General features: G+C 38.2%; 16 protein-coding genes across 28 annotated transcripts; 9 read left to right on the forward strand and 7 right to left on the reverse strand.

Moving 5' to 3' along the window:
- Positions 1-5037: 5037 nt before the first annotated feature.
- On the forward strand, positions 5038-16565 carry rbm39b (RNA binding motif protein 39b). 7 transcript variants are annotated; one of them, XM_022670658.2, is made up of 18 exons: positions 5038-5059; positions 6794-6851; positions 7057-7126; positions 7870-7925; positions 8392-8441; positions 8544-8738; positions 12427-12486; positions 12613-12666; positions 12891-13008; positions 13108-13260; positions 13352-13489; positions 13642-13707; positions 13836-14040; positions 14184-14264; positions 15072-15180; positions 15269-15374; positions 15588-15666; positions 15778-16565. In XM_022670658.2, exons 2-18 carry the CDS (start codon positions 6801-6803, stop codon positions 15876-15878), a joined length of 1692 nt encoding a protein of 563 aa, XP_022526379.1. In that variant the 5' UTR covers positions 5038-5059; positions 6794-6800; the 3' UTR covers positions 15879-16565. The 7 variants fall into 7 exon arrangements, with proteins under 7 accessions (XP_022526379.1, XP_022526383.1, XP_022526378.1 ...); XM_022670657.2 differs by lacking the exon at positions 5038-5059 and adding an exon at positions 5066-5377; XM_049485853.1 differs by lacking the exons at positions 5038-5059; positions 7870-7925 and adding an exon at positions 5066-5377 and having other exon boundaries at positions 7057-7131.
- A 6912-nt stretch (positions 16566-23477) lies between these two features.
- On the reverse strand, positions 23478-50968 carry csf1b (colony stimulating factor 1b (macrophage)). 2 transcript variants are annotated; one of them, XM_015601667.3, is made up of 8 exons: positions 50610-50968; positions 34027-34140; positions 32442-32504; positions 31628-31798; positions 29366-29558; positions 29130-29269; positions 28119-28162; positions 23478-24060 (listed from the first exon to the last, which is right to left on the reverse strand). In XM_015601667.3, exons 1-8 carry the CDS (start codon positions 50658-50660, stop codon positions 23994-23996), a joined length of 843 nt encoding a protein of 280 aa, XP_015457153.1. In that variant the 5' UTR covers positions 50661-50968; the 3' UTR covers positions 23478-23993. The 2 variants fall into 2 exon arrangements, with proteins under 2 accessions (XP_015457153.1, XP_015457154.1); XM_015601668.3 differs by lacking the exon at positions 28119-28162 and having other exon boundaries at positions 50610-50958.
- Positions 50969-62200: 11232 nt separating this feature from the next.
- ren (renin) lies at positions 62201-70964 on the reverse strand. The gene is made up of 9 exons (XM_007234631.4): positions 70751-70964; positions 67594-67747; positions 67143-67266; positions 66903-67021; positions 66284-66480; positions 66002-66124; positions 65664-65808; positions 63778-63876; positions 62201-63603 (listed from the first exon to the last, which is right to left on the reverse strand). The coding sequence occupies exons 1-9, from the start codon at positions 70813-70815 to the stop codon at positions 63442-63444; spliced, it is 1188 nt and encodes a 395-aa protein (XP_007234693.3). The 5' UTR covers positions 70816-70964; the 3' UTR covers positions 62201-63441.
- Positions 70965-83092: 12128 nt separating this feature from the next.
- Positions 83093-113968, forward strand: zgc:162200 (uncharacterized protein LOC558638 homolog). The gene is made up of 10 exons (XM_022670656.2): positions 83093-83325; positions 85180-85466; positions 95098-95310; positions 96245-96397; positions 97951-98403; positions 99775-100674; positions 102751-102930; positions 105925-106076; positions 109039-109378; positions 111053-113968. Exons 2-10 carry the CDS (start codon positions 85236-85238, stop codon positions 111056-111058), a joined length of 2628 nt encoding a protein of 875 aa, XP_022526377.2. The 5' UTR covers positions 83093-83325; positions 85180-85235; the 3' UTR covers positions 111059-113968.
- Positions 113969-120090: 6122 nt separating this feature from the next.
- LOC103037008 (5'-nucleotidase domain-containing protein 2) lies at positions 120091-146231 on the forward strand. The gene is made up of 14 exons (XM_049485922.1): positions 120091-120525; positions 127334-127518; positions 129238-129312; positions 131628-131683; positions 131765-131858; positions 133825-133953; positions 137987-138047; positions 139096-139198; positions 139521-139619; positions 140929-141010; positions 141151-141237; positions 141616-141756; positions 141884-141948; positions 142548-146231. The coding sequence occupies exons 1-14, from the start codon at positions 120168-120170 to the stop codon at positions 142807-142809; spliced, it is 1797 nt and encodes a 598-aa protein (XP_049341879.1). The 5' UTR covers positions 120091-120167; the 3' UTR covers positions 142810-146231.
- A 2276-nt stretch (positions 146232-148507) lies between these two features.
- si:ch211-218o21.4 (protein FAM107B) lies at positions 148508-158583 on the forward strand. Of its 3 annotated transcripts, XM_049486277.1 has the most exons (5): positions 148508-149145; positions 150582-150843; positions 152283-152394; positions 156303-156450; positions 158195-158583. In XM_049486277.1, the coding sequence occupies exons 2-5, from the start codon at positions 150591-150593 to the stop codon at positions 158309-158311; spliced, it is 630 nt and encodes a 209-aa protein (XP_049342234.1). In that variant the 5' UTR covers positions 148508-149145; positions 150582-150590; the 3' UTR covers positions 158312-158583. The 3 variants fall into 3 exon arrangements, with proteins under 3 accessions (XP_049342234.1, XP_049342235.1, XP_022526376.1); XM_049486278.1 differs by lacking the exon at positions 148508-149145 and having other exon boundaries at positions 149620-150843; positions 156303-156444; XM_022670655.2 differs by lacking the exon at positions 148508-149145 and having other exon boundaries at positions 149625-150843.
- Positions 158584-159101: 518 nt separating this feature from the next.
- On the reverse strand, positions 159102-165139 carry LOC103035670 (rhamnose-binding lectin). The gene is made up of 12 exons (XM_007234628.4): positions 165002-165139; positions 164421-164485; positions 163437-163472; positions 163243-163287; positions 162989-163118; positions 162643-162752; positions 162215-162259; positions 161045-161180; positions 160804-160919; positions 159936-159980; positions 159669-159804; positions 159102-159585 (listed from the first exon to the last, which is right to left on the reverse strand). Exons 1-12 carry the CDS (start codon positions 165022-165024, stop codon positions 159435-159437), a joined length of 1038 nt encoding a protein of 345 aa, XP_007234690.3. The 5' UTR covers positions 165025-165139; the 3' UTR covers positions 159102-159434.
- Positions 165140-169582: 4443 nt separating this feature from the next.
- LOC103039529 (renin binding protein) lies at positions 169583-185522 on the forward strand. Its single transcript, XM_022670650.2, has 11 exons — positions 169583-169776; positions 173358-173463; positions 174482-174557; positions 174661-174736; positions 176476-176654; positions 177851-178075; positions 178426-178507; positions 178904-179079; positions 180512-180643; positions 180840-180927; positions 183769-185522. The coding sequence occupies exons 2-11, from the start codon at positions 173366-173368 to the stop codon at positions 183840-183842; spliced, it is 1206 nt and encodes a 401-aa protein (XP_022526371.1). The 5' UTR covers positions 169583-169776; positions 173358-173365; the 3' UTR covers positions 183843-185522.
- Positions 185523-186718: 1196 nt separating this feature from the next.
- Positions 186719-221014, reverse strand: kdm5c (lysine (K)-specific demethylase 5C). Of its 3 annotated transcripts, none has more exons than XM_007234626.4 (28): positions 220434-221014; positions 215958-216108; positions 215531-215608; positions 215213-215335; positions 214749-214919; positions 213616-213750; positions 210618-210674; positions 208272-208392; positions 207405-207652; positions 206497-206655; positions 206131-206250; positions 204909-205067; positions 204527-204708; positions 204206-204368; positions 197523-197642; positions 197215-197409; positions 195890-196071; positions 195645-195769; positions 195008-195240; positions 193571-193956; positions 192714-192852; positions 192312-192491; positions 191938-192060; positions 190133-190876; positions 189947-189995; positions 189616-189815; positions 189321-189485; positions 186719-187885 (listed from the first exon to the last, which is right to left on the reverse strand). In XM_007234626.4, exons 2-28 carry the CDS (start codon positions 216102-216104, stop codon positions 187877-187879), a joined length of 4713 nt encoding a protein of 1570 aa, XP_007234688.2. In that variant the 5' UTR covers positions 216105-216108; positions 220434-221014; the 3' UTR covers positions 186719-187876. The 3 variants fall into 3 exon arrangements, with proteins under 3 accessions (XP_007234688.2, XP_049342233.1, XP_007234689.2); XM_049486276.1 differs by lacking the exon at positions 220434-221014 and adding an exon at positions 218005-218023; XM_007234627.4 differs by lacking the exon at positions 210618-210674 and having other exon boundaries at positions 220434-221013.
- A 5409-nt stretch (positions 221015-226423) lies between these two features.
- Positions 226424-353157, reverse strand: iqsec2b (IQ motif and Sec7 domain ArfGEF 2b). Its single transcript, XM_022670642.2, is given in 15 exon segments — positions 226424-230634; positions 230636-231670; positions 232507-232577; positions 232800-232997; positions 234209-234370; positions 234519-234618; positions 234716-234841; positions 244113-244252; positions 245784-245950; positions 246109-246231; positions 247606-247767; positions 248313-249358; positions 250146-250466; positions 251409-251691; positions 350996-353157. Coding segments are annotated over 15 exon segments (4791 nt in total). The 5' UTR covers positions 351442-353157; the 3' UTR covers positions 226424-230223.
- An 11481-nt stretch (positions 353158-364638) lies between these two features.
- Positions 364639-486132, reverse strand: LOC103038904 (membrane-associated guanylate kinase, WW and PDZ domain-containing protein 3). Of its 2 annotated transcripts, XM_022670646.2 has the most exons (17): positions 485780-486132; positions 457248-457537; positions 453488-453604; positions 434635-434754; positions 429567-429740; positions 419160-419343; positions 418786-418856; positions 417052-417219; positions 411369-411912; positions 409772-410339; positions 408105-408168; positions 407596-407982; positions 373790-373990; positions 373396-373463; positions 373122-373268; positions 372272-372410; positions 364639-370290 (listed from the first exon to the last, which is right to left on the reverse strand). In XM_022670646.2, exons 1-17 carry the CDS (start codon positions 485860-485862, stop codon positions 369248-369250), a joined length of 4368 nt encoding a protein of 1455 aa, XP_022526367.2. In that variant the 5' UTR covers positions 485863-486132; the 3' UTR covers positions 364639-369247. The 2 variants fall into 2 exon arrangements, with proteins under 2 accessions (XP_022526367.2, XP_049342193.1); XM_049486236.1 differs by lacking the exons at positions 429567-429740; positions 434635-434754; positions 453488-453604; positions 457248-457537; positions 485780-486132 and having other exon boundaries at positions 373122-373271; positions 419160-422589.
- A 2431-nt stretch (positions 486133-488563) lies between these two features.
- On the forward strand, positions 488564-499109 carry gpkow (G patch domain and KOW motifs). The gene is made up of 11 exons (XM_049486017.1): positions 488564-488773; positions 489294-489466; positions 490144-490283; positions 493066-493172; positions 494246-494453; positions 494777-494909; positions 496370-496619; positions 496890-497013; positions 497749-497818; positions 497938-498023; positions 498692-499109. The coding sequence occupies exons 1-11, from the start codon at positions 488592-488594 to the stop codon at positions 498815-498817; spliced, it is 1599 nt and encodes a 532-aa protein (XP_049341974.1). The 5' UTR covers positions 488564-488591; the 3' UTR covers positions 498818-499109.
- A 1314-nt stretch (positions 499110-500423) lies between these two features.
- pqbp1 (polyglutamine binding protein 1) lies at positions 500424-507020 on the reverse strand. The gene is made up of 7 exons (XM_022670640.2): positions 506869-507020; positions 504678-504744; positions 504462-504573; positions 503970-504070; positions 502596-502829; positions 501473-501536; positions 500424-501168 (listed from the first exon to the last, which is right to left on the reverse strand). The coding sequence occupies exons 2-7, from the start codon at positions 504742-504744 to the stop codon at positions 500994-500996; spliced, it is 753 nt and encodes a 250-aa protein (XP_022526361.1). The 5' UTR covers positions 506869-507020; the 3' UTR covers positions 500424-500993.
- A 1380-nt stretch (positions 507021-508400) lies between these two features.
- timm17b (translocase of inner mitochondrial membrane 17 homolog B (yeast)) lies at positions 508401-514949 on the forward strand. Its single transcript, XM_007243218.4, has 6 exons — positions 508401-508477; positions 510870-510969; positions 511053-511116; positions 511692-511820; positions 512390-512500; positions 513410-514949. The coding sequence occupies exons 1-6, from the start codon at positions 508452-508454 to the stop codon at positions 513496-513498; spliced, it is 519 nt and encodes a 172-aa protein (XP_007243280.3). The 5' UTR covers positions 508401-508451; the 3' UTR covers positions 513499-514949.
- Positions 514950-515798: 849 nt separating this feature from the next.
- Positions 515799-526751, forward strand: praf2 (PRA1 domain family, member 2). Its single transcript, XM_022670638.2, has 3 exons — positions 515799-516005; positions 521365-521582; positions 523559-526751. The coding sequence occupies exons 1-3, from the start codon at positions 515827-515829 to the stop codon at positions 523696-523698; spliced, it is 537 nt and encodes a 178-aa protein (XP_022526359.1). The 5' UTR covers positions 515799-515826; the 3' UTR covers positions 523699-526751.
- Positions 526752-529449: 2698 nt separating this feature from the next.
- Positions 529450-532936, forward strand: LOC125806130 (voltage-dependent L-type calcium channel subunit alpha-1D-like). Its single transcript, XM_049485994.1, has 2 exons — positions 529450-529884; positions 532491-532936. The coding sequence occupies exons 1-2, from the start codon at positions 529866-529868 to the stop codon at positions 532748-532750; spliced, it is 279 nt and encodes a 92-aa protein (XP_049341951.1). The 5' UTR covers positions 529450-529865; the 3' UTR covers positions 532751-532936.
- The last annotated feature ends 4380 nt before the right edge of the window (positions 532937-537316 follow it).

The following is a 537316-nucleotide window of genomic DNA, read 5'->3' on the forward strand; positions in this document are numbered from 1 at the left end:
GGAAAAAGGGACATGAACTATTTCTTAGCCATACTTAAGTTAATCTATTTTTTAAAAAAATATCCTATTGACTGTAGTTCTAGAACTGATCAACCTTTTTAAATGCTGTATATTTAATCATTGACATTGATCTAATCATTGGCTTGACTTAATGTTCTGAAAGAAAAAATATTCTGAGATCATCTGCTTAGCCGTCTGGTGTTGATGAGCTCAACAGTACATTCTTTGCTGTTAAGATTGTAACAAACTGTTGATTTGCTTAAAGTTGTTTAGAGTTTGTTTAAAGTTTGATGCACTACCACTGCACTACCAGAAGTTGTAACTTTGACTGAAAAGAACTAGACCCTGCCTGGCAATCAAGCCAGAGGTGGAGAGGTGGAGGTGAAAAAAGTTTTGAGTTGATCACATTAAATTATTTATTAATATTTTAAGCTCATGTCCTATTGTCTCATTGTCCCTGCAGAGTTAATTAATTACATTGTAAAATATTTGCAGGAGGCACAACCATACACAATGAAATAAAACATCCTGAAGACAAATAGCAACATCTACATGATAATAGTATTCAGTCATGTGCTTGTGCAGAGCCTCTGGTAGGGTGTGGGGCTTCTCCATTCTGGTCCTGTACTATTTCTATATTCACTTGAATGTTGCCATATATATATATATATATATATATATATATATATATATATATATATATATATATATATATATATATATATATTAAAGTAAAAAATAGGGTTAGGGTTAGGGTTATTGGGTCCTTGCCTGGGGCTTTTTGGATTAAATCACTGCCATCTAAAGTATAGTATAAAAGACATAATATTCACAGTAATAGTTTGTGTTTCATAATCAAGCTGTTTATGCAATGTCCTGCTTAGGTTCAGCTATGTTCTGCCTCAGCACACCTGATCCAGCTCATGAGCTTTATGGTCAGTGATGAGCTGATAAGAAGTAATTCTGCTCATACTGTACCTTTAAGATTAAAACAATGCTGTTGACCTATTCATGTATAATAACTGCATTCAGTGAACATTTTCACCACCTACTGAATGTAAAGCAATGACTGAACAAAAAAATGGACACTGATTTTCTATATCCATCTGTTCTATGAAAACAAATCATCATTGTCTGCCATATGGTTAATCTATGCTTTGGAGACCAGAGGTGGAGTCAGACTTGACCGTTTGTGGTACTCAGTTTGTCCGGTTGGTGTAATGTTTAAACGGTAAAAGTGTAATTCATGCTCAACTTGCACTACAAATCAGATATTCTATGTCAGCGTTTCTCAACCTTTTTTCTATCACGACACCCTTTAAATATATGCGAGATGTCACGGCACCCCAGTTTACGGGGGGGGAGGGGGGAGATGGGTGCTGGCACAGTACTTCAGGTGAGAACGGGGGGGGGGGGGGGGTAGGGGGTGCTGGCGCAGAACTTCAGGTGAGAACGAGGGTTGTTGCTGGCGGAATATGAAATAAAATAGAGCGTGCATCGCGTGGGGGACAAAAACTTTACAGTGTGTCCCAATTTAAGGGCTGCATCCTTCAGAGGCTGTATTAGAAGACAGATTGCGTCACAGCTGCGCAGTAATACACCGCCTCTGTGTGTCGCATCCTTCAGAGTATGCTGCCTGTGAATTGGGACACACCCCGACACGAGCTGACTCTGGAAAGGAAATATGCACGTGAGGCGCAATATTTTGACGGCACCCCCGATGAAGCCAGACGGCACCCCGGGGTGCCGCGGCACCCTGGTTGAGAAACACTGTTCTATGTAATAAACAGAAAGGTCTTCTCTTAGGCAAGACTGTCATTACTTAATTCCTTAGTGCAACCAGGGGCGTAGCAGCAAATTCTGGGCCCTGTACACCCTCTATGTTAATGGGCCCCTATCCATGCCAGTAAACAAAGGAAAGTGAGCGAAAAAAAAATCAGGATTTTCATGGGCCCCTCTCCCTACTCGGGCCCTGGGTAGTCAGGTCCACTTTTCCCCCCACTACCACGCCCATGAGTGCAACTCTACCTTCTCACAATATATCATTATTTAGCTCAACATGCTTGGAGGAGACAATAACTGCCAATACTAATTTGGCAGCTAACATAATGCCACACTGGTTAGCACTGCTCTTAGGTATAATGGGAGATGGAGGCCCGTCCCACCTTATAAGAAGGTAGCATGGTCAATTATCCTTTTTGGTCCCCTTTTGGTTGATTCAAAGCTAGGCTGAGACTTCTAATTAAGATAGTGTGGCCATGCAAAGCATCAAGGCAGTATGTCTTGTTTCTAAAACAGCCTAGATCTGGATGTGCTATAGGATAAATTACGAGTGATTTTGTGCATACAATGAAAAGAAAGGTTAGCTGTACAACGTTTATTGAGGGTAAAATACAAAATAGCTATCTTGGAAAGCTATTTGCTTGGTGTGATTTTTTTTTTTTGTCAGGACCTAACAAGTATAAAAAACTATATTCTCATATACTGATAGGTAATTGTAGTTAACATTTAAAAATGATCCTTGGCATTTGGGATCAAAAGGACCCATTTAATCCAAAAACAAAATTTTATCTTTCTACAGTAAGTAAATAAACTAGTTTCAAACATAAAATTAAACAAGAATAGCTGTGGACACATTTGACTGGGATTTCCGCCACTTTGTTTTCAATCAGTTGAGTCTAATGTTGTCAGGCGACCACTAGATGATACAGGCAGTGTCTCCATATGAGGCCATGTTATCCTAAAGGGATAACATTAAATTATGATTTTACCAACTGAGGGTGTAGGCATTTTACCATAAGTGGGTGTGAATAATCATAAGGGGGTGATTTATGGAAAAAATAATAATTTTACCCAAAAACTGGTAAAGCTATTATTTTATGAAGATGGTGATTTGTTTGTTATTTAGTTTCAATAATATCAAAAAAAGCTCATAATGTTCCCCAATCACCCTAAACATACATACACTACTTATATACCTTACATTACCCATCTAAATATGGAATCTCTGTTATTGTAAATTGTATATAAAACAGAAATAGAGTTAATAACAATCTAAAGCTTAGCAGCTGTTTGTATGGAATTTGAGAAAATAACCTGTAAGATGTCTTCTGTTGGCAAGACATACAAAAACACATTGAAACCAGAGACAGCTGATGTCAAATAAATGTTATATGAAACTGAAAAATAAAATCATAGCAAAGACACTGAAATGTAGAATGTGATCATTTGTTAATGTGTTGGTATGACATGACAAATATAGAATTAAGATTATGCTAATTGTAAACTGTAAAATGGTAAATAAAAACTGTGTAAAAAATGTTTTGATATTAAATCCATACTTTAATTCATTATACGCTAGAAACTAATTGGCCCCTCTAACATAACCACTAGTCGTAGAATTGGCCCACCAGTTGAAATGGTCTAGACCACATGTGTCAAACACAAGGCCCGCGGGCCAAATGTGGCCCGCCACGTCTTTTTATGTGGCCCGCGAGAGCTTGTAAAATCTTAGTGTCTATAATAAATAGGTCAGAAGCGTTCTTTGACCAAAAAATACATTTCCCACAATGCTTGTCGATTGTATTACCCGCAAAGTTACGGCTTACTGCCACTACACGGCAGTGTAGTCATTGATGTGGAAACCCTGCCGGAGGGAAGGCGTAACTTCGCGGGTGGAATTGAGACATGTTTATCCCATAATATCCAGAAAAAGAAAAGTTGATGCAGACGGACGGCTGTGCTTCAAGGCGAAAGACCGGTATGCATTTTGTGTTACTGACCAAAATAAACGCTTTTTAGAAGAGATATAAATTATGTGTAAATATTTATAAGACAATAGCTGATAAAATCTGTTTTAATGAGGTTAATAAACATCACTGTGACATCGCTAGTCGCAGTTTCACCTCAGCAAAGGACGAGGAGGTGAATCACTTATCTAACCAGCTTTTACTGATTTCTGCCCCCAATAACCCTTTCAATAACCTCCAATAGCCTTTAATAGTCTCCAGTAGCCTTCAACAGTCTAACCTTGCAGCCGTGGTGTGTCCACTAAACTCCGTAGTTATAAACATCCTGAGGTTAGCAGCGCGCTAACTGACCTGTTTATAATGTAATCCGAGCAGTGACTCCGGGATGGCTGCTCTAAACTGCTGCTGTTAGCTGCTTGGGCTGAAATATGAACTGTAGAGAGCTGTATTATCCGGTTAGTGGGGTTATTTTATTTCATACACAGAAGAACTTAAAATTTTAAAAACGCTCCAGACTGGCTCAGCTGAGTCCTGTAGCCCGTGGCTGGGCTGTAGCTCTGACTCAGTAAAGACTGTGGGCTTGTGCTGCTGCAGCTCCCACTAGTGGTTGGATGAGGAAATGCTAAATCTGTCACAGCTCACAATTTTTGATTTTATATTAATTAAGCCTCTTTTCAGTATCAAACGTTTTGATCAAAGTTAATATAACTTGTATTTTATGTCATTTCTATTCACTTGTATAGTTTGGTTCTTGATTGATGGAGTTTTTGGATTTCATAACAGGATTTATGTTAATAGAGCAACAAGCAAACATTTTTTCCATGCAACTGTAATATTTGATTGAATAAATAATATATTGAGAGTTATTTAACATTAAGGAGTAATTACATTCATTTACATATATTACATTTGGTTACATTTTCTTATATTTATAAGTTACATCTGGCCCTCGGAGGACAGCCAATATGCCAATGTGGCCCTCGGCCAAAATGAGTTTGACACCCCTGGTCTAGACTGTAAATTCACCAAACCCTTAAGGTAGCTCTGTGCTAAATGTTGGCTAAATTACAGTAGTGTTTAATCACTGTAAACACACACATCCCCACAGAGCACTGTAACTCATATTAAACTAAGCGGACAACAGCGCTTCTTTGTGCAGGGAAAACCTCTGACCACCTTAAAGACCCCCGACCAGCTGAGAGACCCCCCCTCCCCCGGGCCGGGCACATCACAGCGGTAAACCCCTCGTCAGCAGCGCCGCCATTTTGTGCGCTATCCAGGAAGTTGTCTGTGAGCGCATAGAAACAAAGGTAACGTTAGCTAGCTGCTAGTCTGCTAACCGCCTTGGCAGCGCGTGAATGGATGTGTTAAACACGTCTTTCATCGCATTATTTTGTCGCTTTCTCAGCTACACGGCATTAGTAAGTCACAGTTAAGAGAGTTACTGCTTAAAACTCAGCGCTAGACTGAAAAGAGCGGCTAAAGGAGCAGCATAACGTTAGAGAGCGCTAGCAAGCTAACTAGCTAGCTTAGCTCCCTGTTTACAACAGTGGGTTCGCTAACTACGTAACATAAGGCTAGCAAGCAAGCTAGCATTTTCGACTACTCTCCTCGGAAACACACGCAAGGTAGCTATTTGTTCCTTACATCTGTTGACTTTTGATCTCCAAAATAATGTTTCTATGCTTCCTTAGCTTGAGAAATCTGATATTGAGGTGTGCTAACGTTATTTTTTTAGCTACTTAGCTAAACGAGTAGAGTGGACGTCTCTGGCTGCAGTTGAGGCTAACGTTAGCTAGCTTAGCTTATATAGCATGCCATTTCTTATGCATAATGGGGCCTTCGCTTATAAATAACGCTCGCCGAGAGATGAAGAAACAGTAAAATACACCGTTAAAAACGTTTGCTCCGTTTTACGTGTTGATTTTTGGTTGGAGTGCCCACATTAAGACGTTTATAACCGACTTGTATGTCAAAGCTGACATTTTGGAGGGCAGTAAAACGTGTTTTTAGTCACTCAAACGCAGCTAAGCTAACGTTAACATAGGTTAAGTTAGTAGCTAACGCTATCCGTTTTAAGATGTTGCATAATGTAACCTGTGTTTACATAGCTAATTGCTTACATGGCTTAGCTAACTAACTATATTTATCGTTGTGATATAACTTATTGTGCCCTTTAAAATATAAATGTAGAAACATAACCAACGCTAGCTAGCTAGTTAACTGGCTAACCTATATACTTGAATAATTCCTTCAGTTCAGAGGTTTATTCATTCAGTTCAGAACGATGTATTCATTCATTCTTAAACTGAGATTAACACATTGTGCCTTTAAATTATGTTAAACGTGATTCGTAATAGTGAGGGTTTATAATGAGAACATGTTCAACATGAGAGAAATTTACAGTAACGTTACACTGTTATACAATGGTATTTCAGTCCCCAAATAGACCCCCCCCCCCACACACACGACCATATAAGCTTCTGTAGTAAAAGGATGGTGCATAACGGAGTTCAGTTCACACTTTTAATTAGTTTAATATATATAGTCTTACTTATACGGATGTCCCTATCATATTTGTTTTTGCATCCGAGTTATTTGATTAAGTATTTGTCCCGATCGGATTCTTTGGCAGTGCAGTAAAATAAAAAAAATACACATCCGCGTTTTTTTTATTGTTATTTTTAATTATTATTGATAAAACATTATCAAAAATATATATATTTTTAGTACAAAGTACTAAATTGCCATATAAGTTAGTTTTATTTGTGATCAATCATAATTAACATCATGCTGGTAGTCCTGATTTATTTATTTATTTTTGGCGGGGTAGTGTGGTTGTAGTGTGGTTTAAGCCTGGCAAATTAGAATTACTAGACTTTTATTCTGTATTGTAATAGCTATATTATACTGTAGTAAAGTTTTGATGCCTTCAATATAGATGTGTTTAATGTGTGGACTAACAGTGTAACTTAAACGTACTAAATATGAAGGCAACTGATTTTTTTTGAGTAAATTGATTTACTTATTTTTTCTCCAAACAGATCAACAATGGCTGACGACTTTGATATAGAAGCCATGCTTGAGGCTCCTTACAAGAAGGTGGGTGACCAAACTAGAGTATTTCATTTTACAATAGTTGGCATAATTGCTGTTTTGCACATGACTGGGAAGCCCTGTATTTGCTAGCATAAGTCTGACATGACAAGACTGTCTTTCTGAATGGTAGAGAGAATGCTATTGTTTGTGTGTTGTTTCAGCAAATAATCTGAATCACAAATAAATGCCCGTCTATCTCTTTTTATAGACTTGCCTAATGATATCTGACCTCTACTTCCCTGAATACACCTTTGATTCCAGTGTGAAGTGTGAAAAAAGTAAGGTAGTCATTGCGGAATGTATTGATGTACTGTGATCCCTTAGGTCAACTATCAAAAGACCTTCATCTTAGAACATCCACTCGCCTGCTTGGTGTCAGCAAGGTGAATGGCAATGGATGAAACAGGGACATAACCTGATATGAAAGAGACAGTATTCATATTTTTACACCTGCTTAAACTGTACGATTCTGTATATATAATGATAGCTGCAAGATAATTTCAGCCACAGTGTTGTGTATAAAGCACACAAAAATATTGTATTTGAGTCTACAATCATAAACCATCATCAAAAAGAATAGCACTGTGTTCAGTGGCATTTTTGCAGCTACATCTATATGACCTGTTTTAATAGTTTAATATAAAACGGTGGAATATGAATACTGTCTCTCAAATCAATATATTCTGTTATCTCCAGATCAAATAAGCCAGCATCTTGATTTTTGCATGCCTTTTAACACTAGTAATACATGAAATTCATGTTTGTCAATAAGCTTTACTATATTCTAATAAGATACTTTAGTAGACTGTTACATTGTGATGCATCACCTCAGTTTTATTATTAGAAACCTATTTTAAACAAATATAGAGTGAGCACATATCTGAATACAGAACTCATGAGGTATGCAGTGCTGTCTTTTTATTATTATGTTTATTATCATTTAAATTCTTTTGGATTACTTTGATTCCGTTTCTCTTGGGAGCCGTTATGACTAAGCCGTGTAAATCCCTGTCTGCTTCAGGACGAGATGTGAGACAAAGATGGCATCGCACTCTCAAAGTCCAACCACACAAATGGGTGAAGATCTCACGGAATGACTGCCTCAACTCTGGAAAACTCTTAGCTACCCTGTCCTTAAAAGCAAGCTTTAGGCTTAAGATATCAGTGAACAGTTACTATCATATCCTGGACCTGGGGGGTGGTTCCACCAAGCGTGGCCTTTATGTTGGCTTGCATGTCTCAGAAAGAGACATTCCCCTTTATGGTTATGAAGATCAAAAGCACTGTGTCTTTGACAAAGACTTGATTTTATGCAAAAGAGCAAACTGTTAAGAATATCAAGAATTAGTGACCTTCAAAAGTTAAGAATGGGTAAATGGTGGTAGAAACCCGTTCTAACTGAAAACCACGGATTAAAATTTTGTTCTAAATACTTAAATAAAAATATTCTGTATTTTTTTCTTGCCCCCCTCCCCCTATTCCTTTGACGACTTGCTATGTATCCTGTCCATCCTTACGATGTTCTTCTATCAACCCTGCTTAGGGTGACAGCAAGTCTTCTAGTGCAAATGGACATGATGAACACAGCAGAAAGTAAGTAGCCATACTATAGTTTACTGTGTATGACTGTTACGAGGTGGTGCTTAAAGTTGATGCTAATAGTTTGCTTGTTGTGCTTTTCTTTCATCAACATAGGAAAAGACGCAGCCGGAGCCCGAGCGCAGATCACCATAGGAGTAGGAGCAAGGACCGCAAGAAAAGCAAGGACCGCCGCAGGAGCCGCAGCCATGAGAAAAAGCGCTCACGCAGCAAAGAGCGTCGCCGCTCACGCTCCCGCAGTCATGAGCGTTATGGCAGAGGGTCGCAATATCGAGGTCGCAAAAGCCCCTAGTAAGTGCTGTCTTTATTGATGTGTCAAGTGTAACTTTTTGACAGCCAGATATGAACATCAGGATCTGAGATGTTCATGTGTTTTATGCAATATTAATTTATGGCCTGCTTTCCTTAGTTTTGCTGCAGAACAGATGTAAATGGGTTACATGATGTAGTTTCATAACCACTGTGATTCATGTGGCTTTGAAACAGTGAGTTTCAAATTTCCTCTGAAATTATTATACTGATCTTTCTCTTTAAAGAGAACCCTGATGGTTTGGACTATATTTTCTTCAAAAAGTGGACATGTCTAATTCTATTAAAATGTGATATGTAAATGAAAGTGAAATGTTATATTTACTATTAAAACAACAAGTCGAGTAAGTACTCTTCAGCCTGTGTTAGTCTGTCACATAGTAACACAGTAATGTCATATGGTTGTTCTGTACTTTTGAGGGGAATAAGGCCATCAGTAAAGTGACTAGTGTCTCGCAAAAAAAGTGCAAAGGCTAAATGCTGGCAACCATTTGATAACACAACAATAGAGCAGCCTACTCCTTCATTTGGTTTTAATTAATTATTTATTATTATAAAGCTGTTTGCATTATACAACATATTTAATAGTACTAGACATTTCCTTTATTGACGTATTAACAGCCAAGGTTCCCTTTAAATGCTTACTGTGCTGTACAGGCAATATGATTTTCAGAGTATCTTTTCATTCCTGGGGGCCTTATGGAACTAAGATAAACGTTGTATCTCCAAATTCAGTAAATGTTAGATTGTTTTCTTGGCATTATTTTTTTTTATGAGATTCTTTATAAGCTTTATAATAATTCTTCATTTTTCTAGAACCATTTTACTGGGCCAAAGTCAGTAATAAAAAGGTGCACACATCATTATGTGTGAGCAGTTAATGAGCTTTGAATTTGATCCACGTGATCCACACCAAATGAGTGCTCAGTGTTAGAGATATCTCTCTCTCTTACTCATACACGCACGCACTCACACACACACACACACACACACACCCGCACACAAACACGTGCGCCCACACACACCCGCACCACACACCGGCACTCCTGCACTGCAATGCTCCTCATCTCTGATATTTTTTACATTTTCAAATTAAGTTTGAATTCAGAAATCCTCACAACCAATTTTACTGTCCAATTTATCATGCATTCTTTATTCCAGCACCCTATTTTGATTTTATCCTCAAACATACAAGTATATACTATTATTTTAATTGCCACCACTAATATACATATAATTGCATTTTACATTTGTTACATTCATTCTTTTATTTACATTTAAATATCCACTATAATAATTAACGTCTGAAGAAAAACAAAGGCTAAGGCTTCAAATGAAGGCTTTGTTTGCTATTGGGGTGTTACACAATATATGAAGGAATCAGACTTTTTTTTTGCAGAAAAACAGCTGAAGAATGTAAACAGTAGACCTTAAATAGAGATACACCGACAACTTTAACACTGCTTTCTTTATAAAGCTAAATAATTAAAAATAGTTCCATAAACATTGAGTATTTTAGATCCATTTATAGTGTTTAAGTATTCAAATGAGATTCCTCACAAGCTCTATGGCACAAGTAAGACAGCTTTAATATCAATTTAAAATATGTTCTTGACTCCATTAGAGGCATTACAGTATTAAAATCCGCCATAATGCCCTTCTTTCTCCAGTTAACAAAAACATTCAGTTCAGTGTGCATTAATAATATCCTTCAAGCTTTGATATTAATATATTTAAAAGGGCTATATACTTTCTCGTATCCAGAGTTTTAGGACGTTTTATCTTTTGTGCTGAATAAATGACTCCGCACTCAGGACCGATTCTGGGCTCACCTGGGGGACGAGAGGAATGTTTGTCTAAGCTGTGGATTGGAGGCACAATTCCATTCCTCTCACTCTAGTTGATCCAGTGTGTTAGCTAGTTATGCTTACTGGCTAGCGTTAGCTAGCGTGCCGCATGTTTCCTTGGCGGTGCTGTTGTACACACCGCTCCGCAGCACCTCTAGTGGTGTGACTGTATGTAAAGAATGCATACCGGTTTTAATTTCCTCTCCGATATACTGCCCAGCACTACCACACACACCTTTCTTTTTTGAGCATTGAACAGAATGTTCTGAACTTAGTGGAAGCTAATGCTAATAAACATGCCGTAAGAACTCGAACCAAAAAGTAGGTATCAATTCAGAGTGTGCATCATATGTCACTAATAAACTGTTTTAATCGGCAGCACATCTTTGCTACACTGTATCTCTGCTTTATTTATACAAGCACAAAGGTTGTGCTTAGATTAGATGGGTATGGGCTGATTCTCAGCATTACAAGATCAGATCAAAGTAAGATATTGCGGTACAATGTTCCATTGAGGTAATATTGTAGTTTGTGCTGATTAAAAAATTCTTACATGATGGATGTGCAACTGCATACTTAGGACGCTATTACTTATGTTAAATTTATGTTAACTGTGATCTGTAACCTGCTTTTTGCTGGTTCTAAGGGCCTTTTCACACCTGTAGTTTTACTCTGCTCCGAATGGCTCATTTACACACACAAAAATTTAAATACACAAATTCATCACAACAAACCATGTGAGCATGTTCTCTTTGCTTATCGGTAAGAAAGTGAATGCAGTAAGAACTTTTTTTGGTCTGGATTAGTTTAGATTCTTGAACAAATTAACATGGACCAAAGCAGAGAAACCATATGTTTATGGTGGTAGTAATAGTCTGGGAAATATAGCAAGTTAAATTTTAGGTAACTTTAGGTATTTAGCTTAGTGGCGTAGAACACTTGATTATTCTGTTGGGGTGAGATCTTATAACATACTTGCTGCAGTTGATCCAGTTCAGAGTTAATTTGCAACCAGACCGAAATCCCTACTTTAAGAGTATTGGTGTGGTTGTTTTGGTCCGAATCAGACTGTGATTATTGTATTCACTTCTGCGCTAAGAGTGAAAACAAGCCAGAGAACAATATAACAAAGTGGTTCCCAAACGTTTCTGCATTGCTTTTTTTATTATTCATTCAAACTGTGTGATGGGCTCAAAAATATTTTTATCTACATAAAAATATTTTTGAGCCCATGACACAGTTTGAAAAAGTTTTCTGTAGAAATCTACTGGCTTTTCTCTTGTGCTCTGGATGTGTTGTGTTCATGTAAAAACTAAACTTCTTAAGATTCAAATAATGACTATGATATTTTCAGATACAAATTACATCTCGTTACCTACTATTGTACTGGTGATCATATGTTCTTGTCATTACTTTGGATGTTGTTTTGAATTGGGAGGACTCATTTTCTGCTGTACATTTAGTTTAGTTTAGCTCTCACAAACTATTTATTTTATGCTAGTGTTTAAACATTGGCATAAAGTGCTCAAACATGCTTCACTCATTTGCCTTTCTGCAACTTGCCTCCCACTGTGGTCATCACTGATTTAACTGGTATAAAAAGTGCTGGTGTGAAAACGCCCTAAGAGGGTCATACTTCATACATACATAAGACTTCCAGCTCTCGAGTGGTCTAGACTGTTCACCATCTGGCTCAGCTTTATTGGCATTCTCTCAGTTAAGCTGGAAGAGACTAACCCTCATGGGTCAGTATGCAGTAGCCCTTCCCATTGTTTACTGGCTGGTTTGTACTTCTCAGACAAACCCCATGTTTTATGTCTTAGCTTGGGGCCGAAATTTAACGGTGGTCCTGGAGGGAAGATTGGCCCACCCACCAAACTAAGGTTTTTATGATTTAATTTCCTTGTGTGGTTCTTGCTGTCTGAAAGAATGTTGTAAAATAGTATACACATCTATCATCATACAAACTTGACATGCTCTTATTTTCTTTTCTTCTTTTTTTTATACAGCCACAAACACAATCGAAGCAAAAGCCCCTTTAAAAAAGACAAGAGTCCTGTCAGGTATGATACCCGTAACCCCTTGATTACTGAATAATCAAAAATTCCTTGTACTTATAATATGAAAACAGTTTCTAAACACAGTTTTGTCATTGCCATGTTGAAATTTACTGAAGCTTTGCTGAGCCCACTTGGGGTGCAGTGCAGTTTGTGCCCTATTATGCTTCAGTACGTAGACTAATTTTCTTTTTTTTTTTTTCTCGTTTCATTTTTTCCTCTTTCCACAGGCAGCCCATTGATAATCTCAGTGCTGAAGAAAGAGATTCCCGTACAGTTTTCTGCATGCAGCTGGCTGCCAGAATTAGACCAAGAGACCTAGAGGAATTCTTCTCTGCTGTTGGAAAAGTATGTTTACTTTTATTTGTTTTCCTTCTAACTAATTTAGCAGTCTTTTTGAGGATGATGTGTATTTATTAATGTTTTTTCTTTCTCCCTTCTCTAAAGGTGCGAGATGTGAGGATGATTTCAGACAGAAACTCTCGCAGGTCTAAGGGTATCGCTTATGTTGAATTTGTGGAAGCATCGTCTGTGCCGCTGGCAATTGGGCTTACAGGACAGAGGCTGCTGGGAGTGCCCATCATTGTTCAGGCCTCACAGGTATCAAAAAAAATCCAGATTGTAGAAGTTAACAGTTGTGGCACCATCCATTTTGGCTGTGTCTAAAAGACTGTCTGGCTCTGTGCTCTAGGCTGAAAAGAACAGGGCAGCAGCTGCCTTGCAAAACCTGCAGAAAGGTGGTGCAGGGCCTATGCGCCTCTACGTGGGATCTCTGCACTTTAACATCACTGAGGACATGCTCCGAGGCATCTTTGAGCCTTTTGGCAGGGTGAGATTTTCACAGCCTTTATAAACACGCTGATGCAGATGACCAAGTGCCACATTGTATTTTGTCCTACATTTTATATGATTAAGTGATATTACATCTAAGTGCCTAAGACATGCCACTTAATGTCAGATTTACTGTTGTTCACTGTTTAGATCGAGAGCATCCAGTTGATGATGGACAGCGAGACGGGCAGGTCAAAAGGTTATGGCTTCATATCAGTAAGTCTATCAATATTAATTTCATTTAGAATTCTTCAAAATTTTGGTGCACCAGTTTACACTGCTGCATATTCGGTACATATCTAGTAATTTTTGAAAATGTCTCTTAATATTTATTGTGTTTTTAGTTTGCAGATGCTGAATGTGCAAAGAAGGCCCTGGAACAGCTGAATGGCTTCGAGCTGGCTGGCCGGCCTATGAAAGTGGGGCACGTGACGGAACGCTCAGACGCCTCATCTGCCAGCTCCTTCCTAGATAATGATGAGCTGGAGAGAACAGGCATAGATTTGGGCACCACAGGCCGCCTGCAGCTTATGGCTCGACTTGCAGAAGGTAGGGCATACTGGAAAGTTGACAAGACACTCTGAGGGTTATTCCACATAATAAAATGTTATACTTTCTGACTTTTAAACTCACTGTTAATCTCCCTTAAACTGCTTAGTTTATTTCAGTGGGTTTATTTTTTGTAATTTTAGGCACTGGGCTACAGATTCCTGCCGCTGCAAAGCAGGCCCTGCAGATGACCGGCTCTCTGCCATTCGGTAACCTACCTGGAGGTAAAGCTATTGCAAGCAATTCATTTTCTACAGTTAATAAAAGCTAGAATAACACTACAAGACTTTAAGCGCAATTTTAACCCCAATTTCCATATGAGGCGAGTCTGTGCTAGTTGACTTCAGGCTGCAGAGTGGTGTAATCAGATACATCATACATCATGTTTTTAAGACATCTCCTTCATTATAATTGACAATTCTCTGAAATTTATAAGGTAATGCTGTTTGTTTTTTTAATGGTTTTTGGGTCACCACACTATCTCTGATTGAAAACGCTGAATGTACTTAAATGACAGTGTATAACATGATGATGATGATGATGATGATGATGATGATGATGATTGGGTGAATTGTGGTCAGGTACCATTATTACCAAAGAGAAATGTAATGAGCTTATCGTTTAAGATAATGCATAGTGCAAACTGAGAGTAAAAGTAGCCATAATCATTAACCTTTAGCTTTGAAAAGAGAAGGTCTTATTACCTTTCTACAGTTCCTTATCATTCAGAGCTGGCACAGTATAGATATCCCTCAGAAAACTGAAGGATTATTCAGTTCACATGATTGCTTGTTTGTGCTACCTCCATCTATGCTTTGTACAGTATTCCTTTTATAAGTGCATTCATCATTACATAATTGTCCGGCACAATTATCATTATCATTATTATTAAAATAGCTCAAAAATAACTCCTATGAACTATATAAAATAAGAGTAATGTACATGTTGTAAAAACGTATTTGAGTGTTGTTATATATGTTCATATGTTTTATGGTATGGAAATTTTAAAGCACTTGTTTTTGTCACCACAGCTAACCCTGCCCTGATCCCCAGCCCTAGCATGAACCAGGCAATGAACTTACCCACTCAACCACTGGCAACTCACTGCCTGCAGCTCTCCAACATGTTCAACCCACAATCGTGAGTTTCTCCAATTCCTATCCTGTGTTCATGTTGGAGTAAGTGTTTTAATTATTATTGTTAAATGTTGTTTTTGTTTGTTCCTCAGTGAAAACGAGCCTGGCTGGGACACAGAAATTCAGGATGACGTCATTGAAGAGTGCAATAAACACGGCGGGATTGTACACATATATGTGGACAGGAATTCTGCTCAAGTATGTACTACAGCATGAAGGCATTAACCTGAGTGAACTTTTTCTTTTTTCCCCGTCCATTTATTTTTCCTTACTTGCATTTAAGATGCCTGCGCTGGCTTACATCACTTGTGAATAAATGTGCCAATTAAGCTCCATAGGACAGTTGGCTATGAAGGCTGGTCCATGAAGAGCTTGCAGGACTGACCTGTATTCTGTTTTCTTTCTACGCAGGGTAATGTATATGTGAAGTGTCCCACCATTCCTACTGCCATGGCTGCTGTCAGTGCCCTGCACGGACGATGGTTTGCAGGTAAGAACCTTATGCTCCCAAACTGAGCAGTGTCTTGAATGGCTTAGAAAACAGGTTCTGTGTATGTCTTACTTATCTTTTTTTTGTTGTTGTTGTTGTTCTCTTTGTCAGGCAAAATGATCACTGCTGCCTATGTGCCCCTCCCCACCTATCACAAGCTGTTCCCAGATTCAGTGACTGCTACACAGTTGTTGATGCCCACACGTCGGTGATCCATCCTCCTTCTGCATCAATATCTCTCCCTCTTGCTTGCCCTCATCTCTTTCTCTGTATATCCTGGAGATGTAAATGACTCACTGTATGTGGTTTTCCCCCAGCACCTGCTAAATTTCAAACCTATTTAGACAGCTGCTGTGTGTCCCTGGAGAGCACATACACATTTGCCTCTGCATTTTAGGTAAGTGTGTAGAGAAGGGTTTGCTGATCCAGGTTTGTAAATGTCAGATGAAAATTGAAGTCTTAGTGGTCCATGCTGACTGACATTTGAAAGAGATGAGAGAGCAACATTTAGTTTTTTTAAGTAGCTGTTCGTGTCTCCTTTTTAGTGCACATGCCTAGTGACCCAGAAGCTTGCTATCATGAAAAAGACTTTTCTATTTCTGTCTTTGTCCTGTAAAATACGCATGTTGTGGTCTCTAGACTGATGGATTTTTTTTGCAAGGTTGGAGGAAAGAAACATGACTAAATTGATGAGACCTTCTGAGATCTCTCTTAGGTGTATGGAGAAGTCTGGGACCGCTTTACAATTTATAGCTTTTTGTAATCAAACTTTCTTTAATTTTGTAAAGAAAAGGGTAATTAAAATTGCTTTAAAAAATATGTCAAAGAACTTTGAGATGGTTTTTTTTTTTTGGTTTGTTTGTTTTATAAAATGTAATAAAACATTTTAACAAACTGTGCACAGATCTTAACCGTATTTTTGATCAGTCACCACTGACAGTTTGGCACAATGTTGACTTGCAATTTTACCCTAACTGCTGAAAGATATGTCAGTGTAAATTTTGCTTAGGATATGTTAAATAATAATAATAGTAAAATAAAAAAGCTAACAAATAGGTGGCTCTCATGTAAATCAGTTGGTATTAAAGTGGCTTGAAGTAGGGAGATGGAAAATGAAATGGCTGCTAATGTAATGTTTTTTGTGCTTAATCCATGAAAATGGGATTATTGGGGAAAAAGTCCTGTTGGCTAATATATGGGTTGGTCCTGTTTACATTAGGTTTGTGGGGTAAATAGTAATACTGCATACGGTGGTATTTTTTAAATAACGATGGTATCTGCAATTGAGGACAGTGTTTCATATTACAGTGTTTTCTGTACAGGGCATAAATAATCATGTGTAAAGGATAGGTGTTTTGTGGGAGCTTACTATTTGGAGCTGCAGCTCTAAAAACAGGTAAAATGAGGGAGAAACACAGGCCCACCTTAGCTGTGGGTTTGGCAATGTGCGGTGTTCAAATTTAAGGTCGAAAAGATGTGCTTAAACACGTAAACTTCAACACTGTAATGTATGTACTGTATAAGCTAACAAGACCTGACAAAACAGGTCACATTTTGCCTTTCTCTCAACCGAACATCTTACTTCACTTTTTTCCCCAGGTATTTATAGTCAATATCCAAGTCTGTCAGCAGCAACCGCATTGGAAAGATCCACTTTCTGTCCATCCAACAGCAATCCTTTGATCAGAGTCATTTTCAGTTTGTCAGACAGACTTCAGTGTGTTCTGTGGAAAACAAAATGTTGTTATGCTAGCTAATTGTAATCATCACACTGACTATTGGCCTTTATTGTATGATGTATTTAAAAGTGGGCCCTGTGTTCAATTAATCTGTGACCATGTAAACAAACAAAAACACTTGGTCCTGGTAATACCACATAACGCAGTTTTATTTTGAGACAATAGGGCAGAAGTAGATTTTGGGCGTATACTAACCGATGTGGTACATATGTAATTGGACGGCATGCCATTGAATACAGAAGAAGAATGAAGACTGCATTTAACATGCCAGTACACCTAGGAAACTACAGTTCCCACAATACGACACAAATGTTTAATGTTTAATGCATATTGTAGTTCTTTCTCTGCTCCAAATGAACACACCTGATTAATCTAATATATTTTAACAAGTCTGTCCAGAGCAGGGAAACCTCTAAAATGTAAAGGGCCAGGGTTGTAAAGCAATTTTTAGTCATTACATTACAAGCAGTCAGGACAAGTATGTGACTCAATTTACTGAATTTATTAATATCATTCATGTGAAGTCAGTTTAGTTCTGGGGTGTGTAAACTTGTATCTAGCTGCAGGTTTCGATTCTAAACTACCACCAGTACACCTGATTCCACTCATTTAATCAGTTGGTCAGCCACACTGGCCCTTTGCAGATACAATGGAACATCCCTAATTCATATAAATCAGGAGTTCTGAACACAATCCTCAGGGAGCTCCGAACAATCCACATTTGTGTTTAAACTGTGTTGCAAGGTTTGGTTGAAGGCGTGTGTGATTCATGCAGCATTTCCGTGCAATTATGTGGAATTATGGTACATACGAGTTCATTTATGAGTTGTTTGTGCACATTTTTTCTATCTAAGTTTAAGATTTAGAGATGCTATACAGTCAGTCCATAGCTAATTGATTACGAGCATAATGCTGTAGCCAACATTTTTCATATTGCCCAGAAAATAAAGCACTTGAATGTGACATGCTTGTAATTTTGATTTGACAAATGGGAATTAGGATCTTTGAGCATGCACATGGGCTCAATCTTGGTCCTGCCCTGCTTGGTCTAGCATTTTTCTTGCTGTAACACACTTGGTTCATATCATCAGTTAGCTCCCTGGAGCATTACAACAACATTTGGGTCAGTGTGTTGCTACCCAGCAAAAGCAGGTTTTGCGGTGACAGTCTAGATGGCAACCATTTAGCTTCTCTAAAACCAATAAGGGAAGTCCACTCAAAGTCTGCCACCTGGGTAAAATCGTGTTGAGTGAGTTGTAGACTGCAAGTCTAGCAGTCTTCAATCTTTTTGCAGTGGGGGAAGCACCTTTATATCCATTTGTGGCAAGACCCAGCTTCTTATCACACCACACATGTAAGCATTTATATACAGGTGCATCTCAAATAATATCATGAAAAAAGTTAATTTCTTTTATATGCAATTCAAATATTCAGTACACACAGAGTGATCTATTTCTTTTAATGTTGATAATAATAATGGCTTTCAGCTATTGAAAACCAAAAAGTTAGTATCTTAGAAAATTTCAATTTTTCAAGACCTATTGCAACTTTTGGCAGTTTTGTGGGGAGCCAAGTCCTGTTGGAAAATGAAATCTACATGTGCAAATGACATGCTCTAAATTTTCCTGGTAGATGCTGCAGCTCTAAGTTCTAAGTTTACATATTTTTTTTACATTATATACATACACGCATCTGTTCTACTTCACTGTGATCTAAAGTTTAGCACCTAGAATTAAAATAAATCGAGGTTTTAAATGTCAAGGCATGAGAAATGAATCAAATGTGTCTTCTTGAACTTGGTCTTTACTTACCATCAGAACTATGGCTTGGAATTTTTGAAGGTCTGCTTGTCCCTATCCACTTTCATCCAAGAGGAAAGCGGGACATGCAGGGGTTGTCACTCCTCTGTTTTGAAAGCTCTGATCGTGACTGAAATATGGTTTCGTTTTCTGCGGCAGAACAGCACTACCTTGGTCTTGGCCCCTTGCTGAAATGGGTATTTGGAGGTGGCAGTGCTCCAAATGGCCTATAAATACTTTCTTTTCCCACGTTTTTCTACTAAATCATGTTGGAGCTTGTGTCAAAGGGGGCCCTTCACTTTATCCCTACCAGCTGGCCCTAATCAATAGCAGACTTTTTTCCTCTTCGTCTTCTAGAACCTTCTGCAAGAAGGAGAGTCTGTGACTTCTTTCAGTGTATTGAGAACAACCCATCTATATTCACATCAATGCGTAACCGTACAGTAATGCTTTGTGCTGGTATGGAGTTTCCAAGTCACATCAATGCTTGAAAGAAAAGGGGAGAATGCGAAACACTAACATTAGAGTGCTCCTTGTGTTTTTGCCAGATCACCAGGTTTCTTGACAAAACAAAAACCTAATGCCCAATCTACCCTAATGAGGTCTGTAAAGAAAGTTCTAAAACATGGATTTGTAATCTGGTTTAATAAAAGAGAAAATTGCCTAATAAAAATATACAATTGAGAACTTGTACGAGAACCAATTGGTCTAAAATAACATTGTACACAATGGTGTGATGTTGCTGATTGCCTACAAAGAGTTTCCCAGAAAAAAAAAAAAAACATAATTACCAGAAAACACAAAAGGATAAAAAAGGAACAAATGAGATACATGAACTTTGCCAAGGGGGAGACTAAGGTTTTCATTTTCCAGCCCTCGTGCTTGTCAGCACCTTTACATAAGCATAACAACTGATAACCTTGTGTCCACCCTTAGACTAATTTCAGCCTCTAAGTCAGATAGAAGAAGCAATAGCGTTATCTCTGAAACCAGCATCATGAAAGGTTGCATTTAAAAGCAGGTTTATTTTTCCCCCACAAAACAAATCCTTTTCCTGTGAATATGCCAGCTGGCAAAGACACTGAGCTGCAGGAAAGCCTGTAAGCAAAACTTATGATTTAGTCCCAAGATGTCTTAGCAGCAGCACTAAATGTGGAAAAATAAATCAATTAGCATGTTTAAAGAGAGCTTATTCAGACTCCTTAAGAATAAACCATAAACTAGTGCAAAGTTTTGCAAAGTATTGCAAAGACTATCTGCTTCAAATTTATAGTCTAGCAGATTTCACTCATCTCTAGAAGTTTGTTTGAATCCTACTGTACAGTAAAGATAACATCATGTGCTGATGGTGGCCGTTGCACTTTTCACATCAGCAGTGTTCTAAAGTGTAGGCTATAGTCGAGGTAGGACGTGTTACTAACTAGATGTAAAGTAGATTTTTTTTACTACTGTACTTAAGTAGTAAATTGCTTTATCTATATCTACTAGATTATTATTAATATTTTTACTTTTTCTTCACTACATATTTTCGACGAGTTAATACTTATACTCTGATACATTTTTATGTGCTGCCTTGTTACTTGTTACAGTTATAAAATGTTAGGAATCATTCTAAACCCTACATTAACATAATTGTTAGAGCAGTAGATACTCTGCACTGTCATTGGGTTTGCTCCTGTTCTAGCTTTCACTGAATCTGAACTTTTAACTGCTTTCTCTAATAACTACTTTTCTCTAATGTACCCTTACTTTAAGTAGTACATTTTAGAAAATATTACTTGCAATACTTAAATACTTAAAATGTATAATAATTCAGTACTTCCACTTCCACGTGTTGCTTAGAGAACACTTCAGCTTTTACTCAAGTCACTTTTTTTGAGAGAGCACTTTTACACAAGTTTGGTACTTTATACATGTTTGCTTGTTGGTCACACACATTAGGAACAGTGTAACAAGCCTTTTGGTGATGTGGACACACGTTTATTGGTTTATTACCTTTTTAATTTCCACACAAAAAAATATTTTGAAATAATTTTAAAACATTTTAAAACAAACTATGCATTTGAGTCTTTGTTTCCCACCAATTTTGCCCACTTTTTGTAATGTTTTTTTTCCATGTTCCTCACATTGGATATGTGGAATGAATTGGTAAAAACTGAAGGTACAGTCTTCTATAATGCAGCGGCTGAGAGACAGATGCATCTGACAATATGGAATGAATATACAGCCATTGTATTGCAACAGGAGGGACAAGTATTATTTTTTTGGGAGATATTATGTTTCTGTTGCTAATAATAAGTTTACTGTCATATTTATTTATTTTAACAGCTAGGAAGCAGAGGGCTAAGTGAGTCTGAAAACATTTTATACAGAATTGTGGAGCTGGTTTTTGGAAATATTTTAGAGCACACATCCAGCAGGCAGCCCTCATCTCTGGACGAAGCCTTTCAGTGTTAAAATTTGTTTAATTTGTCTTCTTGATTTAATATGTTTGTAAAATGAGAAGAATGTAATAGAGTTAACAATCCCTATATTCTGCAATGTCTGCTACAAGGCTTAAATGATAAAAAAAAAAAGAACATTTTTTTACAGTAATGTTTCCATAACACTTAAATAATCTGGGGAAAAAACAATATATTAACAATAAATAGTTAAACTCTCAAACCTTCATCAAGGTACCTACCTGTTGACCCCTTTTAACTACTTGTGACGTAGTGGGTGATGATGTAGTGTATGGGTGAAGGGATAGTTAGGTGTTTCGTGTTTGTGCAAAATGTAGCTTATTAGGTTATAAACAGCTACATACAGGGGTTGGACAATGAAACTGAAACACCTGGTTTTAGACCACACTAATTTATTGTCCTGACAGACAGTTCTGGTGGAAACAGGAGAGTTGAGGTGCACATTGGATTCTGTCGTGATTTGAGCAGCCGTGGTTTTATGTTTTTTGGATACAATCCGGGTTAGCACCCGAACATCCCTTTCAGACAGCTTCCTCTTGCGTCCACAGTTAATCCTGTTGGATGGGGTTGGTCCTTCTTGGTGGTATGCTGACATTAACCTGGATACCGTGGCTCTTGATACATCACAAAGACTTGCTGTCTTGGTCACAGATGCGCCAGCAAGACGTGCACCAAGAATTTGTCCTCTTTTGAACTCTGGTATGTCGCCCATAATGTTGTGTGTATTGCAATATTTTGAGCAAAACTGTGCTCTTACCCTGCTAACTGAACCTTCACACTCTGCTCTTACTGGTGTAATGTAATTACAATCTTCAGTAATGAAGATCCAATTTAGCCATGAAATCTCCCACACTAAAATGACAGGTGTTTCAGTTTCATTGTCCAACCCCTGAAGGTGTTAGTTGTAGATTCATATAGGTGTCATAAAGGTGAAGATATGTGAGAGAAAAGAGTATAGGGGAAGGATATGGGCCCTATGTGTAACCCCAGTTGTTAGCTGCAGGATGTATCACCTTCCTGTATTGTTCCTGCTATAATATTTAGTTCAAGACCAGCTGGTCATCCAGGGTATGTTTGTTTTGGATGACAAGCTGGTCTTAAGCTGCATTTTTTGGTAGGGGTGTCATTTAGTCAGGGACTCAAGACGTTAATGTGGACATTTGGGAAATTTGCTTTTGATCACATGCCACAATACCTTTTGTTAACTATCATTTTTATGACATTTAGTTATAGAAGGCCTACACTGGAGCTTAGGTATCCCACATCAGGGCAGGCAATTCAACCTGTACACGTGCTTCTGTGCTGTTTCTGAGAGTAGCACTGGGTGATCTGACCTTAAATCATTTTCTTTGGTACAAACTGCTGGAGTTGCTCACTTGGCTCCGTGTTTAAGGCATTGCTTCTTCTTATGTTACTGTTGTTGGCATGATAAAGTAGCCGCTGACCAGAATGATTTCTGCTTTCTTCGGCCAGCTGCCAATCAGATTGATCCTCCTCTTGATGCACCCTATTCGTACAATTTTGTCCTGATCCTCTTTGCCTCTAGTAAACCGAGCCGTCAATTATCTACACTAACTGCTCTGGTAGGAACCTCATGAAGACACAGGTAGATGAATACACAGTACATTTGCAAGTGGTAAATCAACACTGATAGGGTTAAAGCAACAATGTAATGGTTTAATTTAGACAGTAACCAGCTAATCTTAGATGGATAAAAACATGGATTTTGTTGGTGAAAAAGTAGGCGAAGCCTGTCCTAGGGTACTTGGGGAGTAAAACTGGGCTTCATTCAAAAAAAATTACAACACAAGTCCCCTGAAAAGAGTGCATATCAGTATATTTCAAATTGAATTCAGTTTTTTACAGACCATGATACCATTATTACACTATACAGGTAATATAGATACTGCACGAATATCTTGACATAATGCTGTAATGTTGAGCTAAGGATAGTGTATTATACCCATCGGAGTCAGAGATTATGTAACTGCAGTCCAGTCTGCATCTTAATAAAGGCAGATGAGTTAAGCTTCTGAGTTTCATTTGTCTCATGGATCATCAAGATTACATTTACACTGTTATTATTATTCTTACTAATACTATTATAATATAATAATACATTATTATATTAATATATTATTATTTAAGCAGTTTTAGCTATTTTATTTCTAGAAATCTTTATAAATACATGTACAGTGTGCTGTGTCTATTTACATATATACAGTGTCCATTAACATGAAGTCTTCTGCATGAATATGTATGAAGGACTGTTCACCAGATGGGACGCCCAACGACTCTTCAGCAGATGGGATTTCTCGTGTTAGAAGTCAGACATCAGATCCATTATAAGAAGTGCTGCTGAGAGGGTATCGGCCCTCATTTTGAACATCTGGCCTGTGGAATGTGAAAAATAGGAAATAAAAGACTGACCTATTGATTTCGTGTTACATCTGTTAACAATCACATAACAAGGAACCTTTAAAGCTTTAACTGTTAAAGACTGTGAACATTTTAAATAGCACTTTTATTGCTACACGCTTTAACAATGGTTTTTCATGGCTTCATTAGCAAAAGTAGTAGTCATGCATAGAGCCATGACATTGCAGAAAACAAGTTAAATTCTTGAATGGTTCAATAAAGAACCTCTTTAAATAAATGTCCTTAAAGGTAATCCAGGTGGACTTGATTCAATGGTTGTGCATATCATCCAATTTAACAAGTAGTCAATAGGACTTCAACCAAATGCTTTCTGTAGTTGTTGTTAGTGTCTCAAAATGGGGTAGTAGAACGTTGGCCAATTATATTTATTTATTTTTTCGGTGGATTTTATGTATTACGTAAATGAACAACAAAAAAGGATGAACTAATGTGTTTTGCTTAGCTTTTATTAGCCATTAAAAAACATAATCCTGATGACAGCAATTCTGACAGCAGGGGACAATTTGGACAGGTAATTACAGCTTCTACTAGGTTTTATATATATATATATATATATATATATATATATATATATATATATATATATATATATATATATATATATATATATATATTGCCACTATGTTAACAAGGCTGCAATAGTCTGTTCCTACAGGTCATACCAAAACATAAGGTTAAAACAGATTTCAGAAAAGTCTTAGAATATCAAGGAAAACTGTGTTTGAAACATTTTAAAATGGTGCCCAAATATTTAAATCTGTTCACTACTTAAACTGCAGAGCTGTTTATTGGTACTGGCTTTAATTCCAGTGAAGATTTAAAGCTCAATAACTGTGTGCTTTGTTTTTATAAACATTCAAAAGGAAAAAAACTTCTCACACCATTACTGAAAAAGCATAAACTTCTGCTTTAAGATTATTTTACTGGCTTACCAAAAGTTTAATGATCACTTTATCATCTGCAAACTGTATTAGGTCACATTTTCTGTTGTTTTGGCATCTGTAGTTAATCAAAATAAGGAATTTCAGTGAATCTTACTGCACAGGCATAAGTGTGAAAAATAAACGAATGGGGAATCTGCCTTAAAAACTGCTTCTTCTACTACTACTACTACTAATGATAATAATAATAATAATAATAATAATAATAATAATAATAATAATAATAATAATAATAATAATAATGACTATTTTTGAATGTTGTCACTTTTCAGAAGTTAAAATTGATTGTAATTGGTGTAATTAACTGTTGAAAGGGGGTATTCATTTTTGCACATAGGTTTGATATCACATTGTTTTTGTTTTCCTTTTTCTGCATTATTAGGTGTTACTCACTCAGTGTTTAAATGTGCACAAATCCATCCATTCAAACGAGCCAAATGTTTTTTGTATACGTTACATAGACAGTTTTAATCATTAAGCAAATAAAAATAAATAGCACATCTTCACTCAACGATTTCACAGCAAATCTAAATTATTTTTATGGTGTATAAAGAAATAGATATGCGGTTCCCAATCTCAGTCCCTAAGTATATTTTTTGGCATGAACTATTTGGACTGTTTATGTGCTGTGTTGTGTGTTACAGCAATTAAATTACAATTAAATAAATGTGCTTACAAAATAAAATTATTATTATACGTATAACACTTCTAAAAAACGTTATATATGAAAACTACAAGAACACGAGAGAGCGAGAGAAAGAAAGAGAGAGAAACAGGGGGTGGGGGGATGATCAGTAAATCAGTGGTCCTCAGCTACAGCCCTCACTCGCACTTTTTTTTTTTTTACCTCAGATTTAAAATTCAAAATTTAACGGATTCTTAATGGATCAGCCAGAGACTTTTAACCTTGGGGTAAAAGAGAGAATGGCCACAGATGAGGAAAACAGTTTAGGTAATCTTAAAATACAGCAAACATATTACTAGTTAGAAATTTAGCTTCTGTTAATTTGTTGTCACACTTATGTTGGCATATAATTTGTAAACTTAACTAGATAACCAACACATCTTAGCTTAATACTAGCCTTTACCTAACCTAATTACCTATTTATCCTAGCTAAGCTAAAGTAAACTATTTAACTAACTAGCTGAACTTACACTGGTTAGCTCCTTAATACTGGCAGTAAGCTTGCATACTAGGCTTAACTAACTAGTTAGCTATGTAGGTTAGCTAACCTAAACTAGTTAGCGTTAGCTAGCTAATTATCCTAGGTTAACTCAACTGGTTACTCTATGAATCCATTTGTTAACTATAGCTAAGCTAACCGTAGCTTAGCTTGTGTTTTTAACCCTCTATGGCATGGTGTTGCCCCTTTTTAAACACTTTTTTATTATTACACCTTTAATTTTTTGTCACAAAATATCACATTTATTTTTTGTTAACTTAATAACTCTTCTTTTTAATATGTTGTCACAGGGCTATGTTATGCAGCTACACCACTTTTGTTGGGAATAATACTAAAACAGTGGTAGTTCTTGTTTTCCTTTTAAAAAACAAATAATATCTGTGCTATTATAGGCTATTTTTTTTAGATAAACTAGTTGGCTAATTAGCTAGCTTCACTTTATGTGTGTTTGGGCACTCATTTGTTTATTTCCATACATTTTGTGTAGAATAAAGATAAAATAGCTAACCTAGTTTAGAGTTAGAATTATATAAATTAGTTACACCTACCTCAGGTGCACTAGCCTTAGCTAACTACCTAGGTTTTATACAAAGCAATGACCATGGAGTGCAGCGTAAATCAGTAGGTAATCAGGTATTCAGAGAATATCTGAGAAAATTACATACTTGAACGTTCCGGACGGGAATAAAATCACAGAGGACACCCCATACAAAAGAAAATTACCCCAGGACCCCCTGAGAAATGAATTTCGTCCAGATAAGGCTTTTTTTCTCAATAGTTGTATTTCTTCTGGGTGTTTCATTGGCATGCCCAAGAGTGCTGCATTATTATTTTGGAGAGGAATTAGCAGGGGCATAGCAGCAAATTCTGTCCATGCCAATACACAAGGAATGTGAGTGTAAAAAAATCTGGATTTTCATGGGGCCCCTTCCTACTCGGGCCCTGGGTAGTCAGGTCCACTTTTCCCCCCACTACCATGCCCATGGGAATTAGTGCCAAATTGAAAAGCAAACACTACCATAGAAAAATATAAATGCTAACAAAAAATGTATTACAAAATAAAATGCAAAATCACTATTACAAAACAATATACAAGAATTACATTTTCAAAACCATACAGTAAATTGTCAGAAACCTTAAAATGCAATCTGCATTGTATTCCACTGTGTGGCACTGCAAATGTACAGGTTTTGATTTCGTCTAGAAGCAGCACAGTATTCATGCCAAAATGAAATGAAACTGTCCAATCAGTGGGCTGAGAAACCTTTTGGAGTAAAACACAATAAGGGCTGGACTGGAGATCAATACGCTGGACAGATCGCTTCTTGGCTCAAAAGCAGCATTGATGCTGGACCAAAAGTACCTAAGCTCTGAAGTAAGCGCACCTGGATCCAGAAAAAAGGCTAGTGTAAAAAACTTCTCAAGTGTTTAGTATTGGGTTCTGATTGGAGAGTAATTACATTTAATTTTGGCACAATTCTGCACTGCTTCTAGGCAAAATGAAATACTGTGCATTGTAATTTGCTGTTGAACATTTGAAGTGCCACACAGTGGAATACAATGCTGCTGAGCTTATTTCTTTTAGGGAGGTTTGTGTTCAATTCTGACATGAATTTAGCATTTGGTTTTCTTTTCAATAAAAAAAACAAGTGCATTGAAATGTAATGTAATAGTGTTTTTTTATGTTTGGATTGCATTTTTATGTTTCCATGGTTGTGTTTGCTTTTTAATTTGACACTAATTCCTCTCCATATATTATTGTCAAAGCTTAAGTTACAATTTTAAAGAGCACAAAATTAATTTGCTTGTTTTGTTTTGGTTTTTTTTTTGCAAGGGTACAGCAGAAGCAAATGTATAAAGTTTTAAAATCAATACTATAAATGATCACCTGTTTGAATCCATAGTTGGTATTGGAAGTTGATCTTGAGGTTTCTATTGTGAGGAAAAAAATAAAATATTAATTTAACTGTTATAAACATTTTTTTAGTGGTAACCATTATTCTGGACTTCCTTGTCTGGGAAACTAGCTGCTTAAATTTAATAAATAGGTTTATGAAATTGCGAGCTTATAAACAAAGAAAGATTGTTGTGGCTCTGAAGGCTTTATTCAGGTGCTGATGTTTCAGCACCACCTGACTATTCATCAAAAAATCGTAATTTGCCCATTTTTTTCATGTCTGTTGTATCAGAATTACCCAAATTGCAAAGTAACAGTAAAATTTTAAGCATATTTGATAGAATGCAATATTCTTCTTATTCTACTTAATTTATTCAATACAAATAGTCATACTTTTTTGTAGATTTACTTGTAAGGATTTAACAACTTTTTTGCCAACACCATAAATATATTTAAGGATTTCACACCTGAAAGTCTGGATAGAGACAGGTTTTATTTTTACACTGCAGTTTGGCTAACAGACTACAGACTTAACTATGTCCTGTCGTCATCAGCTACGTGGTCATTTGGTCTGGACTGTGGTTTGCAACCCCTTTCAAATGTGCTACTTCGGTACGGACCAAACCCCCCTAATGTCTGTTTTTAACATGCTTATCTATTGTTTTTTTTTTTTTTGCAGAATTTTATTCCGATGCTGAATCAAAAACAACACATTAGTGTACTTTATTTTCTACATTAATTGCTGCATGTATGTTGGTGCTTTACATTTTTAAAGACAGCAATTAGTGTGGTAGTGTGCCATTTGATTTTTAAAGGGCATGGCCATTTTTACCACTCCTCTGTGCGTTTATGCAAATTGAGTCACCCCAGCCCTAAACAAGATATATAACTTAGCTGACGTTCGCGTAAATGTAGTATTTGAGCACTTTTCATTTAAAATCTTTTGACAATTATTGGAAGAAATTCTTTCTTTAAGAAAAACAGTTCTCTGAAGAGTCTTACCTTTCTGCGAACAAAGCAGTAAACAGTGAGAATGAGCAAAATCCCTCCACTCATTATGGATAACACTATGAAGCCCAGCCTGTAGAATTTCTCATCAGAGGAGTCCAGATGAATCTTTCCCAGCAGTCCTTGAGCAGCGTCTGGATGAAACAGATTGAAGCGTTTAGTCATTAAGTGTGTAATTAGTTGTTTGGTTTGTTTGTGTGAGGATATGTGTATGTGTATATAAAGTGTACCTGTGGTTGTGGTCAGTTCTGTGGACAGCTGTGGGTCAGCTGTGTGGCTGCTGTACTCAGACTCGCAGGTCCAGTCCACAAATGTGTTAGTGTGTGTGATAAGATGTAAGTAAAGACCAAGCACTTCTTCAGCTCTCCGCAGGGCTCGAACAGGTGAATCAGTAAACTGAACTTCAAATCCTGCTGGGTCCTCCTGGAGAATAAGTAGCGTTAAAGAAATACTTTAGATTTGATCATTGTAATGGCAGAATTTTCTAGTGCTGACTTTTTGTTTTATTGTGCTTTAGTAACCAAGACATTCGGTCTCAGAAAAATATAAGAATAAATAAAGAGCCTAACATCGCTTTCCCTTCCATAGTCTTTTTGTTTTTTTCCCCAAAACCTAAATCTAGATTTTTGAAAAATAATAAAATTAAGGTTAAATTAATAAAAACAAGGTTTAGATTTGCATATCTATCCAGTGACATTTACTAGATTTAGATCACGCTTTTTTACTTGGTTTGAACCAACCTTAATGGATGTATTTTACAGTTTATGTAAACCCAAAGGTGTTATGCTGGAACATAGGGTGGACAGATGTGATGCATTTGTTTCCCCTAAGGTGTCAAAAATAAGTGCTTTTGTCGATTCATTTTTTTTAGGCTCTGCCAAGTTACTGTCAATACAGTTTTTGATCTTAACATTCTTTAAATAATTCTTGACTGCTTTTTAAACTGTTTTTTAGAACAATCATAAAATGTTTCTGCTCAAGGTATGGTTAAGGCATTGGTGTGTTTAAAAAGTTAGTACAGTAGTGTCTGCAGATCCTTAAAAGTCTTAAAATGTCTAACTTAAAAGTAGGTCTTAATTTGTTTTAAAATTAAATTCACCCCAAGGTTCTATTTTTATTTTTTTTACGCATTGCAGTTTGCATTTTCCAAAACCTGTATATATATATATATATATATCTTATTTCAGAGATACTTATTAGGTGGACTCTGGGTCGGAGCCTGGACCCAAATTAGTTGTATTGTGGACCGAACATGTGGATGTGGATACTGCATGCTGCACCATTTACACTGTGTGATGTTCGTGCCTTGTAAGAGACTAAAAACTAGTAGCGGACTGAGAGATATGTATTTATTTCGGCTGACACAGTTTGCATATTTGTAATAGATCAATTCTTTTTAACACACTTGGTTTTACAAAACAAAGACTGTAAATGATGTGTCGCAATACCTTTGGTACATAAAATGTCATTCTGCTTTTGAAGGACTATACTTTGTGGAATGTCCAAGATTTATTTTACTTGTTTATCTTCTATGGACATTCAGTCCAGTAGACAGTTTAAAAATGGACCTAAGATGCACATTTGAGCACCCCTGTCCTATGCCCTAATACCTGGTATATTTCCCTTTAACTGAGATCTCTAGCACTAAACATGCCTTCTGCCAAACGTGCCTGGTTTGGACCTGTTGGTAAATTTTGTACTTTGACCTCAAATGTGGCAAGAGCTTTCTGTATGTCCTGTGATGAATATTTTTGAAGTAACAGCTGACTGACACAAATTTGATGACATAACACTCAGCAAAATAAAATAAAAAACTTGCAAATTAGCTTGGGCTTTACCTACACTGAGTTGGTCTTGGAATCGGACTTGGGCTTAAAGACCCGAAAAGTCTTGACAACCCTATTTTTCACATTTTTTCAGGTGTTAAATACATAATGTTTGCAGCACTGTGCATCAGTTAAAATATTAAGAATTTTGATAATTTGGTCAGCTCAGCATGTGTTAAAAGGTTGATTAGTTGGGAGGAGTGGGGGGTATTTTATTAAACACCTGGTAGAACAGTAGGTAGGTGGACCTCACAGGTACAGTGTCTTACAAAAGTGAGTAAATCCTGCACATTTTTGTAAATATTTTATTATATCTTTTCATGACACTTGTATGACTTGTATGACAGTGTAAATTTGCTTTGATCTTTGTTAAGAAAATGTGCTTTATGTTTGGAGAGGCTTCTAGCTGTATCTGAAAGCTACTGAAGTCTGTTTGGACTGTTTTATTCTTGCTATAAAACTTTTTTTGTGATGTTAACTGCTAGACTGACTGCTCGTGCTAGCATTTTAGAATGAGTTTTAGAGTCATTTTTAAAGGCTCTGTGAATGCATCATGTATTTGGAATCTACCTTTTTACATAAAGACTGTGGACTGTGTTTCGTTTAGGTAAATGAAATTATATAATGTAAATGAATTAGCCCAGACTTCATAACGCACACACAAACCTCGAGTTCCTCGTTGAGCACAGGCACGCAGTGCTGTGAGTAGATGTTGAGGATAAGTTTCTGTAGGGATTGGACTAAGAGAGCACTGTTTGATCCTCGTGCATATCTGAAGTGAGCACTCAACAAGTCCAACACATGTGGCAGTGCTGCCTTCACATAACACACTGCACTCTGAAAGAGAGAAAGCAAATTATGAGACTGATATTCAGCAACATGTTCTGTAGTTTAAAGACTAACTAAACTAACTTAATTCTAAAGTCTTTGTGCTACATTACATGCTTTAACTCAAGAAATATGGTATAAGATGAATCAAAGATGTGCTGGACTGCAGGTGTGATTTAAGGGCGTAGATGGCTCCAGTCCTCTCTGTAGAGATTTTTTTTTGCTAAGTTTACCAGTAACATATGTGAGCTAACATAGGGAATCTTACATCAATTCACATAGTTTTAGCGCATTGATAACTGAAGTGAGACTGGACTTTGTTTCTGGACTACAGATGCTTTTAAAGCATTCTGTATTAGAAATACACTAACTTCACATAGCAGGCATGAAATCACACACACTTGTATGAGACCACAAGTGTTGTGTAAGTAACAGTTGTTGAACTTTATATTCGGACTTGACGGAGAATGTGCATACGCTTCTGATTTTAAACGAACTGGGAAAAAAAATGTGATATTGTTTTAACAGTTTTAACAAGGAAAAACAACACTAAAAGTTTATGGTTAATTAATTATCTAAAGCTAAAATAATACAAACTATGATTAATTACTGTTGTGTACTATTTCAGATGAACCCACGTTAAGAGTCTTACCAGATTTTTCCTCTCAGTGAATCTGTAGGTTATTGAACATCCATTCTGTAGTTGGTTGTTGATCTGAGAAACAGTGTATAGGGGACAGAAAGTATTAAGGCACATCAATGTCTGGGATTGTAGTTCATGAATACAAAAATATGAATTCAGTATGGGGCTGTGCGATGTGATGATAAATATTGTGGGGACGATAGAAAATTGTTTATCGATATCCCTATCATTTCTACAGTAATTTCATCAATTATTCATGCAAATATATAAAGTAGGCTACGATGAAATGTATTGGCATGGCCACTTTGCATAAACTCGGTTTATATTAGTGATAATAAAGTAATCTTCACAAAAAAAAAAGCTTCATAATGCATTGTTCTTTTGAAAAAATGAGCTACTGCATCTACCTCATCTGTTTTTATTTGATACATATATTGCTGCACTAAAAGGTAGTAATTCTCATTTGTGAAAGTTTGGTTTAATGTCACGTTGAAATAAAGTAAAAAAAAGTAAGCAATGATATTATTTTGTCATTTTTTTGAAGAATAACTGAAAACATACTTAAATGCGGTATATCATAAAATATATAGTTATCGTGATATAAAAAATTCCATATCGTGCACATTACACACATTACACTCTTACTTATTTCTCTCTCACACAAGCATGCAGTGTTGCCATTTCTGTCAGACATACGTTTGCCATGTTTTTCTCTCCTGCCTATTAAATCCTCCTGTTTATCTGCTTAAAGAGAATCTTTCCCTGTTCTTTTTTCATATTCTGACTTTTTTAGATCACAGGGGACAATCTGTGTTCAAAGTTGAAGAAATACAGTTAAACAAACACTTAAATATAGATCAAATTTTTGTTTTATTGACCATTGTGATGATCTTATACTGATTCTTTTATTTCACATTAAAAAAAGGAAAGTTTCAGTATTAGGTATGCACTGCAAAGTGTGTGATTATTTTTTTTTTATTTGGACTGTTTTATTTATTTTATTAACTAAGTAAAACTTTCATCAAAATATGGACAAATAATAAATATTCTGTTAATATTTGTATCAATTGTTAAGCAATTTATGCAGAGGTGGTGAATTGTATTATTACAGAGAAACATATTGCAGCTATTAATGTAAAAATGTCTTTTTTTAGGGTAGTTATCTTTAAGATATCCTGAAAATTACCTCTGCCATATGTGACCATCTGATTGTGAGAGATATATAGCATTTACAAGATCTGTTACTGGCTGATGTTTAATACAGAGAGCGTTTAAGTCAATACCAGTTGTTTATTTTTTTTATTTGCTTTTTAGCTAAAATTCAATTGAACCATACAGTTTAAAACACTTTAGATTATTTAGATTAATCACAGACATGCAATTAAATCAATAGAATGTTTATATTATCTGACAGCACTATTAAAAACCTAGAAATCCAGTATGTGATAAATAAAGACAAAAACTGAAAACATAAAAAAATGGAATTTGACAAAACAAAAAACAGATTTCATAAGGATCTACCAAAAAAAATTCTATGTGTTAATGCCTTTTTTTTTGCAAAACAACGTATGTTCATATTTGAATGCTCTTTTACCAGATGTTTCATTTGAAGCAGGTGATCTTTGGTTATGGAGTACTTGCAGGGTCCAGCGATGTCCATCATAGAGAAGGGAAGACAAAAGAGCACAAGAATGCACACGCTCTTCACCTACAGGTATGTGAGGAATAAAGAAACACACATGTAAAAAGTGTGCAGCAAACATGCTGAAATTACATGCAATTACTCACTCCTTGGTGTTAAACACATTAGACACAATGTCAGCAGAAGTTCACCCAAAATCACACTTCAGCCCATAAAGATATGTTTTAGCATGTTTTCTAGGTTTTCTTCAGTATTTGTTAATGATTTCTTGTTTTCCTAAATAATGTAGAATCAGGAAAAAATGATTTTTATGTACACTAATTAATATGAAAAACATTAGATGTTGATTTGTTTTATTCTCTTTGCCATGGTTTGTAGTTTTTGGTGCTGGGGAGGAGACAGTGCCTCAGTTTCTTGATTGTTTTAAATGTCACAAGATGAATAATAAGTAGTTTTCTTATTAGCAATGATGCACATAAGCAGTGCGCAGGTGTGCATACACAGTCAAAATTAACATTGCATAGCCTTCAATACGACAAGAAGAACGTTTCCATACCAACAGGTTTGGTTAGCTCCAGGGAGCAGTTAAATCCAGTTAGCTCACGTCATAATTAGCTTGTTGTTTCACTGGATTTAATAGTTTAATTTATTCATTAACATGTCCAGAAAACAAGCTACATTAAGTCATTAATTTGGACTCCTACCACCACGCCAGTCTAAACCTAAGGAGAAAAAAAACAAGCGTTTTTGGGAAAATGACTCCAGGAGGTAGCATGGCTCTGAAAGGCAGATGAAAACTGTATAGAAATCTCACAGATAAAATCTGGGACAACAAAAACAGCCATCCAGCTTTTGAAAAGCATGAGAAAAGCACAGAAACATAGTTGAAACTATTGATAACAGGCCTGGATCTGTTCAGAAATACAGTCGCCTCTTAGACAGGTGGCAGGATAAACTGTCATCAGTGCATATCATTCATGAGAAGGAGGGACCCGCATCTATAACATCATTGCACATACAGTCAGCTCAGAACTGAGTGGAAAAACTGAAGGAAGTCAAATTTTGGTGAGTGCTTTTTGATCGATCAGAAGACATAACAAAATCTAAGTTGGTCTAAGGAGTTGGTTTCAGTTTATACTGACAGAGTTGCAGTCACTGTTAGAGTTTACAATGGGGTTATTCCCAAATTGCATCATATTTGACATTGACATTGGGCATTCCCTTATGCATATTCTGTGTATCGCCCACAAGCTCGAAAACTGCTTGAAGTCAGCTGATTGCATGGTCCCCTTACTGTGAGACTATTAATCCCTCAATTGTAAAATAGCTAAGCTTCTATTTACAGAAAGGAGGTGCAAAAAGAACAGAACAACTGAAGAAGATTTGTGCTGAGAATGAAATTTTAAAACATTAGATAGTCAGTGTAGAGGCAAAAGACTCTACACTCAAATTCTCCACTCAAATTCAAGTAGCTACATGTGTCAACAGTGACCTAAAACATATTGGCACTGAGCGTTTTCGTGGTTTTCTAGCCAACATGCTTGATACTGGAAATATTCTACACTTTACTTTCCTCAGGTTCTAACAAGAGTATCTGACTATTGGTGAATGTAAAGATGAGCTGATGGTAGCTATTAGACAACTGAATGTTTTGGCAACTCAGCACTAAGTAACATACTCCAGAAATACAGTGTCAGCCTGCCAGCTGACAAAGATGCTACACTAAAAGAATGGCTGCGTTAAAAAAAGCAGTCGGGGAGGAATTTGGCAGCCTCTTCTGTGTATGACCTAGTCATCATTGTGAAGACAAGCAGTTTAGAAAGTTACTTCAACATTCACAAAGTCATTCTGTTGTCCCTTACACTGCCCTCGAGCAGTGCAGGATTTGAGAGGGGTTTTTCACCTCTCAATATGATAAAAAACAAGTACAGATCCAACCTGTCAGACTTTTGCCTCTCGTCTCTGATGCACATTCACCCATCTTAAGATAACAACAGAGACTTTTGGTCAAAAGCCAGCTGTTGATCTGTTAATGCAAACAGCAAATCCAAGGCTCAACAGGGAGAAAGAAGTCACCCTGCATCATCATCATCATCATGCACCAAGGAAGGAAAGAAAAAAAGTGAGGAGAGCAGTCAGGAGGATGGTGATGATAAGCGCTTGTAGGAGTTGTAAAAGGTGAGTACCAAGCAATGTCTTGGGGTGTTCCTTTGAGAACAAGACCAAAAAGGTTATGTGCACCCCTGATTATTAGAGTCATTATTCGAATTATTCAAAACTTTGTCAGCACTGTATGTTTAACATTTTCTCAACACTTTTCTCATCTGGCATAAACAAATGGGATATGATTTGTAGTGTTTGTACCCATAAAATAGGTTAAGAAGAGGCAATTTCGATAATTGACTGACTGCTACAAACTTTGTGAAAACTTTTAATCATGTTTGAATCAATCATGCTTTATTATTTCCAGTTTTAGTTTTTATTTCCATGTTTACTGTTATTCTTTTACATGTCTTTTTAATTTGACTTCTCTGTGTATTTTCTAATTTGTAAAGCACTTTGAATGACCGTCGGTTCTATATAAATAAACTTGCCTTGCCTTGAAAACCATTTGGGGAAGGACTTTGTTCAAGCATAGCTGTGCCCCAGTGCATTGGCGTAGGAACCGTGTGGGATGGGTGGGACATGTCCCACCCAATATTAGAAAAAGGTGGATTTGTTCCCCCCCAAAAATAAAATGGTTTCGCTCAAATCAACTGTACTATTAATGAGGAGACCGGTGACCGCTGAGTAAATGGTAAATCTCTTAACGCCAATCACGGAGCCGGTTCAGGAATTAAGTTCCGCCTCTCAATAGAAACAGCCAATCAGCTTGCTGGTTTTGCTGCGCGTGCAGGAGAGTGTGGGGGAGAGTGATTTTTCTAAAAAAAAAAAGGTAATGGTAGGCTAACCATGTAAACCATGTAAACTTCTATGTTTCTGATAGCTGGATAAAAATGCACTAATCAAAACACACCAACTCTGCGCTTAATAAAATACAGCCTGTGACAGTCAGTTAGCTTAACTTTGGAATTAGCTTAGTTTAAGAAAAACAAAACTATATAATGTTCAGCTTACCCTGTACATGACTAGCTAATAACTATTTAATTTTCATTCAGTTAGATAACTCAGTCAGCTATAAGCTGGATGTAGGGGATAGACAGAATTTAGTACAACACTGGGTAATGTTGGTAGTTTAAAGCAGTTTCTTAACCCTGATCACTGCGCTAAAATTGTGTTTTCCACCAGATCCAACTGATTAGCTAATAATCAGTCCTTTACTGAGTTTACCTGTTAAAATCTCTTAGCCCCCTATGGATCATAAATCAATCATTATGTATGTCCAGCAGTGTATTAGACACATCATACCATCACTTACTTTATTATGTGCATTTAAATCAGAGAAAGCTCTACAATATGCAGAACAGTGGGAATATGCAATAGAATATGTAAGAACAGGGTTAAGAAAAACGAATCTAATCTGACTTCTGTTTATTTGTAGTTTACAGTAAGAACACTTAGTCCTGACGTCTAACGTTTATATTAACTTCTGACAAAAATCCCTATGAAACGTAAAGTTACATTCTTTTTCATAAAAGGACACCATCATAAGAAGTGCTTTCAGTAGAAACAATTAAAAGTGCGTGACACAATGCTAGTCAGTTTGGAGAAAATGTAAATATACAACATACAATACATAATTAATAATAATAATAATCAAATCTGTTATATTATTTTAAATATTAGGTGATAACTGATCAGTTTTTGTCATATATGTATATAATTCAGACCTTTCACATATATTTTTTTCTAGCAACAGTAAATGTAATGTTACCTTTATTTGGATGTAACTAATAATAAATACAGAATACAGAAAAAAAGGATTATTTAGGATTAAAAGTAATTCCGCAAATGTTTTTCTAGGAAACTATAGGGTGGGCTTTGGTTCATATTAGCAAATGTGTCCCCCCCCAATATCAAACCCGCTCCTACGCCCTTGCCCCAGTGCACAAACTAAGAACTTCACCAACCCACACAGATCCCTGACCTAAACCCTATCAAACACACTTGGGTTGAACTAGAACAGGAATTTCAAGCCAACATTAAAGGAGCTAATGAAAGGTGTCTTCTGAGTGTTTAAATGGAGATACTTTTGTGTTGATAAGCTTTTATGCAGTTATGTATTGTTTGATTGTTTAGATAAAACCTAAAAACTTGCAGAAACATCACATGTTAATCATGGTCTTCCTTTTGTTAAAAGCCAAATAAAAAAAACTTTTGTCATCTATGGCCCTATTGCTAGATTTGTAAGCCTTTTGGGAGCGTCGGCTTAAAGCACTGTATTTCAGAATGCTGGGGGCTATTCAACAAAAGTTTGTACTCGCGGAGCACGGGCTGTGCTTAGGTCTGTCTAAGGCGTGGTCCGGCACATCGCGGAGCTCGTGCGGTGACGCTTAAGGTTTCTCTCATGTTACATACAGTCAATATAATGCTAGTTAAGGATTTCAGAAGAGTTTAGAATTGTATTTGTATTGTATTTCTCCACTCTCCTCTCGCTCGTACTCTCTGTTTTCCGCCTCTCCTACTAGCCCAAATTTTTGTGTAGATTGTGTAGATTCAGCCTCCTGAATTTGGCAACCCGAGTAAGCTTTGCATCTGGGGAGGGTGGGTCAGGGCAGACTACTCTCTGTGATGTTTTAAAATTGGACTGCTGTAAATATTTCACATGCATACTCTCATTTCCTACAGAATGTACCTTTAAATATCTTTAAAGACCTATTCCCTATGTATTTCAAACTAAAATAACAAAATGTTTTGAAAAGGGCCCTAAGCAAAAGTTTGGGCACACTGTATGGATGGTTAGTACCTTGTAGCACCTCCTTTTGTCAAGTATCACAGCTTGTAAACGCTCTTTAATTTTTTGTTTAAGGGATTTTATCCATTTTTCCTCGCAAAATTCTGACAGTCCTTTGAAAATCCAGGGCCATCTTGCATTAACCCTTGTGTGGTGTTCGGGTCTGTGGGACCTGTTTTCATTTTTCATCAAATGATACTAAAAAAATCTTTTTTCTAACTCAAACTCATTGGCATTGGCTCATTTTTTGTGAAAAACATATATCAAAACACATTTTCGATAAACACACAAGTTTTTTTTTTCAGATGATGCTATGTTTGCTAGCTTTATTTTGATACCACAATTTTCCTTGTGCCATTGGCTGCAACACACCCCAAAGCACGACTGATCCACCAATATGCTTATTGGTTGTAGAATTGTTCTTTTATGAAATACTCTGCTCTTTTTCCTGCAAACATTTCTATCTTTATCATCCCACATGGCTTGTTTTCAAAATGCACAAAACTTGTAAAAAAATTTTTTTTACTTTGGCTGCTGAATGTTGTGGTGGGGATGCAAGAGATGTTTATGACTTTTATATGATTTTTCTGTGAAGGTTGAACAGTATAGCAGTGTACCACAATTTCAGAGTCTTATAAATCTTCCTGAAAGAGGGCTTCCTACAAGCAGCTGTCTCTAAACTTTTCTTATGGACAAAGTTATCCTGTATGGAAATAAAGACAAGGCTTTGTCTGTATTTATTTTTCATTTAAAAAATATTTACTTCTATAGAAAATGTAGGGTTTAGGTAAAAATGATCTTACTAACAGTAATTGTTGACAAACTATTGAGAGAGTTAATCTTCAAAATTCTAAGACTTTAAAAACAAGAAATTTCTAGAAATTTCCTTTAATTAGGACAGGATTTGGGAGAAAATAGGGTTACATTACACAATGCCAATGTTTTCTACCCACAAAAAAAAAAGATTGTCAAACACATCAATCGGTCATATCTGAATATCTTTCAAATCTCTGAACTTGGAGTAGCTCAGGCACAGTGGGTATACATTTAAGTATGAAATGTTGTACAAGTAAGAACAAATACATTCTACAAAAAGCCCTTATAATTCTAAATTAAATGATATATATGGATGCATTACTGACTGGACCTTTTCTATAGGGGCATATGATTATAAAGGCCTTGTACAATGACTTATAAATAAAACCAGTGTTGTTTATTAGTTTTCAAGCCATTTTTCATTTTTGATTAGAGTCTCGTCATACCCCTACTCTTTACTATTTGGTACTGTCTTATATAATATTTTGTACACTCATAAAATTTATTTGGAAATGTGTTTTTTGTTGCCTTCAATTTCTACTTAAATGATTTATTTAACTGTAATTCATATAGTAATAAATATACCTCACTGATATTTTTTGTACTGTGTTTTTAAAACATCAATTTATTGTATGGCTTAAAGTATGTGGACACAGCCCTTTTTTTATTAAGTTTAGAGGTTCCAGACACATCCATTGTTAACAAGCATGTAAAATCAATTACCTAGCCATGCAATCTCCATAGATAAACATACTGAATAGTTCAGGGTCTTTTAAACCACACAGCCTAATTTCCTAGAATGACAATTTTGCCACTAGGCAGATTGTAATACCTCTGTCCTGCCTTTGAAAAACTGTTCTATTATATTAAAAAACTCTTATCAATACTGGGATTTCTAATGTTAGATTATTTAAATTAAATCTTGCTTGTATAATGGACTTCAATTGTAGATACTCCAGAAATTTGCTACTGCTAATTTCGTATTTTGAAATAAGATCTTCAAATGACATAAAGGTCCCCTCCTGTATAACATGTTCTAAATTCTTAATTCCTTTCTCTTGCCATTGCGAAAAATTAATAACTGTTTTTTTCTGACATATATCTGGGTTGTTCCAAATGGGTGTCCTTTTACATGGTATTAGTGAAGACTTAGCTATCTTTAAAAATTCCCACCAAGCTGTCAGAGTGGTGTTTATGTTTAGGCTTTTAAAGCAGCTATAGTGTTTAATACTGGAGCTAATGAAAGGTAAGTCAGAGATTTTCACTTTTCCACTGAGTGTTTGTTCTAGGTCCAGCCATGGGCTGCCTAAAGGGTTTGTTTTAATCCAACTTGTAACATATTGCAATCTATTGGCTAAAAAATAGTGATAGAAGTTTTTTAGTTCTAGACCACCATGGCATTTTAGCTTCTGTAAAGTCTTCAGACTTATTCTCGATGTTTTATTTTTCCATAAAAATTTTGAAATGTTTGAGTCTAATGACTTAAACCAAGCAGCAGGAGGTTTATTAGGGATTAATGAAAACAAATAATTGATTTTAGGTAGAATCAGCATTTTTACAGTAGCAACTCTCCCAATAAGAGATATAGGTAGAGAATTCCATCGTGTGAGATCGTCCTCTATTGTTTTTAGTAGAGGAATATGATTCAGTCATATCAGGTCTGATAGCTTGGGGGAAAAATGTATACCTAAATATTTAATGTTGCCCGACTGTAGTGAAGTAGTGCTCTGAAATGTACAATTCAGAGGTAGAACTGTTGATTTACTCCAGTTAATGGAATAATCTGATACAGATGAGAACTTATCTATGAGTGTGATTGTCTTTAGCAGAGAAGTTTGTGAGTCCCTAAGGAAAAGTAATACATCATCAGCATAAAGGCATATCTTATGGTCTGTATTTTCTGTTTGAATTCCTTTAATATCTACACTTTGTCGTATTTTTGCTGCTAGTGGTTCAATAAAAAATACAAAAAGTGAGGGAGAGAGCGGGCAGCCCTGTCTGGTGCCTCTCTGCAGACTAAAGCTTTGTGAAATAAGATCATTTGTCCTAACCCGTGCATTGGGAGAGCTATATAATGTTTCAATCCAGTTTATGAAGGATGGACCAAATCCAAATTTATTTAGAACTGCTAACAGAAATTTCCAATTTACCCGGTCGAATGCTTTCTCTGCATCTAAAGAGACAACTATGGTTTCTAATTTGTTAATGGAACAGTAATCTATTACATTTATTAGTCGACGTGTGTTATCGGCTGAGTGCCGGCCTTTGATAAAACCTGTTTGGTCCGAATGTATAATGGATGGAGTGATTTTTTCTAACCTGCTTGCAAGAACTTTGCAAATTATTTTAAGGTCTACATTTATAAGCGAAATTGGGCGATAGCTGGATGGGAGTGTTGGATCTTTGCCTGGTTTAAGAAGCATGGTAATGTTGGCAGAGTTCATGTTTGGAGATAAAAAATGGGTTCTAACACAGACCAGAATTCTTTATATAACTCTGCAGGAAAGCCATCTGGACCTGGAGCTTTATTATTGGGGAGATCCTGTATTGCTTTAAAGAATTCGGAAGATGAAAAAGGTGAATCATGGTGAATTCATGAAACTCTATACTCCTAAATTGTTATCAAAAATATTTGTTATTATCCAAAATTAATGATACAATATCCCTCCCAATTACAAAATGGGATCGAGATCTCTACATGAACCCAGATAAGAACTTTTGGACACAGATATGTTTAAACAATTTCAAAATGACGAAAAGTCCAAATTTACAACTCATACAATACAAAATTCTCCATAGAACACATTATATAGGGCATAGAATGTTCCAAATGGGCCTTAGAGAAACAAATATATGCACTAACTGTTCGGGCAATCATATTGAGAATTATATACATGCTATATGGTTTTGCATGCCTGTTCAGAGATTCTGGCAGATGATATGTGAAGACTTATCTACCTGGTTTAATTGCAATATCCCAACTTCACCCAAACTATGCATTTTAGGTGATGTAAGTGAACTAAACATGGAAACAAATATATTGCACATAGTTCTCACTGTCTTATGCATCGCTAAGAAAACTATCCTCATGAAGTGGAAATCAAAAAATGATTTATGCATAAATCACTATAGAAATTTACTTTTAGACCACATTAGTCTGGAAAGAATGTCTGCAACCTCAAAAAACCAATTGGCTACATTTGAATCTCTCTGGTTCCCACTGATCAGCTCCATCACATGATGGGGGTGGGCGGCTGTAGTCGTGTCTCCTGGTGCGTCCGGCAGGTGGCTGGGGGGGGGATCGGGGGATTCGGGTGTCTGATGGCTCTTGGACTGGGGACGGTGGCTGCCGCTTGGTGATTTCTGTGTGCGGGCCCTGGTTGTTGGTGGGGGGGGCCTGGATGTATGCTCTTGTGGTCTTGGGGTGTGGGTCTGGGGGGCCCATGGTGGTGAGTGCTGGCCCTGTCCGGTTGGCTGGGTTCCCCTGTGGCGGTCGGGGTGCGGAGTCCGGGGCCCTGGTGCCCGTGGGCGTCTGTCTGTCCCTCCCTGCGCTGGGGAGGGTCTATGCCTCTCTTGGGCGCGACGTCGTGGGGGGTGGTGGTTTGGTCCATGTTGGGTTGTCTGGTTGGCATTCCGGGATTCTGGGTGCCCTCCCTGTGGGGAGGTAGGGGCGCTCAGGTGGGGAAGCGGCAGTCTCCCACTTAAGACCGGTTGGTCCTGGGCTCAGGACCACTGTGTGTGTGTATGAGAAAGAGTGGGATGTTTATTGTAAATGTGTCTGTGTGTGTGTGTGTGTGTGTGCGCGTGTGTGTAATATCTGTTGTCTTTTGTATGTGAGTGGGGATGTGTGTTTATGTTGTATTGCAGTGTGGGGGGGGGGCGCTGTCTTGCAGAGCGGCGGTGTCCTGGGGCCGTAGCCGCTCTACACCTTGGACTTGCCTTCCCTGTACTGCGGTTGGGTGTATGGAACTGGGTGCCTAGTGAGCCAGCAGTAGTTGGCTCTCTTCCTCCGGGGGGTAGTCCTCTGCCCCTCGGTCCTTTCCTGGCCCTTCCCCGACTCCTACTCAGTCTAACATCGCATTACACATACAAACTCATCATACAGCTTACACACATCATATTACACATAGGGTTTTGGGGGGCAGGTGCTCCCTGCTCCTCAATTTTATTTCGCATTTTAGACATTGAGGGCCTTTGGGGGGGCAGTGTGGTTGGGTGCTGTTATTCAGTTCTTATATTACAGCTGTCCCTCCAATTTTAATAGCACTGTAGCTTTCATTCATTCTTCTCATTATACACATTCATATCACTGCAACATGCTGGGTGGGGGGAGGAGGGGGGTCAGGTCTTCTCACACCCTGGTTTCGTGCACCCTGCCTGGGGTGTGGGTCGGGTGGTTGTTCGGGGCCGGGTTGGCTGCTTCCCTAGGTTGCCGCTGGCTCGGTACTGGTGCCCGCATGCCCGCATTAGGTGTCTATGTATGTTCTGTGTGTGTGACTGGTGTGCGTGACTGGTGTGTGTGACTGGTCTGTGAGTGAATGTGCACGTGTGCGACGGGTGTATGTGTGACGGATGTGTGTGTGACGGGTGTGTGAATGTGCATGTGTGCGTGAACAGTTGGTCCTGGGTTTGGGGCTGACTGAGCATGGACACCTGTGGGACATGGTTGCGGAGGGCGGGTTTTTGCCCCCCCTACCGCTCCACGCTGCTCTCTGCCGATCGTCACTGCCGTTCCTGGGGGGGTGGGCGTCCGTGGGTCCCTGGCCGGATGCCCTAATGTGGTCTCTGGCCCGCCCCCTTGGTGGCCGTGGCCTGGGGGTGGCTTGGGCCCCCTTGGCGTGGGGGGGGCCTGCCGGGTGTCGGGCTGTTCCCGGGTGCTTGGGGTCTCGGGGGCCGCATGCTCGGCTCGTGCAGGGGGTGCTGGCCTGCCGGGGGGGTGGGCTGCTCACTTCCTTTGGCTCTCTGGACTCTTGCTCTTTGCCATGGGGGCTTCGTCTGGAGTCTTCCCCGTCCTCATCTGGGGTGTGCGCATGGTTACCATCGGGATGTGTGGCCGCGGGTCTTCTGGGCTCCTAATGGGCTGTGGATGGTCTGGGTCCACTGGGTTCTTCCCTATCTGCCTCTGGATCGCACGGGCATGGTGGCGGTTTCTTGCCTCCATTGTGGTAGGCATTTCATGACATAATCCGTAACACATGACATATTTTTGCAAAAAACAATAGAATAGAAGTAACTGTGCGTGTGTGTGTATGTATTTATGTGTATGTATTAATATGTATGTATATTTATTAGGGGTGTCACGATCTCGATATTTTATCGAAATCGAATCGAAATGAGGTCACGATCTCGAGTATCGAAGTCAAAAAGAGGATCGACGATCCCTCCCGCGCGCGCTACGCAAATAGCGCAGCGCGCTACGCAAATGGCGCGGTACCAACACAGCGCATCCTATTCATTTAAATAGAGATAGCCACTGCATGAGCGCAGTCGGCGGGAGTGTGATCACTGTTTTTATCTGTCCAACGGGGGAGGGGGGGAGGGGGGGAGGGAGGGAGGGAGGGAGGGGGAGCGGGGGTTGGGCGCGCAGGTTTTGTATCTGTATCTAACGGAGGGGTGGGTGCGCGCAGGTGAGAGCGTGTGAACTCGCTGAAATGCGTGTGTCAGTGTGACTTGAGAACACTGACTATAGATCACAGTGAGGTGGATTAAAAATCTTAAACTTATAATTGACTACACCTGTTGCTTTCCATTGAATTAAAAAAACATCTTTCTCTCAGATAAAGTAAACACAAGCGTGTTTCTGACTAAAATAAAAGCTTTTCAGGAGAGATATAAGTTATGTGTAAATATTTATAAGACAATACCCACATCACTTATCTAACCAGCCTGTACTGATTTCTGCCCCCCCATAATGCTTTCAATAACCTCTTGTAACCCCTGGGAGCCAGGGGTTACACTCTAATAGCCTTTAATAGTCTTCAGTAGCCTTTAAAAGACTTACCTGGCGGCCGTGGTGTGTCCACTAAACTCCGTAGTTATAAACATCCTGAGGTTAGCAGCGCGCTAACTGACCTGTTTATAATGTAATCCGAGCAGTGCCTCCGTGTCGGCTGTTCTAACCTGCTGCTGTTAGCTGCTTGGGCTGAAAGATGAACTGTAGTGAGCTGTATTATCCGGTTAGAGGGGTTAAAACCTTTATTTGTTTACAGAAACAGTAAAAACGGACTGGCTGAGCTCTGTAGCCCGTGGCTGGGCTGTACTGAAGTAGTGACTGAGTGAAGAGAGCGGGGCTTGTGCTGCTGCTGCTAGTGGTTGGATGAAGAACTGCAGCTTCATGTAACGAGCAGTTTCACCAGCCATCCACACACAGCTCTGATAAACTGCTTGTTTTAATAGTGCACACTGTTGCTACCAAAAAAAGTCACTAGATGGCATTACCATATATATCTTAATAAATAATAATAATAATATTTATAATATTTATAATAATAATAATAATAATAATAAATATATTATTTAAATTTTATGAGGCATAAAATAATAACAAGAAAAAAAAACAAGAAAATCGAGAATCGAATCGAATCGTGACCCTCAAATCGAAAATGAAATCGAATCGAGGATTTAGAGAATCGTGACACCCCTAATATTTATGTATGTGTGTATATGTATAAGCATTTGTATAGTTAGATATGTGAGTATGTGTATGTATGTATGTTTGTTTATTTTATGTTTATTTTATTTTATTATTAAAAAAGTTCTATTTTTGAAATTGGAATATTTAGAAGCATCAACAGTGTGAACAGCTCAAAAACAACTGTTTTAGAATTGTATCAGAAAATGGCATTAAATGCCATGACCACGCAGCATATAAATGCACATGTTTTAGAAAGACTGGGCTCTTGTTCACACATACATAGAAACATAAAAACATAGAAATATAGTTTGGGGTGGAGGAACTCCAGTAGTCTGCAGATACCCCTGCACGCAACCTTGCAAAACACCTTCGAATAGAATGGAATGTTTATTGTTATTCAAAGCTTTACAGGCAACATCAGTGCCATTCTCATAAATTCTTATTTAACTAAATGCTCACAAATTTTCACACAAATTCTCACAGAAAGCCCTTCCAGAGAAACCCATGTTGATGTATCACAATTTTGACTATGCTGTATGTCATGTGTAAAAATGCATAACGAACTGTATTTATCGTTAAGGAATATTGAATTTGTGAGCATAGTGAAAATGACAGCACCCTATGACATGTAACTGAGATTGATCTTAATATGGAGCTCTGACATTTCTTGGTCCTAGTATAGAGCTGTCATTGATGGTCAGATCTTATATTCAGATGCACTGACCACGCAATCACCAAACATTATAATTAAAATAAATTTATTTCTGTTTTTTGTTTTGTTTGTTTATTTTTTGTTAAAAAGAACAATAACTAACACACCTGCAGTAGTGATTTGTCATGAACTTGAGTGTGCATGTTACAACTCCTGCATATTTAAGAGGCTGTGACTACAAGGACTAGTATTAAACTTTTTTTTTAGAAAATAACCTTTTGCATTATCTGCATCACTGCTTGGAGCTTGAACAATCGTAAAATCCCTCGGAATATTTTTCAGGACTTATATTAAAAATTGAGGCACCATCACGAGAAAGAATTTAACCCCAGCCCATCTGCTCTAATAGAGATGCTCTTTGTGTCAGTTGAAAGCAGTGCTTCCAAAAGTCTAATAAGATAAGCTGATTAAAAAATGGGATGGCAATGTATTACATCCAGTCTCAGATCTAGACAAAATACTTTTATAACAAACCCTTCAAGAAAGGTAAAGGTGCTGTTCAGCCAGGCTTATGTGATCAAACTGTCATATAAAAAAAGACATGAAAGCCTTTCTTTTTAAAACATACACCATCTCTCAAAAGTGAGTACACCTCTATGTTATATCTTTTGAAGGGACATATAAAAAAGTATACTTGGACACTACATATACATACACTAAAGGACTTGACTGTATCTTCTTTTGTAACTTTTGTAACTGTTTTTTCTTCGTCTTTGTATATCTACTACTGGATGTTTTAAATTTCCTTCTGGGATTAATAAAGTACCTATCTATAACTTAGGGTGCTTTCACACCTGCCTCGTTTGGTCCGGACTTTCGGACTTTTCAGTTTGGTCCGAACCAAAGTAGCAGGTGTGACGAAGAGAGGTGGTCTCGAACTGGATCTTCTGAACCATGGTCCGGTTCGCTTGCAGTGTGAAAGCACTTTTCTGGACGGTTCAAACTTTCGGACCAATTACAGGAAGCTGACCAGGGGTTCCTCAACAACGGCAGCAGAAGAAGAAAAATAACCAACTACTACTGACCGCAGCCTGCGGGAAGGCGGAGTTGGAGGTCCAGCGCGTCCAGTCCCACCCCTTTGTCCACGCTACGCCTTGTCAGTCTCGTAAGCCTGTTGTGTATACACAGTATTTAAGCCGGACGACGCGACACATTATAATTAAAGTCCGCTACCTGCCCTGTACATTGTTTACTTCCGTTCAGAGGCGGATCTAAGAATTGATGCTGCCAAAGTGGGCGGGGCTGGACGGCATGACGCTAACAAAGTGGGCGGAGCTGGACGCACTGGACGTCCAACTCCGCCTTCCTGCAGGCTGCAGTCAGTACCCTCTGAAAATAACCGGAAAAGCAGGAAAAACGAGCCGTGGATACAGTTGCTGTAGGACAAGGACGTTTGTTTGGCGAATTTGAACTAAACTAGAGTACTGTACCTTAAGTTGCTGCGACTGGTATATGCAAACCACAATAGAGACGAAATGAATCTGTTCATTCATTTTATCTTTATCCTGGAAAGGATTTCCACCGAATGAACCACCCGCTGAATTGTCAACACCCCAACATCAGACGCATGTCCTTCTAAAACCAATTAGCGTCAAGTTAATGAAAACGCATCGATACGTAAGTGATGATGAAAGGATGTAGGAGTATCACACAAAGGTCTTTGGTGCGCTCCCTAAACTGCAGTGTGAAAACAAAAATAAGCGGACCAAATATATACAATGTAGCAAACACATAAACCTTGGTTCGGACCACAGTCCAGACTTTCAGGTGTGAAAGCACCCTAAGTAGTCAAAGTACAGCACATAGAGCAGCCTAGATTGACTCATTACACAGCCATTAATGTCTAAACAGCTGGTAACACCTCACATTAAACATGTCCTAATTGTCCTTAATTATAGCCATATGACCCTCATTATCTAGCATTGCCTTAACCCTCTTAGGCATAAAATTCACCAGAGCTGTACAGGTCCTCTACTTCTCCATGATGACATCATGTGGCTGGTGGATGTTGGACACAATGCTCTTCTCCACCTTTCACTTAAGGATGCCCCACAGGTGCTCAATTGGGTTCCTAAGCAAAGCAGTTCTCATCTTGGAGGTATGTTGGACATGTTCACTGTGAGGTCTTCTTACCTGTGTTGTCAGCTATTTAGACATTAATGGCTGTGTTTGGTGATTTTCAGGGATAATTAAATCTATACTGCTATACAAGCTATACACTGGCTACTCTAAGTTATGTCCAGGTTTCTTTTCTATATTCATTTCTATTTTCAGTGAGGGTAATATAAGTCATGAGTCTGGGAAGGGATTTGAAAAGATTAGATATTACAGAAAATCATAAGTGTGAAACAGTTGCCAAGATGATCAGCTCAGGCTATCTTAACAAGTTCAGCCCAAGAGCAGTAAACAAGATTTAATCACAGTTTGCTTTACAAAACCCTTTCTGTCAAAAATCATCAGGGCTGCGATGGTTTTGCCAGTAAGGGTTTCCTTACTTATTTCCTTATGCACCTACTCAGTTTATTTGGTACTGTTTGAAGCAGCTAAATTTACATGGCACTAAATTAAGTTCTGCACATTCTTGTTGCTTACTGGTTTTACAGTAATTAAAGAAACTTGAACTTTAAATGTAGTTGATTGCCAATGGAAGTTGCCAATGGTGTTTGCTTTGATTTAACAAACTGTTGATGGATCAGTGCAAGTAGCCACGCTCTCACTGCGTAAGAAATAAAGATAGGCTTCCTCTTTTCTCTGTTAATGTCATGCACAGGTTAGACTGAATCACATGCTTACTTATCGTTAGGTCAGTGCTTACTTACATGCTGTCTTGCTTAATATTTCTATGTAGCAGGGCTTCAGGATATAAAAAAATCTGACATTACAATTGCAATCAATATTTTGTTTTGTCTACCATATATATTATATTGCAATATTGGCAAATGCAGCAATTTTAATTTTAAAAGTCAATGGTTCAACATCACAATATATTACAATATATTGTACTCACTGTATCCAGTATTGAAGTCAAATAAATTATATTGTACATATATTATTTTCCATTTGTATCAAACAAGATGTACCATGACATGTATTTTTAAAATTATTTTTTCTTTGTGTGAATACTGCACGTGTGCACTTTGCAGTGACAGTGATTAGATAAAAAAAACATCAGTTGCGCAGCAGAACTTTGTAGCAATACAATAAGATGAGAGGTGTTTGTGCCAGCTCTGCCCTTCCAGACTGTGACAAGTGAGCATTGACCTATTTACCTAACCTTTATTTTCCCTTTGAATTGATTTTGACATGAGTTTTACTTTAAACATGTTCTCAATAATTAATTGGGTTATTTGAAACAGAATTTAATTAGTATTGTTTAAAACCTTCTTCAGTATATTCAGAAGAAGGTTTTAGAAAATACTGTCCCCTATCAGACAACATGTGGAATTCTAGCACATTTATTTCCTCAAGCCATTGCTTACCTTAGCTTTGTAGATAATGTGGACTGGGTTGTATTGGGTCATCTGGCTCATAAATCCGTCAGGAGAAAGTTACAATCCTCGGTTCGATGCATTGGAGCAGGTTGGAAGCCTCTTTGGCATGTGGAAATTGAAGTGGACAAGGTTTCAGATTAACATGTAGCAACTGTCGAAGATTTAGTCCAGAAGAGAAGAACAGAGTGGCTTCCTTTTTTGTTCATTCTTAAAATCCATAGACGTCACACCAGAATCAGTAGTACCTAGAACCTAAACCTGTGCACTCTCCTCCAGCCTCTCTTCTCCACTACTGGTCTTGATTTTGGTATGTCTCTGCCCACTTATGCCTTCTCTCTCTCTCTCTCTCTCTCTCTCTCTCTCTCTCTCTCTTTCTCCTTCCTCTCTCTCTCTCTCTCTCTGTTCTCTCTCTCTCCTCTCTCACCCTGCCTCTATCTCTCTCTCTCTTCTCTGACTCTCTAACTCTCTATCTATCTCTTTCTTTCTTACACAGTTTGCTTATACATTTTAATTCTATTATCAACAACTGAAAGTCTGAAATGTAATTAATACAAATTAATTGTTAACATTATTGTACAAATAAATGTTTTTTTCTTAACTTTTTAAGTAGCCTAAAACAAAAAAAGTGTATCTAATGTGCTTAAGAAAAAAACTAAATAAAATAAATGTTTTACTTAATTTTCTTTAAATCTGGCTGAAACAGTATCAGGTCTGTTCTCAAACCTGTGTGAAGAGCTGATTGGTCAGCCCTCAGTTCAGGTAAGAGTGGGAATTTCTGCTCTAAAGTTTATTGTTCCGTGGTGACGCTTTAAACTGCAGTTTTTTTATTAGCATGTTGGTTTGAACTGTCTGTTTAGCTGAAAAGTGGGGTTTCGCAGTGTTGTGTGTTTTTAGAGCACCTTCTGAATGAGCTCATTTTGTACCTCTACTGTGTGTGCCACACTCTCAAATCTGCACTGATTGGCTGATGAGTATCTTTGGTGATATTTACAATGCACAGGTTTGGTCTTTAAATTTTATTCCTTATGAACCCCCACTGTAAAGGCCAGTAAATTCACGCTGTTTAAAATAAAAGCTAACTAAATTAAAATAGTTCTCAATAGTTCACCAGTCCCGATCTGCTTAGGGCAACATCTGGGCTTGGATTTGGACAGCGGACCTTATTCTGCTGCTCATCTGCCACTGAATAATTGAGCCATTGGTTTCCATTTTACTAAGCAGCTCCTCTTCTATACTTTCTGTTATGTCTTTCTTTGTGTCCATGGTATTGCTGGCTGCAGGACTCACTGCTGAAGCTGTGGGAGAGGGGGGAGTTGTGTTCAGTGAGGAAGAGAGGCAGGGTGAGGTGAAGTTGTGCAGAGACAAATGAGGGAAGAGAAAGGCAAACTGTCGGAGCTAATTGAAATGCAACATAGTCTATATTAATGATATTGTCTCATCTATACCTTCTGTAAAAATATATCACTATTTCTTAAAAATTCTATATATCACCCAGCCCTAAATACACTGTACTAGTACAGTTTATTATTTGCTATAAGAGTGATACCAGTTCCCACTATGATTCAAATAGATGACATTGTTAACTATTCATTTGTTTCTATTTGATATAAACTTTACATTATCACATTTATGTATCCCACATAAATATACATTATCTAATATAGTTCTATTAGTTCCAGACAGAATTAAACCTTCTGAACCCTGTCTCTTCAAGGTCTGTTTGGACTTAAATATCGGGTGTTTTCATATGGATTTGTTGCATTCCTTTTTTATATGCAATGCTTTTCATGTTAAGAAGGCAGGTTTTATTTTCCAAATGCTTTTCATGTTCAGATGACTGGTTTAATTTTCTAAAAGCAAACTGGTTCCTGGTAGCCTTTATTCATTACGAGCAGTGGATTAAGAATTTATATATTAGTAGTATTTAATATTTTCCGTTATCCTCAGTTAGTTTATATTGGCAGTAATTTAATCTTCCCTGTCTTAGTGAGTTTGCTGACAGTAGCAAGTGAGCCTAATTTAAATCAGGTGGATGCAAAAAACTGCCCTGGTGTCTGTGTGTCAAGGCCTACTGTTGCAAGCAACATATTGGTAGGCATAGTGGTGTGCTATTGTGCTTTGTCTAAATTATGCAGCAATAAATTTAGCTCTTTTAAAAAAAAAACGAATAACGATTTGTACAAGATTACATTAGGTGATTCAGAATGTTGGTTTCAATTCATTTTAAATTAATTGAAGTCTGGCCTCTGCTCCAGACTCTTCCTAGGAGTCTGTGTCACTCTCCACAGCCTTCAGGTCATGTCTGCAGATCCTTTGTAGCACAGCTGGGGGCTTCCAGTACTTCTTTGCCGAATGACAGTTCGATATAGTCTTTTAGGAGGCACCCATCCTTCATTCGCTGCATATGGTCCAAATGATGCAAGCTGCATTGCCTGGGAAACATGAACTTGCTGTGCAGGCTGGCATGAGACAGGGCCTCCGCGTTGGGCAACCTGTCTTGCCAGCAGATGTTCAGTATTTGTCAGAAGCAACGCATATGAAAGGTGTTCAGCTTCATTTCCTTTTTTGCATGTGACAACAATGTCTCACTACCATACAGCAGTGTGCTGAGAACACAGGCATTGTTGTACACTGCCATCTTTGTCTTTACAGAAAGCTTGGAGTTCTGCAACATGCATGCGGTGTAGGGCTGTCACGATTCTCTAAATCCTCGATTCGATTTTATTTTTTCAGCAGAGAGGCCTTTGCCAGTTTTAGATTAGTCTATGGTCAGTCATTGGTTTGATTAATCAAATTTACAATATCTTATTTCAGGCTTATTAAGGTGGGCTTGATATAAGTGATGCAAAGTGATACAAGTGATCTGTAATACACCACATTAGGCACTAATAACTTTTTTTGGTAGCACTATTAAAACAGCAATGTGCAACATAAAATAAATAATAAAAAAATACAGGAACAGTCTTGTACAAAATAAATAGAACAATTAGAGCCTTAACAAACTGAACTCTATCCTACTATAAAAGTTAAACATGAAAAATAAGACTTTGAGACTTTTTCGGTCCCTGAGAATGACAAGTTTTTTTCTTTAACAAAGATATATTATTAACTTTATCTGAGAGAAAGATGCTCCTTAAGGTACCAAAACTATTAACATATTTGAGGCTAGACAAAACAACTGTTATTTTTATATTTTCAAGTTTTTCTTTAAGAAGATGAGTATGTCCACATTCTCTGGAGAAAGAGCTGCTCTTTAAGCAGTCACAATGTCCGTGGCGTCGGCTACAGTGTGCTGCGCCATTTGCGTAGCGTGATCCTCTTTTTGACTTCGAGGCTCGAGACCATGATATAATTCCGATTAATTTCGATGAAATATCGAAATCGTGACACCCCTAATGAGGTGGGATGAGGGAGGGTTGCTGCTGCTTTGCTGATCCACTTGTTAATCTTTTTACCAAGAGACAGGTAATTAGTAATGGTGGAGCCCAGGTAGATGAACTGGTGGACGACGTCCAGTTCACTGTCATCAAAAAAAACAAAAAAGATGATGGATGGGGCGGGGATATCATATCCCACCGCAGGGGTTATAAACCAGAGCAGTATTCATGGAAAAATAGTGTGCTATAACTCAAATGCTGTATAACTCCTTCGGTTCGGACAGGTATATAACCAAACTTGATGTAAAGCAGTGCTCTTCAGCCAAATGTGAAATAAAGGTCACATTTAAAAGCCTAAAATAATATTTAAACAGCCTAAAATAAATTTTTCGTAGTTGTTAAAAATCCTTCATCTGCAAAAAATAAATGCACATAACATACCAGTTGTGAAAAAACTGAGGCAGACCTGGACAAGCCATGGTACTAGCATCAAAACAAACATTTTGGCTCCTGTAGAGAAGTACTCCCACTAGAAAAAGACATGAATGTTTTGGTAACACACCTATTGCCAAGAATGTTTAGAATGATGATGCTTTATTTAGTACTTCTGGGCTGTTTTCGCTTAATTTAACAATGCTGCAAAATCTAGTAGAAATCCTTCCCTGGATAGAAGGCACAGTTACTCTGATAAATGCAAAATAAACTTTTATTTAGTGCTCATGATTTTGTAAGAAACAGTTAAAGAGCAGGTGTTCAAATACTTTTGTTCTTAATGTGTATAAAATGCCTGACTGGTTTTAGTTCTGTAACCCAGTTCTGTGCACAGGCTAATGGCCTTAAAATGTGAACTATTTATTATAAGTATGTTTTTGACCCTTGTTTAACTTAGAGGAATTATGTTGTTATAAAATGAACTTATTAAAGTTTTTGTTGGTCTTATGGGCTGCTGTAAAATGGTTTATACCTACTTGCACTGCTTGAAGCTAATAATACTTGCAGTGACAATTTCAATGTTTCTGTATTATTTTACTGGGAAGCTGCCGTTTTAAGTAAATGAATGATTAATAAGTATTAATAAATCAAATAAGTATTCCCTTAATACCAATCCATACAGTACCAGTCAAAAGTTTGGACACACCTTCTCATTTAATATTTTTTCTTATTTATTTATTTATAATTTATTTTCTGCATTCTAGATTAACATAAAAGACATCAAAACAATTAGGAGACACATACATAAGATTATGTAGTTGGCCTCCACATTTCCCCGACCTAAACTCAACTAAGATAGATGATTTGGGTTGAGCTGGAGCTTTACAGCATGAAGGAAAAGCAACAGATATTGTTCAGCACCTTCAGAAGCTCCTTCAATACACTGAGAAAACTATTCAGGTAACTCTGAAGCCACTGAGAAAATACAAAGAGTGTGCAAATCTGTCCTCAAAGCAAAATGTGGCTACTTAGAAGAATCTTTTTTTTGTTAATATATTTTTATTGTTTTTTCCTTTTTTCCAAAGAACAGGAACATATAGAAACAAAATAAAACACCACGAATACCCCAACAAACTTTGCACACACCTCTCCATCAAGAGTAAAAAAAAAACAAATAGATAAAATATCCATAGAATATATATAGCAGGCACATACATCCGCCTACATAAAAATTCACATACAAGCACTCAAAGCACCCCTACATGATACTATGTAACAAATACCCATTCATTAGTTTATTTCAGGATAACTTATCTTTTATGAAAGTGATAGCTCCTGACCAGTATCGGACTGTAGCTGCTTTAGCACGATGTAGCTACTAAGAAGAATCTAAAATATAAAACATATTCTGGTTTGTTTAACACGTTAGGTTTACAACATAATTCCATGTGTGTTCCTGTATAACTTTAATATAGTCTTTAATATTACATTTACAATAAAATTACAATACAATACATTGAATGAGAAGATATTTGTCCAATCTGTTGACAGGTCCTGTATTTAAATGCTTTAGAACATTACCTACTTATTGTTATTGTCAAAATTCCAGAAAATATTGAGGTAAAATACAGTGCACACCCCCAATACTACTATGTAATAGTGAGGAAAAAGCACTCTTTCATCATTAAGACTAAGACAGAGTTATAATAATAAACAAAATAATAAACTTTTTTTGAGAGCTGCAGAGAGAGCAGAAAAATCAGAAGCCAGATTTATAGACAAATAAATGGCATTCATGTGAAACTGATTATATTTGTTTACTGTTTATTCACTCTTCAAATCTGCTCTGTTTGACTGCCCTCATCCTGACAGACAAAAATGTCAGATTCATGTTCAAGACATCAAAGACCTTCATACCTCTAAAGACTCCCCTCTGTGGCAACATTTGATACCTATCCCTTGTGGAAAAAATCTCTGTCTTGCTCTGCTGGACAGAGCACACAGACGGCAAGTCTTTCTGGGGGAAACATTTACACGCACACTGTTAAAATCGAGGCGTAGAATTTTCTCCCACTGGGAACTGGCAAACAAAAAACATTCTTGAACAAAACGTCTGTAGGCTCGTTCAGGAGTAGACTGCACTCGTTGGGAAAATTATAAAACAAAAAAAAACATGCAGGTTAACAAATGTGCTTAGCTAAAGTTTCTTGAACACCCACATAAATAGAAACTAAATACAGTCAGATTAAATATATGGGAAAAGCCAAAAAGCTGAATGAATGAAATAATAAATCAATGATTTTGGGATCTGGGAACAGAAAACAACGTAGAAAGTTATGCAGCATGAATGCAGATCTAATATTGCAGCCGTTAATCCTTGTCAAATCATAAATAAAAAATAATCCCTTCATACTGTTCACTGTGAACACATTGACAACAGATTAAAGGTGTTTTGATTGTTGTTGTTTTTTTATAGTGATTAGCATACTTGATAATGTCAGCTTGTGCATCGTTAACACAACAATTAATATATTATCATAGATGACATATATCGCACACCCCTACCATAGATGTGTATTAATCAGTGAGATCTGGTTGCAGATACGAAGTTAACTATCAAAGATATTACTATTTATTATCTTATAACTAATAAGTATTATCTTACTTTAAATTAACAATAAACATCATCACATTGTTAATCTTTTCATTTTTTTTTTCTTATTTATTTTATTATTAATAAAAACCAAGAACTTAAGTTCCATCTTCAATGTTTTAATTTTCACCACTGACGCTCCCCTGATCTTAGCCCCGCCCCTCCCTCTATATAATATAATAATATATATATATATATATATAGGTTTGAAAATAAAGAAAACTTACAGAAGCTAAAAAAAAAATTTAATAAAATAAAAAACTGCTCTTATAATAACATTTAACAGCACGGCAAAAAAACTGATTTATGTAATTTACGTAAAAATAAAGTTATTAAAGTTATTTAAAAAGCAACAGAAGTTGTTAATTTGTATCATTTCTAACATATTTAGTGTTTTTACTCACTTTTTTCTCTCCCACAATGTTAATCCTTTACAGCTTCAAAAACATGTATTATGCAAATTAGGCGTTGACATAATTTAGCGACTTCTCGCGACTTTTAGGAGATTTTAGTAAGGATAAAAAAATCGATTTAAATCGAAAATCGGATTCTTTTTTTAAAAATCGAAGGGGTTTTTTTTGGGCCATATGTACTTATGGCCCAATGTACTTATTTTTAATTTATGCTATCCATGCTGTCCCAACTTTTCCTGATTTGTGGTTGCATTTTTATAAAAAATTACTGAAAAAAATAAAAGTTCTTTTCTGCAGGGTCATTATATTGAAGATGCAAACTCAGTTGTCTGTATTGACCTTCATTGTGTCTGTATCAAAGTACAAAATGGCAGCACAATACAAGGATGTGTTGGAATTGCAGAGGATGCACACAATAGGCAACCACATCACGAGGCTTTATTGGTCACCATTTGCACATTCCACTGGATTTTCCCTTTAAATCGAAACAAAAACTTTTGTGATGCCTTTGTATGTGTATTAGGACTGAACGAGCTGTCTTTCCTGTCTTTGTTCATGATGAGAAGACAAGAACTTTAACTTCTCACCTCTTCTGTTCTAGATATCTCGGTACAAGAATAGACAAAGTAATTTACTGATGTTTTTGCGGGGTGGGGGTTTGCGGGGCATAAAATAGCATTCGTTTGCAAGCTGACTTCTTGCAATAAAAATACTTTTTGTAAAACAATCTTTGCAAGTTGCTAAATTGGCTACTAAAGAGATCACATAATATTGTTGCAAGATGTTACATTTCGTAGCCTGACTGATTACTTCGTCAACTCTTTTCCTGAAGATCTGTGGCCCTGCAGATTTGTTTTCCAGCTGTAATCTAAGACACCTGATCCAGTTATCCAAGACCTTCAGGAGCATCTCAATATTAAAGCCAGGTGTTTGGGAACTGAACTGTGTAATTGGTACTGGAGCTGCTTTGTAGGCAGCACAAGTCTGCAAATGTAAGTGACAAGAATGTATGTTGAATTTAGATTAGATTTAGATTTAGATTGATAAGAGATTGTTGTGCTCTTAAATGGCATATGGCAAGTTTTCACATTCCTTTTTTTAAGTATAGTTATTAAATTCAGATATTGAACAGTTCTGAATTCCCCATGAAATATTAGCGTTTTATGTAAAATGTCAGCACACAGTAGGTGAATACTCTAATTTCTGAACGTTTTTGCGATTACAGTGAAGTTTCCCAGTCATACAAAGTTACAGAGAATGCTTCGTTACACATAAATTTGTGAGAAAAATAGCATCCACTTTACCAGCTGTTCAACTTTTATTATATTCAAAAGATTAATATCAATAAATATGTGGAAAACAATTTAAACTCTTTGACCTGTCATAAACAGTGCCAAGATATATTTGTGAAATCTGCATTTTATAACATATTGAAACATTTGTTCTTCATTTTAACAATATTGATAGATAGAGGACATATAACTAAACAAATAAAACTGAATGTCAGTATAGCTTCCTTGTGAGGAAAAATACATGACATTTAAATATTTTGTTATGACACATTTGAGAAGCCCCTAAACTTCATTTTCATGATTTTCCTTTATAAATCATTGGTTGTTCTGATCAGCAATTTCAGTTAAATGTCATATAGCAGACGAACAGTGATATTTAATAAGTGAAATGAAGTTTATAGGATTCACAGAAAGGGCAATAATTATTTTAAACAAAGTTCGGGAGGTGCAGAAATTTGGGCACTCTAACAAAAAAATTACATCAATATTTAGTAGATCCTCCTTTTGCAGAAATAACAGCCTCTAAACGCTTCCTATAGCTTCTAATGAGAATCAGGATGAACTTGAAGGTATTTTTATGACCGCTCTTCTTTAAAAAAACATCTCCAGTTCAGTCAGGTTTGATGGTTTCAGCCTGCTCTAAATCACACCACAGATTTTTAATAATATTCGGGTCTGAGGACTGCCACTTACCTAGTGGACATGTCTTTCCTTTCACAACATGCTGAATAAACTCAATAGACTGTTGTATTAAAAGTTGCAGCAGTTTTAGGAATACTCATAGCAGCCAATCTAAGTCACTGTCTAATGTTAAGTCTATTTGTTAATGTGAACATTTCCTAAAGCTGCTGGCCAGTATTGACATTAAAACCTTATGTGTTGTAATGCTGCCTTATTATTGATTAGATTAGGGGTTTTTAAACTTTTTCCATATGCACCCTTTTTTAGGGTTCAAAATAAATATGTATGTCCCTTGCAGGCAAGCATGTCACAATTCAAATGTAGCAATTAAAATCAGACATCAGATCTATATATAGACTGTTGTGTTAACTGATATGACGTTAAATAATTCATAAATTTATTTATTAGTGTTTTCATTACCGGTGTGTGCTTGTGCCTTTACTGCATTTTGGGGATTTAATTAACCCTTGTGTGGTGTTCGGGTCTGTGGGACCCGTTTTCATTTTTCATCAAATGATATTAAAAAAAATATTTTTCAAACTTAAACTAATTGGCATTGGCTCATTTTTTGTGAAAAACATATATCAAAACACCCCCCCCCCCTCCCTACACATTTATATTACATACAGTATGTTTGGCCAAGGGCTAATAAACATTGCTTCATTTGTAAATTTGAAACTAAACAAATGTTCTACTCATATCTTGAGTTAAATTCATTTTCTTTTACATTTTATTAAAAAACTAATAAAAAAGCACTTTTTGAAAGAAATGTAACATAAGAAAGGTAAAGGGCATATATTAACCATGTAATCTGTTTATATTGCTTGCAGTTTAGGTGGAGCAAGCATGTGTAAAGCATTTTAATGTAAAATTGCTTAATTTTGCTGAATTAAATACAAGTAACAAAGTAAACGAGTAACAAAAATATGAACACCACACAAGGGTTAAATAATAATAATAATTTCTGGTCTTGTCAGCAAATCGCCTGTTAATCCTTTAGCTTTTCAGTGGATGCTGCTGCGTTTTTGGTCATAGTTAAAAGTGGTCCGCACTGTTTGATCTTTTGTGTGGTTACTGCCTGTTTAGAGAATAATCAGCCGAGTTACATTTTGTGAACAAACTGGGTATTTAGTGGAATAATCTGCTTTGCTTTTGGTTCTTTAGTCTGCACAGTAACTCTGTGTAAAATGAAAAACACTATGAAATACCATATTTAAATAAAAAAATGCAGTCTAATTAGATGCTTATCAGCATAAAATCTAGAAAGTCTGTAGTCAGGAAAGGCCTTATTGGCATGCTAGAATAATATAATCATTTACTTGCTTTACAGCCAGGCAGGTTTTGGCAGATGCACATTTAAGACACTTTATATACTCTGCAGTGTGGTCTGTGTTAGACCTACTGTAAATGAAATGACTTCAAACAATAGCATGCCTATCTCAAGTCATGAACTCATGAACAGAACGAGTATTCATCAAAGAAACAGAAAGCTATCAGGCTGTAGCTCCCACTGTGAGAAGGCGTCTTTGCCATGACTGGGACAGCGGGCGGTCAGATCTCGCATTCCTTTTCATAACTCTTACTAATGTGAACATTGTGTGATATCAGCTATACAGCCAAACACAGAGTGGAAAAGAAAGAAGGAAAAACATCAACAAAAAGAAACGGCAAATGTCACACATTTTTCTATTATGATAGATGTCAGCACTAAATGAAGATGTTCTCTCGTAAAACTTGAGTGCAAGTTTTTCTGAGTTCCTGCAGGACAGTTTAACTACAATTAACTTTAATATTTATTAGTTCATTGTTATAAAAATATTACTTTTTTACATTTTTATTACAAAAGTGCATGAGAAGAATAAATATTTACATTTTTATCTGTTTTTTTTTCTGCATCTTGGCATGAAATGACTGTTTGGAAAAGTTTGGAGTTGTGATGAGTAGGCACAACAGTAATAATGACAGCTCTTTTGTTGTGCAGGTTAAAATTGTAAACATAGCACTCATGTTACATAATACGAAATATTTGGGAACTACAAGCACTTTATTATGCTCACAAGTAAAACCAATTTTAAGATTCTATCTAGATAGACATAGCTATATTTTATGTGTTGAAAGTAATTTGTTGAATGTATAATTTTTATCATATTCTTTGTTTTATTGTAATTGTAGTCATGTCTAAATACATTTTTACAATTTTCAGATATTGGAGTTGGCCTAAGCTCTCATATTGGTGCATATTTGTATTAAATAAATCATTTCTGGAAGTGTCATATATGCATGTTGTTATTTTGACCGCAGACACTTCTATTTGTATAATTAGACACTAGTTATCGGATGTTGCTGACATTTCTTTCATTCTTGTGTTTGACCAGATCCTATTACTGAAGGACCTCACGCATGCAGCTCACATATTATCACAAATTGTCTTGTGTAAACTGTCTGAAGCTCACATATCTTTCAATCCAATTCAAATCCAATCATAATGGGATGTAATTAAATTAATCCTTTAAGTGTGTCAAAGTGAAATATGAATGAACTCATTGAAATAATCAGCCAGTCTTCATTCACATACTAAATCTAAGTATTTATTCAGGCATTATACAGCCAGATTAGAGACTATATGGAAAAGAACAAAAAAGTGTTTTGAAAAAGCATCATAAATAACATTCAGTAAGAGACATCTTGAAGCTTGATTACATTTTGAAAACACATAATTTTTCAGACAAAGTGCAAAACAGCAGATGGTCATTTATTCAGGAAATTCATTTGTGGAAAAAGAAGCTTTTGTTAGGATAAGAATAAAGTTGTATCAAGATTGAAGAGTTTTAAAGGTTTGTGCTAAAAGCTTTAGGTTCTGGACTGTGTTTCGTGAGATAGCACAGTGATTTTAAAATCATATTATTAGCATGTTTTTACTTTAAAATCTTGCTATTTTGTTGGATTTAATGCATTTTATACCCTTTAGACAGGAATATTTTTCTGTAATTTTTCTGTAACTTGATATGTCTATGAAAAATATCCAATATTGATATTGGCACAAAACATTTTGATACATACTTGGTGTATTACCTGGATGCTGTTGACAAGCAAACTACAATAAGAAAAATCCTCCTTGTGAGGCGAGTCCATTTGCTATTCATTCAGACAACTACATTACTATTAGTATAAGCCTCCCAGACTGATCTTGTAGATAATTTGTCTGCCAGTTGGGAGTATCCAAAGGACAAATTTCCCCTAGTGGAGTAAAACAGCTCGTGCAGTTTTTTGGCTTGTCCATCAAGTCATGTTTTTCTATTAACAATGGAGTCTGAATCTCAGAACTCCATATGGCTGGAAACAGGACAAGTAGTGAGATCTCTCAGCCAGGTTCCCAAGTGTTTCATCATGCCGTTCAGAATAGAATCTTTTTTTGTGCTTTCTCATTATTTAATCAGAAACAGTACAGACCTTTAGAAAAACAGTATCAGAAATGACTTCCATTAAACAGAAATTAAATGTATTAAGTGCATTCTAACAATCAGTTCTTAAAACTTTTTAAAAATGTTTGTAAATGAAAAGTACAAATGTAATAGTGTAGAAATACAAATGTTTTCTTGCATGTATATTTTACATTTATTTGCTTTACTTTGATACTGATATACTAAGAGGTTTCCATATGCAGTCAGACTGTATATAAAATCTTTTTTTTTTTGCAGTTTTTCTTCCTCCTTCTTATTGTATCACTTTAATTATATCACTTCAGGGTTCTCAAATGTACACCTATAATCTAGTAATCTAATAATATCACCTAGGAGTAGATTTTACAGTTAAAAATCAAAATGTTGCTGATCATTCAAGATGAAAAAGTTAAGAATAATCACAGCTTAGCAGTAACTGTCATCAGCTCAGACTATTTTAGATTTAAGAAAAATGATTAATTTGTTGTTTTGATAAACACGTGGTACAGTAGCAGTAAATATCTGGCAGCTGTCACACTGCTTGGGCAAACCCAATGCGGTTGTTCCTTCTGTCAAACTCTGTGTAGTACCTGGCAATAAAGTTGGCACCTAATATCCAAACTGGACCAGTAGGAGGTGGTACATCCAGTGCCCTGAAAGTCACGGTGCAGATGTCCTCTCCAAACTGTGACTGCTGTAAATAGGAAAATAAAAGAGAGGATGATAATATGAGATATTTTACATTTTACACTAATGATGTACTGAAAAAAAAAACTGAACACTAAAAAACATTTCTCTTTTTGGTTAAATATTTTAGCTTGTAGTTGCTGAAGTTTACATAGTTTACACAGGACATATATTGTCTTACCCAGAGAATGTAGTCTTCCTGTGTGAGAGGATACTCCTTTCCACCAAGGTGAAAGATCACACTGGGTAAAGACATGACCAGGTCACAGTTCACAGTATACTGAAGGAGAACAAAGACAGAATTAGGAACAGCATAGGCCACTGCATTATGGAATGAAACAAAACTGTAAAATTTGTCAAGATTAGAGACAGACTGATAAGTGTTTTCGGGTGACACCGTCTGTCTGTTTGTCAGTTGTCTTTATGCACAATTGGACAGTTCTCATCGAGAGTGGGCCTGGCTGCCACTTTAAAAGGGGGGGGGGAGGATTTTGTTCCAAATGTATTCCGATACAGATTTTCCTGTTTTTTTTTGCTGCATTTAAATTACTTTAAATTACACTGCTTCAGAATTTAAATAAATATTATAAAATCGCAATTACAAAACTCTGCAGAGGGCTTTTAATTTGAAATGACAGATATGAGAAGGTTGACATATTTTTCAAAATGCTCTGTTGTAAAGAAACGTACCAAAACAGTGGTTGGTTTTGTACTGTTTTGTCTAAAAGGAACTAATTCACATGCCTCTAAAACTTCCCTTCTGAGTGTATCTGGTTTTTAGTGCAGCCATGGCCTCCTGGGCCAGCTCTCTTAGTAACACTGCATCGCTGCTTAAATGTTATTACAATCTGCATTACAGGCAGTATGCATTTTTGTTTACATTTATTGTTAATAAATGTATTATTATTATTATTAGTAGTAGTAGTAGTAGTAGTAGTAGTAGTAGTATTTATGAGGCTTGCTTAGGAAAACCATTTCCAGTTTTTGTCTAAAATGTTTTCTTTTTCAATCCGTATGTATGTATCTAAAAGCATACAGAAAAGTCATAGGACACAAACTGCAAAAGAAATTTGGTGGCACTATCTTGGCAGACTGTCTTGTAATTTATTTTTCACAGGTGCCAATAAACACAACTGATTAGGACCATTTCACTGTTTGTGCACACCCTACACATACAGGTTTTGTGAACAGTGTTAAGATCTAGAAGAACAGAATAAATGTTATTGCAAAATTAAACTGTTATTATCTTCCTAGCCTTGGTTTTAACCATGCAAGTACTGCTGAATGAGTCTTGAAATTCATGAAGGGGTTGTGTTTTTATGCCAAGTAAAATAAGTTATCCTCAAACAATATCATCCCTGTAACCAACACCATTTAAAAGCTTATATAACTGAATTAGCAGAATAGATACATTCTGAGGACAATTCAATCTCATTTAAATCATAACACTGCAGACACTGCAGTTTATACTTTGTATGCTTGTTTGAATTAGTCTTTCTTTTGATATGTGTATTACAACTATTGACAAAAATGAATAATGTCAAACGAAAAAATATGTAAATATCTATACTAAGAAAACAGAGCATATTTTTGTTTCTGAGCCACCTTCAGCATATAATGACTTGTGGTCAAATTTAAACATACTTGCAGAGAAGAAGTACAGATATGTTGAGCTGTTGGGATTAGACAGTGTGCCGAAGATTTGCTTTTCTCAGAAGCAAATCAAGTAAAAGAGAAAAACGCTCTGCGGGCTACATTTTGTGCTTATGTCATGTGTTTATGTGGTTTTTGTCATTGGTTTTGGTTGCAAATGGCTTCCAAATGGCAGTGCTGCCATAATCAGGATAACTCAAATAAAGGGATGCAGCAGTGGGTTTTCCTTCTAATTTAGAACTTAGAAATGTGTTCTGTGTTGATTTTTTAATGTGGCTGATTGATTTACTTCAAATTGTGGAATTGTTATGTTCCATGTATAAAAAAGACCTAATTTACTTGAGTATTCCTGAGTCTAAAGAAGACATTGGTTACCTTCTCCCTAAACATGAATCTACAGTGAGCAGAACTTACTCCTCCCTCTGCCAGCTCAACAGCACCAATGGTTTTCATCAGGATGGAAACAGAGGAGGCGGGGCCAGTTATGAAGGAGGAACCTGTGTCGATCACAGCTGTACAGCCTTCTGTGCAGAACAGCTTGTCCGCCCCCACAGACACACTAAAAGGAAGAAGAACTTAAAATTATAAATATTTTTTTTGTTGTTGTTGGAATTTATGTCCATGATGCATTGAATTCATGCTGATCTGTTCAATCCAATATATATTCTACTAGTAGAAATGAGTTTTAACAACATTACTGTTATGGTTACATACATGTTTTTCTAATTGATGATTGATAACCATTTACATACCCCTTCATGATGACCTCCCACTTGCCCTCCCCCTTCGTGGGGACATAATTGAAGGAGCCTGTGTAGTAATTTGGATCTGTACCTCCCAGTACCAACTCTCCTCCTGGGATGCTTTGGGGATCTCTGGTACACACATGTAAATGGTTAAGAAATCACATATTTTTGAAATTATTTATGATTAAATTTTCACTTTGAACAGGATTTTACAAATTACATTTTAGCAATGTGTCAGTAAGGGGAGCAGCCTATTACTGTATCATTTCTATTGAGACTTCAACTTACCTGCTGTAATATACTGAGAAGACTTCCTCTTTAAGCACATGCTGAGACATAATGCGGTCAAACACTGGTGTGATGCCATCAATGGCCGCATTCGGATAGCCCATTCCCAACACGCCATCAAACTTCGCAAAGATGAAAGGGATGGCTGGAAGAGCTGTAGCCTCCGCAAACACTTGCACCACTGGGATACCACCCACCTGTGGATATCATTCAGAATTTTTTTTTTTTTTATATACCATTTTATTTCAAAATTTTTCAATTTTCTCCCCATTCAATCCACTCACTAGGACTACCCCTATCACTAGTAATGCCCCAACACACCAGGAGGGTGAAGACTAACACATGCTTCCTCCGATACATGTGAAGTCAGCCACCACTTTTTTTCGAGCTGCTGCTGATGCAGCATTGCTGAGCAGCATCACAGCACGCTTGGAGGAAAGCTCAGTGACTCGGTTCTGATACATCAGCTCACAGATGCCCTGTGTTGTGGACATCACCCTAGGAGTAATGTGGGGCTAGAGCGGCATCTCCCCACCCGCCGGCAGCTTGATGACCGAAATTGGAAGGAAGGTTATAAAATGTAGTATGTAATTAAAGCATTTTGTCATTTCAAACTCACCACAACTATGTCCTCACTGAGGAATCCCCGGACATTTCCAGAAGCGTACTGGATTGAAAATCCTGTTCCATTGTAAACGTGTGTGTGAGATTTGGAGGCGTCATATCTGTTATGAGTAACTAAAAGGAAAGAAGATGAGAGAGACGCTCACAGGATAGAGAAAACAGCAGTGACTGTGTCAGTTGTTCTGGATGAATTGTGTGTGTGTGTGTTGTGATAAATAATTACATGAATACATACAACAGGCTGTGTATAGAGGAGAACACATATGTGATGGCACCCAAAGGTTGGCAGAACCCGTATCAAACACAACGTTGAACATCTGAGCTGGTGAACCAATACTGATCTCCCCAAAGTACTGAGCCTAAAAGAAAGAATACAGGTCAATAGATCAGAATATAGACTTAGGGTTAGTGTATTTTCTCATGAAAGACGCTAAAGCCCTTTAACATGACCATTTTTTGTTCTTGTTTTTATATTATTCATTCACATATAAAACACATTCAGATTATACTATCGTAATATAATATTTATTGTTATTCACTTCACTTAGTACTAGTTTTAACGCTATGACTATATTTCCATTACACAGATTGTCGTTAAAACTCTGCCTCCACAGAAAGAAATACATGTATTTTACCTATGGTTAATGGTACATTGTATTGTTAAATAATAACTTGTTGCATCTCACATCTAGATAGTTGGTGAGAGGTGTTGGAGCTGTTCCATTTCTGGGTGACAGGCTAATGTCCGATTTCAGTTCAAGTTCAGCAAACATCTGTGCCGGTGTGACGCCTGTCTCCTTCAGAGTTTCTCGAATGGAGGGCATTTTCTTCAGACTGACCCTATTCAGACAAGAGAGCAACGCGTAGCATTCATAAAACATGTGATGTTAATACACCTTCTGTGAAGTGCCTTGAAAAATTACTTCTCGAGGAAAACCTGTTAAGTTGTACCAATATGTGTCAGAGGACGTTTTAAGCCTGCAATTTTATCAGGCTCAGGGATGTTCATTTTAATCTTTAATCTTGTTAGCTTTAAGGACATTTCCTGAAAAACAAAACTATTTCAGAAGAGGGTATCTTAGTGTACTATACTTAGTGCTGTCCCCTGCCTAATTTGACAGTGATTGAGACATTACAGCTTTGGAAAAAAATAAGAGACCACTTAAAATTGATGAGCTTCTTTGATTTTACCTAATTGAAAACCTCTGGAATATAATCAAGGGGAAGATAGATGATTCCAAGCCATCAAACCAAACTGAACTGCTTGAATTTTTGCACCAAAAGTGACAAAAAGTTATTTAAACACAGTGTGTAAGACTGGTGAAGGAGAACATGGCGAGATGTATGAAAACCAGGGTAATTCCACCAAATATTGATTTGTGGACTCTGTAGTCCTCAGCCATTTCAAATTTTTCGTAAATAAATGCTCTAAATAACAATTGTTTTATTTGGAATTTGGGAGAAATGTTGTCCGTAGGTTATAGACTAAAATAACAATGTTCATTTTACTCAAACATAAACCTATAAATAGCAAAATCAGAGAAACTGATTCAGAAACTGAAGTGGTCTCTTAATTTTTATCAGAGCTGTATATTCTGTACTGAAATGGTGAGAAAATAGGGCTGAAAAACACTGTTGTAAATGTAACAGTATTTTAGTAGAACAGTAACTGTAATTTTCATTCTATTATTCATATCTTAGTTTAGTAAGTTTGGAAAAAATATTTGGTTTAAACAGCAAACATATGGAGGTGGAACTGCAAATATGGAAACTGGAAATAGCAAACTTAAATGTGTAAATTTGTGCGATATGAATTTAATATATTTTAGGAATATTTTTTATAACGATTTCAATTAAGTAAACTGTTCTTGTGCAGCACAAATTGAAGATGTGTTCTCTATAGAAGATTTGTAAAATATTATTTTTACATAGAAATGACAAAATGCAATTTAATTTAGGACTGCAACTAATGACTATTTTTGTAGTCGACTTATCTGCCCATTTTTTGTTTGGTTAGACGTGATTATTCTTTTCATGCCCTCCATTTGTATTTCCTATTGGTAAGGACAGCTAAATGTTCAGGCTCTAAAAACAGTTTTGCAGTAATTTTTGATAGTTTGACGTACCTATATGACACTAAAAATTACAAAGTATACTATAGGAAACATTCACACAGGCTAGATGTTATTTTCAGGAGATTTAAGGAAACTTGTATGTATATTTCTTACTTTTTTTTTAAAGGAGAAACCTCCCTGAAATTATTGTTTGTCTTTAAGAAAATAAAGTTTTGTTTTTTTAAAAGAGTCTGTAGTTACTATAAAATATAACTTAATTAACGGATTGGACAGAGTACAGTATCTCCCCAACACTTATCACAGTTAACGTAAAGTTTACCTAATGTTATTGATGTTAATGAAGGAGTGAAGCCTGTTTAAACTCACCTCAGCAGCTCTCTGCAGTAATTAAACTCACCACGGGTAATATAGTTAATATAGAAATCAGTGTTTAAACAAGTACAGAACTAGTAAAGACAGACTGTAAAGTATTTTTGTGGAGTTAAATGTGTTTGTTTGTTTGTTTGTGTTTAATGGACACACCGCTGATATTACACTTTACGCGCGTCTCGACCTCTCTCTCTCTCTTTCTCTCGCACGCGCTGCAAGTCCCTCCCACACTGAAGCCTCATTAGCCAACTAAGCATGAGGAGAGGCCAATCAGGATGCTCACTCACTTACTAAGTGTGTGTCTTCCTCTCTCGCCCCTTTTTTCTCCCGCGTGCGCTTTTTCTCTCTTTCTCTCTCTGTCTCGCTCCATCACACTTTAACGACGCGTCGACAACGAAATTTTTTTTATAGTCGACATTGTCGATTATGCCGACTAATCGTTGCAGCCCTATTTAAATTGCTTCTATTTACATCTTTGCATAATACAACACTCAGTACACATCCAGGGGTGTCATATTAACCTTTTTGGACAATTGTTTGATCCAAGCTAATATGTGTAGTTACGTTGGTATGGTTGCTGTCTTATGAAAAACACTCATCTCCATTTTTGTTTAGTTTGATTTTTAGTTTACTACATAATTTGAACAGACAAACTGTCCCTTACACTGTGCCAAAGTTTCCTGATAAACGAACCAATAGAAACTTTTCAAAATGACCTGAAATAAACTATTTTTTTATTTGTGTTTCATTGGACAGTGACGATATCCTTTCATCTCCTCAACCTAAATGTTCTGTATCATTATTACAGTCATTGGAAAGATACTGTGCAAGCAACTTTATTATTCTTTTTTCTAGGACACTACAATATACAAGACCATGTAGAAGTCTTAAAAGAAGTCATAAACGTTGTTTTGAAAAAACAAAAAGTGTGATTTTGCATATGCAGAGGTATTAAAAAAAAGTGTAAAACTCCCCTGTAAATCAGCGCATTAATGTTATCTGAACAGATGGTGACAGCTGGGTAACAGCAGTGGAATTGGTCACATATGTCACATTCAAATCAGTCATTCTCAAATATCACACTATAAAATAAAAAACACATGCTAGGAAAAGTTTTTTACCCTCTGCTTTCTAATGTGGTTTGTGCTGACTTTTTCAAAATGCGAACCTAACCTAGACCACATTGTGGAACTCAGTAGAAAACACTATTAAAACAGATATAAATCAATATATAAAGTAAAATAAGCAAGACAATTACAATAATCTTTGGTTAGTTAAAAAAACACCATTTTCATTGCTCATTTTCAAGATAAATATATTTTTAGGTGGCTAGGATTTCAGACTAAGATTTTTATATAATCCATTAAAATATACATAATCATAGGAATCGTTTCCATACCTCTGTAAGGCCTGTGCACTCACAGACAGCGAGAGAAGAAGGACCAACAAGTATACCACTTTCATCTCCTCAGGTGCAGTGGGACAGCATCAATTTTGGAAGGATGTATTTGTAGCAGAAGCAGATGGATGTAGGATGTGCGTGGTCTTTTCCTTGCAGGCTTTGATGTTTACAGAGCGTGTCTGAAATGCTGTCCTGCTTCATGAGCATTTATACTGTTTCTTAGATGAACAAAACTGACTCTCTGGTTGACGCAGTACCTTATTGCACTCATTTTTGCTCTAGCCCTATTAGTCTTCCTCTGTCATTCTGTCCCGTTTCAGATTAATTGCTCCCAGGACCTTTGACTTGTGGGAGACCGCTGTGTGGAGAATTCTAAGGAATTCCCATCAGAGAATAAATCGGACCAGGTCAGCGCACTTATTCATCAATCCTTTAACACTTTTGGATGGCTGACAAATGTAATTACCTTAGGTGGTGTTTTCAATAATTATGGTAATTCTACCAAAAAAAAAAATTGCATCCAGAATGATCAACAGCCATAGTTTTCAAAATGTGTAAAATGATTATAGCTGGTTGAACGATGGTGCGATAAATATTTTGAAAAGCACATTTCTTACATAACTCAATTTATTTTGCACTGTAGGATGCAAGTCAAGTTGGCCAAAAGACTTACTGGAAATTTAACAGGGTATGAGGTATGAGTAACTTCACTTACTGAGGTACTGTAGCTGATTAAATGAAACCACACCAGCTGAATTCCAATATAATAAAATATCTGTTGTGCATATATGGAGATTGCTTTCATTTCTCTTTGCTTCCATTCTTCTCTCATTCACTCTTTTTCTCTTCTCATCTTTGCTTCCGTCTGACTAACAGATGTGTTCAGAAACAAGCCTATAGCTAGCTCACATCTGTTTGCACTTGTCCATTATCCTCACTCACTCATCACTGCTCACCTCCCAGACTGCACATTCAGATACCCCTTCTGATGAAAGCATTCAGCTACTTTAAGTAGCACCCATTGCTGACACAAATGTGTGAACGTGCACACATCTTGTCTATTCCCTGTAGAGAAGTAATGCCAATCAAATCGGACGTTTTGCTGAGGCTGCAGTGTGTTTGTTTGTATGTGTGTGCGCATGTGCATGCGTGCGTGCATGTGAAAGAGAAAAAGAAAGGGAGACAGCTGTAAGCTATGAAACTGTGTTTTCTCGAATAATGAATGGTGCTCCATCCAATACTTATAGGATACGTTGGGGATTTAGGGGTCAGGTTGGGTGATGATCATTTAGCACGACCTTACTAATGCTCTTGTCACTGAATGCAAACAAATCCTCAAATCAGTTCTCCAACATCTAGTAGAAAATTCCCTTTGGAACAATAGAGACAGTAATGCCAACAAAATCAGGAAGACTTTAGCCTATACTGTGTGGGAGTGTACAATAAATTGTATATTTTTCCTTATTTCGACTTTTTTTGCATAAAGTATGCAAAGGCCTTTAGCCTGGGAATGCAGGAGTGCAGCCAGGCCAAGTGCACTCTAAAAAACAGAGGTACGATATGAGTACTTTTTTGTACTCGAAGGTACACTCTTCATAATTGTACCCTCAAAGGTACAATATTGGTCTTTACAGGGTCAGATTTGTTCCCTCTGAAGTACAAAGTCATTTCTAACAGCAATAAGTACAAATTTGTACCATTTAACCAGCCAAAAGGTACATTCAGTATTCTGCATCACTGTACTAATGAACAATATATATTTAAATAGCACATTTTTTATTTGAAAGCCAGACAATTTTGTATCATCAAGTTTTTGAGCCATATTTAGTTGATGATAACGTTTATAATCTTTATGATCTTTACTGCCACAAAAACCATGGGTACAAAAAAGGACTTTCACTGAAAGGTACTTTTTTGTGCCTCAATATAAGGTACAGCCCCAGCGACAAGCTTTGTACTCTTTTAAGTACAAATCTGTACTTATATTTCTTAGAGTGTGCTGAAAACCTCTAGGAGTTAAATTGTTTTAGGATTGTATTATACCTTCTTTCACATCTATACCAGGATATCAAACAGCAGTTTCACACATCACAATTTTTAGCCATATTTTTATCTACACCTAAAGTGAATGTTTAGGTAAATGTGTTTTACATAAATAAGTGGTAAGGATGAATAAATGCAGATATATCCAGATGGGCTTAAGGTGATTGAGATGCATTGTTATAGAAAGAACAGTGGTGAATTGAATTTATTTGATACGATTAAAATTATCTAGTGTAGTAAATATCTAGTAGAGTTTCTGTATATCATGTTAATATTGGTAATATACAGCTCTGGAAAAAAATAAGAGACCATTTCATGTCCTGAATCAGTTTCTCTGATTTTTTTATTTATAGGTATATGTTTGAGTAAAATTAACATTGTTTTTTATTCTATAAACTACAGACAACATTTCTCCCTAATTCCAAAAAAAAAATATTGTCATTTAGAACATTTATTTGAAGAAAAAAAGAAACGGCTGAAATAACGGGATAAAATGCAGAGCTTTAAGACGTCAAATGATGCAAAGAAAACAAGTTCATATTTATAAAGTTTTAAGAGTTCAGAAATCAACATTTGATGGAATAACGCTGGTTTTTAATCACAGTTTTCATGCATCTTGGCATATTCTCCTCCACCAGTCTTACACACTGCTTTTGGATAACTTTATGCCACACCTGGTCCAAAAATTCAAGCAGTTCAGCTTGGTTTGATGGCTTGTGATCATCCATATTCCTGTTGATTATATTCCAGAGGTTTTTAATTTGGTAAAATAAAAAAAAATCCATTGTTTTTAAGTGGTCTGGTCACTTATATTTTTCCAGATCTATACATTTTAAGGGAAACCAGGGAATTATTATTATTATTTTTTAACATTATTATGTTTAATTAATTTATTTAATTGTTGATATGTCTTTGGGGATATTAAACATGTCCAGAGTTTTTTTTTAAGTAGAACAAAATACATTCAGACTATTTAATGCAGCTTTTAGTTGCAACTAATTAATTCATTATTAATGTGAAGCTGTGACAATGATTCATTTAGTTTGGTACATATATTCACATTTTGTGCATCCCTCATATTTTTTATTGCATCCTCAGCAAAAAATATTTTTATAGCTATTATAGCAATATGTAGCAATATAATATGTTAATTTATTCATATTTTATTCACATATTCTTTCTATGGAGTAGCATTGAATGCTTCAGACATCCGGTTCTCATTCCCCTCCCTGTAGAAAAATCTCTGTCCAGCAGACAACAAAGCTCTTTCTGTAGTGCAAAGCATTTCACATCAAACTAGCCTGGAGGATATTGTTTACATCTTACACATTTAATTATTTAATTAATAGGTAAATTCTGCTTGTTTGTTATCTGGGCAGATGGAAGGTCTGCAGGGGAAAGGAAATATATATATATATCTATCATTCCTAATGAATCAAGTATTCACAAACACACACCTCTGATGTGCCATATGCAGCTTATCAAACTTACTCCATGAATGTGAACCTAACTCAAACCACATTGTGGAGCTCATTAGGATTCAATTTACTGAGCTTATTACAAGATTTACACTGATACTAATTAATCTGAACATTGGCTGCCAACTTGTGTATTGGCAAGTAAACTCACATAATTATCTGTAATTTCGCACTCACACTACACATGCTGTTTCTCACAAATTTTGACAACCCCTTGATCCCCTTTGTTTGTCCTCCAGATGAATTTGACTTCTGTGAAAGTGTCTACATCTAGTTCTCTGAATTTTACTAAGAGGGGTATTTTATTAAGGTGGGTATGCTAACTAGCTAGTCAGCCACTTCCAGTATTTGAAGGTGTTATATCAGGACACCCAGACCAGAACCCAAAGCAACAGCAAACCAGTGAAAGACTCTTTTGTGAACTTGACAGTGCCCTCCTCACAAACATTCACTAATCATGGATAAAAACTGAAGAAAATTAAAAGATAGATATCAAGACCTGTTCATAGTCTGTAACTACAAACTAAACACTAACAATAATCACACAATTCTAAAGAAAATTACTGTAACATATAGAAAAAAAAATCATAATTAAGAGATTTGCAGGTCTTAACATAGTTTTACATGTTTCTAAATAAACATGGGTCTGTATATGTTTTATTCAAAAAAAAAAGTATTATTTTTTACCGGTATTAAAGTAATTACATTAAATTGAAAATAAGTCGCATTAATGCAGTAACATATATTTAAGCAGTGCACATGTTTGATGTTAAAGAACTACTAAGTCCTGTTGTCATCATCTACATGGCCTGTGTCTCCCAATACTTAGCACTCACTGAATTAAACTTCCTGTAACTAGATGTGCATCACACAGAAGAATGAGGGTTACAGATTACCCTCAGATATCTCTTATTTCTCATTATAAATAAGAGGTAATCTACAGATACAGCAGATGCAAGTGTAAAATTTTGATTAATGCTGCTGCATTTTTCTTTTATTACTTAGTAATTGTTGAGACACTGCAAATAAAATGGTTTAGCTGATCTAAAAAATAAAAAGGAGACCAGACCAAACAGAGTATATTTGAAAGCACTGCATGTCAGAAGAGTTGTCAAAAAATCAGAGAAGAGATCATTGCTTTGCACAAACAAGAAAACGGCTATAAGTAATGGCAAAGACACTGAGTGTTCTTAGGTACTCAGCTGGTTAAACAAACACTAGGTAAGCTACCTGGAAGCTACGTGGTAGAAAAAGTAAGCTATCACTGGCTAAAAATAAGAAGGTTGGCTAAGGGAAGGAAGTCAAGTGGCTACAAAAGGCCTTCAGCATGGTTTGGCGGCAGCAGGCACACTAAAGCTCATGTTAAAAGCTGCAGGTCTCCATGCCTGTCAGCTCCAATATGCTCAAAAACATGTAAATAAGCCACAGAACTTTTGGGACTCTCTTATGTTGAGCGATGAAACAAAAATAGAAATTTTCATGCCTGTAGCCCTATCTGGACGGGATTAGTTTCTCAGGGGGGCTTCTGTGAAAAATATTTCACACTTCTACTCAGACAAAACTCTTGCATCCCGACTGCAATTGAAAAAACAGGAGGACCAGTGAGTTTTAGGCTTTCTCGGTCACATGACATAATGTTATTAGCCGCCATGTTTTCACTCGCTGTTGTGTTGTGAATCTCTGCGGAACACACACTCAAAGTGTAATTACAGTGCATGGCAGTGGTCAAATAGCTATTTTATTAAACGCAATGTGACAAAACTCAGAGATGTGAACCGGACAGAACTAAAATTACCCGAGGACCACAGAGTTCAGCGAAAGTGTCAGGAGCGACCCGAGCAATACCTCTACCCGTCTTAAGAGGTCGCACTCACCTCAGTTTTGAGGCACACCTGTTGTTGATCTGCTCATTGTCTAGTGTATTGAAACCACCTGGTCTGTTAGGTCTTGTTGTTGCTAACTTTCCGAGCGCTATTTCTTTATTTACCGTCAGATTTGGTTACTGAACTCTTGCCTGATTTTTTGATATACGATTTTTGGATTATCCTGTTTCTGACTTGTTTGCCTGTTATTTTTGCCTGCGGCTTTTCAATAAACCTGCACTTGGATTCTCTATTCCTCTGGTTTGGTCTGTAACAGAAAGACAGTAGGTAATTGCAAATGAAATGCCATACTAACTGGCCTCCCGGCCTGTGTAGTAAAACCACTCCAGATGATCCAGAATGCAGCAGCACGTCTTTTCTGAGAAAGGTGATGCTTGAGAAAGGATACCTCACAGTCCACCATTGGTTTCTGAAGAAGTCCTGGAAGATTCTGGAGTGGCTGTCACTGTTGCCTGACTTGAACCTGGTATTTTAAGAATTTTGTTGCAACACCCAAATCCAAGAATATCAGTAAAGTGGAGGCCTCTGCCCATGGGGAAAGGTTAAGACTCCTCAGAAATGCTGCCAGAAGCTGGTGTCTGATTATGTATCATGTTTGCACCAGATCATAACAGCATTAGAGGTGTCTACTAAGGACTAAAGAGGCTTGTGATTGTGGGGTTGAATTATTCTGATAATGGGGTAGTGAATAAAAATCCCATTATGTGTTGAATTTGGAGAAAACCTTTATTATATTTGTTGCAATGAACTATAAAAATGTTCTTGTATAATTGACCTATCGAAAACAATGTTTGCAAAGTTTAAAGATTAAGCTGATAAACATTATTCACAATAATTAGGAGTAAACAGCAAATTAAAATGTTTTTGTGCAATATTGTGTAATGGCACTTTTTCAACTATACCAACCCGAATTTCACTCCAAGAAATTTGTAAGTTGAAAGCCTGGCCTGAGCTCTTTAGTCATTTCACATGATATTTTATTTGTTTTCTGGGCATTGAATTGATTTTTGCATGATGCACAGCGTAGTATACGTTCCAAATGGTGCTTTAAACCCAACGATTAAGATTTTGCCTTGTTAGTGTTATTGTTTTTATGTTCAGTGCCTGGATGCAGTTACTAATAAGAGTTTAACCATTTCAGTACAATGATAAACAGTGCAAAGCTAGGTCTCTAACATGTATATGCGTCTTATGAGATTATGTTGTAGGAAGTAGGTTATACTATGCACAGCTAAGCTCAATTGTTAGCTCGTCTGAGGTTAACAATGGTTGAGGTTGTGATTTAAGAAGTGCATCTTAAAATGGAGTCGTGCAGAAGCAAGACTGGGTGCAGCCATGGCCCAGTCGTTAAATTGCTTTTACCTCGAATGCTGAAAATTCTGTTGTGCTTACAAACACACTATTTTGTAACCGGATGTGCAGTTCAGGTGCAAATTTTTGCTGCACAAAGCTCAGCAGGGTCATATAAAATTCAAATGTTTTCAAATTTTGTGCGCCATGCTTTGACCTGATATTATTGCGGCCACCTGCAGAACAACTAGATAAAAAGGTCTAGATCCAGAATAGAGAGATATTTGACATGAACAAAAAGAAAAACAAAAAGTAAACAGTTTAAATCATTTTTATTCTTTTTAGTAAAAAAACACATAAAAAATAAAAATGTAATTTAAAAACAATCAATTATTGTATATTTAACAGCTATCTAATGTCTCATTTTGAGATGATTAATGTAATATTTTTAAATGAATTGCTTATTTCTAGCTTAATCTGATAAGTGTCTTAATGTTTTGGCAGATAATTGTGCTTAATTTAGGAAAATTACAGATTATTTAGTTTCTGTCAAGAAGTAATGCTTAAATATTCACAAATATCTACCAATGGAATGAAACACTTTCAGTAGATAAAAGTACTTAAAACAAGGACTATATAAGGTAGAATTAAGTTGGGTATTCTTAAAGAATTCTGTCAATGTCAAAATGAAATATTTCAAATATTTAAACTAGATTTAGGAAGATTTAACTTGCTAAGATTTAATTTTTTGCCGTGCAGCAGGATCATGGGTGTGGTAGTGGGGGGAAAAGTGCACCTGACTACCCAGGGCCCGAGTAGGGAGAGGGGCTATAAAAATCCTGTTGTTTTGTTGTTGTTTTTTTGCTGAGGTTCCTGATGTACTGGAATGGATAGGGGCCCACTCACATTGAGAGAAAACAGGGGCCAGAATTTGCTGCTATGCCCCTGAGGAGAATTTAAAATGGTCTTCCTCCAAAGAGGCGCATGACAGGAACGGTTTCAGAAACACTAAGACTTAAACCTCTATTAAAATGTGTGTCTTTACAAGAGAATCAAAAATAAAACAAAAAAACAAGAAATGTCCAACTATGTTAAGTTATATCTTTTTGTAATGATCTAATTATAATAATATTTAAATATATTCTATTACTATTATTATATAATATGTTTTTATTTTAAATTAAGACCCAGCTAGATAAAAAGCTGTTTTACTTTAGTAGTAAATTCTTCTGTTTTTACAATCATAAATACATATGAGCACAGGGGTTATGGTCTTCTGTGCCCTATGGACCTTAATGGCTGTCAGACCTTTGGAAAGAAGTTTTAGTTCCCATATTCATGTTGACCTGTTGCTGGCCATGTTGATGATGGGATAGTGTTGCTTACGTCAGTCCCAGACCCTCATAGCCTTAGTCCCAGCAGCTTAGATGACTAATTTTCTTGACAGTTTTAAAGTTGTTACTAAAAGTTGTAACCTAAAGTAAGATTATGCTCGTCTTCTCTGTGTGCCCTGTGGTTTCAAAACTGTTTAAATGAACAAAGCAGAGAGCAGTTTTATAACACAGTCTGTCTGATAAGCCAGCTAAGTTTGTTTTGGAAACTGGCTGTAATTTATGGAACGTTTTATACTTATTTATATATTTTTTTGTCAGTATAACTTGCGTAATGGTATTTAACAGTGCGTCATCATTTACATTATTCATGCCTGTTGAATTAACATGATTTGTTTTTTTAGTTGCAGCACTGTCTGTCCACCTCTCTGGCTGGCCTGTTTGTAGCATACATAGATTCAAGAGGCCACCAACCCCCATGACCTCTGATTTTTGACCTCAGGGGCTGTGTGGAAGCCTGGCACAGAGTTTCCCACACTAATGGATGAACCCCAGAAGCTTTATTCCCTCCATTTTTTGCTGGACTAAAAATGGCACGTGTGCTTGATGCTTTCAGTTATTTGATTTTTGTTTTAACAGGGCTTATGTACGGTGGCCGAGAAAGCCCAGCGCAGTGCAAATTGAAAAGCGCTGCAAAAGCACAAAACGCATCCATCAAAATTACAACACAGGCACAGCAAATAGAAAAACGCGCTGCAAAAAGAAAAACGCGCTGCAAATACAACCACAACACAACGGAAGTGAGTCACAACACAACGGAATTTTCCCAGGGGACCTTAAAAGATGCTGACAATAAGTGACAAACAAGCTTCTGAAAAGTAAGTTATGTTTATTACCTGTGATTACCACGGTTGTGTGCATATTATTAAAAGTTCTGCTTCACAAAACGCCTTGTTTGCCACTTATTGTCCTTTGTACACATAGTGAAGTCCGAGACGTTACTGAAGACGCAGCTTAGCTGGTACAGCATCTTTTAAGGTCCCCCGGGAAAATTCCGTTGTGTTGTGACTCACTTCCGTTGTGTTGTAGTGGTATTTGCAGCGTGTTTTTCTATTTGCTGCGCCTGTGTTGTAATTTTGATGGAAGTGTTTTGTGCTTTTGCAGCGCTTTTCAATTTGCACTGCGTTGGGCTTTCTCAGCCACCGTACTTTTGTTTTTATTCTCCATGCATTAGTTTCAGTGTCACTATTTACATGCAGAACCTTGTTTTATTGTATTCATTCTGAAGATACTGATGCTTTTTCTCTTCCCATTCACTGCAGCCATGAGCAGCACTGCAGCCACGTGCACTGCAGCACTCTCCTTTATTATGTGGGTGGGTTTGGGAAGATGGTGTTCTTGCTGAATGCATTTACAATCAGCAGCCACTTGGTGGTGTGAGTATCTGCAGTCAGCAATTCTCTGATGAACAATTCAGAACAGTATGAACAGATAAAATAATAACTGAATAATTTAAGTCTGTATGATTGACCAAACCAACTCTGGATCTGTCTGTTAAACCAGATACAATGGAAATGCTTGTTTGAACCTCAGAATCATTAATGCCATGACATAAAGTTGATATTACTTCAATAAAGGCATAATGATACACCCATAATATTTCTCCTTGTTTTTTTTTCCTAGATATGGTCTTGTTGGGTCTGGATTGAATATAAATCAGTTGGATGCAAAGCAGTAACAGCCCCTGGACAAGGTACCAGTGTATTGCTGGGTACAATACACTTTACGGGCACCTAGGTTCAATTTGGTTTAGCAAACTTACTATTATAACACTCTTGAAGTTATGTAGTTTAGCCCAATCCACAGATGTTAAACATAAACATTGTTTGACTACTGTTTAAAGGCACTATGCAGGTCTAACAATAGAGAAGATTTACATATGTTACTCTTAAAGACACCATAAAATTTACAGTATTGTCTTAGGCAGTCCGTAATTGTCAAAACCTCTTTACAAAAAAGCATACATATTTGTCATTGTACTGAATATCTATTAAAATAGATCTCAGTTACCTTCTATCTCAATTGTTCCTGAATTTCTTTGGAACTCTGCATGATGTGTAGCTTTTAAGGATCTTTTGGTGGACTTTACTTTGTCAGGCAGGTCCTATTTAAGTGATGTCTTGATTGAGAACAGGTGTGGCAATAATCAGGCCTGGGCGTGGCTAGAGACAGTGTACTCAGGTTTTAGAAACCACAGTGATGGTATGTTTTAACAAGGGGGGAATCACTTTTTCACACAGGGCACGGTTTGGATTTTTTTTCTCTTTTAATAATAAACACCTTTATTTAAAAATAGCATTTTGTGTTTACTTGTGTTGTCTTTGACTAATATTTAAATTGGTTTGATGTTCCGAAACATTTAAGTGTGACAAACATTCAAAAAAATCAGGAAGGAGGCAAACACTTTTTCACACCACTGTAGATATAATTTTGTCAGCTATTTTATCAGCTTTTAACTTTATGTCAATGAAAATCTGCAAATATTACAAATTCTTAAAGCTGATCAAAGTTTTTTTCTTTGAGAAACAATGCTCCCATCTAAATGAAAAAATTGTTTTGTCTTATCAACTTTTTAACTGTAGGGGTGTGTTCTTGCACACAAATTTTCTTACCACACAAATTCATAGTACCGTCTCCCTGTGGCAGACTAGGGCTCAATTGTTTTTCTGTATATACATAGATACCATGCCACACTAATAAGAGTCCTTGGGTGAAACTCCTAAAACTGTAGACGAGTAAAACCAGAAACATTTAATGACCTGAGAAATCCACACTTCTATTTTACTAATATCTCCAGAGACTAGTAATATTACAAGTGTAACATGATTCACATGTTATTTGATCTTGAAAAGAATGTCAGCCAAATGCCAGTGTTGTTGTTTTTTTGTCTTGTTTTGTTTTCAGCGAGAATGACAATGTATTATAACTGAGGTGGGCATTTTATGACCTATCTCAGAATAGTTATAAAATTCATCCCACAACTTCCCAAAATTATAATTAATTATTTAAAAAAATCTTGAATCTTGAATTAAAAGTTGAACATTTCTGTATAAAAAGTAACGATTGTTTTCAATACATAAACCCACACAAATTCCACAAACATATCTAAAGGGGATAGTGTATGTAGAGCAAAATATCTTTTCTGCCATTTATTTTGCTGATATATACAGAATTGCCTGAAGTTAGTAATACAAACAAAACCCAACTTTAAAGGTCAAGGTGTTCTTGCTGAAAAGCTCATGCTGGTCAAACTGTTAGTCAACATATCTCAGAATGGTTCTATATTTGATCCCACAATCTTATAAAATTCTCATTCATAATTTCAAAAAAGTTAACACATATGTGCGAAGACCTATTTCTGAACATTAATGCCAAATTCAAGATTGAATCAGATCAATTCAGTGAGCAGCTAATTTTATGATGTACATAAATTGCACAGCAACAATATATATAACATTTATATATATATAACATTTTTAACATTTTGTTCTAGAAATTGTATCAGAACTACCGGTAGTTATAAGCATTGGAAAACATTTAATGTTTTAAAAATGTATATATTTTTTAAATGGTTGTAACAGACTCTATGGCATAAATTATGTTTTTTTTTTTTCAGGAGGGTAAATATAGTCTTTAAATTTAGAATTTGATTTTTGCTGATCACGATGTTTTAGAGCAAGAAACCACCCAAAAAAATGCAAGTTAGTAGGAGGAGGTCTCCAGGACCAGAGATAAGAGAGACCCACTGCTTCATCATAATTAATCTAACTGCACAAAGCAACAGTTAAAAAAACACTGTTTAGTAAATTGACAAGAAGAATGCAACTAATATAGTAAGAATATAAACAGCCAAATATACTACTTTACATTTTCTTGCACACATATATATATATATATATATATATATATATATATATATATATATATATATATATATATCACATATCACCCACTTGTATGCTTTGTTGTACTGGATGCAGATATGCCATATAACATTATATTAATGATAAGTAAGTATGTAAATAAATAAAGGTATGTTACAGAAAAGTGTAATACTGAGGATAACACTATGCCATAGCGGGTTAAAGGTTAAAGATGGCTGTATAAAAATATATCCAATACATAAACCAATGCAAATATCACAAGAGGAAATCTACGGGGGAAAATCTGAAAATTAACGTAGATTTTTTTTATTTACATTTGTGTATTAGAGGAAAAGCCGTAAAAGGCCGGGGCTCTTACTCTGTGAAGGAAGCGGGAGGAGGAACTGGGCGGTCACTATTCAACCCCACTGCGGCGCGCAAGGAGGAACCGCCTGTCTCTCTGTTAACAGAGGAACATCTCCAGCAGCGCTCTGTGTCCTCACACCTCACTGCCTTCCAGAAACGGTGGCGGTTTACTGGGAAACACAATGTGTGTGTACGGTTTTCCCTCACTGCAGAAACCCTGAAACACTGCGCGGTCTGCTCAGACACGATTTAAAACAGGTAAGAGCCGGTACCCGCTAGCTGCGTCCACTTAGCTTGCTAACTAAAACCTATCGTCCTGGTCTGTCCGCCCACAGCATCAGCTAGCTAACCTCGCTGACTAATAATTAGCTAGCGTTAGCAGGTTGTAGCATCTACTATTGATACTGCGGACGCTGAAAGGCGTTAACTGGGGTTGTCCGCAGCACTCGTTAGCTAAAGGTTTAAATATCTCTTATGCCCAGTCCGGGTTCATGGTTATTGTACGACTAGCAGCCGTGTTAGCAGTGTTACCGCCTTAAAGCTGAACTGGTCAGCGGGGGTCGGGGGTCCTCTTGCCGCCTCTCTCATTGTGGTTTAGCCTGCCAGCTAGCCGGTTAGCTTGTAGCAGCACGGATGGATGATTGACAGCCGTGCTGTTCTGTGGAGCCAGCTATCACACAACGCTCTGTTATCCAAGTGTGCTAGCTGGCTAAAAGGCGCGATTTCACAATGCAAAATAGATCTAAGCTAACGACTTAGCTACACAACATTTAGCTGCTTAATTTATGAATAGGCCTGTCACGGTAGCAGTTTATGTTTACACAATATATTGTCCCATAACGTAACCTAATAATGAAATGAGACAATAATAATGTAATTACACCCATTTAAAACACCAGTAAACGTATGTTCCTTTATTATGACCACTCCAGTTTCTCTGACTTTGCTATTTATAGGTATATGTCTGTGTAAAATAAACACTGTTGTTTTATTCTTTAAACTACGGACAACATTTCTCCCAAATTCCAAATAAAAATATTGTCATTTAGAGCATTTATTTGCCTGAAATAACAGAAAAGATGCAGAGCTTTCAGACCTCAAATATTGTAAAGAAAATTAGTTCACATTCTTAACGTTTTAAGTGTTCAGAAATCAATATTTGGTGGAATAACCCTGGTTTTTAATCACAGTTTTCATGCATCTTGGCATGATCTCCTCCATCAGTCTTACACACTGCTTTTGAATAACGTTATGCCACTCCTGGTGCAAAAATTCAAGCAGTTCAGCTTGGTTTGATGGATTGTGATCATCTATCTTCCTCTTGATTATATTCCAGATGTTTTTAATTAGGTAAATTCAAATAATCTCATCATTTTTAAGTGGTCTCCACCACACTGGATTTGAAATGAATCAAACAATATGTAATTAAAGTGTTCATTTTTAAGTTTAATTCAGTGTGTTGAACTTTGAAGTGTAAATGAATTACAACCATTACTCCATAAAGCCTCCTTCCTTTAGGGGCTCAAACGTAATTGAACAAATTAATTTGACTACAAATAAAATATTAATTTTAATACTTTGTTGAGAATCCTTTGCATCACCTAGCACTAGGTTTAATGATTTAGAATTTTTTGCTAGGCCTTTACAGCAGCTTTCTTCAGTTGTTGCTGGTTTGCCCCAATTTATGATTATTCTGTCGTTGACCGGACATTTTTGGGCCTATGCCTACAACACTGTTCCTAATACAGCAAGTGCTGTTTTGCTGTCTATTGAGAAGATCCCAGTGAAAGTGACCAAAGTCTTCTAAGCTGCTAATCTAAATCCCATAGGATTTAGTGTGGAACCCTGCAAGGCTGCAGCAAGGAAGGCAGCTTAATGTGATGTGGGCTTTTTTGTTTAGCTAATCTCACTGTAAAATGTCATTGTTTGGCATAGTGGCGAAATCTCTAGCAATGCTATCCAACTAAACCCTGCTGATAACCAGTGACTGGATACAGCCGTGGGTGGCAATGAGGTAGTCTAAAGTTGTAAGATGATTACTCTATTACATGATCCTCAGGTGAGACTGGTCTTTAATCTTGTCTCACGATCTGTTTCCCTTACTTCTGGCAGGGCTATGAGAGTATAGGAGTTAATTCTGTGCTGTGGAGTGACTTGTGAGGAGCAGGATGCTGGAGGAGGAAGATTTGGAGGTGGCAGGAGGAGGAGGAGGAGGAATGAGCCTTCAGGCTGAGGTAGAGAGGTTGACGGCTGAGCTTCAGGAGGCCAATGAAGAGAAGCTGCAAGCAGCGCGGTATGGCCTGGCCGTGCTTGAGGAGAGCGCTACGCTAAAGACCAAACACGTCCATCTAGAAGAAGAGCATGAAGCCCTCAAACTGGAGCTACAGCAACTCCGTGAGGTCAGTACACACGAATAAATACACAGTGCATTAAAAGATAAAAAAAAAAAAGGATCAGTATGAATATTGGGGATGTTCCCAGACAAGAGCCACTCTTGGCTCGAGTGTGGTCCGTTGTCTTGCCAAAAGCAGCTTTTCACCATAGGGGGGGTCTTTAAGTGTGTTTTTTTCTCTCTCTGCAAAGCCCAGTATCTTAATAGAAATAGATGCTATTTCCTCTCTGTTTATGCACAAGTAAATTGTTAAGTTAAGGTTATACTCTTGATGTGCATTAGATTACAGGAAAGTGTCATTATCTAAATTTGTTCACATGGAGAGCCCTGATTGTGTTGGATATGCTGCAAGTTCTCATCTTACCAGCTAATGGGTAGTAATTGGGTGTTGCCAAAGGAGTGCAATGGCTTTGAAAGCTCTTCCTGAAACGTTTGTATCTGTGAGTTGGTGAAAGTGGTCTAATCACCATCACTGTTAGAGCGCTGCCCCAAATACGCCTTCTTAATTCCTCTCAACTGTTATAAGGTTGATAGGCCGTGTTTCCTTGTTCATTTTCAAAACGATAATATAAGTAAGGTGGCTCTTTTTTTTTTTTTTTTTTTTTTTTTTGAGTAGATTCTCGAGTCTGCACCTTTTTAAGGTTGTAAATAAGGAGTAAAAATGAAAGTGACTACTTAATACAGCTCTTTTTCTTGAAAGGGAATGATTATCAGCCTTGTTATGTTGTTCTTACTTGAGCAAATTGCCATTCTGTAACACTGTAGATGCTGCCAAAACATTTGTTTCTTCAGATTCCTAACCCCTTAAAATCAGCTGGATACCACACACTAGGTGATATTGGTACTTTCAACTAAGTCTAGGCAGAACATTATATATTGCCCTCTTTTATCCTCTCAGCTAATAGATGATAATTGGTCATTGCTTGATTTGTGACAAAAACCGAAAAATGGAAATTCTCAAACCAGTGAAACAAATTTAATTTATCATGCAGCCCGAGATCCTGGGGTTTGTTAATTTTACTAAGATTAATTAGATAAAACCGCTCTCATTCTGTTACTTTGCAGTACAATAAAATTCACTCTCAGTATTTAACCCAGTGCACAGTGAATTGAGTTTTAAAAGGAGAGTTATGCTTTAGAAGGCCTTTTTCGATAGTCAGGTCATCCTATTGGTCTCTTACTGTCATTACTGTCACTGTGTTAGAGGGCTGCCCCAAATTCATCTTTTTCTACTTTCAGCTTCACTTCAGAGTCAATCATTCACATTACATTACATTACATTTGGCAGTTAATGATGTTTATTTGGCACAAGAGGGTGTAGAAATTTAAGAAATTTAAAATTTGACAGGGCCTAAAGGAGGCCCCTTCAAACCATTCACGGTTTAATATGCAGTATATCTTCATTTACTTCCAAAATGAACTAGTTTGTAAAAATAAATAAAAAAAGCTGTATTTTGTTGCTTCAATCTGTGCCTTTCAAGATTGTGGACAATGCGGTTGAAAGTGGATCCCCAATTAGAGATGGGACCGATCCGATACAATATCGGTATTGGGGCCGATATTGACGTAATCCGACGAATCGGATATCGGGCGGGCGCTGCCGATCCACTTACCGATCCATATTCCAGTCCAAAGCTTGAGCTGAACAATAAATCCGCCATAAAGTTAACACAAAACGCATCCCTGATCAGGATTCCAGTTTAACAGTTTACCCTGAACCCCCAGCAGCTTCAGTCTGCGGCTGACTGAGTAACTTTAGCTGTTTATCTACAAAAAAAGTCCATTATCTGGAGAGTTTTCACTTTGGAAACGCTGTACAGCAGAACGGTACACGTAAAGTCAGCGTCTGAGAGGTAAACAGATTAACACCAGCAGTCTGTTAGCCTAGCTAGCACTGAACTGACAGCAGCTGCATTCCGGTGTTGTGAAGGTATGAACTACAGACTGGAGTAAACTATATTCATAATCCACATATCCTATAAAACCACAGCATCTACAAACACTAACCAGCACAAACACACCCATCTGTTATTAAAAAACAGTCATTAATTTAGTTCGTAAATACAGTTAGCATTGCCACTTAGCCGTTAGCCATCTCCATTAAGATCTGCAGTCTGTTAGCCTAGCTAGCAAAATCATTCCGGCATTGTGAATGTAATAAATAACTATCTTAAGTGAACTACAGCCATAATCCACATCTAATATCAAACCACAGATCCTACCAACCCTAACCAGCACTAAGAAATCAATCTGTTATTAAAAAACAGTGATTAATTTAGCTCGGAAATACAGTTAGCATCGCCAGTTAGCCGTTAGCTATTGCAGCGAATCCTCTACGCTACCTGTCAAAATAAAAGTCTCCTGCACAACCGTTGCAAAAAATGCCCTGAATTTAATATTTAACGTATTTAATATTTTACTTTTTTTTATATTTAATAAAAATTCAAACATTTTATTTGAAAGGAAACTATTGTGTAATTGCATATGAAGTGTGTCAAATAAATGACTTTTGAATGCATTTACATTAAATGCACCTGTGGATACTCTTAAAAGGGCTGTGTGGTCTGTTTCAGCCTCATTATGTAACCTTAATCATAGTACTATTAATAAACTAAAAGTATCGGTATTTGTATCGGTATCGGCAATCTTATATCAGTTTTATACCGGTATCGGATCGGAGCTGAAAAAAGTGTATCGTCCCATCACTATCCCCAATACAGCTTTTTGTCTTTAACTGGAATAAGTGTCAGCCTGGTTATGTTGTCCTTATTTGAACAGTTTGTCGTCCTGTAACACTTCAAGATGCTGCCAAAACATTTACTTCATCAAATTCCTTACCCCTTAACATTAGCTGGGCACATATAAATTAAAATGGTATTTTCAACTAGGGTTGGGCAGCAGCTGGGATTTTTTAGATCATTCCTTCGCCTCCCCAAAGTGGAAATGAATGCTCCATCTGTCTATATGGGATGCTTTCCTGTGGTATTCACAATACTCACACTGGCATTTGAAAAAAACTGCATTGGAACACTGCAGCGTTTGAGTGCAAGGACAAAAATTTGGTTTGTTGCTGAGCTCTGTTTTTTGGCAAGCCACACTTACCATCATAGTGTATCTCTAAGCTCTGATTTGGATGCTTGCTTGCTTGCATGCTAGGGCTAAAATATGTTGTAACTAGCCGTTCTGGGGTACACAGAAAAGTCCAGACAAGCTTTAAACCTTAGTTTCATGTTTTACTATAAAGCTTCAACATTATCGGATTTATTACAGAAATCTCCCTCCAAAAAATCCCTTTTTGGTCCTCTGTCCAAAGTATCAAGATATTTAGGTCATTTTAGGGTGTGCCTGTACAGCTTAGCATTCCCAGCTAACGCACGTTTGAAATGTGATAAATGCCTTGCAGGACTAGCACATGTGAAAGGCATGAATTATTGATGATTATGTACGTAACTGCTTCAGTTCCAGCAGTGGGATGACTAGTCTGTGTCTGTAGGGCTGTCCCTAACGATTATTTTTTAAACGATTATTCTAACGATTATTTTTTTCGATTAGTCGACTAATCTATTTATTGAGAAACATATTTAAATAATTATTATTTTACGTTTTAAAGCAAACGATAAATTACTATATTTATATATAATAACAACAACAACACAAGCCTACTAAACCAAACCCCACACTTATAATCACTTACATGTACAACACGTTTAGATCTATAACGCTAAAAATGGATAAGCTCCCATACACCACCTCCGTGTGTTGCACTGTTTTCTGTGACCGCTAGATTTTGTGACCACGGGCAAGTAGTTCTCAGCAGACCGGTGCACTGGCCGATTCGAAACGTGTTCGTTTCTAATGTTTACCCCGACTGGCCAAAACGGTTCAGTTTAGGGCTGAGGGTAAGGTGTAGGTATAGAAAGCTTCCGTTTTGCCAATGAACGCTCATAACCGTGAGCACTGGTCACAAAATTCCGACGGTGACAGAAAACGGTGTAACACCGCAGCGCCGACGGCGCTAGCTAAAATAACTTAAGGCAGCTAGCTTAGCTAAACACCTGAACTTATGAATAATGCTACTGTTTCTGGAAACTGCGAAATGCCATGCACAAATATAAACCAAAACTGTATAATTTCTGCCTGTGGCAGGTTTAAAACCTTTGGTAGACAGCCTTAAGTCTTTTTAAGGACACCCGCGGAGACCCTGATGTAAACGGTAACTTACTGTGTGACCCTGTTGACATAGTGCTCCTGGATGTTTGCGCTTCAAGTGCTCCTTTTGCACATATGGCAGAGGACCACATTGTTGCCCTTTTGCGTGAAATGCTCCCAAACTTTAGATGCCCGCTGGCGTTTTTTTGTAGCTGGAGATTGCTCTCCGGAGTCCAAGCTCTCTAGAGCTTAGATTCTCTGCCCGAACCAGACATGACCCGGGCTCCAGAAAATAGTCCGAGATGTAGGCGTCTGTTTTTTAATTATATTTTTATTAAAAAAAAAAAAAACGAAAATAATGAAAACTGAAAGTGAAACTAAACTAGTTTATTTATAAGCGCTGTTTTCACTACCGATTATGTCGACGCGTCGCCCCAGCCCTATGTGTCTGTGTCTCGCTCTCGCTCGCTCTGATTAGCAGAGCGTGAAATCTAGAAAGTAGGTGAGTGTAGTAGAATGGAATATGTCTGTAAGACACCATGGTGCACTGAGGCTTAGTGTAAAGACAGCATGCTTGTGTTAAGAGGCTTGGAATATTGTGACCTTGGACTAGAAAAAACATATATATTATTTTTCATATAATAATCACACAGTGACTGAATGATTTGTTTGTTTGTAGTTTTGTATTGCAGCTCATTAATTATTTAGGATTCAAATTTATTTTTGTAGATATTTAATTCATAATATTAATTAATAAAACATTATTATTATTGTTATTATTATTATTATTATTATTAAATTGTTGCATCCTGTTAGGTGTGTTAAGATGTTCTTCCTGCTATGTATTGTCAAATGAAAGAATGTATAAATTAGGGCTGGGCGATATGGAAAAAAATCTTATTACGATATAGTTTTTCATATCAGCCGATATCGATATGTATCACGATATAAATCAAATCACTTTCTGTTACACTTAAAGGTTTCTATTTTTACTCAGAAGTGACAGAATAAGGGAGTTATGGACAAAATCACTAGCAGGCTCAGAGCCTTGTGGACAGACACTAGGATGTTAACATCTTGCCAGGTGGGTACAGCTTTTAAATTAATTTTAAAAAGGGGACAAATATATAAACTAAAAAATATGTAAGACCCTTTACATTATATGTCTGTTTAATTTAAATTGCAATAACACTTTATTTATTTTTATAAAATTATATTTAATCAAAAGATCATTCCCCTCCCTGAATGCAGGCAACTACATAAAGCAAAATACAAGAGTATATCACAGTGTTCATTTTGACAGGTGATTTTGATACAGTCTTAGTCTTTTCACTAAAATGTATAATAGTTTTAGTTACATTTTAGTCTATCGGATATTATTAGTTTTAGTCAGATTTCAGTCTAGTTTAATTTTGGTCATATAAAAAGTATGTATTACATATGTTTTACTGTTTTTCTATTTTCTATTTGTTGTAATTTTAGATAATTTACTGCTTATGTTTTTTTTTAAATAAGAGCCTTTAGTTTTTTTTTCATTTAAATTAAGCTAACATTTAAATATTTTAAAAAAAAAGTGGCCTATAATGGAGGTGGGAGGAATAAAGTCAAGTTTCTGAAATGATCCACTTCTACTGCAGTACAGATTTATACTAACATTACTGGCTTTCAGTAGACTAGACTTACATTACTTAAGTGTATTTAAAACTCCAGTTCAGTAACAGCAATGTTTAGCTCAGTTCAAATACAGCTAGACAGATTATATAATCTTCTGTATTTAGTAAAATATCCAGCATAACAGACTCTCTATCTGTTAAAAACTATAAAACACAAAGACAGAGGAGAATGCTGCCCTCAGGGTTTTCTAACAGAAACAGTGAGAGTTAGGAAAAAAGATGGAAAGTGCTTCCTTTCTGTGTGTTTATATACTAACCCCTCACTCGTGCTGAAGTTAACCTTAATTTACACGAAACGTGGATTAACACGGCTAACGTGCGTTACCCATTAGTTTATTAGAATGTAAAAAGCAGTGAAAGCATCTTAGCTAATGATGACAGATTGCACAGATCCCTTTTACACCTAAACATCGCTAACTTTAAACTGGAGACAAGCTAATCTAACTAGCAGCAAACAGAGCAGCGTTTACCTGCCTTCAGAAATCTGAACAAGCTCACCTCTCTAAATATCTTGGAGACGCATGCCTCATATTTAAAAGGTGAGTTTTCCAGTGTAGCGCCGCTGAATAGTATAAATGAAGTTTATCCAGTAAATGGGAGAGAAGGAGCCGCTATGTGAGGAGTTCAGAGTGGAGGGGCTCGGGGGGTGGGGCGGAGGGGGATGGTGGAGAGGGGAGGGGAGGGGTTGTACTGGGCTGAGCAGCAGTTCAGCGTGCTGCCTGATCTCGTGCTGCGCCTTTTCACAACGCTACTTAAACGGGAAATAGAAAATTTAGTTTATCGAATTTCTCGCCCCGACTTATCGCGATATATAGTTTCCTCGATAACTATCGATATCGTTTTATCGCCCAGCACTAGTATAAATTAAAGAAAACTGCACCAGTTTCTTGGTAGCCATAAATGTTCCTGGTGATCCATGTGTTACATTTAAGATGGTATGCTTTGGATTATGAGCAGGAGGATAAAAAAAATGGCCTCTCATTTTTTTAAGGGTCATAAAGACTCAAAGCTCTTCAGTGTATTTCTTTGTTCAAGAAATGTTCACCTGACTTACTTTCCATGCTATTATGTAGTGGCCAAAAAAAAGAAAAACAACAAAAATGATGCTGGAGTTTCACTCTTAGGCAGCAAGCTGAGACTAGCAATAACAATATCTCAAAAAAGGTCTAGAGTATGTAGGTAACTTTTGAAGGAGAATCCTAAATAATTGTTTATCGTTTCATGACTTTGGCAAACCGTTGACATATAGAAGCCATCTTTTTTTGGTAAACCTGTCTTTTGTGCAGGAAATGGAGACCGAAATAGGGACGAAGGAAAATTTACTTTATAATCTCAACAATTTAAGAATATCAGAACTTAAACTCTAATACTAAAGTTAGTTTCTTTTTCCTTTTTTTTGCTTTATTTGTACTTTCTTACTTTTCTTTGAACTTTTCTTGCATTCTGGCTACTGTAAAATAATTGTAAGTAAAATCAATTCTGCACCATTCAAAGTGGAATAGGTCAATTGAGTTGTAAGCCATATGGCCCTTGAACCTTGTATGCACTCTTAAAAATAATGATGAGGTGAGTCACTGGAAACGTTTGCCATTCTAATCAATATTTATGAGCAACAGTATTAAACTGAATTCTCTACACTATAAAATGAAACACTGCAGTTTGATGTTTTTGTTGCCTTGTTGTTTAAATGATGCATGTGCAACAAACCTTTTTTTAATTTTATAGGGTAATGTTGTCCAATAGTGCTGCAAATATGCAGCTGTGCTCTTTTTATGTTTTGATGCTGTGCTGAGCCCAGTAATACACATTCTCTTAAGAGTTCCCAATGAGTTTTTGGTTAACTGCCGTGAGACCACCACAAATGCAAAATATGATGTGTTTAGTAAGCTGTAATGCTAGTCTTTTGACCTTTCCTTGTCTGCTTTCTATAAACACTAAAGGCCTGTATGGCCTGTAGTGGGTAACTTTTTTTTATAGTAGTCTCTTAATGATGTTATTTTTAAATAAAGGTTTAAAAAAATGTTTTCTGTAATGTGAGTTGTTGTGTAGTTTGCCTGATTCTAAACTAGGTCTGAAACATAGCCTGTCTTCAGACCTCTAATAAAAAGATGTCTGGCTTAAACTAACTTTTATATTACTGCTGTTACTCTGATTTGAATTATTTAAATTCTTTACATTTATGTATGTAATTTGCTTTGCACATTAAGTAATGGTACTTCTTTGGTGCTTATATTAAGAGAAAACACACGGTTCATGCAAGTGTTCCACCAAGAGTCAGCTCTGAAGCTTTTATTAGCTGTCTTGTGTAATGATGCAGCAACACAGATGGCAAAGAAACAACTGTGCGCCAATTATCAAATTACTTGCGGTTCACTGCAATGGGTGTGTGTAAAAGGGGACGTAAAGCTTTAATGCTTCATCTAGTTTATGTAAATACCCTCTGATTGTGGCTGCTTTTATGCATTTTAGGCAAAGCAAGGCAAGTTTATTTATACAGCACCTTTTTTAAACTCAATGGTCATTCAAAGTGCTTCGCAAATTAGAATATACAAAGAAAAGTCAAATTATAAAAGCATGTAACAATAAAAATGAAAAAAAAAAAACAATTAAATAAGAATAAAGCATGGATAAAACATGATTCAAACATAATTAAAACTGATAAGTCAAAAAAAACATGTATTTAAGAAAATAGTTTAAGAACAACATTAAAAGAAAAAAAAGAAGGCAAGACATTATAATTAAAATAATATTCAAGTAATGAAAAATTAAGAACAAAAATAAATACTAACAATGTGCAAAGCAGGGAAAGTGTGAAAAGTGCAGGTAAACCGATGTGTTTTCAGCATTTTCTTAAGAGGTTGTAGTTTTAGCGCATCTCACAGCTTCTAGAAGTTTATCCTGACTAACTGCAGCATAATGTCTGAAAGCTTTAACAGATCTGCCTCTAATGATCTGAGGAGTCTAACAGGCCGGTATTTCTCCAGCATATCGGAGATGTATGCCGGTCCGAGCTGGTTGAGGCAGCAAGATGAGGATATTAGGCCTAGCACTGTTTTCTCAAGAGTCTCGTCAGTGATGGGGCTGAAATGAAGCAACGCCATTGTAATCTTTATATCTTTATGAGTTTTAACCTCATGTTTTATTTGTTTTTCGTTCTTTCCCCCCCCCCCCCTTTGAATTGCACTTAACATGCAAAACAGCAGTACCAAACACTGCAGATAGCATGTGTTTACAGACTCACCGTCTCCACATCCCGCTCGTGACCAGTCATAAATTAGTGTCGCCACTTTTTTTTATGTTTTTCTGTCACGTTCAGGAATGAATGGGACCGTGATCATCGTACATGTCCTGCCTAAACTCAGGTCATTGTAATTGAATGCATAGTGGTGAGAACCTAGTGTAAATTTGTTAGTATTTGTCAGAGTACAAAAGGGTTGTTTCTTGGTTGCCAGCAGGCCAGGAATGTGATGTCATTGGAGTGGCATTGTTGATGCATGGAGAGGAACTGTACACGCTTCAGTAACCCACAATGCACAGTTTATTTTGAAGCTTATTTGTTTGGAATTTTAGCAGATTCTTTCACAGCCCAGACAGTTTATGTTTTACAAAATTTTACCATCAAAATAAAAACATATATTTTTTGCATAGGCGATGTTGTTAAATTATCTTTAACCATAGATGGTGTTTGACTGTTTCTGTGTCAGATTTCTTCATAAAGAATTAAAGGTCTTACTTGCAGAGAAAGCTGCCTCAGAATGTAATAGACTGCACTTCATGTCTTTAACACCATTAATGCTATTGTGTGTTTGGGTGTAGGCCCTGGCCGACTCCGTTAGCAGTCAGAAGCGTGCTGTAGCAGATGGGGAGACTCGAGAAGAGTGTTTGCTACAGGAGACGGCCAGCAAAGAGGCTGCCATGGCAACGCGAATGGAAGAGCTGCAGGCGGAGCTGAAGCAGGCTCGTCTGGCACAGGCAAATACCATGGCTGAAATTGAGAGAATGGCCATTGTTTCTACTCAGATGAAGAAGGTACAAAGCTGCTGTTTCTCAAAGGTCACACATGCAGAATGTAACATTTGTCACTGATACAAATAAAGAATGAAACACAGTACACAAAGTGTTTTAATTATATAAAGCTATTTAGAAAATTAAATCTGCAATAAGGCAGAACAAAAATACTTATGAAAGAATCTTTATTGTGTCTATTAAAGATCACATTCTACGAGATGTGATCATACTGCCAGCAGACTTAACTGATGCCAGCAGACTCCTAATGATGCTGGATTCGTTTGCAAGGTTTGGCCAGTTCTAGGTATTGTAACTCAAAACCATGTCTGGTTTCGGTTTCAGTTCAAATGAGAAATAGAGGGCGCAGAAGAACAGGGATTCTCTGCACTGATGGTGTGAATTACATTTTTTTTTAGCTGCTTAAGGTTTATATTAGTTAAAGAATAGAATTAAATTATTTTTTTTTGTTTTTATATTGATTTAATGTAATTTGTTAATGAAACTTGAGAAGTGCCATGAAGACCACTTTAATTTTTTTAAATAAATCTTGATATGTTTAAAGAACCTTTAATTGTGGTCTTAAGTACATTTATTCTTCAAAAAAAAGCTCTTTTGTTCCACATCCCAGCTTTGAGCTCAGGGACAGCATATGGTACGATGACTCTGAAGCAGAGGGGTGTAAGTGCCTTTCTCAAGGGCCCAACGATGGCAGCTTAACAGATGCTTAAATCAATCCTGAAACCTTGTGATCAATAACCAGCATTCTAACCACATGCTAGAAATACTCAATACACTATACTATCCCACATGAAGAAATGCACAGCTAAGAACATATTACACTGTGAGTGTTATGTGCTTGATTTGTTGCCAGATGATTTTATATTTATATATATATATATATATATATATTTTTTTTTTATCTACACTTTGTATCTTCATTTTCCTTCCTCTCTAGGAGTGTGAGTGTTTGGAGGCTGAAAAGGCTCACTTGAGAGACGAGTTGAAGGAGTTTAAAGTTCGGGAGCTTCAGCAGCTTCAGGATAACAGTGAGCTGGAGGAGGAGAACATCTCTCTGCAGAAGCAAGTTTCTGTTCTCAAGGAGAACCAGGTGTGTGTTGGGTTTCTGGGAGTGTGAAACTGGGGTACTAAAGCTGAACCTGTCTGGGAAGTTGTTGTGTAATGAGGGGGGCAGTGCAGTAATCATCCTTTCAAACCTTTGCTGCATGAAGTCAGCCTTTGTTAAGTGGATTTGGTGAGAAGTGTCTTGTGACTTTTTCTTACACTCTTTCTCTCTCTCTCTCTCTCTCTCTCTCTCTCGCTCCCTCTCTCTCTATCTCTCTCTTTCTGTATCTCTCGCTCACTTTTACTCTCTCAACAATTGATTTATTATGGGAGCTGCATCTCAGCTATTTCTTGACAATATATGTCCACACGTTTGGCTGCATAAAGAAAGATTTCGTATCAGACTTACACAAACACTGTTTAACCAAACCAGAAGAACAATTTAGTTAGAATCCCTCCAGGGTTTGTAGAGTCATAAAAACCTGGAAAAGTCATGGATAAGTTCTAGAAAAAAAAAAATACCAAGAAAGTTTGGGAAAGTCATGTAAATTTGCTGTACAAATCTTTGTTTCTGCTTATCGACTGAGAAAATGTGCTTTTATTTATTTATTTATTTATTTATTTATTTTTATATATAATAATAATAATAAAAATAATAATAACTTAATGTTTGTTAGCTAGCTGGCTGTGTGGGTTCCTACTTCTATTGGAGTTTCAGCTGGATTATTAACTGGATGTTAATTCACACAGAGAGAGAAAAAGGCTGATTAAATGCTGCCTGGCTTCATTCTGACAAATATATGCTCCTCTCCCCAACACAAACTAATGCCCCTGCAGAGTGCTGTGTTTTGAAAGATCGTATTTTCATGAATATTTGTGTGAAGGCATGGAAAAAGTCATGGAAATGTATTGTTTGTTGGTGAACTCTGCACTCTCTGTACAACTTGTTAGGGAACTTGTTTTTAGGTGATCGTTAGTAAAATGATGTGGTTTAATAATTCAATTTTTAAACATGGTTGTGATTCCATAAAGTAGTGTCCTTTATGTACATAAGACCTTTATAAATGTTTAGAATATGTAGCTATTTAGCTGTTAATGTTGAATGCACATTAGATGGAGTTGTGGCATTGTTCTATGTTGTGACAGGTAGACAATATGTCTGCCTCACCCACCAGTTTCTGAAGTCCTGGTTTAACCGATTACCCTGATTGTTTTCAGCTCAGTGTGTTGCTACATGTATTTTATTAATTCATTATTGCCTCCGCTTCTGCTTAATGAAATCTCTACCACTATATTACAAAACAGCTTTAAGTTGAATAATGGATACAGAATTTTAGGTATGCTGCTGCTTCCGATAAAGGAAATTTAATTTAAACGTTGCACTGAGACACAGAGTTTTTGCAAGCTTAAGTCTGGTATAAAAGTAAAAAATATTGTACATGATTTTTTTAATGTCCTACTTAAACAGTATCTCTTCTTTTTGCGACACACAGTTGCTCAAATAATTGCTTTAATTGCTTTAATTTTATTTTAATATTTATATAAAAAAAAAAACAAGGTCCAAATTAATCTCATCCTTTTCTCCCTCTCTGGCACCAGGTGGAGTTTGAGGCTCTGAAGGTGGATCTGACTCAGAAAGATGAGGAGCAGGATTTGCTGCGGGCCCAGCTGGAGGAGGCTGGCCGGCTAAAAGAAATCGCAGAGCGGCAGCTGGACGAGGCCCTCGAGGCCCTGAAGGAGGAGCGCGAGCAGAAGAACAGTCTGAAGAGGGAGTTGGCTGCACACACTCTGAACCCCTTTGACTCCGTGGTTCATTTAGACCTGCAGTTGGATGATAGTTTGGATGGTGGAAAAGACAAGGAGGGAGGAGAAGACGGAGAGGGGGATCAGGACAGCGGCTACAACAACTCCAAAGGAGGCGAGAAACAGCGATGCTCAACGCCGAGAAACCGTGACATCTTCCTCCGGCCTCAGGCTCCAGGGCTGGTGGCCGACCTGCTGAGCGAGCTGCATCTCTCTGACAGTCAGAAGCTCAAACAGCAGGTGCTGCAGGTCTGTAGAAGAGACATACCTACTTGTACAGTCATAAAATTATCCTTAAAAATTCACATTTACGTTTCTCAAGCAGCGTGACTGAAGTTAGAAGTCCAATCTGTTTAATCCTGAAGACTATTAAAGTGCTTAAAATATTCATTAAGTAACCCATCTTCTGAGCTCATTTGCATGAAGGAAAAGTCCATTTATTGAAAGGTTTCTGCTGAATATATATTTGACCCTAAGACTTAATCTGATGAGCTGGATTATTCAAACTCCACTCCTCTCTCCCTCTTCTCACACATTCCTGTTGTACCATGGTGTAGTGCTGCACAGATGTTCTTGATTTTGCACTGTGAAAGTACTGTGCCTTGTGCAAATTATGTCCAGTGTCTTATGGATCTTTGTTTATTCTTTCCAAACACCTCACTCTTCTCATAATCTTAGTATATTTTTATCAATGTATTTTTATTTAAAACAAAACATTTACACAAGTTCTATTTAAATCAAATGATGTTACACATATTGACTGTGTGGCATGAAAATGGCTTCCTGCTTAAAACCACATCCTCTTCAAGATGAGGTTACAAATTAAGTACTGCAAATCAGCCGTGACAGTGGTTTGAAGTGGCTCTTGCCAAGTCAGCATTTATGTGCTGTACCTGTAAAGCCACATATGACTCCAGTTAGTTTTGTCAGAGTAATTAATTGAATACTGTATATCTTTTATATCAAAGCAGTTGATACATGATCTATTGCATTTGTATCTCAAGTGTAAATCATTTATATAGAGTATTCCATGTTAATACTTGATAAAATGGGGTACTAAACACTCATTCATATACAGCTTAGGAAAAAAATTGAGTTCATTTCCGTTTCTGAATCAGGTTCTCTGATTTTGCTATTTATAAGTATATATTTGAGTAAGAAACATTTGTTGTTTTAATCTATAATCCACAGACAATATAAATATCATTTACAGCATTTATTTGCAGAAAATGAAAAATGGGCTTTCAGACCTCAAATAATGAAAAGAAAACAAGTTCATAATTATGAAGTTTTAAGATTCAGAAATCAATATTTGGTGAAAAACCCTGTTTTTTAATTCAGTTTAGTTTAACACACTGCTTTTGAATAACTTTATGCCACACCTGGTGCAAATATTCAAGCAGTTCAGCTTGGTTTGATGGCTTGTGATCATCCATCTTCCTCTAGATTATATTTCAGAGGTTTTCAATTTGATAAAATCAAAGAAACTTGTAATTTTATAGTATATTTTTAGTTTTCTGGCATACTAAATCATCTACACTCATTCAGCAAATAAACCTGCAAATAAACCTTTGTTGGGTTGCATTTCATTCTTGTTCTGTTATTTATTTTTTTCTGCAGTTGGAAAAGGAGAAGGGCATGCTCACCGATACAGTCCAGGACCTCCAGGAGCAGCTTGTCCAGTCTAAAGAGATTTTGGATGAGCACAAAGTGAAGGTGGAGCAGTTGTCTCAGCGTTTAGAAGCTATGGAGGGTTGCTCCAATTTGTCTGCTTCGCAATCAAGAAGAGGCGAAAAGGGGGCCTCTACTGGCCCGGCCTCTGGCCCTCATCAGAACGGTGTGGAAGCGAAAAACGAAGATGATTTCTACGAGCTGGATGCTAAAAGCGCAGAAGTGCTGGAGTGTCGCATGCGGGCAGCCAACGCCGAGCTGATGCAGCTGCGGGACGAGCTAAGGGAGGCGGGCAACCACTGCAAGACTTTAGACGAGCGGTACAAGCAGGAAAAAGAGCGCTGGAGGGCAGAGGCACAAGAGCTTGCAGACAAAATCCGCCAGTGCATTGCTGCAAGCCGGCAGGACCAAGAGCGAATTGGCCAGCTGGAACGGGAGATAGGTGCTACTCGGCGGGTTGCCACTGACTCAGAGGGCCACCTCAGTGCCACCCAGGAGGAGCTTCTGGCCTTTTCTGAAGAGCTGGCCAACCTTTACCATCATGTGTGCGTGTGCAACAACCTCACACCTAGGCGGGTCACATTGGACTACTATCGTGAAGGAGCAAGGAGCGGAAGACACCACCATTCAAACACTAATCATCACCATGGGGCTTTTCGGAAGCAGAGGAGGTCGACGGAGGCGTTTGGGAAGGGAGTGCACTCTGTAGATGTAGACCTCGAAAGAGGTAGTGGAGACACTTCGCCTACTTGTGGAAGTTGTCCTGGGTCGCCCACAATGGAGTTTAGGGACCCTACCAATGTGCGGAACCTCGTCGCTCTTATCCGGTGCCAGATTAAACACCTCCAGGTAGGTATTGGTTTTAAAAACTTTAGACTTGGTAATGTCAGGAGTTCTTGGTGGCTCAGCAGACTAATAGCGCTTTTCCACCAAAAAAACTATGGTCTTTCAACCAGCTGCATTCGGGCTCATAAGAACCATGGTGTTTTTTAGCGAAGAGCCCAGTATTCTTTCATTCCCGCTACAAACGAGTGTTCCTGGTTTCGAAACCTACTTTTGTTGGTGGAAACAATGAAAAATTAGGTGCGCAAAGCAGAACGGTTCCACGTCAGTGGAAAAGCGCTACAAGATGCTGAAACTACGGCTTTATCTCCGCAGTAAGTGCTTTTGAAACACCAGCAAGTTTAAAAAAAAAAAAAAAAAAAAAGCATGCTTTTGCACCCACACCCAGTGTGCAGGTCTGTCTAAAGTCTGTGTATATATATATATATATATATATATATATATATATATATATATATATATATATATATATATATATGTAAATATATATATATATATTACACATCATTAACTACAGCTATATGGACATGTTTGGTCAATTGTCATTGTGGTTTTGTTGCACAAAGTTTACAGACTGTATCTGTTTTATTCACATTCTCCAGTCATGTGACACAGCTGCTTAGTCTGTATGGTTTTTTTTAATGCAACTCTGTTTAGATTGAGGTTAATAGTTATGTAAAAGGTATTAGTAACGGTGGCAGTAACACTGTACTCCACTCTGCTATGTTTAAACTCTCCTCTTTGGAAGTACAGGGCTCCACATTAGGTAAACCGCGTGTGGAATGATGACTGTAAACAATACTAGACTCTTGTGTGGAGAGCTTTGGAAATGCTGTAATGAACAGTAGCACATAAAGCATGGTACAGTATACTTACCAGTGCTGGGACACACACTTTATGGTATAAATTCACCCAGTGTTGTAAAGATGTACAGTATTTACAGCATCTGCTAACTGTCAGTTCACTGCTTTTCACAGCAGAACACTATAGGCTTCCATAGCCTGACAGTGTCTGTGTGTGATGCCTACACCACAAGCAGCATTTTTTTTTTTGTTCATTTCCATATTGCAATTATCGTATTAAACAAAATTAAGAAATCTATATTAAGATATTAATTATTTGGCTATATTATTGAGCACTACCTATGACGTGTGTAAACAAACGTGTGAAAAATATTGGTTTAAGTAATGTTGGCCAAACCTGGTGTGGTCATTTTTGTCATTATTTAGCATTTCAAGGAAGGAGAATTGAGGCTAGGAGAGTACAAATGAGGTGGTTTTGAGCTGTTAACATGCTTAGTTTAAATGTATCTGATATTCATTAGTGCTTTCTGGAAAGTCTGCATTGTTACAGTTTGTTGTTTGTGGTGCGTGCTTTGTTTTTGTTGCTTCCTTTTTCCTTGTAGCGAGCTTCCCCAGTCTCCACTATTAGAACCTGGTGTACATCTGTTTGACATTGGGTAGTCAGCCCTTGGGTAATCTGCCATGACTGAAATGAAGCCAAGATTAAACACAAACATGTTTGCTGACCCCACATGGCAGAGCTCACATAAAAAGAGTTGTAAATAAATAAGAGCTTTGAACAGCAAATGACTACTATTATTTAGTACACTTTTGATTTGAGTCTGAGGTTTTCACACTTTTTTTTTTTTTTTTTTTTTTTTTTAAATGATCTAATTATTATTATTTATTGTTTTACATTGAAGACTTGTATTAAATAAATGCCACAGTAAATATATTCTGTTAAGTGTAAACTGAAAAGCAGATGTCAGTGGTGGAACCTTTTGATGTGTAATCCTAATCGGCGGAATGTCAGGTTTTAGGAAGGCTGCTAAGCAGCTTTTTTTTGGAAAGATGAGCAGAAAATATGAATCACTTTGGAATCAAATGTACATGTACATGTCCATGCCTAAAATCCGCTGACGTTTTCCTTTGCCAAACTTGCCCAGTACCAGTTAGAACACCTGCACTTAAAGCTTCCTGCCAAATGACTACACCAAATGAAATGGTATAGATTTGTGCATATTCATAAAAAGTAATGTAGGTTTTATTTATACATATATATTTTTTCTTTTTTTTCCAGGTGGCTGTAGACCTGTGCAGGCAGCGTGGCACTTTGCCCTCCCCATCAGTTGTGAGCTTCTCTGAATCCGACCGTGATGCAGACGCATTGCTTGAGGAGGTGTTGAAGCTGAAGTCTCTTCTAAGCACCAAGAGGGAGCAGATCGCCACACTCAGGACTGTCCTAAAGGCAAACAAACAGGTAAAAAGCGAATGTGGGATTGCATTTACATTATGGAAACTATATTATCTGTGAGGCCTCTGGTTGTGTTTTTACTTCACTTTAAACACTTTAAAGACTAAATGGGATTTCAATTATGTATATTATATATTACTCCTCATTCAGGGTGTTCTGTAGTTGCCCCCTCACTTTTATCTCTGACACATTCCAGTGTTTTTCTGGCTTAACACTTTTAATTTTATTAATCCCATCCGGGTAGGGCTAAAGGGCTAAAGTTTTTAATTGGCCCTCTGCATTTGATTGCCTTTCATCTGCCAAATATGGCAATACCTAAATGTAGACTATAGCCCCATCCATATAGCCCCGTTCCATATATCACACTTTTTTTTCTTAGTCACATGACCTCACGTTCAGTAGCTCCTCCATTTCCACTCGCTGTTGTGTTTACGTGGGTCTCAGGGGAAAGGCGTGCCCAAAGTGTAATTACGGTGCGTGGATGGACAAATAGCTATTTTATTAAACGCGAGGTGATGAAACTCAGAGATGAGTGTCTGGACGGGATTAAATTACCCCAGGACCCCTTGAGAAACGAATCTCGCCCGGATAGGGCTTTTTTTGCTTGTTGTTTTAAAAGCCGTTCATTTCATTGACTGGGCTGCAAATGAATTTACAGAATAGTGAACACTTGGTGATGGCTACAGTAAAAAAGTGCAAAGTTCACCGTGAGAACCAGTGAATTTAAGTAAGGTGGAAGTCTATTGTTTAATTTAATTCAAATCAATTGCTAACTAAGCCATGACCGACTTCCATACTATTTGTTATATATTTATTTGTCTTGCAAAGCTAAAGCGTAAGGTTCCTGCCATTTATTATTCACAAAAGAAAATGTCCAGTCTGCTGTAAGCGGTGGTATTTTTCGATCTTAATATCTCACTGCACTTTTTGATATGTAAATACAGTGTTTTAAATCATTTCTAAATATTAATAAAATGTTTTTGAAAGAAAGTACTGGTATGCACTAAAATTGTGCACATTTGTCACAGTTTTCCTGTCTTGACTGTGTCTCTTCAATGGTTGCACAAAGTGACTGAAGTTATTGATCACATGGTTGTGTTCACAGATGCTGTGTGAATGAATAGACTATGTGTGAGCTGAATTGGTCACTTCACTGTGCTGCTCACATCACACACAGTTAGTGTTTGTGAAACAGGCCTCTTCTGATGAAGCAGTATTGGAGTGCGGGAGTACACGGACACTGGCTTTTTAAAAAGCCTGCTCATTGCACCCCACTTTCTGTTCTGCTACCTTTCTACACCCTCTATATACCCTTACCTGGGCATAGTTGCAGTAAAATACTTTTAGCAAAATCTCAGTGGTCAGGAACCAAAGCTCCATTAACTATGAATCCAGGTTGCGTGCTTGAAGACAACCAGTGCTGAAATGTGTTAAATGGAGCTCTGTGGTCAATTAGAACCTGTTCTGTGAGTTTCTTTGGTCACTGAAACCTGACACTGCTTTTTTGTGTAGTGGTTCACAAAAAGTGTTTAGTAAGCACACTTTTGCTTTCCATTACCACTTCTGTGGAGGTGATTTGGAAAGTCATTGCCTGGGGCTAACTCAGTGGAGAGTAAGATGGCTTGTTTTACAGGTTTTCCACTACATAGTCCTCTTGCACTTTCAAGCCCTCCTCTTTTGTTAGCTTATCCAGTGGCTGATTAGTGATCCTTTTTTTCTGTTTGTATGAATGATTTTATCTGCAGTTTCCTCAAATATTGAACCCTGAGGAGAGGCTAGCCTCCAGAGGGACATTAATTCCTCTGTCTTTTGAAGAATTGGGAGAGTGACTTTTAATGTTTTTTTTTTTTTATGGTTGTTTGGTTTCAATTTTACGGTTGCAAAAACTTTAACTGTTCTGTCTCACAGAGGGACTTTAGGTTTTAACCACTGGTTTAACCTTTACTATCGCCCATGGCAAGGGTCGGCAATTACGTTTGTCGGCGAGCCAGATATTTTCCAAGCCGTTACATGGTGGGCCACAAAAACAAAAAATCTGTTGCGGAAAAAGAATTGTAATGGAATGGAGTGCTAGAGATTAGTAGCTCTCCAGCCCACAGGGTTGTTGAACCCAATTGCAGAACAGTTGATCTTAAAGCAGGTAAACTCAAGAAGAAGGGAAAAAATAAACGAACATACCGTTCCTAACGCGGGATCGAAACCGTGTCGTCAGGGTCGCGGCCCAATACACTATCGCTGCCCTGGCTAGTGAATTGGGTAACGTCTGGAATGAAACGCCCCTATTGGGAGAACAGGCGGAAACTAAAGTCGTGCAGAACGTGACAGAGAGACAGGGGAGGGATGTAAACAAAAGCTCACCAGAGAAGCATTTTATTATTATTATTATTTTTATTTTTTTTTTTTCATTATCGTACATTTATAATTAAAACAACCTCACGAGCCAGATGATTTAATGCTTGCAGGCCACATTTGGCTCGCAGGCAGCCTATTGCCGACCTTTGCCCTATGGTGTCTAAGGTGCATATGTATAAAAATAGACAACCATAGTATTTCACTTCTAAGGTGTTTTGCTCTTTTTTGACAAGTTATTAATACATTTCAGCAGTAATATGTAAATTTTAATGCCAATGCAGTAAGTTAGTGCTTTAGTGCTTAATTGTAGCCTCTCTTCAATCTAAATTTGGTATTGCGTGGTGTCATACTAAATCACTGTCTGAGATTCTCTCCCCAGCTATGTCTGACCTTCTTCTGTCACAGCTCACATTCAAATTCATATACACTCTGATAAACACAGAGCCTTTAGCATTCACAGCTGCAAACTTTATATTTTTCATTTAGTGTAACCATTAGCTATTTTATTTATTTATTTATTTAGCCTTAAAGCAAACTAGTGCTGCAATTAAACACGTTTTGTATTCAGTTCATAAAGTACTTCTCTTGTGGCTGGAGATAATCTCAGTAGTAATCGGAGTAACATGATGCATGTGTTTTGTGTTTCAGACAGCAGAGCTAGCCCTAAGTAACCTGAAGACCAAGTATGAGACTGAGAAGACCATGGTGTCTGAGACTATGGTGAAGCTTAGGAACGAGCTGAAGGCTCTGAAGGAGGACGCCGCGACCTTCTCCTCACTACGGGTCATGTTTGCTAGCAGGTACGTGGCAAACCACATGCTCTGAGAAACACCACAATAGAGTAATTTGAGTCTGGAGAAGTCTGGGAAGGTGCTTGGACTACACAGACCTGGCTACTACAGGGATCTGTGTAAAGAGTCGGATAATCAGATTATAATCTTAATCCTCACGTGCAGCTAAACAGGCACGATTCCTGGCCTGTTGTGCACACCTGAGGGCACCTGCCTCCTGACAGCTAAAAGGCAGGGGAGGTGAGGATGAGGATCAAAGATCATGTCGGTACAGTGTCCTGACGGTAAAGGCATATTATGTAATGAGTCTTTGAACAAGCCCGCTGGATTTATACATGGAGCTGTCAATGCGTAAGGGACAATTATTGTAATTGTCAGGAACACTCACTATATAGGTGCACAATGTGTGAGGGAAAGTTTGGTTTAAATCTACATATTGTGTCAAACCATCTGGTCCTTACTCTTGGAGATCTACTGTCCTGCAGCTTATGCCTGTATCTTAAATCTGACACATCCTATTCTATTGATCATTAGTCAATCACTCCTTGAGGCAAATAAATAAAATAAATAGATGGATCAGTGGGGTTGAATAGTGGTTGAAGCTAAAATCTGCTAAAAGATGGGTAGCTCAGGGAATAGGGGCAGGGCCACAGTGACTTTTGTAATACGAAAGCAACGGAGAAATACACACGGAATTGAGTGAACTCAAGACATACAGTATTATTCGCACTATAAGGCACACTGGATTATAAGGCGCACTATTCATGAACGTCTATTTTCATGCACAAGGTGCACTGGATTATAGGCACATTTTAAGGGACTATAAGAAACAAGTGTTAAATGTTAATCTACACAGATTTCTCTCCTGAAAACTTTATTTGGGTGAGTAAAGTGCTTCTATTTATTTACAGTAAGCTTAGATTCCCAAATTTCTCCAGCACTAAGGCTGAAGCATTAGCGGCTAACCACATAGCTTGTTTTAACACGAAAAAACGAGCAGGCTACAGTCCGATATACTCCTCTCTGAATGGCGAAAGAGCTAGCGTGGTTAGCATCTTGATGCTAATGCTGCTCGAGCAGTGCTAGCCGGTGTAAGCAGCAGGCTACAGCCCAATAGTACTTCCCTTTAGAGCTGGGTGATATGGCCCAAAAAAAATATTCGATTTAAAAAAAAAATAAATAAAAAAAATCAGATTTAAATCGATTTTTTTTTCCCCTACTAAAATCTTTTAAAAGTCGCTAGAAGTCGCTAAATGAAGTCATCACCTAATTTGTGTAATACATGTTTTTAAAGCTGTAAAGGATTAACATTGCGAGAGAGAAAACAGTGAGTAAAAAACACTCTAAATATGTTCGAAATTATACAAATGAACTCCAACAATTTTTTTAAATAGGCAGTCACGTCTCAAAATAACTATTTTTACGTAAATTACATAAATCAGTTTTTTGCCGTGTTGTTAAATGTTATTATAAGAGCAGTTTTTTTTTTTATTTTTTTTTTTTTTATTATTCCTATTCCGGAGAGAGGGGCGGGGCTAAGCTCAGGGGAGCGTCGGTGGTGAAAATTAAAACTCAAAGAAAATCGATTTTTAATAAAAAAACATCGTCTTTAACTGTATATTCGAATTAATCAATAAAATTGATTAATCGCCCAGCTCTACTTCCCTTTGAACGGGAAAATAGCGGTTAGCAGCTAATTCTAATACTGCTTCAGCCCCCGCGCAGGTGAACTAAACTGAAACTCTTTTATAACGCTGTACCGCACTGACGATCTTTGGGGAAAATGAAATAATTTTAAGTGTGCCTTATAGTGCGGAAAATATGGTAACTTTTATTAGAAAACTGCCCACCACCACACCTTAAACCAACTTAAAGAAACATTATATAGCGCTCTAGCATCTTTAAAGTGATGTGTGTCAGTCCGGGTCACCTTAGCCATCTTACTAACATACACTCTGACCATTTGCTCTCAAGTAGGAGGCGTCCTTTTAAGCCTGCCCAGATGGCTTAATCAGTCCCATGGGTCTCAGCTGGGTACGGAGAGTGTCAATGGTTGGGACGGCTCCATAGTTCTTTTGCCTCGCCAACTATCCCCCACACCCACAACACCATATAGATAAAACATTTATTTTGTTCTTAGAAGAAGGCTAAATACTTGTAGACAGTAACAGTGTGCCCAGTGTCGTGTGTCCTAAAATCAAAAGTGGGCTCTCTATATTAACCATCCCTAAAAGCAAATGGCAATAGTGGGATTAGCATTTTTGCAGAACATTCCAAGCATTTTAATCACGTTAGAATTACTAGGATCGGGTAAAAGTAGTCTGATCAATAAAATCCAGCCATTGAAATTGTGGTCAGACAATGAATTGCAATGAAAGGCTATGAAATAGAATGGATTATAAAAAAATATGTCTCTTAAAAGTTGGGCTACTATATCTTAACTTGACACTCTCCAACTAAGTAGGCACCCCTTATGAAGAGGTGACCTTGTGTAGCATATTGTTACTGACTCAAAAAAAACGTATATTTCCAAAATGACAAGTTAACATGAGAAGGAAAACAGATAAGTGACATAGGTCTATGTAAGATACTTGTACAGATTTCTAGATATATATAAGACATGTATAAGATATATGTAAATATTAGGTAAGCCAAGTGATTTATTATATTTAAAATAAACTGTGCATTGTGTAAATAGCAAAATGCCCTTCTAATAACCGTGGAGTGTTGAATCCCAGACATCTTTGTAGTTAGTAAATTTTGTCTATGCTGCCCCCATGTGGTGAGCAGTCAGCAATGTTTGCCAGTTGTCTGTTGCTTGTTACAATATGCTTCTCTACCCAGTGGCTAATTCTTTGTGTACTGATGTGCTTCAGTGCTCAACATTTGTTTGTTGTTGCCTTTTTTTTTTTTTTTTTTCCTTTTCCTTTTTTTTTTTTTTTATAAACATGTTCCCCTTTCTCTCCCTTAGATGCGACCAGTATGTGACTCAGTTGGACGAGATGCAGAGGCAGCTAGCTGCTGCGGAGGATGAGAAGAAGACACTCAACTCTCTCCTCCGTATGGCTATACAGCAGAAGCTGGCCCTGACTCAGCGGTTGGAGGACCTGGAGGCTCCCTTGCACTCCCACAGCAACGGGGGCAGCCCACGACGGTCCCGCACCAAGCAGCTGAGCACCAAGTCAGGTCGAGCTCCACGGAGTCCCATGAGGAACAGCCCACGCGCCAGTCCTGTGATGATGGCATCAACTGGCCCTCAAACCATGAGTGGCCATTTGAGGGCGCTCTCACGCAGCCTTCATGGCAGCCCTGTAAGACATGCTTCCTCCTCTTCCTCATTGTCGTCCTCGTTCTCCAGTGAGCCGTTAGCATTGCCGTCCACTTCTACGCAGAGTCTTGTGTCCGTCGGTCTCGCTCGTGATGCTACGTTTGTTCGTAGTCGTGGATCAACTTCTTCACGCTCGTTAGACGACACGCTTGGTGGTTTGGGTCCATTTGCGATACTGTCGCAGCAGCCCAGAGTCGCTGACGTGCAGTCGAAAAACATCAATGTGTGTGCACCACGGCGCAATAACACGTTCATCAAGGTGCGCCGTGCGTCCTTACCAGCAAGCAGCACCACGCCTTCATCTTCACGTTCTTCAGACAACCTTGCCTCTAAAGGCAGCGTACCCGTTGCCGTGCGGTCAGAGAGAAAAAGCAGAGTAAAAATTCAAGAGAATGATTTACGATCTCATTCCAAACATAGTGCTGAACACATGGTTCTAAAAAAGCAGTCCAACATCTCCAAATCGCGCTCCATGGAGGCAAATTCTGTAAACCGTTCCCAAGGTACAGTCGTACCCTCGTCTAAGTCTCCACCAGCTCAGAGGCGCTTGAGCGTAGCATCCTCTAGTGGTCAAACTTCTTCATTCAGTCAGTTTAGCAGGGATCAAAAATCTTCTGTTACAAGTAGCATGAGATCATCTTCTAGGGTTGCAAATCATTCAGCCTCCAGTTCTAACAGTATGGGTGAGCATTCCAATCCACGCCGCGATAACGAAAGGCAGCAGGATGTCCGTAAAAAACGCCAAGCGGGCACTGATGCAGTGCGCAGATCAGCACACGCCAAACGAAGTTCAGAGCCAAACCGTTCTATGAGCCGTGAACACAAACACATCAAATAAATCTATCCGTATTTAGTCATTTAAATGTTCAAAATGCTCAGTATTTAAAAGAAATCCAGCATAAACTGCCAATACACTGGCAAAGCACGGGAGGGGAGATGACAGGATATCAGTTACACTATACATGTACTCACATTGAGTTTCTCTCTACTTCCTAACAAGAAAAAAAAAATCAGTCCATACAGGTATAAAGTCAGTGGAAATTGGCAAATGCTGAAACATTATCATCTTTGGTGATATATCATGTGACCAAAAATAGATCTCAGAATGATGCAGCGTTCTGAATTGAATGTCTCTTCAGTCGTTGAAGGTTTTGACTGATAAAATATTTTATTTTAGTTAAAGAAGTTCAAAAAGTTAAATCTTATACTGATTAGGCATCATAAAGGTACAAAAAGCTGGGTTAAAATACAACATAACCAACTAACAATGGACAAAAATTGAGATTAAGAGAATCCAGAGGTAAGAATATTCTAAACTGAGTTAATTTGATAAATAAGTAAATAGTTAAAATGATCCACTTTATAATTGTATATACAAATTCAACATTAGAGCATATTTTCTTCTTTTCCTGAAACCCCAAAGCCTTTATAACTTAAACTCCACCAACATCTGGTGCTTAAATTGGACAGGTTAATTAAAAATCCATTTATACATTGTATTCCCCAACCTGCACCTAATACCTTGAATTTGTATCATTGTTCTTTGTTTCATCAGTGTCTGTCTCTACAGTCATTGTTTCCAATGTATGAGTGACTACATGATTGATTGATTGATTGATTGATTGATTGATTGTGTCTTTTCGGCCTGTTTTTGCAGCGGTGAAAGTTCCTCACCACCACCCTCCTCTCCTCCTCCAGTGTGTGTGGACCGTGTTCATGCCCAGCTCAGAACCACCCTTAACCCTCCAGACCTGACGTGACATCCACCTCATCCCAGACCACAACACATTGGCCTTCTCTCTCTCTCTCTCTCTCTCTCTCTCTGTCTGTCTCTTTCTTAGTCTTTATCTGTCATATTATTTCATTTTTGTTTGTTGTTAGGGCTCCAAACACTAAAGGTGCTGGAAGCCTTTTGCTTTGTTTGTTCTTTCAGCCCTTTTTTATTATTTTTTCAAGTCATTTGTTCTCCTTTATTGTGTCTTTGGTTCTACCTCATTTTCCTTCTTTTTCCATTGTTCACTGTCCTGTTTCACCCTCCTCTTTATCTATTAACTCTCTGCTCTGTTGGCTCATGTGTTGTGCAGCTTTGAGGAACTAAAGCTGGGCAGAGCCTCATCTCATTTCATTAAGGTGGGGTTTCTGGAGTAAGGCAAGTTTTTCCAACTTGCCTTCAGTCTCTCATGGACATTGTGCTACACCAAAAACCACTCGAAGACAACCAACCAATCTAGAACTGACCTGAGGTGATCAACTTTTTTTTGTGATTTCTTTATCTGCTGTACGGGCAGTTGTGGCTGTGTGTTTGCATCCGCTCATCATGGACATGATTATCATAGCAATATTGGGCTTTAAATTATACTGTATTTATTTCTCTCTTTTTTCTATTAAGAAATGTACAGAAGACACACAAGGTTTAAATTATTATTACAGGATTGATCATGTACATCACAAGGTATACTTGTTAAAAGTTCAATGGAATCCATCAACAAGCTTTATTTATGTCCACAGTTTAATTGTCTAGCTGATGGGTAGATATTCTTGGGAGTTCAGAGGTATTCCTGATTCTTCATTTTTAAATCCACTTGTGTTTTTTTTATAAGTTCCACTGGCTGACAAGATATCAGCAAAGTTTTGGACTTTTCAGGTTTGGAGCAAATTCATTTAAACTCTGGTTTTATGCCCATGTCTGATCCTGTATGTAAAAGTTTGACCCTGCAATGTTTTCACCAAAAAATGAAAACTTGTTCACTAAATTCTTGTTTGTCTGATGTACATTGTTAAATTTTTACTCCGCCTCAGAACATGTGCAGTTTAAAGAAATAATTAAAAGACCAGTATACCATGATACTCATGCCTATAATGAGTATATGTGAACTACTGACCACAACTGTGTTCAGATAGGATTGTGTATGATGGAAATGAAAACCTGATTCATTTTGTTAGTTAATATATGAAGAGCTGACCAGTCCTACGTAAAAGTATGTTCATATGCTACATTCCCTACGTCTGAGTCATTGTTAACAGTAACACATCAGTCTCAATGTGTTTGTCCTTCAGATGTCTGTATCAAAAAAAACCCTGCTGATTGGGATTAATCTCTGTTTGCTAAACGATGAAGTTCATGTCCTGCAACAATACATGTAAGATTACCCTTTAAGGAACTGTACAAACAGAACTGTTACTTTCACTGTACCTCTGACTCAGTGACGAGAGCTGCTAACGAAAAGTAATCCACATCTACAACTGTTGTCTATGCAGCGGTATGGAGGTCTTGCTGCTAACCAGACCACGCATAAAAAGAACAGATTAAGCTTGTCCAGTTTTTGAACAGTACTGCCAGTTTTTTATCTTCATCACAGGGTTAAATACAAAGCACTGTTCTAATGAACAATCTGTTACAGGGTGGGCAATGTGGTAAGAAAAAGAAAATATTACAATATTGATTATTGCGATACATGAGATTTCAGATAAATTGCATCAGTAGTGATAGATTGTGCAAATACCCTCTAATTCAGTTATTTCTAGTCATCATGTCCTACACTTTGTCCAGTGAAACAAGACTAATAGCACTGTTTATGATTAAATGCAGACTTGATCAGTGTCCAGTAAACACTGGTATTCTTGATGTACTTTTTAAAGTATATTGTGGAACACAATAAAACAAAATCCATCACGATACGATTTAAATAATGTCATATTGCCCACCCCTACTCTGTTACGCATTTGGGACAAAGCCATGTTTGTTTTTAATTATTTAAGTATGACTATGTTGAACATTTTGTCTGAGCAATACGGCACTGGAATTAATGCTAAAGGGAACACATCATGGGAGCAAATTAGGATCAGAAAATAGTGCCTTAACTTTTTTTTGATTGGTGGATTTGTTTTTAGGTAAAATTGACTGCGTCTTCTTGCTAATTTATTTTTGGAGGTGTTTATTTCTTTTGTTTGTTTTAATTCAAATATTACTTTTTGTAACAAAAAGTTGAAGTTGTGCTTTACTGTGCTGTTACTGATTGCTCCATTCCCCGCATTTCATCAGTAACTCGCGTTTAAATGTAGGTAATTGCTACTGAAAGGTTTCGCTGTTCTTGTTAAAGCAGCGAGCTTGTTGATGTACATTTTAAGATTAATGAATCATAGTTAATCAGCTGTCCGCACATGAGGAAACCTGCTCGCTTGCCACCCTGCAAGTTGGTCAGCAGCATGCTAATACTTGTTGTTAATACATGTGTGGAGTGGTTGTAGTTGGCCTGCATTCTTACCGTGTGAAGACAGTGTTGTGATCCTTACAGAAACTGATTGCTGAAAGGTCTCCATTTAAAAGAAAAAGATACTATGTTAAGCTACGAAGGTTCTTCAGTCTTCATTAAATGTCTTACCTCGGTGTAAAAAAAAAAATTGCCTGTTTAGACCTTTTAAATTCTTCTAACCTTTTTAACCCACTGGTTCCCTTTGATACATTCCCTCACTGAGGACCTCCTTCAAGAAAGGTGTAATTTTCATATACAGTCCCAAACCTTTTTTTTCTGTGAAATAAGTGTAGCATAAAAATAAACTTATTAAAACGTTATTGTTGTAATGTTTTTTTGTTGATTGCTGCTCAATGTGTAAAAGGGGATTCCACATTGTTCTTTTGATATCCTCAAAACAATCATGAACATTATAGGCTATATCTTAAATCTATTTTAAAAGCTTTCTGAAAAAAATATTATTAAAATCATTACGTGTATATATTAGCATGCTATATATGTATTTTTCTCTTGTATGGGGGGGTCTTCTGTAATTTTTCTATTTCTGTCTGGAACGGCCATGTATATGTTCTTCGCAGACGTCCTCTCAGAAAAGTACAGGCTGAACTGCCTACTGTTTTTCAATGAACTCTGTGGCCCTCTGGCAATTTTTATTCCCGTCCGGACGCACACCTTAGTTCGTCACCTCGCGTTTAATAAAATAGCTATTTGTTTACTGCTACGCGCTGTAATTACAGTTTGGGCGTGTGTTCCATGGAGATCCACGTAAACACAACAGTGAGTGGAAATGGAGGAGCTACTGAACGCAATGTCATGTGACCACAAAAAACACTCACTGGTCCTCCTGTAGTGTAGAAGTGTGAAATATTTTTCACAGACGTCCACCTGAGATACTAACCCTGTCTGGGCAGGGCTTTAGATGAAGTTATTAGAGATATATCTATTTACATCTGTGTATGCAAATATTTAATCTATGGACAACGCACAATACACTTTCACACTCAAGCCTGTACTTGATGTTACAGGTGATATCTGAAACAAAAACTCATATTTGACCAAAGCATGTTGCCTCAAAATAAGGATCGAAAACAGTCATCAAGCACTTTTAGAAATGCTGTGTTGAAGGCAGGGCTTTGAGGTTTTGCTTGAAAACAGTACCAATAATCTGACTTCTTGCTGCCAGAACAGTAATTTTTCTTGGTATGAGTAAAACAAGCAGTATTAATACAATAAAACAGGGATCACTAATAGGCGGACAGCGGTCCAGGTCCGGACCCAGACATTGTCCAATCCGGCCCCAAACCGATAAACTACTGAGAAGGATTTAATTCTGACAGTGTTTATTTAAAGTGACGGAACGTTTATTGTCTGCATGGTTTACGTGCTTTGCAGCGCAGTAAACTTACTGACCAATCACTTGTGTTGTAAGATCAGCAAACGCTCTCCTCTGCCAATCAGATCTGTGCAGATGCGAGCGCGCGGAGCCACACAGACGAAGCAGGCAGTGAGAAGTCGCAGAATAAAGTGAGAAAAACTAATACGATGGCTAATAGCTAATAGATGGTGTGACCTAGAAAAATAAATTAAAATACTACCTTTATGAAACATACTAGTACTAGTGTTAATTATAGGAATTACAGAGAAACAACTGAGACAATAGTGCAAAATAGCTCACTTTACTCCACCTGATCAGAACTCATCAGCAAGAAAAAAAAATTCCCTCGCTCGCAAAACAACCCTACCTCAAAACTAAGGCAACCCCAAGGGGACAAAAAGCATTGGCAAGTTCCCCAATCAGTTTTACCCACAACATGATAAAGTCTGATACAGTAATAATATTAAATAAAATAAAACTGGTGTTTAAAAAAAAAAGCTGATATTTTGGCCAAGTTCAGCAAACATTTCTCCATATATTGTATGATTTGTCATTCATGTAATTATCATGACAGGCAGGCACAAATCTAATATAAATAAAATTAAATAGAATGAATATAGCATTTTGAAATAAAGTTAACATACAGATTCACATTAATAGACTCGAGAAGATCAGGGTGTTCCCATTTATTTTATGATAGATTGATAATGTAATTATTGTGACAGGCCTATTTAAGACAATACATATTGTTGAACTATACTAGTAAGTGTAATTTGTTTTGTCTTTCAGTTGTTGATGACATAAAACACTTACAGAACTACTAGGCTTCTTCAGTATACTGTAAATAATACTGAATCATAACACAAGTTAAAAATGGCGACAGTCGGACCTCGGCCTGGCGAAATTTTCTCTAACTGGACCGAGCTGAATTCTAAATTAAATACTCCTGCAATAAAAACTGTTTACAATTTTGCATTTCTTTAAATTAGTACTTTGCTTAATTTATCAAACGACGATAACCACTATATTACTATAGTTTAATGTTTAGTTTCAGTATTTTATAGACATTTTCTTCAAAACAAACATACAAACTTTCTGGTAGATTGTCTCAATAGTTAGCTAGCTAGCTTACTTTCCTGTTCCACCTTAAATGATGCAACAGACAGCAGCGGCTTCAGCATTTAAGGTGGAATGGAAAAATAGAATAAAAGATAAAATTTCAGCTCTCTATCAGAGGAATTAAAGAATTGATAATAATAATGATAAAGTGCTGCACCACCTGCCCCCTTTCTGAAGACACAGGATACACTAATAATTACTAACTAGTTTACCAGCAGCTAGGTTGCTGAACTTTAGCGCTACACTGCTATAGATATATCTGTATACAATTAATTATTTTATTATTATTATTATTTTTTTTTTTTTATTATTATTATTATTATTATTATTATTATAGGGAGGATTTGCAATATGTTGAATCATAACTCCTGTATCATGATACGCATCATTCTTGGAAATAAAGAAAAGCTCTATACCAGGAGTACCAGGAGAAGCTCCACGATAACTCCTGTTTCCTGATTACTCAAATTTCCCCATTTTCACACTGTTTCTCCCCATTTCTATTTTTTACGTTCTATCTTCTTTCACTTCTTTTCTATATTAATGAAATTATTTGGTCAATTAACTCCAGTAAGCTAAATTATGAGCTGAGCTCAATCGTTATAGATTTTGAGCTTCTAGTATAACAGTTTTAGTGCAGTTGACCAAAACAACCAAAGTGGTCACTGTCTAATGTCCAATTGGCTGTTTAGTATTAACTTATTACTTCAGCTCCATCATTAGAGATGTTGAGGTTTTGTATAGATTTAATTCGGCCCTAAAAACAAATCTAATCATAACCCAATCTGGCCCTAAAAACATATCTAATCATAGTCTAAAACATAAAGATGAATGCATAGATTTAATTTGGCTATAAATTTAATATTTTTCAGTTTACCCAAATTCGGGAGCAAAACAACCAGTGGTTGACTTCTCAGTCTTTACTAATAATCTAAGCTCCATCTATATAGATGTTGAGTTTATTTATATCAGGATATTTGAGCAGCACACTGGTCAGCAGACATCCCACTTCTCCCGTGACTTCGGTGATTCTAGCAAATATTAATAGCGGCCCCCTGATGCCTCCAAAAATTCCACAATTTGAGTGAGAGGTGCAGCTGTGCATCCTGATTAGCTACTGCTTGTATTTAGAATTATTACTGAGCTCAGTGAGCATGATTTAGGCTCCACAGCTAATATTAAATTAAGTTTAGGGGGGATATTTGGACAGGGGTTAATTCATTATATATAGATATTGTAGATGATTTGCAGGCATCAGGGAGCCACTATATAAAAAGACTGTATATGTGGTCTTAAAGTGACATCATATCATGAATTAGTCATACGTGATTTAGACCAGAGGAGGATGGGTCTACCTCAGGGATGGGCAACTTCCATGATGGAGAGGGCCACATTTTTTTTCAGCATGACCATTGGAGGGCCACATGACCTCGCACTTCAAATAATTGAATATAATTGAATATGAAATATATAATAATTATTGCTTATTATTATAATAATTGAATATGAAAAACGCTACAAATGATTTTCAATAAGAACAAATTTTATATGAATTTATATCTGTATGTTTACAGCACCAACATTTATCAACAACTATTTTCTGCATATTAATGCATTTTAATACGGCAAAAGACAAACCGTTTGCTTAAAAAAAGTGCAAAAAGAAGTCCTTCATATCAAAGAACAAAAAGTTTGCTTAAAAAACTGATTGCAAATACAGTAGTTCCTCGACTCTAGGCTATGATTCGGTGTTGAAAGTTCGTTTAGAAAGCTTGTTTGAGCTTTTAATTTTAAGAGTTTAGGTGTAGAGGTGAGTAAGCTAGGTTAAAAAAATTGCCTGGCTGGCTCTAAAGCTAATTCAACCTAATCCCTGGAATGGATTTTTAATTTTCAACTCCTTTAGCTACGTGTGAGTTTGGGTCATCCTTAAAGAACCATTCTAGGTTCCAAGCCGAGCTAAGAGAGCGTTGAGAGTAGGCAACACTGGCATCAAAGCAAAATCATTTGCTAAAATGATAACGCGCCCTGGCCCACCCGCGGGCCAGAGAAATGTCATAATTAATATCTGGCTATGAATAATTATAGGCTCAATATATACACCCAATATGCCATATATTAAGTCTTAGAATCTCTGGTTTCCAGTTGTCTAGCCTATTTAGCTGTATTTCCTTTAAGAAAATAAACATTTACGGAAAAATATGCCCTTTATAATTAAGAATTTGATTCATAATTTGCGTTTTTCGTACGTCCATATTTGATCCAATGCGGACATGTTTAAATCATTCAACCGTCTGACTCTCAGGATTATGGAACTGCAAAACCATTTCACTATACGGTTCCTGAATTAAAACTGAAAAAGTGCGTTAGACTGTTTTATACAGTTTTACAGCAGCTTGTGTAATCCCCCTGGGTCACTAGAGGTGAACATTAATATTTGTTCTTTTTCATGATTTTGACAGTGTGTGGTACTGGGTATTAGGTCTGATAGTCATTTTTGTGAGACGACTTAAGACTGAAGAGATAATGGTCTTGGAATTAGGCGAAAAGTGCAATTTGCCTATTCATTCTATTATATTACATGCTATGTTCACACGGTCATTAAGGAAAAATCGACTGTAATATTTGTCCTTCTTCAGGATTTTGTCAGTCTGGGGTACTGGGTATTAATTAGGTCTGATAGTCATTTTTGTGAGAAGATTTAAGACTGTGAAGATAATGGTCATGGAATTAGGCGAAAAGTGCTATTTCACCATTAATTATTAATATTAATTAATTAATTAATATTATATTACATGCTATGTTCACAGGGTCACTGTGAGAAAAATATACAGTAATTGTCCTTTTTTGACAGTCCTATGTATTGTGTATTAGGTATGATAGTTTTCTAGATGACTTAAGACTGAAGATATAATGGCCTGGGAATTAGGCCAAAAGTGAAAGCAACAACGTTTAATTCATATCATCTAAGTTTATTTACATTATATTACACTCAGAATTAAACTCTGTCCCTCGCATTGTGTTCTTACTTTTATTTAGAGCGCTTGCACATCGCTTTGCTTACAAGCTGCTTTTTGCTGTTAAAATGCGCCATCTACAGGCGACCGCATGTATGTTCAGCCAGCATTTAAGGTGGAACGGAAATCTGAATAAGACACTGGCGAATAAGAAGCTAACTTCCGCCTCGTCCATTAATTTAAGAGCCATAAAGCAGAAAATATAGAATGTGGAATTATGTTAAATTTATATTGTATTTGCTTCTTAATTCATGTCATTGTGTAATTCATAATTCTAAGAACATGATTAATGATTAATGATTAATGGAAAAAATGTTGACGCTCCCTTAGAGTGACGTAACTGAGCATGTGCAGCACGAGTTTAGTCAGAGCTGCAATAGGTACGGGAGCATATAGTTTTCTTACCGTACGTGATTTGATTTTCTAAGTAAAGACACCTAAACTTAAAGAACTTGTGTCGTGCGTGTAAAGAAATTACTGTCTGCAGCTCTAAATGGTATTTTTGAAACAGAAGAAAGTGTCAAACTACAATAAAACTGTGGACTCTTAGAACTTTGCACTACTGTTTATACGGGTTCTGTTTTTACTTGCCATTCCATCTTAATCACTACTTCACTATTGTCTTGTGTCTCTTGTCTCATGTATGTCTACTTGTGTCCTTGTTGTATTGTAAATATAGTGTCTCCCATTCTTTTATATTTATAATCTTTTTATGTACTTGCTGTAATTTTTGGGAAGGAGAGTAACATAATTTAAATTCCCTGTGTCCTGTACATATGCAGTATTTACAATAAAAACTACTTGACTTCACTTGACTTGTCTACAGTCCTGAAGCCTGTGACTGACAGCGCTGTCCTCCAATAGAAGCGTTCGGCCCCGCCCACCGCCCTGCGCTGTTTTTGGTAAAGTTTACAGCAGAGCCGAGGCTGTTTACTGTGACTCTGCAGCAGCAGCAGCGGCGGCTGCTCTCAGGGTGTTCCGCAGGGCAGTAATAATGTGAAATACTGTAAAATGTCTCTGCAGAGAGTCGGGGGGCTCGGCCGCTCGCTGTGGCAGGGCGGCAGCAGGACTCCGCCGCTGGCCCGGAGACACGGAGCCTTCTCCAGCCGGAGTGCAGCGCCCCGCTCCGCCTGCACTGCAGACCCGAGCTGCGGGGACGAAGCCTGCGGCAGCAGCTGCTGCCCTCCACCTGCCCTGCCTCCTCCTCCTACACACCCCGCCGCGGCCTCCAGACTCCAGCGTGCGGGGAAAGCGCGCTCTGAGGAGGCGCTGAACGTGTCCGGGCGCTCCTTCTCCTCCACAGCGCTGAAGGTGGAGCAGAAGTCCTACCTGTGGGCTCGGTACAGTGAGATGAAGCGGCTGGTGCACGGTACGGGTCTCTCTGTGTCTGTGTTCTATAGTGAGAACTCATACAAACACCTGTAACATGTAACAGTACATTTTCCAGTATGTTCTCTAGACTGAGCACATCATTACACATATAGAATTGTTTTCTTAGGGAGGTTTGGGGTTTCAGTCATGCCTGCAGTGCAGTCTAGTTAAGTTAAGTAATAATTAAACCAATTTTTCATTAACCTAATATAATACAAATATTAAGCTATTTAAATGTCACACCGTCATGTTTGTTTATAACTATTTTTAGAATTTAGTTCTAGAGGGTCAGAGGTGGATTGATAGCTTTGGATCATTGTCCTGCTGCAGGACTTTAAAGTCACAAACTAGTAGAGAGCAGATACATGGTTCATTCACTTACAGAAAGTTGTCCAAGTCTTAAAGCAGCCGCAGTCCATCAGATAAGCACCACCATATTTTAATTTTAGTAAGATGTATTGTTTCTGAAATTTTGTTTTAGGTTTATAACGGTTGTAATGGAAAACACCATCTATCTGTCTGTCTATATATACAGCTCTGGAAAAATAGAGACCACTTACAAATGTACATACAAAGTTTCTATGACTTTACCAATTTGAAAACCTCTGGAATATAATCAAAAGGAAGATGTATGATCATCAAGCCATCAAACCAATCCTAACTGCTTGAATCTTTGCACCAGTAGTGGCATAAAGTTATACAAAAGCAGTGTATAAGACTGGTGGAGGAGAACATGTCAGGATGCATTAAATTGTGATTATTGCACCAAATATTGATTTCTGAACTCTTAAAGCTTTATGAATATGAACTTGTTTTCTTTGCATTATTTGAGGTCTGAAAGCTCTGCATCTTTTTTGTTCTTTCAGCCATTTCTCATTTTCTGCAAATAAAGGCTCTAAATGACAATATTTTTTATTTGGAATTTGGGAGAATGTTGTCCGTAGTTTATAGAATAAAACAACAATGTTCATTTTACTCAAACATATACCTATAAATGGCAAAATCAGAGAAACTGATTCAGAAACTGAAGTGGTCTCTTAATTTTTTTTACGGAGCTGTATAAGGGCTGGGTGAAATATAGAAATGTAAAAAAATATCAATAAATTATCATACGAGATATAAGATGAGACAATATTGTTTATATCAATATAGACTGTACTGCATTCAAGTGAGCTCACTCAGTTCTCCACATTCATCTCTGCATGGCTTCACCTCATCTCAACTCTCTCCCTCACTGAACCCTCCTCCACCTCCCCCACCACTTACATATCAGGCAGTGAGAGCACGAAGACAGACAAACACGTGAGATAAGTTGTTTATCATAAAGAAAACTAAAGGTTCAAATTATTTGGAGATGGTTTGGATTCAGAGTGTCAGCTGAGCAGCAGAGTAAGGTATTCTGTAGAGCGAGGGGTCACTAATAGGCGACTGCGGTCCAAGTCCGGACCCAAGTGATGTTCTTTGAAGTGGAGCCGGACTGGAGAACTATTGAGTGTTTAATTTCCACAGTGTTTATTTTAAACAGCATTATTTTTTCTAGCATTTACAGTGATAGCTTCGCAGTGCAGGAAACTCACAGTACAATCACATGCATTCTAAATAAAGTGTGGCACACTTTACATTCTTTCAGATTGCGTGCTCTATAAACAATATAAAATGTTTCTAGAACTACAAGGCCACTCCAATATACAAATGCCACTGAATGCCTGTGCCTGTGTAAAATTTGGAATGTGTAGCTTCATCTCAGATGTGCCTTTTTGTTATTGCCTTATAACATAAAAAATATCGAGATATATATCACATATATATCGCCATTCAGACAAAAATATCAAGATATAAGTTTTGATCCATATCGCCCAGCCCTTATAGATTCCATTCATCATAATCTTCTGAGAGAAAGCTTGATAACTTTCTTATTACTACCACAAACCACTCTAAACACAATGTTCATGAATGAGTCATAATAAATACACTTTACTTGTGACTTAGTAAAAAAAACTCAGTTTTTGACATATTATACACAATCTACACTCTAAAAAACAGAGGTACGATATGAGTACTTTTTTGTACTTAAAGGTACACTCTTTATAATTGTACCTTCAAAGGTACAATACTGGTCTTTACAGGGTCAGATTTGTTCCCTCTGAAGTACAAAGTAATTTCTAACAGCAATAAGTACAAATTTGTACCATTTAACCAGCCAAAGGGTACATTCAGTATTCTGCATCACTGCACTAATAAACAATATATATTTAAATTGCACATTTTTTAATTTGAAAGCCAGACAATTTTGGATCATCAAGTTTTTGAGCCAAATTTAGTTGATGATAATGTTTATAATCTTTATAATCTTTACTGGCACAAAAACCATGGGTACAAAAAAGGACTTTCACTGAAAGGTACTTTTTTGTACCTCAATATAAGGTACAGCCCCAGCGACAAGCTTTGTACTCTTTTAAGTACAAATCTGTACTTACTTTTCTTAGTGTGTATGCAAGCCAGATGAGTTTTGAAAACAGAAGTGCTGTGGACTGGCTATTATTAGCATAGATAAATTTAGAGAAAAAAGGATCTTCATAAGAACACCTTGCCAAGTGAAACATGGCTTGCTCTGGGTTGTGTTGCTTTAAGTGACATATTGCACAGGTAAAGGGAAGAATGTATCCCGCCAAATACCAGAAAATCCTGGGTGGCAATATAAATATGGAGATGAATCTGAGAAGGCAGATGATTCCTACACCAGGATATTGATCCTAAACTGAAGTTCCTATTGATTTGATTAACCTCAAAATCTACCCAAAGAAACCCAGGCTGAAGCTTTAGGAATGGCGTATATACACTGGCAGGTCAGTCTATAGCATCAATGGCTTCGTCATGCAGGAACTGCTGACACAAGTCAGCCACATGAGGTCTATCATTGTCTTGCATCAGAAGGAACCCAGGGCCCACTGCACCAGCATATGGTCTCACAATGGGTCTGAGGATCTCATCCCGGTACCTAACGGCAGTCAGGTACGTCTGGCGAGCACATGGAGGTCAGTGTGGCCCTCCAAAGAAATGCCTCCCCACACCATTACTGACCCAGTGCCAAACTGGTGATGCTGGAGGGTGTTGCAGCAGCAGAACATTCTCCACGGCGTCTCCAGACTCTGTCACATGTGCTCAGTGTGAACCTGCTTTCATCTGTGAAGAGCACAGGGCGCCAATGGCGAATCTGCCAATCTAATGCCAATCTAATGCCAAACATTGTTTAATTTTCTTTCTACTATGAATACAAAAAAATGTAAAACAAATGGCAACAGTGACTAATGTTGACAAAGCAGTGGCTGTTTATGTCTTATTCAGGCGGATTTTACCACCACGCAAACCAGGCAATTGCTTGGGGCCCCAGAGATCAGGGGCCCCCTGCTGGCCAAAAGGTTGGCAAAAGAAGCGAAAAAAAAAAACCCTGAAATGCATTATTTCTTTTTTGTTTGACACAGAAGAGACACCATACACGCAAGTTAAGCTAGGTGAGAAAGCTTCTTTGCAGCAGCAAGAAATTAAAAGCCTAACGAGGATGAGGTAACTGAGACGGGTAGGTTGTCAGAGTCAATAATGCATTTTGCTATACAAAAGAATCCATTGGGTCAGGGCCCCTGGAAAAAAGCATTGCTTGGGCCCCAGAACTTCCAAATCCGCCGCTGGTCTTATTACTATTAGTACTGTAATATTAAGTGTAGTAACTTACTATTAAGATAGACACAGCCCATAATTTAAAATGACAGTAAATACTGAACTGATGCTGAACTGCTGATCTAAAATAAAGTATTTTATTAAATGAAGACAATCTAAACTGATTTTATTGGAAACAGTTAACAGTTTATTGGAAGGCAGATGGGTAAAGAGCTCAATCACAACTACTGTAAAGAAGTCATTAAAGAGCTTCTGAATTCACAAAAACACTAAATCATATATATTTTTCTATCATATTTAGTTTTTCCTACAGGTTTTAACTGCATTTAAAACAGGTTTAAATGTTACAAGTCAAATAAACTAGTAGAGTTTAAAGTTTAAAAACATAATATATGTTAATTTAATGTGTTATTATATGATATTATACATCATATATTTTAGCTGTTTTAATATTGTTTTCTGAGTTCACTGTCCCACTTTTCATCTCTTGGTCCTGTCCCAGAGTCCGGCAACAGATTAGGCAACAGCCGGTGACCTTTTTTTAATCTAGCTCTGTTTACTGAGCTGCTGCTGTTATGATTGCTCAGGGAGAACGGACAGAAAGCAACACTTCACAATCAGAGCATGTTTATTATTCGTACCAGTGAAGTGTGCATGCAGTGAATGTCTGCATCTCCCAGCACTGACCTTCTATCAGCTATATTTAGTTTAAAATTATATTTTTGCTATATACAGCTCTGGAAAAAAATAAGAGACCACTTCAGTTTCTGAATTTGTTGTTTTATTCTGTAAATTACAGACAACAATTCTTCCAAATTCCAAATAAAAATGGTCATATAGAGCATTTCTTTGTAGAAAATAAGAAATGGCTGAAAAAACAAAGATGCAGAGTTTATATTAAGAGTATAGAAATCCATATTTGGTGGAATAACCCTGTCTGTTTTTTAACCACAGTGTTCATGCATCTTGGCATGTTCCCCTCCACCAGTCTTACACACTGCTTTTGGATAACTTTATGCCACTCCTGGTGCAAAAATTTAAGCAGTTCAGTTTGGTTTGATGGCTTGTGATCATCCCTCTTTCTCTTAATTATATACCAGAGGTTTTCAATTTGGTAAAATCAAACTCATCATTTATAAGTGGTCTCTTATTATTTCCAGAGCTGTATATTCACTGCAGGCATGGCCACGTCCAATCAAGCAGGCTGTTTTGGCTCCTTTCCTGCCCTTTAACATTATTTTAACATGTGGCTTGTCACTGACCTGGCAGAAAACTTAGTTTGAACTGCAGATACGCAGCAAGATTTTAGATTTTATTCCTATTGGAGACTACAGTGTGGATCGGAGGTGTGCCACATTTGTTGTTTTTGCTGTAATCCAGCATGTTATTTTTGAAATTAACTGTTGACTTTGAGGGTAAAGTACAGGATAGGGTACACCTCAGTTTATTTATATACACATTTATATTGAATTACGGCCAGTGTTTCATTGGTAGTTTCCTAATAGGGCTAACATAGTGGCATATGTTAAAGAACAGAATAGGTCTTTTTTGTCATTGTCAGTCAGTTCATCATTATAATTTATGTAACAACATTTCAACATACCTAAAAACACACAGTCATACACAGTCATTAAGGTCAGTACATACATACACTTAATAGCATGCACACGTTTATTGCATCATTTTATTTTACCTGTAGCACTTTATTCTAGGGTTGTTATTGCAGTTGCATATGTTGCTGTGTTTGAGTCTTTTTGTCTTTGCATTAATTAATCTGCACCTTCTGTTTTAATATAAATTATCACCAAGATGATAGATGCCCTTTATATCATGGTGGGCTTTGTTTGAGACAGCAGGAGCTAGTGCTGGGCGATATGGGAAAAATCTTATATCACGATATGGATTTTTTTATATATCACGATAACGATATATATCATGATATATCACATTTAAGTATGTTTTCAGTTATTCTTCGAAAGATATGACAAAATAATATAATTGCTTACTTTTTTCCAACTTTATTTCAAAGTTACATTAAACCAAGCATTCACAAATGAGAATTACTACCTTTTATTGCAGCAATATGTTTGAATAAAATGAAAAGAGATGAGGTAGATGCAGTTTTCAAAAGAACAATGCGTCTCCATTGTTCAGCTTTCAAATAATGTAAAGTAGCGGCATGTCACAAAACCACAATATGAAGCTTTTTGGCGAAGATTACTTTATTATCACTTTTATAAACCGAGTTTATGCAAAGTGACCACACCAATACATTCCTCATAGCCTACTTTATATATTTGCATGAATAATTGATAAAATGACTGTAGAAACGATAGGGACGAAATTTATCGTCATATCGCACAGCACTAGCAGGAGCTGTGTAGTTCTTCCAGTGTGGGCAGAGGGCATCTGAGGATGTTTTGATTGCTGTTGATAAGCCTCTGGAGTGCTTTCCTCTGAGCTGGTGTACCAAACAGTTCCACTTAGACCCTGTAGTGCACAGTTTGTTGTATTTCAGTACATTTCAGCCTCTGGCACTACAGCACTTTGGCTATCTGATGCAAAGTGTATTCTAAAAACAGTGAAATCACCACAGCTTTCAGAATATCTCCTCTAGCTTTTGACCATTTGAAAACATGGTAACATATGTTGCTCTAAAATGTCTATATTATTTTCTGCATTCATACTGCCAATACACACATCCCCATACCATAACAGAATCTAGCTTTTGCTGATAACAATCTGAATGGTCCTTTTTGTCTTTCTTCCAGAGCCTTCGGCTTAGGTTTGTGCCTTTGCTCCTTGCACACTGAAATTTCTGCAAATATGATTCTGATTACCTGTTTACATTTTTAGTGTATTTTTTTATCTCATTACTAGCCTTCAATTGCCAGTGTCCTAACTTTGTTGAAATGTTGCAGACCTGAAAACAATTGTGTTTTAATAACAAATGAGTTGAAGTTCAAAACATGACATATTGTTTGATATCTTGGGTTCATACTAGTAAGATACAAGTTGCCAAATCCACTAAATTAGCTACCAGCTGTAATTTGGAAGGTGCTGAGTATCTGGATCCATTTTGTTCTGATTTTAAAAAATCATTGGTGTTTAATCTGCTCCTCTCTGTTTAGACCTGATTCCTCCTGGAGTGTGTAACCTGCTTAATTCCTCCACCATTTATGCCAATAACGAGGTCAGTCTTTCAGAGGTGGACATCTATGGCTTTGACTATGACTATACACTCGCCCTGTACTCCAACGCTCTGGATGCCATGATCTACACCACAGCCCGAGACTTCCTCATCGAACACTTTAAGGTGAAGCACTCTTCGGTCAACACAAATACAATGTGCCTTTTGTGTCTGCAGCGAATTAGTTTACATTTCACACAATTACTGTGTAACAGCACATTTTTCCACTATTAACTCTGAATTAACACATTAACACAAATATAGAACTTTCACTTCAAAAAAAATAACTAGGCATTTTTAGGTATTCATTTATTTTTAGTATCAAGCTATTAAAGTGTGTCCAAGAACTCCCTGTCCACCCTGTCATCTTGGCATAAACCACCTAGTAATTTGTGAAATCAGTGACATTACAGCCTTCATAGTGTTTTCCCATACATACATGCTGCATGTTAAACAAATAATATAAATTTCACTTATCATAGTTTTTGCACTATAAAGCATACCGGATTATAAAATGCACAATCAATGAATGTACATTTTCTGGTCTATTTTTATTATAAGGTGCACTGGATTATAAGGCTCATTATGCGACACTAGACCTGTAAAGCTAAGCTAAGTAAAAACAAAAACACTTTTTCAGTCAATTGAGCACAGAATGTAATCTACACAGATTTCTCTCTTAAAACTATTTATTTGGGTGTGTGAAGCACTTCTGTTTATTTACAGTAAGCTTAGATTCTCAAATTCCTCAGTATTAGCATTAGCGGCTAGCCGGGGTTGACAGCAGGCTACAGGCCGATAATACTCACCTCTGAATAGTGAAAGAGTCAGCGCTTAGCACGGTTAGCAGATAATGCTAATAGTCCTCCAGCCTCTGTGCTCTGTTGTATTAACTTCACTGAAACTCCTGTATAACGCTGCACTTCAGTAGAGTGGTTTTACTGCTCCTAACAACCTGACTGGGAAAATTCTTACATGAGACACACTGGATTATAAAGGTGCACTGACGATTTTTGGGGAAAATGAAAGGATTTTAAGTGTGCCTTGTAGTGCGGAAAATACTATAATATTTATCATATTATATTCATACTTAATACTTAAGTTAAATCCTGTCATGGTAAAATATCAAAGTAATTAAAATATTTTTAGATAATTTTGAGATAAAATGTATCTTTGATACAGAACAAGGTCACCATGAATAAGTGTTTGCAACTCTAGGTCAACCACGTTTTCATTAAATATTCATTATTTTTATTATTATTATTATTTTAAATGGTCCACGCAGGGAATAAAAAGTAAAAATAAAACTTAATTAAAAATTATTTAGCAACTATGTGTAAGTTTTGGGTGATTTGTAAATGTAGAAACATCTCTGGTAAAAATGTTTTATTGGAAGAGTACTTTTAATGCAGGGTAATACAAATAAACTGCTGTGTGAAATGTTGTGTTTTTGAGTATATGCTGCTGGCACAGTAGTTTTAGGAAACTGATTTCATTGTTTAATGAGTTTGTTCCTTCCAAGTTCCTTCCAAACCCAGTAATACTACTGCTTTCAGTTTAACAAAAAAATCTTAGGAAGTGCTTAGGAAGTATTTTTTTTAACAATGTGATGCCCGAAAGGCACAGTATTTTGATAATCACCATAATAAACCATTTTTGTTCATTTAATTATTTTTGCAAAATACAATTTTCCTGTTGTCCTTCATGTTGTGCTAACATTTCATGAGTAGGTTTTAAAAAGTAGTTTCCCACTGGGTGAGTTATATTGCAAAAAACACTAACGGTGCTATTATTTTACCGTACATCTGTTTTTACTTGTTTCTGATTTTTTTATTATATTTTTAGTACCCACAAGGCATCAAAAAGTACGACTACATCCCTAACTTTGCTGCACGGGGCCTTCACTACGACATCCAAAAGGTAAGATTATTAATTATTTAAAAACCCTCAGATTTATTGCTATCAGTCTGGATCAAAGACTGTAAAAAAGATGGACGCCGTGTCGCTGTTCCCATTCATTTAATAAAAAAGAAGCCAAAATCTTCCGCCATGTTGGCGATCCTGATACCCGATTCTGCGGAGTAGAGACCAGAGGAGGGAGAAAGCCTGTGGAGAGACAGCCTTCTCATTTGAATAAACCCGCCCCTGATGCAGGTTCTGCTGACGGTTCTGTTCTGTTATTGGTCCCACCCATACAGTCATTGGTCCCACCACGACTAGGTGTAACTCAGCCCTTTTACAATAACCACAACTTTTTGAATAGAGCTGAATAAACGAATTCTGTGGGGATAAAAAAAATTGCAATATAAGCAGAGGTTACACTAGCTGTTGCATTTAAATAAAGGGGGTAGAATTATAGTTTATTAGAAAAAAACGTGATTGAAAGTTGTCTGTTTTGCCATTGAAACCTATGGGGATGGGTGGGGTTACACAGCTTTCTGCAACCAAAAAGCAGGGGGCGCCCCACCTGTAGTGGCTTCACTTTTGAGAGACGATGCTCTGTCCAGTTATACACAGTCTATGGTCTGGACTATCCCTATGCATTAAAAGAGCACAATAAAATTGGTCCATAAGTACAAGAAGAAAAATACTAGGCTTTCTTGGAAATGTGTCTCTAGAGATTACATCTGGAATGATGGATCCTGATTCTGATTTAAGCTTTAGGGCACAAGGGCGTTCTCCGCTCACTCTCGTGTGTAACACAATCAAAGTTGCATCAGGTCATACAGATTTTCTCCTTCAGTAAGAAGCTTATGTGATTTAAAAAGAGCTACCATAACTTTTTTGCATGTTGAAGCTGAAACATGCTGGTGTACTATGGGATACATATTGTGCAGTGTTTAAATCATATCTTAAGTCGAAAACTTTAGTAAAGATATTTTACTAAAGTTAAATATAATGGGATATAAAATATATCTCCAAACGAATAACTTTTGTAGGAAAATAATTTCAATTTTTCCATTTATCATGAAATTTAACAGCAGCTATGCGTGATGTGATAAACAAAAAAACAACACAGATCTTTTTTTTTTTTTTTTTTGGATATTGACAATCTGTACTGCTTTTTTATTCACCCGTAAGCCCTGTTTAGCCAGGATTAATTTTAAATTGGGTCTTGGGGTAATTATCTTGTTAAGAGAAGCTCCTCTGTGATTTTATTCCCATTTGGATCAGCCCTTTCCATCTTTTGCTCTGTCATCCTCTGAGGAAATTACATGCCCAATTATGTACTGTTTTTTTCCTGAGCTCAGCAATCGTCTGATGAATTTAAAGCTATTAAACAGAAAAAAATGTTTTAAAGTTCCACAGCGACGGTGTTTGAGTATTTTGGCTTTAAGCCAAATGAGCGAGGAGAACCATCAGCGCAAATGAGCTGGTATGTCAACTTTCTTTCAAAACAGTGGCAACAAAAACCACTAACCTGAGATCTCATTTAAAGCACAATCATTCAGCCAAATTGTCTGAGCTGAATACTGAATATGATTTTTTACCCAAGAGAGATCCTGCCTCAAGCCCCACACAGTGAACATGCTGTTGTTTCATGCTCGGACTTTGTCTGACAGTTACATTAAAAATACATTAATAGCAAGAGCTCTGCCTTGTGTTTTTTTTAGCTAATTTGTGTTTTATAGCATATACATATATATTCAGAAAAAAAAATCAAAAGTTGAATTCATGTAAATGTTACTTTAATCTATTTGTTGTTACTTGACTTACTTGTTTTTAAAAGGTCTGTTTAATATTTAGTGCAGTTTTCTCAGAACCAGAAGAGTCCCAGGGTGGTTGTACTTTTTTATTTAGCATATTAAAATATTTTTTTTATATTGGAAGCCCAGTGTCTGTTCTTATTATAAAACGTTAGTTTCACTGTAAAATGATAATAGTATTATTATGCTAGTATTTTATTACTGTGGCACAGAAGCAGGAAAAAAAAACATTTTATATAGTGCCCCTTTAAAATGACGAAAGTGTCGTTTATCGCAATCATTTCTGGGACAATATATCGTCCTGAAAATATTGTTATCCTGACAGGCCTAGTCGTGATGGCAGTAGTATCACTTGTAGTTGTGGAGGAAGTAGTAGTAGTAGAGTCTGTAGTGGAGGTGGCAGTAGTAACAGTATTGTAGCACTAGAGGTGGTAGTAGTAGTAATAGTTGCAACATCAGTGGTCACAAAATTCAAAGAGTACAAAAAGTGATTTGTAGCACATGTTCTACTTTTGCTGTGCTCAACAGGGACTTCTGATGAAGATCGATGCCTTCCACTACATTCAGCTGGGGACAGTGTACAGGTGAGTGCTGAGTCCTTTGTAACGTGTGCACCCTCATAAGCAGCTTTAAGCTTTTACTTCACTGTGAAATCGTTACTACAGGGGTTTGAATGCAGTGCCAGATGAGGAGGTGCTAAAGCTGTATGAGGGAACTCACCACGTGCCCCTGAACCAAGTCAGCGGCTTCTATGGAAAGGTCAGTACATACTGTAGTATTTACTATTATTCATCAGTTTCAGTGTCTACTGATGTAGAGCGGTGGTCTCTAACTCTTATCCTGGAGAGATGAATAATGTGGAACGGATTAAGACTAGACCCAACATCTGTGAATATTGGCAGTCCTGTGTTTTGCATCATTTTAAAAGCAGTCTGAGTAGGTGTCCTTTAGGTTTGGTTTTCGAAATGTCATGATACATAGAACAGTAGAAATGTTCAGAAATTACTTGAAATAAAAGGCTTTCTTGCTCTTCTATACCATTACAATTTTGGCGTTTTTACATGACAGCTGCAATATACAAATAAACAAATTTTTGTGATCTCAGAAATGTTTAATATCTTGATCTTAAATATCAATATGGCAATATATCATGTTGTTTGTGATCTGTTATACCACAGTTAGTTCTGACCCTGCAGTGTGGTTGCTTGAGAGGCGTTCTAAGAGTGCCATTATCAGCCGCTAATGCTCTGTAATTACTCTGACACATACAGGTAACCTAGCAACGATGCAGCGCTTACCAGCCAAACAGTCGCAAAATGTTTACAACCAAACAGATCGTATTTTATTGGCCTCTTTAACTCAAAATCTTTTAATAAACAGCGATAATGTATCTGTGGGATAATTGCAAAAATACACTTGAGGTTCGTATTTTAATGTGTAATATTGGCACTGCTGTGCTGGGGTCGTAGGCACGAGGCCGCAGGCTGAGTACCGTAGCACTGCCTCCCGTGTATTATTGCTTAATTATCAATATGTGGCATTAATATAAATATTTATGCATACAGTTTTGCATTATATGTATGTTTTTCTGTAAGCTTATGTTACACATTCTGAAAAGAAGTGTTGCATAGTTGTGTTCTACCTACACAATGCAAGTTTGAGGCTATTTTACACCACTGGAAGAGAAGCAGTCAGTTTATGTGTGTTCAAGAGACACAAGCAAGCTGAGCTGTTGTACATTGTTTCATATTGGTTGTAAAATTCTGAGAAACGGACACCTAATAAATACATAATTCCTGGTATTTGATTATTTAGTATTTTATCCACTTCAGTAGCACGGAGATATGATAGAGAATTGGCTTGTGACATATTAAGTATCACAAAATAACACTATTATTATAGAAATTATATAAATGTATTTAAATATGACAGTAGTGTGGTTTATCCTAATCATTTTTGGGACAATATATTGTTTATTTAAAATCAGTTATTGTGGCAGACCTAATGTTCAAGTACAGTTTTCGCAACTGCAGATGTAGTGCCAGGCGTTGGACTGCTGCCAGGTTATTTTTATCTGTCTTTCCCAATTCATTATATCAGCAAGAGTTCATGCCCTGATGGCATGCAAACAGCATTTTAGAAACAGTACTTTGATTTGGGATTAGATGTGAATGGACCGCTGGCAGGTTTGCGGTTGATTACATGGACTTAATGTCGGTGTTTTTCAAGTCAGACAATGTGATTTTCTAGTCAAAGTGTGGAGACGTCCCACTACTAATCCAGCAGATTGTGTCCTGTGCTCAAATTCTTTCCACGCTTATAAAAGACCCCTGAAGAGACATTCTCCCTTGCCTCTTTCCTGTTTTTCATAGCATGCATCCCTGCCTGCAGTAAGACAGGATGATTATTGTTGGTTGCAAACAATAAAAACACTCCAAACATTTTTATTAGCTGATTAACTTACAGAGTGTGACTCGTCGTCGCTTGCCACGGTAGAAGTTACTGAACTCGTCTTGCACTGGATTGTCTAGATTCAACCTCCTCAACTTGGCAACCTGAGTGAGCTTCGTGTCTGGGGAGGGGTGGGCAGAGCATCACTGTTATTAGCCTATACCCTTTCCCTGCTTTCAGAGCAACAATTATTCCGATTTTCAGAAAGTGGGCCGGGACTTAGAAGAACCCATGTCTACTGACTTGGTAAACCTGTGTTACTTTATTTCTTCAGGGTCCAAATGTTAAACAGTTCATGGACGTCTTCTCTCTTCCTGAGATGACCCTTCTGGCTGTTGCAAACGACTACTTCATCTCTAATGACATCGAGTACGAGCCTGTGCACCTGTACAGAGACGTCTCGGTAAGTGTGGACAGAACTTTTCAGTAGAATAAATGAACAGCTATGTTTTATACTCAACATCAGAGCTGGAAACTTACAGTGAAGATCCAAGTTCATAAGGTTTTATGAACCATGTCTTTGCTTGTGTCAGATTGTGTGTCAGTATCCATAATGGTTAAGATTGACAGTATGGTGTGTCATTATTAATCAAATTTGTAATATAACTTTCTAATCTGAGTGACTTTAGATTCTTTGAACATACAGTATTTTGTTTTTTGATGTTTTGTGTTATTATTGACATTTAATTATTCACTTAATTTACATTAAGCACTTGTTTAGATAGAATTTAAATTTAAATGATCAATTAATAGATGATAGATGAATTTAAAACAATATACACAAAAGAGACGGAATAAATGAAAAGAAAAATACTTTCCATTTTGATTACATTTTTTTATCTTTAAGATGATAAAAGTTGGCCACTATGCTTTAAAGTAATATGTTTCTAGAAATATGAAACTAGAAAATGTGGCATGTAAATACGCTATAGCATTAATTAAATATGCCCCAATGTGAGAAGTATGAGCCAATGCCGATATCTGATGTTACACATGTACATATCTGCCGTTGTCAATATACACGTTTATATCTTATGGAGAGACTGGAGACCCCTGTATGCCTTTAAGACTAATAAAAATAAATTAAAACTGTCCTAAATGAATACATTTAAAAAGTAGTGTTGCAAGTATCGGCCAATTGTATTAGTGCAGCCAACGTCCTTTGATTCTATTTCGACATTCAATAACGTCAGCAAATATTGGTTTGACATATTGGTCATATGCTGATGATTCTAAAAAAAAAAAATAAAAATAGGATATAACTGTGATATAATCGTGCTTCCCTAGTTTAAAATGTTGCTATGCTAATATTGATACTTTTAAATCCATTTTTAAATCTTTATTCTGCTATATTGTACACTTATTAAAGAAGTTTGTATTCATTACATTCAAGCTTTTGAGCAACTAGGCAGTTAATCATACTAATAGTTATTATGTGGTGTTGCGCTATCGTAGCATTAACATAGCCCAGAAATCTGATGTTACTGTAAAATTGTTTGTTAGCCAGTCAGCTAACATTAGTGTAGTTCAACTCGCTGGACTCTCGTACAGTAATTTGGTCTTTCAAGATACTCTGTGAACTCAATCATGGTACAAAATGAGTTGCTAGTACTCACTTCTTGTTGATGCACCATAGATGCTCAAGTGACATTTCACATAATGTCCATTAAATGCAACTAAACTGCAAATATAAATAATTATCTATGGAATGTAACCCTAAACAAAACCTTAACATTTTACCCTAAACTTACTCTTCAAGATTTAAGATTAACTGTTAAGGAGAGGATTAGGTTTTTGGGTTAATTGAAGGTTTAGTTTAACATACAGGTAAGTTTTAGGGTTAAATTCCGTTTCTGTTTAGCTGATATTTCAGTTGCATTTAATAGACATTTAGTTGAATGTTAGGTGAGTATCTATAATGCATTTTAATGGATCGTCCAACTAATGTAATACCCTGGTCTCTACAGCACATACTCTGGTTGCAAATATGACAAGAATTTTAAAAAATCTTTATTTTTATTGAACAGATGAAAATTAGAATAGAAAGTTTGAATAGAAAAGAAAATAATGGGGGGTATGTGGTAAAAAAATATTCCCATGATATTTACAGACATTTTTACAATATTTTTAACACAATATTTGTACTGTTCAAACATTTAAAGACATTTTCTCAATATTTTAGTGCTATATTTTAAGACAGACAAAGAGAATTAGACTTTAAAAACACCTATCCAGATACCATCCCATAGATGGTAGAAAAAAATAATTTTTACTCTGAATGTTCTGTTACATTATAATTATAAAATATCTTTTTCTGAAATTCTGAAAAACCTGTGGAATTTCCTGTTGTTTTTGTAGAATATTAAAACCCTTCTTTATGTGACATTCAGTCCATAAACTTTAAAGTCTGTTAACCTGAACCGTCGCCATGATTTCTACTTGTGGGTTTTACGAGATATCTGACCAGCCCTTAGAGCACTTTTTAGGTGGTGAGATCCCCGCTTGTCACTCAGCGTGCATCCAGAGCTCTGGTTTCTGTGAGTTGGATATCGAGTGTTCTGTCCCGAGCAGGGGTCATTTCGTAAGTGTAAGTGGTTTACGCGCTGCAGGTTTACGTTTCCCGGTACTCCAGCGAGGAGATGGGTGTCTTGCAGATGCACTTCAAACAAAGGCTTTTTCTCATTACACTGTGGTGGTAAAGAGATCCTTGAGCTCAGCATGACTGTTCTCTGGTTACACTGATGGTTCATGGTCCACAGAGAGCGGATCTGCTTTTTTTTCTGAGAGGGAAGCCGAGGTGTTATCTGTGCACTGTTTGGAACTGAATTGAGAGAAGAGCAGACCATGTTGATGCTCCATGAGAGAAAGCTGAAAAAAGATTTTGTATGGAAGGAGAGTATTGATAAATATTAAAAGGTTAAAAACTCACATAAGCCAGAACTTTGGGTCCTAGTCTGAATTCATGATTTAGGAGCAGCTCGTGAAAGTAGCATCAGGAGTAGTTAAAGAATGTTCCTTGAATGTATGCATCTAGGTGCCAGCGTGACTGGAGCCAGGCACTGCTTGGTCTAGTAAACAATTAAGCAGTAGTAAATAAGCATACTGGGCTGCAGTCCTAATTAGGCTGCGTGATTGTAACAGCCTGTCTCAGTAAGAACAGGAATTCCTGGGGTAACTTACAGTTCCAACTGGTTTTCTGCCAAATTAGAGCTTTCACAAAACATTAGCTTCTTTTAAAGGTCTTATCAAGGCTCTACATGTCAAAGAGAAGGCCTACTGGGCCTGCACGTTATGACTGCAATTCCTAATGCCCGGTTACCACTACACAACTTACAGAGCCATCCGATTATTTCATTTGCATGATCGAGAATCTTTTAGTGGTCTTCACCAGGAAGAACCCGCCAAATGTCTCTCTCGCTTTGTCAAAAAATCTCACATTGGAACAGATTTGATGCCATGCTTGAGATTTCTTTTAAAATGAATGTCGTGTAAGAAATGAGCGACACAAATTTCTTGTGTTGATTTATAGCGAAAGCACAAAAAAAAAAAATTATTGACAAGAGAATGGATAAACCTGCCAGATATGGAGCTTACAAGACTTTACCAATCACTCAGTGAGCTCTTTCAGCTTTTCACACATAGCAACTGAGCTTTTTTCTGTTATTTTAAACAAATAGTAAAAACCAGCAGCACTTGTTGACTGGAGAATTTCCGATTTATTAGAGATACAAAATAACCAATGCATTTTTGCAATCAGGCCTTCATCAGGGTTAAAAGACAAAAGTTAAAAACATTCCAGCTTTTAAAAAACACATAATTACAAAACAACCAATGAAAACACTCCAAGAATCGAATGTCACATAATCAGCCAATGAGAGGCTGACAGCTCAATTCCAGAGGAGAATCATTTCCACCTAAAAGTCCTGAAATTTACAAACACAGTTAGACATCAATTTTATAATGAAAAGACTTTTGTTCAAGATCACACACAGAGGAAAATTACAACCAAACTGACAATACAGACTCCCAACTTCCCAAATTCCCTAAAGAAATTATTTTATTGTAAAATCCTCATTCATACCTTCAGCAAATAAACTTTTAAAACTAAATAGAAAATGTGATGTTTTATGTGTCATATGGATACAAGCGGATCTACACCTCCGTACTACATACTTCAACCAGCCAGCAGAGGTGCTGGATGAGTGGTGGCTTCAGATGTTGTTTTTTATGTTTATGTTTATTGTTATACATAGCCATACAAGTAACAGTACAGAAGCGTTCACTCCCCCTCACATTAACTAAACCAAAAGACATGCACTGCCCAACAACTAAACATAGCCGGTGTTCAGAATATTGTATTGCAGTTGTTTATTCTTACTATGTTCTCCTTAGAAAATACTTGCACTCTCTTGCCTCTTTTTTTTTGTTCTTCACAGGAAGCGATTGGCATGGTGCACATTAAAGGCTACATGTACAAGTGGATTATGGAAGATCTGGGTAAGGTTTCTCTTGAGCTTTATTCTATTTGGCCAAAGTAAGGTGGGCCACACTACACTAATGTGGACCACACTCCCCTAAAATGACTGTTGGTTGGAGTTTGTTAATACAACACACCATTTCACCCATACTGCAATTAGTTACATTACTATTAGTGATGAAAGTGTTGACATCTGGTTGCATCCCATCCTGTTCTTGCTCTGCAAACTTCAGAGATTTCTGTTCTGTTACACAACACCTTCATGAAGTCATGAAGAGCACGGTACTTTCACTAGCTGGATCAGGTGTGTTGGACACAGGGTAAACACCAAAATTCCTATTGATCTGAGTTACAGGTATTTTTAAAACTCTTCTTTTTAAAAGATTCTATATTTTATATATTTTTATTTATATATTTATTTTACTTTTACCAGCATTTTTTAATGCTATACAAAATCATTTAAAAGACTCAAGAAAGAAACATATACAGGCTTTACTCTGAGGAATTTGAGAATTACCTTAAGCACATAAATTATTTTTTCTATATACAGAACCCTTGAAGCACTGTTTTTAAAAGTGTAAAATAGATTCAACTGTGAAAGATTTTTAAGTCACATAACCCTCTATAACATTAAAAACCTGTGTATTTGACAGCTAACCTGCCACGGCTGTTTAGAGAATCCTTACATAACAGACATTAATTCTGGACAGATTAAATGGAGTGTGGAAAATCCATCCACATGATTCATCTCTGAAGGCAACTGGTTTTCATTTGGGTTTTATGTCATGAGATACGCTCTTTGGAGATGATATGATTCGGCCTTTTTCTTGTGAGGTCTTTTTATTTCGTTTTTCCACTCCACTTAAATCTTCTGTACCCTATTAAAAACATTTTGTTACCCAGCAGTTTTTATGTTAGCTAAAGGAAATGAAGGATAGTGTGTTTCCAGTTAACATATTTATGCTGACCAAAGATTTCCTTCAGTATTAGCAGTGTTGGGTTTTTTGCTGATATTGTCATATTTTGAGGGCATGTTGTCATATTTCATGTGTTTTCTTTTACTTTCAGAAAAATACATTCTCAGAGGAGAGGAGACATATGCAGTGCTTCACCGGCTGGTTAGTCATGGGAAGAAGCTGTTCCTCATCACAAACAGCCCTTTCAGCTTTGTGTGAGTAGGACTGTAATGTTCACTGGCATCTGATGGAAAGATTTTAGATGAGAATCACCTCATGAAACTGACTTGTAACTAATTCACTCACTCACTCACTCACTCACTCACTCACTCACTCACTCACTCAGTTACTCATACTCAGCCAATCACATACCGGTACTTACAAACTTATTTATATTTTTACGTAGACATGCACTCATTTACCAGCTCACTTATTTGTATCAGGTGTCATGGCTACAGTATAAGGGCCTTGCTTTAAGGTTGGATTTTAGTATATTACACTTCTTCTTATTGACAAATATTATGTCTTGTTTTCTAGTGATAAGGGGATGAGATACATGGTCGGAAATGACTGGAGAGATTTCTTTGATGTCGTCATCGTTCAAGCAGACAAGCCCCATTTTTTCAATGATGCCAAGTGAGTACCTGCTGAATCAATCCACTGTTATTAATTATCATCTAAAAAGGTTTAACTGAAATTTCTTACACAGATTCTTTTCAGGATTTGTTCAGTTTTTAGATGTCCATTTCAGAACCAGCGTCAATTACAATGTACATCGTAAAGTTTCTTTTTTTCAAATGATTTGTTGCACAGAACACTAATTGAGATCTGTTGTCCATCGAAAAACATCATAAACCAGCCAATAACACAGTAGCTTAGCCCCGCCCACTGCACTGAACAAGAAAAGGCAAAATAATACAATAATACAAGCAAATTTTTACTAATTCTGTGATTAAGTCCACTTTTTATCATTAGGAATATGAATAGGCTTAGGAATAAAACATTTTGGTTAATTGGATTTATTACTAGTGTCTTATTTTGTGTGCATTACATACAGAAAACAACATTCTTATATTTTCCTATTACTGGATCACAACTCAGGTCTGAAAGGGTTCTGCTCTTTAAAAACACACCATGAGACTAATGTAAACGTTTTGTTTGATTGAAGCCCACTGTGACTAAAGAGGCAACTGGGCCAAAATGAAAAATATAATCTTTGATAGATCTGCAGACATGCCAGATAACACATAAAGAGGAGAATAACCACCTGGGAAGTGTTCTGGGTTTTTCAGACACTAGATGGCGCTCCCAAGCAAGTCCAAAATGAATGGGCTCATATGGAGCATTTGATCAAAAACATAGTTTATAAAATGTTTGATGTTGTTCTGTATTAAGAAAATGAGAATACATTTCAGTATAAAAAATAACAAACATTTCAGTACTTCAGGCCTATTTTTTCAAAAGCTTTTAAAGCAGTTATAAACGTATTAAATTGACTATTAATCCAGCATCATCTCACCAACTAGTCATCACATAGTATCTTGGTTGTCACAACCTGTTTGCTGTAGAAATGTTTTGTTAATGTACAGGTAGATTTTCTTAGCTTTTTCTTCTTTTAAAATTTAAGCAGTATCTTGGACAAGTAGAAGCTATTTAAGATTGAGGTTTTATCCTCATTCTTTGAGGACTTACTCACAGGCCATCTCTAATGTTTGTCTTAACATGCCCAGTCAAAACTTAGGGTGGTTTCCAGTTGTTGTTAGAAATATAATTGTAATGCATTCTGGGTTGTATAGTTTTTGTATTGTGGAGGTTATTGACAGATAGCGAAAACAGTAAGCAGTGTTGTAATTCTATTTTAAGGTTTATAAAACTATATCCCTGACTAACCCAAAGTCAGAATGAATTTTGTAAAGAAAGCCTGTAACTATATCTTTTTTTATAGACCATTCAGGCGCCTGGACAGCCAAGGGGACCTCCAGTGGGATAAGATCAATAATTTAGAAAAGGGTCAAGTCTACAAACAGGTTTGTCCATTATATCCCCATTTTTTAATTATATTTAACTTTTTTAACTAATACTTGTATTGTGGCCTTTTTTATGTTCTTAATAATAAAGACAAACTTTGATCAACATTACCCAGTACTGTTTTCTGTATGTTATGCAGGGAAATCTCTTTGATTTCCTCCGACTAACAGGCTGGAGAGGGTCCAAGGTGCTGTACTTTGGAGACCACCTCTACAGTGACCTGGCGGTACAATTTCAACACACACAATCACACACACATTTGTTTTTCTTACATCATTAAATGTTTCTTTTTACACTAAAGTTAATATACCTTCAGATACAGCAGAAAAAATGAATTTTCAAGCATCTTATATAACATTTAATATAAAATACAGCTGACCTGCTGTTGTCACAGTGTTATGTTGTCAGTTGTCAGTATGGCTGCCAGTGCCAGTTTTAAGAAAAAACTTATAGAGTTAAATACTAACATGGGGTTATGTTTTAACAGTAAAGTATTTTAAGCCCTACTGATGATCTATAGCCTAATAGTCCTAAGCTGGATACTCTACCTAAGCTAAGTCCTCTACTGCACTACTGTGGGAACTGAAGGCATGTCTGTGTGCAGGACCTGATGCTGCGTCACGGCTGGCGTACAGGGGCCATCGTTCCTGAACTGGAGCTGGAGACGAAGGTGGTGAACACAGAGCAATATGCTCAGAGTCTCACCTGGCTACAGGCCCTCACTGGACTGCTGGAGCGCATGCAGGTAAAGATAGTACCACACTGTGACAAATTTCTTCTCAAAACTGTGGTGTAGGAATTCATGCAATGTTGTGTGTTGGCCAAATCCTTTATCTTACCAGTCTTATCTATATTTGTACACCTTTGTTCAGATGTATAGAGATCCCGGCTCCAGAGAGGTTCTGCAGGAGTGGTTGAAAGAGCGAGAAGAACTACGGTTAGTGACACCAATGAAATAAAGACTATAATATAGAAGAGATTTAAGAAAATACATACACTTGAGTAAAGATTATATTGATTCTAAAATACCCAGTATTGTATACAGTTTAAGCTACAAATCTCATTATATTATTTTAATCCCTTTGGCGGGTGTAACACAGCTCTCTTTTTGAAGAATGTAAGTAACTCCTAACCAGGATTAAGAACAGCCTTCATATGACATGGTTAGCTTTAATGTAGTGTTATAACGAATACACGCAAAGTAAACAGTGAGAGAATAACTACTGACCTTGGACTAATCCAAAACACCTTTTACTGTCCAATAGAGCTGTATGATAATGTCTTAACTAGGCTGGAGGCAGAGCAAAGTAGAGGTCCACAGTAAAGCACACACCAAACTACTTCTTAGACAGGAAAAAAAAATTGTGCAAACAAGCACTGTGGCAAAACCTCTGAGGTGATTAAACTTATATGCTTTACAATAATATTGGGATTCCCAACAACACTATCACATTTTTGTCTATATCATGCTACTTTTCCTACTTTCCACCCATCTAATATCCGCCACTGTCCTCTATTATATTCCCCTTCATTTAGCGCCAGAACCAAGAACCTCTTCAACCCACAGTTCGGCAGCATCTTCCGCACGTGCCACAATCCCACCTACTTCTCCCGGCGCCTCTGCCGCTTCTCCGACCTCTACATGGCTTCTATCAGCTGCCTGCTGAACTATGACCTTTCCTACACCTTCTACCCACGCCGCACGCCCCTGCAGCACGAAGCCCCACTCTGGATGGACCAGCTCTGCACTGGCTGCATGAAGACCCCCTTCCTGGAGGAGATGGCACACATTCGCTAATAGTTTTTTTTTAGGAGATATACAGTTAGACCCATAAACATTTGGACAGTGACACAGTTTTATGATTTGGGCTGTGCATGCCAGCACACTGGAAATTAAACGAAACAAAGTTAATGTAACTAAAATGTAGACGTTTAGGTTTACATAAAAGGGTTAAATAAAAATATCCTTTAAAGCATTTAGGAATTACATCCATTTTTCACAAAGCATTCTCATTTCAGGAGTTTTAAAGTAATTGGACAAATTATCTAAAAAGCTGTTTTACAGACTGCATGACCCAGCTGTTTTATAGGCTGCATGAGCTATTTCCTCCTCAATCCATCATCAGTTAGGCAGGTAAAAGGTCTGGATATGATTCCAGTTGTGACATTTGCATTTGGAAGTGAAACAGACCATCATTAGACTGAAAAAAATAAGAAATTCATTAGAAAGGTGCATTTTTGTGAAAATAAAGAGTGCAGTGGTGAACTAAGGAACTCAAAAAACCCTGGTCCTCCAAAGAAGACAACAGTGGGGGATGTTTACAGAATCCTTTCCATGGTGAAGAAAAAAAACCTTCACAACATCCACCCAAGTAAAGAACACTCTGCAGGATGTAGGTGTATCTTTCATAAAGAGAAGATTCATGAGAGTTAATACAAAAGGTTCACCACAAGGTGCAAATCATTAATAGAAAGGGCAGATTAGACTTTATCAAAAAACATCTAAAGAAGCCAGCCCAGTTCTGGAACAGCTTTCTTTGGACATAAGATCATTCTTTGGAAACTAAGATCAATCTGTACCAGAATGATGGAAAGGAAAAAGTATGCAGCAGGTTTGGAAAAGTTGGATACACAGCTAACCACATCCTCTGTTAAACATGGTGGTGGTATAGGCGTGCATAGCTTCCATTGTCACTGAGTCACTGTTGTATATTAAGGATGTGACAGAAGCAGAAAGATAAATTCTGAAGTGTACAGGGATTTACTCTCTGCTCAGATCCAACCAAATGCAGTAAGGCTGATTGGATGATGCTTCACAGTACAGATGGACAATGATACAAATCATACTGCAAAAGCAACCCAGGAGTTTTTAAAGGCACTGAACTGGAATATTCTGCAATGGTCATGTCAATGACCAGATCTGAACCCGATTGAGCAGCATTTCATTCACTTAAGACAAAACTAAAGGCGGAAAAAACCCACAAACCAGCAATACCCGAACAAGCTGCCCAGAGTTTGGTAATATCCTTGAGTTCCAGACTTCAGGCAGTCATCGTCTGCAAAGGATTCTCAACATTAAATTATTAATAATGAACATTTAATTTATGGTAAAGTTCATTTGTCCAATTACTTCTGAGCCCCTAAAATGAGGAGGCTTTGTAGATATATGATTGCAGTTCCTGAACACTTCATATGATATTTTTTTTCAGCCCCTTGAATTAAACCTGAAAGTCTACACTGCAACTTTATCTCAAGCTTTCATTTCAAATCCGGTGTGATTGTTTGCAGAGTCCAAATCATGAAGATAGTGTCACTGTCCAAATATTTATGGGCCTAACTGTATATATAGCCTACTAGGCTTTTAGACACTTTATGGGACTCCTTGGTATGTTGTTGGACTTGAGGAAATGTTTGTTCATTTTAATTTGGATGTAAAAGTTATGTGATAGACTGGTGTCCAGTCATCCTGTAGGTTGTTTTGCACATTGTTAAAGCTCAAAAAACGTCTAGGGACTACTAACATATTTTTCGCACTATAAGGCACACTTAAAATCCTTTAATTTTTCCAAATATCTTTAGTGCGCCTTATAATCCGGTGCACCTTATGTATGAATTTTACCAGTCAGGTTGTAAGGAGAAGTAAATCCACTCTGCTGAAGTACAGCGTTATACAGGAGTTTCAGTTTAGTTCTCCAGCAGTATCATTAGCTGTTACCCGAGCCAAGCATTAGCTTATAGGGCAAAAAATATGGTAAGTTAACCATACTGTAGCTCAAGTATCTACTACAGTATTTCTACCAGTAGAGACTATGACTGTTAGAGCTAGCCCTTAGCTTCTTGCCATAAATATCAAAATTTGGTAAAAAAATAAATAAAATAAAAATAGTTAATGCAGCAAGGAACACTTTCCTATCATAAATAGTTACAATGAGTCACTATTTTTACATAAAGCATTAACATCTAGAGCTAGGGGGAAAAAGCTTGTGAAAATATTGGCACTGAGTCTAACAGTAGGAAGAGATCTGGACTTGTGATGCACTGCAATGAAAAATTAAGCATTTTGCTGAACACTGAACATTGTTTTTTTTTGCTGGTTGTCAACTGCTTTTTTGTTTGCATAAATGAAATTGGCAAGAGATATTTTTCTGCCATTTTTGGATAAATTATTTCTGTTTCTGAATATTTAGTGAATCTTTACCCTGAACCTGAGCTGCTGTCACTATTTTCCATTTTTAACATCTTACCAAAATTCTCTCGACCTCCAAAAAGTGATTTTTTTTATAACCATGTGCCCCACCTATTGGGAATCTAATCATGTGATCACTAATTCCTCTGTCTATATTTAGTTGGTAGGTAAACTGACCTGTATCTCCTGATGACCTAACCAATGATGGAGCGCTTCTGTGGCTTTATGTTAAAAAAAGCAATTATGTTTTTTGCAAAATTTCATCAAAAGTTTGAGTTTTTGTCTTCTGTCTCTAAGCAAAACTTAACCATAAAACAGGAGCATTACTCAAATGCTTGCCCATACGTTTAAAATCAAACATGATTATTCTATTAAATAAAAATTAAATAGAATTTTAAAACATTTAAGTCTTTACAATTCTTCTTATAGTCTTCTTTTGTACACTGTTGTTATATTTTAGCTTCATGGCTTAGTGAAGTACAGTATGAATAATCAACCACCAGCCACAGTTATGTAAATGAATAGGTCTAAATAGATGTTACCAAAGTTGTGCACTAATTATTCTTGCACTTAAAAAAAAGGTATTGGTTTTAGATATTAGTGGTGATGTCTCTTGTTTTGTAAGCTGTTGAGTGTATGTTTTAGTGTAATGCTGTCACGCACAAGATAATAGTTGCACTTATGGTGCCGAAGGTACGCATAGTGAGTTTGTGAATTAAATAAAGATGATCAAGACTCAGATTGCTTAAATTGTATAAAACTTGTTGGACTGTATTTGACATTAATTAACATAATTGTCAGTACAACTATAGAATCAGTTCACTTTGTTTTCTGTTTTTAGATGGTTATCTTTTTATTGTTACTTTTTTTAACAACAGACTGATTTTGTTCCACTGATGCCAACTACTACAGACCTCACAAACAGTAGTGAATACAATGGTTACTTTGCTGCAATCAATGATAGATGCAACCAATATAATGTATGTAATTTACAAATGTACTAATTTTAATAAAATAAAATATAAATATTTAAATTTTTCTTTGTCCTGTCCATATGGTAATAACTTGTTATTACAAAAACGTACAAATAAGTATGTACAAGTCTGGTCTGCGTTGTCTAATTTACGGACCTGAATATAAGGCATATTAAGCGACACAAATAAGAATGTCCACATTGAAGTGAGTATGGGTGTCGCCATGTTTCCTTTCTAATGGGGAAGCGCTGAGTAAACAAAACTGTTATTCTTAAAAAAAAAGTCAACGAGCACTGGATGTTAATCTACACAGATTTCTCTCTTATTTTCAGTAACCTTAGATTTCCAGTATTTTGTTGAGCACTCAGGGGTGGATCTAGCCATTTTGGGGCCCTAGGCAAAATATAAACAAGGGGCCCTCATTCTTGAAACACACACATAAACCAAATAACTGGAGATGGAATGATCGATCGGTAGTGTATCTGTATTGTCCGATTTTCAGCCAAAATACGGTATCGGCGATCGGCAGATATTCTTCTGATTTTAGCCGATCTGATTCAGGAGTTTAGGGATGAGTGTGACCGGTAAAACTGTTCGCTTACAGGAAGCTGCAGTTCCTCATCCAACCACTAGCTGGAGCTGCAGCAGCAGCACAAGCCCCGCTGTCTTTACTCGGTCAGAGCTACAGCCCAGCCAAGGGCTACAGGGCTCAGCTGAGCCAGTCTGGAGAGTGTTTTTTTTTTTTTTTTTTTTTACAGTTTTCTTAGGATCATCTGTGTAGAAAATAACGGTTTTAACCCCACTAACCGGAGAATACAGCTCTCTACAGTTCATCTTTCAGCCCAAGCAGCTAACAGCAGCAGTTTAGAGCAGCCGTCACGGAGTCACTGCTCGGATTACATTAAAAACAGGTCAGTTAGCGCGCTGCTAACCTCATGATGTTTATAACTACGGAGTTTAGTGGACACACCACGGCTGCAAGGTTAGACTGTTGAAGGCTACTGAAGACTATTAAAGGCTATTGGAGGTTATTGAAAGGGTTATTGGGGGCAGAAATCAGTAAAGGCTGGTTAGATAAGTGATTCACGTCCTCGTCCTTTTCTGCGGTGAAACTGGGACTAGCGCTGTCACAGTGATGTTTATTAACGTCATTAAAACAGATTTTGTCAGGTATTGTCTTATAAATATTTACACATAACTTATATCTCTCCTAAAAAGCGTTTATTTTGGTCAGTAACACTCTTGTGTTTATTTACTATCAGTGTAAATTACCAGTGTTTGCTTTGGCGTGGATGTAATTAGAGGAAACACGTCGTGTCGCTCATTGCTACGTCATCATATTATGGACTAGTTCAGTGCAAGCAATGGAGGGGGGTATGTGTGTTTGGACAATTAGTATTTAGACATTAATTCGGTATTCTACTGATATTTCTGTTGTTTTTTTAATAGAAATATGTTTTTTCTTTACTTTACATAAGTAACAAATTAACATTGTTTTTGGTGTATTTACTGTAGCTGGGATGGTCAGATTTGGGGGCCCCTATGGAGGTCAGATTTGGGGGCCCCTATGGAGGACAGATTTGGTCAAGGCCCTAGGCAAATGGGTTAGGTTTGCCTAATTAAAGAACCGCCTCTGTGAGCACTAGCTGCTGTTAGCAGGGAAACCCAGCCCCGGTTAGCATGGCTAGCCAGCCCCGGTTAGCATAGCTTGCCGCGGTTAGCAGCACTACTTAGCTCTGGTTAGCAACTGTGGTCTGGCAAAACTATGCTTGACTATTTTTTTTAATCTACATCTGTTGTATATTTACCAGTCAGTAAGAGAAGCCGGTAAAAATGTGCAGTCCCCCAAACTTCAAAATGAATGCCAGGGTGGACAATTTTAGCATTTAATGAAAATGCGACTGTGTAACAAGGGTTTCGAATTGTTCATGGTGACCATATTCTGTTTTAAAGACACATTTTAATTTATATTAATTACCAACATACTTTACCAGGACAAGGTGGACAGCTTAAGCTTTACCGCAGCCACATGCGGACATAATACAGTATGTGAAATATTAAGTGAAATTATTATTATTATTAATTGCGTATCTTCAGTCCCTGGAAAACAACACCGAATAAAGCTGCCACTATGATTGGGAGATTGCTGGTTTGAATCCTGGTCATGCAGCTTGCCATCAGTTGCCAGAGTCCTGAGAGAGCACAATTGGCCTTGTTCTCTCAGGGTGGGTAGATGGTGCTCTTTCCCCTCGTCACTTCTAGGGAGATGTTGCTCAGCACAATGCATCTGTGAGCTGATGTATCGGAATAGAGTCGCTGCGTTTTCCTCCGAGCGTGCTGGCTACTCAGCAATGCTACATCAACAGCAGTTCCAAAAGAGGTGGTGGCTGACTTCACATGTGGAGACATGTGCTAGTCTTCATCCACCTTGTGTTGTGGCATCACTAGTGATTGGGGGTTATAAAGCTGACTAGCAACTGATTAGGTGGGACAATTGACCAGATAAATGGAGAAAATGAAAAAGAAAAAAACAGCTTGTGATGTCAATGTTAACTGGGGGTGGGCAGGGAATTTATAATAGTTGTATACAAACACTTAAATGATCATTTAACTCAACCAGGCAGCACTGAGGACATGTTAACATGATGGTAAACATTCTTACTTTTATCTTAATTTATTTTTTACAGTGTTTCTATTATATTTAGGCAAATGTGCTGTGCACACAAAATACACATGAATTCAGAACAGCTTTTCTTGTATTCTGTCCAGTAGTCTGCTGGCCTTTGTGGAGGCACTGTACAAAAACATGCTTTACACTCCCCCATCTGGTAGAAAAAGGGAAAGGCACTTCAGATGGGGGTCCAGATAAATGCTCCCTTTCTCAGGTGTCTGCTGTGCTGTGGTGTAAATGTGATATCCGTTACTCACCACAGCTCAGAGGACAACTCGCTCATGGAGGGCTGACACACTTTCGGTGAGTTCAGAACTTTTCTTTTAATGAATTCAGTAGAACTCAGGAGTGTAGTGAGTCTTTGTTGGTGATGCATGATGGATGATTTTCTCACACTCACGCTTTCCTACATCTTTGTGCATCTTTGTGATGAATAACAGCGTTAAGGGACATGACTTCTGTACATCTGTAGAGTAAATCCAGTGTAACAGGGTTACTTATTGCTCCTATAGACTCATACAGGCATACTCATATACGCTCCATAATCCATAATGTACATGTATAGCACACATTTTTGCACACATTTTTTTTTTACTTTTTCACATAATGTGAATGTTAATGGCAGTTTCCAAGTTTCATGATGAATGGACAAAAATAAATCCTTAAAAATGAACAGAAAAAAAACAAGAATACTCTCAATCAATATGCTGACCAGAAAGGCAAAGCAAACCTCATAGTGACATCTAAAGCTATATCCAGAAGGGATTAGTTTCTCAGGGGGACATCTGTGAAAATATTGAGAAAAAAACAGAACAAAAAAAAAACAGGAGGACCAGTGAGTTTTTTTTGGCTTTCTCTGTCACGTGACATCACGTTCAGTAGCTCCTCCATTTCCACTCGCACGCTCAAAGTGTAATTACAGTGCGAAGCAGAGGACAAATAGCTATTTTATTAGATGCGAGCTGACGAAACTCAACAGATGTGCGTCCGGACGGGACTAAAATACTGGAGGACTACAGAGTTCAGTAAAATACAGTAGGTAATTCAGCCTGTAATTTTCTCAGAGGATGTCTGAGAAAAACACATACATGGTCGTTCTGAAGGGGAATAAAATCACAGAGGACCCCTATTAAAGAGAAAATAACTCCAGGACCCCTTTTAGAAACTAATCCCGTCCGAAAAGGGGCAGTTAAGAAAATGCTATGAAATGGGCTGAACGTAAAAAAACAACCAACAGAGCATTGCGATTTGATGGTGTTTGTTAGTGTAACCATTGTCAATTTTTAGACTAAATGGACTTCACAGAGATATTTTACTCCAAAATACGTTGGAGCATTTCTATTGATTCATTCATAATTAATTTTAACCCTATGTATTAAGTACACCTGCCAGATTTGCATTATGTCAAACAGTAAAAACAATCCCAAAACAGGAGATATATTTAATTTGTTTGATGCAATACATTTTAGAAGCAGATAAGAACTATATGAGCAGATTTGCTGTGTGCTGTCACTCTTGTGACACAATTTTATCTGAGATAACAAATAAATCATGTGCGGTTCTGGCAGGCATTTGACCAGCAGATGAATTATAGATTTCCACTTAGGTGAAACTCAATCTCTCCACTCCTCTCGCTCTCTCTCTCTCTCTCTCTCTCTCTTTGCTTTCATTGACGACCCCAAAACATTCACTCATGCACACACTCACACACACACACACGCACACCTGACCTCCCGCAGAGTCCCAGCATGCAGCAGGAGCTGTGGCTGTGGGCCCAGTCTCAGCTGCTTGCTTCGCTGAACGCAGTGTGTGCCATGAGAGCGGCCGCCTCACACCCGCTGCCCACGCCCCCGTCCCAGCTCGAGCTGAAGCGTGCCCTGTCCGGCCCAGACGGGCCTGGCCAGACCCACAACGCACCAAACTCACCAAGACCAGGACACCTCAGGACCCGCACGGCCAACAACACGTTCAACAACAGCCCCGTGTTCCCACAGAACAGAGGTCAGTAACCTCTATCTGTTCAATACTAACCTTACCTTCATTCACTCATCCTTCTTTATATATAAGAAGTCCTGAAAAAATAATAGAAAAGAAATGTCTGAAATCTGCATCCCACTTATTTAATGAGTTTTGACAAGACATTTAATAATCTACAAAGCCTATAGTAAGTCCATATGATAGATAGTTGCAACGGGATGTTACGCAGTGTATAACTGACTCTGCATTACTCCTATATACACTATATTTTAAATCATCCAAACCACTGAATCCAGATTGTCTAATCACTTCTATGGCCACAGATGTATAAACCCAAACACCTAGGCTTACAGACTGCTCCTACAAACATTAGTGAAAGAATGGGTTGCTTCCAGGAGATCGGTGACTTCCAGCTTGGTTCCGTGATATTTGAAGTTGTGAAATTTCCTCACTACTAAATATTCCACAGTCAGTTGTCAGTAGTATTAGGGTAGTTGTAGATGAGTAGTTAATTTGTGATGGAGCACAGCACACCCGGTGTGGAGAAACAATGTGGAACACGCTCTCCATGTGTCCAAAAATGTAAACACACCAGATAAGACGCAAGACAACAGCCATACTCACTGTGCATCAGCTCAGCAGTGAGATACAAAGAGCTGCAGCCAGGGCTGCCAGGTCCAGCAAAAATCCTGCCCAAAGTTTGGTAAAAAAAAAAACCTGCCATCAGAAGCATTAACAAGCCCAAATTCTAAATTTGCCATAGACATAGTACATTAACATTTTTTTAATGATTTGCAGTGAAGGCTTTCAAATTCAAAGCAATATATATACATTTTGTAGAGACAGGTCACTATTTAGTGTAGAGATGTTCATGGAATGGGTTTATGTGACCAAACAATTGCATTCTAGCCTTTTATCACCAAACGCAATGCAGGCAAGCGGATATTTACACAGCATGGCAATAGAGTGTAAATTCAAGCAAGTTAAATGTTTTGGAAATTTTTATGCACAAATTCACTAAACATGGGTGGCACAGCTGTCTAAGTGCTGGTATTTTCAATGGGAGACCGCAGGTTTCCTCAAAAAATTGGGGCAATGATTTTGCCCGTCCTGTCAGTGAATTCAGCATGTCTCGCCGCTGGGTGGTGATGGATGGGAAAGCTAATTTAAGTAAACAAAACTGTAATTCTTAAAAAAAAAAAAGTGAAAAGAGCGCTGGATGTTAATCTACACAGATTACTCTCCTGAAAACAGTTTATTTGGGTGAGTAAAGCGGTCCGTTTATTAGTAGCTTAGATGTTGTCATTACCTTTTTTAAATTTAGTAGCAACTAAACTGAATTGTGTTGCAGACCTGACTTGGAGGAAAGGATGTACATTTAGATAAATGAATGGTTCACTGTATATTTGAGAGTTATAGAAAGTGTACTGAATCCTAAGACCGTATGTTTAATCTTCTTTCAGAAAATGCTGATAAGAACAGTGCTGGTGAAAGCCCCTGGAACCTGCACAACCCTGTGAAGGCCTCAAGGAGCCATCAGGAACTCCACAGAGAGCTCCTACTAGCCCACAAGAAGTAAGAGCATTACCTGCATTCACCCAGATTTCATTTAAATGCATAAATAATCATAATAAATAAATAATGATAGTCATAATGCTGTATGCAAGGTGCGACCGAGTTTCTTGCTATTGATGTATAACATTTTATAAGCACAGCTTATGATGCATTATGATCCCAATTCCTAACGCATAGTTAACATGGCATAATAAATAACATATGGATTATTATAAATATGTAAAGCAATATTTCTAATACCTCATGAATGCATTATATGGTCATATACTGTAGATATGACAAGTAATACTATATTCCCCGCACTGCTGTGTCTTTTATTCAGAATGGATAAAAAATATACAGCTCTGGAAAAAAATAAGAGACCATTTAAAAATGATGAGTTTCTTTGGTTTTACCAAATTGAAAACCTCTGGAATATAATTAAAAGAAATATGGATAATCACAGCAATCAAGCCAAGCTGAACTGCTTGAATTTGGCATATAGTTATCCAAAAGCAGTGTGTAAGACTGGTGGAGGAGGAGGAGAACATGCCAAGATGCATGAAAACTGTGATTAAAACCAGGGTTATTCCACCAAATATTGTTTTTTTGAATTCTTAAAACTTTTTGAATATGAACTTGTTTTCTTTGCATTATTTGAGATCTGAAAGCTCTGCATCTTTGTTATTTCAGCCATTTCTCATTTTCTTCAAATTATTGCTTTAAATAACAATATATTTATTCGGAATATGGGAGAAACATTGTCTGTAGTTTATAGAATAAAATTACAATGTTCATTTTACTCAAACATATACCAACAAATAGCAAAATCAGAGAATTTTGAAAAAACTAAAACTGTCTCCTAATTTTTTTTCAGAGCTGTAAAATTTTACACTTTCTTACAAAAAACCATTATCAATCAGGCAGCGTATTAAAAACCATTCACGATGTAAGATTCTGTGATGTACACTAGTGTCATCACAGAGAGATATCTGGTTTCAATCATCACCAATCTCAACACATGATTTCACAAAAAATTCCATTACCCAATAAGAGATTTGAACATTTTGAAAAATGTATTAATTGACCCCCCCCTAAGTCATCAATCCTCTTGCTGATGTAATGATATACCAAGTTCTGATACTGATGCTGGAGCTGACAGAGGCACAAGAGGTCCATCGAAAGGAATTGCCCGCCTTTTCATAAAACGCTGAGCCAGTGAAGTGAGCTCGGTGAAAAATTGATGACAGTCTCGTTCTCCTTCTCTCGTCTTTTGTGTCAGGCAGCTACACGTGGCCTCACGGGCTGCAATAGTACACCCCTCTCTCACATGAGCGATAGCCTACTTGCCACGCTGTGTCGACTTCTGTAATGATAGACATTCACCCTGTCAAGACTTGCTGGATAGCTCTTCTTTACAGCTCTGTGATGTCAGAGAGAGAGCGGCGAAATATTACACTGAAAAACACATTGCTTAGTTAAGTCATGTAACTCAAAAATGTTTTCATTTATTTTGCCACTTTTTTACCATTACATACATCAAACAGCCTAAATATACTTTTGTTTTGATGTTCAAAGAAAGGCCAATTGTACATAGTACAGTGTTTCTACTACATAATACAGTATTTGGCAGTGGTGGCTCACACAATTACAAAACCCTGTGGAGGGCATTTCATTTGAAGCAATGGGAGATAAACCTAGCAGCCAATCTCCTCTGGACTGGAACAGTATAGCCACAACTGCTCAGAGCCAAGAACAAGAATGTAATGCTCCTAGTCTAGGCTGGGCTAAAGTGTTTAAGCTTGCAATGCTGTGTAACTCCCTTTGAACTCCAGGTGATGACAGGCCTTCCCAGTGCCCTGTGACGATAAAAGCTCTGCTGTCTGTTTTACGCTAACTCTGATACTTTTTGAAAAGCTGATCATCCAATTAATAAAAAAAAGGTTTATGTGGATCTTAGATCTTGGTAGGCATAGCAATGACTGCCTTGTTCAAGCTGAACTATTAACTACTTTGGTCAAGCTTGTCATAATAGGTTAAACTGCACGGTCATGATGATCCTACTAATCCACCATCTTGGTCATGCTGATTCTCCAGCTTGGTCATGCTGTTCAACAAGCTTGGTCATACTGCTTGACTAAATTGAAAGCATAAATTATGTTTGGGCATTTTTAATATTTTAGAAAATTTTTAATCTTACCACATTCGCATCATATATATGTGTGTGTGCATAAAAAATAGTTGCACCCAGAAGGAATCATCTGACCAGAATAAAACTTAGTGGGTAATCATGTCTGACTCTTATGGAGTGAGGAGTCCCAATTTTGTTTCGGGGGAGAGACGACCAACAAATCTGCATTGCATGTGGGCTGCAGTTTCGTATGATGCCAGATCACCTTTGGTTTTCAATACAGGCTCATTGGCATCTCAACATGGCATAAATAGGGTCCTACAACTGGTGGACCTACCTTTTCTGAATGCACACTCTGGTGTGCTATTCCAACAGGACAGTGTTAATCCACAAACTGCTGCTGTCTCAATAGCGCACCTTAAAGACACAGATGCTATGGCCAGCCAAACATCGGCAAACATATTCCCCAGTAAAAATGTGTGGGATACTATTGAAATTGCTATCAATACTCAACTCAACCCCTACCATAAAATCAGCAGGAACTACATGAATATTCAAGCTACATAGGATCGATTACTGCAGGACATCATTAGGAACCTCTACAGCTTAATGTCACAAATTTTATGTTCCACGTCAGTGATGTCAGTAAAGCCTTTTTTCAGTAATCTAACGTGTTACTATTTCCAATCCCGTAATCAGATTAAAGTCACTGTGTGTTACTTTTTTGTTTTTTTTTCTTTAGTAAAAATATATTTTAGTGTCTGGCTGGATGCGTTGAAAGGAGGGACGAGAAAGACATTTACAGTCGTCACTTTATTGCTTAAACTGTCGGCCACAACCCCGCCAAAAAAAGAACAGGCTAGCGAGATAACAAGCTAACAGGCTAACTTAGCACTCGAGCTGAACAAAACACACACACACAAACACACAGACTCCCCGCTCTCTCCACATCCCACACTCACACACACACAGCGAGACTCCCTCTCTCTCTCCACCTACATACACACTCACACACACACACACACACACACACACAATTTTAAATAAATAAACTAACACTGTTAGTGTTAAATTAACATTGACAGTGTAAAATGTAACACTAACAGTGTTGATTTAAATTATAATAATATTATTATTATTATTTTTACTGCCTTCTTGTGTCTCAGGAAGTGACGTCTGGCCTATGCGACGTCACTAAATGAGTTTTGGCAAAACTGTTAGATTGAGGTGCCAGTAACTTAAAGTAAGACTTAAAGTAACTTTTTAAAGGGGGTCATCAGTAATCAGATAACTTTTTCAAAGTAACTATTCCATGACTCTTCCACATACACACACAAAACATACACATAAACACTCCCTCTCACGCACGGAGACCAATCAGAGTGCTTATCTCACCGCACAGTGTTGTGTTACAGTGTGCATACGCAAGCAGTTCAGTTGTTGTGTAGTTAGCTCTGATTGTGGTCTTGCTTCACTACACCAAAGAAAAGTCATGAGGCATGTTGTGATAGATAAACTGTTTCTTGATGTGTAGCTCAATAAATATGACCACAAGTTGCTCAAGTTGACCATTTAAATTCATGTATTCATGTATTCATGTATTGTTTCTGGTAATCTTTATCTTTTTTCTAAGTAGCATTGCAATCTGACACTTCCTTTTGAGTTGAACTACGGTATTTGTGCAACTATTTTTTATATAATATAAATGCTTAACATTATCAACTCTCACTATCTTTCTTTCCATGATGCTTCTGTCTGCCTGACTGTATTTTGTGCTTTGGCTCTTTGGGGAGGGCAGAGGGCTGGTAGTGTGCTGTAAGCCGGAGCTCCAGATGGTTCTGGAGAGGCGGAAGAGGGAGCAGACACAGAAGGAGGAGGGAGAGAGGGACAGGAGCCCTCTGGAACAGGTCCTACTTAAAAGACAGCAGAAGCACGAGGAGGTGACGGTTAGCACCAGCTTCAGTCTTTTATTTGATATAGCTTTTCTGGGACTATGAATATTAATTATGGATAATTACTGTCCAATGACATACACCATATCTGTTACAGATCCAAACAATTGTATTTGGCCAGAAGGATGAATTTAATTGTTGATGAATCCACAACAACCAAGAAAGCTGTATAACATTGAGAATATCATACTATTCAGAATTGCTTTTCTTTCTGGGGTAATTCCTGAGAAATTTACTCTGTAAATTACTTTTTTTTTTTTTCATTTAATTAATGTAAACGACCACCATCAAGCAGTGGTTCCCTCTTAAAATAGGGTATCCACTAATGGAGCTCTAATCCACCCTCCACCCCAACACCAGGAGAGTAAACACAATACAAGTGAAACCTCCACAACTAAACTAAACCAGACAGACAAATCCACTCCCCACCCCAACAAAACAAATGTATGTTTTGTAATGTAAATAACGTATTTTTTTTGTCTCATATTCATACTGTCAAACTCAAATGTTTTCAGTCTATAGCAGAAATAAAGAAATCGACCTCATTTTACAAAATACTTTTGGAGAGAATTGTACATGCAAATGTATTTAAATGCAAACAATTATGGCTATAGCTAACTTATTTATTTATTTGAACAAACTATACATAAGTAAGCGTTAAAATTAAAGAGATGATTTAGCAATTTAGTTTAGTAAGGCAACTTATCAATGTTGGTAAATGAGTAAATAATTGTGTCAGCAACAGCATCCTAACCAAAATATGATCATCCTACAAAAATAGTACCTAATAAAGCACAGTTTTACATACAAATATTTGATTCATATGCTTTTTAATGACTTGTACATGCTTCCAAAAACATGGAAAAATCGACCATATTTTTTGCACTATAAGGCTCACCGGATTATAAGGTTCACTATCAATAAACATATATTTTCTGGTACATAATTTTTTTAGGTGAAACAAGCGCTGGATGTTAATCTACACAGACTTAGAGTGAGTAAAGAGCTGCTGTTTACCTACAGTTATCTTAGATTTCCAGATTTCCACTAAGGCTAGCCAGGCAGCACTACACTGAGAAACCCTGAGTGTTCCCACCCATAGCTTGTTTTAACCTGGTAAACACGCAGGCTACAGTCCAATATACTCGCCTCTGAATGGCAAAAGAGCTAAGTGTTGGTAGCAGGTAATGCTTATGATATTCTAGCAGAATTAGCAGGGTTAGCAGCAAACTACAGACCAATAATACTCACCTCTGAACGGCTAAAGAGCTAGCGCTTAGCGCGGTTAGTAGCTAATGCTAATACTGCTTCAGTCTCGTGTCTCGGTGTTGGAGAACTAAACTATAGAACTAAACTGTAATGTTGTACTTCAGTGGAGCGGCTTTACTGCTCCTTACACCCTGACTGGTAAAATTCAAACATAATGTGCACCAGATTATAAGGTGGGAATTTTTGGGGGGGAAAATTAAAGGATTTTAAGTGCGCCTTATAGTGCAAAAAAATACGGTAATAAAGCATGTACATTATATATTTTGTAATATTGAAATATGCTCTGTATTCATTATTATTGAATTATTTTTATACATATTTTTGAAAAATACATAATCATACTAAACAAGTGATTCCAAACATTACCAAATATATTTTGTTGATTAATTTAAATCTGTTATTCTATAATGTTTAAAACCGGATCTGCTGAAAATGTAGGTGTGTTACAGTGTGTTTTATCTGACGTCAGAAGGAGAAGGAGCAGGAAGAGAAGGTTCGTCAGGAGATTCAGCTTCTGGAGTTCGTCAGAGTGAGACAGAACTTGAGAAAAGTTCATACAGCTCTACACAAGAACATCAGCTCCTGAAGCTCTTCCACGGGAGAAGCTGGCTGTGACTGCATGAACAGAACACTGGAAACATGCAGAAGCCTCTTCAACCTTTTCTACAGAACCTTCAGTCACACTGACTGAGGAGGGGGTCATCGTTCTTTAATGCTGTGGTCACCCTGCTGGAAACCTTAGTGGCTTTCACACTGTTTTCTGCCTCTGTGTTTTTAGTTAATCAGAATCAGTTTAGAACATTCTACCCCTTCATTACTTTGTGTTAGAAATAATAAAACAAGTTCATATAAAAGTGATGTGTCTTATGAGGTGTGTGCAGTTGTATATCAGCGGTTTCCATATTTTTTTTTTTTTGTAATTATCTGAATTGAATATTACACAAAGTGGTGATATACTGTTGTCAGAGGGTCTGTGTGTCTGTTAGCCATTTTAAATTTGAATATGTATTCCATTATCGAAATACTCCATAGTAACAATTTACTAAAATATCTGCTATTTGATATGTGTGTCTCTACTGCACAGTATGCACAGCTTAAAAAAATCAGGTCAATCTTTAGAAACAATTACTTTCCATCTTAATCCCAGATGTAACTAAACTAGGCTACAAGTAAAGCTTGAATGGATCTTTATTAATTTACAGGACCCTGAACAACGTTCGTAATGAGCATATATAGGGCAGTCTGGCTCTGGATGCACCAAATGGACCACTGATGTTGTGTCATCATTTTGTTGCCTGCACCATGTTAACTTTAACAATTTATCTGAAATCAGTTTATCAGCAGAAACATTATAAAACAAAATTATGAAACAGATCTGACAACCAGAAATTATTTAATTGCAGAAAAGCAGAAAATTAGTAGACAATTAGCACAGCAATATGACAAAATGCTAAGAAAATAATAAAGTTGGACAAAAAAAATGGAAAAAATTAAAAGAGTTGAATCCAGAGTGTTTCTGGCACAGATTAGATTAGAACAATGACATTAATTTGAGAAGAAAAATACAGTATAAAAACTGAAAAATTGCACTTGCAACAGTTTAACACATCTTTTAAAAATACATAGGTGGATTATTGGTTGATCTCAGCACCTACCACAAATAGCCAGACCATCTAAAAAAACAGCTGTGTTGTTCAAATTCACTGTTTTTACTCCACTTTATTGGTCAGAAGGCTAAATTTAATCCCATCATTACTGACACAGGAGTACTCAACGGACAGGTACTTAAAGGTGCCAACACAGGGGTCAGAGAAGACAGAGTTTGTAGCAGGCACTGCACAGCTGTTCTTGCCTTCACATCTGCACAGAAAGACACAGGTATGATCAGCATTTCTGCACAAATCAGTGATGTTTAATATCTAAACACATTAAAACTCAATCACCTTTTTACAACTTCAGCTAGCGTGTTGCTGGCAAAGCAGTCACTCTTAATAATTTCATGAACAGGCCGTCCAGCAGAACATGTGATGGAATCAGTTCGACCATAGTTAGCACTGTGGATTTTTAATACGCCAGCTCCTGAATGTGGAAGAATTACACAGAAAAAAAAAATAAGAAAGTTTAGATCCATTCTAAAGTCAGCTGTTATCTGGATGCTTTCTGTGCATTTATACTTTTGTAAGAACATCATATGAACAGTTTGTACAAACCACATTTTAGAACAGCAGTACTATGTTCACAGGTCACACTGGTCTCTGCAGGAAAAGAGCAACAGTTTAACCAATCAAATGATGGAGTGTCAGTATTCTTTAGTATTAAGAATAACACAATATCTGTTTTTAAATTGATGGTAAATTGTTCAAGGATTTATTGCAATAAATTACTTTGTTGTGTGTGTGTGCATGTGTGTGAGTTTAAGTGCGTACACTCAACATATCAGCTCAATAACATTAATGTGATCTCCTTACAAACTCAGTAACCAAACGATTAACCGATCCTCCTTTTTTTAGTAACAGATCTGTGCTTATGCAGCTCTGGATAAAAATAAGAGACCACTTTAGTTTCTGAATCAGTTTCTTTGATTGTGTTATTTATAGGTATATGTTTGAGTAAAATAAACATTGTTGTTTTATTCTATAAACTACGGACAACATTTTCCACAAATTCCAAATCAAAATATTGTCATTTAGAGCATTTATTTTTAGAAAATGAGAAATGGCTGAAATAACAAAAGATGCAGAGATTTTAGACCTTAAATAATGCAAAGAAAACAAGTTCATATTTATAAAATTTTAAGAGTTCAGAAATCAATATTTGGTAAAATAACTCATGCATATTGGCATGTTTTCCTCCACCAGTCTTACACACTGCTTTTGAATAACTTTATGCCACTCCTGGAGCAAAAATTCAAGCAGTTTAGCTTGGTTCAATCCATCTTCCTCTTTATTATATTGCAGAGGTTTTCAATTTGGTAAAATTAAAGAAACTCATCATTTTTAAGTGGTCTCTTATTTTTTTTCAGAGCCATTTGTCGGTGATGGACTGGAAGGATAAATCTGCTTCCCCGTAACTACTGACCAATATCGCGTGGAAGGCAGAAGTAGGAGACAGCCAGGTACTTGTAGGTCCCGAAACAAGGGTCTGTAAAGATGGCGTTTGAAGCTTCCAGAGTGCAGCGTCTCCTGTCATTACACCTGCAGATATAAGTGAAACACAGTGTGTGAATCACAACACAACAGTACTGTATGAGAGAGGAATTCTTAAACCAGTTACTACAACTTTTTTAATTTGACAACAATTTTTCCAATAGTCAGATTACCGTTCAACCACACTAGTAACCGTATCAGGAGAATGACAATTGGTGTTCTCAGTCAAATTGTTGGTTAATCCCTCAGAGCAGATTGTGCGATCCGTGCGGCCATAGTCAGCACTGACAATCTGAATTACATGATTTCCTGCAAAGAGATACATCAGCTTAAAATCCAGTGGGACATTTTAAATCCAGTGGGTGTAAAGGAATTTTAAAAAATCTGTATTTAAACAATAACATGGGTTGTCCATGATTGTAGTGGCATTTATGCTGCTTTCATATGTTGTCAGTTATTGTGTCTATCACAATAACTGTTCTTGCTTGCACGATATGTATATGTCATAGAAATAATTGGGATAAACAATACTATTGTATTCTAAGACCAAATTATTACACTGATATAATTAAATACCATATTTTTCTGCCTATAAGGTGCATTTAAAATCCTTTAATTTTCCCAAAAATCATCAGCGCACCTTATGTATGAATTTTTTCAGTCAGGTTGTAAGGAGCAGTAAAGCCATTATACATTTATTGATAGTGCACCTTATAATTCGATGCACCTTATAGTGTGAAAAATATGGTATAAGACATGTAATTACATAGTTCTGAAAATCAATGATTTTTTTATTAAGAACATTTAAACATTGGGATTGGAATAGAAACACAAAGTTTATATGACAGCTTGTTCACATGAACTGGTTCTCCTTGCTAAGGAAACAATGTGTAATAAAGAAAAATGATTAAGGTCATATCCATATATTGTACAATAAATAAATAGTATAATTATGATTACAATCATGACAGACCAAGTAAACACTGTTCCCAGATGTTGCACAGAAACATTGCATCCGCCACCCAGAGGGAGCAAAATTGGCCCTGCTCCCTCCGGGTGGGTAGATGGCGCTCTCTCCCCACGTCACTCCTAGGGTGATGTCTGCAGCACAGGGCATCTGTGAGCTGATGTATCAGATCCGAGCCGCTGGAGGAAAGCGCAGCGACTTGGTTCCGATACATCAGCTCACAGACGCCTTGTGCTGCGGACATCACCCTAGGAGTGATGTGGGGAGAGAGCGCCATCTACCCATTTTCTTAGACTAACTAAGAAACTAAGAACAAAGCTGGACAATAGAAAAGAAAACATACTTATAAGGGAAAAAAGAAGGCGGAAATTCTTACCACAGTTTAGTGTGCTGTAACTGCCCTCACATATCATGCTGACACCTGGAGGAAGGAACATTACAAAACTCGCATTCAAAATCGTATGAACCTTTGGAAAGGAACTAAAGTTCATTAATCATTGCAAAACAATACCAACAAAAAAAAAAATAAGATTGCTGAGAAAAAATACAGAGATAAGAGTTTTCATGCTCTGAACCTGTAAATTAAAAGGACTGGTAGTTTAATTGTATCACCAAAAAATAAATTTAACCAAAAAAATAGTCTTAGTTGTTTTGATAGCCAATTAATCTAACTCAGTCTAGTCAGATATTAACAAAAAAAATGATACCTAAAAACATTTTGAACTGAATAAATGTAAAATACAGTATAAGTTTTGTTAATTTTATGAAGAAATGAATGACAAGGGAACTATGTCATTCACTTACGGGCTTCAAGGCAGTTGTAAGTGGTGTTGAGGTACTTGTAAGTTTTGGGACATGGGTCAGTGACGCCAAGTAAATCAGGCCTAAGCTCACACGCAGTCTGTCCATCACACCTGTTCCAACATAAACAGAACAGAATTATTAAAACGGAAATTAAGGATTAGTTTGTGTACGCATTTAGAATTCATCTGAAATTACAGAAAGCAATACTGCTCTCATTGAGACTCCTTATCATTATAGTGATCATTTAAGAAACCTATATTTAATTTAATATCACCTGAATTATTCGCAATGGACGTGAACATAGTTTCTTTTTTGGTCTTTAGAATCTAATGTCTAAACTCAGTACCTTTCAGAAATCTCTGGAATGCTCATGGAACATTTGGTGTCCTGGATCTCTGAAGGAGAGCGACCAGCACTACAGACTGCGCTGTCTGTACGGCCATACAGAGCAGACTTCACCTTTATCAGTCCAATATCTGAGAACAAAGAAATACAGATTAGCTTGTAAAGTTCATTTGGAAAGTCAAATTAAAAGCTTAATCAAAAGATTATTTTGTTTATCAAATGCATTAAAAAAATTGTTGTAAAAATTAAACTTACCACAGTTGAGGCGCTGAACAAGTCCATTACAGGTGATTACATTCTCTAAAACAATAAATAAAATATGTATCTCAGCGTATCAGAAGGCTTCCTTCATCACAATGGTTAAGGGGTACTATAATCACAGTGTTACAAATACATCGAGCACAAAGGTTATTTTAAATAGAGTGATGTATGTTTAATGTCATTTTTACCTGTGGAAGTGACCAGGCCTGGGACTTGAATCAGACCTGTACAACAAAAACATGCTTTAACTACCACTATACTGCAAAAGTGCATTCAATGAAATCTCAGGACTTTCAAGCGTTTCTAGAGAGAAATGTGCTACCCAGAACGCTTGGTCGCTGGTCTTGCAGTTTAATGACCCAAAACACACAGCTAAAAACACCCAAGAATGGCCTTCTATGAGCCCTGACCTAAATCCTATTGAGCATTTTTGGAAGGAGCAGAAACATGCTGTCTGGAAAAGGTACCCTCCAAACCTGAGGCAACTGGAACAGTTTTCTCACGAGTAGTGGATCAAAATAGGTGCTGAGGTGCGGAAGTCTCAATGACAGTTACAGGAATCATTTGATTGCAGTTATTGCCTCAAAAGGTTGAGCAACAAAATATCAGGTTAAGGGTACCATCATTTCTGTCCAGGCCAGTTTCATGAGTTTTTTATAATTCTGTTAAAGCGTGGATGACTTTAAAATTTATTATTACTTTTGTCAGATTCAAGTTATTTCTGTGATCATTGTGGGCTTTTCTTTCATTAACTGACAACAATTTTGACAACAATTTTCTGACAAGTTTTTTGACAAAATTATTGGTACCCCTCTGTTAATAAAAGAAAATCCCACACTGGTCACAGAAATATCTTAAATTTGGACACATGAATAAGCTAACCAGTGACTTTTTGTGCTTATTTTAAGTTCAAACTATTTAAATAAGGTGACAAGTCTAAGTGAGACTGATTTAGGTTGTTGTTCATAAAATAAGCTTACACTCCTTGGTAAGACAAAAAAAATTATGATTTATTGCCTTGTAATTAGATTAGATTTCACTTGATAAAATTTTGTTTTGCAGTGTGCAAGTGTTTAAAATAATAAAGGCCCAATCTACTGCACAGTACTAATAAAGAGACAAAAATATTAAAATATGCATGCATTATACATTAAAAAGTATGAATAACTTACAGATAAGAAGAGACAGCTTCAAGAAGAACATTGTGCTGGTGGAGGTTTCAACATCTGAAGCTGACCTGTATTTAAGGCCACCAGTTTATGATGCAAATCAAGGAAGTTGTAAAAAACAGGAAAAAGATCTTTGGCAATATGTTTGCGCAAAAGGTGTGAGGAAATTCTGTGGTAGCAAGTATTTTACTGTAGTAGTGTCCAAAGTCCAGCCATATTTCAAAACACATTTCATTTTTGGCATTACAGTATAATTTTACTTGGTCGCAGTGGACTACTTTCTCTGATGATCCACTGCCCTTCGTTTATAAAAAGATAATGTGGTATCTATATTTGCATTGTAAACATACAGCTTAAATAGAATTCATAGAAGTCATTCATGGATTATGTATTAAAACAGGAGAGGGTAGCAGTTCCTCATTTCTCTGCAGCTGAAAAAAGGCTATCAGCCCATTAATTCATTTTTACACTTCAATTCAGTTTTACTTCTTTATGAATTTATTTGAATTTACTAATGGTCATGTAGAAACAGTTTAGTTTTATCCATCAGTAATGAAAATTACAAAATCCAAAAAAAATCTTACCAGGAATTCAAGGTGGTTGCCATGGTCTCCCAGGAGGTTGGTATGGTGTTGAAACTAGTTGCTTAGTGGTTGTCATGGTGTTGCAAATGATGGATACTGCAGCATACCAACTTGTCGAAGGAATACTGTTCTTTTTAGCTCTCAGAAACATTCAAATATTACTTAAGAGCTTCACAAAAGGCTGTGCAATTTAAAAAAAAATGGTATTTGATGAAAGTGGGGTTGACCTAGAATTGCAAACTTTTCAAATCATTCATAGTCACCTTGTTCTGTTTCAAAAATACATTTTGATTTCTAAAACTATTCAATTCATTGAATGATTTTAACCATATTTTACCATGACAAGGTGGACCCCTTTGGCTTGCCTCAGCTAAACAAGAAAAAAATATGATACAGGTGAGGTGAAAATAATATTATTAATAGGAGAACATTCAGTTTGTGTATTTAGTACCTTGAAACCAAAACAGTATTTTTGATGAAATAATAATAAATAATAAATTAAATGGATAAATTAAATGCCTTAAACTTATAATCAAATATTATTTAATCTCTTCAAAGAATCATTCAGCTTAACCAGGCAGCAAAACAAAATTAGTAAAATCTTGGTTAAATGGGAGGAAACTGTAATACAAGTAAAGCCTGTTGTGTTAAGTAAAATTTTCTAGATGTCTGAACCTAAAAAAAACTCTCTCACATAAACAGTTATGATGACACTGCTTGAAGCTGAGACACAGGTTTACAATAGTTTTGAGAAGATTTTGGGTCTGAAACCTGCTCTTAAAAGTATTGTGACTTAAATATTAAGCTGTCGGCGCCCAGAGATTTACCTACGCTATGGGACATACAGGGTGGCTTTTAATAAGCTTCTTGTGCAGTTTTAAACTTCTAAATGCCTCATTTAAAGTGCCAGGGCTCTCTAGTTTCTACCAATTAAGTGTGGAGCTACTTTGGATGATGCCTGGATGATGGTATAAAAAGCGATTTATCTGCAGGGGAAAAATATGCCCCATCTCACTCATTTTAAAGCCTGTTTGGGCAGAAAATACTGGATTTCAGAAAGCGCAGAGGAGGGCTATTCAACAAATGTAAGTACTTTTTTATCATGTTTTAATACACCCAAAGTCTTTTTCACACACAAGTGTAGTGTTTAAAGAACAGTTCAACTTTTTTTTTTGATAGAGCACTTGTACTGAAGTCTTTAGTAGTTTATACATGTCTGTTTTGTTCCATGTTAGAAAATGGGCCTAGAAGACTTTTATTTATCCACAATGTATTGTATCTGAGCCAGTTTATAAAGAGCCTACCCACATCCTATCTCCCCCGTTATATCAGAAAATTACCGCTAGAGGGAGCCCGCGAGGGAGTCCACAATGAATGAGAGTTAATGGAGCTAATTGGCTAAAAACTCTAATTAAAAATAGCACATAGCCATTTGGCTAAGATATTCTAATAATTTTGGTAGTATAATTGAGTATTTAAAAAAAATAAAAACAAGGAAACTTACCTGTATATTTTAGTATTTTTTCAGTAAACGGGTTTTAGGCAGTAACATATACTTAAAAATTACTGCTACTGTGAGCTTACTGGTTGGTGAGCTGAGGCTGGAGTTAAGGCTACAGCACCGAGTTTAAATGTGGAGTTTAAATAATGGTACTAATTTCACGTCTTCTGAAGTAGCTATAATGTTAATGTAAGCATTACCTTCATCCAACCTTTTGGATTAGCCAGGCTTGTGCACAGAAACACCCAGGAAGAACAGCAGAAACGGGTTTAGTTGGTCTTGTTAAACCTGAGCAGGACTATATTAGATCTGATTTTCACACTGATTATTTAATTGTTTTAAATAGGGCTTATTTGTTGTTGTTGCTTTCAGCTAAAATGTGTAATATATTAGTAAACTCTTGGTTAAAAGGGAAGAAATGTTTAATCAGAGGTTTTATCAGAGGTTTATGAAGATTTTGGGTCTGAAACCTGTTCTTAAAATGAAGTATAATTAAAATAGTGGACACATACATGGAGCGTTTTGTACAAGTAATAGTCCTCAAAGAGAAGGTATTTGTTCAGGCCGGTCCACACAAATCCAGACAGTTTTTAAAATGAGTAAAGTCTGCAGTGCTATAAGCCCTAATTTCATTCATTAGAATGTGCTCAGTGTGCTAATGCTATTAGCATAGCCGCCATTTAGCTATTTTTCATGTTTTTGCTAATTCTGTGCTAAAAACTCACTGTTGTTACTTTCATTCTTGTTACTCAAAACATAACAAGCAACAGAAATGAGTGTCAGTAACAAGAATTATTTTTTTTGTCATAAATATCAATTTTTAAACATGCAGTCAACAAGCGAATTAGTGGACTTGCTTTTAAACATGCTTTTTAAATGTCACATGAGTTTTGTAACCATCTTCGGCTTAGAAACCTTGGGGGAAAAAATGAAGTAATGCTTTCTGAGATTGACCAGTACATGTTTTGAATAGTTAAATACATATGTTACTAGATTCAGACTTGAAAAAAGATTTTAAAATAACTAAAATAAAATAATAAGTTTTGGAAGAGTTACGACAAGCAATGGCACCCATTCAGTAGAATGGCCCTACAGTAGTTTACCTTTACTGTTAGGACAGTCAGACTGTGTTGTTTGGGTGCTTCAACTGAAATGGAAAAGAAGTCTGTGGGTTTTAAAAAGCCTAGTTTTAGAAGTGTTTAAACACTTGGGCTGTAAATAAGATACTATCTGTAATATTCAGGTTACGAGACTAGAGGCAGCAGGAGCAGCATTTCAGCTTGTTGTACTTCAGTGGTCTATTTATCAGTGCTGACATCAGATGATAATTAATCTACAGTAGAGTCCACAGGAGGACTACAGAATGAAGCACTAATGCAGTGCTCTATATGATCCCATTTATTTTAGACTCACTCGAGAGCGCCCTCTGGTGGCCCAACAATCCCAAAATAGATTATTAACTGCCTATTCTCCGCTCTATTAGAGATTCTCTAATTTAATCAGTTGGAAAGACATTAAAGGGGACATGAAACACTTCAAGTATTTAGTATAATTCACAAGATGTATTTTCACTCTAACTAATTTTAGAAGTTTAACAGTTGTCAGTGAAGCGGAATTAAAATAATAAGCAATCTAAATGTCATTTTTTTAAGTAAGGGCAGCGCCATCTTGTCCCAGCGCTGAACGTGACGTCACGAGGTTGGTTCTCGAACGCCTCACTACTATAATCTATGAGAATACCGTAATTTAGATCCTCAATAGATCATAAAATCCAAACCAAAACTCAATGCAGAGCGGGGGAGCACTTTTGTATTGTCCCTGTGTGTAGTAATACTGGTAGTAGTGAAATTTAATAGGGTGAGGAATGAGAAATATTCACTTTCACTTTCATACCTTCAGCGGGAGCTGGCAGCGCTGAAGCGTGAGAATCCTCCGGTTAGCCGCAATGCTAGGGGTTAGTGGCGAGCACTTTCTAGACCAGGACTATGTGAAGGAGAGGGGTTTGAGTCAGGAGCATTAGCGCCGGATAAATAAGCTGCAGTCCGACGCTTTTTTCCTCCGTTTTTTATTTTTCCTCTGATCAGCTGAGATGTACAGACCGTCCGAATGGGTAACGTTACTATGAGAGCAGCAGCTGTACGAGCCGCACGGAACGAGAACACCGCGCTCACCCAGCAGAGCAGCGAGAGGTACCGTTACCGAGAGTCTAGATAAAATGACAATTTAAAGAGAACATAGCTAGCGTTAGCTACTTAGCTAGCTATCTTATTATAGCTAGCCAACGCTAGCTAACACTAACTAGATGAAGCTAAGTACCCAGTAAGCTTTCTAACTTCTAAACTGAACGGTTTATCAACCAAACAGTGCCTTGGTGTTTCAATATCCACTTAAATCATGTTCGTTTCATTCAGTCTTAATGAACTCTGGACTTTACATGTTAAATAGCTAAATGTATATAAAATAGCTGGTTAACGGGATGGTAGTACCTGCTTTGGACGCGCTGCAGGGTTCTGCACGGCTCCACGTAGAGAGAATAAACACTCCCAAAACCCCTTGCTCTCAGAAAAGCATCTGAAAAGTCCTGCTCAGGTTTATACAGGAAAGATCTCTGAGCAAATGCTCCATGTTAGCCTAGTTCAGCTTCATCTTCATCCATAACCTCCACAAACAATAAGCGCTTTTCCTCTAGCTATATGCCTGGGATCTTAAACCAACCAACCTCGTGACGTCACCAGCGCTGCACGGGCAACATGGCGGCGCCCTAGCTCAAACGTAACAAAAATAAATATATTATAATTTAGTGTGTAAACATTTTATATAAAAAAATCCCCCCCAAATAAATTCCATTATATATAATCCCTTAGAAAACTTGTACAAACTGAAATGTTTCATGTCCCCTTTAACAGTATATTTATTGGCTCTAATCAGGAGTCTTCTGAGGGGATAATGCGCAATTGCGGTGCTTATTTGACGCGTCTAAACGCGCAGTGATTTTCCTATCCTGAAATCTGATTGGTGAGAGAGAGAGAAACTGACCAATGAGCGGAGAGGAAGAGAGTAAACAGTAGCAGCTGGCCGCGGGGTGATCACATGATCTAGTGGATCTTCCCCATTCAGGAGTACCAGACTCTGCAGTTCTGCTCTTCTGATCTTTTCCTATGTTTCTCTCTCTGTGCAGAGTTTAAACTCGTTCAACCGGGTTACAGGGAGTCGTGCTCTGCAGGGACAGGACTGCGGGAGTCGAGCAGGTTTCTTCTGGATCATCACTGAACAGGTACAGCCCTACAGTCCAGAGTTTTATTAGTGTATCTATGAGTACAGAGACAGGGGTATATTAGCACGTAAGAGCTGGTGATCTGATATAAAGTGGCTTGTTTTGATTATCTGTTTCTGTATCTCTGAATATCATTTTAATAGGCTATGTTGTGCTGGATTTGGTTAAAGGTATTCTGGTTTGTGTATGTACTGAAAGTGCTGAGCTGAGAAGTAGTAGAAGGTTATAGATTTACTCCTGAACAGGTTCATTAGAAGTGAGACACACTAATGTACAGCATTTAGCCTCTAATGCTATTTGCTTAGCATTAGGGGAAGCTGAAAGCACCCATTAGCAAGAGCACACATTTTCTGTGTGCTGAGGTTTTTTTGTGTAATGGAAAAATCCCTAAAACAGTGTGTTTTACATGCTCCTCAGGGAGTAGGCTTCTGGGTGTATTATAAGAATTTAGCTTTTATTTTATCCCTAAACCTTAAGCTAAAAAGATAAAATTTGCATTTTTATTCATTCATGAAAACAGCTGCAATAATATAAATAATAGTTGTGTTTAATTATTAGGTATTACAACCAATTATTACATCCCCAAATCAGGAAAAAGGACAGCAAATAAATAAGAAAATCCAAAGTAATAATAATAATAATAATAATAGTAATAATAATTATAGTAAAAACTAGAGGTGTGCCAAAAAATCGATTCACATAAGAATCTTGATTCTCATTTACTACGATTCAGAATCGATTTAAAATGTCCCAAAATCGATTCTGAGGGGCGGGTTTTAGACTGATTTTGGGCTGGGTATTTTTGTTGGACCTGGCAACCCTGGGGATAGGGCTTGTCCCTTCAAACGGAGATCTTCCAGACACACACAGAGCGTAGGTGTTTGAGAATCACCGGTAAGATGGCAGAACAAGCACTATATTACCTTAGATTAACGTGTAGTTTCAATGTTTTATGGCAGAATGCTTCATAACAAGCATAAAAAAGATCGCTAGTAGTTAGTTTCAGTAACTGTTAGCTAGCTAACTAGCTAACTTTCCAGTTCCACCTTAAATAACGCTACAGGTGGCAGCGGGCTGCAGCATTTAAGGCGGAACGGAAAAATAACAATAAGCTAATCAGAGCTAATTTCAGCTCCTCATCACAGAGGAATTAAGGAATGGACAATATGAATTAATTTCTCCACCTCCTGCCCCCTTTCTGAAGAAATACAACGACCTTAAAGTTAACTAGTTAATCAGCAGCTGCTCCTGAACTTTAGCGCTTCACTGCTATCATCACATCAGCCCAGCAGCGTCACCTACACACCACCGCTAGTAGCCTGGTAATAAAGCAGTGTTATTTATTATTTATTTATTGTTCATTAACGTCATTGTGATATCCCAGTGATTTCTCTGTCACTGAGGACCCACATTCCTGCACATTTTATTGTTTTTGTAACACATTACTTGCTCCAGGACCAGTGTATATTATGGAGGGTTTTTTTTCAATAAGATTCATAAGCCAGAAGCAGAAATTTTTATAATTCAAATCGTTTTGAATCAAAAATCGATTTTGAATCGAATCGTGGCCCCCAAAATCGGAATCGAATCGAATCGTGAGATAGTAAACGATTCCCACCCCTAGTAAAAACTTACTTTTACTTTTATTGTTATTTCATTGCAGACACTATATCAATTTCTGTTTCATGCTTTTGTAATTTATTAATATACATCCGTTCATGCATTTCAGGCTTGCAACACATTCAATTCACAGCAATTTAGAGCCAGTAATAAGTCAAAAAATAGATTAAAAAAATAGATTTGCAACCAGAGATACTACAGCTTATATATGCTGAATACAGGCAATACATTACTTTTGCAAACATTTGATAAGCACTGCAACACACAAAAACATTGCATCCACAAATGTCAGTTAAAACTTCACGTGCAAAACAAAAGCCTTATGTCAGTATCAGCCTGTGATATCTGGCTCTAGTATCTTGTGATCTCTCGAATATCTGGACCAAGAAAAGCTGTTTCCCTTTTATTTTCTTTGTGTCAGGGTTCTGACACAGCATTACCGTACTGTGCTCCGCTTTATTACTTCCGTTTCAGCTGACCAGAAACTAAAATCCTTACTCATCAGATTGTGTGGCACTGATGTCCACATCATGTTGTTGCCCAACTACAGCTGTATTTCCTTCTTCACTTAGAGCTTTTGTGCCTGGTTTAATTTTTGTCAGAATGACCTTTAACATGTTTTTGTGGATTTTCTTTTTCTGCTCGTATTTAATACCATTGCTTAAAAAAATCATCAATTTTTTACTTCAAAATTTGAACACACAAACTGTCCCTTACACTGTGTCAAAAAATTCTTGATGAATAGACCAATAGAAATTCTCCAGAATGAGCTGAAATAAACTTTTTACATTGACTTCTATTGAAAAGGTATGAAGGTTTTCTCTCTCTCCTAAGAAGTTGCAGTTTAGGAGATACATGTTTTCACTGGACAGCAACAATATATTAATAAAGAGGAATGTGACTGTATTGGTTACATGCAAAAAGTGTAGATTTTTAATTTAGTAAGTATTAAGGTTTAAGAATGTTTGCTGCATTTACAAAGTGCACATCACTCCATGCTGCTATGTGATTTGATTGCATCATCAAAAATGCCTTTGTTTGGTAAAAAATTATACAGCCTTTTCACTTAATTTGAAACTATTTTTGTTTTCATTTTTATTTTATTTTCTCCCAAGTTTACAAGGCCAGTTACCCAACCCACTCATGAGAATCCCCCCTATCACTAATAACGCCCAACACCAGTAGGGTGAAGACTAGCACATGCCTTCTCCAATACATTTTCGAACTGTTGCTGATGCAGCTCTCGGAGGAAAGCGCAGTGATTCCATTCCGATACATCAGCTCACAGATGCTTTGTGCTGCAGACATCACCCCGGAGTGATGTGGGGAGAGAGCGCCATCTACCTACCCAGAGCAAGCAAGGCCATTTGTGCTCTCTCAGGGCTCCGGCAGCTGATTGTAAACTACATGAATGGGATTGGAACCAGCAACCTCCCGATCATAGTGGCAGCGCTTTACACTGCTGGACCACTTCTTTGAATTTTGAGTCATTTAATTGCTGAATAATCAGTGTATCTGTATTGGTCCATACAAATACAACTTTTCTTGATTCTAAATGTAATCAGTCATTTATGAGGATGCTATAATATTAAGTAATTTAAAAACAGTATGGGTGACCTAGAATTACATTAGTTTGTAACTTTATCCCTCCTGTGCAAAATAAAAAAGCTAATACACTAGTGCATTTGATCTCAATTACAAATAATACACATTCATTTTAAGTAACGTTTGATATGCCATTCTTTGCTACTAGTCAAATGCTTCTAAACCAGGGACTGTAATACAGTAAAAAAAGTCATCCATATAGCTCATCGTCTCTCTAAAGTTGCCATCACAGGTCTACTGTCTCTGATGGCTGGTTGCAGTATGATGTGTCACTCGATCCATTTCCATATGTTAATAGTGTAATTAATAATACAGAGCTGCTCTGTCTTTCTAACCCTCTGGTTTGTTGTTTAAAGGGCCAGTCATGGCAGAGTTGTTGGAGCAGTATCGCAAAAGAATACGGACTGAGTTGGACAGAGTTGTGGACTTCTGGCTGAAGTTTTCTCATGATGAGCAATATGGGTAAACTCATTTAATACTATAAATATTAAACAATGTGGATGTTTGAAGTTGAAATGTAGACATTAATAACTACTTTCCAATTAAAATTTGGGAGAAATCAGTTATTCTTTTTTATTTCTTAGCCCAAACTCCTGCATGGAATGCTTTTTTAATTTCTTTTTGCTATTTGGGCTAATTGGCATCTGATTTTACATGATGTAGTTTCTAAGGAAAATTATGTCCACAGATGAGGACTTTAGTTTTATATTTCAATAGAACGCAATGAAGTGCAAAACAAAAGTAGAAACAACAATTGTGCCCCTTTGAGCAATATGTCTAATTTGAAGTGCTGCTTCAACACGAAGACATAACAAAGTAAAAAACATAAACATTTACTATATTTATGTTTTATTTAAATTTCTGTCCACATTTGAATCTGTAACTTGTTAAACTATTCTGCCACCAGTAGCTGACAGTATAATTGTAAAGCAACATTTTATGTTGTAGTCTAGACAACCCAAAATGTGATGTCCACACATGTAGATCCAGGTCGTAGGAGGTTGAATATAAAATATATAATTCATCTTTAATTCTGAAAGACACGTCATAAAATAACTTACACTAGTTATGAAAATATCCAGTTCCAATCAAAATAGAAAAAAATAAGCATTTTTCTGTTGAATTACTTTTAATTTATAATAATTTACCTTAACCTAATTGGCCCAGAAAGTCAATAGAATCAGAGGTACTAATGTTGTTGCATTTGCCAACAGAGAGAAATGTTTCACAGTGTATTATTCATTAGTAACTCCAAAACCTGAAGCAGAATAAAGCATCACAGCTGTAAGCCACCTCTAAGTGACTCACTATTCACTAAGTAAAAGAAAGATGGAAAGAGTGGAATAAGTAATAAGTTTAACCTCACTTACAAGATAACACCTTATAAATTAAACACGCATGGGCATTCCAAAGCTGTCGTCTGAGGTAAATTTTTAGTCATAAAGCCTAGTTATGATATTTGTCTGCTTTTCTCTTGTAGTGGCTTTTTTACCTGCATTGGAAAAGATGGGAAGATCTATGATGAACTTAAATATGTGTGGCTACAGGGCAGACAGGTAAGAGTTTTCACATTATTTTAATGTAATAAAGTGAAACTGAAAAGATAAATATATTAATAGTTAAAGTTTGTGTTGTAAAGTTCTATAACTGTTGCTGCAGGTATGGATGTACTGCCGACTTTACCGCACAGTTGAGAGGTTTCAGCGCCCCGAGATCCTTGAAGCTGCCAAATCAGGTCTGTGGTTTCAGAGATAATTGTACTGTCTGTTTAGTAGGCCATTAGCATCATTTTTAATGCATCAGCAGCTGCATCATTAGAGAGAGCAAGGCTTCTGTTGATGATCGCTGTGTCTTCACCACGGATTGAGCGTGGATGGATGATTGTGATGTTTATGCAAGTAAAATTTAGGGTTGTATAATATTTAGTTGTCCTGCAAAACAGATATTATCTAAAATAATTGCATCCAGAATTGACTGATATGCATCAGTATGTGGACAAACATTGTCCTGTTGGAATAACAGAAAAGAATCTGTATGTGTGTGTTCAGAAAAGGTAGAGCCACTGACTGCAGGACCTCATTGATGTAATGTTTGGCTTTTACAGCACCTGTTGTGAAGACCAAAGGTGATCTGTGCCTTCACACAGGGCACTGTCAGATCTCATTTAGCCTTCCTTACAAGCACTTTGACAGCCCAATGTTAAATAATGAAGCAATTTTCATCATTTTTCACAAGGAGTCAATAATCCAATAATCCATGTCATGACCTTCATAATAATAAATAACACATTTTCCTTTTGTAACAAGCAGCCAAATTCATTATTTATTTATTTATTTTTTATAAAATTGACCTTGTTAAATGCTTGTGCAGTCTCTTGTCATCTCAAGAGTTGACTACTGCAACTCTCTACTGGCTGGTCTTTCGCTACGAACAAAAACCCTGAAACTAATTCAGAATTAGCGGCAGCATAACTCGTCTTTAATCTTTCGAAGTTCAGTCATGTGACTTTTTGCTCTGTTCCCTCCACTGGCTTTCTGTGGCCGCCCTCATTAAATTCAAAACCCTGACTCTGGCTCACAAGGCCAAGAACTGACCAGCTCCTTCCTTCCTACCACCATCCCTCAAAACCCACAGAAAACAAACATCCCAACTCTTCTCTGTGCTGCACCAAGGTGGTGGAACAAATTTCCACTGGGTGTAAAAACAGCTAGTCACTCACGGTCTTCAAACATCGACTGAAGACTCATCTTTAACCTCTTAATGCGCCCTTATATGGCTTTTATTCTTATAAAGTTTCCAGTCCTTTGGAGGAAGAAAAGACTATCCCAGGAGCAGATCACTACTATTACCAATGAAAGAGAGCAGTTTATAATTTTACATTCTGAATCTAAACATTTATAGCAAAATATAGAGCTGCAAAAACACTTCGTACATATGAATATTTTATTTTATGGATCTGAAAATAAAAAATAAAAATAAAAAATCTGAAAAGCGCCTAAAATTTGTCCAGTTTTTTTTTCTTCCATATTTTGACTATTACATGTTCATTTAAAAAAAATGTAAGTGTTTTCAATTAATTATGTAAAGGCTTCAAAGTAATAATAATTCATAAAATTGCCTCTGAATTATTTAATATTAGAGTGAAAAACCTTAAGATTTGAGTATGTTCATTTCAATTTCAGGAGGAAATTGGTACAATTAGGCTCTGAGTTTAAGAGGTTAAAAAAGTAAATAAATAAATAATTACAAAAATTATAGTGTGGATATTCTAGCTATGGATATTTTGAAGTAAACAAGCACTGTTGTAAGTTGCTCTGGATAAAGGCGTCTGATAAATACAATAAATGTAAATGTAAATTTGTGTTTTTGCACATTGGGATGATCATGTTAAATTAATATTTTGTGCAGCTCTTGTTTAAATTAAGGTTAAGTGAAAATAATATTTCTGAAGTTTTTGACTGGTTTTTGGTTCAGGTGGAGCATTCCTTCAGCGATTCGCTCGAGTCCAGTCGTCAGGTGGTCCTGGGAAATGTGCGTTCTGTCTGACGAGAGACGGGCGTCCGATGAAGGTTCAGAGGACCATCTTCAGCGAGTGTTTCTACGTGATGGCCATGGACGAGCTATCTAGGGTCACTGGAGAAAAAAGCATGCAGGTGATGAATTGAAATGTTATATTGTTTCTAATGCTGTAGGATACAGTGGAGTAAAAATGATATATTTTTTTATTTACAACACCCTACATCTACTACTCCAACCTGTATAACTTTTAAAAAGGTATTTTTAGCAAAATGCTTCTCTTAAAACTATAAACAGTTGGTGTCAATCACCAGCACAACAATTCTGACTCAGCCCAAAGTTTCTTTACAGCTGCATTTTTTTTTTTAACCCACTTTCGCTTTGTTTGTATTTTATGAGTGTAAGCAGACCGTTTTTTGTAGTGGAGCGCACAGAGGGTTACATTATGCAAATAAGCTCTCTGATGTTTTTTATCACAGTGTATTTTGCTGTGGGCTGATAACACTAGGTTCTCTTTCTTCATCTTTTACCTTTTTTGAAAAAAAAAGTAGTTTGTCAGTATCATTGCAGGTTAAACTGAAGTATTTTTCACTGAACAGTTTTATTAGGTTTATTTCTGTGTGGCTCACTAATAAAGTTAACTTGTCACTGTTTACTAAATGTAGTACATACAGTGATCTCAGGCACACCTATAGATACATCTAAAAAAGATGCATAGATGCATTGATGCATTGAAATTGGTACTTTTAACAGTGTGGGCCGTGTGCCAAGTCCTGCTGGAAAATAAAATCCCCATTATCCGCAAAAGTTGTCAGCAAAGGGTGGGCATGAAGTGCTGTAAGATTTTTTTGGGAAAACACTGCACTGACTTGGACTTGATATAACAGTGGATTGTGATTGTAGAAACTTCACACTAGACCTCAAGCAGTTTGGACTGTGTGTCTCTCCACTCTTCCTTCAGACTCTGATCCCTTGATTTCCAAATGAAATGTAAAATTTACTGATGGTCAATGATGGTTAGGAGAGCCATGTCATCTGCTGGTTTGATCCACTGTGTTTTATCCAGTCAGTGCCGTGTTTTCCCAGAAAATCTTACAGCATTGCTTCCCTCTGCTGAGGGAACTTTTATGGAGATAAAGATTTCATTTTCCAGCAGAACTTGGCACGCTGCCCACACTGCCAAAAGTACCAATTGGTCTTATATAATATTCTAATTTTCTGAGGGTGTAAACCATAATCGTCAACAAATAAAAGAAAAAAACGTTTGAAATAGATCACTCTGTCTGTAATAAATTTATATATTAAATGAGTTTCATCTGTGTGTTTCTGATAGGCTGATGCAGAGAGTATGATGGATCAGTTGGTGCTTTGGGTCCGGGTCGACTCTTCAGGTCTGGGTCGGCCTCAGCTGACTGGTGATTCACCTGTGAATAGCATGGCGGTTCCCATGATGCTCCTGTGCCTTGTGGATCAGCTGACAGAGGGCAGGGAAGATCTGACAGACAAATACAGAGATCTAGGAGACTGGTGCGTCAAACAGATACTGCAACATGTACAGGTAGGTGAACACTGTTGATTTGACTGTTGATGGCAAATGAAAAAAAAATAGTTTAACAGTTTAACAGCAAAAGAAATACAGCTCATCATAAAGGAGTACACCACCTTTTAAAGGTAAGTTTTTAATGAGTATCTTACTGAACACAAGAACCATTTAAAACATTTTGAAATATTGTATTCCATAGAACTTTTGTTTTAACCCATAACATGGAAGTAAGGTTAATAATTTCGTTATATTTGCCAGTGACTGTAAATTTGCATAAAATGCACTGAATTTGCAAATAAGATGTTTACATTTACACTGTAGTAAAAAAGACTAGGAAAGACATCTCTCTTTCTTTTTTTTGTCAGAGAGATGGAAAGGCCATTCTTGAAAATGTTTCACCGGATGGAAAGGAACTGCCTGGTTGCCAAGGACGACTGCAGAACCCAGGTACTGAATTACTTTACATCAAACCTGCACAATATATAATTTCAGCTTTGTCATTGCAATGTGGGCATGTGCAGTAGTCACCTTGCAGGATGTGCAATATCATTAATAAAATCTTGCATCTTTTTGCTGGTTCAGAAGGAAAATTTACACGGCACTAGTTGTGGCTGGTTTTCCGTCTATACAAATGCAGTAGATTAAGCATCAGAAAAAAATTCTGAATGAATTCTGCATCTTCATATGTTTTAAAAGACATGTACAGAGTTTTTCATTGGATGTCAACATTTTTACATGACTATATTTAGCCTGAACTGAAATGTGCTCTTTAGAGACTGTACACACTGTACCGTGGCCGCCTCTCAAAGCAAAGTCAGTTGTAACACTGTCTGATTTTTAAAGGTCATGCTCTGGAGGCTGGCTGGTTCCTTCTGCAGTACGCAAAGGCCCAAGGTGACTCAGATCTGCAGAAGCTAGCCGTGGAGAAGTTCATGGAGGTCCCGTTCCTCACAGGCTGGGATGGAGAGCATGGCGGACTCTTCTACTTCCTAGACGTAGATGGACACTGTCCCACTCAGGTTAGAATGACAAACCAAGTCATTTTTATCGTTTGTTAAAAAGCCACTTGCAGTTTTGGACATGTGACTAGCATGCATGGCTTATTGTTAACACTTTCATAAAGGAAACTTAATGTTTTGTTCTTATTTTTATTTTTCTACACTGTAGATGATTATTAAAGACATGAAAACTATGAAGAAACACATATATAATTATTAAGTAAACCAACAAAGTGTTAAACAAGCCAAAATATGTTTCATACTGTAGATTCTTTAACAAAGCACTTTTTGCTTTAATGCCAATTTTGCCAACTTTTGGTATTATTCTCTGTCTGTTTTACGAAGTAGAAACTGGAATAGTTCTCCAGCTGTCTTAAAAGAGTTCTAGAGGTGTTAAGCTCCTGTTAACTGCTTTTCTTTCACTCTGCGCTCCAACTCGTCCCGAACCACCTGGGTTGGGTTTTATATCAGGTGTTTTGTTTTTTGTCTACTACCTAACTGAACATGTTCCTGTTCATAATACAAATATTAATGAGCATGTGTGTCCAAACTTTTCACTGGTACTGCAATATTCAAATATTCAATAAAAAAATAAATGGAGTGGACTGGTAGGTCTTACCCAGAACTGTGGGAAGTAGGGGTTCTGGGGTTGCTGCAGCACTAGTTATTGGCATGAGTATGAATTGAAAATACCTGTAACATAAAAAATAAATAGACAAAACAAGCAAACATTCTATTTTTATTAATGATTATTCTTGGTGACAATTTGCTTATCCAAATGTTCACTACATAGCTGCTTTATACTTCAGATCCCACTGTTCTGATTGAATAAAACATTTATTAGCTCTGCATGTGATTGTGTGAGAACACTAAAATATTATATATTATTAGAAAATAATGTATTGTATATGTGTGTATTGTATTATTTTATTATACTAAAATAAGTTTTCTTTAAAAAATGATAAAAAAAAATGCAGTACATCACCTAGCTCACTGTATCACATTATATTAAAATATATTGAATCGTAGATATACAGCTCTGGAAAAAAAAAAATAAGAGACCGCTTATAAATTATGAGTTTTTTTTTTATTTGACCAAATTGAATACCTCTGGAATATAATCAAGACGAAGATGGATGATCACAAGCCATCAAACCAAACTGAACTGCTTGAATTGTTGCACCAGGAGTAAAGGCATAAAGTTATCCAAAAGCAGTGTGTTTCTCATTTTCTGCATATAAATGCTCTAAATGACTATATTTTTATTTGGAATTTGGGAGAAATGTTGACTGTAGTTTATAAAATAAAACAACAATGTTCATTTTACTCAAACATATGCCTATAAATAGCAAAAGAAAAGAAACTGATTCAGAAACTTAAATTAAAACTTATTTTCCAGAGCTATATTACTTTTTTCCATTTAACATGTACTACACTCTTGTGTCGTGTGCAGCTGGAGTGGAACATGAAGCTGTGGTGGCCGCACTGCGAGGCTCTCATCTCCTATCTAATGGCCTACAGTCACTTCAGAGATCCTGCAATGCTGAACAGGTTCACACAGGTCTATGACTACACCTTCAATCACGTGAGTATACAAAACATTATTTTCCTATGATGTTTAGCCTGTAAATCTTCTGCAGCAATATTTTCCCCTCTCACTTTGGTTTGATGGATAATGGTATCTAAAGGTTCACAGCACATGTAGCTGTGATGAACGTTTATGGGTGGTAGTTTGAGTGGTAGTTTATGATTGTGGCTGTTTGCTTTTGTGTCTGTCTCAGTTTCCTGATGAAGAGCATGGGGAGTGGTTTGGATATCTGAGGCAGCAGGGCGAGGTGGTGCTGGACTTTAAAGGGGGACCTTTTAAAGGTAAGCTGATTACAACACATGAAAGTAAAGGTTAAACCAGGTTACAGTGTTTACAGGCTCACTGTGGCTCTTATAATGCTATGCCAGTCTTAACATGATGTTCTGACAACTATTCAGATGCTACCGTATTTTTCACACCATAAGGTGCCCCGGATTATAAAGCGCAATATCAATTAACGTCCGTTTTCTGGTCTATTTTCATACATAAGGCGCACTGAATTATAAGGCACCTTACAAGACAGCGCTACACGGAGGAACCCAGAGTGTTGCAGTGAATCAGAGCAAGATTAGTTAGTGGTTTGTTCGATGTAGCTTGTTTAACACGGTAAACACGCAGACTACAGTCTGATATATACTCGCCTCTAAAAGGTGAAAACGCTAGCCCTTAGAGTGGTTAGCGGCTAATGCTAAAGCTGCTCCAGCAGTGCTAGCCAGGGTTAGCAGCAGGCTACAGGCCAATAACAGCGAAAGGGCTAGCATTTAGCGTAGTTAGCGTCTAATGCTAATACTGCTCCAGTCTCAGTGCTGGAGAAACTAAAACTCCTGTATAACAAAGCGGAGTGCTTTTACTGCTCCTTACAACCTGACTGGTAAAATTCATACATAAGGTGCACTGGATTTTAAAGGATTTTTAGTGGCATTTTAGTCCAAAAAAATAAGGTTTATAATAATATTCAGTAAACACAAGTTCATACACATGAACTTTTTTTACTGGTAATATATTATGTGGACATATTCCAGGCCTAAATAGGCCTGGGTGTCTTTCATATATACACAGATAAGTCTTAATATTATATTAACACTGTCTGAAATTGAGTAGGTCCTTCTCCTATAGCCACAACAGATATATATGTGTATAATTTTAGACAGATAATGATCATTAGCCTGCATGTTCACACAATGCACACACACTCACACCCACCATCAGCCACAACATTTAACACCACTTCCATTTCCTCCAAACTGCAGACACACTGTCACTGTGCTGAATACTCTCAGACACATTTTCTCACTCACACTCTCTCTCTGTCTCACTCACACCCACACACACACCCACACACACACCAACAATCACACATGAACGCATGCACACAGGTGATGGCATGTTTGGAATTATAATACAGTAAAAAAAAAAAAAACAGGGAAATACCAGCATAAAAAAGTCATGATTTAAATTATTTTGGGGTGATTAATACAATATAACAGAAGACACCCTTAATAAAAATATCATTTACTTTTGACACTCTCATATACATTAATGATGCAAAAGGTTAATGGGTCTAAAACTGCCCTGGTTTGTGTAATTTTAAGCTAATTGGACACAAAAGTAAATTTGGCAGGTGTCCTAATGTGTGTATGTAGTGGGGCTGCAACTAAGGAATATTTTAATAATCGAATAATCGATTATTAGTAAACCTAACTGTCTTTGTACTAATGTTGTAATTGTATAAGGAACACACGACCTATACCATTATTCTAAATATTACATGTTTACATGAAGAATCAACCCGACAGTTACATTAATTTTATTATCATTATTTAATAATACAGCAGTATGTAATGTAGATATACACTTGAATGTGATTCTTATGCCAAGTTCAGACTACACGTGTAGTCTGATCCGGGCAGAATATGGCTTTAAAAAGATTAAGAGTAAGATATAAATGTAATAAAAATGAGACATGTCTTGTTTAACTAATCTTGTAGGCTCTTGTTACACTGAGTGAGAGAAAAAATAGAACTTAACTAAAACTAAAGCTCGTTTTGGAACTGCTGGTCGAGCTGCCACATTTGAGGTGGAAATAAAAAATGCTAACTTGTTCTTTAATGTGAGTGAGATATAACTTAGAATGAATCGCATCTTGTTTAACTACTCTAGCAGCTCTAGGAACACTGAGTGAGAGGAAAAAATAGAATTAACTACAAACTTACCTTCTTAACCCATGCCTCAAACATGCATACAGCTTAATAGAGCTTTACTGCATCGGTTAGCTCACTGCTAGTTTAATCGATTAGTTGTTGCAGTCCTAGTGTGTAGTGTATTCTAATATACTGAACATCTGTTTTAGCCTACTCCTAACGAACTGACCTGAAGAATTGTTTGTTGCAGTTCTATCATCAAGAAAACAGCCATTTTTATGTGACATTTTTAACGGCACTTAGGCTACATTCACATTACAAGACACATTGCTCAAATACGATTTTTGCTCAGATCGGTTCAAGTTCACCAATGTAAGTGATCTGTATCCGTGTGTAATGTGAACAAATCTGTTCCTAAAATGCCTTACATGCCCCTCACATTAATACCTGTATAAACATCACCTTCTTTACCAACAAAAAAATTACGCCATATTTGAGAGACGACTCGTAGCTTTATAAAGGGAAATGGATGCGTTTGTTAGCAGCTCATATGTGGAGCATCTTTTGCTGGAGTGGAGAGCAAACAGCTGGTCTGAAGTTCATGCTCAGGGCGAGGTGGTGAAAAAAGACCAGGTGGTTTGCTTTTGGTGTTTTTGCAGCTAGAGCTGCACAGCTGCACCAAGAGATGTGTGGGTACAAGAGAGAAGAACGTAGCGCATGAGTAAAAGTAAAAAGACACATGGATTCTAATTTGTCTGTTGTCCATGGATCGGATATGTATAAGATTTAGGACTACATATGAAAATGACTCAAATATGATTAGAAAAAAATCGGATTTGGCACAGCCTCGAAAGAAAAAAAAAAATCAGATCTGAGCCACATTGAGCAAAAAATCTGGTAATGTGAATGTAGCCTTAGTAAATGTTTCTCACACTCAGTAACTGTGGCTTATTGCTTTTTAATTATGTATTTAAATTTCAGGATTCTTCCATGTTCCTCGATGTCTCTATATGTGTGAGAAGATGCTGGATCATCTGCTTGCAAATGGAGACTGAAGATGTTACGAGTTGGTGGATGATACTCTGGAGCTATTCATCCCCTCACTCCCCTTTAAAATGCAAGCTTTGTATTTCTAAGTGCCAATAACTTTAAACTTTTGAATGTGATTGTGATTTGTCTTTGTGTTTATGAATACGAAAGGGATTAGATTTTTTTCATATATGATCATATACTGATTTCAAGCTCATACTGTGCAGTTGGGGTGATGTATGGGTTTAGAGGTGGGGCCGGAGGGAGAGCTGATTGACTGTGCTCATGGGCGTGGTAGTGGGGGGAAAAGTGGACCTGACTACACAGGGCCCGAGTAAAAAGAGGGGCCCATGAAAATCCACGTTCATTGTGTACTGGCATGGACAGGGGCCCACTGACATTGAGAGTGTACAGGGCCCAGAATTTGCTGCTACGCCCCTGACTGTGCTGCAGGAGCAGCAGTGTGCCTGTGATAGCGGTGGAACCCAAATGGTTGGATGTCAGCAGAGGGGAGGTATTATTGATTGACTGATCTGCATATTGTTATGTGTCTGCATACCAAAGTACACAGACAAATCTTTCTCACCTTTAGCACAGTTAAACCTGAGAGGGTCTGGTATGTTTTGTTAATTCAAAGGAACACATTTTAGCTATAAATGAAAAATATATTACCTTTAAGAAGACTTCTGGGGAGCTTTAGTGTGTAAGATGTTAAATGGTTCTTCAGCAGGAAGGAAAAGGCTGAGAAGAAATAAAAAATGAAGATGCCTGAAGAATTTTCAATAAGAGCACTACATCTTAAATCCAAACTACATCTTAACCAGTCATTTAACACTACACTTGCTGTTCTAGCTTTTGTCAGCATCTTAACATTAGCAGTAATATAATCTAACTGGTCCAGCAGTCTAAAGCGCTGCCACTAGGATCGGGAGATCGCTGGTTCGAATCCCAGTCATGCAGCTTGCCAACAGCTGCCAGAGTCCTTAGAGAGCACAATTGGCCTTGCTCTCTCTGGGTGGATAGATGGCGCTCTTTCCCCTTATTACTCCAAGGCTAACGCCAATCAGCTGCAATTCATTATATTAAAGTATCTGAGATAGTATGTGCTGCTTAGTGCCTTTATCTATATAAGATTTTTACTGTAAGCAATACTAACAAACAAGCCATCATTCAATACCATCAGGTCTTTTAAACTGATCCAGAACTTGGGAAGTCTCAATTTATTATAAATCATCCATGGCACTCCTCAAAAATATTCTGATAACTGGCTTCAAATCCCAGATGCTGGCCAATAAAGCCAAAAAGACACCAAAATCTTTATCTGAATTGCAGTTGTCAAATTAATGAGCCACCAAGTGTTTCAAATATGGCTCAACTTGACCTGCCAACGTTCCACACATCTGAACTTTTCCCTGTCCTGGAACCTGGAAGTGGTGAAATGAACTTTCCATGGGTGTCTAAAGAGTTATTTCTATTTAAAACAAAACTGAAGACAAGAGCACAAAAGTCAGCACTTATAATCCAACACTAATTGAAAGGCTTAAAATTGCACTTAAATGTCGTACGTTTGATGGCTCTGGCGTTCATCTACAGGGTAGCATTGTGTTTCTGTTCTTCTGCTTTTGACCGTGTTAACATTGTATTAAAATTTCCTGATGAATGGACCAATAGAAACACTCCAAAATGACACTGAATAAAATATTTTTACATTAACTTCCACTGAATATAAAGCCTGTTTTTTCATTTTCCAGTACAGCTGCCAATTTAGAAATACGAGGGTTTGGTTTACACAGCTAGTACTAGTGGTCCAAATCCATTTTTTTTTGCATCATATGTGACGTTCACACACACACACACAGAGACTATTAACAGCTTTAGAGAAGGTTTAAAGTAGAGATCCCATTTAAAGCACAAGCATCCAGCCTGATTTTCCAAGCTGATTATTGAATATGAATAATTTTACCCCAGAGAGATCCTGCTTTAAGCCCCACACAGTACACATGCTGATGTTCCTTACTTAGATTTTTTTTTTTGATAGTTACAAAAATACATTAATAGCAAAAGTTTTGGCCTGCTGAGCCGTCTGCGTCTTTGATCATATGGACAAGTGTATTTTTTTGAGCTGATTTGTGTTTTTCTAGCATATACATAAATGATCAGAAAAAGGAATCTGCAAGTGCCTTTGTGTCCAGAATTAAAAATAATTAATGTAAATGCTACTTTAATCTGTTTGTTGTTACTTTTTTTTTCTTTTTCCTCTTTTTAATATTTAGTGCAGTTTTCTCAGAACCCACAGAGTCCCTGGGTGGTTGTACTTTATTTGTTTTAGTTATTCAGGATATTAAAATATTTTATATTGGAAGCCCAATGTCTGCTCTTAATAATAAAAGCTAGTTTCACTGTAATATGGTGTAATAGTATTATGATAGTATATTATTACAGTGTCACATTGGCTTAAAGCTCCTTTGGAAGCCCAGAAGCAGGAAAAAAAGCATTTTCCATAGTGGCGCTTTAAAATGACTACCGTTTATCGCAATAATTTCTGGGACAAAATATAGTCCTGAAATTTTTACTGCGACAGGCCTAGATGCAGCTGCTTGGCCATGGAAATCCATTTCACAAAGCTCCCGGCACAATGTTCTTTAGTAACAAAATTAAGTCTGATGACAAAATTAAGTTTGGAGTCCTGTAGCGATTGAGCTGTTGAAAACTCCCAGTTGCCTCCACTTTGTTATAATACCGCTGACAATTAACTGTGGAGTATTTAGTAGTGAGGGCTTGTTGCACAAACGGCATCCTGTCACAGTACTATGTCAAAATTCACTGATCTCCTGAGAGCGACTTGGGCCTTTACTGTAAACAGTTAATGGTGCAAGTGAACAGAAACCACACCTCCACAGACTCCTAAAACAATTCTAAACTTTTATTCTCTAACAAGAGTGAAAAGAAACAAAAGGCAACATTGAAATGAAAATGTTTATACACAAACTCACAACAATTGCTTGTCTGCAATACCAATAATAATATAATAATTATTAGAACCCAAGAACAAAATAAAATGGAGATAAAGTGAATTACAGTGAGGTGTTTGTACAGTTCCTTAAACTTCTGGGGTAAGGGCAGAAGAGAAGAAGTGGGGAAAAAAAAAAGAGAGACAGCAGAATAAGACAAAAATAAAGCATCAAGGGAAAAGTAAGAGAACTGAATTACTGAAATGGTTAAAATTAAAAGTCAGTAGATAGAGAGGAATAATATGCAGTGACCTATTTTGGGAAAATAGCACCAAAACTCAAATGCCTGTTTTTTTTCCTTACCCTCCCAGACCCCAAAATAATCTAGTTTATTCAAAATCTGAGTCTCCCTCGACAGCCTCAACAAAACACGAGACTCAATACATAAAAAATACAAGTACTGACATGGCAACTCTGCCACACTCCTCTTTGTATGTCCGATGCCACCAAACCAGTGTGTGAGTGAGGGGGGTGGGGGTGGGTGGGTAGCTAAACTATGTCACATTATGCAGGAAGGAAAGAGAACTGGCAATTCCTGGGTTCAGCACTGTTTGGTACAGTTTAAAAAGACAGTCAGGCCAGAGAGCAAATTCCCAGTAATCCCCCACTGAAAAGCAGCAGACAGAAAGTGAAGGGGGGAGGGGGAGGGAATACCTCAAACAAAACATCCTGCATAAACTGAGAACAATAATGAAGAGGAAGAGCAGGAGGAGGAGGAGTTTCAGATGAAGGATGTGAAAAGATGTAGAGACATGATGAACTGATGAGAACACAGGAGTGCAGAAGGTAACAAACGGTGCAGATGGAGGGAGTGTGCATGAGGGGTGAAATGAAATGAGCAGGTTTGTCGAGGACAGTAGGTACTGGTAGTTGTGTGCGCACGCACATACACACACAACTGTGAGCTTAATAAGTGTGACGAATGAACGAGTATGTAATCTCCTCAGCCGTCTGGGTGCTTCTTTGGCCCAGAGTGATTTACTGTACTGTTGCTTTGTGGATCTTCGTTCCACCGCCATCCTCTCCACAGACCACAAACATACAACTCATCACAAAACCTGCAGAGAAAGAATAAAAAACACAATTCAGCTTAAATTTGATAACCAGCAGCAGCAGTAGGTGACTCTCTTTAATTATTGTAACACTTTAAACTCAAGTGCATTATTTTGTACAATCTTAAATAATATACAGGTAATAGATCATTTAAGTATATAGGAACAGATTCATTAAATAAATTAGAAAATCAGATCAAGGGTTCCTATACTATAGTCCTAAAATGTACACTGCACACATGAAATACCCCATACAAATGTAAAGATTTAAAGGAACTCAAATGCTGGTAGCAATACATACAATTAATTAATTAATTAATTAATTAATTGTTAAGGTGGTCAAAAAACACTCCAGTTTTAAAAATGAGATTGTCCTGTCAATTAATTAATGGTTCAGGCCTAAAAGGTAAACCCAACCTCAATATCAGCTAGACACGCTATATTGTGTTCATAGGAACAAAATGATATTTTAACAATATATATATTTTTTAAAAAGCTGATATACATAAATTAAATTCAAACTGCAAAACTGCAGGTAACGATGATTAAACTCAATCATACCACAGTAAGTTCTGACGCTACATCGTGCTTTGCTGAAAGGAGTTTTATGAGTGCCATTATCAGCCGGTAATGCACTGTGTAAACGAAGCTCTACATGTATTACTCCACCACATACAGGTAACCTAGCAACGATGCAGTGGTTACAAACCAAACAGCACAGCCACAAACAGAACAGAAATGGAACCATTTTAACTCGCTGAGTTTTTATATGCAAACAGATTGTATTTTCTCATCCTCTTTAACTTTATCTATTAATAAACAGCGCTAATAAAACTGTGGCCTGCAGTCGCATGCCTATGACCGAAGCACAGCAGTACCAATACTACACGTTATAGCCCTCCCTCTTGTTTTGTTTTTTTTTATATATAATTTTATTTCTAATTTTTCCCATTTTATCCCCAATTTAGCACAGCCAATTACCCAACCCACTCACTAAGACTCCCCCTATCACTAGTGATGCCCCAATACACCAGGAGGGTGAAGACTAACACTTGCTTCCTTCGATATATGTGAAGTCCCTCTTGTGTATTATTACTTAAATAAGTTTTGCTCTGATTATCAATGTGTCTATTATGTTTATTATACGCAGTAAAATACAGAACAGCATTCAAGTACTGTAGCTGGTTTTACCATAAACTAGGCCTGTCATGATAGTTTTTTGTAGACGATATGTCGCCCAAAAATTACTGCAGTAAGCAATATTGTCAATTTAAGATTATTTAAATTCCACTGACATCAGTCTCTTAATACCTTAGGACTATTGGCCGCCATAATGATCAAACATCTGTTTTGGATACCTGTGCATAAGTCTCGTGACACACATTTAACACCTATTAAGAAAGTATTAAGGAAAAAAAAACACTGAAAGTGTGTGGGCTACCTCTTGGTTTATCTGTACAAGTGTGTGGTTAAGAGCTCGTGCTTTCTTGGACTCCGAGGGCTCAGTGGGTTTGGGTCCTCCTTCTGCCTTCTGACTCTTCCTTTTCCTCCGGGAGTCCTTCGACCTGCTGCCACGACCTGAGAGCTTCTGCTCCTGCAGCACAATCTGATACACACACAGGAAGGAAATACCATTAAAGGTACAGCTAAGAAATACAACAGATTCACACAGTGATCCCAAAACGAATCACTTCTTCTAATATCTAATGTCTGTATGTGGCCAGGGCTCTTCTTACCTGTAATAACTTCTGTAGTGACTGGTGAGGAGGCGATGATGCTGCTTGCAGGAGTCTGTAGATAGTGTGTGTCTGGTCTAACGTGACTTCCAGCAGGTCGCCCTCTAGCTGAAGCTCCTCTAACTGCGCTCTGGTTGAGGGGGTCAGTTCAATCGCTGGCCCCTTAAGACATGATACCAGTGGTACCAGAGACTCAACCCCTAATAATAATAATAATAATAAAAAAAGAACGGAAAAGGAAAAAAAAAAAACATATTTAATCATCAGAGACGATCTAGAATGGTATTTAACAAACCAAAACAGCCTACTGGAATACATAAACAGCACTAACCTGTTATTTTATGAGTATCTGTCTTCTTAATTCCATTTTCACAGCCAGACTGCGTGGAATTTAAACAAAGAAACAGAAAACATTTAGATCACATTAGATTGCAGCATGTTCTATTCAATAATTTTCTTGTATGTTAATAAATTAACAATAGTGATAAACTTAACACCAGACCGTCCAAGATCTCACCTGTATTCCATTAGCAGCTTTCTTCTCATCCTTATTCGCCGTGTCTGCCTCTTCCGTCAAGTCTATAACACCATCCTCTTGTTCCTCTGAGTCTGACAGCACAATAACGTCCTCCTTGTTCCCCTTCTTTTCCTCTTCCTCCTGTTCCAGATGCTTCTGTTCCTTCTTTTCCTTAATGCGTGTCTCTTTGAGGTCCTGCAGTCTCTGCAGAGCTTTCTGCACTTCTGGAGTCTCCAAAGCCTCTTTGGCTCGGCCCTGCCAAGTGATGGCTCTCTCTGTGAGGCACTGGAGGGCCTCTCCCTCAGGGAGGCGCACAGGCAACCTCTGCAGAGCCACCAGCAGAGCCAGGATGGTCTCTAACCGCGGGCGTCGTGAGCGCTGGCACCGTGGGCACAAGAAACGTGTGTCCCAGTCCCACCAACAGAGTGGGCTAGCTAGGGGTGCCTCAGTAGGACCCAGTACAGTAGGGAAGGGCACGCAGCCTCCATGAAACCAGTCTCTGCACAGGTGGCAGCGGTGGAGCAAGGGCCGGGGAGGGCCACCGCACACGCACAACGATTGGCCTGATGTGCGGGAGGGGGAGGAACCACCGTTCTGCTGCGGGTTACCAGAGGGAGGGGGAGTGTCTGTGTCCATGGAGTCCCTCTGCTCCAATTTAACTTCCCCAGGTTTGGCTAGGTTCAGCTGCTGCAGGCGCAGGAGGGCCTCTTTTTCCTGGCGCTCACCCTCTTTAAACGCCATTACCTAGCCAACCAAAAACGCACAGAAAACACTGAAATGACTGCAACAACTCTAATGTGCCTAAAGCAGTATGTATGTGCCAGATAGATATAGTATAAAAAAAGACGCAACATAGATCAGGTCTGTCAAACTTTTGACTCTACAGGCCACAACACTGCAAATGTCTGTGTTCTGTCTCAGCAAATGAATCATATTCAACATATGCGTTTTCAATTCCATTAAAACCTTGTTAGGCTAGATCTCCAGTGCAGCAATAGAAAAAAAAAACATGGGGACATTATCACAAGGTGCACAGGCAAAACGTACAATAGACAACATAAAATAAATATAGTATATTCAGAAGAGAGAGAAGGTGTAGCTGTTACTATACTAACAGTAAACTGTAGTGACTGGGGAGGACAGGGTCGGGAAGAAAACTGTCTCCAGTGTTTGTGTGAAATGGCTACAGGAGTCAGATTATTACTAATTGATCTAGATTGAGTCTAGATTTACAACAAGAAAATGGTAAAAAGCAGAAACCACATTTATGCTTACAAACTTAATAGTAAGCTTGCCATGCTGTATTTTCTGACAAACCAATATTTAATCTTATTCAGTACAGTCTTCTATAGCTGAAAATACAGAGCCATCTGACCCATTAATAATGCAGATTGTGACGCTTAGTTCTGTTAACCGTTAACACAAATAACTAGCTTCAGGGTTTCCTGCAGCAGTATGTAGATAAGGCGGCCGCGTTAACAATCACTCCCCACCTTGAGAACAAACCACACAGAGAACAAAATGCCGTGCAAAAACAAAAAACAGGCATGCCACTACCATCAAAAAGATAAAAAAATAAATTGATATTGCTTAAGCATAAAATGGAAAATACAGAGCATAGTTTAAAAAAAATAGAGAGAATTCCAGTTATAGAGTGCACCCAGTGTGAATATGTAAGCAAACTGTAAGTAGTCAGCAATAAGTGCAGTTAGGATGTGACTGACATGATGTACTGGGAGGATCAGAATGTCTGAGTAGTGTATAGCTTTCAGTATGGGTGTATTTAATCTTGTTATTTGACTTACAATGGCTCCTGGGTCTCTGAGGTCCTGAGCAGTGAGACCCAGCACATTGACATCTGAGTCAGCTTCTGAGCTTATGGAGTCATCCTCCCGTTTCTTGCTCTTCTCCACACATGGACACAAAACCTGCACAGAGAGAAAAAAAAAATCTATTCACAGATCCACTTCTACAGAGGTTTGGCTAAGAGTGCTGGAAGGCTGCACTCATCTGTCTGCTTGTGGTTCTCAAACCCCCTTTAAGAAACCTGGTCAAACTGGCTTGTGTATTCATAGTTATTTACTAAGAAACCTTGTCAAACCAGATTCACAATGCAAACTTCTTGTAAATTTGTAAAGACAATCAGGGTCTGTTAACATGCCTATGGGCATTTCCTCACCTCTAGTAGGCTGTGCTGACTGCTCTTCTTCAAGAACGTCTTGCTGGCCTTTTCTCTCCAGGAGTGAGCGCTGGCAACCTGCAGCTCCAGCTGTCGAAGCTCCTCCATCCGCACGGGAAGGTCACGGCCGATCGCCACCAGACCTTCCAGATCATCCAGGCAGGGGTAGTGCTCCCCGTTCTGCTCCATGACACCAAATGGGAAAAAAGAGCAAAGGGGAAGAGGAGGATACAGCAAAACATTTATAATACATAAATGATCATTTCCAAATAAACAATTTAAACTTAAAATTATAAATAGTGATTGACGTAAGTTTACAGTAGCTGACATCTACACACAATGCTTATTAACAATGAAAAGAAGATGAAAGATGAAAAGAGATAACAAATGTGCAGTTCTTGCCTGGATCTCCTCCAAATCGGTGACCCAGGCACGTGCCCGGCTTAGGCAGGCCTGCAGAGACAGGATGTTAGGCAACTGCACCGGGATCAGCTGGGCCTCATTCACTATGGCCTCCAGTGTTGAGAGAGGATGCTTCTGCCTGCTCAATCAGAAACAGACATAAAAGGAAAAGGTGATGCACATAAGTGGGTAATAAATAAGTGTTGCTTTTAAATGTCCTTTAAAATTCTCAGATTGAATTCAGAATTCATGGTACCATCAATGATGGCCTGGCCCAGTCGGATGCAGCAAAACAGGCCTAAACCATGATACTACCACCACCATGTTTTACAGATGGGATAAGGTTCTTATGTTAGAATGCAGTTCTTTCCTTTCTCCAAACATAACGCATTTCATTTGAAGCAAAAAGCTATTTTTTCACATTTGTTTAACTAGGTTCTCTTTAGCATCTTTAAGGACATATGTGAGACAAATTGGATGATGTTTTATTTATGCAGAAATATAGAAAATCCTAAGGGGTTTACAAACTTTCAAGCACCACTGTAGGAGCTCAAAACACGCGAGTTGCCTCTTATGCAACCTTTGCTGCTGCTATTTTTAGTGTTGGCGAACAGCCAGAGATTTTGTGGGTGAGATGTCCAGGTATATCCAGTACAACCGATCTAGATATTCAAATTTAACACAGGCAGCTCACCCACATAATGTCAGGAAAAGTTCTGGTTTACTCTTGTTGTTTTGTACCAACACTGCCCCCTAGTGGGAGTGGAAAACATTACTACAAGTAAGCATGCAGTATTAGCAGAAATCTATGCCAGACGTATGTAATTACAGGTGTTCAGTACAGTAGAGAGTCACACCTGTGCTCCAGGCAAATCTGGGCCTTTTCTTCCCAGCGCTCAGCAATGGTTAACAGCTCCTGCAGCTCTGCCATGGCAGTCTCCACGCCTACACTCTGTGGCACGTTGCAGCCGGCCTCCATCAGGTTTCTCAGCACCGCCAGCGTCACCTCTCCACCCTCCGGCCCCAGCGTCCGCCGCACCTGCTCCAGCCAGCGACCCTGCTCCTGCAGCCCACTGAGCATCTCGCATACAGGGGCCACTACTGGCAGCAGGGCCCCCTCATCCAGCAGAGCCTTGATATCCCCTGCCGGAGGAGAAGCAGCATCCTTCTTCCACTCGTCTCCACTGCTGTTCACTAGCGCCTGTCCGCGGGATTCAAATTCCTCAAGCTTCTTTAATACAGCCTGGAAGAGAGGGGGGGGTCGTGGTTGTCATTTTTCAAGGGAGTTAAACCAAAAAGTAAATACTAGAGATGGACCAATCCTTGTTTATTTTGGGCCGATTTCGATCACCAATTGGGCGGGGCCAAATACCACATTAACGCCACAGAGATGTCAGGCAAACGTGATAGCTTAGAGGTGGCTATAATTAGAGGAATCTAACACTGGGAATCTAAGTTGATATAAATTGAACTTTAGGAGAGATGTGTGTAAAAAGTATTATTTTTATAGTACTTTTGTTCACTTAGACAACAATGCTGCAGGAACAGGTATCTTAACATCAGCCACCTAAATAATTGTTTACCGGAGTCAGCTTACTGCATAAAACAGCCTATAATTACTGTTAAAACCTATAACAGTTATTATTTTAATAAAACAACAACGATCTAACACTTTCACTAAGCTCCAGCTGAGACAGCCTGTGATTAAGTGCCACAAGTGCAGTTCAGTACAGGTAAAGTTAAAATGACAAAGAATTGTTGTAGAATGATGTACCAATCTTGATAGTTACTTACACAAGATAACTAGGTAGCTAAGCAGCTAGTGTAAATCAGAACTCATTTAATTGATTTTGTGAGTAAATACTAAAACCCTGCAATAATAGAAAGCTCTAAATATCCAATAATTATCAAATTTTCCCACTGTTTACCAGATCCCACTAAAACAGCCTGAAAGTAATTTCTTTAGCTTTCTGAAGCCAGCAGCTGTTGCTGCTGCTGTACTTCTGCAGTGCTTGGTGTCGTGTGTGGTTAGCAGCAAGACACACTGAAAGATGAACTGTAGAATGCGGTTAGTTATTCAGTTATTGGAGTTAAAACCTTTATTCCCTTTCACAAAGAGGCACATAGGCACGTTCAATTTCTGTGACCAAAATGACCAAACAGTGATCTGATACATAGCCAATCGATCTTACCATCTCTAGTAAATACCATGGCATTTTAAGCTAGCCATGTTTGGTGGCCAAGATATTTGCTTCTTATATGCTTCTTTATTTTTATTTTCAAGTCATGCTCACCTGCACCTCCCCAATCTGTTCCATGACACAGGGTAAGTTTTGCATAGTTTCCACCAGTGTGCGGAGGTCCTGCAGGCTCATCTTACTGCTCTGGGTGCCGTCAAGAAGCTCCTTGCTTCTGCTCTTGCACCTTTGGATGTCAGCTAGTACACTTCTGAGCCTCTGGAGAAGCTCATTGTCTGGAAACTTCCTTTCAGCTGCTTCCTCCTTTAGCACCTCCAGATCTTTAATGCCTGGGAGAGAAAAAAAAACAAAAGAAAGAAAGAAAGCATGACCCTACAAGCCCACATGTTCTAAAAGATAATTTATTTATTTAAAAAGGAACAGAATAGAAGACTATTGTAAATTATAAATTAATATATTTAAGTGTCCATGTTTAGTTTATTGAGGTGTTCCAAAATAAAAAGTACAATAAAAATAGCTGTGCTTCATGTGCAGTCAGCAATAATTTAGACACAAACTAACATTAAACAAGGTTATATTTCATTCTAATCAGTATATAATAACAGTATGACAGTATATACAGTATGTTGTTTTGTTCAATCACAAATAGAGTTCATTCATAAATTAATTGTATTGTTTGCTTGTTTTTTCAATTATTAATCTGTTTATAAATAAACTCATTGTAGTGGCTGACCTATTTTGTTGCCCTCCTCTTGTTCAAGGGCTTCCTTCACTCTGTTGGCCCAAGAGTCAAAGGACTCAGCCCGAACCTTCAGCCTGTGCAGCATGGCCAGCAGCTCGTCCAGAGTGTACCGATACCTGTGAAACAGTGCAAAAGAGGACAGAGCGGTTATATTCAACTTATATCCACCGCATCCTTTTAAATCAATCTATTGCAGGACTTTGGCCAAATCCCATAAAGCGGTCAATAGGGTGTACCTGAGGTAGAGTTTGTCGATGGGGCAGGAGCAGAGGTCTTGCGTGTGGTAGAGGCAGACAAGGCGCTCGGGGCAGTTTGTGCAGGCCAGGGCTGAGAGGAAGCAGGTGGTCTTGCACTTGTCACACTGCCTTTCATCATCTGGCAACAACTCAAACGCCTCCCGTTCAGCCTCCGTTATACCCTGTTGGCACATCTTAGGGTCACTTTAGCTCAGTAAATAAGAAAATTATTAGGTAATAACATTATATAACGTCCCTGATCATGTTCTAAACTTGGGTTCACACTCTATTTTAACAATAAAAGACAATTTCGCAGTTAATCTAGAATTGTCCAAATATTTGTTATTTATCCCTTTATGTTCACAGGCTAAGAGGGCCAGGAGACCCATTCATACTGATAAATGATAGACACAATCTTATTTCTGTTTTGTAACCCAACCCCTTGTTTTGAGTGTAACAGTAACACAGTTACAAGGGGAAGGGGTAATATCCTTTTCCTAAGAATTGAGACAAACCTTAAAATACCTGATATAGAAACAGGAGGAAGCTATATTTTCATGCTTCTTATAAAGAAAATGGCCATAAATCATTCAATCTACACATTCAACTAGGAGTTCATTAATATATGTGGTTATTAATATTTTTAACAAGGAAAATACTCATTTGTGGGTTGCTCGCTTGTGCCGCCATCTTTTAATTTTTTTTTTCTAATTTTCTCCTCTTTTTTCCCCCCAATTTATCAGGCCAATTATCCTACCCAATCAGCTGCTAGCCAGCTATATATCCCCCATCACAGGTTATGCCTCAACACAAGGAGGATGAAGACTAACACATGCCTCCTCTGATGTATGAAGACATTCACCGCCTCTTTTTGAACTTCTGCTGATGCAGCATTGCAGAGTAGCATCACAGCGCACTTGGTTCGGATACATCAGCTCACAGATGCCTCGTGCTGACCGACATCCACCCAGAGAGAGCAAGGCCAATTGTGCTCTTTCGGGGCTCCAGCAGCTGCATGACCAAGATTCGAACCAGCAATCTCCCGACCATAGTGGCAGCGCCTTAGTATTCTGGACCACTCTGGAGCCCATTGTACCCCAATCACTTCCCCATCCCCCTCCAGCCTTACACGAATTGGGACACCCCATCTTTGTGTGAAGGTGAAAAACAGAGGGTTAAGGCCCAGGTGTGAAATGGGATTGGGCCATACTCTAAGTAGACCCACCCTATGGTCACTGCACTAGACCATACACATTTAGTTACACACCAACCCCTTTCTGTATACTCTACCACCTAATCTACTCCGCTTTCTCTACCCTTCCCACCTTCTCCAGCAGGGCCTTTCGGAGTTTCCTCTCCTCTTGGACGAAGATGAACATCTCCCGGTGTGTGGCAGCAGCCAAGTTCAAGTCCAGCTTCTCTGGGCAAGCAGCCATCTTACAGGTAAGCTCTTCATGAGAGAACACACAGTAGCGGCGAAGGCGACGGTAATGCTCGATGCAGGAACGCCCTGTGGGCAACTAGACGAGCAACAGACATCCAGGTTTACAAAGCTGTGCTTAAGGAAAAGTCTTAAACGTCAATCGCACATTTAAAAAGCTTTTTACGATATGAATCGCAATTCTGTGCATACCCAATCTGCGGTGCAGAAGTTAACGGCTTCAGCGAAGTTATATCCCTGATTGAAGCCACTATGATACGCTCGAGGAAAAGTGATGACAAACTCTCCCGCACACTGATTAGTACGGACAACCTGTAAACAAACACACATACACACACACACAAAAAAATAAAAACAGTCACAATATGAGCGGGGAGTCCACATTCCTAGGCGTCCTTTGGTGAAACTTTGATAATAAATATATTTGTGAAGCTGTGATCCAAAGCCTAGTATGCAGTTATAATAGAAATTCAGGTGTGAAATATGTTTAGAGTGCAGTAAAACACGATAACAAGTACAAACTAGTCCACCTCTGTTCTCCCCCCAGCATTCCCGAAACACAACGACAACTATTTTTCTCTATTAACAAGCTCAAAGTAACTCCACACTTTATTGGTAAAATTCGGAGGGCCCTGATATCTAAACGAGAGACTGAGAACTTTGCGACTGCACAGATAGTTTTTTTAAATAGACGGTTTATACACACAGTACCCTTGAGGTAGTTCTCCGGGCAAAGCCATCTTAAAATCAAGACCTAAGTCGACTGATGAGCACAAATGCAAAGATAAGATAGATAGATAGATAGATAGATAGGTTCTTAACGCCGTGCCGACACACTAGGGTCATTTTAACGGCGGTATTTAAGTCAATTCTTCATACTGTGCATTATTTTATATAAAATTAATTATAAAAGTTGAGTTATATTTAAAAAATTAAAAAAATTCATAATTTTTCCAGGTGCTGCGGTTTTAAGCACATTTGGCATCTCACGTTCAGTAAAAAACCTCAGTCTATCTGAGTGCAGTGGTTTGCAGTCCATTAAAATGTGTTTCAAGGTAAGTCTGTCTTTACAGAGGTGACAGGTTGGAGCATCTTCTCCAGTCAGTAGATGTTGGTGCGTCAACTTTGAGTGACCGATTCTACATTTTGTAAGTATGGTTTGATGTAGACGACTGTCCATTCTAGTGTAGGTTCGTCCGACTTTGTCCTCTATGTCATGCAGTTTGTTAAAGGTTTTACTGTCCCATTCAGTCTGCCATTTGTTTTTGAAATACGCGAAGATCTGTGGATAGCTGTCTCTGGGAGGGATGGGTCGTGTGCTGATTCTGACTGCAGTGGATGTTCTGGCAAGTCGATCTGCTCTTTCATTTCCTGGGATTCCAATATGGCTTGGGATCCAGCAGTAGACTACGTCAAATTCTTGATCACGTAGTACTTTGTCCTTTCTCAGTATTTCTGTAACAATGGGATGGACTGTGTCAGGGTGTTCCAAGGCTTTAAGGCAGGATTTGGAGTCTGTAAAAATGATAAATTTTTTCCGGTTGCTTGTTTGGATGTATTCCAAGGCCAATAATAGCGCATATGCTTCTGCGGAGAATATGGAACTGAAGTTTGGTAGCTGTATACTGTGCTGGTAGTTTGCGCATGTGACTGCTGATATGACTCTTGTTTCAGTTTTGGATCCATCTGTGTAGACTGTCATATGACGTAGGTAACATCCTCTGGTTTCAAGGAATAACTGGTAGTAGTCATTCGGGTGGGTGTTTTGCTTTCGTTTTTCTGCCAGTTTCAATATTATTTTTGGTGTTGTATACTCCCAGGGGGCTATGGGCTGGCAAGTCTGATTCATCGAATCCATGGGAAACTCCAGGGCTTCCAGGTCCGATTTGATTCGAAGTCCTAGGGGTCGGATCTGTGTTGGTTTGGCCTCATATTTATTTTCGAAGCGATTCCTGAACGTAGCTTTGTAGGCAGGGTTTGATCTATTTCCATAGAGTTTAACAGCATAGTTCAGGGCCATTGTTTGTCGTCTTAGACGAAGTGGTGGTTCATTTGCTTCCACATATAAGCTGTCTATGGGAGATGTTCTGTATGCACCTAAGGCCAGTCTCAGGCCTTGATGTTGAATTGTGTTTAACGGACGAAGGTATGACGTTCTGGTTGCACCATATATAATACTGCCATAGTCCAGTCTGGACTGTATTAGAGCTCTGAAAAGGTGCCGGAGTAGGTGGAAGTTTGCTCCCCATCTAGTATTGGCTAGCACTCTTATTATATTCAGTGTTTTATGACATTTGTTTCTTAAGTACTGGATGTGGTGTTTAAAGGAGAGTTTTTGATCTAGGAATATCCCCAGAAACTTTGTCTCTTTCTCCAGTTTAATGGCTACTCCATCCAGATACAAGACGGGATCTGGGTGAAGTGATCGTAGTTGGCAAAAATGGTTGCATGTTGTTTTAGATTTGGAGATCTTGAATCCATTTTGGGCAGTCCACCGCAGTATGTTGTTTATTGCGATTTGAAGTTTTCGTTCGATAGCTGGCATGTATTTTCCTTTGTAGCATATACATAAATCATCAACATAAAGTGAGCACATGATGTCAGTGTCCAGTACTTCAGTTACTTGATTGATTTTGATGTTGAACAAGGTTACAGATAATATGCTACCTTGTGGTACACCCAGTTCCTGAGTATGAGTTACAGAGTACGTGTCTTTTATTTTAACTTTGAAACGTCTGCCAGTCAGGAAGTTTGCAATAAACGTGGGTAGCCGTCCTTTGAGGCCCATTTTCTTCATATCAGCCAGGATGCCTTGTTTCCATGTGGTGTCATATGCCTTTTCAAGGTCAAAAAACACTGCTACAGTGTGCTGTTTATTCAGAAATCCATTCCTGATGAATGCTTCAATTCTTACTAGATGGTCTATCGTACTTCGGCCACGTCTGAAACCATTCTGAAAACTGCTGAGTAATCCATGTTGTTCCAGCACCCACACAAGTCGTCGATTTATCATTCTTTCCATGGTCTTACATAGGCAGCTCGTAAGCGCTATAGGTCGGTAGTTGTTTGGATCTGTGTGATCCTTTCCCGGCTTTGGAATAGGGATGATAGTTGCTTCCTTCCAACTGGTTGGTATATTGCCCGTTGTCCAAATTTCATTGATTATATGTAGTAGTGTTTGGCAAGTGCTGTCCGGAAGGTGCTTTAGGAACTGATAGTGTATTTGGTCTGGTCCTACGGCCGTATCGTGTGCCGTACTAATGGCAAGTTGTAGTTCTTCCAATAAGAAGAGACAGTTGTATGGCTCATGATTGTCTGAGTTAAAAGAGAGTGGGCTTCTGAGTTGTTGTAAGTAGATTTTCCGAAATTCAGGGAGGCAAGTTTCTATGGAAGAGTTGTTCTCGAAAGATCTTGCAAGTTCGTCCGCTATTTCCTTTTCTTTTGTTATTATAGTTCCTTTGCATTGTAGATGTTGAATTTGTGGAGATCTGTTTTTGTTCTTCATGCAGTTGATCATGTTCCAGACCTTCTTTGAGGGAGAGTTCATCTGCAGTTTTGAAACAAAGTTTTCCCACGTGAACCTTTTGGCTGCCCTTATTGTTCTGCGAGCTTGAGCTCTGCTGATTTTTATTTTGATGAAGTTGTCCATAGTGGGGTGTTTGTTGAAATATTTGATTGCTTTTTTCCTATTACGTATAGCAGCTTTGCAGTCTTCATTAAACCATGGATTATAATGTTTCGTATTTTTTGTTGTGGATTTGGGTATTGTTTGTTCAGCTATGTCTATGAGGGAGTTTGTGAACCATTCAATTGAAGGTTTGTCGTTTAGGTTAAGAATCTGGTACTGTGCTTCACAGGAAGTACGAAAGGCTTGCCAATCGGCCCTTTTGAGTTGCCACTTTGAAGGTTTTAGTAGTCTTGTTTCGGTAGTAAAACTGATCCTTAGTGGGTAGTGGTCACTTCCACATTGATCATCCCAAACTTGCCAAGTCGTGTCAAGGAAGAGGTCCGGGGAACAGATTGTGAGGTCTATAGCAGAGTAAGTTCCATGTCCGGGGTGCAAATAAGTATTGTCCCCATTGTTTAAAAGACATAAACTTCTTGCATTCATAAGGTCTTCAATCATTCTGCCTCTGTTGTCCGTCTTTGTACTTCCCCATAACGTGTTGTGTCCATTAAAATCTCCCATGAGGATGACAGGAGGAGGGAGTTGATTTATTAATGCGTCCAAGTCTTGCTGTTGTACATGGATCACTGGGGGTAGATACATCGAGCACAAGGTTATTGGTTTATGCAGGGTCACTCGAATAGCTGTAGCTTGAATGTCAGAGTTTATCATAATTCTACTGTGGAGAACATTGTCCCGGATCAGTATTGCTGTCCCACCTGTTGGCCGATAAGTGGACGGACCTGGTGATAGATACAGAATATACTTTTTGCAGGTTGCAATATTTTGTGCGTCCATTTGTGTCTCCTGGAGACAGAAGGCTATGGGATTCAATATTGCCGCCAATTGTTGGAGTTCCGGAAAATTTGCCTTGAAACCTCTGCAATTCCACTGTACGATATTAATGTCAGCTATCATGTGGGTAGAACATGCAATTGGTCCTTGGGTTTACCTCTGGGTGATGAGCTTCTGTGGCGTCTCGGTTTCGGGTCTTGCATTTCTACTTCGTTTGGTGTATCTTTTGGTTTGTTGTGTTGAAGAGTTGGTTTAGTTTGAGAGCCTGAACTCTTCCTCGATTTACTATTGGTTTCTGATTCCATAGCTTTGTGGCCAGAAGTCGTTTTCTGTTTGTGGGTAACTGTTTCTTGTGCACTTAAAATTGGACAGGGTTTTGCACCACAAACCCATGTTAAATCAGTTTGTGTGTCCACATTTGATGTGACCTTTACTGCTGCTGCGTAGGACTTCTCAGGACGAAAGTTCAGAGTCTGTTCTACAAGTCTCCTGGCTTCGAAGTATGGAATCTTGTTGCTGTGTTTTATTTTCTGGATTTCTTTCTCTTTGTTCCATACAGGACAATATTTGGCAGCCGCACTATGGTCTCCATTACAGTTTACACATTTTGGGGGTTCCTTGCACTCAATTCCATGTTCAGGTTCTCCGCAGGTGATGCATATCGCAGCACTGTTGCAGTTTGTTGCTCCATGTCCGAACTTTTGGCATTTGAAGCATCTGAGCGGGTTTGGAATGTAAGGATCAACCGTTGTTTTTATGTATCCTATGTCCACTTTTTCAGGCAGATGTGCCCTATTGAAAGTCAAAATATATGTATGAGTCTTGAAAGTGTAGTTTGATTTTTTGATAATAATCCGTCTCACGTGTGTAACTCCTTGTAATGACATCTCGTCAGTTATTTCAGAGTCTTCCAGTCCGTCAAGTTCTCTGGTACGTATAACGCCTTTGCTGCTGTTGAGAAAGGGGTGCAGAGTCACCTTGATCTTCACACCGGCGAGCTCCGTGGCACGGAGCAGATTGTCCATCTGTGCTTTCTTGGAGCATTCCACCAAAATTTGACCAGATCTCAGTTTTTTGACGTTTTTAACTGTTCCAGCTATACCAAGGATACCCTTGTGGATAGCAAATGGCGACAGTTTAGTAATAGGAGGATCTTGTGTCATGGATTCCAGCAGTACAAAGTGTTGTCCATCGTCTTTCAAAGTTAAGGGTTGATCCGTTTTCTCGTAGTGTAGGTCCAGGTCGATCATCCTTCTTTTAGCATTAGTTCTCTCCATGGTGATATATTGTTTGGTTCGCCATCCCTACTCCCCACCCACCTCGGAGTCCAACTAGGGGACGCACAGAGCCGCGGATCTCCAGCGGATGTGTGTCAGGGATATAGGGATGGTATACTCGAGCAGTCATTAGATGGTATGTCGCTACTCGATTGACCCTTCAGCCGACGCCTTCTGGTCTCACTGATATCCTGGTGGCATATCCGGAGTTTCCAGGGCAGGTCTCGACCAGCCGATTGATCAGAGTGGGCCACTCTGACCACCTGACTATGTGAAGTAGGAGCCAAAGTACCGTGTTGGGTTCTGGGAGCCGCAGCCACCAGTTCCCTCAGATACCAGGATCTCTTCCTCCACAGACACAGGTCGCACCTCACGGCAAACGAGGCGTCCCATTTTTCGCCTCGTACGAAAAGCAAGGGAGTGCTGAGAACCTATTCTATTCCGGGATTCTCACGGAAGGGGGGGGGGGGGGGGGGGTAGGGGGTACGGTTGTCCTGCCCTTGACATATCAGGATGCCTATGGTTGTAGATACCCTGTTGGCGTCAATTGGAGGATCAATCTAGGCACCTCTTTGGCTGCATCTGCTATCAAGAAGCAGAGCAAGCTCCGGGAGGGCCGGCAAAGATAAGATAAAGGAACAAATGGCAAGATTATGTGAAAATGCATAAATTCCACCTGAAATATCTCTATTATGTTCATGCATTTCCATTACCTCAAGGTACTGTTTGTATAAACAGTGTTTTTAATAAACTGCATGTGCACTTTCAAAGTTCTCTCCAGTACTTTGAGCTTGTTAATGGTGTAAAAATAGTGATTTATTTGCATGGGACATGCTATGCCCCCATCACTAGCATTGTAAGCGTGTTGGGAGCATCGGCTAAAAGCCCTGTATTTCAGAATTCTGGGGGTAAATGGGCTATTTGAAAAAAAAAAAGTTTGTACTTGTTATCATGCGTCACTACATACAAATTTCACACCGGATATCTCCTTTAAGGAAGGGCAGGTTCATGGTACGAGTGTCTTAGCAGCCTATTAGCAAGTCCTTCATTTTAGAACAAGCTTCTAAGAGACTTTTAGTGGCTGAGAAATACAGCCTAAGCCTTGGAGTATAACATACTATGTGCGCGGTACTGACCGGTACTCCATGAGACATGAGAATATTAGGGTTCATGATGGTGACGAGTTGATGAAGCAGGTCAGGCTGGAACTCAAAGAGTTCAGGAGTGAGTTTCTTCATCACTTCCTCCAACTTCTCGGCTGCGACTGAAGGAACACCATACCAGGTCTTGGGCTCACCCCTGAGTGAAAACAAACAAAACATTTTCTCAACACCTATTTCTGGTGGAAATGTATGCAACTATGGTTATTTTTTATACTTTACTAATAACTAATTAGATGTGACATACAGTGAACACTGTTATTTTGGTTATATTACAGGTTTGTATAACATTTTTACCAGTGCAAGTAGTTGATTGAGTAACTCCAGTGGTCTTCGATGTGCCAGCAGAAGGCTGAGAACACCATGCCAACATACAGCCATGGCACCTTCATACCCGAGATGTCTGCATTAATGTGGCACAATACTGACTGCTCTAACACTGGCATCACATTCAGGTTCCAGCCACTGCGAGCGTAGTCCTACAACAAAGAGTTTAAATAAAAGCTTTAAGATTACGGTTGACTGTTGTGTAAGGGAAAAAGGTGAGGAGATAGATGTAGGGGGACAATTCTGTTTTGTGGCAACAAAAAATATGATTGAGAGGCAAACAGTGACTAAAATAGCAACTGAAATGAACAAATCAAGCAAGAGAAGTAAAAAAAAAATAAATAAATCTTACCTCCTCTTCATTTGATAAATGCCTCTTGCCATTGTTGACAGGGAAGCCACTCCCAAACTCTTTGGAGTGAATGTCAGCTCCATACTCTACAGTAACGTCCTCCTCAATACTGCTAACCAGCCGCCAGAACTCCTTCTCAACCAGCTCTGTTGGCACCATCTGGAAAAATATATATAATATAAAACATAGTGGTGTGCAAGTCTGGGTATCCCATTCAAATGTGTTACTGTAGAAAATAAGGTGAGTAAAATGACCCTCCAAAAGGCATAAAAGTTAAAGATGAATGATTTTTGTGCCAACATCGAAATAAATTAGTATTTTGTTTTTATTATATTCAATTTTAGAGTGCAACCAGGAGAGAAGACAATGCAAAACTGTAGATACTAGCAAAGTCTCAGACATTAATTAGCATGTTATGACTATGGTTTATATCTAGTCATTGTTAGAAAAGGTACTGTGCAAATTCTATAGAACTTATAAATAATCTACATAATCAGAAGCTAATTTAAACTTGAGAAGCTAAACAAGAGACGCATAGAAGAAACATGAAGTGTTATTATGGCTGGCAAATAATAAAATACTGATTTTTTTTTTTTACATTCAGACAAAACAAAACACTTTCTTTAAAAAAAACACCATTAAATGCTACATTTATTAAAATACAGTGATTTTTATTCAAAATGTGATGGCCATTATTTAAACAGGACTAATTCCATTTATGTAATAAAATGTGCAGTTTGTCAACGTGAATCACTTCTGAATAACAAATTAATCGCTAATTACATTAATATGCAATTTTAAAATCACAGAGTAAACTTATGTATGCATTAGGGCTGGGGGAATAATCAAATTTATTTGATTAATCAAATTGCTGTTTCAATGTGATTTTCAAAACGGAATAAGCAAGATTGTAGATCTTCACATATAGAAGTTTTCAGAGAGAATCTGAGTAGATAGACATTTGCTTCTCTCAGAAGGAAAAAAGGCAGTGATTTTCTTATTACAATTTTCCTTAACAAGCACATCATGTTTGCAATGTGTTTAAAATCTACAAGACTGAAGGGTCACTTAATAACAATTAATAAATAATAATAACTAAATGTAAAGGGAATAGCTTGCAATCAATTTAAATGGTGCGGTCTGTTTACAAATAAAAAAATCTAAAGTTATGTAAGAACAAAAAATCTAAATGTAACACTAACAAACTATAGGCTATACTTACATGGACAGGCATGTTAAAGTAATCAGCTTTGAACGTGTCTGCCATCTCCCCGAAACTCTGTAGCGTATATTCCCTCGTGGCCTGCTCAAAACCAAACGCCTCAGAAGGTTTTTTACACTCCTACACACAAACACAAACACACACAGTAGAATCAGATCTAAACCAACCAGTTCAGAAGCGTGGTTCGTGTTTTCTGAAAAAATACATACTAAAGGTACATGCTTAGTACACAGACAGAAATACCACTGCTAAATAATTTTTTTTATACATTTATTATAGTAAATTCTGTATATGTGATATTTCTTGAGTGTTTTGTAACATTTCTTATTAAATGGAACCCAGTTTTCACTCTGGTCACAGGCTCACCTCTGCTATACATTTGGGACAGCGCCAGTTGCCCTTTGGAGGGTCTGTGAGAGGAGGCAGGAGGCAGAAGGTGTGATAATTATCATCACAACCATCACATAGCAGCAGCTTCTCGTCCTCATCCCCACGGCCACACATCCGACACACAAAGGAATCCACCTAAGAAAAAGAGAATTCTGAGTCTCTTCATGTGTAAGAATGAGTCGATTTTAACACCTAATTCTGGTTAGCTGGAATAGGTCTTCCAACTGAATCAACTGAATATAACTTGGCTATAACCAAGGCTTAGACAGTGTTTCCTCGATCCTGGTCCTAAATGCACATTGTAGTGGATTCGTAGCTTTAAAACACCCCCTCAACTCTAACAGGTTGTGAAACACTGAGGTGAGAAGTCAGCCTACATACAGAATATGTTCACTGGTGCTGGAGCTGTATTTCACATAAGGAATCCTGCAGCTGCTTAATACTGGCTTGACATAATCCCAATAACAGTATAGCCTCAAAACCAAATTAATAATTTAACTTAGACATAAATATCTGTAAAAAGGACAAAACATCAAGTCTCTAGATGTGCAAAGCTGGTAGAGACATATCCCAGCTTGCAGCTTTAATTGCTACTACAAAGTATCGAGTATTGATATGGCAGGGCTAAATACTTTTGCACGCCAGACTTTTCACCTTTTTACTTAATTAAAATTTTGAAAACCGTGTATAGTTTTCATTTCATTTTATAATATGTGATCCTTGGTGTTGGTCTATTCATTAAAAAACAGTAATTAGCATAGAGCTGCGACAAACCACATCATCTTGTTTGCTTTCATTTGAATTAAAATGTGAAATGTACGTATAAAGCTCAGCCAAATTAGTATCTCTGCACCCTCCCCTAACCAGCACACATCTCTACTTACAAACTGAGGGTTGTTGAGGTTCCGTCGGAGCCTCATGGTCATCTTTGTGCAAGGCTCATCTTTAGCGCTGCTGTCGAACTCATCTGCGCTGTCCTCCTCTTTTTTCTTTACCTCACTCTTAACAATGAGGTTTGGAGGTGGCGGGGGTATGTCCGAGTCTGACCTTGTGACTTGAGTCTCTGCTGGCTCTTCTTTAATGGCGCCAGCAGCACTGCTGTCTCGAACGATTACTGTCTGAGGCAGCTCATCTGACATAAGCGAGAAAGACAGAGGGGTTGAGGAGGCTATAGAGACATTATATTAATTGTTCTCTGGAAACAATTAAGAGACCACTGTAGTTCTGTATCAGTTTCTCTGATTTTACTATTTGTAGGTATATGTTTGAATAAAATGAACATTGTTGTTTTATTCCACAAACTACTCCCAAATTCCACATAAACATATTGTCATTTAGAAAATGAGAATTTGCTGAAATAAAAAATGTGCAGAGCTTTCAAACCTGAAACAATGAAAAGAAAACAAGTTCATATTTATAAAGTTTTAAGAGTTCAGGGATCAATATTTGGTGGAATAACCCTGGTTTTACATCACAAGTTTAATGCATCTTGGCATGTTCTCCTCCACCAGTCTTACACACTGCTTTTTTATGCCACTAACGGTGCAAAAGATCAAGCAGTTCAGCTTGATTATATTTCAGAGGTTTTCAATTTGGTAAAATCAAAGAAACTCATCATTTTTAAGTGGTCTCTCATTTTTTCCAGAGCTGTATATATAAAGCCTAGGCTGAGTCTGACACACAGAACACATTTATGACATTTACCTATATGCAAAATACTGCTCAGGGCTCAATGTAACAAACTCAGATACCTTTTTTCCTGGCCTTGTCCCGAGCTACCAAACCGAGGCCCATCATCTTGGGTCCTGCTCCATAGATCTGTAACTTCTTGAGCTCAGGATTCTTCTCTATGTCCTCCTCAGTGGGCTCAGGCTGAAAGCCAGAGATCAACGATCAATGGTCAACTCCAACGTGGGTTCTGGAGGCACGTCTCCCTGATTTCTAATGCTAACAGTTAAAGCTAAGCTAGCTAAGACTAATATTACTTGAGCCAATAACTGCTTAAGTATGGGTGGACAATATGATTCAAGAACATTTCAACAGCACACAACAACATTGCTGTGTCCTCATTTAAAATAAATCCTGCATGACCAAAACGGCAGGATATGGGCCAGTTCCAAATCTGTTACAAAAGGGTTCTTGTTTATTTACACCAGCCAACCCATTACTGTGAGCCCTTGTCAAACCTGGCAAAACAGGAAATGTGGCAGGGCAATATTGTAGTGTTACTGGAGATACTGGAAAGCAGTACATCTCCTTCAAACTCTTGACAATAGATTTTGAAACACCTACATGAACCGGTCTTAGTGACGGAAGCTTTTCTTATGCACCCAACAGCCGAGAAGCTGTTACTCTTCATGCAATAAAGCAAAAGCTAAACGGAGCAAATATGGATCCATCCTAGACAAAAAGTTAAAGCTAACAGTCACTTGTTCTTTTTCACACATCAGAAGTTAAGTTAACCCACTTAAAAATAGCAAACACGAGGAAGCGAGTGGAGGCAAAGATAAAAGCTAAACAGATGCATTTAGATCTTTTCAATTTGGCAACAGCATATCATGCTAAGAGGATGATACAAGAGGACATCAACACTAGAAATGGACCAATCAGTGTTTTAGGGGCTAATTGTGATCAAAGTTTGTATTGCAGCTCGTCCAGCCAATCTCCGATCCTGATTCTGGGCAGGGCCAAATGCCATATTAATGCCATTGGCATAGTGGGGTTATTATCTTTTATCTTCCACCACGAGGTGAATTTATCCTACACATATGATGTGTAGAAACTGTAAAAAACGTCAAGACTGACTGAGCTGATGAGCAAGACTTGCTGCAAGCTGTAGGAATGTGGGGTTCCTAGTGCGAGTATTGGCACGTGTGCTCAAGCTGTGGAGTTCCATCCAACAGCTGGACAAGGAACGGTGACTTCCTTGAACAAAAACGGCCCCAACAGTGATTCACACAGCAGAGCTGCAGTGGTAACCTTATCAATCCGAATTGGATCGGCTAAATCAAAGGAATATTGAACGATTGCATATTTTGGCAGAAAAAAAAAGCCATTTGTGATGCATCTCTGATTGATCTTCCCATCTCTAAATCAACACTATTCAGAAAAAAACTTTGAAACAGTTTAAACAAGCGCAAAAAAAAAAAAATTCTGTCGCCATAAAATCAGCCATTTTGAGATTTGTTTTTGAGATAAACTAACAGGGTTATAAACAATCAAGAGGAATTTAAGCATTTACACTACCCTGAAAGTTACACACTTAGTATTTCTACATCAAAAATGTAAAAAGATCTTAAAACAAAATAAATGCATTTTTGTGGCATCCTTTTAACTGATTACTTAAACTTAATATCTATTCAAGAAAATGAAAAACCACCATGAAACTAAATTAACACCAAAACATTGAACATATAAATCAATCATATTGCCCACCCCTGGCTTAATCACTGAAATACTGCATACACTCCTTGCTTATTAAAGAGAATACCCTACCTTACACTTACAATTAACATAATAGCCTTGCATAACAAGCTGAGCACTGACTGCAGCACTCTGACATGAGACCTTCTGTTGCAATTACACATGTAAAACACAGCGAGCGCAGGAAAAGCAGCAGCCAAGCTGAGGAGTAAGAGCATTAGGAAACTGAAACAGCAGAAATACCCAAAGAGCACACCAAAAGTGATGTTATTAGCAGCAGTAAGAAGCCCAAACCACGAGCACCAATAAGATGTGTCGCCATCTGAGAGGAAACCGAAGCAAGCTAGCAGTTTGTTATGCACATGACAAGACGAGCGCAAAAGTAGCATTTTATAGCTAAATTTTGTTAGAATGCAAGCTGAGGAGAACAATGAGGCACAAAGATGCAGGGAAGATTACAGTTTCACAATAGACATTAGCAACAAAGATAGGCCAATACAGACAGGACAGAGAACGAGACTGAACAAGTATTACACACCAGTGAAAGTGAGAGACAGGAGAGTGAATGTGTGTGAGAGAAAGCTTGAGGAGAGGTGTTAATGTGAATAAGTTGTTTAAAAAAAATTAAGAGAGAGTGAAAAGAAAGGAAAGAGAGCGCGAGCGAGAGGCAGTACCGAGGAGATGTGTTGAGAGCCAGTGGTAAGAGGGTGGTGGGTTGGATCCTCTGGACCCTGCATGGGGAGACAACAACCAGAACAAAATGGACTCCAAAGACAAAGAGAGAGCGACCACGAAGAGAAAAAAAATGAAATAAATAAAATACATACAATAAATCAATGAATTGACAGTAATAGGAAGAGACAGGGAGTGTGACAGAATTGAAAAAAATAAATAAATAAAAAGTGTGTTTATGTAGGGTTTATATATGGACACTGCATACCGAAATATGATAGGATATATTACTTGATATATTAATAAACCTACTAAAAATCCAATTAGTTTAATTACAGTTGATGTTCGGTTTTAAGAAAAATCAGGACATTTTATTGAACCGAGTATAAGCTTTGTTAGACCCGATCCAGTGATGTTCTGTTGTTTAAATGTTGTGGAGAGGAAAGACAGACATTACCTGATGTGGGTTTTAAGAAGATAAAGAAATCCAAAGCCTGCAGCATGTATCTTTCACAAGTTTCAAAAACTATTGCATTTATACTGCAAAATCTGCAATATTTCCACTTCAGATTTGATTGAGCGCATTATTTTTTTTGGACATGCTTAGTTTATTCTGCCCTAAATTTAAATTGTGTGCAGCTAAACATTTGTTTCCATCCAGTGCCCGACTGGTGTTTTAGGGGAAGTAATGCTTCTGCTGAAGCATTAAACCTGAAGTTATGATCAAACTGCAGGCAAATTAGATGTGATCCTCAATTCTGTTCTGTTACATGTGATTCCTCAGACCTGTTAAGATGACTATCCACACCGCTGTTTGCAAGTACTTAGATCTGAATTGTGTGCCATAATGTACCGTGAACACTTTTGAATATAGTTATCACAAAAATACCCTGAAAGTCTGTGATATTATTTTAAGGCCGTATGGGCCACATGATTTAGATTTTTTTTTTCTGTTTGTAGCAAAAGCAAAACTCACACTGTTCTCAATTCCCATTAAATATCTTCAAGAGGCAGATTATAAAAGTATCTGTCCAGTATCAATTATTTCACTTAAGTCCTGGATATATGGCATGTATTATCATCATCATGGTATAATGTTGGATCTTTGATTTCTGTTACAATTTGGTGAAAATATTAATTAGGGGTGTCCTTTTTTTTATATAATTTGCAATAATATCGCCAAATAAAAAGCAATATTCCTTTTGTTATGTTAGTCTATTCTTAAATGTATTATTTTCAAATGTTATGTCATATCAGCAAGAATATATTCACTGCAAAAATGGCCTAAATATTGAATATTATTTTCCCCTAGTCTGGAAAACCCAAACGTATCTGCATGGGTTGCTGGAGAAAAACAATAAACTTTCCAAAACATTCTGAAGTCTAATATGAGAAGCAAGAGTGTCCAGACTGAGACACAGCTGTACAAATCTGATGTAATGTAATCACATTTTAAACCACATCAAATTAAATTTCATGTGGTTTCTGGCAGTCCAGACTATTAAAAATCATTCTGGACATAATCGTGATATGCCAAAAATCAGATTTGGCAAATCAGAGATTTGGGCTGGCAGTCTAAACACAGCCAAAGTCTCAGTTACACATGAATCAAAAATGATTATGTATAACAAAATGTTTATTCGATTTAAGAAATTTCATCATTTAGACCCATAATTATAGGTCCTATAGGTCCTAAAATAGAAACCAGTGGAACTACACAAACTGTTACCAATTAAAAACAGTTTACAATATGCACTATCAATCAAGAGTAATAACTGATTAATAAGCCTAGGATTTAAGAGGTTAAGGCAAAGAACCAAGCATCATTTTTCTTTTGTTAAAGGGGTCAATGTTGATTAAAACACATTAAATAAGAAATCTATCAATCAATTTACTAGGCAGGCAAATAAAAATAAAAAACACCACAAACCATAAGGCTGTAACAAAATTCACACTATGCAACACTGACACTAAAAGATGAGACTAAGGACTTAATACTAAGATTAAGGTGATATGAAAAGTCTTAAATTAAGGCCAAATGGGTGGACAAGTATAAAGTGACATGGAATTGATTTATAATTGGGGCAGAGGCAGTCAGGAAGAAGAAAAAAAAAAAAAAAAAAAAAGGTTCATGTGTGCACATGAAGAGAGCAGGGAACAGAAATGCAAGAGAAGAGTGCAGCAGTAATGGGCACAACCAAGAGAGCAATGGAACAGAAAGCGGAGATGCATTTTGAAAGCATGGCGACACAAGCTGCAAAGCATGCTGGGGCATGTATCCTGAGCGCTGATTGGACAAACGCAGACAGGAATCCACTGTGGATGGAAACTTTTTTTTTTTTTAATTCTTTTAGTTAAAACACATTTATACTTACAAAACATTCAGAATAAGAGGCAGGCTGCATTCTTGTGAACATATTTATAGACATAAACTAAACTAAACCAAACTAAATTTGTGAATGATTAAACGTTTTGCTTATGTTGAATTATTTAAAAGGGCCTATTAAACACTGTTATTGTTTAAGGAAAGAGCAGAATTTTAAAGGTTTTTTTTGTTTTTGTTTTTTTTAAAAGACCATCAGCACAATATTTACTTTTGGGAGATACATACTGGTTGAACCGGTTACAACAAAGCCATTATTGGCCTTACTGGCATTATTTTGGGTATTTCACTTGCCTGTACATTGTCTACACAATCACATCACTGACACATTTAACACTATAGTTTCCCATGGTTAAATAACACCCTGAACATGTATTTAGTACTTTTTAAGAAAAACAAAATGAGGGATTGTCATGTGTTATGTGGTACTTTAAATTTTAGAAGAAAGTCAGGATTCCTGCACCAAAACAAAAATTCTCTGAAACATGGGAAACAGGTTCTTAATGACTTCCAAATTAATGGATGGTGAAACTTTTGCTTTCCATGTGACCCATCTAAAGTTTTTGTGCATATACCTCATCCCATGATAACCAACGCTGACCACACACGCCACTCACCTCAGGCTGCAGGCGATTGGCTCTTCGTCCGTAACTGCTCATCTTGGAGGGCTGCACTGACTGGCGGAGGGGGATGGAGTGTGGCTTATACTCTTTGTCCACATCGTCACTATCATAAGGCCTAGGCTTACATGGCTGCACACAAGACATACAAATATAAACACTTAAAAAAACACTGACTTCCATTATTCTTTCCATGCATACCATTATTACAATACATTACACCAGTGCTTGTCTAAAATGCTGGTCAATATCGATCAGTATTTATCATCACTGATCAACTATCTGCATGCATCATTTCAAAGAGCGCAGTTAAGTGCTGTTTAACTGGATTTAAAGTAGCAAATACAACCTTATAACTATACTTAAAACACTTGTAGGTATTTAGTATATCTTAAACTTATTGTTAAACCATCCCAATAGTTATAGTGATTTTACACGATTCAGAAGAAAAAAAATAAGCAGTTCATCTGGGGTTATAGAGCAAGTAGCAATGCCTGCATTGCAGTAAATTATTGTTTAAGTGCTGCATGTGTGAGTAGCACAAACACTGTTCACATCCGGTCACGTTATGCATCTTAAGTGTCAGGATTATATGTGAATCAGGCCAAACCACTTAAAAATACAAGTGTACACACAATCAAGTTGGATTTATTAAAATACACAAAGCTAATTGTTTACAACCAAACCTCCTCCCAGTAAATCAAAAATACCAATGATAATTAGGGATGTCCCCGACCCAATCATATGACCAGAAATTTTCAAAGGATCGGATTTGGGTGGAAAATATCCAGATCCAGATCTTTTTTTTTTTTTTTTACTGTACTGCCAAAGTATCGGATCAGGACTCTGTCACGGCAGATTTTCAAAATCAAATGACTTTGGGACAAAACAGAACAAAAATTAATCTTGTAATAATCATCCCTTGTAATAATGGCTAAGCAATACACAAATTTTATTCTATTTCTTTTTCTATTTTGTCTAAACACATAGAAAGAGTTTAGATACAGTACAGTACAGTACAGTACAGATAGTGGTCACAAAGTGACCAGGAACTAAGGCTGCATCTAGACTTAATGCTAAATATCTCCCCATGACAGATATCAGTAGAAATATAAAAGATTAACTTGTACCGGTAAGCTGGCACCAGACTGGAACATCTCAAAAGGATAGACAATCCTCTCATAGTGCGACCTCAGGAGTGAGCCAATGTTTTTGCCTGGTGGGTAACCAAGCTTCTGAGCCACTCGAGCCCATCGCCTCTCTTTGCAGACTGTCTCAAAGCCACCCTCCTCAGTCACAATCTGCAACATAACAACAATAGAGCTCAGAACAAAAAAGCAAATGAACAGACAAAATACAAGATCCACGATTCCTTCATTGGGTATTGAGACTGTTCAACACCTTGGTTCATACAAACATTTAAGTCATAAAAAATGCATTTAAGTATACACTGCTTTTAGAGAATTTTGGCTTTATAAATGCAACATAATAAGAAAAAGCTCAATCAATCCATCAATCTATTACGAGAATTAAAGAAGAAAGTCAAACATTCTGATCCAGAGTGCAGTATTATTTCAAATTATACCACGAGTACCTTAGCCAAGCTGAAAAGGTCTAGAATGCGTCGTTCTATGTTGGGGATTTTGAGAGATGAACCTTGAATCTCCCAGAACTTGGCAATTCGGTCCAGATAATTCAGCTTTACTCTCGTCTCAGCCTGATAACGCAAACAAAGAGAATTTTATCGTAATTCTGAAGTGTGTTAAACAAAAACAATAAAGGATCACTACACACAACATGCATGAACTGACATGGCATAACACATGGTAAACACTGGTGAGGGCTATTTATGTGGGTGGTGCCTAATGTGATTAGTGTACTGGATAAAAACAAGAGCTGCTACAACACACACCTCCAGTTCATTAAGTCTCTGTATTCGAGGAGTGAAGCGGAAATTATCCACCTCCACAGCAAAAGGTGGCTGCCAGTCCTTTGAAAGGAAAAAGAAAAGAGCGAAACAGATCAGAATAATAACACAGCTGTTAACTCTTGCCTTTTGTCTTCTGAGATGCATATCCACACGGACAACATTTTTAAAGCACCACATAAGTTTGCAACACAAAAAAAATACACAGCTGCTGCGATTAGAGTCTAAATTTCACTAACGTAGCATTAACTAAAGTGTTTTTTGTGTAACCACTTGTTTAGTCATGACAAATGAAAAAGCCAAGTGTGGGTTTTTAAACAAAAACAAAACACACCCTGCAGTAAATGCATTACTGGTCATGCAACTTCTATCAGCACAAAGTTTACCAAGATGACCAAAACATGACTCTTACTGGAGGAGGGCGAATCTTGCATATCCCAGACTTCTCTGCAATTGGACGGATCTTGGCGATGTAACCAAGTGGATCTGCAAACTCCTCCCATGACGGCTCAAACACTGGACATTCCGGAGGTGGAACAAACTCTTCCCCTCCCTCCATTGCTCTGTAAACAAGTTAAGGAAAAAATGAAAAGCATCAGTAAACATGTTTCAATTGCTTATGCATATCAGTTTATATCACAGCCTCTACTGTCAATAAAATATTTTTTTGTGTTTTTTTTAGGCCTGTCAGCTACTGAGGATGTTAAAAACCTTGATTTTGTAACAACTTTCAATCATTTGTTGTTTCTTTTGAAGTCAAGGGGATTTTTTTTTAATTGTCATGCTATTGCTATCAAGTCATTGTGTTTACTCTCCAGGAATGACTTTTTACTAGATTTTGGAGCATTGATGTGAGAGATTATTGCATTCAGCAACAAAGCACTAAATGGAGTCAGGAGGCTGGATAATCAATTAAGTCCCACTGTATGTATGGAGAGCACAGGGGCTACACAAGCTGTGTATGTACATTTGCACAACCTTTTCTACATAAAGTGTATGAGGATGCAGGCACCAATTTATAAATACCTGTAAAACATAGAAATCTTAACTACATGTAGTCATGTGGATTAGCATTACACAAACATTAATCTGTACACTGTAACACATTACTTAGTGTACTTGGAGTTGAATTTATATGTAATGTAAGAATGCATAAAAATTTGAAAATACAAACACGTAAAAGAAAATCTGTCTAATCCAAGCATGTCCAATTAGGGGTGGACGATACGGCTGTAAAATAATATCACGATATTTCATGGTATTTTCACGATAACAATATTTTTGGAGATATGACAAAATACTGAACTCGAAAAAATTATTTAGAATTTTATTATTGCATGCAATATGATATGGCTAACAGATATTAAAAAAAGATTTCATGATACTAATAATACATTTAAAATATCTACTTATATCCAGGATTAAAGTAAAATAAGTGTTACTGAACAGATGTAATCTCTTTCTAGCAGATAAATAATGGGAAATTACCGCAAAAAATAATATCCTGATGTGATAATTAAGGGTGGATGATACAGCACGATATTCTAGGGTATAATATTGTTCACGAGATTAAAAATTTTTGGCGATATTATCACTTACGATACGATATGGCACACCCCTATGTCCAATTCCATTTTTTTTTCAAAGCAATGATTTACTTAGAATCAGTGACTAAACAGGACCGAGGCTAGACTGAACTTTTGTCAACAATGAAGACCTATCAAAACTAAACATTTATCTAACAGCTTTTTAATTTGACTACATTAATGTCTTTACATTTTCTGTACGGAATCATGGATACAACTAACGTATAAATAAAAAGGAGTCTAACTTCTAAATTACAGTAAAATCTATTAAAATTAATTTTACTAAATAAAACTGCTAATGCATCAGCAGTCTGTTTCACGTTTAAAAAAATGACACGCTAAAGTTTCCAGATCAACTACATGCGTTAATGCTTTAAATGTTAAGAGCCCTAATTTAAAGCCCTGTTGCTCATTTCTGGTCTACTATTGGATGGTGTTTGAGATATTCTGTTTTATGTTTATCATAAGACAATCTGTTCAGCATAAGACAATTAAACAAACAGCACTGGATACTGATATGTTGATCAATTGTATGGAAGCTGGAAATTCCATTACTGTAACAACACCTTCCTGTAACATATTTTACTTTCAATCACCATTCAGAAGTCTGTGTAGTCTACATCTAAGTTTAAACACATTACAGGAACCCACCCCTACACAGTATTGTTAAAGGCAAAATCGTGTTTATCCCCAACAGCAGGCCATTTCACAGAGCTTACAAACAAAAGTACTGTAATAATACAAACAAACAAATGTCATAACTTTACCTTACTTTAAACAGACAATCTCAAACTAGACAACAATTAAAATAAATTCCATGCACAGGCAAATTTACAACTAATTCTCTACTAAATAAAAAGTATGTACCTTTACCTCTGAATATTCCTTATAAAACTACCCCACGCAGATTCAATTCTGAACAACAGGCTGCCATCACTTCCTCAGGTAGTGTTTAGGCTAGACACAGCACGGATGTTTAAAACCAGCAGATTTTAATCAAATCAACATTATTATTTCTTTAACTGTGAACATTTACTGTGAAGAAGTCTGAATTTCCAGGTTAAATATCAAAACTAACAACCTATGATCTCACTGAAAAATTTGCTTTCCACACATACATCATACGTCAACGTTTTCATTTCCTCTTAACCTTCTGAGACATTCAGTGTTACCTTTAAATGAAGTGAGAGGGGCTTGTTTTCCCACGTTTTGAGATATTCAACAAATTAGGTCAGTTGAAACAGTGTCAGTAGGCTACAGAACAAAAATAGCTTTTTACCCCATTGACAAATGAACATTCACCTTAATATGTTAAGCTACATTTCAGTATAACATACAGCTCTACAGCAAGACAGTATTAATAAACATGGAGGCACAACAACTCCACTGACACCTATTGTCGGAGCCACGACCTGTTTTACTTAACCCTGCAACAAAAGGTCACCCGTACTATTGTACTTATTTATATTACTTACAGAGATTTATTTATGGAACTAAGCAAAAATGATAAAAAGGAGGGGGGGGGGGGTTACCAAGTCCTTTTAAAGGCCCCATCTTCAAACAAAGATAACTGAGCCAACATTGGAGGATATCTAAAAACTTGTAAATCTACCTTCAGCTCCTAAATCACTAAGAAAATGTATAATTCCTTCGAATAGTAGACAGAATACCACAATATAGAACAACGGATGACACTGTGTGATTGGTGTTTGGTTAACTAGCTGACACGATTCGTCTCGATGAAACGGCTTACGTACACAAACTGCCTGTTCACAAAAGTCCACGAGCTACAATAAAAATGCTAGCTAGCTTAGCTATTTTATTCGGGACTCAAAAACATTATCTAAAGTCTAAAAAAGTATTAAATAATTTGATCATATAAAGGAGGTTCATTTTTGACGTCTGACCAAGTAACCTATCTACCTTTAACGTTACCTCATGCTCAAAACAAAGCTAGCTATAGTTAGCTAGCCTAGCTAACCTACGTTTGTTATCAAAACAGTTTAGCCTTAGCTTAGCTTAGCTAGCGTCGGCTGGGCAGCTAACGCCAATTCAGTAGCGCAGTAGTTAAAGAGATTGCTAGCTAGCATGTAGCTAGCTAAAATTAGTCTGAGCCAGCTACCTGGATTATGCATAGGCCAGCTATCTTAGCTAGCTAACAAGCTATCTGACTTCTTAATAATCGTTAACCTAGTGATCTACAAACAAATAGTTAACCAGTTAAGTAGCCAGCTCTCTAAATTAGTAGTTAGCTGGGTTACCATCACTAGTTAGCTGAACTTAGTTAACTTTTTCGCCGTGTTACGACCAATGTCAGCTAACTTAGATAGTAACATATCTGGCTTGTATGATAACTAGACCAATACATAGCAAATAAAGCTAAAAATGAACAGCCCTGTTTGACCACCAATGGCTACTTATTCTAACCTTGTTATCTAGGTTAGTTTAGCTGCTAGTAATGTTGGCTAACCTTACTATGTAAGTTAGATCAGCTCAGTTATCCAGCAATAAAAGTAACAAAACACGAGATCTGTTCAAACACACAGAAGGCCTCGACTTAGCCAAGATAGACTGGATAAAAGACAACCGTTAGGTTAGCTAAGTTTCTCTAGAAATAAAAAACACAGCACAATATAAACCCAATATACATATAAGGTTACACATAGAAAGACAGCAGGCCAAGTAGTTAGATATCTAACTTAGCTATAAACAATTTGAAGTACAAATCACTTAACTATATATTAACCTAGAAAAACTTAAACCAGCTTAACTTAGTTATTTAACTAGTTAGCTAGCTAACTAAATATGATAATTATTAAACTATGAACAAACCTGATGGGTTTAAATGAAACACAACGTGTTTAGACTAATTGGTGAACTAAAAATAAGTTTATACAAAATAAACTTAGTTAGCCAGTTATGTTAGGTTTATACTGAATGTGTAACCGAGTTTTAGCTAGGTTTGGTTAACTCTGCTTAAGAGTTAATGTGTTCCAGTTACAACAACTTAACTCAATTTATAAAAACACTGAATGTCTGAGTATCATATTAATAAAAACACTTGTCAATCAGGCAGCTTCAGCCATAAAGTGGTCGAATTATCTAGCCATTTAAATTCAGAGCAAAAAAAAGCTAGCAGAACATTGTCACCGTGAGGTTAGCTACATGCTCTACCAGGCCGTGGACTGCTGCGGCAGAATCAGTGAGGCTAAATGATATTAGGGGTTAATGAGCTCAGTAAACTCAGCAAGCTTTAAGGTTATGTCGTTACAACATATAATTGTGTGGCCACATGATCTTACACTCCGCCACTTGCTCTGTGCACGTCTTCAAGCGCGTTCTGGTGTTGATTCGGGGAGAATATCGACCCAGTTTTAGTGAGGGGCACACAGTCCAGGCCGTGTCACTGTCTCGGCTGATCACAGACTCTATTGTTCGGCTGTGGGTCGCTCTCAGGGCGGCTGTACATCTGCGGCCTCCGCGCTGTCAGCCCATCCCAGCGCTCCGGCTCTCCGCGGCGGTGCTGGTACACAACATTCGCTGAGCTGCTGCTTTTCTCGTATCCGTTTCACCAGAGTAACACTTTTGCTATTCAACCGGGCACATAAACAAGTTCCAGCACGTCGTAGTGGTCAGTTTTTTCCTTTCGAGAACTAGCCCCCGTTCATCCTGTCTAAGCTACACGCCATTTTGGGTTTTTCATCACAGCCTAAGCACAACCCCTCAAGACCCATCGATCAAAGCTGAGGAAACCCATTCGGTCGCATGGACACGCCGTTGTTTCATCCCTCCGCCTGCGAGTTACGTATAAAATAGTCCGCCAACTTATCTATCTTTAAAAACGCCTCTATTGAACTGTGCAGCCGCTTTCGCGCAAAACGTAGACTTACACAAACGCTTACAATAAACACACGGATTATGGCTGGCACCGCACAACGATATATATGTGAACGCTACTTGCAGTGCAGGTAGGTTAGATGGAGTGATGTAGGGAAACGACGCGGAGTAATACCAGCAAGGATTGCACGTCTCACTTTGAGGGAAGTAGTTCCGACGAGTTAAGATTTGCGCAGATGGTCAGTGAAGGAAGGAAAGAGGACAGCGGCCCCCAGCGGAGGAAGAGTTTTATAAACCTTTTTTTTTTTACGTTTAAGCACAATGTGCTTTAATGAATGTTTTTATTTTCTCATGATATTTATTCTTTTTTTACTACTTTGGTTTTTAGTCATTTGGTGACATTAGTTACTACTTTACTGTTGCTTACACTTCTAATATTAGAGAAATAGCTCTTGATTTTCTGTCAAGAGGAAGCAAAATATTTTTGCCAGCTGTACTTCACCTGTTGTGTGGAGCTTGTCCGCTTTTGCAGTCTGTAAGTTACTATATTAAGTTGTTGATTGAATAATTATTGTTTCTGGTTAATACAGTATTTTTACTAAGAATCTCAGAATCAGGATGTAGACAGAGGAAAACAACAAGTGAGCCAAGCAGTAAATTATAGTGTTTACTACCTTAATTATTTATGACTGTACTGAACTGTTGGTGATTGTTGGTTTATATAGCATATTTTATGGTGTTCCACAGGGGTTTACTCTAGGGCCGATGAAACTGATGTTAATAATAATAAAACTGTAGTTCTGAGCAGAGGCATGCAGACATAGACATCTGCCCTTTATCAACCAAAGTGCCCTTTTGAAACTTTGTTTTTTTTTTAAATATTATTATTAACAAGATTTTACTGAGGCCGGTTTGAAATGATCTTTTGAAAACCTGAGCGATTAAAAACGAGTGAAAACAGAATGCCCTGAAATCAGCTCACACACACCCGACCTTTCTCTTCCTCTGTCACGTGGCACGCTAGATGCGCTGTAGCAGCAGTTCAGTTCAGCGAGTCTTCAGCACAGCACGCACGGCAACAGATAGCCTTGTCCCACCAGCCAGGTAACATACACATAAAAAAAGAAGTGCCCTTTTCCCCCCTGAGCACTTGCCCCCCCTGAAGTGTAGGTTATATACAGGTTTTAACGTGTAAAGCGTTGAACACAAACATCTGTAAATAAATGAAAAAAAAAAATCAGGTGGAAACTTTATAGATTTCAATCCTTAATATTTTATTGAGGTCATCTAGTGTATCACCTTGGGATACTTTGAGTACCACCCGTGGTACCTGTGCCGCAGTTTGAGAACCACTGCACTAAAGTATTTAACATTCTTTGTACTTAAGTATTGCAAGTAGTTTATTCTATAATGTAGTACTCAAGTACTGAAAGTAAAAGTACAGTACTGTGTTATTAGTGTAGTTATTACAGAAAGCAGTGGACAGTTTTTAGAGTGAAATGCAGAATGGGAGCTTCTTATAAGATCAGCTTGATCTCTTGATTTGCTCAGTGATGAGAAGCTTCATCAAACCCGATGACAGTGCAGAGCTTCTACCGCTCTGGCTTTAGTGATAATGTGGGTTTGAAATGATTGGTAACATTTTTATCATTATAACAAGTAACAAGTAAAGCAGCACATAAAAAAATGTATCAGAGTAAAAGTATTAAACTCATGCAAAATATGTAGTGAAGTAAAACTGGAAATAGGATAAAAAATAATACTCCAGTAGATACAGATACAGCTTCAGTACTTAAATACAGTAGTGAAGTAGTTCTGCCTCCTTACTATATTATATCTCTGGTGAAGTCCCACTGGAAGTCTGCAATATAGAACACTGCTGTATGGTTTCAGTCCATCAAAAATAATACCTGAATAACTATCTCCAGCTCTAACTTGTTTATTTTTACTACTAAAAACTCAAATTAGAGATTCACATCAAATTCTAAAATATTCACTAGTAATAACATCATGAATTTAGAATAAAGCATCAGAATAAATCAGAATGTCACATTACCAGGACCAATTATATCCCTGGGGCTCCTGTATATAAGTCCAGCTGGGAACCAGAAAGTCACAAAAAATCTATAATTTCTTTTTTACTAAAATTAAAATTGTAGTTACACATGTCTACAGTTTTGCGTACATATTGCACACATCTTCATTCCTTTTAACATCAGTATGATATTAATTTGGTCTGGTGAATCTAGATTTCTACCAAAGTGCACATACTGCACTATGTCTGTTAAAGCACATGTCTACACTTCAATCAAATCATATTATTTATGCAACTTATGCATGCACGAATGAGCATCTTGTGTTTGGTAAATAAAGATTCTATGTGTGGTCCTAGGACAAAGGGTGAATAAAGGGGTGATAGGCACATTTAATAACAATCAATATTACAGAAATTGATCATTTCTTTGTCTTATTCCACCAAAAAAGCTTAAAAAGTGTCCAAATAACCCTTAATTAACCCTAATAAACTATTTGGCTTGTATTGTTTAATATCTGTATTAATGATATTGTCACATCCTTAGTTGATTGTAAAGTGTACCTCTATGCCAGGGGTGCCCATTCTCATCCAGAATGGCCAATGTATGTTTTAATTCCAGTCAAGCAGGAGATGTCACAGTGTGTTTTTTACACTGGCTGACAGATTAAACAAGGTGATTCAGGTGTGCTCCTGTTTGTTGAATGGAAATGAAGATGCCACATCAATTAGATTGCAGATTGCTTGATTTGGTGTTTTAAAACCAGTATATTTTTTGCATGTTTGTCACTCATAAATATTTCAAAACTCACCCTGTGTGAAAAATTGTTTGGTCTGCACAATTTCTCTAGCCACACCCAGTCCTGACCTGAATTCTATTGAAATGCTGTGGCATGACCTTAAAAGGGTGGTTCATGCTGGAAAATCCTCCAATATAGAGGAATTACAACAATTCTGCAAAGAAAAGTGGACCAAAATTCCTTTACAGTGCTGTGAAAGGCTCACTAAAAGATACCACAAATGCTTGATTGCAATTGTTGCTGCTAAGGGTGGCCCAACCAGTTATTAGATTTAGGGGGCAAACACTTTTTCCACACAGGACCATGTAGGTTTGGAAAATTTTCTCCCTTAATAATGAAAACATTGTGTTTCCTTGCATTGTCTTTGACTAATATTTAAATTTGTTTGATGATCTGAAACATTTAAGAGTGAAAATTGTGTATTGTGTATCAGAGAGAAGAAGACAGGGAGGGGCTTATGCTGCACACTCACCTTCAAATTCTAGGGTAGAGGTCATCAGTTCCAGCCCTGACACACCTGATTTATTTAAGATATACATACAACATAGACTTACCAGTATCACAATTGAAAATAATATTTTAAACAATTTGCATTTATTCATTTGACTGTTATTATACAATGTTTTAATTAATTAATGCAGTTTCCTGTGGTCTTAAAGAACAATATCTGTGATGTGCATTGGTCAAACTACCTCAAGCCTCTGTACCCTGTGTAATCATCCTTGTTCTGAATGAAAGGTTTGAATGCCTGTTCCTTTAAATGATAATGAGAAACTGCTCATCCTGCCCCCCCCCCCCAACATCACCCCTTTTTCATAACTTTTAATCTATCTTTTAAGTCTTATATTTCACTCCCAAGCTTATATTTTCGTTCTGTTTGCATGAAGAATCGGCTGAAACTCAGCATCAGCCATACAGAACTGAGGGCCTCACAAGCGGCTTGGGCCAGTTACCATATTACACTCAGAAACCGGAGTGTTTTCAGATGCGCTGCAGGATTTTTCCCATATTATACTTTACGCAACTGCGGTGTTGGAACATGCACAGCTCGGGCCGGATGTGAGCCATAAGTTTGGGACAGAATCGGGCCTAGATTCACACTGGAACCAGGCCAAAAGCCCACGCTGAGCCACAGTTACATCATAGAGTCTGACTTCAATTTGAATGTGATTTCGCTAAACATAGAGCTTGATAAAAGCCTGATCCTTTCCTCCAATAAAAGAGCCAATCAGCTTGCTGGTTGTGTGAGAGGAGAGGACAAGCAGGGTAGCTGTAACAAGTCAAAAAAATCATGTTTATTTGTGCATTATTGAGTCAAATACTACAAAAGGTTAATGAGGTAAATGAGCCCCAAAAGAGCACAACTGGCCCTGTGGGTGTGTAGCGCTAGAGCTTCACATGTGTGGGTTAGTTAATCAGCTTAGCTAAAAAAATCTCAATCAGTAGGATAATCTGACATTTAGTTTGCAGTAGTTTGGCCTCTTCCCTTTCAAACAGATAAGAGACTGGTCTTGCATGACTGGCTACATTGCAAAAATGGCCACAGAATGAACAGACTTTGCCTATAAGGACTTTGGTCACATGGCCCAAGTTTGAATCTAGGGAATGGGCAATCTGAGTAAAAGGGCAGAGTAGCCACTTATGTTTCATTTTACTTTGAGTTATTTCCTTTCTGTTTAGGTTTTTTGCTACTCAAATCAGGATCATTATGCACTAATATTGCAATTTTTTTGTCAAAGTTTTTGGGAACCTCGGGATATTTATGAAGCACTACCTGGTTGCACAAATTAACCTGCAGCCGCCTTTTGAATTTATGATGGATTCTCAGTTCAAACTCAGAAAATGCCAAGTTTGGACAAGCATTCTTAGAGTTGTCAGTGTGTGACTCTTGAGGCGGCACAAACACTTTTGTGTATTTGGACTGTACTTAGCTGTGTGCAAACAGTTTAATTGAAAAGTAGCTGGGCTCAAAAAATAGTGGGTGGAGTGGGTGCCGAGTGGTCCAGCGGTCTAAAGTCACTATGAGCGGGAGGTTGAAGGTTTGAACCCCCGCTCATGCAGCTTTGCCATTAAGCTGCTGGTGCTCAAAGGGAGCAAAATTGGCCTCGCTCCCTCCCGGTGGGTAGATGGCACTCTCCCCCCACATCACTCCTATGGTGATGTCCGCAGTACAGGGCGTCTGTGAGCTGATGTATCAGAACCGAGTCGCTGCACTTTCCTCAGAGTGCGCTGTGATGCTACTCGGCAATGCTGCATCAGCAGCAGCTCAAAAAGAAGTTTTGGCTAGCTTCACATGTATCAGAAGAGGCATGTGTTAGTCTTCACCCTCTTGGTGTGTTGGGGCATCACTAGTGATAGGGGGCGTCCTAATGAGTGGGTTGGGTATTTGGCTGTGCTAAATTGGGAAGAAAATTGGAAAAATTTGAAGAAAAAAAAAAGTGAGTGGAGCTATTCGGGTAAGAGGCTGTAGTATTCTAATGGGGCATTGTGCTGATTGCCCTGTTTTCTAACTTGGAAAGACAACAGTTGGCTTATTTGCTTTTTTAATAACATCTTATAACATTCTTTTGCAGGTGTTCTTTCTTGTATGTAAATTTTCTGGAGGCCGAAGGACAGAGAGCAGTAAAAATGAACAAACAACGCTCAGTTTTATTCACTGCAAGGACACTTTATAATAGTTATGAAGCAATAAATATTCACATCTCTCTGTATTCAGTTGCACATTGTCTGTACACAAGTTAGAGGACTTAATAATATCTCATATTTCATAGATTTCTAAAATAACATTCAGCTCTGTTGTGACATATATGTATATATATCTATATATGTTGGTATAGGCTTACAAAATAAATATGCAATATTCACCTACAATGAATGGAAACTCTCATACACACATTACATTCAGACATACACACACGATCCTGAATAATAGTTCTCTGTTTGCTTCATGGTCAATATTAAATGTTGATATCCTGTTATGTACAGTCATACTAATAGAACATTCTTCATTCAGTAAGTACTGCAGTCATGCAATAACATCCACGTGGGCGGAGTGGGGGATGGGGGGTTGCAGCAGTTGGAGACAGATGACGCATCTTTTGACTCTTATTTTTAGTTCTTAATGGTGGAGAAGGAGCTGATGTAGTCTAGATGTAGGAATACACTGGCTCCTGGTATATTAGTGTATTAGTATTGAAACTGAAGCTTCAGGTCCAGTATCAATATCTCACGTCGTGGTAAAATCTGTAAACTACATTTCCTTTTGTTCCTTTTTTTAAGGAAAAAGGCTAACAGTAGAATCAGATTTGTTTAAAAATGCCCCACTTCAACCCAAATAGTAAATCTGTGAACTGCACATTTAAAAAAAGAAATAATAATAAAAAAACAAACCTCAAAAAAATCTCAAAACAGAACCACAACTAACCTAGAAAAAGGTCAAATAAATATCAGGACAAATCTGCAACATTCAGTAACACTTGTAAAGACAAGTGTGATTGTCCACACAAACCACTAACCAACGTCGAATTCATGAAAGGTCACGTTTCAGAGACTGTCCACCATGCTCTGCTCAACTGTGAGAGGACTTTATATACAGTATGTGTTTCTATTACTTCCATGTATTTATACCATCTGTTCAATGAAATACAGCATAATCATAATAATGAACATAACTAATCATTCATAGTATACAATTATATCAGAATTAAAAAAAGAGAAAGAAAATAGCAAAAAAAGGAGAACAGCATCAATGCAACCCTGTGGATTGTATTTGATTTGCACTTACACAAACAAGCATTTCAAATACAGACAGACTATTAAGGAGGAGAAATGTTTTTTTCACATGACTGACTAGCCCTCATAAGTCAGAGTCCCTTTTCTGGACCAATTTAGTGAACCGTTTCCACAGGTACAGTATTGTATGATCAATGTATGAAGAAAATCTGTGATTTCCATCAGTCGTCTGTCGATTTATGTAAATTCTCACAATTCTGTTATTGAACTGTGATAATAAAAACGATGGTGAGCAGGCAGTTTAGTCATTAAAGGTCTCTGGTTGGTGTTCCACTGATTGTCCCGTTTGTTAATCTCGTCTGTGGTTGTTAAATCTGACCATCTGGGTTTTACTGCTTTTTCAAACGCAGTATCATCTCAGTTTAAGGACAGCTGTGCTCAGCTATAACACCAGCAACAAGCAGTGATTTCATTATTATTACTGAGAAGATGATGAAAGAAAGGTGCAGAGGTAAACTGCAGGATAACAGTGTTGATTTTAAGGAGCAGTAAAGCAACTCAGCTGGAATACAGTGTTACAAGGGAGTTTCAGTTAAGTTTCTCCAGCGCTGAGGCTGGAGCAGCATTAGCATTAGCCGCTAACCACAGCGCTAGCCCTTTCGCAGCTCAGAGGTGAGTATATCAGACTGTAGCCTGCGTGTTTGCCATGTTAAAACAAGCTACGTGGGACGAACCGTTACCCTGGTTTACCGAAACACTCAGAGTTCCTCAGTGTAGCTCTGTTAAAATGATAGAAAAGCCAAGCTTACTATGAATAAACGGAAGCGCTTAACAACATGGCAACACACCTGTTCCTTAATATTGTCACTTAAAATGCACCTAATAATCCTGTGCGCCTTATGTATGAAAATAAATCAGAAAATAGACGTTCACTGATAAGGATCCTTATAATACAGTGTCCGTAAAACATGGTATTCATTTTCAAGATTAATATCTATATGTTGAATCACAATCAATTATTTAACCCTTCTCAAATTGCAGTTAAGGCAGGTCCAATTTTGAATTGCACATATTTAACTTGTTTAATATTACCGACATATTGTAATGTAGGGGACAAATAAGACAAAACAAATATTCTTGCACAGATTGTCTGCAATTTTAGATATAAAAAGCTATTAAATTACTGGGCTATTGCACAACTTACAATCTGATAATAATGTATTATTGAACACTTTATTAAGAACATCTGCACATCTACAACAACTAAAGACTGCATCATGTTCCTTCTTTCTGTCAGCCAAAAAAACAGAGAGCTGAGGCCTCCGGAAAAACAGGCTAACTAAAACTGGAGTCAGAATTCAGCAGCAACAGCATTAATCCATGGACCTAGCCTGTTTTAAGTTGGCTGGTAGATGTTGTGTAATGGTATGGGGAATGTCTTCTTGGATTGATGTGTATTACTCCTGTCATGGTCACAGCCTAATAATGGCTACTTCCAGCATAATAACGCATTATGTCACAAAGCAAAAGTTGTCTCAAACTCTTTCCAGTATCAGTATTTGAATTTGAGTTTCTAATAAAGTGCTTTGTGAGTGTATACTTAGGATAACTATAGTACCATGTTAACCCATACCCTGAAAACCTAATTACAATTGAAAGCCCATCCAAGTGTGGTTTCCATCTGTTCACTCCAGTTCAAAGCTCAGCTCTGCCTTCCACAGTCAAACTATAAAATTCCTTTAGGTCAAAAAACCCAAATCACGCTCTTCAGCATTTTTTTTTAGTAACAAGCGTAAAGGACGTTCATGTTTGCTAACTAACATTTACAGTCACAACAGTTACACCTCCAACAAGAGGGTAAGACTGAAAGAAATGTTTTAACTGATTCATCATGGCTTCTGTAATTCGAACATTCGAACCTGATAGAATTAGGCTTATACGCATAAAATGAAAAAATCTTTCTGAAGAGTGTATCTGAAAAGGTAAAACGTTCAATAGCAGTGTGAGACACTGTAGTCTCTTTACACATGGTTCTCTAACAAGTCAGTGTAACACAGGAACACAGCAAAACCTACTGATCTCTTTATTAAAAAGCTGGACGTCAACTAATTAATGGATTGATTATTGCGTATATAGATCTTTACGACCGCTATCAGCTAATGCTTGAAACACATTTCAGATATTCTGTCACACTGGAATGGTAGCTGGAATGTACATTGTGTGCCCTGTAAAGTATTCAGAATCTCCTTGATGGTACGCTCTCTCTCTCTCTCTCCCTGACATACAGGTTTTAGGTCCATTCTTACATCAAGAAAGGCATTTAGACAAGCTCTCATGTTTCTGATGTGCTGGCCCTCAGAATACATTGTCTTATGGCAGTTTGTGCACCCCCTTTAGGTGAGTGTGTGTTGGGGTGTGTGTTTGTTCCCTGGTTGTACTGTATATATTATCGCTTTTGTTAAAAGATTTTATGATCTTGTAGTGTTTGGAGCTGAAGGAGGAAAGGACTTTATTGGGTGGCACTGAGTTACTTCCACACTTACATTGAAAGTAAGCTGCGGTAGGTTCTGAGGTTGTAGTCCTTGAACCGCGTAAACCACTGTAGGGCGATTGACCTCACCTTACATTTGTGAGTGTATTGTAAGTGTTGATTTGTAAATGTGTCCCGTGTCCGTCTCCCTTTGCATCCATCTACACTTGTGGGAAGCGCAGGTGAAAGTAACAGAGTCTCAGCAGGTTGCGCTTCTTCTTGTTCTCTGTCCTGGACCGGCCTCCCACTTCCTCCAGCCTCTCCGACGTCCCTCCTCCCACCACCAGGGGCCCCCGCAGCGAGCCCCAACCCCGTGACCTGCCACCCTTTACCCTGCTCACACTACCGTGCTGATCCGGTTGGTAGGCTTGGATTTGGCCCGGTCGACTGTACCGGTCCCCCCAGGTGCGGCTCCTCCACTCTGTCCCACCGAGGCTTGGGACCCCGGGGCCTGTGACCCGGCCGGCAGTGGCAGAGGCGGTGGCGGGGCGGGGTGCTGGGGGGGGAGAGGGGAGAGAGGCGTAAGAGGGGTAAGGGGGGAGGAAGGGGGGGGTAAAGGGGAGTGGGGGGGGGGGAGGGGGGATGGAGGAGAGCAGTGGAGGATACTGGGGCAGATACGGGCCGACCGGCGGCCCGTGATGGGCAGTGGCGGGAGGGGGCGCGGAGACTGGCGGCGGGGGTGGGGGCGGCTGGGTGGGCGCCGGGGGCGGGCTGGCGAAGATGAAATGGGCGGGGAGGGGCGTATGCCCCACGTGGGAGTGAGCGTGCGGGTGCGGCTGCGAGTGTGACAATGTCAGCGGAGGCTTGCAGACGGCGCCCCCTCTGGCCGAGTGTGAGGGCTGAGGTGGAGTGTGGAAGAGGGCAAACTGCGGGTGTTGGGAGAGTGGGGAGTGAGGAGAAAGGGGGGGAGGCGGCACGACGCACGTTGAGGGTATGTGTCCCAAGGTCCCGTAGCGAGCTTGCGGCAAAGCATGCTGGGAAAGTGGCGGGGGGTAAGGGTTGTGCCCGGAGGGGTTGGGGAGAGGCCGACGTGGCAGGGTGACCCGCTGTAATGTGGGGTGCTGGTGCTGGTGTCCAGATGCCGGCGCGCTCTGCACGTGGTAGCGTTGGTGCGGGTGGTAATATGGGGGCGGAGGCTGTTGCCCAGCCACACTGCTGCTGTTGCTGCTGCTGGTAGTAGTGTGGCAGTATTGGGCGTGCAGGGCCTGGATCTTGGAAGGGCCCCCTGCTTCCGCAGAGCACGGGGAAGGAGAGTGGGGCGGAGGGCCCCCAGTGCTCGGCGGGGCCACGGGGGCGGGGTAAGGTGGCCCCGGGGGGATAATGGGGCCTGGCGCTTTGGCACGCTTGCCCCCAAACAGGGAGCCCAGGAAGGAGCCGGCAGTGCTCGTCCCACTCCCCGTCCCACTGGCTCCTCTCTCGCTGCTGCTGCTGCTGGAGGCTGGCCCAGCGCCAGCCACCGCAGGTGTGGTGTGTTGTTGCTGCTGCCCCGGCCCACCCCCCATCCCCACTCCGGGGCTCAGGATGGGGCGGTGAGGCCGGTAGTCTTCGGCTCCATAGCAGCTCGGGAGAACAGTGGCTATTGGATAACGCTGGTGAGGCCGCGGACTGCTAATGATGGAACCCTAAGACAAAGAGAGTGGGGGAAGAGGAGAAAGAGAGCAGGAGGAGGGCAAGAGGAGGAGAGGCAGAGGAAAAGGGTTCCAAAGCGAGAAGGGATTGCAAAAGACATTGCAAAAGATGCAAAGAGGGTCAGGGAAAGAAAGGAAGAGGCATGAGAAAAGGAGGTAGGCAGAGAAAGCGAGGGGAAAGCATCAGAGTGCCCAGCAGTGATGGGAAGTGCAATGGGAATAAAAAGGTTAAAGGTAAAGATAGATGAAAGGTGAAAGGATAGATGGGGGAGGAGAAATGGGTGAGTTGATTAGAGTCATGGAACAATTTAACTTTCGTATATTACAATAATATACATATGGTACAGAACACAAACACCACAACAGATGCGAATGTCAAACCACAGGAAGTAACAAAGGAAGGGGCACTGAAAACAACAAATGCGGGTTGTTCATGCATGAAAACTGTATTTACACCACTATATACTACAAAACATTCACAGTGAACAGCAAATCCACCGATCCAAAGCTCACGCAGCCATTGAGGTTCAATGGGAGATGTCTTCTCGGCCGCTTCAGAGCACACATTTGGGAAACCATCACTGTGATGCACTAGCAGGGAGCATATCACCGTGCATACACAGGCATAGGTAGCATACAAAGATGCAAAACTATGGCTCTGATTCTGTTGGGGGGGGTAGAGACATGCAAGGCAGGGCCATGTTTGTTTTTTCTTTGGTGGTGGTAGGGAAGATGTTCTCCAGGCAGACATGCTAGGTGGGTGGGGTGGTGGTCACTTTGGTGATGGGTTTTTGGGCGAAAGCTAAAGATACAGACCTCTGCTCCACTCAGACTTACTTCCATTGTACTGTCAAGGGAACCAACGCTGTTCCTGCGACCGCGTTTCCCTGCACCCAAGCAGGACATGTCAAGCATTTCCAAAGCGGTAGGTTTAAAGTGTTCATATGTGAGTGTTCATATGTGTGCTGGCATTATTACTGCACATCACAGACATACTGTGTTTTTGTGTGTGTATTGTTTAACTGCCATTTAAGTGCATAAGGCCATTTATTACTACGTAAAGTTTAAGCATATGTGTAAATTTGCTTACATGTGTCTCTGAGTCTCACCTGAATCAGATAGGTCCCTTAATGAGGAGCTGAGAGCAGTGCGCTTTAGGCCTTCACCGGGTGAGTAGTTGTCGTCCAGGCTGGGTCTTCCGATTGTGCCATTAACTACCTCATTCTTGACCCCGCCCACTCCTCCACCCACTACACTGCTACTCAACAGGCTGGGCCTCATCACGCCTTTCTGCTTCTCTAGCTCCGCTGCAGGGAAAGAAGAGGCACAGAGAAACGTTAGAGAGCCCTGCAGAGAACAGGATATAATACAGTGTATATTTACACTGATACTTTATGCAAATGCAATATGACAAAGAGACACCTGGGCCCTTTATAACTTCCCTGCAGCAAAATGTTTAATATCCTTCATATGTAATGATATGCTTTTAAATTTTGCACTGGGACTATGATGCAGATAAATGAATATAATGAATGTGTAAATGATAGCTTTGCAGTGGATATACAGCTCTGGAAAAATAAGGGAAACCACCTAAAAACTTATGAGTTTCTTTGATTTTACCAAACTAAAAACCTCTGGAATATAATCAAGATAATGGTTGATCACATTTGAATTGAATTTTTGCACCAGGAGTGGCATAAAGTTTCCAAAAGCAGTGTGTAAGACTGGTGGAGAACATGCCAAGATGCATAAAACTGTGATTAAAAATCAGGGTTATTCCACCAAATATTAATTTCTGAACTCTTAAACTTTATAATATGAACTTGTTTTAATTGCATTATTTGCGATGTTATTTCAGCTATTTATAATTTTCTGCAAATAAATACTCTAAATGACAATATTTTTGTTTAAAATTTGGGAGAAATGTTGTTCGTAGTTTATAGAATAAAACAACAATGTTCATTTTACTCAAACATAAACTTATAAATAGCAAAATCAGATAAACTGATTCAGACACTAATGTGGTCTTATATTTTTTTCCAGAGCTGTATATTTTCAGAAAAAGAAAAAAAAAATTAGATTTTCATGTAATTTTGTATCATTTCTATTGGTCCATTCCTTATGAACTTTTAATACAGCATAAAGCTTCACTTTATGTCAAAAAGTAAAAAAATGAATATATAAATAAGTTGTTTAATAATCAATTATGGCTCTTTTTGGAAATATATAGGATATGGTCACTTTAACTTTTCATCTCAGGTTTATAACTAAAAAAACTATGGATATAAAACCTGTATTGGTCTACATTTAGAGTCAAGAAGAAAATGTGTAAAATTATGTGTATATTAAGTGTTTATTACCAAACTGTGCCCTTAAAGACTGATTGACCTGGGACTGTTTTAGTAAATGTTGTGAAAAAGTTGTTACGAATATTTACAGCACAGTGGCACAGTCCTAACTGCAGTGCTTTTAGAAGGTGTGGTTCACTGTAGTGACCAGCAGAGGAGGCTGTACTCACACTCCACTCTGTATTTCTCCATCTCCTGCACCTCAGCAATGCTCTCTCTTAGGTCGCTGACGAAGCGCGTGCGGTCCTGCAGACTCGGAGCATTGAACACAATCAGCACCTTGCGCTCTCCGCCTGGGATCGCTGACGTTAGTCTGACACCATGTGGGTAGTCTGAGAGAGGATGTGAAAAAGAGAAAGATGAAGAGCGAGGACACGAGAAAGTGAAGCATATATCACAGCTTTTGAGCCCTCCAGAGAGGCTGGCAAAGTATTAGTCATTCTGATATATAAATACTTGAATATGCAAAGTAAATCTTACAGGAATTCTGGAACATGTGAACCTGCATCTCCACCAGAGGGAAGGACTGTCGGAAACTGTACGTCACTGAGGTTTTCTTCTTCTGGAAGATCTTTGTCACCTGTTAAGAAACAAGAGCAAAATAAGACCTGATGGCCTGCTGTGGATGACTGTGAATGATGATGAATCAGGTAAACTGATGTGACTGATGGACATACCACTAACAGGTCGTTGAAAAGGAAGACCTCTCTCTGGTGGACCCCGGTCCGCTGGGGTCGGTTGGGGTCAGGCACCTCATAGAGCTGGCAGCAGCAGACCAACCTACGATGAGGAAGAGACAGGACCTGCACAAGAACAGATTAGTGACTTTATGGGATATCACAATAAAAAATAATAACAGATAACTATATATTTTTTACCAAATAATCTATGTTTTTGTGTTTTTCTTCATCCAGCACTTCCAATTTACAAAAAAAAAATATTAAAACAATACCGGATTAATAACAAGTCAATCCTGTCATGTCACAGAAACTGATAGATAATTCAAACTTCTTTTATTCTGTTAATAGAGATTTGCGTGTTATGCTAGCATTAAGCTAACTGTGGCAAATATTAGCATTTGAAGCTCGTAAGAGACATTTAATTAGCATATCATTTTCTGTAGATGTTGCAGTTTTAGATACTGGATGAATGTAAATTATTTTAATAAAATGCCGGTGCCTCACAATATTACGAGATCATTTTATGCTCAAAATTTTGATAATCCTCAATATTTATGGCAATATGTCAAAACGGCGGAGTAGTGACCGATCTATTCTTACATTTTCTGACCTTCAGCATCTGTCATCCTCGTTAATGTATTTGAAATAATATATACATATGATGCCCTTCCCAAAAATAAATGACTTTAAATGTGTTATTTTAATTTGGTTTAGTGCATTTCTACTTATCAGTCCATAGTAGACCCCTGCAGTTGTGTCTCTTTTGTAGTCCTTGTATGTTCATATTTGGGGTTCTGTGTCTAAGCTGAGTTTGAACAATAATAAACAGGTCCACAAACAGATGTAGGATTCTACTATGTGTATGTTTGATTTAATGAGATTTAATTTGATATAAATGCTACTAAACGGTATAATACTACTGTTTTTACTACTGTTTAAATGGGGCAGCCATCTTGGGTTCTAAACTCAGGGTTGGCAAAGCTCTCCTGACTTGCTGAGTATGAATTCTGACATGTACGTGTGTTCCAGTTAAAATGTCCTCCTTAATTTGCAAATATTATCATGTGATGTTTGTAAGAGATGTTTACATAACATATACTTTCCTGTGGACGTTTATACACCATCAGTAAAGATTTGAGTTACACTCATAGCCTCTGAATATTAGCATGCTAAACACCCAGCTGTGGTACGATAATGCTAACCTGGTAATAGGGATTTGCAGGTTACACAAGCATTAAGCTAACTGTGGCAAATTCTGGCATTTGACATTTGAAACAGATCCATTTAAATAACATATACTCTCCTTTTAACATGATAGTTTTGATATTGGATGAATTTATACACCTTCATTAAAGATCCCAACTCTGAGCCTCTGACTATTACCAAATCCTATTAGCTTAGCTAAACACCCAGTTCTGCTTAGATAATGCTAACTTCTGCTAGCTTGCTAATATTAATTTGCCTGTTGCACTAATATCAAGCAAACTGTTGCAAATCCTGGCATTTTATGTTTGTAACAGGCATTTAAGGAATATATTATTTTCTTTGGATGAATTTAATCTCAGAGCCTCTGAATCGTCTTTGAAGCTGTTGGCTTAGATAAACACCCAAGTGCTGTGGTGGCACAGGGCATCAGTTACTAATATGATATGTTATGATATGTGGTGTTAAATCACTGATCTAATCTTTTCTGTCTATCAGATATGTCTGGATGAAACAGGCAGCAGCGGGGATGGTGACACACACTGTGTCTGGACGCACTGTAGAATCACATGCTTTTTTTGTCAAATTAAAATAAGCTAAATTACTCAGACTTCCTTAACTAATTAAAAGCTTAGGTGTGAAAATACCAGCCTGGCCAGCTCAAGCTAGTTTATGTGGCTTAGCTGGTTGAGCAGCACCTCAATGTTACCCATCATGTTTTTTTTTTAGCATTTGCATGAATGTCCAGGAAGTCAACTTCGTTTAAAAACAGTGGTTTATTTTTATTTTATGATTTATTTATCATAATGGAGGGAGAAGTCATACCATCTATATTGGAAAAGCCAGTTAAGAGTTTAGGTAGGTGGTATACTGCAGCACTGAATGATAAAGAGCAGGTGGAAGGGTTGAGGACAGAAATGGTGGAGGCCATTAATAGAATTGATAAGTCTTTTCTGCCAGGTAAATTAAAATTGTGGTGTCTGCAGTTTGGTTTGTTGCCTCGTCTAAGGTGGCCACTTACAGTTTATGATATTCCGATTTCTGAGGTTGAGAGGTTAGAAAGGGTTATGAGCAAGGCTATAAGGACATGGTTGGGGGTGCCGCGTTGCCTTAGTAGTGTGGCGTGGTGTGGGAGAGGGATGCTGGAACTGCCGTTGACGAGCTTGGTTGAGGAGTTCAAATGTGCTAAGGTAGGACGTGAAATGCAGTTGTTAGGGTCAAAAGACGGGCTGGTTAAAGCAACAGCACCAGTGACTAGGTCTGGGAGAAAGTGGAATGCTCGAGAAGCTACTCAAGCCGCAAGGAGGGCACTGGAGCACAGGGATGTTGTGGGGCAGGTGCAAAATGGGAGGGCAGGATTAGGTTTAGGTGATTCTTGGAAAGCATTCGGCAAGGCCACATCACCTGAGAAAAGGCGTATGGTTACAGGGTTTATTCGTGAGCAGGAGGAGGAAGCAAGGAGGGCAAAAGCAGCAGGGCAGAGTAAACAGGGGCAGTGGATGAGATGGGAAAGTGTAGAGAAGCGGAGAATCACCTGGCGAGAGTTATGGGGATTGGATACAGGCCGTATAAAGTTTCTTTTGGGAGCTACATATGATGTTCTGCCAACGCCACAAAACCTTGCTCAGTGGGTGGGTGAGGATCCAAGTTGTAAGCTATGTGCAGGAAGTGGCACGCTGAAGCACATTTTGTCGGCATGTAAGGTGAGTCTATCCCAGGGGCGCTACACATGGAGGCATAATCAGGTACTTAGATCTCTTGCAGGTGCACTTGATAAGAAACGGTTAGAAGTTAATAACATGCCCGTGGTAGGTTGCAGTAGGGTAATAACGTTTGTGCGTGAGGGGCAGCATAGTGGAGAAACAGCACAGTGCTTGAAAACTGCTGGTAAGTGGGCCAATGCACGAGATTGGAAGTTATTAGTGGATGTAGGTAGTAAACTGCAGATCCCACAGTGCATTCTGGTTACAACCTTGAGGCCGGATGTAGTGTTGTACTCTGAAAGTAAGCGGATAGTGTATTTTATAGAGCTGACTGTTCCGTTTGAAGACGAGGTAGATGGAGCTTATGAAAGGAAAAGGCTGAAGTATACAGACTTGGTGGCTGAGGTGAGAGAGCGTGGGTGGCAAGCGTATATTAGACCGGTAGAGGTAGGTACTAGAGGCTTTGTTGCGAAGTCTGCCACAAGACTGCTGTCTGAATTCGGAATTAGAGGTCGTGTGCTAAGGACTGTAGTGAAGGAGTTGTCAGATGTAGCTGAAAGATCTAGTCAGTGGTTGTGGTTCAGAAGGGCTGAGGCTGTGTGGGGAAGGGAGTGAGTTTGTGCTTCTACAGCAAGCTTGGAGGGGGGTGGGTCTGGGACGCCAGACTTCACTGTTGAGCCTTCTGGAGGTGTCGTGGGCCTAATTCAGCGAAACACTGACGAAGGAAGGTGCCTACCTGATGACCCCTGAGAAGAGCTTGCACTGAAGTTTGTGTTGGAGTTGTTAGATGTAGCTGAAAGATCTAGTCAGTGGTTGTGGTTCAGAAGGGCTGAGGCTACGTGGGGAAGGGAATGAGTTTGTGCTTCTACAGCAGGCTTGGAGGGGGGTGGGTCTGGGACGCCAGACTTCACCGTTGAGCCTTCTGGAGGTGTCGTGGGCCTAATTCAGCGAAACACTGACGAAGGAAGGTGCCTGCCTGATGACCCCTGAGAAGAGCTTGCACTGAAGTTTGTGTTAAAGTTTGGATGAAGGGGATTGGTGTGGTCCTGCTCTTGTAATAATTTGTCTCATGAGTTTTTGTAGACGTCTGAGTACTTGGCAGTTGAGGCACGGACCATGAACATAGTTCGCTATGCTTCTGGATTCTTGTCGAGCCAGTATCAGATGGTAGTGGTTGCTGTGTTCTGCTCACACAACTTATAATGTGATTTATTGTGTGTGATTGTGCTTAGGTAAGTGTGTTGTTGCCATAGTTAAAGGAAGTGATTAAGGAGGGATTCTATGTGTTCATAGGTTATTTTTTGGTAGGTCTGTTACTTGGCAGTTGAGGCAATGGACCATGAACATAGTGTTAGGCTGTGCTTCTGGATTCTTGTCGAGCCAGTATCAGATTGTGGTGGTTTTGCTATTGTTGTTAGTTGAGTGAGTAGTAGATCCTGGCTGAGCCCTATGCATAACCCCAGCTGTTAGGTGCAGGATTTGTCAATTTCCTGTATTATATTACTTGATATCTAGTTAAGCTAGTGACTGCTGTGAAGAGAACAGTTGACAACAGAGGAAAGACCCTGTGACAGCATGGAAAGACAGCTGACAAGAGGGAATAGACCCTAACGGTGCTGCCATGGGCTGGCAATCCATGGTAGCAGCCACCATGGTTAACCATGTGTGTGCAACCAAGCAAGCTACATTGAAAAAGAAAAAAGCAATACCCCAGGAGTCAGCGAGAGCAGGGGTGGAAGATGACTCACAGGCGGATAACATGGTTACGGACTCTGGAACGGACATGACTACGAGAAGTGGGTTAAGCATAGAGGCAGGTGGGATGGTAAGTGGAAAGGAGTTGCTGACCTGTGTGTGTGGGTGGAGCAAGGTCACATCAGTGAGAGGGCTGAGGATACACCAAGGAAAGATGAGGTGCTTGAGTGAAGGAGTGCAGGGGCCCCGCATTGAACAATACTTTGAACAGAATTGTTTGAGTCAGTCGGCTGAAGTCCAGCGGCAGGTTACGTGCCACAGTCCGCAGGATATCAATACCTTTGATACTAGGGAGGCTAACTTAAGCACAGAAGGAGTGGAGGATGAAGGAGGTGTTGATAGGTCAAAGGCTAAGGGAAAGCAGATGGGTAGGGAGAAAGGAATCGGTCAAAGATCCAAAGTTAAATGGCCAGGCACAGGAGACAAGATGGCATGGAGGAGTATTAATGATGATTTGAAAGGTATGCTTGAGGGTTTGAAGGGAACAGCAGAGAGTAAATTGAACAGGCTAGGTAAAGTCATTTATGATTATGGAATGGCAAGATTTGGTGTTGTGCAGAGGAACGTAAAGTGTCAAGATGTAGTTAAATCAAGGCGGCAGGTAGAAATAGAAAAACTGGTTAAGGAATCAAGGTTACTCAGAAAGAAGTGGAAGAAGGGGAATGAGGCAGAAAGAGAGGGCATTGAGTTATTGCAGGAGGAGTTGAGAAGTAAGTTGGTAAAATTGCGGAGAGCAGAGGCTATGAGGAAAAGGAGGAAGAAGAAGGAGCGTGCTAGGATAGAGTTCTTTAGAGATCCATTTAGGTTTGTTAAGAGTCTGTTTAGTAAGGAGAAATCAGGAAATCTAAAGGTCGGAAAGAGGGAGTTGGAGGAGCACTTTAAGAGTGTTTACACAGAGAAGGAAAGGTCTAGCGACCTGGACCTACCAGCAGACATGCCGCCGTTAGGTGATATAGAGTGGAAAATGGATGTTAACCCCCCTAGGTGGAGTGAGGTTCAGGAGGTGGTGAAGGCTGCAAAGGCAGGTTCTGCCCCAGGGCCAAATGGGGTTCCATATAGATTATATAAAAGTGCACCAGATGTTTTGAAGTTTCTATGGAAACTAATGGCTATAGTGTGGAAGAAGGGGATTATTCCAAAGGAGTGGCGCAGAGCAGGTGGTGTTCTTATCCCAAAAGAAAAGGATTCTGTGGCTATTGATCAGTTCCGTCCCATAAGCTTGTTGAATGTGGAGGGTAAGATCTTCTTTAGTGTGGTTGCACGTAGACTAGCAACGTACCTGAAAAGAAATAATTTAATTGATACGTCTGTACAAAAGGCAGGAATTGCAGGTTTTTCTGGTTGCATAGAGCATAATAGTATGATTTGGCATCAGATTCAAACAGCAAGAGCCGAGAAAAAGGATCTACATGTGGTGTTTTTAGATCTGGCTAATGCTTTTGGTTCGGTACCGCATGCATTGTTGTGGAAGGCATTCAATTTTTTTAGGGTTCCAGAAGAGATTTCAAGGTTAGTTAAAGCCTATTTTGAAGACATACAGTTTTGCTTTAGTGTAGGGGAGTGTGTCACATCTTGGCAACGACTGGAAATAGGTATAATGGCAGGTTGTACAATTTCACCGCTAGCGTTTACGATGGCAATGGAGGTGATTATTAGGGCTTCTAAGTGGGTCGTAGGCGGGGAGAGGCTGCATGATGGCACCCGGCTCCCACCAGTTAGGGCGTTTATGGATGATATGACAACATTAACGACCACGGTGCCATGTACCCGGCGACTGCTAGGGAAGTTAAATGATAATCTTAGGCTGGCTAGGATGAAAGTTAAACCGAGCAAGTCTAGGAGTGTATCAGTCGTTAAAGGGAAATTGATACAAGAAAGGTTTATGATGGAGGGAGAAGTCATACCATCTATATTGGAAAAGCCAGTTAAGAGTTTAGGTAGGTGGTATACTGCAGCACTGAATGATAAAGAGCAGGTGGAAGGGTTGAGGACAGAAATGGTGGAGGCCATTAATAGAATTGATAAGTCTTTTCTGCCAGGTAAATTAAAATTGTGGTGTCTGCAGTTTGGTTTGTTGCCTCGTCTAAGGTGGCCACTTACAGTTTATGATATTCCGATTTCTGAGGTTGAGAGGTTAGAAAGGGTTATGAGCAAGGCTATAAGGACATGGTTGGGGGTGCCGCGTTGCCTTAGTAGTGTGGCGTGGTGTGGGAGAGGGATGCTGGAACTGCCGTTGACGAGCTTGGTTGAGGAGTTCAAATGTGCTAAGGTAGGACGTGAAATGCAGTTGTTAGGGTCAAAAGACGGGCTGGTTAAAGCAACAGCACCAGTGACTAGGTCTGGGAGAAAGTGGAATGCTCGAGAAGCTACTCAAGCCGCAAGGAGGGCACTGGAGCACAGGGATGTTGTGGGGCAGGTGCAAAATGGGAGGGCAGGATTAGGTTTAGGTGATTCTTGGAAAGCATTCGGCAAGGCCACATCACCTGAGAAAAGGCGTATGGTTACAGGGTTTATTCGTGAGCAGGAGGAGGAAGCAAGGAGGGCAAAAGCAGCAGGGCAGAGTAAACAGGGGCAGTGGATGAGATGGGAAAGTGTAGAGAAGCGGAGAATCACCTGGCGAGAGTTATGGGGATTGGATACAGGCCGTATAAAGTTTCTTTTGGGAGCTACATATGATGTTCTGCCAACGCCACAAAACCTTGCTCAGTGGGTGGGTGAGGATCCAAGTTGTAAGCTATGTGCAGGAAGTGGCACGCTGAAGCACATTTTGTCGGCATGTAAGGTGAGTCTATCCCAGGGGCGCTACACATGGAGGCATAATCAGGTACTTAGATCTCTTGCAGGTGCACTTGATAAGAAACGGTTAGAAGTTAATAACATGCCCGTGGTAGGTTGCAGTAGGGTAATAACGTTTGTGCGTGAGGGGCAGCATAGTGGAGAAACAGCACAGTGCTTGAAAACTGCTGGTAAGTGGGCCAATGCACGAGATTGGAAGTTATTAGTGGATGTAGGTAGTAAACTGCAGATCCCACAGTGCATTCTGGTTACAACCTTGAGGCCGGATGTAGTGTTGTACTCTGAAAGTAAGCGGATAGTGTATTTTATAGAGCTGACTGTTCCGTTTGAAGACGAGGTAGATGGAGCTTATGAAAGGAAAAGGCTGAAGTATACAGACTTGGTGGCTGAGGTGAGAGAGCGTGGGTGGCAAGCGTATATTAGACCGGTAGAGGTAGGTACTAGAGGCTTTGTTGCGAAGTCTGCCACAAGACTGCTGTCTGAATTCGGAATTAGAGGTCGTGTGCTAAGGACTGTAGTGAAGGAGTTGTCAGATGTAGCTGAAAGATCTAGTCAGTGGTTGTGGTTCAGAAGGGCTGAGGCTGTGTGGGGAAGGGAGTGAGTTTGTGCTTCTACAGCAAGCTTGGAGGGGGGTGGGTCTGGGACGCCAGACTTCACTGTTGAGCCTTCTGGAGGTGTCGTGGGCCTAATTCAGCGAAACACTGACGAAGGAAGGTGCCTACCTGATGACCCCTGAGAAGAGCTTGCACTGAAGTTTGTGTTGGAGTTGTTAGATGTAGCTGAAAGATCTAGTCAGTGGTTGTGGTTCAGAAGGGCTGAGGCTACGTGGGGAAGGGAATGAGTTTGTGCTTCTACAGCAGGCTTGGAGGGGGGTGGGTCTGGGACGCCAGACTTCACCGTTGAGCCTTCTGGAGGTGTCGTGGGCCTAATTCAGCGAAACACTGACGAAGGAAGGTGCCTGCCTGATGACCCCTGAGAAGAGCTTGCACTGAAGTTTGTGTTAAAGTTTGGATGAAGGGGATTGGTGTGGTCCTGCTCTTGTAATAATTTGTCTCATGAGTTTTTGTAGACGTCTGAGTACTTGGCAGTTGAGGCACGGACCATGAACATAGTTCGCTATGCTTCTGGATTCTTGTCGAGCCAGTATCAGATGGTAGTGGTTGCTGTGTTCTGCTCACACAACTTATAATGTGATTTATTGTGTGTGATTGTGCTTAGGTAAGTGTGTTGTTGCCATAGTTAAAGGAAGTGATTAAGGAGGGATTCTATGTGTTCATAGGTTATTTTTTGGTAGGTCTGTTACTTGGCAGTTGAGGCAATGGACCATGAACATAGTGTTAGGCTGTGCTTCTGGATTCTTGTCGAGCCAGTATCAGATTGTGGTGGTTTTGCTATTGTTGTTAGTTGAGTGAGTAGTAGATCCTGGCTGAGCCCTATGCATAACCCCAGCTGTTAGGTGCAGGATTTGTCAATTTCCTGTATTATATTACTAATATGACAATAATATTATAAACAGTTAATTTGACCAGCTGAGTACAATATTTATTTTTATTTTAATTATTTTTATTTCTGTATAATTCCAATGTCTGTTCTATTGCAGTGGCATAAAATGACATTAATGCAATCAATATAATCAATCAATATGACCAATATGATGGTACTACTAGTCCACCAATATAAAGAGTTAGACATTTAGCTTGCTCAAGATGGTCATGCTGATACACTATGTTGGTCAAGAGCTAAGCTGGTAAATCAGTTCAACTAGCCAGTGTACCAGCATAATATATTTTCACATGGATGTCCAATTTTTAAACACCTTTTCCATCACCTTGACCATAAAAGGCCAGCTTAGACCATTTAAAACAATTCACTGGGACCCCAGAACTAACTTTGACAATCTTAAGAAAGGTTAAATCACCTAAAACATATATACTCACTGGTTTCTTGCCCACAATTACTCTCTCTACAGCCTGGACCTGCGAGACATGGTCATCATTGGTCCTCAACTCCCACTTCTGAATGCGCTGGTAAATCCCAACCAGCAGGTCACGTGGGATATCCTGTCCATTGTCTACTCCTGAGACACAGAGATAATCCACTGTGTTAATGTTGTGTTAATAAAGTTCTAGACCATTTTACAGTATGAGAGCTAATACTGAATGTGCATTTCATATTATGATTACTGTTATGGTTACTGTTTGTATGAACTTAAACAGATAATGGGATAAATCAGAGTTTACGTGAGTCAGGTAATAAATGCAAAATCAAAATCAAAATGTTATCCAAGCTAAAACATTAAATTATTTTGTAGTTTTTTTCTGTGTGATGACTTTGATATCTAAAAAACATCTTTTATCTTTTGAGGAACACTATTTGTACATATTTACATCATAAGATATAAAAATGTAAGGCAGATCTTGGCATAATAGAAAAGCTGCAGCTAGATGCAGTGACTGATGAACCTATGCAAGCTCATTACAAATAAATATCAGACAGTAAATAAACTTCTAATATTCTCACAGCAGCAAAATACTAAGAACACCATATTTTAGTTTGAAGTAATGCGAGGACTACTAATAAAAAAAAGAAGCATTAAAAATAACTTTAATTATAGGTGTTAGAAAATGTGAAGGGTTCAACAATGCTCGCTTATTTTTTATTTTTTGCTTATTTTTCTGCATGTGTAAATCATAGACTGTGTATAGCTGGACAGAGCATCGTCTCTCAGAAGTGAAGAAACCACAGGTATGGCGCCCCCTACTGTTCGGTTACAGAAAGCTGCGTAACCCCACCCATCGCCATAGGTTTCAATGGCAAAACAGACAACTTTCAATCACGTTTTTTTTTCCAATATACTGTAATTCTACCTTTATTCCTACCATTACTTAAATGCAATAGCTAGTGTAACCTCTGCTTATATTGTCAAATTTTATATCCCCACAGAATTCGTTTTTTAAAACGTTATTCAGCTCTATTTAAAAAGCTGTGGTTAGAGTAAAAGGGCTGGGTTACACCTAGCGGGGTGGGACCAATGACTGTATGGGTAGGACCATAGACTGTGTGAGCTCTGTGGAGGCAGGGCTTTATTTAAATGAGTAGGCTGTCTCTCCACAGTCTCCTCTGGTCTCTACTGCGCAGACTCTACTGACTCGGGATTAATTTTCATTGAATAAATATGAACGGCGACACGGCGTCCATCTTTTTTTACAGTCTCTGGTGTAAACTGATAAATCCAAGAATACTCTGGATATGATTACACAATTACTGAGATAAAAAAATAATTCTTAATCAAATTCTAGATCTCACTCTGATCTAAGAAATCGTGTGCTGTTACAGTGCAAATATAAATCCATGTATAACCAGATTATGAAGCGCATGCACACCCACTTACTGTAACAAGGAAGCTAAAGGCATTATATATTCATAGTGTCATAGTCTCCATAGTGTCATAGTCTCTATTAGTTTTATTGATTGTTTACTGTACTAGATGGAAATTCCTGTAAGCTGTAATAAATATAATTAATACAAGACCAAACAAACTAAAATGGGTGTGTGTCTGTGTGCATGTAAGGGAGTGTGCACGTGTGAAAATATGATTGGAATCTCACCTCTCAGGTTCTTGATGAAATCATCTAGTTTCATCTTCCTGTCCGCTTTGACACTGGGGCTGTACATGTCTGTGTTAAGGAGAATGATGGCAAACGCCAGGATGAAGATGGTGTCAGGGTTCTGGAACTGCCGCACCAGTGCAGGGTTACACACGCAGTACCTCTGACTGAGAGAGAGAGAGAAAATGAAAGAGAGATTACTAAACACAAATTTCAAATACCGCACATTACATTCTTATTACGTAGAAATATTAGGTGTAGAGTTGTGAATATTTACATATTTGAAACATGACCTTTACTGTAACAAATAAACAACACTCCTCACCTGAAAGCCTCAATGAGTCGTTCCACTTTTTGAGCCTCTCCTTGCACTTTGATCTGGGCCTGAAACTTCCTCAGAGCATCATCTAGATCCATTCCAGAAAAGTCCATCTCATCTACCACACAACTGAAACACAAGAGAGAGGGGGCACAGAAACATTCATATACAGCTGGTGCTTACTAAATAGAGCTGCAGAATGCATCATATCAGCATCAGCACTGCAAAAAAGTGCACGTGCAAGATCACAGGATGTGCAATGTCACATAACACAAAATAAACACTTCATGCTACAATTTGCTTAATATAAAAGGGAAATTCACACTCAGTGTTGGGTACAACTACCAGAGATAATAATATCATGACATGCTGCATTATTGATTTTAAATGAAATATAGTCAAAATGTACTGTATTTTTATCAATTTATTTAGAATTTTGTCCCTTTTTCAGTTACCACGCCCATTTTTTCTGTTATTAGGACTTCCCCCATCACTAGTAATACCCCAACACTAGGAGGGTGCAGACTGACACATGCCTCCTCCAATAAGTGCAAAGCCAGTGACCACCTCTTTTTTTTTTAAACTGAAAGCGTCCTTTAATGGCGAGTAGCATGCACTGGGATTTAAAATGTTCTTAGTTCACTGAACCACCTGAATTCCTGTATTTTTATTGTAATACAGTACCAGTCAAAGGTTTGGACACACATTAAATTCAGTTAAATGTTTTTCATTATTGAAATTTTTTCCGCATTGTAGAATACTACTCAATTCATCCAAAGTATGAAGAAAAACATGGAATTATATAGTAAACCATCTTGCTATTTTCTCACTCAGCTTTATGAGGCAGAGTCACCTGGAAAGGCTTTCAGGTAACAGCTGTGCTGAACTTGTCAAGGGTTTATTACTTGAGATTTTTGTCCTCTCCATGTGTCTGAGAGCATCAGTGTTGTGTAGAGGTAGAGTTGGTTTACAGTAAAGAGCCCTATTTGAGGGCTCTCATCAGGACCACCCCAGAAAGAAAGACCAACAGTTGCACAGAATAAGTTTATCAGATTTACCAGTCGTAGAAACCGAAAGTTAACAGAATCCCAGATAAGAGCAACCTAAATGCTTCACAGAGTAATTTTGTTTGGTTTGTTTAACACTTTTAAGTTTCCTACATGATTCCTTATGAGTTTCATAGTCTGGATGGCTTCATTATTATTATTTGATTAATGAGGATTATTATCAATGTAGAAAATAAACAGAAATAGCATACAAACTTACAAGTAAGTGGTACTGTATATTGCAGAACAACAAAACAAAATGTTGATTTTATTTTTATTTTTGTTCCGGACTAATACAAATTCTTGAAGATTTTATGCAGATCCTTTAAAATCAATGTACCGCACTTTTACTTTATGTACAGATGCCTTCTTTTCTGTCTTTTGGATATCATAAGTCAGTGTCTACATGCATTAATTCACAAATTATTCAACAGAACTGACTCCTGGGTTGACTCACTCGAGCACATCCTTGTTAAACTGCTTCTGTCTGTTGCCCAGGAATTCCCCGATCATCTGTCGGCTCAGACCCTTCCTCTCCAGAATGAAGCGGGCGATGCCGACCGGCGTATCCGACACAAAGCCACGCTCTATCAGGTACTGGATGCCCTTCTCTGGTTTCCTGTGGTTTTAGAGAAAAGCAATAAACAATCCGCCAGGTCACAGTGGTGAAAACTAACAGCAGTAAAAAATAAACACGAATACAGTAAAGTAAATAGAGGAATGCTCCAGAGCTTTTTTGAGACCTGAATGAGACCACCTCCTCTTGTAGGTCTCGGTGTAGAGGTTTGGTCTGCACCCAAGTACAATTATTGCCTTCACACAAATCAATGTCTGGCTATAAAATGCAGGTGTAAAGAAAAACCTGAAACAGCATAAGGGATCCACTGTTCCTTTAAATCCATTAACATTCATTCCTTTAAGACTAAGCATAACTGTACCAACTACATCTTTCCCTTTTTAAGCTACAATTTACTATTTTTTTTTATTTCCAAAGTAATTTTGTTTGTTTGTTTGTCAGTATACATTGGTATATAGCCCATTAATCATAGAGACCAAAGAATCATCTCATGCCCTAAAACATGTTTTCCATTCTGTGGATCCAGTTCCTTAGGCTAAAAACACACATTTTAAAAAGCACTGTAAATACATCATTATTTTGCTCACTTGTTGAAGAGGTTGAGGCCAATGCGGTACTGCCGTCTCTGCATCACGTCATTGTCGAAGGCAGGCGAGTCCCAGCTATGGCGGCTCTCTCTCTGATAAGTCTGTTTTCCCAGTGGTGGCAGCGGCTCCCTCAGACTGTCCCTGGAAGAAGAGCCCGAGCTGCAGTTTATGGTTTCGTTAGAGTTAGTGGTGGAGTTTAGCGAGTCATTGTCACCATCTGAGCAGCACTGCTGATCCAGACCACCAGGGGGCAGTGGGGCAGAGGATGAGGAGGACAGCGGCGTGGTCGGGGGCTGCTGTGGGGAAGAAGAAGACGAGGGCGTGTCGGGGTACTGGTGGTGATGGTGGTGGTGATGGTGGTGGTGTGCTACGTGGTGGGGGATGTGTGAGGGCAAAGGTCGAGCAGCCGGGCGAGCCTGGCCTTGTGCTGTGCCAGAGGTAGCAGAGCGGGCGTTTGGGTTGTGTTTGAGAGTTCCTTGCGGGGAGCCTCCAGCCGAGTCCTGCTCATACACCAGCTGCCTTCCGAGAGAGCCACGATCTGATCGGTCACTCATGTCCACAGAACTGTCGCTGGGTGGCTCGATGGTGAGCAGGGGTAAGTGTGCCCCCCGGAGGCGGTAGTCACGGCACTCTGTGCAAGGTGTGCTCCTGCGGCTGTTGCTGCTCCCTCCTCCCTCTGTGTCCCGGCTGTCCTCTCGACCTCCAACACCACTGCTTCCCCCGCCACCGCCCCAGAACTCTGTGTCTGTGCTGCTCGGGGCTCTGTCCAGTGACAGCGGTGAGGACGGCAGGCCGTCGTCCATGTAGAGGGTGACGTCGCTGTATGAAGTCGCTGTGCTGTCTTCATGCATGCTCAAGCCACCTCCGCCACCGCTCCGATCCCGGTCACCCATGCCTCTGCGGAGGGACGGATGGCTGCTGCTGCTCCAGATGCATTCACCGAAGTCGTCCACCACCCCACTGCTGTCTCCGATGCCCTCCTGAGAGTCTTCTCTGGACGTCCTGCACGTCAGAGCATCATCGATGGAATCAGCCAGGGACTTAACCTGTACAAATTATCAGATATAGCAAGGATGAAATTTAAGACTCAAGCAACAATTTCATGTTTCTGTTTACTGTTTCTGGAGTCCTTTGTAGTATACTTTAGAGTAAGCACATGAGGGCCCTTTTTTAGTGATCTCTAGGCGAGCCGTCAACCAGTGTGTCTTTGCTCTCATAACGACGGAAAAAGTATGCCTTGTGCATCTGGTAATGCACAAAAGGCATGTACTAATTCTTCTAACTAATCATATATGTGTTTTGGGGCGAAATATAAAATAAACCAATCAGTGTATCACCTGCCATTTGCTTTAAGAGCCGGGTGCAATCTGACTTTTACGCATTGCCATTTTAGCGGTGCAGAGCTTCTGCGCTTCTCAGCAGAACTTTCTAAACTGACCTGCTCGTTTATGCTGTTAAGATGTGTGAGCAGGTCACTTACAGGAACAGCAATGATATTTTATTGTGTATTCTCCTTATTGTTGATGTTGGGTTCTGGCACTGCGGTATGTCCTTGCGAGTGTATATCGAGCAGAGGTGTACTCTGGTAGTGCACCTGTGTAGCTAAGATAGTAAAGAACGTTTGACTAATGACTATTGTCAGGGTTTTTGAAAATGGATTGTTGGTGGGGTGTATGAGAGCAAAAAGCATTGCAATGCACTTTGCGCTGGGTGTAAGATAAGGCCCATGCTCTGACTAATTAGCATATTGGTGGTCAGGAAGAGTAAATCCTAACATCCCAAGAAAAATTCTATACCAGACACATTACTTGTTTGGAAGAGAAAGACTCCCACCTGTTTTGAGAACGAGTCCTCTAAGTGCGTATAGTCTCCCGGGCGGGATGGAGGGCCAGGCTCCATGTCCGGTAAATGTGGTGCCCCCATGCCTGTACTGTGGTGGGTCGGGGGTTGTGGCTGAGGCTGTCGATCATCAAAAGAATACTGCATACGCATGTTGGACAGGATGATGCGACGTGTCATGCGGCTTTCAGACGCTGAGCTTCGCAGACGCTCAAAGTTCTTGTTCATGCGATACTGCCGGAAGGCGTTCTGAATGGTGCGCGCCGCTCGTCTGCTTAGGAAGTAGCCACCATACTTCCTCTCCAGCATTTCCACCTAAAACGGAACACAGTTTATAGGTCAGTATTACAGGTTTTGCTTTTGCTAAGGCCCCAAAAATGGTAGTTGTAGCACAGTTTTAAAAATTCCTCCAATAACTAAAAAATCTAATATATTAATAAATCCGATTCGATACATCAGCTCACAGATGCCTTGTGCTGGCCTACATCACCCTGGGGAGTGATGAGGGGAACGAGAACCATCTATCCACCCAGACAGAGCAAGGCAAATTGTCCTCTATCAGGCCTCCAGCAGCTGATGGCAAGCTACATAACCGGGATTCAAACCAGTGATCTCCTGATCATAGTGGCAGCGCTTTACACTGCTGGACCCCAAAAGAAAGACTACAATGTCAACAAGCTAAGCCATGTGCCACTATGAAGTCTTGTTAGACTATTTCACATGTATAACCAATGTACATAGCACAGTCATACGCGTTAGATTGCAAATATTAACAGGATTAAATACATTAATAATATATTATTTAATGATTATACATGAAAATCATTTATTTAATAATATATTTAATGTGAATTTGGTTAAATATGTGTTTTTTGGCAGAACATCAGTGCAACACAACACAGAATCAGTGTCATTCATTCTTTTCATTAAATTGGTGATGTGTGGGTGTCCCGAAACAGTTAATTTTCTGTACCTTACTGTAATTTAATTCATTAATTTACTTAATTCGTAAAGTTTGCGTGAACCAGTCTGTCTCGTTAGCTTTTTTTTTTTTTTTTGCTAGCCTTGACAATTAATCTTGGGAGTTTCACAGTTATAGATGATGCTCACTGTAAAAAAAACGATAAAAAAAAAAAAAACATAGTTTTGAGGTCCTTATTGATACTCTGAAATGTGGGAATCAGTACAAACAATACCTCCATATGAGAATCTCCATGTCTGTTAAATAAAAGTGAATAAGTCAGATGATCTCTTTACCTTCTTGTCCTGGAGATCTGTGGAGAGCTCATAGCTTTCTGACAGGGCTTTGCACCGCTTGTTCTCCTCCTCCTCCTGCTTGCGTAAGGCCAGGCTGGCCGGCTGGTTTCGGGTGCGCTGGGCCCAGGCGAGGCTGGCTGGGCTTGGGGGGGCCACCACCGGCCCCCGGGAACCTGGCGGGCCACAGCCGCTGTCGTTGTAGAAATCAACACGGTGGACATAAGGGGCCTTACTGCTGTCAGAGAAGGGGCTCGACTCTGACACCTCACTGTCCTGCTGAACACTGTACATTGACAGAGAATGAGTGCAAAAGAGAGAGAGAGAGAGAGAGAGAGAGAGAAAGAGCCCATTAAAAATAGCATGAGATAAAAATCATCAGCTCAAGCAATTCACTACTTCATGCAATTGCTTATTTTCCACCGACTTTGCAATTTCAAACACTGATAACACCCCGAGGCGAAAGATTCTGGAGAGATGACATTGTTTTTGAATAAAGAATGCAAGAACAAATGAAGTTACCACAAGCAGAAATAATCACCCACGTCTTTCATTCACAAAAGGTTAATGTGCAAAAGTCAAATACCTCGACAAACGGGATGTGTGGATGATATTGATTGTCTGGTTACAATGGCATCTGTCAACAGGGGGGATCTACATACAGTACCAAAAAACTTCTGATTCAATTGATTATTTTTTTATTTCTTTATTTAACTTAATTTCTACATTATTAAATGCATAAAAAACATGTAATTACGTAGTAAACTGTAAAAAAAAAGAGTTTGTCCTCCACCATCTCCTGACCTAAATCCCCCTGAGATGGTGATTTGGGATGAGCTGAAGCTTCACATCATTAAGGAAAAGCAGCAACTATTGTTCCAGGTGACTTTGAAGCAAGTGAAAAAATACCAAGAGTGTGCAGATCTGTCCTCAAAGCTAAATGTGCTACTTAGAAGAATATAAAGTATAAAACATGTTCTAGTTTGTTTAACACTTTCTGTTTACATAATTTAACGTGTTTCTGTATAGCTTTAATGTGTTCAATATTAAATTTACAATGTAAGAAATTATATAAAGAATGAAAATGCACTGAATGAGAAGAGGTGTGTCCAAACTTTTGACTGGAACTGTATTAGACAGCAAGTGAACAGTCAGTTCTTCAAGCTGATGTGTTAGAAGCAGGACAAATGGTCAAGTGAAGTAATCTAAGCTTCTATATTTTAACTAGAATTAAATTGTAATGGCTAGATGACTCAAATTCAACATCAAATTAACAAAAAAAAAATTTAACAACCGGGACATTTGGACACTTCCCTACAATAAATAGTACCGTATGTTTCGCACTATAAGGTGCACTTAAAATGCTTTAATTTTTCCAAAAATCATTGGTGCTCCTTACATATGGATTTTAGCAGTCAGGTTGTAAGGAGCAGTAAAGCCTCCCCACTGAAGTACAGTGTTATACAGAAGTTTCAGTTTAGTTCTCCACTACAGAGACTGGAGCAGTATTAGCATTAGCCGCTAACTGCGCTAAGTGCTGTGTCTTTCGCAATTCAAAGATGAGTATATCAGACTGTAGCCTGCTGCTAACCCTGGCTAGCGCAGCTGGAGCAGCATTAGCATTAGCCACTAACTGCGCTAAGCGCTACCTCTTTCGCAGTCCAGAGGTTAGTATATTGGCCTGTAGCCTGCACTTTTACCGTGTTAAAATAAGCTCTAACTAATATCGCCCGGCTTACCAGAACTAAGCATACAGTGAATAAACAGAAGCAGTTTACTCACCCAAATAAACAGATTTCAGGAAAGCAATCTGTGTAGATTAACGTCCAGCCATGTTTTTTTTTAAGAACTACAAAAAAGTACTTAATATTGATTTCTAAACTCTTAAAACTTTATGAATATGAACTTGTTTTCTTTGCATCATTTGAGGTCTGAAAGCTCTGCATCTTTTCATTATTTTAGCCATTTCTCATGCTCTAAATTACAATATTTGTATTTGGAACTTTAGAGAAAGGTTTTCCGTAGTTTATAGAATAAAACAACAATGTTCATTTTACTCAAACATATACCTATAAATAGCAAAATAAGAGAAACTGATTCAGAAACTGAAATAGTCTCTTATTTTTTTCTAAAGCTGTTTATAGTGAAACATTTGCAATGAACTCATGACTTCTGAAGCCTAGTAAAAGCATTTTTTTCTTTAAATAATTTACTGTTGACTGCATGTCATTAAACAGCTCTGAAATTACTTACTTGTAGACCTTCTTATGCTGGAGCATGACTCCTGTTGAGCTGTGTAGTGCTATAGCAGTGTTTTTGATGATTACACACACACACACACACACACACACACACTGTGTATGAAATTGCTACCACATCATGCTGCTTGCTACCACCTATTACCTAGTCTGTCAATGTCAAAACGCCCAACAGTGAAAAGAACAACAAAGCTAAACTGAAAGGCAGGTAAAGCTCAGCAAAGGAGCAATTATCACAAAATTACAATTCACAAGGTCGCACCTTTTTTTTTTTGTTCGTCCAGAACTGCTGAAAGCTCACATGCAGTCACTCGTTCCCCAGAGCCACTGCCCATATACGAACTGCCACAGGAAACACACCAGCATGTGATTACAAAGCATGGAGTGACACGTTTCAAACAGCACCATTTGTGTGTAGTATCCAAATCCACACTATTCTCAAATTTAAGGCTTTCCTTTCCTGTTTTTCTGCCACAGTTTAAACTCTGAACTTTGAATGTTTGTTTTTCTGCAGCCCAGCATGTCCCGTGTAACAACAGGTAGTAATAAACTCGGGCCTGGAACGGCTGGGGGTCTACAAACCCATAACAATCATCTCCTGTCACGTGTGCAGTATTTTACAGCACAAAGACATACAACATACAACACTTTCTCAGCTAGAAACAATAGAGACTGAAATATTCAACAATGCCCAGACACTTACTTACTGCTGACGCCCCCACCCATCCACACACACACACACACTTACACACACACACAGACGCGTCCACCAAAAAAAGAGTTAATAGAAGTTCTCTCTCGACAAGGTCCCAAGTGCATTAACACAAATCCACATACTCCACGGCTTTTTGCGGCTTGACTCTGAGGCAACTTAGCTGTTATGACATGAGAATCAGGAGGTCAGCAGTAGCACCTGGTCACATGTCCACACTTTACCACCCTCCCTCTCCCTCTCACTCTCTGTCTCTCTTTTGCTCCCTCCACCCCTTCCTCTAGCTGTTTTCATTACACAGAGTGAACTGACTACAGCAATCTGAAAAAAATAAAAAAGTCAGCAGCCTGTAGAAGGAGTGACTGAGACCAGTCATCCTCATCCTGTCTGCCGCACATTTTCACATGATTCAGTCTCGCATCTTTATCTTTAGCAGCTGAGAATAAACTCTAGAGAATGAGTGTAACGAAACAAGCATATCATCACTGTCACACAAAATCCTCAACTCGAGACAAGAAGGAAAAAAAGCTTCCCAACTTTCAATAAAAGTCAATGTACAATTTGTTTTTCATTTTTGAGCATTTCATTCATTTTTCTTTCCTGATGGAACAGGCTTATTCCAGGATGACAATGTTGGTATTCATCGAGCTGGAATTGTGAAAGAGTGGTTCAGGGAGAATGAGATCATCATTTTCACACATGGATTGTTCACCAGAGTCCAGACCTTAACCTCATTGAGAATCCAACCAAATATAACAACATGTGATGTTTTTTTTTTTTTACCAGGAAATGTATATGTAGTACCTTGTATGCGCTCACTTTAACTTTTCACAAAACATTAGATAATTGTCATTTTACTGTTATTTAAAGTGTCAAAATACCATGTCATGTGCTAAGTCCTGCTTTTGGCTTGAGGGAGATGATGAACAAATCTGTCACACTATTTCTGTAGGTGTAGCTCAGATTTTAATTTTGTATTGGCCTTATTAACATTTATCTGCCTGACATCAGCTGCTGGAGCCGAGAGAGCACTATTGTCCTTTTTCTATCTCGGGGGTTGATGGTGCTTTTTCCCCTCGTTACTCCTAGGGTGATATCAATAAGCACAAGGCATCTGTGAGCTGATGTATCAGAACCAAGTCGCTGTGCAGCAGTTTAAAAAGAGGCGTGGATGACTTCACATGTGTCGGAAGAGGCATGTGCTAGTCTTCACTCTCCTGGTGTTGTGGCATCACTAGTGATGGGAAATTTACAGCTGACTAGCAGCTGAATGGGTGGGACAATCGGCCAGATAAATTGGGAAGAAAACATGGTAGAAAATTAGAAATAAAAATAAAAAAACACCTTTATCTTCCCCACAAACAGCAGTGGAATCTGACATTTTCTTCTGATTGCAACTATTTTTTTGGCAATGAATGTAATGTACTGGAATTAAGTCTTTATTATGATTTGTTGAACTTTCTGAGGGGGTTTACTGAACTTGTTTTCTGTCTGTCCTGTCCCTTTGTTTGGCCTCCCCGTGTTTTCAGCCCTGTGTTCACGTGCTTTCCTGTGTTTGTGATGTGCTGAGGGACTGCAGAGAGGGGGCAGGAAGACTGATCTGCTGTTCTATTTGAGAGGTGGGACTTTTTCTTTTTTCACTTTTTTGGTAAGCCATGCATAACGTGCATTCGAGTTTCAGTCAGCACACTTTCTGACGTATACCTTAACATGACACAGCGTTATCTGGGTGTTGCAGACAGTAAAAAGGTGGTGCTCTGCGGATGAAATTTATTCAGCCGTCTGATTTCCGGCTGCTTCTCGGCTGAAACTGTGTTATGAGCCATTTTATCATTAGTGGGCTATCCAACATCTGCTGATGCCCTGCAGGGTACTTTAGCAAACTTTTACAGGAAACATTTCTAAATGACAAGTTAATGATTTTTCATGCTGTTTTTATTCCCTGTTAAAAGCTTAAGTATTAGCAGTATTTTGGGCTTCAGTCTGTAAACATATATTTACATGTGTTGGGCTACAAACTGTACACATAAAACGTGCACCGACAGCAGAGGTAGAAGGTTAGATCCACTTATGTCAGGGAATATTGGGCTTTTAATAATATTTGTAAACCTTTCTTTTCTAGGGTCCACAAGTTTTTTATTTTTTGTCACATTTTTACATAAACCAACTTATGTTTTTGACACTATTAGAATAGTGCTGAAATTTCCAAAATGACTTTTAACTTGCCAGAGCAAAAGCCTCATAACTGCCTGTTAGTGTTCAAGATTGACTACATGATTGATAGCTTAAATTTGTCCACATAAAAGTATATTTGGCAACCATAGTTTTTCAGCAAATTAAATTATTTTTCAATAATGCAACAAAAATAACTTTTGGTGTTCAACTAATTTAGTAAAGTCAGAATAATGTCTATCAAACAATGAAGTTTTCCTTAAAAAAGCAAACAAAAATACATTCATGCAAAACTGCTGACAAAAACTTTATTTTTGGCTGTTTTTTGGTTTAACCCAAAAACTGTAATTTTGGTGCATACTTTTCTTAAGCAGCACTCATTAGCATAACTAACACAAAGTACAGTGGGAAACTCAGAAAAGCTCAGTGCAGATCTGAGAAAGATTATTACGAATGTACCAGTCAAGACTGTGTTTTGGAGACATTTGTAAACCATTAGCGATTAATCAGCTTAAATATTCTTTATAAGTTGTTTAAGTAGGAGGTCTAGCTACCGTGACAAGTTCTGGAATAAGATCCAAGCAGTCACAATCAGCTGAGGAAAAACTGGTTTAGATGGTCAGGAACAAACCAAGAACCAACAAGGTACAAGCCTGCTATGAACTGGAAGCTGCTGGAACACCAGTATGCAGTCCAAGACAGAAGTCTATAGTCTATAGCGCATTGGTCAATTACACGTTTTGCAAATAGATTTAGGGTGTGTCGTTGTGTCTTTAGTATCGTGAGGGCACAAAAAAAATACGCCTTGCGTTGCTCGAAATGCGCAAAAGGCATGTAATAATTGTCTCAATTAATTATGGGTTTGTTTTGGAGATAAAGGGAAATAAACCAATGAGTGTGTCACTTGTCATTCTCTTTAAGAGCCAGCTGCGCTATGACTTTGGTGCGTTGGTATCTTACAGAGCTCAGCGGAGGATACTGACCTGCATATTCACACTGTGAAGGTATGCCAGCAGCTCATTTAAGGAAGCTGCAATGTTATTTTATCCTTTATTGTGTTTTTCGCTGGGGTAAAAGTCGTTTTTTTTTTGCACTGCAGTGCATTCCTGTGTGTGTAACAAGCTGACTGTTTGCTGTTGTTAGGGTTTTAATCAGTCAGTGGTGCACCTGTATTTCCCACCACCAAGAGAGAAACACGCCTGAACACACCTCACTTCCAGACCACCATGCCCATCGGCATATATATATATTTCTAAACTCCGACGCTATTTTAACTTTAAAATAAAAAAAACACTTCAGGCAATATACAAGCACTTCCATACACTCTTCGGCTAGGGTTTCACTGTGTGTCAGTGTGTGTATTAGTGTGTGTATTAGTGTGAGTGTGTGTGTGTGTGTGTTTCACCTTGCCCTTTCTCTTTTCCTTTACCTGTTTTAATCCTCTGTTCCTCCCACACTTCCTGACCACCCACCTACCTACACACACACACACACATGCAGGAGAGGAGGAATGAAGGCTGCTTGGAGACAGTTGCTGTGAAACCAGTGTGGGAGGGGAGACAGTCCTTGGAGAGAGAGGCTGAGGTTTCTATGGATACTGGGGTTTTATACAGCGGCGGTGGGTGTTGCGAGATAAAGCTGCAGGTTGTGGAAATCACTTCTTCTGTTAGGGACAAACGCTGCAGAAGGGACACGCTGCCAAACTTCCTGTAGCCTGCATATCACTGTTGCTGTGTTTTCAGTAGGTCAGCAACAGAGGCTAAACTTGGAGCACCAGAAGCTCCTGAGGGCAAAGCTTATTCAAAAACATCACGATTATTAATCATATTGTTGCTGTCCCACAAAAAAAAGACTGAAGAAGAAAAAGTCTTTTTTATTTCTGAACAATTCCACTTTTATATTAGCCCCTTTATCACTAGTATTGCTCCCAACACTAAAAGCATGAAGACCAGAACATGCCTCCTCCGATACATATAACCTCAGCCACCGGCTCTATTTGAACTACCACTGATGCAGAATAAATAACCAGTGTGCACTGAGGAAAGCGTAGCTCCCCACCTTCGATGCATTAGCCAATAGATGCCTGTGCTGGTGAACATCACACTAGGAGTGATGTGGGGAGTTTCCACAGGCTAAAACAAACAAAAAAAGAAACCCTTGAGGTTATTATTTTAAGTTACTGTGTTTTTTGCACTATAAGGCGCACTTAAAATCATTTAATTTTCCCAAAAATCGTCAGTGTGTTTTATAATCCTTATAATCTGGTGCGCCTTATGTATGAATCTTACCAGTCAAGTACTAAGAAGCAGTAAAGCCACTACACTTACTGTAAGTAAACGGAAGCGATTTACTCACCCAAATAAATAATTTTTAGGAAAGAAATCTGTGTAGATTAACATCCAGAGCTCGTATGATTGAAGAATGAAGAATTACAGTTTTGTTTATCTAGCTTAGCTTTACTTAATTAGTTACACCAGCACTACGGCGAGACCTGCTGAATTAGAAGGACAACATGACAAAAGCTCTGTTCTTTACTAGTGTCACATAATGTGACTTGTGTATGAAAAAAAAAAAAAACAGAAAATAGACCTTAATTGATAGTGTGCCTTATAATCCGGTATGCCTTATAGTACGAAAAACTAGGGGTGTGCGATGTAGTCCTAAAATAATATCACAATATTTTTTGTGGAACGATTTTCTCTGTGAGATGACAAAACATGTATAATTTTACAATTAATTTCAAAAATATACTGCTGCTGCAAAATAAATATAAATACGTTTTATTTAGTGTAAAAATAAAAGTAATCTACCATGACTCTGATATTGTATAAAATAATAATGGTGAAACGAAATAAAAAACAAAAAACTAAAATAAACTAATGTAACTGCAAAAATATATAAATTGTACAAACTAAGAAAAAGTACATACATTAAATCTCAAAACAAATACAAAATAGCTTTTAATAATAACGCAATATCACGATATTGAGTTTTTTATTGTGACACAAATTTTGGCAATATTATTTGTACGATACAACATGGCACATCCCAGCAAGGCCAGCTGTGGTCTCTTCGGGACTCCGGCAGCTGATGCCAAGCTCAGGGATTCAAAGCTTCAGCAATCCTTGGATCACAGTGATAGCCCCTTGTGATAGCCCACTAGACCAATCAAAAGTTTAGAAAATGTAAAAAGAGTTTTCCTGGGCATTTCTTTAACTGTATTTATCATGAACATTTCCAAAAGAACAAAAAATGTGAAATTTGAACTACAACAAAAGTAAAAAAGTGCAAAAATGGAGGTACAGTGTTTTTCTGTAACAGCAATGTTATGCAATGTAGATAGTTCTGATGCCACGAAACAATAGCCACCCTCAGGCACTGTGCTCAAAATTCCTCCCTTACATCATGTATCCCTTAAGGGCCTTAAACTCATCTTTTTTATTCAACTTCAATCAATCAAAAATCAATCCAAATCAAAACCATCTGTCTGTCCATTCTTTTTTTTTTGCATGTTCAGAAATTCCAGAAGCAAAGTAAGAACTTACAGCAGCAAAATCCAGAGAAAAATGCACAGAAAATCCACAAAAATAAAACTGAAGACAAATCCAAACTAAATAATTTTCAAATAACAAACAACAATAATAATAATGTAATTATCTTTAAAAATATTTTATATATTTTATTCTGTTTTGGATTAGCAACCTACATCATTGGGTACAAGGCAAGAATACTCCCTTAGAAAAAGTGTCCCAGTCCATCATACACCTTTTCACTACCAGTTATGGAATTTTAGCATAGACAATTCTCCTATCGTGTGTATTTTTAGGATGCAGGAAGAAACAAGAGCCCCCAGAGATATAGGAGAAATACACACAACTCATTTCAGACAACTGTGCAGCACACTCACTACCTGCAGCACCACCATGATGAATGTTCTGAGGAATCATACTGTCAATAAACAATGTATGAGTTGATTGAGAGTCAAACTACTTCAAGGGAAACAAAAGGAAGATATCAAATATATAACAGAGTATAATTTAACTTGCTACTTCTGGGTGAGTAGGTTGGCCCTCCCTCTCCTCCATCAGTCAACACAGTTCTAGTCACCGCAGGCATCTGTTAGCTGATGTAATAGAACTGGCAGTAAGCGTTCTCCCTGAGCAATAAACCTATTCTCCCTAAAGGGCGAAAAAAAAAGGGCAATAGAGGTTGCAACAAACTGCTGAAAAATTTGGCGTTAAGCACCTGAAGCAACGTGAAGTCAGGCCCTTTAAACCCAAATGGAATTCTCAGGTGCGTCTCAGGGGCAACACTTCTGGCTTTTGGTACAAGGAAAGGCCTTTTTTTCCATGGTTTCCATCTAAACTTGAACTTCATATGATTAAGTCCATAAACTGAACAATGACTGGACCAGGAAACAGTGTCCACATTTACCAAATACAATTTAAAAAATACTTGGCAGTAGGGCTGAAGCTATCGATTATTTTAGTAATCGACCACTCTACTAAAAAATCGATTCGATTAATCGAGTAATCGGATAAAACATTTGTTTGCTTAAAGAGTAATTAAAAATACACAAGAGAAAACAAGACATTTCACTTAATAATGAATGACCAATTGATTTCCTTTTTTTTAGAAAAGTTATTTTATTAATTCACAACATACACTTCCAATCTGCTTACACAAATAAAAGTAAATAAAGAAATAATAATAATTTAATAATTAGTACTTTAATAAATTAAGTTAAATTAAGTTCAGAACCATATTGGGGGTACTGGACTGCAACAGCCCACCCCCGCTGACCTTCAAAAAGATGAATATTACAATAACTACATATTCTCTGGCTTGTTATTTGAACTTAATACACATTAACAGCCCACAAATACAGCTACAAAAGACAAAAGTACCATGTACAATAGACCACAACAATCAGTGCTTAATTTTCCTACAAGTAAAGCCATTCAACAAAGATCACTCATTTGTATGCCTACAGTAACGTTACTCCAGGGCAGCCAAAACATTAAGTACACACAAAAACTCACTAGTCAGGCGGCCTATTATTGTGAATTGTTTCACACTGAAGGGACTTTTTAATTAGATATGACACAATATCTGTCTCATTTGCAGCCACAATTCCGTGATAATTAGCTAACTATCAAAAACCATCATGAGCACCGTTTTACAGCTAACCAATGCGTAGCCCTTTTATCAGAATGCAGAGAAGGGGTTACACAGCCATGGCCCCGCCCCCCTAGTGAAAACCATGAATCTGATTGGTTAGATTGTCATATGTCTTTGCTAATAGACTCATTACTACACCTTTCAAAAAATCAGTAGAAGAGGCACGCAGGTACAGGGGCAGATGTAATTTTAAAGAGCAGTTTTGATTAGTTAGTACCGCTGTCAGTCAGATATGCGTCCTATAGCAACTGAGTAATGCTTTGAATTAGTTGTTGTTGCTGTTTTTTTATTTTAGTTAAGTTAGGAAATATATGCTTACAATTTACAATAACTATAAAATATATTTCCTGATTAAATATTATGTAATGATTTACATGCACCTATTGCAGTTTGGATGATACGTTTATGAACATAAAGTCTGTGATCTGAGATGCTGTTGCTGTGCTGTGTCCTACAACACTCAAACAATCCCTCAGGTTTGTTGATGGAGAATGGAGGGTTCCTTCATGCGTCATGCCTATGCACCCTACTGATTCTCTCTCTTTTACACAAAACTTCAGCTTACGTATATCTTTACACAGTGATCATCCTCACACTGTGTTGAACACCATGTGTTCCAAACAGGCCTGCCGATCTGTTTTGGTCTTCTTGTAGAAGTGTACATGTTCCTGCTGCTCAATATTAAGCTGTATCCATTAGGGATGAAACGGTACAGTGTGGCCACGGTTCGGTTCGTATCGCGGTTCTTGGGCCACGGTATCGGTACGGTTTCGATATATTAATACTAGAGCTTAGATTATCTGCCCGAACCCGACCCGGGGTCAGGCTCCAGAAATAGTCTGTGACACAGGCATCTGTTTTTAATGATACATCAGCAGCACCTCCCCTTAGCCATGTGGGTGCATTCAGTACCAGAGCATTTGTTGGCTCTGTTAAAGCGCACCGAAATACCACAGTCCATCCGAGTGTATCAAACTGAACAGGTCGAACCGAACGGTTCAATAAAATACCGAGAACCATTGCATCCCTAGAATCCATAGTATTCTTAGTTATTTAAGTAACATGTGGTTATGATTTGTATTTACAGCAGTGGTATCAACAGTTTACCTCTGTTGTTTTGTCTTAATATGATCCAATTCATATGTTTTTACTTGCCACTCTTGCCCTCAGCTCTCTAAATAAAAGTTCCAGACTTTAATATACCTGCTTTGCGACCACATCAGCTTTCAACATGAATTAATCAAATGTATATTAGGGACAAAAACACAGTGTGTTTTTACAGTAATATTATGGAAGACCTGTTTTTTTTTACAGTTAGGAAGCCTAAATTACTTTACACCACTGCAGTAAATACAAATCATGCTATGATCGTCCTCTGATGCACAGCTATAAACATGCATTTGTTGTAAAAACGGAGAGATGCTAAAAGCATGTGGACTGATTTGGGTTATGCTGTATTTTGCGGAGTACAGATTTCTTTTGTCTCTCGTAACATCTTTAGATTTCTGCCACAAATAATAAGTTAAAAAATAGTTATAAAATAATAAGTTTCTATGCCCCTAAAACAGAACCGTGTGGGATTCCACAATATGTACACTTATTCATAATGCATAATGGTTTCTGCATTAGAACTAAGAACAGTTGTGTATTAACTTTACATGAAATTCAATGTAAAATTATTATATTTTCATATTATAAGTAACTTTGGAGCATTTCTCCAAAATGATTGGATCCAGTTATTAATAAATTGTTTCATTATCTCAAAAAGTGAAAAAAGTGAATATTTAGGTTTTAGCATGACAATTCCTGTATATCCCTCTGCACTAGATTAAAAGTTGTTTAATTTGTGCTATTTTTGTCACGTAGTTGCATGCAGAAGTGCATGTGTGGATATGTTTTTCAGGTTTTAAAACTACGTTTACTATTTTACTTTCAATTTTTAAGTGACAAACGTCAAAGGTAGTTGCACAGGAATGTTGTAATGACCGGCTCAACCAGCTGCATAATTGTGTAATCAAGCCTTTACTGGAAAGAATCAAAAAGGTCAGGATTCCTATCCCTGTAAAACAAATTTACAGAAATGCTTTCTTTTTACATTATTTTTTAAAAACTCCATGATGAATGGACCAACAGAAACAGCTAACATGTACACTAACTTTTACTGAAAGGAAAATAATATTTCCTCTTCCTCTTCTCCTGTGAAGTTAAGATTTGTTGGATGCTCTTTCTGTTCTGCTGTGTGTTTCCCTCGGTATCTGAACAATGCAATTCATAACCACACAAAAATCTGAGTATGAGGTCAAACAGCGCATCAAGACAAGCTGAGCTGCAATCCAAGAACACAGGGAACATAAAAATGCATCGTGTCAACAGTACCACAACTTTACAAGCAGACATAGCAGCCGTTCGGACGGCTTATCATCACAGCACTGTCTTATTGCCTGTGCCAAGTTATGCAAGAGTGAGCAGGGTGCCTATAATTAGGCATTTTTTAAACAAATGCTTCACATTGTGTGCGCAGCTCAGCACTGGGAATATTGTGCAACAGAACCCTGAGGTAAAGCATACACATGGGTAAGAGGTCAGAGCGGGAGAGGTGTGGACAAACAAAGGGATTTAAAATGTAGTAGAGGATAAATGAGTTTTTTTAATAGATTAAAAGACATTTCAAAAAAGATCTTTTATATTTTAAAATAACCACCACACTCTTAAAATTAATGTACTTAAAATTCTTCTTGGTTCTTCGGTTAATGCTACAGAAGAACCACTTTGCATTCCAAGATGAATCTTACACACTGGAGATGAATAGAGATGAGTAAGTGAGAGGAATCTTGATATAAAGGTTCTTGACCAATTCAAAGTTTCTTTACACTCATGTATCTCTATTTAAGGAAGTCACAATCATATTTTTTGCCTCAATTTTGCCTTAACTCTGACTGTTGGCTGAGACTGATCCAGTCTAATCTTTTTACGTTTTGATAAATAATACAGCCCAACAACTTGGTGGTTTTGGCAGCGATGACTAAAACAGTGAAACACAGATTAACAGTTTATGGAAAACTAGTTTAAACACTGTTAAAACACACAAATCAGAGACATTGGGCCCTCAGACATTTTACACCCTGCTCAAGGCACATCGGGATGCTCATTGCCATCATAAAGCCCACCAACATTACATTGGCTGATGGGCGTAGTGGTCTGGAAATGAAGTGTATTCAGGTAAAACAGGAGCCCCACTGACTGAAAACAAATCTAGACAGACACCCACCGTCAGATGGTCATTGCTATCTTGGCATTGAATTGTCAACAGGCTCATCCCCAAAACACGCACACCCCTGCTTGTTACCCACACATGGACACGCAGCAGTGCAAAAACCCATAGCGTGTTGCAGCTATGCAAATTTTTACCTCAACAATAAACCGAATAACAAAACAAAAACAAAAACAAACAAAAAACATTTTTCTACATCAACACAAAATAAAAGTCATTATAACATTACTTAAGTTACCTGCTCATGCACCCTTACAGTGAAACAAGCAGGTCAGTTTTCTCTGCTGAGAAGCGCGAAACACATCCAGGTAAATGTGGAACTGAAATAGCAATGTACCAAAGTCAGAGTGCAACTGGCTCTCAAAGGGAATGACAAGTGAGTCGCTGATTAGTACACAACGCAAGGTGTATTTTTCCCGTTGTTACAATAGAAATGCCCTAAAACGCCCTAAATTAAGCTGCACGGTTGACAGCTCACCTAAAGAACGATAAAATAGGGTCCATTTTGTTCATTTTTAACGCTGCATTGTAAAACAGTTTCACAGAGCAGACTCAAAACTGTTTTGTGTCCTTCTGAGAATTGATCTTTTTTTATGGTGTTGTTCAAAAACCTTTATTTTCTAAAGAAATGCCAGTGGCTAACAATGATGCTGTATAAGAGAATACCAGTGATGGCAAATCAGCAACAAATCAAAAGTGGGTTAACTGGAACGCGGTTTTATAGTGTTTATTATTCTAAAATGTAGAAAATACTGAAATAAATGAACAAAAATGTACTGTTTTTCAGCTTAATAATTTTCTCTAGTAAAAACTAAACAGATGACCCATCACAAATAAAACATGAGCTCTGCAGTGCTCAAGGGGACAGCAGAATGAATTGGCAGGTGTCTACGTGAAGTATGTCACGACATGTCACCATCGATCTGCTGTCAGAGATGCACAAAGAACAAAAAGGGAAAACAAAAATAGGCTTTAGGAGCAGTTTCTGTAGCTGTTTAATTGACGTAATGAGATGCTTTAGGCTTTTTTTTTACCTTGAAAGTGACAACAAATGCATTAAAAATTCATTAATTCATAAACAGGTAGCAGGAGTGGGTGTAAAAAATATAACTGCATTACTTGAAGCCGTTTTTGAGATAGACTATATTGTGTTGTGTTATGTGTTATATGTTCAGTTGATCAGTTGGAATGGGTATAAAATGTGCCAACATTTCACAACAATCAACTCCTTAACATCATAGCTCACAACCAGGTAATCCAACACTAGTATTACTGACTACACTACACCTAATACCACTGGTTGTAGTGATAAATTACAGGTAGTGTTAAAGGGCACTATGCATTATTGAACGGCCAAAACACCGCCATGATTAATTAAAAGAATAACTATGTTTCGAGCTTTGTTGGTTTCGTCTATAGATCGCTAAAACTGGGCTCTTAATCTTTATCTGTGAAACCAGGCCAAAATGCTCTGGATTATCCTAAATGTAATAAAAAGGCCTGATTATACTCTCTTATTAAAACTTGACTTTATCCCAGTATTGGAGGAATATTAAACTTTATATTAAACAGATTCCAAATAAATAACTTGGGTTGTACTGTTTTTAATATGACTGCATTTTCCTAACTAAAAAAAAGTAACTACAGTATTTCTATTTTTATGTATGCAGACATTTTAAAAGACTGACAACTAATTACCTCTTTAGGGTCATTATTATAAATCACCCTGGAGCCTGTATGTCTATAAAGGTAAAGCATGAAGAACCAGTTCTTTATCAGGCCTTACATCATATCTTATACATATCAAAAAATAAGTTTTGAGTTTCTTTGATTTTACCAAATTAAAAACCTCTGTAATATAATCAAGAGGAAGATGGATGATCACAAGACATTAAACCAAATGAACTGCTTGACCTTTTGCACCAGGAGTGGCATACATTTATCTAAAAGCAGTGTGGTGGAGGAGAACATGTGCAGATTTAATTTAAGGTCCTTTTTGTAATTTCTTTTTTGTAATCTTTTTAGTAATTTCAGCCATTTCACATTTTATGCAAATAAATGCTCTAAATGACAATATTTTTATTTGGAATTTGGGAGAAATGTTGTACGTAGTTTATAGAATAAAACAACAAGGTTCATTTTACTCAAACCTCTATCTATAAATAGCAAAACCAGAGAAACTGATTTAGAAACTGAAGTGGTATCTTCATTTCTTTCAGAGCTGTATGAACACATACTGTATGTGTAGGTCTACAGAGAAAATCCCAGACAGGTTAGGAGAACAATCATACAGTACATAACTACTGTTCCTCAACCTCAGTCAAAATACCTGCAGCCAACTGCACTCTGAAGACCGCCTGACAAGGAACAGCAAATTACCCACCTGGCATTTAAACCTGAAACCTGAAAGCACCATGATTTATAGTCTTTGCCAGAAGTAAATCAACAGTTTTTCTCCACCTGCTTCCAATCCTGCTTACACATTTTCCCACACTTACCTGCCCTTTCACCTGCATCTCCCCCTTTCTGAAAAGGCCTTGTGAATCCATCTAATCCATTCTCTGTTTAGTCTTAATCGCTTCAAGCTTCCTTCACTGCACTTTAGCTTTACTACATTCTTACAGATCTTCAGCTTCACTCACCTACATCGGTTTGAATCAGTCTGAACTGTGAACACGCAAACACACTTTTAATCTCACAAGAATTCCAAGACTTTCAATGGTACGCCTCATTTCTTCTGCTTGACATGATGGTGTCTACATATGTCACACATGAGGAGGAGTATTAAACACACACACACACATACACACACACACACACACACACATACTTACAAAATACAATCTCAATCTACACCCACTCACTATCTCATTCTATCTACACTAGACTGAACTCTCTAACCTCATGCTCTGAGAGAAAATATATTGACACAAGACACAATAAGTGTCCAGTTGTAAATTGAGTCCACTGTTATAAAAAATAGTCTGACTTATATTCCAATTACACTGGTAGCATGTGGTTGATTCCGCCAACCAGTGTGTGTGTTACCAGTGTAGTGTGGTGTGCATACCCAGCTAGGAAATTAAACCTATTCTGCTATATACAGTACAAACCTTTCGACACACAACTTCTCATTTGATGTTTCTTTTTCTGTATTTATTTATTTTCGACCATATTTTATGGACTATAAGGTGCACCATATTATAATATGCACTATCAATAAACCTTTATTTTCTGGTCTTTTTTCATGCATAAGGCATTCTCTCCTGAAAATTGTTCATTTAGGTGAGTAAATTTCTTTTGTTTATTTTTACAGTAAGCTTAGATTTCCGATATTTTCAACAGCGCTGTTAGCAGTAGTTCGTCCCACGTAGCTTGTTTTAATACGGTTAACACACAGGCTACAGTCCGATTTACTCACCTCCAAATGGCGAAAATGCTAATACTGCTCCAGCCTTAGTGCTGGAGAAACTTCACTGAAACTTCAGTATAACACTGCACTTCAGCGGATTGGCTGGTAAAATTTAATACTTAAGGCGCACAGGATTATAAGGTGCACTGATGATTTTTGGGCAAATTAAAGGATTTTAAGTTTGCCTTATAGTGTGAAAAATATGGTACATAGTAGATTATTATTGAAAACAGCAAAACTATGAAATAATGCATATGAATGTAATGTTATTAACAAAACAGCATTACAGGCCAAAACAGTGTTTTTTACCTTTATGCCAACTTTGCCCATTCTTGGCATCATTCTCTCAGTCTGCTTCATGAGGTAGAACCTGAAATGATTTTCCAACTGTCTCTTGTTAACTGCATTTCCTTCACTCTGCACTCCAACTTGTTCCAAAACCACTTGGGTTGGGTTTTTATATCAGGTATTTATGAAGGCCAAACTTTTTTGCATGCTATTTTTATACCTAGTTGCATGTGTTTCTTCATAGTTTTTAACTCTTTAATATTAAACAAAGTAGTAAATAATAAAAAACAAATATTAGTGGGAATATGTGTCTAAACATTTGACTGGTACTTTTAGGGCAGCATTATTACACCAAGTACACAGCACCATTTCATTAAACATCTACTATATATCAAGTAACACTGGTAATATTTTATGCTGTTTTCATACAAGGTTTATACATTGTGTGCACACAGTCCTTAAAGATATATTATAATGATGAAGTACACTGCTTTAATATTAGCACTAAAGCTGCCCCTTGTGCCACCACATTAGATCTGTTAAAATTCAATGCATGACCTCTTCAAGAGCACAAGAACATCTGTGAGCCTTCATCCACACATCCAGGACCCTGTCAGCGGTACACTGGTTGTCCTTTTAGGTAAGTACTGACCACTGAATACCCAAAATACCCCTCACAAACCTGCATGATGCTTTGGAGATGTTGTGCTCCTACAATAAGTTAACATTACAATTTAGATAGTGTAAAAGTAAATTTTCCCTACATCAACTTGAAGAACGGACTTTTCACTTGCTGCTTAATATGAAGACAGACAGATGCCATTTAAGATGTAGATAGTCACTGTTTTTCATTTCACCTGATCAGTAGGCTGATCATTATGTTGCCAATCTCTACTTATAGCTAAGTTGCATTTTTAGGTTTTTGCTTAATTTTTTTTTTTAATTAAATACATAGTAGCATAGTAGATAATGTAGATTGATCCACGTTAATAAGGGAACTATAACAGCACTGTTAATTTTTTTACATAAACTGAAACTGCCAGTTTTTTTTTCTATATTGTTTAAATTCAATACGGTTCTCCAAAAGTTGAGTTGAAAGAAATCATTTTACACTCTTTTACAGAATACATTACTTGTCCTGTGAAGTTGTCAATTTGTAATATTTTTTTTTTTTGTTTGAGAGTTTGTAATGCAGGCTATTCATTTATGTTAGTAGACATACATAATATTTAAAAAAACTTACCATCTTGCTGAGTGTCTCCATTCTGACCACTCCTGTATGACAACAACCCCACCCTCGAACATGTGCAGGCGTACACACAAACACGCACACACACACACACACACACACACACACACACACACACACACACACACACACACACACACACACACACACACACTAACTCACTCGCCCGCACTGCTCAGCTCAATGGCTGAAATTCCTCACAGCTTTTTTGTCAATCCCAAAATGACTCACTCTCCTTTAGGCATAGCCTGAGGAAGCTGTGTGAGGAAATACGACACACACACACGGCGACCGACATTACAGAGTCAAATAAGAGGTGGTGTCAAAAAGAGAGAGAAAGAGATAAAGAGTGACAGAGTGTCTTGTCCTCAGGTTCGCACTGGAATAGTGGGCGTGTGCTAATTTAAAGAGGTGGAGTTCCCTCTGTTCCTCCCTCTGTTCAGAAAAGAAAGTAAAGTACAGAAAGTAAACTAGCAGGTCATATTTGTTATCTTATCAGCTTGTCATCATTAGCAGAAGTGTGTACGAGCGTGTGAATGTGACAGAGAGAATGAGGGAGAAACAAAAACAAAAAGCCTCTGTTGAGTTTAGAGCACACAGCTTTATTTCTCTTGTGGTACAACACAGCCTTATTTCAGCTCTGCAGGGTGCATTCACGTTACCTGCTCACATGTCTGCCTTTTAGAAGAAGCCCCCTAGAGTCAATAAGTTTAAGTTTGGTATCTGTTTGGAATAAGTGATTGTCCTGCTGTAGCCAACATATTTGGACCTAATGTTTTGAAAAAATCTCTTGAAAAAAACTTCAAATCTTAGGTATTATAAAGTAATATAAATAATTCAAACATTGCTTAAGATTTTCAGATCTACAGTTCTAGTTCACTCAAAAAAAAACCATATTGCTCTCATATTTCCAGCATATGACTACTGCATGTGAATTACTCTATCAATCCAATTATAAACAAGTAAACATGCTGATTTAAACTACAGATGGGACTGATCCAATACAATATCGGTATCGGGCCGATATTGACGTAATTTTTACAGATATCGGGTTACCGCGGCCGATCCACTTACTGATTCATATTCCAGTCCACAGCTTGAGCTGGACAATAAATCCACCATAAAGTTAACAGGAAAAGCATCACTGATCCAGATTCCAGTTCCACAGTTTACCCTGACCCCCCAGCAGCTTCAGTCTGCGGCTGACTAAGTAAACTTTAGCTGTTTGTCTACAAAAAATGTTAATTGTCTGGAGAGTTTTCACTTTGGAAACGCTGAAAAGCAGAATGGCTACATGTAATATTTGTACATTCAGCATCCGAGGGGTGAACAGATTAACACCAGCAGTCTGTTAGCCTAGCTAGCACTGAACCCACAGCTGTATTCTGGTGTTGTGAGGGTATAAACTACAGAGTGGAGTAAACTATAGTCATAATCCAGATATTCTATAAAACAACATGATCTACTAACACTAACCAGCACAAACACACCCATCTGTTGGCAAAAACAGCGATTAATTTAGTTCAGATCTCCAGTTAGCCGTTAGCCATCTCCATTAATATCTGCATTCTGTTAGCTCAGCTAGCATCAGGCCGACAGCTGCATTGCGGAACTGTGAATGTAATAAGTAGTAAAGTGAACTACAGCCATAATCTACATCGAATATCTACCAACAGATCCTAGTCACTCTAACCAGCTCTAATAAATCAATCTGTTATTAAAAAACAGTGATTAATTCAGCTCGGACATACAGTTAGCATCGCAGGTTAGGCGTTTGCTATTGAAGCTAATCCACTACGCTACGCGTCAAAATAAAAGTCTCCCACACAACCAGTGCAAAAACTTAGTCTAGAGTCCAGTATGTAATATTTAACTTTAAATTTAACTTTACTAATAATAAACTAAAAGAGCCCTTTTATTAGTATTTGTATCGGTATCAGCAATTTTATATAAGTTTTATATCAGAATTGGATCGGAGCTGAAAAAAGTGTATCGTCGCATCACTAATTTTAACATGACGTTATACATACTAAACAAAAATACAAACGCAACACTTTTGGTTTGTGTTTTTCATGAGCTAAACTGAAAGGTCTAAGGCTTTTCCCATGTACACTAAGGCCTTTTTCTCTCAAATTTTATTCACAAATGGGTCTAAATCTGTGTTGTAGAGTACTTCTCCTTTGCTAAGATAAACCACCCACCAGTCACAGGTTTGGCATATCAAGATGCTGATTATACACAGCGATTATTATTTCACATGTTTAACTTGGGCTTACCACAATAAAAGTAGGGTTCATACACTTTTTAAACAATACATTTCCATTACTATTTTATGACTTCAAGGCAAATTTTCATGAACATGCAACCTTTAAAACACCAGTGCAGACATGGACAAACAATAATAAACTGTAATCAAAATTGATGATAGACAGAATCTTCATTAATAAAATGTGTCTCAAATCCTGAGAGCTTCATTGTGTGGGGATTAATTACTAAAGTAACTGATCTGATTTGTTAGCTTAAAATAGCTTTTCTGTCAATAAATGAAAAACATTTGTAGAGCAAATTTCCATGATTTTCCAAAACTTTCTGGATATTTTTATTTTTTAAAACTTATCCAGGCCTGGAATTGCTTTTTTCAAACTCCATGACTTTTCATGTTTTTTCATGACCGAATGAACCCTGTAAAAGTGTGCAGTTTTACAGTATTGTGAAAGGTTTGGAAAACCAGTCAGTATCTAGTGTCACCAATAGGGGTGCAGGAAAAAATCGATTCAAGCTCGAATCGTGTTTCTAACATTCAGGGTCAATTCTCATTTTCAAAAAAATTAAAAAAATTTTTGCGGATGCTGATACTGTCACACGGAGCTTTTTTACTGTACTGCGGCACTTTTTAACTGTCGTGCGTAGCTTTTTAACTGTCACACGGAGCTTTTTAACTGTACCGCGGAGCTCACCTACTGTCGCACAGAGCTTTTTAACTGTACAGCGGAGCTCAGCTACTGTCCTGCGGAGCTCTTTAACTGTACCGTGGAGCTCATCTACTGTCCTGCAGAGCTCAGCTACTGTTCTGCGGAACTCTTTAACTATCCTGTGGAGCTCTTTAACTGTTAAAAAGCTCCGCAAGACAGTAGATGAGTGGCCCGAGACAGCAGCAACAGGACAGGGAAAGTTTTTGCTCTTACTGCCTGTCGTGTTACGGTGTTTGTTGTTGAACAGCTAAAGGATGGAGGATGAAGAAAAAGAAATACAACCGATTTAAAAGAATCGGGAAAAAAATTGAATCGTGACCCCAAGAATCGACTCTGAATAGAATTGTTGGATTCCCAAAGATTCACAGCCCAATCACCACTATTTGTCCTTCACATAGAGTTGATCAGGTTGTTGATTGTGTCCTGTGGAATGTTGGTCCATTCCGCTTTATTGGCTGTGCGAAGTTGCTGCGCATTATCATGCTGCAACATGAGGTTACGGTCATGAATGAATGGCACAACAATGAGCCTCAGGATCTCATCACGGTATCTCTGTGCATTCAAAATTCCATTCATAAAATGCAGCAGCAGATAACCACCATTTATCTGTAAAGAGAACACTGTGCCAGACACCATCGAATGTGAGCATTTGTCGATTACGCCCCTGATGAGTACAATGAGAATGCAGATGAGCTTCCCTGAGACGGTTCCCGACATTTTGTGCAGAAATTCTTTGGTTAGGCAAAATAATTGTTAGCTGTCCGGGTGGCCGGTCTCAGATGATTTGGGAGGTGAAGATGCTGGATGTTTAGGTCCTGAGCTGGTCTGCTTACACATGGTCTGCGATTGTACAGCCGGTTGGATGTACTGCCAAATTCTCTGAACCGCCTTTGGAGATGTCTTATGGTGGAGAAATGAACATTCAATTCACGGGCGTAACATCTTTGGTGAATATTCCTGCAGTTAGCATGGCCAATTGCACGCTTCCTCAAAACTTGCAACATCTGTGGCATTGTGCTTTGTGACAAAAGTACACATTTTAGTGAGCCCAAGGTACACCTGTGTAATAATCAGTGTCTAACCAGCATCTTGATACGCAACACCTGTGACTGGTACATGGTTTATCTCAGCAAAGTAGATGAGCTCACTAACTGATTTAGACCCAATTGTGAACAAAATTTGAGAGAAAAAAAGGCCTTTTGTGTGCATAGGAAACGACTTAGATCTTTGAGTTTAACTCATGCATTTATAGTTTGGTTGAGTCTAGATTTGAAAGTAGTGCCATATCAAACATAAGGTGCAGCAGTGCATGCTTACAAAAAAAATAAAATAAATAACAATTTTTTTTTTTTACATTAATATTTCTGTAGATAAGACGATTCAGTTACATTTATAACCTTTTGTGTCCTTTACACATTTCATTACGCTCATAATACCAGGCAGGAGTTACTCAAATCTGATTTTTCATGTCGTAACTCACTGTGAGTTATTTCCATGCTTTAAAATAGTGCTCTATTACAAATACGAGGAGTGAGAGTAAAAGAATGTAGATGTGATTTTTTTCTTCACACTGTACACATAATAACATAGTTATACAAACAGTTTGTTGTTAGCAACTGTATAAAGAACTGGACTAGCTTTGCTTTCTTCTCCATTGAGCATGCATGCAACTATAGATATCGATTTATTAATTTAATGACTGTGTAATAGAAGTGATTGTTTCATTCTTGTTTCACACAACCAAAAAGAACAATTATATAATTTTAACAGAGTTACTTATTGTCATCCCATCGGTTCAGATGCGTCTGTACACAAGTGGGTTAAATTAGCAAAAGTATGGATTATGTCTTGAAACAGATTTAAAGAATCCCATCATGTTGAAGTCACGATGATTGCTTGCCGGCTACCGAGAAGAAGGACTACTGCACGTAGAGCCTGAGCAACAGAACTGATGAACAGAATCAATCTCTCCCTCCTCCTCTTCTTCCTCTCTGTTCAACAAGGGGCAAAAGAGGAGTGTGGGAGAGATAAAGAGGGAGAGAGAAGGACACAGAGAGAGACAGATGAAAGACATTCATATCACAGGAAAAAAAAAACGAGAAGAAATGTAGAAAAACTGATAACGGATTGAACACAAGTCTGCACGATAATTTATTTGTACACTTTTAGAACCTGCATGGCCTGATATCATCCACTAGATGTCAGGCTAGAAACATTACATAATATCTAAAGATCCTTGTTTTACAGACGTAAAGCTTTTAATAACCTTTTTCACCTGCTGATTATCACAAAGAAAGCTCTGTTTGAGGCAAGCTTTCAGCTGTCAAATCTGTGCAGCTGATACCAGCTCACTATTTCACGGCCAGTTGTACTGTTTTTTACTTTTTGATATAATCTGAATTGGACGTTTTTCTATGTGTTGCAGTTTCATGATGAATGAACCAAATGCTCCAGAATCTTTTTACATTTTTTTTTATCTCCTGTCAAGTTGCCATTTTAGAGATGCAAGTATAAGTAACTAGTAAATGTACCATGTTTAAGAATGACTACATTCCCCCACTCACCTACTGGCCTGTAATCACATTATGCTTAGCACTCCAGGCTCAAACTGATTTATACAGTATAATTATGATGCTGCTTTTTATTGTTAAAAAAGACAATCTGCATCCCTCGCCCAATTTGGACTGTAAACTGAAGAAGACACTCATGATACTTAGGGCCCTATGTTGCCTATGATACATAAGGCGCGTTATGATGCTCAGTGCTATCTTATACCCCGTCAACAGTCTATTTTCATGCCACCGCCTGTGTTATTTAAATAGCAACTTGTGCTTGTAAATACAGCTCACTTAAAATGATGAGTTTCTTTGATTTTACCAAATTGAAAACATACAACCCAAGAGGAAGATGGATGATCAAACTGAACTGCTTAAACTAAAAATTGCTTAAAACTTTCTGAATATGAATTTTTGCATTATTTGAGGTCTGAAAGCTTTGCTTTTTTTCTTATTTCGGCCATTTCTCATTTTCTGCAAATAAATGCTCTAAATGACAATATTTTTTATTTGAAATTTGGGAGAAATGTTGTCCAAATAGGTGTGGTGGTCTGGATTTAAGGTGTGTTTAGGTACATTTCTGGCGTATTGCTATCTTTGCAACAAAAAACACAGGTGCACCACTGACTGAAAGCTATCTTGGCAACGCAGGTGTGCCACGTGCACCCCTGCTTGTTACGCACACATGGACAGGCAGCAGTGCTCAAACCCAACTTATACACCTTAAAAATGTGATTAAAAAGGTCAGATACCTCTGGTGAATAGTGTTTGTCTTGTCCTGGTAGCTGCACTGTTAAATTAACCTAATTAATCTATTAAGGTCAGAGTGCACCTGGCTGTTAGAGAATAGAAAATGTTTTTGAGTCATGTCAGGCATACTTTTCCCGTTGTTACGATAGCAAAGGCACACTGACACGCCCTTAATCAAGTTGCGCACTCCACAGTTGACAGCTCGGCTAAAGATCGCTAAAATAGGGTCCCTAATCTGTTTCACCGAAAAATCTCTGATAATGTATTCTTAAATGTCACATTTAATACTGAAATAATTTCTTCTTCCAAGAACATGATGTCACAGAAAATGTCTTAAAATGATAATACCACTGTTTATTGTCATTATCTCTAGGATGATATATCATTCAAACAAAAACAGGCCTACCTATGAATAATAATGAGTAACACTACTGCTATTACTCCTACTACTAATACATTCAATAATAAAAATATATCTCCGGTTAAACTATTAAACCAGCACATTTTTAAATTTCTGCACTTTCCAATTCTGTATACTCCCTTCCATTTGTTTTATCATATGTTCTTTAATTTTTTTACCGTCTCTTATTTTATGCAGAAGAGATTATTACACAAAATGAGTGAAATCATCATGAATTAGCAAAATGAGGCAGCTGATGCAGACTGTATTTACTTTGTTGTTAATTAGGGGTTCTTTATGTAATACATCAATGTTTAGTTAATGTTGAGTGTAAAAAAAGAGGAGCATCACTGGCACGTATGAGCTCACCTCTTCAAGTAGGCCATTTTATCTGCTCATGGCTTAACGTCAAAGACAACAAACAGCTGCTAGATGCTTAATATTGTATTAAGGGTAGTAGTTTTTTAAATTGTGGAAAAGCAGGGTAACATTCAGTACCAGTCAAAGATTTACACCTTCCCATTTAGTGTTTAAATTTTTTTACATTGTAAATTAATACTGAAGTCATCCAGACGATGATGAAATGCATGAAGGAATAATGTAATAAAGTGTTAAACAAACCAAAATACTTTAGGGGCATTTAGGTAGCATTTAGGTGGCTTTTATATGGGGTGCTGTTAACTTGCGGTTTCTGAGGCTGGTAACAGCTAAAGAACAGAGTTAACTCTTTTTTTTTTTTTTACCTTGGGCGGTCCTGATGAGGGCCAGTTCCATCATAATGTTTTAGATGGTCTTTTCGACTGAACTTGATGATACTTTCAAAGTTCTTAAAGACAGAGGATTGACTGAACTTTATTACTTCAGTTCATTTTTTCTTTATGTAGTTGAGTAGTTTCAGCACAGCTGTTAACTGAAAGCCATTCCAGGTGACTCTACCTCATAAAGAAAATGCAGCCACGATGTGAAAAGCTGTCATCTAAGCAAGAGGTGCTACTTTAAAGAAACTAAAATATTTATTTACTAAACAATTATTTGTTTACTAACTTATTATGTTTTCCTTCATAGTTAGGATGACTTTAGTATTAATCAATAATGCAACACATTTTAAAATAATGGTAAAACACTGAATTTACATCTTCATTTTTGACTGGTATTGTTAGAAGTTAGAAGATATATGGTCATAGAATCACATAATTGCAACTATGAGTCATTCTGTTAATCATCTTACAGACACATGGTTGGGTTTTAAACTATTATTAGAATGAATATCATTAGAATGAATTAATATTAGCAGTAGTAATAGTCACAGTAATAGTAAAATAAAGGAAGAAAGACATGCAGTCGATGCGCGTGTGGAAATGGAAATGAGGGTAAACAGACGCAGAGTGACACTCAAACGTGTAAAAAGAGGAAATTGGGAAGCACACACCATTTCCGTTTATTAGCCTGCAGTAATGAAGCAGCAGTTAATTTTAGGATGCGTTCTCCCTGTTCAGCGTGGCGATACACACTGTGCTCTAAATGATACAGTTAATGAGATGACTCTTCCTTCCTTCCTTCTGTCTCTCCCCTGTGCCTCTGTCTGTCTGTCCAGCCCTGGGCGACAGTGGCTCAGCTATATTCTGGTGTGTATCTTCCAGAAGAGCTATATTAATTCTGTGAAGGCTATAGAGGACTACAGTGACAGCCACTACTTTTGACCTACAAACAACAAAGTGACTGGTGATTGTGGTGGAAACAGCCAGAAATGATTGGCACCAGTCTGGCAGGGAGCTATCACACACACACACACACACACTCTCTTTCTCAAGGTGAAAAGTAAGTGGTGTTATTGTAGAGTTGTCTAGCCTTTCAGACCTGATATGGTGTACACATTCTTAAAAATAAAGCAGTTACAAAGGGTTCTTGGAGTAACGCCAACCTTTGGTGTAAAGGTTTGTCTAAAGTGACTATTCTTTCTCTCTGTCTCATTTTATCTCTCACCTCTGCCCCCCTTCTTCTGGTCTCATTACTGTATTTTTTGCACTATAAGGCGCATTGAATTATAAGCCCATACTATTAATGAACGTCTATATTCTGATCTCTTTTCACACACAAGGTGCATTATGCGACACTAGTAAGGAACAGGGGTGTTGCCATGTTTTCCCTTTAATTTAGCAGGTTTTGCTGATGGGTGGTGGTGGTGGGGTAACTAAAGTAAAGCTAAGCTAAGTAAACGAAAATAAAAAAAATCAAACTGAATCTCCTGAAATATCCTGAAAACTGTTTACTTGGGTAAGTAAAGGGCTTCTGTTTATTTACAGTATGCTTAGATTTCCAGATTTTCATTAAGACTGGATGCAGCAGCAATAGAATTAACAGCTAACCGCTAGCCATGGTTAGAGCTAGTAAATGGCACCTGACAGCACTATGCCGAGGAACCCTAAGTGTTCCGGTAAGCCAGGGCGATATTAGCTAGCTATTCGTCCCATATAGCTTGTTTTAACACAGTAAACGCGCAGGCTACAGTCCAATAAACTCGCCTCAGAATGGTGAAAGGACTAGCACTTAGTGGCTAATGTTAATTCTGCTCTAGCAGTTCTAGCCGGTTAGCAGCAGGCTACAGGCCAATAATACTCACTTCGAACGGCGAAAGAGAATGTTTTTACTGCTCCTTAAAACCTATAATAAGGCGCACTGATGATGTTTTGGACAATTAAAGGATTTTAAGTTATAGTACGAAAAATATAGTGTATCTTCTTGTTCCTCCTCTACTTCTGTCTTTACATTACTTTCTGTATTAAAATGTCAGTCTATCTCTCTCCTGTTTCTTTACCTCTATCTAATTCTGTGTCTCTCTTTTCCTGTTATTCTGTATCTTCCCTGTTGTATAAAATTTCTCACTCTTCTCTACTGAATCTCATTCTAATTTTCTTTTCTCTAATTAATTCCCTCTCTATCTCATTCTATCTTTCACCTCTACATTCTCTTTCCATCTGTCTCATTCTATCTTATTTCCTCCCCCTTTATTTCTCTCAAGCTCATTCTCTCTCTCCACCCTCTTATTCTCTCACCTTATCTATCCAAATTTTTCTCCATCTTCTGGGTCATGCTATCCCTCCCCTCTTTCTCCAACTTGCAATCTTTCTCTCCTCTCTCTCAGTTTTTTCTCTTCTTCACTTGCTACATTATATGGATCCCCCTCTCTTTACATAATTCCCACCATTTTCTCTCATTCTAGTTCTCCCTTCTTTCTCTCTCATTCTGTCATCACTATTCCCAACATTTCTTTCTCGCTGTTATTTTCTCTCCCCTCTTACTCTGTTTTTTTCTATTTATTTTCTATCTCACAGTATCTCTCCCCCTTTTCTTTAAATTCTCTTATCTATTTCCTTTTTAACTTTTTGTCTCTAATTCTAATTCTCTATTTTTTTGCTTTCTCTCCTTCTTTAATTTTTTACCTCCTTCTGTATCTTTTTCCTTTTTAATTTTAGATTTCATCCCTTTTTAATTAGGTGTCATTCTATCTCTTCCTTAATTTTCTATCTTCTACTCTCTTTCCTGTGTGTAATTCTGTCTAGAGAGGAATCTTTCTCTACCCATTTCGCTCATTTTCTCAGTCTCTTTCTCTCTTCAGTGCCCCATCCTCTATCGTTTTTCTATCTGTCAGGTCTCACAGCACTGACTCACTCAGTCCTGTTTGGCACGGCTCTGAAGTGTGCGCTCCCACCGCAGCACAAGTGCACTTCTGCAGCGCATTACAGCACACGCAGGAAAGGGGAGAGAAGGAAAGGGCTGAAAAATGAGAAAACGACAGGAATGGAGGGACACTGTGCCACTTGCAGGATATAACATGCAAAAGAGAGAGAGAGAAAAGAGCATGCAGTTACGCACTCACTGAGGCATTAGAGATATCAGGCTTTCAATGTAACAATGAGAGTTTAACATCTAAACGTATAGATGAATGGTGAGAAGCTCATGTGAAGGAACAGTGCTGAGATGCAGTGCAGTTAGATGTTAGACATACAGGGGTGTTTTTTTTAGTTAATATGTATATCTGAATATAGAAGAATAAAAAACAATGTCAGCTTAATGATGATGTTAAACCTTTAAAATCAAGTGTATCTATTTGATATATATTTGAGTTTTTGAGAAGCGTGCAACGTCAGTGGCATAATTTAATTTAACGATGATATACAGGTTTCTAAGTTTGTTCAAAATAGTATTTAAATTCAATTCAACACATTTATTAAAAATAAACAATGCAATAATAAGTTTAGGCTTTAAAGAGTTAAAAGAAAATAGTTTCGCCATAACATTGATTGATTAGTTATGAGGGAGTATTGAGGGAACCCATATAGTTTAACCTGAAAGTAAATTACATGATGAACGAAGCTAAAATGGCAAATTTTCTTCATCTGCAATCAGGAAGTATTAAAACACACCAAAATGCAAACAAATTCTGCAGGGTTGAATTTGAGGGTAAATGGTTGAAAATATATTGGTTCAATCATCATGAAATTTTGACACAATGAGAGTAACAACTGCTTGATTCTGATTACATTAAAATATTAGCAAAAGAACAGTAAATTTGCATGAGCACATATTCACTTATTGACAAAAAAGAATTATAACACCCAGAAACAGTTGTTGGAATGTGATATGTTACTTTTTCCAGTGTGAATATAATGGTGATATATTGACAGTGCAAGTCAAATGTTTGGACACACCATATATTCAGTAAATTGGTTTTCTATTTTTTATGGAATGGCTTTCAGTTAACAGCTGTGTTGAACTTGTCAAGAGAATTACTTGCATTTTCTACCCTATAAAAACAAATAGGAACATTAGGTATGTCTAAACTTGACTGGTACTGTAAGTGGTAAAATATTAGAGGAAATAGATGAAATTAGTGGGGAAAACTCTACAATGGAACAGGGGCTCTAGTACCTTGTTGAACCCTCTCTAATATTGGTATAAATTGAGATACTGTATGGTTGGACAGGTTTAGTATGTCCTGCTGCAGCTCATTTGTACATGGATGTTGCAGATAGTCCTGTAGATTCTGCACACTCAGAGGTGGAAAAAGTACTGAAAAATTGTAATTAAGTAAAAGTACCTTTACTTTGCTAAAAATCTACTCAAGTAAAAGTAAAAGTACCCATCTAAACATCTACTCGAGTATAAGTAAAAGTACCCATCTAAACATCCACTCAGGTAAAAGTAAAAAGTACTCAATTTAAAATGTACTTTGAGTAAATGTTACAGTTACTTTTAATTACTTGATGTAAAAAAGTAAAAACAAATCATAAATTAAATTGTTTTAAATGAACTATTATTTTACATAATAATTTGGACCTTTCAGGCAGTATTTGTTAAGACCACCCCATAAAACATGTTCAAGAACAAGTGGAATAGGTTTCTATGATCCATTTTTTTCTTTACTATTAAAATTTTATGCTCATATAGGTGACTATAAACCATATTTTTATAGTTTTACAATTCAATATTATTTTTTAACTTGTCATTGCTATGCTTTAACTGCTATTTACATGTTTTTTTTTTAACATTAAAGCAGCTTGTTTAAATGATAAAAATACTTACCACCACATGTTTTCACAGGTTTGATGTGTAAGCTGACAGCTCTGTCCAATAGGGCACATTTTGCATTGCATGAGGACGTTATTGCCTCGTTATTCGACGCGCAAGCATACGTGCCATTTTGCTTTTTTGTTTTTTTTAATTCAGACAAAAAAACTTTTTACTCAGTAACAGGGAGTTTACTTTTTACTTGTGTTTTACTAAATTACTCGAAATGTACTTAAGTAAAAGTAAAATTACCTATTTTAAAAACTACTTTAAAAATGACAAATTACTCATAAAATCTATTCAAAATCAATTAAAATAACTTGAGTAAATGTAATTCATTACTTTCCACCTCTGTGCACACTTAAAGGTTGTAGAAGCTGGCAAGCCAGCTGATAAACAAATGATCAGGCAGGCTTATGAAGTGTTATTATATATATATATATCAGTTCAGGTTTCTTGTTAATAACATCACTGCAAACCTGTAATCATTTATATATCTACCTTTTTATTTTTTTGTCAATGAGTGAACATTATGCATGTAAACAATTAAAATCTGCATTAAGAGACAAATCCGGTGTGAGATAGACTTGGAATGTAGTGGAACATGATGATGAGTAAGAATTTTTTTTGTTGAAAAACCCACATTTGTTTACCCCTGGAATTCTGAAATACTGTGCTTTTTTGGTAGAGCTCCCCACAGGCTTACACTGCTAGCAATATAGGAGCATATAGGTGCCCATATGAATAAATCAGTAACATATAAGCTTTGTCCTTTTTTCTGTGTTGTTCTTAGGCTTTTGTTCATTGTTGTCCACCACGTGCTCCCAGGTCCACGAGTAATTGTTTGTTTAATCTCTGCCCTCACCCCACTTGTTTCTCTCCCTGTTAGTGAGTTTTTTTAGTTGTTTTGGGCTTGTGTCTTCGTATATTTATATGTAGTTCCTGTGTTTGGTTTGTTCCTTGTTAAGGCCTTTTTTTGATCTATTTATGCTGTCACGTTTGTACCTTGAGCATGTTTTTATGTTAGTTTGACTTTATATTTAGTTTACTACAGTTTGTTAAGTTTATTAAGTTATGTATTCATTTTACCTGTGTTTGATTTGATTCCTTGCTTTGTCTTTTGTATATTTTAATAAAAACACAAAAAATCACTATTTTTACACCATTAACACTTTAGTTTTGGACTGGCGTAGGTGCAACAGTAGTTGCCGAATTCATATTTTTTTACAGACTTAATCCTAACTATTTATTTGTGCTTTTCATTCAACTTACCATGACTTAATTTCAAGATGGCAGTGCCCTGAAAAAGTACCTCAAACCAGTGTGTGTATAAACAGTACCTGTGCATTTTCAAAGCTCTCAGTGCCTCGTTTAAAACGTCCGGACCCTCTGAATTTTATCAATAATGTTTGGAGCTACTTTGAGCTTGTTAATTGTGTAAAAAATGCCCTATCACTAGCATCGTAAGCCTGTTGGGAGCGTCGGCTAAAAGTGCTGTATTTTTAAATGTTGGGGGTGAACAGAGGTGGGCTGCTTGACAAATGTTTGTCCTTGTTATCATGTTTTTCTAAACGTCAAGTCCATATCACACTGGATTTCTCCTTTAAACATGCTCTAAAATTCTTGCACTAAAATAACACTAAAATCAGACAAAGTAACTAGGCAATGCATTCAGTAGACTGTAGCCTTTATTGCAGGTCTGAAAAGTACAAGTTTATGGTCATAATATAAATTTTAAGTTCCATTAGTTTTGTTTATGTTTACATATAAAAATACAGTTATGAGGCCACAAGTACTGTGAAACACTGGGAAATTGGGGGGGAGGGGTCATAGTGGCCCTCTGGTGGCCCTTACCTTGTCTGCTCGGGGGGCTTGGTGGTGGGGAGAGAGGTGGGAGGCTTGGGCCTACTCCGCCTGGAGGGGCAGCAGAACTGATGATGACTGTGGCTATTAGCGGTGAGATGAACGTTGAAGAAGGAGGCGGAAGAGAGATGGGAGAGAGTGGAACAGCTAGAGGAAGTGTGCATTCTGACAGAGAGAGAGAGAGAGAGCGAGAGAGAGAGAGAGAGAGAGAGAGAGAGAGAGAGATGGGGGACAGGTGAAGCAAGGGACAGAAATGGACAGAGAGAAAATCAAAGTCAAGACAGCAAAAATAAGCAGATGGCAGCTTGACAAAGCAACATATATAAAAAACAGACAAAAGCAATACATGCACAGAAATATTACTGAGCTGATGGAACATTGCTGTTAATGGGTTAGTAAAAGATCAGATCAACTCAAAATCCACTGGTTTAGTAACAAGAACATCTTTAAAAACGTAGCAGTGGACGTCATGAACAAAACTAAAGCCGCAGCAGCAGTGGAGACTACGATGAAAAGTCTCATTTTCTCTTAGAAGACACTCAGTTCTTGGTTGAATGTATTCCACAAGATGTTAGAAACATTTGAGGCTATTTTTTGCACCCAGGGCTGACTCTGGGCTCATTTGGTGGTAGTGCTCATTATCACTGGTTTGCTTTTACTTGCAAGAACGTGGTCTTCGGGTCTGTGGGACCTGTTTTCAGTTTTTAGCTTAATAAAAGTGATCATAGTAAGGCTCATTTTTAATGAGCATACAGGGTCTTCGGGTCCACTGGACCTGGTCTAGTGAAAGTCTGGACCAGTGAGTGTGTGTGTGAGAGAGATAGAGAGAGAGAGAGAGAGAGAGAGAGAGAAGAAAAAGAAGAAGAGAGTAAAGCAACATTGTTGTAAAATTGGAGACCCAACAATACCTGAACCACCATTCCCACTCATTTCACTCTCTATCTTGCAGGAACCAATCTTGGGGACCTGACACTATAAATACTAGGGCTGGGAATCTCTAGGCACCTTGTGTATTGGTTTCATTGAAATTCAGAGGTCTGGGATGCGATTATGAAATTATTGTGATTACTGATGCATCTTGATACTTTTATAAAATTATTGTGATTACTGATGCATCTTGATACTTTTAAAGCAAAGTACTTTACTTTGCTTTAAAAGACAGTCTGGTGGAGCTGATTTCCTAAATAAGAGCAGGCACACTACGAGAGTAAACAGGAACTGAAGCTACACCAGACTGCGCTTTTTACTCCATTTTAACTGCAGCTACGCTGTAAGAGCAACAGCAAACGTGCTTTTCAGCTAGCTTTTTCGGACAAGGCTGAGCGATTCTCACTTGAGCGGGGCGTGGCAAACCCCCTCATTCACACATTCTCTGTCTACACACCTCAGGGGCGTTACTCACGCTTTAATAGACAGTCTGGTGGAGCTGATTTCCTATATCGCCCGCACCTGCGCGCAAATTCAGACTCCTATGTCGTCACTCACACTCGCCGAGGCGTCAGCTGTTGTGTGAAGACCCTCTCGGGTGAAGACCTGCGAGTCTACCTGCGCGAGTCCACCGAGCAAGGCCACTGACAAGGCAGCCCGTCCTACTGCCTCACAAAATGTGCTCCCATCACATTCCTGTCATCTCCGGTACGCACAGAAGGCGTAAAAACACACATAGGCGCCAGGACCATACTAACCTGCGTCCTCTTAAGCAAGCCACGCCCAATACTACCTCATTCTCTGTTGGGCTGTGGAACTGCCAGTCGGCGGTTAATAAAGCAGATTTCATCGCCTCTTATGCAAATCATCTCTCACTACAACTACTGGCTCTGACTGAAACCTGGATTAAACCTGAAAACACTGCTACTCCGGCGGCACTTTCAAATAATTATTCCTTTACCCATACTTCTCGTCTCTCAGGACGAGGAGGTGGAACTGGCCTATTGCTCGCGAATGGCTTAAAATACACTCCACTATTACCTGCAAACTCATACAACTCGTTCGAGTATCATGCCACACTGGTTAATACTCCATCAAAACTTACTGTCGTTGTCATCTACCGTCCTCCTGGACAAATGGGCGAGTTCACACATGAACTTGACATGCTACTGTCTTCTATCCCCGAGCAAGATTGCCCCATGCTCATTCTAGGGGATATGAACATCCATCATTACTAGGGCTGGACCCGAATATTCGGGTATTCGGATATTCGTTCGTTGAGTAGGTATTCGGTTTTTAATTTTGGTATTCGGATATTCGTTTTTTTCTCCTTTCCAGAGTTCCACCTCACTCTAACCACTTCTGTTCTCGCGGGTCCCGTCAGAATATCTTGCGCGCGGGACAGAACTGAACTGTTATTGGCTGGAGCGGGAGTTTAATCCAGACGATGCGGGAGCAAATTAATAAATAGTTAAGAAAACTGTAATAATTGTAAAAAAAAAAAAACCTAAAGAAAACTCTCAACGCGCAGGATGGACCGACACACACACGCACACACCGATGGTGTTTGGACTGGGGTAAGGAACGGGACCGCACTATTCAGCGCTGCTGTTTTAATAAATATATAAGTAAATTTGAAGCATTAAATGTAGTTTATTTAATTTATATTAGGAACGTGGGGCGGGAGCGGCAGAAATGTGTATCTGGCGGGCGGGCGCGGGATTAAAAGAAGCAATTTTTTTGCGGAGCGGTAACGAGACAGAAACGCGGGAGCGTGGAAGAGTGGGTTTAAAAAAGGTCTCGCGCAGACCTCTATTATACATGATAAAAAAAAATGCAGGCTCTTCAAAACTGATTTATATAATAAAACGTAAGGGGTAATGTGGCAACAGTAGGGGCTAAATCGGTTACAAAAGCCTGGCCTACAAAAATGATGTCTGAACGAATTTCCTCTTATCTAATATAATTTAAAATGGTTTAAAAATATAAAATAATTTCTAAGCAAACGAAATATTTAATATTGAGCTTATAGCCCAAGTGCAAAAATACAAAATCAGTAATACGGCTATGCCCTGCACAATCCTTAAACCGAAATAGACCAAGTACAATAACGTCATTAACAATGACTTTCCTCTACTCTAATATAATTTAACATGGTTTAAAAATATAAAATAATTTCTAAACAAACGAAATATTTAATATTGAGCTTATAGCCCAAGTGCAAAAATACAAAATCAGTAATATGCCCTGCACAATCCTTTAACCGAAATAGACCAAGTACAGTTTACAATGACTGTCCTCTAATATAATCAACAATGTTTAAGAATATAAAATACTTCCTGAACAAACGTTTTTTTTGTTTGTTTTTTTAAGCAAATAGCCTAAGTGTGAAAACACAAACAGCAATTTACTGGGCTGGCTTGCGCAGCGGAGAAACCGTGCAGCAGCAGCCTCCTAGCCTGCTTACGCAGCGGATAAGCCGCGGTGTGGGGCAGCAGAAATTCCGGGATGAAAACACAAAGAAATCTGGGCTAAAAACACAGAAAAAATATGGGGTGAAAACACAAAAATCCGGGATAAAAACACCAAAAATCCGGGGTGAATATGTCTCGTCGGTCAGAGCAAATTGAACATTTTTCAGTGGATTAAAGGGGCCGTGATTTGCTTTTTTTTATTTATTTATTTTTTTACCTCTTTTTTTAAAAACGAATATTCGAATATTCGCTTCGAATCAGTGCCGAATATCCGGAGCTCAAAAAACGCTATTCGGGCCAGCCCTAATCATTACAGTACCAGCTTCACAGACTTCTCATCCCTCATGCAGTCTTTCGATCTGGAGCAGGTCCCCAGCCCCCCAACACATAAAGCTGGCAAACATCTAGACCTGATCTTCACTCCTAACTGTGACACCGACTCTTTAACTGTCACTCCTCTACACCTCTCAGACCACTTCTTCATGCAACTCAACGTTCGCATTTCGAAAAAACACACAGCTACTCCTACTATGGTCTCGTTCCGCCGAAATCTTCGAGATCTCCCAGCAGACCAGTACTCCTCGCTGGTGACTGACAATATGCCTCCATTAGGCTCATTTTCATCACTCAATGTTAATGATGCCACTGATACTCTTTGCTCCACATTAAGCTCCTGTTTGGACGACCTCTGTCCTCAAACATCTCGAGCCATTAGCTCTAGCAAACCGCAGCCATGGCTCAAAAATGACACGCTCAGGGAACTACGCTCCAAACTCAGAGCTGCTGAAAAAAAATGGCAAAAAAAGCAAAACCAGACAGACCTAAAAAACTACCAACTGCTCCTGGCTTCTTTTTCAGCCAGCCTCACTACTGCTAAAGCTGAATTCTATCACAAAAAAATCAGCTCCCTCACAGACTCCCGGAAACTATTTGCTACATTCAAAACACTACTCAACCCTCCACCTCCTCCTCAGGCTACCTGCCTTACGGCTGAAGCTCTTGCCTCATTCTTTACTGGGAAAGTGGCAGCTATCATCAGACAGTTTACTGATGCGACATGTAGCAGTCCTACATCATGCTCTGCTGCCCGGTATCCCTCTACCGAAGGCGTCGCTTTCTCCTCGTTCGCTCCTCTCACTGAGAACGAGACACTGGCTCTCCTAACGCGTAGCCATCCTACTACGTGTCCACTTGACCCGATTCCTTCAGACCTTCTGCAAACTATCGCACCTGCAATCATTCCGGCTATTACTCACACGATCAATGCCTCTTTAACATCTGGTGTGTTCCCGACTGCTTTTAAACAAGCACAGGTCACACCACTGCTTAAAAAGCCTTCTCTCAACCCCGCCCAGGTTGATAACTACAGACCGGTCTCACTACTACCCTTTCTCTCTAAAACACTAGAAAGAGCAGCTCTCAATCAAGTCTCTGGCTTCCTCACCCAAAATGACCTCCTGGACCAGAACCAATCTGGTTTCAAGAAAGGGCACTCTACTGAGACGGCTCTGTTGTCTGTGACAGAAGCGTTAAAAACTGCTAGAGCTGCAGGACAGTCCTCAGTGCTCATTCTGCTGGACCTCTCGGCTGCTTTCGACACAGTCAACCATGACTTCCTCCTAACTATACTCTCGAACATGGGGATCTCAGACAATGCGCTGTCAGATCGTACCTCACTGGGCGCTCGTTCAGGGTGTCATGGCAAGGACGGCTGTCCCCAGCCCACTCGTTACCCACTGGGGTTCCCCAGGGTTCGGTACTGGGACCTCTTCTCTTCTCAATATACACCACCTCTCTAGGTCGGGTTATCCGCTCACATGGTTTTTCCTACCACTGCTTTGCTGACGACACTCAGCTATACCTGTCGTTCTCACCAGATGATCACTCAATCTCTGCACGAATATCACAGTGTCTCTCAGACATATCCGCATGGATGAAGGAACACCACCTCCAACTAAACCTCTCAAAGACTGACCTTCTGGTCATACCAGCAAAACCTTCTATTCAACACAACTTTGCCATAACCATCGACTCTCTCTCTCTCTCACCGACAAAGGTTGCTAGGAACCTGGGTGTCATGGTTGATGACCAGCTTCTCTTCACGCACCATGTGGCCTCAGTTGCTCGATCCTGCCGCTTTGCACTTTACAACATCGGAAAAATTCGACCGTTTCTGACGCAACAGGCCACCCAACTCCTGGTACAATTTCCCTCTGACCTCCTTAAGGCCCTATCTATAGATGCTTTATTTTTAACTTCTATTATTTTTGTACTTAACCTCTTCTATTATTTGCACTTCAATATTGTAAGTCGCTTTGGACAAAAGCGTCTGCCAAATTTAATGTAATGTAATGTAATGTAATGTAATGTACTTGTAATGATCCATAATCCTCCTATTTAATATGCTCTTTAAAACTATTTCTATTTACTTAATAATGAAATTATTAACACAAAAAATCTAGGATTCATGTTGTTAGGGTAATATTAAAACCAGCTACAAGAAAAGCTGATCTGTGTTTGATCTGGGTAAAAATAAATTATTAAGTTTTTTGTTTATCTCAGGGAAGTTTTGATGCTTTTTAAATATGAATATTGTAATGTGCTGAGTTCCTTAACTTGACAAGAGGAAACGTGCGAAGAGACAGAGAGTAAGAGAGAGACAGAGAGAATCTTTAGCACAGCGGCAATGTTTAGACAGTTTAGAGCGAAATAAAGTGGAGGAAAGTAGCGTAAGCTAGGTAGCTTGCTTGATTAAAATTTGTGCTAAACAGCATGAGCGGCCGCAAACACACTCACACACACACATTTGGATGTCCTGAGGAAAATGCGAGATGAAAAGATATGTGTACTTTAGAACATAGAATCATACAAGCGTATTAGGAGTTCAAAATGCGTAACTACAGGTTGGCAGTTCTAAATCTGTTTGGCATTTGTAAATTGCTTAGAATCACCCGAATCGAGATGAATCTAAAAATCAAATATTGTTCTCACCCCTAATTTATAGCTCTGTCAGCGTGGTTCCATATCACAACTGGTCAAGATTGCAAAGCAATTCTCTGTTCAGACTGTTTAGACAGCTGATATTGTAAAAGAGAGAGAGAACTGATGGTTGATGCAGAGGAGGAAGTTTTAGAATGTGAAGATCATATACAGACACAGTTTGAAGAGGTATATATGAAATACACACATTTTAAAACTCGTTTTACTATGCCCTATATGTGTGGTATAGTCTGGTATGAACATGGCCATGTTCAGTGTGGCTAATGTGTTATTCAGACAGATATTATCTGTAAACTGACCTGAGTAGGTTAAATGAAATTCAATAATAAATAAATAATATATAATAAATAAATAACACACTATAGTTGGGAAACACTTGCTTCATTTGTACATTTGTTGATTATTTTCTTCATAAATGGCATCTTCAAAATAAGTGGCATATCTATTCAGAAATGTGATTTAACAAAGGTAAAGGAAACAAATTTAACATATGTGCTGTTTATATTACTTGGAAAGTATTTTGAATTAGAACCCCCCAAAATGCAATGGGTCCACTAGACCCAGCAGGACACCCTGGGTAACAAACAAACAAACAAAAAAAAGCTTATAAGGGTTCAAACTGCATTACAACAACATCCCATTCGGGAGCTGTATTTAGCCTGAGTAGCTCTCAATGTAAGTTGTATTCTGTGATGTGGTACAAAAATAGAGTTTTAGTCTGACTCTAGAGAAATATGTGTCGAATAATTCACAGATATGGTTGCTATGGGAATATGAGACGACAACCAAATGCATGTTCTATTTTAATCTGTTTAAATACATTAAAACATGGTAAGGTTTGATACTTTGTGCCCCACTCTACCCTACGACATCATCATGAGGTGAAGGCTAAGCTCTATAAAGGATTACAGGGTGCAGCTAATAGAGAAAAACCTAAAAGCTCTGATTCTATTCATACAAAGACATGAATACTGCATATTCTGCTGTACTTACTGGCCACATTGAGGGGAAGAGGGAGAGAGAAAAAGTGAGAGAGAGAGAGAGAGAGAGAGAGAGAGAGAGACTACTCTATTCTGAACTAAAACCTCCCACCACTCCACAGTCTTACGTAAGCCTATACACAGCCTGATCTCTGCATATTGTATAAGTCCCCCTCTTAAAGGAGTGGGATTTTTCTTTCACTCATTGTTTATATTAGTTCACATCAGGTTTAGAAAATGTCCCTTCACTGCAATAAAACAACGCATCCTTCGGTATCTCATGGACCGTATATGCCACATATTAAATGTTTCAGAAGCCCCCTGGAACCATCCTTCCTCTTTGAAACTGCTGGAGTGTGTGAGTCACTCCATCTGTAGCATCTGTAGTGTTTTAGCGCTATGAATGGGCTTTGATTCACGTTAGAATCTAAATGCTCTCTGCTCCTTAGCAGGGCCAGCTGCTGTCAAACACACTGATCCAAACCCTCTCATTTCACCATGGAAACTACACCATGCTGTGCGGCTGCAAGCGCTTCCTTTGACCAAGGGCTCTTGAGAAACACTCTGGTGACAAACTGAGACCCAGAACGATGAGCTGGCCCATGAAGAAAAGTTTCATGTAGCCCAAAGTTTTTCTCAAACTTCTCTGAGGGCAACTTCTTTAAACTTCTCAAAAATCAATAAATACTGTACAGCAGGAACATTCATCCCTGCTGTTCCTGATCCTGCAGAGTTCAGATCCAATCTTACCAGGCTTTAATATGCATTATTTATTACTTCATATTAGAGGCGGGACTGATCCAATTCAATATTGGTGGTATCAGGGCCAATGCTGATGTAATTAGCATATGAGTCATGTTACTGATCAGGATTCCAGTTCCACAGTTTACTATGAACCCACAGCTGTTCCAGCCTCAGTGAACAAATAACTTTCCAATGCTTTAACGAGAATGTTGCTTTTTGAAGACATTTCAGAGCATAAATGCTCAATTGCAACTCTTTACTTTTAATGTGAGTAAATACAGTGTGTTGAGGGCTGGAAGTGCCCTGGGTTTCACAGTAGGGGTGGGCGATATGGCCCTAAAATAATATCACAATTTTTCTTGGCATTATTATTTCAAGAATACACCACTGCAACAAAATTAATTTGAACAAATTGAATTATATTACTGCATACGATCTGATATGGCACACCCCTAACTGAGATATTAAAAAAATACAAGAATTTTATCAAATTTGTAACAGAAGTTAATTATCCAGAATGTCATGATACTAATAATGCAGATATGGACAGATATAATCTGTCTCTAGTCAGTGTGTGAATTTTTCTTTTCGTAAAAACAGCAAAAAAGTAGTACCCTGATGGGATATTTAGGGGTGGGTGATATGGCGCAAAGTTTCAGTGTATAATTTTGTTCACGATATTCAAAACTGTTGGCGAAATTATTGTGCATAATACGATATGTATTGCACAGTTTTGCTAATTTAATTTAACATCTGCCAAGCTTTCATATGAAAGCGCACCAGAGGTTGGCAAGCCTGGATGGCATGAGTATGACCTGAAAATGCCAGTAACCTCTGCTCCATCTAAAATCATTTTTTTATTACTACAATTGTGCAGATCTAGCACATGTGAACACAAGCTTAAGGTCAGCTGGTCATCCAGAAAAACACACCTTTAAAAAAATGGAACAATTGCCACAATAACAACAGGAGTTGTTATTGTGACCAGCTGTGTCCGGCTAGAAGTGTCTGTGTGAACAGACTAGAAACTCTAGCAGAAATCACATCCACGTTCAGTTCAGGAAGTCCCACATGCATACATGCAGACATGGAAAAAATCATGTGACATGATACTAGTTAGTGTCCCATGACATCTGGCATATGAAGTGCATATACAGTCCTTGACAGATGCCACTGTAGAGGAAGAGAATCTTAAATATTTTTACTGAACAATTTTATGATCCTGCAGGTAAATAAAGTGCCCTAACAGCTCTGAAAAAAAAGTATGTGTTTCTTTGATTTTATCAAATTGAAATAAAATCAAGAGGAATATGGATGATCCCAAGCCAGCAAACCAAACTGAACTGCTTGAATTTTTGCACCAGGAGTGGCATATAGTGGCATCCAAAAGCAGTGTGTAAGACTGGTGGAGGAGAAATGCTAAGATACATGTAAACTGTGATTAAAAAATAAATGCACTAAAATGACAATATTTAAATACCAAATTATTTGCAATTTGGGAGAAATGTTACAACAATGATCATTTTATTCAAACATATATCTAAAACTTGTAAAATCAGAGAAACTGTTTGAGAAACTGATTTTTTTTCAGAGCTGTACACACACACACACACACACACACACACTATATTCTCTTATACCAACTCCATGTTTTTACACTTATTATCCATTTAATCAGTTCCACTTGCCTCCACTTAAGTATAGTTGCTGTTTAATATATTCCCCATCTTGACAGGTCAAACTGTAGAGGAAGAAAACTATGTTTTTACTTAGTTAATTTACTTAGTGGTAATAATGTTATAGCTGATCGATGTAGTGTAAGTAGGTAAGATCGATGTAGTAATCAGTCCAATTAATATATATGAAAATGCTCCTATTTAAATGCACGTATAAAGTGCACTTAAGTTATTTTACTCTAGAGGTTTTGAGGTGCAGCATGCAATCAAAATGTTCCTGACACCCCTGTCCATCATAAATCCACTAGGGTGCATCAGACACTTCATCAGCTTTTGACAAGTTTTATTACTGCATTTGATTGCACTGTGTACAGAGTAATGAATGTGCACCTTTGAGACTCTGTAGAGTTTAGAGAGAACTTGTCAGATTTAGGACAATTAATTTCTGCATAATTGCAGGCTTTATCAGACCTGATGGAAGGCCCTTTGAAGTTATCTTTGATGTCATATATGCATAGCATCATCAACCTTGCAGGGAGGAATATCATAATTAAACACGCTATACGGTACACGTGAATGCAGCCGTAAACTGGGGCAGTTCTAAAATCATGATTTTTACACAGAGCTGGGGGGTGCGTTTCCAAAAATCTTTTTAGCACATAGATGATTCTTCAACGATCGGGTGAGCATCGAACTGAGCACTCTCTCACCATGTTAAGATGTTCTTAAAGTTAAGATGCTTTTGGGAAACTGGGCCCAGATATTGCTATCCTGCTTCTGCATATCTGTTTAAGAATGCTGCCTCAAGCTGAACCATGTATTTAAACATGTTTTACCTCTGTCTCATCTCCTCAGCTCAAATATTATTGCCTACCCCAACACAGTAGGGACATAAAATGGGCTGTTTGATAAAGCAGTTTGATGGGGCTGCTGGAGATCGTGATAATGTGAGGCAATAAACATAGATTAAAACAGGATGTCTCTAATTGGCTACACAGCAAGAACAGACCTTGTTTTTGTCTGTGCAATTAGCTAAAAATACAAAACATTACAAAACAAATACATCATGAAAACATCATAACTGCAAGCTCATTTTTCTGTCCTGTACAGCTGATAAAAAGTCAGCATTTCATGAAAAGCTTTGCAGCATTGATTACTAATAAAATGTGTGCTTATAATTATCTCAGTCACAATTATAGACAAACATATTTGTTTTTTTCGTAAAAAGAATTACACTCCCCCACAACACCTAAACCTCTTTTCAACTTTAAAGCATGGTAGCGGGAGCATCATTCAATGACAGGTCAAAAGTCATGGGAAAGTAGTATGTAAAGTAAGTTAGTCATGAAAATGTAACTTAGAGATGGCTTGGGAATGAGAGTTGTTTTCTTGTGGGTAAGGTTGTAGACTGTTCTTATAGTGGACAGCACAGGGCGTGGTAATGATTGTGACCGGGTGATATACTAGGTCCTGTTCCATGACTTTTGGCATGTCAGTGTGCTTTGGGGATGCTTTGTTGCCTCATGGCCTGGACACCTTGCAATCATTGAGGAAACAATGAGGCCAGTGATGTTCCACTGCTTTATATGGCACCTTGAAGAATAACTCTACACTGTGTTGCATGCAAATATTAAATAATAATAATCCATAGAGAGCTCAAGGTCTTGGCTAGCTCTCTGTGGGTTTTTATTTAATAATAAAATGCTTCAGTGAATGACTCTACGCTGTTTTGCATGCAATTAGAGAAAAGGCAAAGCTCTCTGTTTACTGGTCTTTTTGCTTTTGGTAGTGACAGAAAGAAAGAGATTGCAAACACAAGCGGTGGAAATGAGTTTCCTCCGCAGGGTAACCCCAGGGAAGACCCAGGACACGCTGGAGAGATTTTATCTCCCGGCTCGTCTGGGAATGCCTTGGTATCTAGCCCCCAGAAGAGCTGAACAGGGTGGCTAGGGACAGGGAGGTATGGGTCTCTTTGCTTAGTCAGCTGCCCTCGAGACTCAGACACCTGGATAAGCAGTAGACAATGGGTAGATAAATAGATAATCCATAGGATGCATTAAATGTAATGTCCACCAATGATGTCTGCCTTACATTTGTCCATATAGCTCCAGTTTGCTGACTGAGACCTGCTAACCCTGAAAATTAACAAATAAGTGTAACCACATGTCCTTAAACAGAAAAGGCACAAAATTCTGCAGGTATTCAGCCTTCCAGGATCACAGCTGCCCATTGCTGTGATAGGGGTCAAGGTAATTCTTTTGTCCAAATAGAGCCCATTTGAAAAAAAAGGGATAAAAAAAGTGCTGGGTCACTGGCTTTTCCACAGTTTAAACACAAAGCTGTCTTGTCTTATGTTTTTTTCTTACATTCAATCCAGTACCATATTACCCATGATGAAAAAACTTTCCCAAACCTTATTTATTTTTTCCATGGTCCTTCTTTTAACCTTGTATGACAGCCCTTATTATTTAGTATTTATTATAAATTAGTATTTGTACTGGAATCTACACTTATTGTCAAAGGAATAATAAGGAATACATATATGAATAGCTCTTGGTCATATTCAATGAGCTACAGATACAGAGGCAGTGTGTAATGTATGTGTAATGGCATGGACTTAGAGGTTCCTAGACTGTAGAGGTTCCTAATGATGTCCTGTGATAATCCATCCCATGGAGTTTTAATATTTAATATTTAATAGTTTTGGTACGGGTGGAGTGTTGATAGTGCTGCAACCAATAACATCCCAGACATTTTCAATTGGGACTAGGTCAGGCAATGTGGCTGGTCATGCCATAGTATCTATGTGTTTGATACAAGATCCTACAATGGCAGCAGTATGTGGACTAGCATTGTCCTGTTGGAATAGTACAGCGGGGTGAGTATTCAGAAAAGGTAGGGACACTGATTGCAGAACCTTGTTAACACAATATTGACGCAAACTGAAGACTCTGTGACACTTATTCATTCCGGCAATTCTGGTCACACCATGCACACACCCCCATCTATGGTCACACTCTCAGTCTTGCTGATGCCTATAACACTATTTTTATAGTTCTACCCTATTTTGCACTAGTAGTTCTTTCACTAGATCATTCATCTACTGTTTACGTATCATTTGCACGGCTAAATTTAAATTATTATATAACTGTGTATTTGCACTTTCTGTATGGCTGACATCAGTTATCCTCACATTATGCACATCAACTGGTGTTCACTCTCTATTGTGTTCAACTGCACTACCTCCATTTTACATCACACACACACACACACTAAAGACTGTACTTTTATACTTTTCATTTTATTTTTTTATTTTGTTGTATTTATATGTATCATCATATTTTATCTTTTTGTAACTTTGTGTACTATACATACCTACTGCTGGATGTCAAGAATTTCCCCTTGGGGATCAATAAATAAAGTATCTATCTATCTATCTATCTATCTATCTATCTATCTATCTATCTATCTGTCTGTCTGTCTGTCTGTCTGTCTGTCTGTCTGTCTGTCTGTCTGTCTATCTATCTATCTATCTATCTATCTATCTATCTATCTATCTATTGAGCTGTCAATGTACCTGTAATGAAGTTCTAAAGTGATTTGGATGGACTACAAGCCTTCACCACTTATTTATGTTTGGTTAGCAAAAATGATAGGCCAGAAAGCTAGCTATAAAGTCATCCTCTACTTTCCTCCACACTTTATTTTTTTCCAGACTTTCAAAACAGCATCACTGTGCTGAAGACTCTCAGGCATTCTCTTTCTATCTGTCTCACACACACGCAGCTGATAGTTTCCTTTTATAAGAAGGTTGTAATACGTAGATACACTTAAATTAGTTTATTTTCTCAGTTAAAGCTCTCAGTTAAACTCTTTACTTTAAGAGTATCAAGTATTAATGCAATGAAGAAAATTAAATCCTGTGTAAAAGAAAAGGATGCATCAATAATTGTTTTATAATCGCATTGCAAACCTCGGAATCTTAATCTAAAAAAGAGCCTAGAGATTCCACCCCCTACTAAAGACAAAAACAAAAACTGAGATTAATAAAACAAAGAACCGGGGAAAGAAGGAATACCTGAGATAGATAACAAGGATGTTGGGTAACAAACTAGACTCTCTCATGACAGGGTGGGGCTAGGCAGAGAAAAGACAGCAACAAAACAGAGCCATGTGCTACAGAGCTAGGGACGAAACAGAAAGACAGGCAAGAAAACAAGACAGAAACAGAAAGAATCAAGAAATAAGGGAAACAAGACAGACGCAGACTAAGATGTAAGACATATCGACCTCTAGTGCCATTGTGAGTGGCAGCCTTTACAATAGATACATTTTGTAGTTCAATAAAGCATCTATATATTCATCCATCTATATATTTCCCCCAAAGTAAAAGCTGGACTTGTCACAGAACATGACTCCATGACAAACTGCCGCCCAAGAGAGTGTCATTCTGGTCAGTTGAGTGCAACAATTTTTTTTGATGATAAGTGTACAGGGTACAAATTTTAAACTAACATACTACACTTTATTCTTTACCTCTAAAATTAGACCCCTAGAAAAGAAACATCTGCCGTAATGCTCCTTCTCCCACTGAAGTGGTTGAGTAAGACATGGTGTGGGGATTTAAAAGATGTCCTTAATCGTTATCATTATCCTGTAGCAGCGCTCTGCCGCTCACTGGGATTAATAAGGGCTCCATTTAGATGAGAAGATCCTGTCAGGAGCAGGGCTGTTTCAGCTTCACTTCGTCTGCTAATATATGAGTGCAGATTAAAGATATTTGCAGTCAGTTGTTCAACAGTGGTAATTTGAGTCATTCTGTCCGAATTACGCTAAAAGGAAGAATCCAGACAGAATAATAATGATCGTAATAGACTGGAACAAGGTATGCAAACCATGAGAGAACGAGGCACCGCTGACCGTGATTCAGTCTTTACAGTGCTTTGCTTCAGGTATGATTCAACATGTGCCATTTTCAGAAAAGGTCTCCCAAAGGTTCTCTCACACGTTTGCTCATGCCTTTTCCCCTCGGTTCTAGATGGGATTTCTGGATGTTACATAACTGCTCTATAGCGTCATTAAAAAACAGGAGGCTTTTATGTGCGCGGACGCAGTGCGTATGAATATGCTGAAGGTCGACTTAATGCTGAGTTAGAGAGAGTGAAAAATCTCCTCTCATCATAGTGATGTGTGTAATAACAGTGTAGTGTAACAGTGTACGCTCACTGTGAAGTGTCACATCAAATTATTATAGACATCTGATCAAGCAGCATATTATCTCTCTCTCTCTCTCTTTTTCTCTCTGTCCCAAATCATGAAATGTTTGTCAGAGGGACAGAGAGAGAAAGAGAGAGAGTATGTATGTGTTAGAGAGAGAGAGAGAGAGAGAGAGAAAGTCTTAGCGTCTCTCAGAGGCGGGAGCTCCCAGTGCGGATGATTATGTAACGCCAACAACAAAAGCAAGCCGCTCCAGATCTACAGCGCTGCGTTTACTACCTACAGACAGCAGGCCGTGTTTCCGCTCTAATACATGGGTGACAGGGGCAGCTGAAAGGTCAAATCAAATCAAATCATTTTATAAAGAGATTTTTACAACTGTTGTTGTCACAAAGCTGCTTCACAGAAATGCAGTTGCAGGACAGAAAATCAGAAAAAACACTGAACATAAAACATTAAATCCCCAGTCAGTGACAGTCCACTCTTCATACTGTTTTGCCAAATGCACAGTAATACATGAAGTGTAACTACATTTTGAGATAATTTCATTACATTTTAAGAAATGCACTTTATTTAATGTTTTAAGGTATTAAGGCAAATCTTCTTTCATCAAGAAATAATGTTTTGAACAAGTAAAATCATCCACCATTGGAATAAAACATTTTTAAAAAACAAAATGATCTAAAACAAGAATAAGCGGATAAAAAAAAAACTCAGGTAAAGCAACGTAATCCCATGATCGCACTAAAATATTGTAATTGTCATTGTAACTAAAAACTGTATAAAAAATGTTGAATAACACTGAATCCATACTTTTTCTTTTTAGTGCCTGTTGATCTCTAGAAAGTAATCGGCCCCTTGAACATAACCACTGGCCCTAGACTGGCCCCCAGTTGAAGTGGTCTAGAACTGCCACTAGTAAAAAAATAAATAAATAAAAGTAAAAGTTTAAAATTAGTTTTAGGCGTAAGTGGGTTAATAATAGGTTAACTTTGAGGTAGAAAACTGACAATTTAGTACTAAGACAAAACCAAATTCTAAAAATGTGACTGTACCAGTTTTCTGTGATAATACAAGGAACCAAATCTACCGCAGCCATAATAGATTGTTATTTCTCCTGAACTTACAGGGGCCGCACAGAGTCCATCCCTATATAGCGCAATATTAATTATGGTGTGGGAATCCATTCGGGTCACATCCCAAGTCTACATGTCTAGGAGGAAATTCATTGAGTCTTTCTCACACTTGGTGTCTTGAGATGAACTATCCTGCAACCTCCATTAGACTATGGTTAGAGCCACTTAACAATTAATCACTGTAGTTTGCATCAGCTAGCTGGGTTTGAAGATAAATAGTAGACAAAGTGTGGGGGTTAGCTGACCTATCTTAAAAATCTTACATTTTCTAGTTACCCTAATGGCATAGAAAACATTCATTAACACGAAAACACTAAAGGTGTGCTTTAGCTATATGAATTCTATATATCAGGGGTCACTAATAGGTGGACCGCGGTCCGGGTCCTCTCCTTTCTCCCCGCCTTTCTCTCGCCGCTTTGGGGTGTGTCGCCTGAAAGAGCATGCAGTTTATCTGCCACCAGCAAGAATGTGCAGAGTTGTAGTTCATATAAGTTCAAAAACCGCCTACATAAAGAGATAGAGAGCCCGAAAACTGGTGGAAAAACGAGGACGGACGGAAACCAAAGACACGCCGAGCGCGAGAGAGAGACAGGAGGAATGTATTACAGTTCCTACAGTACCATGCAAATCCAATGGCTTAGGGCATAAGGTTTCCTGGATGTGATATTTTCATATTTACCTTGATAGCATGTATTGTGTTTTTTCTGTGCCCCCCACACTGTGAGTGTTCAGTACCAATTCACACACTGTTACATCACTAGTGTGTTTTTATATATATATATATATATAAAAAACAACTAAAAATACTCAATGAATGCAGTATATGGCTCTTTAAACAAGTGTTTATTAAATTATTTGTTAAATGTATTATTTATTAAATGTAAAATATTTCTGTATAGTTGTTTATAAACAATTGATTACGTGTGAAGTGTTGTACAGATATGTTTTATGCTATACATTTTTCACAATATCAGAAATATAAACATAAACTAACAGGAAATAGTTTCCAGTGTTCTATAAAAAAACACTGTATCCCAAAAACAGAGAGACGATGACGGAAGTACCCACTCTACCCAAATATGTCCACACTGAGTTTATATTTAAAGGTGTTTGTGTATTGTTACACTCCGAGTACACACACACATATCTTTTCCAGTCTCCGCTCACAGCCCAGCTTAGCCTCTCGCTCCTCCTGTCACACTCGGCTGTAATTAAAGACTATCTCTCTCTCTCTCTCTCTCTCTCTCTCTCTCTCTCCAGCAGAGCCCGCTATTTATAACCCCCCCATCATTCCACTCCTCCATCCTCCCTCCATCGCTCCAGCCTTCCGCCTCCCTCTCTTTTTTTGGCATGCTGCAGGGTCAGAAAAAATGGTCCAGTAGTGAATGTGTGTGTGTGTGTGTGTGAGAGAGAGAGAGAGAGAGAGAGAGAGAGAGAGAGAGAGAAGACAAACTGCTACATGAAGTGTGGACGACACCCACACAGGAAAACTGTCGATAGGGCACTTGAGGATGGCACTGGTCTGGAGGGCATAGAAAATGACCACCAAAGAAAGGTGAGAACTCCACACAGAAAGACAAGTGGAAATACAGAGAGAAAAAGACAGAGAGAGAAAGATATTTAAAAAAAGTTAATGTAAAGAAAATGGGAAAGCACATGACAAAGAGCAAGACGAGACAGGAGAAAGGAGGCAGATAGGAGAAAGATCTAAGGAAAAAGAAAGAGAAGAGAAAAAACAAGAGGGAAAAGTGAGAGGAGAAAGAGAGAGAGGGAGTATAGACAGATACAAAAAAGAGAGGGACAGATGGAAAATAGAGAGAAACAAAAAGGGAAATTGAGAGAGATGGGAGAAAACAGAGATATAGATGTGAAAGAGATATGGGAAAAAGAGAGCAAGATGAGAAAAAGATAGATAAGACTGTCAGAAAAAACAAAAGAAGAATGTGAGAGGGGAGAAAGAGAGATAAAAGATACAGAGATCAAAATATAGGAGGAAAAAGAGAGTGATAGGAGTACGGGGAGAAAATGTTGGAAAAATAGTAGACAGTAAGAGATATATAGGAGAAAAAGAGAGTGAAATGAAATGGAGAGAACAGGGAGAAAAGGATAAGAGATAGAAAGTAAGATACAGAAGAAAAAGAGTGATAGAAAATATAGAGAGTGGAGAAATAAAGGAGAAATTGCAGCTTTTAAAATATGTATAGGAGAAAAAAGATTGATAGAAACAGAGAAAATGGGGAGAAAAGTGAGAGAGATAATAGATAGAAAGTGAGATACAAAAGAAAAAGAGAGTAATAGGATATAGAGAGAGGTGAGAAAATGAATGAAGAGAAATAATAGATAGGAATAACAGACAGAACGCGAGATTCAGAAGAAAAATAGTAATAAGAATTCTAAAGAGAGGAGAGAAAAGAGTGAGAAATAGTAGAAAGTAAGAAATATAAGAGAGTGATAGGAAATAGGGAGAGTAAGACAGATAGTAGAAAGAAAAATGAAGAAAGAAGACAGATACAGAAGAAAATGAGGGATACGAAATAGAGAAAGAAAAGGTGGAAGAAACCGTAGAATTTAGGAGATATATAGCAGAAAAAGAGAGTAATAGAACAGAGAGAGAGAGGGGAGAAAAGGGAGAGAGTAAGTAGACAGAAAGAGAGATAACAAGAAAAAGAGAAAACCAGAAATGTCAGAAAAGGGGAAAAGAGAATGAGAGAGAGAGAGAGTTGGGAGAGAGAGAAAGGGTGTAAGATGGGTTGAGGATGTAGAAAGGTGAAATCTGATTTCCACTGACTCACAGAATGATAGATTGTGTGCGGTGCAGTGCCTGTGTGTGGGTGCATCTGTATTTATTATAGAGGAAAAAACAGAGAGTGAAAGAGAGAGAGTGAGAGAGAGGTTAAGTGAGACAGAGAGAAATCAGAGCAGAGTGGATGGAGGAAGAAAGATAAAAGCATGTGAATGACAGAATAGTGAAAGAGGGAGACAGACAGACAGGCAGAATGAGACAGACAGAATGTGGCACTTTAAAGAGACGCAGTCAGCTGAAAGTAAGAGCCATTAAAGCCGGCCTGCAGTGAAGAGGCGGCTCAGGTTCAGTACTGAAGTGATCTCTTAGATCATGTATTAATAAAGTCCACTCTGTCTAAACCAAGCAAAGAGAAGACCACCTCTCAACAGATTTAAATATAATGCATATGTTCTCCACACTCTACAGCATGTAGGCTACGATCACACACTGTCTTATTTTGTGGCAGTGTGAACAGCAAAAAACACAATGGATCTGGAATTTTTAAATTCCAAAGTTTATATAAAGGCTTGGCTGTCTATGGCTGAATAACTAAGAATTAAATCAAAAAGTAGCATCTTTGGGTTATGAGGTCTCCAAACAACCATCCTGCGCCATCTACATGCCAACAAGCTGTTTGGGAGGCATGGACGGAGAAAGGCTTTTCTGAGTTATAATCATGAGCGTAAACGGGTGGAGTTTGCCAAGCAGTACTGGGATTTTAACTGGGAATGTGTGCTTTGGTCAGATGAGACCAAGATAGAGCTTTTTAGCATTAAATACTCTAAGTGGGTCTGGCGTAACGCTTAGGATGAAAAACACAGAAAAACAACTCATGCCCACTATTAAGTATAGGGGATTGGTGAAGCTGTGGGCCTGTTTCTCCTCCAAAGAACCTGGCAACCTTGTAAGAATACTTGGGATCATGAACTCTTTGAAATATCAGGACATTTTAAATCAGAATCTGGTGGCCTTTGTCCGAAAGCTGAAGCTGGGTCGTATCTGGGTCTTTCAGCAAGATAATAACCTTAAACATGTGGCCAAATCTGCTCAAAAATGGTTTACAAGCCACAGAATCAAACTCTTCTCATGGCCATCTGAGTCCCCATACCTCAACCCAAAAGAGAACATGTTGGTTGAGCTGAAGAGGAGAGTGTATAGGAGAAAGGCCCAGGACTCATTTAGTGAAATTGTGCAAAGAGAAATGGTCGAGGATCCTTCTTTGTGAAGTCTCCCATCTTGTGAAGAGTTATAGGAGAAGATGAAGTGCTGTCTTGTTGGCAAATGGAGGTTGTACAAAGTACTAACACCAGGGGTGCCAATAATTGTGGCACACATGATTTCTTTTAAAAGATATATTTCTTAAAGTGTGATTTTTTTCCCCATTAAATAAAGGTATTTGAATTAAAGCTTAGATTTTTCTATTTTGTCAAAAGTCAAAAAGTTTGGACACACCTTCTCATTCAATGCGTTTCCATTATTTTCATGACTATTTACATTGTAGATTCTCACTGAAGGCATCAAAACTATGAACAAACACATGTGGAGTTATGTACTTGGCCTCCACTGTCCCCGGACCTGAACCCAATCCAGATGGTTCGGAGTGAGCTGGACCACAGAGTGAAGGCAAAGGGGCAACAAGTGCTAAACACCTCTGGGACCACACTGTAACAGAGGTCAATGATCAAATGATACTAATAGTACACTCCATATATCCTGGATTAAAGTAAAATAACTGATACTGGACAGATCCTTAATAATCTGTCTATAGTAGATATTTAATGGAGAATTAGAACAGTGTGCATTTTCCTTTTGCTACAAACAGCAAAAAATGAACCTAATGATCTTATACGCCTCTAAAAGAGTATCAAGACAATATAAGTATAACTATATAAAAATGTTAGATATGCAGATATTATTGCGTGCGATACGATATGGCACACCAAACATACGTACTACTATAATTTTATAATAAAATGTATATAATTATATCTGTTATTATTACGTATGTGTTCTGATGGACACATGCCACTAAAATCATTCTTCTTAGTATGTATACATGGTGTATATCATTAGTCACTAGCTGTAAAAATGTGGTAACCTACTGATATGAACCTGAATCTGAATCCTTCCTATAAAACAATGAGTCTGCAGTTAAGTGTGTGTATCATTTATAGCAGGCCTCAGGGATTCCATAGTCACATGGACTGCAAATATCATTATAAAGAAGTCTCCAAGACTACGCCCACACACATGACCTCTCCAGCGGGTTTCGGCCTTCCGACAGACACTGCAGAGCTTGTGTGAGAGAAAACTTTGTGTTATGTAAGTTGTTTTGAAAGACTGTCTGTGGTGGAGGTCTCTGCTTGAATGGGAAACATTCCAACAATCCACTGACTGAGTGGTAAAGGTCAATATCATGTTTATGACAAATAAACTGTGCATTTGTAGGTAATTAGTCTTCGCTCAGAAGCCTGGAAGAGCAGCTTATACAACACAGGCGGGCTATACCTAACAATTTCCTTAAGTAAGTGCTGTTAACTCTGGCTCATAACACCCAGCATGACAGCAAAAATCAACAGCAGGGCAGGTTCTTCTGTTTTACAGAGCGTGTTTAGCACATCAGATGTTTCTGCTCTACTGAACCACCACTGAACGACCGTATTCAACTTCTGACCTACTAAAAACTAGGCTTAATCTGAGACGCTCCTGCACTGCCGTATCCCAGCGAACACTGCTCCTGCTGCCTGGCAACCCCACGGCCGCATACGTGGGTGTAGTGCGCCGGGTGCCAGTCGGAGCGTTCCAGCATGTTTGGAGATAGATGTGGAGAGGCACAGAATTATCACATTCAGAGCAGCAGCTACAACACTGTTTCAGAGAGGATTCGGAGCAACCAAGTCATGATGTTTTGACAATGGAACTGGAGCACTTTGGCACACCACCAGCGTGAACTTTCACAAACTGTTACAGCTCTTCAGCGGCTGAATGCTGCTATAGCTTAAACTCAATGGAAGAGTTTATTGCTGGTATTAAGATATTTGTCTGCTGTAAATATTGCTTATGGAATATTTACACTGGAAATGGAATGTCTCACTATCAGCTCATTTTCAGTGCAGATTTGATCTCTGTAGCTCTGTGCGAGGCTCATTAAAATGCAATATGGACACCCTTCCCCATCATTAGATCCCATAAAAACAAAGTTGAAATCTGCAACAAATGTAGCATGTGTAATATGGATATGTACACTGGATACCCCTTTTGAGAGTCCACCACTCAGCACATTAAAGTAAGTATCACAACTTAGCAGAGCTAGCAAAGATACAGTGGACTGAACTTTTTCACATTTTGTCACCATACAAACAAAAACCTAAATGTATTTTATTGAGATTTTACCCAACCTATACCAATACTTAGAGCGTAGAGCCACCTTTCACTGCAATTACAGCTGCAAGTCTTTTGTGCTATGTCTCTACCAGCTTTGCACATCTGGAGACTGAGATTGTTGCTCATTCTTCTTTATAAAACAGCTCAGCCAGGTTGGATGGAGAGTGTCTGTGAACAGCAATTTTAATGTCTTGCCACAGAAGCTCAGCAAATAAACAGATATTTTTGGATTGCGGGAGGAAACCAGAGTCCACAGAGAAAACCCCCTCGGACATAAAAAACATGGAAACTCCACTCAGGAAGTTTTTTTAAACCCAAAACCCCGACACTGGGAAGGCACATAGCCACCAGGTCGCCATGTCACACCAACCACCTATGCCTGGATCTGCCATCGATTAGCTTGACCTCAGTGTGACAAAGTGTGCAGCCTGATCTAGGCCAGCTGTTGTGTTCATCTAACTAAATGTCAGATATTACACATTTACTAGGTTAAAGGCTGCTTTCACCCCTCTGCCCCACATGCCACAGTGTGTAGAAACTCTATTAGCCTTTAACACTCTAATCTCCATGACTTCAAAACTCATTTGTTGTGAGATAATGTCAGGAGAAATTGAGATTTTAATTGCTACCCGGGACAATTTTTTTTTTTTTATTTTAATGTTACAGATAAGGCAGCTTGATTTGGCTGAAATGAATGGGGGCAAACCTGATAAAGAATAAATTAAGCATGGAGGAAAACAAAATGATTAGCCAAATCAGATTACGCTACAAAAGGCAGCAGTTTAGTGGAGACACATGCTGCTGAGTTACATATTTAAGTCTCAGCTGAGCCACACGCCAGATTGGGAAACGAGTTCCAAAAAGGAAACTGACCACATTCTTTCTCAGTGGGATGGCTAATAAGGTCTGTGTCTTGCTGGCTCTTGGACAACTATGCATCAGCTCCTGCAAATACTGGAGTCAGGTACACAGCTTGGTAATAAGAGGCAGTTATTTTGACAAATGTGTCTGCATATGCTTTACCTCTTAAGAGTCTAGGAGCCCTATCATACACCCTGCACAATGCTCGTTGCTATCTCACCCCTGTGCCCATGCTGTTAAAATAACAATAGGCGTGGTGGTCTGAAAGTGAGATGTGTTCAGGTAAATTTCCGGAGTCTTTCTGTCTTGGTGGCGGGAAATACAGGTGAACCACTGACTGATTTAAACACTGGCTAAAGTCAGCAGTCAGCTGTCCAATCCTTTCTTAGCCATGAAGGAGCACTGTGCACATTTGGCACACTTAGCGCGTCTACACCTCCGCTCATTACACTCACAAATATACGTGTTACATTGTGCAAATCGAGCTTTTAAATTTAAATTTTAAATAAAATAACTTTGCTGTTCCCTAAATGAGCTGCTGGGGTAGCCTCACAGAAAAAAAAAACGCTGCACTGTTAAGATATCAATGCACCAAAGCCAGAGTGCACCTGGCTCTTAAAGGGAATGACGACTGGCACACTAATTGGATTGTGTGCTTGTGATACCAAAGACAACCTGACACGCCTTAAATCAAGCCACGTGATGCACAAAGGCTGGGTGCGATATAAATCGCTAAAATAGGGCCCTATATGTTGAAGGTATAGTGAGTGATTTGTATAAAAAATACCAAAAAAGCATTTGTTCTATTTAGTGAAATTTCTATACATCCTGATATCAGTCAATAAACCAGATGCTCTGATGCCATAGAAAAAAGTTGTTTCCTATAAAAGCAACAAGACTGTAAAAATGGTTTGTTCACAGTAAATAAAATACTTGAATGGTGTATTTGCTTGTCTACTTCATGACCCTCTAACATAAACACAGATGTAGTTGTGTGTTAGAAGCTAGCTCACACTGCTAATAACAGAATAAACACAACATAATAAACATTGGCAGGAATTTCAAACGGTGAGATAACCTGCACTCTGGAAAGTGATGCTGTTGAGCGGGTAATACCTTATATGGTGACGTAAGGCCAATTTATAGACAACAAATAGCGTTCGTGTGTCCGCACCTCTGCGTCACTCTTCAGTTAAATGTGAAGGTGGGAATGTGTGGGTGTCTCAGTGGACCAATAACAGCTGCGGCTGTCCATGTTGCGCGATGCATAATTACAATTCTGGGGAGCGTCAGGCTACAGTACAGGCTATGGCGTAAGTATGGCGTCATCTTGGGTGAAGCCTTTAAAGCTAATTGGATTTTCCAAAGTAAAACACACTGTCAAATTAAAAAGACTATTGTTATCTTTATAAAAACAAGTTATTTACAACACTGAGCATCATATTTAAGCACTTCTGATGTTCTTAAATAATAGTCATTGTCCGTCAAGGAAAGCCACAGAGGCCTTGAATAAGCAAGGTCCAGCCCATTCTCGAACACAAGATGAGGAAAAATGTCAGGAAAAAGCAGCAGAATGTCACAAAGGCTGTGGCTAATTTTTTTAATACTTGAGTTGATTTAGTTATGCTCGGTACCCCAGTATTTCACAACCTGTTCAGAATATTCAGATTGTAATTTAAGAATATATGACTAACATATCTAGAATAGTGTTTGACTATCTGGCTGTTTTTAAGTTGACAGATACAAGCTGTACAGGGTAAAGTAAGATACACTGTAACATTTGTTTGTTTTTGTTTTTTTTTTTCAATTTTTTTTCTCATTTTCAATTTACACGGCCAATTACCCAACCCACTCTTTAGGACTCCCCCTATCACTAGTGATGCCCCAACACACCAGGAGGGTGAAGACTAACTTATGCTTCCTCCGATACATATGAAGCCAGCCACCGCAACTTTTCGAAGCATTGCCGAGCAGCCAGCGCGCTTGGAGGAAAGCGCAGCGACTCAGCTCCGGTTCATCAGCTCACAGACGCCCTGTGCTGCAGACATCACCCTAGGAGTGATGGGAGAGAGCGCCATCTACCCACCCGGAGGGAGCAGGGCCAATTTTGCTGCATGAACAGGGGTTCGAACCTGCGACCTCCTGCTCATAGTGGCAGCGCTTTAGACTGCTGGACCACTCTGCGCCCCCACTGTAACATTTGTTTGTTTACCAAAACATTTATTACATGATATACTTTGGATTTTGTCTCCATATTGCTTTAATTTGATTTAGTACTGTCAAAATGCTGCATGGTGCATTTTGACATGTTGAGAAATTTAAGAGTGCTCAGAGTCATGAAGCGCCTGTGTCCATCTCTCCTTTTGTTATCTGTTGTTGCAAATTAAAAGCCCTCTGAATGTAGTGGAAACACTTTGCTAGTTATACAAAATGTATGTGTAATGATTGAGCTACTACCCTTGCTGCACTATATTTTAGGAGATGAAATTGATATTGATTGATGAACAGTGATATGATAGTAAATCATATTAATGTGTATGCCTCAATTTTTTGTTCCTTCTTTTCTACTTGTTTTTTGAACGGTGTAACACTCAAGGTCATGTTGTTTTCCCTGGTAAAACCCTCCCTCCTGTGCTCTACTGCTTTTCTGGCAGCATCTACAATTTCAAAGGGTCAAAAACCAGTAGGTGCTTCAAACCTTTGCTCAGACACACAGGAGAAGATACATGAAAACCAGTGCAAGTAACTAAAAAACCTGCTCAAAGTAAGCTCAGGATTAACAGTGGATTTTCTAAAAACACCAGCTTCCTCATCTGTCTTAAAACCAACACCCACTTCTTTCTCCCTTTCTTCATCCTCTCTCTTTCTCCTTTTCACTCAGTTCTTTCTCTCTCTCTTTTTCCTCCCACCAGTGTTTCTCTCCCTTTCTCCGCTGTCTCTCGCCCACTGAGCCGCTCTGAGCTCACACGGTTCCCTCGGCAACCGATCTCCTCCACGCACGAGAGGGACGAGTGTATTAAAGAGGCTCCAGAGAAAGAAAAGAGCTGCTTATGTCTCATCAAAAATTACATATTCAGCCTCGAGAGGCCAGGAGACACCATCAAACCAAACACAAACACAGCGGTCCGCTCCGCGTGTGTGTGCGCTGCAGTCCATCATAATCGCTGCCAGTTTAGGATATTTCCCAGGAGACCAAATTAGACAAAACTGCAGCCGATCTGTGTTTGATTCAGAAATATAGATCGCCGTTAATCAACAGACTGAAACTGGGTTACTGTAAGAACTCTGCCTTTGAGAGTTCTGTGTATACTACCACCAAAGTGCTCACAGTAATACTGAATTCATAAAAATGAATGATGTCTGAAATCGTCTAATTAGACACATTTGTGAAAAACATTCTAATTATGTTGCAATGCAAACCATTATAATATCACACATTTTCAGAATATTGCTGGAACATTATTTCTGAATGTTACAGGCTAACCTTCCTAACATTCTCTGTTAGTTTGGTAATGACTGTTTTATATCACTGAGCTGAAGATTGTATCGAACTCCTTAAGAGCTGGAACTTATTTTTGTATTGTTCACTTGCTTGCATCCAGCTTTCAATTTTTGGTTTGACAACATTTTCTGAACGTTGCAGTTATCATACTTAGAACATTCAATCTGTACATTTTTTTGAATGTTCAAAATTAATTATTTTATTTAATGATTTTAAATGTTCTGGTAACGTCGCTGCTGTGTCACTTGTATCAATGTTATGAGTTTTAGTTTTTGGAATGTTACTTTTAACGTTTCCATGATGTCAGTATTCTTGTAACTGGAAACGTTATGTTCTCTACAGGTGCTGGTCAACGAATTAGAATAATTTGAAATAGTGCAATCATGAAATTCTTTGAATGCATTTTTTGTGCAGAAGGCAAATCAGGTGTTCACCGCACCTGTCCTACTCGTTAGACTAATCACAGAACTCGTTACCTGGAAAAAAATTTGCTCAGCTGAGCTTTCCAAAAGGCCCATTTAGGCCATTTAACTGTGACACTGTTGTTTTATTGAATTAGAATAATGGAGAAACCGTTTCATTGAATTAGAATAATTTTTATTATAATTACAATCATCACTTTCTCAGTATTTTGTGGCTGCCCCCTTGGCTTGTATGACTGCCTGAAGTCTCCGCGGCATCGATTTGACCAGCTTGTCGCAAGTTTCCGCACTCACAGCTTCCCAGGCAGTGGCGATGTTCTGCTTCAGTTGGTCCAGCGTAGTAGGCTTTCTGTCGCGAATTTTCCGCTTGACGATGGCCCAAAGGTTTTCAATGACATTGAGGTCAGGCGAGTTGGCCGGCCATGCCAAAACTTCAAGCTGTTTTTTAGTGAACCAATCTTTGGTCGACTTTGCCGCATGAGCCGGTGCAAGATCCTGTTGAAATATGAAGTCTTCTTCGCCGAACTGTTCCTCAACAGTCGGAATCAGGAACGTTTCCAGAACATCTTGATATACGGCAGCATTGACAGTCTTCTTGAGGAAGCAGAGTTTCCCTACACCTCGAGTGGACATGCATCCCCAGACCATAACGCTCTGGGGAAACTTGACGGATCTTTTCACGCACTCAAGGTTGTAGGTTTCGCCACCACGACGCCAGACACGAGGACCTTGGTCACCGAAGGAGATGCAGAAGCGTGATTAGTCACTGAAGACCACTTTCTGCCAGTCTTCAGCAGTCCACTCGCCGTGTTCTTTGGCCCACTTCAGCCGTTTCTCCATTTGTTTCTTGTTCAGCATCGGTTTTACTGCTGGAACGCGAGATTTGAAGCCGAGTTCGCGCAGACGACGGTAAGTGGTTGATCTGGAGACGTCAGCGCCGGTCTGCTTGTTCCACAAGTCGGTGAGCTCGGAAGTGGACTTGAACCGGTTGCTGACTGCGATCTTTCTCAGCTGCTTGTTGTCGCGAGCAGAAGTTTTTCGGACGCCGGAACAGTTGGTGCGCTTGCTGCAGTTTTTCTTGAGAGCTTTGCAGACGGAAGACTGGCTGATGCCGAGCTGCTCAGCAATTTTAGTTTGGGTCAAGCCTTGTTGGCGAAGGGCTTGAATTTGAGCCACTATTCCGGTTGAGAGGTCGCGCTGCTTACCCATGATTGATTTTACAACTTAGAAATTCTACTCAACCCTGACTTTATACTGCACAGTGAACACTCTTCACAGAAAACAAAAATTCGAGCATTTATTCTAATTCAATGAAACGGTTTCTCCATTATTCTAATTCAATAAAACAACAGTGTCACAGTTAAATGGCCTAAATGGGCCTTTTGTAAAGCTCAGCTGAGCAAATTTTTTCCAGGTAACGAGTTCTGTGATTAGTCTAACGAGTAGGACAGGTGCGGTGAACACCTGATTTGCTTTCTGCACAAAAAATGCATTCAAAGAATTTCATGATTGCACTATTTCAAATTATTCTAATTCGTTGACCAGCACCTGTATAAGCTGAGTAATGAATGCTTCATATCACTGAGCTGGAGATTTTATGGAACTCCTCCTTGAGAGCTGGAACATGTTGTATTGTTCACTTGCTGGTACCCAGCTAACAATTTTTGGTTGGTCAAGAGTTTTCTGAACGTTACAGTTAGGCCTGTCACAATAATTACATTATCGACTTATCATACAATAAATGGACATTGCCTTAATAATTGATAATCGTGTGTTCATTTGAATGTTTGTTCACATATATAACAGTAAACAGTATTTTAGCCAGTCATGCTAAATGACCAATGCTTTAATAACTGTGACTCCACACAAACAGTGTGGACTGTAGTAGACAAAGAAAAAATATACATTTTCCAAACTATGATTATTTAAAATGCTGTTTTATTTAAAATAGTATAACTGCTTTGTAATGATATCCTTTTGTCATTGATGATATATCGTCCACAAAAAAATGTTATTGTAATAGGCCTAGTTCTTAGAACGTTAAATCTGTCAAGGCTTCTGAGTTTTCTCACAAAATTTTTCATTTCATGATTTAAACGTTCTGATAACGTCGCTGCAAAAGCATTCATATCATTGTTTTATTTTTTTCTATTGCGGTTCCCAAGCTGGGAACGTTATGAGAGAAACGTTCTAATAACATTGTAATGCAAATCATTATAATGTCAAACAATATTTGTGTAACGCTGCAGGCTAACCTTTCTAGAACCTTTTCAAAAGTGTCTCAGTGGAGATGAAAAATGGATAAAAGATGCAGAAACCCAGAGATGATGTTAATGTTAGGCTTGATTAGGGTATAATATAGTGCTGATCTATAAGACGTTCCTTCTACACCCTGATGAACAGACTGATGAATATGATTAGAGTTCTTTTCCTGCAGCAAAGGATCTGTTTAAGGCAATATTCAAAGACTGCAGCTGAGCATTTGGGAAGGTTACCACAGATCAAGTGAGATGAAGCACAACACCAACACTGCATGAAGCACAACACCAGGGTGAGACTAAGCTCACACTCTGCTGTTAGTTTGTATGACTTACAAATAAATAATGGATGCAAGTGGTGTAAATAACAGTGTTCAGAAGGGAAGAGACGTCGTGATGAGGGGTTTTCCATTGCCTGTCTTGTACAAGTAGTTGTGTTGTTCAAGTAGGTGAACACAACACTGAAATGTTTTTTTTTTGCTCTTAGATAAAAACAAAAGTATGCCTCTTTCTCAGAGACATATTATCTACCGTATTTTACGGACTATAAGGCGCACCATATTATAAGGCACACTATCAATAAACGTCTATTTTCTGGTCTAAGGGTTTAGACTTGTTTCCTTTAATTCAGCAGGTCAAAACTGTAATTCTTAAAATTAATCACCGGATGATAAGCTACACAGATTTCTCCTGAAAACTGTTTATTTGGGTGAGTAAAGCGCTTCAGTTTACTTACAGTAATCTTAGATTTCATATATTTTGAACAGCACGGTTAGCAGCTCTTAACACTAGTAAATGCTAGTAAACTAGTAAAGAGCTAGCATCACGGTTAGCAGCTAATGCTAATACTGCTCCAGCAATGTTGCTGCATGGTTGTTGCAGAGTAGCTTTACTGCTTCTTACAACCTGGTTGGTAGAATTAATACATTAGGGGCACCGGATTATAAGGCACACTGTAAAATTTGGGGAAAATAAAAGGATTTTAGATGCACCTTATAGTGTAAAAAAATACGATAGTCATGCTCCACAGTGGGCATCAATATATACATTTCTTTTTTTTGATAGTTTGGATGACAGAAATGTTTAAATAATAAAAGAGCACTGAAAAGCGTATTCACACTTTTGACTAGTACTGTATATTTATAGAATTTGTCACAGTGTCACAGTGGCAAATAGAGGCCGCTAAAAAACAAAAACACCCAGGGTTTTCACAATACATCCCCCCAGGATTCCATTTCCTTTCTACACTAATTAAATCTGGCATTTTCCTAATAGCAAAGCATGTCGTCCAGTTTTTAGCCACATCATTCAGTGTGAACTGATGAGTCACAGGGCAGTTCAGTCAGTGAAAATGAAAAAACAAACAAAACAAACAAAAAAAATTGGAGCTCTTGAAACTGATGTGCAATTATAGAACTGGTAAAAGCATACATTTGCAATTTACCAATACAACAACTAGTTTTTATTATATTATATTTTTATATGCATTAAAATACTCTTCACATCCCAAGAGCAATCAGTAAAATCAAATGCTTTTATGACATAAAGAAAAGGTCATTTTTATGGAGCCCACAGGACTGTACAAATAACAGATTGTATATTGTTGCTGTCAGACAAAAAACATGTATCACCATTTTTGTTATTTTTACACAGTTTTAATCGAACAGTTACATCACAATAAATGAAACAACAGAAATGTTTTAACTGATTTGGAAAAACATTTTCTTACATTGACTTAAATTGCCATATTTTTCGCACTATAAAGCTCACCAGATTATAAGGCACACTATCAATAAACGTTTATTTTCTGGTCTATTTTCATAGACAAGGCGCATCGGATTATATGGTGCATAATGCTACAGAGGAAAGCGCAGTGACTCGGTTCTGATACATCAGCTCACAGACGCCTTGTGCTGATTTGACATCACCCTTTGGAGTGATGTGGGGAGAGAGCGCCATCTATCCATCCAGAAAGAGCAAGGACAATTGTGCTCTCTCTGGGCTCCGGTAGTCGAAGGCAAGCTACATGGATTCGAACCAGTGATCTCCAGTGATCATAGTAGCAGTCAAGTGGGTGAGTAAAGCTCTGCAGGTTATTTACAGTAAGCTTAGATTTTCAGGTTTCCAGCCGCAAATTATAGAAAAACATGATACAAAAATGCTCCTTGGTTTGGCACAGTATGTTCTTTTCAACATAGTTAAATAATTAAAACTCTGTCTTTCATAACAAAAGATCCTGAGGCAATTTGCACTTTTAAATCAATTCAACAGGCCATTTTAAAACCAATTTAAGTGTGCCACAGAAACGTTCATGATAATTTAAGTTGGCTGCAGGTTGCAAAAATTTTGAAACCCCTGGCATACTACATGTAAGATTTCATTTGTTTCTAGGCTCTGAATTAAGTCACAAAGCATTTTTGGTTCTCTTTGGCACACAAATTCTTTGCAGTCAATTTCTGTTCAGCCAAAATTAAAAATTTAAGCCAGTTCAGCCAGACATTTGATAATATTTTCTTTATTTCTCTATCTTACCAAAAGCTTGCTCCTAAATAAAAGCACTGATATGAAACACACTGGCTGGTGAGTAGGCCTAACACATTGACACTTGGATGCAACACACAATGCTGGCAGGCTTGCATTACTCACATTATAAAATGCTTACAGAGACTGGCCAAATAAAGATAACTACCAATCATTAATATCAAACTTTTAATTTTCTACTTTACCTCACACTGCACTCTACCTATGCTTCAATGTGTGTGTGTGCGCACACACTGCATGAGGTGAAGGAATCGGTGTGTGTTTGCGTTCGGGTGGATCAATCAACACAGCAGGGCTGACCTGCAGCAGGAACTGCTCATTTCACACAGCAGTCACAAGCATCGAAACCTCTTTCTCTCTCTCTCTCTCTCTCTCTCTCACACACACACAGCGGTGCTGCTGAAAACCAGAGACCTTCTTCTTTGTTCCATAACATCTAATAACACTCGTGAAGCCTTATTTCTAATTGTATAATTGTATTCCATCAAAGCTTGAGCTAATCAGGTTTTCTAAGCATTAACAAAAGATGTTTTCAGGAAACCTACTGTACCTACTGTTCTCAAACGGCTAAATAATGTTATTGTTACACTATATTGCAATATTGCTCACTTGCATTGTGCTTGGTAATGTAAGACTTGGATGGAGCTGCTCAACCATGGAAACCCATTTTATGAAGCTCTTTACGCTACTGAAAGCCGCATGAAGTTTGGTAGCAATTGAGGTCTGTAGCAAATGACTCTGCAGAAAGCTGGCGACATCTTATCATTATGCTCCTCAGCATGAGCAGATTTCGTTCCCAGTTTTTTCCCTTTTGTTATAATAGCACTGACAGTTGGCTGTGGAATATTTGGTTGTGAGGAAATTTTACGACTGGACTTGTTGCACGGGTGGCATCATAACACTGTACCAAACTGGAATTCACTGAGCTCCTGAGAGCGACCCATTCTTTCACTAATGTTTGTAGAGGCAGTCTGCATGGATTGGAAAGTGAATACTTTTGCCAGAGTTCAGTAATTGAAACTACTGCGCCGTATGAGAAAACTAAACCTGGCAGAGCAAACAGATCTAGGCAGGTGCTAAGCTAAAAGGTAATCAGGCTATAGGTTTTTAAGCTAGTTTAATGCGCACTACACCAAGAGAGGGCACCAAAACTCGCTGGAGAAACTGCAGAATAACGACATATGAATTACTGTGTTCTTATTGCAGTGTAAAATGGCTGTGGCTAAACAATAAAATGAATAATCCTTCTTGTGCTTATATATCACAATAAGAGTCATATTAATATAAACTTTGAGCATAAACCCTGCACAGATCCATTCACTTCACACTCCATAGATGTACATATGTATGCTTAAACGGCCTGGATTTTAACTTAAACTTTGAGCATGTATCCATCAACTTACTAACACTCATAACTCATAACATTTTTACATTAGCTATATTTACAGCTTTTGTTATGTTATTTGTTTTGGGCTGACGGGTCGACCAAAGGAGGATGGGTTCCTCTTACTCTTGGAGTCTTGGATCCTCCCAAGGTTTCTTCCTCTAAGTGTAAGGGAGTTTTTCCTTGCCACCATGGCGCTTTCTCATAAGAGGCTTGGATCGTATCCCTGTGAAGCTGCTTTGTGACAATATTTGTTATAAAAAGGGCTATATATGTAAATGTGATCTAAATATAAACTAAATATTGCAATAATGAATTCTAATCTAAGTACAATATCAAAGTAATGAATTGATTGGAAGTACTGGTTTGTCGCTGTCGTTATACAACAGATTCCTAAAAGATATACAGTAAATGAGTACTGTCCAAGCTCTGCGAGGTAAGGAGGACAATCTCTATCAATCTCTCTCTTTCACACACACACACACACACACACACGTACAGACACACACGCACACACACAAACAGATATGCGTCCGTGGGTGGGAAGTAGGGGGCGGAAGGGTGCCTCGAACCCTCCAAACAGCCAGGGGGAAATCTTCTGTTTCCACAGCAACAGCATTATTCACACCACACTTCGCTATTCAGAGTGGAAAAAAGACAAACATTTTTATAGACTCTCAATAGGCTGAACTGGCACAGTAACGCAGAAAAACCCATGAACACTTGTTAACACCTTCTCTCTATCTCCATGTCTCTCTTTCTCTCTCTCTTTTTCTTTCTCTCTCTCTCTCTCTCTCTCTCTCTCACACACAGGTGTTTAAATAGTATGTGCCCACCTGCTGAGTAGATAAACAGTTGAGAATAAACCCAAGCTATAGGTTAAAAGTCTTTAAGGTAAAAGTTGAAAGTTGTGTATTTACACTAAAGTTAAATACTAATTTGTACCATAACCAAAAATGATTGCTCCTACTCACTCCTCCACTCATCTACAGTTTGCTAAAGCTCACATGGACAAGTCAGAAGGCCACTGTAGACAGAAAACACAGCATTTCAACACAGAAACCTTATCCAATCTGTGAAACACGATGGTGGAAGTATCGCAGTATCAAGAATGATAGACCCACCTCCTCATTTCATTACATTACATTTGGCAGAGGCTTTTTTCCAAAGCGACTTACAATAGTAAAGTACAAAATTAATAGAAGTTAAAGGTAAAAACATCTTTAGATAGGGCTTAAAGGAGGTCAAAGGGAAATAAAGGGATAGAGAAGTGAAGGGGGGGAGAAGGAAATGAGGTTAGAAGTAGTTAGTTTGTTAGAGGTGTTAAGAGAGTAAATGCTCTTTGAAGAGCTCTGTCTTCAGGAGTTTCTTAAATTTCCATTTCCATTTCTTAAATTCTCTTCTGGCCTGCGCTCACATTGCGTTTAACGTTATGGATTTGAGTTACCTACGCAATTTGGGCTGTGCTTTTACATTTAAATTTTTTTTACTTATATTATTATTTACTCTGATGCTTTTTGGTATTTTTTTTTTTGTGCACCAATACTCAGCACGCTCACATGCTCTCCGGTGCCTTACATCGATTAAGTAAAAGCACTGGCAACCTATCCAGGGGTATTCCTACCTTCCTGGGCTGACTGTGCACCCATCACAACCCTGTCCAGGTAGAAATGGACAAGATGGATGGTGGTACCGTAAAAAATGATTTTCTGTTAACCAAGCTGCTCATATTCCTAATAAATAAAGCTCCTCAGCTTTGGGTTGTAAAGTAGTGCAACTTCATTCCATGGAACACCTTTAGGATGACCTGGACTGGCGTTTGTGATCCAGAACTCATCATTTAACATCAGTTCTTGGCTTTTCTGATGCTTCTCTCATACCCAAATACAATCAAATATTTACAACAGTGTTTCATCATCTACTCCACAACCTTCCCAGAAGAGCAGAGGCTTTTATTGCAGCAAAGGGGAAACACACTTTTTATCCTCTTGATTCTCTTCAGAATAAATGCTTGATATGTACATAAATATATGAATGGAATGTGTTTCATCTTAGTTTTCAATAAATTCTGAACATTTTCATCCATGAAATGTACAAACCAGACACACTTTCATACAGGTAGAGCCTCAGCTGGAGATCTGTGCTACAAAACACCACTTGGGGCTATCTGTGTACCAAGTGTGGGCTTATATTATGAGTGTGTGTGCATCATGTGTGTGTGTGTGCACCCTGCCAAGGAGAAACATATGGCTTACATAATATGCAAAATGAGAGTGCACTTAGAATCAGATCACCGGGGGAGGACAGGACTCTCTCTCTCTCTCTCTCTCTCGCTCTCCTTCTCTCTGTGGGTTTCTTGTTGACAACACTCACAGAAAAGTGGCAGAACATTCTCCACTAAAATAATTATGAATATGATTAGCCAGCTCCTTGACCCTGACATTCTAATGCAGACATCCCACCTTTACCGGAAGCTGTGGAATTTTCTCACATATTAACAGCAGCTCTTAAATGGCTGTATATTATGTACAATATATCTTTTAACCTGCATAAAGGTAACATGGAATTTAACTATAAAAAAACTATTCAATTAGTCTATATTATTATTTAATATAAAATAAAATTAAAGTAAATTACTTAACAAAGCATTACATTAGAAAGCAAAATAAGAATGTTTTTACATTATTTTTTTGCTAGGTGGATGTCTGGTTCTTGAGACAGAAAATGATCAGTTATGTATTAATATCTGACAATTCAGTCAAAATATGCAACTGTTGATCAACCAAACCTGAGTGTTGATCAGATTATATTGGGAGATATTGGCTGTAGCAGCCCTGTGCAAAAAATGCACTGTAGGGGATCCTTGGTCAGAGGAAGTTTCAGTTCCTAAACGGAAACACAGAGCTTGCCCACAGCCGCACAAACTCTTTAGAACCAGCATTTATTTCTACTCTGTGCTTCAGTGCTCTGTTTTTTGCACTTAAAGATTTGCAGAATATGTAAAACCAATGTGTTTCATAGAGAAAGAAGGGTAAAGAGGTTTAAGACGACTAACCATATACCCCTCTAGAGAGTGCATCGTCGTGTAAAGTAGTAAGTATCACCATAGCAACACAGCAGACCTACCTAGTAAACACACACACACACCACTAACCATACATAGGAGCAGATGATGCAGACCATGTTTACCCACAACAAAAAGTACAGCAGCAACAGTAGAAAAGTTACATGAATTGCATCCAAAGTAACAGATTTTAGTGCAGGATTAGCAACTGTTTTCACTATTTTTTTACATTTAAAAGTTATTTCCTTTTGAGCTCTATGTCACTTACTCATATTAATCTAAAAGAACCCAGAATATTTTCCAGCATTAAAGTCCTAACCCAAAATATTTTCCAGCATTAAATCCCAACGAAGAGCATGTCCTACTGAGTGACAGTGGAAATAAATAAATATATGAAACACATACAATGAGTTTGACCAGGGGGCACACTTTTATGCTTCCTGAGTACCAGTGCTTTCTCTGAGCAGCCAGTTTTCTCTGAGCAGCCATGTCCCAGCTTTGTTCAGCTGTGCAAGGACAACACATCAGAATAACAATTTATATCTGCTCTGTGCATCAGCTTCAATGCCTAACTCTGGCTCTAATTGTATCTGACTTACATTCAGACATTTGTACAAAGTCTAAAATGAATGCATTTTGTAGAAAAGGCAGAGTACAGACTGTTAAGACCACTTACAGGATACCCCTCTAGAGAGTACATCATACAGCCAAATACACTAACTATCTGCATAGCAACACATCAGAGCTACCTAATTAACAAACAACACTAACCAGACAATGCAGCATATGGTGCAGACCACATTTAAACACAACCAAAAGTACAGCATCAACAGTTGTAAAGCTAAATGATTTGCATACACTCTAAAAAACAGAGGTACGATATGAGTACTTTTTTGTACTCAAAGGTAAACTCTTCATAATTGTACCCTCAAAGGTACAATATTGGTCTTTACAGGGTCAGATTTGTTCCCTCTGAAGTACAAAGTCATTCTTAACAGCTATAAGTAAAAATTCGTACCATTTAACCTGCAGCCAAAGGGTACATTCAGTATTCTGTATCACTGTACTAATAAACAATATATCATTTAAGTGCACATTTTTATGTGAAAGCCAGACAATCAGTTGATGATAATGTTTATATTCTTTATAATCTTTACTGGCACAAAAACCATGGGTACAAAAAAGAACTTTCACTGAAAGGTACTTTTTTGTACCTCAATATAAGGTACAGCCCCAGCGACAAGCTTTGTACTCTTTTAAGTACAAATCTGTACTTACTTTTCTTAGTGTGTATACTTCAGCTGATGACTGATAACACCACGTTTTATGTAATGAAAGATTTAAAAATTTGAATATCGAGCACACAAGCTTTTTGCTAATTATCAACTGTGTGCAAATTGTTAAGTCATTCGATAACACTTCAGGCTGCTCTGTAGGAAATAAGGTAAATAAAGGTTTTGAAATTGAGGCAAAAAATGTATAATTTCCAAACACATTATCTGTATGAAGCAGAGATGAAACAGACAGTGTTTCTGCCCTCTGTAATATCATAATTCTCAAAAGTGGAGCTCATGTATTTAAAAAAAAAAAATCCTAATAAAGCCAAAATTTCAGTTTTCAGAAACACGGTTTCCTACATAAGTAGGACTATGAAAGAACACTGAAAAAGGTCTGGTTCAGCAACACTAGTTCAGCTCACCTACCTTATAGAAAAATATAACACTGGAGCAAGTTTAAGGATCTTACCACTTGCCTCCACCTATCTTGCCAGTGATTTCTTATAACCTTCTAGGTGTGCCTCTGAAAAATCTCAGTTTGGAGAGACATGTAGCCCGAACACTTCACCCTACTCCCTACCACCCCCACCCCTCAGTGTAGCTCCTTCATGCCAAGCTGTAGTGTGTCTCAAACCTTGTTGGGATAGAGGAGTAGGGTGAAGTGTTAGGGCTACATGACTCTCCAAACAGAGATTTTTCAGAGGCACCTCTAACGGTGCAGATGGTGCAGACAGTAAAAACAGCTGTTTTTACTAGTGTTCATTTTCACGAGATCAATGTATCTGATACTCTGTGAGTAAACATGATGTTTCTAGAAAATTATACAGTATAAAACGTAGATTCCTTTTAGATTTATTTCTAAATGTGAAATGTGCTAATGTTCAGTGAGTAAATAAATAATCACATAAATTGTTAGGTGAGCGTGCAGCCTTTAAAACTTCCCTAGATCATTTTTGTCCCCAGCACTTAATGTAGTGCATTCATGTTACAAATTTACGTTTTGTCCAGGCTGTGATTTTAAGACAACTAATTTGTATTATCGACTTGATCATATTGAATAATCTTTGCAACCCTCGATGATAACACATAAATGTCACATCAACCCCATCCACCACCAAAAGCCCTTCATAAGAAATCTGATGCCCTAAAATGAATTGAAGTCCAGCAGTGAGGTTGTTGAATTTTACTGACAGACTGGCACTCTCACCTACAGAGCACTGCTAGTAGCCTGGTAATAAAGCAGATATCTTGTTTATTTATTTTTCTTACAAAATATTCATTTTTTTAAGCGTTGTCACCTTTTCTAGTGAGATGATTACAATCATTTCCCCTTGGAACTCAATTTCAAGGGGTAGTGGTGGAATGAGAAATCCTAAGTCTTAACTGCAAAGGGATGAACTGAAGCTGTAAGGCTCACAGGTGGGATGGCAGTAAGGAAGTTATTTTTAAGATATGAAAAGGAAAGCTGGCTTGCCTGGCCATGCGTAACTGCCAATAAACTACTGAAAAAAATGGAGCCTTTTAGTACACGACAACGGTGCACCACGCAGCTTGATTAATAAGAGTAGTGTCTTTGGTATTGTAACAATGGGAAAAGTACTCCTTGCACAGCTCAAAAATAATCATAGGTGTGATTGGGGCATATTGTGAAATGAACACAGTGTGTCACTTGCCATTCCCTTTAAGAGCAAGGTGCACTCTGATTTTGGCAGATTGCTATGTCAAGGGTGCAGCTACAGGGATGTGTTCATCACTTCTCAGCAGAGAAAACTGACCTGCTTGTTCTCGCTGTGAAAGTGCATGATGGGTAGGTAACTTGAAAAATAAAACAATGACCTTTATTTTGTGTTGATGTAGAATAATGTTGTTATTTTGTTTTATATTCTCCTTACTGTTAGTTTAAAACTTTGCATAGCTGCCAACTGGCACCGTCTATGGATTTGTGCACTGCTGCATTTCCATGTGTGCCTGATAAGCTGGGGTGCACATACGCTGGGCATGCACCTATGTTGACAGTTAATTGACAAGATAGCAATAAACATCTGATGGTTGACGTCAGTCCAGGTTGTACTCAGTCAGTGGTGCACCTGTGACATTTCCAAGCCTGTGATTAAAGCATGCTGTGACTAGATGTTAGATTAGAGAGCTAGCTGATGCTCTCCTGGTTTTCTGCTGCTAATACAACACACTTTGACATCAGTGATTGGATATGCACCAGACTTGGGGTCTGAAATTTTCTGTATCTTTGTGAAAATAAATTGAGATCTTTCTTTTGGCCTGAAAATAATTGTACACACAAAAAACAGCCTGTCACTTACAAAAGAAATCTCGCTTAAACTTGGCAGCATGTGAGTGCATTTAATGGTAGGGGAAATGTTGGCGCGTTCTGACTGCTGATGATTAATAGAGATTTCGGTAGCCTACACAGTCACGACACACTGTGTGATTGCCTGTGATTTTTCACATTGGTTAATAGAAACATCTTCATCACACTGATTAATGGAGACTGTCCAATCCACTTTCAGCACAGAGAAAAGAAAAGTCTGATTTGTTAAGAGCCATGGTTTGCAGAGCTGAGCTGTTAATAACTAGCAATAGGTGATTTTGAAACAGAGGGTGTGAAAAAATGGAATTTGTTAGTGGTAGAGCGAGACACCAAAATGTCAATCTGACCTAATTACTGTACGATACAGATAAATGAGCTGAGGAGAGGCAAAGTGAATACAGGTAGACATGTTAGGACATATATATTATTCTTCTTTTGTTGTGGATTGTGAGATACCTTAATTTAATGTAATGATCCAGTGTAACTACACTCTTAAACATAAAGTATTCTGCAAAGGGTTCTTTTGTTAAAAAAAAAAACACTTATCAGTCATAACATTAGCACCTTCTGCCTCAACAAGTTCCTCCTGCCACTCAACAAGACCTTCTTGATGTTTTGGAAACCTACTTGTCAAGCAATCTCAATTCATTTTTTGTCAAAGTGGTTTAATCCCAGCAGTCTAAAGCGCTGCCACTATGAGCAGGAGGTCGCCGGTTAGAACCCCCACTCATGCAGCTTTGCCATCAAGCTGCCGGCACTCAGAGGGAGCACAATTGGCCCTGCTTCCTCCGGGTGGGTAGATGGCACTCTGCCCCCACATCCTAGGGCGATGTCTGCAGCACAGGGTGTCTGTGAGCTGATGTACGGGAACCGAGCTGCTGCGCTGTCCTCCAAATGCACTGTTATGCTACTCGGCAATGCTGCATCAGCAGCAGCTCGAAAAGAAGCGGTGTCTGACTTCACATGTATCAGAGGAAGCATGTGTTAAGCCAGGCGGACACTGTGCGATTTTTTTAATCGGATGCGTTCTGGAGAGCTCAAACTGCACGTTTGAATCGTTTGTCGTGTATGAACAACGCCTGCGATTCATCTGCACACACTGTACGGTCCGACTGACCTGCTGCGACGGGGGAGCTTACACTGCACGTCTAAACACAGCCCGTAGGCGGAGCTTTCTTTGCGTACAAACTCTCGCTTCAACACAACGCCTTGCAAAAGAAAGCACTTAGCTTTACTTATTTGTGCCCTGTTGTGCGCTGAAAGTCCACGGAAGAGACGTACATGGACTCGCAGTTGGCTGAGGCGACGTGGACTCTACGGGTTGTCCGTTTTACAGAAGGAGAGCGCATAGAAAAATTACTGCGCGTCAGGCTGCGAAAGAAACACCAGCAGCTTAAATAAAATAAAATAATTTGATTTTTTATTCTGTTTATTGTTTATGTAAAAACTGGTTTTGAAACACTGAATATTAAACAAGCAATCGGTTATTCACACTGGATAGGGACCCTCATTTACAGTGCCGCTGAGCATTAACAGTTTAAAAGGGATTTAAAAAATATATAAAAAATAGAAATAAAAACTGACATTTATTATAGACGAATAAAATATATACGTAAAAAAGGAAAAATAGGACCTTAAAAAAAGATAATAAAAATTGACATAAAAGGTAAAAAATGTATATCTTATGAAGATATATATTTAATGATTTGATTAATAAAAGAATAAAAATAATTAAAATGAATAAATAAAAAATATAAAAAATAAACTCATTAAAAATTCGTTTAAAATAACCCAGGCTTTCTGCAGATTAATCAAAGTTTCAGTTTCAAATCATGAAAACAGCTCACCAAAACCTCAAACTATTCTTTATATTTGACAATATTTACTTACAGGTCCTTTGCTTGTACTTACAGGCCCTTACTTATTTTTATTCAACTGAACTGAGTTTCTGTAGCCTCGCGCTGAATTCATCTCCGCGCTGCGAAAGAGAGCGAGAGAGAGGCGCAGCGCATTTTGTCTGATTTATCTTGATTAATTATCAGTACATTTATTAGCTTTAGTAAGTTTAATAGCACTAATTTTACTACACTTCTCCGACCTTATTTATTAAAACGTTTATTTTAGAAGACAGAGGTTATTATGAGGGCAATGCCGCGCGCAATGCCAAGCTGGCTTTGCGTGGCTAATATTCTGGAGCACTGGACGAGATTTTAATTAATACATTAACATATTTATAATTTTAATAAATTTGCCCTGGCGAAAAGAAACGAATAATAAAATATAGCTTTATATTTCTGTGCATGTTTTAAGTTTTATATAATTGACGGGCAGCATCAGAGGCTGACAATGTGCTTTATTTTTCAGATATAATAGCAAAGTGAAATAAAATAAATTTATGTTTGTCAAAGATATTTTCTCTTTTAATTTTTCTTTTCAAAAACTCCAGCTATTGACTGAGAATAAGCATCTGTTGAAATTCTTAAACAGCAGAATGCCTGTGTCTGCTATATTAAGCTATAAGTCTGTGTACCGAACATAAATATAAATCCTTATAACTGACAGAAATAAATATGACTAATAATTATATATAGTTACTGTGCAGATTTTTGGGAAAACAGGTCGTGACGTTAAGAAATCGCCCGCAAAACAGCTCACACTGTGAGACAAGCGACCAACATTTCTGGCATGTCAGAAATCCCTGGTGGCGTCCGACTGCTCATTCGCAGCTCCTATGGGCAATTAATCGGACATCGCTTCCCCTCTCACACTGCACGACAAACGACGCACGATCAAGCTAAAATTCGGCCCGATCATGAAATTCAGTCGCATCCGACCAGATCGGGCTTAAAATCGGGCTAAAATCGCACAGTGTCCGCCTGGCTTTAGTCTGCCCTCCTGGTGTGTCAAATCAATTAAGGGACACATATGGAATTATATAGTAAACAAAAAAGTGTTTGGCCTCCACAATCCTCTGATGTAAACCCAATTGAGATGGTGATTTGAGGCGATTTGGGATGAGCAATTGCACAGGTTGAAGAAAAAGCAGCAACTATTGTTGAGCACCTCCAGAAGCTCCTTCAAGATGCTGAAAAAAATATTCCAGGTGACTCTCCCTCAAGACAGAGAAAATCTCTCATCAAGGCTAAATGTGGCTACAAAACATATATGAAACATATTCTGGTATGTTTAACACATTTTTCCATTTACAAAACAATGCCACATGTGTTCTTGCATAGCTTTAATGCCTTAAATATTAAATTACAATGTATAAAAAAAAACAATGAAGTGTCCAAATGTTTAACTGGCACAGTAGGTCTTCCTTATAAGTAGCACTGATTAAAAAAAAAACAAAACTGTATAACAAATTACAGTTAAATGTATGCTAGCAAATAACTGTGATTTACTTTATCATGTGTCATTAGGCTCACAATTTACAACAAAATCATCTCTTCACATATCCCGCCTTTAAAAGCCAGAGTCAGAGTGCAGGATCACCCATGCTACGCCACTCTCCACTCTTTGATTAGTAAGGGTTAAGAGCCTTGCTAAAGAGCCCAGCAGTGGGAGATTTGACGACCAGACCAAACCCATCTCTCTAATCACTGAGACACAACTGCCATAGCTAATTTTTCTCATGTTGAAAATATGTTGCATTGCATTATAAACTAAAATTGTCACAAATAACAGAGAGAGGTATGGGGAGAAAAACAAGAGATGGAATTAAAACATATCTTCTGAGTCATCCCTTCACCATGGAGATGGTGCGAGACAGGGAAAAAACACAAAGATCCTTTTGTTGTAGATCGTGAAACATTTACATTTTGTTTTATTAACCTCTTGAACCCTCATATTATTATATCTGGCTTCTAATTTTAAAATCTGCTAATTCATAACTGTTAATTATTCAGTGGGAACTGGCACTAAAATGTTAGCAGCGGTTCTATAAGTTCTGTAAGTTGTGAGGTGTTAGCTTGAGGGATATTTTGTAGATGTTCTGACTCAGTCATCTAGCCATCACTCTCTGACCTTTGTCAGAGTGGCTCAGATTCTAAAGCTTACCCTTATTTGTGCTTTAAACATATCTTTATAACGCTCAACTGACTGTCTGATATGCAGGTCCCACGCCTTGACAGATGTCACTGTAGTTTAAGATATATTATATTGCCAAAAGTATTTCTTTAACCACCCAATCCCATTTCTCTTTTGTACCCTACCCCTTGTTTTGGACTGTAACCTTTCCCCTTGGAACAGAGTTATAAGGGAAGAGTTAAAATCCTCACCGTAAAAAATGTAACCCTTTGAAAACTTTATACAGATATATAGTAATGAAGTGCTAAGGTTCAGCAATATATGCTGGTTAACTAGTTGACTTTAGAAGGGAGGTGGTGCAGTAATTAATTCTTATTGTACATTCCTTAATTTTTCTGTGATGAGAAGCTATTATTAGCTTTTATCAGATTTTATTTTCTTTAGATTATCAGATTTATCCATTTCACCTTAAAAGCTGCAGTTTCTGCTGTCTGTTGCACCATTTAGGCATAACGGGAGTTAGCTAGCTATCTTGCTACTGGGATGATCAGTAGGAAAAAACTGGCCATAAAACACTTATAGATTAACGCATTAATCTATGGTAATACATTTGGTTTGTGGGTTTCTTTGGTTCTCCTCTGTTTTGAGGGTGCCTCTGAAAAATCTCAGTTTGAAGGGTCATGTGGCCCTAACACTTCTCCCTACCCCTCCAGCCTAAAAAGAGAGAGGGGTAGGGCTAAATGGTAGGGCCAAGGAACTGCATCCAAGCTTTCCATCATGAAGCGCAATGCAAAGCATTGCAGGGGTATAAAGCACACAACCACTGGACTCTGTAAAAGACAACATTTCTGTGGAGATGTGTTCACTGGAGTACAAATCAAGCTTCTCTGTCTGGCATTTTGATGGATGAATATGTGTTTGGTGGTTTTTCAGGAGAATGGCAATTGTCTGACTGCATTGAGCCAAGCGTTACATTACTTTTGGTGTGGGGTTGTTTTTTAGGAAATGTGCTCGGCCCCTTAGTTTCAGTGAAAGAAACTTTTTTTTTTTTCACAGTGCCATTTTTTGTTTTATACTGATGCAATTACACAAGCATTTATGCTAATAGCTTTAATTATTATTCTTTTAATATGGCTGGGATAAAAATGACATATTATGTAAACTTTAAACCTTTAAAATAGAACTGCACAGTATATGGTTTCAGCATCACGACACAATTTGTATATGTGCAATAGTCAAACTGCGAGACATACAATGTTTTAAAGCTAATTAAATCAAACCATTAAATTATGTAATTTCTTATCTTGCGTGAACACATGCACTGTTCTCATTTTCATGACATATCAACCAGCAGGGTTAAAGATTAATGATGCGTTATGTTTAAATTGAAATATGCATATTTTTTTTTTGCATTAAGTCATACCAAAAGGCAAGTAAAACGAACTCTTAATGTATTCTTAACTCTGATTTTGGATTATTTCATGCTCCCACATTTCCACATTTGCGGGAACAGTTTGCAGATGCCCCCCTACTAGTCGTGGGCGATATGTATTGTTTGCGAAATTATCGTGAATGTTGATTTGACGATGTGTAATTTTGTAATATCGAGTTTTTTTTTTTTTTTTTTTTTATCCAAAAATTTATAAACTGCTGCGCCAGTGGTCCTCTGCGCTTACAACGGGCGCCACGCCCCAAGCCTTAAAAAAAAGTAGCCTATTACACCACGTGATTGTTTTCGAGAAAAATCTTGCGCCAGCTCCAGACCCGCCACGCCGGCCTGCAACGCAGTAGGAGAAAATGCAAGCAGAGGAGGCAGCAGCATCCGACCTTGAACCTTCTGGGTCGCCCACCACCTCAGAGTCAAAAGAATTAGTGCCGAGACGAGGGTCTACCTCACTAGTCTGGAGATGGTTTGGGTTCGAAAAGAATGACGTTGTTCAGGACAATGTAATTTGCAAAATATGCCGTAAATCTGTTGCAGTCAAACAGAGCTCAACGACGAATCTCATTCACCACCTGCGCTACAACCACAGTAAGGAATAAAAAGAATTTGAAAAACTTCGAGACTCTCAACAAAAAACAAGTACTGGTAGGTCTAAACCACAATGTGCCCAACAAACGTTGGCTGAATCTTTTAGCAAAAGGGTGCCCTATGAGAGGAAGAGCAAGCGGTGGCAAGACGTAACCAACGCCGTGACCAAATTCATTGCACGAGAAATGCTTCCGATGCGGTTGGTAGAGTCAGAAAGCTTCAATGAGCTAGTCAACGTGTTAGAGCCACGCTACACAGTGCCCAGTCGGAAGTACTTAAGTGGCACTGCTCTCCCCACACTGTACGATGACACCCGCAAAGCTGTGGAAAAGGAAGTGCAGGGACACACTTTGCTACAACAACTGATTTGTGGTCGAGCCGAACATCGGAGCCATATCTCTCACTGACCATCCATTTCATTGACGAATCTTGGCGACTTCGAAGCTACTGCTTGCAAACGTCTTATTTCCCAGAGTCCCACACAGGAGAAATAATTGCTCTTAAGCTGAAAGATGCCCTCGCATCCTGGTCACTGAAAGAAGAGGCCATGGTGTGCATGACCACAGACAGCGGAGCCAACGTAGTCAGTGCACTCCGAATTAACAACTGGAAGAGGCTACCGTGCTTTGGCCATCGGCTTCATATCGCAATCGGTGAGTTCAAATATCATTATTGTTTATTACTACACTTAATTAATCCTGAGTGTCAAAGAAAATGAAAATTTACTATAATGTATTTTTATATTTATACATTTTAATTAATTAATTATTATTATTATTATTATTATTATTATTATTATTAAGATGTGTTGAGCAGGCTACTGACAAACAATATGCCTGCTGTACTATATAAAATAAATGCTATTTTAAATGGTCATGCATGGTATTTTAAGGCTGTTATTTATATATTTATACATATACATAATGTAAGTAAAAACTAAAACATAACTAAACTCAGAGTGCGTTGTGTATAAAGTAGAGACCTGCACCCGCTGGACCCAATGCATATTAGTGCAGCGCGGGGCAAATTTTGAAAGCTCATTGCGGGCGGGTGAGGCAGACGGAAAGTCTCGGAAAGCTAACCTTAGCTGCTCTTCCTTTCGTTGTGCTGGTTCTGGTTAAGCTGTTGCTTTGTCGTTACATTGTTGTTTGTTTATTTCTTTGTTTCTGGGTGATTTATTGTATTTGGTGTCTTCGTCCAGACGCAGTTTTTTATTTTATTATTTACTTATTTATTGTTTTGTATTGTTTGTTTTCTAATTTTATTTGCTTTTCCGATTTATTATTCATTTATTTTCCTTAAAGAGAGGGCCTTGGCCTGTGTCTTGTGTCTTGGCCTGCAGGCCCTGTTTGCTTTCAGTTGTGTTTGCTTTATTGTGGCGTTTATGTGTTTGGGTCTGTAGGTGTATATTAGGGCCTTACTGGGTTTTGTTTAGTTACTTCTTTTTTTTAGTTCTAATTGTTTACTTTTTAGTTTGTTTTGTGTAAGAATTTATTTATTTTGGTTGAATATTTCTGTTTATTTGAATATTTTGTCATTGCAGCTAGCTTAGTGATGTGTTCAGCTAAGCACAGCATGTTTAATTCCTCAAGCCAATGACAAGAACTGCCTTGAGCAGTAACGCGAATGTCGGAATCATGCGGGAATTTCGGGCGGGAGTGGGACTGAAAATCATATTTCTTTGCGGGAGCGGGACTGAACAATGCGGGAACAGGACTGGAAATGTCCCGCGCACGTCTCTAGTATTAACACACCCTGTCCCGCCGGCGGGCCAGAAAAATATCATAATTCATATCTGGCTGTGTTTGAGTAAGTATAGGCTCAATATAGACACCCAATATGCCATTTTAAAGCTAAGAATCTCTACTTTTCAGTCGCATTTAGCTGTATTTCGTTTTAGTGCGCTAGACGGTCCGGTTTGTGATCAAAACACGCTCTTTGATCCGCCCGGGGTACCTGCAGAACACCCCCCACACCCAAACAGAGCAAATCAGCACCTACCTGAGAGCACTGGCTTCATAATCCACCCAAACATCAGAAAATCCATCAATCCAGTCCCCAATAATCCTCATTTATGTCTGAAAAGCGCTCTTATAAATCCGACGCAGAATAAAACTGGAAACTCCAGCGCTGTGTTCTGAGACTTTTCCTTTGTTCTGGCACGATCAAACTGCGCATGCGTGTTACCATGGTAGTTGAGCAGACTGAGAGCCCCCCACTGCCCCCCTACATTCTGTCAGCCAATCAGGTGGCGAGTTATGTGGGACAGAGGTGAGGCCCGCTCTGAAACCGGACACTCTGAGAGCGCTCCCCCCTCCCTCTGGAAAATCTGCTGCAGCGGGTCTATTCTATAGGGAGAGAACTTAAGTTATAAAATTAAGTTGGAAAATTTGGTAAATTTGGTAAATTGGTAAAATTAGGCTTGGGGCTTAAGAGGATAAAGCACACAAATAGGTCTGCACATAGTATCTCAAGTTCACCTCTGCCAGTAAAGTTTATCAGCTGGCCCTAAAATGGTATTTGGGGAAACAATAGGATTAAAAAGATCAACAGAAGCCTCTTGCTCCATTCATGGCAATGATGTACTCTTTCAAATATTTTTTTCAGAGAGAAGCATGCGTGATACAAAGATAGACAGAGCCATTGGTGTCTGCAAAAAGGTGGTGGGAGCCTTTTCAAACAGCTGGAACCTGAAGAAAGCATTGGCTGATGCCCAAACTCAGATGAAGCTCCCTGAGCACAAGCTGATTACTGAATCGCCTACAAGATGGGGCTCAAGACAGCGCATGATTGAGAGGTTTGTTGAACAAGAAAAGGCCATTCGACATGTGCTAGGGGGAGACAAAAAGCGCAGACAGCTCATCCCTTCATGGCAAGATATTGATGTGTTGGAGTCAGTGAGCAAAGCACTTAGACCCCTACTAGAGTTTACAGACGCCCTCTCAGGCGAGCAAGTAGTTACAATCTCCTACCTGAAACCGGTACTCTCATTGTTTAACTCAGAGGTCCTGGCAGAGAAGTCTGATGACACACAGCTCACAAAGCAAATCAAGGAATCCATTTTGGATTACCTTAACACTAAATACAGAGAAGACAATGTGGATGACCTTCTAAGTGTGGCATCCACGCTTGACCCACGGTTTAAGACCCGCTACAATGATGATGATCAGATGATAATGTCAACAATTTCATCTGAGCTCATGGCTATGACAACCCAGGAAGAGAGCAGTGAAGGTGCCATTGCAGAGGGTGGAGCAAAAGGTGACGATGACACCTATGAGCCAGCCAAAAAAACAAAGAAGTCTTTTGGCAGTTATTTCAAAAAGTCAGTGAGAGAGGAGAGGGAGTCTCAGGCTAATGTAATAGAAAAGGAGATAAAGAGCTACATTCTGATCCCAGAGGTGGACAGTGATGTGAACCCTCTTGAATGGTGGAAAACCCAAGAGATCAATTTCCCCAGGCTGGCAAAGCTGGCCAAAAAGTATCTGTGTGTCCCTGCCTCAAGCAGCCCTTCAGAGAGAGCATTTAGCACAGGTGGAAATGTTGTGACTTGTCACCGGGCTTCACTCAAGCCGCATAGTGTGGACAGATTAGTGTTTTTGGCACACAATTTGAAGAAATTAACAACCTGTTGGCCTAAAAATTTCAAAGGTTTACAAAGTTTCTGGTGTCTGTTCTTATCACTGATGGCATTAAGTATTGTTTCTGCTTGAGATCGTTCTCTCCACAATTTTGTCATTTGTTTACAGTATGACTGCACTACTGTACTTTATTTATTTAAGACATTCAATTTATTTCTAATTTGAACCTTTAAGACAATGTCTTTTTTTGTGTGTTTGTTGCACACTACTGGCAGGATATTAAAGTTTTATCAGCACTTTCTGTTGATTTGCATCTATATGTTTCTTTTAGATGTGTGGATTGTTTACAATAATTTTATTTATTTTTGTTGAAGTTGTTTAAGAGAATAAATGTCCTTTCCTTAAATACTTGTCACTGCAATTATTCTTTTAGTCATTTTATTGTAATCTTAACACAAGTTTTGTATTTTTTGGAAAATATTGTCAAAATATCGTTATCGCAAAAATCCAAAAAAATATCGAGATATTTTTTTTTGCCCATATCGCCTACCCCTACCCCCTACTGTTCCAACATGACTGCGCACTAGTTTCTTCCAACATTAGTGTTTGACGTCAAAAATGCACTTCTGAAATAATAAACAATCTCCTAAACCTTGTGAAAAGCCTTCCCAGAAGAGTCTAAGCTGTTACAGCTGCAACAGGTGGGCCGACATCATACTAACCCTATGGATAAAGAATAGGAGGTCACTCAAGTTCACATGCATGCAAAGCCAAGCAATACTTATGGCTATATAGTGTAATCATACCATTACCATAAAGAAGGAGAGAGACAGAAAAACAAAAGGACATTTTATACCACAGAAGAAAAAAAACCATTCTCACTGTGTGGAAATTATGATTTAAAAAACTGTCTGTAAAGCTAACAGTCCACATGTGCTTCATAACTGCAGACAAAAGAGAACAGCAGAGTGAGAGCAACAGAAAGAGGGGACAGTGTTAAAAATAGAACAGCCACAAGCTAACGGAGGCAGACGCTAGCCTGTAGTGAAAACGCTGACAATATGCCTTTCCAGGTGGAGACACTGAAGGTGATTCTGTTAGCTTCACTAAAAGATAAGAGGTTAAATAGCTCTATTATCTCAGGTTTTGGAAACAACTTTCTGATCATTTAGTTTTATGTTAAAACTAAAAGCAAAACATTTTCATTGTCAATATACATCTGCTATAGCATATTGTAAAGGGACTTTAAAAGCGGATCTGTAGTTATTATGTTGGTGATGGATACCACTAGGGAACTAGATATCACAAGGGGGGCCTACTTAACATTAGGCAAGTAGTGCTGATGTTAATGTAATGTTGTGACTAAACAGTATACATATAGTAAAACAATATTTCTGCAAATCCTGGCTTACAAGACAGAGGTGAAAGGCCAGAGCAGCATTCATAGAGCAGAGATGGTTAATAAACTTGCTCAAGGGGACCAACAGTGGCAGTTCACAAGACCCAGGTATCAAACCTACAACCATGTTGTTAATACAAAGAATTTTAACGTTTTTTCCCCCTTGTAATCTAAGCATTTGACCATTTGGACTTACGAGTCTCAGATGAACAAATAAGCACATTATGGTCCCTATTTTAGCGATCTATAGAGAAGCTGTCAACTGTGCACTGTGCAGTTTGGTTTAGTGTGTGTCAGTGTGTGTTTGTTATCGTAACGACGCAAAAAATATGCCTTGTGTGGCTCAAAACTTTCAAAAGGTGTGTATTAATTCTCTTAATGAGTCATGGGTGTGTTTTGGGTGTAATGTGAAATAAACCATTTAGTGTGTCTTTTGTCATTCCCTTTCAGAGCCAGGTGTGCTCTGACTTTGGCACATTGTTTTTTTAACAGAGCAGCGCTTCTGCGCTTCTCAGCAGATGAAACTGAACTGCATGTTCACACTTTGAAGGTACGGGAGCAAGTCATTTATGGGAACAGAAATGTTATTTAATTTTTGTTTTCTGTTTTATTGTTAATGTAAAAGTTATGTCTGTGTGTGTGTGTGCATGCCTAAGTGTACGTGGCTCAGCTGCATTGCCAAGATAGCAATGAATGTCTGATGGCTGACTTTTGTCATTGTTCAAATCAGATAGTATTATTTCAAAAATTTACCTGAACACACTGCATTTTAAGACCTCCACACTCATCGGTATAGATATATGCGTAAGCATCTTTGCTATTTAAACGGTGCAGGAACAAGGCATTAAAACAGACTGTTCGTGGGTTGTAAGATATCAATGAGCATCACAACACGCCTTGTACAGGGTGTAAGAAAGGGCCGTATGTGTTTCAGGACACTGAAATAACTGGATTTTGGTAGGAGAAGCTCTCCCCCCACTATTACATCCTTTGTCCAACACACTCTTAATATTATTGGAAACAATGAAAAATCAGGTGAATTTAAATAAAATCTAAATTATTGCAGAATATTTATAAAACTACACTGAAACTAATTCAAACATTTATCTTTCATCAAAGGAATGTAATTAGGTATATGCTACACAAATAGAAATCTGCATCCACCACCAGCATCAAATGTCACTATGTACTATTATAAGGGGTTTTCTTATGTAACTAAATCTGTCTTCCCTGAGGAAGAAAAGGTCTCACTCTATGCTTAAATTACATCTAGTGATATCCCAATATGTGAATATATATATATATATATATTCGGTATATGCTTCCTTAATAAACATGCAGCTTGTATTGATGTTCTTACACTAATGGGGTGACGGTTAGAGGTCAAAGTTTTGCTGAGCTAGAAACTTATTCAATGGTATTCAAAAACAACGGGATTACATAAAGCAGAAAGCACAGTGGTAATTAACACCCCTGGGCTACAGTAATTAATGTCAGGTCACACTAATTAAACACTCCCATCCTCTCACACATACTGAGTCTCTTTGTTTGCTTGAAGAACAGGTGAACACATACAGAGGCAGACATGCGCAGTTCACACGGTAGAGGGTGACTCACGAGAGACACACATGCACACACACACCTCAGCTTCGTAACATTTTGAGTCAGTCCAATTCTGGAAAAACCCCAGGAATAATTTCTCAGAGTGTGAAACCCGTAGGCCTCTGCTTATATGCCATTGCATATACATTACAGTGGTGTGCACAACTAGTTCAAATTATGTGAGGTTCATTTACCCTCACTATATTTACTGGGTAGGGCCTTTGCTCGCAAAACATCTTCCTTTAATTTTCCTCACATCGATTCAAACTTGAAACATGTTTGGCCATAAAGGGATATAGCTAGTCAGCAACTACACTCCAATAGACTGGTATTTAAGCAATTATTGACCGGCATTAAATGAACGTTAGCATAAATCACAATTAATCAGAACAGGCTGCGTTTCTGCAGTATTTTGTTGTCTATTGTTTCTGAGTATTCTGCAGCCTCAGCCTTCTGTATTTACAATGTTAATATTTTTAAAATATTTTTTGGGAAACTTCATGGTAAAAAACACAACATATTCATAAAATCTGAGCAAATGCTCTTAGTAAAAAATGTTTACTTTGTATACAATTAGAGTAGTGGGATCTGAAGCCGGTGGTCTGGCTTTATACACAGAATAAAATTAACTACATTCTCCACAAACAAAGTAAACTTTTAAAAACAAATCCATTGTTATTTTGAAAATTAATACAGCATTGCGAAACATAATATTGCGATACTCAGATCTATATCTATATTCTCTTGCACCCTAATTAAGGTGTTTCTGTATGCAGAACTTCCGCATACTTAATGTTTTTGCCCCTGGAGAGCTCCCGTCCTGCGGGAAGTTACACCTCCATTTCACATCTGTCACAACACATTCAACAGATCAGATTTTCAAATAATTTCGAAGTATTAAATGACCATCTCAGGCTAAGACTGAAGCATTTTATAAAATAAAAAAAAACATTTTAAAAAGAGAAAAAAAAGTAGGGGCATTTTTTAAAAAATATTTTTAAGAACAAAACAAATATAATCGCGTAATTGCCTAATTTCTCAGCCTCATTAGTTACATAACAGTAATAATCTAAACTAACAGAGTTTTTAAGATCCTGTTGTGAAGAAAGAAATACTAGGCTTCAGAAAAGCTCTCGGACATTTAAGGGTTTGAATCAGAATATTTCTGCAAGATAACTGTTAACTGATAACTGCAAGAGTAATCAGTAGGAGAATTTCAAATATGCATTACAGGCAGGAAAATTGCCAGCCAATCACATTATAATCTGACTGTGGGTGCTCTAGATTTGAACCCCTTTCTGTGCAATTACCATTAAATTATTAAGAGAAAGTACATGTATAATACAGTTTTCAATCATTCTGATTTAAGGGGTTTAAGCGCATAAAAGATGAAGTCTTTCCAGTGATACATTGAGAGACCTTTTGTCTGTCTCCTCTTTAATTAAAGTAGTCAGAACTGGTGCCTGTCCAGATTCACCTCAGTAGCATGGATTATTGTGTGTAACTGAAGCTTTTTGTGCTACATTTATACAAAAAGTTGGTGGTTTAAAAATGAATGTGATTAAAACATTAAAACATAGCAAAGCTCTCATCATAAAATGCTAGCATTATTTACACACTGACATGCAATATATCATAGTGCAGGGAAATAATGTAAAGTGTCCCATGACTTTTGCCATAGCTCAAGCAAACTAAATTATGCTGCACTGACCTGTGGGATAAGTGCACGGCACCTCCTGCATTGAATGTGGGTGTGATTTGTGACAATTCTAGACAGATGCTGCCAGTCATGATCATATACTGCTTTGTCTTCTGTTGGTCTTAATGTCCTGTATGATGTATTCTCAGTACACCCATGACACTGTGGATTGAGGAATGTTCCATCCTCAGAAATGGAATGTGACATCCATCTGGCACCCACTACCTAGGCCATACTCAAACAAGAGACACTAAAGGGAACTTCAAATTCAGCAGGTCTCACTGCTGGGTGGTGGTGGTAGGGGTAGTTAACTAAGTTAGGTAAAGCTAAGCTAAGTAAACAAAACTGTCATAATAAAAGGCTTTCTTTTAAAATCAAATGAGCGCTAGATGTTAATCTACACAGATTTCCCTCCTGACAACTGTTTATTTGCGTATGTAATGCATTTCTATTTATTTACAGTGAGCTTATATTACCGAAACTCTCCAGAATGAAGGCTGGAGCATTAGCATTAGCGACTGTTGATTTTTGGGAAAATGAAAGGATTATAAGTGCAATTACTGCAAAAGTGTAGAGAGGCAAGGCTGCTGTTTATCTTTAACCTGAATCAAAAGGTTACAGGAGCTCTCAAAAATAAAAGTTATTTAGTAAGGATGCCAAAACAAAAAGAAAAAGTGAGAGGAGAGAGAGGAAGACGACAAAAGGGATCATGGGGAACAGAATGTTGACATGCTGGATGTGCCTGCTGTGGAGTCTGGGTTGTCAGAAGCAGTTAAAAGCATCACGGGTCAATAATTAGCACCTTCAGCATTAGCATGACCTTCTGTTGATGAGCTAGACACCACATGATAAACAGAGGGAGATGAAGAGTGATACGGGTGAGAGAGAGAGAGAGAGTGAAAGAGAGAGAAAGTGAGAGCAAGAGCAAGGGAGGACAGAGATGAGAGAGAGAGATAGAGAGAGACAGAGAAAGAGAGAGAGTGAGAGAGATATAGAGAGACCTTTCCCAGCATGCTAGTCTCAAAAAAGGGAAACCGTGGGACACACACTGACTCTCCATCTGTTATCAGTGATGAAGAGAGAAAGAGAGAGAGAGAGGGAGAAAGAGAGAGAAAAGGGAAAGACATAGTACACAGAATAGGGGACAGAGGTGGAGATATAAATCTGAAAGTGATTAGAAAAGCATATGAAAAGCATAAGAGACACGCAGATAAAGAAATTTGATGATGGTGGAGATTCATTGTACATCTCTCTCCAGAATGCTGGGACAATAATATATTTTCGGAATGGTCCTACAATCGTCCTGCATGAACAGCAAAAGAACAAATCAACCAGTGTAGCAGAGTCGAGAGGAAATGAGAAAAGCTAGTGAGGGATCACTTCATGGCCCTGGAAAGGAGGGGAAGAAGAGGATGAAGGTGCAGAGGCACTAAAAACGAGTGTGAGAGACGAGGACAGAATAGGATACAGAGAGCAAAGTCGTGTCCAGAACAGCAAGGCATGACCTGAATCTGCAAGGCAAAGAAAGCCTTTTAAATGGCCTTTAAAAGTGGTCTGAAAATAACCCCACGCACAGCTATTAGGATCCCTCAGCCATAACATTAAAACCACAGACAGGTGAAGAGAATAACACTGGTTACAGAAAGTATCTGGTTACAGTAGTACCTACATTTTAAGGGGTGGAAATATCAGTATAAGTATATGTGGAAATATCAGTATAAGTATATAAAACTGAGACACTTTGACAAGAACCAATATGTGAAAAGTGTGAAGGCGGTAAGATAGCAGGGTCAGAGCGTTTCCAAAACATAAGAGAGGTCTAATGGGGTGTTTCCTGTGGTCATTTCCTAGCAAAAGTGCTCCAAGGAAGGACAAGTGAACCAGCATCATGGGGTTTAGAGTCATGGGCACTTATTACCTAATGCATGAATGTGAAGAAGGAAAGCTGTCCATGCCTTACATCATTGCAGCATTTCTGCTACATGTAAATTGCCCACTGCTTTTAAAAGTACTGTTGAACTCATGACTTTTAGCATAGAAAAGTACATTACATGTGATTTATATTTACAAAGAGAAAGGCAGACAGTCTTGTTGTTAAACAAATTATCTGACTGTCCACATCAGGCTAGGTTTTGTTTGAAAATCTTAATTGAATATTTCCTGTAGACTTTGTCAGCAGCTTCAATAGGTCCACACTCCTCCCACACTCCTTCCACATTACTTTTACACTCTACACATGAGTTAAATTAAAATACAGTGGTCAGCATCATGTATCGTGCTTAATTCTAAGGCTGCAACTACTGATTATTTTGGTTTTAAAGTAATCTCTTAATTATTTTTTTGATTATTCGAATAATCACAGATTATTTCTGCAATGCTCTCTGCCATGGGTTTGATTCCTGTTCCTAGTTTTCCCTATCACTTAAATGTGAAATATTCAGTTATTTAGATAGTTATAGTTATTTAGAAAATATGTAATATGTTGTGATGAGTGTGAACTGAGTGAATAAGCAGCAGTTATCCTTTTTCCATTGTGTTTCTGTCCCTAGCACTTTGTGTAGTTAGTTTAGTCTTTAGCATTTTTTAGCATTTGTTTGTTTACCAAAAGACTGTCTGCTTGTCTCTGTATAAATTTCAACCCAAATGTGATCTACTGTGCGCTTTCTGTGCTCTCAATATGACTTTAATGTAATGTAGTATTTTAATGCTGCATTGGACATTCTGGTTCACTGATGAATTGAAGTGTGCTCTGAGTCACAAAGTGCACGTGTGTGTCAACACACAGTATTGGTGCTACTGTGAGTGCCTTCAACATAAACAACGATATTTATATTTAAATCCATACAAAAGATGTTAACAAAAAAAAAAAAACTGAATATTTTTTAATATTAGCTAGTTTAATCTACCTCTTATTTGCTCTCATTTTTCTTGGCTCATGTTACCTCTTGTCTCCACTATCTGTATCCACTATTTCAAACTGAAAGTGAATAAAGGGAAAAAATAGTAGGCAACGCATGACCCAAAAAGTCATAAATACGAAAACACTTCAATTCCTTTCAAAAGAAAAACCAGCATAATAGATAAAACAAACCTGACCAACAGTATTGGCTCATTTTTATAATCTTCACAAGTGAAAACATTTTGACAACAGTTATTTCCTAGTTATTGGAAAGTGGGTTGCTTTGGGACTCAGGGGAAAGAAACCTTTGGGAAAGCACCCCTTTGAGAAGTAATTTGGGAAGCACCATTTGGGGAAGCGCCACTCAGGGGAACCCCAGCCAGGGAACACTTTCCTCTGTGAATTTCTTCTTCGAGAAAAACAGCCGACAGTCAGGAAAAGTGCCTCTCGGGAAGCTCTGCAGGTATAAGACAATACTTTTGCAGGTATTGGCATAAAATCTGAGAATGTAGGGCACAGTGCCTGAAAGATGTGACACAGTTTGAAAACTTTATCACAGAAAATAAGAACAGCTAATACATATATAACTTAACTACAACAAAAGAAATTGACTTCAGACTTCAGAAATAATTTACAAAAGCAGTAACATAAATGCAGATGTTTACTGACAGCCATTTTGATCCAATACTTTCTGTAATTAATGTTGTGTCTCCAAAACAGCAACTTCACAGAAAAGGAAAAAACCTTCTTAACCTTCAATGAAAGACTGTATTGAGTCATAGATTTTATTTAAGTCATTTTGCAGCATTTATACCCATTATCAAACAATAAAAATAGGGAAGGAATTAACTAATGGAAACAAAACTTGGTGAGTAGTTGTGCCAGACTGTCACAGAATGACTCAGAATGGCAGAGGTCCATCTTAAGTGAAGACTCCCGTTTTTGATGACCACTACTCACAGCTCTCCCTTTCCCTTGGACAAACTGGAATTATAAGCTTACTGTAAATAAACGGTTGAATGGGTGCATTACTCACCCAAATAAATGGTTTTAGGAGAGAAATCTGAGTAGATTAACATGCAATGCTCATTTATATGTAAAATATTTTTTTTTTAAGGTTTAAAACATGGGAACACCCTTGCTCAATTTGAGGCATAGGCTTCCTTCCTAGTATCGCTTAATGCATCTTATTATCTGGTGCGCCTTATAGTGCAAAGAATATGGATTTATTGTGGCGCTATCCATGGTGCTGAAAACACAACCTTTAAATTCGTAACATGCAACAAATGATTACGGGAGCTAAATCAAATAGAAATTCAGGGGTGGAAGAATCTGCCTTGACAGTGATCGCTGTACTGCCGACCATACATGGCCAATCAGTGCAGTGCTTTACAGCAACATAAATAACTAATATGTGTTACTTACTAATGACTAACAGGCCCCGTGGGAGTAGATGGAAGAAGAGGAGGAGAGAGCAGGCATTTGTAATAAGAGAGATGTGGAGAGGAGGTGTGAATGAATACTAATCATATTTCTCTATAGTTGGTTTCCTAATGCTAAAACACTAAGTGATAAACAAACAGCACATGTTTTGATAACCCAGTAAAACTAGCGTCCAAGTCATTTTAATGCTAATTAATAGGAATAATTCCAAAAGAAAAAGGGTAGGATCTGTAAAAACTGGACTAATTACCTTTTTTTTTAAATAATGGATGACAATATTATCACAGTATTGCACTAAAGAAACTCACAACATGTTTACACCTAAAACCTTAAAACTACAGTATGTTATGATTAGTAATTGCCACAATGTGTAGGTGCTTTTATGTGTGTAGAGTCCATTGTAGACTAGAAAAATACTGATTATGTAAAAATAATAACCAAATGTCAAAATGTTGATTCTCATTGTGCATATAATTTCCCTTACACCCTGCTGCAGTATACTAGCTGTTTCTCCAACATCTGAACAAGAAAGTGTAAGTTAGCATTAAGTTAGCAGGTTTAAAAAAGACCTACTGTATTTCTCTTGGCATAAGTAACAAACCGTGAACCAGATACTGTTTTTTTCTTTTCTAAAAAGTAAATCAACCTTAACACAGACAAATTTCGAAACCCCAACACTGTTCCATGACAGTCCTCATTTTTAAATGTATGGCCTAAGTTGAAACACACTAAAACGCAATGGATACATTCAGAAAATAGGGTAGTTTTGTGACAATGCGAAAAAAGTTTAAGAAAAACTCTGAACAAATCAAACAACTATTTACATCGGACATGAAACATGAAACACACAAGCGGACAGGATGACTGAATCAATAGACAAAAAAACAAGGTTTTAATCCTCATTATTGTGAATCTGTGTTTCTGAAAACATCTACAACAGGGGTGTCAAACTCATTTTGGCCGAGGGCCACATTGGCACATTGGCTGTCCTCTGAGGGCCAGATGTAAATTCTTATTCTTTCTTATAAATATAAGAAAATGTAACCAGATGTAATATAAAATGAATGTGATTACTCCTTAATGTTAAATAACTCTCAATATATTATTTATTCAATCAAATATTACAGTTGCATGAAAAAAATGTTTGCTTGTTGCTCTATTAACATAAATCCTTTTAATTTGTCATGTTATGAAATCCAAAAACTCCATCAATCAAGAACCAAACTATACAAGTGAATAGAAATGACATCAAATACAAGTTATATTAACTTTGATCAAAACGTTTGATACTGAAATAAGGCTTAATAATCAAAAATTGTGAGCTGTTAAGAACATTTAACAGATTTAGCAGTTCCTCGTCCAACCACTAGTGGGAGCTGCAGTAGCAGCAGCAGCACAAGCCCGCAGTCTTTACTTAGTCAGAGCTACAGCCCAGCCACGGGCTACAGGGCTCAGCTGAGCCAGTCTGGAGCATTTTTTTAAATTTTAAGTTCTTCTGTGTATGAAATAAAATAACCCCACTAACCGGATAATACAGCTCTTTACAGTTCATCTTTCAGCCCAAGCAGCTAACAGCAGCAGCCGTCACGGAGTCACTGCTCGGATTACATTATAAACAGGTCAGTTAGCGCGCTGCTAACCTCAGGATGTTTATAACTACGGAGTTTAGTGGACACACCACGGCTGCAAGGTTAGACTGTTGAAGGCTACTGAAGACTATTAAAGGCTATTGGGGGTTATTGATTCACGTCCTCGTCCTTTGCTGCGGTGAAACTGTGAATAGCGCTGTCACAGTGATGTTTATTAACATCATTAAAACAGATTTTGTCAGCTATTGTCTTATAAATATTTACACATAACTTATATCTCTCCTAAAAAGCGTTTATTTTGGTAACACTCTTCGTAACACAAAAGGCATACCGGTCTTTCGCCTTGAAGCACAGCCGTCCATCTGCATCAACTTTTCTTTTTCTGGACATTATGGGATAAACATTTGTATGTCTCAATTCCACCCGCGAAGTTACACCTTCCCTCCGGCAGGGTTTCCACATCAATGACTACACTGCCGTGTAGTGGCAGTAAGCCGTAACTTTGCGGGTAATACAATCGACAAGCATTGTGGGAAATGTAGTTTTTGGTCAAAGAACGCTTCTGACCTATTTATTATAGACACTAAGATCTTACAAGCTCTCGCCACATAAAAGGATGTGGCGGGCCACATTTGGCCCGCGGGCCTTGTGTTTGACACATGTGATCTACAAGCTTCACTGCAGGAACACTTGTAAAGTTTAATCTTCTCAATAAAGCTATCCCTTCTCTACCTGCACGGTTTACTCATACTGAAATAATTTTTGAGAAGACAAATTAAATATACAAAATCATACCATATACCAAAACATACACTCCCTACAAAGTGCACTACATATGGAAAAGAGTGTGATTTGGGGCAGGGGCTCAGAGTAAACTGTGTGCTGTTTTTTGGAAAGGGTGAAGGACGATTTTTTTACTAAATTAAATTTTTGGACAGGTTGTACCCACAGCTCAGACTCATGTTAACACAAGTTTAAGCTGTTTTTGAACAGACGGTTCAGTGAGTTCCATTAAACATTCTAGTTGTCAGTAGTCTTGGCTGGCTGTTACTATACAAACATCAGAAAATGTGCTGTGATCGGAGGAGAGAGCTTATGTTGGTTAAAATGTGATCTGTAGTACATTTTTTTCTTTCCAAAATGAGTGTCCTTAACGAGAGAGATACAAGTTGTCTGTACATCGTTTTGAGCAAAACATACAGATGAAAAAGGAAAAAAAAAAACATGTATGAGAAAAAACTCCTCATTCCATGTCTTGCACTTTCATTGGCTGTTGCTAATCGCTTCTGTAACTTCCCATTTCTAATTTTGTCCTTTTTTTTTTGTCCTTTTCTAATAATTGTCCTTGACTGGTCCAGGAATGAAAACTGCTAGATATTTGTTGGGGGCTTGCAAGGCATTGGTGACCACTCTGCAAGCTCTCAAAGTGCTTCTTTCAGTGGGTCACTGCTATCAATTGAACCAGTGCAGAGCAAACACCAAAGTAATTGACTTCTAGATTGGAGCTAAAATCGTGTAGCGTGATTCCAACCTCAGGTACTTATTGTGCTATAAAAACTCTGTGTGAATGTGTAGGTCTTCAGGGAGGTCGGTCAAGAAACTCACCAATCAATCATGACTACAGAAGAACTGTATGTGATGTTGGAAGATTTGTGTTCAGAAGAGAAACATTTCGGAACATTTCAGTAACAATACAGAAATTTTGCTAGCCCGAGCTTCACTGTGTGCAAACAGAAGGTCTTACGGAGGAAAAATGATGCTCATTCTGCATCTAAAATGTCCAGCGTTGAGCGGAGCAGTTAGGCTCAGTAAAGGCTCGGCTCAAGCACGGGACATTTTAGCCTAGCCTAGCATAGCCTATCTGGCTACGTGCCTGTGTGATTACGTCATCACGCACTGACGTAGCCCGGCTAACTGACGGCAGTAAAAAATGCCTGTCCGTGACAGATTCTGAAAATATTATACATCAATATACCACAAAAATTATATCACGGTAATATAAACTTTTCTTATTGCGATAATTACCAATATCAATTTATTGTCCAGGCCTATCACCAAGTTTACATCTGTTTGCCAGAAGATACTTCTGTTTATCCTACTGATAAACATTAAGGAAGATAAACAAAAAGGAAATCTAGGAACATGTCATAGAACATCTTAAACTAGGCAGGAAAAACAAACAAGGCATGTTGCTGAAAATTTGTTAGCTCTGGCAAAACTGTATCAAAATCTTCGCTCTGAGAAAGAAACAGAGGATGTCATCTCAACAACGTGGTGGGAGCTTGTGATTTCAGAGCTGCTTGGTTTATCCAAGAAATCTCTGGTGACTAAGCAGCGTTTTTCAACTGAACTGCAATAACAGCATTTTTAAAAGTGTTCATGATAAAATCACCATGCAGGTTAAAGATCATGGCATACCAAATTACTGAATGCAGTTGGGGGATTGGGACTCCCCGGACATGTTATAAATGAGAAGACTGGTCACTGGTCGGAATCTAAATCTAAATGAGCAACTTAGCATGATGGCTATGCAGTGAGTGGAGGAGGGTCAATGAAAATGTGGCATTAGGGTGCTGTACCAAGTTCAAAGATTATCAGAGGCACTTATAGCTTGATACATCACTGTTTATTTGAAAAAAAAAAAAAAAAAAAAAAAACATTCGCCATTTCTCTTCTAGAGAATTGGCCTTATAGATTTTCAGACTTTTTTTTACCTTCTTGTAGTCCTAGTGTAGCACTAATGTTCTGTGTTTTTTCCATTCAGATTTTTTCAATAAAATTTTTCAGGCAAAACAAGTGGATGGAGATCCCACTTCTCATATTCTTGAGGCAACACAGCAGCCCTACATCATGATGCTCACAACTGGGATAATGTTTTGGTATTGTTATGTTATGTTCCAATAGCAAACTTTGGACAGACCATTATGTCCTTTCAGCTTTGGCACGTTTGGCACATGTTTTTGGAAGTGACCAACATGTGAGAGCCTGATCTTGTGACCTTGTATGCATGTGTGTGTTTGAGTTGGGCTTAGTGAGTCACTGTTCCATGAATCAGCTGTATTTCTGATTCATGTATGGACTCAAGTGAGGCATTCCTCTCTACTTTTTTTTCAAGCCACATATTTCATGCTTTTTTATTTTTTGTCTAGTCCAATCTTAGTAAAACATAAACATTGTAAATTATCATGCTGTTACATTTTAATATTAACCAATTGTTTTCTAAAAACGACTGCACTTCTACTTAGCTGTTGCAAAAAAAATGTGAAAGTGAAAATGTCTTTAAGTATCGCAAATTTTTTTATCATATTGTCCAATCTTAATAGTAACTGAAGCAAAAGACAACAAAACAACTCCAGAATTTGAGATACTCTTGAACAGAGACCATGGGGCTGTGATGCAGCTGGTTGCAATAAGAGACCAAACATAATTATATAACGCGGGTAGAGAACGCTGCTTACTGTGGCAGGGAGGAAGCCACGCACTGGGCCTGATTCTCTCTGTCTGATTCTCTTTCATTACAGCTTGTTTCATCCAAGGACACGAACAAACATCTGCAAAGAGCTTAACCTTTCAGTGCGCAATATCAAACCTCATTCTACCTCCTTCAAAGTTAGGAGACCAAAAAGCCTTCAGCTAAGGGATAAAATGAAGAATGACTATTTATGAAGGTAAGGTGCAGGTGTCATTTTTTTCAGCTCAAGTTTCAGGGACAAAAAGCTTCTTCAAAGGTCAATTGTTGTCTCCAACTGGTTCGTGTGGAAACGACAGACAGTCTTCTATAGGATGGAGTACAAATCACACTCCCACACAAACATAATGTATTGTGTCTTCTCCTTCAAACTCAAACACTCTCACCAACACACCAAACCTTACGACCCTATAGCGCAAGCTCCCATACTCATATAATAGCACTCCCACACAAGAAAAAAAGCAGAAATTCTGGTACTGTGTTTCACAAGCAGGGCTCTTTGTCTCACACATGCGCACACGCACACACTAGCGCACACAAATGACTGCAGTTACTGTATTGAACAGCCCACACACTCGCTATACATGGCACTGAATTGCACCCACTGAAGTGAAAACGTTGGTCTGAAAAAATGTTAGACTGCAGGCAACGGCTTTCCCCCTCCACACACCAACACACACTGCGCTAAAAGAGAAAAAGGATAACCAAGGCAATAAAACACGAGAACAGAACTCCTTTTTTTATCAGGGTTTTATCAATGTTTCTGAAAAATTCTATTAAACAGCTCAATTGAATTGAATGAATTTATCTCAGACTTGTTATTGAGTTTGAAGGAGTGGTGCCTAATATGTAACAGGGATGTCTAGATTGAACTTGGAATTATTAGTCTTAAAAATCATATCTGTATCAGCATTTAAAAATGCTGAATCTTGGCCTGGTTTTTAATGATGTTGCTGAGCTTTGGGTTGGACTCCATAGCCCAGGGTCATTCAACCGACGTCTGTAACGTTCAGCCCACCCTCCTCACACTTGACTGATTCAGTGGTGGGAGACAAATCACACCAGTCAGAGAGATGTTTAGATTTAAGAAATATTTTAAAAATTATACGTAATGGCAGTTGTATTGTACTCCAAATGAGTGAGTGTGTATTGGATGTTAAGCATTTTGCTTGTTTAACTGTATTTACAAACGTACAAATAAGTGTTTCTCAATGCAGGTCTTGGCACTAGGCCTGTCACAATAACTTTTTTGGAAGTATAAAAGTGCTTTTATTGATGCACTGATCACATTAATCAACTGGATACAATATTGATGACATTCATTCTTGCCATTCATGTAAATAAACATGCAAGGAAACACAATGAAAGGTATTACAAAATGTATTAAGGTCATGTTCATATGTCATACAATAATGTAATTGTTGTGATATGTAGGGGCGTGCGATATGGGCCTAAAATAATATCACAATATTTCAGAATATTTTAGCCATAATAATATTATTGGCGATATGACAAAACATTATGTATTTTATTACTATAATACTGCACCAAAAAGTAGTATAAATTCATCAGTGTTTTTATACATTCAATACAAACAAAATTCAAAATGTTTGTCTATTTTGTAAACAGTATCTTGACTCCTATATTGTAGAAAATAAAAATAAATGTAACAGTAAAACCTTTAGCAAACAAACTAAAGTAAATACAGTAAATAAAAAATAGACTACTTTTAAGGATATTGAGATATCACAATATGAATTTTTTTTTTTTATTGTATCAAAACATTTGCTGATATTACTGTGTACACCATGATATGGCACACCCCTAGTCATAGGGTTACCTAGGGCCACCCTGACCTATACAATTTATTGCCCTTTCTTTTCCCAACATAGCCTACTCAACTCCATCAGCTTATTAGAAAGCCCATTCAGAGTTGCAGTGGGTGTGAAGGGAAACCTGTAAAATGTGTAGGGCGATGTTGCCAGGACCAAGATTGAGAAACAATGATATAAACACTAATAACTTAATCACTAACGGTCTTCAAATCTAGTTAAATATAATCCCAACTTCTATATTTCCTAAGTGCTTACAAATTACCACTGACAGGAACGTACATCAAAATATTAGATATCCACATTTATCTAAATGTACTGCTATTTGAGGAAATTATCCAGATACTTAAGCTTGTACAGTTAAATCCCATGAAAATCGCATTACAAAACCCCCTCTGATAAACTTATCCAACCCCAACAGTGCTTTTGACAGGCACATAAAATAGTTTCACTTACTGTTAGGGGTGGGAATCGATTACTATCTCACGATTCGATTCGATTCCGATTTTGGGGGCCACGATTCGATTCAAAATCGATTTTTGATTCAAAACGATTTGAATTATAAAAATTTCTGCTTCTGGCTTATGAATCTTATTGAAAAAAAACCCTCCATAATATACACTGGTCCTGGAGCAAGTAATGTGTTACAAAAACAATAAAATGTGCAGGAATGTGGGTCCTCAGTGACAGAGGAATCACTGGGATATCACAATGACGTTAATGAACAATAAATAAATAATAAATAACACTGCTTTATTACCAGGCTACTAGCGGTGGTGTGTAGGTGACGCTGCTGGGCTGATGTGATGATAGCAGTGGAGCGCTAAAGTTCAGGAGCAGCTGCTGATTAACTAGTTAATTTAAGGTCGTTGTATTTCTTCAGAAAGGGGGCAGGAGGTGGAGAAATTAATTCATATTGTCCATTCCTTAATTCCTCTGTGATGAGGAGCTGAAATTAGCTCTGATTAGCTTATTGTTATTTTTCCGTTCCGCCTTAAATGCTGCAGCCCGCAGCCACCTGTAGCGTTATTTAAGGTGGAACTGGAAAGTTAGCTTGTTAGCTAGCTAACAGTTACTGAAACTAACTACTAGCGATCTTTTTTATGCTTGTTATGAAGCATTCTGCCATAAAACATTAAAACTACACGTTAATCTAAGGTAATATAGTGCTTGTTCTGCCATCTTACCGGTGATTCTCAAACACCTACTACGCTCTGTGTGGGTCTGGAAGACCTCGGTTTGAAGGGACAAGCGGGTTGCCAGGTCCAACAAAAATACCCAGCCCAAAATCAGTCCAAAACCCGCCCCTCAGAATCGATTTTGGGACATTTTAAATCGATTCTGAATCGTAGTAAATGAGAATCAAGATTCTTATGTGAATCGATTTTTTGGCACACCTCTACTTACTGTCTCCGCAGAGTCGAAGTGCTGTTGGTTCCACTGCTGTCTGTTCGCTCCAGCCTCCCCCTCTCCTTCTCCACAGGGGCAGAACCACATGAGAGGCCTCGGGTCAGCCTGGTGTGGGTCCTCCGGGCTGGGCCAGGTACAGTGGACGAGGGCACGTTGCCGCTGCTGTTGTGGTGGACACTGTTGGCGTTGTGGTTAACCATAGACGTGGGCTGATTCGCCTTTGAGCTCTGCTCATGGTTGTGGTTCTGTGATAAGTTCTCGCCCCCAGGTTTCCGGTCCAGGCGAAGGTCCTTGTTCTCCTGGTTGACGCGGTCGAGTTGAGTCTCGAGCTCCTCAATGCGCCGCCGCTGTGTCTCCAGTAGCTTCGCCTGGTTCTCGATGATGTTATTGAGCTCCAGGAGGTACTCCACAGCCCTACTCGGGCTGTCCGGGTTGGACTCCATTGCCCAGGTTTTGGTGTCAGGGGCACTAAAGTGACCCCTGTAATGTTCAGTCCCCCCCCCCACTTGACTGATTCAGTGGGGGGGAGATAAATCAAGGGATGGTAGAGGGAAGAGCAAGATGGGGGCTGTGGTTTATCTTCTAGAAGAACTCTCAGATGTCTCAGTGAATGGATGAAACTAAGGGAAAGGAAGTTTGACTCAACACTTGAGTCTGGATCCTTCTTAATATTTAAAAGTCTTTTAGGGCATTCTGGGAAAAAAGAAAAAGCCCTGGGGAATTATCAGTGTGTTTCCAATATAAAAAAAGTAAGTCAGTCTTGGGCCACTGTTGTTTTCATATTTTTACACACTTGATACGATTCAATCAGTTTAGTCAGTTTACAAACATGACATAAAAAAAACAGGGAGAAAAACAGTTTTTTTCCTCCAAAGTGATTAATCCATCTATTACAGTCCAACGAATTAAGGACATCAGCAGAAATGCAATTAAACAAGCTTAATTTTCTACTATGAAATCCAATCCACCATTTTCAGAACTGCCGCATTAAACTCCCACATGCTGAGGCAAACTCAAAAAAGCACTGGAGGAGGTGGTTACCAAGGAAGCTTAGTATGAGCGTTCATTTTTAGTAACACGAAATATATCTATCTTGAGGCAAAAAAATTAAGTTACATTACAGCTAAAGTACCACAGGTTGGCTTTAGCTTAGCATACTGAACACATTTCGCTTCTGTGTAGTATGATGCAGGTTCAAAAAACGTCAAAAAGATTAAAACTAGACAGTTAAACATTTATAAAACAACACACTGTCCCTGTGTTGGAGTCCGTCTGTCGAGTGAGGGTCTCTGGTGAACATTTTGCTGGAAAAAACTATGAAATAGTCGACCCAAACACACTGTCGTGTAGCTCAGTCCTCTCCTTCACCCCATGGCTGAGAGTCGCGCGCAACCGTGCGCGCGCGCTTCACCTCACGCGCTTCCCGCCGTTTTTTACCCTGAGGAGAAACAACGGGTAAAAAAGTGTAGCAGCGCGAAACGACCGATTTTTCTCTTCCTGAATTCCAGCTGACGAGATATACGGACTAACTCGTGACAAAATAAATAGTATTCAGTGAAAACTGACGGGAAAAAAGGCGAATTAATGAAAAACTGTGTAAGTTACTTTTCTGTCTCCTCGCGACGGAGGTAACTCAGCTAGCGTTAACTAGTTAGTTAGCTATCCATAGCTAATGAAGCCAACGAGCGATAAACAACGGTGTTTATCACGCTAACCTATCGTTACTTTATAGATTCAGCCCACCTGACAGCACCGCGCCTCCTCCACAGATCTGCTTTAAAGCTACTTGTCGCTCTATCGCTCGCCCGCTCCTCTTCTCTCCCGAACCGTTCAGTTCAGAACAAAGTGCCGTCGTTAGTCGCCCTCAGCCGCGGACCGGAGGGAGGAGTGGAGAAGCTGCGGGTCCCCCGGGAGCGGAGCTGCAGGTCTGAGGTACAGTAGTGAAACAGCGCCTGTGATGGACAGATCTGCAGAGCTTTAGGAGTGGAGGAATGTTCTCCTGCCTCCCACTACACCCACTACAGAATTTAGCATCTCTCTCTCTCTCTCTCTCTCTCTCTCTCTCTCTCTCTCTCTCTCTCTCTCTCTCTCTCTCTCTCTGTCTTTCTCTCTCTCTTTCTCTCTCTCATCTTCTCTTCTCTATATTTTTTATCTCGCTGCTCTCTCTCTTCCGCTATTTTGCTCCATCTTGTATCTCGTTGCTTTTAATCTCTCTCTCTCTCTCTCTCTCTCTCTCTCTCTCTCTCTCTCTCTCTTAAACACACACTCTTCTGTATATCTCGTTGCTCTCTTTTGCACCATATCTATCTATCTATCTGTCTATCTATCTATCTATCTATCTATCTATCTATCTATCTATCTATCTATCTATCTATATATCTACATTCAGTGTGTTTTCTTTGTTTTTATGACGTTTTACAATGTATTGAAGGCATTAAAGATGTACATGAAAACATGCAGATTTGTTTTGTAAACAAAAAGTGATAAACAAACCAGAATATGTTTCATCACACACTCTAATATTTCGTTGGACTCTATTAGCTTTGTTTTATTGGGATTGCCTGCAGATTCTGTGGATTTGCTGTGGATTGTTTCGATAAGCCTCTGCAATGTCACAAGATTTATTTGAATCCAGTGTTGCATTAATTTTTCTCCAAGATTTTGCAGCATTGATAATGGTAAAGTCTGACGGCTGCACAAAGCCTTCTCCAGCACATCCCAAAGATTCTCAATGGGGTTAAGGTCTAGACTCTGTAGTGGCCGATTCATGTGTGAAAATAATGATCTCATGCTCCCTGAACATCTCTTTCAAAATTCCAGCCCCATGAATCCTGGCATTGTCATCTTGGAATATGCCCGTGCCATCAGGGAAGAAAAATGCATTGACGGAATAACCTGGTCTATGTTCATAATATTCAGGTAGTCAGCTGACCTCGTTCTTTCAGCAAAAACTGTTGCTGAACCTAGACCTATCCAACTGCAGCAACCCCAAATCATTTGCTTATTTAAATCCAGGTGATGACATTTTTGGCCAGGCAGTGTATCTTCATATCTATCTCTTTTTCTTCCTTTTGCTCTCTTACTTTTTTCTTATACCTATATGTCTCTCCCTTTTCTATTTCTTTATCTCTATTCTCTTACTTTCTTCTTTCTTTTGTTCATCTCTCATCCTATCTGTCTCTGTCTCTTTATAATTTACTCTACAATATAAAATTGTTAAATTAATAGGTTACAGTATGTTTATTTAATGTCTGAGGCCTTGTTTGAAGTTTTTAAATAAAGGTTTTAGCCTTAAAAATGTATTTCTAAAATGCTTCATAGCAGAGAGAGTACGGTACATGCAGGGGATAGACATGTGTAGGTTCACTGAGTATTAAAACACACAGGAGACACGTGCATGCTCACCGGTCAGTTTGGATGATATATAACGGTCATATTTGTGTTTCAGGTGTGACGATCCCTGGTTCTTTTTACAGCCACTGTGAAAAAACTAGAGTTGGTAAGTTAACTGTAAATCATTTCACTTCAAAGGTTTTCTAAATCTTTATATACATTTTATTTTTAATTAAACCGATAATAATATTTTAGTTAATTTAGATCTGTGAAATAGTTTGCATCCTGATTTGAAGAGGTTGTGTTAGAGGACAGAACAGGAAAATATTCAAATGCATGACTGTGGGTATTAAACAAGTGGCCATCAACAATTCCCCAAAAAAGCTACATCATAAAACAAGCGGCCAACAATATTTCCCCTAAAATGCTACATCATAAGAATAGTAGTTTGTTAGTTTAAACAATAGAAATACTAAATTAATTTAATGTTCATTGAAAATGTTTGAATGGAAACAGTGCAAAGCTAATTTAAACTTTTTTTAAAATACTTTTTTAGTCTTCTCTGGAGAAACTGTGTTTGTTTACATGGTAAAGTGGATAAAGCTGAAACTTGACTTGTCCAGGAGGCAGGCTAGTGACCATTAAAAGAAATCTGCTGCTTGCACATACATTCAGTGGACCCTGCCAGTCTTATTGTATTAGCTTGGTTGCCTTTAACTTAGAAGCATTTATTATTTTCAAGCTACACAAGCTCAAACTTTCCTAATATGCAAAAGTACACACAGATTGTCCTCTTACTGACAAACCATAAACCTGCTAAATCCTTTTATTTCACAAAGTAAACATCTTTATACCTCTAAACACCCCTATACTTTTCTCCTCAGAGAAGACAGATAAGAAAAAGAGGAGGCAGAATATGTTACAATTTTTCCCAAATGTTTAAACGCATTTCTAGAACCTTGGCTCAGATTATCGCAATTCTAAACACCAACTGAAAATTATTAACTGCACAAATCTCTTGCAAAACTGATTCCGACACAAATGTAAGCCATTTTTACTGTATGTAGTTTGTTGCAAAACTGTCATTTTCACTTATGTAAGTACAATGAGAAAAATTATGAGGAAAACCAGTTTACATACAAAGAGGTAACAAAAATGTATTTGTTGCAAAATGCAAAAAAAAAAACAGATCACTGTTCATCAGACCTCTGTCGATCAGGCCAGTGGACTTTATCTACATCCTCTTACTCTGACTCTTCCTCTTTGCTCCTCGCCTAACACCTGTATCAGTCACTTAAGGCCTCCTTTATACTTTGACAAATGATTGAAACGTTCTTCTAATTAGTTTTTTTCACTTACAAGATAAATTCGAAGCACTATTATCAGAAGTATTTGGTTATGTTTTTGACTTCATGAGGCCACTGTACAAATTGAAATGCAAAGTCCATGGAAATATGTTGGTTATGTTCTTTATATTTATTTGGTGCGGTGTAGGACCCCCCCATATAGCATTTACAGTACTACATGTATATGTGACACAAATGTAAGCCAAAAACTGTAATTTTCACTTATGTAAGTACAATGAGAAACATGGCGAGGAAACTCAGTTCACATACAAAAAGTTAAAAAAAATATTTATTATTTATGTATTTGAAGGTCAGTGATTTGCGAAGCTGTGATTTAGAATGATATTTGAGTGAACATATGGAATTGTGCTTAGAGTTTAGCAGTTTGGAGTCACAATGTTGACACATGAGCTTCATGTTTTTGGATTTGTCTGCATAGTTCCACATTTTGTGTGTATACAATGTGGAAAAACTGTAATGCTCATATTGTACTGTACTGTCGTGTAGTTTGCTGTGATTGTGTTGTTCTATTTTCTTCTCTTTGATTTATGGATGATTATGATATCAGTATGGATAACCATACTGGTTTCCTTTGCTCAAAGGATCATTTAGGAGCACTCTAAAGAACTGAAGAACCCTTCTGGCTCTTTAGGAGTCCACTGGGTACAAATAAAAGTCTACAAATAGAAGATCATTTAGGAGATTAATTATCAAATAAAGTATAAGGAGCATTAAGGGGCTCTCAGAAATATAACCATATAGCTGTCCCCTCACATGGAAACATATGTTTCAGTTTTTCTTTTGTATTATTATTTTTTTGCTTCACCTATTGCAGCCATCTTTTTATACAGCAGTCAGCCTTAACATTAAAGTTACTAATGTGAAGTGAGCAACACTGATTATATTGTTACAGTGGCACCTGTCAAGGGATGGGAGCTGCAGAGTAGACAGTGTGTGAACAGTGAGTTCTCCAATTCGCAAGAATCTGAGCCACTTTGACAAGGGCTGAATTATGATGGCTAGATGACTGGGTCAGAAAATCTGGAATACATCGTATTGTCATGGTCAGAACAGAATAGCAGACAAGCGCAGATACTGATAAAAACAAAATGTGTTTATTATGATAATAAACAGATGAAATCAGGGTCGATACAAAAACAAGGGTGATCACCAGTAGACAGAGCAATGCAGACAAAACCATACCATAAACGAGAGACAGTCCAGAGTTCATACACAAGCAATCCAGTATCAGAGATAATCCAAGAGGCGGTGGTGAAAGTACAGTCCAGGTCATACACAAACAATCCAACATCAAAGGCAGAGGCAAGAATCGGCGTCGAGAAACAAAAAGCAAGGTCATACACAAAGTAAACGGAGACAAGAGATAAGTAACGCTTTGTATGAGGATAACCTACAATACGCGGCGATGAAGTCTGTTTGGCGTGCACCTTTATAGTGCCAGTAATCAGTATTCGGGGCTTCCTGGTGGAAGCAGGTGAGGTGTCACGTGATCAGGTGAGTGCGTGATGTCAGCGGGTGGTGCATTCTGGGTAGTGTAGTTGTTAACCTGAGAACCTCCGTTAGAGCTGGGTGTGGAAGGGACAGAGGAGCTAACAGCACCAGACGTGACAGTACCTCCCCCCAAGGGAGTCGGAACGGAGCCGGAACGGGGACGACCACGACGACGTCCACCCGACGGGCAGGGAGTACCGGCGGGAGGACCAGGCGTAGCCTCAGAGGTGCCGGGCAGGCGGGGGTTGCGAGACTGGGAACCCCTACGTACCGGAGCCGAAGAAGAGAGTGAGCGCTTGGGACGCCCACGGGGTCTAGGAGCAGGCTTACTAGGGTGACGGGCATGAAATTCGGCCAGTAGAGCAGGATCCAGCACGTCACCAGCGGCAACCCAGCAACGCTCCTCAGGGCCGTAACCCTCCCAGTCTATGAGGTACTGGAGCACACCGCCACGCCTGCGTGAATCCAACACCTCTCGAACCGCATAGGTAGACGAATCCTCCCCCTCCACAGCCGCAGGCGGCACGTCATCTGGAACACCCTCAGCAAGCGGACCTGGGACAAGAGGCTTGAGCAGAGAAACGTGGAACGAGTTATGCACTCTGTACTGAGCTGGCAACTCAATCTTATAAGTCACCTCGTTAACCTGAGACAACACCTTAAATGGGCCAATATACTTAGGCAGCAGTTTCCTACAGGCCCCCTCAAACCTCAAGTCCCGGGTCGACAACCACACCCTGTCTCCGGGTTGGTATTGGGGGGTGGTACCACGGTGTCTGTCGGACTGCTCCTTATATTTCCGTAAGACTTCCGAGATCTGCTGATGCGTCTCCTCCCACACCTGCTCACTCCGCTTCATCCAGTCGTCAACAGCGGGAATCTCAGTGGACGACGCTGTCCACGGAGCTAACGGAGGCTGATAACCCAGAATGCACTGAAAGGGAGTGAGACCAGACGTGGAGTTAGTTAAGGAGTTTTGGGCTATTTCAGCCCAAATCAAATATTGTGACCACTCAGAAGCATGCTTGAAACAGTATAACCGTAGAAACTTTCCCAACTCTTGGTTTACTCTCTCACACTGACCATTACTAGTGGGGTGAAACCCAGAAGTGAGACTCACGTGTACACCCAAATGTTCAAAAAATGATTTCCATACCCGGGAAGTAAATTGAGGACCTCTATCTGACAAAATGTCCTCCGGGACCCCATAATGTCTGAAAATGTGTGTGTATATAGCTTGGGCGGTCTGAAGAGCAGTAGGAAGTGCAGGAAAAGGGATAAACTTAACTCCCCTAGAAAATCTGTCTACCACTGTAAGGATAGTTGTGTAACCTTCAGATTCAGGTAAATCAGTAACAAAGTCTACAGCAATATGTGACCATGGTCGTTCAGGAACAGGCAGGGGACATAGCTTACCGGCTGGAAGGGTTTTGGGTGTTTTGCATTGTGCGCAGACTGAACAAGAAACTACGAAGGTTTGAACGTCAGCTCGCATGGTTTCCCACCAGTACCGAGCTGAGATTAATTGTAGTGTGCGTGTAACACCTGGATGACCGGAAGTAAGGGCAGCATGTGCCCAGCCAATGAGCTGATCGCGAAACTGTTCAGGTACATAAATCTTGTGAGGAGGGCAACCCTCCGGAATACGTGTGTTAACTTGACTTTTCTGAATGAGATCATCTAGTTCCCATCTAATAGCTGCTACTTTAACAGTGGGTGGCAGAATGGGTTCGGGTTCGGAAGCGTGGCATGTGTCGTCTGGGGAACTAAAAACACGGGATAAGGCATCAGCCTTAGTATTACGGTTACCAGGACGAAATGAAATAGAAAAATTAAAACGGGAGAAAAACAATGACCAACGAGCTTGACGGGGGTTTAGGCGTTTAGCTGTACGGAGATACTCTAGATTCTTGTGATCTGTGAGAACGGTGAATGGGTGTGCAGCACCTTCCAGCCAGTGACGCCACTCTTCTAGAGCTAGTTTTACAGCCAGCAACTCTCTATCCCCTATCCCATAATTACGCTCCGCAGGTGACATTTTCTTTGAGAAGAAAGCTACGGGATGTAATTTGGGCGGTGAACCGCTGCGTTGGGAGAGTACTGCACCAATGCCAGTATTAGAAGCATCAACTTCAACAACAAAAGGTAGATCCGGATTAGGATGTTTGAGAATGGGGGCAGAAACAAAGGCGGCTTTTAACTCTTGGAAAGCCTTGTCAGCTTCAGGAGACCACTTAAGAACTTTGGTGGCATTCTTAGTTAGCGCTGTAAGGGGGGCTGCTATGGCACTAAAGTTGCGTATGAAACGCCTGTAAAAATTCGCGAATCCTAAAAAGCGTTGGAGGTCTTTGATAGATTGGGGAACAGGCCAACTAGTAACGGCATCTACCTTCGAATCATCCATAAGAACTCCCTGGGAGCTGATGACATAGCCGAGAAATGCGACTCTCTGAAGGTGGAACTCGCATTTCTCGGCTTTAGCATAAAGGTTGTTATCTAACAGCTTCTGGAGAACAGAACGAACGTGCTTGACATGTGATTCAAGATCGGGGGAATAGATCAAAATGTCGTCTATAAATAGTGTTACGTATTTCCCAATCATGTCCCTGAATACGTCATTCATAAATGACTGAAAAACGGCGGGGGCGTTAGCGAGACCATAGCTCATAACTTGATACTCATAGTGGCCATTAGTAGTGGTAAACGCTGTTTTCCACTCGTCCCCCTCCCTAATGCGGATAAGATTATATGCACTGCGGAGATCGAGTTTGGTGAAGTAAGAGGCCGTGCGTAGTTGCTCGAGTGCACTAGGAATGAGAGGCAATGGGTAGGCAAATTTTTTTGTTATAGCATTCAACCCTCTATAATCTATACAAGGTCTCAGTCCCCCGTCCTTTTTCTTCACAAAGAAGAACCCAGAACCGACAGGGGACTTCGAAGGCCGAATGAAACCTTGAGCTAACGCTTCGGTAACGTAATCATTCATAGCTTTCTCCTCATCTAAAGTAAGGGGGTAGACCCTAGCTTTGGGTAGGGTGGCACCCTCCACTAGGTCAATGGCACAGTCATAAGAACGATGCGGAGGCAATTTAGTAGCATTCTCTTTGCTAAACACTTCTAAAAAATCTGAATATTCAGGGGGTATAACAATAGGATCAGAAACTTCAGGACTCTCTACAGAAGTTGACTGAATAACTAAACTATCCAGAGCTAAACAATGTTCATGACAGTGAGTAGACCAAACCGTGATATCCCCATCGCGCCAGGAGACAGTGGGATCGTGGGTCTTCAGCCATGGCATGCCCAGGATAACTGGATGCTCGGTGCAGGGAAGCACGAAAAGTGGTAGTTCCTCAAAGTGAAGAGCGCTGGCTTGTAGAGTGATGGGCAGAGTCTGCAGGGTAACCGGCTTGGAGCGGACAGTCTTTCCATCAACAGCATGGATGGCTAATGGACGTAGAAGTTCTCTGGTGGGCACTCCATGCTCCTTAACTAGGTCCTGGCTGATGAAGTTCCCCTCCGACCCGGAATCTACAAGCGCTGGGACAGAGAGCATACCAGTAGGTAACACAATATTAACAGGCAAAGAAAAACATTTAGAGCGAAGTATTGTGTTGTGCTTACGTACCACGTTAGCGCGTGGAGAGCACTCCACGCGCTGTCCCAGGGCTGGAGCTTTCACAGGTCGGGTCAGGAGACCACACTCAGCCTTGAAATGCCCGGCCTCTCCCCAATAAAGGCATAGGCGAAGCTGGATTCGTCGCTGCCGCTCCTCAGGAGTTAGCCGGGTTTTCTGGATATCCATGGGTTCTGGGGCAGGCAGCGCAGCTTTCTCTGGAGTGGGAGCGCGGGGCAGAGACACAGAAGTGTGTTGAGTGCGAGGACTGATCTTGGGTCGGCGCGAGAGAAGTTGATCCAACCGGATCGACAGTGAAATGAGCTGATCCAGGGTCAGGGAATCATCTCTGCAGGCTAATTCCCTCTGTATATCTGGATTAAGTCCGCATCTAAACACGTTGATCAACGCAGCGTTATTCCACCCACTACCAGCCGCGAGAGTGCGAAACTCCAGAGCGTAGGAAGCCACCGGCTTCTGACCTTGCTTAAGAGCCAGCAAAAGTTCTCCATTAGACTGTCCATAACGCGAATGATCAAAAACTGAGCAGAAAGTAGCCAAAAAGTCAGTGTAACTAGCCCCAGAAAGGTCTTCACAAATAGCTGTAGCCCACTCGAGTGCCTTACCAGAAAGCCGTGAGATAATAAAACCGATCTTAGCTTTATCGGTTGTAGGCGGTGAATTACTGAAAAACACGGAGCATTGTAAAAGAAAACCGCTGCATTTTTCCGGATCCCCATCAAACAACTCCGGTTTAGAGACAGAAAATCCAGGCACAGAAGAGTTAGCGTTGGGCATACTGGGGGCAGCTAACGGGCTAGGGCTAGGCTCAGTTACGCCTCTGAGGTGAGCTAGCAGCTCAGCTAGTTGTTGCTGCTGCGTGGTTTGCTGGCGGGCTAGCTCAGAAACAGCTTGGGTCACACCAGCGAGCGTTTGCTGGTGCTGACCGAGTAGCCTCCCCTGGTTGGCTAAACCAGATCTAATAGCCTCAGTATCTGCTATCTGATTTAGTTCGGCCGCGTATTCTGTCATGGTCAGAACAGAATAGCAGACAAGCGCAGATACTGATAAAAACAAAATGTGTTTATTATGATAATAAACAGATGAAATCAGGGTCGATACAAAAACAAGGGTGATCACCAGTAGACAGAGCAATGCAGACAAAACCATACCATAAACGAGAGACAGTCCAGAGTTCATACACAAGCAATCCAGTATCAGAGATAATCCAAGAGGCGGTGGTGAAAGTACAGTCCAGGTCATACACAAACAATCCAACATCAAAGGCAGAGGCAAGAATCGGCGTCGAGAAACAAAAAGCAAGGTCATACACAAAGTAAACGGAGACAAGAGATAAGTAACGCTTTGTATGAGGATAACCTACAATACGCGGCGATGAAGTCTGTTTGGCGTGCACCTTTATAGTGCCAGTAATCAGTATTCGGGGCTTCCTAGTGGAAGCAGGTGAGGTGTCACGTGATCAGGTGAGTGCGTGATGTCAGCGGGTGGTGCATTCTGGGTAGTGTAGTTGTTAACCTGAGAACCTCCGTTAGAGCTGGGTGTGGAAGGGACAGAGGAGCTAACAGCACCAGACGTGACACGTATTCTTGGTATGCAGTGGTCAGGAAAGGACATCCAGTGAATCAGCAACAGGATCATAGGTGCTTACAGCTCAAAAATGTGTGTGTATAGGGAGCAAAGGCTTGTTTATCTGGTCTGATCCCAGCAGAGAACTACTGAAGCACTAATTGCTAAAACTGAAATGCTGGCTAAGGTTAAAAATAGCTGTTTTAGTGGCACAGTGGGAACTTACACTAATTTGACAGGTGATTTTAATGTTAGGGCTGATTAGTGTAAATCATTATTGTTCTACAATTTTACCTGATATTAAATATCAGTTGCAGTTTATTGATGAAAGATCCAAATTTAGCCTGCTTTTGAGGAGCAGAGTATTCTCTACGGAAAAGCGTCAGTTGGTCTTGACTCCTATGAGGTGGGCTGTTGAGTGTGCCATCATGACAACATTCAGCTTATTTTCATGAAGTGCTTTGCCTCCATCTACTGTTCAGAAAAGAAAGTGGCATTTTTCTGTGTGCTGTATTTTATGATTCTGGATTTAAGAACACCTCAGAAAAGCTTTTATTAGGGGGAACTCTTGGAACATCCGCCGTTTGCATAATGTGTACATAATCCTTTACTGTATTACCATGCATTCAGAAAGACCTCAAACCATTTCACCTTCTTCAGATTTTGTTATGTCCTGGCCTTGGTCTCAATGCTTATTAGAGCACAAACCAAGCCTATAGAGCTCAGAATGCTCAGATTTTAAAGTTCATAAGAGCACAGTAGCCTTCCTGCTTCTGAAATGAAAAAAAGTTTGGAATAACCAGGATTCTTCCTATAGCTGCTCTCCCACCAAACTAAGTAGTTGGGGGAGAAGTCCCTCGGTAATAGAGGTGACCAACAATCCAATGGTCACTCTGGCTAAACTTCAAAGGTCCTGTCTGCAGATAGACCAGACTGAAGCCTATCCCAGTAAACAACACATAATAAGATTGAGTACACTTCCTGGCCAAAAAAAGTCACTTGGATTTAACTAAGCAAATGATCTGGTGTTGCTGCAGTTGGTCATCTATAAGTTCAGTATGTGCTGAAAGAATGAGGTCAGCTGAGTACCTGAATATACTGAATATAGACCAAGTTATTCCATCAATGGATTTTTTTCTTCCCTGATAACACGGGCATATTCCAAGACGACAATGTCAGGATTCATGGGGCTGGAATTGTGAAAGAGTGGTTCAGGGAGCATGAGATCATCATTTTCACACATGGATTGTTCACCACAGAGTCCTCATTGAGAATCTTTAGGATGTGCTGGAGAAGACTTTCTGCAGCAGTCAGACTCTACTATCATCAATGCAAGATCATGGAGAAAAAATAACGCAACACTGGATTGAAATAAATCTTGTGACATTGTAGAAGCTTATTGAAACAAAGCCACAGTGAATGGGTGCCGCAATAAATGCTAAAGGTGGTCCAACAAAATATTAGAGTGTGACCTTTTTTTGTGTTGACTTTTTTTTGGCCAGCAAGTGTATTATCAACACTTTTACTTGGTCAAAATGTTTATACTCTTGTGCCAAATAAAAAAAAAAGAAATATTACTGTGAAAATAAGTAAACTTGCTGAGTGCTTAATTACAACACTATGTTTCTGAACCAAGAATAACGCTGTCCCCTTGTCAGTTAGTGTTGCTGTCCTCTTGTGCAGAGATGAACAGTTATTTAAGCCTGTTGGCCAGGGTTAATTTTTATCCTGTCACAAATACCTGCGGCACACCCACAACTGGTGTCATCTCCAGTTACAATTTGAGGGCATTTTCTCACTTGTCCAGAAGGAAATGGGAGGTAGTGAGACAAGTGGAAAGAGTCATGTTACAAAATGGACCAACCCACCCCACACGAAGACCCAGGAGCAAATACCAGCACCAGGATTAACAATAGCGAAACCCAGACCACCAGTTTTAATTAGGACTTGGTACTCTGGACCGCTGCCAGGCTCAAAAGCAACTTTCACACTTTACCAAACCAAACATCATGAATCAAGCGCTCCCAGGTCCAGAAAAAAGGCTAGTGTGAAAACACCCCCAAGTTACCATTTTTGTGACAGGGCCCCTGGGATATACAGTTTCCCATTATAGAGAATCTTTAAGTCTTACTATACAGTTCTCATTTACAATGTAGTGGGTAACCATGCTTAACTGACTGATGCTTCTAACGTGACTTGGTGATATTTTACTAACAGCATCTCAAACAAAACACCAAACAACTGTCAAAGTTTCAGTAGTTACATGAACTCTTTATTAGTTAATATAATATAATCTGGTACCTGCATTTGGGTTACAGTTGAACGTAACAACATAATCAGAAACAGAAAAAACAATATAGTGTTTTCATGTCAATAATAAACTGTACAGTTGTTTAAACATTCATATTTATATCTATTTACAATAAATACATGGCCATATATGACTACAGAAAAAAACGTGACGATCTGATTTCACACTGCACATACAGTATACTTCAAAAGGAAGAAAAGAAACTAAAATGTACATTTTTGACTAATGTGGCATTTGTTCACAATAGGTTTAAAAATTTTGTCCCTATACTAGTACATATAGCACACACATCTCCCACAGAAACTTACCCCAGACCTGCTGGGAAAATATGTAGTGTATTTATGTTATCTGAGTGGTTTAAAATAGTGACATCATACAGGCCTGTAGTAGTACATAGTTGTCATCTGATATCTGGCACTACAATATTACTGAGTATAAAATTATTTTAATAACCTCTTAGTTATTTAAACCCCTTCAACTGCAAAGGCTCATATGTGGGCCCACACTTGCTACAAATATTAATTTAACATGGCCTTTAACAAATAACTTCAGTTTTTATTTAACTTAGAGACAAGAAGCCTGCATTTAACGCATTTATAACGCATTTTCTTTATGTCCATTTTATAATTTCTCCCAAGGTACTGGTTAGGACAGTTAATTGTCTGCAATGGATCAGTGCTGAGCAGCAGGTTGATCAGGATATCGATCTGCAGTCCCCTTACTTGATCGTTCACACCTAATGAGGTAAGGACGCAAACACAGAGCACACTCTCACTTGTTTTATTTCTGGCCAACAAGCTCTTCATCAATAGAGACTAAAGGTCATCTCTGGAAGGGTTCCCTAAAGACGCTTTTCACAGCTTGAAGCCACTACATATTGCAAACACAGACACTCACACATGCACACTCACTTGTGTTTCCAGCTTCAAAGATTTTCTGCTGTCTTTGGTTGTAAGAGGCAAAAAACTAAATTCTAAAACCTAAAGTCTACGATTTACACCCAGCACAGAAAGTCACACTCAGCAGGAAGGAAGGAGATGAACATTGATGTCTCTTAAAATCGTGAAGCTATTGTCACTGGCTAGAGTCTGAAACTCTGCCCTGGTAACAACACAGAGCTCTGTTTTGTAGCAGTGTTCAAACAACAGAGTGAAAAATGTCCAGTGTACTATTAAAATCCCACAAACTAACTCTCAGGACCCCTCTGACATACATTTTTGCTTTACTCTGTCCAGTAATGCAGTATTATTTTCTTAATATACAACACAGTTGCACTGCAATGTAATTACAACATTGTTTAACCAAATATCGAGCATAACCTTGTTCACGATAGATTACAGCATTTACATGATTTTATGTGTTTCGGATCTAACTACAGAATAGGATCCCCAATTTAGCTGAGCCAATTTACCACTTTAACTTTAGAATGCATAAAGATGCGTGCTGTCTAGAGTAGAGATGCATGAATACCGATACTGGTACAGTTTATCGGCCTGATACCAAGCCCATTTGCTCATACTTGTAATAGCAAACAAGTTACTGCTACGAACATCCGATACCCAGATCGTGAGCACGGGAGAGGGCGTGAAAGAGAGAGAGAGAGCATGAAACAGAGAAAAAGAGAGAGTGAGAGAGAGAGTAAACCGCCCTTAGCAAGACAGAACTCATGAAGCACACCATCTAGCCACCTTGACATCAAAGAGTTCATACATCCAGTGCAAAGTGTCTACATGTAGTAAAACAACACTGGTAAAAAAGTCCAAGCAGGTGAAACTTGCTTTAAAACACTGCCTTGCTCCTCTTAGCTCCTTCCCGCTCCTATTTACTTCCTTTTGTTCCCGAAAGTACCATCAAATAGGCTGGTGTGGTCCTGACATAACATAATCACGCTAGGATAATAAACATTGATCCATAAAAAAAAACATACGTACATAGTGTAAAACTAATCTTAGTTCTTAAAAATATACTTGTTTAAAAAAATGTTTATATAACAAAACTTAAAATGAACAAATTAACTTTTGCACTTTACTACTTTACTCTGACAACTACACTCTTACACAATGCTCCTGATTGCCTAATTTTAAGTAGGTGTTGGCATTGGTATCAGCAAATGCAAAAATTGGTTAAAAAATGGTATTTATGCATCACTGGTCTAGAGGATACTGGAGACATTCTGAAGGTTTAAGAATGTTAACGCAAAACATAGGCTGCAGTAGTTTGGCCACAAAACGCCTATAGTAAAGCCTTCAGAATGACTATTTCTGCATCCAATAACAATGTTCTGTACAGTACTCCCAATTAACAGTACTGTGCAAGTCTTGCGTAGTCAAAACAGTTAGCACTGCATACTATAAATACAAATAAATAAAAACAGTAAAATGGAGAATGTTTTGCTGGTTAGTTAATGTAGTAGATGTGTTGGTTCAAGATATTTGAAGTTCACAGATATGGTGGCTGAGCTCTCTGTGAATTTCAGCCACTCTATGGACTTGTTCAATTTCACCAGCAGCTTACCCATTTTATTGTAATGGAGGCATGTTTAGACAAGCTAGATAATGCTTATGAACGTGTGTGTGTGTGTGTGTGTATATGTGTGTTTGGGACTCCATCTCATGTGCTCATTAAACCCTTCAGTTCACTTCTGCCTAACCTCATTTATCTGGTCAGTCATTCTTCAGTCATTCGTACACTTCATATACAACTTCTCCCAAACAGGGTCCACTAAGGGTAACGAATAGGACAAGGTTTCACTGAGCAAGGCAACTGTTAGGGGCACTTAGAGGCCTTAAAACCTGTTGGACTCGGGTTCAAACTAAATATTATAGAGCACTTATCACAGTCCTTCGAAATATATATGATTGTATATACAGTAAATCTATTCAACTCTATATATTCATATACATTTTCAGTATACAACAATGTAACTCAGGGCCCCCAAACCCAGTAAATGCTTTTATATCTGAATGAAGAGCTCCAAGAAACAAGGGTACAATAAGTTATTGTGGGTTAAGTGTTATACTCTTTGTAATTGGCAAACGTAGATATATTTCAGATATATTTCATATATGTATCAAAAATACGTTTTGGGTTCAGGCATGTTATTGCTTTAAGCTCACTCTACATTCTATGACAAATATTTCTTCATCATTTAGTATCTCTTTTAACAAGCTTCAGGAGATTTCAGAAAATGAAAAAGAGGTGAGAAAGGTAAGAGAGAGCTGAGGTGAGATGAATAAGCAGGCGACACTGCACCTGAACTCAACAGAACAAGAAACAGGCAAACAATAGGAACATTAAACATAGTAACAGAAAACTAAAAAACTCTCCTCTGAAGAAGAAAAGGTAGTGACTGAGAGAAACAGAAAAACAGGAAGAGATAGAGAGTAGAAGAGAGAGAGAGAGTAGAGAATTAAGACAATATTTTATTTTCTGTCTCACCTTTTTAATATGAACACTGCATATTCTCTGTATTTAGCTTATGATAAAGTATTGCCCGAATATGAAAAATAACCTCAGATTTAAGATACCAAATGTTGTCATGTTTATGCATACAAAAAGCACTATTGGAGCTGGATTAGTTTTACTAGAGAATTCAATGCAATTCAATTCAAATGTTGTCACAAAGCAGCTTTACTGAGAAACCGGTACGAGCCTCTTATGAGAAAGCACTACAGTGATGCCAGTAGTGGCAAGGTTGTGGCAGCAACAGTGGAAAGGAACTCTCTCATACTAAGAGGAAGAAACCTTAGAAGGAACAAAGACTAGAGGAGGTTGTAAAATGTAATTTGAATGGGATTTAATGAAATGATTTATCCATGAAAAAAGTACCTTTTTCATTTTTTTATGACTACAAACTGAAAGGTCATAGCCAATAGAAATACTATTTTGTATGTATATTTATGTATATTATATTTTCAAGTTAATTTTTCCACAAGAGTCAAATAATCCACTTTCTCAGTAGGACTGAGAGAGGGTGAGGACATGCCCACTCCTTCTACATATACATATGAAGTCAGCCATAGACTCTTTTCAAACTGCCGCCAGTGCAGCATCACAAGGCAGCTTGGAAAAAAAGCGACGTGTCCCCAGCTATGATACATAAGCTAAAAGATGTCTGTGTCAGCCAACAACTCACTGTCTGAGATCACTGTCTATCCTTCTAGAAAGACTATTATATTGCTCCTTTGAACTCTGGCTACTCATGGCAAAGTTGCATGATTGGGAATCAAACTTGTAATCCTTGGGTCATAGTCTGCTGAGCCACTGGTGAGCCCAGTTAGAAATTAATTCAACTTACAGTACAGTTTTAGTTCAGTTTAAATTGTTTTAGTATGTCAACCTTCCTCCAAAAATCTAGAGATCTATAGACATTATATTACAAAGTTCTATAGACATTATATTACAAATTATCATTATATTACAAATTATCATATTCTAGTGGCACTCCCACTGCAGTTCTCTTCAGGGGTAAAATTAATCCAGTCCAAAAAAGGCTTTCTTTGACACCTAACATGACATGGCATTAAATGACCAAAAACAGCACATCAGGAGATAGAGTTCTGTCTTCTCCTTTCTCTACTTCCACTGTCCATCAATCTGTTCCTCTCCACTACTCTGCTGAGAGTGTTTGGGCTGGGCTTGAACCAGGGGCCTGGCAATAAATCACTTGAGGCCCCTGAACTGTAGTCCTCGTTCAAATACACAGAGAGGCCAGAGTAACTGGAGGCAAAAACACTATCATCAGAAACACTGGCTTCAGACTCAGAATCTGTGTATTCTGGCTCAGGGGACATGAGGAAGGAGAAAGGAGCCCGTCGGGATCTAGAGTCCCCTTGGGGTTCCCACGAGGACAGGCTGTTGTCTGGGGTGCCGAGGCTGGATTGCTGAGCGCTGTAAGGCCTGGTATCTGCTGTATGTTTCCGCACTCTCTCCTTCCCCCACTCGTTCTCTGTCACTCGCGCTGTGTGGCTCTCCAACTCGCCCTCCAGCTTTCGTCCGCTGTCTCTCTTGCTCTCCATCTTGCCCTCTCTCTCTCCTTCTCTGAGAAATGGCCCATCCTCCTCTTCTCCTGTCTCAATCTCCTCCTCCCAGTGTTCACTTTGTGATCTCTGCTTAGGGATGGGGAGATTATAGGTCTCTCCTTGATGCTCTTCCTCTTTCTCAGCCTTTCTTTCTCTCTGTCTGTTTAGTTTTTGCCCACTATCCTTGTTTTTACTCCTCTTCTCCTTCTTCTGTACCCTGTCTCTCCTCCTGTCCTTTACTCTCTCCAATGGTCTATACTCCTCCTCTTCCTCATCTTCATCATTTCTCCTAACGTCTCTCAGCCTGTTTCGGGATAAGCTCTGTGAGCCTCGGCTCCTCCTCCTCCTGTCCTTCGATCTTCTATCGTGGCCCTCTAGGCTGTCAGGGCTCTCCTCCCCTCCCTGGTCCGACCCCAGTTCCTGCCGCACTGTCCTCCCACCCTGGCTGCGGCTCCTGGCTGCTCTTGGAGGACTTGGTGTGTCATCCACGCGGCGGTGGTTCACTGCAGCCAGATGCGGCTGCAGGGCCGGGGGCAGGGAGGAGACGGCTGCTCTGTGATCACGGCCTAGAAAGAATGATAGACGGAGGGAGAGAAAAGAGAAAAGAGCAGTAGGAGGGAACAATTATTTTAACATCTACATACAAAAATGACACATAAATACAGTTATGATAGTATGTTTAAAATATGGTGACCTTAGACACTTCCAGCACTTGAGATTCAAATTACTTGAGCTGAATTTGTTTAACCATAAAAATACTTTTTTATTGATGGTGCTTATAGATATTTTGTTGATGACAAGCTTATGTATCTAAAATTAAGCCACTTAACTCTATAGACCTTTTTCACACTTTTGCAAGCGTAAATAGCAGCGTTAAGTACTTTCCGTTCTTGTTTTAATCAATAGCTGTAGCTACTGTACGTTCTTAAATACACAAATAATTTACCAATAACAGTTTATACACCATCAGGAATACACGGTTCAACTTTACCTGAAAAGTATGTGTTATTTTAACCAGGAAATAAATAAGACAAGTAAAACCGAACTGGAGTGACTCACTGTTCAGCCCAGCATTCACTCTGGTTCAGTTTAAAATAAAATTAAAACAAAAATAGTGATTAAAAATCAGCATTAATTAATTTAGCATTATTATCAGTGAGGACTGTAAGCAGCATGTGTTGGTGGGTAGTTTAATGTAGAAATATTATGTGTGACTGAGCGGGGAACCTGACACTTTTTTTAGAATGAAGCCCAGTAAGCATTTTTTTTTTTTTCTGTCAGAGATGTGATTAAGTGTTGATCATAAAGAAATGCTTTGCTTTATAAAAACTTGTCTGCAATCTGATTAAAGCAGCTGTAGCTTCCAGTAATCAGTTCTGTGCTGCAGGAGACAGCAGACCACACATGGGTCTAAAGTTTTAAACTTCTGTGTGACGTGGTACAAACTGGCCTTGTATGCCAAGCCTGTATGAGTTTTTTGAGGCTGTACACTGAGTGAGGCTGAACACTAGCTCATGACAAGGCCACATAAATAATTGATTACCAGATTCATACTGCGCAAATCAGTACAATGTTCTTTAACTCCCATGGGAGTCAGAACATTGCATTGATGCTAGACAAAGACAAAGAATGAGAGAATAATGTTTAAAGTTACTCCACTATAATGCAGCACAGGTTAACGACAGCAGTGACTCTCGGTGGACGGCCATGCACGAGCGACAGAAAGAGTAGGACAATAGGGAAGAGATGTGTGGACACGCTTAAAAAGAGACATCAGACGACAGAAAAACAGGAGAGCACGATGTAGAGAAAACAGGAAAATGGGAGAACTAACAGGAACGACTACCAACCGCGTGTTCTCGGTCCGCCCGATCACATAGAAGCAAGGCTCGCCCAGTTTGGAGTTGGTCATACAGAGAGACAGACTGGAAAGTTCCACTGAGTTTGAGAGAGAGAAAAGTACACAAGATTCCCTCGCGAACAGGGAAACGTAAAAATGAAGAAAAAAAAAAATAAGGATGAGAAAAAAGAGAGGAGGGACAGGAGGAGTGTGGATAAAACAATAATATGTGTAGGAAACAGTAGTCAGGATAAATCAAAAATCGATAAAACGATAGAAAATAAAAAAATATGTAAAGGTGAAAAAGAATGTTGAATGAAAATAAAATGGCAAAAGGGATAAAAAAAGTATCAGTAAAATGAAAAAGAAGAAAAAAGAAAATGGGAGAAGTCAAAAGAAAAAGAGCACAGGAAAACAATTGTTAGTGAGCTGTTAAAGACATAAAGAGAGTTAAAACACCAAGAAATTGCAGTTTAGTATTAGTAGAGCAGAACCACATTATCTGTCATCTGTAGCTCTATCTGTTTGAGTTACAAATAATTTATCTAATCTAACGGTACTTTTATGCATGCACTGTTTTTGAACATCTGTTGTCTCCATTATAAACGAGCTGTGACTAATAAGCTAAATAAATGATGCGTGTCTGTATAGATGAGTTCATGCTTCAGTCAGAAATGTAATGCTGCCCTCTGGTCAGTCATCCTTACCGTAGTCAGGAACATATCCGTTGCCTTTCTTCAGGACGAGATGGATCCTTTGGCCTGCAGTCCTGATCTGCTCTACAGCTTGACTGTGAGTCATTCCTGTTGTGATTTGGCCATTGATCTCCACTAACTGGTCACTCACCTGGAAAATGTAAGATCAGTAAGATATAAACAAATTGGCACTAAGCCAGTAGAATTATTTTGGTATGTTTGTTCACTGTAAATCTCTATCTCTCATATTGCATCAATGTAACCTCGCTTCGCCTCACTCTGCCTCACTCTACCTCCAGCTTTGTTATGTCACACTGAGTCTGCAGTGTGAGGAGCTCCCTCTATCCCTGAACACGGGTAATGTAGTTTGCTGTTATCCACAATGTTATTGCAGCCCTTTTTATGAGTTTATCCTGAAAACTCATATTACAATAACGAGTGAATACCAGTCCAGATTTGGACACACTTTTCCTTTATTAACATTTAATCCATGAAAACATTTAAGGGAAACTTACGGAATTATGTAGTAAATAAAAAAAGTGTTTGTCCTTCACAATCCCCTGATCTATACACTACTGAGATGGTGATGTGGGATGAGCTGGAGCTTCACAGCGTAAAAGAAAAGCAGCAACTATTGTTCAGCACCTCCCGGAACTCCTTTAAGATGCTGAGAAACTATTCTAGGCGTGAAAAAAGACTATTGAAGGGGTGTAAGATAACATGACCAATCGCAACGTGCATTGCGCAGGGTGTACAATAAGGCCCATGGAGTCATGAAATGCAGTGTGCATCCTAAAATAGGTGGATAGTTATGTTTTTCTTTTTAGTTTTCATTTAGTCCTGAAAAATTACACACACACACCTGAATCTTGCGACTGCGTGAGGCCGGTCCTCCCTCCATCAGGCCAAGAACATACAGGCCCATGTTATACTCAATCCCACCTCTCAGGCTGAAGCCAAATCCGGTGGGTCCCCTCTCCAGATCCACACTGTAGTACCGTGAAGAGTCCTGCTGCGTGTGAATGTGTGTGTGTGTGTAAGAGAGAGAGAAACAGGTAGACATGGTGATACCAGTTTTTTGTTGCCATACCAACAGGTGTGAAAGAAAGCAAGACAGGATGATAATCTTGACTCACCTTTTGTTTAAGCCTTTGAGACTTCCGGCTTTTGTAATTGGCATCGTAGTCTGAGTGATCGGAGGAGTCTGAAAGCGGGATGGAGCAGAGTATTCATGACCAGACAGGACAAATCACATTGAAATTACAGTCATTTCTCTACACAGGCTTCTAATTTAAATAGAACTGGACTGTTAGGTCCTTCACAGTATGGTGAGGCTAAAAAAAAGGAACAAAATAATTAACAACATAATTGGAAAAGCTGACAGCCCACTAAACACCATATTTTTTGTGAATTGCTAAAGAGAAAAAATATTTTTACTCATACAAAACTATAGATTTTGGTACTAAGATTAAAGTGAGGGTTGTTTTTAAATGTACTGTAGATTAAGCTGCAGTAAATGGGTGCACTCACTAGCACTGGAGCGTGGGACAATAGTAAGGCGTAGTGTGTTTCCGGCTCTGCGCAGTATCTGAGCCAGCTCTCTGTGGGGCAGGGTGACCACACTGCGCCCCTCTACGGCCTCCAGACGGTCCCCTGGACGGATCTGCCCACTTCGGGCTGCAGGACTGCCCCGACGAACTGTCACAAAGCGATGGGGCAGCAGAGATGCCGCTAAGGACAGAGAAAGAGAGAGACACGATGGTTAGAGAATGTTAGATCTACATAGAGCTACATGTAAATACGTAGGCAAGCTATTCTATTCAAATGATACTTTTTCTGAATGCTGGTGAATTTTCTAAACCTAATAGAAACAGGTCTGAGATAGTTTTGCATGGACATGTCAGGCCAACTTGATACTGAAGCCATTACTTCACAGATACAATATTTATAGATAGGATAGGTATGCATTTTTTTAATATAATAGTGCTTGTACAGCAAAAAATTAATAAAGTGAAATAAAAAAGAAAAAAGCTACAAATTAGGAATACATTTATTGTAAACTACATAGACAAACAGATAGAAGTACTGATAGATAGATAGATAGATAGATAGATAGATAGATAGATAGATAGATAGATAGATAGATAGATAGATAGATAGATAGATAGATAGATAGATAGATAGATAGATAGATAGATAGATAAATAGATAGGATGAATTCTGAGGGCTGCTAGGTAGTAGCCATGTTTGACTGGGTTGTTAAGGTGTTGCATGGTGGTTGCTAGAACATTTCTCCTTAAATTTAACCACAATTGTATTACTGGTATTACAAGTGTTAAAAAACTGTTACTGTCATCAATATCTTACCATAATTTTACTAGTACTACTTACTATGACATTAACATGCAATTAATTTCCATGTAATACCATGTTTTTGCCATGTTAATACTAATTACTGTCTTTGTAAGGGTATTGTTATGTTCTACGTGATTACTATTTTTAACCAATATGTTATTACTATGACTACTATTACTGTTGCCATGTTATTATAATACTTGAATTACTATTATGTTAGTACTGTTATAAATCATTCAGCTTTTCTTTAAACTTGAGTTGACCTTTATTAACAATATAGCATATATTAATGAAGATACAACCCAGTTAAAACATATGAAAATCAAATAAAATACAAAAGTAGAATTCTATATTTCGGACAAACCATGATTAAAGTTATAACTATAAAACACAAAGCTCAACTGCATAGATAAGTAAATAATATTAAATATGCACATCCTGAAGGAAATACCAATGCATGCAAGCTTTTCAGCAGTTGCTACAATAGTATTTATTTGCAGGTGGATTATAGATAGGTCGGCTAAGAAAAAAGAAAAACATTATAAAGAAGGTACTTTAAAAGAATGAAATAAAAAGAGTGAAAGAAAAGATCTAGCTAAAGTGCCAAAACAGGACATGATGACATAATACTACATTTTATTTTTCCATATCAATATTGCAACCACAATAATTGGCTTATAGCGGTTCAGTATCACTTCTTTAAAAGCCAAGACCAATTAAAAACATATCTCTATTGCCATCTCTATAAATAAAACTATAAAGCATGTCATCTATACTCATGTCACTCATGTCACATATCACTACATTTGTCTACCATCACAGGTAATGAACAGACAATTCAGACAGGTCTTAGTGGATGAGCAGAGTATTAGATGAGGTGTTAGGACAGTCTGTCAGTAGTGCACTGTTCCACAGCTCTAATGGACATGTGGCTATGAACTCTTAGCCCTGGCCCCAGATCAAACAGTCAGGGCTAATAACTCCAGTGTAGTGCCATTTAACTGGCCACGGTAAACCTTGTGAGGATGTGTGTGTTTGTGTAAAAGTGAAAGAAACAAGAGAAAGGGAGGTTTAGATATATAAGATATAGTTATAAGATGTGTGGCTCAATGCATATTTTAATCAATTATTATTTCAGCATCTCATTGATGCCTCAAGAAAATGTAGAAAACCTTTTAAGTACAAAACTTTTATCAATTTATTATGCAAGTACACTGTATGTCCAAAGATGAATGGACACCTCTTCTTCAGAGTGCAGTCAACGTCTTTAAGCTGAACCAATCGCTGAATGTGCACACAATGTACATTTGCACACACACAGCTTGTCCAGTCCCTGTAGAGAAGTACTGTCAAGAGAATATGACTTTCTGGAGCAGATTATCAGGATTATTATGAATAAGAGGCATACAGTAAAGCTGCACAGCACTGAGCTGTAAAGCATGGGCACTGTGTTCTCTGGAATGATGGTGATCCAACCAAACCTTTTGGGATGAGTTGGGGACGAGGTTGGGTGGTGAACATCCTACACCAACAGTCACAGAATGTTTATTTTTGAATGATAAATTGTCCCATGAATTATTTGATGCCTTACACGCCTTACAGCTGGGTTGTTTAAATGGCAAAGAGGATTATGAATATATCTACGCTGATAGGTGTGGTGGTGGGGAAGTGAGGTGTGTTCAGGTACATTTCTGGTATATTGCTATCTTGGCGGAAAACACAGGTGTGCCACTGTCTGAGTAGAACCCTGACAACTGTCATCAATGTTCATTGCTATCTTGGCAACACAAGCGAGCCCAATGCACACACTGACCCCCACACATTATACACATACCCAACTTTTACATTAACGATACATAGAATACATAATAAAATAACCTTGATATTGCTGTAAATGATTTGTTTAGTCATTTTTTCTGCTGAGAAGCGCAGAAGCATGAGCATGTTTTACCCAAAACTAATAAAAAAAAAGAGTACATGACTTTTGCACGTTTTGAGCCGCGCATATCATACTTTTTGTGTCCATACTGTACCAAACACACACTGATAAACCTTAAAAAATGCTTCGGAGTTTATGGCTTGCCTATAGGTCGATAAAATAGGGCCCTATGTATTAAAATATGTAGATAACATTATGATCATAATAGGTCAAACTGCTTGCAGTCAGATCCTAGATTAAAATCTAGTAAAAGCCTTTCCTGGACAGTAACTTCAATAAAAACAGGATAAACTATATTTAATACCCTTGATTAAAAAAAAAAAAGCTTAGAAAAAAGTGCAAGTTTTCCAGTACTTTTATGATAAAGTATACCTTCTGCACCTCAGAATACACAAGTGTCTAATAAGAGATGGAATATGGGCTAATAAGGCTCTCTTGTTTGTAAATCTTGTGCAATTATAAGGAAATTTCAGTGTTTGAATATGCAGTACACAAAAGCAGCCCATAAAGAAACTCTTTAATTATGGGTGAACTCTCTACCTCTGTGTATCTCAGGCATGTTAATGATGCACAGACAATGATGGATAGAACGAGGCAGTAAATTAGTATTCTCTCAGAGACGGCTAACGAATAAAATCCTTTAGAAATATGCGAGAGTCTCCCCAGTGTGGAGAGGAGGAGCGACAGAGAAATGATGAATGGCAGGAGAAAAGTGGAGAGCATTTGAAGGGGACAGGGAGAAAGACAGAGTGCGCATATGTGAGTGCAATTACTCATCAGCACAGCCAAAAACGTTCTGACTCTCTCGTTCACTCCCTCTGTTTTGGACTATACATCCGTCTCAATGTCAGACTCATTCCTGGGTGGCCTTCAAACCCATCAGTCATTCCATCAGAGCCATCAGAGATCAACTGAGAAAGATCCTGCAGCAGAGAGGTAGATGATTTGAACAACTTCAGACCAAAACAGTGAATGGACTGAGAAGGCAGGAGACGCTGTTTCATTAAACACGTTTTTCACCTTAAACCTAAAGTCCGAACCAAGGTTTGTGTGTTTTTTTGCATTATATAGACTCAGTCTGGATAGTTTTGGTTTCACACTGCAGTTTCTACAGTTACAGCAGATACAGTACTCGCCAGCATAACTAGTTACATCCATTCTGTATCGTGTATATATGCTAAGGGGATATTTCAAAAGTAGATTTCAGAACAACAACAGTTCTTTCTCTTTTTTCTATTATTCAATGGGTAATGATAGCCTGCCTTAACTTTATGTAATTGGTCTGAAATCACCATCTGAAAAAAGTGCTTCCGCACTGGAGACGAACCAGAACATGGTGCAGTTGATCTGAACAGAGACCCCCTTGTTTAGTTTGGTCTCAGTCTGGGTAATGTTCTATACCTGGCAACCTGGAGTGTGTAAATGGGACCGGAGGAATAGTGGTGGGCAGGTGCTGATGTTGATTGTATGTGTGTGTGTCTGTGTGTGTTTGGCAGCAAATAAAAAAAGTGGACTTTCCATTTGCACAGCAAGGGGGAGACTTTTCGTTTTTAAAATTTTCTTAGACATGAACATTTTTATCTTATCCAAGACAAACTTCAGTGTAAAAACACCTTGGCAACCCTCATGCATTGCACTGCAGCGCCACTCTGTATCCTCTAATTATTTTCATTAACTTTAATTTTTTTTACTTATTTTTGTAGTGCAATTAACCATAGCAGAATTTGGTCTTTCAGATATCACAGAGTTTCACAGCCTCTTCTGAGAACAAGCAGTTCTATGTGCACCATGCTTCTCAAGAGGTTTTTAATCCATAAGATTAGAAGCTGGTTAGGGCAAGCCTCGGGGTTTTGTGAGCAAAATAAAATGCAAAATGGACCCTAGCAGCTTTAATTTCACAATGCACAAATTAAGCAAACTATCTGGTTCAGTGTATTCATATGTTCATAAGTGCAAAAGAAACCGTGACTCACTGGTTTGACTTCAGATGCTCAAATGTGTGAAAACAATAATAATTCATGTTCTACCCAATAATAATTCTTTCAAACTGGGTATGCCGTTCTTTTGTACTCATAACAGCCTAAGTTCATTGTGCCACGGGTTCCACAAGATGCTGGAAACATTCCTTTGAGATTCTGGTCTGTGTCTATTTATGTCACATTTATGTGAGTCTGCTAGCCTAAATCTGCATAATTGAATGCACTGAACTGCTACCACAGGATTAGAGCTGATTAGATAACTGCATGAATGAGTAGGTCTACAGATGTTCCTACTGTAGTGTTCAGTGTGTGTGAATATTCTATAAAGCTTGTTCAACCTCACAACATTTGCTCTGAAAGAATGCTTTTATGGATGAGCATGGGTAGATAAATTACAGCAGTAGAGGGACTTGACTAAATGCACCATTGTCTTACGTAGATTGCATTTTATTTTAAACTGTTGGACTTTATGGATTCTGTGTATCCCTTAACTGACAGACTATTAGTGGCCTGGGCTGTAGGTTGTAACAAAGCATCACCTCATGATGCATCACGATGGAAAAATGTGACTATTCGCATCTATATACTATCCACATACGATTCTATGTTCTGTTTATGAAATGTTATGCAATTTCATTGTTTGAACGGCAGAACGGCAAAGGGCAGAGGACATGTCCATCATTTTTGACTAAAGCCAATCACACAAGCTCTTTTTGTCCGCTATGTAATGTGTAGGGGGGCTCACTGTGGTTGTTGCACAAGTTTTGTCTCTCCAGGCTCTCTTTTGGGCTGGGAGAGACGAATATGGAAATACTTTAGAATACTTTAAATAATAAATTATATTTGCTTTGTTACTGTCCGCTTAGACAATGATATTTTTTACTCTAGACTGCCTAAATAAACAAGTGATTAATTAAGAAATAAAACAGCACAGAAGTTTGTTTACGCTTAAAAGAGTACAGGGAGCATTTATACAAAGTGCATTTTTTATTGTTTATACACATAAAAAATAAAAGGACATAAATACAAAAACCGTCTCTTTATTTTTTCTTAGCTAAAATTTGTTAAAAAAAAAAAAAGTGAGAAAATTGAGTCATTAATCCAAAATGAAGAATCGAATCGTAAGCATAGTGCATCGTTACACCCCTACTGGGACGTGGAGAGTGGTATCTGAGCCGGAAATGCTGAAGTCACATGCAGTTGCTATGTACAGACTGTTCTTCTGCTATAAGTCCACTGCTTCTGCCCCTAAATTAAACTCAATATGACTCTCTCCATTAGTGCGTGCCATTAACAGCAAGTCGTCCTGCGCTGACCTACTTACAAATGCACACACACACGCACGTGTCTCTCGGGGCCAAACTCTCACTGAGCAGAGATCTTCATTGATGTTAAATGCTGACTAGCTCGCTTTATTTCAAAAAGGAAATATTCATGCTAAACTTTTGCTGCAGACAGTGGTACTAAACTGTCTCCTGCCAGCCCAGTGGGGTGTCCTGTTAGTGGCACCCACAGCTTCTCTGTTTAACACTGCACTCCATTATAGCCCAGTGGACTGTTGTTGTGTTTCGATCCAAGCTGATGATGCTAACACAGCAACCTTGCTGCTTCTGAACTCGCGAGGTTTAAAGCCCTCTAATTAAAATAAATCAAACCTTACACTAACAAGCTACTGTGCTGTGAACAGGTACTGTGCCTTTTGCCAAATTTTAGAGAATGCACATCTTTACGTGGAAATAGAAAGTTTCTAATCAGTCTTACATTCTGTAAACCACTCTGCTGACTCACTTAAGTAGATTATCAAGCATACTTTAGGTAGTTAGTAAACTAATAATAATGTAGTAGTAGTATATAGTAGATGAAAGTTTTTCAATACTTCATGGGACTTTGCTGTGTAAATATTAATTGCTAAATATTAGTGGCAGCCGACAGAGTGGCATGATGTGTAGCTGCGACAGAGCGTCAAGCAACAAACGTAGTTAATATTTCCTCAACTTTATGCAAATTAATAAGGACACGATAAAGCAACATTCTACACCAATTGGCCAGATACATTTTTTTGGACCGATCACAGGCATGGGGTCTGTGAAGTTTTTGTACAAAACATGACAGAGAGGCTTATAACCAAAAAATAACTTTTTTATCTATCCATCCATCCATCCATCTGATGCATCCTTGCACAAAAACAGAACAATTCAAAGAAAAATAGAGCTTTGAAGTAACTAGCGTAGCTTGCTAGCATGCTAACTGGGCATGCTGATACACATCCACTCACAACAGCACGAACAGCCTTGAACACAAGTGACTTGTGACTTGTTGCCTGCTTGTGTAAATGCAGAGTTGGAGTTGTAAACTTACAGCAATCCATTAATCTCTATATCTAGCATGGCCAATTTAGCATGGCCAATTTGCTCTGTAACTTTTCATAGTTTGCGATATAATCACGGCTGAGGTTGATTCCTAAATCCTCCCATATTTCCTCAATACTGCTTACAGCTGATTGTAAACAATCCTGTGTGCCATCAACAATCATCAAAATCATTTTTTTTCTTTTCTGATACTTAATGTGAACAATACTTGAAGCTATCGGCCTGTATTTACTTTAGGTTGTATTGCACTGCTGCCACACAATTGAGAGTTAAATGATTGTACAGGTCTTATTCATATATTGTTTGGAAAGTGTCTCAATTATCACAATCTAATTGTCTTTTTAATGTCTCTAAAAAAAGTGATACTGCATTTAAAAAAGTTTACATCAGTATCACATAAAATATGTTTTGTTATGGTTCAGTTGATGGGCAGGGTAGGTTAACTAGACATTTTTCATGTTGATTATGTTGTATTTTTTTCAAATAATTGCATACACTCACAAATGTCTCTATAATTGATAAATTAGGCATCATATTCTAATTCTTAAAATTTACTGAAAAAAACTAACTGTTAGGTGCAGTACTATTTTAAACTAAATCGAAATCTGAATCTATTTTCTTCTTAAATGCAATAAAATATTGCATATGGCACTTATTTCGACATGATTGCAAAGTGTAAATTATGTAGCTGGCTCTGACATTTCTTATTCCATGCAAATTGCTCATAAACTTTACAGGTGTCCCACTGTAGTAAAATTTCATTACCTCATCTCCTCATATAAACCTAATACTGTCCGAATAGTGCTGCAGTCAGCAGCTGTTTCTGCCTTGCTGCTTAACCATGAATTCCAATTTGCTCAGTGTCTTGTTCTTGTTCTAAAAGCACTGACCTGATTTCTTCCTTTGCCTTTAATATAAAGGAAAAAAATATATTCACTAAATTTATATGCATTGTTTCTAAATAATGGAAGAATGAAAGAGAGAAAAGACAGAGAGACTGCCACAGATAGAAACAGAGAGATGCAGCAGTTGGCTGAAATCTTGCCTGCCACTGAAATCATTAGTTTTCTAACAATGCTGCAACCAGCATGACTCACACTGTTACTGCCCCAGGAAACACATGAGCTCTATAGCTGCAAAATACAGGTGACGTCTGTGTGTGTGTGTGTGTATGTGTGTGTTTATTTCTTCAGATGTACTGTCTGTCTGCCTATTCCGCTCTCTCTCTCTGCCCTTTTTCTGTGTTTCTTTTTCAGAAACAGAGCCATTATCCTTTTTCTTTGTTCATCCATTGCTGCGATGCGACACTACATTTAGGTTAATACAGACAACAAAACCACTAATCCCTGAGGCAAACTCAATCTCTTCAAACTTTTTTTCCTCTTTGGTTTCTCTCCCCATCTGTCCTCTAGTCTTTTTCTTGTCATCCTTGTGTGACCCTCTCATCCTTCTGTGACCCTCCAATTAGGGCTGTGTACTGTCAAGATCTTGATGATAAAACATAATGCAGTATATTTTAGAGATGTAACGATGCACTCTGGTCACAATTCAGTTCGATTAGGTTCACGATTCTGGATCCACAATTTAATTTTCACACAATATTTGGAACAATTTTTAGCTGAGGAAAAATAAAGAGACTTTTTCTTCCTTTTATTTCTTAAGTGTATAAACAATGAAAAATGCACCTTGAATAAATGCCCCTTGTACTGTTCTAGGCATAAACAATCAACTGTGCTAATTTTCAATTAATGACTTGTTTTTTATTTAGGCAATCTAGAGTGAAAGTATCATTGTCTAAGTAGAGAGCAACAAAGGAGATATAATTCAATACCCAATTTAAATAGGTTTTTGTATATCTTTTAGAGACCGACCGATATGGGTTTTTCTAAGGCCGATGCCGATACCGATCATTAGTGGTCAGAGTCAGCCGATGGCCGATGTGACCTGCCGATTTTTAGGGCCGATATGCTATTGTATTATACTTATTTGGCATGCTTAAAATCATACTAGTAAGAGGAGGCACAACAGTTGTAAACTTCACACAATTTATTGAAAATAAGGTTAGCATTTTATAGTGACTTTAATGTTACTATATCACTATATGTTAATAAAAAAAATATTAATTTTATTTAGATTGTATTATCCATAACATTTTATTTTATTAATTATATAACATATGTTCTATATACACTATATATTCATGTTTATAGTAGAAATATTATGTTGGCTATTATATAAAATTTACTGTAGGGGCCTACTAATTAACAAATGTATGACTTGTTGCAGTCTGTTAGTCTATTAATTATTCATTTTAATATGTTTAACAGAGTGCAAGAAGACTTCCATAATGTGACAACTTTAGATAGTTACTCCAAAACGGCAAAGCTCATTTCTTCTTCAACTCCATGCAGTTGAAAACGAATGGACATGGGAGGACAATGTTATAAAATGTTCACATTAGGGCTGCAGCTATTATTTTACAAAAATGGGTGACGTTTAAATTAAGAATAAAATTATAAATAATGCAAAAACAGACAGGTGCTGTAATTTAAATATAGCTTTATCTGTTTTTTTTTTTTCTTCTTCAAATGAGCTCCTTAGCCAGAGAAACGCGTCTCATCAGCTGTACTGGAGGTTCGGTGCGTGAGCGGAAAATGAGTTGAGAAAGCTGAAGAGCGCGGACTTTATAGGTTCAGGATAAAATGAGCTTTTATCAGAAAAGTCTGGAGGGGGTTCTAAAGTAGAACCCGACAAAACTATTTGTTTTATTAATTCGTTTACAATAAAGCTTATTTATATATAAGGAGAAGTACAGTCCTCTAATAATCCTGACTAACCAGTAATTATTATTTCAGCGCAGCTGATGCTGCGAATATCCTTAAACAGTTTGTCCTGCCCTTTTTCATTTCGTCTAAAAATAATTTAAATACTGAAAATATCAAGTGTTAATTTGATTTTATTTACTTAGATTTTCGTTTCTGAAGAAGAGACGTCAGTTATTTTATACTAGAGCTTATAGATAGGGCTTGCCTTGCATAGTCAGGGCGCATTCCAAATGCACTCCTGCCATCAACGCTAAGCATAGTTTCGTTTGGAGAGAAATGCTACAACACCGATGCAGTTGAAATTCTATTCTTTTTCAGTAAATGAAGCAACATCACAGATTACTAATCATGAGAGAAAATATAGACTTTGGGACACTGGATTGTAAAAATGGATGCCTTACCCGTTGAAAGTCTTGCTCACTCTTGAAACCTTGCGCTGCGTTCCAAGTAGCTGCCCGCAGATGTGCCGGATTAAAATCGGCTCGGCCAAATAAGAAAATCGGCCGATGCCGATTGATAAAAAAATAACAAAAATCGGCAGATTAAATCGGCTGGCCGATCGATCGGTCGGCCTCTAATATCTTTACTAAAGTATTTGTTTTTGGTGACTTTTTACTTTAATTTGGCTGCATTTAAAATGTAAATATCTTACTCTTCACTCAACTACATTACTGGAAACCTGGCATTCCTTTTGACTTGTGAGGGCTGGGTGGAGGACCTGTCATCTCTCCTGGCCCACAAGAGTCTAAGCCTGAAAAGACAAAAATGCAGATGTGTGACTAGATTTAGTCAAAAATCACCAACATCTCTTTCCTCCTTTGCTTACGCCCACTGGTTCTTCGGCCTGGACAAGCAGGATTCCATTCTCTGGTGTTCAAACAATGAAACTGCATAACATTTTATGAACAGAAAATTAAATCATATGTTCCCACAATGCAATTCGTCAAATTTTTCCATCCCCTGGTACATACCGTTACCCAGGTAATATGTTGCGATTATAAATAGGACACTAAATAAACCACTGCCAATATACCATCTGCAACCAATCTTTACATTAAAACGAATTATCATAAACTGTGTCTCTGACAACAAATACAGTATTGTGTAATAAAATAATTAAATTATTAAATAACAATATTTTCTCACACACCTTCCCTTTAAGTCTCTGCATTCCTTTCCTGATACCTGTCCGTCCTTGGGCTTTTTTCAACCTCACTGACTGTTCTCTCTGCATTGTCTCAGTGTCACTTGTCACTCCTCTCTCTCTCTCTCTCTCTCTCTCTCTCCCTCTCTCTATTTCTCTCTTGCTCACTCTTGCAGTACCGCAGATTGTGCTGCTGTGTCCGAGAGGTTGAGCTGTGGAGTCGTTATGTAAGCCATCAAACGTGGTAAACAGCGGACGCGTACAGAATGCAAGCTCATCCGTCTATAAAGCCGAGCTGACGTTTAAACTCACGCGCTGTCCTCTGTTCTGTCCTAAACAATACACTCAGCATGTCTCCTTGAATAGCTTCACTACATCTGCCAGACGCAACACTATCAAATGAGCTGGCCTGTGCCTCAGTGTTAACAAGCTTTCAGTTTGATTTAACTGTTTGATATTAACTAACCGTTATTACGGTTCACCTAAACCATCTGAGATTAAACACATGTACAGTATGTTACAGTGGGGAAAATAAGTATTAGAATGACCTATAAAGAATGTAGAGGTATGTCATTTTAGTTGTAGGTAAACTTTAACTACAAGAGAAAAAAAAAAAAAAAAAAAAAACATATTTAAATATATAATTTGCATTTTATTGTATAAAATAAGTATTTGGTTGCCACACTTCTGGTGTGGCCTAAGCTTTTGTCCTTAATGGCATTTTTTCGCTAACAGTACTTTTTCACTTTTACTAAAAAGTGTAAAAAGCTTGAGTTGAGACATTCCTACAGACGTATTTTTAAACCCTGGTGCCTATACTTCTACCTGAGTAATAAATGTGAATAGTTTTGACATCTGTGTTTACAGTGCCTCTAATGCCAGGCTGTAAAATGTCAAGTTTTTTGTTTTGAAATTATTCAATTTTAATTTCATTCAATATCATCATATATTGCGATAGAATGTTTCACAAACAGTGACCTGTTTTTCTTTAAGAAGCTCATTCTTTAACATACTGAACAGTAGGGGTGTGCCATATCATATCGTACGCGATATATTGCCAACATTTTTGAATATCGCGAACAATATTAAACCTTGAAATATTGTGCCATATCACCCACACCTAATTAACACATCAGGGTACAACTTTTTTGCTGTTTTTAGCTAAAGAAAAATTCACTGTTCTCATTTCCTATTATGTATCTACTAGAGACAGATTATATCTGTCCAGTATCATTAACTGGTTTTACTGCAGTACTGGATATATGGAGATATATGGAGTGCATTATTAGTATTCCATATTAATAATGGGGGTGTTTTGCCGTATCGCCAAGAGTATCGTTATCACAAATATACCATGAAATATCGTGATATTATTTTAGGGCCATATCGCCCACCCCTACTGAACAGGTATCATTACTGGTAAGGCTAAAATGATACAAAACAGACTGGCTAGAGCTTTTCAATAACAAACATTTCAAACATACTTACTTTGCTTAGTTTGCATACACTGGGCTAACTTCAACTGCAAAGTAAGCCACAGAATTAAGCTGAAGCATGTGGAAAGCACAAGACACACACACACACACACACACACACACACACACACACACACACACACACACACACACAGCTGTTTGCATCAGAGCCTGATTAACAGTGCCAGTAGTGATTAAAATTCAGTAGCAGTAACACTCCTCCTCCCCCATCTCACCACCATCACCATCCTCTTCATCACAATAAAACTGCCCCACAGCTGAAACACACACGCTACCACAACCACAGTCACGCCGGCAGGTTTAAACCACATACTGAATACTAAAATATAAGGGCAATGAGAGACAGAGTGAGAGTGAGAGAGAGAGAGAGTGAAATACCTATTTGCAGTACCCAAACCTGAGCAGTGCTATATAAACCGTCGGTCTGAATACAACTTTTACTGCAGTCTGCAGTGACTACCACAGCTATTATGACAGGAACTGAAACACACATTAATAGAACCATTGGTCTTATAAACAACATTTTATCTAATAAATGTTTTACCTTTTCACATTTCACACAGTTTGTGTACAAAATACAGCTGTGATTTAGTTCTATATAGTCTCCTGCAGTCATAATAGGTTAGTATATGATTAGGCAATATGTAAATGCATTCTTTTTGAGATATCACAAAAAAATCCTTCAAAACAGTTTTTTTGCCTGTTTAACATCCATTTTTGGACTATTTGGTACTTAATATTTGGTAAAATTTGGTAAAAAATTAAAAAAAAATTTGGTTGTATTTACATACACTGTTCTTAGTACAGGTAATGTCATAGCTCCAGACTAACATTCACACTGGCAGGTGACAATTCACTTCAAGTGATAAAAATACTTACCAATACTTATCATTGAGTAATCATGCATATACACTACCTGGCCCAAAAAAAAATGTGTTACCTAAAAAAAAGATCACACACTGTAATATTTCATTGTACCGCCTTTAGGCATTGTTTCAATAAGCATCTGCAATGTCAAAAGATTTATTTAAATCCAGTGTTACATTAATTTTTCACCAAGATCTTGCAGCATTGATGATGGTAGAGTCTGACCACTGCTCAAAGTCTTCTCCAGCACATCCCAAAGATTCTCAATGGGGTTAAGGTCTGGACTCTGTGGTGAACAATTCATGTGTAAAAATGATGATCTCATGCTCCCTGAATCACTCTTTCACAATTCCAGCCCCATGAATCCTGATATCTTCATCCTGAAATGCCCGTGTCATCAGGGAAGAAAAAAAATCCATTGATGGAGTAACCTGGTCTATATTCAGTATATTCAGGTAGTCAGCTGACCGCATTCTTTTAGCACATACTGTTGCTGAACCTAGAACTGCAGACCAACCGCAGCATCAACCCCACATCATTTACTTACTTAAATTCAGGTGGTGACATTTTTTTTGCCAGGCACTGTATCAAATACATTTAGTCAAGATAATCCAAACAGCTGATGGCAGAATTAAAGCACAACTAAATGAACTAAATGAAACAGTAATGTAAAAATTATCTGTTTGGGAAGACTGACAGAAAACTTTGGGATGATTAGGAAGAAAGTTAGTCTGGAGCCCTGTTGAATTTCAAAGCTTAACAGTTTCTAAAAAGGGTTTTAGGATTAGTATTGGTAATTGTTGATCAAGGTATCAAAAAGTTGTATTCTGCCTTCTTTTCCATGCAGTTTGATATATACAGAATATATATCAAATATATATTCTGTATAACATATTTCCAGCAGATTATGATAAAGCAGATATGATATTGTTAAAAACCAATTACATAAGAACACTGCTACTAACAGTCACAATATAAATAAGGTACTAAAGAACTCATTAGACTTGCCTATTTGTTTCTCATATAAGTAAATTAAAGTTTGCCCCATGTAATGCCATATAGTCCCCCCTGAGGTAGTTAATACAGCCTGTAGTGGGTTAATTCTTCAGTAAAGTTTGCAACATTTGCTTGTTCAATGAGTTTTCAGACACGCACAATAACTAGTGTGATATTTCATGATACTGCATATCATCGCTGTCCAATGAAAAACACTTATCTCCAAAACAGCAACTTTACAGGAGAGAGAAAAAACATTGTAAACTTTCAATGAAAACTAATGTAGAAAGAGTTTATTTCAGGTCATTTTGAAGAGTTTTTGTTGGTCCGTTCATCAAGAAATTTTGGCACAGTGCAAGGGACAGTTTGTCTGTTCAAATTATGTAGTAAACTAAAAATCGACAAAAATGGAGATAAGTGGTTTTTATTGGAACAGCGACGATATGTAGTGTTACACTGTTAACTGTTAAGGTTCCACAAATATTCACTAAAGCAAACAGTGAGTTTGTACTATAAATCTAAGTTCTCATTCAGGCTGATGCATTTTCATTAGATGTCAGAAGCACACAAACATATATATCCCAAGACATAAACACACACAGAGACACACACACGCACACTTATACACACTGCAGTTTGCTGTCTCACAGCCCAACTTACACTGACCCATAAAGGAGCTCACGCTTTTTAAAGCAAGTACCAAAGGCACAACCTGAAGCTGGCTGACTGGAAACACAAATTCTTTCTCTAGATCCAGCAGTCTAACAGAAACAGAGTGCAGAACTGAAGTGCTTATAAAATACATTTCTAGAACTTTTTACTTCATAGTTTAGCAATGAAAAGAGAACTGATTAAAAATTGCTGGTTCACATACATAGAAGAGCCAATACACAGATGAACTTAACAACATTGATTATCTCTTTAGGACAGTGCATGTTCAGTATATGCGTTTTTAATTGTGGCGGGTAAATCTGATCAACCCACAAGCCACAGTAGAGGTTCAGCAATTTGGGCAGGAGAGACGGAGCATCTAGAAGCTGGGTTTCAAGCTAACGTCAGCCTGGGCTGATAAAATAGCACACAGGACAAGATTAGAGCTCCTCTGGGACACTTTCTGTAGGATAGTTCTGTGTGTGGTAAAGCAGGTTATAAGCAGTTATATATGAAAGACCACAAACTGTAGTTGAAATATAAACATGGAGCCTATTTGCCAATAGTCCTGCCCTTCAGAAAAAGAGCCAGTGGGCTTTCTTTCTGAGTATTAATTGTTGGAGACCTTGTTAAAATATTTAGCTATAACTGACCACACCAATGACTTGGCAGACAGACTGATACATTAAAATTATCTCTTTTGTTCTATATCTTTTTCACATATAGGTGTTAATAAATCAAGTTTGTAATAAAAAAAACAGTCAAATTGTGTGACAACTTAAACAAATACACTGTATTTAATTAATTAAATAATTTAATTTATACTTAAATGTGAATGAGATTCAGAACAAAACACTTCCTCATAATGTAACGTGTCAATTCACGTCTTTAACAATTAATTAATATAAAAATACATATAGATAGTGCTGGGCAGTTAATTTAACTTAATTTGGTTAATTCAAATGCACCTATAAAAACTCTTTTGTGTGAGTTATATTTCATATTTTGCACAATTCTTCTTAACAGAAATAAGGATGTTGTTTATTTTTGGACCTTGTTCGATATAAAAGCTGCTTGTACGACTGAAAAGAGCTGCTTCCTATTATTAAAAAATACTTGAATTAGACTTTTGTTTTGTGTTGTAGTGTGCTTGTTGGTATTTTGGAACATCTGCAAATAAAAATCTGAATAATCTAAATTTACATTTTTTAACAATATCTTTCAAGTCTGAATAATCCAAATACATTATCCCAATATAAAACCACTTGCATAATGAAATAATTATTTTTGTATTTCCAAGCTTAAAAAAGTGTTGTGCTCAGACAGTAGGTTTAGTAATCTTTTGGCACCCCTTGATTAGAGAGGGTAAGGGCCTGGCTCAAGGGCCCAAGCTTGGCAGACGCAAGTATCGAACCCACAATCCTGTGATCAATAGCTGTCCATTTAAAGGATCTGCTGCTAACATCTTGGTGCCAAACAAACCACAGGGCACCTCCAGAGGTCTTGTAAAGTCCATGCCTCATTGGGTCAGAGCTGTTTTGGTAGCAAACAGAGGACCAGCAGCATATTAGGCAGATGGTAATGCTTTGGCTCATCAGGGTTTATACACTGGCATGCCAAAAGCCATGAAGTAGCAGTATGTAAATTGATCATGAAGTGTTACCTCAGGTAACATCTTAAGCTTGGGAATGCTCACGTCTACATAAGTTGTGAGGTGCAATCATGTGAGTAAGGCTGAACATTGGACAGCTTGCTAATAGCAAGTGAGTCTGGATGTGAGTTACTGAAGCTGGAACAAAACCTGAGAGTAGGTACAAGAAAAATTGGACATGTGCTGCAATTTAACATTCATCTATCCACACATGTATCACATGTAGCAGGAATACATTGTAGAAGACATTATCACCCACGGCGAGTGACCAGCGCAGTGGGTGGTAATGATTGTGACCTGCGATGCCTGGCTAAAACTGTCCATGGGAAAAGACGAATCACATTCATATTCAGTGCACACATTCACACACATTTTCTGGAGGGTAGTGCAGTGTTATATAGTTTCCATGTGACATGGCAAAAGTCACAGGAAACATAGGGTTGCCACCTTTCAGAAATAAAAATAAGGGGAGCGCAGCATAGTCACCCACACCACACCCACATGACATGGTAGCACACTAGCAGGAAGTAATGTTATACACTGCGCCACACAAACCACATTAATTTAAAAATAGAACAAACTGGGTCCCTTATTGTTTCATTTAATTGCCAAATAAAGAATGACTTTGTATTTTATGGGACAAGTGGCAACCCTAGGGATGCAAGTTCCTGTTCAAATATTTTTGGCAAGTAGTTGTATAACACATTTGAGAAACTGCACTCTAAAACAGTATAATTGTATATGAATAGTGTATAGTGGTTCTCAAACATTTAAAATCATGCATCACCCACAGTTAAATTAAGAAGTACCACATAAAACTCATTTATTCAGTGGTGTACATACCAGTGCTTCACATACCACAGTTTAAGAATGCTGGTATAGAGGTATGAGAATAATATCAGCTGATGTGTACATGTAACGCACATAAAGATTGGTTTACTTAATATTAGATCTCTGAATTCAAAAGCAGTTATAGTGAATGAAATGATAACTGATCAGAAATTCGATGTTCTGTGTCTGACAGAAACCTGGATTAGGCCAAATGAATATGTAGCATTAAATGAAGCCACCCCTGCAGGCTATAATTATATACACAATCCGAGACTGTCCGGTAGAGGAGGTGGGGTCTGCATATTTTTCCAAAGTACCTTAGTTAGCAATCAGAAACACTATGATAATTTTACTTCTTTTGAGCTTCTTTACACCAGTATAATTAATCCAGTTACAAAAAAGAATGCATTTTCTTTAATTAACATCTACAGACCACCAGGGCCCTATTTAGAATTTTTAAAAGAATTTAGTGATCTTGTCACAGACTTAGCAGTAAGTAATGATAAAGTGATTATAGTTGGAGACTTCAACATTCATTTCGAAAAATTGGATGATCCATTAAAAAAAGCATTCACATCGATTTTAGACTCAGTTGGTATTATTCAAAATATAACAGGACCTACTCATTACTGTAATCATACTCTGGATTTAGTTGACCCTGGGTGTGAGCATAGATAACCCGAATATTCGTTCTCAAACCTCCGCAATTTCAGATCATTACCTTATTTCATTTAAATTACATCTTAGTCATAATATACGTACATCCCCTAGCTACTCTGTAAAACGTTCAATTACGCCTTTTACAGCCCAACAATTTACACATAAGCTTCCAGATTTCTCAACTCTAATGTACTCTCCTATAGACCCAGTAGAACTAGACAAACTAACCGAAGGTTTAGAAAATACCTTTCGCTCTACCTTAGATGTTGTAGCACCCCTTAAACACAAAATAGAGAGACAGAAAAAGCTCGCACCGTGGTACAATGATCAAACTCGTACCTTAAAGCAGTTAGTACGAAATTTAGAGCGTAAATATCGATCAACTAAACTGGAAGTGTTTCACTCTGCGTGGAAAGACAGTCTTGTTAAATATAGAAAAGAACTTAATAAAGCCCGCTCAGCATATCTGGCCTCACAGATCGAGATAAATAAAAATAATCCTAGAGTTCTCTTTAGTGTTATTTCCAAATTAACTAAAAACCAGGCAGGTACTGAACCTCAGATTCCAGCCATTTACACCAGCAACGATTTTATGGACTTCTTCAATAGTAAAATTGAAAACATTCGGGATAAAATTAAACAGATAAATATTACGTCCTCTCTGTCATCTGGTCTGGCTGATCTAGAACAAAACCCTGTTACTGAAGTTAGGTTGGAAGTCTTTAACCCACTTCCACAGCTAGAACTAGAGAAAATTATCTCCTCTTCAAACAGCACAACCTGCACACTTGATGCTGTTCCCACAAAATTATTAAAACAGGTACTGCCAGATATAATTAAACCTCTGTTAATGATAGTAAACTCATCGCTCGCCCTGGGCCATGTACCCAAAGCCTTTAAAACTGCTGTAATTAAACCTCTGATCAAGAAACCAAATCTTGATCCTAGTGTACTGTCTAACTATAGACCTATTTCAAACTTACCCTTTATTTCTAAGATTTTAGAAAAAGCTGTAGCCCAACAACTTTGCTCTTACCTGCAAAGAAACCAGATCTATGAAAAATTTCAATCTGGATTTAGGCCTTATCATAGCACTGAGACAGCTTTAGTTAGAATAACAAACGATCTACTTATAGCCGCCGACCAAGGCTGTGTTTCCTTACTCGTACTTCTCGATCTGAGCGCAGCCTTTGATACAATAGATCATACTATCCTTTTAGAAAGACTAGAGAACATGGTCGGTGTAACTGGAACTGCATTATCATGGTTTAAATCATACTTAACCGATCGCTATCAGTTTGTGAGGATAAATGATATGTCTTCCAGTTATACCAAGGTAAGATATGGAATTCCACAAGGCTCTATATTAGGACCGTTATTATTTACATTATATATGCTCCCACTGGGCAAAGTTATTAGAAAACACAATGTGAATTTTCATTGTTATGCGGATGACACGCAGCTCTTCATATCAGCCAAACCTGATGACAGAGTGAGATTAAAGAAAATCGAGGATTGTGTAGAAGATGTAAAATCATGGATGTCGCACAACTTCCTCCTATTAAATAGTGATAAAACAGAAGTTCTCCTATTAGGCCCCAAAGCTGCTAGAAATAAATTATCAGACTTAATGCTAAATCTGGCTGACTTCTCAGCCACCCCTGGTTCAGCAGCTAAAAACCTTGGAGTTATCATAGATTCAGATCTAGCATTCGATAAACACATATCTAATGTTACTAGAACAGCTTTTCTACACCTCCGTAATATTGCCAAGCTAAGAAATGCCCTATCACTGCATGACGCAGAAAAATTAGTACATGCCTTTATTACCTCAAGGCTAGATTATTGTAATGCGCTACTGTCTGGATGTTCCGGCAGTAACTTAAATAAACTTCAGCTAGTTCAAAATGCTGCAGCCAGGGTCCTTACTAAAACTAGAAAATTTGACCATATTAGTCCAGTACTATCAGCACTGCACTGGCTTCCAGTCAAATTCCGCATAGACTATAAAATTCTCCTGTTAACGTATAAAGCCCTACACAGACTCGCTCCTGAGTATTTACAAGACCTCATCTCCTGTTATGAACCACCGCGATTACTCAGATCTCAGGGTGCTGGTTTATTAGTAGTGCCTAAAATTCAGAGGAGCTCTGCAGGAGGAAGAGCTTTCTCTTATAAAGCGCCTCAACTCTGGAATAATCTCCCCGAATATGTTCGGGACTCAGACACAGTCTCAATCTTTAAGTCTAGACTGAAAACTTACTTGTTTAGTTTAGCTTTTGGTAATTAATGTTTTTCCCTTTAGATAAGGCTGCAGATTCAGGGGTTCATGGACAGAGGAAATTGTGGTAAACTGAGATGCTGGTGCTGTTGTTCTCCCACTGCACACGGTCACTCAGGTTTGTGGACGGTGGAGTGGGTGGATGCTGGTGTTTCAGGGTGCCTCCATGTCTATGTTACCTTCTGGCTCTCTGCCTTTAGTTAGGCTGTTTTATTCAGTTCTGCCGGAGTCATTTGCCACACTCTGATAATGTTTTAATATTCTCAGTTTTGCATAAATCCAGTAAAAACTAATTCCATCTCTCTGCTTTCCTCCGAGTTACTGACTGCCCACCTGTCTGACCCGATACCGATGTTGGACCCTCAGGCTCTCGCGTCTCCTGTCCAGCCAGACTGATGGAAGTTTCTGAAGTCAGCTCTTCTCCACCACCACCACAGATCAGCTGCTCATCGACCATCTTACTCTCCACTACAGATTACATCCAAGCCATTAGTGGCGCTATTACACTCCTGAGTACATAAAACCTATATGGATGTATAAAAGACTTTTTAAATTTTAATTTAAAAGCCGTTTGACCAGTGGTAGGATGGTCCCCCCTTTAATGTGAGTCTTGGTCCTCCCAAGGTTTCTTCCTCCTCCTGCAGCTCTGAGGGAGTTTTTCCTTGCCTCCGCGCTCACTGGGGGTTCTGTATTATGTATATTCTATGTTTAATGTTTTGCCTGATTCTTTGTCCTGTAATCATGTTTCTGTAAAGCTGCTTTGTGCCAACACCTGTTGTAAAAAGCGCTATACAAATAAATTTGATTTGATTTGATTTGATATTACATATTTCTCTATTAAAGGTAGTAATTAAAACATTCAGCACTGAAATGTACTGTGTGTATGAAAGCCCAGTCCCAGTAGTGTAAATCATGGCAAACATTCAAGGCAGTGATCCAGTTAAATGCATTCTGAAAGGAAACCCTATATATGTACTGTATATATAGTCCATATGCAGTGCATTGCATTTAGTAAGAAATGTGGTTTTCTAGCCGTACTGAACAGCTGTAGCTCTGCGTGAGTGAGGCTGATATTGATTTGAGTATAACATGCTGAGACAGTGAATGCAGTGGGATTTCTTCTGGAACAAACAGAGGAGGGAATCCCCATAAAAGGCCTTAGGAGATCTGAGAGTGTGTGGGTTTTCGTGTGTATGTGCGTGTGTATAAAAGAGTAAGAGATGAGATTTCATAAAGTTTTAGTCATATCTTTGCTATTGTGGCTTCATAGTTACAAAAACACACAACACTGCCATGTAAACACATGCAAGTAAGAGATGCAACTAATAGATTTGTATAACCATATACACACTCAAAAATACATACACATTCAAAATGTTTAAATTCAAGGGTCAGTTCCCAGGCAGGGATTAAGCCTAGTCCTAGACTAAATGTTCATTTTAATAAGAAATTTAAAGGGCTGTTCAGTCCAAAAAATAGGCTTAATTCTTGTCCATTACAAACTGGCATTATCACTTAAATGTACAACAACTCAGCAGCAGGACACACATTCATAAGAAGCAACCTTAGCTGTAAAGTACCGCCGCATGTTGCTACGGCAGGCTGCTCTGAACCTACAGCATCACCGGGCTCAGTCTACTGGGAAATTACAACGATTACAGCTGCTCGGCTACTGGCAAAAAGACAGATTGAAGCAGGGTAAGAAAATTGGAAAAAAAGGAGAAGTATAGTTACGTTTAGAATCCTTCACACTTTTCAGGGCTGACTGCAGTCTCTCCAGCATGGCTCAGGATGTATATACGCGTGTGTGTTTTCGTGTGTGTGTGTGTTTGAAGTCAAGGTCCTGATGCTGGATCACACTCCTCTTAAATCCCAAAGCATGTGAGAGCAGTCACATGGAAAATGCCGGCCAACGTGAGAGAAGGAGCGCGGCGCATGCGAGAGCAAACAAGTAAACAATAACAACCGAAAAAAAAATTACAAAGAAAAAAAAAAAGAAAAAGAAAGCATGCTGCCCTCTCTCGCTGCGAGAGAGCGGCTCAGGGTAGCGCACTCATTTTTATCTTAAGCATCTGAGAGCAAATGAGTGCGATAGAGAGAGAGAGAAAGAGAGGGAGGGAGAGAGAGAGGGAGGGCAAAAAGCAGACGGTCAGAAAGAAGGAGGGAGTGAGGAGGACAGAAAGAGTGACGGGGAGGAGCGAGCGAATGAGGAATGAGGGAGAAAGAGAGAGAGAGAGAGAGAGAGAAAGAGAGAGAGTGAGGAAGGAAAGAGAATGTTTGAAACCACTGCAGAGTGAGGGAGGGGGTTGGTGGCAATAAACAGATAGAGAGGAAAAAAGAGACAGAATAAAACAGGGAATAAGAGAAGGACAGAGGCTGGACATATACAATGCATTAGATGGAATGAAAGAGATAGACAGATAGGGATAAAGAGATGGAGAGAGTGATGATGGGTTAGATGAGTATAGCTGGGTGTGTGTATAAAGTGATGCAGGATGCAGAAGAGAGGATAAGGGAGGATGTACCTACAAGTGTAATCTGGCTTTGGCGCTGTCGATGCATGCTGGTTATGCCAACAGAACAAATTAAATTGCAGTGGGGGGCGCCGCATGCGAGGCATGATCCCTCCGCACCTCTTTACTGTGTGTGTGTGTGTTTGGGGGGGGGGGTGTCTGGGGGGTGTATTATTTTAGAATTTAGAAAGACATTACAGATAATATAACATGAGCATTACATGTAAGTGTGTATGATTCAGTGTTAAAGGTGTGAAGTCAAATCAAAAGTTAAATCATTTTGTAAGTTGGTTAAATATGTCCAGAAGGTGTAAAACATGTAAATAGCATGTTTAGTTCAGGTTACCCACTTCCAGTGATGTCAGTAACGCATTACTTTGTAACTGTAACTAGCTGAATACACACACAAACACACACACACACACACAGACCCCTCGCTCTCTCCACCTCACACACATACACACACAGCGAGCCTCATCTGCGCCTCTCAGCAGATGAAACTGACCTGTTCGTTCATGCTGTGAAGGTGCATAAGCAGGTCATTTATAGGAACAGCTATTTTATTTTATTCTGTGTTCTGTTTATTGTTGATATAAAAGTTGGGTTTATGCACTGCTGCTGAGAGCCAAGATAGCAATGATATAAATGATGGTGTAATTATTGCAATCAAGGTGCAAAATATCTTTAGAATGAGTCAAATGAGTCCTAATTGAAAGAAATCACTACATTAATTGCTAAAAAAAGATAGGTGTAGCCTTACTTAATAATAGACATTAACATTAATCAGCTTTACAGGGATCTGGATACAAGTGAGCAGACTGGAAACAACAGTGACAAAGTGAAAGCTGCTCCAAGCAAAAAGAAGAAAACTTGAGATCAACCTTGAGAAAGACTCAAAGGAGCACACCATCCTCCTGCACTCAACACTGGACAGCAGCATATATAACACTGCAAAGCAATAAAAGTGAAAAATGAAAATGGCGACAGAAGTGAGCCTAGAATAACACTGAAAGAATATCCAGCTGTGATAAGATCTAGTGCAACAGAATAGTACTTATCCAGGGCAAATACTTGAGGAATACTTGAAATATATTATGTTTAATATTTAAATATTAAATACTTATCACTAAATGCAATTAAATCTTTACAGCAATTTCAAAATCTAGTAGAAAGCCTTTCCTTTACATTAAAGACAAACCAGAAAAACAGAATAAACTCTTTTTAAAGCAGCATTATATAGCATTCATATGCAAAAAATGTTCTTGATTGGTGTTTCAAAGTGTGAATTCAAATTCCAAAATAAATACTAACTCTCACCTAATGCTGCTTTAAACCATTTAACTTCAAAGGGAACAATGGATGTTGCTGAATACCTTGTCTATGTAGTGGAGTGGCACACAGTCTTATCTGTAAAGAGCCAGCATAGCTGCAGATTTTCATTCTATACAACCAGCAGCACATCTGATTCCACTTGTTTAATCAGTTGGTTAGTTATTTAGAATGTGCCTTTGATTGGTGAGAATAAAAGGCAGCTGCCATACCGGCCCTTTATGGACCAGTTTGGTTACCACTGATATAGTGAATGTGCACTATTACTATGTGTTGGAAATCTGGGCCATCTGGTGGTCCCTGAGGACCAATTTGTGATTACAGGGTGGTAAAATGTAACATGGAGTAGAAGGAGAAGAAGGGCAGCAGTTGGTGGTTATTTAGTTGGTAGATCTGAAGGACCTACTCTTTCTCTGACGACTAGATCCAGTTTAGCTTACAGACCTGAGATTTGGGTGAGAACTAGGGCTGTATGATATGGCCCAAAAATAATGTCACAATATTTGTGGATATTTTCATGATAATGATATTCTTGGCAATAAGACATTTTTATTAGAAGAATATACTACTGCAACAAAATAACTACAAATAAGTTTTATTTAGTATGAATAGAACAGTTTCAAAAATTCAGTAGAAACAAAAGAATCTATAAATGTTTGTCCATTGCGTAAACTGTAACTTACCTATTAACATATTCCCCAATTTTTGCTATACTCATTAATATTATGACTCCCCGATCACTAGTAATGCCCCCAACACCAGGATACATGTAAAGTCAGCCACCGCCTCTTTTCCAAATGCTGCTGATGCATCATTGCCGAGTAGACAGTGCACTCGGAGGAAAGCATCAGCTGTGTTGACTGACATCACCATTTCAAGTGATGAGGGAGAGATCATCATTTACCCACCCAGAGAGAGAGCAAGGCCAATTGTACTCTCTCAGGGCTCTGGAAGCTGATGGCAAGCAGCATGATCGGGATTCGATCCAGCAATCATCGAATCATACTGTCAGCTGGATCAAATCAGTTTAATAGAATAAAAAATGTAACAGAAATAAAGTAATGTAGTTAAATTCAAATATACCACAAAAAACTAGCTAAATAAACAACCGATAAACTATTGTACAGTAAATACCAAAACGAATATAGAATACTGCCTTCAAATTTATTTATTTTTATTGTGTCCAATAAGAATAAAGTAATAAACTATGCACTATTATCTCTAGACTAGAACATGCTAAGGCATCAATTCACTACTACATTTGTGCTATTTTGGCTAATACTGTTTGTATTAGCCATATGTGGCCTGTGCTTCATATTAAATACAGTATACATGTCTTGTTTCTGAGGTGACAGCAGCAGAGTGTACAACCATGGCAAAGTTAGATGTGTAGTGGTGCGGGGAATAAATAGAGTCAATAGGTCCACTTAGTGCCATATGTATTAAACCCCCAGCCACACACTCGTGTCCCCCCCAACAATAATCGATTAACTGAACATTTGCTCCCATCCATTTTGCACACTAGCATTTGTCTCCATGCAGTGCTCAATCCTCAATCTGTTTTTCCCTTTATTTCTGACCCCACTGACATATCTCTTTTTATCTGTATTTTCGTAATATTGTTTTATATTCTGTTGCAACCTGATTCCCTTGTTTAAATACATCCACAGTCCTTTTTATCTAGCCACAACAATACAGTGCAACACTGGTCTCTCTGAGTTGTATATGTATGCTTCACATGAAACTTTTCCTCAACCTCCACTGTCTGCAGTAGCTAGTAAAAGAAAATATTCAGAGTCGATCAGGAAAAGCACCATGTCTACGTCAAATTGTCAATTCACAGCCTCGACCACCTTGAACGCCCAAAGACAGAGCTGAAGCCAGGCAGCCAGGCACGACTCGTTAGACAGGAGCTAACAGCGCTTGGAACAGCATGGCAGTTTGTTCCTGCATTATTTTTGTGCAAATAACACATCAGTGTTATATGTTTTGCCCAGTAATTCAGAGCCTAGGAACACATTATTAGAATTTGAACACCACCGGCGAAGTACATTTGAGATAGGTAGTTGTATGTTTAGAAAAGTTATACTAGTAAAAAGAGAAAATCCACCCAGCGGTTTTGTTCAAATGCCTGGCGGCTCTGATGCAGCTCAGCCAACAAAACCCAGGATGATTTTTTACTTTTTGGACCTGGACTACCCACCTCTGTGTAAGTAACTAGTTTTACATAGGATCTCTGGTGATTTTTGTGTTTTACAGAGACTCTAAGACTAGATCAGGGGCTGAACTGCACTTAGCAGGGCGTTACAGCATAGGTATTCTGTCCAATCTACAGGTATGCAGCCCCATATAGAGCAAATTTATACCATATTACTCTCATAACCATCATTAAATATCTAGGTGAGCTAATAGCCCTTAGTATTTCTGTTTTTTCAGCTCACTCAAATGAAGAATGTTAAACAATTGAGCTCTGAGCTCTGTGTGTGTGTGTTCCCTGCTCTTACTGTTCATAGCCTGTCCGCCAGTATGTGCATGTTAGTTCCGCCCGGTGGAAACGTAGGCCCTCCCCAAGAGACAAGACTGTGACCGCCCACGCAGCACTGTGCATGCAGGGATGTAGTGTACAGGATGAAACATTCAAGTGAATGCGACTGTTCAGATATTCCTCCATTCCTCCAAATATTTTATGCCCCAATTCCTATACAAACCTGTTAAAACAAAACACTGTTCAAAAGGTTGGTATCTTAAAGAAGGACAACCACATATACACCAGGATCCGCAGGGTTAGAGCTGGGCTTCCAACACCTGGGCTTAGCAGGGTTGGATTAGCTGTTAGCTGTGATCCCAGTAGGTGGCATCAGCAGGGTTGAAGCTACGATGCTAACAACTGCCCTCAGCAGGGTTGAAGCAGCAATGGTAACAGACACAGCAGCCAGGATAGAAGGCTTGGAGCAGACGAACAGGAGGAGGGAGGCATGGCTGAACAAAAAGCATTTTTTTGGCCTGAGATGCTGATGATCTAATGCATGGGGTGAAATCTAGTGCTGGGGAAAAAATGCATAGTGCCCCACCCTCTCCCCAAACGCGAAGGTCACACAGGTTGCCAGATTGACACACAATGGCAAGCGACGTGTTACTCTGTAGCTGATCAGTGAATATATACATTTGCTATTTCCAAAATGCCCATCTCTATTACACTAGTGGTGGTGGAAAGTTAGATGTGGTTAGCAACCTTATTGAAGATCAGTGATTACCTGTTCAACAGAAAATTGCTAGCTCTTTGTGTGCTGTTGTCTATATCTGGCAACTCACGGTGTGGAAATGTAACTGGGGGAATGGGGGTGGGTAGATTTGTAGGTCACAACCCACACAGATTTCCGTGACGTACCGCACAGTTCAATAAGAAAAAACTCTTGTCAGCAGAGCTTCAGCCAGTATTTCTTCATTTCTGATGATACATCCTGATCATGTTACCACAGAAAATATAATGGTTCATTAAGGATCTTTTATGTGCTTCTTGGGAAGACTCTAAATGCAACATTTTCTTACCACTATAAGGCTATGTTAAGACTGTCAGTTCACATTTGATTTTTGGCATATCTAGACTGTATCAAGATTAAATCGTATTTTGGTGTATTTTTTGCATAAATCACAACGTGACAAGCAGCAGCCTCATCAAAGTGTGCCATAGGTTAGTTACTGACACCTTGTTACCACAGCAACCCATGTAGATACGTTTGTGATGTTCAGACAGGCAAATCAAATATGATCACTTGCAAATAACAGTCTGGACAGCTGAGGGATCAGTTGAGGGACTGATTTAAGGAACAATCTAATTTGCTTGCAGCCTGAGTGGCTCTTGAAGTATTTTCATATGGCTTATATTTTTATGACCTCCTAAGGCTTGAACAACACACATATGGAGGCAGACTGTGCAACCAAGTCAGTCATATGGCACATTCCTCAATTTTTTTTTTTTTCAGTAGTCAGATGCTGTATGCCTGTTTAACAAGTGCAGAACTAACAGGGCAGAAGGTGGTCATTAATGCCGGACCGATATGTTGAATAGCTAGAGGACAAGGCCGGCAAATTATGTAACAAAAATGTAATGAAACTGACAATCTCTATACACAGCATGTTTCTCCTTATGTCTCTGTGTCTACTCCTGTAATTTAAAGCAAAAAGAAAGCCATAAGGAAAGGCTGTACAAACACACCTTCCTCAGGAAACCAAAATCACAGAGCACTTAACAGTTTAACAGCTGTTGCTCAAAGTGTGATTTTTCTCAATGAAGCAGAAAGCAATTCAGTAAGTACCTAATTCAGCTTGGAAAGCTCCATCTGTGTCAAATGATTAAATCATATTGACAATTTAATCTAATTTTACTGTTCTTACACATGGATGACCGATGACAGAAAAAACACAGTGTTAACACAAGGCATCAGAACAGATTCAACACACCTTGTTTCTCCCAGCCTTAGAAACTGTACTTAAGAGAGATAACCCATTTTATCCATGAGTTAATCCGTTAGTTTGTGATTTGATAATGTCATTGGAGAGCCAACTTTATTTTTTATATGTGCATATATGTATATATATGTATATATGTATGTATATATGTATATATATATGTGTGTGTGTGTGAGGAACTGTGCCAGCCATAGCATATGATTTACATAATTTTCAGATCTTCTGACTCTGGAGCCATTGGTTAACTTTGATTTATTTAACCTGCAGCCATTTCTCTGTGGATTGTCATGTGTATTTGGGTCATTATTAAACTGATATGGTGTCTACTAAGGGCCAGGTTCTTGTCTGCTTGCAGAGGAAGACTTTAGACTTTAGGCTAAAATACATTAACAACAAAATAGTTCTGGCAGTCTTTAGTTCTTCTTTGATTTTATTTTAAATATTCTTTGTCAATAATTTAAATTATTTGTTTTTTCCTAGTTTTATGAGAGTGGCAATAATGCTGAAGTTGATTGTGACTGTCCAATACAAGTTAACAGGTTTTTTAAGTTTTTTTTAAATTACTGTGGCACCTGACTGCATTAAAACAGCATTCCTTTGTATACTCAGTTTTACCTCTTTCTAAATATTAGGAATGTTTCAATCTGGTCTAGTGACTCGAGATTAGGGCTGAATCATACATATATTAATTCTTGCAATAGTGAAAAAAATGGCAAAATTAATTTAAACCTGCTAAAAACAATGTTTAGTTATATTGGCCATTTTATGCAGCACACGCCGCGTGTGTAAACAGCATGAAGCAGAGACAGTGTTTGTTCATAGCTTTGGTAATTAGCATTATCCAGCTAATATATCAGATTAAACATGTTTTGCTCAAATAAAAGGAGAAGTTTTTGATACCTGGGTCAGATTGAGACCGGATTACATTCCCACCAAAGTAAACTGCTCCAGAGTTCGTTTTTTTTTTTTTTTTATCTACACCTGAGTGCGATTATTGTTTTTACACCTGCTCAATCGAACCGCAATAAAGTTACCAACGGACTAGAGTTTGTTTTAACCAGACAAAATAGTGATGGTTTGAAAATGGCCTAAGACACTGGGATCAGACCGGGGCGGCAAAATAACATGACCGGGACATCCCTACTAAATAGGGATTTAGTATTTAATGGACGTCCCACTGATTACACAGTGTAAACACCCTGTATGCTGCAAGTGGTAATTTCACACTGGTGAATTCATGCTGTTTTTGTACTTTTAGCTCAGTCGGGCATCTTTAATTCAATCTGGCGTCCTTCGCTCAAACTCAAGCAGGAACATCTCACAACAGGAACACCCCCAGCAAGTTGTGTGACGCTGAGGACATCTTTTTTAGAAACCTAAGCACTTAAGGGTGCCATGGCCTCGTTAAAAATCAAAAGAGCACTGCGTAAAATTAGGTCATCATGGGCTTAGGTAGGGGAGAGTGGGAGGACGGTAGAGTGTGTGTGTGTGTGTGTGTGCAGGCATTAGCATTAAAAGTGCTGAGTCACTCACACAATCAGTCAGCATTGTTCAAATAGTTATGATCATGACAACATAACCCGAATATGCATCATATAAACAGAGAAATATGTCAACTCTAACTGTATTTTCAGTTACCTGTAACAAATTCAGCATTTTACTCCTCATATTACTGACTTGAGAGCATATGACCTGCGAATGTTTATAAAGGAGGTGGAGAACAGGTCTACCAGAAAGTAAGACGGAACAAAGCCATTTGCAGTCATTAGCAAGGCCCAGTGCTGCAGTGCTACTACACTCTACAACAATTAGCATTTCAAGGTGAGACTGTTTTTCCTAATTCACATTCTAGGGGCACACATTTACGGGCTTCATGGAGGTCTTTGGCTTTTCTCATTAAACAGGCCAAAGACTAAATCAAAGTTAATCAACCCTGCGTCCAATCTGTCTAATTCCTCAGATCTTATAAATCACTGTAACAGTGCCCAAATACAGATTACACAAACTATAAAACCTAAGGGGAAGGATACACTCTGCTACCAAACCAGCAGGGGGCAGCAAGATCACAAACATTATAGTATGTTCAGTATGGTCATTTTTGGACTTTTAGAGAGCTTTCCAAACATTTCATAATGACTAAGTATCTTGAAAACACAGCGAAAATTAGACTGACTTGAGAATTTGCATCTGCACACCACAGCTTATAGAGTTTTATGGGGCTGGAAACTAAACAAATGAAAAACTGGAGCAGCTCTTTTTGTTTCAGTGAGCTTATTTAATTGTGTTGAACATCTTTATTCAACTGCCTGTGCTGAAGAAGAAGAAATGACATTCATGAGCAGGTTAAAGTGAATTGGGGCAAGAGGATCAGGGCCTTAAAACAGGTTCCTTCACACATTTGAAGTGTGGCCGTTCATTCTGAATCAGTGACATAGTGACTGTGACCACTTAAAAACAATGAGTTTCTTTGATTATACCAAATTGAAAACCTCTGGAATAAAATCAAGAGGAAAATGGATGATCACAAGCCATCAAACCAAGCGGAACTGCTTGAATTTTTGCACCAGGAGTGGCATAAAGTTATTCAAAAGCATTGTGTAAGACTGGTGGAGGAGAACATGCCAAGATGCATAAAAACTGTGATTAAAAGACAAAACCAAATATTGATTTATGAACTCTTAAAACTTTATTAATATGAACTTGTTTTCTTTGCATTACTTGAAGTCTGCATCTTTGTTGTTTCAGCCATTTCAGGTATATGTATATATATGCATATCTTATAGTTTTTGTTTGCAATACATTTTTCGATAAGCTGTATTAAACATCAGTATTTTTTTAACATAGGCAGTGTAAATTCCATAAGACTCCTGCCAAATTTGAGTTGAGTCACTAAACTTACTTTCTCTGTAGGAAAGTCTTATTGATTATATTTCAGTTAATTTAGTGAGGTGTAGTTCATAGATGCCCACTAGATGGCGCCAAAGCCCCACAGTTAATTGTTATTTTCTAAGTGTTAGTTTATGTTTTGTCCCTTGCCAGCTCCTGTAGTTCCCTCGTGCAGTCTACCGAGCTGGAAGCAGCTGCACTGTGTGTTTGGTGGCAAATACTCTTTAAATTCACCATTTGTGTGCGTCAATTTCACCAAAGTAAGTTTCTTGGTAAATATAACTCTCTAATGAGTCATATTTGGTAGTTAGTTCATATATTTACGCTATATTTTATCCATTTCTCTATATACTAAATGCCAGTAGTGAACACGAGTAATTAGCTGAGTGAACTGTAGGAGCTGAATTCAGTGATATTGTGTGTAGTGATGGGTCTGACGACCCTGAAACCTCGACACATGCGCCGAGCTGTCAAGGCGAAACCCCGTGTCGGTGCGCGTATCAAGTTAAGGAAAACCACGTGACCGATACACTTCCTGTATCGTTTGGTAGCGATGGGTCTGACGACACTGAAACTTCAGCGCATGCACCGAGCAAACAAGGCGAACCCCTGTGTCAGACCGCGTATCATTTTAAGGAAAACCACGTGACCGATGCATTTCTTCGCGCAGTTGCTTGCAATGACTTTCTTAGTCCAGCAGATGTCGCCATTAAGTGATACAGCAACACAGTTTCAACACAGTGTCGATACAGTTTGGGAAATGTGCCATACACCCAATGAGGCTTCATCTGCCCATCACTAATTGTGTGTATGTTGATTCTATGTTGATATTTGTGCTGTTTAAATACTTAAGCACTTAGTTAACCTATTTATGTGTGTTTATTGGTAGAGTGGCTGCTTTGTGTGATTAGTTTGCACTGACTTTAATCAGTATGAGGAATGTGAGTCTCAGCTGCTGTCTATGTGTTAGGCAGACACATTATACACATTGTAATTTATTTTCTCTTCTCTGTTCACAGCCACACATATACCATACACTTACGCTCCACAGACACACACCTCTGATCACAACACTATCTTGTACCGAGCTGATGTCCCAGTGCTGTGTACTCAACACTATATTGGCTATTAAAGATCTGTTAAACGAACATCTCTCTGAGCCCTGCTCTCTTACCGGAGCCTCCTGCTTCGAAGAACTACCAAGCCAGCACCCCCTGAGTACCACACTCTATTTCAGTCTCATTACTTCACGTGGTGACGCTGATCAAATGAATGGGGTAAACCTGCAGTGTAAAATACACTAATAAATCCATAAATCGTGGTATTTACCTACTTAGGAGTGTTTTATCCTCTTCATTAACACAGATTTTGTGAACTATTGTAGAGAATTTTCTTGCGATACTTTGTGTAGCGCAAAATTAAAGTATCTATTAGCATGGGCAATGTATCGTAATAATATGGTATGTGGTGGTGTCCTGTGATTCCACCCCCTTAGTAAATCATGTTATGTTAAGATTGCATCAAAAGAGAGAGGAGGAATGGGATAAGATTTGCAATTTCCAGCCTAGAACATTGCTTGCAAAGTAATGGAGAAAAATTGTCTCGAAGTCTATTATTTGTTTTTTTTATCACCCCTAAACAAATCTGGAGGCAACTGAAGCTAAGCTGTATTTTCTAGTCCTGCCCAATAATAATTCCCTAGGTTAGAGACACAATTTTCCCAACTTTAGTCGAATATACCATAACGTCACCACTCTGTAAAAAGCTAGTGCATGCAGGTGGCACCCTCAACAATAATCCATTGGATAGAAAAAGAGATCCAGCAAATTAAATGTCCCTAAATTTGAGAGAATGCAGAAAGAAAGAATGCACAGACTGTGGAGGAAATTGAACAATTTTCCTAATAATATAGATCATGAGGGTTGAAGGTTTATATGATGTAAGGTTTAATCTGAGTATACCTGCTTAAAAAAATAAAAATAAAAGATTGCATCATCAATCTTACCAAGAGAGTGATATTAAATCAAAAACAAAAATGACAGAGCATGTGAAGGTGTGCATCAATAATTCTATGTTTGTTATAGACACACTTACCTTTCCCATTTTCCACATCCTGCGATGCAATAACAAATCCGAACCCTTCTCCTGGCTTCCTCTTCAGCTCCACCTCAAACCCACGTGGCGCAGGAGGCCGAACCTTCTCTTCAGTCCTCACTCTGGGGCTGAGTGCAGTCCCACCATCCTCAGAGCTCATCCAGTCTCGCGGCTCTAATGTCAGAGTGACGGGTATCGAGTCTAAGAAGCTGGTGCTCTGGACCAGTGAGGAGCGCACCAGAGTTTGAGGAGGCGGGGTTAGGGAGTTCCGTGGCAGAGGTGGACTGTCGGTAGGACGAAGTTGCGTGGCAGAAGCAGGGCGCGGTGGCATGGAGTTGGACTGATGTTGACGTGTAGAATTTGGTATGATGGGAGAATGTAAGGAGCCTGAAGATAAGAAATATTATATGATGAAAGAAAACCGGGGGAAACAAGGCCTACTGTAGTTAACCTGAAATTTATATTGCTAGTAGATTCATATGGACAGGTATACTGTATTTGTCACTTGCCTCCTCTCTGAACCAGCAGAATGACCTCTCCCATTTTGGTGTGTTCCTGTAGAATACGCTGAACCTAGAACAACATTTAAAACTTTAGAATTTGCAGATATTACTGAGCTTAATGAGATGTATAGAGTAATTATTTCTAATAACATACATTCATCTTCAAAGAAATAGTTGCAAAAATAGTTGCGCCCAGAAGGAAGTTAACAATAATCAATGAATGACCAAATATTCAACTGTTATTGGTCATGTTTACTGAGCAACACATACAGAAGCTAAGAGTAACGTGTAAATCCACATGCCAGACTTGTTGTCTGCATCGAGTTGTAGAGATTCCTAATAATGTCCTGCGATAATCCATCACATGCTGTATAATTATACAGGTGCATCTAAAAAAAATAGAATATCATTGATAAGTTACTTCATTTCAGTAATTCAGTTCAAAGTGTGAAACTCATATATCATATAGATGCATTACAGACAGAGTGATCTATTTTAAGTGTTTATTTATTTTATTGTTGATGAAAAAAATAATATTATATAAGACCAATTGGTACTTTTGGCAGTGTGGGCAGTGTGCCAAGTCCTGCTGGAAATGAAATCCGCATCTCCATAAAAGTTGTCAGCAGAGGAAAGCATGAAGTGCTGTAAGATTTTCTGGGAAAACACTGCACTGACTTTGGACTTTTGATAATAAAACACAGTGGATCAACACCAGCAGATAACATGTCTCTCCAAACCATCACTGATTGTGGAAACTTCACACTAAACCTCAAGCAGCTTAAACTGTGTGCCTCTCCGCTCTTCCTCCAGACTTGAATTGGTCGTATATAATATTCTAATTTTCTGAGACTGATTTTTGGGTTATCAATGGCTGTAAACCATAATTATCAACAATAGAATAGAACAAAAGAAATAAAGGCTTAAAATAGATCACTCTGTGTGTAATACATCTACATAGTATGTGAGTTTCACATTTTGAACTGAATTACATCGAAAAGCAACTTTTCAATGATATTCTAATTTTTTGAGATGCACCTGTACATGCAGTTTCTGTTGATTTTGCAGTAGAGGTGGAGTGTTGATAGCATGCCCAACAGCATTCCACACATTTTCAATCAGGGAAAGAAAGGTCTGTTGATGAAGCTGACCATGGCATAGCATCAGTGTCTTCAGGGGAAGCTTTTGAGTCAAAAGCGTTATGTAGACGAGCATTGTCCTGTTGGAATAGAACACCCAAGTTTGTGTTCTGAAAAAGTAGGGCCACTGATTGCGGGACCTCATTAACATAAATCTGGGCTATCAAAGTGCCTGTATGAAAGACCACAGATTGATCCTGGTGCTAATCTGGTGCCTCCACATAGATGTGTTGTTCATCTCCAGTAAGATGAAGATGGCTTGCTGCTATTCACTACATGGAAGTCTGTCAACCATTTAATTCCTGGTTACAACTATTATAACAAGGTAAAGAATTTGAGTGTAAACTTACGGATCGAAGTAATTGAATGTGTGTAATTAAAATAAGATATATTTTAATATAATAAAAATTTGATGAAAAGTGATTATTTTAGTCATTACATGAGATCAAACCTATTAAAAAAATTAGGAAGTTTGAACTAGAACCTCTTTAAAAATGCTAATTTATCCCAATGTCATTCATAATTATTTTATACCTGAGAGAAGCTGAGGCTTTGCACATCGGCTCCATTGATCTTTACAATGATGTCTCCAGGTTGAAGGCTGTTACACTGCTGCCGGTCGAACACTCTCTTCACCATTGTTACCCTCCCTGCATGCCCGCCCCCCATAATGCTAAATCCCAACCCTCTGCCCTCCTCACACTTGGCCAGGGCGACCGGCACCAGCTCTTTACCCCCAGGTCTGCCCCTGCCTCCACCGCCACCAGTTGTTGCCCCTGGCGACGGGATGCTGCTGCCAGGGCTGCCACTGCTGGCACTGGCACCGCTGTTGAAGGTGAAGTACGGGCCGTCTGAGTGGGAGCTGGGGGGAGGGGTGAGCAGGGGGCGCTGGGGCTTCCGGAACTGTGAGTATCGCCGCCCTCCCTCTGGAGAGGAGGAGATGAGTGCAGAGCCGGTGTCTGTGTGACGGAGGGGTGAGCGAGAGGTGGGCGGGGTCGGGGCAAAAGAAGAGAGGTCACTTTCAGAGGACTTGGTGGAGTATAGGCGTAAAGGCGATGGAGGGCAGAGGGAGTTATTGTTGTGGTTTCGGATTAGAGAGGCCCTGAGAGGAAAGTAGAAAAGAAGAACAAAGCCATTAGATTTTTAATGCCTCTATACGGGAACTCTAACTGTAGTCTTATTTCATTAACTTCCATTAATTAATAAAAATGTACTAATTCTAATAAAAAGAACTCTAAAAATGTACTTTATGCTTTTACCCATGGTCTATAAAATATGGACATTTAGCAAAGATTGTACCTTTTCCACAGGAACTTAGTTGGTCTGAACTTTAAGGGCCCTACCTTACACCCTGCACAAAGCTTGTTGCAATGCTTATTGCTACTTTATACCCAGCGAACAGTCTATTTTCATGCATATAACTATAAATATATCTATGCCATTGGGTGTGGTGATCTGAAATTAAGATGTGTTAAGGTAAATTTCTTGTGTATTGCTATCTTGGCAACGGAAAACACAACTGCACTACTGACTGAATAAAACCCTGACAACAGTCAGCAGTCAGTTGTTCACAATCAGTTGCAATCTTAAAAACACACACTGCATGCTTAACGCACGTACCCTCCCACTTGTTACACACACAGGGACACGCAGCAGTGCACAAACCCAACAATTACATCAAAAATAAACATAATACTAATTAAAATAACATTGCATAAAGGGAATGGTGAAACACTGATTGGTGTATTGCACGTTATGCCAAAAACACACCCATGAATAATTAACAGAATTAGTAAATGCCATTTAAGCTGCACAAGGCATACTTTTTACGATACCAAAGACACACTGATACAGCCTAATTAAATTTTTTTATACAGATTTTTCAGTGATTATGTTTATGTATTATGAATAACTGCATCTTTTTAAAGATGGCCAACTGCCTCACAAACCACATCCCTACTTAAAGCTGGAATTATGGGACTTCATAGTATTACGTTCTTATATTGGATTATGTTAAAAGGTAATGGGTAAGCTAATTTAATCCATACTATACTGAATAAACTTATCTTCCAGTGCTCTTTCCAATATACACTTAAGATGAGGTGTGTTTTTTGTTTAGTAGCACAGTTACCTGTGTGATCCTATTGCTGACACAACCTCACTGTCGCTCTGGCTGGCCAAGTCTGCGCTTAGCAGCCTCCTGATGCCCCTTGTGGACCGAGGCGGCCTCAAGTATCCGCTCTCACTCCCGTTGGAGTACTCGTAATAAGGAGGGGTTCTTGGTGGTGGAGAAAAATGGGACGTGTTGCCGTTGGCGTCCAGACTAAACCTGGAAGCCCTTCCTCCGAGCGCTCGAGAATACCTCTCCTCAGCGCTGGACGTCATTCCGTTTAGGTTGAGCAGTGCTTGAGTTGGTAGTGGAGCCTGGGGCTGTGGCTGGGTAGTAGTGGGTGGAGGTGGAGGTGGAGCTGGAGGTTTTAAAGCAGTGTCCCGGGTGTTCAGTAGCCCAGGGCGGCGTTGTTTGGGGCAGCCATCTGGATTGTACAGCATTGGGTAGCCTCTTTGTACCACAACATCTACACTATGGCCCACCGGGACAGACTTCAGCAGCTCCACTACTTCTTTGTGAGAAATGCCCAGCACACAAGAGTCACCGATGTACACCAGGATGTCAGCTAGAGGAAGAGACAGAAAATGTTAGAAATTGATATTTAACGCTCCATCTGTTATTATCTAATGACACACTTGATACTTGGGCCTTACAGGGTCATATCATATCATACATTTTTTATGTTATTTCTCAAGGTCCTCTTAAAAATAAAGTTTAAAAAAGGTTTTATGGGTCATCAAGAAATGCTTTTGAACAAAAAATCAAAAAAGTTTAGTCTTGATTAGATACTTTTTGATTGATGCTGGATAGTGCAAATAGAATGAGATAGTAGCCTTCACTTAATTAAAGTGGCAGTTTGTAAACTGAAAGCAGAAGAATTTCTGAGTGAAGAAGTGATAAAATTTTGTGTTTAATGGTACCAGTGTGCTGGAACCACCATCCCTGCCAAGCCTGGGATGACTGGGGTGTTGAGTCGCTTTTCATGGGAGTTCTTTTGGCTACGTCAAACATCTTTACTAGTTACATCACACGTACAACCTCTAAAATAGGATCCGGCTCAGTTTTACTAAACACAAGAGGCTGGTCGAAACTCGTACCTCAGTAGCTCATTTAACCATAGTAAAAGTAACGAAACGAAGGAGTGAAGTTCCTGACTGAGCGTGTTTTCTCTGACTGAACATAACCTGGAATCAGATTTATCCACTCTGAAAGGATCATACCCGCCCAGTTTAAAATGATTCTTATGCATGCTCGGTGCAAATTCCAAAATTTACAGACAGCAGCTTCAAAGTCTATTTATTGGTAGAATAAAAAACAAAAGATATATATTGATTATACAAAACATTTAGGACCACACTGTAACACAGTATTAGATCTGGTTATTTTATTGTATCCACACTTGTTTCATCCCTGCCTGACCCAGACATAGTTACTTTGCCTAATGGTGACGCTAGGGATTTATTGGCAAGAACTTGATACAATACATAGCACGATACTGGTTATACAATTCTGTATATTGTGATGGTATGTATACCGCTATACTGTAAGCAAGGCGATAAATTGCGATTGTTTAAATGAGACTTTAGAAACAAACTGTCACAGTATAAAAAACGCATTAGATTTATACAGTCTGAGTAAAATAAAACCTAACTTTTTATGCAATTAGAACAGTGGAGTCTAATAACATAATACTCCAATCCAGTGGTTAGGCTTTAAACACAACACAAAATAAAACACTGTCTGACACCATTCTTTACACCATGTACACTAACAATAAAAAAATCAGTACAATATAACCCCTGGCAAAAAGTATGGAATCACCAGTCTTGGATGAGCACTCCTTCAGACATTTCATTCTGTAAAACAAACTCTGATCAAAAACATGATACAATAATAAGGTCATTCCAAAGTGCAACTTGTTGGCTTTCAGGAACACTCAAAGAAATGAAGAAAAAACATTGTGGAAGTCAGTGAATGTTACTTTTATTGACCAACCACAGGGAAAAAAATATGGAATCACTCAATTCTGAGGAAAAAAGTATGGAATCATGAAAAACAGATAAACAAAAGATGATTCAAAATACATCACTAGTATTTAGTTGCACCACCTTTGGCTTTTATAACGGCTTTCAGTCTCTGAGGCATGGACTTGATGAGTGACAAACAGTATTCTGCATCAATTTGGTGCCAACTCTCTTTGATAGCAGTTGCCAGATCAGCTTTGCAGGTCGGAGCCTTCTTGTGGACCATTTTTTTCAATTTCCACCACAGGTTTTCAATTGGGTTGAGATCTGGACTATTTGCAGGCCATGACATCGACTGAATGTGTCTTTCTCCAAGGAATGCCTTCACTGTTTTTGCCCTATGGCACGATGCATTGTCATCTTGGAAAATTATTTAATTATCTCCAAACATCTGTTCAATTGAAGGGATGAGAAAACTGTCCAAAATGTCAATGTAAACTTGTGCATTGATAGAAGAATTAACCACAGTCATCTCCTCAGTGCCTTTTCCTGACATGCAGCCCCATATCATCAAGGACTGTGGAAATTTGGTTGTTTTCTTCAGGCAGGCCTCTTCATAAATCTCACTGGAACGGCACCAAACAAAAGTTCCAGCATCATCACCTTGTCCAATGCAGATTCTTGACTCATCACTGAAGATAACTTTCATCCAGTCATCCACAGTCCATGATTGCCTCTCCTTAGCCCACTGCAGTCTTGTTCTTTTATGTTTAGGTGTCAATGATGGTTTTCTTTTAGCTTTCCTGTATTGAAATCCCATTTCCTTTAGGCGATTTCTTACGGTTCGGTCACATACATTGGCTCCAGCTTCTTCCCATTTATGCTTCATCTGTTTAGTTGTACTTTTTTGGTTTTCAAGACAAATGGCCTTAAGTTGCTTGTCTTGACGCTTTGATGTCTTTCTCGGTCTACCAGTACGCTTGGCTTTAACAACCATTCCATGCTGTTTGTATTTGGTCCATGTCTTGGATACAGCTGACTGTGAACAGCCCACATCTTTAGCAACCATGCGTGAAGAGTTACCTTCTTCAAGAAGTTTCACAATCCTCTCTTTTGTTTCAAGAGACATTTCTCTTGTTGGAGCCATGGTTCTTGCCACTCTAATTCGTCCAGCAGCCCTCCAAGGTGTCATGACTGCAGGTGTTTTTAACTGCAGACTAACGAGCAGATCTAATCTGAGGCAGGTGTCCATTTAGGGAAAGGAAATTGACTGGGTGTGTCCTTATTTTCTACCTTCAATTTGAGTGATTCCATACTTTTTTCCTCAGAATTGAGTGATTCCATATTTTTTCCCTGTGGTTGGTCAATAAAAGTAACATTCACTGACTTCCACAATGTTTTTTCTTCATTTCTTTGAGTGTTCCTGAAAGCCAACAAGTTGCACTTTGGAATGACCTTATTATTGTATCATGTTTTTGATCAGAGTTTGTTTTACAGAATGAAATGTCTGAAGGAGTGCTCATCCAAGACTGGTGATTCCATACTTTTTGCCAGGGGTTGTATGACAAAATACTGCAATACAATATCATTTCGATATTTTTCTACATCCCTAGGTAACGCTACCCTATTCTTCTTTAGGGGGAAGTTGGGAAGAGAAATAAGCTGCCAAAATCACACTACAATTGTTTCTCTACTATATGCTGCAGAAACCCACAAATTTCAACCGGTCAGGTCAAACTCAAAGATATACACCACTCACTTGTGACTGGTGGAACGCTGGGTAATAAGGTCTGTTGCATTAACACATAAAGACCAGGTGAGACTGAACATTGATTAATTTTCCTTTTTTTCATTATTCAGTGCATTAAAAAACATTTTGTCTAGAAGATTCATTGAATAAACCTAAAAAGTTATTTTTGGATTGGGACTAATTTTGTGAAACAACATAAATCAGAATCTCATTTGACAACATCTTTCAATTGCCAACATGTAACACAGTGATAATGCATGACATCCTGCTGCCACCATCAAAAGAAATAAGCAGACACTAACTAAGAAAATCTGACTGGATAGTGTCATTACATTGGGTTGGATTGCCTATTATTGCTAATAGCTGATGGGACAATATGCCTATTATTACTTTCATAACATCACTCATTATGTCTTTCCACTAAGCTCTCTTTTCTTTTAATCCCTAAACAAAGCTGTTAGCAAAATACTATTGGTCCAGCATGGCCTAAAGCCTGGATTTACACTGTGGATGAAAAGAATAGACTGCAATTGACTTGTGTTCATATGTGCACAGATGAATTCTATGAGAGAGGGAGACAGGGAATGAAAGAGATAAAAAAGAGTGGGAAATGGGGAGGGGGTGGAGTGTTCTGTAGCATCACTGGATTACAGTGTGCAGGCTATTAGGCTTAGGGAGATTGAGATGCTAAACAGGGTCATACAATCCAGCGTGGGAAAAAGAGAACGTCCACTGTGGTCAGCGCTGACCGGCATATGGAATGCAGTGTTTATCACTCTTTTTTTGGCTTACTGTCTACCATAGGTAGATAGTATTTCATATTAATATTAATAATACAACCCCAAATGAAACAGTTAGGAAAATTCTGTTTTTTAAATACACTTTGTGTTTTATTTCATTGCAGACAGTATTAAATCCAAGATCTCAGTTAACCCACTGATATTACACACCTAAATCGTGAAGATTTCTATTCACGCATTACATAAAAAGGTTTCACATTTGATACTTTACTACAAATTGTAATTGTAATTGTAATAGAAATTATTTTAAAAATGTAGGTAAATCTGCAACATTAAAAATATAATGGACAAAATCCTACAATTGGCTCTTTCCTAAACCTTATTTTAAAATCAATATTTTCCTGAATACATATCAAACATTTCATGTCCTCCATTCCTTTAGTTTCATTATGTTTGTCTAGTTTGATTGTCTAGGTTCAAAGCTCTCAAATATAATTTTAAACTTTATTTAGGTTTGTTAAGGTACTGTACATTCAATTAAGGATTTTAGGTCTGCAAAACATTTCTTTTCTTAATTTTCATTTTCCACATGGTTCCATTTTTTAAGTCATAGATAGTAGATACTTTGGATATTTGATATATTAGTATCATCAAATGTTTTAATGCTATTTTTGTATTGAGCTTTAAATCTTTTCTCTAGAAGATTTACCAAGATTTCAGACCCTCTCTTCCCCTAAGTCTCTCTCTATGTGTGTGTATGTGTGTGTTTGTGTGTCTGTGTGTGTGTGTGTTTTATAAAAGCTAATGTCCATTAGTGGAAAGCCATAAAGCTCTGTAATCCAGCGCTGTCCCTCCTCTGGCTGTGACACATGACCCTCCTGCAGACTGACCCCACTGCTATCTCTTTTACAATCTGCTCTTGTCTAACAGCAGCAGCAGCAGCTGCATTCAGGTCAATTATACTGAATAAAATGAATTATGTGGCTCTGATACCATTTTTTTTACTGGAACTTTTACTGGATATATATGATATTAATCATAAGAGTCATGCTGCGTAAGTGTGCGTACAACTTTGGAAAGCTTTTAGCAATAGATGAATCTATATGTTCACCTAAAGACAGTTAAATAGATGCTGTTCATAAGGGCTGTAATATGTGTAAATAATATTGTTGATCAGGATGATATTTACTTATCATATTTTAATTTTGTAAAAAATGGTCAAATCAATCAATCTGTGTCCGCTTCCTTACCCGAGTTGAGAGTGTGTGGTCCTCCAGGTGTAATGCTGTAGACCTGTAGGAATTCACCGGGTCTGCTGCCCCCTACAATGTTAAAGCCAAAGCCACGAGAACCCTTAGAGAGCCGAGTGTGGATTGAGTAACCTCTTAACTCCTCTGGCTGATCAGTGAACTCCCACACTGACAACAGGAGAAAGAGACAGAGAGAGACAGAAAACAAAAAAGATGGAAAAAAAATGCTTAAAGTTGTGCCACAGCTGTCAAATATTTGCCCTGATGCTCTTTTCAACTGCCCTATTCCACCAGATGCTAGTCAGTGCGGGAGTCTGTATTCTGATATAAAAGAACTGACAGTTACCCTGTGTTCACACTAGCAGGTGACAAAGCATCAAGTGCCCAGTCATTTCCTATGGGAGGAAGTGATTCATAGCAGGGAATTAGTAACAAGCAGCAAACAACAAATTGAGTTGAGATTTTCTTTACTCTACACAAATTAAATATGACACAGGGAAGCAACATTCTAAACAATTGGATTTAAAGAATTCTTCAGACCAGTTGCTGAGATGGGGGGTCTGAGGTCCCCAGCTTCTGCTCTCAGAACTTTTGTTTCCTTCCAGCATTTTATTCCACTCTCAATAGTGTGGTTTTGAATATGGAAGAAAGGCTCATAGCTGATGTTTTCTTCTTTTTTTCTGTTTTATATGTGTCATTACACATACAGTGGCATGAAAAAAAATACTTACCCCTTACAGATTTCTTTTATCAAACAAACTTTAATATCAGACAATATTTTAAAATGAGGATTTCATTTATTAAGAAAAAAACTATCCAAACCAATTTAGCCCTTTGTAAAAAAAAGTGTTTGCCCACCCATACATTAACTGTGATTAATCACACTTTTTAGAAAAGCTAAGTTAAATTTCACTACTAATCACAACCATGCCTGATTACTTTCAGACCTGTAGAATCAAGAAATCTTGTAAATAAAACCTGTCTGAAAACATGATGCAGCTAAAATATCTTAAAAAAAGGAACACATTACGCTACAATCTAAAGAAATTCAAAAACAGATGATCTTCCTATCTTCCATTGTAACAGTGAGTAGGATCTAGAAATTACTAAACTAAGGGGAATATTATGAAAATAAGAAAAAACATGGGAGAAAAAGATGGAGACAAGAAGAAGAGACTAAAGCAGTGTTTCTTAACCCTGGTCCTCGGGGCCCCCTACCCTGCATATTGTAGTTCAAACCCTGCTCCTTTCACACTGATTCAACTATACACTCATTAACAATCATTTTAGAGTACTGTGAGTGTGAGTGTGTGTGTGTGTGTGTGTGTGTAGAGGGGAGAAAAGAGAAACTATTTAAACTACTGGACAGGCAGCAAAAACAATTCTGAAGCCATTTATAAACCGTATAAAATCTCCCATCAAGACAAATATGACAACATGTGTTTACAAGTTCCATATAGTACACTGGACAACATATCTGAATAGTTCTCAGCACTTATAACTAATCTACTGTACTTACTGTCATATTCCTGCTATTACAATCTGTTTAATGCCCTATATAATGCCCTAAATAAAGTGTATTTTTATGCAGTATATGTAGCATCATAGTTCCATATTGTCATGTATATTATACCCATTATGTGTTATTCATATTCTGTCTCAACATAGATAGAATAGGACATAATAGAATATCTGGCTTGTGTTTGAGTAACAGAGAGTAATGTAAGCTCTTACATTCAGTCATGCAGACCGTCTCTCTGCTTGAAGTGCGGCGGCTGTGCCAGGATGCCGGCTTGGGCTGATGACTGCAAAACAACATGGCAACACAAGATGTCAGTGTTAGCATGGGAAAAAGCAAAGCTATCCAGAGTCACTACTGCACTATAAGACTGTTACTGATTTTGTTTTGAACACAGTTGCTTACACATTGCATATATACACTAAACAGTGTTATTTTTCTTAATAAAGCAAGCATTAATCAAGCATATTAATTTTTTTAATTAATTTTAAAAATCCAGGTGGGCTTGAATAGTTACTGTATTATCACTTATTCAAGTCTGAAGTATACAAACATTAGAACACTATATGATTATAAACATGTGGCTTACTCAGTATAATATGGTTCCCCTGAGTCACTGTAGTTCATCTCCCAGGTTTCAAACCCCGCCCCCCGTCGCCGTCTGCCAGGTCCACCGCCATTCTCCAAGGCGCTGCCGTCCCCACCGCTGGAGTCACGCGATTGGCTGGGGGATAATGTGGGGGCGGGGACACTGCTAGCACCTCCAGAGCCGCCTAAAACACCAATATCAGGAAAAAGAAAAGACCAATTTGAAATAACAGTGAACATTACAGGAATGTGATCTTGATTAAAGAAAGGGATCGATTCCATGCTCTCAAAACAGGCACCTTGTTGTCGGAATTATATTGGAGAATGACAATATTTCTAAAGAAAAAAAAAACAATTAACGGCTGATACTGATATTTTTCTGATATCACCGCTACCGGCAATATTTCAAACCGATATTTGCTGACGTAGTTATTGTATGCTGGAGGCAACGCTGACTACACTACTACAACTGGCCGTGCTACTTTGATTCATTGATTTAAGCTGATTTATTTAAGCTAAGTTATTTATTAGTAGATTTAAATCTGTCTCTGTGTTTTTCCTGCCCTCCTGTTTGTTTATTTACTTTTCTCCTCCGTGCCTGTGTGTTTTTTCCCTACGTGTTCCCCTGCTCATGGCCCTGTTTTGCTCCGCATCTCCGATTCAGGCCTGTATTCCCCTTATGACTTTCTGTAACTCCGCCCTCTTGTTACCTGTTCCCAGGTGTTTCCTGTGTCCTGTGTTCTTCCATGTGTATTTATACTCTTTTGTGTCTGTTAAGCTGTCGGTCCTTGTACTTGTTTAACGTCATACAGGTTGCATGTTTCCTTGTTTCAAGTTTACCCCTTGTTTCCTTGTTATTTTAGTTTTGGTTTATTGTCTGTTTATTTGTTTCTTTGTTTGTTAATAAATATACCTCACTATTGCGTCCGCCTCTGTGTCTCCCTGCACCACTATCTATAAGTTGCAAATGTGTAAATTGGCATCAACATTGTCATCAGCAGATATATGCATGTGTAATATAACATATCGAAATCAGCCCAGATGTTCCTAAAAAAAAAGCAATTATCGGCCCACAGCAAAAATACACACCAAACGTCTTCTTATCCTATAAAGAAATTGTGCAGCCAAGTGCTGAATAACCTTAAAGGAGCTTAAATGAATTTATCTAGCCTGTTTCCCCTTGTGCAGTGCTATCACACTTGAAAAGGGGCTTCTACCAGGTTTTAAAAAAAAGACTCTACAAACCATTTAATTGCAAGTAAAGCAACTTGTAGATGGTTTACTTTACAGTGTAAAACCCTGTTAACAGCTTACACTATTGTTACATTTTTTAAAACCCCCTTTTTATTACTGCTGTAGGTCTCTTTGTTTCTCTCTCACATCCTTTACACACCTAAGAGAGGTGAAAATAAGCTCTTGCTTTGTTTAGCCCCCTGCAGAGTTTCTACAGATGTTGAAACAGTCAGCAAACTGGTGAAGCTCAACTAATCCACAACAGTAATGGATAAGGGTAGGATAAGGATCAGAGGTGGGTTCAGTACAATAATAAGGTTAAGTTATGTTTCTCTTTAGATAAGATTTTAGATCCAGAGGTTTATTTTAAACATAGAAAATTGTGGTAAACTGATCACTCAGGTTTATGAAAGGTGGAACAGATGAATGGCAGTGTTTCAGGATGCTCCTATGTCTGTTTTATTTGATGTTTTGGATAATCCTGCTTGCTTGTCGCTTGCTATTTATATATAATACACAGATTGGTTTGGTTTAAAAAAAAAGAGAGATTTTATTCACAAAACTAAAGACAGCATGTCCTCATGTTGGGCAGAGGTCTTATAAAACTGTGCAGCTGATCTATAAACAATAAACATTAGATTAGTGTGCCCCCAGATGACTAGTTTTAATCACTGACACAAAGACTGCAAAGGAGAAGCGCTCAGAAGAGACCAACTGGTGTTAATCTTCGTATGCCCTGCATCTGATGCAGTTTTCAAATCATTTCACCTTGTTATTTTTGAGTTGATAAGATAAACAGAATCTAGAGCTCCTTAAGAATCAGATAGTAGTAGTAGAAGAATCAGAAAGTAGTAGTTCCAGCATATCTCAATATTTGTGTGTGTGAGTGTGTTTTTGTTGTTGTTGAAAAAAGCAGACCCATCCTATATAACAGCAGAACCAGATCTTCTCTCGTCTTGTACACAGAAGTTCAATGCCTTCATCTTAAGTCCAACGGAAATCAGTAATGTGTCAATATCTACATCTAAGCGAGGTCAGCACTCTGCCCCTACGCTCTGAGTGAGAGGAAAGCATATCTAATCCATAGAGACAGATCACTGCGTAAGCCTGCCCTGGTGATTGGCTGCCATGGCACAGTTTGATCGATGCTTTTGTGACATCTGCGCCACTTCCCACGAGACAAACAAGGCCAGTCCAGCAAAAGTGCACAGACAAACAAAACTAAAGTGAACTTATCAAAGAGTTGAATGGACAGTTTTAGTGGATTGCCGACTGAAGTGACATTCGCTTACGTCTGGCAGCAAAAAGCCGAACTCACTGAGGATTTAGTAAAGCCCTTAACGCATGTTGGAGCAATAAGGAAATCCCAAAAAGCAATGGAATGAACATGAATTGGGCAAGAAAGAAAGGATTATTCCATTATCAGTCTTGTTGGGTTTCGCTTTGATCTACAAAGTCTTCTGTAGTCTTTTGTAAACTGCAGCAAGAAACTTACACTGATCACACATAACAATATGACTGTTTCTACACCCATCATTCATCCTTCCATCCATCAGTTCCACTCAACATATAGGAACACCCTGTTCTTGAATGATCAGGACCCCACAGGATCACCACAAATAAGGGGCCTTATCATACGATGCTCATTGCTTACACCCCCTCCTGTTAAACATAAACTCAACGAAACGCTGAAAAGTGCAAATCCAAATTTTAACTCAACAATAAACAGAACAAAAAATAAAATAACATTGTTGTATCTTTAAATGAGCTGCTGGTGTATCTTCACAGTGTGAACGTGCATGCACACCCAAAAGTGCTCAGTGTTAAGATATCAATGCGCCAAAGTCAGAGCGCACCTGGCTCTTAAAGGGTATGACAACTGACACACCAATTGGTTTATTTCACGTTGTGCCCAAAACACACCCATGTTCATTAGTTCATGCCTTTTGCGCATTTTGAGCCGTGCAAGGTGCATTTTTTTGTGACCACATGATACCAAAGACACACCAACACGCCTTTAATTGACCTATGCACTATAGATTGCTACAATAGGGCCCTATGACTTTGTTTCGGCACCCATCATCCATCCTTTTGTGTTCATGTTCTTGAATGGTCAGAGCCCCTCAGGATCACCACAGAGCAGGTATTATTTTGGTAGAAGGTAATTCTCAGCACTGTAGTGACACTGAGTTGGTGGTGGTGTGTTAGTAGTGTGTGTTGTGCTGGTATGAGTGAATCAGATACAGCAGAGCTGATGGAGTGTTTAAACACTTCAGTGCCACTGCCTAAATGAGAATAGACCACCAACTTCATCCTGTGGGCAGTTTCTTTTGGGCATCGTCCTGTGGGCAGCGTCCTGTGGGCAGCATCCTGTGGGCAGCATCCTGTGGGCAGTGTCCTGTGGGCAGTGTTCTGTGGGTAGCATTATGTGACCAATGATAAAGGATTAAGACCAACACAAACTTTGACTTTACATCTGCAAGGTGGACAAGCTAGATACGAGTCTTATAGAGTGAACAGAGTGTGAACACAGTGTTTAAAAACCCCAGCAGCACTACTGTATCTGATCCACTCTTACCAGCACAACACACACTCCTAACACACCACCACCACGCCAGTGCTGAGAGTCCTGTGGGGTCTGAACCATAAAAGAACAGGGTGAATAGAGGATAATAAAGTATGCTAAAAAAACAGAAGTAAACAGGAGGAGGTAATCACAATGTTATGCTTGATCAGTGCATGTATTGTGACATAACAGAATTCTGCACCCAACTGAACAGCTTTCATCCCAGCAGCTAGTCTCATTATTAAGACTACAAAAGAGAGAGCTAGAGTTACCTAGCGGGATTTTGGCTCAAGGCAGAAGTGCCTTTATCACAGAGTCTCAGTCAGCTCTGGATCACACACCAGGTGTGATTATGAGGCAGATTAAAAAGCTCCCGTTTGGAAGAAACAAAACAGTTAGTTTGATGTCTGGGTGGCGTTTAATACACCTACCCTTGCTCTTTCTGTGCTGCCATAAGTCTTTGCATAAGTTCTTACACAAAAACATCAATAGTCTTTAGCCGGGAGATGCGATTTGGACAAGCGCCAAGCAGTGACACATAATTTACATTGCATTACAAGTGGGATTTAAATGGCAGTATACGCTACTGTATAATACAACTGACCTGCAGACTGGCTCCCTGCTCATTCTTATTAGAGATGCTCAGATCATTTTGTAGCAGAAAGTGCTGCGTCATTCCAGAGCTTTAGAAAAACACCATTACACAGTTCTTGTTTACATCAAAACCTTTTCAAAGAAATAAGAAAAATACTCAGACATGACTAAGATCTAAACAATCAGATCAGAAATGATAGCTGGAACAACATGGAGTGCAACCAAAGAGATGTTAAAAAATTTGACTAATAGTCAAAACAAAATCATGCAGCTATACAGTTTTCACAAGAAGTTAATTCTAGATGTGATAGAAGGGAAGAGCAATATGTGCAGATGTGTTCCTGAAGCAGTGTAAACCCTAAACATATCTATTTAAGCATTACATATAAAGGTTTCATGCTCAATAAGACATGCTTTATTAAACAGAAAAATTATGTAAAACTGTTACAATATAATGAACAAAAATCCTGATGATCATTTTAAAATAATTATTTTCCTGAATACATATCAAACTTTTATTTAAATGTCTTCCACACCTTGTTTTTCATTATGATTATCTAATTATGTCTATTTTCAAACATTTTGGGTTGATTCCTCTTACTGATCTGTAATATTCATTGTAGTAGAGAGTAAACAGGCAGCTTCTTCAAGTGTTCTGTAGGAGTCTGCAAAGCTATCAAAGTTTTCAAAATGTAACTCTTTTTTACTGCAGAGAAAAAGCGTGTTGTATTACCTACACTTGTACACGGAACAGGCACACATATTTCATTTGAATTTTAGTGCTAGTGCTTTAGTGCTTTTTGTGCTACATTACAATATTTTAAACAAAATACGTTTTTGTTGTGTTGTAGTGTTTCGTCATGTTTGCAAGAATATTGTTATTGCAACAATATCCTATAATATTGTGATATTATGTTAGGGTCATATCACCCACCTCTAATTCTGACCCATTCTTAAAGTTCATGTGAATTTCTACCTAAATGGCAGGTCCATGTGGCCACTAACTTTCCTTTGGAATCTTTCTGGACGTTATCAGGATTGAAATGTTTCAAACCTTCATAAATATTAGGGGTGGGAATCGTTTACTATCTCACGATTCGATTCGATTCCGATTTTGGGGGCCACGATTCGATTCAAAATCGATTTTTGATTCAAAACGATTTGAATTATAAAAATTTCTGCTTCTGGCTTATGAATCTTATTGAAAAAAAACCCTCCATAATATACACTGGTCCTGGAGCAGGTAATGTGTTACAAAAACAATAAAATGTGCAGGAATGTGGGTCCTCAGTGACAGAGGAATCACTGGGATATCACAATGACGTTAATGAACAATAAATAAATAATAAATAACACTGCTTTATTACCAGGCTACTAGCGGTGGTGTGTAGGTGACGCTGCTGGGCTGATGTGATGATAGCAGTGGAGCGCTAAAGTTCAGGAGCAGCTGCTGATTAACTAGTTAATTTAAGGTCGTTGTATTTCTTCAGAAAGGGGGCAGGAGGTGGAGAAATTAATTCATATGGTCCATTCCTTAATTCCTCTGTGATGAGGAGCTGAAATTAGCTCTGATTAGCTTATTGTATTTTTCCGTTCCGCCTTAAATGCTGCAGCCCGCTGCCACCTGTAGCGTTATTTAAGGTGGAACTGGAAAGTTAGCTAGTTAGCTAGCTAACAGTTACTGAAACTAACTACTAGCGATCTTTTTTATGCTTGTTATGAAGCATTCTGCCATAAAACATTGAAACTACACGTTAATCTAATGTAATATAGTGCTTGTTCTGCCATCTTACCGGTGATTCTCAAACACCTACGCTCTGTGTGTGTCTGGAAGATCTCCGTTTGAAAGGACAAGCGCTATCCCCAGGGTTGCCAGGTCCAACAAAAATACCCAGCCCAAAATCAGTCTAAAACCCGCCCCTCAGAATCGATTTTGGGACATTTTAAATCGATTCTGAATCGTAGTAAATGTGAATCAAGATTCTTATGTGAATCGATTTTTTGGCACACCTCTAATAAATATGGTTTTATATTTCATTTAAAGATTATTTAAACATTTAGGTTTGGGCCAGTGGATTTTTATATATTTTTTCAGAGGTTTGGTTAGACTTGCCTCCTGCACACGTTTCAACAGCACAAGCATATTGACTGACTTACAACTGAAGAAATGTTTTCATTTGTCAGAAAATGTATCAGAAAATGTAAATGTGAATCTGGTAGCATTTGCTTTCCACTCTGTTTTGGGCTTGCCCAGACAAAGCCACAATCCATTTCAGATGATTCATACCAAAGGAACACTGAGCCTTGCACATTTTGTAATATAGGATGTAGAAAAAAACATCTCCAAATTTCCAAAACTATCAAAAACCATCATGCATTTTTACTGTATGTTTATTTAGTCATTCTATACATACTAGAGTGACAGCATTCTCTTTTGAGTTATAGATGACAGGATACTACATACTAGGGTTGTGTGATTAATCATGTTTGTATCATTGAGAGTTTTAAAGATAAAAACATTGCAAGAGCTTTGATACTTCGATACACTGCAGACTGTACTCACGCAACTGATGCGCTGAAGTCAGGTCATGTTCAGGTCCACAGTGTAGACACACACCAAACTAATTTTTAAACAGATTTTTTTCAGAAGCAGCAGCAGACCAAATAGGAAATAATAGGGAAAGTGTCATCAACAATCAGTGAGTAATCCAGCTCAGATTCTGGCTCACACCCAACTGAAGCTGGCAGCTGTGCATGCTAGCATCACATATTTATTTATTAGTTACATATTATTATTACATATTTATAAGTATTGCAGATTTAACTTGGCTTAAGCATCGTGGCTATAACCCAGCCGAACCCAGCTTATGAGTCTATTACTATCATGGTTAACCTGCTTACACCCAGCCAAGGCTGGCCGCTATGTCTGTTATAACATTGCGGCTTTACCTTAGCTGTTAGCATCATGGCTATAACCCGACCAAGCCCAAATGCTGAGTGTGTTACTATCATGGTTAACCTGCTCACACCCAACCAAGGCTGTTAGCTGTGTCCGTTAGCATTGCAATTAAACTGTTGATTCTGGTGCATCTTAATGAGCATCTTAATTTATTGTAAATCAGATTGATATTGGGATATCCAACCGCGCTATCACACATCCCATTTTTCACGAGATCTGTATTATGTTATTTTATCATGATTTATTTTAGTGCATATTAGAAGAGTGCTGCACCTAAAATGAATCAGAATTACTCATTACTATAGGTCAAGAATAAAGGTCTAGTATGTGTAGAACTATCCTTCACAAACTGCTAAATGATTACAATAACGCAACTTAGCATCTGTTCAATATCTCTTACCTATGGGGTGTAGCATGTATATGTCCCAGCTGTAGGAAATATTTTCCTGCTTTATCAATTTAAAGCATAAGCATCCCCAGCTGGGACCAGAACAGCTGCAACCTGCCCCCCAATGCTAAACTAATTAGCATGCTCCCAATACCCATACTCTAAACACACACACACACACACAAATAAACACAGGTGTCGAGTTTTAACTGGACACTTAATCGAACCCTGGTTAAAACACTGCATACAGGGCATCTAGAGTTCAGAGCCGTGGACAGGCCTGTGGACATTACTAATACATTTAATTACATTGCTCCAATTTTAGATGAGGCAGATTTATATTATGAATATTATGGATATGACCCCTAAGCTACACTTCCCACTAATTTATTTTTGTACTTTCACAATCACTGTAAGTGCAAAATCTCACAATAACCATTTGCATTAAATCTGCAGAATGGGGGCCCCGAGTGGTCCAGCAGGCTAAGAGCTGCCACTATGATCAGGAGATCTCAGGTTCGAATCCTGTTTATGTAGCTTGCCATTGACCACCGGAGCCCTGCGAGAGCATAATTAGCCTTGCTCTCTCTGGGTGGGTAGACGGCGCTCTCTCCCCAAATCACACCTAGGGTGATTCTAATCAGCACAAGGCGTCTGTGAGCTGATGTATTGGAACTGAGACGCTGAGCTTTCCTCCCAGTGTGCTGTGATGCTAACCGGCAATGTTGCATCAGCAGCAGTTTGAAAAGAGGCGGTGGCTGACTCCACATGTATCAGGGGAGGCTTGTGCTTGTCCTCACCCTCCCGGTGTTGGGACATTACTGGGGATGGGAAGAGTCCTAATAAGTGGGTTGGCCATGCAAATTGTAAATTGGGGAGAAAATTAGAACTAAAATTAAAGATTATCTCCTTAAAGAAAAACTTGAAAATAGAAAAATAACAGTTGTTTTGTCTAGCCTCAAATATGTTAATAGTTTTAGGCAGCGTTTTCTTACTGATGAAGAATTAAAGGATGACTGACACAAACTGTGAAGCTTCTGTATATGACTTTATATACTTTAAGAAACATATGGAATTATATGGCAAACAAAATCAAAATAGGTTTTATATTTTAGATTCTTCAAACTAGACATTTTTATGACTGTTTTCTTTGAATAGTCTCATGAGGTAGTCCCTGGTATGGTTTTCCAACACTTTTGAAGAAGTTTCCTCTTGTTGGCGGCTTTTCTTTCACTCTGTGGTCCAAATTATCTGGGTGTTTTCACACCAGCACTAAACAGACTCTGTTTGTTTGCATCCTTGGTTTGGTTCATTTGAGCAGGTGGGAAAACTGTAATCACACCCGGGAGCGGATCAAAACAACTGCACCAAGACTCATGTAAGGAGGCGGTCTCTGTCCAGTTTCAAGCAAATTCTGCAGTGGTTCATTTGTGGTGAGAAAGTGATCTTTTCTTAATCCAACCCAACTATCAACTATTATTCTTGGGTTTGAGCTAAACAGCTGTTCAAGTGTTGTTTAACCTGATTAATTAACCCAGATATTTTCCATAGCTATGAACAAATGTTGTCCCTGCTGCTGCTCCATGTGATGCTTTTTTCACACTGAACGCGATATGTGCAGAATTGTGCTACTTGTGTGACTCCGCTTACCAACACAACTGCGTGGATGCCGCACTACTCATGGAAAAACACTGTGTTTGAAAAGCAGTGTTAATGCAGCTTCACACTGCACAAATATATGCACTGGTCTGGCACACAGAACATTCTAGCAATATTTACTTTCTTGCTCTCTGACCAATCAGAGGAGACAACATTTAGGTGTTTACAATTTAGGTGTTTTACTGTGTGAAAACAAACCAAACCAAGAGGAAAAAACACTTGTTGAATTAACTAATTAACAGATTCAGACCAGGGGAACAAACTACAGGTGGGAATACACATGATTTTAGATTAGGTTATTGTGCAGGCCAAATGCTTTTTTTGTTTATTATAAAAATTTACTTGTGTTCCTTCATATCTTCAATGTAAAAAAGTAAAGATAAAGAAACATCAGTTGAATGAGAATGCACTGATTTCTGCTCTGTTCTGATGGTTGTGCCTTATTCAAAATGCAATCCATTATGAAACCCCTCATTGGTTTAGAGTGAATAGATGGATACATCGATACATCGTTCTTTATAATACCACAAAACAAAGTCACAAAAAAGATTGCTTTTTGCAACATAGTGTCCATATTGTATACAAAATGCTACAGTGTTTATATGTTACATCAAACTTTAAAAAATTCAGTGTGCATAAAACATGGGCCTTTTAATGTTTTAGTCATTGGTATCATTTTGAAATTGGGTCATACAGAAACCAAAGGAATTTTCTGTCATGATTTAACTTCTGAAATGCTGCTACAGAAGCTCAACAGTAAGCGAGACTGTGGGTGGCTTTTTCCACTGATAATACTACATGCACAAGTAATATCATGGTGGTAATATGAAAAGAAATATTAACAGCATTTGTACTTGCAGTAATACAGTATGCATTTTTATTACTCTGCTACAGCTACGTCTGCTGCCCTTCACATAACTACCATTAGCACCACTGGGAAGTATTCGTTTTAGCAACAATTCCTGGTGTTGTTTATATTGCTTCTTGTTCTTCACCCTCCTCTCCTTACCTGAGAGACCGGAGTCCTCCTCACTGTTGTAGCCTTCCTCAGCTGTTTTCTCCAGATTACTGAGGGACTTGCAGCGCGTCCGAAACTTCCTCAGCAGGTTCCGGTGCTCTTGGTAGGTGATTGGGGGACTCTCGGGACCAATGTGGACTGGTCGAGGTGTTCCGTAATAGTTTCCTTTAGGACAAAAAGGAGGAAAAGGGGACTTAGTTCTTTTTTACTGCTAAAACATTTCCACTTCTCTCGCTCTCTTAATTTTAAAGGTCTCCTTCCGCTAAAATCCACTTTTGCTTGTTGTTTGTGAAACACAATAGGTATCTCTGAGTTGTATATGCATGTCCCATATGGACCTATTCCTCAACCTCTATCGTCTGCAGTAGCTAGTAAAAGAAAATGTTCAGAAAAACGAGTCATTCAGGAAAAATAACATGTCAACTCATGACTTCATGGCCTCGCCCATCTTGGCTCGGGACCGGCCACAAACAGAGCTAAAGCCGACACTGTCAGTTAAAAAGCTTACAGTTCTGTTTACACCAGCTAGTTAACGTTAGCTATTTTGTGTTACTGTAGGTTTAAATCGGATCTCCGGTTGATTTTGTGTTTTACTGAGACCTTAATTATACACTAGGGAAGCATGGTTTGACAAGGTAGCACAACCCAAGCATCGAGTCTTTAAGTCAGATGTAAGAGTTTAGTAGCATTAGTTTAGCTGAAAGAAATGTTATCATTTCCCAGCGGCACTGATAACATTTCGTTCAGCTGCCGGTACACTCACCTTGTGACCGAGCAATGCTAAAAGTCTGATTTTAAGCGAAAGGGTTAACTTTACCAAGCACTTAATGCTGTATCTTTACAAATAAGGCTGTATTTCTGCTCTGAAAACATTTTGTCCTTTGAGTTTTCGAGCTGTAAAATTACTGTGGTGGGCAGGTCGCGTTTTCTGCTGCAGTGCTGTTAGCCAATCAGAGGCTATATGTATGCATGTATGAATTTTCATGACCAAGTGCCGAAATCGTGTCTTACTTTAAAGACCATTAATCCAGTGATCTAAAGCAGGGTTATACAGAAACACCAGAACACGTTTTTTCACAAAACGTGAAAAAATACTAGAGACCACAACTAGACATTTTAAAATAAACTGAAACTTTAAAATGAAAAAACTATGGAGTGAGACTTTTAAGTAGAAGTACTAAAGTATTCAACATTTGTTGAATTTGTTGAACATTTGTACTCAAGTATTTCAAGTAGTTTATTCTAAAATGTAGTACTGAAATACTGAAAGTAAAAGTACAGTATTGTGTTATATAATATTATATTGCAGGCAGGCAGCAGAGAAAAAGGCAGAACGGGAGCAGCATTGTCTTCTTATAAGATCATCAAAATGTACCGGAGTAAAAGTTTTAAACTATGTACTAAAGTAAAAGTGGAAGTAAGAGAAAAAATAACACTCCTGTAGATACAGATACAGCATTTTAGTACAGTGAAGTAGTTCTATTTTGTTACTATACAGCTCAAGTTCCTAAGTATTTTTTTTGATGATGAGTGTATATCAATATCAACATACTTAGAAGCAAGTAGTGTATTTTAGTATAAAGCACACAACAAATAAGTGAGGTTTTGGTCAAATCAATAAGAAAACACAAGACTGCTGCACCTGCAATTTCCTTTTTATATCATATAACCAGATACATGAAAGCTTGTGATTTAACAAGCATGCTACATATTCTTAGCAACATATCAATGCTGTTTCTCATATTTACAGAAACGAGACACTCAAGATATCAAGGTCAACTTGGTATTTATAGCATCAAGCAATCAATGCAAGAAGACTTAGCACAATTCCACTCTGAAAACAACAGAAACGCTGAACCAAGGCACTGCCACTGTTCTTCTCTGCTCTTTCCCTAAGAATAGACTTAAAGTGCATATTCTGTTCTCCTAGTGGTTTTAAAGCCACACATAATGCTTGCCAGTTATTGACTGAGTAGCCGGCCTTTGCAGCAGAGTGTAAATCATTGCGCTCGACGGTCTGACAAGGTGAGAAAGACGTTCATGGCGCTGTGTAAACGTCGCAGCATCTTTTATGCTAATACATCTCACTCTCTTAATCAAGAGAGGGGGTGATGCTGCCCATGAGGGTCGTAACTCACATGTATAAACTGCAAGCACTACATGGGCGATAATATCAGAGCTGAATTTTAAAAGGGAACATTTAAGACATGAGATTTTACATATTGCACTCTAATACTAAATTGCTGCAGTTTTAGATAATTTGGCCTTACAATGGATTGTGAAAGTAGATCCTAAAAGGTACGAAATACGACATTTTAAACATTAATAAAGCAGCAAACAATCCAGTGCTTTTCAAAGATAAAGTGGAGTGAAGTTATCTTGAGCAGAGAATGAAGTCACACCCTTCTGTGTGTGTTGTTTTCTGTTCTTTACGTTTATAGCTGATCAGGTTGCACATAAATGTTAGTCCTGCCCTGTGAAAACTCCCAGGAGACAAGAGGGGACCAACTACACAGAATTGTGTATGCAAGATGGGAGCGGTAAAAGCAACCATCCAGATATTTCTTCACAAAAACACTCTGACTTAACCAATATGTTTATACAATACACTATTTGAAAATTTGGAAGTTTAAAACAGGTTAGCAGCAATGCTAACAGCAGGGCTCAGACTGTTTGAACAGAGTAGCCATGATGCTAGCAGACACATCAGCCAGTCATTATCGAGTTGAAGACGGTTAGCCAAGATGCTAAAAGTCAGCTTTATTGGGTTGGAGCTGACACAGCAGCCAGGCTCTGCAAGGTAGAAGTGTTAGCCATGATGCTAACAGTCAGTCTCAGTACAGTAAGAGCTACAGTGCTCACAAACAAAGCAGCCAGGCTCAGAGGGTTGGAATGGGTTAGTCATGACTCTAACAATCAGCATTAGCAGGGTTAGAGCTACAATTCTCACAGACAAAGCAGTCAGTCTGAATAGGGTTGGGGCTGGGATGCTAACAGACACAGCAGCTAAGGTTGCAAGTTTGGAACAGGTTAGCCGTGGTGCTAACAGTCAGCCTTATCGGGTAGAGATTGGAGCTAGGCTCAGCAAGGTTCGAGTGTATAAAGAAGGGAGGGAGGCCTTGCTGAATATGAAGGATTTGTTTTAAACTGAAATTCTGGTTGCATAAATCACATAGTGCTCCTTTAAATATAGCCTACTAAAAATAAACATAAGCATGACCCAATTTTCTTGGCTACTTGATAGTTCACATTCATGTGGCAGAATTGTAAGTCAATACTAAATACTGTATTATTTTATATTACATCTATCCAACCTAATGACCTGTGTGCATGTCTATGTTTTCTATGTGTTGTCCATCACTATATAAAATAGGTGTAACGCTGCCTTTATTGTTTAAGGCACCGTAATTATCAGTAACAGATTGGTTTTGAGTCGCAGAGTATTGATATTATTGTTGTAACAGCAAGTGACACAAGCAAGCTACAACAGCCAGAACTCTCTCATTATAATTAATGAAGCTGTGTATGAACAGCACAGTAGGATACAGGGAGACGGAGAAGCAGCGTGGTATGATGCAGCACAACGCAGTGCAGAATGATGCACTGTCCCTTTTTTATGGATGCCCTGTTTCTATATTTGATGCATTGCTTGGCATCACAATGATGTTCCACCTTAAACAACACTGCAGTCAAGCCAGCTGTCTTAAGTCTAAACACAGTTAACTAGCCCTAAATATAAGAGAAGACATTAATCTACAGGGTGAAGAAAAGAGTGCTGCATGTCTGTTCCTTTAGTTTTTTACTGAGAGAGTTTATTGTGTTTTTTATTAAATATGTTTTTCATGGTAAGCATCAGTAAAATCAATTAGACAAACCAAAGGACTCCTCAGATGTACAACACGACTGTCAGCTTTGGACACTAGTCACTGTGTATTACATTATTACAGCCTGTAGCCTACAAATGTGTTTGCAGCAGAGTGTAAATCTGGAAAAAAATAAGAAACCACTTAATATTGATTTTACCAAATTTAAAACATCTGGAATATAATCTAGAGAAAGATGGATTATCACAAGCAATCAAACCAAGCTGAACTGCTTGGAGTGGCATAAAGTTATCCAAAAGCAGTGTGTAAGACTGGTGGAGGAGAACATGCCAAGATACATGAAAACAGGATTATTCCACCATATTTTGATTTCTGAACTCTTTATAAACTTTATAATATTTCTTTATTCTATTTCTGTGCAAATCTGTAATCTGTAATTTTACTTACATTTTATTGATGGCTTGTAGTTAAACATATGCATTGTCATCATTGCTGGAAAAATATCTTACAATAAACACTACAATATGACTTGACTAATGACTAATAAATTACTCATTATTCAGTAAAAAATATTTTGTCTTTTCACTAATTTGACCAAACAACGGAAGAGCCTTTTTTTGCCAAATTTGGTTGCTAATATTTAGTGTATTCCTGTTTTATCTGAAAATGAAAATAAACATCTCAACATTATTAAGAACTCATATTAACCACATAAAGATGCAGAAACAGAGAGAGTTAATAATATAAAACGTGTTTTTAAAGGGTTAAAAAGGAGAATTATGAAAGAAGCCATCCCTGCCGAAATAGAACATGATAAGTGACAGAAACTGAACCGGTCTGACTAATTCATGGGGCACTTACACTGAAAGGAGGTGTCTTACTCTGAAAGAGATGAGGACTGAAAGACAGATATGCCAACAGACCTCAGATAACTTTTCCTTATTTGCAAGCCCTGCAAAGTCCTCAAACGAAGGGGAGGATCATGCAAGTACTAAAGTTAAATCATCATCTCAAAATGCTCCATAAATAGCTGATTTTAAACTGCTCTAATATATGAATTAATCCTGCAGAAAGGTTTTACTGAATGTTGTAAAGACAATACTGACATCAGTGAAGAAAAAGTGTGATGGTCAAATACTTCTCTGAGAGTTCTCACTGCCCCTCCTATTATTCACAGATATGACACCCAGCTTACAATCTGAATGAGAATGAGGATATTCTGAGTGTGAGCTGACCTTTCAACTTGCCACTCTCTAACAGAGCTCCTGACTCCTCTAGAGAGAAGAACTCCTCGACAGACACGAAGTTGTAATCCACTCCTGAGATCTCCCCGTCTCGAGGCTGTCTGGTTGTACCTACAAATTACAACAAAAGGAAAAACACATATTAAACATAGGAAGTAAAAGGGATTATGACTAAGCAGAGCTAAAATCATAATGTCAATTTTGCTATCGATTAGTTGTAAAGAGTTTAGAAATCAATGATTTATTATCTAAAAATATGTCCATTATAATAATATAGAATATTAACATTACATTTCCATCACATTTAGAATTAAGGGTGCATAATCAATATTGACCAGAATCACAATCATTCAATTGTTTGGTCTATAAAAGCTAGTAACAACCAGCCAATGTATTGATTTTTGGCAGATCTGATCTATGTTGCTGCATCCTCTCAATTAAGCTTTTAATTATCTAGTTCAGTGTGATAATCTGTTTTGTATGTTTAAGTTGCCCACACAACGTGAACATTAGGTAAAAAACAGATACAGATACGACAACAATACATGAAACATAAAAAAACATGAAAGAAAAAACAGGAAAGTTAGTTTTTATATTTTTGAAAAAAAAATTCATTATTTATAAAAAAAAGATTTAGCACATATAAAAAGACAACACTGTCAGAATTGTGTGGGATGCTTAGGCCCTTTAGATCTGGCTCGGTGCCTTACCTCACAAACCATCTCAATAGAAATATATTGCTCTCCGTTTAGACAGTTTCACCCACTACCTGTGTAAAGACAGGACTTCAAAAGCAGAAATAGACTAAACTATGGACCAGATATTTCACAGTTTTAAGTTGTTTCACAATGAAGGATTTTTTTGGTTTACCCATATAACTTAACTCTAGGGTCCAACTTTTCAATGAGAAGATAGTGAGCCATCTTTGTTGGACAGTCTTCAAATTTGGGATTAAGCTACTTCATCTGGCTGACTGAGAAATTCTACAGATAAGCTAGTTTGTGAATTTATATTATGTATAATCAAATTAAGCTAGGAGCTACACATGTTGTACAGTATAATTACGGTATTGATGAACTCATAGATACATAGAGTTATGCAGTGCAAGAAAACAACAGTACAGTTACACCAACAAGAAAATACTGTATTTAGTCATTTTGATTGCTAAATTATAATTAAAGAAGCTCATGAAATTGCAGATCTGAAAAACCTAGGATAAGAGAGTCTGATGAGAATTGTTCTCTTTCTGGCAGTACACCCTTGTGTTTACAGTAGTTAAAGGAGAAATCCGGTGTAAAATGGACTTGTGGTGTAGTGAAATATGATAATAAGTAAGAATTTTTGGCAAATAGACCACCTCTATTCACCCCTGCACAAAAAACACTGTATTTTGAAATGCTAAAAATAATTTGTAAAAAATCTGTACTCATTATCATGTTTCAATTCACCCCAAGTCCATTTAACACCAGATTTCTCCTTTAATAGTGGAGTAAATAATTGCTTGATCCATGTGCATCCAAAACCGTGAGGGGTGATCCATACAAATCCTGGATTATTTGTAATAAGTTGCATCACCAACCATGATGAAAAAAAACAGAAGCATGTCTGAATATATAGCACAAGTGGTACAATTCTGATCCTAACAATTCTGGACACATTTTTAAAAGACATCAGTGTTTTTTACTTTTTATTTTTGTGCATCTTTGTTTTTATATCTGAATTGCATTGTTATTCCTGAATTCCTTAATTGTTCTCAGCATCATCAGCCTATATTAACAAATAATTAGTGCTCTAATGTGCACAGTGCTTAGTTTTTAGTATTATCCTAACATCTTCTACTTATTCCTTTAAAGCTTCTTCTTGTAACATCCTTGTGTAATCAGGAGGTTAACAGGCTTGTGATAGTAATGGCCCGGCAAATCAAACATTCTAACATCTAAATCCTGACATGTTCCGTCTTCTCTCAGCAGAGCTCTACAGGCTCTGAATGGTAAGACCCTGGCACGCCATCAATCATCACTTCCCTTATCCTCCTCACGATCTTGTGTGATCTGACATGCACACACACACTGTCACACACATGCTTCCCCAAATTCTCAAGTGAAGAAACTCCCAGTAAAGTCCCATGATGCATTTCGACTTGAACATTATTTGTCCTCTTTAGCCCCAAGGTGCTGCATTCTGAGCTTTATTGCATTGAGCGCTTACGTGTGAGGGGCTGTGGGTGTGTGTGAGACTGAATGTGTGTATGGCTGGATGTGTGTGTGTGTGTGTGTGTGTATTGACATATTCAGCCATAGCTCACACAGCCAGAGGCCCAGTGGTGTACTTAGACCGAGCTGTTTATCACCACACCCAGCACACGTCAATCACCCCAAGACCAGAAGCCATCAGGGAGGGGAAGGAGTCTGTGATGGGTCGCCTGTCCAATAAGAAGGCTGACCCCAGGGGGATCTGACTGTGTGTGTGTGGGTTTGTGTGTGTGTGTGTGTGTGCGTGTGTGTGTCTCAGCCACACAAAACATCCACATGCAAACTGAACAGGCAGATTGAATATTGATTAATAGAGGAGAAGATAATAGAAAATGTCGCTAAGTATCATTATTTATCAACTTTATCAATAAATAATGACGGGATACACACTGCTACATTCAGGAGGGGCAGCTGTAGACTTTTACTGCTTTGTACTTAACCATTAATAGGATATTGAGGGCAGCTCTATATACACTGTCACTTACTGACAAAATTACAACGGACAATTTCCTTACTATATAAATGTCATTGAATGACATTGTGAATTTTGTGAGTAAAATTTTCCAATATTGAAGCTCCACCTGGCTCAGCAGGCTAAGGGTGCTATTTTAGCATTCTATAGGTCAGCCGTCAACCCTGCACCTTGCAGCTGGCATTAGGGTGTGTCAAGTGTGTCTTTGGTATCGTGGATCGATGGAAAAAAGGTGTCAGTGCGCACCTGTGTTTTACCCTGCCCAAACAGAAATGCACCAGAAATGTACCTGAACACACCTCTTTAACCGTATTTTTTGCACTATGAGGCGCACTTAAAATCCTTTAATTTTACCAAAAATCATACAGCGTTATACAGGAGTTTCAGTTTAGTTCTCCAGCTGTTTTTGCATTAGCTGCTAACCGCACAAAAAACTAGCTCTTGAATCGTTCAGAGGTTAGTATTATTAGCCTGTAGCCTGCTGCTAACACCGGATAACACTGCTGGAGCAGCATTAGCATTACCTGCTAACCACAGTGCTAGCTATTTTGCTGTTTAGAGGTGAGTATATCTGACTGTAGCCTATGCACTTACCGTGTTTAGACAAGCTCTGTGGGAAGAACTGCTAGCAAATATTGCTCAGGGTTCCTCAGTATAGCCCTTTTGGATGCCATTAGCCGCTAACTGCTAGAGGTTAGCCGCCAGTGCTAATGCTTCAGCTTTAGTGGAAATCTGTAAATCTAAGCTTACTGTAAATAAACTGAAGTTTGTTTGCTCAACCAAAAAACAGTTTTCAGGAGATAAGTCTGTGTAGATTAACATCCAGGGCTCGTTTGACTTTTCTGAAATGTATTTTTTTTAAGAATTACAGTTTTTTTTTAATTAACTTAGCTTAGCTTTACAGGTGATTAATTTAGAAGGAAAACATAAAATGCGCCTCATAATCCAGTGCGCCTTATGTATGAAAATAGACCAGAAAATAGACATTTATCGATAGTGCACCTTATAGTGCGAACAATACGGTATAGGCCACATCACTATTAGCCTAGATATATTCATAAGATCCAGCCTGATTTAAACTGCAGGCTCAAGCTGAGCTGTGAAAATAGACTGTTCCTGGGATGTAATATAGCAATAAGCATCACAATGTGCCTTGGGCAGGGAGTTAATTAGGACCCTATAACTCTGACACTATGGCCTGCTGGTCGTGCAGCCTAGCCATCAGCTGCCCTCTGGGTGCCCTCTCTCTCTGGTCGGTAGATGACAAGCCGCCCTCATCACCATCCTCACTCCAAGCTGTGATGTTGGTCCGCACAGGCATCTGTTGACTGATGTATCAGACCTGGGGAGCCGGCACTTGCCTTCAAGTGCATTGGCTGGCAAGTCTTACTACATTTTTGGCAGTTGGAAAAGAGGTGGTGGTTGATTATACATGTAATGGAGGAGGCATGTGCATGTTCTCAAAAATCTGGGGTAGGGCTGCTTGATATTGGAAAAAAAATACATTGTAAATTTTTTTTTTCTACGATATATAACACGATATTAAACAATTCAGGGACCCCCATGATGTCACCAGCCCCACCCATACGCTGTCTCCTGACCGATCAAGAGCTGAATCAGATCTCAAAACCCGAGGAAAACAGCAAAACAACAGTAATCAGACCTTTAATCAGGCCCTTTAAATGGCTTTTTAAAGGGTAAAAAATAGCTTTTTTCATTTGTAACTGGAAATATTGCACAAAACTGTGCTGGACTGAGATGCACAGCTTTCGACACATGTTTACAAGCACATGTGAATGTAGGCCATGCAGTTACCTCGTGTTTACTCCCAAATTAATTTGTACAGTCTTGGTAAATAAAAAAATATATATCTTACATCATACTGTTTGATATTTATGGGTTATTAGATTTTTTATCTTCCTAAAATCGATATCAGTATGTGAGAGAAAGTGTTCATATTATTTCAGAATCTTATCTTACACATGGTGTAACAGAATACAAACTCTAAAACATGAACTGTCCATTACATCTACATTGATAAAAATACAACTGTTAAGTATCTTAAGTTATAATAATAATTCCTGCCATGAATATGGCTTCTAAATATATACCAAACCTTTTTTATTTTAAAGCAACATATAAAAATAACACCAAAATAACACCCTACATTGAAAGAGCTTCATGTAACCAGTTGGGCTCTTTTATATAACATGTCTTTGTATATTTCTGTGCTCTTCTATAAGGCTGAAGGTAAGGTGAAGGACACAGTGATGCTACTCACTGCTCAAATGCCCACGGCACAGACAGCAAAAATTAATTACACAAGCTTTGGGGTAAATTAACTCTGCTAGTGGGCAAATGAAGTCTTGTGCAAAATGCTGGGCTAAAAACAAAGACTATTTTGACCATGTTTTTTTTTTGGCCTTTTCTGTGCACAGATCTGAGAACAAACTGTCATATAGAATGTAGGGGATGCAACACATCAACACTACTAGCAGCAGCAAAGTAATCTGATAAGTATGCAGTCTATTCTCTTTAGAGTCACTTAAACACTGAAGCAGCATCTTTATATGATTCTACTTCATGAATTTTTGATAAATGTCCCACTGTTACTTAATTTGCTTAAGAGGTATAATCTTTTATGGCCTACTGTCAAGCAGTTGATCATGTGTGAAGCATTTTCTCTCTCTCCACTCATCTGTTTCTCACACTCTTCACACAATTCTACCGTTCTGGTTTTAATGGATGAGCAATAATTACATTTAATTCTTTAATTACAATTGCATTTAATTCTCTTGCGTGGATAAATTTGCAAAAAAAAAAGGGAGAGAGAGAGTGAGAGAGAAGGGGGGATGATTAGAAGCATAAACTATCCTTTAACCACAGCATTGCAATGAATGTCTTAACAGACTGTAAAAATAGCTTATTTTGCTCCTGGGGCTTTGTGCTGACCTCTTGATTACTCACAGGCTTTACAAGTGCTTTTATAAAGACAGCCCTAATACATTAATGCGAGATGCCAGACAATGAAAAAAGATTTTTTTTTTTAGAATGGTACACAGGTACTTGATATGTACATAAAATCACAAAAAACACTGACTGTCTGCTATGAGCCTGAGCTTTTTTTGCGGTTATCTGCAGTTCTGTGACACAAAGCTTATGTAATGTACGTAGTGTACAGTGTAATATGACACTACAGACTGCACGTTCACAACCCTAGAAACACCTGACTGCACAGAATGGCCAGATAAACTCACACACCCAGACATTTTTAGAACCTGACTGATGTATGTACCAAAATGGATTTCCTACGATTTTACCTGTATCAGCATCAAACTCAGTCTGCACATACTTGTACTTCAGTGCAGGGCTCCACACTTTTTTCACATCCATCTCAGAACCATCCCAAAGCTGATATATATACAGGGGTTAGACAATGAAACTGAAACACATGTCATTTTAGTGTGGGAGGCCAATCTTCATTAATTGCACATTGCACCAGTAAGAGCAGAGTGTGAAGGTTCAATTAGCAGGGTAAGAGCACAGTTTTGCTCAATATATTGCAATGCACACAACATTATGTGTGACATACCAGAGTTTAAAAGAGGACAAATTGTTGGTGCACGTCTTTCTGGTGCATCTGTGACCAAGACAGAATGTATCAAGAGCCACGGTATCCAGGGTAATGTCAGCACACCACCAAGAAGGACCAACCACATCCAACAGGATTAACTGTGGACGCAAGAGGAAGCTGTCTGAAAGGAATGTTCGAGTGCTAACCCGGATTGTATCCAAAAAACATAAAACCACGGCTGCCCAAATCACAGCAGAATTCAATGTGCACCTCAACTCTCCTGCTTCCACCAGAACTGTCTGTTGGGACAATAAATTATTGTGGTCTAAAACCAGGTGTTTCAGTTTCATTGTCCAACCCCTGTATATAGCTCTGGAAGAATATGAGACCACTTCAGTTTCTGAATCAGTTTCTCTGGTTTGCTATTTATAGGTATATGTTTGAGTAAAATAAACATTGTTGTTTTATTCTATAAACTATGGACAACATTTTTCCTAAAGTCCAAATAAAAATATTGTCATTTAGAGCATTTATTTGCAAAAAATGAGAAATGGCTGAATTAACAAAAAAGATGCAGAGCTTTCAGACCTCAAATAATGCAAAGAAAACAAGTTCATATTCATAAAGTTTTAAGAGTTCAGAAATCAATATTTGGTCAAATAACCCTGTTTTTTAAATCACAGTTGTCATGCATCTTGGCATGTTCTCCTAGTCTTACACACTGCTTTTGGATTGTGTATGCCTGCACTCCTGGTGCAAAAATTCAAGCAGTTCAGCTTGGTTTGATGGCTGTGATCATCCATCTTGATTATATTCCAGAGGTTTTCAATTTGGTAAAATCAAAGAACCTCATCATTTTTAAGAGGTCTCTTTTTTCCAGAGCTGTATATATTGAAATATTATCTGCAGTCCAATGAGGTAACACTTCTTTTTACATCAATTTACATATAGCATTTTTATATTGGCCAAGTCTTTAAACAAACAAATCATTCATAACAGCTTTCTACAGATTTCCAAACATGTTGCACACACAAAGACATGTGCAAAGTGCTGTTATAAAGATAGGGCCATAATATCCCAAGGGTTTCTCTTGATTTGCCAGATGACCCCTGTTTCCATAGAAACAACCTTAAAATGAGCCCCTTTAATATGAATTACACAGAGCTGTAAAAAAAGCCATAAAATCCACCTTTCATATCTCACAACCCACATGCCCCATTACCTAAAGGCTGTAATGTCTGGTCCCATCCACCTAATACTATAGCAGAATAAGAAAACTAGACATTCTACAGAGCAGCAGTAAGAGACTATCGTAGACCCTGCGCAAGGCGTGTTGCGATGCTCGTTGCTATCTTCCAACCTGTCAACAGTCTATTTTTTTACGCCTTGCACCCGCTGCTTTAAAATAGGTCGGAGTTTATCAATATATCTTGTTGTTTCGATCTTGGCGGCGGAAAAGTTAATGTGCACCACTGATGTATTAAAACCCTGACAACAGTTAACAGTCAGGCACCCAATCGGATCTTAGCCATGCAGGATCGCTGCTCAGCATGCACATACCCCCACTTATTACACACAAAAATAAACAAATAAAAAAATTAAATATAAGCCGCTAGTGTACTTTCACAGTGTAAGCGTGCAGGTCAGTTTCCTCTCCTTAGCGCTGTTAGCATATCAACGTGATAAAGTCAGAGTACAAATGTCTCTTAAAGGGAATGACAACTAGCACACTAATTGGTTTATTACACGTTACGCACAAAACACACCTATGATTGATTAAGAGAATTTTGTGTTTCAAGCCGTGCAAGGCATATTTTTTGCACCCTCACGATACTATACACACCGACACGCCCTAAATCAAGCTGGGAGATATAGATATAGTTTCTTTTTCAGCTGAAAGGTATGAGCTATACAGGGCTAGGATAGTAACTTTTGAGGTAATTTAGCACACTTAGCCGTTTGTTTACCAAAAGACTGGCTGTGGTTGTTTGTGTAAATTTCTCTCAGATTTGACTTGAGTAGCAGTGCTGAGGTCTATTAACTTCAGTACTGAACAGTGCAGTATACTGCTTAAGTAAACCTACAATTAGAATAGAACTACTGAAGTAAATTTCTGACCTAAATTGCACTACCTTACGACTGTAAAATCAGGTCTTATTAATGTAACTCTATAGGAGAGTAAAAAAAGCTAGACATTCCACAGGGTAGCAGTAATAGTCATTCAGTTATTGGCCAGCATGCTGTGTCACTGCCTGTCGCTGCCAGTCTTACTGCAAACCCTGTCTGCGCATTTTTAAATTTGGCCACTAAATGGGACTGTAAGTTTACCACCTTGTGCATATGTGGTTGCATCCAAACTGTTTGTTCTGATTTTCCCCAGCCAAGTCGAGTCAGATTAGAGATGCCAGCCTGAGGATGTGGCAGCCCGCCCTGTCTGCCTGGCTTAGTGGAAACATACACAGTGCCTTTCGGCTCAGCCTGGAAAAAAATCCACTCAGCAGCGATGCTTCTTTTAAAGGGCAATGCACGTGGACCACATTGCAATGCGCTCGCATCCATGCAGCCAACTGTTGAAGATTAAAATTGCAGCCAGAATGCACTGATACACTGCTTCGGCAGAAAAGCCTGCACTGATTTGCTGCCATTGTAAAGTTCATTTCATATTCTGATCTATGTGTCTAGGAATTTACTGATCCATATTTTCTTACCAACTCTAAAATTATATTGTTGCTCTCTTAAGAGACTAACGTCATACACATTAAATTAGATGCCATTTATTAAACACTAAAGAGACATGAAGAAAATGAGGACAGTGTAATTTTATCCCTACTGTGTGTGTGTTTATGTGGAGGTAATTAATATAATGCTTAATGCAACTCCCTGGCTAATAGGTGTGTTTTTTTATAATAATTAAGAACAATTCAGGGGATGCATGATGGGAAATGCCGGAGACACACATGCAAATTGTATCTTACTAATAAATACCTAAGAAATGTCTTGTCACCCCATAATATTGTCACGCTATGTTTTTTTTTTCAAACATGTGCATGTGGTTATGTTATGTGGATGCTGTTATGTTGGTTTATAAAAAAAACTGTACACATGTATATTAAAAATACACAGTCACAATTATGACTTCTTTCTCTGCATGTTAAACTACAATTCCTATAATTCATCTGATATCACACCATCCACCTCAACCAATCCTATTGTCCCACCCCTTCTCACCTGAGTACTGATTACATTTACCTGTTTCTGATTACATGTGTTTGTTTAAAAATGGCTGTTCAGATTGTTTTACCTTTTGCAAAGTATTGTCAACCTATTCCAATGCATTACCAGCATTATACAGCTCTGGAAAAAAATAAGGGACCAACTAAAAAGTATGAGTTTTTTTTTTATTTTACCAAATTGAAAACCTCTGGAATATAATCAAGAGGAAGATGGACGATCACAAGCCATCAAACCAAGCTGACTTGTTTGGATTTTTGCGCCAGGAGTGGCATAAACTTATCCAAAAGCAGTGTGTAAGACTGATGGAGGAGAACATGCCAACATGCATGAAAACTGTGATTAGAAACCAGAGTTATCCCACCAAATATTGATTTCTGAACTTTGAACTTTGAACTATGAATATGAACTTGTTTTCTTTGCATTATTTGAGGTCTGAAAGCTCTGCATCTTTTTTGTTATTTCAGCCATTTCTCATTTTCTGCAAATAAATGCTCTAAATGACAATATTTTATCTGGAATTTCAGAGAAATGTTGTTCATAGTTTACAAAATAAAATAACAGTGTTCATTTTACTCAAACATATACCAATAAATAGCAAAATCAGAGAAACTGATTCAGAAACTAAAGTGGGCCCCTAATTATTTGTGTTTGATGTGGTTGTCAATTTTTGTCCCTTTGTCCCTGCCTTCATTTGTCCCTTTCTTGGATGACTGATTGTGATGATGATTCTTTGCTTGTGACCGCTATTGTGTTTTGTTCTGTGTAACCTTTTGGAGATTTGTTTCTTTGTAATAAAAATATCTGATTATGACATGTCCACTGGCCAAAAGTGTTGAATGAAGCACCATCAGTCCAGAGAACAGAGTTCCAGCTCAATGCTGAGGGGCTTAGCGCACAATATATGCCTAAAAATAGCCTATAAATATTTAACATTTTAATATTACATTATACTGTATTAACCTGAATCACAAGGAACAAATCCAATCAAACATCAAGAAAATGTTTGGGATTTAGGCAATTTTTTTACAATAATAATTAAGCTAAAATATCTAACATATAAAATACTCAGTAACACGTGTAAATTATACTTGTGTATCTTCAGAATTTACCTCTAAACCCTCAACTATATGTCAGCCCGCACTTGACGATGCTATTTACATAGAAGACTAAGATCTGATCTGAGGACTCTTTGCCTTGGGTCAGTCCCTTCCTTCTGCAGCCAAGAAATGCAGCTGTGGGAAACATCTGTAAACAAATCTGCTTGGCTACAACAAGTGTTTTGTTTGTTTAGCTTTTTTTTGTTTTACTAAATTTAGCGATGTTAATCGACGCCATGCTTACGCTGGAGCAGGCAGCTGTAGGGAAGGAGACGGTTGCCCCTCCTCCTCACGACCTCCACAACTTCATCACGACTCAGACTGAAGGCAATGACCCCCAGAGGAGATAAAATGAGGACAGTGCAATCTGCGTCTTCAGTACGTGTGCGTGTGTGTGTGTGTGCATGTGTGTGGCGGTAAACCTGTGGCGGTGTGTGTGGGATGCACGTGTGCATCTTTTGTACGTGTATATTTGTACTTTAGTGCACTTGTCGCATGTGTTGTCAAACCCCAGGACATGGGAAGGTTCCTGTGCTGCCAAAGCTCAAGACACACTGCCAACAGTGGTTTGTGTGTGTGTGTGTTTGTGTGTGGGTGTGTTCATAGCAAATAGGGTGAGGGCTTGGCAGGCGGTGGGCAGCATCGAGCTCGACATGACCTACTTCACAGTATAAACCAGAGATTACCGGAGTCGCGTCTCTACAACCCTACACACACACACACACACACAAACACAAAACACAAACACTACAGCAGACTTGGGTTGGGCACAGCAGACTACATGCACATATGTCCGCAAAATGAACTGTGTGGGTGGCAGATTACCGGGTGAGAATGAAACCAGTGACTGGACACATCAAAACCAAATATCAAACCTACTCACATTACGACTGGCTGTAAAGATGATTTAATTAAAATTGAAATATTACTTAATAAACTGTATTATTTTCTTTCTCTGTGAAGCCTCTGCTATAATGCATTTAACTGTGCAGGAAAATCAAGTTTTATCAAACTTGCCACCAAACTTACTCATCTAAGGTGACCTTGCTTTGAGCACTGATGCAAAGTCAGGTGTGAAAAACTGGTCGAAGCATAAAACTGTCCAAAATCGAATGGTGTGCTGAAGCTTTAAGAGTTTTTTTCACTGAAACTAAGGAGCCGAGCCCAGTTCCTAAAAACAAACTCATACCATAATCCCCCCTCCACCAAACTTTATACTTGGCACAATGCAGTCAGACAAGTAACGTTCTTCTAGCAACCGTGAAACCCAGAATTGTCCATCAGATTAATAGACAGAAAAGCATTATTTGTCCCTCCAGAGAACACATCTCCACTGAGTCCAGTGACGGAAGGTTGTACACCACTGCATCTGATGCTTGGTGAGCTTGGTGATGTAAGACTTGGATGGAGCTACTCCGCCATGGAAACTCATTCCTTGAAGCTCTCAATGTTCAACTGTTCTTAAACTAATCTGAAGGCCACATGAAGTTTAAAGGTCTGTAGCGATTGTTGGCGAAGTTGGCGACCTCTGTGAACGTCTGCATGCCTGGTTGCTTGGGTTTATACACCTATGGCCATAAAAATGATTAAAACGATTGAATTTAGCGATTTGGATGGGTTCTGGCAAAAGAATGTATAATGTTTTACCAGTGTGAATGTTTAACTGGTAAACTCACTTGCAACTTGGCTGTGACATCATTCTCAGCTCCGACGTTTGACTTCTGAGCTAAATGGAATACAGCATTATACTGTGGCTTCTTCATATCCTTTTTGTTGTTTTGGTGAAATATGAAGCAAAACTTCACCCTTCTAGCAGAGTGAAGCATGCCCTGTAGTCCTGCCCTGTATTCCATGGCATCAATCTTTCCTTTAATTTCAAAAAGTTGTCCCTGCTCAAGAAGAGCATCCCCCACAACATGATGCTGCCACACCCATACTCTTTGGGGAGGTATTTGTTGAAGAATGGGAATTGTTAGATTTGAGACACACATTCTAAATCACTGGTTATTGAGTCAGGAGTGAAATATTGGCTGTCTCCAAAAGTCTAGGCTGTAAGCATTCTTGATCGCTAGATCATGATTTAAGTCTATTTTCAAGTTTGATTTGGGCCACTTCGATATGTGGAATCTTAATCTGATATATTTCTAATTTGTGGGAATGCATCTCAGTCTACACAGCAAAATTAGAATAATGGAATTTTTTATGTCAAGGGAGGTGAAAAAAAGGATAGAAATGGGATAGCAAGGTAACAGACATCATAAATATTGGGGGGATGACTCTTTTCAAATAATATTAGAAAACTTGTTTCACAACTGCTCTGTCTTTCAAATTAAATGTCTAAATGCAACCACAAGAAACAGCTGCAGCTTTCAATGAAAACACAATCCTTAAAAATGGTGTCCATAACTGAATAATGTGCATTTGAATAGCACATTTAAACACATTGTTGGTAATAAGCCCAGCTGTCAGCCACTGATATCTGATTTGTAATTCTGAAAAGGATGAAACTGAAACTTCAAATGATGTGTCAAACGATGCTTTATAGTCTGGTTCGCCTTATGTGTGAATTTTAGCTGTCAGGTTGTAAGGAGCAGTAAAGCCACTCCTCTGAAGTGCAGTGGTACAGGTGTTTCAGTTTAGTTCTCCGTCACCAGGGCTCAAGCAGTATTAGCATTAGCCGCTAACCGAGTTCAGTGCTTGCTCTTTCACCATTCAGAGGTGAGTATATCAATCTGTGGCCTGCTGCTAACCCCAGCTAGCACTGCTGGAGCAGCATTAGCATTAGTCGCTAACCATGCTAAGTGCTGTTTTCCGCTAATCCTAATAAATAGAAACGCTTTACTCACCCAAATAAACAGTTTTCAGGAGATATTTCTGTGTAGATTAACATTCAGCGCTCGTTTGACTGTAAAAGGGAAATGTTTTTTTTATGAATTACAGATTGTTTACTTAGCTTAGGTTTACTTAACTTAGTTACAAAACCACCACCCAGCGGCGAGACCTGATTAATTAATAGGAAAACATGGCAAGACCCCTGTTCCTTATTAGTGTCGCATAATGCGCCTTATAATCCAGTGCACCTTATGTATGAAAATAGACAAAATAGTCGTTCATTGATAATGTGACTTATAATCTGGTTTGCTTATAATGCGAAAATACGGTAAGTAGTTATTTGCAGCTTGGCTCACTGTCACAAGTGCAGATAATGTACTGAAGGCATTTTGCTGAATGTGACCAAGGACCATCAGGCAGATCTGTTCCTCAGTATGACTGCCTGTGGGAAGAAACCTTCTAGAGTTTAGAGGACTTGGCCTTAATGCGCTATAGCCTGTGTTCAGACTTGAGGGCTTTCCTTCTACACCACTCAGTGATATCCTTGACGGCAGAAATACTTGACCCGGTAATGTGCTGGGCAGTCTTCACCACCGGCTGCAGTCATTTCCTTTGTGAGACAGAACAGTTTCCATACAAGACAGTTATTCTGGATGTCAGGGTACTCTCTATGATGCTTCTGTAGAAGCAGTTGAGGATAAGTGCATGCATATTGAGCATCTTCAGTCTCCTTATGAAAAAGAGCTGCTGGTAAACCACTTCATTGAGTTGTCAGTGATGAGCACTGATGGTTCCACCCTTTGATGTGAAGAGGGACGGTGGGATGCTTGTGTGCTTCTTATGTCCACAATCATCTGCTTTGTCTGGTTGACATTCAGAGAGAGGTTGTTGTCCTTGTACCAGAACTTAAGCTGCCTCACCTCCTCCCTGTAGGATGTCTCATCGATGTTAGAGATGAGCTACACAACTGTCAGGTCATCAGCGAACTTGTGATTGCAATAATGTGATTGGTGTGATTTCTGGGGATGCATTCGTGGTAAGCAGGGTATACAGCAGAAGGCTCAATGGGGCTGTGGCACCGACTATAGGCAGATCCCAGCTGCAGGGTGACAAGCTTAAAGCAAGCAAGTGGAGTGTGTTGATGAGTATCACTATTACAGTCAATAAACAGTGTTAGTCATTGCCTGTGGTGATGAGAAGATACACATCCTCAATGACATGATTCATTTCTTCCCCAAAAGATCTGGGGCCTCTTGTATTAAAGTACCGTATTTTTCTAACTATAGGGCGCACCGGGTTATAAGTGAATGTCAATGAATGTCTATTTTCTGGACTATTTTCATGCACATCCTGTATATGGCATATTATGTGATATTAGTAAGGAACAGTGGTGTCACAATGTTTTCCTTCTAATTTCTAAGTGTCGCCGCTGGGTGGTGGTGGTGTAACTAATTTAAAGAAAGCTAAGCTAAGTAAAAAAAAACAAATTCTTCAATAAAACATTTTCCTCTCATTTTACTGTCCTGAAAACTGTTTGTTTGGGTGACTAAAGCGCTTCTGTTTATTTACAGTAAGCTTCGATTTCCAGATTTCCACTAAGGCTGGTTGCAGCACCATTAGCATTAGCGGCTAACCACTAACTGCTAGCCGCGGTTAGAGCTAATAAATGCATTGTAGAGGAGGAAAGTGGCAAATCTTTTTAGATTCTTTGTTCTTTGAGGAACACTATTTCTAAATGTTTTAATAATTTTGTCATGCATTTGTTGAGAAATTGGAAAATCTCTGCTCCTTAAAGGCTTTTTCGTATTTTGTGAATACTGGTTTTGTACTTTCAAAACTTCTTTTGCAACGTTTTGCAGGCCTAAAAGCAGGAACTGATATATACTGTATTAAAAAAAAAAAAAACATAAAAAAAAGTAAATCTAATGTTGTTTTTCCATTCCCCTCATTACTCCAGGTTTGACTGACTTCTGATTTGGGGTTTAAAAAGTAAAAATGGATAGATGCTTTCCATCTTGATAAAATACATCTGAACTGCATTTGCATTAAAATGCAATTGGTTGTGCCAAATATCTGATTCAGTCAACTCCACTGTTGACTCTCAATTAATATTAATGAGACAGTGTGGAATGACGCTGCAAAATGGCTCGCACCAGCCATTTAGAAAAACAGATCTGCAGCTTCCCTTTTCCTCTTGTTCATCATGTGGGATTGTTCTCATCTGTGCATTTCAATGTGAGAGATTTTTCCCATAAATAGTAGTAAATGGGTGCATATGGTAGTTCATCACTGTGAACGTGCCTCGGGCACTTATCAGATGAGATCTCACAGCAGACGAGGCCCTTTATTCTCTCATCACTGCTTTAGATGTTTTTTCTTTTTTATTAAATCCCTCTGGGTGCCTGTATATGCGTTGTCACATATATACAGCCACTTTTGTTTTTAAACACTCAGAGTTAATGGCACTGCTGAGTAGGTATGCTAAATATGTGCTCGCAAGTGGAAAGATCAGCGACTATGCACACATTAAATATGTTGAGATTAATGTAGCGCTCTCACCATGTTATGTTCTCGTCTCAGGATTTCAAGCACTATTTTAATAGCACTGTATGAACAAAGATGAAGGAGAGGAAGCATGAAAGAATGAGGGAGGGGCAGAGTGGGAGAGAGGGAAAGAGTGAGAGAGAGAGGGTCTTAGATTTTTCCATCATTTTCACAGAGCTATGTTTCCATTTCTTTATTAATTGGCACAACTCCATCGACTTAATTACGGATTATGATTTCGATAGCGGCTAATCCAAATCTGCTTCTCATCTTAATGTGAAGATTTAAATGTCAAATAAATTACCTAAAAGATAATTAGGTTTATACACAGAACACAGATAAATGAGGGAGAGAGAGAGGATGTGTGTGCAGAGAAAAAGGTTGTAGCATCATGAGAACCTCATCGCCAAAAGAACGCATGCGAATTAGAGAGAGAAAGATGGTGAAAAAGTGACATAAAGAATAAGGGACCTAAAAACAACATGAGAGCATTGGCTCAGGCTCTCATATTCAATACTCCTGACTTTTCTGAATCTCTCTTGTTCTTTTTCTCTATACTTCTTCCTGTTCCCCTCTGTTGTTTGCATGCTCCTTTTCCAAAGGTGTCAGCGGCAGCTTAATGAAGAACGGATCTCACACTAATTAAAGCTCACTCCACAGCGACAGTCTTTTCATCTTCATCTGAAGACTCTCTGTGTGTCAGATATTAGCAAAGCAGCCACGCCTAGTCAAAGATAATGTTTGTAATCCTGTAAATATGCAATATATACAGTGTTTATTGTGTATATATTGTGTCACTGTTGCAGGCAGCCGTGTACCACTACACATTTTGTTTGCATGATTTTACACATTTAACTATTCTTTTTTTGAAAATAATATTTTAATAGCAGCAGACCATTGCATGTTTAATTAAATGTGCTTGTGTGCATTTTTGGCTATGTCCACTGTCCATTTAAAATATGTCTGAAGGCCGCTGACTGGTGTTAACAGTATTAATATCTTTAGATCATTGCAAGTTAAAATTTCTGCTGTTTAATCACGACTGCTGGCAGATGTTCTGTGTGATAGCAAGCAAATAAATGAGGGAACGCAAAATGAACCTCAAGTAGAAAGGAATAATATTTCATCGTCCCATGTGGCTCAGCTGGTCAGAGTAAAAACAGTAAAGGAATATTTGTAGCTTTGGTCTTCAGAACAGGCTCACATAAGTTCAGATCAGATCAGGGTTAAACGACAAATATACCGTATTTTTACCACAATAAGGCCCACTTAAAATCCTTTAATTTTCCCAAAACTTGTCAGTGCGCCTTTAAATCCGGTGAGCTTTATATATGAATTTGACCAGTCAGGTTGTAATTAGCAGTAAAGCACTTCACTGAAGTACAGTGTTATACAGGAGTTTCAGTTTAATTCTCCAGCACCGAGACTGGAGCAGTATTAGCATTAGCTGCTAATCGAATTAAGCGCTAGCTCTTTCGCTACTCAAAGGTGAGTTTTATCGGCCTGTAGCCTGCTGCTAGCCCTGGCTAGCACTCTAGGAGCAGCATTAGCATTATTCGCTAACTGTGCTAAGTGCAAGCTCTTTTGCTGTTCAGCGTTGAGAATATCAGACTGTAGCCTGCTGCTAACCCCAGCTAACATTGCTAGAGCAACATTAGCATTACCCACTTAGCGCTAGCTCTTTCGCCATTCAGAGGTGAGTATTATCAGACTGTAGACTGCATGTTTACTGTGGTAAAACAAGCCATGTGGGACGAACTGCTAGCTTACTTTACCCTGGCTTAACGGAACACTCAGTGTAGCACTGTTGGATGACAGTAGCTGCTAACTATGGCTAGCGCTAGTGGTTAGCTTCTAATGCTAATGCTGCTGCACCCAGCTTCATTCGAAATCTGGAAGTCTAAACTTACTGTAAATAAACGAAAGAGCTTTACTTAACCAAATAAACATATATTCTATAAACCATGGACAACATTTCTCCCAAATTTCAATATAAAAATATAGCCGTTTAAAGCATTTATTTGCTGAAAATGTGAAAATAATGTGTTTTTTGAGCACAGTTTTCAAGCATCTTGGCATGTTCCCCTCCACTAGTCTTACACACTGCTTTTGGATAACTTTATGCCACTCCTGGTGCAAATATTTAAGCAGTTCAGCTTAGTTTAATGGCTTGTGATCATCTATATTCCTCTTGATTATTTTCCAGAGTTTTTCAATTTGGTAAAATCAAAGAAACTCATAATTTGTAAGCGACCTCTTTTTTTCCAGAGATGATGCTACTAAATGAAGAGTCTATTGTTTGATTCGCGAACTTATACTGCACATTTATCTGTGCTCATATTTAATATAGTGCATAATAATTTAGTGTATTTCAGCATATATCTGACTGCTGTTTTTTGTAGACCTGTTGGCTGGTCTTTAAAATGTATGCGGTAAGGTAAGCAGAGTTTTCTGCTGGTGTTGTATTGGTCATGTTAAAAACCCTGAATCAGCCTCTCTCTAGCTTGTTCTCTCACTCTCTAGTATCATATACATGTTAGATGGAACCTTGCGGTTCTTGTGCATACAATGTAATGTATTCCTGACAGCGCCACAGTTAAACATTGAAACGTGTACTGCAGCCTATAGTGGGATGTCCTTGTACCTTGGCCATCAGCCACATGCACATCCTATCTGAGAAAAAAATAAAACAAGATGGTGTTCGGTAGTTGCCGAGTGTTACATGGCTAAGCACTTCGAATGTGCTGCTGAATGCACCCAGGTGTCCGGTTATAGTGTGTGTGTGTGTGTGTGTGTGTGTGTGTGTGTGTGTGTGTGTGTGTGTGTGTGTGTGACTCACAGGGAACAGCGCGCAGGTAAAGATTTTCTCGTATGACTTGCTGAAGTTGACTGTCCATAGAACCAGGCGTGAAACACTTGCTCAGATATAACCTCAGATCCTTGCACAGTGCTACACCTAAGAGAGAAAGAGTCAGAGAGGGTGGGGGAGTGACAGAGAGGAGATGGGGAGAGAGAGAGAGAGAGAGAGAGAGAGAGAGAGAGGGAGGGGAAGAGAGAGAGAGGAAGAGAGAGATAGAGAGAGAGTTGTTTTGATTCTACAAACAAACAGAATAAAAATGTGTCCCAGAAATTAACATTCACACTCAAACATGCGACAGTGTCCTTACCAACCTCTAAATCTACAAACTTGAAAGCTTGCAAAAACACACAGACCCCCCTCCCCAACATACACACACACACTAGCATGCTAGATGCAGTATTGATCAACCTTTCCACATCTTAAAGGTGTTTTATAATCACCTATCAGGACATAGGGATCTCTCAGAACTCAGGAACAGTATAAGCTGAATTCAGAGAAATACATTAGGAAGTGATGTGGTAAAATAAAACTCTAATTTATAACACTATCAATAATGTTTTATTAGGCTGTTTTGGTTTTACACCACGGCTGTAGCAATTCACAGAATTTACAGATTGATTAAATATGATACACTCATGCCTCCATTTAAGTCATTTGGTGACACAGTGTGTTAATCTTCTATTTTTATGAAGCATTATAGCATTACAGTATTCATGTGTTATCCTGTAACATGTAGCTCTTACTTGCCCTCATATCTGCCCTGTATTCGGTTTACATTGGTTTACATTCGTGTTTACTTCTGTTATATGAGTTCTTCAGCAACTTTTTTGTTGTTTGTCTCCGTCCTGCTTTCATCATTTGTTACATGTTTCTATCTTTGTGCTTTGCAATCAGAACAAAAATATGTATCTTATTTCAGACTGGGTTAGTTAAATAACTAAGTTATAAACTGGCTGGCCTAAGAAAAATTGGCACCAAAAAAAAGTCACACACTCTAATATTTTATTGGACCACCTTTTGCTTTGTGGCATTGTTTCGATAAGCATTTGCAATGTCACAAGATTTATTTCAATCCAGTGTTGCATTAATTTTCACCAAGATCTTGCAGCATTGATGATGGTCGAGTCTGACCACTGCACAAAGCCTTCTCCAGCACATCCCAACGATTCTCAATAATAGTTAAGATCTGGACTTTGTGGTGAACCTTTTGTGGAATACTGTTGCTGAACCTAGATCTGACCAACTGCAGCTTTAACCCCACATAATTTACTTTAGTTAAATCCAGGTAGTTAGGTCTTTGTCAAGGCAGTGTAACAGTATATACGATAAATTACCAAGAAAATAAAACAGCAGATGGAAGAAAAAACACTTTTAATTGGATATGAATTTTATATTGAACTTAAGATTGATCTAAAGGTTAGTCATTGACGCCTAGCTCGTTACCACAGCAACCTATGCAGATGCATTTGGGATATCTGGACACACAAAGCTGATCTAATCACTTTCAAATAACAGGGCAGACAGTCATCTTACCAAATCTGATTTAAGAAACAAATCCGATTTGTCTGCATTCTGAGTATAGCCTTGATGTGGTGTTGCTGCAGTTGGTCAGGTCTAGGTTTAGCAACAGTATGTGCTGAAAGAATGAAGTCAGCTGACTACCTGAATATACTGAATATAGACCAGGTTATTCCATCAATGGATTTTTACTTGCCCAGCGATCAGACTCTACCATCGTCAATGTAAGATACTGTCAAAAAAATAACACGGGATTGAAACAATGCCCTTGTGGATGGATGCCTTCCGTAATCAAAGCTAAAGGCGTTCCAATGAAATATAAGTAGAGTGTGTGACCTTTTTTTTGGTGGCCACTTTTTTTTGGCCAGGCAGTGTAGCTCCACACTGTAAACTTGTTAATTTGCCTTTTGAGAACACTCATAGTGCTGCAGGCTGAGCAGTAATATCAATCAATGGCACTTTTAGACATCAGATGGTACTCCGAACACTGTTCAGTTCTGAACAAAGACCCAGAACTGGACTATTATTAAAACAGCTAAAACCTAATCCATTAATATCTGCATGGATCAGCTCCAATTCGATCCATTGCATTGAATCAGTACATCCCTACTCACATTATTTTCATTACAGCGGTATCATGATGAAGAATAGCCCGCAGGTATACTGTGTCTAAGCAGTCTGAGCACTTAAAAAGAAAAAGGATAAAATCAAGATTTGTTATAAGTGTGCACACAAACACACACACACACACATTTCCACAGAGATTTAGGTTACAGTTTAGAGATGCCTGCCGGCAGCACACCCGTTTCCTCAGCTTGGCTGAGCTATTCATTTGATCTGGAGTGCTTTATGGTCTCTGATGACAAGCCACTTGGCCGTTAAGGATGAGCCGTGCGTATTGCATATCTGTCAAAATGACAGACAGCCGCCGGGATGCACTGACCCCGCCCCTCACCGCCAAAACATCAGCTCAGCTAATAAAACATATTTCACAGCTATAACACAACATTACTATTGACACTAGTCACAAATACTCATACAAACACACACACACACTAACTACACTGGCATGTTCTTAATGAACACTCTGCAGGGCCATCATTGCTTTATGTAATTGGAATTTTGATACTTTGTCACGTGTTTATTAATTAAAACAGGCTTAAATCAAAGCATTTCCATTAAGCACAGAAGGCTAATTAAATCTAACAGCATTGACGTAAAAAAATCAATTTCACATTTCTATATTAAACAAGTAACACACATCTGAGGCTATGACCAAAAAAGCCTTTTAGATGAATCTCAACAAGGACAGTACGTATTGATCTGCACTAAACATAGACACACCAGATTTAGACGTGGCCGATTCCTACGGCCCATCAGGTTTATATGAGAAACTGATACAATGGCTGGTCTGAAATATAACATAAGCCATACTTATGAAAAAAATGTGAGCTAATGGAGGAAGCACACAGTGCACATTCAAAAGTGTTCTATGAACCAGGAGATACTGAGGTGAGAGATGGCTGCATGTTTATTCAGAGGCAGAGACAGAGAAAGATTAAGACATCCACTGACTAACAGTTGGTCATCAATCGAGGCTGAAAGGGCAGAGGGAGTCAGGGTCAGGTGTGACATACTGCTCCATGTAAACCCATCACTTATGGCAATGGTTACTAAAGAGTGGGATACAAGTGCAGACCGAATTTAATCCACCCGATCAAGTCAGTCTTAATGATCTTGAGAGGAGGGCTGTAGCGATTTGAGAATTTGATTTGATAATAGAATTTCTCTATTTAATATGCTTTTCAATCAAGTTAAAAATACTGTCTCTTTGATGATGGGTCTTATTTTAATATGTATTATGTTCAGTTACAGGTCATAATAAAAGACATTATCCAGAGGTGTCCTTTTAATCAGGCTGACTCACTTAACATTCTACTTGACTCAATGACTCAACTTGATTCATGCTCCTGTATTTCTGCTTAAAACAATAGCATTTTTTAAAAAGAGCAACTGGAAGTGGAAATGCAAAACAAAATGGTTGGAAAAGCTCAAATCCAGTCAAGTCATACTTGAGTTCCTTAACCCTACTAAAGAACATATTTATGTCTCAATGCAGTGTGATTTACTGGTGTGCTCAGTCCAGCCTCAAATGTTTCTGGAAAATAATGAATTTGTGGGCAGGACACTGACAGGTCTGTGTAAGATTTGTTTTTATTACCTGGTGGGACGGTCTTGATGCGAATGGGATGGGGACAAGAGTTGAGCACTCCACGAACGTCACCTAAAGTCATCCCCAAAACAGGGGTCCCACCAATTTCCAAGATGACATCGCCGACTGTGATCCCACCACCCGGGGCAGCCGTGACGAATGGGAATTCCCCATAGTCTGCGCCGCCCCCTATGGCCACGCCCAGTTCTCCAGAGCTGCCCACCAGGGGCACAAAGTTCTCTTGCACTTTGGAGCGCCAGTGCAGCTTCTTCACAGCCACCTTAGACATGGCTGACGAACTGTAAAAAGAGAGAGGGAGAGTGGGATGGGGAGAGGAGAAAGTCAAAGAGGAAATTAAATTTGTGCTTAAATCTAATATTCCACCTCAGAGGATGTACAGGACATTCTGGACCAACAGTTAGCTTCATTTAATCATCGATGTGTTTTCATAGATCACAGAGCGAACACAAAAGATGACCCTTTCTAAATAACCCCATAATACCATAAGGAAAGTAAAATAAATTTATTGAAATAAATAAATTAAATACATAGAGGAGTCATGGGGTCAAGGCCAACCCCAAACAGCACTGAGCAGAGTCCTTCTAATTTGCATGCATTCGGGAGGCGGATTTGCTGCTTGGCAGACAAATCAACAGATGCTTACTCAACAGGAGGTGGAATAAACACTACATGCACTTTATTCTTCATATGCTGTATCAATTAGCATGCAGGAATACTACTGAAATTATGTGATGTGAGTAACTGTCACACTTCTCTGCTCTTTCTTTGTGTTTTCTCCTTCGTTGGCCTGTTTTGTTTTTCACATGCTCTTGAGCACATGGCTCTGTTTAGCTGTTATCCCCACCTGTGCCCTGCCTAGCCCTTAGCCCCTCCCACTTTTTTATATTTATACCTGTGCCTCCATTGTGGCCCTGCACTGTTGTTTAATTCTGTCAGATGTTAATTGTTTGTGTCTGTGTATATTTTGCTCTTTTGTTTCAGAATTCCTTGTCTGTTGTGAATCTACTCAACTAAAGTGAACTCTAATGTAGGGTCCTATGATTGCCACAATGCGGAAAACACAGACAGAATCATGAAATTGAGAAATTCTTTTGAATTGAGAAGGTGGAATTCATATATAAACACGGAAAACCCACAGAAATACACAGAATAAGCTAGAAAATCTAAAAAACTGAATAACTGAAGGACAGAGTAACGCATAGATGTCATACACATATCAAGCAGCAGAACTTTTCATATCTAACCAGAACAACTACATAATTCTGATATCACAAATCAGTGATTAATTCATCTAAGAAACAGTTGCCATCGGTGCCAACATAATCCGTACTGTAGAGTTCAGCTTTTATCTAGCATTGAGCCACTAGCTGCATTCCTGTGTGCTGAGGTCAATAACTAAAGACTGGAGTGAACTAAAGCTATAATCCACATATCATATCAAACCACAGCACCTACTAATCTAACCAGAGGAGTGACACTCATATGTTATTAAACACCAGCTATTAATTAATTTCAGAAAACAGTTACCATCAGGGCTAACACGCTCCAGTCCTTACTGCAGAGTTAAGTTGTTAGCTAGCATTGAGCCACTAGCCATCAGCCCTTCCTTTAACTCTATTATCACTCTTTCTTGTCTCCACTCATTGGTGAGGGGAGCTGGCTTCCTACAATAAGCAGAAGCTGATCAAACTGCCCAAAATATTCTCTCTGACAGCATGTTCCAAACTAGAAAAATATCTACACTATTTTATTTACTCTATTTGTAGCACAATCAATAACAACCATATGATCTTTTCATTTTAATTCGTTTCTGTTCCTGGTATTTGTTAGCTTCCTTGTGAACACTTGCAACTATTTATCATGCAATTGTGATTTTGCAATTGCATGATCACAATGAGCCATGATAAAAAAACATACCATTAAAATATATACAAATACAAATAATGAAACATGCTATTTATCTTGATACACATGATCACAGTCAAAATGCACAAGTAGGTATATATCCTAAAAAGTACAATTTAAGTCCCACTGGAATAATCACACTCACAATGAAATGTAATGTTGAGTAAGTGTACCTTAAACACTAATGGTATTCCCAATATTAAATAAGTATATAATATAAATACATTGTCAATAAATTTACATTTAGAACATTTATAGCAGTATAGTAAAACATTGTCATATTAGCCACCTCTAGATCACAATACTACAAAGCACACATTTATTTTAATCAATGTGGTAATTTTGTATTTCGCCATATGCATGGAGTAATATGTCAGCTGTCTGATGTAGATGTTTGGTTTTACACAAAAATGTATGTAAAACATCATGAACCATGTCTCCATGTTGCTGGATAAGTGAACTACTCAAGCAAACAAACTACAATAAATGATTTTCCATCAGTTTGTTTATGCATATCATGCCTATGTCATGTTGAGACATTCAGTGTTTGCAAAACACAACACACAGGCTGCCACAGACAGCAGTAGAAACAGGACTGGAACTGTGGTGTAATCTAGAGGGATATTGTTTTCAGAGGACCTTGCTGTGTATTTTTTTTACTTTTTGACATAATGTGAACTTTGCACTTTTATTATGTATACAATTTTAAAGGTTATATAGAATTTTTTTTTCTACGTCTTGCCTATTTTTCTATAAAAAGAGGCCAATTGTACCAATTATTATAAAAAAACATGCCAATTATGTGAGGGGGGACTATAGGATTTTGGCTCTTGCTCATAAATATTCATACATGCAAACATATTGCCTGTGATTGGCTAACAGCACTGCAACAGCAAAGAACGGACAACGTTTTTTACACTAATAACAGTCTTTGCAATGTTATATGTTACTATACAACATGTGTAATGCCCTGATAAGTGCAGTTCAGCCACTGACCTAGTCTTTGAGAGTAAAACGCAAAATCCACCGGAGATCTATGTAAATCCTAGTTATTATAGTATCATGTAGTAACTTAATCAGAGGTGGGTAGTCCAGGTCTAGAAAGTAAAAATACAGGGTGGATTATTACTTTTAACCATGTCACCAATGTCGCCAATCCAATCCAATCTTGGATTCAACTTCAGAATTTTGAAAGGGAAGGTAGTTGTGTGACATCAATTTAGTTGACAATTAACCAAGAAAACAATGGTGTGCTTCAAGTTAATCTGAAGTTCCATATAGATATAAGGACATCCAACAGCGTTAAAAAAAATCACCTACACAAACCCTTACTGAACTAATCTTTCTAACACTGTTAAAAAGTGTGGGAATTGAAGGCCTAATAGCTGTCACAGACTCTCAGACTCACAAACTTTTAGCATAGGAGAGGAGTAGATTGTAAAATGACATAAAAGTCAGAAAGCATTCTATAACTGTAGGCCTGCACTGACCAGTCAATTACAGTAAAGATACCAGGAGTGATTCAGCAACATCTATCAAACCCAGTGAAGCGTTCACTCCTTTCAGCGGGTGAAATTCCACAAGACGGATCCTCATACAGCACCACAGACAGACTGCGACTTTAAAGGACATTTGGCTCGTGAAAGCACCCTGCAAGTACAGGATGCCCAGTAAAGTGACAGTTGGCTGTGACCAGCGTGAGGGGCAGGTGCAGTTGGCACGAGACGGTCTCGAGACGTGACAGTATGGGAACAGGGCTGTCAGATCAAACCCTCATCGGCCACACACTCGGAGAGGTGGCCAACTTTAGCGTGACGACGACACGTCAATAAACTGCAAGAGGTCAGTGGTCCAAGAAGGAAATAAACAAAGAGGAGGAGATGAAGATAAAACAGATGGCGAGAGACCAGGCAAAGATGACAGAATGAGAAAGCAAAAGCAAGAGGAGGGCAGAGTGTCAGGTCACAGAGGGAAAGAAGCCAAAAAGTACAGGTAGTTTAGAGGAGACTGGTGTCAGATAGGCCAAAGGAATGGAAGGCAACAGTGAGAACACAATAAGGACAAGAGGTGAGAAAATATGATGGCAAAATAAGATCGAAGCATTTCCTAGCATTTCCAAGAACACAAGGTATAATTAGAGAACATTTTCATTATTCAATTTTGACACCCAGAAAAATTAAGAATCTATTATTAGTACTGACATCTACAGTACAATCAGAAAAGCCTTTGTCATAATTGATAAAATATCATGCCATCTACACTACACTAAATGTCACTTGGGGTCATCTTAATGATGCCGCACACTTGGTGCTGGTAGAGTGAATGATAACATTAATGCACACTGAACTGAATGTATTTGTTAACTGAAGAACCAGGGAAATTGTGCTAAACTGATAAACAGCTGCTGTCCTTAATGGCTTCAATAATAACATATTGTAAATTGTTATTAAACTTATGTCTTATTGTGCAATATAGCTTTTGAGAAATATCTCTTTTGAAAACTTACATTTTGAGTATTTAGGTCCATTTAAAGTGTTTATGAAACTATTTAAAATATTTAGTTTTGAAAAGGAAGCCTATGTCTTATTAAGGTCTATAGTTTACATTCTTCAGCATTAATAAAGTCAGATTTCTTCCAATATTGTGGGACAATATATAATATATAAAGTAAATCCAAAAGTTATCAAAGCTTTCTTTAAAACCTTTTTTTTATATTATATATACATATACTCCAGTTGAGTAAGTCACAAATTGAGTAGTTGAGTAATTCACAAATGCATATAAAAGTCCAGACATGCAAAAAACTATAGATAAATAATAATGAAAAAAAAAAAATACTATAATAGCGTAAAACCGTCATCTTTAAAAAAAAGTGATATACATTTTTGGTCATTCCAGCCAGAACTAAGCACACTAATTAAAAGCTTGTTTTGTTGGTTTTTTTTTTCAAACTAAAACACATAAATTGTCAAATGACTTAATTTAGAATTTTATAGTCCAAACTATTTTTGCAATCAATTTCTGCGCATTTTGTAGGAAAATCGTACCACCATATATTTTTAGATTTTGGAAAAAATGAATGCCTTTCATAAATTAAACATATTTTTATAGTGTCTACATTATTCTATGTTAAAATATCTTAGGATACCACTGAATAAATTAAAATTGCTATATATTGAGCCTCTGTACAAAAAGAGTTCCACTATTACTTCAATTCAAATGAGATCAAATTCTAATGAGATTTTTACTAAAATTTATTTTATTGACTTGCAATCAAAATGCAGGTTGTGTAAGTGACCTCTAAAAAGTAATTTCAATGCAACTAAAGAAATAAAAAAAATACTCTGTCTATCCTTCTTTCATCATCCATCATTTTTACAATCACATTGGCCTGATTTTTCTTTTGTTTCAGCCTCCAGATTCATACGCTGAAGTGGATCATAATGCTTGGAAATCCTTTTTTTCTTTTTCCTGTTAAGATGTAATGTTGCAATCCCGCAAGCAATCATCTGATTTTTCAAAAGCATCTGTAATCTGAATGCTGACTTTTTTAGTGGAATGGATTACAGTTGCTTTTTATGGACTGAAAAAAAAAAACTTAAATCTTATTACATACATTTTGTTTCGGTCTGGCGTACCCACTGACCACTCTGACCCTCATTTATCCACTGCTTCCATCCACTGAGTCTACATGTACCTGGTGGGGTGAGTTTTTTTTAGGAATCTTCAAACTGTTACAGCACTCAAGGACAGCTGTTTTGTTTCAACGCAACATGGTGCCGTTAGCTTTGCCTTCAGCCCAACTTCTCTCTTTGATTGTCCCTCACTGTGATTTGTAGCGACTGACAAGATCCAATATGTTCTAATTGGAGATCAATGAATTCAACTTAACGAGGAATAGAGACACGTGGGATGGAGACAACGGGTCCGTGTGGCCGCAGGACAGGGGGGTAACCACAGTAACGGATGCTGTGTGCGTGTCCCCTCGAGCAAGACTACCCACCAGGCTTAATGAGGCTAATTACACAGCGTGGAGAGGCTGAGGAGACATGACTAATTGTTTCCACTTGAAGGATTGGCCGATCGGTCATTTATCTGGCCCCACCCACTGGCAGTCCTGCTGCTGATAGGACGACAGGGTTTTTTTTTTACTCTCACTGTGGAGATGGAGATAGATGTAGCCAGGCACCACGCCGACTGCTACTGGCACAAAGAGAAGGAATCCTGGGTATGACCTTGGAGCAGTGAAGCTCAGGTGTCTAGAGCCAGAGGACTTGGATGCACACACACACACACACAAGGATATACACATTCACATGGCCCTGAAAACGTTTTCGATAAGCACGTTGCTCTGTTGGTATTTTGGTTGGGTTGATATTGAGCTAAAGCACGGTCAATGGCTGGATTGATTCGGTAAGGGAGCTGAAAGTCATTGGGCTAGTGATATATCTACAGAGACACACACACACACAAAACACACACTCACACACACTGTTTACCCCATTTTTCATGCTCTGTGTCTCTTCCCCACTTTCTGCTGTCCCACTGAGAAGCCTTCTGTGGTTAGAATAACTCCAGCACTTGCATACACACACACACACACTTGTTTACATACAGCAAATACACACATACATACACACACACACACATACACACACACACACACACTTGTTTACATACAGCAAATACACACATACACACACACACACACACACACACATACACTCAAAAACATTGACATTAAATGTGTGTTGCTAATGGAGCTCATTCACCATGCATGCATAATCAGCTCTATTATAAATCATGCTATTTACATTTAGGGTTACAATATTAATGTTATTTGAAAAGTCATATTAAATCACTACTTTATTAGAATTATAATTGTGTTGGATTGTGTTGAAAAATTATACAATGTATTAACACACTGACGTGCTAAATGTCATGAGATAGCCGGTATAGTATGTAAATTGGTCATGAAGTGTTATCTCAGGGAACGGCTTAGGAACAGCTATACCTGTATAGGTTGTGATGTAATATCTTGTGAGTGAGGATGAACACTGGCCAGCATGCTCATGGCAAGGAAACAACATGAACATGTGTACGCATTTAACATTTGCCAATCATCAATGTCATGTGTATATTGGGAATTGCCACCCACAGTGGACAGTAAAGTAGGTGGTGAAGATTGTAACAGGCAGTGTCTGGCTGTGAGAAATCACATGTACTGTACATTTAATTTCAGCAGGTCCCACATGCACGACCCACAGTTCAGTGCATTGATTTTTAGCTTCTATAGCACATGGCAAAAATCATGAGACTCAATGCACGTGCCCCGAGATTTTTGGCATGTCATTGTACACACTGCAGGGCTGGACAACATATACAATGCTGTACTGGATTAAAAGTACGGATCTCGTTTGTTAAATATAACTAAATATAAATATAAGGTAAAATATTCCAATAAATATCTCTATTTAATTAACACACATCATCCAAAAAATCACAATGTCATCATGTTAAACAAATTTTTGGTCAAACTATCCCTTTAACCTTTAAATTAAATTGAAAATGGAAGCAACGTGTTAAGGCGCTTTTGGTACTTTATAACTGAGTCTAGATTAAGATAATAGTCCATATCTTACACCATGCGCAAGGCGTCTTTTCGATGCTTATTGCTATCTTACACCCCGTCAACACTTTATTTTCATGCCCTGTGTCAGCGTCGTTTAAATAGTGAGGGAGTTTCAGAATATATCTACACTGATGGGTGTGGTGTGGTGTAGAGGTGTGTTCAGGGAAATTTCTGGCCTAATGTTATCTTGGCAAAGGAAAACACAGGTGCGCCAAATTTTAGACATTTATTGCTATCTTGGTGAGAAGGGGCACTGTGCGCTGTCGTTACACACACAAAAGAACACACAGCAGTGCACAGACCCAACTTTTACATTAATAATAGATTACATAATAATAAATAAAACAACATTGCTGTTCCTGAAAATGACCTGTTTACATACGTTCACAGCATGAACGTGCTGAGGAGTGCAGAAGCGCTGCACCATTAGAATAGCAATCTGCCAAAGTCAGAGCGCACCTGGCTTTTAAAGGAAATGGCAAGTGACATGTTGATTGGTTTATTGCACGTTACACCCAAAAACACACCCATGATTAATTTAGAATTAGCACATGCCTTTTTGCACATTTCGAGTCACGCTAGGCATATGTATTTCCGTTCTCACAATACCAAAAACACACTGACACACTAAAAATCAAGCTCGCAGTGCGTGGTTGACGGCTTGCCTATAGATCGCTAAAATAGGGCCCAGTATTTTTTGTTGAAAGGGTAAGTACGTCATTACTGTCCATCATTTATATACCACTCTTATAATAATATAATATATAATAATATGAGGCTTATTATTATAACATGAGCGTTTGTCATCTCATCTAACTAAAATTTGTTATATTATATAACTGACATTAAATACTGTAATTAATATTTCATTAATTAGTACATCTGCTTAATGCTAAATCCAGCTGCATGTGTTGAACTCTTGAAGAGTGCTTGGGAAATGTATTAATTGTTTAATTCCTCTCTCCACACTCGGCTGTCTAAGAGCATCTTTTAGTTTGACTGCTGTGAAAGCTTCCAGACGGAGATGCTTCGCATGCACAACGGCATGAATTGTCAGCCTGGCTTTCAGGCGTTGTATCTATAACAAAAGGTCAAGTCTGCGTCTCTTTGGAGAAGGATGAAAACCCGCCGTGTCATCTCCAGAGTCGTACACCAAACATGCTGACGGGGAAAATTAATCACAGATTTGCATTGAGTAAGCTCAGCATGTTGTCTTTCACTTTACTGCCCTATTGCTCGCACACTCACACATATTAGCGTTTCTGATTATGGGCACATATTCTTTACACTGTACAGTTTCTGACTGTTATCATCCTAAATAGCTCTGCTATTATATTGATATTATTAGCTCCACTATCATGTTAAAATCCACGAGGACGGCTGTTGTTATGTAACTCACACACCTTTACCCAAATGACCGCACTCTGTCTCTGTTTAGAAAGGTCCGGACGCTGCAGGTAAACGACCATTCACTGACATACTGCCTTTGCTAGAAAGGTCACTGTATTGAAAATGCTGACCCTGAAGGTCAGGAAAGAGCTGACCACTCTATATCCGTTTACACATCCTTCCCCCTGGCCTTGCGATCTGTTTTCTCTCCCCCACCCCCCACCCCCACTGTGCTCGGCAAGCTCACCAGCGAAATCTCATACCGACACATGGGCCAACAATCTGGCACGGCTTCGCCATAGCCCTTTCCTTAGATCTATCTGTAATGTCTAACTCTCGATAAAGGCTATTTTTAGCTGTCTGGCTCTATTCCTGGCACATTTCTGCCGTTTTATTCATGAGAATATGAATAACTAGCACTGGGGGCTATGCACAGGAGTGAATGAAGCCATTTAGGCACATGTAGTGTTACTCGATACCCTGGGACAGATAATGAAGAAATGCATGTGCGGCACGAGCCTCTGTCTCCTGCAATATTTATCATGGCTGAAATTGCCCTGTCTGTTTACCACGGAATGGATGTTTTGCACACAGACTCAATCAGGCATTGCTGATGAATTAGTCTCAGACTGCTGCGTGAATGTTTCAGGTGAATGCTGAACTCACTGTTTGATTAGACAGCTTTAGAGAGTCTGAATGTTGCATATGATATGAATAAAGTCAATTACTCTTCATTGTATAGCGCTAATTAAGCTTCCCAAAATAATCAGCATTTATTAGCTCCGTGAGTGGCCTTAATTAACAGAGAAAGATAAAGAAGAGATGCCCTTGCCCCTCAAATATAATTAAAACTAAACGAAGAAGCTTGCAGATAAATGCAGCAGCTGCAGCATCACACACATGAAACGAGTTTAAAAGTTGAACTTTAACTCACAAAACTCAAATCTGGAATCTAGAATCAGGAAACTAGTATTGTAACAGATGTCCTGCTATAGCTGGAAAAATCTGAATTGTGCTTTATCTGTGCTTCAGATTTAATCTTTTGATAAATACATTTCACACAAAAGGCCTGCTATAAATTTTCTTTTTAATTTAAAGGGAAAGTGGGGTGCTTAATGTGCATAATCGCTTCAACGGCAATAGTTGAATAGATCGCAAATTGGACCTTTTCTCAGCCACTAATTAGTTTGTTTAGGCATTCTGTGAAGGCACGTCCAGTCAGGGTTTTAGCAAGGACAAACCTCTGCCTGCATTTCTAATAGAGTCACTGAGTAGATCACTAAAGATATCACTAAAGAGAGTGGGTGTAAGCAAAACGGCTCAATTAAGAGCGTGCCTAATTGAATTATTTTGTTGTCAGCCATTGCAAGGGCATACGAGTGTGAAGAAAGAGAGAGACAGGGAAATAATAGCTTTGATTCGTTAGAGATGACCAGTCATGACAGAGGCACTCTACTAAGATCATTTTATAATCAATGTCAGTTAACTGTATTTTTGAGATATGTCAAGTCATTGTCTAGGCAAGGGAAAGGCAATTTATTTACAGAAATTTTCAGCTACTTCTGAAATACTTCCCTAAAAAGGCAATTAATTCTGACAAATCTGTTACGCAATATGCGTCATGATGCTTGTTGCTACCAAACACCCTGTCAACAGTCTATTTTCACACCTTGCACCCTCGCCGTTAAAACAATGTTGCTTTTTGTGCCCATGCGATACCACAGACACATATAGACACGCCCTAAAATAGAGCCCCATGACTTCAAACACTGTTCAATACATTAGCGCATCATTCAGCTTTCTGACAATACTACATTACTACATACTACTGGGGCTGCAAGAATTAGTCGATATAATCAACAATGTCGAGTATTTAAATTTGACTAAACATTAATTTGAGTACTGCATTACACAAGTGCTGGGGACAAGAACGCAATGAGAGATGGGTAATTTGGCTCACTAGTCTGTGTCTATAAAAGTGCCCAAACACAATAGATTACATATTTAATCACTAAATGTCAGTATTTTCCACATTTAAACAACATCTAGACATTTAAATGGCTTTTAAATCTAATGTTCAACCGTTTCTATCGCTTTTAGAGATGGAATAATAATCGCTGACTACTCGACTAATCAAAAAAATAATCATCAGATTAGTCGACTACCAAAATGATCATTAATTTGCTTACTTACATACTAAAATAAAATTTAAAGCCATGCCAAAACTACAGAACCACAAAATAGATCACACAGTATATCGAGTATCAAAAAAGGTTCAAAAATTAATTTTGAGTACTAGATATATATTATAGCAGACACACAAAAACATAATTGTTCTGACACAACATACAAAACAACTCAAAAATGTACATTATTGTAAACAAACATGCAAAATCAAAGTTTTTGTTAAGCGACAGTTATGATATGAACCTATGTCTAAATTAATGACTACATTTCCATTTTAGTGAAAATCTATGTGTAAATAACTGTTTATAGAGTCTTTAGATAAACATTTCTTGAGTGAGGCTTTGTATTGCTGTTATGACTGTCATGAGGATTTTGGGGTATTAAGTAATTTCACAAAATACTTTGCACCATTCAACATGTCTCTTTGTATCTGAGATCTTGATATTGCATTTGCTGATATTTTGGTTATTCTCTGGGGACACGAGACAGAAAAAGAAAACTGTGACAACCAACCCCTAATAATATTTCTATCAGCCCACCCCAGATTGGCCCTGAAGTTATGCAAACATCTCCCCATCAGGACGTACTCTGTTACCCCTCTCATTACAGCATGTCTCTGTAAATGATAGACTGTCAGCTTTAGTGACAGTCTGCTTGTCCCTGTCCTTTTGTAAAAACAACTGCCAGGCTTGATCTGTGTCACAGACTGAGCTTGGAAGTTTCTATGTCACACAGCAGTCGCCTCATGCTCCGTCACCTTCACTGCAACAGTTTGAGTTTAATCTTAATCACAGTCCCCTGAAGTGTTGCTGCATCATAAAAGCCATCTCATTCTTTTTTTTTGTTTTGTTCACTGAAATAAGATTTAAGTATGTCAAATATTTACAGGAAACATATTTCATCAGGTTGGAATTGTGAACTAATGGTTCAGGGAGCATGAGACATCATTTTCACACATATCATTTTGCAAAAATCAGATTTCCTAATCCTAGTTTTTTATCCCTTATTCCTCCTTTTCACTACTATTTATTTTCAGACATGCCCAAGCCATGGGATTTGTTTGTTTTCCTTTATTGTTTGGCTCACTTTAGCTTTAGCAGTTTAGCAGTCAAAAATTTAGTCTGATAACTAGTAAGCAGGATCTTTGGTATAAAGTGTGAAAATCACTTATGGAATCCTTTACAGGAAACATACTTTATTGGGCTCAACAATCCATGTGTAAAAATGATGTCTCATGCTCCCTTACCCACCTTTTCACAATTCCAGCCGGATGAATATGTTGTCTGTAATGGATTTGTAATGGATAAACAAAACATGTTTATTGAGAGGGGTGTATTAATTTCTGCTTAAAAACACATGCCTCAAATAATTGTGACAACCGCTAAAGCTAAAGTGAGTAGAAAAATACATAAAAACCTGCCCTGATGAAGTGGAAGAAGATGATTGTAAGGAAAAATAAATCATATGGCTTGGGCATGAGTGAAAATGAAAAGGAGTAAATAGGAGTAAAATGGGCTAAAAAAAAGAGGATAAAGAAATCAGATTTTTGCAAAATTATATAAAATTGTGAGTGTGATGAAAAAGCTGTATACAATCCCACATCACACTATTAGACCAAACAAGCAAACATAAAACAAGCTAAAAATAAAGGATATCAAATACATTACAGTAAACAGAAAGTATTAATGCTCTATTTAGCGCCAGCAGAGACACTACACCTGTAGCAGCTTCACTTTAAAAGACTTTGAACTTTTAGATTTTTGTAAGTCACTTTCTCTCTTCCATCTATCATAAAAAGACAAAAAATAGAAAAAGCACAGAGATTAAGTTTTTGCTACAAGTTTACAGCACAGCAGCAGAATAATCTCTTTTATATAATCTTTTATATCTGTTTGTATTAAAGGGATAGTTCGGTATTTTTGACATGAGTCTGTATGGCATCATCATAACCAGTGTCGTGCATCCACACTGACTTACCCCCCACAGCGTCCTGTGAGCCGAGTTCTTGTCCAGTTTAGGTCAAAGCGAAAGTAGTGCGGCATGTTTGCTGGGGTCAGGAAAATAACTCCTTTTTCTTCCCAAAGCAGTACGTGTTCAAAAGAGTGATTTATTTACATCACAAAAAACTAACCCTGCAAAAGTCACGCCTCGTAAATCACTTGGGTCCTACTTTCTCTCGTTCCATATCAATGCGCGCAGCGCTGCAACCTGACAGCTAGCCTACGTGTTTGGGTCGCTTTGTTTACTTCTCGCCTCGAGAACATGTCTGACTACGAGAGTGACGAGGAAAACATTGATCACCGCTCAGAGCCACGGGGATATCTTTATGAACCCGAGTATACAGATGTTGAACTTCGCCAAATGGAATTAGATCGGGCAGAAAGAGAGAGGGTGGACAGAGAAGTGGTGGAAGATGAAACTGGAGCCACTGCTGGAGCTGCGATACCCAGGGTGGCCGACAAATCCTGGTGCACTTGTTTCAAGTGCGAAATAATGTCACAGTCACAGGAAAACGATGAAAACTCTGCGGAGAATCAGCCACATCTTTGTGGCTACAGCCTGGATAGTCACAAGTCCGCACCATTTTAACACACACACACACCTAGCTATATATATATATGTGTTTACAAAGCTTATAAAAGCCAATAGACTTCTCCCTAAAGTTAGCTCGTTTGCGTCACAATAGTCACATTGCAGGACGTGCTGTCTCTGCCTCTATGTAAGAGACCCGCTGCTGCCTGAGAAGCACGAGGTAACTGCATAGCCCCCTAATGGCTGGCCATGTGCTTGTAAACGCACATGTCGGAAGCTGTTCACCTCAGTTCAGCACAGTTTTGCGCAGATATTTCCAGTTACAGCCAAAATCACACGTTTAATCTCAGAAACACACTCTTAATTACCTTTGAAAAGGCCATTTAAATGGGCGATTGTTGTTTTTTTTGTTATTTTCTTCGGGTTTTGAGTGATCGGCTGACTCTAAAGCTCTGACTCAGCTCTTGGTAGGTCCGGATCTCTGACGCGAGACAGCATGCGAGACTGGTAATGTCATGGGTCCTGCATTGCTTAATATCGCGGTATACAGCTCTGGAAAACTAAGAGACCACTTCAGTTTCTGAATCAGTTTATCTGGTTTTGCTATTTATAGATGTATGTTTGAGTAAAATGTACATTTTTATTTTATTCTATAAACTACAGACAACATTTCTCCCAAATCCCAAATAAAAATATTGCCATTCAGAGCATTTATTTGCATAAAATGAGAAATGGCTGAAAGATGCAGAGCTTTCAGACCTCAAACAATGCAAAGAAAACAAGTTAATATTTATAAAGTTTTATGAGTTTAGACATCAATATTTGGTGGAATAACCCTGGTTTTTAAAAACATTGCAATGTCTAAATTTTCTAATATTGTGCAGCCCTAGTACTTACTAATTTTACAGGACACAGGAAGGAAACAGGAAGTGATGCAGCATTGTGAGGTCAACATACAGTACGCCACAGCTAGTTCTCTAGCTACTATTTCCACTGCACTTGCATCGTTACCCACCATTTTTGTCTAATATTGTTTTAGACGTGAGTGAATTTCCCCTTTTCATTTCACTTTACATTGTAGGGTTTATGGTTTTGAGTATGTATCCTGGATATTTGCGTACATTCAACTTTGACACTCATGTTCATACTACATACTTTATATTTAAAAACTAGTTAGTATTATTAGCAATTTGGAACTCACCCACGAACTCAGCACAGCGTTGGCAACTTTTATGTACTAAGAGCCTTAGTACTCTGTGACCCTAAATTTACATGGTCTGCCACCTTGTGATTGAGTTGCTGTGGTGTGGCCTAAATACCTCTTATTTTCTATAACACCACAGAGTGTCCTATTACCATGCTTTTAGAACCACAGATTCTTCAGTTCAATGATTAAGAGATGTGTCCTACTACTTTTACCATGCAGTGTATGTTTACATCAAGTGCACGTCATGGGACATTTAACTTCTTATGTGGGCATGCTGGTGTTGAACATGCAGGCTGGCAAAAAAAATCGAAAGGGGATCAGCGAAGACTGGCTTACTTTCCTGTCTATGTTTATATAGGTCTTGACAAACCCATTAAAGCAGATGCTGATATGTGATCTCAGATAGGCCTGTGTGTTTGTTTTGATCTTACTGCAGGAGAGTGAGGGAAATTTCTGACAGCTAAGGCGAGCCCCGGTCATAACCAGAACTAATGAGTTCTGGAGAATAAAGGAATTGCTATAGGGTGCGCACAGGGATAGATCATTTTCTTAAGGGTCTGTCAGAAATATTGATTTAGCCTATTCTTAACTGGTCTCTTCAGTATGCTTTTTAATTTCATTCTGTGTGGACTTGAGGATCCTCAAGCCTCTGGAACCCCCAGAGTCTCTGGCCAACTTAAGTGTTTCTATACATTTCTGTGGGAAAATACAGTATAGAAATAGAGTTTGTTTATGACTCCACCAATTCAAGTTACAATTGTATCGAAAGGGAAGAGAAACAAAGTTTAATTGAAAGGCTGCATTTAAAGTGACAGTCCATATGTTTTATGGATTTAGAGATCTCTCAGGTGAGAATGGTTAAAAGTTGTTGAGCTCTCTGATGTTTTATACATACATTTATTGGTCTGGTGACTCAACAGGCAACTGAAAAGCAGCTTTAAGCAATAATTGATATTTCTTGCTTGTTCGCTCATTCTTTGGTTGGGAAGTGTAATTAAAACCACTTTGAGTCACTTCCAAAGGACATGCTTTACACATGCATTTTTGGACAAGTTGAATAAGCAGTAGCATCACCTGAAGTAAATGAAGGATGTGGACAGAGGCAGTAGAATAATACTACCAGATTTTACAGCAACATAACCTGGGTTATGCAGTCTTATGCAGTCCAAACAAGTCCAGTGTGGGAGTGATACAGATGCTATCCTCTCTTATTAAAGATATTGAAATATTATGTTTTGAAAATATAATTTTATAGTTTTTTTTTTGTTTTTGCTTTTCTATTTTAATCAATATTGCATTTTTTCACATGAAAAAGAACACCATTCCAACATAAAAATTAAAGAACGCAGAAGCTTACACTGTTAAACACATAGGAAAACTCTAGAATGAGCATGTGCTTACCCTGTATTTAACATGAAGACATTAATATTTAAGTATATATGACATGCTTGTAACCTATAATCTCAGCTAAACAGTGTTTTAATGACCACTGATGAAAAAACATCTGCATTAAAATAATCTGTCAACAAATTAAGCTGAAATACTAACGTAACACGGTACCAGATGTACCCTGATTCACAATAGGCCCAGTGGTTTGTAATAGCTTGGTTTTAAACAAAGTCGATGTCCCTGCCTTGTCCTAACCTGTATTTGACTGCTCTGACCCTAATCTTACATCATCCTCCACGGGAAAAGCCTGGAGGTCAGCCAACCTGTCTTCTCTTACCAACGACCTCCAGTCTGTCGCAGTCAACCGTGCACGTATGCACTCCTCAGTGCTTTAGCCTGTAGGTTGCTGCATTCTGTAAGATCAGATATTGGTATTAACACATGTAACTTTGTATCTGGTCATCAGCCAGTAGCACTGTTGGTCATGGGGTCATCAGATGAAACTCCCTCGCTGCTGCTCATTCCTGTCTGGATCTAGGGCACTGGAGTAGCAAATGCACTACGGACAACCATGGCAGATTTAAAAATGAAAGATTAAATGCCAGTGGGATAAAAAAGTAAACATCAAAAATCTCTCTCATTCTAAAATGGGTGCTTACGCACATATACCGTATGTACAAACCCTGGTACTCATGTCAATTAATATTGCTGATCAGTTTTACTTAGCTGCAACAACATCATTAATCTATATAGTATGGATGCACTGAAATGAACATGGGCAAAGCACTTTGTAGTTTCTTATTAATTTTGACCCTTTTCCAAAATTGAACAAATGAAAGACACAGAAATAACAAAGCTACAATTAAGTAAATAAAGTAGATATACAAACAAAAGTACAATTTATACTACCTTAGAAGTGCTACACCAGTCACACATTTACATATAATGTACCTCAGAACTGCTTTCCACTTTTTTCTGCCACGCCCACTTTCAAGAGTTAATTTCCTTCGCATTTTTGTCCTAGAATTTTTGGTCACTTCATGTTAAATGGTTTAAGGCCGTATTGTATTTCATTTGAAGGCAGTCTGAAGTTGGCTACTGCTGTGGACACTGATTACAAAGTAGCTAGCTATGCTAACCCAACTGTGCTACAGGCTATTTATCCTTATTTACAGATATTTACAGTGTATGTGGGGATGCCATATAGCTATAGGGGTGTGCGATATGGCCCTAAAATAATATCACGATATTTCATGGTATTTTCGCGATAACGATATTCCTGGCGATATGACAAAACACTTAAAAAATATTAAGAATACACTACTGTGTCATGTCTGGTGCTGTTAGCTCCTCTGTCCCTTCCACACCCAGCTCTAACGGGGCTCTCAGTCTAACAACTACACTACCCAGAACGCATCACCCGCTGACATCACACACACACACCTGATCACATGACACCTCACCTGCTTCCTCCAGGAAGTCCGGAATACTAATTACTGGCACTATATAAGAGCACACCACACACACACCCACGCCACGTATTGTTGGTTCTACCTCTTTACAAAGCATTTCTGAATTCTTGTCTCTGCTCTTTTTGTGTATGACTTTGCCTTTTGTTTTCTCGACGCCGATTTTTGCCTTTGCCTCTGATATTGGATTTTCTGTGTTTGACTTGGACTGTGTATTACTACTGCCTCTTGGATTATCTCTGCTGCTGGATATCTCGTGTATGAACTCTGGACTGTCTCATGGTTATGGTATGGTTTTGTCTAAGTTGCTCCTGTTATTGGTGATTACCTGTTTTTCTGTACCGACCAACGATTTACCTCTGTTTATTTTTAATAAACATTTTAACAGTATCTGTACCTGTCTGCGTTCTGTGCACACCATGACAACTGCAAAAAAATTAAAATCTGAAAAATTAAATTTTATTATTGCATACGATATGATATGGCACACCCTTAACTAAGATATAAAAAAAAGATTTTTCAGAGTTGTAATAGAAGTCAATGATCCAGAATGTTGTGATACTAATACTACACTTCAAATATCTCCATATTTCCAAGATTAAAGTAAAATAATCTCTAGTAGATTTATAATGGGAAATTAGAACAGTGTGCATTTTTATTTTGATAAAAACAGTAAAAAAACAGCAGTACCCTGATGTGATAATTAGGGGTGTGCGACATGGCACGATATTTCAGGGTATAATATCGTTCACGATATTCAAAAATGTAGGCTATATTATCGCGTACGATATAATATGGCACACCCCTATATAGCTAGCTAGTAAACTTATGTCCACCAGCGAGCGTACACCCCTGTTTGTTATACAGACACACACGGACGTAATGCAGAACCCAATACCCGACTTTTAACTCAACAATGAACAGAATAGTTAATATAAACAACATTGCTGTTCCCTTAAATGAGCTGCTGGTGTACCTTCAGAGTGTGAACGCACAAGTCAATGGAATGACTAGTGGCACACTGATGACAGGGACAGGGAATGACTACTGGCATACTGATTGGTTTATTTCACGCTACGCCCAAAACATACCTATGCTTACGCAAGCCATATTTTTCGCAATACCAAAGACACACTGACACACCCTTAATCTAGCTGCATGATACACAGTTGAACGATACCTTCACTAGATCACTAAAATAAGGCCCAATATCTTAGGAGCTAATCTATCCGCACAAGAGGAGAAGGTGTAGCCAGTAAACCTCAAGTTTTAGAACCGAGTCATTTCTCTGGTTTAAAATGTTGTGGTCTTGGTTTACCCTCAATAAAATGGTTAGAGCAGACACATGGATGTTTGGCGTGGAGGTTTCTCTTATTTATAAGGCAGCAGATTCAAGCTAAATGGATATCCTCAACCCTGAAATCTTTTTGTGTTTTGTTCAAACCACTGTTCAAGCTCAATTTTATTTTCTTCCAATTACTGGGATGCCCTGTAAATAGCAGAGTATATTATCCTACTCATTCTGCATGTTTATTATCACTGTGGTTTTAACCTAGAAAAAATGTCTCCTTCCTTGTCATCATGCAAAATAGGGTGGATTCTAACCATTATTTACCTCAGCAGTGCTACACATGGACTTTCAACAGTCACATGGTCTTTGAAATGTACATAGACAAAGGCAGCCAGTCTTTTGGTAAAAGAACAATTGCTGATCCTAACCTGGTTTAACTCATATCTTTGAATCACTACGGCCGTCCACAGCAGATTTTAAAATGAAAGATTAGTGCTAGTGGGATGAAAAAGTACACACTAAATAATTATTGTACTAAAATAGGTGCTCTTGAGGAAAAGCTCATGTCAATCAATTTTGTGGATCAATCTAAACCTACTGCAGGAAAAAGTCACCATCAGTCACCACGGACTGTGTATTTTAAAGAGTTTGAGCTTCTAATGATTACTGTATAATTACAGTAGGCTGTCTTTTTATACAGTACTGTCGCTTTTATTGTTTCAGCCACTGCTGCTGTAGAGGAAGTGCTAATTTTATACATCCTTGATTTTTTTTTACATAAAATATTCTTTATTTAGCTTGTCAACCTTATGCTAAACTGACAAGGTGCGATCAAAAGCTCAAAGGCTTTTAATATGTCTGGATTTTACATGGGCTTAGTTAAACAGAACTAATTACGGGAGAGAGATAAGAGGTAATTGAGACAGCCAGTCATGATTAATGACTCCAGAACCAGAGGATGACGGATAAAGATTTAAAACTAGACAGAAGGAGAGAGAATAGGAGATAGTGGCTCTACAGACACAAAGGGATAGAGAAAACTGGAGGGGAAAAATACGAAATGAAAGAAAAAAACAAAGAGAAGCATGGCCAAGGCAGGAAAAAATTGCGACACACGCCACAAGGCAACGTGAAATGACGGTGCCACAAAAGGCACAACAGCTGTGAGACGACAGGAATGACAAGAGATCTGAGTGCAGGAGGGAGAACAACGCGACATCAGAGGACGCACTGTAAACACTCTGAGGTTTGTGTTTCAGGAGAGATGGGGCGTAGATGAAAAACGAGAGATGAGAGGAAATAGAGGAGAGGAAGAGGTGAGGGAGAACAGGCAGTGTAAGCAAGGTATGGAGGGATAAGAAGGGATGGAGGCTAAGGGCTGAAACAGGAGAGGAAAGGACTGGCCCCTGTAGGAGTTATGTCACTATAAGCGTCTCTGGGAATATTGTGGGCATCAGCATTGTTTCCTCTATATTGGCCGCTCCATGCTCCGCCCACATATGCAATTTTTCTTAGAGGACGTTGTGAAAAGTGTGCAAAAATCCCTTTCATACTAATGAGAAACTGAGCAGACAGCTCTACAGAAAATCAACATTTAAAACATTGTTTGACAATAAAATCATATTACCATGACTTATTACTTTTATTTTTTACCATATTAAATAGTATTTATAATATATCTAATTGATTAAAGGTCTCATTCCATCATTGTTTTATTCATAGTTGTGGTTTCTTGTATGAATGAATGCCACGTGAGCTGGTTTTTGTGAGAAAAAAGTGCTCTGGTGATCCAGTACAATGGTGCTTAGGGTCTTTGGAGGGATGGGGTGGTAGGATTTCTGCCCTTGCTCATGAAAATTCATACATGCAAACATTTCACCTCTGATTGGATAACAGCACTGCGAGAAACGTTTTAGAATTAAGGCCCAGAAAGTAAAAATCCACCCCAGGGTTTTGCTGGGAAGGCCCCTAGGCAGTTGGAACAAACCTTGGGGTGATTTTTTACTTTTAACTAGTGTAAACAGAACAGTTCTAAAAATACACCTACCTATCTCAATTGTACTTTGCTGGTAGTGTCCCATAGACAAATTCTAGCCATTTATTCGTTCCTCACTCTGAATTACTGGGCAAAGCATATAACAATGCTGTGTTATTTGCACAAATAACACAACAACCAACTGCCATGCTGTTTCTAACTCTGTTAACTCCTATCTAATAAGACAGGCCTGGCTGCCTGGCTTTAGTGCCATGCTAACAGTGTGTACAAATAAAAAAAAAAAATCACATCTCAAAACTAATGTTAGGTCTCCACACAAATATGTGTCATTGCTAAGCACACACTACATTATTAAATAGATATTATATTTCTTACAGTTAATCAGAGATGTAAAGAGAGATGTAAGGAAATAGAAGTATTCCCCTACTGTACTTAAGTACTAAAATGCTGTGTCTGTGTCTACTGGAGTATTTTTTTCTCCTACTTCCACTTTTACCTCACTACATATTTTTGGTTGAAGCTCCTCATCATTGAGCAAATAAAAAAATCAACCTGATCTTGTAAGAAAACCACGCTGCTCCCTTTTCTGCATTTCACTCTGAAAACATTCCACTGCTTTCTGTAATAACTACACAGTACTTGTGCTTTTACTTTCTGTGCTTGAGTACTTCATTTTAGAATAAACTACTTGCAATACTTAATTACAAAAAATGGAATACTTTAGCACTTCAACTTCTACTCAAGTCACTTTTTTGATAAAGCCCTTTACTTTTACTTAATTCTTCTAACTGTATAACACAAACATGATAGCTTTTTACCCTAACCTTACGTGAATCAGCGTGAAAAATTCTGAACACCCTGTAGCTGAAAGCTACTATGTATAGTGCTCCAACTGAAGCCATATTATAGGATAATACTCACCTCTGAACGGCAAAAAAGTAAGCACTGTGCTGGAGAAATAAACTATAGAACTAAACTATAACGCTGCACTTTAGCGGGGTGGCTTTACTGCTAAGATTCATACATAAGGTACACTGGATTATAAGGCGCACTGAGGATTTTCGGGAAAAATAAAGAATTTTAGTTGTGCCTTATAGTGTAAAAAATAAAAAAAAAATTTTCAATGACTTTCAATAGAATTTTTGTTGCTTATTAAACCTCATACTAATGCAGAACAGCTTACTATGTGCTCTATATTGAGAAAAAAGTATTGTGATGTTATATTGTTGCCATATTGCCCAATATAGCCCCCAGCACGCTCTGCTAGGTCACAGTGCAGTAACCCGAGTGGGAGGAGATTGTGCTGAATCAGTCTCAATCACTGAAGGTGACCCTCTGTGCCTCCCTCCTTTTCTCTTCCCCTCCCACGCTCTTCCTCTCTTTCTTGCCCTCCTTCATCATCCTGCTCCCTCTATTCCCCCTTTTCTGTCCCCTGCTCTCTTTCTCCCTCTTCTCTCTCCCGTACATATTTTCATCCCTTTCTCGTCTCCTTTTCATTTGCCCTTTTGCTCCTCTCCCTCCAAATCACTTCATCTCTTTCCTTCTGGACCTCTCTCTCTCTCTGTCTCTCTCTCTGGCTATCTCCATCTCTCGCTGGCTCCTCTCCTCCTTGTCACCTGATATTGATCCTCACCCCCCTCCTCCTGTTCCCTCTTCTGGGCCACCACACAAGCCTCTGCCTCAAGGCTGCGTGTGGCTCTTTCAGCTTGTAACAATTTTACGGGGGGTCGCTCCTTCTGCTATCAATATCTACGCATCCCGGGCCATCCATCAACACTCCGATTTATATTCGCAGTGGTTCCAAGCAACAGACATGTCAAGGCCCATTTGGTCGGGATAATGAAGAAAGAAGGAGAACAGTAAAGATATTGACCAGCAGGTTAAACTGTTGGAAGATAAGGAACAAGATAATGCCTAAATGCAGCTTCAGCTCAATGAACTGCATTAACAAACAAGGTTCAAAGCGATGCGGAGCACTGATTGCTTTTGTGCAGCAACATTTATCAATGTTGGCTGAGACGTTAAAGGAATTTATAAATTCTTACACTGTTGCACCTTATTTGTCTAGATTTAGAGTTTGGGATTTGACAGGTCAGGTATGCTGCTTCTTCTGTGGATCTGAACACATTTTTGCAAACTAAAGTTGTAAAACTCCATAAGAGGTTAAATATTAATTTAAAGTCTTGTTTACACCAGTATAATCTGACTATAATCTGACAAAAAAATATATATCCAATTGTTACGTTTACAATAAACCTGCATTAGGTGTTATCTCAGGGTACATATAATCGGGAACATATAATCATACACCTGCATTAATTGTGAGGTGTTATGTTGTAGGTGAGGTTCAAGGCGATGTGTCAAGGCATTGTGAATTTGAGTAAAGCTGGATAGTGGGTGACAGATGGATGAATGAGACAGTTTTGTGTATTAAGGATTTTAACATTCCTTGATTCACAGTGTCACGTATATACCAGAAACACATTATAGAAGGCAAACACCTCCCACAGTGGACAAGCTTATTTGTAAGCGTTAAAGCTGCCATTACATTCCATTAACAAAAGTGGACAGGGAACACATTAAAAGTGTATAGAGTTTCTAGTCCTATTAACAAGAGCATAGGACTTGGTGTGGAGGTTACACTATTTTTTCTACCAAATTAATAATAATATTTACAAACGCATATGGTGTAAAACTGAGTCAGTTGTGTTGTATTAAGGCTTAATATCATAGTCCAGGAAACCAATGCAAGATGTGCAAGTGTGAAGAACATTTCTACTGTTTAAAATACACTCGTATGTAATATGTAATATTACACATAATGTAATAGTTCTACATCAGTTAGTGGTATTTGTGGACTTAGTGGACTCTTTTTTTCCCTATAAAAATATTATTTTGTTAGGATTGTGGATCATATATTCTAATCACACTCTAGCTTACATCCAGTTTGACCTCAGTCAGACCATAACAATTCAACTGAGATCATATCTTAGCTTGAATCAGAGGCTTAATTAAACTAATATTGACCCATTGGTGTACGTGCAAACATAATGATTAATTCCATCAGGACAAACAAGGCTTGTAAAGAGACTAATGGCCTGGAATACGAGAGATACGAGCAAACAATAATAGTGGAGACAATCCAGCGAGCTCACAGATGGAGAATTGTCAGTGGATCTCTGCCCTAGTCTGTCAAGGGTAAACTGCAGCCTGCTATCCCACCATCTTCCTCTCTCTTTCTCTCCTCTCCCTTGCTCTCTCTCCCTCTCCCATCACACCTTCCCAACCTCTCCTTGAATATGTATGAAGGTGAGGTGAGCACCTTGCATATAATCAGTCAATTAATGGGCAGGCACAACACATGAACCCTGTTGGGTGAACTAAAGCTAAAGGAATGGTCTCTTCAGAGGATGCTGATATATCATATCAGCCAAAATAAAGATCACACTGAGCAATGGCCAGCAGACTACAATAAGAAGACTTAGAACTAATTGCCAGGAATGAGTTTGATGTCAGAAATTGAGAGGATTAGAGAATGCAAAGCAGAACAATTACACATGCTGTCGTGACAAAGCTTTGCATCTTTAAAATAAAAAAAACTTAATGGAAGGAGAAAAGCATTCCTCATGTTTAACTAGACTCTTAGCAAAAGGGTTCAATGAAGTACCAAAAACGTTTTTATGCCATTTTTGGCACTAGGCTGACTGTTTTACCAAGGAAACTTACATATTAATCATGTAACTAGATGTGGGCAATATGACAATATTTTATCATATTGTGATACATTGTATAGTGAGGGAGCAAAAAAATACACCTGCACGATTCGAAATGCTTAAAAGGCATGAACTAATTCTCTTAATAATCATGGGTGTGTTTTAGGCATAACGTGAAATAAACCAATTAGTGTACAAGTTGCCATTTCCTTTAAAAGGAAGGCGCATTCAGACTTTGGCTCTTATCTTGGCTCTTAGCAGTACTTTGTGTCTCAACAGAGGAACGCCAGCAGTTCATTTGAGGAAACAGAAATGTTATTTTATTCTTTACTCAGTTTAATATTGAGGTAAAAGCGATGGTCTTGCAAGCTGCATGTTTATCTGTGTGTGGAACTAATCGCACGCAACATGCATGGCGCACCTGCATAGCTAAGATATGACTGGGTGGCTAACTGTTGTCAGGGTTTTAATCAGTCAGTGGCACACCTGTATTTCCTGCCGCCAAGATAGAAAGAAACATTGACTATGGGGCTATAGTCTTTTTTGACTACCAATTTAACTGTATTAGGTAACACAGCTTCTCAGTAAGAAAACTGTCACACCTGGATGGCAAACAAAATCACCAGAGGCTTAGTTACACATACATACTAACCTCTTAGTATGTTTGATACCTGTTGTCACATGATTACATTCACAACCGCTTTACAGTAAATAGCAAAACCAATACAAAACAAACTGCTTTCAAAGCACTATTATCACAATATGTGACCACTGCCATTTTTTATTTTAAGAACCACATACAGCAGGTTATCCATCATGCAACTATTTGCTTTTCAGTGAAGAAGCTGAAATAGAGTTATGACACTGTGCTTACGATAGCAGCAATATGAACGTCCATCAGAGTGCACTCACTCGTGCAGTATTAGATGCTGAGACAGAAAGACAGATACAAGCTTGTCCTAGGTGTCAAGATAGATCAGCTCTCTCCATCCTTTCTATTTCTTTGCTGATCTGTCTTTGTTTTTCTTTTCACTTAATGAATGATTCATTATAGTAATGTAACCTTGAACGTTCCTACAGTCTACAGCAACACACGGTAAAGTCAGGGTCACAGCATCCATCACTTTGGTACAGGACAGGACAGGGCACCCTGCAAGTGCAAACATACATACGTGTGCGTACATACACATGCGCAAATTTGTATTGTTTCCACTGGTGCGTGGATTACTGCACCTGAACACTCTACACTCTACACCTACACTTAACCATCACCTGGACCTCTTTTTATTTCTCTAATAAAATCATACTTTATTTTGAAACAAAATAAACATGAGCATAAAAACTATCTATTAATTAACAGAGAGCTGGCTAATAGCCCCAGTACATCATATAATGCTGTTTTTGAATGTTTTTTTTATGCAAACACATTAGAGCAGGGTATTACTACTGATTTTGCAAATCAATTCACAAGATCCCACTGCGATTCAATGTTCATTACAACAACAGATTTTGTTCGAATATGAAAAGAGATTTTCAGAGGATCAGAGGATTATTTAACACATTTGTGCTAAATTTATAATTTATTTAAGGTTTTGTCTCATTGATCCATCTCAGGTTCATAGGAATCAATACTGGATCATTATATTGATGATTGATTGGATTTTTAAATCCAGCCTTAAAACAAAAGCACCACACAATAATTTTGCATTTGAATAACTTTGCAATGACAGGACTAGTACCCTAAACACAGTGATAATGTCACGGTAACAGTAACAGCAAGATATAGACCTTCTTCTCAATCATACATACACACACCTGATTCACACACCTGGTGCACATCAGTCATTAAGTGATGTGGAAATAAGTACTTCCCACCAACAATCACTCACTTGTAAAATACAGAGAGCTCCCACAGCTGGTGATAATTATGTAAGGTAATACATGCTCGATTTCACCGTGATTCAATATGTGTTTCAATATTCAGTTACTTTTCCATTTTCAGTTTATTAAACATTATGAAAGTTCAATACTGCATTATAATCTTCTATCTTCAAGCCAATTCGCTCAGGGTGTGTACTTTCTCTCCTTCTCTCTTTCAATATTGAGATAAATGGGAAGAAATATGGCCTGCCCTCTTGATTCATTTCATACAGTTTAATCAGCATTCAGTAAAATGAGTACTTCATTTTCTCTAGTCAGTTAAATGCACACTAAGAAAAGCAAGTACAGATTTGTTTTTAAAAGAGTACATCAGGGTAGCTTTCAGTGAAAGTCTTTGAAAGTCTTCTGATCACAGCAGAGATTGAAACTGGGCCTGTAATTTTCTCAGAGGATAAGGGAAAAAACTCAGAGGAGTACCTGTGCAATAGAGAAGTAATCAAATGCCTCATATTAATTTAATCCCAATCATAGCTTAAAACTAAAACCAATGGCTGTGTTCTAAAGCACACACCCCTATACTTCACATCACACTACATCACCATTACCAGACCACTGCATTCACAAGTATTGTATGTGAGATATAGCTAGTAAACTGATGAATAACCGCTTCGATACACAGAGGGCATTATTACAATTACAATATTGGTGTTGGATCAGTGACCTGGTAGTACATTAAATATACAGCTCTAGATAAAATCAAGAGACCACTTCAGTTTCTGAATTAGTTTCTCTGAAACTAATATAGGTATATGGTTGACTAAAATGAACATTGTTGTTTTATTCTATAAACTGTGGACAACATTTTTCCCAAATAAAATGATTGTCAAGTAAAGCATGTATTTGCAGAAAATAAGAAATGGCTGAAATGATAAAAAAGATGCAGAGCTTTCAGACCTTAAATAATGCAAAGATAACAAGTTAATGTTTACAAAGTTTTTATAGTCCAGAAATCAATATTTGGTGGAATAACCTTTTCTTTTTAATCACAAGTTTTTATATATCTTGGCATGTTCTCCTCCACCAGTCTTACACACTGCTTTTGGATAACTTTATGCCACACCTGGTGCAAAAATGTAAGTTTGTACTGACTAGAGAGGAATGATACAACACAACAGAATGTCCAGTTTAGCTTGGTTTGATGGCTTGTGATCCATCCATCTTTCTCTTGATTATATTCCGGAGGTCTTCAATTTGGTAAAATGAGAGAAACTCAGAATTTTTACGTGGTCTCTTATTTTCTTCCAGAGCTGTGTATCGCTTTAGCATCAACATGTGTACATGCTCAATACTCACATCACAGGATGTCAGGACGATCTGAACATAAAGCTTGTTTAATACACAAGGACATGCTGCTCTGTTTTCCATGATATCAGAGGTAGAGGTAGATTATATCTGCCTAGTAGTATTCATTTTACTCCACTCTTCGGTACGCAGAGATAATTATTACAATTACAACATTGGTGTTGGATCAATGAACTGGTAGTGCCTAAACTAGACAAACTAAATCTAGTTGTTTTTAATACAGCTTATAACTTAGCTGTGAAGGTTGTAATTAATGTAAAATTTATTTTCATTTGAATACCTGTGTCCAGTAATAGCACAAATAACTATAATTCGATAAAACATGAGCTAATAACTATAATAACTTGTTAGCATAATTCGGTGTATTTGAGTCACTTTATTCTGAGAGAAAAGTGTAGAAAGTTGTAATTTTGCCGTTTAGATCATATATCTTAACTAACCTAGCTACCACTACCATCTACCACTCTCACACACACACATTCACTTTCTCTCTCTCTCTCCCTCTCACACACAGACACACACACACACACACCCTCACGTAGTACCAGTATTTAAATTAAAACTCACCTGCATGGCCTCTGGCACACACACATTCTCCTCAGGCAGCTCAGCCGTTGAAAAAGAGCCCGTTTAAACGCGTCTATATACATCGACCCCGAACTAGACTTGACCCCTAAGCGGTCAAAAAGGGGGAAAATCGGGTTTGTGTCGAAGAAAACGCCTAAAAATCACGAGAAGTCTTCGCTACAAAAGGCTGGTCAGCGGCGGTCTGCTGGAAACGACCGTGGATAACTTTTAACCGCCATAGAAGTGAGCGGTCGGTCGCTCGCTCGCGCTGCGTGTCAGTGAGAGAGTGAGTGCGCGCGAGCGAGCGCGTGCGGAGAGCGAGATGCGCGAGGGACGCTGGCCAGCTGAGCACGAGACCGTCAGAGTGATCTGACAGCAGAAAAAAAGCGTTTAAACGCTCCAGACTCTCCGACAAACAGAAAGAGAGAGAGAGAGAGAGAGAGAGAGAGAGAGAGAGAGAGAGAGGGGCAGGGTGGCAGTGGTGGGCAGCGATACACGCTATCAGAAACACTCGAAGATAAATCCTATACTGAGCTTTAAACACAGCAGCAGCCCGCCGGTACCCTCCTGTCCTCAACCACATCTTCATCGACCGACTTTCGCACTCTTTCACACTGTCAGACACACACACACACTGTCACACACATTGTTACACTGTCACTGACCCCCGTCCGGCTCAGCCTTCAGTCTTACCTTCAGGTCTTGCTCCCTCCTCAGCATGCTGTCAGTCTGTCCCCCGGGGCTGAAACTGGCCTTATTTAACTCTCCACTCTCACCGCTCCGTCTCCTCTGAGGACACGGGACGCTTACATGATCCTCCCGGCGCCCGAGGACGCAGCTCGGTTAGCTGTAGCCTGAAGCGGCGAGGTGTTGAGGCTGTGAAACTCGGGAAACCGTGTCGGGGACGTCCGAAGGGTCTCACAGCTCCGGTGTAGCCGCGGCATGCTGCGACCCTCCCGGTGTTCAATACAAAAAAAGAAAAGGCTGAGCTCACAGTCGCATAGTGGAATATCCCTCAGGACCCAAAACAGTAGTCAGGATCAAGAAGCGATACCGGTAGAGGCAGAGAGCAGAGGGGTGGAGGGGAGGGAAAAGAAGTAATAAGGTAGAAGATCCGCCCCTATAGTGTAACAACGCGTCAGGTACTTTAGCAGTTTCATTGAAATTGCTGAGCTGCACAGAAACAAAGCTGTAAATACAAGGCAAATGTATGAAAGTGAAAAAAACGCGGTGAGCGTAAAGCATATCAGCAATGCTCTCTTGGCTTAAGGCAAAAGTGGACAATTTGGCCAAACCAAACACCTGAATCAGGATCAGCAGGTTTCAGGTGTTCCCGAGTCACACAGTATGGGCTCTGAATCACTCTCTGATTCACTCTGTTTTCTGTCACGTATGATCTTAAATTTATGAATCCTCAGCACCTGTATTTGTTTCTACACAAATCTACCTATACATAAATCAGAGAATATTTATGCATATATACATCATTCTGCCTTACTCAGAAACAGATCACACTCACATTTACTGTTTACTGTTATTGACAAGCATTAATACAACACAACAATACACTAATTAATCGTAATAAATAACGATTTAGATCTTGCATCTCATAGTTTATAAAACGTGCCTTAGAATGCATGTTTTAGTGTTTTAAAGTGTTTTAAGCATTACTCAAGATTTAAGCTCAAGTCTCCCGGAAGTTGCGGGAGTCTACCACATATCAATAACGGCTCCCTGATGCCTGCAAGTCAGATAAAATCTCCCGGTATTTAGAACTAGTGGCCCAAGAGTGAACACAAATGTGCACACGGGCCCCCAATCATGTGTATGAAGCAACTAAATTACATTGTTTGGAATGGGGCTGTCGGGCTAAGTTTAGGTTTTAGCCTAGCAAACTTACAATTTTGTGTTTTTACTCTTTTACACCTCTCTTAATGTCCCTTCCCCGCCACAGTGTGGAAGATGGCTGTGTCAGAAAACTAACCATCAAAATAATAAAAATGAGAAATTATTAACTGTGTTGTAATCCTGGACTAAACACTATTGTATGTCAATTTTGAGTGTGAGGAAATGTTAAGGGTTTGGGAATTGTGCAGATATTTTGTTTGATGTTCATTTCTAAGAATCATGGTGTGTAACAAACCTTTAATATTTAACTATGGCAAAATACAGTTTTCTGTTCTGTGGCACCTTTAAGCTCAGTCAATGTTGTAACTGTTTGTTTCCTGTGTTATTGCCATTTATCATATTAATTTAGCATTTCTTCAGTTGAATGTCAAACAAAAACTCAGTTGGTCTATTTATCATAAAAAGCAAAAATGTCCAAAATGAACATACTTGGATTTCTTTGGTGTTTTTCTTCTCTTTATAATATTGGGCTTTAGTATTATTTGACTACATGTTCCTAAAGCAAATTTAAATACTGCCATTTGGAAAAGATATCCAACATTTAATGTTTAACAAATGTAGGCATTTTAAAATGTCAACAGCGACTGTCACACACATCTATATTTTTGCTATATTTAAATGTATAATTCGTCTGTATTATTATGTATTCTATATGTATCGGGGTTAGGCACGGGACATACATTGTATTTTGGGATTTGTTTCTTTTTCTTTTAAACTTTAGTTCAACTTTGAAATAAAAGAGAAAATGTCCTGGATTTTTTTATTTTAGGTGGCTGGAATGGCCTTCCATGGTTTTCAGTCTTTTTAATTCCCACAATTGTTTTTTTTCCCACGCATCAGAACGACATACTAAACTAAAACTACATTTCCCAGCATCACTTGCGCGCACACCCACACATCAAACATGGCTTCGCCGGAGAGGCAACGAGAAGCGGAGGCTAATGCGGTCCCTGTAAATATAGAGAGCGGAGAAAGGAAAGCGGGCCCTATTTCTTTTGGGTTTAGTAAAACTCTCACTAAGATTAAGTCTGAGAAGCCCGTGGAGAGAGATTATGTGGTGGAGGTGGATGGAAAGGAGCTGAAAGGGTAGGTTAATGCTATAAGCTAACTGGTTAATGCTAACTGACTGGAGCATATAGTGCCGGTTAGCCAGGTGCTAATAACTCCAGCTCTGCTGATTCTGATGCTAATACTCAGCTAAACGGGTTTACCAAACATAGTAAAGCCGACTTAACTGGTGCGTCTTACAAAAAAAACGTTCAGCTTTTTTGTAGATTGCTGTCGTTTAGACCAGAGTTTCCTAGACCAGGTAATGGAGGACCCCCATACATGCACGTTTCGGTGTTTACCTTGTTTCCAAAGTATCTAATCCAGCTAGGTACTAAAGTCAGTTACCAAGGTGTTCATCATTTAAAGATTGTTAGTCCTTAAAACCACTAGCTAACCTGCTGGGCAGAAGGTCTTCCTAAACCAGGGTTGGAAACCTCCAGTAACCTACATTTTAACCTACATTATTTTGTGTGACTTTTTTTGTGTGATTTAACCTACAGTGCTTTGTGTGAAGTTTGTAGATGTTACTAAATGTTTGATATAAAATCTTGTGTAGAACGACGCCAGTGGAGAAACCATCAGAGTTGATTATTCCACTTATCCAGAAGAACCGCTGGTACCGAGAAGAAGGAGGAGGAAAAAAGAATGACAAAGGACCCAACAAAGACATCTCTGCATCTGAGAACCAGGACTCTGTGGAGTCTCAGGCTGTCAAAGAGCTTATTGAAGGTGTGTTTATGCTCTTGTTAGTTTGTTTTCTTTGCTATTTTATGCATTGGAGTTGTAACCATACTAGTGCATCTAAAACAAAATAGAATATCATTAAAAAGGTACTTTTATTTTAGTAAACTCTTCTAATATATATATGTTTAAGCATTTATTTCATTTGTTGTTGATGATTATGGCTTACAGCCAATGAAGACCCAAAAATCAATATCTCAGAAAATTAGAATATTATATAAGACCAATTGGTACTTTTGGCAGTGTGGGCAGTATACCAAGTCCTGCTGTAAAATGTCAGCAGAGGGAAGCATAAAGACTTTCTAGGAAAACACTGCACTGACTTTGGACTTAATATAACAGTAGACCCACACCAGCAGATGACATCCATAACTGATTGTGGAAACGTCCCGCTAGACCTCCAGCAGATTGGACTGTGTGTCTCTCCGCTCTTCCTCCAGACTTTGGTCTCTTGATTTCCAAATTAAATGTAAAATTTACTGATGGTCAAAGATGGTTTGGAGAGCCATGTCATCTGCAGTGTAAAAATCGTAAAAAGAAAGAAAACACATTGAGGAAAAATGACGTATGACCAAATGTTTGACTCTTACTCTATGTTAACAAAATCAAACAGCATCATATCAGCACTGACCCACACATTCCTGTAATTTTTTTTCGTCCCACAGAGTCTCAGAAGCAACAGGAGAGGTGGAAAAATGGCACTCAGATTGACCCAAACCTCACAATCCCTCTGCTCATGCAGAATCAGGTCCCTGAGGGCTTTGAGGACGGCGATCAAATCAAAGTGGATCTCAGACCTGAGTCGGTGAGTCGGGAGTGGCGGAAAGTAGTTAATAAAAACTGGACTAATTGTCTAAATCATTTAAACCTGCTCACAGGGGGCTCGGTTTGTCACATCTCGTCAAGCTATTGTCATAGAAGAATAAGGTGCTGCCACAAGGATTTGAATTCGGGTCGAATACCAGATCTTACTGCTTGCCATCAGCAGCCACTGTCCAAGAAAGCACAATTGACCTTGCTCTCTCTGGGTTGGTATATGGCTCTCCCTTACATTACCCTTAATCTGGTGTTGGTAGGTAGCTGTTGGATCAGAGCTGGATCGTTGAACTTTCCTCAGAGCTTGCTGGATAGCCAGTGATGCTTTGGATGTGTTGGAGGAGGCATTTGCAAGTCTATGCTTTTTAGTGTTGGGGGCATTGCTAGTGACGGGAGGAGTTACATGTACAGGGATTGGATAATTGGCTATCTAAATTGATGAGAAAAATGGGCTAAATTTTTTAAATAAATTACAGTATTTTTCACACTATAAGGTACAGCAGATTATAAGGCACACTGTATTATAAGGCATATTTTAAGATACAATATAAGGAACCTATAGGGTAGCTTACTAAGGTAAGTAAAGCTAAACTAAGTAAACAACACTATTTAAATATAAAAAGTCAAATTTCAATCTAAAAACTGTTTATTTGGCTGAGTAAATCGCTTTCAACAGTTAGCTTAGCTTCCCAAAATTTCTCCAGGACTAAGGCTGGAGCATTAGCATTAGCGGCTATAACAGCAGTGCTAGCTGGGGTTAGTAGCAGGGTACAGGCCTTTAAACGGGGAAATAGCGGGAAGCAGCTAATGCTACTGCTACTTCAGTCCAGATGCTGGACTGAAACTAAAACTAAACTAAAACTTCTGAATAATACTGCAATACGGCGGAGTGGCTTTACTGCTCCTTACAACCTTAAAATCTACACACAAGGTGCACTGGATTAAAAGGAGCACTGACGATTTCTGGGAAAATTAAAGGATTTTAAGTGCGCCTTATAGTTCACAAAATGCGGTATAAAAAATAATAATTAACTTCACTGTAACAGTTTCTGAATTAGCATTCATTATTTTATAAAAAAAAAACATAGCATTAATGGTTAACAGAAGTATTTGGGTCAGTGTGTAATGCAGGAATCAGCTAAACTAGACCTTGGCTAGTTTTTGTGTCTGCTTTTATGTAAAAAAAAATCTGGCTGAGTAAGAGCAGTATGATGGACTGCATTTAGGAAATCTTGGCCCAGTGGTTCTCGTTCGTGGAGGACCACACATTTCCCTGCTCTAAAGCAACCAGTTCACCTTAGGAAGTCTTGTCAACTAGGGTAGGGTGTTTTCTGCGCTGGTGTCAATGCTGTTCTTGTGCATGGTCATTGTTTATTGGACCTAACTCGCTCTGTTCGAGTCATTTGCATTAGGCTGTGTCAGCAGGGGGTAATTCAAGATTGTGTACACATGCAACAGCTCTTTCAAACGCAGTGTGTACTTGCATATGTGTTTATGTGTATGCGCCAACACGTACGTGTGTGTGTTCGGAGGAAAAGGGCGTGTCTTAATGAAATGAGTGATGAAGCCCTCCTCTGCCAGGTCCACACTGCTTACTCAGCATATTTCTCTCGCGCCCGTTCACGATCCCTCCATCCTCTCTGTACTGCGTCTCATAACAGGCAGAACCACAATTGTGTGTTTACTAAGAGGTGTGAAAGTAAAGCTGCAGCAGTGTGAGCGTTGTACCTTTTTTGGTAAACGTCATTAAGAGGGAACTGCGGTGTGAAGTGGACTTACAATTAATAGGATGTTCAGGGTGTGTGTGTGTGTGTTAAGAATGAAAGAGCTGACGGTGATCATTTTCCACAGACAATGGTTTTAAATTACATCTCAACAAGCAGACTGTGAATGGGGTTATTAATCCTTTAAGCATATATAAATGCAAAAGCAAAATAAGCATTTAATGTATAGAGCATAATTCTAGGAGCACATTTAGAATGAAGCAATAAGTAAAGTTATTTTTGGTAGCTATGTAGCTGTATTAACATTTTATTAGAGCTATAATGTTAATGAAAAACAATATTTAAAAAGTTTCCACAATTTAATAGTTTCCTTAATTAGTTTTATTGTTAACTTTAATTTCATTTTGATTTTGTTTCCTTAATTGAAGAATCCGTTCCCACAAAAAATAATTTATTTAATAAATTGTTCCAAGAAATCTTTAATTATTCCAAGGATTTTTTTATTTTTTATTTTAATAGTTCTAAAACAGTTAATTTAAAATGTAATTCCTATAAGGTAATGCGTAGTTTCTATAATTTAATGAATTATTCCCACAATTGAATGTGTTGTTTCTACAATTTCATGTCATTTCCACAATTTAACAGTCTGTTCCCCCATGAATTGTTCATTTAAAACGTATTTTTTTTATTAAATAAATAATTAATTCAGTTTATTAAATTGTTCCCCTAATTTAACATATTTGCTTTTATAAATTGTTTCTCAGTTTAGAAAATCATGGCCTTTATTTAACAATACAATTTCATCAGTTGTTCCCCTGATTGTTCCCTAAATGTAAATTGTAATTATGCTATTGTTACTTAAGGGTCTCTGTAATGTTGTGTTTTATAATATGTTTTCTTTAATTTATTGGCAGGGGGAAATACTTGTTAGTGGAAAATAAAGAAACATAACTCAAGGCAGTTTGAAATACATTTAGGAAACATAGCACTGGGTGTAAGTTTCTAGGAGCTGCTGTCCAGAAAACATATGCTGTTTCTGTGCTTCAGTCAACAGAGGCCGACTACGATCGTGTGCCGGTACAAGCGTATGGTATGGCTATGCTGAAAGGAATGGGCTGGAAAGAAGGAGAAGGAATCGGACGCACGTTCAAGCAGTAAGTCTTTTTCTGTTAGATATAGATATAGATAGATAGACATACAGATATGAAATTAACAAATACCCACTTCCCAGTGATCTGTGTATTCTATACAGTAGGGGTGGGCGATAAGACTCTAAAATAATGATATTTTCACGATAACAATACTTTTGGTGATATGACAAAACACTGAATTAAAAAATATTTGAAGAATACACTACTACAACAAAATCTAATTTTTCCCTGATGTGCTAATTAAGGGTGGGTGATATGACACAATATTTCAGGGCATAATAGTTCTCCAGCAGTATTAGCATTGGCCACTAACCACATTAAGCGCTAGCTCTTTCACTGTTCAGAGGTGATTATTATCAGCCTGTAGCCTGCTGCTAACCTTGGCTTTCACTGCTGTAGCAGTATAAGCATTAGCCTCTAAGTGCACTAAGCTCTAGCTCTTTTGCTGTTCAAAGGTGAGTATTTTCGGCCTGTAGCTTTTGTGTTTACAGTGTTAAAACAAGCTACATAGGAAGAACGCTAGCTAATATCACCCTGGCTTACCGGAATACTCCTGGTTGCTCAGTGTAGTACTGTCAGGTGCCATTAGCTGCTAACTGTGGCTAGCACTGGCGGTTAGCTGCTAATGCTAACGCTTCTGCACTCAGGCTTAGTGGAAATCTGGAAATCTAAGCTTTACTCACCCAAATAAACATTTCTCAGGAGAGATTTCTGTGTAGATTAACATCAAGCGCTCGTTTGACTTTAATAGAAAAATGTTTACTTAACTTAGCTTAGCTTTACAGGTCTCGCCTGTAAAGACCTGCTGAATTAGAAAGAAAAACTTAATAGTGTCGCATAATGCGTCCTATAATCCAGTGTGCCTTATGTATTACAATAGACCAGAAAATAGACGTTTATTGATAATGCGCCTTGTAGTGTGAAAAATACAGTACTTTTTTATGTCAAACATCTTCAAAAAATATATATATATATTTTATTGTACTTTTAATGTGCTGATAGTTGAATAGGTGCACATAAATTACATTTAGAATTAATTTAAAAAATGTCATCAAATTCCTGTATATCTCTCACAGAGATGTTAAGCCAATTGAGCACCAGTTAAGGCCTAAAGGCCTGGGTCTTGGTGCCGACCTCTCTGCTGTCAAAGACCTGCAGCCCTCAGGACCTCGACGGATCCCTAAACCTGGAGAGGAGAGTGGGAAAGACGACGAGTCGCTGGTCCTGGCACCTGGTGGTTGTGTTCAAATCAAGGATGGGGCCCATAAAGATCTCTATGGAAAGGTAAGAACGGCTGTGCATAAATGACAGCTGTTTTAATACCCTGATACTGATTAATGATTAAGGATAAGCATTTGGCCTGTTTTATAGTCTGATTTTCTACATGAGCCATGAACGGATCCCATTATTCAACTGAGCAGAGGTTGCATCTTATCAAATCTTTTCAATTCCAGACTAGATTCTTATCCCTGTGTTGTTGTTTCAGCAGATAATTGCATGCTGATGGTGTGAACTAGAAATGCAAATCTCATTTTAGCACTTCATTCTTTTAAATGTGGCCTAAGGCATTCTGATTTAAATCTTTGTTTTCTTTTTCTCTTCTTCAGATAGAGGGGGTGGACCCAGATAATGTCAGAGTTGTGGTGAAACTGGCTATTGGAGGAAAGTCAGTGACTGTCAGTCAGTACATAATCCGCTTGGTCCCGCAAAAAGAATATGACAAATACAGCAAAGACCTCAGTGAGTATCTTAAGTTTCTTTGATTTTACCAAATTTAAAACATCTGGAATATAATCAAGAGGAAGATGGATGATCACAAACCATCAAACCAAGCTGAACTACTTAAATGTTTGCACAAGGAGTGGCAAAGTTATTCAAAAGCAGTGTGTAAGACTGGTGGAGGGGAACATGCCAGGATGCATGAAAACTGTGAATAAAAACCAGGGTTATTCCACCAAATATTGATTTCTGAACTTTTAAAACTTTATGAATATGAACTTATCTTTGCATTATTTGAGGTCTGAAAGCTCTGCATCATCGTTATTTAAGCCTTTTCTCATTTTCTGCAAATAAATGACGACAATATTATTTGGAATTTGGGAGAAATATTGTTGGTAGTTTATAGAATAAAATACGAATGTTAATTTTACTCAAACATAAACCTTTAAATAGCAAAATTAGAGAAACTGATTCAGAAACAGATGTAGTCTATTAATTTTTTCTAGATCGCTCAGTCAGAAACTTCACTTAAGCTACACAGTTTGGTTTTACACACTTTGGAGTGAATGAGCTACTGAGCTCTGAGTTTCCCCTTCTGAAGTCTCCATTGCCCCACCAGCTGTTCGTGTTCAGTAAAACTGAGCCGGATCATCTTTTAGAGGCTGTTTGTGTGACGTAAGTACGTAAAGATGCGTGACGTGGCCAGAAGAACTCCCGTGAAAAGTGACCGGACACCCCATTTTTAGAATAAATATATTAGGCTTAGCAGGGATGGTACACTGGTACCATTAAACATAATATTTTGTCTCGTCTCCACTCAAAAATGCTTCTGCTTTCAGTTTAGAAACAAAATAACACAGACTGCCACTTTCAAAGAATAGTTTTAACGCTCTACTTCATAAACAAATCACTGGCTTACATCAGGCTTGGATTGGTCACGCTTGGACAGAACATGCACATGCTTTTTGGACCCGGTCTAAACTGGCGTTAAATGTGCAGGATTTCTGATAGGCTGCTCTGAGTACACTCAGTTAACAGGCCTAATATCAGAGAGTTAACAATAGCTGATGAGCATTGCTTTGCAATTTTTGATCTGTAAGTAGATAAATATGAATAAAGCAAGACCTACATCAATGAACCAGTTTTAAAAAGCTTTAAGAAACTATATATTGAAGTAAACACCTGCTGTACTGTACATTTTACTAATAAAACACAAAGGTACAGCTTCTTTCCTTTACCCATTTGTTGGTTTATTTAATGTCATTTATATAAATAACCACAGAATACACACCTAGAACTGGGTTTGGTCAAGATCAGCCAACAACCAATCACAAACATTGTGATGTTTACTGGTTACTGCAGAGCTCATTTGCAAATTGCTGCCGTCCAGGATCAATAAGAGTACTGCAGAGCCCAGTGTTGCAGTAATGATTAACAAATGATATATTTTGCTTCCCCGTTTGTTACTCTGCCTTTTCCAGGCCGCCTCAGCAAAGCGCACAAAGAGAAGGAGAAAGAAAAAGAGCGAGAGAAGGAACGGGAGCGAGAGAAAGAGGGAAAACGGGATAAAGAGAGAGATCGAGAGAGGCAGAGGCGGGATGAGAAGGAGTCGACGTCAAACGGCAGAGATGAGCGAGACAAGGACCGGCACTCGCACAGAGATGGGGAGCGAGAGAAGAAGCATGATCGCCACGAGAAGAAAAGAAAACACCATGAAACGAGTGCAGACAGGTAACATCACCACCCGGTTTGTTTAGAGGAATAAATGCAGTGCAGACAGTGTGTGTGTGTGTGTGTGTTTATGTGATCCACATGAGAATGTAGCTAAAAATAGTTCCTAATTATTCAGCCCTCTCCCAGGCCCTCTGTCCAGCAGGTTTGGTCACTTTAGGTGTTCGATTCTGTCCCTGAAGCATCTGCTGTGTTTAATTAAACCTGGAATATGTGATGATTTTATACCTGTTGAGTGGTGTTGTGACACTAAGGCTTTCTCGCCTTTAGAGAGAAGACTTCTCCTGCCAAAGTGTCACGGACTGCCCCACCCACTCCCTCCTGGCTCCAGAGAGACCTGCGTGTGCGCTTCATAGACAAAACCTTCAAAGGAGGAAAATACTACAATTCTAAGGTACTATTCTGCTGCTGTTGGTGCAGTTAAAACACTCTTAAAAATAAAGGGGCTGCAAATGTTATGGTCCTGTGGTTTTCTATAATGTAGAGAAGGAATTGTGGAATTGAGACATTATGGAAATAATTTTTTGTATTGCTTGTTTTTTTGTTTTTTATACAGTTATTAGTGACAGATGAAAGATAATCTATTATTTGTTTGGATCACCCCTGATGATTTATAACTTAAGTAAACTTAAGCCATTACAATGTATACATTAACATAGTAGGTAAATGTGGCCAAAATGCAGGTGTGGCTGTAAAAAATGTCAAACACATTGAATCTGATATTTTTAATTCTAATTTGGGCTTCTTTCATAGAGTACCAGTCAAATATTTCTTTATTTTATTTATTTTATACATTGTAATTTAATATTAAAGACATCAAAGCAATCAAAGGGACACACATGAAATGATGTAGTAAAAAGTAAGGGTTAGTCCTCCACAATCCCCTGACCTAAACCTGATCAACTGAGATGGTGATTTGGGATGAGCTGGAGCTCAAAGCTAAATGTGGTACTTAGAAAAGTCTAAAGTATAAAGTCTAAAGTATAAAACATATTCTTGTCTGTTTAACTATTTTTTTTACAAAATAATTTGGCCTATGTTCCTGTATTTTTGTTTGTATTTTTGTATGTTTGTATTGCACAAATACACAAAAACTGCTTATTGACCTTTCTTTATCTGTTCTGTCCAGATGAGAATTGAGGACGTCCTCACTCCACATATGTGTACGTGTCGTACAGATGAAGGACGGACGCTGGATGGTGAGAAACAAGCTTTTGTTAAAAAAAAAACAAAAAAAAAAACTTCTAACTAACAATCTTAGAGAAATTGTCTGTTGCAGTCACCAGGGTTTGAGCTCTGTGTTGCTTTTCTTTTTTAGACGTGAAACAGTCCATGCTGGAGACCATTGTGCCCAAACATGATGCAGACTACATTATGGTGGTGCTGGGTGAATACAGAGGACAGGTACACTTTCCTTAACACTGTATTTTGAACATGTGTTTAATATATGAGCAGTTCAGACAATTAAAAATTTACACACGGATCAAATTCTAGTGAATAGTGAATCTGTAGTAGATAATAAGAATGCACCAGATTCAAACTTTTGTGCACAACTGAACTAAATAATACAAAATTGCCACCATAGAATTTTTGGCTTGTCTTTGTTTTCATACCCTTTTGTTGTTTGAAAAGCAAGTCATCTTTTGATAAACAAATTTAAGGCTTTGCTTAGATAGTTACTAAAACTTTTATTTTTTTTAATTAATACACGTAAAGTGTTCAAATAACCTTAAGCCTGTTGTTAGCTGGCTCTGCCCACCAACCCCCTCCCACACTCTCTGTCTGCTCTGTACACAGGAATACTTACACAGCTAGGGGAAGAGAAGTGTGAACATCACTGCTTAAAACTATTCTAATGATACAGGAAACACCTTAGCATGACTTACATACTATACTTTACAATATAAGTCTTTATCCAATATGAATTAGGTCAGCAAATTCGATCAAACACCAATTTGTTTTTCGTACATTGTTGGTTGAATATTTTGGGTTGCCATATATTTAGTGCATCCATAGTAGGTTACACAGTTTGCATTATTCATTAACACATTATTTATGTTGAATTGTGACAGGTGGGTCGCATTCTGAAGCGGGATAAGGAGAAGTGCCGGGCCATGGTTCAGCTGGACCACTATGAGGAGCAGGTCTTTAAAATGGACTATGACGCTATCTGCCACTATGTGGGTGGCAGGCACTGAGAAACCCAGCAGAACCCACAGAACTGCGATTCAGACCAGTGACCACACAACTCCCTCTGCTCGTTATTCATAGTCTCCAGCCATGACTACATTAGCTTAGTTAATTTCCCATTTCTGATTGGACCCTGGATGACTGTAAATAGCATTGTCCTCCACTGATCAGCCACAATCTTGTGGATATTGGGGGGAAAAAGCTGTTGGGAGCGTTCATCTTCACTGCCAGCTGTACATATGTGTCCACTTGAAGCCGAAGATTACATTGTAAATTAAATGTTTTGTAGTAGCTTGTTGAGATTTTGTACATATGTGTCTTATCTTTTTATAATAAACTATTATTGATTATATAAAAGACTCTTGGTATTATAAAACAGAAGGGTGAGTTTTTTTAGCGGACAGTTTCTTTTATGGGCAAGAATTATCTTATTTTTCACACTATAAGGTGCACCGAATCATAAGGCGCACTATTAATAAGCGTCTATTTTCATGCATTAAGCGCACCGGATTGTAAGACGCATTATGCGACACTAGTAAGGAACAGCGATATCACCATGTTTTACCTCTAATTCAGCAGGTTTCATTTAAGATAAGCTAAGTAAACAAAACTAATTCTTAAAAAACATTTCCTTTTAAAGTCAAATGAGCTCTTCTGAAAACTGTTTACTATGGGTGAGTAAAGTGCTTCTGTTTATTTACAGTTTGCTTAGATTTCCAGATTTCCACTAAGGCTGGGTGCAGGAGCATTAGCACAGACTTCTCAAGTCTCCCGGAAGTTGAGAGAGTCTACTGCATATCAATAGCAGCTCCCTGATGCTCGGAGATCAGATTAAAAAAAACTTTTTTTCCCTGCATGGGTGAAATTAGGAAGAGAAAGGCGCTCTCCTCATGTGCATATTCATAAAGCACATGCAAAACAAAGAGGGTTTTGATTTGACTGTTCTCTGCGAGTCAGCAAATCAGTTTTCAGTGTGAGCAGGCAGTGTTTCATTTTCCTCCTAGAAAAGATGACTGGATGCGTTCAGGAGCATCATGGCTCCCATCAAAACTCATTTCACCTCTTGACTACTCTAAAGTATATCCAACTTTTAAGGGTAGTTTCTCAGATGAATTAATCTTAGTCTTGGATTAGACAGCATTTTAAATGGAGATACCCCATCAAAGAGGAAATATTTTCTATAACTTCCCCTTATAGTTTAAAATAATTGTGAGCCATCAAAATGATAATATATTTATGTATTTAAGTACTTTATGTATTAATTGTTCTTGGACATATAATATTTTTCTTAATTTAAGAATTTCTTTTTACGCTATATATATCCACAGTGACACACTCTTCATGATTTGCCATCAGCATTTTTTGTCCAACAAAGTCTCCACATTTCAGGGTCTCAAAAGTAGTTGGACAAATTATCTCAAAAGCTATTTAATGGGCTCCATGGGCTGTTCCCTCATTAATCCATCATCAGTTAAGCAGGTAAAAGGTCTGGAGCTGATCCCAGGTGTGGCATTTGCATTAGAAGCTGTTGCTGTTATTTTCTTTTTGGTTGCTGCTTTAGCTTTTACTGGCTTGACATTTTAAAATAATCTCGGAGATAAAAACTGCAAGGTGTTGTATTATTCAAAAAGGTTTAATCCAGCAGGAAATAAAACACTTCCTTTTTACAACAATCTCCAGATCTTTCAGTTCAAATAAAACACAGTACTGTTGTACTACAAAATGTATAATACATAAGTATATTTACAAATGACAACTAGGAACCATAAAAAAACATGCACACGGATACCACTGTACTTGTGCCTTGTTAATGAAGAGATGGCAAGAAATCCCATAGAGCCTTTATAAACCTTTGTTCAGCCCTTTAAAGAACAGAACGCAATTTTATGACCTCCGCTGTGGTTTTATTAACCCCAAATAGGCTTAATTCAATCAATAACGGTTCATAAAAAGCCCTTGATTAGATGTTCCTGTCCGGTAAAGGCTTTAATCTAAAGCTTTACAAGAAAAGTGGATAAAGGAGAGAAATGACTGGCTGAGTTTAACTTAGAAATATTTATCATCAGCAAGAGTGAAAAAAGTGAGCAGGAATTACTATAGCTGCCTATATAGTTTTAAAATACTAGGTGTTTTCTGTCCCTGCATTCCATTTTATAAAGGCTCTATAGGAGGCTGCTTTCTTGCTTAGTCATCGTCATCCTCCTCTTCCTCCTCTAGGCGTCTGGTGAGCTCAGCGTTAGCCCTCAGCACTGCTCCCGGGCTGGGGTACGGCCTCTGCTGGAACAGAGGTCCTGCTGCTGTGGTGTCTGCTCCGGTTTTGGCTTCATTGCGCTTAGGCAGGCCAGTGGACCATGAGCCCCTGTAAACACATCAGCAGAACACTCCTGAGTAAGAATGTGATCACAATGCAGTTTATTGGCACTTCAAGCGCTGATACTTTTTCACAACTTAAATAAACAGATCTTTTTTAAGTGAAATGGAAAAGTTTGAACAAGATGAACAGCACTTAGATCAATGCTGCAACTCTACAGTTCTCTAAATAGCACAATATAAATGGCCTCAAAAGCATGTAAGAGATTAAATGGTTTCATTTTGGACTGCTTTTTATGTGCAGTCACAGAACAGGATTACAACCAGAAAAAGGAGAATCAATTTCTGCATACCTTGGAGCATCTGAGTAGGCACTGGGATCCATAGGATCCATCTCTTCCTGCTTCCGGCTTCCACCTACAATGAAAAATGGAGAGTCTCAGAGCCCAGGTTTAGTCACAAGTGCATATATTTTGTGTAAAAAAAAAAAAAAACACACAATTTGATCACATCAAATTTTAACATTTAATGTTAGTCATAATGTAACTGACACCAAACATCATTTCTGTTTATTTTTTTAATAGCACTCCAATTCAAACATAATTTTAGAATATTTTAATTGTAATAATGTTAATCAATCGTTATTAGCAACATCAGAAACATCATAAATCCTAGAAATTTCCATTTTCATAATGTTTACTGATCTCTAATAGTATTTCATTTCGGTATAGTATTTTCATTTCAATTTTAATAACGCTAACCAACCTCTATTAGCAATGTCAGAAACACCATAAATGCTAGAACTTTTATAGTGCTAACTGAACTCTATTAGCAAAACAGCACAGATGATAACATTTTCCTGATGTTTACTGATCTCTAATAGTATTCCATATCGATCACAATGTTAGAAACGTTATCACTTTCAGAATGCTAACTGCTCTCTATTAGCATCGTCAAAAACTAGCATTTTTTAAATGTTACTCATTTTTGATAGCATCCAATGTTAGACATGTTAGAATATTTGTTAACCAATCTCTATTATCATTGTCAGAAACCTTTTAAAATGCTTTCATGATACTAACTGATCTCCAATAACTTTTCATGCCAGACACAATATCAGAAACAATATGATTTTCCTAATGCTAACTGAACTCTACTGGCATTGTCAGAAATAGTGTAAAAAATAAAAAAAAACACACAGACATGTTTCATCAGACACACTAAGACTTTTGAGCATTTTCATAATGCTCACTTAGGATATTTTTTAAACAATCATAAACCAATTTCTATTATCAGAAACATCCCATAAGTTGTGATGCATTTTCACAAACATTTTCAGTAAACTGACTTCTGCTAGCATTCATTGTCAGAAATTATGTTTACTTTTTTATATAAATAAAATGTTAACTAATAATATAATTCTCCAATAACATTCATATTGTCAGAAAGTTAGATACTTTCAGAAAGGAAGTTTACCTCTCTTTGACTTGTTATACGGGCCGCTGTCTTCTCTCCTCGTTCGTCGATCTCTTTCTCGATCTCGGTCTCGATCCCTGTCCCTTTCTCTCTCTCTGTCCCGTCCATCATCCCTCTCTCGCTCCCGCTCTCTGTCCCGATCCCGCTCTCGCTCTCTCTCTCGTTCTCGGTCACGCTCTCGCTCCCTCTCTGACTTCTCGTGGTGACCTTCTTCTCGATCATCTACAATCTCCACTAAAAACAGAGATACACTCATGAAACACAAACCATCACACCAACAGGAGTTCAAAACCTTTTTTTTCACATGCCAACATATCCATTTTATTAAATAATATTATTATAATAATGTTATAATCATTTAACTGAATCTAAATATTATAAAATAGATCTTTTATAATTTTACTGTTATAAATAGGTTGTTTAAAGGTGTCTTTCCACTGAAATCCACTTTTTCTTTTCTTTGCGAAACAGAATAGGTCTCCCTGTGTTTCTTAGCCTCCACTGTCTGCAGTAAAGTAAAAGTCCACCCCAGGTTTTGTTCCACCTCTGTGTGTAACTATAGGTTTTCATAGGATCTCCGGTGGATTTTGTGTTTTACACTAAGACTAGGTCAGTGGCTGAACTGCACTTGGCAGGGCATTACACATGTTGTAAAGTAAAATGTCTTTATTTTAAAATGTTTTTAACTGTTGTCCGTCTCATTGCCTCGCAGTGCTGTTGGCCAATCAGAATCGATATGTTTGAAATGTATGAATATTCATGAGCAAGAGCCCTTTTCTAAAAAAAAATAAAATCAAAAAACAGCTCACATGGTATTCTTTCATTCTAGAGACCACAACTAGAAAAATAAATATAAAAAATAAAGTAATGAAAAATTGATGGAATGACACCTTTAAGGTGTCAGGGTGTTTAAAACACAGGTGGTACAAAGGTTCCTTTGAGAAATGCTTCTCATTAATGGTCCCAAACAAAGGTCTCTTTAAATAAAGGTCAGGTTCTTCAAGATTTTAAACAAGGCATGCACTCAAATAAATTAATATTAAAAATTAACATTCCACCACTTAACATTAACATAACAAAGCATTAAAATAAATTAGCTATTGTTCAATTTATTTTTTTCTGTATGCAGTTAAACACGAAAAGTGCTTTTTGTTGCCATTTTCATCTGAATCATTTTGGTTGCTGAGCATATTTTCTGCATCCCTATTTTAAACCATTATTCACACTAATAGCACTTTTACAAACACGGCCTTTGTGGAACCAAATGTGATTCCTCTGTGGCATCGCGCAAAGAACCTTTTGAAGCACCATTATTTTATAGCGTGTAGAGAGAAATTAAAAGTTCTAGAGTGATTTCACTCATCAGCTCTTTACCTCTCTGCTTCTTGGCTGCTTTAGTGATGAGCGCAGCAGGGTCATTGGGAGACAACCAGGACACCAAGTCTGTCTCTACGTTCCAGTAGTATGGGAGACCACTGAAAACAAACACAAGGGACGTTTGTGTCATTAAATATTTATAAAGCAATGATATAGGGGGGAAAATAATTTTATTTTATTCTTCCATATTTCTGTTATATCATCAGGCTCATTATGGTGTATACATGAATAACACACTAATCCAATCACAGCAAGTTTCATTACATAATCTGTTGTTATTGTCCAATCTAGCCCATTTAAAACTCTGGCAAAAGATTTAAATGAGGTGTCACATAAAACACATATATGAAGTCAATATATGGAACTAAGAAGATGCAATCCAGATAATTTGAATGAATGTTTTTTGTGTTATTTTTTATGTAATGTAGTACACAAGGGTTCTAGCATTGCAACGAGATTAAAACATAGTGCAATACAGGAAGCACTTACCAGGTAGGGTCCAGTACTTTGTACCAGTTGGTGGGTAAATTTTCAACCCTTGTAGCTTCATAGTCTACATTGTTGTCGTCATAGTCTTCAGCAATGATTTCCTCTTCATTGTCTTAAGAACAACAACATATCCAATCAGTCATAAGCAAAACATACATTGTATATTGACTACATTAAGAAGTACAGCTGACTATGTACTGTAAGCTGACATCTTACCATGTTCTGACTGCTTTAGGATTCCTCTCTTGGCCAGACGAGCCAGAAGAGCTGGTGGCAGAGGCATCTGGGGAGAAGAAAAATGGAGAGATATTTTGCATATTAATAACATGAAATTGTTAATTGTTGGTAAATTTATCTAGATTTTAGTAAGACACTCTAGAGAGATGAGGAAATCGCACAAAGATGCTCGTTATTATACATATGACTGTATATCCTGAAGATGTGAAAACATAAAAAAACAATTGCTGATGGGTGCGGATGTGTGGGCACAACCTGTTTGCAATATGTTTTATAGCTTTTTACAAGTAATGAAAGCTTGGCTTTCTTATGCCTGCTCATTACACCAATCAAAAAACAATAACTTTGTATTTTAGACAAGAACATAAAGCAACCAGATAAAAAAAAAAACATTAGTTGACTTACATGCCAACAACTGCATTTACAAATGGGGTGAACACATCCACCCAGATCTAGTCAATTTAAACTACAGACCAAACCCTAAAATCAGAATAGACGATACAGCACCACTCTCTAAAAAATAAAGATGTGTCTTAAAGCAGTAGTTCTCAACCCTGGTTCTGGTGTACCACTGTCCAGCATGTTGTAGTGTTTAGATGCTGCTTTAGTAGCAGAATTGGACTAAGCATAAATATTTTTAACTTACATTTATTTTGTTTGATTAGAGCTGAAAAATATATTGATATTTTTTCATACTGATAAGGATTAATTTCCTTCCTTCAATCAACTATATCATCATTGCTTAAAAAGCACTGACCCAAATGTACATTTATTGACAGAGTGTAAAAAAATTCTATTTCATTTTAGAATTTATAGAAATCACAGTATTCTACATAAAAAAGTATTTGAACAGTTAAAACACAATGCATACAGTTAATCAAATGATTATCTTTAAATACTGTGATATAATATTTTGCCATGTTATACAGATCTATTAGTATGTGATTACATACACCAAGGCTGGCTTTTACACTGTTCATAAAGATATTGGTATTAATTTAGAACTGGGCAAAAAAAGTTTTCGTTTATTTTGCACCATGGTCTTGGAATAACATTAAAAACAAATCACAGAGTTGGTTTTCTTGAGTGAGCTTAAATCCTTTCTGTGATGAATTCTGTGATAAGTAAAAAAATGTCTGTGATGGAAACATGCAATGGCTACTCTGACATGCCTGTTTTGTGCTTTCATGTTGGTTTTGTGTTTATTCTAAATGTAAATAAATGTTGTAATGTTCTGTAACTAGTGCTTCGACAGTGTCGATTATTTAAATGTGTCGACTACAAATTTCATTTTTGACTAATCGTTAATTTGTAACAGTACCGCATTACACAAAGTGGTGACAGAAACACAATGGGAGATGGTAAATGGCTCACTCATACAGTTTACACTCAATTTAGTATGTGTCTCCAAAAGTGCTCAAACACAACAGGTTACATATTTAATCACTACATATCAGTAGTTTACACGTTTAAACAACTTCTAGGCATTTAAATTGCTTTATAATTCTCATGTTCTATCGTTTTAGAGATGGGGGATCTGGCAGAAATAATCATTGAGTAATCGACTAGTCGAAAAAATAATCATCAGATTAGTCAACTACCAAAATATTCATTATTTGCAGCCCTATCTGTAATTGGAAATGGTGTGCCGTCCTGGCCAGATCTCCCTTGAAAAATAGATTTTTATCTCAAGGGACCTCCTGGTTAAAAAAATTAAGTAAATAAAAAAATATCGTATTGACCGAAATTAAGAATTATATCGTAATATTTTTTTTGCCATATCGTCCAGCACTATGTTTGGTCCTGACTCTTAGCAACTAAACCAGTGTTGTGGTCTGTGGCACTCTTAATTTATTTCTACTTCTTAGGACAGCTGTAACATTTGGTTGTATTATTGATGATCATTAAGGTGCTGTTTGCAGAGTAAAAACAAAACACGAGTTACAGCAAAACTAGTTACCCAGCACTTTCATTCAGCCCTCAGACTTAACGCTAGCTTAGCTAAATAGCATAGCACGTTACCCCAGCGTACTCAGACTCCTATTTAAACCATTATCTGCTGTATTTCAGCTAGATATCCATGCAAACCAGTGTCACAGCAGGCAATACAGTCTGCAGCATCTGTAAATAATCCACATTGATAAATTGAGAGAACCGCTGGTTTATTTACCTTAATAACAGCCGCGCGCTGCTAACTTTTCATTCACAGCAGCTACCAGCTTCAGTCGGCGCAGAAAAATGACGTCACGCTCCTCCCCCTTGTGGTCCCAGTGGGATTTAAGTGTTTTTGCTTGTTATAGAGAGCTATGGACAAGCATATAGAATAAATGAAATAAATAAATTACGTTAAATTAATTATAATAAAATTATACAGCTTATCGAGTGTCCGCTCCAGTCAAACAAGGAGTTTGATATGGTCCAATGAAATTAACAGTCCTTGGCGTTTCTGTTGAGACAGCCAATCACAGCACGGGATTACTTGTAGCGATCCTCCAACCGCAAGCAAAATGTAATAAAAGTACTTTATTTTAAATAATAAAAAAAACGACAAGAATGAAGATTCAGAATTATTTTAACCATTTCTCTTTCTTGACGTAATTTTGTACCTGGTACTTGGACCAATGCAAATGCTGCAAAATGACTTGAATAAACGAACCTGTTTTACGTCATCTTATACTTTGTGGCAATTTGGGCACCACAGGTTGGTGTTTTTATTCTCTACAGAAAACACAACCTCCAGGCATTTAATTGATTGTGAGAGTGGATGTTGAATAGCGTTTTATGTGTTACTAATGAGGAGTTGTTACTTTTTTGTGAGATTTACCTGAGAATTTGTGAATATATATAACATTTGGATTTGTAAGTGTTTTAGCCATTGTACTAATAAAGTGCAGTTAAAAGTATCTTTCTATCTTTCTCATGATACCCACTCTGTATGTCTGTCTATCTCTCTCTTTCTCTCTCTCTCTCCCTCCCACTTAGTCCAGTTCAGTTTAATAGTGATTTATTAGCATAAATGTAAAAAGAAACACTATTGCCAAAGCATATGACAGAAAACACATAAAAGCAAAATAATAATAATAATAATAATAATAATTACATACATGTATACAATTACAACAACTGGAGCTATTTACAGGCGTAAGCATTATTATTATTAATTATAATTGACAAGAAAAGGAAAATAAGGGTGAAAAGACTATAAATACGTAATAATAAGGAATAAATCAGTGATTTCGGTAAATTAGTTATAATAATTTTGTGTTTTTGTCCACACTGGTTTTCCCTCAGTGAGTGATCAGCTCCTTACTCCCTCTATCTCATGATACCCACTTTGTCTATCTGTCTCTGTTTCTCTCTCCATACCCATTCTAATTATTTTACGTTGTCTTTCTCTAGCACTCATTTGGCCACCAATGGTCAGTGTATTTATTTCTCTACAGAAAACATTTGTGCATTGACATAATGTATACTAAGTGTAACTGTACAATAACTTTGTATTGTGTGTTTATTTTCTTAATTAAAAAATGAGAAATACCTGGTGTAGGTACAAATACTGACATTTTAAATATTTTTTAATTTAGTTTATATACATTTAATGTACAAAGTTGGCATGTGTGCCTTATATTTTTTGTACTAGAAATGCAGACTCTCTTCTCTCTGGGGTGGAAAATCATTGCTAATCCTGTCCATCAGGTGGCGCTGAAACCCCGGCGGGCGGCTGCGTCACGGCGCCGAGGTCAGCGGCTGATCATGGAGGAGTATGCCCGTGAACCCTGGTAAAGTACAACTTCTGAGACAGCTTCTCTCTTTAACTAAACCACCGGTAAACAGAGCCGCTCTGACTCCGCTCAGAGGAGCATTTCCCCCGCCTGTGTGTGACTGTGTGTCGGCTCTGTTTCCTGTAGTTCCTGCAGTGAGTGTATGTGTGTGTTTGTGTGTGTGTGTGAGTGCAGTACAGCGCTCGGTTAGCGGGGCTGGCTAACAGCATAAACACCTCCTCCTCCTCCTCCTCAGGGTCGGGCTGCGAGTCTTACATCAGTGGAGCTATACACACACACACGAATATACAAATACTCACAGATACTACACATGCAGGAGGACCTCTTAGCCAGTAACAGCGTTTAATTACCACAGTAACGCACATTTAAATTCCTTAATAAGTAAAAGTAAAGTAAAGTAAAAATACAGGGAATTTTAGATTATATTGTCTGTTTTGTTATTTCTTAATTTGTCTTAGTTCTCCCGGTGTTTTCTCTTTGTCCTCCATAATTTTCCCAGTTTTCTGACACCATGTATGCTTACTCGTCTTACTTTACCACTCTTTATTTTATTAGTTTTTTTCTCATCTTTTTTTCTCACGGTTTTTACAGTTTTACTATTTCTCTGCATCTGTTTACTTCTCGCTTTCTGACCTTTACTTTCTCTGTTTGTCTATACCACCCGCTTCCCTGTTTCTTTTATTATACATAATTTAATCTCTCTGTCTCTCTCTTTCTCTCCCTTTCAGTCTCTCTGTCTGTATCCTTCTTTCAGTCTCTTTTAGTCTCATTGTCTTCTTCCCTTTCTCTCTCTTTCAGTGTCTTTGTCTCTTTCTTTTAGTCTATCTCTCTTTCTTTCAGTCTCTCTCCCTTTCTCTTTCAGCCTACCTCTCTTTCAGTCTCTCTCTCTCTGCATCCCTCTTTTTCTCTCTCTTTCAGTCTCTCTTTTTCTGTGTCTCCCTCTTTCTCCCTTTTGCAGTCTCTCTCTCTCTCTCTCTCTCTCTCTCTCTTTTTCTCAAAATACCCACTCTGTCTCTATTTCTATGTAATACCCTCTCTCATTCTCACGATTATACCCACCACTTACTCTATAATCTGTTTTTCTCACTCTGCTCTGCCCATTCTGTCTGGCTCTCTTTTTTCTCTCTCTTTCTGTTTTCTTTTTGTCTTTCCAAGATTCAACATTTAAAGTCGTTTTTTTCTTGCCTAACTGTAACTGTTTCTGTCAATGTTTGTCAGAAAATTAACAGAAAAAGAACAACAGTAATTATTAATATTTATTAGAGGTGTGCCAAAAAATCGATTCACATAAGAATCTTGATTCTCATTTACTACGATTCAGAATCGATTTAAAATGTCCCAAAATCGATTCTGAGGGGCGGGTTTTGGACTGATTTTGGGCTGGGTATTTTTGTTGGACCTGGCAACCCGCTTGTCCCTTCAAACCGAGGTCTTCCAGACCCACACAGAGCGTAGTAGGTGTTTGAGAATCACCGGTAAGATGGCAGAACAAGCACTATATTACTTTAGATTAACGTGTAGTTTTAATGTTTTATGGCAGAATGCTTCATAACAAGCATAAAAAAGATCGCTAGTAGTTAGTTTCAGTAACTGTTAGCTAGCTAACAAGCTAACTTTCCAGTTCCACCTTAAATAACGCTACAGGTGGCTGCGGGCTGCAGCATTTAAGGCGGAACGGAAAAATAACAATAAGCTAATCAGAGCTAATTTCAGCTCCTCATCACAGAGGAATTAAGGAATGGACAATATGAATTAATTTCTCCACCTCCTGCCCCCTTTCTGAAGAAATACAACGACCTTAAATTAACTAGTTAATCAGCAGCTGCTCCTGAACTTTAGCGCTCCACTGCTATCATCACATCAGCCCAGCAGCGTCACCTACACACCACCGCTAGTAGCCTGGTAATAAAGCAGTGTTATTTATTATTTATTTATTGTTCATTAACGTCATTGTGATATCCCAGTGATTCCTCTGTCACTGAGGACCCACATTCCTGCACATTTTATTGTTTTTGTAACACATTACTTGCTCCAGGACCAGTGTATATTATGGAGGGGTTTTTTTTTCAATAAGATTCATAAGCCAGAAGCAGAAATTTTTATAATTCAAATCGTTTTGAATCAAAAATCGATTTTGAATCGAATCGTGGCCCCCAAAATCGGAATCGAATCGAATCGTGAGATAGTAATCGATTCCCACCCCTAATATTTATAGACAACAGTCAGGTATGGTCTCTAAGGTGGTGACCCACTATAATAATACCCACTCTATCTGTCTATCTGTCTTCCTCTGTTTGTCTGTCTTATCTACCTGTCTTTCTCTGTTTCGTGATACCTCATGATCTTTTTTTCGTTATGTGTCTTTTTATCTCTTTATTTGCTCTCTCAGTCCTTGGAGAATAGTAGATGACTGCGGAGGTGCATTCACGATGGGGGCCATCGGTGGGGGGGTGTTTCAGTCCATCAAAGGCTTCAGGAATGCGCCTGTGGTGGGTGTTTCAGTGCCTAAATAATGACCTGATTTCATGCTGATTGTGAATTCTTTTGATTCTGATTAATCTCTCTCTCTCAGGGCGTACGACACCGGCTGAAAGGCAGTGCGAACGCTGTGAGAATTAGAGCACCGCAGATCGGTGGTAAGTTTTTCTGTTGTCCTGATTCTTGCTCTATTCTTCTCCTGCCTCTTTGTTCTCCTTCTGTTACAGTGAGAGACAAGCACAGACTGACCTGGATTCCCTGAGAGTATCAGTATTTTTACTGGGCTTGTGCTTCAGCCAAAAAAGATCAGGTTCCTAATAGTAAACAAGTGCTGTCAGGTATCAGTGTTACAGATATGATTATATTTGCTGCTTCATTCATTCACTCTCTGTTGGCATATGAGACTAAAACAGGTTCCTAACGACACTTATCAGGGCAGAAACTAAATGCTGCAGCTCCTCCTACTTTCTTGGCTGGTTAAAGGGGTGTTTTCATTGAATATCACAGCTTCATTTGACATAAAAATATACTAAATAATAAAAAACAATATAAAATCCTATTAAAAAAATATATGGTCCACACTCCAGTCTATACTGTCAGAGATGTGCAAATATATATGCTGTGTTTCTTAGTTACTGTGGTCAGACACTCACACATTGAAGATTAGCCAAGCTGGTTAAGTTGGTCCAATAAGTGAAGAGATATTTAATGTGTGTGTGTGTGTATTTTGCAGGAAGTTTTGCTGTGTGGGGAGGCCTCTTCTCTACCATAGACTGTGGCCTGGTGCGGCTGAGGGGTAAAGAAGACCCCTGGAACTCCATCACCAGCGGAGCCATGACTGGAGCCATTCTGGCAGCACGCAGTGAGTGTATAACTGCATCATGGCTGCATTATACTGGGAACCTCTTTATACGGCTCTGCCTAAAAAACAAAATAGCACAGTGAGAGGTTATGACATCCAACAGTCATATCCTGTAGGCCTGTGCAGCGTTCTTTATTCTCCATGGGACATGGCAAAAACTTTGTCATGGACACAAAACTTTTTTTCTTGGGGTTTGTGGGGGAGGAGGGTAGGGTTAATTCAGTGATCTAAAGCAGGGCTAAATAGAAACACCTGAACACTTGTTTCACAAAAAACGGCTCACATGCCATTGATTCATACTAGAGACCACAACTACACATTTTAAAATGAATGAAAAAATGATGGAATGAGATCTTTTAATTAAATGTAATACTGCCAAATTTGTAAAAAAAAAAATAAATGGATCAGTGCACGAAGCACCTGTGTGTGCCTGCATGCAGTTCCAGTGCTAGAATGTAAGAAAATCTATCAGCCAAAGTCTTTTCTAAGGTGATTTGAGGTGTTGAGGTCTGATGGCAGATTGTGAGCTCGCTGCAGTCCTGTGATTACTGTACCTGTGTGCTTTGCAGGTGGGCCTTTGGCAATGGTCGGCTCTGCCATGATGGGGGGCATTCTACTGGCCCTGATTGAAGGATTTGGTATTTTACTCAACAGATACACAGCTCAGCAGTTCCAGAATCGTGAGTGGTTTTGTTTTAGTGACCTTAAACAGTGCACAGGTTATAGATTTCAACAACTACAGACAGAGCTTACATTATTTGTTTGAGATAGATTTGGTTTTAAAAACAAAACCAAATATTTTGTCGCTTATGTGTAATTTCTCTAAATTCCCACATAATATGTATTGGGTACCAACATGCCTGGTATAATATTCACATGCCCTTAAAAGTCTTAATTTTCAGTTGTAAAAAAAAAAACACTAAACCCTAAACCACATTTCCTAACCTTAAAGAAACACATTTATTGTAGTAATTTACACCTTTGCAGTGCCCTCTTAGGTTCAACTGTGTTTGTGTACTTGAGTATATGTGGACTACTATATGCATATTAGTCTGTCAATAATACCGCCCCCCTGCTGACGTTCAAACCATCTGACTCTCACCGCTATCAGAGGCACACTGCTGCTGCTGCTGCTGCTGCTTCAATCAGCTCTTCCTCCTGCCCTGCCCCTAAACCCATACATCACTCAGTGCCCCGCCCAAACTACCCCTTCTATTTTTCTACTTTTCAAATTTGAGCTGAGTGGAGTCAAAAAATTAAGGTGCTTCAAATGAATCTTTAAGTGATGCCACTTTTGGTTCCATAAAGATTGTGATGCTTAAAATGTTCAAACTGCTACATCAAATGATTACATAATGTTTTTTTTAATTGCATCTTTTTATTGCATAGTAGAAATTCAGGATCAGGATTGGGTGTCCCCCCTGGTTTGGACTAATAAGTCAGCATTATTCCAAACACTCAACAACACCAACACATGCATGGTTGTGTTTCTTCCTAGGTTAATCTGTTAACATCTGTTTATAATGACTTAAACTGAACTAATTGATAATGGCTAATAATGGCTAAGATTTCTGCTCCTCTTTCTCCAGCGAGTCCATTTCTGGATGACCCCAGTCAGCTTCCTCCTAAGGACGGAAGCCATGGGCAGGACAACCGTGGCTATGGACAGTACCAGTAGAATTACTGTTTTCCTGCTGTGACTTTGACTCTGCGGATGGGGGAAAATAACAGTTGGAGGTTTTATTGTACACAACTTTTACGTGGTAAGGTGCCCTCTGGACAGGTAGTGGGGGTTCACCTTACCCTCCTTAAAGTCTGCATTTATAATAATTGCTCAGGGGCAGTAAGTCGTTTATTGTGTTATTTATGTATGAGCTGTAATTATACACTTCAGTATTTAATGAATTGAACAGGGAAGTTTTAGCACCAGAAATGCTAATGTGTGTAATGCGAGTATCAGTCGTGTTTTGATAATTATGTATTTAAATGGCATTGAGACGGCCACACGTAGAAAATGTATCCTTTTTAGAACAAAATTCAGTTCAGAAAATTAACTTTCAGTACATATACAGCAAACATATTTGTAGCAGTTTGACGGAAAAGGCTATGGCGGCCATTATTTACTCTTATTTACTGTACTTGTAATAACAAGAATTTGTTTTATTCCTCAAAACCTTATTATGATATTACACAAGACATAAGATCTTGAGAAAATGAAACTATTTTATCAGGATACTGATAGAATTTATTTAAAATGGGTCCTTTTTTATTGCTGTGATTATTGCTTATAGAAAATGAAACATTTTTACAATCTTAATAATAATCTCAGATGTTGAGATTATATGCGTGTGTATGTGAGTGTGTTGGTGTGTGTACACCACTTATTTCCAAGCTCTGTGTTGCAAGAGTGAGCCATCTATATTTTTCAGTTGTTTATTATGAAATCACACAGCCCCGCTACTGTGATACTATACAGCATGTGTAGTATACGCTCTTTTAAACTACATCCTGTTCCCATCATTTTGGTGGGCTGCACTCAACTGGAACTAATGCACCATTCAACACTCCATAGTTGCACATTTTGTGTATCAGCAAATCTCAAGTAACATATTTTAATTATTTTTGTATAAAACGTATTATTACTGAAAAACATCAAAAAGCCAAAATGCTACTTCAAAGCCAGATTGGACAGTCTTGAATTTTGAGCTTACTTCACACAGCTAATAGGTTTGTGGAATATGTTACTTTTGCCACATGTATCTGGGTATTATATTTGTTGTTTTTTCCTGTCATGTTGGCCTCACAGCCACAAAAAAAATAGTTTTTCCTGAAGTTTTTTAGTGTGGACAAACAACACACATTTCTAGCAGCCAAAATATATCGGTCACCTTCACTTAAAATAACATTTAAATGTTGGTTATTTAAAGCTAGCTGATCCAGTGTTACAGTTTACACTTTACACAATGCACTCTTTTAAGCATCATGGATATGACTTAATTTCTAAATAAAGTAACAGGGACTGCCTGTGTATATTTTAGTCATTTCTGTTGTTCTGTCCATGTATTATTTATTGTGCACTATAAGTAAGGAGAAAATGTTGATGTATGATTAAAGTATTTTGTTGTTAAATTACCTGGATTGCTCTTTTTTTTCTATCAAAACCAGTATATATACATATGTGTTGGGACTGGGAATTTCTTCATCATAGATCCATCATTAATTCCGTATTACATCAGAGGGGGCTTGAGAAAATTATAAGACAATCCATACAAATTTCCATTACACAAGGGACAACTTTATCACAGTCGATATCAGATACTGGTAGATGGTTACAGAGATTTTCTTATAGAGGTTATTTTAGCCAAACATGCAGCCAAATACCTGCTATTAAGACTTTGAGTGTCCAAATATTTTCCTTACAAGAAATGTACATTTTTGTTCATTACATTTTACAGCTTATGTTTAAAAGTAATTTCTTCAGTTTTTGTTTTGTTTAGTCATACACGCTTTATTTCTCAGTATTGTTCAAATGATGCCCAGGTGTCCATATGATTAAATATGTTCATCATATATAAGTCAAACCTTTTTTTGAAACATAGTGTCTATATATACATGCAGCTTTGGAAAAGCTTTGATTTTACCAAATTACCAAAAACCTCTGGAATCAAAAAGAATAATCAAGAGAAAGATGGATGATCACAAGCCATCAAACCAAGCTTGAATTTTTGCACCGGGAGTGGAATAAAGTTATTCAAAAGCAGTGTGTAAGACTGATGGAGAAGAACATGCCAAGATATATGAAAACTGGGATTAAAAAACAGAATAGAAATAGAATAAAACAACAATGCTTATTTTGATGATTAATATTATATATATTATACTATAATATTATATGTACATACTACACATATATGTTTACAGTGCAACAATACAGATCTCGTGCAGCCTAATCAGCTGAGGCCGCGCTTTGCACGCTGGGTAATGTAGTTCTACAGAACTGTGGAAAATGGTGGACGTTCAGCCTCCGCCTCTGCGAACCCTGGATGATTTTTTGTTGAGCTCGGCTCGATTCTCCGCGCCTGATATTCGTAATTTAGAAAGATGTAACAACCGGATAATTAATAATTTACTGTATTACCAGACCAACTACTTCATCTCCGCGCTGGCGGTGCTGCTGCTGGTCGGGTAAGAAAACACTGTTACGTGTTCACCCATTCAGAGCCACTGATGTGCTGTGCTGTAGTCTAGTGTTGTGCTGTGCTGTAGTCTAGTGTGTAGTGTTGTGCTGTAGTGTGTAGTGTACTGTGTTGTGTTGTGTTGTGCTGTATTGTGTAGTGTGGTGTAGTGTTATGTGTTGTGCTGTACTATGTTTATGCTGTTTTGTTCTGTGTTGTGTTGTGTTGTGCTGTAGTGCAGTGTTGTGTGCTGTGCTGTGGCTGTGCTGTTCTGTTAATAAAAACAGTAATCCTAATATGTTTTGTGAAATGTGGAAGAATGTGTTGAGAATGTGGAAAACCTCGTGAGAATCACAGCAGGAAACCCAATTTATCAAAACATCTAGAAATATTTTTGATTGATAACACATTGTAAATGGCTTTAAATCCTGATTAATGTGCAGTTATTGATGTGACCCTGAGCAGAGTAACTGCTTTCAGTTTTTAGACTCGCTTTTTGTACAGTTCACAACTCTCACAGTCAGTCCCGGTGTTACGGTGAATTCAGTTCCCCCTGTTCCCCCTTTACTGCGCATGTCGAAATCATGACGTAGCGCGTGCGTCCACACCGAACGCGACGCGAGCGACAAAGCAGCCGGAAGTCATTCATTTTCAATGAGAGCCAGCGACACTGGGCGACAGGCAGCGACGCGGCGCGACGCGATGCGAAGCGGGCGGTTTGAGCGACGCGAGAGAGTTGACCAGAACTTAACTTTATGCAAATGAGCAGCGACGCGCGGCGGCGACTACCAATCAGAAACAGATTCTCATATGTTCGGCCTGAAATCGCTGCTCTGATTTTCGGTTCCTACTGAAGATTTATTCCGCCAGCAAAACGGAGAGAACAGAACTGAACTGAACTGAGCTGATCTGAGGTAAAATACTCCACTACACCAGCAGCTACCCCACTATAGTACTATCCTTACAGAATTACCTTTTTTAATAGAAAACTATATATTAAAACTGAGGAAATTATTTATTAAATTAACAGATTTATGACAACTAAAGAATATTTTTTAAAATTAACAGAACCTTTTATTGAAACAAAGGGAATTATTTATTAAAGTTAACATAACGATTTATTACAACTGAAGAAAGTATTTAACACATTTAACGTAACGATTTATTCAAACTGAGGTATGGAATTTGGAACGATTTAGTTAAATCTGAGAGAATTATTTATTACATTTTACAGAAAGATTTATTAAAACTGAGGGAATTATTTATTAAATTAAGAGAAAGACTGTTTATTAAATCAAGAGGATTATTTAATATATTTAAGTAAACATATTAATTACATCCAAGGAATAATTTATTACATTAAGTTAACAATACTATACAACAATACTACTAACAACACTATTTTAAATTATGGACAAATATATTTATATTATATAATATATTGTAAGAGAATGATTTACTACATTAAGGAAAATAATGTATTATATTTAAGTAAACCCATTTATTGTAATATGAAATAGTTATGTTAAATAATTGTACTTAATAATAGTTATAAAATATATAAAGATTTATTGTTTGTGAAACGTCTGTACGACTGTTTATGGTTTAGGAATTGTGTAGATAGGCTGAACCCTTGTTTCTGTACGTGCCGTATTAGGAAAACGCCCACCAGCGACAGCTCGTTCTGAGTGAGACACGCCCACAAGCGACTCATCGCCTGTTGCACAGGCGACACAGAGCGATTTTATCGCGTTCGGTGTGAACGTACAGTAGACGGGTTGTGTGTTTCAGTTTGCGCTTCTATTTCTTATTGTACCTTCGGGTAAGAGAATTTTCACTTCGTTTGTGAAATAGAACCATATAAACTCGTACTTTAAAGCATTAAATTGTTGTTAGGACATGTTTAAATGCTCAAATGTACACTGAGAGTGTCCGTGAGTTTTAATAATTTATACAGTTTATATAACTAAAGCTATGTTGTATTAGGCTACTCAGAATTCAGCGAGGATGGTCTATTGAGCATTGTGTACTCTTGTCAGTCTCGCTAAATTGTGAAAATGCGTTCGTAACGTCTGAAAGATGAATTGCTGAAATAAATAAACTACATTAAATGGCACAGTAATTAGTATGTGGTATTATTTCATATAACTTTGCTGTTATAACTGCACCTTGGAATCTGTTTCCCTCTACACTGAAGTTGGAGGGCATTTATATTTTTTAGAGTAGTAATGTGTCTTGAATGTGTCTTAAAAATGTTTATATTTTTAATCCATCCCACTGTTTCCAGTGGATCAAGAGAACATGGGTTAGCTAGTTAAGCTAGTGGGGATATTCAGATACAGTACTTATGCTGATAAACTATATAACTATATATATATATATATATATATATATATAACTATGACGATTTAACCCAGTAACCTTTAATCTCTCTATACATCTTTATCTCTGAGAACACAGGTGGGAACATATTTAACAAGAACCTAAGAAAAGTGGTTCCCCCTCTGTTTATTACAGCTGGAGAGGATTATGGGTACAGTAATCATTATGATAAACTGTGTATCTATTACTATTTCACCCAGTAACATTTAATCTCTTCTTATACCTCTTTATCTCTGAGAACACAGGGGGAACATTTTTAACCAGTACCTAAGAAAAGTGGTTCCCCCTCTGTTTATTACAGCTGGAGAGGATTATGGGTACAGTAATTATGCCGATAAACTGTGTATCTATTACTATTTCACCCAGTAACAATACTCTCTCTATATACCTCTTCAAATTTGAGAACACAGAGGGGAACATATTTAACCAGTACCTAAGAAAAGTGGTTCCCCCTCTGTTTATTACAGCTGTAGAGGATTATGGGTACATTAATCATGTTGATAAACTGTGTCTCTATTACTATTTCACCCAGTAACTTTTAATCTCTCCATATCTCTTTAACTTTGAGAACACAGGGGGGAACCTATTTAACCAGAACCCAAGAAAAGTGGTTCCCCCTCTGTTTATTAAAGCTGGAGAGGATCATGGGTACAGTAATGATGCTGATAATCTGTGTCTCTATTACTATTTCACCCAGTAACTTTTAATCTCTCTACCTCTTTTACTCTGAGAAAAGAGGGGGGAACATTTTTAACCATGTCGGTTAAAAATAATTTTAAGAATCATTTTAAGAAAATTATTTTACCTGGTTATTTTACTATCCTAAATTACAGTGAAGATATCTGGAATCACAGTTTCGCATGTAGTTTTTATTGGTGAAAAACGCAATTATATGTAATTAGGCAATTCCATGTAAATAATTGTTAACCTATGTCAAGATTGCATTTAAGGATATTTGGTCATCTCAGCTCCTTCTTTCAAGAATTGGCTAGCGGAAATGTACAATTTTATTTCAATGGAGTGATTGCGTACTGGGAAACCCCACTATCGGGTGCATATTATTAAATTTTGGGAACCCATACTTCATCACTTTAAAGAATCTCAAGAATGAGAGAGATTATTGTTACTGGGTGAAATAGTAATAGACACACAGTTTATCAGCATGAATACTGTACCCATAATCCTCTCCAGCTGTAATAAACAGAGGGGGAACCACTTTTCTTAGGTTATGGAGAAATATGTTCCCCCCTGTGTTCTCAGAGATAAAGAGGTATAGAGAGAGATTATTGTTACTGGGTGAAATAGTAATAGACACACAGTTTATCAGCATCATTAATGTACCCATAATCCTCTCCAGTTGTAATAAACAGAGGGGGAACCCTTTTTCTTAGGTTCTGGATAAATATGTTCCCCCTGGGTTCTCAGAGATAACGAGGTATAGAGAGAGAGTATTGTTACTGGGTGAAATAGTAATAGACACACAGTTTATCAGCATAAATACTGTACCCATAATCCTCTCCAGCTGTAATAAACAGAGGGGGAACCACTTTTCTTAGGTACTGGTTAAAAATGTTCCCCCTGTGTTCTCAGAGATAAAGAGGTATAATAAGAGATTAAATGTTACTGGGTGAAATAGTAATAGATACACAGTTTATCAGCATAATTATTGTACCCATAATCCTCTCCAGCTGTAATAAACAGAGGGGGAACCACTTTTCTTAGGTACTGGATAAATATGTTCCCCCCTGTGTTCTCAGAGATAAATAGGTATAGAGAGATTAAAAGTTACTGGGTGAAATAGTAGTTTATCAACATGATTAATGTACCCATAATCCTCTCCAGCTGTAATAAACAGAGGGGGAACCACTTTTCTTAGGTTCTGGAGAAATATGTTCCCCCCTGTGTTCTCAGAGATAAAGAGGTATAGAAAGAGAGTTTTGTTACTGGGTGAAATAGTAATAGACACACAGTTTATCAGCATAAGTACTGTATCTGAATATCCCCACTAGCGTAACTAGCTAACATATGTTCTCTTAATCCACTGGAAACAGCGGCATGGATTAAAAATATAAACATTTTTAAGACACATTCAAGACACATTACTACTCAAAAAAATATAAATGCACACCAACTTCAGTGTAGAGGGAAACAGATTCCAAGGTGCAGTTATAACAGCAATGTTATATTAAATAATACCACAGACTAATTACTGTGCCTTATAATGTAGTTTATTTATTTCAGCAATTCATCTTTCAGACGTTACGAACGCATTTTCACAAATAAGCGAGACTGATAAGAGTACACAATGCTCAATAGACCATCCTCGCTGAATTCTGAGTAGCCTAATAAAATATAGCTTTAGTTATATAAACTGTATAAATTATTAAAACTCACGGTGTACATTTGAGCATTTAAACATATCCTAACAACAATTTAATGCTTTAAAGTACGAGTTTATATGGTTCTATTTCACAAACGAAGTGAAAATTCTCTTACCCGAAGGTACAGAAAGAAATAGAAGCGCAAACTGAAACACACAACCCGTCTAAGCCCCTCCGCTGCGCTACGTCATGATTTCGACATGCGCAGTGAAGGGGGAACAGGGGGAACTGAATTCACCGTACCGGTCTTTTATTTTATTCCTAACTGTGTGTTGGCCTGTCAGTATACATAGTACATTATTGACTTATTGTAAAGTACAGAAATACAGTATCAAAATGATCGCAATATTTTTTTTTGTTGACTGAAGTAATGCCTGTTGTGTTTTTGTTATTAAGGAGACTCCATTACCATGAATGACCCAGAGTGTTGATTTTGTTATTTGTTATGTTTTTTATTGAAGTAAGTTTGACATATACAATATACTGTATATTGTGAAAGGCCTACTTATATCATGGTGTCCACTTTTCACTTCATTCAGTTCTGTAATCCTACTCCTCATGTTTTCTCTGTAAACCATGATCTCTTATGTTAAATACCTTGTTCAGGTATTTCCGGCCATTCCAGCTCTTCCTCGGGGCGATCGTGGTGGTTCTGGTGTTTTCGGGCTTCGTTTGGGCCGCAGAGAACAAGGCCGCAGTCAGGCGCTTTCGGAGGAACCACCCCTCTGTTTGCCTAGTGGCTATCTTGGGCTCCAGCTATCTTCTGCTGTCGGTCCTGGGAGATGTGGCCGTGTTCCTCTTTGGCATCACCTTCCCCATTTTATGTGAGTCTGATCCTCAGTGTTCTGAAGAGTCATTTTGTTTTATTGCATCTTTGAATTGATCTTTTAGGCCGCAGTTGTTTTTGTAGCCGTGCAAAGTCTTCACACAGCCAGCAAATTATTGGGCACTCATCCTAATCTTTTAAAACTCTTTCTCAAACCCGGTCCTGAGGGCACCATGCTTGGCACATGTGGTACACATAGTGCCTTTCTTGCTTTAACACGTCCCCTTTACCTCAATATCCTAAGAGGCTGGTAATGAGCTGGGTTAGATGGACCAGTTGTGGTGGGAGCAGGGAAAACATACAGAGCTGTGGTCCTCCAAGGCCAGGATTAAAAAACTGCTCTGTGACAGAGGTATTTCCTAGTTGAGGAAGAGCCTATAGGACTATTTACTCTTTCTAAATCATTTATCTAAATCTAAATACAATTAATAAGTGTCTGGATTGAGATTGAGATATCTCAGTAAATGTTGTTCATTTGATAAAGGTAGCTTTGGTTGCCTACCAGGTCTCATACAGTTGTTAGGGGTCCCTTATTTAGCTTGGACTCTTAGTCAAATGGACTAAAAGATGTAATCTTCTCAAGTATCCTTTGATAAATGATAAATAAGAACTTGAGGTAAGCTAGCTTTAATTCAACAATGCTGAATTTATCAACCACACCATCAATTCATAATTACTGCATTATGTATTTATTCAATTAATGTAAATAGCAGAGGTGGAAAGTAACTAATTACATTTACTCACGTTACTGTAATTAAGTAGATTTTATGAGTAATTTGTCATTTTTAAACAAGTTTTTAAAATAGGTAATTTTACTTTTACTCAAGTACATTTGCTTTGCTACATTGGAAAATTCTCCATTACTGAGTAAAAAAAATGCTGGGGAAAAAAAACTGTCTGAACTAAAAAAAAAAAAAAAATTGGCATAAAAAAATGATTAAATTAAATTTAAATAGTCTTGTTACTCATATTTCATTCCGGCAACATAAAAACAAACAAACAGATAAATCGCGCCATCCGGAAAGCTTGTGGTTGGATAACAAGTATAAACATATACCATTCAGACCCTCTATTGGTTTGTATTTGATGCATGACTTGACCGTCACGTCAAACTCCAGAAGTGCGCCAGTGAGAAAGTTGGTAGGAAGACCCCAGTTATGCGTCTCCAGCTGCAGCGAGGGGCTTCGGAATGGTTGGATGCAAAAACAACTCTTTTCATTTGAATTGCAGCTCAGCATCTAATTTGAAAAAGCATATTGAGGTAAACTGAATGTTTCCTACAGTTATATGTTGATAAGATATTGTAGTAACCTAGTGATGTTCTAATGGTGAATTTGTAATGTTTGCTGTGGCTTGGTACATGCCAAGACATGCTGAGGTTTGCTTGCTAGGTCTAGGCTATAGCATGATTCAGGGTTGAAAGTTCGTTTGGAGAGGGTGTGTGAGCTTTTAATTTTATGAACTTGGGTGTAGAGGTGGGTAATCTAGGTTCAAAAAGTAAAAATCCATCCCAGGATTTCGCACCTATTGCCTGGCTGCCTCTGGAGCTAACTTAGTTCAACCTAATCCATGGGATGGATTTTTAATTTCTGGAACTGGATTACCCACCTTTAGCTACGAGTGAGTTTGGCTTTAACTTAACTTTTTTTTTTTGTAAACATCTCAGCTTGGTTGTACGGATTTCTGAATTTTAAGCATCATGTGAGCAGCAGGATGTACCAACTGAATGAGTTGTAGGTGTGGAATTTGAACTTGCGCACACCTCTGCATTGCACATTTTGCATAACAAAATGACATTGACAGCCCTAGTCTTTTTCTGCGTGTTTTTTTTTTTTGCCAGCAATAAAAGAAAAATCTCATGAAAAGCTTTCCCAATATCTGAATGTCCAAGTTCATTGAAACACATTGATCAGATGTCAATTGCCAGAGTTCTGCAGATTATAATCAGATTATGAATCATTCTTTCTTTTTCAGTGATTCTGATCCATGCCTCTACAAGGTTACGCAACTTAAAGAACAAACTGGAGAACAGGCTGGAGAGCATAGGGCTGAAGAGGACACCCATGGGAATGCTACTGGAGGCACTGGGTCAGGAACAGGAAGCAGGGTCATAGTCTGAGTACCTGTCCCAAACCGGTCTTCTCCTAGGGTCAGTTACGATCAACACAATTAGCGGTATGTTTTACTACAGTGCCAATAATCCCTCTCATGTTCAGGGAGAGTCTAGGGGAGAACATTGTTTGGGTGGAATATGTTTTGAAGGAAGGATTGAACACACTTATATTATTACCAATTATAATTCTAAAGCACATCCATCCAATGTGTTTTGTGAAGGACGGGATGTGCAGGCAAATCACATGTTATCAATTTAACACCGACAGTGTATTCTCAAACTGTGTTGTTTTTACTGTAGGTGTTAATTGAACTCATGTGATTTTACTGCAATCAACCAAGATAGGAGAAGCATTAACTGTTTTGCATTCCATGTTTATGTGCTTGTATCTTGTTTGATTCTGTACTTTTATAATGATTGTTTTGTTGTTGTTCCTGTTTCACACAAACAGTTTATGCCTATACTAGCCCACAATGCCTCCACAATACATTCTCTAGTTTAATGTGATTTTATTCATTATTTGCACTTAATTGTGCATCCATTATTGTGACATAATGCAAATCCTATATTATAAAGCAGCGTTCAAAAGTTTGGAATCAGTAATTCCAGAAGGAAAATCCACCTGCTTGCAAATTAATATATAAAGCCATGTAATATTATACTGTTTATTTTTATTTTCTGAGTTTCAAATAGGAATTTTCGACTGGAACAGCCCCACAAGTTTGAATTTGTATATTTGGAAAGCCAGGAGAAACTCGCTAACCCTGAGTTTAAAATCCAAGATGGGTGCATCGCAGATCAACAGTAGTAAAAGCAGTATTTGCAGTAGTTTTTTCAGTTTATTAACACTTCTATCTGTATCTGTTTAATGTTACAGTCATACATACAGTACAGCCATGTCCAACTTCTGCACCACTTCAAAATAAAGCTCCTTTATGAAGAGTTTAGAAATAGTCTATGAGGGAGTTAATTAATGGTTAACAATTAGGATGTAAATACTTTCTAAACCATAAATAAATAGTAACAACGCATAAAACGTGCATTATTGATTTATTTTTCCATCAGCCAGCATTAACATAGCATTAACATAATAAAATATTAAATAAAGGCAATTTAGTTATGTTATTTTATGCTAATGTACACCACATTATGATTACTGGATAAATGATTAATCTGGGTAGTTAAAGATAAGATGGAACAGACAAAGGAAGGTTTAACAGTATAAATGAATGTGAAATCACAATTTGGCAAAAATACAGGCCACTGTTGTATTTCTATGTATGTGATGTAATTGCTTGTTAATGGTTTAAAAATATTTACAACCTAATTAATGACATAACATAAACTCCTTTATAAACGATTTTTAAACACTTTATAAAGGAGCCTTATTTTAAAGTGGTCCAACTTCTATAAGTGGGCAAGTTTCTATGGTGTTTAAGATGCACAAAATACTGCATAATGAGTCATTATTAACTAGAACATCTAACATACATTTATTGTTTTTAATTTTCTTTTTTTATTATTTTCTACATTGTAGATTAATATTGAAGGCATCAAAAATATGAAGGAATGCAGATGCAATTATGAATTAAACAAAAAGTGTTAAACAAGCCAAAATATGTTTTATACTTTAGTAGAACCTTTTGCTTTGCTGCCGACTTTGCCCACTCTTGGGATTATTCTCTCAGATTTTACTTCAGGAGGTAGAACCTGGAAGGAAGTTCTAGGTGTGCTGAGCTCCTATTCACTGCTTTTCGTTTCTTTTTGACAGGAAATTAGCAAACCGTGTCATTTAAACAGGAGTGTCCCATTTTTAATATACACTGTCTGGCCCAAAAAAAAAAAATCTCCACCTGGATTTAAGTAAGTAAATGATGTGGTGTTGCTGCAGTTGGTCAGGTCTAGGTTCAGCAACAGTATGTGCTGAAAGAATGAGGTCAGCTGACTACCTGAATATACTGAATATAGACCAGGTTATTCCATCAATGGATTTTTTCTTCCCTGATGGCACGGCCATATTCCAAGATGATCTGAGGCTGGAATTGTGAAAGAGTGATTCAGGGAGCATGAGATCATCATTTTCACACATGGATTGTTCACCACAGAGTCCAGACCTTAACCTCATTGAGAATCTTTGGGATGTGCTGGAGAAGGCTTTGTGCAGTGGTCAGACTCTACCATCATCAATGCTGCTGCAAGATCTTGAAGAAAAATTAATGCAACACTGAATTAAAATAATCTTGTGATATTGCAGAAGCTTATTGAAACAATGCTTAAATGATGAAATCAAAGCTATAAAGGCGATCCAACAAAATATTAATGTACAAACTTTTTTTTTTGGCCAGGCAGTGTATGATTGTGAAATAACACAGAAGGGCACAAAAACTGTGTTTTTTTTTATTTTATTTCTTTATTTTTCTTGTTGTTTTTTGCAACAGTCATCCATAAACTGATCTCTAATCAGGACAAATAATGCATTTGCTTGTTTTAAGATTCCTCTTTAATTTTGCACTACAAATGATCACATATTTCAGATTTAACGGAGGTTTTTTATTTTACTGGGTTCTTTTCTATTCTATTCTTTTTTTTTAATGAAGAATGTTGTTTTGTTCTGAAAAAATCATTTGCACAACATTTTTTACTTTGATTTTTCTGAAGGCCAATGTAGTACTCAAATGCCTGACTGAATCTCTGCCATACATCAGTAATCTGCAGAACTACAGATCTGTTTAGAACAGCAGGGCTGATGCTGACGCTAAAAATCAGTGTCTGAACCTGTGTAAACATGTATTGTACACTACACTAGGGGCAGAAGTAAGAACATATAATGACCGTCGACCAACAGTACAAAAACTGTATTTAATTTTGTGCCTAACTGTTTTCTGTTTTGCCAAGTCTGCCTTCTGTAAGACTGCCTAAAGGAAGCACTGTTCACTTCTTCTTTTTGTGTGTGTTTTGTCATGCAGTATGTATTTAATGTTTACAGTACACACCACTCTGCCATCGTCTTGTTGAATCTATTGCAGTAATTTTAAATATACTGGATTTTCTGGCTTTCTGCAGTCTGTGTTTCTCTTTGTCTCCAGGAGGGGGAGCTTTATCACCTAATAAAAAACTATGGAAGCGACTGCGTGCATTAAAGAGGCCATTTAGTGTTAGTACAAGTACATATGAACTGTAGGGGTGGGCGATATAGCCATAAAATATTATTAAAATATTTCAGGGTACCTTTGCAATAATTATCATTACTTTAAAATGTCACAAAACACAGAAATACAGTTTAAATTTCATATATATATACTCCTGCAACACAAAAAATGTTAAAGATTTATTGAGTGTAACCATTTTAAACATTTAGTATAAACAGTAAATCTGTAAACATTTGTCTGTTATTAAAATAAATAAATAAAACATTAACTTACCAAGACTGATTTTGTGTAATATATATAAATAAATATATATATATATATTGGAATAATGTAATGTAGCAAAAATCTACTACAACATTAACATGCAAAATATTTTGTGTATGCATATAGTCAAGTCAAGTAGTTTTATTGTCAATACTGCATATGTACAGGACATACAGAGAATTGAAATTACGTTACTCTCCTTCCCAATTTTACAGCAAGTACAGATAATAGATATAATAAAAGAGAATGGGAGACACTATGGGTACAATACAGCAGGGACACAAATAGACATACATGAGACAAAAATAAGGTGCAGTAGTGTGGGGGAGAAATAGATATATAAATATGAGTAAAAAAAGAAATAGATATATAATATAAAAGAGTGGGAGACATTATATGTACAAAACAACAAGACACAATAAACATACGTAAGACGGAAGACAATAGTGCAATATTGATGGTGATTGAGATGGAATGACAGTATAAATAGTATATAACAGTAGTGCAAATAAAGTTTAAGGCTGGTAAAGTGAATGAGTGCGTAAAGTTCACAGTTTTTGGGGAATTAAAGTGTGTATTGACAGTGCAAGTATATCAGTAGTGCAGGTATTGGGTGTGTAGTGCAAGTCCGTTGGAAGGGAAACGGCAAACATAAAGAATTCTACAAGAAACACCCTTAAAACTTCACAGTAAAGGTCCCCAATTGTTTTGTCAAAACCTCTCTATTTATCCTTCATAATATATATATTTTTTTGTTTTGGGAGGCTCTGCAACATTTGGCTTCTTCAGTGTGAAATATATGGTCTAATAGTTTTCATCATCTCATAGTAATTATGATTTTTCAGGATATATACCTAATAAAAACAGCTTAGGATAGAATGGAATCGGTTTTGATATAATCAGCTCACTATTAATCAGCCCTCTCTTATTTCTTCCCATAAAACTTACAATTTTGTACATTACAGTGAGGGGGAAAAGTATGTGAACCCCTTGACTTATGACCAATTGGAGCCAGGATTTGATGTGATTGGATGTGTTTTGGGTAAAGCTGCCCTGCCCTATTAAAAACACACACCAATTTTGAGTTTGCTGTTCTTAAAAAGTATTGCTTGATGTGAATCATGCCTCGCACAGTAGAGCTCTCAGAAGAGCTACGTTCAAGAATTGTTGACTTGCATGAAGCTGGAAAGGGTTACAAAAGTATCTCTAAAAGCCTTGATGTTCATGTGTCCACGGTAACACAGACGGTGTACAAATGGAGTAAGTTCAGCACTGTTGCTACTCTCACTAGGCGTGGTCGTCCTGAAAGGTACAGCATAGAATGATTAACAAGGTGAGGAAGAATCCTCGAGTGTCAGCTGAAGACTTAAAGAAATCTCTGGCACATGCTAACATTTTTGTTGACAAATCTACAATAAGGAAAACATTAAACAAGAATGCAGTTCATGAAAAGACACCATGGAGGAAGCCACTGCTGTCCAAAAAAACATTTCTGTTTGAAGTTTGCAAAAGAGCACCTGGATGTTCTAAATAGACTGTGGACAGATTAAAAACAAAATTGAGTTGTTTGGAAGGAACAAACAACGCTATGTGTGGAGAAAAAAGGCACAGCACACTATCATTAAAACCTCATCCCAACTGTGAAACATGGTGGAGGGGGCATCACGGTTTGGGTCTGCTTTGCTGCCTCAGGGCCTGAACAGATTGCCGTAATCAACGGAAAATAAATTCCCACGTTTACCAAGACATTTTGCAGGAAAACTTAAGACCATCTGTTCACCAACTGAAGCTCAACAAAGGATAGATGAGGTAACAGGACAGTGACCCAAAACACATAAGTAAATGAACAACTCAATATAAAAATACGCCTTCTGGAGAGTCCTGACCTTTTGTGAAGAGAAATTATCCAAAATTCCTCCTGACTGTTGTGCAGGTCTGATCTGCAACTACAGGAATCGTTTGGTTGAGGTTTTTGCTGCCAAAGAAAGGGTCAACAAGTTATTAAATCCAAAGGTTCACATACTTTTTCCAACCTGCACTGTAAATGTTAACATGTTGTGTTCAATAAAACCATGCAAACATATACTTTTTGTGTGGTATTAGTTTAAGCAGATTGTGTTTGTCTATTGTTGTGTCTTAAATGAAGAACACATTTAATACCAATTTATGCAGAAATCCAAGTAATCCCTTGCAACTGTATATAAAGCCTGAAAACAAAACACAACATTTATAGCAGTTCATCCAGCCGACTTGAAATTTTATCCTCTCCCCACCTCCCTGTAGAAGATTTCCGCATGGTCATCCCAATTAACCGGCTCAGCTGGACTAATCTCAAACACAAAGCTTAGCCTACTACAGCAAACTGCTACAGAGCCTGAGGAGACCCACCTCCACGAGGAAGTGTATTTATACTTATTATATTATATGTAGATCTACAGAGATATATATTTAACAAAATATCTCCTCACTAACCATTAGCTCCATTATTTTTCCTCATAAGTAGATTCTGTTAAGTTCTGTTAAACATGTAAACCTACTCTCGACATGCTCTGGTGCCACAGGGAGAACCTTGAGAATGGACCTGTACCTGTAGATATACTGTATATTTGTATTAATAGAAAGTAGACTGTAGGAATTTATGTATGGTTGGTGGAAAACACAAGATCAGAGGAGCTTTAATTTGCTCAAGGAAGTAAATATTTCATGGTGAGGAGAAGTACAGTTCATCTACTGACGAGGTGACCCAACTGCAAACATGGACCCTGCAGCTAAAGGTGAGATAAACGTTCTATATTACAGCATTTATTGTTATAGGGCAGTCATGTATTTAGGCTTAAACTAAATTCTCCAACTTCTGGAATTGATTAAAACGGTATTATTATTACAAATTCTGATACAAATCAACACAAGTTCTCATGTAAAAACTATCCGCAAACTCATTGTGCTATTATAGACAGTTTTGATTGTGCAAAACAGTAAAAATGTCTTTGCTATACATGTCCTTAGTGTCGCAGAGAGTTACAGGACTTGTCACAGAGAAGACATTATTATTTTGTGTTTTTTTATTCTTCTGTTTTCTGTTTGGACTGACAACTATCTGCAGTTCCAGGAAAACCCCATTATATATTTATTTATAGCCTGCAAATGTATATTTACTAGAAAAACAGTAAAAATGTCCTTTCTGCTGACAATGACTTGTCACATTAAAGACATTTTCACAGTTTTTCTTTTATTTCTTTATTTTGTTTTATAGCCTAAAATATAGATTATATTTTAAAAAAAAATATATGAAAATGTCCTTTCTGTGATAAACTGATGCTAAAATGACATATCACCCTAAAGACATTTTACTATTTTTTTAAAAACTCAAGACAGCTGACTGCCCACAGCTGCAGAAAAAAACATGTAAGCCAAATATGTATATATAATAGACAACAAATGTGATACAAAGATAAAATTAGTCATAGTTTCTTCTAGAATTGTGTAAACACAAAGTAAATGAATTAAACCTTAAACTGAATAAAACTGGTTTAAAAGCCAAATTTAAAACATTAATGGTACTGATGAAGTCAAGATGCAAGAAATAAAATAAAAAAATATGACTTAATATGACCATATTGCAGAACAGACATGAATGTAAGAACGATATTTATAGAAACAAAAAACAATAGTTATGGAGAAAAAATAATAATTTTGAAAGTTAGCAATCCTTTTTTGTACTCTTATTTGTGGGACTTGAATATACCTTTTGAATATATATTTGGACCCAAAACTATGCTTCAAAAAGGTAATCACTTTATGAAAATTATCAATCATTTTCTACACTTGACACTAAATGATTCGCTGTTATGCTTTATTCTAAAATTTGAGCATACGTTCCAAAATCACACTGTCTTAGATGCAGAAACACTTGTGTAATGTTTCAAAGCCTTCAGCCTTCTTTTTGAGCTTTCTCGGGTACTGTGGGTCTGGTGCAGCTCACATTCAGAACTAGGTCACATCTGTCCCTATCCCATGTAGGGCACCTTTCAGTACAGGTATCCAACTGGCCATATGCCTCTTCTGAGTGCCAGTCTTGGTACTCTGTTCTTTCTATGCATTGTCATTCTATTGTTATACACTGTTTAAGAAACGGTTATTTGCATTGTTAAAGGTTTGTTCATATGTGTGTAAACAAATGTAAAGTTGGTAGAAGGTTACAGAATTCTGTGTTACACTACAGTGGCACATCACTATTGTTGCAAATGTAAAAACCCTAAGCCCTGATTTCCCAGACAGAGACTAAGTCTAGTCATGGACTACATTTTTCTTTCAGTAGAGAATATCCATTCAGAATGCTGTAAGGTCCAAGTCTAGGCCTAATCCCTGTCTAAGAAACCGAGCCTAGTTGTTTGGTGAGGGTAGATAATATTAAATACTTATTCCAGGGGTTATAAATCTTGAAATTTGATTTGGATCCATAGGAAAACCTTTGAGAAATGGTTGCACCTGAAAAATCTGCAGGAATATTCACATTTTGTAGAACTAATACCATGAGGATTTTACCTACCAGGTTTAATAGACCTTTTAAAGCAAGAAAAAATGCAAACTGCTCATATCTGTGGATTGTTTCATTGCATTTTAAATAGATTGAATTGTTAATCCAAACTCCTCCCCAACCCTTTAACTCACACAAATAGACCTATTTTAGCAATCTTTAGACGAGCTGTACTGCACAACTTGATTTAGGGTGTGCCAGTGTGTCTTTGCTATCATGACGATGGGAAAAGTACACCTTGCGCAGTTCAAAATGTGCTAAAGGCATGTACTAATTCCCTTAATTAATCAGGAGTGTGTTTTGGGCGCAGCATGCAATAAACCATCGCATTGCTTGTTCAGGGGTGCAGCTACCTGGATATGTCCAATGCATTTTAGCAGGGGAAACTGACCTGCTAGATATACTCACAAGCACCCTTGCTTATGCTACTTAAACGACGCAGATGCAAGGCGTGATAATAGACTGTTGGCAGTGTGTAAGATAGCAATGAGCATTGCAACACCCCTGCAGCACAGGGTGTAAGATAGGGCCAAACTTATTGGATGGACCTTTATCATTCCTAGGAACTTAGTTCCACTGTTTCACTGTCAGTGATGGTGCCATGAGTTAATGTTTTATCTTTCATACTGATCCAGAGAGTCCTATTCTACTGACAATACATCTTCACAGGAACTAGACAAGCTGTGCGTGTACGTGCATTTGCACATATGTGCCAGCAGTAGGTGCAACTGAAGGTAGCTGAATGCATAGATTAGAGGGGTTTATATTTTTTGCATGACAAAAACCTAATATTTCTCAATGCCAGAGAGATTCCAATTTCCAATTTTGACCTGTCTGTCTCAGATGGAGCTGCAATGGGGGTCGTGGGGGATCTCAACAAGTCGGATACCCTCAACTCGACGGGATCGGCCGGGGGCCGTAAGAGGACTGGAGGGGCCAAAAAGCAAATGCAAGCCAATAAGTCCAAATTGCGAGCCCCAAGAGCACTGTGCTGCCTCACCCTCAGTAACCCCATCCGTATGGCCGCCCTTGCCCTAGTTGAATGGAAATATCCTTCATGCAGTGCTGCAAATTTCAATCCATGTCTAAGCCAAAAGGTTTAAAATATGTGCTTTAAAAGGATAAAAAAACAACATGGAGAAAGTGGGACTAATTTACCTGTACTAGCTTTAAAAGTGTGTAAAACATTAATTTGCAGAAGATACGCAATAGAATTGACAAGTAGTCTCTCTTTCCTAGTTCTGTCCTGTTTTTAAATGTCAGCAATATTTTATCTTAGTGTAGCTTGTTGTCTTTTCTTCTTTTCGAGACACTGTATCCAACTTTTTTGTTTCCTTTAATATATAGCCTGTAATGTTTCTTCTTCTGCCTTATTTATTTATGTATCACCCACATAACAAAATTAATAGAATGCAGATTTTGTAGGACACTAGTCCAGTGCCAGCTATACATTCTGTTCTTCTGGAGGTTAGGTCAGGTGCTGAGTTCAGTGTGAGGTGTGTGAGCAGAATTTGGCAGCCAATATTGACCTAAAAAGCTAATTAGCTTTGTGAGGACCTGACAATGGTAGCTAGCCACTTTGTTCTTTATATCAGCCAATTTCTTTCCATTCCATCTTTTCTCAATGCGTTAATAACCAATTCCTGAATCTTCCGTTAGTTTACATTGAATTTACATGTAATTTACATTTTTTCACATTGTTTACAGTATATGCAATAATTTAAATAATTATTAAACCTGTTGAGCATAATTCCATTTTATTATGACTTTAACACCTAAAATCCTTCCTAAATGTGTTCTTTTTGAATGTATGTCACTTTATCATTCACTTTAACGGGGCACTCCACCCTTAGCTCAATTTTTAAAAAAGGCAAAAAAATGGAAGAGTTTGTTTGGGAGGAGCACTGGGTGATTTATGGGTTTAGAGGCAGGGCAGGAGAGAGAGCTGATTGGCTGTGTCTGCAATGTGTCTGCATACCAAGATAAACGGACACATCATCCTCGCCTATAGCACAGTTGAAGGCTATAGCACAGGGCGCTGCAGAGGCAGAAATTACCACAATAAAAGCATTTTTTAAAGGTTAGGAAATGTTTATAAACATTTTAAGCAAGACTGGTATGTTTCATTACTTCAGAGGAACACATTTTAGTTATTAATGGAAAAAATGGTTTAGGGTTTAGTGGCTCTTTAACTGTCTGGTCCTTAACATCAGCTCTCTAAGCCTTTTGATATATTCATCTTGTTAGCCATCTTCGCTAACTGTGTTGCCCTTGGTGTGTCGAGGCCGTTTCCTGAAGATGATTCCAATGCCACTAATCACAATCTGGTAAGTGATGCTAAATTATGTTCTTTTACTCTACTGTTTATATGTTAATAGAACTAAAAGTAGCTTTTCTGAGTTCTTTAGCTGTCTAAACGTAACAAAAGTGCTGTAGTTCAATGGATGTAATTAGAGTGAGCACTCTTTCACTTTAAACAGTTTATTACTATGAGTAATGTAGTATCACAGTGGGGCTAAAGCCTTGTATTGTCAGATTGGAAACTTGGAAGAAAAAGGAGAAAAACTTAAATTTCACTGGAAGCCAATGTACAAATATTGGAGTAGTTCTTGTCAAAATAAGGATTAGAATATTACTCAAAAAGGGCTATTCACTGCAGTCACCAACTCTGCCTCTTAACAACTCAACTGATGCTCTCAAACACATTAAGAGGAGAAGAAATTCAAGTTATAACTACCTTATAAAGCTGACTGAAAAAATGTTTATAAAATAATTCCATATTATTTTCTTCTGGATGACTTTAGTATTAATCTAAACTGCAAAACATACTGAAAAAAAACACCACTAAATGTAATGTGTGACTGGTACTGTATATATAATTTAGTTTAGTGTTTGTATTGTCACTGGAAGTGAACAGACCATGTGGACTTAGATATACAGTTATATTACAGAATTTTCCCTAAATACGATTGAAACTGAGTTGTGCAAAATTGTGCTATTATTGCAAGCGTTGTACTGCTGATTACGCCAGAGTTTTAGCTTGCTGAGCATGGAATATTGAGTAATTAAGTTGTTATTTTAAGGTAAAAAATATTACTGCATAATGTTGCTTTAAAGCTACCAATTTTTCAGAAACTATACCCAGTCAATATATCAGAATTGTCCTCTATCTATCAAAGAATTACTGTCCTAATCTTTAATGAAAATAGTTTAGAATTACAAGCTGCTTTTTAAAGTATATAGCTAAAAACATAAATCATGTGTCCTGCTCTGCCTTACAGAGGTAGATCAACTAAACTGATGTGTGCACTGAGTTTATACAGACCTACTGGTGTTTGAGAGCGTCAGTCCGAATAGGTCCTCACAGTGCACTAATGACATTAGAGAGGGAAAGTGCTCTAAACTCTCAACAGGATCAGAGAACTCACCATCTGTCCTGTGTAACTCAGGCCCCTCACTGTACACACCAGACTCCGCTGTGTCTGCCTGGTTTGATATATTACAGCTCTCTGTACCTTATGTGCCCTCTAGAACCCTGTGGGAGACTGTAGGTGCAGTAATTTACTGTGGAAGCCTGGGTATCACAGCAAAACTCTAAAAAAGGAGAAATATGATTTATCATTTTGCAGAAAAAGCTTGGACTGTTGCTATAAATGTCATGAAATGTTTGCATTGTAATTTAGTACCTTTTGTACAGTCAACATTCTGGCTTTAGCATTTTATGGTGCAAATTGAGAATTAACCTGAAAACGAGCATTAGCAACAAAGTTACTGAGAGCACCTTTAACCATTAGCAGCAGCCTCTTAGTGACCGGGTCAACAAGGCAACAAGCAAGCTAATGAGCTCAGCATGTGTACTGGAGGGTACAGAAGGTGAGAAGGGTGTGTGTGTGTGTGTGTGTGTGTGTGTGTGTGTGTGTGTGTGTGTGTGTGTGTGTGTGTGTGTTTCTATGTCTGTGTGTGTGTCTGTGTGCGTAAGGTAAAGAGAACACAAGCCAAAAATCAAATGTAATGATAATCTATCCCTTTATCTCAAATGTGTTAGCCTTTTAGCTAACACACATTTAGTACTGACATTTTATTAAATAGGTATATTAACTAGCTAACAAAGTATTTAATGCTTATTTAAAATTACTTTTAGATGTGTATTGATGCATGTGTGTTATGCTAACAGCTAGCTACAGTTTGTTTACATTACTTTGGATAACTAGTTTAGCTAGGACAGTTAACTATTTTAGTCTTCTGGGTTTTAAGGAATTTTGAACAGTTAACTTATTTACATTTTTTGCCAAATGAAGGAAATGTGTAAACATTTTAACGTCTTTAAATATTTTTATATTAAAATGTTGGTATTTTCACACATCCCCACACAACTGCTCAAACAGTGGTATGAAAAAGTTTGGGCACCCCTGATAATTTTCACGATTTTCCTTTATAAATCATTGGTTGTTCAGATCAGCAATTTCAGTTAAATATATCATATAGCAGATGAACACAGTGATATTTCAGAACTCAAATGAAGTATATAGGATTTACAGAAAGTGTCCAAAAAACTTTTACAACAAAATTAGGCAGGTGCATACAATTGGGCACTAAAACAGAAAAATTACATCAATATTTAGTAGATCCTCCTTTTGCAGAAATAACAGCCTCTAAACACTTCATATAACTTCCAATAAGAGTCTGGCTTCTGGTTAAAGGTACTTTGTACTATTTTTCTTTACAAAACATCTCCAGTTCAGTCAGGTTTGATTTTCAATAAAATTCAGATCTGGAGACTGAGATGATCATTCCAGAACTTTTGTACTTGTTCCTCTGTATGAATGCTTTAGTAGATTTTGAGCAGTGTTTAGGGTCATTGTCTTGTAGTATTCAGCCCCGGAGCAATTAGAACTTTCTCACTGATTCTTGAACATTGTTCTCAAGAATCTGCTGATATTGACTGAAATCTATGAGACCCTCAACTGCAACAAGATTTCCAGTACCTGCACTGATCACACAGCCCCTCAGCATGATGAAACCACCTCCAAATTTTACTGTGGATATCATTCTGTGTTTGTCTTAGAATGCTATGTTCTTATTCCGCCATGAATACCGCCCTCCAAATAACTCAATTTTAGTTTAATTAGTCCACAGCACCTTATTCCATTATAAAGCTGGCTTGTGCAAATGTGCTTTAGCTTTAGCATACCTCAAGTGACTCTGTTTGTGGCGTGTGCTCAGAAAAGTCTTCTTCTGCATTACTCTCCTATACAGACTCTCCTTGTGCAAAAGGTGTTAAATAGTTGAACGATGCACAGTGACTCCATTTGTAGCAAGATGATGTTGTAGGTCTTTGGAGCTGGTCTTTGGGTTGACTATGAATATGACTGTACTCACATCCTTCTCCTCTGATTATCTGAGATTTTTCTTGGTCTGTCACTTCAGTCTTAACTAGAACTGTGCCTGTGGTCTTCCATTTCTTTACTGTGTTCCTCACAGGGGAAACTGACAGCTGAAATCTCTGAGACAGCTTTTTATATCCTTCCCCTAAACCATGATGTTGAACAATCTTTGTTTTCAGGTCATTTGAGAGTTGTTTTGAGGCTCCCATGTTGCCACCCTTTAGAGAAGAACCCTTTCTCATATTTGGATTCACCTGTGTATGTAGGTCAAGGGTCAGTGAGCTT

The sequence above is a fragment of the Astyanax mexicanus genome, chromosome 12, assembly GCF_023375975.1.
Source record: "Astyanax mexicanus isolate ESR-SI-001 chromosome 12, AstMex3_surface, whole genome shotgun sequence".
Lineage (NCBI taxonomy): Eukaryota > Metazoa > Chordata > Actinopteri > Characiformes > Acestrorhamphidae > Astyanax > Astyanax mexicanus.

Excerpts from the sequence above, each read along its gene's own strand:
- rbm39b (XM_022670658.2), top strand. The coding sequence starts at position 6,801 with ATGGCTGACGACTTTGATATAGAAGCCATGCTTGAGGCTCCTTACAAG. Across the intron at positions 7,926-8,391 it reads AAGTCCAACCACACAAATGG|GGTGACAGCAAGTCTTCTAG; the intron begins GTGAAGATCTCA and ends AACCCTGCTTAG. Across the intron at positions 12,487-12,612 it reads GGCCCACCCACCAAACTAAG|CCACAAACACAATCGAAGCA; the intron begins GTTTTTATGATT and ends TTTTTTATACAG.
- csf1b (XM_015601667.3), bottom strand. The coding sequence starts at position 50,660 with ATGAGCCAGATGACCCAATACAACCCAGTCCACATTATCTACAAAGCT. Across the intron at positions 32,505-34,026 it reads TGCTTCAAATGAAACATCTG|ATCAACAACCAACTACAGAA; the intron begins GTAAAAGAGCAT and ends ACTGTTTCTCAG. Across the intron at positions 24,061-28,118 it reads CCAACTATGGATTCAAACAG|GCCAGATGTTCAAAATGAGG; the intron begins GTGATCATTTAT and ends CACATTCCACAG.
- ren (XM_007234631.4), bottom strand. The coding sequence starts at position 70,815 with ATGAAAGTGGTATACTTGTTGGTCCTTCTTCTCTCGCTGTCTGTGAGT. Across the intron at positions 65,809-66,001 it reads TGGGAGGTCATCATGAAGGG|TGTGTCTGTGGGGGCGGACA; the intron begins GTATGTAAATGG and ends TCTTCCTTTTAG. Across the intron at positions 63,604-63,777 it reads AGGAAGACTACATTCTCTGG|CAGTCACAGTTTGGAGAGGA; the intron begins GTAAGACAATAT and ends TCCTATTTACAG.
- zgc:162200 (XM_022670656.2), top strand. The coding sequence starts at position 85,236 with ATGCTGGAGGAGGAAGATTTGGAGGTGGCAGGAGGAGGAGGAGGAGGA. Across the intron at positions 102,931-105,924 it reads TCCTAAAGGCAAACAAACAG|ACAGCAGAGCTAGCCCTAAG; the intron begins GTAAAAAGCGAA and ends TTTGTGTTTCAG. Across the intron at positions 106,077-109,038 it reads CGGGTCATGTTTGCTAGCAG|ATGCGACCAGTATGTGACTC; the intron begins GTACGTGGCAAA and ends TCTCTCCCTTAG.
- LOC103037008 (XM_049485922.1), top strand. The coding sequence starts at position 120,168 with ATGTCTCTGCAGAGAGTCGGGGGGCTCGGCCGCTCGCTGTGGCAGGGC. Across the intron at positions 131,859-133,824 it reads TCAGCGGCTTCTATGGAAAG|GGTCCAAATGTTAAACAGTT; the intron begins GTCAGTACATAC and ends TTATTTCTTCAG. Across the intron at positions 141,011-141,150 it reads AGGGTCAAGTCTACAAACAG|GGAAATCTCTTTGATTTCCT; the intron begins GTTTGTCCATTA and ends TATGTTATGCAG.
- si:ch211-218o21.4 (XM_049486277.1), top strand. The coding sequence starts at position 150,591 with ATGCAGCAGGAGCTGTGGCTGTGGGCCCAGTCTCAGCTGCTTGCTTCG. Across the intron at positions 150,844-152,282 it reads CGTGTTCCCACAGAACAGAG|AAAATGCTGATAAGAACAGT; the intron begins GTCAGTAACCTC and ends ATCTTCTTTCAG. Across the intron at positions 156,451-158,194 it reads AGAAGCACGAGGAGGTGACG|AAGGAGAAGGAGCAGGAAGA; the intron begins GTTAGCACCAGC and ends ATCTGACGTCAG.
- LOC103035670 (XM_007234628.4), bottom strand. The coding sequence starts at position 165,024 with ATGGCAACCACCTTGAATTCCTG. Across the intron at positions 163,288-163,436 it reads AGGCCTGGTCACTTCCACAG|AGAATGTAATCACCTGTAAT; the intron begins GTAAAAATGACA and ends TTATTGTTTTAG. Across the intron at positions 159,805-159,935 it reads TACTGCTGTTCTAAAATGTG|GAGCTGGCGTATTAAAAATC; the intron begins GTTTGTACAAAC and ends TTCCACATTCAG.
- LOC103039529 (XM_022670650.2), top strand. The coding sequence starts at position 173,366 with ATGGCAGAGTTGTTGGAGCAGTATCGCAAAAGAATACGGACTGAGTTG. Across the intron at positions 178,076-178,425 it reads AGATACTGCAACATGTACAG|AGAGATGGAAAGGCCATTCT; the intron begins GTAGGTGAACAC and ends TTTTTTTGTCAG. Across the intron at positions 180,644-180,839 it reads ATGACTACACCTTCAATCAC|TTTCCTGATGAAGAGCATGG; the intron begins GTGAGTATACAA and ends TGTCTGTCTCAG.
- kdm5c (XM_007234626.4), bottom strand. The coding sequence starts at position 216,104 with ATGGAGGGAGGGGAAGAGTTTGTTCCACCTCCGGAATGTCCAGTGTTT. Across the intron at positions 215,336-215,530 it reads AGAGACTTAATGAACTGGAG|GCTGAGACGAGAGTAAAGCT; the intron begins GTGTGTGTTGTA and ends TTGCGTTATCAG. Across the intron at positions 189,816-189,946 it reads AGATACTCATAAAATAACAG|GGGTTGAGTCTCTGGTACCA; the intron begins GTTAGTGCTGTT and ends TATTATTATTAG.
- LOC103038904 (XM_022670646.2), bottom strand. The coding sequence starts at position 485,862 with ATGTATATAGACGCGTTTAAACGGGCTCTTTTTCAACGGCTGAGCTGC. Across the intron at positions 457,538-485,779 it reads GTGTGCCAGAGGCCATGCAG|TTCGTCAGCCATGTCTAAGG; the intron begins GTGAGTTTTAAT and ends CTCTTTTTACAG. Across the intron at positions 417,220-418,785 it reads GACGGTCTGCATGACTGAAT|TGTGGGAGTTCACTGATCAG; the intron begins GTAAGAGCTTAC and ends TCCTGTTGTCAG.
- gpkow (XM_049486017.1), top strand. The coding sequence starts at position 488,592 with ATGGCTTCGCCGGAGAGGCAACGAGAAGCGGAGGCTAATGCGGTCCCT. Across the intron at positions 497,014-497,748 it reads GAAAATACTACAATTCTAAG|ATGAGAATTGAGGACGTCCT; the intron begins GTACTATTCTGC and ends TGTTCTGTCCAG. Across the intron at positions 497,819-497,937 it reads TGAAGGACGGACGCTGGATG|ACGTGAAACAGTCCATGCTG; the intron begins GTGAGAAACAAG and ends TTTCTTTTTTAG.
- pqbp1 (XM_022670640.2), bottom strand. The coding sequence starts at position 504,744 with ATGCCTCTGCCACCAGCTCTTCTGGCTCGTCTGGCCAAGAGAGGAATC. Across the intron at positions 504,574-504,677 it reads CCTAAAGCAGTCAGAACATG|ACAATGAAGAGGAAATCATT; the intron begins GTAAGATGTCAG and ends GTTGTTCTTAAG. Across the intron at positions 504,071-504,461 it reads AAAGTACTGGACCCTACCTG|TGGTCTCCCATACTACTGGA; the intron begins GTAAGTGCTTCC and ends GTTTGTTTTCAG.
- timm17b (XM_007243218.4), top strand. The coding sequence starts at position 508,452 with ATGGAGGAGTATGCCCGTGAACCCTG. Across the intron at positions 510,970-511,052 it reads GCTTCAGGAATGCGCCTGTG|GGCGTACGACACCGGCTGAA; the intron begins GTGGGTGTTTCA and ends TCTCTCTCTCAG. Across the intron at positions 511,821-512,389 it reads AGCCATTCTGGCAGCACGCA|GTGGGCCTTTGGCAATGGTC; the intron begins GTGAGTGTATAA and ends TGTGCTTTGCAG.
- praf2 (XM_022670638.2), top strand. The coding sequence starts at position 515,827 with ATGGTGGACGTTCAGCCTCCGCCTCTGCGAACCCTGGATGATTTTTTG. Across the intron at positions 516,006-521,364 it reads GCGGTGCTGCTGCTGGTCGG|GTATTTCCGGCCATTCCAGC; the intron begins GTAAGAAAACAC and ends TACCTTGTTCAG. Across the intron at positions 521,583-523,558 it reads CATCACCTTCCCCATTTTAT|TGATTCTGATCCATGCCTCT; the intron begins GTGAGTCTGATC and ends TTTCTTTTTCAG.